The sequence below is a fragment of the Sus scrofa genome, chromosome 13 (genome assembly GCF_000003025.6).
Source record: "Sus scrofa isolate TJ Tabasco breed Duroc chromosome 13, Sscrofa11.1, whole genome shotgun sequence".
NCBI lineage: Eukaryota > Metazoa > Chordata > Mammalia > Artiodactyla > Suidae > Sus > Sus scrofa.
The window spans coordinates 94,112,668-94,689,383 of NC_010455.5; the positions used below are offsets into that span (position 1 = coordinate 94,112,668).

At 37.6% G+C, this 576,716-nt stretch overlaps 3 protein-coding genes across 8 annotated transcripts; 1 reads left to right on the forward strand and 2 right to left on the reverse strand.

Annotated features, from left to right (window-relative positions):
• Window positions 42,965-184,032, forward strand: ARHGEF26 (Rho guanine nucleotide exchange factor 26). 4 transcript variants are annotated; one of them, XM_021069691.1, is made up of 15 exons: window positions 42,965-43,046; window positions 43,707-44,859; window positions 46,217-46,256; window positions 50,231-50,376; window positions 70,814-70,870; window positions 73,750-73,910; window positions 118,317-118,469; window positions 121,804-121,933; window positions 125,944-126,018; window positions 133,375-133,464; window positions 141,883-142,037; window positions 162,159-162,368; window positions 175,229-175,296; window positions 176,300-176,404; window positions 176,916-179,133. In XM_021069691.1, the coding sequence occupies exons 2-15, from the start codon at window positions 43,774-43,776 to the stop codon at window positions 177,056-177,058; spliced, it is 2,619 nt and encodes an 872-aa protein (XP_020925350.1). In that variant the 5' UTR covers window positions 42,965-43,046; window positions 43,707-43,773; the 3' UTR covers window positions 177,059-179,133. The 4 variants fall into 4 exon arrangements, with proteins under 4 accessions (XP_020925350.1, XP_020925349.1, XP_020925348.1 ...); XM_021069689.1 differs by lacking the exon at window positions 42,965-43,046 and adding an exon at window positions 43,151-43,285 and having other exon boundaries at window positions 176,916-184,032; XM_021069690.1 differs by lacking the exon at window positions 42,965-43,046 and having other exon boundaries at window positions 43,137-44,859.
• DHX36 (DEAH-box helicase 36) lies at window positions 186,123-237,666 on the reverse strand. Of its 2 annotated transcripts, none has more exons than XM_021069687.1 (25): window positions 237,327-237,666; window positions 229,763-229,887; window positions 228,781-229,012; window positions 227,839-227,877; window positions 225,529-225,699; window positions 223,456-223,535; window positions 222,406-222,480; window positions 222,099-222,265; window positions 220,586-220,667; window positions 216,310-216,450; window positions 215,942-216,044; window positions 215,195-215,282; window positions 212,667-212,722; window positions 211,079-211,143; window positions 210,224-210,367; window positions 207,576-207,693; window positions 206,507-206,605; window positions 199,204-199,377; window positions 198,980-199,066; window positions 198,247-198,330; window positions 194,394-194,493; window positions 194,209-194,299; window positions 190,629-190,749; window positions 189,832-189,984; window positions 186,123-189,461 (listed from the first exon to the last, which is right to left on the reverse strand). In XM_021069687.1, the coding sequence occupies exons 1-25, from the start codon at window positions 237,582-237,584 to the stop codon at window positions 189,276-189,278; spliced, it is 3,039 nt and encodes a 1,012-aa protein (XP_020925346.1). In that variant the 5' UTR covers window positions 237,585-237,666; the 3' UTR covers window positions 186,123-189,275. The 2 variants fall into 2 exon arrangements, with proteins under 2 accessions (XP_020925346.1, XP_020925347.1); XM_021069688.1 differs by lacking the exon at window positions 237,327-237,666 and adding an exon at window positions 236,227-236,396 and having other exon boundaries at window positions 186,829-189,461.
• Window positions 243,704-307,250, reverse strand: GPR149 (G protein-coupled receptor 149). Of its 2 annotated transcripts, XM_021068449.1 has the most exons (5): window positions 304,939-307,250; window positions 303,800-303,992; window positions 298,501-298,958; window positions 245,026-245,340; window positions 243,704-244,927 (listed from the first exon to the last, which is right to left on the reverse strand). In XM_021068449.1, the coding sequence occupies exons 1-5, from the start codon at window positions 305,950-305,952 to the stop codon at window positions 244,919-244,921; spliced, it is 1,989 nt and encodes a 662-aa protein (XP_020924108.1). In that variant the 5' UTR covers window positions 305,953-307,250; the 3' UTR covers window positions 243,704-244,918.

Genomic DNA, 576,716 nt, shown 5'->3' on the forward strand with positions numbered 1-576,716 from the left:
CTTATAAGTTCCAGAAAACCTAAGTACATTTTCCCATATTTTATTAAACTGTATTATATATTTAGATATCCAGAGGTGATAAACTAACATTTTAAAATAGCTCTTAAGCCCTCCGTGCAGCTCCATTGCCCAGCAGCACTCTGGATAGTTTTGAAAAACAGCTCTCGTACCGTCTGTAAACTTGATTTGCTGGATGTACATCCAGTGTCTCACCTATCTGGCCCCCAGTCCTCGAATTTTCACTTACAGTTTCTTGGCAGAAGAGAAGGGCTAGCACATTATCTAGCTTTACTCTGTCAGCTCCAGGACCCCAGGCTGTCACTCTCTCTTCTGTTCTGCCTTTAATTCTTAAATCCTTTCAAAGCCTTTCTCATTCCAGCTCTTAACCCTTCATTACCACTAGGATGACATTGGTTCTCTTCCAGTGGTTTAACAGGTGGTGTGAAGAATTACAAGGGCTGAGAGTTCTTACTCTTCTGTCTAGGGTAGCAAGTATCAGGATCGTCTTCATCCCCTTCATGGCCATCATGGTACCTCTCATACACTGAAAACCAACTGGCCTTTACCCAAAATTCATTGACCTTCAAATTTCAGAGCTGCATAATTTAGAAGCAATAGGTATGAAGTCAGACTGTTGGGTTCAAATCCTAACTTACCACTTAGCCACTGGATGACCTTGGACATGGTTGCTGTCCTGGGCATTTATTCCTTACTCATAACATGGTAATAATGAAAATTAATACTGATGCCAAAGGAGGGTTTTGAGGATTAAATGAAATCATATAGGCAAAGCACTTAGAATATAGTGCACAAGATAAGCTCATAAACCTATTACTGTTACCATCCCCCTCTCCTTAGGGTACATATGAGAATTACAGATTCACAAGATTTACAGATGGAAGAAACTGGAAAATCAACTAGTTTAGGGCTAAAGATACTGAAATATCTACAGAACCCAGGTAGGCAATATGATTGATATGATTGATATGACTGAAGTAAACCTGAGGGAGGTGGGGACGGGAAGCAGGTGACCCATCTAGAGAGACAGCTGCTTCTCAAGGTGAAGTACATTCCTCTCACGTGACACCAGGAGGCTGGTATTTCCAGACCTTCCAGATTTTCAAGGAAAGCCAGAAATCCAGATTTGTGTGTAATCCCAGTGCTCAAATGTTGACAGAATTCAAATTTTTATAAAATGCTTTATCAGTTTATTTTTTAAAAAAACAAATCCAATAAAGCATGGTAGCTCTACTTTAAAGGCTCTTATCCAATAGCCTTTCATGTCAAAACAGAAAAAAAAGATTAAAAGGAAAAGTGACATGCCAAAAGTACACACAACTAGTAAAGGCCAAACCCTGACAAAGCTCACATCTCCCTCAACATATGTGGTTCAGAGAGATTCATCATCCTTTGATTTTTAACATCCTTTTATCCTCTTCACAGCTATTTCTAATCTGTCACTAGATGCTGTTATTATGTGCTTTCTGGTCCATTCCCATGGCCAGCATGCTTCCTGGGCCCCCACTGTCTCACAGTCTCCCCACTAGAGGCTCTCCTACTCTGACCCGCCCTGCCAGTTAGCTGAAAACTAACTGATCTTAATATTTGATCTTGCCCCTGCTCTAAGTCCTTCAGAAATCTGCATCACAACCAAGTGCACTGGCCCTTAATTGTCCAGCCTCAAGCTGATTTCCTTTTGCTGGCCTGCATCCTGAATCCTCCATAAACAAGATGTGTCACCTTGGGTGAGTTAGTCACTCTACATCAGCCTTCCTCAAGGTCAGAAAAAATAATAGAGTATAATAAAAGCACTCACTCACAGTATCATTACGGGTGTTGAATAAGTTAACCCATGCAAAGTGCTTCATATATAGCAAGCACTATAAAATGCTGGCTTTTTATGAGTGTACCTATGTTCTCTCTCCTACTAGTTAGAGTCTAAATGTCTTTAGAACAGAATCTAGGTCTTTGGTATATGCTCTTCCCCTCCGAATATTAACCACATATCATGTATTCGTTAAATATTTGTTCACTAAGAAAGTGACTGAACACATGAATAAGTTAGGTATATACTCAAATAAACATATTCATGAGCCAGAAGTGGAGCAGAAATGAACAGTGGTGAGTGGATTCAAGGTCTCTTGGGGTCCAGGGAGAGAAGACAGAGGCTGTAGGATTTTGTCTCCTCCCTAGTAAAGGCAACCTAAAAAGTTTCATGTAAGTGATAGGTTGGGGAGGCAGCAACTAGAGCCTGGGTTACTGCTTGAATAAGTGGAAGGGATGGGGTCTCCTTATGTATAAAAGGAGGCTCTAAAAAGTTGTCCTGCTGTCCAATTTACAGCTTAGCTCAAACCAGAGAGGTGAGAGAACCCAAGCACAGCCTCATGGCTGGGGACTGAACAAGCCACTGGCTGTTGGTGGGGCTGGACCTCTGATATCCTCAAGAGCACTGAAGGGTAGGAGTGCGGAACTTGCATTATTAAACCTAGTTCTGGATCATAGGCACAGGGGAAGATGGGGTGTTTAAACAGGTGAACACCATCACTGGCTCCATATTTGAAGATTCTTTTCCTTTGTCTTTGTTTTCAAATTTTGAATTATGATGTGTCTTAGAATGAATTTTTTTTTTTCATTTATCGTATTTAGATTTGACTTGTCTTCTTGAATCTTTAAGTTTCCATCCTTTGCCAACTTTGGGAAGTTTTTGGCCATTATTTCTTCTAATACTTTCCAGTCCCGTTTTCTCTTCTCCTAGGAGTTCAGTGATATAAACGTTAGCTCTTTTGTTATTATCTCACAGGTTTCTGAGAGCCTGTTTTCTCTCTGATGTTCAGCTTGGATAAATTCTACTGCTCTGCCCCCAATTTACTGATTTTTATCACCTTCCATCTCCAATCTACTCTTAGGCCCATTGATAGAGTTTTATATTCAGTTATTATATTTTTCCAGCTATAATTTCCAGCTGGTTCTTTTTTAATGACATTTATTTCTTTGCTTTATTTTCTCTTTTTTCACTTATTTCAAGAGAATTTGTGACATTTTATGATAACTACTTTAAAATCTGTGTCAGATCATACAAACATCAAATTTATATTGGCATTCAGATCTGTTGCTATTCTTTTCTCATTCAAGTTATGATTTGTTGTATGACAAGTGATTTTCATTTTCTACTGCATACTGGACATTTGGGATATTTTATTATGAGACTCCAGGTCCTTTTTAATATTTTTTTTTAGCAAGCAGTCTCCCTATTGAGATGTAGAGCAAGGGCTGAGTGTTTATGCATGTTTACCTTTCCACTGCATCCTGCCAACAACACCCAAAAAAAGTGGCGGCCTGACTCACACTGCCTTATTGCAGATGGGGGGCGTAGTTCAGCTTCCCCTCAGACCTGCTGACACCTTCCTTTTGAAAGTGGAGAAGCAACTCTTTTTGTCTAATTGCATCTGAGTGGCAGGGGGTAGGGGGTAAGCTCAGCTCCCTGTTGGGCTCTGCTGACCTCACGAAGGGGGAATCAGGGTGTAGAGTCACACACTTTGTTGCTGAAGGATCTGAGCAGAAGTTCCACTCCCCATGGAGCCCTACTAACACCTGGCTGAAAGATTAGAAAACACTGATCCTTTTAGTCTCATTACCAGATGGGAGAGGAGGCTGTGCTTGCCACTGGGCCTCCCTGATACTATCCCAGCAGGAGAATAGGAGCAATATCTGCTTCTGGTAGAAAGATCAGCTCCTCATTCAGCCCAGCCAACATTACCCAGGCAGGGGGATCAGAGCATCAACTGCTTCTGATGAGTGGGAGGTGGAAGGTCAGCTCCCCATTCACTCTCACTGACTTTACCCCAAGAAGCAAGAGTATCAGAGCACCTCCATCCGCTTCCTTGGGGGTGGGGACAGACGAGGGATCAGAAATAAGCTTCCCATTCAACCCCACTGAAACCACAGGAAGGCAGGCAGCTTTTCTGTTCATATTTGGCTGGAGCAGGGTAGGTATTGCCAAAAAGACTCTCTGTTGTTGGGTCATACTTTTCCTGGTCCTTTGGCTAGGGAAACAGGCTTTTTCCTGAAGGTTTTTATCTGTGCCTTTTGGCAGTTCCAGTTTGGAGGGAACCACCTCTCTGGAACACATCAAGTCTATAAAGAATCTTGGGAGTTCCCATCGTGGCTCAGTGGGGATGAATCTGACTAGGAACCATGAGGTTGCAGGTTTGATCCCTGGCCTCGCTCAGTGGGTCAGGGATCCGGTGTTGCTGTGAGTTGCTATAGGTCGCAGACTCGGCTCAGATCTGGTGTTGCTATGGCTGTGGCATAGACCAGCAGCTACAGCTCCAATTACACCCCTAGCCTGGGAACCTCCATATGCTGTGGGTCCGGCCCTAAAAAGACAAAAAGAGACCAAAAAAAAAGAAAGAAAAAGAAACTTGGATTTCCCCCTGTGGCACAGCGAATTAAGGATCTGACATTGTCTCTGAGGCAGCTCAGTTTTGATCCTCTGCATAGCCAGTGGATTAAGGATCTGGCATTGCTGTAGGTATGGTGTAGGTTGTGGCTGTGGCTCAGATTTGATTCCTGGCCTAGGAACTTCCATATGCTACAAGTGTAGCCAAAGAAAAAAGAAATTAAGGGACTCATTGTCACGTCCTTCCTCAAGTCACAAGGTTCCTAGATCTTTTGCCTTCTACCTCTCAGCATCTTCCTCTGCTTATTTTTTTATTTTTTTATTTTTTTATTTTTTTTTGTCTTTTTGCTATTTCTTTGGGCCACTTCCGCGGCATATGGAGGTTCCCAGGCTAGCGGTCTGATCAGAGCTGTAGCTGCCAGCCTACGCCAGAGCCACAGCAACACGGGATCTGAACCGCATCTGCAACCTACACCACAGCTCACGGCAATGCCAGATCGTTAACCCACTGAGCAAGGGCAGGGACCAAACCTGCAAGCTCGTGGTTCCTAGTCAGATTCGTTAATCACTGCGCCACGACGGGAACTCCTGATCCATATTTTTAAATGAATATTATAACGAACAAACGTAAAAAGACATTTTTGAGACAATTAGAGAAATTTGAATATGGACTGAGGAGTAGATGATACTAAGGATTTATTTTTAATTGGGGGTATTGTATTAATGATGTTAGAGCTCTATAAGAAGATATCCTTATTCTTTATTCTTTAGAGAGAGATATTTCTGAAGCTGAGGTTAAAATTTATGTCAAGAATTTCCTGGAGTTCCTGGTGTGGCACAGCAGAAACAAATCTGACTAGGAACCATGATGTTGCAGGTTCGATCCCTGGCCTTGCTCAGTGAGTTGAGGATCTGGCATTACGGTGAGCTGTGGTGTAGGTCACAGATGCGGCTTGGATCTTACGTTGCTGTGGCTGTGGTGTAGGCCAGTAACCGTAGCTCCGATTCAACCCTAGCCTGGAAATCTCCATAAGCCACGAGTGTGGCCCTAAAAAGCAAAAAAATATATGTATATACTTGCAAAAATAAATAAGTGAAAACAGATAGAAAAAAGATAGAAAAAAAGATAGAAAGGGAGAGGAAGCTCTGGTAGGGAAGAAGGAAGGAAACTTAGGGGAGGAAGAGAGGAAGACGGAGGGAAGAGAGGGAGGATGGAAGGAAGGAAAAAAAGAAAGATTAAGCAAGTAAGTATGGCAAGATACTAGTGATTGTTGATTCTGGCTGATGGGTTATATGAGGTCATTATATTTTTCCTCTACTTTGGTATATAGCCAAAAAGTTTTATTTTAAAATTTTATTTATTTAGAGAATCACTCTGGCTATATTACGAACAATAGATTGAAGAAGTAATATTAGAATTAGGGCTATAATTTACAGGTAAGAGGAGTCATCAGATGAGAAATAATAGGGATTTTGACTAGAATGGTGGCCACTGAGATAGAAGGAAGACAGAGTAAGCAGAAGATGCAAGACTTTGTGGTAATGGCTTGGAAAAAAATATTGGAAGAAAGTTAAGTATCGAGTATGACAGGCAGGTATGGCATGAGCTACCAAGGATGGAAAAGATGGGAGAAGGTACAGTTTTAGGTGGAGTTGGGTGAGTAGAAGAAAACAAAAATCTGGTTTTGAATATGTGAAACAACTAAGTGCAGGTATACAAGTAGCATGTGATATAAAATCTGAAGCTTAGGAACAAATTATATGTTGGAAGTGGTATAGCTTTGGAAGTTGTTATAGAGATGATATACAAATGCACAGGAATGGTTGAAAGAATTGATGGTAAAGAGAAAAGGGGCTCAGCACAGAGTCCTAAGGAAAATTCTCATCTACAACTCGGAAGTGACTTTTTAAAGTGGTCAAGCAACAGGGGTCCCTAGCACCCAGGTCTTAGTTTCTAAATACCCTTCATTCAATCATTCTTTACTTAGTTGTTTAATTAGGTGTAATTAATTAAGTTAATAAATAGAGTGGGTCATTAATCCAATATGACTGGTGTCCTTATAGAAAGAGATGAGTTGCATGAAAAGACAAATAATGGTTTAAAGAATCCAGCTTTATTTTTGTCTTATGTCCTTGAAAAATCTGACCTATGGAATTCTTTTTTATTCCAAAACTATCTTTTTTTTTATTGAAGTATAGTTGATTTGCAGTATTGTGTAATCAATGATTTATTATTTTTGTAGACTGTACTCCATTTAGGGATATTGTAGAAGGTTGGCTGCGTTCTCTGTGTTGTGCTATATATCCTTGTGGCTTATTTATTTTATACAAAGTAGTTCTAAAAAAAGAAGAGACACAGACACCCAGAAAGAACACCATGTGTTCAAAAGAGGCAGAGATTGGAGTAAGGCAGCTAAAAGCCAAGGAGCACCAAGGATTGCTGGCAACCAGAAACTAAGAAGAGGCAAGGAGGGATCCTCCCCTAGAACTTTCAGAGAGACGATGGCCCTCCTGACACTCTAATTTCAGACTTTTAGCCTCCAGGGCTGTAAGACTATAAATTTCTTTTTTGTTTTAAGACAGACCGCTGATTTGTGGTAATTTGTTATGACCTCCCTAGGGAACTAATACACCATTCGTTCATTCATTCATTCAAACACATTTAAAGAATAAAAAAATTTTTTATGGACACACCTGAGGTATATGGAAATTCCAGGGCCAGGCATTGAATCCAAGCCATACTGCGACCTATGCCACACTGCAGCAATGCTGGCTCTTTTAACCCACTTCACCAGGCCAGGGATCAGACCTACGCCTCCACAGCGTGAAAATCATTAATAGTGTGGCAAAGTGAAATCATGCATCACCTGATAGGTGAACATAGTCACTTCCGTCATATGCCTGCGAATGATGTACACCTAAATCTAACTGGGACAGAGCATCAGACAAACCCAAAGTAAGGACCATTCTATGAAATAACCAGCTGATAGTTTCCAAAAGTTATCAAAGTCGTGAAAGTGAAAAACTGTTCCAGAGTGAAGGAGACTAAAGAGAAATAAATGCAACACATTTTCCCGAAACTGATCATTGTGCTATAAAGGATGTTAATGGGACAACCAGCAAAATTTGAATGAGAGCTGAGGTTTAGTAATATATCAATGTTAATTTTCTTATTTTGATGATATTGTGGTTATGTAGGAGAGTGTCTTTATTTGTAGGAAATACACATTAAAATATTCAGGGGAGACAAGGGATTATATGCTCAACTTTCTCTTAAGTGATCCTGAAAAAGAAGTACTTGTAAATTTTCTGTAAGTTTGTCATTTTTTCAAAAATTGTTTTAAATCTTCTGTATGCAAGGCACATTTTGAGATCCAATACAAAATAGCAAGTTCTAGAAGATACGAGACCTGTATACAAGGAAGTCATAACCAAGCAAAGAAGTTAAGACAAATACATATACATTCCTGGTAAAATTAAATCAAGCCAAGAGTCCAGTTTGACTGAAAATTCCTCTACCCTGACAGAGCTCTTGCCATACCATATATCACAACATGCATTAAGAAAGGTAATAATACCCCTTTTAAAAATGATTGCCTAACTTGATTCAACTTATTTGCAGTAGTGGATCTGTGAAGAATTCTTGATGCCTAAATCCAATCTCTTGGTAAGTGATAGTGTGGAATTGAAGATAGTTTCACCCCGATGGTCCAAATTTATAAAGGAATTTAAATGGGAAAAAAAAAAGGAGCTCCAGAGAACAGAAATAAAGAACTTTTTGTTTCACATTCAGTATACCCATTTCCTAGAAATATTTATTTTCCAGAGTAGCAATCATCCCCCACTGAAGGCTAATTTCCAAGATAGAAGAGGCACCCAGAGTACATTTGCTCTAGTATTTTTCAAGTCTCCTAATTAAACATCAGGACAGCCTGATCACTAGAGGGCACAGCTGGGTTGTTCTCAGGCATGTGAATATACGGGAGATTCTTCAGTTTTAGAAGTTTATACCATTACTTCACTTTTGAAACACAATAGATAAAATGAGTTCACTTCCAAGTAGGTGCCTTACATCAAACAGATGATTTAGTGCCAGGAAAAAAAAAAAAATGCTGTCAGCAAAGTAAAACTCTCTCTCGTTTCTGGATTCCAATATCATTTAAAGTGTTTCTGGTTCTCATAGCTACTATGTTGTAGTATTTAAAATAGGACAGTATGTCTACCCACCTTTGATCTCTATTTCATTGGAAAGCACCCCTCTGCTTTTCACAACTTCTAGTCAGCACCACAGACACCACTTCCCTGCTGACTTCTTTCCATTTGTTTTACCTTCAACTCTTTACTGACAATTAACCTGGGAAAATTTTTTTTTAAAGACATTCTCAGTAACTCAGAGTGATCACTTTTATGTTCTTCTCACTCCTGAATTTTGAAATCTTAATACTTGATATTCTGTAGAAGTTTCTCTTTTCCATTAGATACTCTTGTTAATCAAACAATTGGGAACAAGAGTTTTCTCCAGGTCACTGGCAGGCTCAGAAGTCTATGATGTGTGGCAAGTGGGCTGAGGGTGGGCCACTCACTGTCAGTGTGCCCACCTCCCCTGCCTGACCCCTTTCTGCTCCCACATCCTATATCCCCACACTCCTGGACATACTTTTCCCTGGTCCTTCTCAAATCTAATTCAGCCCAAACCATTTGTGAAGCATCTGAACAATGCAAGGGGAGAAAAAGGAAAAATCATGTACATATAAGGACCTTACAGTCTAGCTAGAAAGACAAAGCATAAAACTGGGGAAAATATCAATAACACAAAGCTATTTAATTAGTAATTAATTATTTAATAGCCATATATATTCTAAGTCCTCCAGAATAGCATCAGTTTAAAATATTCTGACTCATCGTCACTTTATGTATTAGATCTCAACATAGTGTTTAGCAGTAATATCACTGAGGCATCTGAAGCCTTGGACTAGAATGTAATTTTTGCTACCTGCTGGGTGACTGTAGGCACTTTCTCTGAACTTCAGATTCCTCATCTGTAAAATGGGAAATGTACTGCCTACCTTGTAGAATTAACATGAGGATTACATTTTCCTGGACAAAGTGCAATAAAGTCTAGCTGTAATGGGCAGTTATATCACCACCACATGCAAAAGTGTATGTTCAAAATTTTTTGTTTGAGAATCCTGTCACCATTACATATACCAGGTACTGTGCTAGGCACTGGATAAAGATGACTGGGTAGTCACTGCCCTCAAGGGCCTTGCCATCAAATGTTAATACCAATATTACTATCATAAATATATAATAAGTATATTTCTATTATAAATACATGTACATATAAATAAAAATATGTGTAGAGGAGGCTTTCCCCAAAGTTTTGACCAATAAGAGTGCATGGTCAATGAACTTTGGAGACCATTGACAGATTTAATGACTAATTATAGTATTACGTTTTAAAAGATTCTGCAGAGGTGTGAGTTTAGTATAATGGGAGCCCAGAGGTACATGATAAATCTGGACAGGCTTAAGTGGGAATTCATAGTCAGAAAAATACAGCAAGATGACTTCAGGCAGAATTAATTAGTGTTGGCTTTAGCTAAAACAAAGCTGTGTTGAAATACCAACTCCTTCAATTTCTAGCTATATGACCTCCGTTTTCTCCTGTGTGTATACACTACCACCCACTCCATGGTTGCCTAAGGACCAATTTTTGGTTAATTAAATGAGATAATGCTTATTAGTCCAGTACAGTTTCCTTGTTCCAGGTCCCTTCTTTCCTCCTTATCGCAGGAGGATGCTCCTGACCAGATCTCTGCACATACTGGGTAGGTGAAGCATTACTAGAGTTCTGCATTCTTTTGTTATTGAGGATCAAACATTTGTCAGTGGTTGGTTCATGCCCAGATTTTTAAAAACCCTTATGACTACTCACTTTATGGGAGTTTCTGGGACCCTCTGTCTGGCTCTGGACTAACTATATTAGACATTTTTTGTGCACCCACATTTTTTCTCCCTACTACTGGTAGCAGCATCCTGGTTTCCTTTCGAAACCTACCCTTGCTCATTCATTCCATAAAGTTCTGGGGATTCTGCACCTCTTAGAGTAATGACAGTAAAAACAGAAATAAACAAATGGGACCTAATCAAACTGAAAAGTTTCTGCACAGCAAAGGAAACCCTAAACAAAACAAAAAGACAACCCGCAGAATGGGAGAGAAATCTTTGCAAATGAATCAACGGACAAGGGATTAATCTCCAAAATTTATAAACAACTTCTGCAACTCAATACCAAAAAAACAAACAACCCCATCAAAAAATGGGCAGAAGATCTAAACAGACAGTTCTCCAAAGAAGACATGCAGATGGCCAAAAAACACATGAAAAGATGTTCAACATCACTCATTATTAGAAAAATGCAAATCCAAACCACTATGAGGTACCACCTTACACCAGCCAGAATGGCCATCATCTAAAAGTCTACAAACAGTAAGTGCTGGAGAGGGTGTGGAGAAAAAGGAACCCTATGACACTGTTGATGGGATTGTAAATTGGTGTAACCACTGTGGAAAACAGTATGGAGAGTCCTCAGAAAACTATACATAGAACTACCATTTGACCCAGCAATCCCACTCCTGGGCATCTATCCAGAGAAAACCATGACTCGCAAAGACACATGTACTCCAGTGTTCATTGCAGCACTATTTTCAATAGCCAAGACATGGAAACACCCTAAATGTCCATCAACAGAGGAGTGGATCAAGAAGAGGTGGTACATATACACAATGGACTATTACTCAGCCATTAAAAGGAATGAAATACCAGCATTTTTAGCAACATGGGTGGACCTAGAAATTATCATGCTAAGTGAAGCCAGACATACAATGAGACACCAACATCAAATGCTTTCACTGACATGTGGAATCTGAAAGAAGGACAGACTGAACTTCTTTGCAGAGCAGATACTGACTCACAGACTTTGAAAAACTTATGGTTTCCAAAGGAGACAGTTCAGGGGGTGGGGGGATATGCTGGGGCTGTGGGATGGAAATCCTATAAAACTGGATTGTGATGAACATTGTACAACTATAAATGTAATAAATTCTTTGGAGAAAAAAAAAAAAAAAAAGCTTCTGGGGATTCTGGCCAGTCATAGCAACTTAACCCCCTAGGCTGGAGCAACTGGGTCCAGAAGGAACACATGTGAGTCAACGAGAACCAAGACTTTTATAGGAACCTAGCAAGGGAGACTTTCTCTTTCTTCCAGACTTTGGGCTTCAGTTGCCAGAGGCCACCAATAAAGAAATACCTGGCTAAGAGTGAAGCCATATACTAAAGCGTAATTAAAAGATAGAAAAAAACAGTTTCTGAGGACTCTGCCGAGCACCTGGATCTGAGAGCACTGAAGTTGGTAGATTTACTACTGCATCTTTCTGTATGCAAGCCAATCAATTCTTTTTTCCAGAAGTCCTGGGTTTGATTTTCTATGGCTTGTAATGGAAAGAGTCCTAACACTGAAGTGTGTCAGCCAATCTAGTCTTCTGACTCCTTCTTTTAGTATTGGCTGACTCCCTAGAACAAATTTCCAGCTTCACTGCTACCATTGACAATTGAGTTTAAGTACCAGATAAACCCACCTGTTCTCTTACAACTCTTACATTTATAAATTTGTGACAGTTTGCCTTGTATTTATAACCCAGTTCCACACTCTGAAGCAGGGAATCTATGGCTTCGCTACTGTTTTGAAGGACACTGCCTTTAACAACTTCCTCTCACAATCTCACACCACCTCTAGTGATACTACTGCTACTATAAGAAGAAGAAGAAAGGAAGAGGAAGAAGAAAAGGAAAGAAAAAGACAAGAAAGAACAGCAAAAATAATAGTTGCCATTTATTGAGCATCTACTGAGGGTCAGGCATGATACCATTAGTTGGTTGTGGTTAGTGGGCTGTACCTATCACTTAAAAAAATGAATTGGAATAGAATAAAGTAGATCAGAATGGAATGGAATGGAATTGCATAGAAAAGAAAATATTGGAATTCATCAAAGGTATTTGTTTGCAAATTTTTCTTTCCATTTGTATTGCATGTCTGCGTGTGCATATGAGTACTGATTTGCAATATAAAGCATATTTTTAAATGTGGTTGTGATGAAAAAAGTAACTTGTCCAAAGTCATAATAGATAGTAAGTAGCAGAGCCAGCTCTAAATCCAGTCATGTGGCTTCCAGCTGACTATCTCAACTTGTATGTCATTTATAGATATGAAAATGAAGTCTGGAGGAGTTAAGTAATATGAGAGAAATGAGAATGCCCACTACATAGAATTGTATAGATTAAATCAGATAATACAAATGTCTGGCTTATCATAGAGTATACTAATAGTTAAGCCATTTTGCAAGATTTTTCACGTCAGATTGTTATTAATAGAGCCATTTCTTTACTCTTTTAAATACTCTTCTAAACCAACTATAATGGGGAAAAATCATTTAAAAAAAAGAATAAATACTCTTTTTACTTCATTTAAATGGCTACAGCACATTCTTTTGTATATGTAAGGATTTCTTTGAGTACCCAGTCTTACATTGTGAGATGTTTACGTTGTTTACATCTTTTTGCAACTTAAAGCAGCAGTTAACAGCTTAAAGCACAATTACCATGTAAAAATATTTCCTCGGGATTAATTCTGAGAAGGGGAATGGCTGAATCAAAGGGCATACTCATTGTAAACTTAAAGTTTAAACCAATTTACACTTTCCCCCAGCAATTGCTCTAAGTCTGGCCTCCGTTAAAAAGTATTCTTTGTCAGGAGTTTTCTATTAAGTTAAAAACCCATTTGTAGGGAAAGTTACTATTGTCATGTTGAGACCAACCAAGTTGGCTTTGTGCAAAACTCCTCGAAACTGCCACATCTCCATCTCTCCTCACTGCCATCTCTCTCCTGTCCTTCACACAGCTTTATGTCTCTCCTGAGAGTATCGTTTCCTCACAAAATAGCCATCCCTGCCATCACTGTGTACACTCTTCTGGACCTCAGCCAAACCCAGCTCCTGAATACACAAGAACTGAGTAGGACCCCATTTTATTTCCCAAACATATTCATACTGGGGGGCAACGGTATTGATTGCTTAATTTCTTTATTATTTATAAATATTCACTAATCTTGCCCATTCCCATTTTCCTAGTGAAGGCTTTCATCTCAGTACCTAATCCTTCTCCCTGGCAGAGATGCAAACAAGATCCAATCTGGACCTGTAAAATATATGCATATTCTTCTGGACACAGCAATTGATCCAAGGGGCAGAAACAAGACGCAAGAATCAGAGTCTCCCTTTGAGACTGGCATTTTGAGAGGACTTCTCTCCAGGTGGTTGCTAAATTATCATGAGGTAAACCTGGTGCTGCTGGCAGCCTCTTCCCAGCTGCACAGGGGACGTGTGCAGGGGACAGCTCCCAAAGAAAAAGATGGCAGAGCACACAGAAGCAGAGATGACTGGGTGACATCATTGAGCCCCCCCGCATCCAGCAGTGCTGAAACTGACAGTGTTAATGGCCTGACCCTGGCCAGAACCCAGATTGGGACTTGAACACAGCCTAAACCCAGATTGGGACTTAAACCCAAGGTTTTAAATTAGAATCAATTCACCCTGTGTCTGGACTCACTGGAATTCAGCGAGAGACAAAGTGATAGGCAAGAAATAGATTTATTAAGATAGGACGCTTAGGAGCGACGCAAGCGAGCAGGCACGGAAACTCTGCCTCGAGGCGGTGGGCTACAGTTTTATCCTCTAAGGGGAGTGGGGGTTGGAAAAGCCTGACTCTTCCTTTCTGGGAGTAGCAGCTCCTCCTAGGTGTCTGATAAGGTGTGTATTCAAATCAGCAGAAGGGCGATCCTGGCCTTGGTCTGAAGCTGAATGCAGCCTCATCCCATCCCCCACCCAACGACCTGAGGCAATTCTCACACTTCCCTAGTCAAGCAAGACTGCCTTGTTCTGATGGCTTTTTTTGAGCAATTAATTAACTTACAGTGATCTCCCAAAGTCCCCTAGATTTTCCCTCTTTATCTATGATCCTCTACTGGGACTTCTAAAAGAACCTGTACCTACTCCATCCCTATCAGTGCCTCCAGTGGATTTCTGAGTTGAAAAAAAGCTTTTGGCTAAGGCAAGTATACTTGGCTTTTTGCCTCTAGTAGCTGTATTGATTGATATAGTTGTAAAAGGAGTGGTATTAACAGTATGTTGAGTTCAGAGGTGGAGGCATAGTATGTGAATGAAGCACTATATGGTAATAAGGTGGGAATTAAGTCAACGTATAAAAGTATGTAAATAATAATAGTTGTAAGAGAATTATCCATGCAAAATACCTCTAAGAAAGTTATTTGTTTTTAAAGGTAATGTAATGAATATGGAGTTTCTCTCGTGGCTCAGCAAGTTAAAAACCCAACCTAGGGTCTGTGAGGATGCGGGTTTGATCCCTGGCCTCACTCAGTGGTTTAAAGATCTGGGGTAGCCAAATGCTGTGGCTTAGGTCACAGATGGGGCTCGGATCTGGTGTTCCTGTGGCTGTGGTGTAGGCCGGCAGCTGCAGCTCCCATTAGACCCCCTTGCCTGGGAATGTCCATATGCTGCAGGTACAGCTGTAAAAAATTGAAAAATAAAATAAAGGTAACATAATGAATTTAAAGTGAGAAATAAATAAATAAAGTGAGTAGAGTGAGGAGACTGGTCATGTTCTCAATTCTACCTCTAGACAGATACACAGCCTTGACCAAACCCTATCACCTTTCAAGAGACTCATTTCCTCATCTGAAAACAAGTGGATTAGACTGGTTAGGCTCTAGAGACTCTTCTAGCTCTAAAATGTGTAAACCTCATCCAGGAGAGTCACTGTGGTCTGATCTGTGTCTGGGAAATGTTGTTTTCTGGTTGGCTCAGGTTTGGGTTACTGAGCTGATGTGGGCACAGGGGATAGTGTGTCAGAAATGGGGAAAGGAACCATCTCCCCAAACCCCAAACCGTAATAGGGAAGGACCTTTGTGTTCTATTACAAGTTAATCACTAAAGGGATGTTGCCCACAAACTTAAATTATACGTAACAGCCTTGCTCTGGGAACCTTGTCTCCCAGGTACTGAGCATTAAGCTGAAATACCTTTGTTTAGATCAAAGGGAACATCCTGACCAGGCCCATCTGCGAATGGCTGCAGGCAGGAAGACATTCACACATCCTCTCTGGAGTTTGGCCTGAACTAAGACTTTACCTCCACCCCTTCTAGTATAACAGAAGTCTGAATTATAACCAGAAGATGGCTCTTTGGGGGCTAGTGGCCACCATCTTCTCAGTCTGTTGGCTTTTTGAATACAGTCACCATTCCTTGCCCTAACAACCCGTTTCATGATTGACTGGCCTGTTGTGCAGCAGGCAGCATGAGCTTGGACTGGATAACAAAACCATGTAATTATTACACATCAGGGGAGGAGCAGAATAGATATTAAGAACACAATCAAGAACACAATCATGATGACCATGTAACACCTTATTAAGGCATCTCTGTGTGTTCCAAAACAGCCACTGTGAGGGACAGAGAAGCTGTTCAGCATTTCATAAAATTGAATCCAGGCTGCTAGTGACTAAATCTCCATTGACTACCACCCTCTCTACATGTCTGGCCTCCTCTGAAACAACTCTTAGTGCAGAGGTCACAAACTGCCAGCCCACAGATGGGTTTTGTTAGGACCACACATTGTTGGTCCACAGAATATTTTTAAAATTTCAAGCTTGTTGCCAAGGTTTTAAAAATTGGGATATTCTGCATTAAAAAAAAAAAAAAAAAATTTGGGTCCCTGGCTTCTCTTGAATTGGAAGCTCTTGCTGTGCGGAGCCTACATTCCCACGTGGCAACAATAGACTGAAGCTGAGTAGCAGCTGCTCCTTTTAGACAAGGCATGCATTTTCCAGGCTCCCACAGAACTCTCTGAGCTACTTTGTACAGGTAAGTTACCCTTGGGGCTCTGTTAACCCATCAGTCTGTGATCAGTCTTAAGCCTTGGGTATGAAATTGCCCACCCACTGTGCTCATGCACTCAATGTGCTAACAATTGAGCTTCCCCAACACTGACCCTGGACTCCAGATGGCAGAAATGCTGTAATTAATTTGTGGCTAAGAAGTAACAGCTCAGTCAAGAGCTGCTTCCCACTGACTCCATCCACAGAGTCAAAACTACAGAAATGGAAAATTCTTCTTTCCCTTTTATTATTTTTTTTCTTTTTTCTTTCTTTCTTTTCTTTTTTTTTTTTTGTTTTTTGTCTTTTTGCCTTTTCTAGGGCCACTCCTGAGGCATATGGAGGTTCCCAGGCTAGGGGTCGAATTGGAGCTGTAGCTGCCAGCCTACACCAGAGCCACAGCAATCAGGATCCGAGCCGTGTCTGCAACCTATACCACAGCTCACGGCAACGCCGGATCCTTAACCCACTGAGCAAGGCCAGGGATCGAACCCGCAACCTCATGGTTCCTAGTTGGATTCGTTAACCACTGAGCCACCACGGGAACTCCTCCCTTTTATTATTATTATGGGATAAAAAATTTAATAAGACAAAGTTTTTGTTTTTTTTTTTAAATTGGCCAATTTGAAATCTGGACTCTTTAATTATGAGTAGAAAAAAAAATCAAGTCATAAAAGAATCAAAAGTCCAAAGGGAAGGGATTAATCTGAGGAATCATAACAAATATTCCCTATGAAGCAAATGTACTTCAAGAAACCAAAAATTTTTTTAAAAGTTTCTTATCCATAGTCTCTGTAAATGTCAAAATGATATTGTCTCTGTTGAGTATGTTCTGAGGTCAGTAAGCTTTAGCAGATGAAAAAGCAACCATGAAATTCTCTTTATCTGTTTTTAAAGTCAAGTTTATTAAGGTATAAATTACATGGTACAATTCACCTTTTTTAAGTGTATGGTGTCCATTTTGTCGAATGTATACAGTCATGTAATCATCACCACAATCAACATAGTGAACATTTCTATCTCCCTGAAGAGCCCCCCCAGCTCCTTTGTAGCCAATACCCTGCCCCCTGAGACCCTAGCAACCACAGATCTTTCTTCTATCCTATAGATTTGCCTTTGCCATAGCATATAGCTTTTTGTATTTGGCTTCTTTCACTTAATATAATGATTTTGTGATTGTTGTGTGTTGTGTGTTGCATGCATGAATAGTTTGTTCTGTTTCATTGTGTGAATGGACTACAATTTGTGTGTTCAATCACTGGTTGATGGGAATTTGGATTGTTTCCAGTTTGGGGCTATTATAAATAAAGTTATTATAAGCACGGGTTTTTGCAGGAACATGTTTTCATTCCTCTTGGTTATATACTTAGGAGTGATATGGGTCGTATGGTAAATATGTATTTATCTTTATAGGAAATTGTCAAACCGATTTCCGTTAGTAATTTATGAAGGTTTTGGTGGCTTGCAACCTTATCATCACTTGATAGTGTCGGTCTTTTTTAATTTCAGCCATTCCACTAAGTGTGTGGTAGTATCTCACTGTGGTTTTCACTTGCATTTTTTTTTTTAATTTTTTTTCTTCTTATGGCCACATCTGCAGCATATGGAAGTTCCTGGGCTAGGGATTGAATCAGAGCTGCAGCTGCCAATCTACACCACAGCCACAGCAATGCCAGATCCCACCTGCATCTGAAGCTTATACCACAGCTTGCAGCAATGCTGGATCTTTAACCCACTGGTGAGGGCAGGGATCAAACCTGCATTCTCACAGAGACAATGTTAGGTTGTTAACCTGCTAAGCCGAAATAGGAACTCCTACATTTCTCTGATGATTAATAGTGTAGAACATCTTTTTATGTGCATATTTGCCATCTGTACATTTTTTCTGGTTAAGTGTATATTCATGTTATTGCTCATGCTTTTACTGAGAATCTTTATGTATGATTATATATTCTAGATAAAAGTCCCTTATGATATGTGTTCTTCAAGTATGTATGGGTACAATCTAAAGGCAGAAAAAGCTTGTATAGGTTCAAAATCACCATCCAATTTCAGAACACAGAGTCAGTAATGAAAAATCTATTAAATATAGCAGAAAACATAATCAGTGATTTAGAAGGTTAATCAAGAAATTCACCCAGGAGTTCCCGTCATGGCGCAGTGGTTAGCTAATCCGACTAGGAACCATGAGGTTTCGGGTTCAGTCCCTGCCCTTGCTCAGTGGGTTGACGATCTGGCATTGCCATGAGCTGTGGTGTAGGTTGCAGACCCGGCTCAGATCACGCGTTGCTGTGGCTCTGGTGTAGGCTGGTGGCTACGGCTCCGATTAGACCCCTAGCCTGGGAATCTCCATATGCCGCAGGAGCGGCCCAAGAAATAGCAAAAAAAAAGCCCCCCCCAAAAAAAAAAGCCAAAGGAAAAAAAAAAAAAAAAGAAAAGAAATTCACCCAGACCTTAGAGCAAAAAGTAAAGACATGAAGCTATGAAAGAAAAAGAATAGAAACTTTGATTTTAATCAAATGAATAAGAGAAATATCCCTGAACCAGAAAACATGTCACTCTTCAAACTGAAAAGACACACAAAATGTCTGGAATATTAAATTACTTTCAAGGATAAAGGAAAACTTTTTTCTAAGAGCACCCAGGTAGAGAAAAACAAGTTATTTCTCTAAGGAAAAACAAAAACAAAAACAGATTGTGCTCAGAAGTATTTACAAAAAGAAAAAAAGAAAAAAGAAGGAAGGAGAGAGAGAGAAAGAAGCAACGTTTACAGTCATGTTTTTTAAACATGCACAGTCAGTCGTGAAATCAATTCAGTATATTGTAACCAACATTCATTTTAAAGTCAAACAGAACAGAATAGAATAGCAATATAAAGGAATCAAACATATATTAAAAGTAAGTAAATTTGGTGTGTGGGTGTGTGTCTGTGTATACAGGCCGCTGGCTGTGATAAAATGCATTCCTTATTTTGAGCTGCACTGGAAAGTGCTTGAACAAGAGAACTATGGAATCTATCAACTATACACCATTTCTCAAAAAGTACTCAGATGAATACTATAGTTGAGTAATAAAAAAATTAGGAGACTGAAATATTACAAAAGAAAATATTAAACATTTGTATCAGTCCAGGTTCTGGTTAGCAAGAACAAAAATGTATTTAGGTTAATTTAACTCTGGTGGATTTAAACAACATGAATCTATTGGAAGTATATTAGGTACTATATTAATTATCCACTGCTGCATAACTACCTACTTCAAACTTGTTGATTTAAACAACATTTAATATCTACCACTTTCTGTAGGGACACAGCTTAGCTGCATTCTATGGCTCTAGGTATCTCACAGAGCTGCTGTCAAGGTGTCAGCCAGGACTGTAATCATCTTAAGGCTTGAGTGGGTATGGATTCATTTTCAAGTTCACTCAAGTGGTTGTTGGAAGGATTCAGTTCACTGTGGGCTATTGAACTGAGACTCTTGGTCCTTCACTAGCTGTTAAGCAAAGGCTACCCACAGTTCCTTGTCACATGCATTCATAGAATAGAAACCACTGTGGCAGAACTGAACACTGCACACAACTTCTGGCATAGCCAACTCAGCCAGTTCCCTCTACATTACTTAGAAATAATGTCTAAATAGTTATTAATATGGATATTGTAAAATTATACAAGCAGTTCTTTAAAGAGACCATATAAAAGTTAAAATAATTTTTTTTTCCTTTTTTTGGCTGCACCTATGGCATATGTAAGTTCCCAGGCCAGGGACTGGTAATAATGGATCCTTAATCCTCTGCGCTAGGCCAGGGATCAAACCTGCACTGCTGCAGAGACAATGCTGGATCCTTAACCTGCTGCACCACAGCAGGAACTCCTAAAATAATTTTATTATAATCACAAGTAGTAATTGCTTTATTTAAAGTAAAATGACAAAGTATGAACATTAGTTATAGATGTAAATCATTTGAAGCACACAGCTAAATAGTTGTGTTACTGCTACAGCTGTATCCACGCTGGTTCCACTCATCGCACAACAGGCCAGCAAATCCGAGGATGTGTTATAGAGGCAAGGAATAACAATTTTTAATCAGAAAGCCAGCAGACGGGTAAGATGGCAGGCAAGTGTCTCAAAGAACCATCTTCCCTCAGTCAGAATTCAGCCTCCTTTTATACAAGAAAGGGGAGGAGGAGTGGGGTGTGGTGAGTTGTTGCACATTTCTTGGTACAGCAATCCTTTTTTCTTGTAGCTGTCCACCTGCTAGGTCACAATGTTCCTGTAAACCTCCAACAAAACAAATGTTATTCTCTGTTCTGCAACTTTTTATCTAATAATGTAATATTCTTAAGATCATAGCCTTGTATATAGGCTATCCTGTATATTTCAGGCTCCATGCAGCATCCTTTTGCAAAAGGTGCAGAGTCAGGATGACTAAGCACAAGGGACAGAGGACAAAGGTTAAAGTAAAAGGAACAGATATAATGTGGAGTCAAATTTGTTCTTCCCCATTACAGTGGTATTGGATACTGTAGTACTGAAATGCATTGCCTTTATTAACGGCTCAGCCATGTTCAAATCCCCCTTCTGCTCCTAACAACTTAGACAACTGAGTCTTCTGTGCCTATGTTTTCTTCATCTTTACAATAACAATAAATACCAATGTTTCAGTTCCATCATAGATTTGTGAAGAATAAAGAAGTTAACACATATATTGCCTTCATAGCACTGACTCATGCATTGTGAATACTCTTTAAAATATTCAAATATTCAGACTTATAACAAATTAAAAAAAAAATCCAAATAAGTAATTTAAGGTGAAATAAGTGGGGAATATTAAATGAATATTGGAGAATATTTAATGTCGTTTACTTGACAAATATAGTACAAGCTTTGCATTTCTATTAAGGCTTTCTGGGGAAAAAAATTGAACTACCTGAAGAAAGATTTTTTTATCCTAAAAGGGGCATAATTTTTTTTTTTCTTTTTAAAGCCACGCCTGAGGCATATGAAAGTTCCCAGACTAGGGGCTGAACCAGAGCTACAGCTGCCAGCCTATGCCACAGCAATGCAGTATCTGAGCCGCATCTGCGACCTACACCACAGCTCAGGGTAACGCCAGATCCTTAACCCATTGAGCGAGGCCAGGAATCAAACCTGCAACCTCATGGTTACTAGTTGGATTCATTTCTGCTGTGCCACAATGAGAACTCCTAAAAGGAACAGAATTAATAAGTGATTATACAAGCATAATTTTTAAATTTTTACTAAGGGAAACTTCAAGCATAAACCAGAAAAAGGAGAATACTATTAACTCTCGTGTAATGTAATCCAACTTCAATAATTATGAACATTTTTTGACAATCTTGTATTATCTATTCCATATACTTTTATGGCTAATATACTTTAAAGCTAATATAGTCCAAACAATGTAAGTGATATGGTATTAATGCTAATAAATGAATTTCATCCAAAAATGAATTTTTAAAAATTTAAAGCCATTATTAAATATATATTCATTAAATATCTATTTTGTGGCAGGCATTTAGGCAAATATAGTATGATTAAAATTGGATATACTGGAGTTCCTGTCATGGCGCAGTGGTTAACGAATCCGACTAGGAACCATGAGCTTGCGGGTTCAATCCCTGGCCTTGCTCAGTGGATTAATGATCCGGCGTCGCCATGAGCCATGGTGTAGTGTTGCAGACGCGGCTCGGATCCCGCGTTGCTGTGGCTCTGGCGTAGGCCAGGGGCTACAGCTCCAATTGGACCTCTAGCCTGGGAACCTCCATATGCGTGGGAGCAGCCCAAAGAAATAGCAAAAAAAGACAAAAAAAAAAAAAAATTGGATATACTCTTCCAAACTCCATTAATGACTGTTTATGTGCCCAAAAAACTTAACATAAAAATAAAATAAAATTTGTGAGGAATTATAGTAACAAATTGAAAAAAATCAGAGACATTACTCTGTCAGTTTTCTGCAGTCCAAGTTAGCAAATATAATAAACTTATTTAGTTAAAAGCTTAATTAGCATATGTATTGAACTTTTTTGCCACATGGACAGTGTATATTTTCAAAAATCCATGGAGCATTTACAATATGTTGTATAGGAAACCTTACTACATCTCAAATAGCATAAACAGTAAAGGCACATTATTTGACTGTAATATAATAAAATTAAATATTTGCAAAGCAAAAAAATAAGTAAATGAAAGTCCACCTATAAACTAAAAATAGGAGTGTATATCTATAACAATTAAGTCACAGAAAATGAAAGCATCAATACTGAGGGAGTTCCCACTGTGGCACAGTGGGTTAGGAATCCAACTGCAGCATCTTGGGTCACTTCAGAGGAATGGGTTCGATCCCCAGCCTCAGGCAGTAGTTTAAAGGATCCAGCATTGCCACAGCTGCAGTGCAGGTCACAGTCGAAGCTCTGGGTCAGATTCACTCCCTGGCCCAGGAACTTCCATGTGCCGTGGGTGTGGCCATAATAATATTACCGAACCTGGATATGGGTCTGTTTGCCTTATGTGCAGCAGATCCAATCTGTTGACTCCTGGTTGTAGTAAAGAAAAGTACAGTGTTTATTGCAGGGTGCCAAGCAAGGAGAACAGGCCGTGATTAAAAAACCTGAACTCCCTAATGGTTTTCAGGGAGAGGTTTCTAAAGGTAGTGTGAGGGAGGGGGCATGGGCATGTGGTCACCTTGTGCTCAGTCCTCAGATTGGCTAGCATCAAGGTGAAGTTTAGAGCATTATCAGTCTTCTGGTTTTCACCCATCTGGGGTCTGCATACCTGTAGTCAGCAGTTTTTATTTGGTGGAGTTCTGCTTCCTATAAAAACTATTTAGGAATGTATGTCAGACCTTTATATCTTTCAGAGACCTGGGAGTTTGGTGACTCTGCTATGTGGCTGATTTATAATCTAAATTGTTACCAGTTTCCCTGCCCAGCAGTTATTCTTTGTTTCTACATCTTCAATTTCCTAATCACTAACTCCTGAGCCAGCCCTTTTCGATTCAGGGTTGGCCTGCTTGGAAAACCTTTTGCTTCAAAGGGCAGAATCACCCAGCTGGGGGCAGGGTGGAATAAAATTTCAACAACAGACAAATTAGAAAACAGTAGTAACATATAAACATGACAACACAAAATTTAAATTCATGAGACGTGCTTAGAACAAAACGCGTCTCTTTCAGTGCTTTTATTATTCAATAAGAATTAATGAAAACAGGTGCTGCTTACCTATCGATTGCCCCTTATCTCCAAATTCATATTTTAGACAGTTCTGTGAAAATGGACCTGAGCCCTTCAAATATTTTTCCTTTGCTAGCTGACAATGACATTTTATCAGTATAGAGTGTGGTAGAAACATTGCAGAAGAAAAGCATTTTACTTCCTGGTTCTGTTAGGCAGACTCCTTGCAGTGTAAGTGGGTGGATTTCTTCAGCACCAGGCTCCTACAGGACTTCAGAGTCTGGAGGCCTCAGCTTCTGCAGCAGTGGCAGCCAGCCACCCCCAGAGGTCAGCAGCTCCCCATCCCCCCTTGCATTGTCCCTTTGAAGGTTTTGTAGAGGAGCTCTTCTGACTGCTGCAGTGCTGGTCGCTTCTCCAGGGTGGGCTCTTGCAATACTGATAGCTTCTCCACCCAGTGCTCCCTTCTGAGGGTAACTGACACAGCACTCCATAGCCAGAAGCTTGCCCTAGCACCCACCTTGGGCAGTTCTGCAGCAGAGTGCCTCTAGTCAGACACCTCCCTGTGAAGAGCTTTCCCTGGCATTTTAGAGGATAGATTTTTGGCAGATGCCAGAGGACAGATTTCAGCACTGCAGTACAATGACTTGTTTGTCATCCAGTGAGCCAGGGCAACACCCCCTTCAACAAGATCTGGATCTCAGCACCTCCCTCTCCCCTTGGAATGGGTTCTTGACTGGGTGCTCCATCAAGGGGTAGAGGCTGCCCCTTACATTTGCTATTCTTTAGAGTTCTCTTTACTTTTTACATGACAGTCCATAAGCACTTAAATCCTTTGTTATGGTTAATAATTCTTCATATTAAACTTCCCCTTTATATTTAAACCATGTAAATTATTACATGGTTTCTCTCTCCTGAAGGGATCCAGACTGATACAAATATATAAACAAACTGTTCAAGAAATTAGAAAAAGAACAGAGCAAGGCATTCCCGTCATGGCCCAACAGAAATGAATCTGACTAGGAACCATGAGGTTGCGGGTTCGATCCCTGGCCTCACTCAGTGGGTTCAGTATCCAGCGTTGCCGTGAGCTGTGGTGTAGGTCACAGACTAGCTCAGATCTGCCGTTGCTGTGGCTGTGGTGTAGGCCAGTGGCAACAGCTTTGATTAGACTCCTAGCCTGGGAACCTCTATATGTAGCTAGTGCAGCCCTCAATAGACAAAAAAAAAAAAAAAAAAAAAAAAAGCAAATAAAAGAAAAAAAACAGATATTATTAAAGACGGAAGAAAATAAATTAGGAAAGAGGTCAGTAGGACTGACAAACTTGAGAAGCAGTTAGAAAACAGTGCCAAATTTCAACCAAAAAAAAAAAAACTTGTGGCAATGTTAATAATACGGGAAAATGCAGAATATTAATAATGGGACAGAAAATATAACGGATCTCAGAATCAGACACTGTTAAGACAGTTAAGAAAAGAATTAAATAAATCCAGGAAAATGCAAAAAATGACTCGAGAAATCTGTAAAATTCAAATAGTTGAATAACCCTGAAAGGAATATAAAAAACTACCCTCAGAGTTCCTGTCATGGCACAGCAGAAACAAATCCGGCCAGGAACCATGGGGTTGTGGATTCCATCCCAGGCCTTACTCAGCGGGTCAAGGATCCGGCGTTGCTGTGAGCTATGGTGTAGGTCGAAGATGTGGCTCGGATCTGGCGTTGCAGTGGCAGTGGTGTAGGCCGGCTGCTACAGCTCCGATTCGACCCCTAGCCTGAGAACCTCCATATGCCTCGGATGCAGCCCTAAAAAGACAAAAAGACAACAACAACAACAAAACTACCCTCCAAAAATTCTGGCTCAAGCAGTTTCATCATTAACTTTTCCAGCATTCAAAGATAAGTGTTGTGCTATTTAAACTGTCCCAGAGGACAGAGAAAGAATGAGAGTCCTATTCTTTTAAGACTTCTCTTGGTCTCATAGTGAAGTTCAGACAGTAACATCTGATGATGTGGTAAAATTAAGAGTTACTATAAATAAAGCAACTGGTTCAATGATTTACAGACTCTAAAAGGAAAGAAGGGGAAGAAACCATGTTTGTTGAGGTCCCTATGACCAGTGCCAAAACACCTACTGGATGACATGCTCTCTGGCTCTAGCTGTCCCAGAAGAAAACATGGGTAATTTTAAAAATAATCATAAAATGGGATAGGCCTTTTTAATTATGACTTAAAAAAAAAAAAAAAAAAAAAAACAGAGGTCCCGTCATGGTACAGCAGAAATGAATCCGACTAGTAACCACGAGGTTGTGGGTTCGACCCTGGCCTTGATCAGTGGGGTTAAGGATCCAGCATTGTTTTGAGCTGTGGTGTAGGATCTGGCATTGCTGTGGCTGTGGTGTAGGCCAGCAGCTGTAGCTCTGATTAGACCCTAGCCTGGGAAACTTCATATGCTGTGGGTGCAGCCCTGAAAAGCAAATTAAAAAAAAAAATACTGAAACATTTTATTCAGATGAGTAAAGCAATGAACACAGAGTCAAAAGATAGCAAACTGGAAATTTATTGTAAAACATATAATTAGCCAAGGGCTATTTTTGTAGATATGCAAGTAGCTCATATTCAGTAAGAAAAGGATTAACTGTGCAGCATCGAAATGCAAAAAGAATATGAACAATTAGTTCATGGCATATATATATATATATATTTATATATTTATTACTTATGCTTGTAGCATCTGCGGCTTATGGAAGTTCCCCAGCCAGGGATCGAATATGAGCCACAGTCGTGGCAACACCGAATCCTTAACTCACTGCAATGCTGTGGGAGCTCCATATATATATTTCTATATTATATAAATGCATACACACTTAGAGTTTTGGCCAGGAAAAGCCTCCTCTTTTTGCTTATTCAAATTATACTTATCTTGCCCTCAAGAGAGCTTTCCTGTTTCTCAGAGAACTCCATTAGCATTCCTAATTTGATATTTGATGTTAATATTCCTTCCATTCATCTGGAAATACTAAGATTCCTTTAAACAAATAATGTCTCTATACGAAACAGTTAATATTACCCAAAATGAAGCCAGTGTTTTCTCAAAGTGAGGTCAAAGGGCTACCTGCATTAAACTCACCTGGATACTTTATAAAATATAGATTTCTGGGCACTGACCAGACCACAAGATGAAAATCTTCTGGAGGCCAGAAGACCATGGTGGCCTAGACGGGAGCTGACTTTGAGTGTTTTGAAAATGCTTCTCAGGAGATTCCTATGTGCACTTGACTTTGAGAATTTTGCCCCTGTGAATGGGTAATAAAATATCTGCCTTTGTTTTGTATAGAGTTTACAGAGTATTTTCCACAAATACTTTCTAATTCCACATTCACACTTGATCTGGGTGATTGTCACAGCTGCTATTATTGGCCCTGCTTAAAGACAAGGAAATAAATTTCAGGGAGATTTAGGGAGTTTTTCAGAGACTCACCTAGAAAGTGGTGGAGGTCAAATTTTGACTGTCTTTTCATAACTACAAACTCTGTCTCCACTCACTCATAGACCCTAAAATTAACATTTCTTTGTGTTTGTGGAATAAATTCATGATGGCTCTTCAGAACAAACTGATGACAACAGGCAGAAACGACAATAGTGAAGGATGAGGACACCTTGGGAACACACGGCTCCAGGAGGAAAGAGTCTATCTCACCGGTGAGGAGACTGGTGCGCAGAGAGGTACATGATCACACAGTTGTTCCTAAAAGAAGGCAGGGCCAGGACACACCACTGTAGTAGGAGACAGCGACAGGAGTCACAGAAACACCCAGAGAAAATGAAGTAGCCAACTTAGAAAGAAGAGGAGGTGTGTCTAAAACACTCAACCTGAGTTGAGCACAACTTCAGATGTGCTTGCCGAGCAACTGGGCCAAAGACCCTCAGCAACAGAGGCAGCAGCCATCCCAAGGACAGCAAGAGTGACCTCAGGCCATAGACAAAGAGCCAAGCACCTGAGCCAGAGGCTCTGCCTCTATGGATTCCTTGGTTTGAGGGATCACAGGTTTCCACAACTTTCTACCCAGGTTTCAAGAATCTTCATTTCAATAGAACTCACTCTCTCAACCCACAGCCAGACCCAGCCCCAGTGCACAGACCCCAGCAGAGCTTCAGGTAGCCTCAGCCCCAGACTTGCCCTCTGACTTCTGTGTCAGGGACTTCATGCCACTGTTGGAAAGCCAATGTCTACCCTTCATCCACAAGCCCCTTTAGTGACAATTTATGAGCCTTTCCTCACCCCACCAATCCCTCATGACATCTCAGCCCTCTGTGGAAGTGACTGTCTACATGGAACTATTCCAGCACTAGGGCATTTCTGAATTAATAGAAGAGTCTGCCCCCTGAGAGGGCCAACTTATCCCCTAGGGAAATCATGACAAAATTCTATGACAACTGCACACCACTGAGATTTATCTATATTGTTGCCTGAAGATGCCCTTTGTTCATTTTCATTCCTGTGTAGAATTCCATGGTGGTATTATATCACATTTTTAAATCCATTCTTCTGCTGGTATATAATTAGGTAGTTTCAGTTTTGGCCTATTTCAGTTTTGCTATGTTCATGAATTTCTCTTGTGTACCTAGGGGTGAAATTGTTGTATATTCAGCTTTGGAAGATTATGTCATGGAATATTATTTACACTGGATTGACCAATTTCCTCAGTCACAAATCATATGAGAGTTCCAGTTACTCAGGATCCTCATCAACATTTAGTATCAGAAGACTTTAACATCTTTGTCCATCCGTTGATTATGTGGTTTTAATTTTCATTTTTCTCATGTCTAAATGAGAGAGGACTTTTCATATAATTCTGGCCATCATAAGTTACTCTTATGTGAAGTGTATGTTCAAGTATTTTGTCAGTTTTTCTAATTGATTGGAATGAGTTCTTTACATATTTTAGGTACTAATCCTTTGCCAGTTATATCTGTTTATTTTGGCTCATTCTATTGCTCATCTTTTTCATGCTTTATGGTATCATTATTCAATTAACTACTTTTTAAAAACATGCTTTTACTCCTTGAGTAGTAAATGATTTGTTCTTTTAAGAGATTCAAACAACTGATTATTGGAAGAAAAGAGAGAAGATTGTACATTCTATACCATATTTTTCTGTAGTGTTTGAATTTTTACAATAATCATGTATTACTTCATTCAACAACTATTTATTGTTTATTGAGCACTTAATATGTGCCATGAACTGCTTGCTCTAGATCCTAGGAATCCATTACTGAACAAAAGAGATAGCTTAACAAAACTTACAAGGTGGGTTTCAGTACTGCTTTTATTTAATTGTTCGTTTGTTTGTTTAGGCTGCACCCACAATGTGTGGAAGTTCCCTGGCCAGGGATCAAACCTGTGCCACAACAGTGACCCAAGCCACAACAGTGACACCACTGGATCCTTTAACCAATAGGCCACCAGGGAACTGCCAGTATTGCTTTTTTTAAAAATAAAGATATGAAATTCTTTGGAGTTCCCGTCGTGGCGCAGTGGTTAACGAATCCGACTAGGAACCATGAGGTTGCGGGTTCGGTCCCTGCCCTTGCTCAGTGGGTTAACGATCCGGCGTTGCCGTGAGCTGTGGTGTAGGTTGCAGACGTGGCTCGGATCCTGCGTTGCTGTGGCTCTGGCGTAGGCCGGTGGCTACAGCTCCGATTCGACCCCTAGCCTGGGAACCTCCATATGCCGCGGGAGCGGCCCAAGAAATAGCAACAACAACAACCACAAAAAAAAAAAAAAGACAAAAAAAAAAAAAAAGATACGAAATTCTCATATTTAGTTTCTACCAGATTTTCATTTTGAGCTTTTACATTTCTATATATAAAAGCAACATGGTTTAGCGTTATTCACAATGACCAAGACAGGGAAACAACCTAAATGTCCATTGACAGATGAATAGATTAAGAAGATATGGTACATATATACAATGGAATATTACTCATCCATAAAAAGAATAAATAATGCCATTTACAGCCACATGGATGGGACCTGGAGATTACCATACTAAGTAAAGTAGGTCAGATTGAGAAGGACAAATATCACATGATATCACTTACATGTAGAATCTTAAAAAATGATGCAAGAGTTCCCACTGTGGCACTTTGGGATCAGCAGCTTCTTGGGAGTGCTGGGACGCAGGTTCAATCCCCAGCCCAGCACAGTGGGTTAAGGATCCAGTGTTGCCACAGCTACAACTTAAGTCACAACTGCAGCTCTGATCCCTGGCCTGGGAACTCCATATGCCTTGGGGAAGCCAGGAAAAAAAAAATGATGCAAATGCACTTATTTAAAAAACAAAAATAGACTCACAGACATAGAATTAAACTTATGGTTACCAAAAGATAAAGGGGAGAGGAGTTAAATTGGGAACTTGGTACTTACAGATACACACTACTATGTATAAAATAGATAAACAAGGACCTACTATATAGCATAACCTGTAATAACGTATAATGGAAAAGAGTCTGAAAAAGAATATATGTATATATTATGTATGTATAACTGAATCACTTTGCTATACACCTGAAACATTGTAAATCAACTGTACTTCAATTTAAAAAATACATGTATATATATAAACATGGCAGAAAACTCAGAGTAAACTTTTGAAAAGATAAGCAAAAATTTTCTGTTGTGTTAATTTGTCACTGATTTCAAAAGCAAATTTTCCAGAAAGCATGCTGAAATGTCAGATTCCAGACCTCTTTAACAGAGTATATAAAGGCATTTATTTTAAAACACCGTTATTGTTAGGAGCCGTCTTAAATCAAAGATGTAATTTTAAGCATAAGTCATTCTGGACTGAATTTATCATAGTCATTACATTTAAATTTTTATTTTGAGTCAGTAGTATACACCATAGTAAAATAAATCAATGAGTACGCAAGGTATGCAAACAAGTGTATCTTTATTCAGAACAAACCCACCTCAATCAATCCACTCTTCTCCCCCCAGGTAGTCACAGTTAGCAGTTTCTTATGTAGCCTTCAGGAGGTGTTCAGTCAATGTGTGCAAACACATAGGAATTACAAATGCATTCTGTTTAACCATTTTTTGCTGCTGGGTTAACTAGCAGAGGCTGCAGATTTCTGGGGTGAGGATGAGGGTCTGTGAGCTGGATTGAAGAGGAAGTGACAGCCTCTCCCAAACTCACGTGGAGCTGGAAGACAGGTTCTTGACAAAGCCTCTGCAGCCCCAGGCTGGCTCTGTGGGCTGGTGCAAACAGTCAAAGGATTGTTTGGATGCTGTGTGGAGGTGGCAGTGACCTCTGGGATCCCAGGTTGCCTCTCCTACCTCACCACAAGCTTCAGAGGACACGTTTATGTAGAGGGCTTCACTTCCTCTCCTTCTGCCCCTGAAAAATGAAATGAATGCTGACGTCACACCATTTATACTTCCTCCCAGATGTCCAGGCAGTTCCCCCTCCTCACCTGGCACCATTACACTCTGTGGAGCATTCTTGCTCCTGCACAGCTAACTGCTTCCTTCTCCTGTCCTCCCTTCAGTTTAGCTACTTGGGTGCAACACTGAGTTGATTTCTTGTCCCCTTCCATTAGCTCCTGCCCTGCCTGTGATCTCCTGTGCTTCCAGCTCCCTCGTAGGTCCAACAGCCAGTGAGTGCTCTGGGAAAGGTGTTTTAGATCCATGATGTCAGCAGCCTTGGGGGATCAAGTTAATATATGTGATATATATTCTATAAATATTCCCCCACTCTGCACTACAGAAGTCTTTCCAAAACTGAGTTGCCAGATTTAACAAATAAAAATATAGAAGGGAAGTTCCCATCATGGCTCAGTGGTTAACGAATCCGACAAGGAACCATGAGATTGCAGGTTCAATCCTTGGCCCCACTCAGTGGGTTAAGGATCCGGCGTTGCCTTGAGCTCTGGTGTAGGTCGCAGACGCGGCTTGGATCCTATGTTGCTGTGGCTGTGGTACAGGCCGGGCAGCTACAGCTCCAATTAGACCCCTAGCCTGAGAACCTCCAAAAGCTGTGAGGGCAGCCCAAGAAAAACACACACACACACACACACACACACACACACACACACACACACACACACACACACAAACAGAAGGCACAGTCAAATTTGAATTTCAGGTAACAAATAATTTTTTTGGTATAGTATGTCTGATGCAATCTTTAATTTGTATTTAATCTGCCAAACCTGTTCCAAAACCCAGTTGAGCAGTTCAGTTAAATAATTCTCCTAATCTGCATGTCTTTGGCCCAGAAACAAAGTTTTAATCCTTCCTTCAATGACTGTGGCCCATGCACAGCAAAACACCCCACCAGTTTTAAAACCTGGCATTTTGAGTAGTCTTGGGCCAGTGCAGGAAGCATTTCAAAATGGTTGCTAGGTGGCAGATCTCAACTCTGGAAAGCATTTTTCAAATTCTGTTAGTACTGCTTGGTGAGAGTAGCTTGGTAATGAGCCCAAACGTGTATGGTTTATAGAGCTTTACTCTGTTACCATTTTTCTTCCAATTTAAAATCTGTAGCAAAACTGAGTTTAAATAACACTTCTAAAAAGCTTTGTCTTTTAAGCCAAATGCCAGAACATCTAGGTAAACATAGAATTTAGTAATCATGGATTTAATTTATTTTAGCTATTTTTGCCTGCTGAATTTTTGAGATAGGTAAGACTGGATTTCTTCCAAACGAATCTGGGCAAGAGAAAACTTAAAAGTTTTGGCCAGTTTTAAGTATCCCCACATGATTCCTGATATAGTTTTACCTGGAAAATGGAGTGCACACAGCAGAATTTTTAAATCTTGAGTTCTTTTGCCAATACCAAATACTTCACACAAAAGGAACAGTGTGGCCTATTCATATGACTCTTTGTTCAAATTACTTAAACTTCATGAAACAAGAGTTGCGATTCTGCAATACTTGTTTTGATCATTCAGAGAAAGAGCAAGATTCAGGGAAAGGATAGAAAGGAAGGGGCATAGACACTGGGAAATTATCACCAAGGGAAATCGGTAATAGGGACTGTGGAATCTCTGACCCAGTTTCCCCTCAGAGGAACAGAACTGTGCCTGGAGCATGTTCACCATATTTCACCATTAAGATTGCATTAAAGCAGACTCCCAATGGCACATAACAGAATTAAACCATACCTGTATCCTTGTTCAATAAAGTATTCTCCTTTACTACCTGACCTTTCCTAGGCATTGGGGAATGGGAACAAAGCAAAGAATTAAGGGAAATTTAGAACTAAAAGGAAATCTTTTTTCCTACTGGTGCTCAGATTTTTCGAACAAACAATTTAAGTTTTTATCACAAGAAAATTTGCTAATGAATGATGTACAATGAGGTGGAACCATATGAAAATGCTGGTATTTGACTGCTTTTGACTTTCAGAAATGGCAGTTCCATTTGATTCTCCCTAATGCTATGCAGATGTTTAAAAAAAAATGCATGGTGGGAGTTCCTATTGTGGCTCAGTGGTTAACGAACCTGACTAGCATCCATGAAGACAAGGGTTCGATCCCTGGCCTCGCTCCGTGGGTTAAGGATCTGACATTGCCATGAGCTGGGGTGTAGGTCGCACACACGGCTAGGATCCAATGTTGCTGTGACTGTGTCATAGGCTGGTGGCTACAGCTCTGAATGGACCCCTAGCCTGGGAACCTCCATATGCCACGGGTGTGGCTGTAAAAAAGACAGGAAAAAAAAAAATGCCTGGTGGCTTTATAAATACTGGTGCAGAATGATATGCCAGGTAATGCTAGTGTGTTATGAGTGTCTAGGGTATGTGGGGATAGATATGCTTGTTTAGGTCTCAACATAAATCTGAAAATTTATCAAATCAGTTGTTAACAGTGAATACCTCTAGAGGGCCAAACTGGAAGCTAGAGACAAGAGCAGGAGATATTTTTTTGCTTTTGTACAATCCCAATTTTTACCATATGAATGTATCAAAATTTTAAAAGAATAAAACAAAAGACCAAACCAGCAAGGAAGCTACTCTTTAAAGAGGTAGAAGATCTGTTCAAGCCATGCAGTGACCTTAGACTAGAACCCATTGAAGAAAATGGCTGCTCAGTTGCTTATCTTATCCTTATAATTCAAAGAACAACAGTGAACAATAGCTCCTGGGGTCTGACCAGTTCTGGGAGTCACTCTCCACAGTGACCTCGTGGTTCACCTGATCTTTTTGTTTGTTTTTTGCTTTTTAGGGGTGCCCCTGTGGCATATGGAGGGTCCCAGGCTAGGGCTTGAATCTGAGCAACAGCTGCTGGCCTATACCCTTGCCACAGCAGTGCAGGATCCAAGCTACATCTGCAACCAACACCACAGCTAACAACAACACCAGATCCTTAACCCACTGAGTGAGGCCAGGGATCGAACCTGCAACCCCATGGTTCCTAGTTGGATTTATTCCTGCGGCGCCACGATGGGAAGTCTGGTTCACCTGATCTTAATGACTCTAGTGAAATGGAGGCCTTCCCCTTAAAATGCAATGTCAGGAGTTTCTGTCGTGGCTCGGTGGTTAACAAATCCAACTAGGATCCATGAGGATGTGGGTTTGATCCCTGGCCTCGTTCAGTGGGTTAAGGATCTGGTATTGCCCTGAGCTGTCGTGTAGGTCGAAGACCTGGCTCAGATCCCACGTTGCTGTGTTTGTGGTGTAGGCCGGCGGCTACAGCTTCGATTAGACCCCTTACCTGGGAATCTCCATATGCTGCAGGTGAGGCCCTAGAAAAGACAAAAAAAAAAAAAAACAATGTCAGTGGAGGGTCAGTAATTCAGATGTGAATCATTTTGCCTGCAGTTGTGCATTAGCAGATTGGATGCTGCCCGCAAAGACTGGCAGCAAGAAAGAAGCCCATCCCCTCTTTTATATATCTTATCATTTCTTTAGTTCCTGTCTGAGCCATTTTCAACAAGTTCTAATCCTTTTCTCATTACGATTTTTTTCCTCTAGAGTTGGAAACAACAAAATTTTCTTCTAATTATTTGCTAAGATAAGAGGAAGTTAATTAAGAATTAATTTTTGTGCACTTATCTGTCCAGTTCTCCCCCTCTCCCCGCACCACTTGTGTGTCCCATTTTCTCCAGCCATTGGACTGGCCACATTCAAATTATTCTAATCAAACCAGTGTTTCTCAAACTGTGCTGAGAAGGAGGAACAATTTTATTTTGCAGTTGAAAAAACTATGGTCTTAGAGATTAAGTGACTTGTCCTCATTCCCACAGTTAGAAAGTGGCAGAAACAAACTGAAACCCAGCTGCCTGACTTCCAGCCAAGTGTCCCCAGTCTTGAAATAAAATTGCTTATTTCTCCCTTTCCCTCCACGAACTGCCCTATTTTCTCCTTCCTTTTACAGTTCAAGTTCTCACACTTGCAATTAAGTGCCTATAGTAAGTTTTCATGCTGACTGCTTTCTCCAGAATCCCATCATGTTGGAATCCATGCCTACCAAGGGGAAGGTGCTGGATGAAAGGGCACTAAATGAGCAACATGGGTAGTGTTAGATGCCATCTGGGGTTGGTCTTGCCTGAGACTGTTAGCAAGACCATGGCAGGGACAGTGAGCAGGAACATGCCTGTTTTTTTTTTTGTTTGTTTTTTATTTGTTTTGTTTTAACTACTGTAGCTACAGGGAGCCCAGAGCCTTGCACCAACCAGGAGCCCAATAAATCCTAGCTGACGAATAGGACCCTGACCTGATGTCCTTTCTGAAACTCTTCCTTTCTAAGGCTTTTGCGTTTCTCTTCCTAATTGGATGAACTCTTTTGCTCTGCTTCCTCTTCCCTAGGTGTTATCATCAACACATCAATCTGTTCATCACAGAGATAGAGTAAGAACTGTCAATGGAGTGTTTACATATTATTAGCAAAAAAAAAAAAAAGAATATAAATGAATAATAGAATCACAAGTAATTGTGTAGTAGTTAGGAGGCACACTGGAGTCAGACTGCATGGCACTTAACCTCTCTAGGTTTTACTTTCCTTATCTATAAAATGGAGACAGTGGTAGATCCTACCTCCTAGGGTTGTTGTGAAGGTTAAGCTATTTAATACATTTGAAAAGGGTCTGGTATATTGTAAGTATTTGAAAAATGTTTTTAAAATGGTAATATATAAATCACTATTATAAGGGCTGTTGAAAGTCTCCTTTTAAGGATCCCCCACCCCCCACCCTGGAGTTCCCATCGTGGCACAGCAGAAACAAATCCAACTAGGAACCATGAGGTTGCGGGTTTGATCCCTGAACTTGCTTAGAGGGTTAAGGATCCGGCATTGCCGGGAGCTTTGGGGTAGGTCGCAGATGCGGCTCGGATCCCACGTTGCTGTGGCTCTGGCATAGGCCGGCAGCTGTAGCTCTGATTAGACCCCTAGCCTGGGAACCACCATATGCTGTGGATGTGGCCCTGAAAAGCAAAAAATAAAAAATGAAAAAAAGAGAATTATTTTTTCCCCAGTGAAAACTAATCAGATCTCAGAAGCTTTTTTTCAGATGTCCTTTTCAGACTTGTTATTTTGACTTAGCACTTCATTGCACCAGGGATACTAAGCCTGCCCAGGATGTTAAGATCTGAGAAAGGGAGAATTGAGAAGCCTCTGCTAACAGCCACCACCAATTAACCACCACAAGAGTGAGGCTGTCTATATCCTTCCCATCTAGCCTACCCCACAGCTGGTTGCGTAGGATGGGAAAGGCCGGGAGACCTGCAGAAGAACCCATGCACAAGCCCACAAAATGGTGAGGAATGACAAAGAATAAAATTTGCTATTTCAAGACACTAAATGTAAGGTGGTTTGTTTCACAGCAAAGCATAACCAAAATACCACCTTTAATTTTGCTACCAGACATGCTAACATTCTGAATATTACAGAGCTCAGTGTTATGTATTTACACGTAGATATTTGCATTTACAAAACTCAAAGTAGGACATTCTGCATAATATGTTTAAAAGTAGCTTTTCTCAGAATTCCCTTCTGGCTCAGCAGGTTAAAGCTCCAGTGTTGTCACAGCTATGGCACGGGTTCAATCCCTGCTCCTGGAACTTCCACATGCCTTGGGCACATCCAAAAAAAAAAAGTAGTTTTTCTTCCCCACTTGAAAATATTTTGAATTTTTGTATGAGTAATTATATATCTGCATTATTATTTTTGGTGGTTGCACTTTATATAATGATTTATTAACGAGTCTCCTACCGATAAACAATCTGCTTCTAATTTTTTGCCAACGTAAGAAATGCTTTGACAGACATCTTTGAACATATACTTCTTTTTATGCATCGTAGATTATTTATTCAGGATTATTTCTTGTGTATGGGATTACTAGTTTGAAGATTTGACTGTTTTCAAGCTTTTGATTATCATCTAATTGCTCTTCAGAAAGCTTGTTTCCATTCTTACCATGAATGAGTCAGAACTCTTTGCCTGCACTTTTACCAACAGTATTTTTTTTTTTTAAATCTTTGTTGATCTAATGGATGAAAAACTATGATCTCATTACTGTTTTAATTTTGTTTTTACCATTGGCCCTGAGTGTATTTTTATATATAAAAAAGGCACTTGTGTCATCTCTAAAATTCATGTTCTCACTCTGCTAATTTTTTCCATTGTTATCTTTTTCTCATAGATTTGTGAATGATATAGATATTAACACTTTGTCTGTTACTTATATATTTAAATATTTTTCTGTATTTTCCTTCCAAAAGATTTCCCTCAGATGTTATGTGTTTAGGTGGATTTTTTTTAAATCTCCAAGACTAGTGTTATCAGATTTATTGTTTTAAAAGATTGCAAAATTTAAATACTTTCAGAGAGTGTCAGATGTTATCCAGGTAAAATCCAAACTTCTCACTTTATGTCACATACCACATTCTATTTGCCCCATATTTAGCCAAATCAATTTCCTACAACTTCTAAGTGCAAATTCTCTGTGTGAATTCAGTTTATGGTACGTGGAGCTCAGGGTCTCTGAAGTCTGACAGATCTGAATTAGGATTCTGACTCAACCACTTGCCAAAAGTATAAGAGCTTGTAGAGCCTCAGCTTGTTCATATTTAAGTGGAGACAGGATTAACGTGAGATTAAATTAATGCCTGAAATATAGTTGGCACTTAATAAATATTAGTTCCAGAGTTCCCATCGTGGCGCAGTGGCAATGAATCTGACTAGGAACCATGAGATTGCAGGTTCGATCCCTGGCCTTGCTCAGTGGGTGAAGGTTCTGGTGTTGCTGTGGCTGTGGTGTAGGCCAGCAGCTGTAGCTCTGATAAGACCCATAGCCTGAGAACCTCCATATGCCACAGGTGCAACCCTAAAAAGACAAAAGACAAAAAAAAAAAAATATTAGCTCCCCAGCCATGCCCCGTGTTTTTCTCATGCTGGGACATGTCTCTTGGATACCCCTCCCTTCCTCTCCATCTCATGATATTTAACCTATATTCTTCTGGTCCACTTCTACCCAGACTCCTTTGTAGAGGCTTCCGGAGAATAGCGAGCTTATCATATATCTTACTTGAGTTAGGTGCCTTAAATTTTTATTTAAATTTTTCAGATGTAGTTAATCAGTCAAGTTAAAAGCTTCAGGAAGTTCTTGCCACTTAATATACCTAATAAGTATTAGTAGAATGTATAAATTCATGAATAAGGAGTGCATGAGATTTAACTACAAGGTAATAACACTAGTTAACAAATTGAACTTAAAATTTAGCCTAATTATTATTCCAGACAAATAATTGGTGATAAATGCAAATTTTTTTAACAAATGTAGCAATAATTGTATGGCAGCCTCTTGTACCCTGTATCATACCGGTGAATATTTTAATACTTCAGTATGTCATTGGGGAAATGGATGAAGGAAGTCAAAATGTGCAAACCTCGAGTTATAAGAAAAATAAATTCTGGCATGGAATGTACAGCATGGTGATTACAGTTAACAATACTGTATTGTATATTTGAAAATTGCTAAGTGAGCAGATCACATAAGTCCTCATCATAAGAAAAAAGTTTTGTAATTATGAAAAATGATGGATGTTAACTAAACTTATTGTGGTAATCACTTCTCGGTATATATATATATACACACACACACTACATGTATATATATATATACATATATATATATATATATCAAATCATGTGTACACCTTAAGCTACTACCATGTCATATGTTAATTATATCTTAATAAAACTGGGAAGTGGGAAGAAATTAAAAATTTTTGAGTTAAAAAATACATACCATCAGACTACATTAGTGGGATGTATCATTCCTAATAGTTCAATGTTCTGTATTTCTCCAATTCTAAGAGGCACTTTGGTCTCACATTTAAACACCTCTGAAATTGGGATGTGTTTAACTGTTAAAGAAATAGCCATTGGCCAGGTGACAGTGCTCATATAGTTGGCATTGCCTTTGTATTTGTGAACATGGTTATAACTACTCAAATTGTCCTCATTTCACTGAGTTCTATGCAATTTAATACTACATGTGTCAAAGCTATACGCTAAGAAATGCAATTGAAGGCAGGAGAAATGCCAGATGTGTCAGATTAGATGAAAGAAATTCCAAAGCAATAAGAGGCTAATGATATAACCAATTCACGTATCATATGGGATTATGGTGAAGGCCTGGAACTTCAGTTTTTCAGAAACTTCCTTCTGGCCATTGATAGAGAAGCTACATAGGTTGTAACGACATATGATTCAGTTGAACAAGAAAATTATGATTTTAGTTAAATAGGATTGTGCCAGCAGTAAACTTGAAGAATGAGTGTCTGGCTAGGAAACAAATCTCAGAGACAAGGCTAGGACATCCTTTTAAGATGCACAGCGTGGTTATATGGAATGACTGGCCAATGGGGCCCTGCTGTGTAGCACAGGAAACTCTACCCAATATACTGTGATAGTCTTTATGGGAAAAAAAATCTGAAAAAGAATGATGTGTATACATGTATAACTGAATCACTTTGTTGTACAGCAGAGATTATCACAACATTGTAAATCAACTATACTTCAATAAAAGTTTAAAAAATGGGAAAAAAAAAAAAAACCCTGATACAAGGTAAACTCCAAAAGAAAAGAAAAGCTACACTATCAGGAGTTCCCTCTATGGCACAGTGGGTTAAAGATCCAACTGCAGCACCTTGGGTTGCAGTGGAGGCATAGGTTTATCCCTGGCCCAGCACATTGGGTTAACGGATCCAGCACTGCCGCAGTATAGGTCACACCTGCAGGTCAGATTCAGTCCCTGGCCCAGGAACTTCCATAAGCCCAGGGTGCTGCCCCCCCCCAAAAAAAGGAAGGAAAAAGCAATGCTGCACTATCAATGATACTGGGGGAAAAACACATGTTTTGATGCTTTGTGTGAAAAGGGATTCAGAATTAGAATTTGTAAAAACACTTTAATCAATCTATTTTGCTTATAATTTCCTTTTCTAAATGTGCACATTACTGGAAAATCTGTAAGTCTAAAAGCACTTTTTCAGTAAGTATTAAGATCTTATGTGACAGCACGTATTATCGTGTAATTGGCTGCTCTTTTTCTTTCTCAGCGGCACATACAATCAAAGATGTCTTAGATTTGAATAGATACAATAAATTGAGTGGAGGATTCCCATTGTGGCTTAACGGTGACGAACTAGACTAGTATCCATGAGGATGTGGGTTAGATCCCTGGCCTCTCTTAGCGGGTTAAGGATCCTGTGTTGTCTTGAGCTGTGGCATAGGTCAAAGACATGGCTCAGATCCCACGTTGCTGTGGCTGTAGTGTAGGCCAGCAGCCATAGGTCTGATTCAACTCTTAGCCTGGGAATTTCCATATGCCTTGGGTGAGACCCTAAAAAACAGATTGCTCGATCGATCGATCGATGGATAGACAGACAGACAGATTGATCGATGGAGAGAGAGTGTAGAGGCTAAAATGAGCAGTAGTTCTGTGGAATTTCCAAGCTTTCCTTAGTGAAGGAACGGAGCTTGGTGTTTTGCGATTGTGGTTATTTTGGTGGGTATTATGTTGTTGCTTAGGAATGAGGTAGGAAGATCCTGTGTTTCCATCACAATCATCAGTTACACTTGTTTGCAGAACCCACATAATTGAAAGAGCAGCTAGCTTCTCACATCACCATTTACAACTTCTTAATATAAGTCACAGATTGCATTCTGAATTGGGTAACACTTCATTTGTTACTAGCTAAGCACTTTTAAAATTAAACTTATATTTTTCCAATATAAAATTAATATATTGGAAACATATTACTTCCAACCAAAGTATTTGGTAAATTTTTTTTTTTTTTCGAAAAATCTTTTTGGCGTTCCCATTGTCACTCGGTTAAGGACCCGACATTGTCTCTGTGAGGATGCAGTTTCCATCCCTGGCCTCACTCAGTGGCTTAAGGATCCAGTGTTGACGTGGCTGTGTTGTAGGCTCCAGCTGCAGCTTAGACTTGACCCCTCACCTGGGAATTTCCATATGCTGCAAGTGCTCATGGAAGAAAAAGAAAAAAAAAAAAGGAAAAAATTCTTATAAATATTTTGACGCCATTTCTTTCAGTTTACAAAAATACCTCAGATCAAAGTAACATATATTTGGTGTACAGCATTTGGTAAGTACAGCAAAGTATAAAGAAGCATGAAAAAATATCTGGCTTCATCTCACCATCACCCAGAGATTGCCTCAATATTTTTGATCATCACATTCAGTCTCCCTAGGGCAAACACCAGTACTCTTTGGATGCTCAATACATCCTTGCTGAATGTGTGAATGCCAAAAAAGAGAACTTGGAGAACAGCCTATATGTCTTGCTAATATAAATAATTATAAAGATCTAATGGTCTAAAAATCATCTGTCTTCTAAAGTTTGCCTTATTCTTTTCACATAGCAGGAGGCTGGCCAACTTTCTACTGTTTGGCAGCAGAGCACTCTGGGGGGAAGTGTCCTCACATCACTCCTCTCTTTCATTCATTCACTCAATAAATATCAAGTGCTCATTATGTGCCTGTAATACAGAGGACCAATAACCATGCCCTCTTGCAGCCTTCAGCTGAAAGAAGATAAAACTGATAGTAAATATAAAAATAAGTACATGTGGAGTTCCCTTCGTGGTGCAGCAGAAATGAATCCGACTAGAATCCATGAGGATGTGGGTTTGATCCCTGGCCTTGCTCAATGGGTCAGGGATCTGGCTTTGCCATGAGGTGTGGTGTAGGTCGAAGACTAGCTCAGATCCCACTGTTGCTGTGGCTGTGGCATAGGCTGGCAGCTGTAGCTCCAGTTCAACCCCTAGCCTGGGAACTTCCATATGCCACGGATTCTGCCCTAAAAAGCAAAAAACAAAAAAAAACATATATATACACACACATGTATATATATAAAACTATATGAATAAATATGTTTGTGTATTGTGATATGTGTAGAAAAGGAAGAGAACAGGTAGCGGGGTCAAAATCTGATTCAGGAGGGAAGGCCTCTGATGGAATGATGGTCAGAAAGTCAAGGAGGAACAAAAGGGAAAATTCTGAGCTTGTCAAACTTTGGTCTAAAAGTGAAGTAAAAAGTGTTGAGGGAAAAGAGTAGGCTGCAGGGGTAGGCAAGTCACTCAGAACCTTGTAAGTTATGGAGAGGATTTTGAGTTTTGTTTTATGTATGTTTAGAGATCAATAAACCTTTTTTGTAATTTAAATTGCGTTTACTTTTAACAGGTAACATTTGTCATTCAAAGCATAAAGATCCAAAGATTATTGAATGAAAACACTACGTTTCTCCGGATTCCTAGCCACCCAGTTTCCCCTCTCAAGAGCCGGCTGTATGTAAACTTCCAGAAATATTCAAGGCACAAATAAGCAAATCTCTCAGTCTATAAAAATATTTTAGGAGTTCCCGTCGTGGCTCAGTGGTTAACAAATCCGACTAGGAACCATGAGGTTGCGGGTTCGATCCCTGGCCTTGCTCAGTGGGTTAAGGATTCGGCGTTGCCGTGAGCTGTGGTGTAGGTTGCAGACGCAGCTTGGATCTGGTGTTGCTGTGGCTCTGGCACAGGTTGGCGGCTACAGCTCCAATTAGACCCCTAGCCTTGTAACTTCTATATGCCCGGGAGCGGCCCTAGAAAAGACAAAAAAAAAAAAAAAAAAAAAAAAGTAGGAGAAAGGGCAAAGGATTTGTGTTTTATGACCACCTGAATGGTGAGGCGCCTGGCTTTCTTGCGTTCAGAGCTACCCGCTCCAGCTCAAGCGCTTCACAGACTCTACTTTGCCTGGCACCCGGTTTCTACTAGGGAGGTTCGTCCGGAGGCCCAGGGCTTCGTAAATTATGTCTGGGCAGGGCTCCCACGCTCGTTCCCACGCTGTGCTCCCGGCAACAACCCCGCGCGCCGGCAGCTCGCACGCCGCCCCCTGACTACATCTCGCGGCCGGGAACCTCGGAGCTCCGCGCTCAGCCCAGGTGCGCTTGTCTGTTTTTAACAGAGTCAGGGCGGGAAAGCAGCAGCTCCGGGGTGGCTCAGACAGAGGAGGGCCCGGGCGTGGTCAATGCTGAGGGAGGGATCAAGCTTGGGGGCGGAGCCGAAGCCTAGTCCGCTGCAGAGCTCTCCAGAGCTCCCGCCGCCGCGATTCCGTCCCGGACCTGGGCCACCCACCGGGTGGTGGGTGCTCTTTGGCCCCGGGTTCTGCAAAGCCCTGAAGGTAAATCCACCTGTGAGCCGGGCAGCTAGAGTGCTAGGGGACCAACGACGGGGGCGGGCGGCTGGATGGCGGAAGAGGGGAGCGTCCCGCGGCGAGTTTCCCAAGAAAGCTGAACTCGTCCCAAGTTTCTTGTGCATCAGTTTGCACCCGGCGAATTGGTGGCGGTCTCTTTCCGTGCGGGTGGTCTTTGGGCTCCGGAGAGACGTGGAGGTGATTGGATTAGTACCCCACAGTGTGGCCCAGATTCTGAGCGGGACTGCGCCGGGCGGTGGGCACAGTTTTTGCCCGAGAAAGGGAGGGTGTTTGACGCGCAGTTGTGTCCGGCGCAGCGTTCGCGTGATCGCCGGGCTCAGAGCGCGCGTGTCTGCAAGGCGTTCCTGGTTGTCCAGAGGCAAAGTTCCATGACTTCTTTCCTCTTTAGGCAAGACTAACTGGGTGCTGTTCACCCCGGGGCTGACTCGCTCCCTGCCCCCCACCAAGGCTCCGCTATGGACGGCGAGAGCGAAGTGGATTTTTCCAGCAACAACTTAACCCCGTTGTGGCGGAGGCGTTCAACCCCTCAGCCCCAGCTGCTGGGCCGGAGCAAGCCGAGGCCCCAGTCCTACCAGAGCCCGAGCGGATTGCTGATCACGGATTTCCCGGTGGAGGACCGAGGGACGCTCCCTGCGGTGCAGACTCCGGCTCAGGTGCCCACCTCCTCCGACGGCAGGACAGTCCAGAGGAGCCCGCTGCTTCTTTGCGCCCATCGGAGAGCGGTAACCAATGGGAGGACCGTCTCCCCGGAGTGCAGGGCTGTCTCTCCTCGGCTTCGACGGCCCAAGTCACCCCAGGTACCCAAAGTGGCGTCGGGCGGAGCCCCCAAATCCCCAGCGAATGGCACGGTGACCTCGCCGGCGCCGCAGCAGCTGCACCCCCCGCACCCCCCGCGGACTCCTCAAGTACCCGCTCCCTGCAGCTCGGAAGACAGGGCCAGATTCCCCGCCAGCCCCCTGCCTTCGTCTGCTGCAAATGGGCTTACTCCTAATATCGCCTCTCCAGGCGCCCGTTCGCTGCCCGGCCAGATGGCCAAGGACCCTGAGCGGACACCCTCGAGACTTTCTCCTGCTCCCCAGAAAAGGTACTTAGAACAAAAACTCCCCCTCCAAAGGCTGCCCTCACAGGAGAATGAGCTCCCGGAGAATCCTTCAGTGGTTTTGAGCACAAACAGCCCCGCCGCCCTCAAAGTGGGGAAACATCAGATCATTCCGAAGAGCCTGGCCTCGGAAATTAAAATAAGTAAATCTAACAATCAGAATGTGGAGCCCCACAAGAGACTGCTCAAGGTTCGCAGCATGGTGGAAGGACTTGGAGCACCCCTGGGCCCTGCAGAGGACGAGGGCGAGGCGGAGAACGACGTGGACAGCCCGGGGTCTCTGCGGAGAGGCTTGCGGTCCACGTCCTATCGCAGGGCCGTGGTCAGTGGCGTTGACTTTGACAGTCCTACCACCTCGAAGAAGAAGAACAGAATGTCCCAGCCTGTTCTGAAAGCTGTGATGGAAGACAAGGAGAAGTTTTCCAGCCTGGGAAGGATAAAGGTAAGAATGGGCAGGAATGTGGCAAGTCACTAAGTCAGGCATTCTCTAAACTACTAGTGAAGGTGTTGAGGGTGGGGAGGAGGGGCACAGAGGAAACCAGAAGAGATTGTTCTTTTTTAATTCTATTGTTTGTTGATCAGACCCCTGCCCTTTTATCTCTTCGCCATTCTATTGCTGGCAGGCACAGCCCAGGTTAATGCAGCTTTATGGGAGGAACAGAAACTCTTACCACTGTTTTAACTTTCTAAGTTTGGGCATAATGTGGAGGACAAATGGGGGAAAGGTACAGCAAATTAAGAATTGGCTTAGTGAATCCAGAACACTTTTAATACATGTAGCTGAAAAGGGAGTGGAGGGCAGGTGTGGCTCTGCAGTCTTGACTGTGGTCAGCTGTCTGATTGGTTACTGATTCCTCACAGCTGCTATAGGAAAACACTGATTTCCTTTGAGCCTATTTGATTATTTTAATCATTTACACTGATTATTTAATTACTGAATTTTTTTCACAGTGGTGATCACATACTAAATACCATTCAGGCAAATGTGAATTTCAAAAATCAGTAGCTAGAATCACAAAAGATAAAAATAGTTTGTCATCTTTGTTGTTGCTTTTTGCTGTCACCACTGTCTGTGGTTGTTTATTCTTCCCACTTTGTGCTCACTTAATCCTTGAGTGCATCTAACGAGTTGATTGCTCCAAACTTCAGGGCCCATGAATGGTGTGGTATTGCTCCCAGATAGGGACCTAGGAGCTGCACTCCTTAAAATATTACCAAATATGACATAAAGAAATAGGAAAGGCTAGAGAAGGAGATTTTGGAGTGTGCATGTGCTGCCTTCTCCAGACACAAGACAGATCTCAGCAACAGGGCAGAAATTCCTTTTGGCAGCCACATCTTTTTTTGATTAATCAGAGAACTGGAACCAGTCTATATAAATGTCACATGTATAATACACAAGCAAGCCTGTTTTATTTTAGATCCTATGGGCTTAAAGAAATTACATAACGTTTTTTTGTGTTTTTTTTCCCCCCTCCAACTGGGCAAGTATAGCAAAGTTGAGTTTAACAGTGATGGTGAATCATGAGTAATGAAATTAATATGGACGACTGGTCATTTGAGGATTGCCAAGCTGTATTTACTGAGTGTGGGGGACATTGTACATTTTATTTACCTTTTTAGTGACTTGTAGTGGTTGTATGAATGAACCACTCCAGGGATCATCTGCTATACACTTTTGGAAATCTAATGAATGTAACAACACAAAAAGTACTTTTTCGTAAAATAGTGTTTTCTGTTTGGCTTATTCATACATAGTTTGCTTTGCTTTTCTCTTTTGTGCTTTTCTTGTTTCTTAGAAAAAAATGCTGAAAGGACAAGGAACATTTGATGGGGAAGGTAAGCATTTGATTTTCCAGACTTTTATTGCTGTTTCAATGTGGAATATCAATTATAAGTTGAAATCCAACTGAAGTAACAAAAAACACAAGATGAGAAAAATGTGCAACTTCTTCCCAAATTATACAGCACAAGGCTCTACGCTAAGCTAAATTTTCATTTGATGATACCAGCCATGAATAGAATTAATGGTATTCTTTGTAAGCAGATGACTTTGTCAGACCAGTGTCCTGGGATCTTTAATTTTTCTCTATTCTGGCTCTATCCCCACCTCTCTTAAAAAATGGAGAAAGAGTAAGAGCAAGCTCTAGTTCTTTTAGTTAAAAATGCTGAGTTTGGCATTTAGATCCTAAGTCACATTTCCTTAGGTCATATTTCCTTTGACTTAATGTTCTTTTCCCTGTATTTCTACATTTTAATATTATTTCTGACATCCAGCTTCCTAATCAAGTTTCAATTTGAGGGAAATCTAACCCTCCTGGCTGGCAGACAGAAGCATACTACTAAGAATTTGGAACCCATATTGTATTTTTGTGAAGTATCTCAAAAACAAAAGCAGCTTTCACCAGGTGTTCAGACCCTAATCAGATTAGCAGACTTTGTGTAAATAGGTGGATCCAGTGTCAAGGGACTGGAAGAGCATGAAAGGAGAAGCCCCAGCTGCAACCCTTGTAGGGCTGGGGGAGCTTGCTGGAGGTGAGGGTAGTTACTTCCTGACATGCTTTGAAATGCTAAGATTTTCCAGCCTTTAAAGAATAATGAAGAAGGGTATGCCCCTCTATACATAAATCTAATATAAAACCACCCAGAATTATATCACCTTGGGTGATTACTTTTTCCCATATAATTCTTATAAAAATCAGTTTCCATCAGATCATTTAAACATAAACAGTTTATAAAAAGTACCAATCTTAGAAAACTGTTCTCTATGGAGAAGAAACCCAGATACCATATTTTAGCTAGCTGGGATAAATTCATCTTCCAGGTTTTATAACTGAGGAATCTGGAAGCTCAAAGAGATTTATTACTTTTCCACTGTCACACAGCCAGGACCAGGGCAGAGATCTAGTTCTTTGTCCACTTTGCTTCCTCTTGTACCACACTGTGACCGTGAAGTGAACAGAGCATCTACCTGATACCAATTTTGAGAGGTGTTTTGCATCTTCTGGAATTCGATGTTGATTTTGGGACCTTTTGCCTCAAAGGATTAGAAATGTTGAGCTGTTTTTAAGTTGGAGGAGAGACCTTCATTGTTACTAGTTTTACTTTGTTTCCTTTTATAAGGAGCTGTTTGCGTGGGCCCTCTTCCCTCTTCTCAAATATGATGACCTAGAAATTCTTTTTCACATATATGTTCATGAGGAGTGCAGGAGTCTTAACGTTAATGACTAACAATAGGAAACTGTGAGGTAGAGTGGTGAGGACCTGGATATTGGAACCAGGGACCTGGGCGCCTATCCTGCTGTTTCTACTCATCAGTTGAATAACATTCAGCAAGCCTCTTAACTTCCCTGAGCCTCAGTTTCATCCTGGGTAAAATGAGGCTAATAATACTATTGCCCATGTTGTGAAAATGAATGAGACATGTCAACAACATATGCATACCTTTTTGTGCCATACACTAAGTTCTTTAAAGGACACTCAGAGGTGGGGGAAACTCAGTCTGTACCCGCATAATCTGCTTTACATCGGCACAACCATCAAAGAACAGTAAAATCTTGTCTAAACTCCAGGATTAACTTTAGTGATAGTGCGTATGGAACATGAAGTAGTTGATGAGAGGTGAGGCAGATGTTTGCTGGCTTCAGAGGATGGGAAAAGCATTTCAGACTTAGTATGTCCCAAACCAAGCTCATAATCTTGCCACTAAAGCTGAACCTCTTCAGGAGTTCCCATCTCCTACGTTTCAGTTATGAGACCTACAGAGCTAGGAAACATCCCTACCACCATAGCTAGTCCATCCCCTCAAGTCTTCAGTGTCTTTGACCACTTTAATTGCATTCTAATTAGTCCATTAAGTAGTCAGTGTTTTTCTCTTACAGTCTAGTAAGTCTTTCCTTTCAGTGGATTCCCATTGCAATCAAGATCAAACACAACCTTTACAGTATGAAAGAAACTCAGTTCTTTTGTACTCAGGATAAAAAAACAGTTCTTTTTTCTTGTTTTTCTTTCTTTTTTTTTTTTGGCCCTTCTTTAGGAGTTTCTGGGCCAAGGATCAGATCCGAGCTGTAGTTGTGACCTATGCCCAAGTGGCAATGCCAAACCCTTAACCCACTGTGACAGGCCAGGGATTGAACCTGTGTCCCAATGCTGCGGAGATCTTGCTAATCCCATTGCACCACAGCAGAACTCCAAAGAAATCCAGTTCTTTAATGTTGCCTGCAAAGCTCTGCTTGATTTGGACTGTCTGGCTCTTCTCCCTAAACTCACCATATACCCTTTGTCCACTAGACACCCACACTCCAGTGCATGACCTTCCTTTGTTCTCCTAAGGTAATATATTTCCTCTTGCCTCAGGGCTTTTGCTTGTGCTTTTTTCTGTAGCTCTGTCGTTTCTCAGCTTTCAGATCTTTAGATTTTCCTCATTAACACCTCTCTTACCTCCAGACTAGATCATATCCTGCTGGCAGTCTGTTCTCAGAGCACCTGAATATAAATCTTTGAGCTTATAGGTATGTATTTGTGCAAGATCACTGTGTCCTCAACCCTAAAATGACCTGCCCTCTCACTTGGAGTGAAAAACTAAAGTCCTTTGTGGGCATTGTGGTAAGACCCTACGTGATCTGCCCTCTGTTCATGCCCAGCCCCCATCTCCTGTCCTTTCTCCCCTCCCTTACCCTTGCTGATCCTTGTACATAGACATTCACCAAGCAGACCAACTCCTGCCCCAGGGCCTTTGTATTTGCTCTTCTCTCTGATGGGGCTGTTCTTTCCCCAGCTGTTCAGTGTCGGTGTCTTGCTTTCTCACCTCTTTTAGATCTTTGTTTAAATATCACCTCTGGAGTTCCCGTTATGGCTCAGTGGTTCATGAATCCAACTAGGAACCATGAGGTTGCAGGTTTGATCCCTGGCCTTGCTCAGTGGGTTAAGGATCTGGCATTGCCCTGAGCTGTGGTGTGGGTTGCAGACGCAGCTCAGAGCCGGCGTTGCTGTGGCTCTGGTGTAGGCCGACGGCTACAGCTCTGATTGGACCCCTAGCCTGGGAACCTCCATATGCCGTGGGAGCGGCCCTAGAAAGGCAAAAAGCCAAAAAAAAAAAAAAAAAAAAAAAAAGTCACCTCTGTGAGGACTTCCTAAACCACCCTATTTGAAATCTATATACCCCCGTCCTCATAATGTTCCTCCTTTCCCTGTTTTATTTTTCTCCATGATACTTGTTAGCATCTGATATATTATAAAAATTACTTGTTTATTTATTATCCTTCTTTCCTCACCCTGATGTCAGCTCCATGAAGAACATTATATCCCCAGTGCCTAGCAGTTGCTGGCATGCAGTAGGCATTTCTAAATATCAGTTGAATGAATAAATTAATGAATGACTTTGATGATTTTCCTCATTACATTTTTAGCTCATGAGGGCATGGGAAGAGTCTTATTTTCTTTACTTCCAGCCCTTAGCACATTGTAGATGTACAATAAATGTTTGTTAAATAGATAAAGGGTATAAGTTCAATTTAGCCTAAAAAACAATGTAACAGACAGCCTTCTTGGGAGATGGACAGGAAACTTTGCTTCAGTTGGTGTTTCATGTACTAGCCCTTCCCCTTCCCCTGCAGATGCTTTGGGTATAGAGTTGTATGAGTGATAAAATCTCTTTTTGGTAATGACTCCTCAGTAATGAAATCCATTTGTGTCTTGTTTATTACGGAGACCAAATATTGTATAAGAGCAGATGTTTGTTTAAAACAAGTCGCAATGGGGGGCAGTGACATGTAGGGTTTGGTTTGTTTTTTTGTTTTTTTTTTTTTTTTAAGAAAATGCTGTCCTGTATCAGAACTACAAAGAAAAGGCCCTTGACATTGACTCCGATGAAGAGTCAGAGCCCAAAGAAGAGAAATCAGATGAAAAAATTGTAATTCACCATAAGCCGCTGAGGTCCACGTGGAGTCAGCTCTCTGCGGTGAGTGTGTACCTTCTCCTTTTCTAACTGGGGGGGGTGGAAGGAGTGAGTTTTAGAATTTATGCATGGATGTGGTTTTAATTTTTCTCTATCAATGAACCTGAAGTCCTAAGGAGAAAGACTCTTCTTTTGAGACAAATATTTCTTGAAACTCTGCACTAGCGAGAACATGAACTTGGACATTTCTGATTAGGAAAATTTTATCAGATTTTTATAAAGTATCTTGAGACTGATGTACTACGGACTCTGGAAATTGTTGGTATTCAGTATCTTTTCCTTTTTTTAAAAAAAATATAGTGTGTATGTAGTAGTAACTTAATATATCCTGAACTTTATCATAATTATGGGTATGTGTCCATATGGGTGTGCAAGTATGTATATGTACCTATGCACAATAGGGACCTTGTTACAATTCTTCCTTGGAAATTTCATTTGGTGTAGACACACTTATATTTTCTTGAAGTTTTTTAATGAATGGCATTCTCTCCTGTCCTCCTGTGTGCATTTTTTGTGTCTGACACTTGTCTTTGTGTTGATGAGTAATTTCTCCTCTCTGCATCAAATGTCTTTTGTTCTTAGCCATAATTTCTTTTCCTCCTGGCTTAACAGTGTCACTGTGTGATGCTTAGTTTACTTGATGTGAGTTTGGGTACAGCCTTTGTGGGCCTCTGATGCATTTCACAGCAGAAAGGAATCCCCATGGCTGGCTTGAGGGTAGGAGCATTGCATCAAAAGCCAGTGCACCTCTGTGAGTTCTTGGGCAGTATGGGGACAGAGGTAATTCCCTCCTAAGCTGAAATGAGCATTGTTCAGAGTCGGGAATCTCTTATATCTGGGGAATCTGCTAGCATAAGTAAAGAAGTTGCAAATAGTGGAGCTTATAAAGTTGACCATGGAAATCAGTGCATGTTGATGGTGGGGTTGACTTCTGCCCCAGGCTCTCCCTCTTCTCTTCTGCCCTGTATTGGAAATCCAGGATTCTAGAAAGCAAGCCCCTCCAACCCCCTAATTTTGTTCTAAGGAGAAGTTATGTATTTCCAGTGCCCCCATGGTATGAAACCCTTAGTGTTATGCCATAGATTGAAATGCCTACTGGGACAGGGCCAGTAGTGTCATAAGTGATGCTGATGAGTGTGGGAGATGGGGAGTTGTGGGGACTGTGGTCCGTGGGCCTTGCATAAATTGAGCAGTTGCCTCTTAGCTCAAATCAGCCAAGTGTTGTAGTGTTTTCTGATATTTAGGAAAGAGAATACAGAAGGCCAGACTTTTACCAGTATTGTCCTAATTCATGTTTTTAAAGAAAGATTGTATGAGCCCAACAATATCTGTGGGCCAAACTTGGCCCCTGTGCCAGTGGTTTGCAACTTCTGTGATACTTCTATGAATTTTGCACATGACAAGGTGGTATCCTCATGGAACCAGCATATTGGTAGCCTTATTCTCTAATCTGATGATCTCGTGGTATTATATATCAAAGCAGATACTTGGAAAAAGTGTGGACAAGGCCCACACAGGCCATCTTGGCTCTTAATGGCTGGCATTCCATTGTTGGTGTGGACCATTTGGTAGAGGATCCCCGAGATGAAAACTGGATTTTTTGAGTTCTTTTTTGGGGCAGCAGCTACATTTATTAGGCCTAAATCTTGCTTCTCTCTGAATGCTAAACAGAAATGTGTGTACTTCTGTGTCACTTACACCCTGCTCCAACTCAGCTTTACCACCGAAAACCAGGCGGCCATATTTATGCCTCCTGGAGTTTGGCTTTCGTTTAGATGAAAATACTGCATATCCTTCAGTATAACTTCAAATATGGGCATGCATTTTCTTCGGTGAAGGATCCATGTACTGATGTGCCTTTTGTTAACAAGATTGCTATCAGAAGACTATCTGCTGATAACATATAAAACTATAAAGTGGATTCTAACTGCAGTGTGTGTTATCTTGGAATTGAGTGTTCCCAGGAGGCTTATGTGTATTTATTGTGTTGCTTGGCAATCACATTTAATCAAAGCGGCATGATTGGACTTTGCCATTTCTCATCACTTGGGCACCAGCCTGCATTTTCTTTGTGCATTTTGTGTCTCTGTTTCACTTTTAAAACATTTTGATTTTTTTATTCTAAAGTGCATTGAACATGCAGAAAAATTCGAACATGTTTGTATAATAGATTTCCAGGTACCTGCCCCCCAGCTTGAATAGATATTAGCATTTGAACATATTGACTTCAGGCCTCTATTTTTTAAGACCAATCCAGTTAACTACCTTTTTCTCCAGTCCTTTTCTCCTTCCTGCCTCCCCAGGGAGAATCACTGTCCTGAAGTTCTCTTCTGTCCTTCCCACATGGGTTTTCTCTCCAAAAAAAGATGCAAGCAGCTCTGGCTTTTAAGAAAATAGAGATTTTAATGGAAAAAAGCAGCCATTATATTTTTAGAAGCCATTACTTTTTTTTTTTTTTTCTTTTTAGGGGGGTATCGCGGCATATGGAAGTTCCTGGGCTAGGGGTCGAATCCTACCTGCAGCTGCCAGCTTATATCACAGCCAAGGCAACACTGGATCCTTAACCCACTGAGCGAGGCCAGGGATTGAACCCACATCTTGTGGATACTGGTTGTGTTCTTAACCTGCTGAGCCACAACGAGAACTCCATGGAAGCCATTACTTTTTTACTAGCAATTAGTAAATATTCAGCTTGCAGTTAGGACCCTAAAGAGAGGAGGCTTCAAGACTGATGAGAAATATCTGGACATTTTCCATAAGGGGTCAGCACCTCCATTTCTCTGTCTGACCTCGCGTCCTGATCCCTCCTTGTAAAGGGGCTGCAGTGTTTGGGGAATCTCCTGAAAAACTTTGGCTTTTTGTATTTGTTTGCATCATCTTTCTATGCTTAGACTTTTTTTTTTTTTTTTCCTGCTTTTTAGGGCTGTGCCCTCGGTATATGAAAGTTTCCAGGCTAGGGGTCAAATCAGAGCTACAGCTACAGCAAGGCCAGATCTGAGCTAAGTCTGTGACCTACACCACAGCTCATGGCCATGCCAGATCCTTAACCCACTGAGCGAGGCCAGGGATCAAACCCACATCCTCCTGGATGCTAGTCGGATTTGTTTCCACTGCACCATAATGGGAGCTCCTCCATGCTTAGCTTTTAATGGTACCAAATTAGTATGGTTGTCTCTATCTGGTCTTTAACTCAAATCTCTCCTTTAAGTAAAGCCTTGATCCCTGAAAGGGAGTAGGACAAGGAGTTTTCTGGCAAAGGGTTGGGTCTCCATTTAGCATCTGCCTTGACTTTCTACTTGGGAGGGGTGTGTGTGAGCATCCCTGTGCAGAAGCTGCTGTTGGTTGTTTCATTTTCTAAAAATCTCTTATCTTTGCTTCCAATACCCAACTACCTCCTGAGATGATGGAACTTTTCTTATCAGTTGACTGTAAGAAGCATAAGAAGCATCCAAGAGGTGAAAGAATCTTTAAAAGAGCTGCAATCTGCAGTCATCTCTGATTGTTTAAGGTCCTGACGCCTTTGGTCTGTATGTAATTTGTCTTAGTGTGTTTGTGAGTGATGTGTCTCCTTGGGTTTCACACAGGTGATGGGCAGTTCTTCATGTATGGTGTTGGGACAGGTTTAACTTAGCGCTGTGGTCACTTAGAAATGAGGGAAAACTGGAACTGGATGAGAGAGGCATGCAATTGGGCTTTAGCAGAACTTAGAAGAGCTTAGGCTGCCACAGGCTTCCTTGGTAAGATTAAAGTGGGTTGGTGGTGAATGTATACAGCAGTGGTGGCTCTGCCAACAGGCTCTCCATGTAGAAGGGTCTTCTCTGGTGGACAGAAGCATAACCTGGGCTCCTTAATGTCATCAGATGTGCCAGGCTTCTTCTTCCTTCACTCAGTTGTCTGAGTGTAAAGATCTAGTCTTCACTGGAAGTAGAGGATCTCTTCCCTCCAGGGAGCATACCTTTATGCTGTTCTTCAGGTCTCAGGAAACACTAATATATGAGAAATAATTTAAATGATCATGGTTTCCCGGAGTTCCTATTGTGGCGCAGTGGAAACAAAGCTGACCTATTAGTATCCACGAGGATGTGAATTTGATCCCTGGCCTTGCTCAGTGGGTTGGGGATCCGGCATTGCCTTGAGTTGTGGTGTAGGTCACAGATACGGCTTAAGTCCCACATTGCTGTGGCTGTGGTGTAGGCTGGCAGCTGTAGCTCCGATTTGATTCCTATCCTGGGGACCTATATATGCCGTGGGTATGGCCCTAAAAAAGCAAAAAAATAAAAAAATAAATTAATGATCATGGTCTTCCAGTTTTAGTTGGTCACAAGTAGAAGGAATTTGAGATTTCAATTTGAAGTCATTCTTACATCCATTGGAGATCTGTACCCGGAGATAAGAAACCTGCCAAGCATAAGTGAATTGCTAGAGACCCACCTAAAATGGCATTGTGAGGACCAAGCCAGAGTTCTTGGAGCTCTAGGAGAAGCTTGTGGGTTTGATGGAAAATATTGATTGTATGATTAGCATGAGATAGAACACTAAGTACTTGCCAGGTATGGAACAGCTGAGTCTTCTAGAGGCAGAGTGAGCTTCAGATTTTTAATAAGGTGCATCCTTTAATGGGCTCCCAGAAGGATTTACAGTATTACAGAAAATAAAAGATAAATCTTGACTAGAATCCTTTTGCTTTTTGTCCTAACTTGACCCCTCCCCCATCATGCACTATGTGTGGTACTAAAAAATGAAGGTTGCGAAACTAGAGTTTGTTTTGTTAAGTTCAGTGACAGCACTAAAGCCATACTCGCCAGCCGTGCCCTAACCCCATTTATTTGCCATGGGGTGTGTTTGTGTAATTTCCATCACCTTGACATGCCAGATACCTCTGACAAGGGTGTTCAGGCTCCAGAGGTAAAAGCAAACACACAGGCAAACTTTCCACTTGAATTCAACTCTGAATACAGTCACCTAATATCCACCTTATCTAGTCATCCTCTTACTGTACTCTTTCTTTGTGCTTGCAGACATGTGGCTTTATCAGTAATCTTTGGAGTATTTCTTCAGTTTGCTCAAAAATGTTAAATGCTCTATCGTGGAACTGGTTTTTTTTTTTTTTCTTTGAAGTATTTCTTCAGTAACCTTTACTGTGCCTTGCTAGATTCATATCTAGACTTAGGACTTTGGTCTCTGAAGTTCTGGGCTCAGCTCCTAAGGCACTCAGTTTGCTCTGCTTGGGACTACTTTTTGCAACTGCCCAGTGAGAAAGGACAATTTGAAAATTGGACATTTGATTATAAATGTAATTTCATTCAGTTGAAAATATAACACACTTTGGAGTCTTAGCAGTTCCATTTGGTGGGACTTATTCTTTTTGAATTTACACCATGTTTATTGTGAAAGACATACTGTTTTCTCCTGAACATCAGAGCGTAACAGATGTAATAAACCTGAATATTTTCTGTTTGCAGAAACACTTAATGCATTTAGAGATCATAGAAAATTTCATCCTTTTCCCTTACAGTTTCACACTTGTCTGAATTAATTTTCAGTTGTGTACTGACTTGCTGCTTAAAATAACCTCTTCAGTCATAGAATTTTCCATTTACATTTTTGCAACACAGCAGTACATAAAATTATTTTTCACCTTAGATGGTGATTAATGCCTTTTATCGTATCTATCTTTTATGTTTAAAAAAATAGAAAAACATTCCCATTTTTCACATTTGGGTTTTCATAAAGTGTAAACAGTCAGTCAGGGCTTCAGACATGTACTCATGCACACTGTTTAGTTGGACAGTAGGTCTCCTGGACTGTTTGTACCTTTATAAACAGAATTCAAGGTCCATGTCCCTAGACCTGGTACCCCCAGCAGAGATCCTGGTCCAGTGAAGTGGGTTGGAGCTGAGGCCTGCTAAGCCTGAGGCAAGGTTGGGGCTCTTCTATGCTCTTGCTATTTCAGTTCAATTAGATTATGATGTTCCCTTAAGATTTTTGAAAATTAATTTTGACTATATAAGCAATACACAGCACATTCTCCATGAAAAAAATTAAACATTTCAGATAAGACCAAAGTCACTTTTTAAAAATGTATTATTATTATTTTATTTTATAATGATTTTTATTTTTCCCATTATAGCTGGTTTACAGTGTTCCCATGTGGCTTGCAGTGTAATTACTTGGCATTATTTCTACAAAGTCACTTTTGATTAAATCTGCAATCCCAGTCTCCTTCTCCTTTTCTGTAGGCGGTGTGGTTCTCCATTTGGTAGCGTTCTTCTCAAAGTCTGTGTATGTACATAGTAGGGAAAAATAAAGATCACCTGCATTTACATATATAATACACTGTGCAGATGTAACAACTGCATTTACATATATAATACACTGTGCAGATGTAACAACTTTATTTTTTCCTGTCTTAGAAATCATTTCATGTCTACACATGATGGTCTCCAGTGTTTTTTTCTAATTGCTGTGTTATTCTATAGGATGGATATGCATTTTGCCATCTGTCGTTTCCAGAGAAGGGGTGGTTTATATCTGCTTCGAGAGACTGATAAGAGCTGTGAGTCATGGACCTTCTCTTTAGAAAAATGCACACACAAGTGTCTATGTAAATATTTGCATATAATTTTTGTCTTTGTTTTTTTCAGCTTCAGTTTGGGGACATTTTTTTCTTGACTTTATCCAAATACTGGGGACCCCTCACTGTGGCGCCCTGTGTACTGACTACATTTCCATGGTGTTCATATCACCTTTAGAAGTTCTCCTTTTTCTGAATTATAGGAATGGTGGAACTTTAACTATATAACCCCTTCTGAAAAATATATAGAGATTGAGGAAAAACTACTATGGTTGGAGCTTAGTACATAAAGGGTAATTGAGTGGTAGATGTGCCAATATTTATGTTAGTGATTCTCCTGAGAGAACAGTGGGATGTGAAAATGTGGGTGTGTGTGCCTTCGACCCGGAGGGCAGGTAAGGAGCAGAAGAGACAGGTGTCCTAGAAAGTGGGAGGAGGTGATGATAGGGATATTTCGCTTTGCTTGGCATAACTACAAACAGAGATGTTTCAACTAGAAACCTAGACCGGGACCCAGACCAAGAGCATGTTATTTCATTGAGCAGAAAATTGATGAATGAATCCTTCATTCACCTGGTCTTTATGGAGGGCATCTCTCTGCCAGGCCCTGCTCTAGACATGGGAGATAGAGCACAGACAGACTCCACCTGCTTTCTTGTCCTTACGGACACCCTGAATGGCAAGACAGACATCAGATAATCCCACAAGTACATACGAAACTGCTTTAATACCTTGAAAGACATGTTGGTGCTGCTCTGAGATCCAGGCTGGGGGGTGGGGAGGGGGTGTGTGTGACACACCTGTCTGGGCAAGATGCTGTCAGTCAAGGGCAGGTGGCAAAGGAGGTGGCAGGAGCTGCCATCTGAGTGGCCACCAGATAAGTATCAGGTCAGAGTTGTTGTTGGAGGGGGCAAACGCAGGATGGCCAGTCCCAGGCAGAGAAAACATCACATATGTGGACCCTTTAGGGTGATGGAGGGACAGAAGATTTAAGATAAAGTCAGTGCAGCTGGATCTGCTTGAGCTCCTCATGCTTCCATCTCTAAATATTGGAGGGTTCCGAGGCTCCATCCTGGGAGCCTTTCTCTTATCTGCACTCCCTTGGTGATTTCATCCAGTCTTGTGGCTTTAAATACATCACTGCTCTGATGACTTCCAAATTTCTATCTCTCCATTAGACCTCTCCTTGAGCATCAGACAAGGACAAGGATATCCAGCTTCATTTCTGGTATCTAACCAGCATCTAAAACCAGCTTCTCTCACAGCCTTTTCTTTTTCTCAGCAAATAAGGACCCTGTTTTCCAGTTGCAAAGGTCAAAAACCTTGGAGCCATTCCTCACTCTTCTGTCTTTTCAGTAACCAGCTTCAGATTTGATGCAAAGCCTGTTGCCTTTACCTTCAGAACAGAGCTACTTCTCTGCTGCCGCTCTGTCCACGTGAAGGCAGATTGTCCCCATTGCTTCCCAGCTCAGTTCCCTTTGTTCCTTTGGATCCCTTTTGGTCTCTTCTCTAGAAAGCATCTGTCTAGTTTTATATATATACATATATATATATACAATACATATATATGTACTATACATATATATACATGCACACACACACACACACACACACACACACACACACATTTTTGTCCTTATAGGGCCGCACCGTGGCATATGGAGGTCCCAGGCTAGGGGTCCAATCAGAGCTGTAGCCGCCAGCCTACACCAGAGCCATAGCAACACAGGATCCGAGCTGCATCTGCACCCTACACCACAGCTCATGGCTGGATCCTTAACCCACTAAGCGAGGCCAGGGATCGAACCCATGTCCTTATGGATGCTAGTTGGGTTCCTTAACCACTGAGCCATGGTGGGAACTCCTATCTAGATTTTTTTCTTTTTTTCTTTTTTTTTTTTTTTCGTCTTTTTGCCATTTCTTGGGCCATTCTCGCGGCATATAGAGGCCCCAGGTTAGGGGTCCAATCAGAGCCATAGCCGCCAGCCTACACCAGAGCCACAGCAACACGGGATCTGAGCTGCGTCTGCAACCTACACCACAGCTCAGCAACGCCAGATCCTTAACCCACTGAGCAAGGCCAGGGATCAAACCTGCAACCTCATGGTTCCTAGTCGGATTCGTTAACCACTGCACCATGACAGGAACTCCCTCCTATCTAGTTATATTGTTGATTTGTAATCCTGTTAAGATATACTGAAATATTGTCTCTTTGTTCTGAACCCATAAGTGATTTCTTATCTCCACTTGAAGGAAAGGCCAAGCCAGTGAGGTTGTGTGTTCTGGCCCCTGGTTACCCTTCTGGTCTCATCTTCTGCTTCTCTGTCTTGCTTGTTGCTCAGTCACACTGGTGTTGCCCCAACACAAGATGCATTCTGCCTCATGGCCTTTGTATGTGCTGTCTCCTCAGCCTACAATAAATAGCTCCTCTTCCACATGACTTTTTCTCACTACCACCTTCTAGACATCTACTGCTCTAACGTACAGTGTGATTTACTTTTCTCACTAACTGTCCACTTACTGCCACCAGAATAAAAGCTGCATGAAGGCAGAGATTTTGTTCGTTATGTTTCCTGTTACATCCCTTGCATGTGAAACAGTGCCTGACTTACAATAGGCTTGCCGTAAATATGTGACAAATTTATGAGTGAATGTATGAATCAATGAATAAAGGCAAAAATCTAATCCCCTAAGTGAAAATAACAGAAAGTTACTCCAAAGTGAAAATAGCCAGGAAGTTTTCTGTTTAAGGACTCTTTGGAGGCTTTTTTTAGTTTTTATTGTAAAAGAAAAAATTTTGATGGTGGTTTGACTACATCCTGGATTTAATAAATGTCTTTGATACACTGGGAAACTTGGAATCTTCATAGTATAGAACCTACCTGTGGTAGATATGTGCATACTATGAAATAACATTAAATCACAGCCTTATCTTCCACTTGAGGACATGGAGGGGGTGTGTTCAAGAACAGTAACAGTCTGTAGGAATGCCGTGTAATTAGGTAAAAAGAAAGAAGTCTCAGTTACTTCAAGGAGTTCTGAATAACTGTGGAGAAGGGCTCTGTCATACTGAGCTTTGGTTTGTGGAAATCATCCATCAGATTCTTGTATTTGCCCTCTTGACTTCAAGATGTCCTCTTGAGATGTCTCTTCCCTTGGTCCATTGATGGGACTGTTCCTCAGAGTCACATCCACAGGGTGATTCGTCTCCATGATGATTGATTAGAGAAGTTGTCACCATCAAAATTACTATTGAGTCTTTAAATATGGGACTAGTGCTTAAAAGCGTGTTTCTCAGATCTGGTTGATGTTGAGCAGAGTACTTACAGCCTGTTGATTTTCCATGTGATTAATCTATGCTCTCTGTCTTACAATTATGATGGCATTTATTATTTGTATATCTGTTATTTGAAGGAAAAGGACTATAGCTTATAGCTCATGACCATTTCTACAGAAGGAAGTATTGTTGCCAGTGAAAGGAAGTTGAAGATTATTTTCCCCTTTGGTGTAGGAGATAAACTTTGCTAGCAGCCCATCCAACTGCAGTAACATAAAAGTGGAGCAGTTCCCATTTGGGGCAGCAGGAAACCCTGCTTCTGGTGGTGATGTGTGAAGGAGTATGGTTGTTGTCTGTCCAACTTCTGTCTACCCGGTGTCAAAGGTCTCAACATGAGAGGCAGTGCAGAGGCTGACTTGCAAGATAGCTGTGGCTCTGGGACCTATCACTGTATCATGGTATTAATTTGTTTACGTGCAGTTAAATTATTGACCCAATATTTGCAGAGGATGTACTGTGTACTTGGGATGGTACTAGGTCATTTCACCCAGCTTATGTAGTCTTTGTGACAATGACATGAGGGCAAGTACTATTTCCCCACTTCATATTAAGGCAGCTGAGACTCAGATGTCAACTGTGATGACTCTCCTACAGTTTTCCATAGTGTCTTGAGATTACCTGGAACAGAGCCTCTCAAGTTGCCATATATAATGAATGCATGTGCCTAGGGCTCTGGAAGAGGAGAAACCACATTTCCCTCTGGTACTTGGTCAGTAATGTGACTCAGTCTCAGAAGTGGCCTGCTGGCTATCTTCTTGTCATGAATTGGTTTATTGTCACTTTTTTTTTTTTTTTTTTTTTTTTTGCCATGTTTGTCTTCTCCTTTGAGAGTTCCTTCATCCTCAGAGTTTCTGAGTTCTTATAACTTAGACTTGAGGTTACCTAGTCTGATCCTGCCCCACCTCATGTTACCCTTTCTGCTTCCATGTATAACTACCCAGTTCAGTTTCTTTGGAGAGAATCATATTGGCTCAGCTCCCCTCAACACACACACTTAAAGAGGTCACATAAACATTTACTGTTATTTGTTCAGGTGCTCAAGCAGCGCTCTTCCAATCAGATCTGGCCTCCGGGATGCATGGTGGTGTGAAATGTGGCCACTTGGGCTGCTGCTTTTGTGGAAGTTCTGAATAGAACAGCTTTTCTTGTAAGGGTCTTTGGGAGTGTTAAGCGTCGTGACTGACATAACTAGTGTAAATTTACACCTGGTGGCATTGACATTACAACCATGGTCTCTATCAGTGGCTTAACATAATGACGTAAACATTTTACTTGTAACCCAGTATGTGTGTTCATGTGTGCACATGCCTTTGTATCCCAAACAAAAGTGTTACAAAGCAGACTACTTGTAATACCTGCAGTGTGCTATGGCATTTTCTATTCTGTGCTCTCTGTTTTGTTACCTTTAAATAAATAGAGGTAACAGAAATTCTTGGGCTTTTTTTTTTGCCATTCACTAAGTGGCAATAGCTTGTAGTTTACGGAAAATGCTGGTATCTGACTCCAAATTTCATTTGTATTCTGCTGCATTGGGGTGGATGGGGCAAACAAAACGAGCCTAAAACCCAGGACCTGCACTGTAGGAACTTAGAAGCTGGTTTAGAAGGCAATAGAAATGAAATGTCTTAAGTGAATTTTTTTTTTTTTTTGCCTTTTCTAGGGCTGCACCCGTGGCATATGGAGGTTCCCAGGCTAGGGGTCCAATCAGAGCCATAGCCGCCGGCCTATGCCAGAGCCACAGCAACTCGGGATCTAAGCCACGTCTGCGACCCACACCACTGCTCATGGCAATGCTGGATCCTTAACCCACTGAGCAAGGCCAGGGATCGAACCCGCAACCTCATGGTTCCTAGTCATATTTTTGAACCACTGAGCCACGATGGGAACTCCTTAAATGATGTTTTTGAAAGAATGTAGGACAGAATGCCAGAATGGCTGACACAGGTATCATAGAAAGCGGTAAAGGTCATGAAAGTGCTCTGTAGAGATTACGACTAAAATGAGATGGGTTAGGTGGACAGAAGAGTAAGAAATAAAAGCAAAAGAAGTATGAAATATTGCTTAAATGAAGCTTGTTATAGGAAAATGGGATAACAGTGGTAATTCTGTGCCTATTTCTCAGATCTCTTTCATGTAATCAGGTCATTCCTGTCCAGTGACACCATCGCATGCTTTGAACAACTCATGTAAAGCATCATTTCACGTTAGTACTGAGTTTTCTGAAATAGGCTTTGCTCAGTTTAGATTTTATTGCAAACTTAAGAAAGTAACTTCAGGAGTTCCCTTTGTGGCGCAGTGAAAATGAATCTGACTAGTATCCATGAGGATGTGGGTTCAATCCCTGGCCTCCCTCAGTGGGTTGGCAGTCTGGCGTTGCTATGAGCTGTTGTGTAGGTCACAGATGCAGCTCAGATCCTTCATTCCTGTGGCATAGGCCAGCAGCTATAGCTCTGATTTGACCCCTAGCCCGAGAACTTTCATATGCTGTAGGTGCAGCCCTAAAAAGCAAACAAACAAAAAAAAAAATTTTTTTTCTTTTTAAAAGTTACTTCAGTGTCAGTGTTCTGAGGAGCTGCCTGTTTGGAGTTGATCATTCTTATCCATCTGCCACTTTACAAAAATAACAAACAAAAACAAAAGATGTTGGCATCATCTTTCAAATAGGTGTCCTCTTCTGCAGGAGGAGCCCCTCAGACCTGTTCTGCCTTCAACAGCCCCTTCCTGACTCATGCCTTCACTGTGTGTCACTGGCGTCATTGTCAAGTACTCGCCTCCAGCCCAGTCCCCTTCTGCTCTTCCACTGGCACACCTGCCTGTCATCATTCATTTTCAGCACTGCCTCATAAACCACTGCTTGGTTTGGCCTTGACCGAGATCTTTCTCATTGCCTCCCTTTGTTATTGAGTGATTACCTCTAACTCCTTTAGCTTTCCTGTGGGCAGCAACAAAGAAACGCAGGTATTCTTGCCATCCTTCAGCAGTTCATTTACCTGCCTTGATTGCTTTATTTCTTTTTTAAGAGAATATTTTGAAAGATATTCTAGTTTTTTTTAATAATGATTTTTGTTTTTTCCATTATAGCTGGTTTACAGTGTTCTGTCAGTTTTCTACTGTATAGCAAGGTGACTCAGTCACACATACATGTATACATTCTTTTTTTCTCACATTATCATGCTCCATCCTAAGTGAGTAGATATCCTAGTTTTTATTCAAAAAGTGATACTTTAATTCCAAAGCCAAGAGATTTTTTTTTTTTTGGCTTTGCCTGCAGCATGCAGAAGTTCCTGGGGCAGGGACTGAATCCAAGCTGCAGCAGCATCCTGAGCCACAGCAGTGACAATGCCGGATCCTTAACCCACTAAGCCACCAAGTAACTCTCTCAAGAGATGTTTATTATAGACAAATCAAAAAGTATCTATACATAAAAAGAAGAATATAAGGAGTTTCCTGGTGGCACTGTGGGTTAAGGATCTGGCGAAGTCACTGCAGCAGCCTGGGTTGCTGCTTTGGTGTGGGTTCCATCCCTGGCCTGGGATTTTTCCACATGCCCTAGGCCAGAAAACTTATAATTGAAATCCCTCTCCTTCTCCAATCATTGTTGACATTTTGGTATGTAACATTTTAGATCTTTTTTCTCTTAATGTGTATATAAAGTTTTTCTTTAAGCAAAAATTTAATAATACAGTAATACTGTCTTATTACTCATTCTTTTTTTTCCTTTAACAATGTTGTAAATATCTTCTCAGGTCATTAGACCTGCTGTTTTGTAACCCACCCTTTTTTGTTTTTCTCTTAACAATGTTGTGAATGATTTTCCATGTCATTACACTTTCTTCCACAACAAGCTTTGTAAAGCCCGTGTTATATTTCATCAAGTAGGTAGATGTTTGGTGTTTTTTTTCTTTTTTTCCTTTTTTTGGCCGCCCCTTGGCATATGGAGTTCCCAGGCCAGGGATCAGATCCTAGCCTCTATTGCGAACTAAGCTGCAGCTATGGCAGTGTGGGACCCCCAAACCCACTGTGCTGGACCAAGAATCAAACCTGAGTCCCAGCTCTCCTGAGACACCCCCAATCCCATTGCACCACAGCGGGAACTCTGATGTTTGGTTCCTTTAAACAGTTCCCCTTTGTTAGTCATTAGTTTGTTCCTAATATTCCAATTTCAAATTCAAAATTAAAATTACGTTCTTTAAAACAATTATTTTTGAATTACAAAAGTTATGTGCAAATACATTCACCTTGTTACAAAACTGAACACAACATTTAAGACCAAAATTTGCCTTGACCACTGTTCACCACTGTATGTCCTCAGTATGTTGTTAAATTAGTTCCTCAGTATTTTATTAAGTATTCCAATTTTTAAAACTGCTCATCTTTTATTAAATAATTTTACAGAATTATCTTTTTCCCCAAAACTGGGTTCCTTTTCATCCTCTCTACTTCTCTGTCATTAGTTTTTTATATATGTCCTCATCTCATTTTCTCCTCTTAATTGTCGAGAAAAAAAAGAAGTGGGACTCTCTCTCATGGGGGTAGAGAATGAGTACATTTGGATCCAGGCTCAGTAATAAAAGTCAAAGAGAGGAATTTGTGGAGATTCCACAAATGTCAAGACTAATCAACAAGTTAAATTGTCAGGCGCCCTGCTGAGAGCTTAGCTTTCTTTGCAGCAGAAGCTAGGAATTCAGTTGGAGGTGTCTTTTCTGGGGCAACGAGGGGGAGGACGGTAGTTTACGGGAAGAGTGGCTGCAGGTCGCACAACTGAAAATCAGAAGCAGAAATTCAGAAGCAGAAGCTTTAAAAGGCAGTGTACTGGGGTGGTTCAGAGATAGTTCTTGGGGGCAGCAGGCAAGCCTGAGTTGAATCCCAGCTTTGCCACTTATTAGGGCTAACAGTGACTTTACTTTGCTATGTCTCCATTTTTTTTACTTTGTAAAATAGCAATAGTAATACCTCCCTTCTGGGGTTGTTAAAAGGTATAGATGCATAAAAAGAACAGTACCTGGTGCATAGTAAGCACTTGATACAGCAGCAATGTGAGAAATACATGAGGGACCAACCAGAAATTTTAATCAGGAATTGGCTGGATGTGGGATGCTGGCTAGCAAGGGCTGGTTACACATGAACTCACGCATGCTTGTCTCCTAAATCATACAAAGCACAGCAGTTTATTCTTGTACCTTTAATGACCTCTCTGTTGGTGGGTTGTAGTCTTGGCCTCATATCTGGTATTGAAATAGTTGGTTTCCATCAGGAATCTTTGGCCTCTGTCTGTAAAGGGCAATGTGGGCCATGGCAGGGTAAAAGCCCCAAGCCCTGGCCTGCCTTATCTGAGTTTGCCACAGTTTTAGCAGTCCTGAGGTTACCTCTGAGAGGCTGGGAGAGCTTGCTCTTTCTTGAAATCCATGAATTTTGATGAGGATTATAGAAATAAGCTTAACAATGGTAAATCAGAGAGGAGATCTAGTTTTTTTGAACAAATGAATCAGGAGGTCCCTGGCATTTTCCTTGACGTCTTTTTAAATTAAGTATATGATTTTTTTAAATGCGCCATTGTCTTCTACTTCTTACTATTCAAAACAAAACAAAATGAAACAAAAAACAAAACAAAAAAAAAACCCATGTTCTATCTTTTTACCTACTCCCACCTAGACGTTTGGACAGGTCCTCATTTGACCCCATTTATCTGACCTTTGGTTATCCAGATCTCTGGCCCTTTGACATAGATATTCTGCGGCAGCTTGTAGCTTAGGTGCATTGGTATCTCAGGATTTCCTGGTGGATGAGGCGGGGGCGGGGGGAGCCTGCGGGGCCTGCTTACAGGGAACATGTTTGCAGACTGTGGCAGATTTTTCATTTTAGAAACTTCAGACAGAGTCTCAGAGCCACCGTTCCCATGTTACTGCCAGTGGAAGAACTCTAGCTCATTTGTAGTTGAGGGGTGAGTCAGGTCGTGCTAAGTCTACAGGAAGGACCTAGGAGTGATTGTGTCTCCTGGTATAATCTTTGCATTTCATTCTCTTCCCACTTGAGCTCCTGAGAGCAGAAGCCCATGAGTAGCGAATCACCAGGAGGCATGAACAAACCAGCCTATTTTCAGTGAGTAGGTAATTCTGGCAAGTTCAAAAGTCTTAGCTCCAATGGGTATTCAGTAGACATGAGTGTTTATGGAGCCCACGTGATCTTGGGTTATAAATATCTGATCTAACTTTAATTGACTACATTTCTGAGCCTTTTTTGATCTTTTGGGGACGCTCCTCTTCTGGTTTCCCTGGCTGGTGGGGAAAAATAAAAGGAATGTGCACCCATCTTATCTAGAAACAGTGTGAAGTCATGGAGGGCCTGAGGACATATCCCTGTTTACCCCAAAGAAGATGAGGACGGTCGGCCAAGAGACTGGTGTTATTCATCTTGGCTCTGTCCTGTAGATAGGCTGGCTCTGTAAAAATGGCAATTTTGGGGCTCTGTTTGAGGCTTAGAGAACCTGGCTCATCACCTATTCCAGTCTGTGGAGTCAAGGGCCAAGGAATGTTGCACAAATTTCATGGTTTTCCTAACACAGTTGTTCACAAGGTGAAAACACCTGTAATTGCTGTGAGTGGAAACATGGAATTATTGCTTAAAGCCTCCTTGTTCCTTTGTGGGATAGTCATCTAAACAGCTCAGACTCTCAAAGTATCAAGAAGGAAATTGTCATCCATTTTAGATGGGGTATCCAATAATTAACTTTGGAGTCTATATTTTAGAGAGTTAACTGTTTTATAAATTTCAAAAACTATGTCCAGCTAGACAATAACATATCCATAGATGAAGTATCTTGTACTGTCCTTTTATCAGTTTTAGCCAGTTGTTAATTTCTGTTTAATTCCAACATGGAAAATATATTGGTTACAATGATTATGGGTGGAGTAGTTACCATCGTGGCTCAGTGGTTAGCCAACCCAACTAGCATCCATGAGGACGCGGGATCGATCCCTGGGATCAATCCCTGGCCTCGCTCAGTGGGTCAAAGATCTGGCGTTGCCATGAGCTGTGGTGTAGGTCACAGACACGGCTTAGACCCAGCATTGCTGTGGCTGTGGCATAGGCTGGTGGCTACAGTTCTGATTGGACCCCTAGCCTGGGAACCTGCATGTGCTGCGAGTGTGGCCCTAAAAAGACAAAAAAAAAAAAAGCTTATGGGTGGAGAATTTCAATACCAGTTATAGCAATACAAATGTAATTTGTAATTATGAATTTAGAACTTTATAACATTAGTAAGTTTTCTGCATTCACTGTCTTGACAAGCCACTTATCTAAGTTTGTATTTTTTAACTTATGTCAGAACTGTAGTCGTGGGCTACAGTTTTGTTGTCCTGTTTGAATTAATTTTTATCCATTTCAAATGTTGATGATATTGATATGTATTCACCCTTTCTCCTCAGAGGCGAGAATCTTGCCATGGGACAGCTGTGTGAATTAGGTTGTATAAAATCAAGAACCCCAAGTTGAGTCCAGTTCTTAATGTTTCATTAAACTGCTTTTGCAATTCTACTTATTGCTAATATAGTTAAATAACTATTTTAAACCAGTGAGGAATGAGAAAGTTCAAATGAGGTCAAAAGAGAGCTATAAAGGAGTGTTGCTGGCCTGGCTGTGTGTCCCTGCTTATACTCAGCCAGAGCCACCACCACAAAATATATATTTAAAAAATTAAAAAAAGAACTTGTACAAGTTAATTTTTCATTTTAAATATCAAAATAGGAATCCACTTAGGAAGCTGGTGTATCATTCTTTCCTTCTTTCCCTTCTTCTCTTCCTCCCTCTTTCCTTCCTTTTTTCTTTCAGCTTGACATTTTGCTCTGTGTTTTCATTCTCCCCCAGGTTTTTCTTCCCTACCTTCTGCCAGTTTCTGTGGGGCTCTCTTTCATATCATCTGTCCCCTTCTTTCTCTGGTTTCCTCTCTCCAAACTCCTTGATCCCTGAAATCATCTTGTTTGCTCTTGACCTCCAGGCACCTGCTCTCAGGTACTACTGAATTGAAAGTTGAGTGTAGAAGGTCTCAGGTGGACACAATACTTCCTCTTGGCCCTGGAGAAGAACCCATCTAGCCAGGCCCTAGAGCAGTGGTCTGGTAGCCAGCCAGGATGAACTGGTTTGTCATAAATCTCTACAACCAACTTTCAGGCTCCCTGAGTGTGCCAGTTTTCATAATTATATCCCAAGAACACTTCCTGGAAACTTCTTTGTTTCTTTTCCTTCTTTCTTTCTTTCTTTGGGTTTGCAGTTTTGTATGGGCTGCTGGTTTCTTACTGATGAGTATTTGGTTAAAGGTATATTTTATCCTTTTTTGTATTAGTGTTAGTGAAAGATGATAATTCTATGTATTAGTATTTTGCTTTTTTCAAAACTACCTTCTCTTCCTCCTCAAAAGAGTGGGAATTTTTTTTTTTTTTTTCTTTTTGATGGGATGGAGTACTTTTAATCCCTCAGTAAACTAGCTTTTACCTGGGTGGGTCTCTAAACCCACGTGCTTCACTCTTTTTGCCTTAAGATTTCTAGGTCTGAACTCAGTAGCAGTTCTGGGTGGAGGTGCCGGTGGCACGGAAGTTCTTGCTGGTGACCTCACCTGCAGAGACTGGGCAGGGCGCCTGGATATCTGTCTGCCAGAACTTTGTGTCAGGCAGGAAATCCTGTGGAATTGCTGCTCAGGGTTAACCAAACGGGAGCAGCTCTGAACAGTTTCATTCTCCTGTCAAGTCTCCTCCCTTCTTAAAATGTGTGAAGAAGCGTTTTTAGTCATGAATTCTTGCTGACAGGCTGACCCAGGGTCAGGATGGTGGATAAGGCTAAGAACATTCCGTGATATGAGTGGATGAAAACAAACATATGGAGACTTGGTGCAGACCTGTCATTAGGAGGGGGTCTAGTGATGATCACCTGACCTTAGGAATGTGGAACCCCCTCCTATCAATCAAGGGGTCCCCATCCCTAATAATATCATGATTAAAAGTGGGAGCCCTATAGTTCGCAGGCCTAGATGCAAATCCTGGCCTTGCTACCTATTAGCTGTGTGATCTTGCATCCTAAGCTTCAGTTGTTATTTCCCTCTGTGAAATGGGCATAGGAATAGTGTTGGCAATGGCATTTTGGAGTTTTTATGAGGGCTCAATGAAACTACGGGTATAAAATACATGGCAAATTTCCTGACACTCAGTAAATGATTGCTGATTTTACTGTTGATTTACTCTTTCTATTCTACTGTACTGCTTTCTAACCTCTTCCAAGGATCAGAGTCAAGACAGTATCATGTAGTTGTCTTTATTTACCTGACCCCACAATGTAGGGAATTGCTCTCACACTAGGGTACACAGCACAGTTCAGTAAGATGATGCGAAGTGGACAGGAAGAGTTTTAAGGAGAACATTTTCCAGCTCCTCAACTCTTTTTTTTTTTTTTTTTTTTCTTTTTAGGGCCACACCCGCAGTGTATGGAAGTTCCCAGGCTTGGCGTTGTATCGGAGCTACAGCTGCCGGCCTACGCCACAGCCACAGCAACTCAGGATCCAAGCCATGTGCGCGACCTATACCACAGCTCATGGCAATGCCAGATCCTTAACCCACTGAGCGAGGCCAGGGATCTGCTGAGCCATGAAGGGAACTCCAACTCCTTTTTTCTTTTTTCAAAAATTTAGACTGTATCTGCAGTTAAAGTGTTACACTAGGTCTTTAACTGAAAAACATGAATATTTTTCATGTGCCAGATGCAGTGCCAGGTAAACCAGAAAAGATACCAGGTCCTGCCTTCATGGAGTTCATAGTTTAGCTTCTACTCTTTGGGTTAGAGACTGAATTTTGATAGGAGCTGCAGCAGTCAGGTAAAAATGTATGACAGTTGATTAGGGATCATAGGGATTCAGTTAGTGATGTCACTGCTTTACTCCAAGTATGATGCTGGCATTCTTGGTTCTTGTAGGTACTGTTGCTTCTCCAAAGAACATATCAAGTTAACATTCATATTTGTCAGAATTAAATATATCTAAAAGACTGTTGCCATTAGGCCAAGGGGACTGTGTTTTATTGGGTTTTTATGAAAAGCATTGGTATTCCATTCAGTTTTTGTGAAATATAGTGTTAAAATTACTCTTCCAATGTAATAAGGACACCATATTGCTGTCCAGGGATCCTGGGTGGTAAACTCTTAAGAGTGGTGGTTTCATTTTCTTTATTATCAGATTTCTTTACTTATGAATTGGGAGATTAATTTCATAAGTATTTTACGAATATCCAGAACTAAGACTAGAACAGATTAACTCAATTCTGATTGGATGGTGTTCTAGACACTTCATTTCTTTAGTGTTGAACTATGCTAATTTATTGGTGCGATGAGATGTTATTTGAGGGGTGTGAAACTCATAATTAGCATGTACTGAATTAAACTTTTTACATAATTTCTCACAATTCATCTTTGAAGGGCATAGAGTTATGCCTTACATAATAGACAAATTATTTAAGTAAACAAACTCAACTTTATTTTACTTTTTTCCTTAGGTGAAAAGAAATGGATTGTCTCAGACAGTTAGCCAGGAGGAAAGAAAGAGACAAGAGGTATGTTTTGTACCAAGCAGATGCTTTAGAGTTCTAAGGGGTCCATATGCTTTCACCTACTATGCACATTTGCTTGTTGTTTTCCTTTGACGATGTATTCATTTTTTTTTCTTTGCACAAAAGGAATATGTGATCATTTTCAAATAAAACTAAACAGAAGCCCCCAGAAAAGAAAATTTTAAAATATCCCAATATCATTTTAACTTAACAAAGCACCTAGTCCTGGTATTTAAAGTGAAAGAAATATGTTAAAAAATGAAACAGACCTTAGATGCTGGTACTGGAAAAGGGTGTTACTGGTGAACTCTGAATAAAGCATGAATATTTGTCTGCAGACAAAATGTAATGCACCCGGGTTAGAGGAAGCCAGGTGAAGGAAACTCAGAAACTCTGAACCCTCTTTGCAAGATTTCTGTAAACCTAAAATTATACCAGCATAAAAATTTACTTTATGCAAAATGAAATAGATAATAATAGGATTTCACAACTTAAAGGTTAATAAATGCAGTTTAAGAAAATGTTCACTGTAATAATATTGTGAAGTTCTCAAAGCGCTTGCCTTCTGTCTTATGCATATGAGTATATATATATGTGTGTATGTGTATGTGCGTATGCTTATGTGTATACACGCCCATAAATGAGTTCCACAAAGGACACAAGGTATCCTTTCCCATAGTACATAATATTGGTGTATTCATCACTGAGAATTAAAAATGTATTATATTTCTAATTTCTCTTATTTAAAGAAAATAAGACTTACAGTAAAATAGCAGTCTTACATTCTCCTCCTCTGTCTCATTCTCTTCCTCTCCTCCTAAGAGGCAACTGTAATTATGAATTGATGTGTATCCATCCAGGCATGTATTACATATGTTTATGTGCATATACCTGTGTGTGTGTTAATAGATAAATTATATGATTCTGAACATAAGTTTTGGTTGGTTGCATTTTACATTCAGTATTGTTTTTGAGATTTATCCATGTTCATGCATATTAATCTAAATCATTCATTCAAACCACTGTATATGGTCCATTCTATAAATACCACTTTAAAAAAAAATCTATTCTCCTAATGTTGGACAATAGGTGGTACTTAAAAAAAATTAACATTGTGGCATATGCAGCATATCTCTGTCCTTATGGACAAATTCAAGAGCAACTCCAGGGTCCTAATCTCATTTGAACATTGAACATTTCCGTTTTTTAAACCTCTTCTATTTCCTCTATATTTTGAAAATACTTGTTCAGGTTTGTGAAAAAGGTGATATAAAAAAGGTAACTAACTACAGCAGCAAATTGAACTGTGGTTTCTTTCTGTTCCTGTATACCTATTTTAGCAGGTCTAACCTGATTTGCCTTCAAGTAGTTGTCTTTAAGATGACTCTACTGCAGGATGATTTAAGTTACTACATTATGTATCTTAAAATTTCTTGTAATCTGTTCATCACATCTTTTTGTTTGAATCTTCACATTTTGGATCTGATTGCTGAAGGCTTTGCTTTTGAAATTTTCAATCATTCCAAGGCACCATGTCCATCAACAACCTGAAATCCATTATTTTTGGTCAGGAAGGGTGCATTATCTTTAGTTTGCATTGCATTTCCTGGGGATAATTGTGTTGGTTGAATTGAATCACACAGGATGTAGGTTGAATGAGATGTTTGATGTTCTTACTCTTTACGCATTAGATGGTTATGTTGCTTAAGTCCCTGGAGCACAACAGAGGTTAGAGCAGTGCATTTAAGGAATATTTCCCTAAAAGCTATGGATGCTAAAAAGAGAGGTGAACTCTCAGACTAGGACCACTAACCCAACTTCCAAACCATGGCCCATCTGCTGGCAGTGGGCATCCACCATCTGTGCCTGCCTGCCCAACCTGGCCTCAGCTGGAGCACAGGGACTTATGGGGACTTTGGGCCAAGGGCTATGGGGAGGGGCCCTGGAGGCCAAGGTGGTGATGGCAGCATTACTAAGGAGGTCTCCAGGAAGGATGGGACTCTCAAGCCTGCAGGGATGTTAAGCACCCCTCCCTGAGGAGGAATTCTCCCTGCCTTGCCATTCTTGGAGAATCTGATTTTGTCAAGGCGCTAGATGAATTCCTTACACAGGGCGTTGGTGTCTCTCCATGTCTATGGGTTGGCTTTTCATCATTAGTGAACGCTTATCAGGGAAACCACTGTGTGCCTGACGCCAAGAGTGTCTGCCGAGGGTCCTTTGCTGTTCTCAAGACACTGACGAGAGCAGAGAGGGTGGCTTGTTGAATGGACAGAATTACTTTCAATGGTATGAGTTCCTATAAAAGAATTTCTGTGGCTGATAAGAACCTTTTGAGGGTAGGTCCAGTCATGCTCTTTTAATACACCCAGAATATTTGCTCTCATTGGCTACATATTGGATTAAAACACAGGGAGAGAAAGGACCCAGAGGGGAGCAAAGAAATGTATTTGTGAGAAATTTTCTCTGAATCCCAAGTGATGTCCATAAATCTTCACTGTCCCAGAGCAGCATGCTTTGAAATCAGGGCTGGAGGAGATGACCCCAAAGGTTAATTAATGTCACACTGAGGTTTTATGACATGCTCTAGTTTCCTCCTGTCAATTCTGCCCCCTGGCAAAGCATGACCTCCGGAAGCAATCTCAAGTCATCCAGATGCTTTCATTTTTTCCTGTTTGCGCTATGAACAGTGATTCTATTTCTTAAGATTTGGTTATATGTGCCTTTATAAGACAGAAGTTTAGAGATGTAGTTTTTTGAAATACTTATCTCTATGTTTTTTAAAAGATACTGTGTCATTCTTATAGTGGAATTATGAGAGCTGTTAAATTAGGTGTTATTTAGTTAAAACAATTAGTAACGTATTTGTTCTTCGTTCTTAACAGGCTATCTTTGAAGTTATATCCTCTGAACATTCATACTTACTCAGCTTGGAGATCTTGATACGGATGTTTAAAAATTCTAAAGAACTGAGTGATACAATGACCAAAACAGAGAGTCACCATCTTTTCTCCAATATTACAGATGTCTGTGAGGCAAGCAAAAAGTAAGTTCACTTTCATTTGTCTTTGGTCATGGCCAAGACTTTTCTAACAGACATCTTACTAACAGACATCTCAAAGGGAAGACATTTAGAGATGTGAGGTCTCTCATTTGTTCAGTTGGCTTTTATACTTATTCCTTGTAATAAATTTTAAGATCTGTGTCAGGTTGTTGATGTGTAGACAGATACTAAGTAAGTAATTGTCACAGCAGACACTTATATCTAAAGTCTTTTGATTCTTTGTCTTTCCTTCCACCTCTCCTTTTTCCCTTTTATTTTTCCTTTTCAATTATGCCAATAATACACCAACATTTAGTTGAAAGGGTAAAAAAAAGTAACTCACAATCATACCATTCAAATACAAAAATTATGTTTGTTTACATTTGCATAGCCTGTCTTTGTTATGTATATATTATTTATTTTTATTTACTTTGTATTGAAGTGTAGTTGCTTTACAATGTTATATTAATTTCTGCTGCACAGCAAGGTGGTTCACTTAAGATATGTATGTTATTTTTAAAGTGCAGTCATAATGAAAATAACAATTTCTGTAGGTTTTCCCTATTTTCCATAAGCATTATTAGAAGAGTTTTCATTATTATTTGTAGTGAGTGAAAGAAGCTTAGTTCATACACCAATGGCAAGCTCTTCTTCCGAGTGAGCTCCACAGCCTATATTGGAGCCCTGTGCCAACAGGGTACTAAATTGAGCCATTCAAAGTTGCCCTTTTGCAAAATGAATTGAATATTGGCAATTTTAGGTGGTTGGGTCAAAGGTGGATTTACTATACAGCTAAGGATGCTTAAGCTTCAAGGCTTCTCACTTGCCATGGCACTTTTAAAATATTTGCTTTTGTGCCTGATTGTTTTCTTAGAGGACCTACAAATTGTACCGGCTTCAGAGCCCACACACAAACTGGATCTGTCCCTGGGGTGAGGACCCCTGTGACTCTTTAGGGCAGAGCCAGGCAGACAGTGATGGTAAACATGTTCATATCCTTGGCTCCATCACTGTGTGCAGGTGGATTTTCCTTTTGAACCACAATATTGAACATCCCTGCTGAACAGGTTAGCATGTGAGTTGGGGTTACTTCAGAGAGATGGAATAAATGGTCAAGTCAATGAGCTCTTCCAGTATTTTACAGTAGTGGCAAAACTTCAGAAGCCAGATTCTCCCACAAGAAGTTATCTTGCCATTGTTGTTACTGACATAGATGCTTAAAAACATGTGTTTGGAAGACCCATTGGGCCTTAGGAAACCGGCCTGTGGTGTGTAGGTGGTGACACACACTGCAGTTGGGTCATTGCTTATGTTCAGCCCACTGGTTTTTTTTTTTGGTACTAGTCTTGCCTGTTTTGGTGAGACAAATGAAAAATCTTTCTTCCTTTAGTGAAGAAGGTGGAACAAGATCCTTGAATGGTATGTCCCTGTTTGGAAGGTATTTAGATTTCAAAATGAGTTTCTTTCATTTTAACTCGTACTTTGATGTAACTATGAAAATAAATCTCCATATTAGCTACATCACTATAAATAATTATTAACTGTTTTGAGCTTTCTATTGTGGCACAGTTGATGGGTTAAAAATCCAACAGCAGTGGCTCAGATCACTGCAGAGGTGTGGGTTTAATCCCTGGCCTGTGCAGTGGATTTAGGATCCAGTGTTGCCACAGCCATGGCATGGGTTGCAGCAGCAGCTTGGATTCAATCTCTGACCCAGGAACTTCTATATGCTGCGAGTGCAGCCATAAAAAGAAAAAAAAAAGAATTATTACTATTTTGATAACTATAAAATGTTAAGTTATGGTTTTAATTAGAATGTTTTTTTTGAAAACCCCAATACATGTTTTTTACTCATCTACGGAATTGTTCTTTGAATCATGTGCCTGTCAGTCAGCATCTCACAGCATAAATGACTCCAGAGGAAGCTATTAGTAAATTCTGATTGTTAAGTAGCAGTAGTTCTCCCCCACACCTTTTTTTTTTTTCGTCTTTTGTCTTTTTTAGGGTTGCCCCCACAGCATATGGAAGTTCCTAGGCTAGGGGTCTAATCGGAGCCATAGCAGCCGGCCTACACCACAGCCACAGCAATGTGGGATCCGAGCTGCGTCTTCGACCTACACCACAGCTCACGGCCATGCCGGATTCTCAACCCACTGACTCGAGTCAAACCTGTGTCCTCATGGGTACTAGTTGGATTCTGTAACTGCTGTGCCACGATGGGAACTCCAGCAGTAGGTCTTTTTGAACAGAGGGTGGTTTGGGTCCCTAAGTTTTGGGCCCTTGCTAGCACTGCTCATGTATCAGTGTGGTTCAGAATGAGCCTGGGCCCTAGCAGCCACTTGTTTTATTGGTAGTTGGTTCACCTTGAGAAGGTTGCTAAACCTCTGCAGCTCATTTCTTATCTATAAAATGGAAATCAAAAGAAATTCATAATTGGTTAACCCTGAAATAAGTCATTTTGTTTAAGTTACAGATAAAAACTTTATTGTTTTAATTTCAGTCATTTACAAAATATAGTTCTATTATGATTTTATTTAAATATTTTCATGTCAGTAGTAACTTAAAAGAGACTATCCTGGACATTTTGGTCTATTTTTTATTTTTAAAACAAAACTTAGGAGTTCCACCGTGTCTCAGCGGAAACGAATCTGGCTAGCATCCCTGAGGATGAGGGTTTGATCCCTGGCCTCCCTCAGTGGGTCGTGGATCTGGTGGAGCTGTGGTGTATGTCACAGAGGCAGCTTGGATTCTATGTTGCTGTGGCTGTGGCGTAGGCTGGCAGCTAGCTACAGCTTTGATTCAACCTCTACTCTGAGAACTGCCATATGCTGTGGGTGTACCCCTAAAAAGACAAAAAAAAAATAGGAAAACAAAACTTAGAAACTTCTCAGCCTCCATTAAACAACAAACACTGTGGAGCAGTGTGTTAAGACTCTGACGCAGCAGCTCAGGTCGCTGCAGAGGCACAGGTTCTATCCCTAGTCTGGCACAGTGTATTAAAGGATCCAGTGTGGCAGCAGTTGCAGCTCTGATTTAGTCCCTGGCCTGGAAACTTCCATATGCCACAGGTACAGCCATTGAAAAAACAAACCAACCAAAAACACACACAATAAAGAAAGAAATATCCTTATCCTTTACATTTTGTTTTGTTTTTACTTGAAATGCAGTGTTTTAATTTGGTTATTGGATAGATGCCTATGTAATATTTGATCTCTGTTATAATATATTTCAACTAAGAATGTTCAGCTTCTGCATAATAGTCCTATGTGTATATCATAATAACTTACATTACAAAAGTTTATCTGATTTAAGTTTGAAACACTTATTTTAGATACAACCTTTTTAAATTTGTTTCTTTTTTTTGTCCACAACCATGGCACGTGGAAGTTCCCAGGCCAGGGATCAAACCCAAACCACAGCAGCGATCTGGGCCTCCGCAGTGACCATGCCAGATCCTTAACCTGCTGTGCCACAAGAGAACTCCTAGATACAGCCTTTTTAAAATTCAAAGTCCTCAGAAGATTTACAAAATGTGTTTCATTATGTAATGCCTGCTTGTTGAATTTTCAGTGTTGGGGCTCCAAGGGTAACTCTCAGGTGATAACTCCTTAATCTGCTACCCATAAGACTGGATTTTCTAGTCTTAAGAAAAAGTAAAATAAAATCTTGAATAAAGCAAATGATTACTGATTAAATGTGGCATTGTTAGGGGTTGCATATCAAGACTGTCTTACTGTTTTACTTTTATTTGATGAAAAATTGTAACTATAGGTGATGGGATATTTAGTAGAGGCAGATGTTGGGATATTTACTACATGCTTCACATTCGACTTAGCAGTGTGATGTCTGGTCCCTTTATAGTGGCTCAGGTTCTTCACTCTTTGCCAGTAAATGACATCAAGAAGATGATGTTACATGAAGACAGACAAGCAGGAACAAGATCATTCTGATTTTTTTTTTTTTTTAAGGCTGAACTCTCAGCATATGGAAGTTCCCAGGCTATGGGGTGAAGAGGAGCTACAGCTGCTGGCCTATGCCACAGCTGCAGCAGCATGAGATCTGAGCCCCATCTGTGACCTACACCACAGCTCACGGCAGCACTAGATCCATAACCCTCTGAGCAAGGTCAAAGATTGAATCTATGTCCTCGTGGTTACTAGTTGGGTTCATGACTGCTAAGCCATAGTGGGAACTCCGAAGATCATTCTGTTTTTTTGTTGTTGATGTTGTCTTTTCTAGGGCTGCACCCTTGGCATATAGAGGTTCCAGACTAGGGGTTTAATTGGAGCTGTAGCTGCTGGCCTTTGCTAGAGCCGCAGCAATATGGGATCCAAGCCACGTCTGCGACCTGCACCACAGTTCACGGCAATGCCAGATCCTTAACCCACTGAGTGAGGCCATGGATCGAGCCCACAACCTCATGGTTCCTAGTCAGATTTGTTAACCAGTGAGCCATGATGGGAACTCCCCAAGATCATTCTGATTTTGGGTGTGTGCATTTACCAGCGGATGTTCCTACTGAATTATTTTCTGCTTATAAAGAGTTGTTGGAGTTCCCTGGTGACTTAGAGGGTTAAGGATCTGGTGTTTTCACTGAAGCAGCTCAGGTTGCTGCTGTGGTGCAGGTTTGATCCCTGGCTTAGATACTTCCATATGCTGTGAGCACAGCCACAAAGAAAGAAAGAAAAAAAAAAATGAATTGTTCATTTCAGCCAACACTTGTGGAAACTCCTATTCTGCTAGATGCCTGGGTTCTAGAGTATTTCATCTGCTGGCATCTGCCCTGTAGCTCTTGTCCCCAGTGTGTGTGCTGAAGCATCCTAGGTCAGGACACCTCCCCCAAATGGGTGGGTTTTTATCAGGCTGAAGGTAATGGGCTTAGGGCCCCTGATGAGAATCACAGGAGAGGTCGAAGGCCTTTGTGTGCCTGCTGAGGAGTTTTTACTGTTTCCTGAAGCCTGGGTGGACTCAGTGAACAATTAAGTAGGGGACTGACATGGTAGTCTGGGAGATGACAGTTGTACAATGTTTACATTAGAGAAAATAATTTGAGGCCATTGCAGTAAGACACCCAGAGATGATGGGAACATGATAGGCGTCCTAAGAGGAAGGACTTGAGGGATATTTAGAATCTGGGATCCTGAGGATTTGGTGAGCCTCCTAGTTCATGCCTGGTTGACTAGAGGGTGGTTATATTAGCCAGTGTGTAAGGAAGAGTTTGGGGCTTAGTGAGGGAGATAAGGAATTCAATTTGATGAAGTTTGAAATGACTGTGGAGCATGAGGGGGAGGTGTCTAGTTGAAAGGAGAAAAACAGATTTGAATTCCAGAAAAATCTTGACCCAAGATGTAGATTTGAGATATTGAAATTCTCAGTACCGTAGGTTAAAATGAGCTACTAGAGCTTATAGTCATGGTTTTTTTATGAGGTATAATTTGGACCACTTCCTTTCACTTTTAACTGTGTTAATTTCCTTCTGACTCAAATGCATGAAATCTCCTTGGATTCCTGGATTCCTGGTCTCCCTGTCTTTTAAAAATGTACTGAAGACCTAATCATCCCATGAACAAAGGGAATATTAATCTTTTGTTTAGAAAGGAATAGGTTTAATTCATAACTAAACACCATACGTAGTATGTTTTGCATATTTGTGTATATTCTTTAATTATTTTTTGTGCCATCATGTATCTGTTTATTTAGAATAATAATTGCCATATTAATAGAAAAAAAAGGCCTTCAAATGTGATTATTTTACATTAATTTGGAGCAGAGTTAAATTTAAGATAGGTCAATGCTAAAAGACTGATACTATCAGGAAAGGAAATTGCCTTTTGTGTAAGATCAAATATTAACCCCACTGCTGGGTTTAGAAACATTAAGGTCCAAGTAAGGTCTTTTGTGTAAAAATTTTTTCTGCAAAATGAAAATTAGATGAAATTGTTTTGATGTTTTATAAAATGATGTGTTTTTAATCTTAATTCTGAGTTTTCATTCTAAATATCTAGGTTATATGAACAATATTTCATTTGTACTTTTCGATAATAGGATATACTGTTATTTGTAACCTAGAAAAATATCCTGCTAAAGAACTTTGCAAGATGCTTATTTTTCTTGTTCCCATTACAAAATTAATGCATTGGTGTTTCTTTGGGAAGTAATTTAAAGCTGAAACTATGTCTCTTCAGTTTCTGCAGAATAAAATAAAAATATGCATCAATGTGCTTTTGTGTCCTGAGGAACTGAATTTGTTCCCAACATATAATGAGCACCTAATGCCAATTTCTCCAGTTTCTGCTTTGTGTGGAAGAGTAATTTACAGTAATAGTATACAAACAAAATGGGACTTACCCAGAACTTGCTTCTCCAGAAGATTCTTTTCCCTAATTTTAATCAGATTTTATTAAAATCAAAATATCATGGAACACTGGATACTGTTAAATGCACATGCTTTAGTATTATTTTATAAAAGGAATATTTTGTATTTTTCAAAGATGTCGTGTTACTCAAATAAAAGCACAGCATATCTGCATTATAAAGTGCAGATAATCTATTTGGTAATTAAAATTCCTAACTTTAAGGCTTTAACAATAAACTAATCTCCTGGGATAGACCATGACGGAAAATAATATTAAAAAAAAAAGAATGTAAAAAGACATAGTTTTAATATTAGCATTTGTCTTTCCTGATTAGTTTGTAAAGCTGAATTTTAAAAGAAAAACACATTAAATTTAACTGAGCCAGAGAATATGGAACTCCTTACGTTGTAGAATCGTTTAATTTTCGCCCTGAAGTAATAGCTTTTGCCATTGTTTTGCATTAGCAAATGTTCTTTGCTTACACAATATCCAGTATAAGTTTACCAAGTTTATTTGGTACCAACTTTACAAAGTTTATTTGGTAACTAAAGCAATTGCCCTATTTCACTTAATGTAACAGAGAAACTTTCATTTTTTCTAGAACCAACCTTCTTCAGCTGATGTTTGAAAGAGCAACATTCAGAGGCTGCTTTTTATGACAGTCTTTGACTTTTTCTCTCTTCTGAAATGAATAAACAAAGAACTTACCTTGAAATTTACCTCCAAAACTCTATAATAATGTGGATATTTCAGTCCACCTTGTTTGGCTTTTATCAGTACAGTTGTTTGAAGTACTAGTGAAAGAAACAAGTAATTATTTGTCATTTCAAGTAGAGACGTAAAAGATTACAAATGTTTTTAGTAATAGATAATAGTCCTTTTAGTTAAGGAGAGCAGTCTTTGTAAAAGGGAGTGGGAAACAGATGACTGATTAGACATATGCCCTGACATTCATTCCTTTCTGAAATCCCCTTAAAAATGATGGGATAGTCAGTGCACAAAAGCACAAAAAGTGTTTAAAAATAAATGAAAACAAGAGACAACAGCCATAATATTTTGAAACCTGAAAAACACAAGAACTCTCAGTACATATTTCAGGCAATCTGAGAAGGTTTAAACTGGCAGCGAAGAAAGCCAAGAAACAATCAAATTTAGGAGTTTCCGTCGTGGGTCAGCAGTTAACGAACCTCACTAGCATTCATGAGAACATGGGTTCGATCTCTGGCCTTGCTCAGTGGGTTAAGGATCCGGTGTTGCCGTGAGCCGTGGTGTAGGTCGCAGATGTGGCTCGAATCCCATGTAGCTGTGGCGTAGGCTGGCAGCTACAGCTCTGATTAGATCCCTAGTCTGGGAACCTCTATATGCTGTGGGCAAGGCCCTTAAAAAAAGAAAAAAACAAAACAAAACAAAAAACCCCAAAACAAATTTAAACCCCAGAACCTCTGGAAGTTGCAGGAATTGATAAAGTTGGTGTAAACCTGTGACTCAAAACAAGAGTTTTGTGAAAGCCTGCTTGAGAAATATTCAGAGGCCATCCCTCTCCCCCTTCAGCTCTACACCCAGCAGGATGATATCCCCTTCAACCCCCTAGCAGGGCAAAATAGATAGCCTCTGGACCAGGAGAACCAAGTGAGGAAGGAACTGTTAACATGCAGGAAACAAGGGTATAATGACAGTTGGCACCTGAAGGCTTTTGCCCCACTTTCCTTTTGGAACACTGGTAACTAGGTGTATGTGTGCCCTTCACTCTGTTTTTGTCAAATGGTGACTGGCGTTTAGTTTGAGTTAACATTTTATAGTTTCCATTGCTGGTATTTATGTCCAAATATATTAGTATTATTATCGATAGTAAGTTTTGTAGGAGTACAGCACAAATGTGTAAAACCTTGAACTTTAAAAAATATATTTACTTCATGGAGTTCCCGTCATGGCGCAGCGGTTAACGAATCCGATTAGGAACCATGAGGTTGCGGGTTCGGTCCCTGCCCTTGCTCAGTGGGTTAATGATCCGGCGTTGCCGTGAGCTGTGGTGTAGGTCGCAGACGCAGCTCGGATCCCGCGTTGCTGTGGCTCTGGTGTAGGCCAGTGGCTATAGCTCCGATTCGACCCCTAGCCTGGGAACCTCCATATGCCGCGGGAAGCGGCCCAAGAAATGGCAAAAAGACAAAAAAAAAAAAAATATATATATATATATATATATATATATTTACTTCAGTAACATGTTAGGCAAGTACTCATTTTATTTTATTTTATTTTTTCCCCGCTGTATAGCATGGGGGTCAAGTTATTCTTACATGTATACATTTTTCCCCCCACCCTTTGTTCTGTTACAATATGCGTATCTAGACATAGTTCTCGATACTACTCAGCAGGATCTCCTTGTAAATCTATTCTAAGTTGTATCTGATAAGCCCAAGCTCCTGATCCCTCCCACTCCCTCCCTCTCCTGTCAGGCAGCCACAAGTCTATTCTCCAAGTCCATGATTTTCTTTTCTATGGAGATGTTCATTTGTGCTGGATATTAGATTCCAGTTATAAGTGATATCATATGGTATTTGCCTTTGTCTTTCTGACTTATTTCACTCAGTATAAGAGTCTCTAGTCCATCCATGTTGCTGCAAATGGCATTATGTTATTCTTTTTTATGGCTGAGTAGTATTCCATTGTGTATATATACCACTTCTTCCGAATCCAATCATCTGTCGATGGACATTTGGGTTGTTTCCATGTCCTGGGTATTGTGAATAGTGCTGCAATGAACATGCGGGTGTCTCTTTTAAGTAGAGTTTTGTCCGGATAGATGCCCAAGAGTGGGATTGCGGGGTCATATGGAAGTTCTATGTATAAGTTTCTAAGGTATCTCCAAACTGTTCTCCATAGTGGCTTACCAGTTGACATTCCCACCAACAGTGCAGAAGGGTTCCCTTTTCTCTACAACCCCTCCAGCACTTGTTACTTGTGGACTTATTAATGATGGCCATTCTGACTGGTGTGAGGTGGTATCTCATGGTAGTTTTGATTTAGGCAAGTACTTATTAACTCCAAATCTTATGTCTCTCCCTCTGTTTAATGGGTATGATAGTATATCTAGGCTTATGGGGTGGTGTAGAATTAAATGAGATAGTACATGTCAGGTGCTTAACACAGCACTTGGTAAGTTTTCACATAGTAGTGATCTTGTTGATATTTTGGTCATCTAGTTTTGGTATTCTGAAATATCTCTGGATTTTGTACTTATTGGCTTTTGTATGTATATCCTCTTTGTATGAACTTCTTCCAGCTAGGGCTAGGATTTGGTTAGAGAACAAGTCTTGCTTTGTATATCCCTTATTAGCACAATGATTTGCAAGAGTTTGTGTTTATAGATGGCTGTGGCAAGTTTTACAGCACTGTAATGATCACCTTTATGTTGACATTGAATGAAGTAAAAATAAATGGATTCTTCCTTAATCATAAAACATAGTCGTCGTGACTTAGATTAGACTAAAACTTGAGCTCTTTGCTTCTTGCCAGCCTGGCGTTTGCTTGTGAGTGGTAGGTTCCTTGAACCAGGGTTTCAAAGCAGGCCCTGCCAGTTAGGCTGTTCTCCTGGTTCTGTTTTGCAGACATTTGGGCCATTACATACTTTTTGCCTTTTTGCATTGCTTTTGCAAGCTCCAAGAGTCTGTGGATTCTGAGTTGTCACGTGGAAATTTAAACTTGGATAATGATCCTGGTTGGGACAGACATTAAGTGTTACCAAGCTTAGCCATTAGCTGTTATCAATCTTAAACTAGAGTAGAACTTTGTGGAAAAAAAAACAATGGCCGGGGTTTAGTTGCCGTATTTCATCTGCATTGCATTTACAGCTGTGGATTTTGAACCATTACATGGATTTTTAACTCTGCCAGTTGTTAAGTTAAACAAGCACAGGACCACACAGTTTTTCTGGCTGATGGAAAAGATTTTAATGTAAACTTTGTGATTTAGCCAAGTTAAATCTAGCACTTGATTTAAGCACAGGGTAGATGGTTGATGAATTAGGTTTCAAAAGCAAGCTCTTTTAAGCTCTCTGATTGCTTGTGTATTGTGGAATGCTGCCTCTAATTGCTATGCATTAATCTTTAGCATCTGGGCATCAATTTCGTGTTTTTCCAACACTTTTCCTGTTTTCCTGTTTTTAATCCTTTACAACATCTTGTGATGCACCATCGTTTCCCTTTTGCAGGTGAGGAGACTGGGACCCCATTTCATTATGTGAATTTATTTAAGATCATTCACCTAAGTGGAATTGAAAACCAGTGAGTTTTTTGATTCTTCAGAATGCATTTCCCTAGACAACTTTTCAAAAATACACATATTTTAAGTTCGGTTAAGGTTTCAGTCTAAAAATCTTTTAGTCTAGGCTTCTGCTAAAGATTACTCATCTGGAAAAGTATTAAGATTTAACTCTTTTTTTGGTGTACATCCCCCATGGAGCTAGTCATAGAAAGTGATTAGACTCATATTTAATTGCCTTGTCCCCTTAGAATGTAGAGACCTTAAAATCAAAGAGCATCTAGTTTTTTGACACAGCTCTGTGGCATGTCATAGACACCATGGTCTTGTCATTTCCCCATGGACATAGTTCCCTAAGTGAGGGATATTTTCTAGTACCATTTTTTTCTTTTTTTGTCTTTTTAGGGCTACACCCTCGACATGTGGAAGTTCCCAGGCTAGGGGTTGAATCAGAGCTATAGCTGCCAGCCTGCACCACAGCCACAGCAACATGGGATCCGAGCTTCGTCTGCGACCTACACCACAGCTCATGGCAATGCTGGATCCTTAACCTACTGTGAAAGGCCAGGGATCCAACCTGCATCCTCATGGATACTAGTCAGATTCATTTCTGAGCCACGATCGGAACTCCAGTTTTCCAGTATCTTTATCATAAGCGGTCTCTGAATGTGCCTCCATTGTTGAAGTGTTTCAGTATTCTCTGGAAATAAGCCAACTGGTTATAAAAGTGCCCTATTTGGTTTATATCTCATCAGATGCACTAACATGCAACACTAGAGTAAAATTAAAAAGACATTCAAGTTGCTTTTAGTTTCATTGGTCTTTTTTATTGTTTTCTTATCCTCTACTTCATTTATTTCTGCTCTCATCTTTATGGTTTCTCTCTTTCTATGAACTTTGGGTTTAGTTTGTTTTTCCTTCTCTAGTTCTTGTAGGCATAAAGTTAGGTTGTTTGAGATTTTTTTTTTTTTTTTTTTTTTGGTTTCCTGAGGTAACCTTATATTGCTATAAGCTCCCCCTTAGAACTGCTTTTGCTACATCCCATAGGTTTTGGATCATTGTGTTTTCATTTTCATTTGTTTCTAGGATTTTTTGATTTCCTCTTTAATTTCTTCAGTGATCCATTGGTTGTTTAGTAATATATTGTTTAGCCTCCATGTGATTGTGTTCTTACAATTTTTTACTTGTAGTTGATTTCTAATCTCTTAATGTTGTGGCTGGAAAAGATGCTCGATATGACTTAAATTTTCTTAAATTTACCAAGGCTTGCTTTGGCCCAGCATGTGATCTGTCCTAGAAAATGTTCCATGTACACTTAAGAAGAATGTGTATTCTCCTGTTTTCAAATGGAATGTTCTATAAATATCAATTAAGTCCATCTGGTCTAATGTGCTTGTGTTTCCTTATTGATTTTCTGTCTGGATTATCTGTCCATTGATGTAAGTGGGGTGTTAAAATCCCTCACTATTATTCTGTTGCTGTCAATTTCTCCTTTTATGTCTGTTAGCAGTTGCCTTACATATTGAGATGCTTCTATATTGGGTGCATATATATTTACAACTGTTATAAAATCTTCTTGGATTGGCCCCTTGGTCATTATATAGTATCCTTCTGTGTCTCTTGTAATAGTCTTTATTTTACAAGTTGCTTAAACTCCTTAAACTCCTTTTAAAGTGATTTGAGGAGGAAAAGAATGCATGTTTGGGAAGTGCTGGCTGAATTCAGATAATAATCTTCTGCTTCTTGGAAAAATCTAATGTTTCCAAAATAAACTTTTATAGAAAAGTGAGTTTTCATGTCTTTCTCAGAACTTAAATGAAAGAATTCTTTATCCTTTATTTGGTAATGTAACTATAGAGGAACCTCAGGGCAAAGAGTTTTAATTTTTTAAAATGTCAACTTTGTGTAAAAACTGTGAAAATTCAATTTTATTAAAAAATTCTGAGATCACTTTCTGTGCTAAGAAGACAGGTGATTATTGTCTGAAATATTAACTCAGTATATTATTATCATATTCTGAGTCTAACTTTTTTTAAGAATGGGGATTAAATCATACAAGCCTTGTGACTTTAGATTTTACAGGTATATTTATAGAAAAATATCTTGAGGAAAATGTGTGTCATGAATGGTATTTGTTAAAAGAATTTAACCAATACTTTATCTATACAGTGTTTTCTTTGGATTTCAAATAGGTTTCAGGAAATGATTTGAACTTGGAAAAAAATGTGGTGGAAAGGTTCCATAGAAATGTCAAGATTGGCTAAGATTGACCTTGTCACTTGTGGAGGATTCAAACAAAAGTCCCTTTGTAGCAAGAAAACTGTCTCTGTATCAGGAGTTCATTGGAATTTCTTTGCTAGCAGAGAAGTGATATGAACAACCAGAACAGGGCACAATAGCAGTGCTTGTGTTTATCTGCTGAAGTTGTCCTGCCATGGAACTCCTACTTCTCTTCTGTCGTGTGTATATTTGAGGAACGACACATAGTTACACATATTTAGGTATGTGTTTGTGTCTGTACATAGATATCTTTGAAATATCTTCCAGGAATCAGATATTTTCCGGGATATCTTTGATAGCCATTTTCAACAATTTGAAATTTTACTTCATTCATGCTGTCCATGGGGTTCACTGTATAGAAATGCCTTCCGTTCTGAACCTTTGCTTATTCTCTTTTGTTGAACAGAGATCAGAAATGATTAAACCATGAAATCATAATCTTAGATTTCACAAAGTAGCATTAAGTTAAAAATCTTTAGGAGAATAATTTTTTAAAAACCTTTGTGACAGATTTAGCTACCTTATCTTCAGTTTTTAGAGCATCTAATAGGGTCATTTGAGAATTCATATTTTATAGGTTTTAAAACAGCTTAAATATGGCCTAAGAGTTTAGTTTATCTTGTTTGTGTTTATGCTGTCCATGGGGTTCACTGTATAGAAATGCCTTCCATTCTGAACCTTTGCTTATTCCTTTATCCTATTTCCTTTTTAGGCTTCTTGGCTAGTTTACTTCCACAAAACAGCTCTTGTGATCAGAACATAACTTTATTAATTTAGAATATCAGAATTCTACCTACTTATTAATAAACTCAGATCAGAATATCATTTATTAATACTTCTGAGAGGTACACTGATTTTCTGCTTTTTGCTCATGAAGTATCCTTTTCAACTTAGAAAGGGAGGAAAGTATAATTCTTTAAACTCAAAACCCTCTTCTCCTGTGTGCTGTTGTGTAAAATGTATTCTTTTAGACTCTTTGAGGACCCTTATATTTGGAGACTCAGATGTTCAAACTGGAGAAACTTCCGCTTGCCTTTGCCTGTTTTATTGCAGAATTTCTTGGCATGAACTTATCTCCAACTTGAAGACTGGTTTTTATTGATCACATTTCTCTTTCCTGTGACTGGAGCAAGGAAGCCTCCTAATCTCATCCTTACACAGATCATTTCATCCTTCTGCTTGTGAGCTGCTAAGTGAGCACAGAGGTCATGATGATCAGAATCGCCGAAGAATCTAAGACAGGGCACTGAGGTCCTTGCCTGCTGTGAGTCTGTTATCACCAGTGCACACTGGAGAATTACTTATTCCTAGTAATTTCTCTAGATAGTATGTGTTCCCTACAGCATATGAATTTGGGAAAGTAGATTTCACATAAGGTCGGCTTTGCAAATGTGACCCCTGGCTTAGAAACCTGACTTACATTAGAGCCTGGATATGGAAAAGCCTTTTGGGGATGATATGAAAAAATGTAGTTGAACATATTGCCAGTCTTTAAAAAAAAAATTTTTTTTTTTAATGGGAAAGATTGGCTAGAGGAAGTAAAGTTGTGAATAACCTTCTAATAGGAGGATAATATATGAAAAAAGTTTTCTGAGAGTAAACATCCAAGCGATGAAAAACAGATGGGACAGAGCTGCCTTCTTCCTCTGGGAACCGTTGAACACTGTATTTGAGGGAAATGTTGTGTAACATTTTGATAATCCCAGTGGATGTGTTTCTTTTAAGAAACCTGGAGTTGGTGATCCCACTGTGGTGCAGTGGGCCGGCTCATTTCCGTGGAGGTGCTGGTTTGATTCCTGGCCGGGTGCAGTGGGTTAAGGATCCAGGGTTGCTACAGCTGCAGTGTAGGTTACAGCACCTGCAGTGTAGGTGGCAGCTGAAGCTCAGATTCGATCCTTGGCCTGGGAACTTCCATATACTGCAGGGATGGCTGAAAAAGAAAAGAAAAGCCTGGAGTTGAGTGGTAGGAAAAGTTAGACATGGTAAGAGTTTGACTTGTCTAGAACTGCCTTGATTCCTGTGGAGGAGGCTGCTCTGCTTTAATCCAAGAGACAGTGGGTGAGACATCCTGCCCACCACTGCCCAAAATAATATGTACACATGGTGAAAAATTCAAATTGCACTAAAGGGTATGCAGTGAGAAGTTCCCCAGTACAGCTGGTTTGTAGTGTGGCTTCCGGAGATGTTCTCTGTATATGTAAGTACAATTTTTAATTTTTTTATTAAAGAATTTTTTTTTCCTCTTTGGCCATACTCGTGGCATGTGGAAGTTGCTGGGCCAGGGATAGAACCTGCACCATAGCAGTGACCTGAGCCATAGCAATGAAAAATGCCGAATCCTTAAAGCCACCAGGGAACTCCTAAGTATGATTTTTTTAATACAATGAGAGCCTACCATATGCAGTCTTAGGCGCCAATACTGATTTTTACTTCTTTCAGTCTGTCAAATAGCCAGAATCTTAAATGAAGTACAACAGTGAATATCCTTTCTTTCTCTTCCTATACTGCCTAGATAAGCTTGAACTTCTTCTATCTAGTTTCTTATATTCAGGAGCTTTAAATGAATGGTTCCATGTGAGTTACAGAATTTGTTTTTGAGAGGAAATAGCCATTGCTTTGAATATGAGATTTTTAGTGATAATTACACCTTTATTCTTTAATAAAATATTTTAAGGGTGTTTTTTTAAAGTATTATTTATAGAGGACCTACCTACCTACTGTGTACCAGGCAATGTGCTAGGCACTGAAAACACAACAATAAAGATGACAGGCAAGATCCCTGTCCCGGTGATCTGGTGGGAAGCACACCTGGTACAGGTGCCTGAGGACAAAGTACCCCTGAAAGCAGGACCTTGTAGTGGTCCAGGGAACAGGGAAAATGTCTTTTCTCTAACTCTTAATTACTTGGCTTTCCTTATGCTCCCTCATCAGATTAATATCATAAGACTAATGATCACTAATAAATGTTTAATTTAGATATAGTTGATATATATAATATATTTGTTTTAGGAGTACAACGTAATCATTTGATATTTGTATATATTATTGTGAAATGATCACCACAATAAGTCTAGCTAACATCCATCACCATATATAGTGATAATTTTTTTTCTGGTGAAATATGTTTAAGATCTGTACTCTTACCAACTATCAAATATTCCAAAAGTATTATTAACTACAGAACCCATGCTGTACTATATTAATTGACATTTTAGTTCAATTATAATTCAGTCTAGTCTCTATGTGTTGTTAATTATTTTACATTTGCAAGTAACTTCATTAAATGGGCAATTGGGATGTATGGAATGGAGCTTAATAAACTCACATTTATGCAACATAATTAAATCAGTCATTTAACTACAATATGAACATTTTTATTTGGAGAATAACAGAGCCTCGGTGATATCTCACTTAAAATACTAAATATGCTTTCAGTTTGAATGCATAATTCTTCCAATTTCCTTGCCTCTGAGTTGATATATAAATCTAGGGAATTTGGATACCTTCAGTTTTATGTAGCTGAAGGAAAAGTCATCTGATTTATGCTTCAGGTTCACTGGAAACTCCTTTTACGTCATGTTCTTAGGTAACATTTGGTTTTGTTAAAATTTCTCATGCTTAAATACTTATTTTTAAAATTCAGTCAATCTATTTTAATCTATTCAGTCAATCTATTTAGGAAACAAATTATAAAACCTGTCAATCATATTAGCTCATCAGCTTGGCTAAGAGATAGCTCACCTGCTAGTTTATTTCTCATAGTAAACACTGGGGTACAACTGAGCTTGGTTTACCCTTTTACTTTGTTTTGTGACTAATAAATGATTTCCATGGAGATTTGGGATGGAGAGGGAGCTTAAGAGGCCCTATGTTCCATTCTGGGACTTATAGTGTCCCAGGCTTCACAGCTGACTAGAATCAGAGCTAGGGCTAGAATTTCTGATCCTTGGTTCATTATTTTATGGGAAAGGATATTTTATTGTATGTGGGGTTGTTGTTGTTGTTGGGGTTTTTTTGGGGGAAGGGGTGTCTCTGCCTGCTGCTTGTGGAAGTTCCCAGACCTGGAATGAAGCTGAGCCACAGCAGTGACAATGCCAGGTCCTTAACCTGCTAAGCCATCAGGGAACCTGCTAAGCACATTCTCTTTTTAAAGCTATATATTTACATGACTTAAAGTTGCAACCATACTAAATGGTATCTACTTTTTAATTTAATTTAATTTAATTTAATTTAATTTTTTTGTCTTTTCTAGGGCCGCTCCTGAAGCATATGGAGGTTCCCAGGCTAGAGGTCTAAGTGGAGCTGTAGCCGCCAGCCTATGCCAGAGCCACAGCAACATGGGATCTGAGCTGTGTCTGCGACCTACACCACAGCTCATGGCAACACCAGATCCTCAACCCACTGAGCGAGGCCAGGGATTGAACCCGCAACCTCATGGTTCCTAGTCGGATTCGTTAACCACTGAGCTGCAACGGGAACTCCCCAGTATCTATTTATATTTTGAGACACCTGCTTACCCTCCTCTCTCTATCAATCCTGTAACCCCTTACCCCCTATTAATATATTAGACGTCTTGTTTCTGCTTCCACCATTTCCTTATACAAATTTAGGGAAATACAAATTAGTTTGCATTTTCCCCCTTTGTTTAAAAAGTAGTATATTGATGAGATGCACTATTCTGCAACTTCTTTTCTCTCATTGAAGTTTAAGTGGAAGCTATGGAGAAGAGCCTGTGCCTGCAGATTCCAGTTCTTTTGCTACAGTTAGATCAGGACCAGGTTGCTCGCTGTAGCTGTAGAGAGAATCTATAGCATATGAAAAATAGGGGAACTTAGCTCTGTAAAGACTATGTAGTGAAAAATGATGAGAAATGGAAAATAAACTCAAGATCAAAAGTTACTGAGATTGCCTTTATTTGATCCAAAGAAGAGAAGGTTTGGGGCACTATTAGTGTATGGGTGAAAAAAAAGCTCAGCTGGAGGTAAAGTAAGCTACCCACAGCCACCCAACTTGTGGGTGTCTAGCTGGGACTTGCAGTCAGATTTTCCTGTCAGATTGAGATCTCTGTGCTCCTGCATCACAAGCTTGATACTTTTGTGAGCGAGTGGCATGTATAGTTGATACTAATTATTTGGGGTTTCCATATTTGCTAATTTGCCTCCCACTATAATTTATTTGTAGCTGAGCTTTTGTAGTCATTCAGACATGCTGTCTATTTAATGCCGCAGTTTGTTGCATTTTTGTGGGGTTTTTTGTTGTTCATTTTGCTGTTTAAAAAGGTCCCCTAGGGGACTTCTCTTTGTGGCTCAGTGGTAACAAACCTGACTAGTATCCATGAGGATTCAGGTTCGATCCCTGCCCTCGCTCAGTGGGTTACGAATCTGGAGTTGCCATGAACTGTGATGTAGACCAGTAGCTGCAGCTCCAATTAGACCCCTGGTCTGGGAACCTCCATATGCTGCAGATGCGGCCCTAAAAAGCAGGAAAAAAAAAAATGGACCCTGAGTGTAGCGCTGAAGTGTCTTGTAGAGTTCCTAAGTACAAGAAGGCTGCAATGTTCCTTATAGAGAAATTATAGAGAAAATGTGTGTATTAGATAAGCATGAGTTATGGAGCTGTTGGCATGAGTTCAGTGCTAAGGCATCAATAACAGTATCAAATAAAATGTCTTTAAACAGAAGGACATGCAAAACAAGGTTCTATATTGATCAGTTTATGAAAATGCTGTGACCAGAGGTTTGTAGGAATCTGTATTTCCACTTAGGAATAAGGGTTCAGTGTTTGCTGCTTCAGTGTTCACAGTAACTTTACAGAACACAACTACCATGAATCACAAGAACAGGCAACACATACAAAACTTAAGTGGCCAGTGCCTTGCTAGTTGGGTTTATTTCTTATTTTCTCTAGAGGTTCAGCAGAAATAATTTCAGCTAGATGCAAGAGAAAAAATATTCCTAGGAATGAAATAACTCAGGACTGTGAAAAATTACGGTTGTTTTATTTATGCTAAAACAGTGTAGAGATTGAGACTTTTAGAGTGTTGCTAAGCATAGCACTGACCTTATTAGCAGGGTGAGTAACGGTGTCATCAGTCTGCCTGAGTCCTAATCCCTGCTCTACAACCTGCCCTGTATGACCTTGGGCAAGCTTCCTAACATCTGGGTTGCTCAGTGTGCATGTGTGCAAAATGGAGATGATGGCAGGACCCACTTTGGGTTGTTGTAGAAATTAAATTGTACATGAAAAGCAGTTAGAATAGTTCCTGGCATATAGTAAGTGCTCTTTACATTATTAGGAGAATTGCACATCCTTGTTTGCCCAGGATAATTTCAGTTGTTTGGCTATAATTATTAATTGCTCCTTTTCATCCTCAAGAGGTATCCCAATTAAAAGGATAAATTACGTGGGGATGCCAGTCAGCTGTGAGGATGAGTCATAAGTATCAGCTAATTCCTAATCAGCAGCTCCTTCTGTAAATACCATTTGGGGTGATTAATTTCTTCTTCCTGTTCAAGAAATAAGTTGAAAACTCATTCCTCTTAGTTTTGGGTGGCTGCCTGGAGAAGAGGAAAAGGAGAGAGAGGGACAGGTTGGGTGTTCAGATGTGGCACAAAGCTTTACAACTCTTACTTGTTTCCTGCCCACTGAAGGAGTGGTCCCAAGTCTGGTGCTGGTACTGGAGTCAAAAGCCACATCTTTCCCACTGGTCAGCTTTTTCTCTAGGAGCCACAAAAGACTTGTAGGAAACACTGCTGGCCAAGGGACCCAAGAGATCAGGGTTTCATTAAAAAAAAGTTCTCATGATGGGGAATTCTTGTCCTGGCTCAGCAGTAATGAACCCGACTAATATCTGCGAGGATGCGGATTCAATCCCTGGCCCCGCTCATTGGGGTAAGGATCCGGCATTGCTGTGGCTGTGGTATAGCCTGGCAGTTACAGCTGCAGCTATAGCTCTGATTTGACCCCTGGCCTGGGAACTTTCATATGCCAAGTCTGCAGTCCTAAACACACACACATACACACAAAAGAACTTATGAAGCTTGTCTTAAATTTTAACTTCACGAGAAGAGTCTGGGTGCCTATGGGCTCCGTATGATGTAAGCAAGTATATACTGGTGACTGGATGACTGGGATCTTTCGTCTGGAGATCTTTTAGGAAAAGCAGTCTGTACCTTTCTAGCTGAGGAGTTGTAAATTCCCCCTGATACAGAGAAACAGAAATTGAGTGATAAGCTTTTAGCTGTCCCTCTTCACTTTTTTCATTCACTGTCGAGTTGTATATAATATATATATATGTGTGTGTGTGTGTATATATATATATATATATTTTTTTTTTTTTTTTAAATGACCCGTGGTATGTAGAAATTCTCAGGCTGGGGATCGAACCTGCACTGCCTCAGAAACAATACAGGAACCTTAACCCATTGCACCACAGCAGGAACTCTGAGTCTTTTTTTTTTTTTTTTAATGTATTTTGTTTTTTAGAACAGTTTTGGGTTATAGCACAACTGAATGAAAAGCACAGAGATTTCCCATAGACGCCCTTACCTCCCACAAACACAGCCTCCCTCATTAACATCCCCCCCCCCCGAGTGATCCATTCGTTACAACTTCTGAACCTACATTGACATCATTATCACCCAAAGTCCTAGCTTACATTAGGGTTCACTCTTGGTGTTGTACATACAGGCTGTGACTTTTGAGAAATGTGTAATGACATTTATCTGACATTACAGCAACATACTCAGTGGTTTTCACTGCCCTAAAAATCCTCTGTCGCCTCTCCATCCTTCCCTCTCTCTAGGCCCCTGGCAACCACTCATCTTTTCACTGTTTCTGTAGTTTTGCCTTTAATAGCACTGTTGAGTTCTGAAGCTGTTATTTGTCCCCCATGCCCTATACCTTTGGAGATGGCTGGGAGCCATCAGCACTGTAGAATAGGCAATTTGATATGTAAGTCTGGATTGGGGCATTTGAAGGGTGGAGACATATTTGGGAGTGTTGGCATATAGTTAGAATGTAAGTGATGGGTGAGGTTACAGGAAAAGGAAAGGAGATAGAACACCAAGACCTGGCACCTTCCAACTCTGAGATTGGGAAGATGAGGGAGGAGCTGGCAAAGGAGGCTGAAATGGAGCAGACAGCAAAGGTAGAAGGAAACCCAGGAGAATGGTGTGTTCTAGTAGTCCAGTGGCATCTAGGTTTCTATATTTATAAAGGAAAAAAAATCAACATACCTTAAGAATGCCTTTAGGGAGTTCCCATCATGGCTCAGTGGAAATGAACCCAACTAGTATCCATGAGTATGCAGTTTGCTCCCTGGCCTCGCTCAGTGGTTAAAGATCCAGTGTTGCTTTGCGCTATGTTAAGTCACAGATGCAGCTCAGATCCTCTGTTGCTGTGGCTGTGGTGTAGGCTGGCAGCTGCAGCTTCGATTCGACCTGTAGCCTGGGAACTTCCATATGCCCTGGGTGTGGCTCTTAAAAAAAAAAAAAAAGGAGTTCCCGTCATGGCTCAGTGGGTAATGAATCTGACTGGCATCCATGAGGGCACAGGTTTGATCCCTGGCTTTGTTCAATGAATTAAGGATCCAGCATTGGCGTGAGCTGTGGCATAGGTCGCAGATGGGGCTCGGATCCTGCATTGCTGTGGCTGTGGCGTAGGCCAGCGGCCACATTTCCTATTCAACCGTAGCCTGGGAACCTCCATATGCTGTGGGTGTGGCCCTAAAAAGCAAAAAAAAAAAAAAAAAAAAAAAAAAAGAATGATTTTAATCTGTTGTGTAATTCTTTGAAGGAACCATGTCTTCCACTGTGTCCATGAAATGCAAGCTTCTGCACAGGAAGCAGTAGATGAAGTTGCATGATCAAGGATGTACCGTCAGAGCCCCCTCATCTCATTGGGGCTTTTGTCCTCATCTCATTGGGGCTTTTGTGCCCACAGAGGATTATCAGAGTAATTGGCATCACTTCCAAATGGAGAAAAGGAGAGAGCTTTGCCTTTTACATGGCAATGGTGCTGTTGTTGTAGTTTCACTGTGGATGTGGATGCTTCTTCCTGGTTTCATTTGTTTTATGAATGCAGGAAGTACGGGTTGTTTTAGAAACAGGTTGGCTTAAGATCCAGATGCATAGCACAGATACATTCTAGGGGGAGCATTTCCACCCCTATATTACCTTTCTTCTTACAAAGTGAACCATCCAAGGGTTTTGTTTTGTTTTGTTGGTCATTTGTAGTGATTTGATTTATAGAAAATATTAGCTTTTCTTTTTATTTGTCTTTTTAGGGCTGCACCCAAGGCATATGGAGGTTCCCAGGCTAGGGGTCAAATCAGAGCTGTAGCTGCCAGGCTACACCACAACCACAGCAACACGGGATCCGAGCCACGTCTGTGACCTACACCACAGCTCATGGCAATGCCAGATCCTTAACCTTCTGAGCAGGGCCAGGAATCAAACCTGTGTCCTCATGGATGCTAGTCAGATTCCTTTCTGCTGAGCCATAACGGGAACTCCAATATTAGCTTTATAAAATCACCTATTGCATAGGTGCCTCTTTTTATAACTTTGTTGTGTAAAGAATGGGCTGTGCTTTACTGCTACTGACTTTGACATAAAATGCTTATAAGGATCATAATTTAGCCTTTGTTTATAACCAGTTTTCAATATGCAGTAGTCAAAACCAACAGAGTTTACTTATCATCAGAATATGATATGTTCAGCCAGGTACTATTAATACCTAAATGTGCCATTGCAAGAGAATTTATTAGTAAGGTTTCCATGGATTCTTTTCCCCTCCTCCCCCAGCCCCTCTAAAAATTCATTATGGACTTTTGCCAGCATGCTATAAATAATTGGACTTAGCTTCTCATCTGGTTTCTTTTGGTTCAGATTACAAATATAAGTTGACAAGACTTTTCCACTGATTTCTACTCACCGAGATTGCATTAAAATTATGAAGCAATGGCTGGGTATAATTTTTCTCTCTTTATTCCTTCTATAATTGAACTGTAGAAGTTACCAATTAATTATAGTTCTTACAAAGATATCAGTATTATAATTTGCAAACTCCAAAGCCTTTATAATGAAAGACAAACATTCTACAACCATATATTTGTTAAAATTTGATGCTAATTGCAGCAATTAATTCTCTCTCAGAGTTTAAATAACATCTTATAGGCTGATAAATGCTTGCATTCTTTCTTTTTATAATAATATGAGAAACTTTTCAGTGGTAGGGAACAGATTGATGTGTGTTTGAAAGTATTTCTGATGAATAATATGTTGCCTTTCTTAGGAATTGAATGAAAACCAGAGGTTGCATAGGTTTGGTTTTTTGTTTTTTTTTTTTTTTTTTTTGCATATGTGGAGTCTGGGCCTGCAAGATCCTGATAAATGGAAACAAAAGTTTAATGAGTCTAATAAGTTAGATTACTTCTAAATAATACATAAATTTAAGGCAGTGGAAATAGTGATTTAGAAACCTTTTGACTGGGATGGAAATTAGCATTTTCTCATGGATCCCTTAGATGCTTTGTCATTTGATTATAATAACAACATCTCTCCCCATTTATTCAGCCCCATGTGCCAAGTACCATGCCAAGTCCTTACTATGCTTTGTGTTATTTAATCCTTGCCATGATCCAAATAGGAGAGCTTTTTAGCGCATGAGAAGCACAGATGTTAAGTAAACTGCACCCAAGTAGTAAATACTCAGATACTAAGGGACAAGCCAGTATTCAGACCCAAATCTGACTCTCCAGAGGCTTCTCTAAAGGGGGACAAGTTTAAATCTCTGTCTTGGCAGCCAGGTCACATAGCCGAGTAAAGCAGAATGGGTGTGAGATGGTTCTGAGTGATGGAGGTCACTGTACATGGGGGTGTGAGTGCAGCCCCAGCTGCTGTTGTGGGGATGTGAACTCAGTCTTCAGATCTGATAATTTAAGAAAAGTGGGAAATCTGGGATTTTCCCAGTATTATTTAACTGAGTGTCCACCTAATTTTAACAGAGGGAAAAAATAAAGATAGGATAAAGTGGATGCAGTCTCTTGATTTTTAAGTGTTGGGAGATAATTCAGATTTTTCAAAACACACACATATAGGGCAGTTTCAGACCATCAGCCACCCATTTGAGAGCTCTGGTGCTCGTTTTGTTAGTTTGATCATTTATTCTGATAAAGTCAGTGGGCCTTGTACCCCTGCACAAGATCACACACTCGAAGTTCCTCTATCAATTTAGCAAGTATTGGAGGGAGAGGAAGAGCGGATATGTTTTAATGTATTCCGACGAATGCTGTCCTCAGGGCTTAGGGAAATCAAGCATAAAGAATTTCAAATATACCTTTGTCTCTAATAATATGTAATCTGAGACATTAAAAAAATACAATTGCATAATTTTCAAAAACATGCCTATCTTTATTTTTTCCCCTCTGTTAAAATTAGGTGGACACTCAGTTAAATAATACTCCTTTGTCAAATTTTTGATATAAGAGCAACTAAAGGATTGGCTCGATTTGCCTTTTTTGTAATATTAACATGGGAGTAAAAACAATACCACCCCCCCCTTTGTTTTAAAGAAGAGGGAAACATACATACACCCAAGTTTTGTTCCTGATTAAGAAAATTGAGTTGGCTCTTGGGTATTAGTCTGGCAAGGAGATAAGGCAACTGCTGAGAAATGCTTAAAATTAGGAAATCTCTAGATAAGAGAAATATACCTTGTATAAGCACAGAAAAGAAAGATGATGATGCACATGACTGTTAGATTGAGTCTCTAGAGGTCCTAGATGTGGTGGAAATGTCCTCCGTATACAGAGCAGGATTTACTGGTGAGGAGTCTCTTACTTATATTGCTTTCAGCGTGTTTTTTTGTAAAAAAATTGCATCTACCACTCTGTGTCATAGAGTGTGAGGTTCAGGTTTTGAAAGTCTAAGAAACAGTGACAGTACCCCTTTCATCTTGTTTCAAAGGTCTTTATGAAAGGTCCTGGTTAGATTTTGACCTCAGTCCCCACACCTGCAGCTGCACTTTAGTCAATTTTCTTACTTGGCCTGTAGCCTGCGTGTAGAGCTGAGTGAAAGCTGCTTATCATGGGCCATTTTGACTATTGGGGAATGAGGGCAGGCAAGATGGTAACTCTTTTTACGTAGAACTTCACATGTCTGTCAGCTTTCTATGAAAATAAAATACTTCCCTATTCTTTTTCCATTGTCTGTCTTTCAGCCAATCTTAGAAAATAAAAAAAGTATAAGGCATTAATATACAGAAACTTGAAGATTTAGAAAAGAAAAGCAAACCTTGGAGTTCCCATCATGGCTCAGTGGAAATGAATCTGACTAGTATCCAGGAGGACGCAGGTTGGATCCCTGGCCTTGCTCAGTGGGTCAAGGATGCATTGCTGTGAGTTGTGGTGTAGGTCGCAGACTTGGCTTGGATCCTATGTTGCTGTGGCTGTGGTGTAGGCTGGCAGCTACAGCTCTGATTCCACCCCTAGCCTGGGAACTTCCATGTGCCACAGGTGTGGCCCTATAAAAGGCAGTACTTATTTTAAAAAAGCAAACCTTAATAAAATCATGTTTTTCAAAGTTCTTGAGTTCTTTTAAAATTCCGCATACTTTTTCATAAAGCTCACTACCTCTGATTTCTTTAGTATATCTCAGGTTAAGAAGCTAACCTAAAAATAATTTTTTTTTTCTTTCAGAAACCATTTCTCATGGAACAATTCTCTATCACTGAATTATGATTTATCAGTTTGTTCCCCCCAAAGAAAGTATACTGTATATTTTGTTTCACTTTGTTTTATTTTTTATTTTTTGCTTTTTAGGGCCACACTCGTGGCATATGGAAGTTCCAGGCTAGGGCTCCAATCAGAGCTACAGCTGCCAGCCTGCGCCACAGCCATAGCAACCTGGGATCTGAGACCCGTCTGTGACCTACACCACAGTTCATGGCAATGCCAAATCCCCAACCCTCTGAGCAAGGCCAGGGATGGAACATGCATCCTCATGGATACCAGTTGGATGTGTTTCCGCTTTGCCACAACGAGAACTCCCTCTTTCACTTTGTTTTAGGAAGGGGCCGGTGGGGCTTTATTTTACATAGCTGTAATGAGTTCGAAGGAAAGCACTTGAAACAAGTACTGCTATTTAATAGAAAGATGTATAAGACTACTTGGAAACTGTAAAGCACTATACAAGGTGTAGTTAAACTATCAGGTGTAATAACAGATAACAGTTCTGTAGCTGAAATTCATGCTGGCTTTGTTAGCACAGGTGCCAAGGCATTTTCAGTTTCTAGAGAAACCAGAGAAGCTGCTGAAAACTTGAGCAGGCGCATGCCTCGGCAGGACCTGGGTCCTGTGGTCCAGCCATTCAGTAGCACATCCCTTCTTTCCTACAGGTATAGCTGCTTGCATTCCTTTTAGACAGGAGACCATTACTTTATTAAAGGGATCACAGTGTGGCTGAACCCCACATAGTCAGTTTCTTTAGTCTGTCTCCAATTCCTGCAACTAGCCTGGTGCCTGCTCTGCTTCTGTGGCAGAAAGTGGGGAAGGATGAAATTCCTGTCATGGCTCGGTGATTAATGAACCCAACTAGTATCGATGAGGATGAGGGTTTGATCCCTGGCCTCAATCAGTGGGTTGGGGATCTGGCATAGCCATGAGCTGTGGTGTAGGTTGCAGACGTGGATCAGATCCCACGTTGCTGTGGTGTAGGCTGGCAGCTGCAGCTCCGATTTCACCCTAGCCTGGGAAGCTCCATAGTCACGGGTGTGGCCCTAAAAAGACAAGAGACAAAAAGTGAGGAAGGAGAGGATGTTTGGGAGCTCCTCTTTGGTAGAGAAGTGTCGCTGTGGCTGTGGCTCTGGCGTAGGCTGGTGGCTAACAGCTCCGATTAGACCACTAGCCTGGGAATCTTCATACGCCACGGGAGTGGCCCTAGAAAAGGCAAAAAGACAAAAAAATAAAAATAAAATAAAATAAAATAAAGAAGTGACCGAAGGCAAGTGTATGTGTATCCTGGCAAAAGTCCAGATTAGCTTTTTACAGTTGTTTCCCCCATAAATGTTAAAATGTCAGTTAAAAACAAGAGAGAGAGATAAAGAGGGAAAACTGGAGAATGACAAACTCCCTGAAAACTCAGTGACCTCTCTACAATCCAGCCACCTGTGTATCCTGGCAAATGACATGGTTGTGATTAGTTTCAGCATTCTTAACAAGCAATAAAAGAAGGTTCTGCTATGACATTATCTTTTCATAAGATATAGGTGGGTGCACCTACTATGGTTTTATAAAGTGGCTCAGAGCTGGTGGGGAAGGAACCAAGAGGAGAGGTGCATCCATGGGCTTTTCTTCCAGGGAGCTGTGTTTTAGAAGCCAACAGTTAGAGATTTGGTTTGGACAGCTGGGTTTCCTTGACTGTTCAGAGGAAGAGGGTGCTGGGGCCAGGGCTTTTAGAAGGGGTTTTGCTAAGTTCTGCAAAAGTGGATTGAAGCAGGAAAAAAAAAGGTGGGAAGACCATGAAAGGCACAATACTATTACAGAAAATGGGTATTTGGAGACCAAGGTTTGGTAGAGAAATAAGAGAAGGAAGGGGTGCTTGTATAAAACAAAACACAAACACTGGTGAACTGTGACTGCTCATGGTTTATAGATTACTGACTGACAGCAGGAAATACAAACCTAAGAACACATACTAGGGAGTTCCCATTGTGGCTCAGTGATAACAAACCCACCTAGTGTCCATGAAGTTGTGGGTTTGATCCCTGGTCCTGTTCAGTGGGTTAAGTTTGCCTTGAGCTGCTGTGCTGATTGCAGATGCAGCTCAGATCTGGCATTGCTGTGGCTGTGGTATAGGCCGGCAGCTGCAGCTCCAATTCGACCCCTAGCCTGGGAACCTTCGTACGCCATGGGTGTGGCCGTAAAAAGAAAAAAGAAAAGAAAGGAATGCATTCCATAGAAATTTCTTTAAAGGAGTAGATAATGTATTCTGTAATTCTAAATCCACCATTATTAAAGAAAGTTAAAGGCTGCCAGCATCTTGGTTATGGTCAAATGCTAAGTAAGATTGTTGGATCATTTTGCCTCTTCTGGACTCAATCGCTATCATTGGACCTCTCTGAAAACCTTGTGGGAATGTGTGAAAACAAACCTTTCTTAGCTTTCTATAAATAAGCCCATTACTCACCCTTTCGAGGTGAGGTATGTATGGTGAGGAGGCAGAAGCTGACAGCTGTCACTTGGATTGAAGGCATGAGCAGCAGGGCTGGGCTGCCTTGGTGTGGACACTCTGTCTCCAGGTCCCTGGTGTGACTAGGGAGATTCTGGCTGGACTCCCTCTCGCTGACCCTCCAGAGATGCTTAACATTCCCACATTGCTCAGCCCTCTGGATCTGCAGAGTGGTTTCAGATTGCGTTCCCAGGGGCCTGGAATTCCCTGAAGGCACTTTAGGGTGGGCTGGTTTGGATGTTGGTCCAAACAACTGGACTCTGGGCCTCCTGACCCGGCTGAACCAGAACAGCTCTCTTTTATTGTTTAAATCTTAGGACTTTTCATGAGAGTCACTTGAAAAGAGATGAAGCACATGCAAAATCTGCTCTCTGGGAAAGTAGGAAAAAAGAGCTCTGTCATGAACAGAAGGCACGGATAGCAGCTCTTACCCTTTCTGTTCATTTCCCAGCTGCTGCCCTTTGTGTTAAAAGAGTTTATTGAGAGAATAATTCACATACAATACAAATAACCCATTTTAGGTTGTGTAATCTGATGCGGCTTAGTATAGTCACTGTTTGAACAAACATCACCATGGTCAACTTTATGTTTTCATCACCTCAGAAAGAGACACTGTACCTGTTAGCACTTGCTCCCCACTTCCCCCCATCTGGGCAACCACCAGTCCACTTTCTGTTTCTCTGAATTTAGCTATGTTTTGTTTTGCTTTATTTTATTCTATGTTCTATGGATGTTTCATGGTCTTTTATGACTAGGTTTTTTTTTTTTTTTAACCCAGCATAATATTTTCAAGATTCCTCTGTGTCATAACACATGTGAGTCTTCTTTTTATTGCTGAATAATATTCCCCTGTGTAGATGTATGACATTTTATTTATCCATTCCTTAGTTGATGGACTTGGGGCTCTTTCTCCATTTTGCTATTATATTTTATGCTGCTATGAACATTTCAGAATAGGGTTTTGTGTGAACATATGTTTTCATTTCTCTTGGGTATACACCTAGGAGTGGGGTGTTTGGGTCCTATGGTGACTCTGTGTTTTAACATTTTGAGGAACTGCCGGCCTCCTCCTCTATGAAGTGAACGGTGTATATAGACTTGTGACTGTCCTCCTGGCCTTCTTCTTTGCACCATAATGCATACTTTAGCTCACATCCTGTCCTTCACCCTACTACCCCTTGGTTGCATTTCTAAAGTAGAAGAAACCTCAGTGGTTCCCTGTTATCGAAGGAATTGGAACTACTTAACATGGCAATCTGAGTCTAAGCCCTGGCTGCATTTGTAATTTCATCCTCTAGTAATTTATCAGATTTTGTGTATCTTTCTGTGTTAGGTTTTTCTTTATACAAAGTGAGTGATTTTTATTTTTAATCATTATACATTTATTTCATAAAATTTTATTTCCTTGCCTTCGTTTCAGCAAAATCATGAATTAAGTTGTTATCTTAGAGATTTCTGCATATTTTATTTTCTAATGACTTCAGTTATCTCAGGATAGCCACTAGGCATATGTGGCTACTGAGCGCTTAAAATGTGACCTATCTGAATTGAGATGGGCTGTAAGTGTAAAGTATACACTGATTCCAAGATTTTATGCTAAAAAAAGGTAAACTGTCTCAATAATTTTTATATTGATTATATTTTGAAGTGGTAATATTTTTGTTGTATTGGTAAACAAAATATATTATTAGAATTAACTTCACCTGTTCTTTTTGTGGTTGCTTTTTATGTTTTTAATGTTACTGGTAGAAAATTTTAAATTACTTATGTGGCTCACATATATGACTCGTATTTCTGTTGGATAGTGCTAAGCTAAACAATTATAACATAAAATGTCATTATATTCAAAGTGTACACAATTTTACTATATTACTATTAAAATGCAAATTAAACTAAAATACAAAAGTTTAAATTATGGGTCATAGTTTTAGTAAAAATCATTTTCTTCTAAAGCATTTAAAATTATCTATCTAGGTTAAAGTGCAAGCTATACCTAATAAAGAGTGTCAAACTTTGAGATTTTTGAGGGAGTAATATCTATGGGAGGAAATGGGCAAAAGTCATATAGCACAGAGTTGGAATGCATAAGACGTCTTCATAGTGAAGGGAAAGAAATGACTATCTGAGGTAGGATGTTAGATCTATGAAATGGACATTGAACTCTAGAATTGTGAGCAGACTTTTCTCAAGTATACAGCTTCAAGTTCTTTTCCATTATAGGTTATTACAGGATATTGAATATAGTTCCCTATGCTATACAGTAAGTCCTTGTTTATCTTCTATATAGTAGTGTATATCTGTTAATCCCATCCTCCTAATTTATCCCTCCCCCCCTTTTTCCCCTTTGGTAAATATAAGTTTATTTCCTAAACAATCTAAAATAAATAATACAAGCCAACTTTTTTATAGAAGAGAGACAGACTCACAATAAACTTATACTTGGAAACCTTTTTTTATTATTATTATTAAAGGCTGCACCCACAGCATATGGAGGTTCCTAGGTTAGGGGTCAAATCAGAGCTGTAGCTTTTCCAGTTTATACCACAGCCACAGCAACGCAGGATCCAAGCCATGTCTGTGACCTACACCACAGTTCTCAGCAACACCGTATCCTTACCCCACTGAGCAAGGCCAGGGATTGAACCCATGTCCTCATGGATACTAGTCAGGTTGGTTAACCATCGAGCCACAATGGGAACTCCATAAGACTTTTTTTTTTTTCTATTTCTTTGGGCCGCTCCCGTGGCATATGGAGGTTCCCAGGCTAGGGGTCCAATCGGAGCTGTAGCCACTGGCCTATGCTAGAGCCACAGCAACGCAGGATCTGAGCCGTGTCTGCGACCTACACCACAGCTCACGGCAACACGCCGGATCGTTAACCCACTGAGCAAGGGCAGGGACCGAACCCGCAACCTCATGGTTCCTAGTCGGATTCATTAACCACTGCGCCACGACGGGAACTCCAGACTTTTTTTAACTTGATATAATTAAATTCTCAAATAATTAGAAGTTTAGCTTTATTTAAATTTAGTAAATATTGATTCAAAGCCAGTGGTTCTTAAACTTCTTTGTGTCATGTTCCCCTTTGAAAGTCTAGCGCAAACAAGTCCACCACCACATTCTATAGGCACAGCCTGCAAGTCCCCATCTTTCCTGATATATAACCATTCTTGCCCCACCCAATTCCCATTTCCTTCCTGGTGGTCGCCTAATGTGAAAGCCTCTTGTCTTTTTAAAGTCTTTGGGGACTTAAAAGGGCAAGTGTTTTGCTCTGTTTTTCATCAGTGGTGCTAACAGCTGTTTGTGTCATCCAGCAGAGCCCCAAGGGAGTTGAACAGGGAGGGGCCTCTGAGAACTAGATTTTAAGTGCTATGAAGGCACGGGGTTTTGTTGTAGTTGCCCGGGGCTGTGTGTTCTGTATTCCTAGAGTAGAGCCTGGTACATAGAAGGTGTTCAGCAAATTATCACTGAGTAGGGAAGAGAGCTGGGTCTGGAACCTCTAGAATTGACGAAGCTCTAAAATCGGGCCCAAACGTGGTCAAGAGACCTGTGTGTAGATACTGGGTGTTGGATTTGGGGTGGGGGCAAAGGAGGTTAGCAGAGAGAGAAAGGTTTAAAACAGATTAAAGGGATGTTTTAGTTTCCTATTGCTGCTGTAACAAACTGCTACAAATTTAGCAGTGTAAAACTGCACAGATTTTTTATCTCATAATTCTGGAGGTCAGAAGTCTAAAGTCATTTTTACTGAGTCAAAGTCAAGGTGTCACCAAGGCTGGTTCCTTCTAGAGACTCTAGGGGAGAATTCATTCCTGCATCTGTTCTAGCTTCTACAGGTCGCTATTTTCCTTCGCTTGTGGCCTTTTCTTGCCTCTTCAAGGCCAGCTACATCATGTCTTTTTTCCTCTCTGATTTCTGCTTCCATCCATGGATACTAGTTGGGTTCATAACCCACTGAGCTGCAACAGGAACTCCCTTAAAGCCTCTTAACTGTGAGGTGACTTCTTCAAAATTAGCAGGAGGTCAAGGCCAAGAACAGTGTTTACATGTAAAGAAATCTTCTGCCACTTCTTGGCAGCAAATTGTCACTTTGCTCTGGTTCCTTGCTTTCTCATCTGTAACTCACCGAAGAAGTACCAACACATAGGACTATAAAGGACTGAGCATGATTTTGTCATGGATAAGAACTGATTACAAATTTTAAAAAGTTCCCATCTTGCTCAGGGAGTTCCTATTGTGACTCAGCAGAGATGACTCTGACTAGCATCCATGAAGACACAGGTTCGATCCCTGGCCTTGCTCAGTGGGTTAAGGATCCGACATTGCCATGAGCTGTGGTGTAGGTTGCAGACTTGTCTTGGATCCTATGTTGCTGTGGCTGTAGCGTGGGCTGGCAGCTGCAGCTCCAATTCAACCCCTAGCCTGGAAACCTCCATGTGCCATAGGTACGGCCCTAAAAAGACAAAAAGCAAAAACAAAAACAACTTTTAAGAAGTTGATGAGGAATTGTATACCTGTGATTTGAGCAGATTTAGTGTATGGCCGGATTGTATTACACCCAAACACCCAGATTTAACTGATGAAATGCAGGAGTTAGAGTTGCTGTCCTTGAACAGAGTGGACTGGAAAAGCAAGGAAGCCTACTGGCATTAATTTAAAAGACATGTGAATTGTGTAGATTCATATAGGAGGGAAAAGCATTTTATTGCCCTTTACCTAATGATTAATGTTAATGCGCTTGTAGCATGTGCCAGACCACGTTCCTACCATTTCACATGTTTAAATTCATTGAACCACCGTGAGAACCACATGAGGTCATACCTTTATTATTCCCACTTTATAAATGAGGGAGCAGAGCATGGAGACATTAAGTTGCTTAAGGTTACATGGCTAGAGTGGGTTGGGATTTGAACCCAGCCCGTCTGGCTCCAGAGCTTGCATTCATAACCAGTACCCTGCGTAAGTTTTCCAGAGGTGTCATGTAAGGGTACACGATTATCCTAGTGCAAAATGGACTTTAGCTGGAAGTGTACTCACTTATAGGTATTGTCATCTAATAAAGTTTACTCATGAGATAACAGATCACATACAGCCAGTGGTGAAGGAAGCATAAAGGTTGAGAAAAAGAGAAAGCGGAAAGCCTGCTGTTTGGTATTAAAGAGGACATGTGGAAGTTTAATAATTGCCTGTTCTCTCTTTTAATGCTTTTGTGCTTCCCTATCCTTGGCCTGTAGGATCTATTCTCTTTTTCCTGGCATATTTCAGGCTTCCCCATGTTGCCACTGTTCTTTCTTGAGCTGCTTACTGCATGTGGCAGGACTGATGGCTGACCCAGTCTTCTCCATTCAGTTCTTTTCATTTTAATAAATGAGGAAACACATTTATCATTGTCCCAAGTCCATTTAAAACCAGAATAAGAACTCGTTTAGCACATAGATCCTATTCTTTGGCTACTTTGCCAGCCAGTGCTAATAACCATCTAAAAAGAAAAGCATTTTAAAAATCCTTGATGAAAGTTGAAGAAGAGGGTTGTGTGAAAAGGGGCCAACTGGAGCCAGCTGCTGATAAGCTGGAGCAGGTTTGACAAATGTCAGAGAGGATCTGGAATTCTGTTTACCTCGTGTGGACAAGTACCCATTTTCTTAGGGTAGTATGGCTTAGAAAACCAACCTCTAGAGTTTTTCAAAATTTTGTGTCCTGGCTCCTTTTTGATATAACTGATGAGAGCCATAGAAAGCATTTTTTCTTTTTAGGAAAACAACTGCAAGATTTAATTATAAAGAAAAACCAAGCTGCAAGACTTGGGGCTTACTTTAAGTGTTACTCTTCCTTGTGGATTGAATTTGGACTTGAAATACCAAGGATGCTACCTAAAAAGGGTCTGGAAATAGTGCCTGAAGGCAAACATGTTCTTCCCTGTGCTGATTTTATTCCAGGATGATCAGTTCACAAGAGGAAAGAGGCTTTGGCATGAAAAGACGTTTTTGTTTTACTCGACTTTGTTCCAGCATTCTGTAAATTCATCCTCGGTGCTGTTTCCAGGCAGCAACCAAGAATCCATGTTTTCCTGATTTGTTTGTTTGTGATTGATTATTTATCCTCCAACTGCATCCACCAAAGGCTCAAGGCTACTTGCAGTAAATAACATGTGCTCAATGTGGCTGTTTAAGAGGGAGGTAGGAAACAAGGCCAGGACAAAAAGCAAGCCGACATGCCCTGCCAGAGCTCCGGGTAGAGCTGCTGAGAGTGAGGGTTAAACAGAGTAACATCCTTCCAGGCAGCCAAGGGGAAAGGGTCACAGAATTGGTTATGTAACTGTCATCTAATAAAAGGAAACAGTTCCTCAGCAGTCGTAAATCTTCTCTAGGTTTGGAGTTTTCAAAGAATTTTGGCTGGGCAGTGGATGAGCAAAACTCTTCTTGAGGTTACAAGCCCTGTGTCTTGGATGCTGTGTCAGGAGTGTAACCACCCACCATCCTTGCCAACAAGCAGGGCTTTTCAGTGCCACCTCACCCCAGCCACCCCACCCTCTACCTCATGAGGATCATGATGATTTAATTCATGCCTGAAGTTATTCACTCATGCCTGGCAGATACTTGTTTCATATTATCCCTCACTGTTCCTCTCCTTGGAAGGTGGCAATGACCAGTGGGGCAAGGAGGAATGACAGGTACCTTGTATTGATTCACTCAGCACATTTATTGAGTCCTCTTTCTGTATCAGGTCCTGGAAATCCGGTGGTAAACCAGGCATACTTGGTCTTGGTCTTCATGGTCATATATACAATTTGGGGAGGAGAGTGGATTTTCCATTAGATGGAAATGTGTACTTATGCTCAAATTAAAAAAAAGAAAAATTAAAGGGTGTTCCCCTTGGCTTAGCGGAAATGCATCCAACTAGTATACATGAGGATGCAGGTTCGATCCCTGGCCTTGCTCCATGGGTTAAGGATCCGGTGTTGCCCTGAGCTGTGCTGTAGGTTGCTACATGTCCAGATCTCTCATTGCTGTGGTTGTGGTATAGGCTGGGAGCTATAGTTCTGATTCGAGCCCTAGCCTAGAAACTTCCATATGCTGCGGTTACGGCCCTAAAGAGCAAAAAAAAATCAAAACTGTAAAACTGTTTTTAAGAATTACCCAGAGCATCCCAGGCCCGTGAATGCCCAAGATTTTTTCTCTTAGGGAGTTTTGATAAGAGTGCTGGCACACTTCCTGTCATTCATTAGCGTTGTCTTCATTTCTGGGAGAAATTAAAATGTGGATAAATGCATGAGTAGTGCTGGAATAAAAGAATCAAGTACGCAGGAGGTTACTGTGGAAACAAGATCCTTTTTCCTCCAGTTTCTGTGAAGCAAATTCAGATGATAAATACTTTAAAATCTCACTTTTCAGCAGAAATACTTTAAATGGTATTAACATTTCCCGAACTTTTATTAAAGTACTGTTTTTCTATGTTTGTATGGTCCTGTATCTCTTCCCTCTGGCATGTATGTGATTGTGAGATGAAGGATTAAGCAAACGGGAAACTTAATTGATACAGAGAAGTCTCAGGAGCATTTGGTTCTTGTTCACTCTCTGCCCCTCCCTTCCCTGGCCCCCACCTCCACCTTTCTTCTTTGGGTTTTGCTGGGTACCTTGAACTGAAGGGTCTGTGGGGAGCTGGATTTAAACCTAGCAGGCTCTGTGTGGTGTGGTATTAAGGTTAAGAAAACCCTTCCTTTATCTCTTTCACCTCAGTCTCTTCTGCCATGTGTCCAAGGTTGATCTCAAAGGTTTTGATAGGATGATAAGACTCTTTTAACAAAAGCCATCCTAGAGATTTTAAGGATCAAATAGTAGTTATCAGAATGGGAATAAGGGCTACCAGAACATGGTTGTTGAGAATGCTTTTTTCTCACATTCCCAAGCACTTTCAGTTCAACCCTTCTCCCTTTACTCTCAACCCAAAGAGAAAATTCCAGAAAATGCTTAAAATAGAGAAGATGTAATCTTTGCTAGGGAGGAAACTCTGGGAAACCTTTCAACAGATCAGAATCTAGGTTATTCTAATTAAGAGGCCACAGCCCTATATTTCGGTTGAATTAACAGATTTCCTATCAGAGTGAGTCCAGTGAAGTGTTCATAGATGAACTGCAATCTTGTTCATCATTGATGTGATTGACGTTGGCTGCCTGGAGTACAGATTCTGCACGTGGGCAGAATGCCGTAATCAGTTAGTGATGCCTGCCCTGGGTTAGTGGTTGTACCCTTGTCATGTATTTGCTTTCCCTATATCCAATGTATTAAAAGAAATTGATGCCGATCTTTAGTGTCGACATGACCACCAAAAAAGAAAAAAAAAGCCAAACAAGTTAAGTCCCAAACCTCATTTATCTACAGCAGAATATAAACTCATTTTTGTAGAGAACAGAATGTGCTGCTGTTGCCCTGTTAGGATGTTAGGAAACTATTTCCAGCAGTACATAGTTTACTGCCACTTATCTGGAATATTTCATTGTTTTAGTGAAGATACTTTATTATATAACAGTAAATTTAGGCATGTGAAACCTGCCTGGTATGTTACACGTCTCCAGCATAAGTGACTATGACCCTCTCTGGTGGGATGCTGAAGCTACTTAGATTGACAGCTCATTCAAGTGACGAAGAAGGCCGGGAATGATCTGAGTTTGCTTTAGGCAGATGGATATTTTAATGAAGGAAAAGTACCTTGAAGAGATGCCATTCCCAGAAGGGCAGAGGACAGCGCTGATTATAACCAGAGCCCTGCTTTCTGTGCTTCTCCAGCTAGAGCTCCGAGTGCTGTCTGGAATCCTCAGGAAACGTGTGGGGGAGGGGCCGGTCAGGCAAGGTTTTCAGTAAGTGCAGCTGACATTGAAGAAGCAGGGGCTGAACTGGGTCTCGTTTTCATGACCATGCTTGACAGGATTGTAAAAGCTTGTGCTGGGAGTCTTTGTCTTCATTGGTGGCCCTCACTGTGCGTAGCATAGCTCTGGGAATTTGGTTTACGGTCAGTAAATATACATTGGCTTGATGTACCAGTGCAAAGCAAGCTAGAGACTGTCCTCTTCATAGGTGTTACATTCTTGGTAAAATAGCAATAGAACAGGATTCCTTGAACAGGTTTCATCTTCATAATTTTCTATTTAAAACACAAATTAGATTTATTCACTCATCAAATATTTGATGGTCTTTTATATTCCAGGTCCTATGGCCAAGTCATGAGCATATATAGTGTTGAACAAAGCAGACGCAGCCTCTGTCCTCTAGCTCTTGCTAAGAGAGACAAAGGTTAACAAAATCATAATATCGTTAATTAAGATCATCATAGTAGGTACACCAGAGGAAAAGCATAGAGGAGTATAAAGACATCAAGTAAGGGATCCTAACCCAGCTCAGAAGGGTCAGGGAAAGCTTCCTGGAGATGAAATTTTTTTTTGGCCATGCCCACTGCATGCCGAAGTTCTGGGCCAAGGATCGAACCTGTGACATAGCAGTGACTCGAGCCACAGCAGTAACACCGCCAGATCTTTAACCTGTTGCATCACCAGGGAACTTTGGGAGGAGATAAAATTTAATCTGAGACTTGAAGGATGAGTGGGGCAAAGGAAGGGCAGCAGGGAACAGAGAGAGCTGAGATGGATGCCCAGAGGGTTTCCACAGGACACCTGTAAACCAACACTTGCTCATGTTGTGTGAACCAGGACCAGAACACATCACTGGCTTCCACCCTCCTGGAAAGCTCCACCTGGGCATGAGGGGGGAGTTGTCCAATCTTCTGCCGTCTTGCAGATCTTGCTGCAGCATAAATCCACTGTGAAAGTCTTTACTATGTAGACTCCTGTCACTTACTTGCTGAGATGGTTCAACAGTTCATTGTCTTAGAAAGTAATATTTTTTCAGTTCAGCTGGTCGCCTTCTGATGGATGCCAAGATTGAGAGCTGGCCAGTCACATTACATCAGTAGGCACCTGTGAGCAGAGGCAGTAGTAGTAGTTCAAGCACAGGCTCTAAACTCAAGAAAGGCTCCGGCTCTGGCTTCAAACCGAGGGTCAGTTGTTCCGTGTTGTGGCTTAAGTTTTCTTCGCTTTGATTTCTTCTCCTTTTTAAAATAGGTATTGTGGTCATCTCATAAAGTAGGCTTGAGGATTAAATTAAATGAGGCTGTGCGTGGGAAATGCTGGGCTTTGGCACAAGGCATTGTAGTCACGATTCTCCATTGTCTTATCCTGAACATCTCCCAACATATTGTCCTGTGCTAGACACATGGGAGGAGATTTTGTTGGCTGACTGATGAAACCAAATTTGTTGTCTGTGTCAAATAATCTTCTCTATAGATTGGTGGATTTACTGTACCATCATCAGGAGCTCTCAGGAATGCTCATCCGTGATGGGCCAATGACATTACCACTTGAATTTTAAGAAAGCTCTTAGTAATGGTATGGGGACATTTATCCTCACATTTGTAGGTCTTCTCTGCTGACTACAGAAGAGAGAAAGTGATGCTCAGAAAATCATATGTGTTGAATGTACCAGATAGGGCTACCTCACTGTTGACTTTGGTCCTCCCAAAACACAGTGCCACAGTTAAGACCATCACTTGATAAAGCAGCCACAAAAAGTGTAAAGAATGTCCAGTCCCTGCAGTTCTAGGAGATATTTGAGGAGAAGTTACAGGCTTTGAACAAGCTCTTCAAACATGGCTGTGTAGTTCTCCCCTTGAAGTCCCATTTCCTAGGAGGCTGTGTAGTGTTACTTGGTGGTCTGGTCATTCTCTGCACAGCAGAGGAGCTCCCCTTGGCTGGCTGCAGTTATTGGCAGCACTCATTTGAAGTGTGGGTGTGACTGGGTGGAGGGAGAAGCAAGAATCAAGCAGTTTAATTTTCCTTTGGAGATGTCAAATAGACAGCTGAAAATACACATCTGGGAGAAGTCAGAGCCACCGGATGCTAGTGATGGTGAGTCAACAGTCAAACAGGGCTAACCTGGGTTTTTGGTTATGAGGCAGTGCTTCCAGGAAGCCTTTTCTGGTCCATCAGAGGTTTCTTAATATCTAGACTTTAGCTATTGCATTATAATTTTGGTAGGAAAAAAAAAGAGAGACGTTGTGTAACATGACTGGTTGTAAAACATGATCATCTTGGTAATGCTACAAAGAGGAAATAAAGAAGGTATTGTGCCAGAAAGGAAAAAAAAAAAATCATAGGGCTGAACTAGATTTCCATTAAAAAGTTGTCCTTCAAGTCAGCCAGATTCCTTCATAGACTCATTCAAGTTTCATCCAGGGAACCAGAATGCTTTTATTTTTGCTTCAAATTTCATTTAGATTTCCAACATTCTTGGTCATTGAAATAATACCTCATTCTTTAGTAATATTTCCTTGGACTGTTTGTAGCTCTGCTCACTTAGTAAAATATGCAAATTTGCCAAAGTAACCAATAGATAATTTAACTTAGAAAGCTTTGAATTATATCTTAATTATGCTAATGTCAAAATAAAAGATGGGTGGTTTCATTTATATTACATTAAAATAAGTAGCATAAACAGATATTTCATTAGTGTTTTGTTTTTTTAATCTTATACTTTGGCAAACCTTCTATAGTGATAAATGAATTTTCCTTTTCATTGGGAAAAGCCAAGTTACTGTTGCTTTTGGTCATTATAGTTGCATTCTTTCATACTGTAACAGTTAGCTGAAGACAAAAAATTGGAAGAGCTGTTTGCCTCTAAGATATTTATTTCTTAGATTTACATGATAATGACCTATGAATGGTTTTTTATTTTTTGAGTTTTCTTTGATTATTTTCTTAAACAACACTTGGCGCTAAAATAAATTACAAATAATTTTGCATTTGTATGAAAACCAGCTAAAAACGAACTAGTCCTGACTGTGTACTACCTAGAATTTCTGTGGTTCTGAATTCTCACAGATGTGTATTTTCAGGGAAAATTAAGCTGCATCTCCCTCCTCCTCCTAAATCCCTGTCTTCATGGATGGTTTAATGGCCTACCTTGATGCCCAGCTAGAAGCCCCAGTTTCTAGTTGACTAGAAACCAGTGTCTTCCTTGGCTTTCCCATCTAATGAGACTCTCTATTCCGTTACCTTTCCCTCCACACAGTTACCCTGATATGTCCTCTCTTTGATTTCCCACTGCCAGGCTTTACCATCACCTGTCCAGATGAGCATCTCACTGGCTTGTGTTCTGTCTCTTCTCTTCTGACACTTCTCTGGGACAGATCCCAGTGTCTCTGATTGGATGACCTCCTGGCTTTAGCATCTCAGCAGATTCTCCTGGTCCACAGATTAATAAGCCCAAGCTTCTCAGCCTACAGTCAAACCTTTGAGGTCCAGCTCTGACCCACTTTTCAGCCTTCATTCCCTGCCCCATTCCTCTGTGGTTGACGCCTGACTCCCTAAACCCTACAGTGAGATTTTGCGCCTGTGCCCACTTGGTGTCCCTGCCTGCAGTGCCCTGGACCCCGAATTGCCCTCCTCATCACCAATGACCCCTTGCACCTTTTACCTTCACCTCATGGCACTAATCGCCCTGCCCTAGACTTCTCGCTCTGTGCCTCTGTTCTAGGTCTCCTTCATTGGTTCCATGCCTCCCAGGGGCCACTCAACTCTGAGTGTCAGGAGGGATCCTTTCTTACCCAGCCTTCATTTAATGAAATAATCTCTCCTTGGCACAGAACTCAGCTTCTTCTGTGTTGGTTCTTGGCATTATACTGTTATTTCTTGATATATAGTATTAGCGGCAGAGTCCTCGAGGTTGAAATGCCACCTCTAAGATGTATAGCCCGAAGATTTGAAAACAGCAACTCAAACAAATACTTGTGTGTGAATGTTAACAGCAGCACTAGTCACAATAGCCAAAAGATGGAAACAACGCCAGTGTTCATTAACAGATGAATGGAAAGAAAGTATGGTCTGTATGTACCTAGAGTAGACTATTATTCAGCTGTAAAGGGGGAAAATGTCTGATACATCCCTCAGCGGGGTTGAACCTAGGAAACATTATACTATGTGAAATAAGCCATATGAAAAGTATAAATATTATGTAATACCGCTTACATGAAATCTCTAGAATAGGCAAATTCATAGAGATAGAAATTTAGAGGTTAGCAGGGGCTAGGGAGATGGAGAAACGGAATTATTACTCTAATGGGTACAGCATTTCTGTTTAGGGTGAGGAGAGTGTTTTAGAACTAGTGATGATGGTTATAAAATATTGTGCATGTAATTAAAGCCACTGAAATGATTAAAATGGTAAAATGTATGTAATGTATATTTTATCAAAATAAAAAATATATAGTTCATGTAATTAAAAAAATATGCTGCCACCAACACCCTTATGCATACATGTTCCAATATGTTCTATCATTTCTGTTTATCATTCTTACTTTCCTAATATATCACAAATTTCTTGAGGTCAGGGACCAATCTAAATAGAAAATATTTAAGAAGCATGGCTTTTGCTTGTACAGAGTTTGAAATTGGTTGTTTTTGAAGTTCTGAAACTTTTTGCAGCGGGTCCGATATTTTATTTGAATATTAATAAATGCAGCATGACAAAGCGTTATGAAGCCACTGATGGACTCTTGGAACATAAAGATCTGTTTTTCTGATCTGCTGTTTAGGAACTGTGCGTATCAATCCTGATCCCACTAGAAGGAAAACCAAACAGTCCTGCAAAGTGTGCTTTTAGGGTCTCCTCTTGCTGTTTTCAGCAAGGGGCTTGGATGATGTGAATGGGAACCTTATTGATTTTTTTCCTAAGTCCTTTTTATTTTTATTTATTTTTATTTTATTATTTTTATTTTTTGCTTTTTAGGGCCACACCTGCAGCATATGGAAGTTCCCAGGCTAGGGGTTGAATTAGAACTGTAGCTACTGGCCTATACCACAGCCACAGCAATGCAGAATCTAAGCCGAGTATGCGACCTACACCACAGCTCATGGCAACTACAGATCCTTAACCCACTGAGCGAGGCCAGGGATCAAACCCACATCCTCATGGATTCTAGTCAGGTTCATTAACCACTGAGCCACCATGGGAACTCCTAAGCCCTTTTTAAAGGAAATAAAAATGTAGGTACCCTGCCAGAATATAAATAAAGTCATTTTTCTAGGGAGTTAAAATGCATTCCTGGAGTTACCCTTTTGGCTCAGCGGAATTGAATCCAAGTAGTGTCCATGAGGATGCGGGTTTGATCCCTGGCCTCACTCAGTGGCTTAAGGATCTGGCAGTGCAGTGAGATGTGGTATAGGTTACAGACACAGATCAGATCCCACTGTTGGTGTGGCTATGGTATAGGTCAGCAGCTGTAGTTCCAATTCGACCCCTAGCCCCAGGAACTGCAGGTTCAACCCTAAAAAGCAAAAAAAAAAAAAAAAGAAGAAGCATTTATTTATCTTCTAAACTCTTAGGCTTTCAAAAGTAAAATCAATAATGGTGACAAGCTGATACAGTTTATATTAGAATGAGTTTAATGTACATGTAATTTTATATAAATAAGACCTTAATGTCTTGATTGTTTTATTTCTGAGTGCCAGGATTTTCTTTGAAAAATAACTGAGATATAAATGTGAGAAAATGTTAGCCCAGGAGTTCCCATCGTGGCGCAGTGGTTAACGAATCCGACTAGGAACCATGAGGTTGCGGGTTCGATCCCTGCCCTTGCTCAGTGGGTTAACGATCCGGCGTTGCCGTGAGCTGTGGTGTAGGTTGCAGGAGCGGCTCGGATCCCGCGTTGCTGTGGCTCTGGCGTAGGCTGGTGGCTACAGCTCCGATTCAACCCCTAGCCTGGGAACCTCCATATGCCTCGGGAGCGGCCCAAGAAATAGCAACAACAACAACAAAGAGGACAAAAGACAAAAAAAAAAAAAAAAAAGAAAAGAAAATGTTAGCCCATATTTACAGTGAATCATCTTGTATAACTTTTTATTGTTTCATTTACTGTCTGCCTTAAATTTTGTATTATGGTGCTGAATGCTGAAAGGTTTTGGAAGATGAACCTCCCTCCCCTTGTACTCCTATTCCAGAAGTCAACATTAGATAGTGCTGTTGATTTCACCTTCTTCACACCATTTTGGAAAATGCTTTATTCCTTGCGTGATAGTTATTTCTCATAGATTTTCCTACCACTCTGAACTTGGTCAGTAAATATGTTCTAGGGCAGGTCTCAGCTGTCAGTGCACATTCAAACCATCCAGTGATCTTGATAAAATGCAGGTTCCAACTGAGGGAGGCGGGTGGTGAGATCTGCATTTCTGATAAACTCTCCCGTGATACAAGTGCTTCTCTGTGGACCACACTGTGAGCCAGGAGCACTCTTGTTTCAAATACCAGATTTTGATGTTCTGCTAAAATAGGATGCAATCTAGGGTTGCCAGGAAAGATATAACACCCAAGATGTCCTGTACAATATTTGGCACATAGTTTTATTAAAAATTATTGTTTATGGAGTTCCCGTTGTGACTTAGTGGTTAACGAATCCGACTAGTATCCATGAGGACATGGGTTCGATTCCTGGCCTTGCTCAGTGAGTTAAGGATCTGACGTTGCGTGAGCAGCTGTGTGGCCACAGATGCAGCTCAGGTCCCACGTCACTGTGGCTATGGCGGAGGCCGGCAGCTGTAGCTCCTATTCGACCCCTAGCCTGGGAACCTCCATATGCCGTGGGTGCGGCCCTAAAAAGACAAAAGACCAAAAAAAAATTATTCATTGTTTATCTGAAATTTAATTTTAACTGGGCTGGACACAGTACACCTGTGTGTGTGTGTGTATATGCACACATGCGTAATGCTAAATGGCAGTCTAAATAATTTATGTAGACATTTAAGTGTCATGCATTGTATTAGGTTTAAAACAGTATGATTGTCTTTGTTTTGAGAGAAAGGACACATAGAATTATGTTTATTTCTGACTTGATTTTTAGGCATTTACTTAGGTGTTTTGCTCATATGCTTTTCAATACAGTAAAAAATGTAAGCATGAATCCCCCAATATCTAGGGAATTCTTGAAAAAATGGTGAAATTCTAAAATACACCTGAAAGGACAGAAATGACCTGGATTATCAATGTTTTAATCCAGCCATTTGAAGTAAGATGATATTAATATGAGAGATTTAAATTTGGACTTTTTTATAATTTTTCTTGTATCTTTTGTTGTTGTTACTGTGTACTGTTGATATTCTCAAACCCTGTGTAAGAGCAGTATATGAAGATAATCTTTTGTCTATTAAAGCATATAGAAGAAAGTATAAATGCTTTTCTTTATTTTTTCAGATTCTTTACAGAGTTAGAAGCAAGACATCAGAATAATATCTTCATAGATGACATAAGTGACATTGTGGAAAAACACACAGCATCCACATTTGACCCATATGTGAAATACTGCACAAACGAAGTCTACCAACAGCGGACACTTCAAAAATTGTTGTAAGCAATATTGACTGTTACAGTTTTAATTATCTAACCATGTTTTCATTAGGTCACACTGATAGAAATTACTTAGAAATGCCTCCTATAATCAGTTTCACAGGGAGAAATATTTAAGAGAGTTGCTTTCAGGGTGAGGGTGTTTAAGGAGAAAAGTCTAATTTGTGCAGAATTTTGTCTCTAAAGCAATTAAGAATTATAGTTTGCTGTTTTCTTGGTCTTTTTTTTTTTTTAATTCCTGCAAGACAGGGGATGGGGGTGGAGAAGGATGGAGATGGGGGAGGGGGTGATCATCATTCCAAGCAGTAAGAAGGTTGTTTTCTAAGCCATTAACTAGCCCTTAAGTCATTTGCCTGAGGCCCAGAGAGTTCTTGGGCAGGTTGAGCTAGGGCCCAGGATTCAGAGTTTTCTCTAGTGTTCTGATCTTCTGCCATTCAAAAGATGACTCTATTCAGTTTATAGAAATTCCTGATTTCCCCCCCTCTGTGGACTTAGGGGTGAGGAGAGCAGAGAAGGTCCAAAGGAAGGCAATTAAAAAAAAAAAAAATGTTTAAAGCCTTTAATTATGAAACAAAAAAGAATAAAGCTTTGAATTTCTCTCCACGCCTTTTCCCTTTGTTCTGTTTAGATTACTGAGAGTGTTGGTGTGTATATGCTATCTCTATCCTTTAAAGGGGTCAGCAATGGTTCAGTAACGTCTGTATTGTTTTATTTCGGGGAAGAGGGGCCTTGTTTATCACAAGGAGCTATTCGTTTTGCAGTGCAGTTGTACATTGCTGTAAGCAGGGTTTGGGGGCTGACTGTCTCTTATCATTCTCACCCCCTCCTGTGAGTTGTGACATTTGTGAACAGAGTGTGGAAACCTGGTCAGCTTCTATGCAATGTATGAGACCCTACAGAGGGGTTGGGCTGATGATGATTACTTCATGGCTGCCTGAAGAAAAAGCCCCCAAGTTGGAGAGAAGGGTTGATTGTGCCCCCCTCAATCCTCATTAAAATCTTCTCTAGGAAGTTCCCATGTAGTGCAGAGTGTTAAGGATTGGCATTGCTGCAATTGTGGCACGGGGTTTGATCCCTGTCTGGGGAACTTCTGCATGCCATAGAGCACCTAAAAAAAAAAATCTTATATAGGTTCCATGGAAAACCCACAGCTGCCAACCTCAGTGAGGTTATTAGTATAAAGCAGGGTTTGGGCTGGATAAGTCTTTGTTGTGAGGGCTCTTCCTGCATATTGTTGGGTGCTTAACAGCATCCCTGGCCTCTGCCCACCTGACACTGGTAGCACCGCCTTACCCGAGTTGTGATAACCAAAAATGTCTCCAGACACTGCCCAGTATTCCTTGCAGGGGAGGGGGTGGAGAATCACCCCCTTCACTTTCCCTAGCCCCCCACCCCAGATGGGAACTGCTATGTAAAGATTACTTTGTAGCTGTTGGAAAAAAACCCAACCTCTTGGAAAAGTTACATATATGAAAAGTTAAATTCATTTTGTTTTGCAGGATTTTAAAAAAATGTGGGTAAGTACTGCTGTACATTGTGCAACTCTTTAAAAATGAAGGTTTTATTTAAGTTAGCTCAAGTGATACCATCATTTGAGCTTTCACATGGAAATTAGCGATTGTGTTTTCAGGAGCTGAGTTGATATGAATTTACTTTTAGAGCAGTGACTTTCAACTTCAACTGCACTTTGCAAATGCCTAGGAATCTGAAAACAAGCAAATAAACAACGCCTAGGGTCCATCCCAGACTGTTTCATCAGAATCTTTGGAATTGGAGGGCCTGGGGCCTAAGTGATTTAAATATGCAACTGGTTTAGAATTTTTGTTTTTAAACTTCCTAAAAAAGTCTTTTCAAAGCTAGCAGGAAAGGAAGCTTTAAAATGCCTCAGTGTATGTATAAAAAAATAGCCTCAGTGTAAGAGAATGAAATTAAAACATTTCTGGGTACTTTCTTTTAATCTGCTATTCTGAGTGTTTCCTGATTTATTCCTATCAGCCTTGAACCAAATCATCTAAGTTGCAAAGTGTGTATGTGTATATATGTGCGTGTGTGTGTGTGTGTGTGTGTGTGTGTGTTTATTTAAAAGGTTACAATTACTGCTACCCTGCCTTTCGACCTTCCCCTGCCCCTCCAACATGGGATTACAGAATCCAGGACCACCCCTTGCCTCCTCACAAGTCCCACTGGAGCTCTTCTTGGGGTAAGGAGGTGAGAAGGCTGGAGATGCAGTGTCAGGAACCCACTAAATGCAGAAGACCTCAGGATTTTGCTGCTGTTGTTTTTGTTTTTTAGGGCTGCACTAGTGGCATATGGAGGTTCCCAGGCTAGGGGTCTCTGATCAGAGCCATGGCTGCCAGCCTACGCCATAGCTGCAGCAACATGGAATCCGAGCCACTGTGCCACAATGGGAACTCCCAACGTGGAATTTTCATGTTCATTTTTATTTTTTTTGCTTTTTAAGGCCAAACCTGCGGCATATGGAAGTTCCCAGGCTAGGAGTCAAATTGGAGCTACAGCTGCCAGGCTACGGATTGAATCTGAATCCTCATGGGTACTAGTTGGGTTCTTAACCCCCCTGAGCCACAACACGAACTCCAGAAAACCTCGGTTGAACACCCACCTTTACTGAGTACCAGGTCTTATTGGCAGGTTGGGGACTTTTCAAGGCTCCATTCTTCTTGACATCCCTTCTCCGCTTTCCTTGAAAGTTATGTGGGTGGTTCCACATGAGATCCTTTAATGTCAGTGTATTTTGTCTAATTCCACTGAAATGTTGTGGCAGTATCATCCCAGTTCTAATGTCCCTAGGAGAGGGGGAATATCCTGGCTGACATGGTCAGAAGGTTTTCTGTCTTAAAAGCTTTAAAAAAAGTCCATAATCCTCCTCATAAGTAAATCCAACCTGACATTTCTTTCTTAGATTATTATCTAGACCAAAGAAGTGGCTTAAAACATATTTGTTATCTTTTTAATTGAATGTTTATGTAGATGATCAGATATGAGATCTAGTGTGTATACAGATTTGTAATGTATGCATTCACCATTATGATACCATTACTTCTTCATTTGCTTACTTTCTACTTATAAATTTGTTCTAGCTCATTAAGTTTCCATGTTATTGTTCATACTATCACCTCAAACTTATATTCTGTCCTGATAACAAAAAGCAGACAAGTCATCCATGTCTGCCTATGGAATGTTGTGTGTATGTTGTTTATATATTTTAAAAGTCATTGATAATATATGAATTTATCACAGTATTTCCTAATACATTTTTACCTGCTTCTAACTAGAAGAATTTTGAAGTTTTTTTTCTTTCTTTGTTTTTCCTCAGAGCCACCAACCCATCTTTTAAGGAGGTTTTGTCCCGAATTGAGTCCCATGAAGACTGCAGAAATTTACCCATGATCTCTTTCCTCATTCTCCCCATGCAGAGGGTGACGCGCCTCCCCCTGCTGATGGACGTAAGATAGGAACTGGTGTCTCTTTCCTCTGTGGATGGCTATGCTGCCACACTCTGATTTAAAAAATTATTCTTGCACTTCCCTGCTGGCTCAGCAGGTTAAGGATCTGACATTGTCAGTGCGATGGCTTGGGTTGCTGCTATGGCATGGGTTTGATCCCTGCCCAGGAACTTCCACTTGCTGTGGGTGTGGCCAAAAAAAGAGAAAGAAAATTATTCTTATTCCGCTTAAATTATATCCCTTCTGTAAAGTCCCCTAGTCAAGTAAGAAGGTGCCGTTTGGTTGGATGGAAGGTCCCATTTGTGTCTAACGTCTTTGGAAATTATCTTCAGTTTAGGTTTGTGGGGTCACTCTGAAGAAGTTAGATTGCATGCCTCACTTATTCAGCATTTTGTGAAATAGAATATTGACTTCTTGAGGTCAAGGACCTTGATTCCTTTTCTGGCTGAGCCACTAGGCATGTGACCTTGGGCAAGTCACTCTCTTTGGGGCTCAGTTTCCTCTGGTTGACCACTAAGATCCCTTCCCTGAAATGTTCCAAGATGCTGGGGCGCTTCCATTCACAGTGAAGGAGATCATCTTCAGCATCACAAAGCATAAATCTGCCCTATTTGGCATTGCTCAAAACTGGAGTGAGGAAAGTCAGGAATCCTTCTTAGGGAACATTGATGAAGAAAACAAGTATTTGATTTTGAATAGTGGCAAGAGTGGCTAGGAGGAGAGGAGAGACTGCCTGGTGGGAAGCTCAGCTGTGAGGACAACCAGCAGGTGGGACTGGTAGGGGAGGTGGCAGGGTCGGTGGGGGTAGGTGTACACACTGGCTGGGCTGGAACTGCAGTGATAGCCTTGAGAGGATCCAGTGGTCTGACATGACTCCATCTAGTGGGCCAAAAAATGTCTTTTTTTTTTTTTTTTTTTTTTAGGGCCACACCCATGGTAAATGGAAGTTCCCAGGCTAGGGGTCGAATCAGAGCTGTAGTACGCTGCTGGCCTACACCACAGCCACAGCCACAGCAATGCCAGATCTGAGCTGCATCTACAACTTATACCACAGCTCATGGCAGTGCCAGATCCTTAACCCACTGAGTGGGGCCAGGGCTCAAACCGAAATCCTCAAGGATACTAGTTGGATTTGTTACTGCTGAGCCACAACAGAAACTCCCTGTTTCAGTTTTGATTATAGATGTGTTTGTATGACTTTTTAGATTCTACCTATACATTATATCATATGGTATTTCTCTTTCTCTTATCTCTTTGTTTTTACTAAGTATGATAATCTCTATGCCCATACATGTTGCTGCAAAGGACATTGTTTCATGCTTTTTCATGGCTGATTAATATTCCAATGTATGTGTATACCACACCTTCTTATACCATTCATCTGTTGATGGACATTTAAGTTGTTTCCATGTCTTGGCTACTGTAAATAGCGCTGCAATGAACATTGGGGTGCATATATCTTTTTGAATTAGAGTTTTTGTCTTTTCCAGGTATATGCTCAGAAGTAGGATTGTTGGATCATATGGTAGCTCAAAGAGTATCTTTTTGATTAGATTTTGGCATAGTTCTACTCTAAAATTGGATGATAATGTTAATACATTGTCAGTTTTGATTTTTACAAATCAAAACACAGGATAAAAATATAGCAAAAAATTATGATTGCATAAGGTTACAAAATAATTGTGTAAAGTTGCAAAATAATTTCCATTTTCTCCATTCTATTATACATTCTTAAGATACTCTAAAGGAGCACTGAAATTTAAAGATGAGTAAAACCATGTGGTCATGGTCACTTTGGTGGCTCTTCTGCACACCTTTGGGGAGGTTTGGCTGTCATTTCAGAATTGACAGCGCCTGCTCCTCTCCATGTTCACCTCAGTCTCCTTCCTACCTTTATTCCCTTCCTTTTCCGTCTCCTGTGATTTGGGAACTTCTCTCCTTGTAAATATTGAGAAACTTGGAGTTTTGAAAATCTAGCTCTGAATTCTTTTTAATCAGTACTGATCACGTCTAGGAATAGAATGCGGACGTATTATAAAAACTAAATTTTGGCTGTGACTTCTAAGGCTTTTATAAAAATAATGAAACTTCAGTTCATATAGGGAAATATGACTTCAAACTATTACTATTTTTAACAAGAAATGAGTGCTTCCTAAATGTAACATTGCTTACAATATTTTGAATTTTCAGGGTTCTTTCTTTTTTTCTGAAAATGCATTTTAGCCGTGCTTCTTTAGCTTCTGTGTATGCTGTGATCCCTCAGCCTTTTAATATTCTCTCTTATTTTGATTTTGAGGAAACTGCTTAGATAGATTGGGACTCACTAAGTCTAACCTACTGTATTGTATGTATCATGTTGGAGATTTATGCCTTGATTGCCCAGTGGGCTGAACTTTTTGGGGTCATAGACCCTTTTGAGATTGTGAGTAAAGCTGTAGTCATTCTCTATAGAAAATTGAGTGTGCGTAAAATTATACATAAAATTGAAGGGTGCAATGAAACTTTGGACTCAAGATGCCTGTTTCCAGAGGTAAAAACTAGTATTTTTTTCAAACTGCTTTTATACCCATTAGTGCATCATGAAATTGATTTTTGAATCATGAGCAGTGTTTTTAAAAAGTGAAATAGGATAGATGATGTGATGTGGTATATGATCTATATACATGGTTCATAATGTGGTTAAATATTATTTCATAAAAAACTTGTTTCATTTTTGGGTGCATGTATACTAGTTGCAGTGTGAAAATATTTCTTTTCTTTCTTTTTTTTTCAGGGCCACGTCCATGGCATATGGAGGTTCCCAGGCTAGAGGTTGAATTGGAGCTGTAGCTACCGGCCTACACCAGAGCCACAGCAACGCAGGATCCAAGCCATGTTTGCAACCTACACCACAGCTCACAGCAATGCCAGATCCTTAAACCACTGAGTGAGGCCAAGAATTGAACCTGTGTCCTCATGGTTACTGGTCAGATTTGTTTCCACTGAGCCAAGATGGGAAGTCTCTGAAAGTATTTCTTAAAGTGGGTCATAGTGAAAACATGTTGAGAACCATTAATGTAGTCCCCCCCATGGCATACTCTTCTTCTCACCTATCACTCAACAATCCTGACACCTGACTTTCGGATTTATAGGCTTGATGCTTGTCTATATGTAGGTACCAGTGGTTTGCTGGCTCCTAGGATTTTCCATCTCTGCTTGATATCTGTTGCCCTAATCTGTTTCCCATGTGTGAGGATCTGGCCACCTGGGGAGAGTCTAAATGTACTTAGAACATGGTCTCTTCAATTTCACTTCATTTGGAGATTTAGTTAAACTTGTTCATTGCAGTGGATATTTTTAACAGTTGAAATGGTTCCATTGGCTTTGAATGGCCATAGTTTCAAAAGTATAATTCAAACTGGTCCTCTTTGAACTCATTTTTACCATAGCAAAAATTGCAGTGTAAATATATTAAGAGAAAATCCAGCAGCTGTTTTTTTTTCTTGATCTTTTTACTCACATTTGTCATCTACAAATATAATAGCCTCTAATAATGATGACGATGATGGTGATAATTAAAGGAATTTTGTCCTTCATTGAGGTCCTCCTGTAAGCCAGGCACTGATAAAGAACTTTATATGCATTATCATTTAACTTTTGTAAACAGCCTTGTGATATGGTTAACATTATCCCAATTTTACAGTTGAGGAAACAGAAGCTTATAGAGACAGGGTGGGTGACCTTCCCAAGGTCAAATAGCTAGTAAAGGGCAGATCTGGGATTTGAAACCAGGTTTACCCACCTCTGAAGTCTGTCCTCTTATTTAACCATCCCCTGGGTGTACATGGATCCCATACATTTAAAAAGACTATTTCCAATTTTTTAATTGGATTTTAATGTCATCTTTATACTCATCCATAATATTGGGTTCAGCATTAAGTTTACTATGAGTAAGAGTATATGGCTGGGCATTGGTGTTATTTTACTTCATACAAGTTAATTGATTTTGTTCTTCTTTTGATTCATTACAGACTATCTGTCAAAAAACGCCTAAGGACTCTCCAAAATATGAAACCTGCAAAAGGGCCTTAAAGGAAGTAAGCAAGGTAACTTCTTCTTCTTCTTTTTTTTTTTTTTTTTTTTTTTTTGTCTTTTGTCTTTTCAAGGCCACACCCATGGCATATGGAGATTCCCAGGCTAGGGGTTGAATTGGAGGTACTGGCCTCTGCCACAACCACAGCAATGACAAGGTAACTGTTGAGTGGCTCATCAGACAATAAACTGCTCAGATACCTCAAAGAGGACATGTCTGGGTTTGATGCTGGGAACTGGTAGATTCTCACAGTCTTTGCACTCCATTCTTGAAGTAGTTGAAAAAAGAAAATAATATTTGCTGTACTCAAATCAAATTGGCATTTTTACTGTTTCAGACAGCCTTGTCTTAAGGGCCTTTAGAGATCTCATTTTCTTTTGGTGTCTGAGTTAGCTGTTTATTCATTCTCTCATCCAACAAATATTTATTGTGTCGACTACAGTGCCAGGGATGAAGCCTACCCCTCAAAACAGCAGAATAAGACATAGGTGGTTAGTGCCCTCGTGGAAGATGCTGAGTAAAGGGGGAGGCAGACATTAAATAAAAATTACTGTAGGGGATGGTGAGTGACAGAAGAGTGAAGAGCGTAGTAATGTAGAAGCTGAAATCTGAAGCAAGAGTAGTTGTGGGTCAGGGACTAAGGGCTAAGGGATGGAGTGTCTCAGGTATATGTAGAGACCCAAAGACAGGAACGTGTTTGTAGAATTTGAAGAACTGGAATATTCTTCATGTAACTGGAGCCCAGTCCAGGAGAGAGAACTGAGAAACCATTCAAGGACTTGTAGACCTTATCTTAGGATGCTATGCAAGCTATAACTTTATGGGTCCCAATTATGAGGCCTTTATAGTTGATTAGACTGGAGACGACAGGCCTGTACTGATGTGTGATATCAAGATGGAGAGGAGCAATCCTACAGCCCTGGGGAGGTGGGCATGGGGAATGTGGTGGGCATTTTGGGGACAGATGTCAAAGAAAATAGCCTCTGGCTCGGACAACTTGATGGATGCTTTCATTTATTTCAATATGGAAACATAGGGAGAAGCTGATGAGTTCCATTTTGGGTGTGTGGTCATTGAGGTTTCTTCCAATGGAATATCCAGGTCAGGATCAGGGAGAGACCTGAGTTGCAGACATGGATTTGTGGACCATCAGCTTAGGGATGATTTTTGAAACTGGGAGAGTGATTGAAATTACCCAGGAAGACTTTGCAGAATAGGAAGAGTAGTGAATCTGAGCTACAACCCTGAAGAACCCTGGCCTTCATCTTGTTTAGGGAAAAGGAACCAGCAGAGGAGACTTGAAAAACAAAATAAAACATACCAGAGAAGGAGGGGAAACCATAATGGTTGGCAAACAGCATATAATTTGGAGGAAGAAAGGAAGGTCAGCTCAGTTGAATGCTCCTGGAGACAGAGTGAGATAATGATTGAAGAGTTCACTGGGTTTATCTGTCATCAAGTGGGTGGTATCCTTGCAGGGGTGGGTGTGGAAGCCAGATGGGAGCGTGTTGAGGAATGAGTGGGAGGTGTGAACTGGCAGCCAGCAAGTATAGCTGTTTCATCAGTTGGGCTGAGAATGAAAATAGAGAGAGAGCTGTAGTAAAAGGGAAGGAGGGAGAGTCTTTTTTTATTAAATGATTATGAAACTGAGGTATGTTGGGACTATTTAGCTGAGAGAAAGCAGTCCAAGGTGCAGGGATCATTGGAATATGGGATGGGCTTGACCCAGGGGAGCAAAGCTAATGATGACATCAGAAACGTCCTGAACACCTGGAAGCCATGTACCACTACTGGAAAGTACTGTTTCTTTTCATCAACTTTAAATTGACTCTATTTAATAATAATAAAGTTTGCCAATAATAACTACAAAATCAGGGGTTTATTGGCTAGTTGTTTATTTTTCTAATGTACACTTTTATATCAAAAATAAGTTTATCTCTTTCCTAAATCATTTGGGCTGCTGGAACAAAATCCTAGAGACTGATTGGCTTGTAAACAACAGAAATTTATTTCTCATTGTTGTGGAGGCTGGAAGTCTAAGATCAAGGAGCCAGTATGAGTGGGTCGAGGTCCTCTCCAGCCAGGTTTCAGACTTCTCCCTGGCGGAAGGAAGCATGGGAGCTCTCTGGGGTCCTCCTGTATCAGGCACTAAGAATAATACCTAATACCAGTTTGGGGGGGGGGGTTAAGATTTTTTTTTAAGGGCCACTCCTGTGGCATATGGAGGTTCCTAGGCTAGGGGTCGAATTGGAGCTACAGCTGCGGGCCTACATCATAGGCACAGCAACTCAGGATCAGAGCTGTGTCTGCAACCTACATTACAGCTCACGGCAACGCCTGATCCTTAACCCACTGAGCGAGGCCAGGGATTGAACCCGCAACGTCATGGTTCCTAGTCAGATTCATTTCTGCTGCACCATGATGGGAACTCTGGGGGGAGGTTAAGATTTAAACATGTGTTTTGGGTGGGATATAGACATTCAAACCACAGCAATATGTGAACCACTTGAATGAATCTCTTGCTCCATTAGTGGTCTGCATTTCCCACTTTGGAAACCACTAAGTGAAGAAACTTAGCCTGATAGGTGTGAAGTTATACCTAAGGTCTGCCACCCATGGGTCTCTCCTCCAGGACCCCAAATCCTGTGGGGGAGGGGAGGGTCTTTTGGAGAAGCTACTTAAAGAAGTTTTAGCCTTGGACCTGAAAGAGGTTGTGTCACATTTTGTTTGGTTGTTAGTGATAAGTTGGAAAAGATTCACACAGAAGAGAAAGGAGAAAGGTAGTAGTAATTGGCTGTGGACTTGAACTAGGAATGATAGGTAGCTTTTTCAAGAATTTTACCTCCCAGTTACCATAGACCGCTTCAGGTATCTCTAGTTCACTTTATTTGATACTTGTGCTTTTAGGTAAGGCTGGCAAAAATGTAATGGAATTGCCTTACCTTGGTACTTGCTACGGAAAAGGCCCTCCCTGAAGTGGTGTTTCAGTGACTTGTTTTCTCTAGGATAGCATTTCTTTCTCTTTCTGGAGCAAGAGTCATAAATATCTGTATTATTCCCCCAGTCTCCTAGTGGTATAGCTAGCTCAGCAGTTCACCTTCTTTTTCATTTGTGTGGCATACTGATGGCGTTTTATAGATTTTGGATTTTTTTGGGGGGGAGGGGGAGGCCCACAGACGCCAAATATGGAAGTTCCCCGGCTAGGGGTCAAATCAGAACTGCTGGCCTATGCCACAGCAACACAGGATCAGAGCCACCTCTGTGACCTACACCACAGCTCATGGCAACGCTGGAGCCTTAACCCACTGAGCAGGGCCGAGGATTGAACCCACATCCTCATGGATACTAGTCAGGTTCGTTACCACTGTGCCACAATGGCAACTCCTAGATTCTGTATTTTTGACAGAAAGCTTGTGTATATAGAGCATGTATAGTTCAAAAGCAAAATGCAGAATTTCACTTGCTTGCTTTATCTGAAATGAAAGAAATTGGGCATTCCCAGTATTTATTTTAGAGAGTGAAATTTGGTATGTTAAGGCCCAAGTTTTTAGAACCAAACTCCACCTAACGCCCTTGGGCAAGTCTCTCTAGAAAGATACTCATTTTTGAGAAAATTGAGTAATATCTTTTTTGATAATCAAAATGCTAATGAAGTGCATTTGTGTAATGTGAATCATTCTTCAGTGAAATAGCTCCTGTGTGTGGCTGAAATCGCCGTGGCAACTTACTAAATTTGGGGCTTTAGAGAGACTCGCTGACCTAGTCGAACAGCTCAAAACCAAGAAAGATGGTTGCATCAAGTGAAAAATGTGTGTTAACGTCCTGATTTTCTGTTCACATGCTGGGGCAGTGCTGGCAGGAGGGAAATTTCCAGGGAATCTGATAGTTTAGTTTGTGTAGAGTGGTGTCTGGTGTTTAAGGAGTGGTGGTGTAGAGATGGTGTCTTAGGCCAATGCAGTCTTCCCTGCTGCTCTCTTCTATTTACTCTCCTGTGGAAAGAGAGAAACTGCTTTAACTCGCACCTCATAAAAATTCTACTGATATTTGAAAATAGTATCCATTATAAGCTTTTCTCCTAGTGACAAAGGAGCCAAGTTCTTTTGAATCTTCTTGTAACTTACTGCTTCAGCTGTTTACAAAGAGGTAGATATCTGTCTATGAATATGAAAAGATTTCTAAGGTATGTTGTTAACTGAAGAGCATTAAGTTGCAGAATAAAACAAACAGCGTAATGACATCTAGATAATAGAGTGCTTATGTACATATAAACATGTTATTGGTTTGTAGAAATAGTCTCAGAATCATACACATCAAACTTTAAACCATGGTCAGTGATGGTAAAGGGAGAGGCATGTGGAAGGGAGGAATTAATAAGGTTTTTGCTGGCTCTGAAAGAATGCATTTAGGAGTTCCCTTTGTGGCTCAGCAGTTAAGGAACCTGACTAGGATCCATGAGGATGCAGTTTTGATCCCCTCAGTGGATTAAGGATTCAGCATTGCTGTGAGCTGTGGTGTAGGTCGCAGATGTGGCTCACATCCTATGTTGCTGTGGCTGTAGTGTAGGCTGGCAACTGCAGCTCTGATTTGACCCCTAGCTTGGGAACCTCCATGTGCCATGGGTGAGGCCCTTAAAAAAAAAGAAAAAGGAAAAGAAAAGAATGCATTTAGTGTTTATAAAGGTACATTTTAAAAATAAAGTACAGGAGTTCCTGTCGTGGCGTAGCAGAAATGAATCCAACTAGGAACCATGAAGTTGCAGGTTTGATCCCCGGCCTCGTTCAGTGGATTAAGGATCCAGCATTGCTGTGAGCTGTGGTGTAGGTCGTAGACGTGGCTTGGATCCTGGGTTGCTGTAGCTCTGGCAAAGGCCAGTGGCTACAGCTCCAATTGGACCCCTGGCCTGGGAACCTCCATATGCCACGGGTGCGACCCTAAAAAGACAAAAGACAAAAAAAAAAAGGTACAGAAACTTTGAGAACTTTAAATAAGAGAAAATAAAATGTGTCAGTAATCTTATTAAAGATAATGACTATTGTCGTTTCATGGCCTATCCTTCCATTGGGTAGAAATGCACACTTAATCATGGATTCATATGGTACCCATTTCATTTATTCTTCTGAATAGTGCTGCATGGAATATTGCCTTATCTAAATGATTGTGCTCATTTGATTATTGTTTATATGTTCATATAAGCATTAAAAAAAAGGGAAAGTGTGTAACCCATTTTGTTCCAGTTACCTACATGAAACAGAATTAGGTCAGAGCCTTTATGGTCTATTTTAGGCATTTAGTACTTAATAAAGCAGTAATATTAAATCTAACCAGAATTAGCAGCTTCCGTTTTTGACAATCACATTGTCTAAATTTATGGCCAATAATCTTTGTTATGGACATTTTTCACAGATTTTTCAGTTAATAAGAAATTGGAAATACAGAATTTGTTTTGGCTTAGGCCAGTGACCTAATTATGTCCTAGGTAAGAGGTAATTATATATTAGGTACTCCTGTGTGTCTCCTCCGCCCTCAATGCTCTACCCACAGAACACTTAATTTCTGATACTGTGGTCACTAGATGTGTGGGGCTTTTCCCGTACAGAGCAATTCTGCTGTAGCAGCTGGATGCCTTAATTTATTCAGTTCAGTTCACTCTGTCTGGAGATAGCTTCAGATCCCACAGGATAAGGGCTCAGGCCTCCAAGAACCCCCAGCTTCACTTCTGTCATTCATCACAAGTCCAGGTTGCTACCTGTGCTTCTGACCCCCTGGCTATAAATAGGAAGTTCCCATGACCCGCTCCTCAGGTTTGAATAATTTGCTGGAGGAACTCATAGAAGTCAGGAAAACAGTATACTTACTATAAGAGTAGTTTAGTACAAAGACTATTAAAGAATATGTGTGAACAGCCAGATGAAGAGATAAGGGTCCTGAGCACAGGGTCTTCTGTTCTCATGGAGTTTGAGATGCCACCCTCCCAGCATGTGGGAGTATTGTTCACCAACGCATAAGGTCTCCAGATCCAAAGTGCAGGGATTTTTATGGAGGCTTCCTTACGATTTATTAAATCATTGGCCTGTAGTGATCAAGTTGATCTCCAGCCCCTCTCCCCCAACTGGAAGGCTGGCATGGGGCTGAAAGTTCCAGCCTTCTCTGATCACTGGGTTGGTTCCCCCGGCAACCAGCCCCATATCCTTAGGGGTTTTCTAAAATTCACCTCATTAATGGGGTTGAAAGGGGGTTGTTATGAATAACAAAAGATAGCTATTTCATTTTTCTGCTCTGGAGCTATTTCAAGAACTGGTAACAAAACTGAGTCATGGCCAAAGATGCCCCTATGACCCTTATATAGGAAGTTATAAGGGTTTTAGGAGCTGTGTGCCAGGAAACTTGGACAAAGACAAAATATATATTTTGTTTATTATAAATGACAATATTACAGCTAGTCATCAAAGGACTGTGAATGCATTCTGTTTGTAGATGATTCTTTTTTGTTTGTCTTTGGCTGTGCCCATTACATGTAGAAGTTCCCATCCAGGGATCGAACTCACACTTCAGTGACAATGCCAGATATTAACCCACTGCTCCACATGAAAACTATTTTAGATGATTCAGTAATTGTAATTAAACTGAGTTTTCCTTAGCTTGGCCATCCTTGACCCGAAGGCTTCCCTCTTCCAGCTTCTGAGTTACTGGTCACATGCTTTGCATGTTGCATTCTGCTGAGAATTCGCCTTTGAAGTTGGTAGTCTGTCTGCCTTCAGCTGCTCTGATTTGAAGTAGGGAGAGAAGTGCAGCTTGCCCTGAGGTTGGTGAGGTCCCCATGGGTGAAGGTGAGGAGGAGGGGCAGAGAAAAGGAGCAAAAGAGACTAGACCTGTGAGGAGCCTGCCTGGTGTGTGTGGAAAGGGTGGTGTGATAAGAATGCACAGAGGGGGAGTTCCGTTGTGGCGCAGTGGTTAACGAATCTGACTAGGAACCATGAGGTTGCGGGTTCGGTCCCTGCCCTTGCTCAGTGGGTTAACGATTCGGCATTGCCATGAGCTGTGGTGTAGGTCGCAGACGTGGCTTGGATCTCACGTTGCTGTGGCTGTGGCTTAGGCCGGTGGCTGTAGCTCCAATCTGACCCCTAACCTGGGAACCTCCATATGCCATGCATGGGTGTGGCCCTAAAAAGACAAAAAAAAAAAAAAAAAAAAAAAAAAAAAGAGAGAGAGAGAGAAAGAAAAGGAAAAAAAAGAAACTGTGAGTTCTTTAACTGTCTGGAATGAGTCTCTGAATTTCCAAAGTGCTAATTATTTCCTGCAAGGGAGATCTGCATTTGAATGTGAGGCTTCTCCCCACCTCTTAACCCTCTTTATTATTCTCTGTTTCCAGTTGGTTCGACTCTGCAATGAAGGAGCCCGGAAGATGGAAAGGACTGAAATGATGTATACGATCAACTCCCAGCTGGAATTTAAAATTAAGGTATTCTTCATAAACAGATTTATTACTTCTCTTCCTTAAATCTTATGTGAATAGAGAGATAGTTGAGGGCAACAAAGTGAAGAGGAATTTGCTTTTCAAAGAAGGGCCATAAATTGATTACAGAGAGGCTGGCTGGCAGAGGGAGAGCAGATGCTTTGCTTTGGGGCAATTCTGTTTTTGCTTATACCAGATAAAGTGACCTTTCTCCAGACCACAGAGTTAGGTTTTATCTAAGTAGCATTTTTTTTTTTTTTTCTTCTAGGAAGACACCAAGCTCGAGAAAAGAGTAGTTAGAAATAATGGAATTTTAGAACATAAAGGAGATTTCCTCAGTTATCTCTGAGTGTCCTGTGAAACATTGGTAGCCCATGAACGGGGCCAGGGTATTCTCCTCAATCAGATAAGGACACTCTTCCCCCAGTTTGCAAAAAGGATTATTAGTGGATTGTTCTTTTCAAGTGTGTTTTTCTTCCATAATTCTTTTTTGCGTATATACTGCCTGTTACTGCTTCTCTGGTGCTACTCAGGGGCAGATGACAGGATGAATAAAGAAGGAAATGACAATTGATGATGAGGCTGGGCCTTGCTTGGTCAAGGCCTTTGTTGGCTCATAGTTGAGTTCTTAATGGATGTGAGTGCTCACTGTTGTGATGCTGCTGCTTCTTATGAGACTGGAATTTAATTAAGCATCTTAAAGTGACTGGTCGTATTTTTTCACCGTGAAAGTGTTCCTCATTTGTACAGGGGAATTAGAGTGATCATGGCATTACGTAGATAACTCTCTGCCCTGTCATATAGTTTGAAGACCACTGATATAGCTACACCCTTTTATTTTATAATTGAGGAGAATACAGCCCAAAGAGAATAATTGTTAACAGGGTCATGGTGGCAGAATCAGGACTGGGGTCCAGATGTCCTTACTTGCAGATCAGTGTAAACCCTTCCACTGTGACACCAGGGCTGTAAAGGTTTAGATGCAGGAACATGATCCGTGATTCTTAGAGAAGATGATGGATACTTGCTAAAAACAAAACACACACACACACACACACACATTTTAATTATTATGCCCTCTTATGGAAATAGACAGCAATTTCAAAACCCATTTTTTACCCCATCCTTCAGAAAGAATCTGTCTTGGAGTTCCTGTTGTGGCGCAGCAGAAACGAATCCAACTAGGCACCATGAGGTTGCGGGTTTGATCCGTGGCCTTGCTCAGTGGGTTAAGGATCCGGCATTGCCATAAGCAGTGGTGTAGGTCGCAGACAAGACTCAGATCCTGTATTGCTGTGGCTGTGGCGCAGGCCGGTGGTTGTAGCTCTGATTAGACCCCTAGCCTGGGAACCTCCATACGCCATGGGTACGGCCCTTGAAAGCCAAAAAAAAAAAAAAAGAATCTCGTCTTTACCTTTTATTTGTTTTTAAATATTTTAGAAAATAGTATCTATACATCAGAGGTTTTTTAACTCCTTTCTTTTTAAGCGTAAGTCTCTAACCATTCCAAGTTAAACGTTGATAAATTCCTTCCCTAGCAAGTTTTCTTTTTCCTTTTTCACCAACAATCATTTGGTTTAAGACAACTTTAAGTTCTATTTCTCTGGAACCACAATTAATTTATAATTGAAAAAATGCTTACCCCAAGGGTTCTTAAAAATAGGTGAATAACATCAATTGAATTCATGAGGTTTTGGTTGTTTCTTTTCTCTTGGTTCAGTGATTAAAATTGCAAGCTTAAAAGAAAACATTCTAAATTTAGATTTGTAATGAAGGACTTCATTCAAACCTCTTAGACATACTAATACAATCTTAGGACCCTATTTCTATAATATTTTGTGAATAACAATAGACTTTTTTTATTCAGTTCATTTTAAAGGCAAGAAAACACTTGTTCAAAGAAGTTAAAGGATTTGTCCAAGCACATGGATTTTCCTTCAAGTTTTATAAACACCTTCTTTGTGGAAGGCCCTGGGAAAACAAAAACATGATCCCTGCCCTCAGAGGGCTTATGGTCTGGTAGCCACTACAGAAATGCAAAGGAGCCAGCCCAGTCTACAGCTGTCAATGGAGATGGAAGACTTCTGAGAACCCACAGTGGAGAGAGGGGGTTGTCAGTCCTAAGAGTGAGGGACAGAGGGATGGGAAGCTCGTAGTAGCCAGGCAAGGCTTCATACTGGAGATAGGTGTGAGAACTGAATCTTGAAAGGTGAGATAGGAAAGTCGTTCCAGGAGTGCAGAGAAGGAACAAATGCACAGGGCATGGTTTCAGCTGCTGTAGCCCAGGAATTGCACACAGTGAGTGTGGTGCAGGGGAGTGAGTCAGAACTGGAACTCATGGGGAGGGCCTTGTAGTCCAGGAGAAGGAGCAGAGACAGGGTCATCTGGGAGCCACTGAAAGGTTATGAGCAGGGCAGTGACACAGTCAGATGTGCATTTAGTAAAGGTGACTTTAGTATCATAAGAGAAGCCTTTCAAGCTTATTCTAAATCCAGAAGTCTCTTAAAGAAACATTGATAAATTTATCTATATGATGTGAAAATTTAGAAATTTCCCTCTATAGAGGGAAAAATAAAGGCCATTTAAAAAGTGAAAAGGGAAAAATTTAGAACTTACAGTTAGACAAAGTCTTAATGTTCCCAACATATAACCTTTCTGATAAGAAACAGATAAGGAAAAAAATCCATTAGAAAATTTCAAACAAGAAAACTGTTATCAGAAGGGGAAATTACAAATGACTGTTGAACATCGGAAAAGATGCTTTACTTCATTCAGAAGAAAATTGCTAATTGAAATTAAAAATAATATATTTCACTTCTTAGATTTATGAACAGTTCAGTTTGTTGTAGAGCAGAAATGATCACAACACCGTAAATCAACTGTACTTCAATGCAACTTTAAGTAAATGCAAATAAATAAATAATTCAAAAGTTTGATAATACATTTTATCAGCAAGATTGTAGGGAAAGCCACTTTTATCTGTTGTTGGTATATAACCCCGATGGTGGGCGATTTGTCAGTAACTATCAAAATAACAAATACAAGTTACTATGACCCAGGAATTTTACTTCTAAGAATTTATCCTATAGGTATACTATGGATGTATAAAATTATACACACACATACTCACACACAGGTAAACACACATACATGGACACATACAAAGTTATTGGTATGGCACTGTTTATAATTGCAAAAGAGTAGAAATAACCTAAATATCTATCAATAGAGGACTAAGTAAATTATAGTATACCTAACTTATGTAATACCACTCAAAAAAAAAAAAAAGAATGAAGACAAATTTTAGATATCAATAGGTAAACTTTCTTATAAGTCAAAAAAGTAAGGTGCAGAACTGGAGGAAAAAAGAAAAACATTGTTTATAGTGTAGGAAATCTCTGGAAAGTTATAGAAGAACAGTAATAGTTACTACCTTAATGGGGGGTAGTAGTTGGTGGGTAGAAACTGGGTCCATGAGGAACTGAGTGGGCAGGAGGTTTTTCACTTTGCAGTTTTTATAGGACTTTTTTTTTTTTTTAATTCTCCCTTTCCACTCCACACACACACACACACACACACACACACACACACACACACACCAAATTCAGTTTATTATTTAAAAAACACATGACAGGAGTTCCCGTCGTGGCTCAGTGGTTAACGAATCCGACTAGGAACCATGAGGTTTCAGGTTTGATCCCTGGCCTTGCTCAGTGGGTTAAGGATCTGTCATTGCCATGAGCTGTGGTGTAGGTCTCAGACGTGGCTCGGATCCTGCGTTGCTGTGGCTGTGGTGTAGGCCAGCAGCTGTAGCTCCTATTAGACCCCTAGCCTGGGAACCTCCATATGCCACAGGAGCGGCCTTAGAAAAGGCAAAAAGACAAAATAAATAAATAAAAATAAAAATAAATAAAAAAACATATGACAGCAGCTGTTTGGAGGAACATAATAAGATTGCAGACGGAAAACAAGTTAGGAGTCTGGAAGCAGAGGGGGAGAGCCCTGTGGAATGCCTGGAGGAGGGCAATAGCCTGGTACCACAGGGGTCTAGTCTAGTTGACTGATGGTGAGTCACACCATCCACCTGGAAAGGGAATCCACAGGAGGAGTGACCTTGAGGGAAAGGTTCCATGTTGGCTGTAATTGGTTTATGGTCCTACCAGAGCCTCTATTGCCATGAAAATTTTTATGGAGTATTTCCTATGGGCTATTTTCACTAGTCACATTCAATTCTTACAAGAAACCCATGAAATTTCTTATTGTTATTCCCATTTTGTAGTTGAGGAAGGTGAAGCTAGAAATACTAAATTGTTTGCTCAAAGTCATACACCAAGAAGTACTGAAGCCTGGATTCAGACCTGCAGCTGACTGCAGGGAACAAGTTCTTCACCACGACAGTACGATAAGGCTGGTCATTTTCGCATTTGGAGGGGATAAAAGCTTATCTGTGTCTGTATGTACATAGATATATTGTGTATATGTATACACTTACTATGTTTTTCATTTTTAAGTTAGTAAGTTTTTGGAAGCGTGTCATGCGCTACACCTGATAATGTGAGAGAGGTGGATCGAATCCACTGGATTAGTACAGGAAGCTGGTATAAATTAAGAGCGTGACCCTGGAGCCAGCCAGCCTGAATTCCACTTGTAGCTCTACCACTTTCTAGCTATAGGACCTTGGGAATTACTGAACTTTCCTAGTTTTCTGAACTGTAAAATGGGGCTTGATAGGGGCACTTTCCCTCATGGAGTTATTGTAGGGACTAAATAATAGAAGTAAAGGACTTGGAGCAGACCTTACCTGATTCACAGTAAACAACTGTAAACATCATGAAGATGCTTTGTCAGAGAAGTCTCATAGCATGGTGGACATGTTGCCGCAAGTTGAAGAGTGAATGTGTGAAACAGTTTAAACAGATTACACTTTCTTTTTTTAAATTTAATTTTTATTTTACATTGGAGTGCAGTTGATTTACAATGTTGTGTTAGCTTCAGGTAACAGCAGAGTGGTTCAGTTATACATATCCATATATTCGATCTTTTTCAGATTCTTTTCCCATATATGTTATTACAGAATATTGAGTAGAGTTTCCTGTGCTATGCAGCAGGTCCTTGCTGATTATCTGTTTTATATATAGGAATGTGTAAGCTTACTTTTAATTAAGAAGCTTAGTGAATGGAGAAGAAGTGTGAGGGTTGTAGAGAAAAAGTTGGTCCCTGAACTAAGATCAGAGACCAGAGCTTAATTTGTGCCTCAACTCTGAGTTTTTTCTTACTGAACTACAGCTTTCTCTGAAAGTTGCCTCCACAGAGTTGGGAAGGATTATTTTTTTGTCTTGTAATGGGGGTTTGCCTTTGTAAAGTGCACATGGATGATTCTCATGCTATTCCATGGAGCTGTAAATTAGGTGTGAGTGGGGTGGTACTGTGTTGCTTGGTGGATGGGTCTGCTGCTTGGTGTTTGAGGGCCCTACTAGCAAATAGCAAGTAGAAATTCAGGATGTAACAGACAAAACGAAGGACTCTTAAGTGTTAAAAAGCCTTCGCACCATAGAAGACAGTTTGGTGGTTCCTCAAAAAGTTAAACATAGCATTACCATAGGACTCAGCAATTCCTCTTCTAAGAGAACTGAAAACAGTTGTTCACATAAAAACTTGGACACAAATGTTCATGGCAGCATTATTCATAATAGCCAAAAAAATGCAAACAACTCAAATGTCATTCAACTTATTTGATGAATTGATAAATAAAATGTGGTATATCCATACCTTAAAATAGTATTCAGCCACAAAAAGGAATGATATATGAGACAGCATGGATGAACCTTGAAAATGGTATGCAAAGTGAAAGAAATCAGGCCCAAGATGTCACATATTGTATAATTCCATTTATATGAACTGTCCAGAAATAGGCAAATCCTTAGAATTAGGAAGTAGAATAGTGGCTGCCCTTATGTGGTATGGGCAGAGTGGAGAGTGACTGCTTACTGCATCAGTATGCTTTCTTTGTAGGATAATGAAAATGTTCTGAAATTAGATAGTGATGATCATTGCATAACCTTATGAATGCAGTAAAAGCTGCTGAATTATACATACATACTTTGAAATGGCTAAGTGATTCATTTTATTTCACTTTAGAAAAAATCTTGCCTTTCTTGTCTTGCTGGTCCATAAAATTAGTTAAATTTTTTGGTGAGGCTGGTTTTCTAGGATGCTCAACAACACCAGAAAGAGTGAAAAGTCTTTTCTACATGGGAATTATATCCATACCCTTAAGCATATGTTTTTGTTTACAAATATCTCTCATAGTTTTTGATTCACATCAGGATTCTAAGAGCTTCTGAACTATGGGAATCCACTTAGGAACATTCTGGGCTCTTCTGATTCTGTCATTGTTACACCTTCTTTGTAAAAACTATCTGAATGAGTTTAATCTTTCAACAGTAAACTCAGAAACAGAAGACACTTATAATATCAGATTTTTGTTTTCAAAAGAGACGCAGACATACCGAAAGCCATTGTCAGTATTATTTAATTTTTTTTGCCTTTTTTTAGGGACACGTCCGAGCCATATGGAGGTTCCCAAGCTAAGAGTCAAATCAGAGCTGTAGCTGTCGGCCTACGCCACAGCCATGTCAGATCCAAGCCGTGTCTGTGACCTACACCACAGCTCATGGCAGTGCCAGATCCTCAACTCACTGAGCGAGGCCAGGGATTGAACCCACAACGGGAATTCTACCATTATCAATTATAGATATTCATTAGAATTTATTTTTGCCTAGTAGAGTATTAGGCGTCCATAAAAATCAGTCTATTTTAAAAACCACAGGAGCATAGAAACCTTTCTTACCCAGTCTCCTAAACTAACAACAGTCATGGGGTAGCATGTGCATAGCACTGTCTTGAGTTCATCTTGTGGGGTTATACACGACGGCAGGATAGCAGTGTGAGCCCAGTAATTGCAGCCCTTAGGCAGGACCTAACCCACCTCTGATTCTCTGTGGTGACCTCTTGTGTGTGCTGGTGGTGTCCTTCTGAGTTATCTCAGCAGCCTCTCTGACTTTTAAGTCTCAGTCATCATATGATAGGAGATTTTAGGGCTGGAAACTACATGAATTCCTTTAATAGCTAGTTTGAAATTTTGAGGTCAGCCATGATCTTTCATCTTCCTTGTTAATCTTCAGAAAAATAGTAAATAACTGATGAGCGGCCTTCTTATAAATGTCCTTTATACATTAAAAAAAAAAATGAAATCCTTTCTTAGTCTTCTTATTTCCTCCCTCATATCCTCAATTTCCTTTGACTATTTTTAATCATTATTCCCTGAAATGCATGACATTTAGTTGCACCACATTTACTACAGTTATCTTTTGTGAGTCCAAGAACTTTTGCTTATTTTATGGATGTCATTTTTTAAATCAGATTTTTGGCAGTAAGGATTTCTGGTAACTTAAGAAAAAGAGCTCTCAAGGGTAAGGATTATTCTGAGGTTTTGATAGTTTTCCAGATGGAAACTCTAAACTGAATAAAGAAAAGACAGTATGTAATTCCTTGAATATAGCCTTTTCTATGAGATTAAGATGGATTATTCTGTAAGAACTTCATTTTCACAAACAGAAAGTGGCATGATGCTTTCAGGGATGAAATTCCGTGAAGAAAATTACTATAAACTTAACAGGTGTTATCTAAGTAGATAATCAAGAGATAAAACATACTATTGCAGGGATTTTTTTTTTCCTTTTGTTCTTTTTTTTTTTTTTTTTTTTTTTTGTCTTTTCCGCTTTTTGAGGCTGTACTTGCGGCATATGGAAGTTACCAGGCTAGGGGTCAAATAGGAGCTACAGCTGCCAGCCCACACTGAAGCCACAGCAGTGAGGGATCCAAGCCGTGTCTGCGACCTATGCCACGGCTCACGGCTTTTTTTTTCCTTTTGAATGAAGTCTCTTTAGTTCATGAAGTGAATGCAGACTTTTTTGTCTCCTGTTAAACTACAGTTATCTATATTTTTCTGTATGTTGAGATTCTGATTTGTGATATTTAAAATAAATGCAATGTATACCAATATTTTGAGGCTTTTCAGTTTTAAGTGACTCCTTATCAATCTTCTCTTTCAGTTGAGAGTTAATGGAAGGGTAATAATTTTTGGTTGACTCAGTAACGTTTTCTCATTGAGTTTCATTTTCATATAGGCAAGTTAACAGCCATATTTTTTATATGGGAAAATAAATTGTTCTTTTTGATTTTCTCTTGGAGAATGTACTATCCTTCTCTAGTTATATTTCACCATTATATATACCCATTATATACGCAATTCTGTGAGGTAATGATGTTATCATTTGTATGAATATAAGTTTTATATTTTACTTTCAGTAATCCTAAAAGGACTTGACTTTGGCTTTGGGTACTGACTTTGTCTTTCTGTAGCCTTTTCCTCTAGTCTCCTCTTCCCGATGGTTGGTCAAAAGGGGTGAGTTGACAGCCTACGTGGAAGATACTGTGCTTTTCTCAAAAAGAACATCCAAACAGCAGGTCTACTTCTTCCTCTTTAACGACGTTCTCATTATCACCAAGAAGAAGAGGTAAGCCTTTTTGTGGTCTTGCCAGCTGTACATCCAGTTTTAAATGGAATTCAAATGCCTGTGGGAGGCGATCACCCCTTAAAAGCTTGAGATGTTAGGTGTGTAGTTTCTCCACATGGAATCATATGAGCATCTGTGCTTCGTTTTCTTTAGATTACCTCTACAGCCAAGGCTCGAATAGTTTTCAGCATCATCATTGTAACGGCTGAGCTTCCAGTGTGCAAGCCTCTGTTTAAACATTTCACACGTTTATGTCAGTGGCTTCTCATGACATTCCTGGGGAGGCAGTTCTCTTACTCTTCGTCAGCATTGTTCACACTTCTTCTGCCATAGAACCTTGATATAAGACAGAAAAAAGTTGCTCCAGTTGCAAACAAGCTGGGGCGCAGATCTAGTGCTTCTTGTAACTTAATTTAAAATCCACTGCTCTTCAAGATTGTTAGTCCAAAAAAGTTTACCTGTGACTGGGAGGATGTTAGTAATATGCCAGTACTCCTTTCTTCAGGGAAGAAAGTCAGTCACGTGGTTGGCAGAGTGTTTAGTCCTCTTACTTTATATTCTGGTCATATGTACATGTGCCGCTTAGAGACCATCCAGGAGAAATACCGCACAAGCCTTTACTTTACAGCATTTTTTCTAACTGTCCCCACTGAAAACACACACACACACACACACACACTACCCTCTGTCCATAGCTCTGTCTTTGTCTAGGGAGCGTTATTTATTAACTTTTTTCAATATATATAGGATCATAAGATGTTTTCCTGCTGTTCCTCCACAAATAGTCCATTTTCCTAGAATATGAACTTAGATTAAAAATATAACTCTGGGGTTATTTCCACATATGAAGGCAATGAAGGTGGGGCATATTAGCTAGCGTATAATAACAATAGTTAGTGCACAAGGTATAGTTTAGACAAGGTAGAAAGAATCATGGAAACAGGTTTCTATGACTATATAATATAAATGTCCACATTTATCATGAAATATTTATTTGAATTCTACTTCTGAGTTGCTGACATTTTAGCTTGAAACTTCAAACTGAATTGTAATGGAAGTTGAGCTTTTCTTTCTGCTCCTTTTAATCAGACTGTATTATGAATTATTTCAGCTGCTTGGCTGTCAAGATGAAATGAAAACTTTGTATGGTCTGCCCTGAAAAGCCATCCTGTCTCTGTGATGAATATGTAAAGATGCTGATAATTATTTTTAATACTTAGGAAAATAGTGTTCCCATAACTTCAAGAAGAAATTATTTCTCTTATATGGGGCAGTTTAAATAGTTCTAGTAGCAAAGTAAATTTTATAAATAAAGATTGCAGAGGAATTGTAATTTTTGTTTTGTTGGTTTCCTATGAGATAACATGTTTCTTTGGCTTTCTTTGCAATGTTTTGTTTTTAGGGAAGAATAATTATATATGACTCTTCAAATACCAGGACTCTTGACTTTTAACATCTTCCAGCTGTAGAAATATTTGTTCTGTCTCAATGGACCAAAAACTCTAATTAAAATTTTGATTTTTGTGATAAAATATACATTGACAGTACTAAGTCAATTTTAAATATAAAGGTAGTTTTGATTATGGCGATTAAACCATTAAGGGTATTTAAACCATTAGGGCATTACTTTTATTCTGGAACTTGAATAGAACCCAGTGAATAGAGACTTTTGAAGTTAGAATTAAGATATATGCTCTTCTACTTAGCAGCATACTTTGCCCTCTGTAGGAGATTTTGCTTCTATATTTAATGTTGTGCTCCGAGCTATCCCACATTTATTTCCTTAGATATGTTTGAACTTCTTTGTTAATAAAAGAAAGAAATACAGCTCCATGGAGAGGACAACCCTGAGTACTTAATTTTGCCTTTGCCAAAACTGGTATATTCTTGCCCTTACCAATTAGCTCATCATATTTCTAAGGTGTGCTTGACTCCAAGAATAGCATCAGAGGGTTCAAGTTGTTTATGACCTGAATATGCAGTGAGGGTGATAAAAAGGCTTGGTTAAAAATGTACAGTATGCACAGTCATATTTACATTGTAGCTCCAAGGAGGCAGCTACAGATGCTTCACATGCCAGAGGCAGCCAGGAGGGAGACACGGCAGCTTTGAACACGGCAATAATTTAGGCTTGGCTCTGAGACACAGATAAAGGAAAACTACCTGTGCCAGCTCTGTAGGACTGAGCCAACCACCCACCACCTAATTGTAATTCTAGGGCCTCTGTCAAGATGCTTGACTGCTGGGTCTCCCATGGTTCTCAGCTTCAGGGAGGCTCCCGAGCTACTGGGAGGCTCTGCTTGGGAGGACAGTTATTCTTCCTCCTCCAATCCAATCTGGCAGATGGTTTATGCTGAAATGGTTTCTGCTCGTGGATGGGGTGTCTGGCGGCCATTGCTTTGCAGTGTGTGTATCTCTGCTGGTGTTGACAGAGCAGCTAGTGACCGTGCCACTGTCTTCCAGACAGGAATGTTCACTCCTTTTTAGACTATCAAAAAGAAGTTTAAAGTTTCCATTAGCTGTGGGTTGCTTGTGAGTCACTGTATTATAGATTATAGATTTCAGAAGGCTATGGGATTGGTTGGACTGCTTTGGATGAGAAAGTGAATTCTTGGTACCTGAAGCTTTGCCTTTAGGTTACCTGGGTACTTCTAGAGCAGAGTTCTCAACTTAGCAGGTTCTTTGTTGTGGGAGGTGCCCTATGCTGTGGTCCTATGTTTATGCAGCATCCCTGGCCCCTACCTACTATTTGCTAGTAGCCTCTTTCTCCCAGTTGTGACAACCAAAGATGTCTCCAGATGTCCCCCAGCTGGAAACCACTGTACTAGAATGTTAACAAACCGTCAACCGGCTTTGCCTTCAGAAGAATTAAAATGTGCAGATCCTGACACAGCAGTGACAGTAATGTTGTAATAATAAAGGAATTGATTGCCATGTTGTACTCATGGATTAATGAATAATAACTTGTTATAATTTCCAGTGTGTGCCTAGTAGTAACTCATTAATTATCCATTACAGTGCACAGACTACACCCCATGAACAACCTTAGAGATTAAATGCTATTGTCCCCAGTTTTGAAATGTGAAAACTGAATTCCAGACCTAAATTGGTTCAAACTCCCTAGAACACTTATTTTCTAAGGTAGTTAACTGTCTGACTAGTATCATTTGGTGCCTCATATCTGGCGTAGGTCTTCCTTTACAATTTCCTCTGAAGCTAAACACAAAGTTTTCTTCCCTGTTATAGTTTCTACAGCTGCTGTAGCAAAGTACCACAAACTGGTGGGTTTAAAACAATTGGCAAAAAATAAAATAATCAGCGCTTTTTCTTTCTCAGTTCTGCAGGCAGAATTCTGAATTCAAGACACTGGCAGGCCCAGGCTCCCCTGAAGGCTCCAGAAGAGATTCCTTCCTTGTCTCTTCTGCTTCTGATGGCTCTGGGGACTCCTTGGCTGGTGGCAGTGGAACTCCAGCCTCTGCTCATGGCCTTCTTTTCTCTGGTGGCTCTGTGTGTCTTGACATCTCTCTCTCTCTATAAGGATTGGACCCACTTTACTTCAGGATCATCTGATCAATTCCACCTGCAAAGACATTATTTCCAAATAAGGTCATATGCATGGGGCCAGGGGTTAGGACTTCAATATATTTTTGGAGTTCACAGTTCAATACACTGTACTCCCTGGCCCATCACCACTGTCGCACTTACATAAAGAATGAAGAAATGTGCAATAATGTCTTTTTCTCTTTTTTATAGCTGCACCTGTGGCCTATGGAAATTCCCAGGCCGGGGATTGAATCTGAGCCATAGCTGTGGCAACGCTGGATCCTTGAACCCACTGTGCCCCGCTGGGGATCAAACCCTCACCTCCACAGTGACCCCACCTGCTGCAGTCAAACTCTTAACCCACTGCACCACAACAGGAACTCCAAGAAATGTGCTGTAATATCTTAAGCTTGTTTTGGAACACACATTTTTTAAAACAATGATGCTATTTTTCATACATTTCTGAATGTCATCGTGGTCATGTGACTTGAACAGCTCTCTTTGGAGATCTCATAGGTTACCTTCCCATCCATATCTTCTCCTTCAAACCTGTTCCTTCTCCAAGGTCTCTTCCCTTCTTAGTAAAAGGCACCGCCATCCACATAGTTGCTCCATAATAAACCTGAAAGCCCACTTTGTCTTTTTCCTCACTATGCTATGCCCTTGTACCACTTTGAACTCACCTGGAAGACACTCCTAACTAGATTATGCCACCATCCCTCCATCCATTTACATTCCACAGCCAGAGCGTGCTCTTTAAGAGATACATCAACTCAGTTTTTCCTTTACAAAAACCCTTCCATGGTCCCAACTCGCACTCAGCATAAACATCTCACTAAACCTCTTTCTAGCCATCAGGACCTGCATGTGCTTCTTTCTCTGCCTGGAATATCCTCTCTACCCTGTAACGCCATTCCATCGCAAGCCTTTTCTAGGCAAAGTCCTTTTCATTCTCTAGGTCTTGAATTCATTTTCACATCCACTGGGAGTTCTTATTCATTTAAGGGGGTTTATCTGCTGCTCTGTGTTCCCGTAAAACCCTGCACTTTCACTGTCATAATATTTGTGTTACTATGTGTTCATGTCTGTCTTGTTGACCTTTGCATCCTCATTGTGGAGCCTGCGCCTGGCCTATAATGACCGTTTAATAAATATCTGTCAAATGTGAACCAATTATTTTGGTGGTTAAATATAAACCATTTGAGTGAATGCATGACTCAGTGGGCAGCCTTCCTCCATTCCACACCCAAGCTAAAATTTCTTTTATTTTTAAAAGGTAACATTTTTTTTTTATTCTGCTCCATTATATATTCACTTTTTTTTATAATTTTTTTTTTTTTTATTTTCCCACTGTACAGCAAGGGGGTCAGGTTATCCTTACATGTATACATTACAATTACATTTTTTCCCCCAGCCTTTCTTCTGTTGCAACGTGAGTATCTAGACATAGTTCTCAATGCTATTCAGCAGGATCTCCTTGTAAATCTATTCTAGGTTGTGTCTGATAACCCCAAGCTCCCGATCCCTCCCACTCCCTCCCCCTCCCATCAGGCAACCACAAGTCTCTTCTCCAAGTCCATGATTTTCTTTTCTGAGGAGATGTTCATTTGTGCTGGATATTAGATTCCAGTTATAAGTGATATCATATGGTATTTGTCTTTGTCTTTCTGGCTCATTTCACTCAGTATGAGATTCTCTAGTTCCATCCATGTTGCTGCAAATGGCATTATGTCATTCTTTTTTATGGCTGAGTAGTATTCCATTGTGTATATATACCACTTCTTCCGAATCCAATCATCTGTCGATGGACATTTAGGTTGTTTCCATGTCCTGGCTAGTGTGAATGCTGCTGCAATGAACATGCGGGTGCAAGTGTCTCTTTTAAGTAGAGCTTTGTCCGGATAGATGCCCAAGAGTGGGATTGCAGGGTCATATGGAAGTTCTATGTATAGATTTCTAAGGTATCTCCAAACTGTTCTCCATAGTGGCTTACCAGTTTACATTCCCACCAACAGTGCAGGAGGGTTCCCTTTTCTCCACAGCCCCTCCAGCACTTGTTATTTGTGGATTGATTAATGATGGCCATTCTGACTGGTGTGAGGTGGTATCTCATGGTAGTTTTGATTTGCATTTCTGTTATAATCAGCGATGTTGAGCATTTTTTCATGTGTTTGTTGGCCATCTGTATATCTTCTTTGGAGAACAGTCTATTCAGGTCTTTTGCCCATTTTTCCATTGGTTGATTGGTTTTTTCGCTGTTGGGTTGTATAAGTTGTTTATATATTCTAGAGATTAAGCCCTTGTCAGTTGCATCATTTGAAACTATTTTCTCCCATTCTGTAAGTTGTCTTTTTGTTTTCTTTTTGGTTTCCTTTGCTGTGCAAAAGCTTTTCAGTTTGATGAGGTCCCATGGGTTTATTTTTGTTTTTATTTCTATTGCTTTGGGAGAGTGACCTGAGAAAATATTCATGATGTTGATGTCAGAGAGTGTTTTGCCTATGTTCTCTTCTAGGAGTTTGATGGTGTCCTGTTGTATATTTAAGTCTTTCAGCCATTTGGAGTTTATTTTTGTGCATGGTGTGAGGGTGTGTTCTAGTTTCATTGCTTTGCACACAGCTGTCCAGGTTTCCCAGCAGTGCTGGCTGATTAGACTTTCTTTTTCCCCATTTTATGTTCTTGCCTCCCTTGTCAAAGATGAATTGACCATAGGTGTCAGGGTTTATTTCCGGATTCTCTATTCTATTCCATTGGTCTGTCTGTCTGTTTTGATACCAGTACCACACTGTTTTGATGACTGTGGCTTTGTAGTATTTCTTGAAGTCTGGGAGAGTTATGCCTCTTGCTTGGTTTTTGTTTCTCAGGATTGCTTTGGCGATTCTGGGTCTTTTGTTGTTCCATGTAGATGTTTGGATTGTTTGTTCTAGTTCTGTGAAAAATGTCATGGGTAATTTGATAGGGATTGCATTGAATCTGTAGATTGCTTTGGGTAGGATGGCCATTTTCACAATATTGATTTTTCCAATCCAGGAACATGGAATATCTTTCCATTTCTTTACATCTTCTTTGATTTCTTTGATTAAAGTTTTATAGTTCTCGGCATATAGGTCCTTTACCTCCTTGGTCAGGTGTATTCCGAGGTATTTGATTTTGTGAGGTACAATTTTAAAAGGTATCGTATTTTTGTATTCCTTTTCTAATATTTCATTGCTGGTATACAGAAATGCAACTGACTTCTGAATGTTAATCTTATATCCTGCTACTCTGCTGAATTTATTAATCAGTTCAAGTAGTTTTGAGGCTGAGTCCTTAGGGCTTTCTATGTATAGTATCTATATTCACTTTTAATTAATTTTGCAGCTTTGTACCATGTGGCTCCTCACATCCTCTGGTGTTTTACCTATAAACTTACCATAAATGCCATGTAACCTCAAAGTGAAAACCATTTAGGACTGTTTTTGCAAAACTTTTGCTCTGTAAAGGGAGAAAGTTTTTTGCTTGTTTCTATTCTGTATCACTCTTTTAGAAAAACTTTTATTAGTGTGTAGTTGATTTACAGTGTTGTGTCAATTTCTGCTGTATTTTGTACCATTCTGTCAACTAATGTTTTGAGCTGCAAGTAAAGATATACCCACACAAAAGGGTTTAAGCCATAGAAATGTTAACTTATCACACACACGCACACACACCCACAAGAAGTCAGGTGAGATTGGAAAACTACACACTCCATTCCCCTTTGGAAGATTCACTGGTGGAGCACTTAGGAAGGCTTTTGGCTACAAGTAACAGGATCCCCAAAATAGCAGTAGCTCAATCAGTTCAGACATTGACCTCTCTCACAAAACGTGAAGACCGTGGGTGAGCAGTCCTGGTCCAGTGGTCACCAGTAACTCAGCCCCTTTGCATTCTTCAGCTGCACAGTGTTCTGTTCACTTCTGGCCCCTGTGGATGTAGCTTCATGGTTACAGGTGGTTTCTGCCTGTCCAAGCATCATGATTTCATTCAAGGACATAGGAGGGAGACAAGGGTGAGGAGTAGAGCCAGACCAAAGGCTATTTCCTAAAGTGGCTTTTCATTTTATCATCAGAAGAGAACCTTTCCCAGACAGTCTTCAGACAACTTCTTGTATCTCATGCATTGGTCTTTGGTCACAAGACTTGTCCTTAGAAGGGAGGTTGGGAGAGACAGCATATGACAAAGAGGAATAGGAGAGCCATGATTATTTTAGTTTGGCCATGAATTAGGGAAGGATGGCAGCCAGTTCCAGCCACAGCTCAGAAACCCTCTTTTCCACAGAATATCAATTAACATTGAGTAGCTTGGAAAACAGGAAGAGCTCCTTAAAAGAACACTTTGCCTTTAAGATAAATGGGGTGGGGTAGGTTCAAAAAAGAGAAGTGATTGGAGATTTATATCACACAGCTGTGGTTCAGGGGTGTATTTCATTGGCACTGCCCTTTGGCTCCCACCAGCCCAGCTGTGCCCTTCAGCACATCTAGAGCACGCAGGTAGATTGGCCTGGTCTGGTTATTGGGCACAATCCCAGAGAATGCAGAAATGTAGTTATCTTGTTATCCACAGCAGTAAGTGTAATCATGTTCTGATTTCTTTCTTTCATTCTTCTCCTGTATTTTGTACCCACAAATGATCTAGCTATGATTTTTAGGGGCAACCCTACTGTTTGATGAGTAGTAGATTAGTAATAAGAGTTGATCTTATCGAGCATCACCATGAGCATTCACTGTGCTCAGAGTGTATATGCAATGTATCATTGAATCATCACGGCAGTTGAGTATTATTTCCATTTTACAGATGAAGACACTGAGGCAGGGAGGGAGAAAGTCTTTTTTGTAGGGTCTCTCAGCAAAGCCAGGGTTCTAATCTGAGCCTTTGACTCCAGAACCTCCTCTCTCTCTCTTTTTTTTTTTTTTTTTTTTTTTTGTCTTTTTGCCGCTCCGGCGGCATATGGAGTTTCCCAGGCTAGGGGTCCAATCGGAGCTGTAGCCACCGGCCTACACCAGTGCCGCAGCAACTTGGGATCCGAGCCGCATCTGCAACCTACACCACAGCTCACGGCAACGCCGGATCGTTAACCCACTGAGCAAGGGCAGGGATCGAACACGCAACCTCATGGTTCCTAGTCAGATTCATTAACCACTGCGCCACGAGGGGAACTCCCAGAACCTCCTCTCTTAACTTTGCATTCATTACTTTCCCCTTCCTCAGCCACGCCTGTGGCTTGCAGAAGTTCCCAGGCCAGGGATCAAACCCATGCCACAGCAGCAGCCTTAGCCACAGCAGTGACAATGCCAGATCTTTAATCTGCTGTGCCACCAGGGAACTCTTGTATCCATTACTTCTTAATATCATTTTTCACCTTTCCCCCATCCTGTAATGTTACTGTTATTATAGAATAACATCCTGTATGTTATTCTATAGCCTAGAAACATGTACCTTTTTTTGTTTTGATAATGACCTTTTTCAAAGTGAGTTTTTGTGGAGTGAATATGTTTAAAGTGTTACTGGTTGTGGGAGAAAATCAGAACTCGTTCTACCCAAACTGCATTTGTGAGTGTTCCTCTACCTTTAGCTAATCAAGTGTCAGAGGGAGAGGAAGAGCGTTTCCTTTTAAAAACATTTCCTTCCTTCAGGTATTTAAGACAGGAGCGTTCCACTTCCTGATTCCTAGTTCCATAAATACTGTATATATTGACGTAACTTGAACTCTGACACATTACAGATCCTTGGGTTTTAAAAAAAGGATTTTCTGTAATAGAATCCTACCCGATCATTGTCATGAGTTCAGAGAGTTAGAACTTGCACTTTCCTAAGTAGTTTGAATGCCCAGTAGCTTAAAGAGTGCAGGCTCCCTGGAAAGGGTCGTGGCCTGATTCAGCCCCGTTTTGATGGCTTTCCCGTTATAGAAAGCACAGGCCACCTGACCATTGTCCCTCTGCTCTGCAGAATCAACTGTTCCTCAGGAAATTGACTGTGAGTATCTCAGATGAAAGAAAGGCTTTGACTCAAAGTATTTTTATTCCTGGAACATAGAACCTGGTTGTTTCTAACTACTTGGATCAGCCTCTAAAATCAAGATGGGAGGCAAATATCATATGATGTCACTTACATGTGGAATCTAAAAAAAAAAAATTAGTAATACAAATGAACTTATATACAAGACAGAAAGAGACCCATGGACTTAGGAAAAAAAAATTTGTGGTTACCAAAGGGGAAAAATCAGAGGAGGGATAAATTAGGAGTTTGAGATTGGCATATGTAGACTACTGCATTTAAAGTAGATGAACAACAAGGACGTGTATGGCACAGGGGACTATATTCAATGTCTTGTAATAACCTAAAGGGAAAGATTCTGAAACAGCATGTGTATGCATGTATGTGTGTGTGTGTGTGTGTGTGTGTGTGTAAGTGTGCTGTATGCCTAGAACCAATGTATTGTAAATCAACTATTCTTCAATTAAAAAATAAAAATAAAGTCAAGATGGAGAGGTGGCATGGGAGAGAAATGAAAGCCCCATCTCTTCTTCCTCCTCCTCTTTTTCTCTTGTCCCCCCACATACCCTTGATCCCCTGACAGCATAGTTAGGGTATTATTTCCTCTGTCAGTATTGCCAAATTGTCAGTGTTGACATTCAATGTCAAAAGCTTTACCAACTGAAGAGCTCCCGCGTGGCTCCGCAGGTTAAGGATTCTGTGTTGTCACTTCTGTGGCAAGGGTTAGATCCCTGGCCTGGGAACTTCTGCATGTTGCAGGTTCAGCCAAAAAAAAAAAAAAAACCTCACACAAAAAACTGCACCAACTGAGAAGCACTGTCTCAGGGGTCTGTGAGTCAGACAGAACTGCACTCAAATCCTGGCTGCGTGGCCCTGGGCAAGTTGCCTTTAACCTCCTTGGTGCTCTCATCTGTAAGATGGGGATACAAATGTCATCATCTTCCTGGAATGTCTGTGAGAGTTCAGTGAGATAGTGTACACCAAGCTCTTAGCACAGCGAAGATTCCCTGCTGAGGGTCTGATTCCTGCTAAACAGCATCATCCTTCCCGGGATTGTATCTCTCTCCTCTCTAAAGATTTGGCACAAAGTATTGTCCTTCTGCTTCTAGAATATTTTATTGTTTTGAAAGAATGACTTGAAATCTTAAGCCACTGCTGTGCAGGTGGAGGGTTTTTGCCCTTCAAGGCCAAACCTGGATTACATAACACCTCTGAAATGTGGCCTTAGGAGTAAATACTTTTAACTCCATGCCTCTCCTTCCCCAAGACCCCATGTCAGGTGGCAGGTGAGGGATAAGCTTTTATTTCTTCTATAAGTTGATGTGAATCATGAATACATGTTTACAGTAGTGATGTTCTTGTAACATCCCTCACACCCTATTAGGAGACACTAACTTTGCAGCTGACAAAAGTGAATTCAGGGAGTTCCTGTCTTGGCTCAGCAGAAATGAATCTGACTAGGATCCATGAGGATGCAGGTTCGATCCCTGGCCTTGCTCAATGGTGTAAGGATCTGGCACTGCGATGAGCTGCAGTGTAGGTCACAGATTCGGTTCAGATCTAGCATTGCTGTGGCTGTGGTGTAGGCCAGCAGCTACAGCTGTGACTTGACCCTCTAGCCTGGGAACCTCCATATGCTGAGGGTGCAGCCTTAAAAAAAAAAAAAAAAAAAAAAAAAAAGAAAAAAAGTGAATTCAACATACTTTCCCTTTCATTCAAGGAGGTCAGTGGAGATAAACCTGGATTGGAGTATAGGGGTTAGGGGTTATTTCGAGCCACCAACTTCAGAAGCTGCCTACTTGCTCTTCAGAGCTTTGCTTAGTTCTGGTTATGCCAGGGAGAAAGCTTCTAATGCTGGAAAGGCCCTTGGACCTGCCCATCTCCTTGCTAAGGACCATGGGTTCAGGATGTCCCATGGGACCAGGAGGTCCAAGGTTGTGGAATCAGGAGATCTGAGGGGACAGGATGGGGGCTTTCTGATCCTGTACTGGGTCACTGGCCATAGTTTTTGGTGATGGCGAATCACCACAGATCCTTATCTTACCAACATGTGACCCTCACCTCCACTGTTCGTTGTGTTCTTGACAATGAAATAGGAAGTGTCTGGCATGTTTGTTAGTCTTCAAAATTGTTTTGAAGAACTGAGCAAATAAGGCTATTTGAAATCAGTTTCTAGGTAAATATCATGCTTGGCTTTGCTGATCAGAGCCCCTGCCAAATTATGAATTTCCTGACACAGGTATTTATCTTTAATTATGCTTAGTGCACTTTCTCATTTGCAAAGCACCTCTAATTATTAGGCTTTTAACAAAATGTCAGGCAGTTTAAAGGCATGGTATTCTGCAGGAAAATTAAAAATAGTAGCTAATAACATTTACCTGCTGTGAATTAGGCATGGTTGTAAGAACTTTACATGTGACAAGATAAGAAACGTGTTATCTCATTTAATTCTCACAACAATCCAAAGAGATGGGTATTATTACCACCAGTTTACAGAGGAGAAAACTGAAACAAGAGAGAATCAGAAACTTGCTTAAGATCACAAAGAGAATGAGTAATAGAATTGGTATTTTTACCAGACATTCTAAATCAAATTTATACTCTTACCTGTTATATTGTACTTCATTACTTTAAAATTATATATTATTCCATTAAAAATTTGTGTAATTCTACAGATTTTCTTCTCATGCATCTTTTAAAGCTGAGTGTCAGGCTAGCAAATTAGAGGACAGTTTCTTACTCAGTGGCATTGCTTTTCACTTTCTCCACATATCATTGCTCATTTGTATTGAGGGATGCCAGTGAAAGCTAGGAAAAAACATGTCAACGGCTAACTCTGATTACCAGAAAGTCATGGAAAAAGGGCCAGTAGTGGAGGAAGCACTGGGTTCATCAGGGTGGTGAACTGGGCCATGAAAAGAGCATTTACCATGGTGTACATGTGACTGAAAAAGCCTGGGCCTCAGAGCCTAAAAGTATTCTGTTGCTTTCTGACTGTGTGACCTTAGGCAAGTCACTAAGCATCTCTGAGCCTCAGTTACCCATCTCTAAATGGGAAATATGATTTATCAAAAACTCACTTTGCTGTATACCTGAAACTAATACAACATTGTAAGTCAACAAAAATGATGCTTATGTAAGATTTGCACAAATATATTAAAAATGAGAAAACAGTATCGTTAAAAACCCTATAAAAGTAACAAAAATAAGAAAAAAATTTGTATAATTCTAAAACCAAGCTTTAAAGTTGAAATCAGTCATGTGAAAAAGTGTTTTAAGAGTTCCCCTGTGGCTCAGGAGGTTAAGGATCTGGTGTTGTCACTGCTGTGGCACAGGTTTGAACCCTGGCCTGGGAACTTTTGCATGTTGCAGGCATGGCCAAAAAGAAAGAAACAGAGAAAGAGAAGAAAGAGAGAGAGAGAAGAAAGTTTTAACCTCTTAAAGTAAATACCAGCATAAGCCAATATCCTCCATCCTAGAAATGTTTAACTAGGGTATTCTTTTTTTTTTTTTTTTTTTTTGCTATTTCTTTGGGCCGCTCCCACGGCATATGGAGGTTCCCAGGCTAGGGGTCTAATCGGAGCTGTAGCCACTGGCCTACGCCAGAGCCACAGCAACGCGGGATCCGAGCCGCATCTGCAACCTACACCACAGCTCACGGCAACGCCGGACCGTTAACCCACTGAGCAAGGGCAGGGATCGAACCCGCAACCTCATGGTTCCTAGTCGGATTCGTTAACCACTGCGCCACGACGGGAACTCCTAACTAGGGTATTCTTATTCCAGTGAGGCACAAGATCAAGTGTGGGGATTTAGCAATGATGTTTTCAGAGGGGAAGAGAAACAAGTTGAAGTCTGCAGAGGAAGAATTCTAGTGCATGTCTTGAAGGGAAGTCGGAACAATCTCTTTGATTTTTTTCTTTAAAACCTCATGGACTCCTGTGAATCTGCACACTGGGAAGATGGCTGGGAGAAGAGCAGAGGGGCTAGGAGAGAATCTTAGAGAATGACCATTAAAAAAGATGATTAAAACTGTGGCCGAAAGCATTAGAAGAGGAAGATGGAGTTTCAGGATGTCACAGGTACACACTCTCGTAAAATCCTGTAGATGTCAACAAGAATGGTGGTGACATCCAGGTCATTGCATTGTGTGGGATGTTGGGCTGCAGCTGCCATGTGTCAGTTCCAGTCTTGGAAACACTGTAACTTTAAATATATGTTTTTAATGTATCATACACTTAGTTCACTGATTTTTTTCAGTATATAGTTGTTCTTACATTTTTTTCTGTATGTTTTAGAATCAGCATGACTGTTCCCCCTCCATGTTGCCCCCCACAAAGCCCTGCTTGTATTTTCAATGATATTATGCTAAAATTACGTATTAATTTAGGAAGAATTGATAGCTCTTTGAGATCAAACTTTGCTATCCACCCAGGCCTTATTCTAAAGTATTTGAAGGCTGTCTTCATATAGAAGAAACTTGTTAAGTTTAATCATATATATTTTGGAGGGCTTGGAGCCAATTATGAATGGCTTCTTCCATATATTTTCTGAGTGTTAGTCCTTCATATATAGAAAAGCTTTTTTTTTTTTTTTTTTTTGCAACCTAACCACTTTAGTGAATTTGCTCTCACCTTGTTAATATATTTTTCAGTCAACAATGTTATCTGCTAATAATCAGTTTTTTGTAGGGCAAAAATCATTCCTTTGCCCTTACCCTTAGGCATCCACAGACACCTGCAATAATAATAGTCTCCATATCTATATTTATTATTAAATTCTTTTAAATCTTGAATTGCAAAATATTTTGGACATACAGAAAATTATGAATATCAAACACTAACATATCATCCAAATTTAACAGATACTAATTTTTTGCTATATTGTTGTCAGATTTCTTCTTTTTAAACAAAAAGCAGTTTTATCTACAGCCTCTCCATCACCAGCCCTTCTTCTGCCCACTCCTTCCCAAAGTAAGTCCCCAGCTTGGTGTCTATCATCCTGCAGTCACTCCTGCAAAGGTACATATGCAGCTTTGGTATTCTAAAACTATGTGCATGTTGCATAAGTTGTAAATGTCCTGATTAAAACTAATAAACACATGCTCATTATGAAAAATCCCAACTCTGTAGAAATTTATGGGAGAGAAAGGTACCGGTGCTCCATAATAACCCGTTAAGATATAACTGCAGCAGTGAAGATATAACTGCTTTCACAAAAAGTGCATCATTTTTTAGCCCTTGCTGTTAGGCTGCTTGTAGTAGAAGCAAACACTCTCTGAGCTGTTTAACAAAACAATGCCTTCTGAGGGAAGAAGAGTTGAGGTATTTACTTACCACCCTATCCTGTTCTCTACTGATAGTTTTTTTTTTTTTTTTTTTTCCTTGTTAAAAAAAGAAAGGATTAACAAAGGTGGTGGGGAGTCTAAGTGGATTTCAACAAGGAGACTCATCCTTGTTTATAGCCTAAAGCAACAGACCACTATAGACTTGATTGCTGTGCCTGATAGGAGCCTCTGCCTGCACAAAGCCGCCATTTGTTTGATGAGCAGCTGGTCCACTTGGACCCCATCTAAGACAATCAGAGGAAGTCTCCATATAAACTTCTCTGTGCAAGGGAAGGTGGTTTTCCCATTTGTCTTTTTCTGAGTGGCTTGACTTCCTAATTACATGCCCCAGATTGTTTCAGAAACTGTGTAAACCATATGTTTGTGAAATGGTAGAAACAAACATGGGGAAGTCTGATTAGCACAACTTCCCCCAGGAAAGGGGGGGTGGTATCTTTCCAAGCACAGCTGAGCTTGCTTGATACTTACTGGATACGGGCGCATCTGCAAAGGAGGGAATGGTTGTAGAGAGCAGCACCTGTGACTGTGGATTTGCCCCTCTTCCTTCTGCTTAAGCACTAACTTTAACAGTTAGCCTTCTGTAGTCATGTGAGAGGGATGGTAGGTGCTGGCTGACAGGAGGAGACTGAATTTCATTCAGTATATTGCAGATTCAGAGAGGGGGAAAATGCTATTTTGGAACTCTGTGAGATTAAGTGTGTAAGTGAGAGAGCAAGAACACGCTAGCCAGAGTGAGCTCCTTTTCAGTTTTTGTGATGATCAAAGACTAAGTTTTTTTTTTCTTTTCAGGTTTTATTCCATTGGGTTTGAATAATAGCTGACAAGGATAAATAATCAACTTGACTACTGTTAAAGGAAATCAAGTTTTGTTTATGTTTGATTCATTAAAGGAGTAGTGAAGAAGTTGTAGGTGTTATATATAATAATGAAGCAGTTTACGGGTCTAGATAAAATCATGATATTGGGTGACTGCTCTTGAATCAGGTTTTTGTTTGTTTGTTTTGTTTTAAAGCAAAATTGTTTCCTGCGTCCTGTTTTTGGATGCAGAGGTCAAAACAGTGGGAAAATGCCGTGTTGGGGCACTTCAGTGACCCAGATGTGCAGATGTGTAGAAAGGGGTACCTTGAGGTAAAGTCACATAGCTGTAAATAAGGTGGGCCAGTCGTCATTCCAACTGGACATTTGAGAGGCCAGCAGGCAAAAACTGGGTCAAAGGTCACCCTCCTTCTTAGTAGCATTGTGGTTGTCACGACTTAAGAGAACAATTAGAAAAACATTCTATTGATTTGCCTCCTCCTTCTGACTCTACCCCCAAGAGACAAAGATTCAGTGCATTGAAGAAATACAGTAGCTGGTATTGTTTGCATGCAGGCAAACACTAGGGAAAAGAAGAACTCTGAAAATAAAGAGGAAAAGAGACAACTAGTTTATTCATATTCATTTAGTTTCCTGTGAACTCTTGGTCTTGAATTCTATTGGGAACTACCTAGTAAGTAAGGCCACTTTATGAGGAAGTTGAATCATCTTGAATGATGGCTTTATAGCATAGATTTCTTTGCCTTTTGTTTCTTTGGGAATACAGAGAATACTTATGCAGTGTCATTGTGTAGGGCACTGCCTAAATACCCAAGTGCACAATATTAGGGCGTTTGGATTTCTCTGTCTGAAGAAGGATTATTTTTAACTGAAAATGGGTGCCTTTCACTAAGAAGTCATCTTTTTAAAAACGCATGAGTTGGACCAAAAGAGTAACTTGGAGGTGCAGCGAGAGGATGGTAATAAGGAAGGCTTCTTTCATCTTGTTTTGTCTCTTGCTTTTGATGTTGTTGAAGTTTTGATTTGTTTTTTTGCTTTTTGGTCCTGAGTCTTGGACTATTAAATCTATGACTGAGAAACCCAGGGAATATTATAAGCTTTGCCAGCTATATGGTCAGGCCATTCAAGATGGCTGTTCTCTTGCTCTCTGTACATCTTCTGCCTGACCAGGCATGTACTCACAGGAATGTGCTCGCCCCCTGCCCCAGCTAGTGATCCTTCACAGGCCACAGTGGTTCCACCTGCTAGTTGATTAAAAGGAAACACCTGCCCTCCTGAGGTTTTAACCTTAGGGGCTGTGTGGGCCATGCCGCAGCTACTGGTTTCCCTGGAAACGGATGAGACCACCAGATGTCACTTCCCCTCATAAAAGGTAGCCTCCTTCTCCTCCCCTCCCCCCAGTAAAGGAGACTGCTGCTCCGTCTTATCTGCACGCTGGAGTGTGGCTCTAAGACCCTTTTGTTCTGGATGCATGAGCGCCCCTATCCAGTAAGCCACTGATATCTCTGTCACTGTTTCCTAGAGCATTCTTTGGTCTTGAGGCTGGGAAGTTATAAGGTTTGCAGGTCTGCAGGATGCAACCCACTAACTGCTCTGCCAAAATCAACTGCTGTGTTTCTAGTAAAATACAGTCTTTTAAAAATATAACATTATTTCTTTGTAAAGTGTATTACTCTTTTATTAAAACCATGTGGGAATTTCCGTTATGGCTCAGTGATTAAGAACCTGACTAGTATCCGTGAGGTTGCAGGTTTGATCCCTGTCTCCTCTCAGTGGGTTAATGATCCGGCATTGCTGTGAGCTATGATGTAGGTTGCACATGTAATTGAGATCCAGTGTAGTTGTGGCTGTGTTATAGGTTAATATCTGCAGCTCTGATTTGACCCCTAGCCTGGGAACTTCCATATACTACAAGTGCTGCCCTAAAAAGCAAAATAAATAAATAAATAAAAAATTTGTGAACTTTGATGATCCTCACGTTCATATGAGAAATTTTTTTTTTTTGTCTTTTCTAGGGCTGCACCTGTGGCATGTAGAGGCTCCCAGGCCAGGGGTCCAGTCAGAGCTGTAGCTGCCGGCCTACACCAGAGCCACAGCAATGCAGCATCTGAGTTGTATCTGGGACCTACACCACAGCTCATGGCAATGCTGGATCCTTAACCCACTGAGCAAGGCCAGGGATAGAACCGGCAACCTCATGGTTCCCAGTCAGATTTGTTAACCACTGAGCCACGATGGGAACTCCCTGATATGAGAAATGTTTTATATATTCTGAGTGAGGTTGTGCTGCACTGTAGGTACTCTCAGGAAGCTTTGGAGATGATCTTGCCATGGGAATTTTCAATTAAAACAGATCATTACCCTAGCGACAGACGGTCTTGATCAACAGGCAGTATTTTACTTTTTGTAGATGATATAACTATGTTTGCTGGGTTTTTTTGGGGGGGTGGGCAGGAATCTATCAAACTAAATTTAGAAAAGATTATAAAGTTTTAAAGGAGAGTTACAAGTGAGTGGTTGATAGTCAGATGCCCACCACTGAATGAAAAAAATTCTAAGAAATCTTGAGCAAAATGGCCTATTCTGAAATTTCTAGTATAGTCAGGCACAAGGATTTTTCTTTTCTCATAGCTCCCCTGAGTTCCTACATTTACATTTATTATTAAGAAAGGTAATTTTATGACCCTGGAATATATTAGAACATATTGCCTAGTCATCCATTTATTCAAAAGGGGCTGCTGAGCTCTGCCTGTTTAACTGAGGGTCCAGATGCAGAAGAGAGGGGAGCTGCATTTAACAGAGTTTGGCTTTGCCAAGGAGATGAGTGTGTGTATGCAAGGAGTAGTTATAACCCAGTATCAAGAACTTCAAGCTGGATAATTGATTAAGCATGAATGAGAGGACATGAAGGATTTAAGGATGGAGAGAAAGGTGGTGGAGTCAATGGATTGTAGGAATGGTAGGTTAAAATTGTTGGGTTGTGGATTAGAAAGAGGTGACTCAGGGAGACAGGTGGTGCTGGTTAGACTTAGGCGTTTGGCATTGAGATTACAGAGACTTGCAGTTTGTGGTGATGACAGGGTCAATCATTGAAGGGGAAGTCAAGGAACTGAGAGGCCAGGGTGAAGGAAGGATCTACTGCATGGAAGTTCGAGAATGAAGTAGTGTTGGAGAGAGAGAGTAAGCCAGCAGCTAAACTCATGAGTGAGGATAAGGCATGGTGCAGGGGTCCAGAGACGATAGTGATGATGAGCTAGAGATTGATGGCGTGAGCTTCAAAGTAGTGGACTTTCTGGGAGGAGGAAAGTGATCATTTTCTAGAAGAAGAAATGATACTCAAACAGGCAGAGAGCCTTCAGGGGAGGCTGTGTTCTCCAGGAAGAGCCAGGCTTTTGTTAAGACAAAAGGTAAAGGGAAGAGTTCCCTGGTGGCTAGTGTTAAGAGGACTCATTGTTGTCATTGCTGTGGCTCAGGTTTGATCCCTGGTCTGGGAATTTCTGCATGCCATGGGTGTGGCCAGAAAGAAAGAGAAGAAGGAAGGAAGGAAAGAAAGAAAAGGAAGGAAACAAGGATAGAAAGGGAAGGAAGGAGAGAAAGGAGAGGAAAGAGAAAGAAGGGAAAAGGGAAAGAAAAGGGAGAGTTCAGAGAACGGACTGAGGATTTAGAAGATTTTGCTGAATTCCCTAAATGAGGTGGATTTCCAGAGGATGCAGTGGAAGGGTTCAGCAACCAGCCAAGGAGCTCAGGGAGGTGAGGCCAGATTAGGCATGTTCAAGTGCTCTGGGGGAGGGAGTATATCAAGGGTGATGAACAATACCACAGGTGTTGGTCAGGAGTGGGAATAGAGGGCATGGCGGGGTCAGGCCTGGTGGATTCAGAAGCAGGTGATGAGGCTGTGCATTTTGGAGAGAAGGATGGGTTGGGGATTTTCTCAGAAGCAAGAAGACGTCTGGGGCCCTTCTTCCCTCTTGTGCCTGGTGGTTTGTGAGGCTTGATACCCAAAAGGTAAGTAGGTTTGGGACTCCGTCTTCATCCTGCAGATGGAGGCAGTAAAAGTATTCCAGCATTACCACCATACATGCGTGTCTTATTTGTTATAACCACCCCAGGATAATGTAAAATGAAACCTATAGGGTTTAATAATTGTTTTTAGTACTGCTTTTATACCTGAGATGTAATTTAGTATACTGTAGAAAAATAGTAATTAACACATTTACTTTTAGAGGATTCTTTTGATTTGTCATTAGTAGATATAATTCAGAGTCCAATTCCTATTTTAAAATAAATTGTTCTTCCCCTTCTTGCCTTCTCCTGCCACCTTCCCCCAAAATGTGCATTGAAAACCAACAGCGTCTCAGTCTTAACCATTGAATTACTGATGTGTTCCTTTCCCCTTTTCCTTACAGTGAAGAAAGTTACAACGTCAATGATTATTCTTTAAGAGATCAACTACTGGTGGAGTCTTGTGATGGTGAAGAGCTTAATTCTTCTCCAGGGAAGAACAGTTCCACAATGCTTTATTCAAGACAGAACTCTGCCAATCACCTCTTTACACTGACGGTCCTTAGTAACCATGCGAATGAGAAAGTGGAAATGCTGCTGGGGGCTGAGACGCAGTAAGTGTGTGCAGGGAGAGGGTTTCAGGATATCTGCTATCCATCTTTCCTACCATCTGTGGTCCACAGACTGTGTAAGAATAGTGAACACTACTTGCTATTTTTTTTATTAATGAGCACACATTATGCACACAGCATAGGGTCTGGGTGCATTATACAGATGCTCGTCTTCTTATTGTGACCCTCTAGAGATGGATATGGTTATTTTGTCCCCATGAATCCTGGTGGATGCATTGCACTTTATGTGGTAGGCTCTTATAGAGTGGTTTAAAAATCATTTTATTTTAATCGTTGATAAAATTGGACCCAGGAGCCCTAGGAATATGATTTAACTGAGAGTTTGATTCCGGGCTGTAAATTTTCTTAGCTCCTATAATTGAAGTCATTGTGCTGTCAACTGCCTTTGGCCAGGCAGCAGAAAGCCCAGTGATTTCTGTCAAAAGAGATAACTGAGATAGGGGAAATAATGTTGATGAACCCTCTTTCCAATCCAGAGTTTATGCTCAGGCAGAATGGCCATCCTGTTTGTGCCTGAAGGTTCACCAGTGGTTAGTACGCAGTCCATCCTCACACGGGATGAAGGGAAGGGGGCGAAGTTTTCAAGTCCACCCTCACTGTTACCAGATCACACTTGGATCCCCTTGGCCACGTGCAATAAAGCCAGTCTACTGATACCAGGTTATGGTGAAGGAAAGTGCGGCATTTATCATAAAAGGGCCAATATGTAGGGAATGGGGGACTCCCAGTCTAAACCCCTGACCTCCCAGAAGAGTTTCAGGAAAGCATTTTTAAAGGCTGGTGAGGGAGGGGGATCTCACGGTGTGTGGTCAGCCTGTGCACAATTTTCTGATTGGTTGAGGTCGAGGTCACAGGATGGTTAACATTGTCAGTCCTTAGGTACCAGCAGGTCTGGAGGCTCATGATCATCAAGCAGTTAGTTCCTTCCATTTTGGTGGGGGTTTTAGGATCATAAAACTCAGGAATGTGCATCAGATATTGTTATCTGGGTACTTCAGACAGGAGCTAATGATATGGGGGAGGGTTCTGTCCTGGGAAGTCCCCATAGGGTCCTCCTGCTTACTTACATTGTGATTTTGTTCATTTAGAGATAGTTGACCAATTGGTTTCTTTGGAACCTGGGAACCTCCTCTTGGAACAGTCATCCTAGGCAGGTATTATGTTGGGTCGGAGGGTGGAGTGTGGAGGGAAAGAAGGTCCCTAGTTCTTGGCCCTCTGTGATTCCTATACCATCTCCCACATGGTTCCTACAAGGTGTGAATAAAATGGATCAGCAGCTAGTGAATTGTAACCCTGATTCTGTGACAAAATCTTAGCAGAGGTCAACCCAAAGAGGTAATCTTCGCTTTTTAAAGAGCACTTTAATAGGATCCCTGGATCGTTAAAGAGAAACATAAGAAAAGAGAAAGAAGGGGGAAAAGCATCCCCATAAAACAATAAATGATCATTTCATGTTTTTTGGCACTAGAAATAACTTTTCAAGGGGTGAAGGAAAGCTCTTTGAGATTTTGAAGACAGCCAAAAAAAGAGTATTTCAGCTGTGGTGGAGAGCTGACAGAGGGAGTGAATAAGAAAAGGAGCGGCATCCTCTGTGTTTGTATATAAAACAAAGAAGTGCCTCTTCCTGAGGTCCCAGAAACCTTCCAGGAAGCTGCTGGAAAGCCCTTCCTCATTCCAAGGATGCTCCCCTGTGTCTGCCCCTCTGGGGAGGCACTTGGGTGGGTGTGGTGCTTGCTGGTCTCTGCAGGTGACAACAGGAGCCACACCCTATGACCAGGGCTGGAGAAGGCATTCACACCCATGACCTGGACACACCCACGACCTGGACTCTAAAATTCATGGTCCCTCCTTGGCCCATGAAGACAGACACAGACCTAGACTTCCTCTGTTTGGGGAAGCCTCTCTTCAAGAGAATTTAGTACATCTGAGCTTTGGACCTCAGGAGACTTTAAGGATGAGAAGTCTTTGGAAATTACTGCTCGTCCAGACGTTCTTGAGAATCCTCTGAAAGATTTTCTTCAGTCATTTTTAGTAAGGGAGAAAGTGTTGTTGGTTTCGCTTTGTGTTTTCCTTTTCTCTGTGTATTGTAAGGATTGTTTGTTCTTTATTCAGGTCTTGCCAACATTCCAGCAGAGCTTTTCCTGACTGTCTCATCCATAATTTATGTGATCTCTACTGCTGGTTTCTGCGATGATTCCAAGAGAGTAGGCAGTAAACCGGCATGTCCGGCTCTTTTTGCACCAAGGGAAGATTCTTCCCTGGACGTTCTGTAGCCTTTGTTCCAACTTTTTGCCTTTTGATCTTGCCATGGACCGAGTGGATGTTCATTTCCTCAATCAGAAATGTTCTCAGAATATCTGTTTATGTCACCCATAAACTCGTGGGTATGACTCATATGTGTAGTTCTTTAATGGCAAGAGAACATTCCAGAAGGGGCAGGGGGCAGCTGTCTGGGTGTGGAAGGAGTGACTCCTTTCTTCCCCATCTCAGTTACAGTTAAAAAGTAAAGAAATGAACAAATACTTTTAAATACACAGGGAATAAAATAGCATTGGTTCCGAAGGAAAATATATGCCGGCCAAGATGCACTTAAAAAAAGAAAAGGGCTATTTAAAAGTCTAACAAGTTGGTATTTACTGTATTTGGAAATGTGCAGATCAACTCTGGGCTACCTAGTTTTTGAGCAATCAGAGTTTTGGTCTATGTAAATGTTTTCTTTGCTTCTAAGATTTGCAAAATGTATAGGTATGCTTTTTAGTTTTATTTATTTTAGAGCTGCACCTGCAGCATATGGAAATTCCCAGGCTAGAGGTCGAATGAGAGCTACAGCTGCCGGCCTACACCACAGCCACAGCCACAGTAATGCCAGAGATGAATCACATCTATATGACAGCTCACAGCAATGCTGGATCTTTAACCTACTGAGCAAGGCCAGGGATCAAACCTGCATCCTCATGGATACTAGTTGGGTTCATTACCACTGAGCCATGATGGGAACTCCTAGCTTTTTTTATATGTGGTTAAAATGGTCCATTAGCAATCTAATGGAGAAAACAAGGTTTTCACCACCAATCTGGCTTCAAATAATTGCAGAATTTCAGACCAATCGTATATATTCTTTGGTTATTTTTTGGTTTGAGAAAGAACAGGATTCAAACCTAAAATATTGACCTTCTTCAAAAAACTGTTCTTAGTAGAGGCCACCTGGGGATATATACACAATGTTAAATCAGCAATAGGACGGGTGCAGCTGTTTGGCACAATGACAGTTTAGGTATTAGAAGACAGTGAAATCGTGGAAGAACAGATCAATAGCTTTGATTACATGGAGTGCAGAAAAGCTTGCCAAAAGGAACTGGGGCAAATGCTTAGTGAACATCTGGGATGGGGCTGTGCCAGGCACCAGGCCAGCTTGGAGCTTGAAGGGACCCTCAGGTATTTGGAGAGAAGGGTGGCATTTCAGAGTGCACAATTAGGATGACTGTACATCTTGGTTTCTTTGGGATCAGTGTTGTCTATTGTTCTAGCACAATTAAGAATAGCACCCTTGAGTTCCCATCGTGGCCCAGGGGAAACGAATCTGACTAGTGACCATGAGGACACAGGTTTGATCCCTGGCCTCGCTCAGTGGGTTAAGGATCCAGCGTTGCCATGAGCTGTGGTGTAGGTTGCAGACACAGCTTGATCCCGAGTTGCTGTGGCTCTGGATTAGGCCAGCAGCTACAGCTCTGATTCGATCCCTAGCCTGGGAACTTCATATTCTGCAGGTGTGGCCCTAAAAAAGACCAAAAAAAAGAAGAATAAAAGAATAGCACCCTCTTTGACTCTCAAAAGGGCCTTTAGTTAATAAAATGTGTGAAGACCCTAATTATGGGTCTATAGTTCCCCCCTCATTTTTTTCCCAGATGTAAGACGAGACTCAAAAAGGTGACGTGATTTGCCTAAAGTCATAGGAAGTGAGTTACTGTCAAAGATGGGACTAGACCTAGACCTTCCTGAATCTAGTGTTCTTTCTAATTCCTAACAAATTTTAATCCCTTTACTAAGAAGCTGCCAGCCAGGGGACTGTTCCGCCCCTAGCTTGCTGCTCAGCTTGACCTTATTCTGGATTTGGAAGGGAAACTCCAGGAAGCTAGTTGTTATTAAATGTGAGAAACTTCTAAAATGTGTGTTTTTTTGGTATGTTTGTTTTTTAAAGTCCATAGATTCTAAAAAGGAAAAAGTTTGTGGTAAATGTAGGGCATCGTATAGTTTGAAATATTTGATAAAATGCTAAATAGATGTCACATCCCCCAAATTATTTTCCACTTAAAATTCCTTATTGTTCTTTTGTCTGTGTTTTTTGCACTTCCTGCAATGCCCTTCTCAGAACTTCTCCAATTACCAAATGTCTCATTTCTCAGGGCGCACACCATGGGCCAAGTCTTTCTTCTGTGAAGAAACCCCTCAGTGCTGCTCCTGGTGATCTTGTCCCCGAGAATTCCAAGTACTTGCTGTGTGTGCCACTCTTGTTAGTTTCTCTCCTCCTGCTTTCCATCTGGCCCTCCCTCTGCAGAACTACTCTTGACCCCCCAACCCAGCCCTAAGTCCTCCTTCCCTTTACCAAGAGTCGCTTTCACTTCTATCTGTTAATTCAGTGAATTCTTATTGAGCACCTGCATCTTTTCCAGGTGTTATTCTCAGTGCTGGGATGTGGCTGTGACAGTGAGGGACCAGATCGCTGCCCTCTGGGGGCTTCTATTCAGTGAAGAACCTATGCCTGCCTGCCTCCTGTTCTCAAGGAGGTGACTTTGGATCGCAGTGAACTTTTGCCATTCAGTTTGCACAAATGGCCCACAGTGAGCTAGGATGGTGGAAAGGCATTTCTTTTTTTCTTTATTCTTTCTTTTGCCACACCCAGGACATGCAGAATGTCGCGGGACAGAGATTGAACCTATGCCACAGCAGCAACTGGAACCACAGCAGTGACACTGCTGGATCCTTAAACTCTAGGCTACCAGGGAACTCTGGGAAGCATATCTTTTTCATCCAATTTTGAAAATAAATAAGTGCAGTGGAGACAGTAAATCCAGGTGATGTATTCCAGAGTGAATGCTAAGTCCTGGGGATGGGGACATCTGCTCTACATTAGATGGTGTGGGAAGACTGTTCTGAGTGACATTGTAACCAAGCCCCGAGTGCCTGGAAGGAGTCCATCTGTGGCAGAGTGCAGGGCCAGAATGGTCCAGGCAGAGGCACAGCAAGTGCAAAATTCCTGGGAAACAAGTTCAGTGCCGTCAAACTTGGCCTGAATGTAGTGAAAGTGGCTAGATCAGAATCAGCTGGGAAGGTGCAAAGAGTGGGTGGTGGAGAGGCTGGTGAAGCTGGAGCATTTCGTCAGAGATATTCCAGTGTGGTCTGTGGGCTGCCAGTCCCCAAGCCATTACTGGTCCTGGTGGAGGGAAGCAGTTAAAAACATAGAACAGTTTGATGTGCCTGCAGGATCAAAGCTTGTGATTATTTTAACAGCAACTCATTTTTATTGTATTTCTGAAAACATTTGGTCCACAATGAATTGGAGCAGGGCAGGAAGTGTGGGTAGTGAGGACCAGTTCTTCACCCCGATATTGGGAGCTGGAGTGGGGAGTTCCATGGAAGACTGGTGTGGAGGCAGGAGTTCCAGTTGGGAGAGCAGTTGGAGTCCTGTTGCATTAGTCTAGGGGAGTCCTGATGGTGGTGTGGGCTGTGGTTTATGAAAGGAGATGGAAACATTATATTGTGGAGGCAGAGACAACAGGGCCAGCATGGATTGGATGAGTTGGGGTAGCCATGAGTGAAAGAGAGGAATTGAGAATGCTTTGGGTTTGGGCTTGAGCAGCTGATGTCTTATATTGAGTTACTCTAACCATTTTCAGTGTGGTGTCTTCCTCTGGTGCTGTTGATGGTTCTCCATCAGAAGATGAGCAGTGACTTCCTAGGTACCACATCTAGCCTTCTGTTCGTCCTCTTTTTTTTTTTTTTTTTTTTTTTAGTGCCACATCTGTGGCATATGGAAGATCCCAGGCTAGGGATCTCATTGGGGCTGCAGCTGCCAGCCTATACCTTCAGCTTGTGCAATGCTGGATCCTTAACCCACTGAGTGAGGCCAGACATTGAACCCTCATTCTTGTGGATACTGGTCGGATTCTTAACCCACTGAGCCACAGTGGGAACTCCCAGTCTTCCTCTTTTTTTTTTTTTTTTTTTTTGTATCTAATATCATTTAATTCTGTTGGCCATCCAGCTCTCTCACACTAAACCCCTCTTTGAGATTTTTCTCAAATGCTTAGCTATGCGCTCTTAGTTTTCCTCCCGTATGTAACCATTCCTCTTCACTTCCCCTTCAGAAATGCAGCCTGTTTAGAACCAGTCATCACCAGTATCCTCTGCTTTCCTTGACAGGCATAGTTTGTAAAATGTACCCTTTACACTTTTGCAGGTTATCCAGTCTGGAGACTTGGTGTCACTTCTGATGCTTCTAGGTCTGAACAGATCCATCATGGATGGGTTCTTCCTATGCGAGAAGGTCTTTTGCATCTTCCCATGTTTCCATTCCACTGCCTTCTTCCCAGGACAATCCACACATCCTTTATTTATTTATTTATTTGTTTGTTTATTTGTTTATTTTTTTGCTTTTTAGGGCCACACCAACGGCATATGGAGGTTCCCCGGCTAGAGGTCCAATCAGAGCTGTAGCCGCCGGCCTGTGTCACAGCCACAGCAACTCAGGATCCGAGCCGCATCTGTGGCCTACACCACAGCTCACAGCAACGCTGGATCCTTAACCCACTGATGGAGGCCGGGAATCAAACCTGCAGCCTCATCATTCCTAGTTGGATTCGTTTCTGCTTCGCCACGACACAAAGTCCAAATACATCCTTTATCTTTTGAACCACCCTTACGGCTTCCTAACCATTTCCTTCTCTCCCGTTAATTCTGCATAGTTTTATTGCTAATCCCTATACTCAGCTCCAGTTTTGTCCTTTTCTTACTTTGTGCATAGCAGGTTCCCAATAAGTATTTTTGGAATTCTCCCACAATTAATACAATTAGATTTTCTATATCCAAGGCAAGGTAGACTAAGAGCCACATGTAGGGAAATACGTTCTCTATCAGTCTCAAAACACTGTTGTTTTTTTCGCTATTAGAGCAAGTTTTATCTAAATTCCACTTGTTCTTCAACATTTACTATTAAGAATGCAGTTAAACATTTTTAGGATGAATATCTAGCCATACTGTGTTATATGTTTCCTTGTTGAAGATCTTAAGTCCCTGTATTATTAATGAGACAATAGTCTGTGGAAAATGCAGAAGCTTACCCTTGATAAAAGGACAAAGGAAGAATGTTTTACTACTGTCACTTTTCCCTCTGGGCCTTTCAAGAGGAATGTTGGAGCGCAGGGCCCCCTTTGTCTGCCTTCATTAAATTGAAGCCCAGACAGCTGCAGCTGGCTGGGAGCGAGGCTGAAGCAAGTGGTGTCCTTGGCTTCCTGTGTCCATAGTGGAATTTGGATGGCATTTGGGTCCAGCCTGCGCAGTGACGAGACATCAGGACATCTTCAGCAATGAATGCATACTTTCTTCACCCATTGTATTTGGCTCTGGGATATCATTGCCTTAAACTGTAATCAAAGGTCCTCAAAATTTTCTTAAAATGAGCTAGACGCCTAATGGCTGTGGCTGGTTCCGTCAACCATTCTGGCAAGCTATTCCTGGGCCTCCTGATAAAGGGGCATTGTTTGCAGGCAGTCTTTTGCTCTCTTCCTGCTTCTGTTAATGATTTAATTAACAGGAAGTAAAGAGGATGGGATAAAATCATGTCTGACATATTCTTCTTGGAGAAAAATCCACATATAGAGATGACACTTTGTATGGAAAAAATTGTATTTTTTTCTTTGTTGAATCTAGAATCCATATCCAATAGTGATCTTCTACATTTGTATAGTGACCATCAAAATACTTCATCTTTTGTGATTCTTCATCACTGACCTCCAGTAAAACACAAGGTCAGGTGAGGGTGTGGGTCTTTTATCGAGTCAACAGGCAGTTGACCCCTTTAGGTTGAATTCCAGGCTTCTGGACCAGATTAGGTCTTCTGAGCTGTTTGCTAATGATAAAAAAGAAACAATTGATTTAACCATAGAACATGTTATAGAATCTAAATTTTAGAAGCTGTGGGGGTAGGGGAATTATTTTGCTTTGGTTGGATGATTTATATTAGTAAGTTGAGCTGGTGTCAAGTTTTATGAGGCTTTCTCGTACAGCCTTCAACGAGGATGGGTTTTCTTTCATGGATCAGTTTATTGAATTCATCTCATTGTATTGAATGTATGAGAAAATGAACCAAAAAACCATCTCTCCAATCCTCCTTAGGAAGGCTCAGGATTTTTTCCCCGAAGGCCATGGGTATAGGAGTTTCAAAAGGAAGCATAGGCTGTGAGAAGGAGCACAAAAGCTATTTGGTCAAATGCCTTTTGAAAAGGGAGAAAAGGAAGTTTAAACAGCACCTGAGGTTTCTTTCTCTGCTTGTCTTGAAAACCAGGGAGACCCCCTCCTCAGCAGTGAAGGCCTTAGTGGGCAGTGGGCATCTGTTCCCTTCTCTCTCATTTGCAGTCCTGCCTGTTTCAAAGCCTGCTTTCTGCTTTCTCAGTATGTATCAATCTTATCTAGCAAATGCCTTTGGTGTTCAGTGAGAAGTCCCACTTACCTGTATCTTCAACTCTTGTGCAATTAAGTTTAAAACTACTGTGCTTAATTAATTGTGGGAGGGGCAGGACAGGGTGCGTCATAGGCCAGCTCCTGAGCAGGGAACTGGAGATGCATCATTTCATGTCATGCACAGAGAAAGGACTGTGGCTCCAGATACTGATGTTAAAAGAATCTCTTCTCAGATCGACCTCCTTTTTCTCCTGGTCAGATGGGTTTATGTAGAGGCACCACCCCACTACATTACATGATGTTTTGGATTGTGTGTGCACTTGTCTTTTGCTCTGTCTGCTTCCTCATTGAGGGCTGTGAAGACCAAGAGACAATATTACCTGCTTTGTGACCCCAGCCTAGCAGCACAGGGCCCTTGCAGAGGGAGGGACTGAGTGAATGTTGGTTGAAGGAAAGAGGGGCCAGAAATTGACCGGCCCAGGTCCCCCTTAGCAGAGCCTTGCTGATTCTGTCACTTTGAGCAAAGAGAAATCACAATGAACTGGGCATCGGGTGGGTTGTGAATTTGTGTTGGTTCTCCTGTTGGCCTTGGGGAAAATAGCTGTCTGCACATGATCCCTGGACTTGAGATCTAAATTTAATAATGGGTATGTCTACGCCCTGAGTTTTCTTGTTCTTAGAATCCCATTTGATGTGGAGCGAGTCTCCTCCCTGCTTTAGAGATGCAGTGCTTTCTGCCTCCTGATGGGAGGGAGCTCCTTGGCACAGCTCTTGGAAGCCCTGGGTAATGTCGTGCAGCTTTGATGGCATCTTAGAGGGGGTGGGACCAATTCAGTTGAAATCATTTCAAGAAGTGGCTCCTTTCAGCGAGGCAACAAGGAGTGTCTTGTTCTGTCCTCTGGAGTCCCTGCGAAGGGTCACCGTGTCTAAGGGACGCCATTAGCATCCAGGCAGCATGCCATGGGAGGGAGAGATTTCATCTGGACTTCTGGAAACTGGCTGCAGGGTGAGGCTGCCTATGAAACTGGCCACTCAGTGTCAGAGACGGTCCAGGGCTGGGAGGTCTTAATGAAGGACTGCAGACAGCAAGGAGAACTGTGAAGATGCCACGGCCACGGCTATGTCCAGCATGTGTGGGTATGGCATGGAGAGACACAAATGGATCGTTTTAAGTTACTCTTGGCAAACAACTCTTTCATCCTTAAGATATTTAGTTTTTAATTGCTTTTGTATTTTGGAAATTCTGGTTGAGCCTGATTTTTTTTTTTAAAAAATAGATCTTACGCAACAAAGAGTGCTCAAAGATTTAAGTGTTTTCTTGGGATTATTTTAAAGGAGCTTGTGCTTTACTTGTTCCTTGTAAAACCGTCCTAAAGTCCTTTGTCCTGTATTTGAGACAAAGTTTTTAAAAGCAAGACATGTCATCAGTTTCTCTATAACCTGTGCCTGTTAGTACTTGACACATCAGCTCAATCAAGGCCCAGCCTCATTTTCTCCTTTTAAGTAAGTCTATCAGCAGGCTGCAGTTTCTACCTTTCCTGCCTTCCCTTGTTACTTTAGGAGCACCTGCTAGGGAGCACCACCTCTTTGATCCCCAGCCGCCTGGCTTATATTCTGACTTGACCACTTAGCAGTTTTACAGTGAGCAGGTGCTTAATACTTCAAACTTTAACTTTGTCCTCTGGAAAAAAAAAAAAAATGGAAATTGTAATGATAATATTTTCTGTTCAAGATTGTTGTAAAAATTAGATTAAATGGTACTTGTCAAACATAAAAAAGCACCATACCTTGCATATGTGTGATCCATTATACTATTTAGTACAAGACTCAATTCTTGGCCTTGGAAAGTTTATGGCCCAGAGAAGCAGACAAGTCAATAACAGACCGGGGTGGAGGAGGCGAGTGTGTGATGAGTGGTAATGATTTATTAGAGATCAGTGTTTACTGAGCTCCTGTATGTGCAGGCAGATAGGGAGATAAGGTGGTGAACCAAAAAGAGGTTCAGGAGGCCTACAGCTGCCCAATAGTGTGATAGAGCTGCATAGGGAGGGGTGTGGGAACAGGGTCATCAGAATGGGATGAGGACCATAGTATAGTGTGTGTTCACACAAAAGAGGAGGTCACCTGGAGGAGGTGAGGCTTATGGTTTCAACATTGAGTGGACGTATCAAACAAAAGAAGCCACGTACAAAAGTGGCCAGTGTTGTAGGATTCCATTTTCATAAAGGACAAGATGAGCAAAACTTGTCTGTATAATTGGAATCAGAGCAGTGGTTACCTTTGGGAGAGGCTTTTGATGGGAAAAGGAATTTCTTGGCACATCTGTATCTTGATCTGGGGGTGTGTGTATGTGGTGGTCCCTAAGTAAACCCTCATAGATCTGTACGCTCGTCAATGAAGCAATCTTTTTTTAACTCAGTGAATTTTTTTTTTTTTTTTTTTTTTTTTTTTTTGTCTTTTGTCTGTTGTTGTTGCTATTTCTTGGGCTGCTCTCGCGGCATATGGAGGTTCCCAGGCTAGGGGTCCAATCGGAGCTGTAGACACCGGCCTACGCCAGAGCCACAGCAACGTGGGATCCGAGCCGCGTCTGCAACCTACACCACAGCTCACGGCAACGCTGGATCGTTAACCCACTGAGCAAGGGCAGGGACCGAACCCGCAACCTCATGGTTCCTAGTCGGATTCGCCAACCACTGCGCCATGACGGGAACTCCGAATTTTATTACGTTTGTACAACTATCATCACAACTCAATTTTATAGCGGGCTTTTTTTTTTTTTGGTTGCCCCATGGCATATAGAGCTCCTGGGCCAGGGATCAGATCTGAGCCCCAGCTGTGACAATGCCAGATCCTTAATCCACCTGTGCTTCTCAGTGCTCCCAAGATGCTGCCGATCCCATTGCGCCACAGCGGGAGCTCCAGTAAAGCAATCTTAAATAGTGATAATGAGTGGATGTATCTTGGTAAAAACAGAGGGAAGGTCGTACTTGAAAATTAGAGGAACAAATAGGTGTGCAACAGCGTGAGTGTTCTGGACTATGAGACCTCTGCCTGGATAGGACGATGGAGAGTTGAGCCTGACTGGCGGCGGGTGGGGGCGGGGCGGATTTTATTCAACGAAGAGAAATCAAAGATGAAATGACAGAAGCATCTTTTAGGTACAGGCAGTTTTAGGAGAAAAAATTTTTTTTTCTACTTTTTTTTTTTTCTTCAAGTCCCAGGCATGAGCATCCCTTCTTGAGAAGGTAGAGTGAGCGGTGTAGTAGAAACTGACCTTGGTTTGGATCAGTTACCTTGAAACTTCCATGTAGTTTCTTCACCCCTCAGACAAGCTTTAGGGAAGCTTACAGGAGATAAGGGATGTCAAGTGCTGTATCTGCCATGTAGTTATGGGTTTAATAAATGCTTCTTAAAAGATTTAAGCAGTGTTTATATGGGCGGTTTATTTAATCACACTCCTAATACTTGACTTTCCAAATCGAAAACTCGAGGTTACTGTATTACAGAGAAGTGCTTGCTTATCTGAAATCTTTGATCCTTTGGTTAAATAATTATTCTGTTTCATGTAATTATAGCTTAATATTATATAAAAAGTCTTGGTAGTTTTTTTTTTTTTTTTTTAAACTGTAAATCTTGTTTGGCTGTACTCACTAAACCTTTTTAAGCATTTGAAAACAAAGAATTCCTATTAGATGAATATTTGGCAGAATTACCTGTATGAGGAATGAAACAACTTTAAATATGTCAGTTTTCTCATTTATTCAGAAATGGCTTGTGTGTTGGGGGGGAGAGAGCAGTGGAAGTAGAGAGACTGATGTACTAGGATTTATGTGTGTGAATTTTACTTTTTTTGAAGTGTTAAACATCAGATTGTGAGCGTACTAAATATTTTAAAGTTTTAATGTGTTGGTGTAATCGGCTCTTTATTAAATGTGAAACTGTCATATGAGAAATTCTACTCAATCACAGGCCAAATTCCTTCCGAATCTTTTGACAGTGACTTGCAGGTGGCCTCATTTCCCAGATTATCATTTTAAGTATCTCTTACCCTTATTTTGAAGGCCAGCTGCTTACTTCTCTAGGAATGCCTTTGCATCCTAGAACATACTTGATTCTGCGTCTAAGCACCTTTGAATTTCTCAACTGAGTATGCTGTCTGTATTTAGGAGTGAGCGAGCCCGCTGGATAACCGCCCTGGGACACAGCAGCGGGAAGCAGCCTCCGGACCGAACCTGTAAGTACTTGGAGGGCTGTCTGCTCTGGAATGTGGAGGGGTCTGCCCCCTGCTGGTCGTTGGCTTATTAATGGTTAACCAGCACTGTACCTGCTTTGTGAGTTGCCTCTATCACTTCCTTCCTTCTGCCCCACATCAGCACTGGGTGCTCCCTGTTTTGGAAGTCAAGGGATCTGAATTCAAAGCCAAGGTGCAATTCTTTGCTGTGTAAATGAGGCAGATCACTGCATTTATAGCCTTTCTGAGCCTCTTAAATCATCTGCAAGTCAAATCCTCATTCTGTACTACACGGGATTATGATAGTGAGGATTAAGTTCAGTTTACATTGAAAGCCTTATTGTACTGTCCTTAAATTTCTATCTGTTGTTAATGGGCAATAGAAGCATGTTTAAACCTTCTTTATACAGACAGTATGAATTTAAGCTGAAATGTATTATTAACTCTAAAGAAAATTACCTTTCCTTTTGACTTTATTGAGCATGGGGGTCGGGGCGGGGGCACGGGCACTCTATTTTCTTTTGGTTGGAGCTCCTTTTATTTCTAAACTTCTTTGGCAGCCTTCACATGCTGCTGAAGGTGGGTCGGGGAGCACCCCTGGATGAAAGCCAGGGGAACTGGCTATATGGTGGATTTTATCCTCAGTTGCATGGCCTTGGCACCTTACCTAATGTCTTGCCTCAGTTTCCCCAGTGACAGTGGCTGTTTCCAGCTCTGTTGTGTGATCTGTCTCATGACTTCTTATCAAGGTTATATTTGAGGGTATTCATGGATGTTATAAAGGCCTCTCTCCATTCATTTCTAGGCTTCTAAAATTCTAAAGCTCTTAGCCAAGTAAGGGAGTTCCTGGAAAAGATTTTCTGCTTCTTCTTAGAAGCCTACTCTTTTCCTCCCTGTGTGGGCTCTGAATTGGACAGAAAAACCAAGTGAATGTAAAGTATTGATTTGTATCTGATTTGCTTTCCCACTGCTACTGAAAGTTCATTATGTCCCCTCCCCCTCTCAGCACTGACCCAGGTGGAAATCATTAGATCATTTACTGCCAAGCAGCCCGATGAACTCTCCCTGCAGGTGGCAGATGTGGTCCTCATTTATCAACGTGTTGGTGATGGTGAGTGTGAGTGTTCCTAGGGGGTGCGGGTGGTCCAGCGCCCAGGGTCTCCTTTTGTCCCCAGTGCTCATATTCCCCAGCCCTTTGGTTTTCTTGTATGCACCTGCCTCTCCTTTATCTGCACCTTACTGCTTCTACATGTTTAATAGGATGCAGTCATGTGGTTCATTATTCAAAGGGACCTATGACAAAGTTTTCCTTCCTTAAAAGTAATCATTTTCTTGCTACTCCAGGCAGCATTCCATTCTGCAGCTCAGCCCAAACTCACATACTCTCTCAGCCACCTCACTTCAGGGCCTCTGATCTTTTTTGGCCCCTGGTATGCCACTGATTGCCTCTTGAGGCCTTTCCCTCTGTTCCACCTCTCTTCTCACCTGGTACCATCCGTGGTACCCAACCTGGGCAGATGCTGCCTCTGAAATGTGCTCATATCTTCCTCCCTTGGAGCCGAACACAGGCAAGATTCATCCAAATACTTGGCACCCCACAAGGACTCTGCTCTTCTTTGCAGGCTGGTATGAAGGGGAAAGACTGCGAGATGGAGAAAGGGGCTGGTTTCCCATGGAGTGTGCCAAGGAGATAACATGTCAAGCTACCATTGATAAGAATGTGGAGAGAATGGGACGTTTGCTGGGACTGGAGACCAATGTGTAGCCTCTCCAATGGTATTTTGTTACTGCAAGATTTGCACTACATCATGGTGGGCTGGTTGTTCAGGGCTGGTTTTGTTGTTCATTTTGACACAGCCTATTTAATTAAAAGAATGAAAACACTTGCCTTTAAGCTTGCCAGATGGTCCTGTTCTCTCAGGAGAACACCTACTGGATACAGTTAGTTCACGAAGCTCAGTTTGTGCACAGCGATCCTTTTGCAAACCTCAGTAGGTAAACAGAAGAGCTGAGCATTCCACTTCAGGGAGCAGGCAGCCTCAGCTATTCCTATAGTTTTATCAAGTTCTGGCATAAAAAAAAAAAACTATGTAAGATGCTATATCCTCTACCCTCACTTAACCAAGAATGTATACTATCCCTGTTTAAACATCTCCTTCATATGGTTCTTTCAGTATTCACAAGGTTTTATGTCTTTAAGGAGTGCCCACTTTTGTAGATATTTTTCCTGTCTCTTTATATTTTAGATCTGATTCGAATGCTCTCTTGATTTCAAAAGGAACTGGTAGAGTTCTGAAGCTGAGCTCAGCTTTTCTAAACCTCTTCCCAAGAAAGGGAAATTGACACTTGAATTTTTGCCACTGCTTTCCTCATCTGAAGGGAAGTAAGGAGGCTTAAAGATTTTTTTTTTTAACCATCTCACCCAATTTTGGTCTTAGATAAGTATAGCCTAATAAACCATAAGCTACTCTAACAACAGAGACTTTAGATGGTTCCAATATGTGAGAAAATCCTGAATATAGGACAGGGGTCCTACTTTTTTTTTAAAATATCCCCCAATAAGCTGATAAACTGACGTGAGGCTGCTTTGCCTTCAATATTATGTAAGGTTTTTGACTGTTTCCAAAAGGAAATTGGCTGAAACACACTTTTAACAACCTCAAGGAAGATAAAATTAGACCTTAAAAGGTATCAAGAAGCCAATCTGGTACTTCATTGAAGCATAACCATAAATTGACCTTAATAGGAACTCATTTGCACTAAAGGATTTGAAGTCTCTCTTAACTGTGGGTGTCTGCAGAACTTGCTTTTTTCCACAAGTGCAAGGAGAGAGAAAAGCCATTGTCATGTCCATTTCATAAAGAAGGAAAGAGGGTTTGGAAGATGGAGGGGGAGGAGTGATTTTTACAGGCAGCTATGTTCCCTCTCTACTCCATTCTCTTCCATAGAGGGGTAAAACCCGGCACAGGGACATCATTCAAGCACTCAGATCCATGTGTGACATGTCCCAGCTATCATCTGCCAACCAGTACCCAATCCTGAGTAATGTTGCAGAAACCCAGTGTAGAAGGTGAGTGTGTCAGCTCACATGCTGTGTCCTGTCATGGCAGCAGTGAGCCCAGCGGTGGACACCTGTGGCTGTCTTGCCCCCCTGCACCATCACACCCCCCCGCCCCCCCACCGCCCCAGTTGCTCTCCTTTGCTAGTGCACATGTCTCTGGATATAAAGACGTGCCAGGTTCTGAGCTCCTTGAGGTCTGAGCCAATCTGTCAGTGAACAGCAGTAGACACAGCAAGCGAGGTCTCGGGGTTGGTAAAACAAGAAATCTGTCTCCTCTTTGATGGTGTAGACTTTTTGGAGGAGAGACTAATATCTATAATCTAATGTGATGTTTTCATTTAGGGCGGAAGGTAAATGTGTTGCTTGCCAAGAGACCATTCCTTATTATTTTTGCTGACACCCTATTGAAACTGAAAAGCAACTATATAAATCCTGTGAATTTATCAGTAGAGATGTTGAACAGTTTTGGAATATGTGCATCTTATAAATCAAAGCCTGTTTAGCAAGCAGGTTAATACTGTTATGAGATAAAGCATTGTTTTATGGCAGGTATTATCACATTCACAATATTTTAGTTCAGACATGAATTGTCGTTTTTACATGATACAGTATTTTTTAAAATCCAGTTCAGTGTCTGAGTAGTTTCTCTGAATTGTACAATGACTTCATTCAGTGACCTGTGGAGTATAAACATACTCATTTTTGTCCCAATGATTTGAGACTGCTTGTTCACTTTTGGCAAAATATGTGAATTTATAAAGATTTTGTATATACTTGTTCTTTTGTGTGAATGTGATTTAATTTACTGTAGGATGTGTAATAAGTACATACTATGCTGAATTTTTGGCCCAATCAGAGTTCTACTCAAAAGGTTATCTGTAGCTAACACTGAAGGGTAGCTGAGCTTTCTTCTTTGAATACGTGTGGGCCTCAGCTGCCCTAGAAGGTAGGAGCATTTTTAAGAGCTGGGCCATGCTGATTTTTCTCATAGTTTCCACAAAACTACGTGACTGAATAGCTTATATCAAATAGTTTATAGTTTCTTAACAGCTTCTGACACCCTGAGTACACTTTATCACTCATTTTGGCCACCCAATGTCTGAGCCTTTATGCTCGGAACACTTCACCACCTTGTGCATCTTGGGAGACAAAGAGCGACTCCATATTATTTTCTTTTCCTGCATAAAACTTTTACAAACTGAGTGGCTTAAAACAACACAATCTTTTATGATCTCACAGTTCTGTGGTTAGAAGTCCAGGATGGCTTGGCTGGGTTCTCTGCTTAGATTTTCAAACAGCTGAAAAAATCTAAGTGTTGGCTTGACTGCTTTCAGGCTCATATTTGTTATTCACAGAGTTCCACTCCTTGTACTTGGAGGACTAAGGCCCTGTCCCTTGCCGGTGCTGCTGGGAAGGGAGTGGGAGAGTGCTCACAGCCCCCAGTGGCTGGAATTCTCTGCCACGTGGCTCCTTCCATCTTCAAGGCAGCAGTGGCATGTTCAATCTTTCTTACACTGGGAGTCTCTCATTCCATTTTATGCTACCAACTGGAGAAGACTGCTTTTAAAGAAGGCATGTAATTACACTAGACTCACACAATAATCTCCTTTATGAACTCACAGCCAACTGATTTGGGACCATAAGTGGATCTGCAAAATTCCTACAATCAGACACAATACCAAGGAAGTAGACCACAGGGATTATGCTAGAATTCTGCCTATCACACTCTCTATAAAACCTTAAAATGCTGGTCTTCCAGCATTCTTGGCAGCTAAAATACAGGATGTGATACATAAATCAAAGGCGTATTTGTTGAATTTCCACTTAAGGTGGTGATGGCAGAGGACAGAGGTGGGGAGTGGCATCTCTGAAGTAAAGGATGCATCCTCCCCTGTGCAGAGGGTCCATCCTCCATTCCAAATCACTGCTGCATTTCCCTGGACTCTGCAGTGTGAATCACACAGGTCAGTTGAAGTGCCTATCATCATCTGTTTTGTTGTGGGTTTGGTCCCCAAAGGGCTTAGTCTGTGGAGTGAGGAAATGAACCTGGAGGACCCCGGGCTTCTAGAATACTGAGGTCCTGACAAGAGGAAACAAAACCTCTCTCTAGAAGAAGCTACCAGCATCTTAGTTCTCAATATTCCAAAAAAAACCAAACCAAACAAAAAGCATTCTCAAAGTCTCAGCAACAAAACCGAGATGCAGCATCTAGCTACAGAAAAAACACAAAAACAGATAAACTCAGAGGGGCTCTAGCTAGGAGCATCATTAGAGAGAATAAAATACAACTTCTGTATTTAAGAAAATAAAGCCAAACTTTAAAATGCAACACAATTATATATTCTCCCAATAATACAGTATCAATATAAACAAAATTGGCAGAAATATAATTAAGCTGTAAGGCATGCATGAGATTTTAAACATACCTTTCTCATTTGATAGGAAAAAAGTGTGGAAGTAGATAAAGATCATTGAAAATGCACAAGATCTCAACAAGAGTAACATGATAAGCTTATATAGGACCTGCTGCAGCAATTTCAGCATATACCTTTTTTTCAAGCACATGTAGAATATTTACATTTGACTATTTCCTGGGTCGTAAAACAAGTTTCAACATTAAAGTGTGAAGTCTCCAATTACAACTTAAGTTCAAAATCAATAGCAAAAATTAAGAAATACCCATTTATTTGGAAACTGTGACCTAAATGTAAGTAAGAAGCAAAACTATAAAACTTCTATAATACAGGAGACAATCTAGGTGATCTTGAGTTTGCGAGATAAATACACCAAAAACATAATCAATGAAGAAAAAACTAAGTTGAACCTCATTAAGACAGGCGAATCAGAAGATAATCCAGAGTAGGAGGAAATCTTGCAAAATACAACTGATAAAGGGTTGACATCCAAAATACACAAAGAACTCAAAATTCAATAAATTAGAAAACAATGCAACTAGAAAAGATGGGCAAAAATCTGAAAAACTCACCAACTACAGATGAGAAATGAGCATATGAAAAGATGCTCAAGACCACACATCATTAGGGAATTGTAAAATTAAAACAGTTACCACTTCATACCTATTAGGGTGGCTAACATCCAAAACCCTGACTACACCAAATGCTGGTTAGGATGTGAAGGAAGAAGAATTTGCATTCATTGCTGGTGGGAATGCAAAAGCCACCAGGAGGACAGTATTGCAGTTTCTTAGAGAACGAAACACTATCATTCGATCCAACAATCACACTTGATATTTACCCGAATGAGTTGAAAAACTATGTCCACACATCTATACACAAATTTTTCTATTAGCTTTATTCATAATGGCCAAATATGAAGATAACCTTCAGTAGATGAAAGGGTAAATAAATACATCCAATGAAATATTAACCAGCAGTAAAAGAAATGAACTCTCAAGCCATGAAAAGACATGAACTTTAAATGCATTATTACTAAATAAAAGTTGCCAATGTGAAAAGGCTATATACTTTGCATGACTCCAACTATATAATATTCTGGGAAAGGTAAAACTACAGAGCCAGTAAAAAGGTCAGTGGTTGCCAGGGATTAAAGGGAGAGGAAAGGAGGACTACATTCACATAGAGAACTTTTTTCAGGACAGTGAAAGTATTATGAGCTCATCCACTGTAACAAATGTACCAAGATGTTAAAAACAGAGGAATCTTGGCGGGGGTACAGGGGGATATGGGAATTATGAAGAAGGAACAACAGAACATTTGTGTAAATATAATAGACTATCCTTGAGTTTTTAAAATGTTAGGTGGCTGAATGACACATTTGTTGTCTGAAACGGTCCTCGATGAATGTCAAGTAGTTGGGAAAACCAAAATATTTGGGAAAAACTAAATGGTCTTAACATATACTTGAAGTGTCAAAATGTTGATACTTGTTGACTGTGATAAGCTATACCTACCTGTATACTGTAATCCATAGAGCAAGCAAAAGACCCAAAAACTTTACAAAGAGACAAAGTAAAATTGAATACTAAAAAAGTTTTCAGGTAACTAACCCATAAAAAGGCAGAAAAAGGGAAGCAGAGGAATGGAAAATAAAGGAACAAAAAATAGCATACATAAAATGCAAGTGATTGAGATATATAAATTAAGACAGATATTATTGACAGTAGATTTTAAAAGTGACCTTACTGTATGCCATCAACTTTTGGCACATTTCAAATGTAATTAAATAGGTAAATGTGAGATGAATGGAAAAATGTAACATCAAGAAACTGCCAATCAAAAAGAAAGCTGGAAGAGCTACACTAAATAAAGTGGACTTAAGAGCAAAGAAAATCACCAGAACAACAACAAAAAAAACACTATAAACAATAAAGGGGTCAATCTCTGAAGAAAAAACAACCTGAAATGTGTATGTACCAAATAATAGAGCTTCAAAATACATGAAGCAAAAACTAATAAACTGAAAGGAAAAAAAAACCAGCCATATCCACCATATAGTGGGTAAAGGTATAGAATAGAACATTATTATCAAAAAATGGGAACTGACTGACATTTATTTAGAGAACACTCCACCCAGCAACAGAAGATTATACTTTCTTTTCACAAAGATATGTAATATTCACCAAGGCAGATCACATTCTGGGTCATAAACCTACAAATTTCTAAGAAGTGAAATTATACAAAGTATGTTTTTCAACCACCATAAAAAAATCAAACTAGAAATGAATAACAGACAACAGGGAAATCTCCAAACACCTGGAAATTAATGACACTCAATCTGTGGATTAAAGAGGTGAGTTTATAAAGAATAAAAAATACATTGACATGAGAATATATCAAAACATGTAGGATGCAGCTCAAGCAGTACTTAGAAAGGAATTTATGGTATGCAACACTTGGAAATCTAAGCTCCCACCCCAAGAAACTAGAAATGAAGAACAGAGGCAGAGATTCTCATACTAAGCTAAGTAAATCAGAAAAACAGATACCATACTATATTCAATGTCCAGAATGTTGAAATCTAAAATGATACAAATGAACCTATCTGCAAAACAGAAATAATCACAGACTTGGACAAGAAACTTGGGGTTGCCAAGGGGGAGGGGGCTGGAGGAGAGGTGGAGTGGTAGGTTAGTGTTAGGAGATGTAGCCTATTAGATATAGGATGGATAAACAACAAGGTCCTAGTGTATAGCAAAAGGAACTGTATTCAGTATCCTATGATAAATCATAATGGAAAATATTTTTTAAAAATGTGTGTGTAAAACTGAATCACTTGGCTGTGAAGCAGAAATTAAAACACTGTAAACCAATGTTTTAAAAACAACAAAAAAGAATAAATCCAAAGAAGCAGAAGGGAGGACATAAAGTGTACAGAAAACAATGAAAGTGATAATAGAAAAATCAGTGAAACAAATAATTCTTTGAAAAAATGAATACAACTGATATATCTTGTAGCAAGACTGACCAAAAAGGAGAGTCAATGTCAAGAAGGAAAGAGTCCATGTTAGATTCCACAGATATTAAAAGGATAAGAGGATATTCAAGCAACTTGATAGAAATTTGACAACTTAAATGGGCCAATTCCTTGAAAACTACAAACTTAGATAAAATGGGCTAATTCATTGAAAACCACACACTCCAAAAATGCTAGATAATCTTGTAACTACTATTAAATAAACCGAATTTGTAACTTTAAAAATTCTGGGAAAAGAAAAATTCAGATGCACATGGTTTCACTGGAGAATTCTTTCATTTAAATTAACACCAATTCTACATAATCTCTTCCAAAAACTAGATGCGAAAGGCAACACTTTCCAACTCATTTTATGAGGCCAGCATTACCTCACAAAAGGAAAACTATAGACTGATATCCCTCATGAACAAAGGCAAAAATCTTAAAATACCAGCAATACATAAATTCATACCCAGCCATATATAGAAAGACTTACAATTGCAACCAAGTGGGGTTTATTCTAGCAATGCAAGACTAGTTCAATATTTGAAAACCTGACGATATGATCAACTATTTTAAGAGACAGAAGGAAAAACCACATGATAGTATCAACTGATGTAAAATGACTATTTGGAAAAAGTTGAAATACTTGGGAAAACTTTTCAACAAACTAGAGCTAGAGGTCATTGATATTTTTTAACCTTCAGTTGTAAAAAAGTGTAGTTTTATGCCATTTTAAAATTTTGTCCTTATGAATATGTATATTTGTCAATTTGGGATAGAACATATTTTATCCAAGTTTGTTACACTGGTTTAAAATTTGAAAACTCTTACATCTCTAGTATGTTGGCCTCCATTTGTATTCTTATTCTAGATCCCAAAAACACATCTAAACTTCTTTGCCTTAAAATTAAAAATTGGCTTCCAGGAACAATTAAAAATGATGAAACATGAGTTCCTGCTGTGGTACAATGGGATCAGCAGCCTCTGGGGAGCAGTGGGACACAGGTGTGATACCTGGCCTGGCACAATGGGTTATGGATCTGGCACTGCCATGGTTGTGGCTTAGGTCACATCTGTGGCTCGGTTCTGATGCCTGGCCTGGGAACTCCATTTGCCACAGGACAGCCAAAATAAAAAAAAGAGGAAAAAAAAAAAGATGAAGTAATTTGACAAGAAAATAGCTGTTGAAAGAAAATGAGGTGAATGGAAGCCTATGGCAAAATGAAGCGCTGAAATACCTAAAAGGTTATAGCTAGAAGGCCTACAAAAAGAGAAGTCACCAAGAACTGTCTTTATTAAATGAAAACTTTGTTGAAATGAATTTCATTCCCTATCAAGCTGCCATCATTGTATGAAGGTGACATAAAATACTCTGCAAGGACTCAGAAATATTATCAGTCATTGTCTTCTTTTAAAAAATTACAGATCAATAAGACATGAATCAAGAACTAGAAAAGGGGTGGTCACAATTTAAAAGAAGTTTCTTCACCCAGCAGGACAGGTGGGAGTCTACCATCTTCGGTAAGCGCTGGCTCTGTGGTGCTTCCACATCAGCTGACTTCCTCTGTTCCATGCCTTTACCACACCAGAAGATTTGTCTCATGCCCTATTCTTCACCTCATGCTGGATATGCAGCCTTTGACATCATAACCACCTAAGACTGTTGCTATTCTCCTCTGGTACTTGATTATGATGGCTTAACTCTTATACTGTATTAGCCAACTGAAGAGGGGAACATTTTGCCATTTTCAAGGTCAATGAACTTAAATTTTCTGCATCTCTAAAATTCATAAAGAATAATCCTTCTTCTCTTTAATCAGGTATTCTCCTAAAGCCCCAATTACTTAACATATGAGGTAGAAAATCAAAACACTTAGCAGTATATACGACAACCAAGGAAGACAGAAAGTAAGCATGTGAAATATGCTCATTGCTGATCATTAGAGAAATAACAAAATAAAACCACAATGAACTGACTCCACATACATTAATGGCAAAAATTAAAAAACATAACAACTAAAAATACCCAATTACTGGTGAGGATTTGAAACATTTGGAGCTATAATATGTTGAGGGTGGGTACATATGGTATACCCACTTTGGAAGCCTGTTTGGCGACTTCTTATAAACACACTTACCATATGACAACAATCCTAATCACAGGTATTTTTACCCATGAGAAATGAAAACATCTATCTATGCATAGACCTGTATACATACGCTCATAGCAGTTTTAGGTAACAGCAAAAAAAGGAAAATAAAGATCCAGGAATAAACAAGCTGTGGTATAACCACACAATGAAGTACCACTACAATAAAAAAAAGGAACTAATTTTTGATATACATAAAAGACCACACACAATTCCATTTATTTGAAATTCTAGAAAAGGCAAAACTAGTGACTAAAAAGCAGATCAATTGCTAATGAGTGGGAAGTGGGAGCAGGGGATTAAGTGCAAAGGGACACTTTTAGGTGACAGGAGTGTTCTATATCAAGATTGTGATGATAGCAATTACATAATTTTATACATTTGACAAAATTCATAGAATTATACATTAAATTGGGTAATTTTGTTATATATAAAATAATATCTTAAAGCTTATTTAAAAAGAGTATGTAACAGCAGTAACATGGTTTTCTTACTATGTTGAATTTCCAAATATTCTACAATGAGGATATACTGTTTTAAAACCAGAATAAAATGCATGTAAAAAAATGCCATGTAAAAACAATTAGCATATTATAAATATGATTATATTACATGATCACAATTACTTAAAAACAGATATACAAACTCAGAGCTAAAACAGGAGAAGGAAAATTACCATTTACTATGGGTAAGGGAGTACTAAAATAAATTCCCATTACAGCTTTTCTATGATTTTTAACTTTTAGGATGGACTTTGTTTTGAAAATGCAAAAAGAGAAAATCCCATATAATAATTGGTATAAATGTATCTAGAGCTTTGTCCAAATTATGAATTAAGAAGGTATAACATGGACTCACTTTTTAAAGATTATTCAGTGGTTTCTTCAATTTTTTTCTTTTGCCTTAAGTTTCTGTTTCAGGGTTATTTTATTTCAAGAGTTATCCTTAAGGATCACTCATAATGCCAGGACAAATAGGTTTTTCTTTTTTTTATGTTATTATGTCTTATTCTTTAAAACTACCAAATAACAAATAGTTCTCAAGCCCAGAATACATCTTTTCACTTAAGTAACACCCTATTCTGTAAACAAAAGCAACAGAATGTAAATAAATAGCACCTTCGGTTAAAATTTCCACCCTAAATGACTGTAGAGAAGATATAAACTGGGGATAATAATAACTGCTTTAATCTCTCTCAATAGTTCATCCGTTAAACAATTCTTTGGAAACATTTCTCCACTTATGGAGATGAAATATTGGTGCGTGACATGGAACCAATTAACTAGTGATCTGTTTTTACAGATTCTTTAAATGCTTTCCACCAAGACCATTTTTGCCAACTGACTTCATTTAAAAATGGATAGTAAAAGCAAGGCAAAAATAGAGAAAGGGGCACAAACATCAACATTATTATAGAACAAACAGGACCTAATGGTCATCGAGTTTAGGCCTAAGATATGCCATAATACGGCTCAATACAAAAATTCAGTGAGAGGGAGATCACTTTGGGGATACTAGACAAGAAAATGGACTCAGAACACACAAATGCATTGAAAACCTTGAAAGCCAATGGTAAGATGACATAGCATTCCCAGAAATGACAGCAGTACCTGAACCAGTGCTGTTAAGATCTTCAGAGCTTTATTAATCCATCCCAGTCATTGTACGATACTCCTTTCCTTTGACTTCTTTCGAAGGCAACAATAGAATCTGCAGTTTTTAGGATGCAGCAAGCTGTTTGTTCTTCCTATGTTTCTTTTTGCAGTATGTCCAGTAATTTAACTTGTACAGCTTTTCTCAGACATAAGGGTCAAACTGTTAGATCACAAATTAAATGGTAGAAATAGAGTCCTCAGCAATGATGGACAGTATGTGCTTCAGTTTTTACGCTTTCTGCCTATTTATTCAAAAGACCCTACTAAAAGAAGCTAGAACAATGAAGGGTTTATTAAGTCAGAGTCCATGTGCAAGGCAGTTGCAGAGTTGGATAATTCAGCAGCTCACTAGCATTTTAAAGGACTCTGGTAATGTTCACCTACTCACAGAGCCAGCCTTGTGATCCTGAGACAGCTGCGGCACTCCCAAGTGCCAGATTCAGACAAAACAATGTCCAAGGGAGGAGCTTAGACTTCCCCTCTCTATTAGGGAGTAAAACTTTCTCAGACGTCCCCTTGCAGATCTGTTCTTAGCTGCCATTGGCCAGGACAGATTCACATATTCATGCCTCATCTATTACTTATAAAGGGAATAAGACCATGCACAATTGGCTTAGAACAATCCAATCCCCAGAAGAGGGTCCAACATCCAGGGGCACAAGCCTGCACAGAGAGGGGACAAACAAGCGGGAAGGGAGACAAAATGACTGCTGGATAGCAACCAACAGTATTTGTCAAAATCTCACAGGTTGAAAACATACAGCACATGTCACATTAGCTTCCACTGGCTGAGAAGGTAAAATAGCACTCAGAGCATGGATGGGGTGGGGGGAGCATAACATAATGGATTGTTACTAAAATATTTCAGGGACAAATAGCCAAGATTTAGTGAATACACAGTACATGCCAGACACTAAACTATGCACTTTATGTATGTTAACATATTTAATCCTCACAACTGTTACCTGTATTTTACAGATAAGGAAAAGGAAACAAAGACAAGTAATTCGTCTAACACATCTAGTTAAGTGACAGAGTTAAAATTTGAACTTAGGTAGTCAGGCTCCAGACCCATGCTCTCAATTGCTACATTATACTGCACATGGTCATGTAAAAAGGGTACAAATAGATAAAAAGCATCAAATCAACAAATGGATAGATGGAGATGCAGAAACCAAGCCAAAAAGCTAGCTCAGATTTATACACTGTACATTTTATTAAATACTGGGCTTAATTAGAACAAATTAATTTACTTCTGATAGAAGTTTCATTAGAAAAAAATATGGATGTGTTCAAGTCCTTATTTGACACTGCTTTTTGGCTAACCATTGTATTTTTACTGGTTCGATATTCATTATGGGCAGAAAGAGAGTAGTATTTCATAACAGAACAAAGGAATTTTTCAAGTGGTACTACATTCAAAATATGTAAGAGGAATATTCTCAAAATGTGGGCATGTCCACTACAGAGTATATAATCAGAACATACTTTTTTTAAATATTTATAATAGCTACAGATAACATTGTTAACTCATGCACAGTAAGTCTTTACTATCTACTGAAGGTTTCTACCTTACACATGAAAAGTATTCATGTCCTAGGGTTTGGCATCAAGCCAAAAGTTAAACCATGATGGAAAATGGCTGTCAAATTGACTTTTCAGACCACCACAGAAAAGCTGTCAGCTATAATATCCATCCTGGAATCGTGACGGCAAATTCCTGGGAGTTGCTTTCTCCTGTGTTTTGATCAAGTCTATAATAGCTGAGAGTACTGCACAGTCTCTGGATTTAGTGTCCTTCCAGTCTACAGGATGGGGGCTTTCAATCTTCTCTTGCAGAAGGATATCTAGTTCCTTTCTTAATTCCTAAAGTTGGAAAAATTGCACATGTTCAATAAGGGAAGATATACTAGCAAACAATGTAATAAAAAGTGACTTTAGCAGGTTCAAGGAATTTCATAAGTAAGCTATTATACAAAAGACTGAAATATTTAGTTGGCAACTAACTAAAGTGTAATTATGAGTAGATGACTTGAGTAAAAAAATTCAAAATTCCATCATATTGAGCCACTGAAAATGGTTCGTAATTATTTCAAAAAACAATTAAAAAAACTATGAATCTATTTCTCAACACAACTGCTCTGCTGAAATAAAGCAAATGTTTAATGTAACTAGATCACAAGACCACATACTAACTTATATGCAGAATCAAAGACAATCATGTAAAGTCAGTCACCTTAACGAGATGGGCAATTCTTGCCGGAGACTGAAAGATAATCCATTCATCTACAGCAATAGTTTCCTGATCACTATCCTTCTGGATGGAAATATCACCTCCAAAAAACAAGAGACAGTATGGGGAAACTTCTGTGCAGTCATACAAGTATATCTATAATGAGAATCAAGGCAAATTAATACATTAAGGTGTCTGAAAGGATTACCACCACATTAACTCAGTAACATCACTAGTATCAATCTGTTAGTGCATTCCTTCTAAAACAGGTATTATCTTGTTAGCGTAATTACAAAGAGTAATATTGAAGAAATACTATTTTAAACAAGCCATTCTTCATCACTTCAGAGAACAAAGGAATTTTATATTTTGCTTCAATATAAAAAAAGCACTATTCTTTAAACAAAATATTTTGAGTGATAAAACACCAATGTAGCTGAAGTTTTCTATTTATCTATAAACAGACTCCCACTTAATATTCTGACCAATACATATAAGGTGTATTGACAGGCAAACAAAATTCTTTGTACAATGTAGATTTCTGTATATCAAAATATCAGTATTTCTTGAAAGCATGCTCTGAAAAAAAAGTAAACAAATCAAATAACCTTCCCAATTAAAATAAAAAGATCCATCATGGCAGACCTGCACATTGTAAGTACAAGTTATCTGCTTCAAGTTACGTCATGTCAGAAACAAAATTTTTTTAAGAGAACAGATTTTGTTTATAAATATAAAAACTATACAATTTAAAAAGTACAAGCCTGTTATTCAGAGCCTTATTTTATACATTCACTTACACTACTTGTTCTCATCTTCAGGTGATAGATAAGCCAGTTGTAGTGAAACTCTGTTTGCTCCACGTTAACAGATTTAGGATGAATAGCAACTAGTCCATCAGTTTTTGTGTAAACTTTCACCCTGTAAAAAAATTAAAGTGTAGTTTAAAAAAAAAAAAAAAAACTCTTGAGGATTCCAAAGCAATCCCAGAATCAAAACCAACTCCAAAAATGAGTTCATTTTATTTCTGCAATATAAACTTTCAAATTTATATTTGAGGAAAGAGAATTTTATTGTAATAAAATATGGAAAAATATCAGCTAAATGTGAATACTCTGGAAGTTTCCATTGTGGCACAGCAGAAATGAAACCGACTAGTACCCATGAGGATACAGGTTTGATCCCTGGCCTCGCTCAGTGCGTCAGGGATCTGGTGTTGCCATGAGATGTGGTGTAGATCCCGCAGACGCGGCTTGTATCCTGCGTTGCTTTGTCTGTGGCATAGTCCGACAGCTACAGATCTGATTTGACCCCTAGCCTGGAAACTTCCACATGCCTAAAAAGCCAAAAAAAAAAAAAAAAAAGGAATACTCTGAATCATACAAATCCTATTCTTTTTTTTGTTGTTGTTGTCTTTTGTCCTTTTAGGGCCGCAGCCATGGCATATGGAGGTTCCCAGGCTAGGGGTCCAATGGGAGCTGTAGCCACTGGCCTACGCCAGAGCCACAGCAAGCAACGCCAGATCCAAGCCTTGTCTGCGACCTACACCATAGCTCTCGGCAACTAGGGATCCTTAACCCACTGAGCAAGGCCGGGGATCAAATCTGCAACCTCATGGTTCCTAGTTGGATTCATTAACCACTGAGCCATGACGGGAACTCCCAAATCCTATTCTTAAATGTATAATTACTCAAAATATTAGAAAGGTGAAAGCATATTTCCTAATTATGTTAATACATATCCTATTCTACTGAAGGACAAAGAATGAAATAAATACCCGAGATAATTCTAAGTGACCAGACCAAGAGAAGTCTACACATTTTACTGTCAATCATGATGCTAATAGTCTTCAATTTACAGAATAACTGTGAAATGATCAATTACAAAATTTCATGTTATGTACCCAAATACAAAAAATGAATTCTGTTTAAAAAGAACTTTAGTTATAAATGATTTTTAAAAACTTATTCTAAAAAAATATGTTTTTAAATGGCCTCAAACCAAACCCCCAATTTGAAAACAGGAATACCTAGAATAAATGTACATAGCTCTAATTTTGTCTGTTCATTCCTATGGGCTTTCCTTTGATAGTCATAAAAATTTTACCTCGATTTGTAGGAGTTTTTAATTATTACTCAACAGGGAGATGTTTGATGGTTTATATAGTAGTAATCACTCCATAAAAATGATAATTCATTAATCCTTCCTATTTATTTTTAAGAGCATCTTTTTCATGGTCCTAGAATCCATAATACTTCTATTGGAATCACGAATGACAGTCATGAGTCATTACTCAGAACAAAATCAGCAATTATTTTTCCTCAGCATGCAATTTAACCAATTTCACCCCTATAACCCTGTATCACTAAAGCAGTAAGGTTTGGCAAATTTTTTCTATACAGTACCAGAGAGAAAATATTTTAGGCTCTGTGGATCCTATGATCTCTGTTACAACTACTCAACTCTGCTAGTGTAGCTGGAAAGCAGGCAGAGACAACAGGTTAACAAAGAAGCACGGCTGTGTTCCAACAAAAATTTACATAAATAAGCTTTTGGCCAGTATGTCAAAATGTGCTAACCTCTGGCTTAGACCAAAACAAAGCATCAATCCAAAGAAAACTACGTTTTTTTCATAAAGCCTTCCCATGATGGCAAAGGAATATAAATATTTGTATTTCAGGAGTTCCCATCATGGCTCAGCAGAAACGAATCTGACTAGCATCCATGAGAACCCAGCTTCCATCCCTGGCCTTGCTCAGTGGAAGGATCCGCATTGCCATGACTGTGGTGTAGGTCACAGACTCAGCTCGGATCTCGTGTTGCTGTGGCTGTGCAGGCCAGCAGCTACAGCTCCAATTTGACCCCTAGCCTGGGAATCTCCAAATGCCCTAAAAAGACAAAAAGAAAAGCTTCGGGAGTTCCAATTGTGGCACAGTGGAACCAAATCTGACTAGGAACCATGAGGTTGCAGGTTTGATCCCTGGCCTCACTCAGTGGGTAAGGATCCAGTGCTGCTGTGAGCTGTGGTATAGGTCACAGACGTGGCTTGGATCTGGTGTTGCTATGGCTGTGGCATAGGCTGGCAGCTGTAGCTCCCATTAGACACCTAGCCTGGGAACCTCCATACGTCACAGGTGTGTCCATAAAAAGCAAAACAAGTTTTGTTTTGTTTCTATTAAGTCATCTGTAGATTTAGGGACATGTATCAAGAATCTGACAAAAATACTGATCTCAAAAAAGCAATTACATCACTTAAAATGTGGATAACCAGCCATGATGGTTAAAATTCATTTTACCCGTATCCTATACCTGAGAACAGGGCTTCTCAACACCAGAATTCTCTGTTGTGGCAGACTGTCCTGTGCACTGTAGAATGTTTACTAGCATCCCTGGCCTCCATCTACTAGATGCTAAAAGTATATATACCTCCAGTTTTAACAAGTGCAAATGTCTGCAGACATTGTCAAATGTACCTGAGGAGGCAAAAACATCCAGGTTGAGAACCAATGGCACTAGGACAATGTCTGCACATTAGTCTATCCTTTGAGGCCTAAATTTTTTCATGTTCACAGACTATCCAACTTTTTAAATTTAATATCAGTTCAAATATTTTAATTTTAATATATAATGATGTTTTATATGCCTAACAGAAATGCCTAATGTGGCCTAATAAAGCCATAATTTCCCCAGTACTACTAGATACCTATGACTTTCAAAAAAAAAAATTTGGAATTATTTCTTTAGAACATAATAAATTATTGTTATGAATCCACTGGGCCAGTGATTGCTTTAATGACAGATGACACATATTTCTAACTTAGAGCATCTTCCAAAAGTGTGGCACCAATTCACAAACCACTAGTCATTTGTGACTTTCAGTTTCTCTTTTTCCTCACTAGAATGAGTTCATTTACTGGGCAAAAATACGCTGACCCTATTTGTATTTATATTTAAAAGTTACGCTTTCTTTCTCAAAATAGTGAGCTCACCACAATTTTATTTTCAAAGAGCTAAAGTACAAAATTATCTGTTTTACAAGAGAGGGGAAAAAAATCCTGAAACAAAATCTCTAAGCAATGTTCACCCAGGCACTGGTTTTTAATAGCTGGCTTAGTGTTTTCATATTTACACTGGTATTACATTTTAGTATCATTCTTAGCAAATAATGGATGATGGAAGAGCTGATGTCAGTGAAGCGCTATGAGGGGAAGTGATGCCTATATTAAACAGTTTGTCTTCTCTTTAATGACCAAAAGTAAAAAACAACAATATAGCCCAAATATGAGTAAGAATAAATGTACACTATAACCCCTACTGCATTAGAAGACTTCAAGAGACTGAAAGAACTACAAATAATTCATAGTAATCTTCAATGCTTACATTTTTCTTTTTTTACCCAAATTTAGTCGGATTTTAGCAACTTTGGGATATAAACCAGCACAGATGACAGCCTTAATTATCTTCTCATTATCTATTGGGGGTGGGAAAGTAGAGAAAAAAAAGAGTAAAATACTGATACAACTGACAACAGCAGCAAGTTATTTACACTGTATTTTCTGCTTTACCTGAATTTATATTAGATTCTGGATCTTTAGGATTTCTACTGCGTACAAATCCAGCTCCAAGAAGATGCTCAGCAAACTGCCCTTTCATGTTATGCAGCATCTAGGGAGCAATGTTAACAAACAGAACTAGAGTAACTTTCAAACAAGTTTATAGGGGTTATAAAGCATGTACTTTTAAGTAATGTAGTGATAAGCTTTCCCTGCTTTATAAAACAGTTGTGCAAAAATGTGCTATTTTGGAGCAAGCATTGGTAAACTACAAAATTTATCAAAATCTGTCTTTGTCAATAAATTTTATTGAACGAAGCCATACCCGTTCATCTACAGATTTTCTATGATTGCTTCTGCACTGTAATGGTAGAGATGAGTGGCTGCAACAGAGCCATATTTGTCTGATTTTTTATAGAAAAGGCCTGCCTCTTGTAGGGAATAAACAACTGATATTTAATGATTATTTCACTTTGCAAAAAGACTAACTTTCAAAATTGCTCTCCACCTAATAGTTTGAAAAACAAACAAACAAACAAAAAAACCCAGAAAATCATAAAGAAAATAACCAGTATCTTTACATGTATTGCTGAGACTTAACTATTGTTATATGCTGGCACAAATACTTAAGGCTTGTCTCTTGTTTTATTTTTATTTTCAAGAAAAATCACTATTTGAGTAAAAATGATACATGGCTCATTATAAAGCATTCAAGTAAAATAGAAAAGTGTAAAAGAAGAAATTTCCCTACATTCAATACTGTCAGAAATATTATTAACTAAGTAAATAATACTGCAGGCACTTAGCATCTATAATGACAGAAGAGTTAGCCAGAAATGCTATCCTAAAAATGGGTTAAGTGTACAGCAAAAATTGACAACATTATAAATCAACTATATTTGAATAAAATTTTTTTAAATGGGCTAAGAGTACAGAAAGTGTTTATAAAGTATTAAATATTAAAAAAGACAGAAATGAAACTGAACTAGAGGAATCTTAATTTTATAATCACAAGAGAGATCCTTGTGAGCTTAAAATAGATTAAGAAACATAAAGTTGGTCATACTTAAGTATACATAGCCCTTTTACAAACTGTGACTTTTAGTTTCCCCACCTAATTTTTCTGTAATTGACTCTCTAGTCTAACTCCCAGTTTTTATTACCATTATTGCTTTTATTCAAAATAACCTTTACACCCTATTCTGGATCCATAATTCCCAATACTGTTTTGTATTTCTTCTATATTCCAATAATTTCAATGTACACCATCAAGTTGGCATAGCATGTACTCTTCACTCCTGAATTCTTTTATAATTCTTTTTTTGTGTGTGTCTTTTTGCTATTTCTTGGGCCGCTCCCGCGGCGTATGGAGGTTCCCAGGCTAGGGGTTGAATCGGAGCTGTAGCCGCCGGCCTATGCCACGGCCACAGCAATGCAGGATCCGAGCCGCATCTGCGACCTATACCACAGCCCACGGCAACGCCGGATCCTTAACCCACTGAGCGAGGCCAGGGATTGAACCTGCAACCTCATGGTTCCTAGTTGGATTTGTTAACTACTGTGCCACGATGGGAACTCCTGCATTCTTTTATAATTCTTAACAGGCAGCATTTCAGTCTTAGTGAGTTTTTCAAGAACAGCTCATAGGTGCAATATTTTAAGTGCCTTCTTGTCTGTTTGTCATTTCTCTTTATACTTGAAATAGTATCTTGACTGGATAGAATATCCTAAAATAATACTTGGATTCAGCCATCTTTTCATACTGTGGTCAATTCATTTTTTTCTATTCAGGGAAATGTTCTTACATATATCTTTTTGAACACATATTCAATTACACCCGAATTTTCTTTTTCTTTTTTCTTTTTTTTGCTTTTTAGGGCAATATCCATGGAATGTGGAAGTTCCCAGCTAGGGGTCAAATTGGAGCTGCAGCTGTCAACCTACATCACAGCCATACCCACGAGGCATCTTCCACCCACACACCACAGGTCACGGCAACACCAGATCCTTAACCAACTGAGCAAGGCCAGGGATCGAACCTGCATCCTCACGGATACTAGTTGGGCTCACTACTGCTAAGCCACAATGGGAACTTCCCCAGTTTGTTTTGTTTTTTAATTCTAGTAGATTTATAATGTTGTGCCAATTTCTGCTGTACAGCAAAGCAACCTAGTCATACACACACATATACATTTTTTTTTCTCATACTATCTTCCACCATGTTCTATCCCAAGAGGCTGGATATAGTTCCCTGAGTTGTACAGTAGGAACACTTGAATTTTCTACGTAGACACCCATTACCTTCATGATGGATCAGTCCCTGTTTTTCTGTCTATAAGCTTTCTACTGATTAATTTTTTTTTTTTTTTGTAGCTGCATCTATAAACTGTGATTATCTCAAGCCTTTCATCTATGGCAACATTATCCTTTAAAGTGTTGCCCCAAAATTTTGGACTTCCGTTATGGCTCAGAGGAAACAAACCCAACTAGTATCCCTGAGGATGCAGGTTCGATCCCTGGCCTCACTCAAGTGGGTTAAGGATCCAGCATTGCTGCAAGCTGTGGCGTATGTTGCAGACGTGGCTCAGATCCTATGTTGCTATGGCTGTGGTGTAGGCCAGCAGCTGTAGGTCCAATTAGACCCCCAAGCGTTGGAACTTTCATATGCAGTATGTGTGGCCCTAAAAACAAATAAATAAATAAAATAAAAACAAAGTGTTACCCATTTTGCTCCTTGATTCTTTGGTCTCCAATTTGTCTTCTTAGCTCAGCAGTCTTTTCCTTCATTCTATACTGGTTTATTTCTCTTATCTTTGTTTTACTGAATTCACATTCTTAAACTATTCCTTACTACGAAGTTTTTTTTTTTTTTTTTTTTTTGGTCTTTTTGCCATTTCTTGGGCCGCTACCATGGCATATGGAGGTTCTCAGGCTAGGGGTCCAATCGGAACTGTAGACGCCAGCCTACACCAGAGCCACAGCAACACGGGATCCGAGGCCGCATCTGTGACCTACACCACAGCTCAGGGCAACGCCGGATCCTTAACCCAGTGAGCAAGTCCAGGAATCAAACCTGCAACCTCATGGTTCCTAGTCGGATTTGTTTCTGCTGTGCCATGATGGGAACTCCATTCCTACTATGAAGTTTTATCTTCTTTTGAGACACTAGGTTTCATTCTTTTTCTTCAATGGCTGTAGTATCTTTCAGAGTGGTCAGGACCCTTCTTTGTTAATTAAACACGCTAGATTCAGATTCTTTTACCTCCATAGATTTGTTAAATGTCTACTGCTGGGGTTCACGCCACATAACTGAAGTATAATATTATGGGGGAGGTTAGGATATTCCTCCTCCAACTGGCTTGAGATTACTTCTCCAGTTCAGTGTAGAGTTTGAAGTTTAATGTGCATCTGCCCTGTTTATATATCGTTTACGTTTTTCTGTTTCACCAATGCCTCCTGCTCAGTGTTTCCTTACTATACCAAGTTAGTTAAGGATAAAAATACCTACCCAAAAGTTAAAGATACTCACCCTATTTGATATCTTAAAATAGATTTTAGGAGTATTAGTGAAGTTTTTCAGGATAAATCAGCAAAATGGACAAAAGGGTGGGTGCAGGAATAGTAAGTAAGCCTCTGTCTTCCTGCTAACCTCTGGACTCTTAGTTTTTTATTATGTTATAAAACTTTTCTTACTTTGATGCAGTTGATTTAATATATATTCCTTCTATTTTTCTATATAATCATTTGACTTCATTAGACAAACACACATAATTAACTTTGTGTTACAGATCTGATTATACAAAATGGATACATATATTCACTTATCTAGCATATATGAGAATCACTTCAAAACAGTCGCCATTACCTGCAGCGTGTTTGAAGACAGAAAATATTCCCAGCAATAGTCTTTTTCATATCTGAAACCACGTCGTCTAGCTTCTTCCCAGCCCTATGGGGCAAAGAAATGAAGAAATAGTGATACTGTTCTCCAAAGCAAAGACTACTTAATAGTTTGTCTTTATTTTGGTAATAACTGAATCTCCTACTGGCATTTTCGTTGTAAAAAAAAGTCAAAGAATTTTGAAATTAACCAACTAAAAAAACAAACTTCTCATGATCCTAGTCATTAAGAGATAACCAAAATAACTATAGTAGAAAGATATTACTCTATACACCAATTACATTTAAATGCTGCAAAGATGTATGATAAAGTTTATCTTCTGATAAGCCTGGCTTTAAGGAATCTATCCTGAATAGTATACACGATTATGATAACTCTACTAAAAAGTTAAATCTGAATATAGGTATAGCTTATTAATGAACAAAAAGAGACCATCTATCATGAATGTTGATAAGACAAAGATATAAATGAATAATAGCAAATAAAATTTTAAAATAAATTATTCACTTGTTCCTTTGTTATTAAAACACAAATACAGACTTCTTCCAAAAGGAGAAATGTACTGAGGTACCACAAAATTGAAAAATGACATACAATTTTTTTCAAATATTCACCTAATTTTAAACATTGTCATTTAGCAATTTATTCCTAAAACCTATAATACAGATTTTAAGAACTTAATATGTTCCAATATTACCTCAAATGCATTCACAACTGTGAGGTGGTCACTTTTAGTATCCTTTGCCAATTCCTTTCTTCTTGCATCTGCAACCTTTTCTTTCCCCTACAAACAGATAAAGGCAGCTTAAATTGCTCTGATGGTATATAACAGAGAATGGCATTCTAATAAAAAATGTATCTAAACAAATACCTATCCTGTGTATCTAAATATATCTAGCCTTTTATTTGTGTATGTCTTACCAATGGAATCACAAAGGGGTCTTTGAAGCTGAGACTAGCAGCAATGGTGAGTACTGGATCTAAGCAACAGAATAGAGCTCCAAAAAGAATCATTTTTCCAATGTGTGGCTCAACTGGTAATCGTGCTAAGTGGACTCCAAGAGGTGTCAATTCTTCTTGTTTATCCAAAGCATTCTGTAAAGTAAAAGTTTATGTTTAAAAGACACTGTGAAGTATCACATTTTAGTTTGCTTAAAAAAAAACCAACAAAATAGGAGTTCATCGTGGTTCAGTGGTTAATGAACCCAACTAGTATCCTTGAGGATGCAGGTTCAATCCCTGGCCTTGCTCAGTGGGGTAAGGATGTGGTGTTACTGTGAGCTGTGGTGTAGGTCACAGGCATGGCTTGGATCCTGTGTTGCTGTGGCTGTGGTGAAGGCTGACAGCTACAGTTGTAATTGATCACTAGCCTGGGAACCTCCATATGCCACAGGTGCAGCCCTAAGAAAAAAAAAAAAAAAACCCAGAATACTCCTCACTCTCTTACGTTCAAATGCTTTATTATGTTCCGCTTTAGTTTTCCTCATCAAAAGATAAGTTCTGATATCCTCAAAGGTTAGAAACTTCCTTAAATAAAAACAAAACTAATCCACATTTTGGCTTTACTATAAATGTCAGAAGAGAAATGAGAGTATAAATAAGCAACATTAGCAAGCCTTCAATGAAATACAGAAAATCACCCAGTAAGGCAAAAGAGTTGTGGGAAAATTAAAACAAAAAATGAGACACCGTTGTATATTGGAGTATACAATGCATAGCTCCATGGTAGTACTTTAGGAGGCATGAGAAAGGAGGGCAAGAGATAAAAGATACCCAGAATTCCCCAAAATGGGAGTGACTGCCATTCGGATTACCTAGGTAACTTGATCCAGTAATCCCACTGAGCGCAGCTAGAAAAGCTGCTTGAAGACACCAGGAGTTGGGGAGAAACAGAAGTCCAGGGAAGGAACCCAAAATTGGGCGTTTTTCCCCAGAAGAGGCAACAACATAAATCCTCTGTGGCAGAAACTATCACCATAATCTCCAAGTTTTTATCTAAAAGACCTTCGTAAATACAATGTCCAGAACAATTCAAAACAAGATTTAAACAACAAAATAATAAAAATATAACTCGTATTGCACCGCCCTTCTTCCATTGGTAACAAGCCGCTAATTTGTTATGAGGTGGGGTAGTGGGAGGCACAAGATAGTAGTTTAAGATTACAAGATATAGTCTATTGGGTGTAAAATAATCTACAAGCATGTACTGTAAACATAATAGTATTCTGTAATAATTGTAAATGAAGTGGAACTTTTGAAAATTGTACAAAACACTTTTTAGTAAATGAAATCAAAAAAACGAACAAACAATGAGTTCCCTTTGTGATTCAGTGGATTAGATTAAGAACCCAGCATAGTGTCCATGAGGCTGTGGGTTCAATCCCTGGCCTTGCTCAGTGGGGTTAAGGATTAGCTGTTGCCACGAGCTACAGCACAGGTCGCAGATGCAGCTTGGATCTGGTGTTGCTGTGGCTGTAGTGTAGGCCCGCAGCTATAGTGCTGATTCAACCCTAGCCAGCAACTTCCGTGTCACAGGAGCAGCTGTAAAAAGAAAACACACACACACACACACACACACCTAAAAATCATATATACCACATCAGACACAGACCTCTACTAAACTTAATGGAGGAAATAACCTCAATGATATAAAGACTCTTTCAGAGAATAGAAAAAATATATATACAAATATAAAATACTCTGAACTTTCTGAGCCTAGCATAATCTTGTTTACCTACCTGACAAGAAATATTTGGAAAAAGGAAAACTGAATAATCTTATACAGGAGAAACTAAAACCAAAATAAACTCAACTGAATCCCAGCAAGTTAGGTTTGTTCCAGGTATGAAAACTGGTTTAACATTAAATCAATGTAATTTAATACATTATAATTTAAACATGAAAAACAGCACGATGCTACAAGCTTGTTAGAGTCAGAAAAGGTGTTTGATAAAATCAATTATCCATGTATGATAAAAATCTCTTTGTATACTACGAGTGGAAAATTCCATAATTTGATAGTTTCTACAAAATATCTTCAAAAAACACAATGAATTACTGACAGCTTTCCCTTTGAGATTAAGAACACAAGAATGTACACCATCATATAACTTCTGCTCAACCCTGTCCTAGGGATACTGGATAATAATGGAAGGGATTAAGTAAAACTGCAATTATTTAGAGATGTGACTGACCATAAAAAAAACTATATATAATTATCAGAATAAGTGGGTTTCATAGCACTAATAAACATAAGGTCAACATTCAAAACCAATTTTAGGAGTTCCCATCGTGGCACAGTGGTTAACGAATCCGACTAGGAACCATGAGGTTGCGGGTTTGGTCCCTGCCCTTGCTCAGTGGGTTAACGATCCGGCGTTGCCGTGAGCTGTGGTGTAGGTTGCAGACGCGGCTCGGATCCCGCATTGCTGTGGCTCTGGCGTAGGCCAGTGGCTACAGCTCCGATTGGACCCTAGCCTGGGAACCTCCATATGCCACGGGAGTGGCCCAAAGAAATAGCAAAAAGACAAAAAAAAAAAAGAAAAAAGAAAATAGTACATCATAACCAAGTGGGATTTATTTCAGGAATGCAAAGTTGGGTCAGTCTTAAGAAATCAGTGTATATCATATGCCATTTAATAAATCTAAGGAAAAAAAGAACCCAATTTTAATTTCTGTATATCAGACTCACAAGAAAATGAAAAATTTTTAAGTTAACATAGAATCCAAAACTATCACTAACTGAGAAGTAAATCTTTAAACACTGAAACACAGAAGAGAGACTGAATAACTAAATCAATGAGAAAGATCATGTTCCTGTTTGATAAGACTCAATATTATAATTAAGGCAGTGTGCCACCAGCTCAAGATAGAAACATACACCAACAGAATAAAGCAGAGCCTACAAACAGACATATAAATCCATAGACACCTCATCTACGACAACAGCTGCAGAACAAAGAGGAAAGGATGTACTTTTCCATAAAGTTTTGGTCAACTGATCTACTTATCTAAAAACTTTGATTTTCTACCTCACCTACACACACACACACAAAACCAACTGCAGATAGATTACATACATAAGTGTGAAAAAGAACACAAAAAAGGTAAAGCAATACATCCTCATGACTCCAGGATAAAGACTTACTAAAGGACAAAAAGCAGTAACAATAAAAAGATTGACACATTTGATATTAAAATTAGGAATTTGTCAAAAACACTATTAAAAAGTAGAAAGGTAAAAATACAAACATGTGTAATACACAGTTGACAAAAGGCTCAGACCAAGAGTATACAAAATGTCGGAGTTCCCATCATGGCACAATAGAAACAAATCCGACTAGGAACCATGAGGTCACGGGTTTGATCCCTGGCATTGCGGTGAGGTGTGGTGTAGGTCGCAGACGCGGTTTGGATCCTACGTTGCTGTGGCTCTGGCGTAGGCCAGCGGCTACAGCTCCAATTTGACCCCTAGCCTGGGAAACTCCACATGTAGCAGGTGCGGCCCTAGAAAGACAAAAGAGTACACAAAAAGTATACTATGTCACTTTACAACAGAAAACAAGCATCAATAATTTATACATGAGACTATCCAAATGGGCAATAAACATGCCTAAAAATTCAATAGTAGTCATGGCAATGCAAATTAAAACCACAACTACTATACACCTATCAACATGCTAAGGGTTGTTGGCACTTCAGAGCTCTGAGAACTCTCTCCTACCACTAGCACTGGTAATAGTGTAACTAGTCCAATAGCTTTGGAAAAATGGTTGGGTGTTAGCTATCGAAGTTAATCACATATATACATTACAACCAAATGAATTCACTCCTAAGTGTATATCCCTGAGAAATACTTAAACATGTACACCAAGAAGCACTGAATATTAAAGAATATTCATACCAGTACTGTATGCAATAGCTTCAAATTAGAAATAACTATAATGCCTTTCAGTGGTAATATAATAACAGAATATGGTAAAGAAATGAAAATGAATGAACTAGGGAGTTTCTACTGTGGCTCAGCAGTAATGAACCTGACTACTATACATGAGGATACAAATTCGATCCCTAGCCTTGCTTAGTGGCCTAAGGATCTGGCATTGCTGCAAGCTGTGGTTCAAGACTCTTCCGTGCTGCTGTGGCAGTGGCATAGGCTGGCAGCTGCAGCTCTAATTCAACCCCTAAACTGGGAACTTACATATGCTGTAGGTGCTAAAAAACAAAAAAGAAAGAGAATGAATGAACTATAGCTAAAAGCAATTAATACACATGAATCTCAAATTTTTCAGTAAAAGAATTCAGAGCCTAGTGTCCCCTTTCAAAAATTAAAAATAAAGCTCAAAAAACACCCCCCCCACATCCTATATAAATTCACGTAAAGTTTGCAAAGGATTAAATTAAACCGAGCTCTTTACAAAGGCGTATACTGGAATGGCAAAACCAAGAAAAGCAAGAGATTACCATTCAAGTCATGACAGGTTATTTTTGGGGACTGAATAACAGCAGAATGATTGGAAGAGTATGAGGTGGGCTTTTAGGATAATGGAAATGTTTTTAACTTCTTAACATGAATAAAAACAACATAGTGCCTACTTTGTAATAAATCATTAAGCTGGACTTTTTTTGTCTCAATTTTTTTCAGGTGAAGTACAAAAGATTTACAACGTTTCAGGTAAACAGCAAAGTGATTTAGTTATGTATCTACATTATCTTTCAAATTCTTTTCCATTAGGGGTTACTACAAAATATTGACTATAGTTCCCTGTGCTATGTAACAGGTCCTGTTTTTCACCTACTTTATATATAGTAGTGTTTAATCTGTTAATTCCCAATTTCTAATTTCTCTCTCCCCCTATTCCCCTTTGGTAACTGTAAGTTTGTTTTCTACATCTGTGAATCTATTTCTGTTTTGTAAGTTCCTCTGCATCATTCTTTTCTTTAGATTCCATATATAAGAGATAACATATGTCTTTCTCTGACTTGTTTCACTTAATATGACGATCTGTAAGTCCAACTGTGTTGCTACAAAGAGCATTTTTTCCTTCTTTTTTATGGCTGAGTAATATCCCACTGTATATATGTACCAAATCTTCTTTATCCATTCCTCTGTTGATGGACATTTAAGATGCTTCCATGTCTTGGCTACTGTAAACAGTGCTGATGTGAACACGGTGGTGCATGTACATTCGGATTATGGTTTTCTCCAGATATATGACCAGGAGTAGGACTGCAGGATCATGTGGTAACTCCATTTTGTTTTTTAAGGAACCCCCATATTGTTTTCCACAGTCGCTGCAACAATTTACATTCCCACCAACAGTGTTGGAGGGATTTTCCTCTTTTTCCCCATACCCTCTCCAGCATTTATTGTTTATAGACTTTTTTTTTTTTTTTTTTTGCCTTTTTGTCTTTTTGTCTTTTGCTGTTGTTGATGTTGTTGCTATTTCTTGGGCCGATGCCACAGCATATGGAGGTTCCCAGGCTAGGGGTCTAATCGGAGCTGTAGTCACCAGCCTAGGCCAGAGCCACAGCAACGCGGGATCCGAGCCGCGTCTGCAACCTACACCACAGCTCACGGCAACGCCGGATCGTTAACCCACTGAGCAAGGGCAGGGACCGAACCCGCAACCTCATGGTTCCTAGTCGGATTCGCCAACCACTGCGCCACGACGGGAACTCCTGTTTATAGACTTTTAAATGATGGCCATTCTGACCAGTATGAGTTGATGCCTCATTTAATACTGGAATGGCAAGCTGTATTTCACAATAAAAAGGTTAAGGTTTTTTGCTTTTTTTTTTTTTTTAATGTAGGGTTCAGACCCGTTGCTGGCAAGGATACACAGGGCCTTTTTTTATAATTTTGTTGCCTGCAAATGGCTAATTAGGACTGGTTCTTAAATTCAGTTGGGAGAGAGCAAAGCCCATTCTGGCTTCAGAGTCCAGCTATCCTGTGGTCATCTTTCTCCACCACAGGTAAGGTGATTCTCTGATCACCACATCTGGCTCTCTATTGCTATGTTTTATTAGATAAAATTCTGGAGGGGAAGAGAGGTCAGTAGTAAAACTGCACAACTCCCTAAAATGCCAATAACCTCACTAAATCTAACTGAAATTCCAACAAAGATGGTCAGATAAGTTACAAAGGCTTTTCACTTAAACAACTCATTATTCCCATTGAGCTATTTCAATGTTTTCATATGGACTAAATTCTCAAAATTATCTGTATAGATTGCTCAAATAAAATTGAGAAGTGAAATACATCTTTAGCATCCCCAACCCAGCAAAAATCAACAGAATTTTAGCACTGACAAAAAAATGTTTATTTCTGTGATGTTCATATGGTAGCTACCTACTGAGCATCTAAAATGTACGTGTGACCAAGATACAGAATTTGTAATTTGTAATTTAATTCCAATATTTAAATGTAGTCATGTGACTGGCAGATATCTGTGTTGGACATCACGGCTCTAACTTCTTTCTCTCCATTCTGGGCACTGACTCATAGCCAGTCCCATGCCTCTTCTCAATGTAGTCTTGCGTAGGGATGGCTACCCACTAAGTGGTCACTTGACTAAAGACACTGCAACTAGTTCCTTAAAATGCTGACTTCATAAAAGAAACCAAAGAAAAAAGCTGTTAAGAATAAAATGATAGGTAGAGGATATATTTTGGAGAAAAGCTACCTCCATACTGTCATTAAGTTACTTGGATTTGACAAACGCTCTACATACATGGTAACCAGAAAGAGAAGAATAAACAGCTAAATTCATTTCCAGAACACAAATGAAGGAGCTCCCACTATGGCACAGTAGGTTAAGAACCTGACTGTAGCAGCTCTGGTTGCTACAGAGGTGTGGGTTGGATCCCTGGCCCACTGAAGTGGTTTAAAAGGACCCCGCATACGCTGCAGGTACAGCCATATTAAAAAAATATATACAAGTGAAGAGGACCCATAACTGAAAGATTTCAAGACTGTATGTAATTTTAAATCAGGCGTACAATGAAAAAAAAAGTATGGAAAGAGCCCAAAAAGATAAGAAAATCACACAAGTATCATTTCATAACTTTCTGATGTTTCATACTCCAAGCTGAACAAAGAGTGAATCAAATTTGACACTACACATTCATTGGCCTACCTTGCAGTAATGAGAGTAAATTGTATAATTAGCTGGCTTGCTTACTTCACACTCTAAGTTAGAATTAAAAACCAAATCAAAATTACCAGTTCCATCAGATGTTTTATGGAGAGTGACACTGCTTCATTCGATGGTGGATCCATTAGCCTACTTAGAAAGTAAGCAATTCCCCCTAGTCTTAAAATCTGTAGCAAGACAAATAATTAAAATGTCATATGTTAAGAGTTTAGTCCTGCTTATGTCACTCACTTGAGTAAAGCATCAAACCCTAATGTGAGTTTCAAGTTATTTAACCAAAATAAGTTAAAATTATCTATGATTTATAAAAAACATGTTTAAAGACCAACATACTACTAACACCCACCAGCTCCATTAATGATCAAAGTAGCTGGTTAAAATCTCAACAAACAAGCTGACTACCAATTACCTTTGAAATAAGGTGGCTGGCTGGGTAATTACATCAAAATATATAAGATGTTGAAAAATGCTGAGTAGTTTATAATGAGGAATAATCTTAAGATGATGTAGTTAACAAAAGCTAAGATTTAGTCAAAACTATGTGCCAGGCACTGTTTTAAAAATTTTATGTGAAGTTAAATAACTTGCCAAATGTAACAGAACTAGTTTGCCACAGGAGATGAGATGCAACCACAGGTAGTCTGGCTCCAGAGCAGTACATAATTAAAAACTGTTTAATGAACATCTCATGGAAGCTTAAAAACAGTTTGCAGTTGACCTTTGAAGGGGTTTGAACTGTATGGGTCCAACTTACATGCAGATTTTTTTTTTTTTCCAATAAATACAGTACTTGTACTTTCATTTCACAGATAACTTTAAGTGTGGGAAAAGTTTGTGTTCAATAATAGCTCACAATATGTGGAATCAAAAAAACAAAGGTTTGAGTCCTGATTCCATCCAAACTGTTTCAACTACCCACCCCTGGGTGAGTCATTTATCCATTCCCTTGAAGAGAAGGCAGTACATGGTTTTCGGCACCCTTAACTCCCAAGAAGCAAGAGGATCAATTGTACTACCACACAAAAACAAATTCATGGTAAAAATTCTTTCTGGCAAGTTAATATACTACTTTCTTCTATAAAAGATGCTGAAAATTGGAACCCCATTTACTTTCTTACTTTCTTCCACCTAATTTACCTTTATTTGTAAACAAAGTTCTTCCAAAGGTGTTCTCAAAATTTCTGGTAGTTGATAGTCATCTAGAAGGCTTGCTCTAAGACCATTATACAGATGATAGCAATGACCAGGTTGAACTCTTAAAAAAAAGGGAAGAGGAGAGAGTATTATCAGTGACTTTTTAAGAACTCCAGAGTTATTTCTTACAAGCCATATGGTAACTAATTTACTTAATTACTTTTTCATTTTAATTAGTCATATATAGTCTATCTCCCCATCTGTGTTTTTTTTTTTTTTTTTTTTTTTTTTTTCCCCTTTCCTTTTTAGGGCTACACCTGCAGCATGTGGAAGTTCCCAGGCTAGGGGTTGAATCAGAGCTGCAGCTGTGGGCCTATGCCACAGCCATAGCAACACTGGATCTTTAATCCACTGAGCGAAGCCAGGGATCAAACCCACATCCTCACAGATACTACATCAGGTTCTTAACCCACTGAGCCACAATGGGAACTCCTCCCCATCTGTTTTGACTAAATCTACTCACCCTTAGTCCTAGTTTTAAAAAATACAGACTCCCTTCCCCTAACAATAATTTAGTTCCCTATTTCTATCTTACAGATTCCAGACTGCCATGCACAACAATAGCAGTACACTGAGGTTAATCTCTTTGTGTCTTGTGAGCATTTTATGCACCAAATCCTGGCATTATGTTCTCCTGTCTATATTATTTTAAAAGCATTCAGGTATGCATTACTTAGCGAATTTGCAGGGGATGTTGGAAACTCTTATTTTTTACTGTTTGCATCTAGTGACCTGAATGATAATATTCTTTGCATAATGCTAAGGATAGATGTGAAGAGGTGAAGAAATGCATGCCATCTTCAAGCAGAATAAATATTTGTAGAGGAGCTTGTTATTAAAGGAGAGGGAGGCCATTTTTCTATAGGAATAAAAATAAATTCTATAAATCTTAGCTATTTCTGTCATGAGTCTACAAAGACCCATTATCTACTATATAGCATGCCTGTAGAAACTAAAAGAGAGCCTTCTTCACATAATTAATATAGTTTGCTCTGGACTTCAAAATAATTATCAATCTAATTAGGGTTTGTTAAAGGAATTTATACATACAGAGGACTATTTTCAATTAGAATTAAAGCACTGTGATTCCAGTTAACTTTCACCAGGATAATGGGGATAACAAATTAGATACAATGTAATACTTCATTTCTATAACTGTTTCATGGATCAAACCTAAGGCCTAGTGTGTTTACTGCTCATTTATAAAAGTGTGGCAAAACCCATTCACCACTGCATAGACTTTTTGAATCAATATTCAGCAGTGATGGTCTATGTGGGAAAATCCCAGTCTTGCTAGGTTCCCAATCAAGTTATCCCTTGTTTACTGATTAGAAGGTACATTAAGCACAGCACCAACTGCATAATCTAATAAACCACCTAGAAGTCAAGTCACACTTCCATAATCAACAAAGATGATATCAACTGAGTCAGAGCTTTAAAGATACAGTACAAACTTTAAACAAATGGTTGATAAAGTGGTCGGTAAAGTTTTCTTTCCACTCTCCTTTCCTGACTTCAGTGAATATCTAAAGATTAATGGGAATCTTTTTGTTTTACCAATAAGAGGCAAAGGAAAAACTCTAAAGAAAACTCCAGACATGATTCTACTACTCAAATGAGTAAAGGTGTAAAAATGTTGTCAAGTATACATTAAAACAAATAATAAGTGCAATTATTTGTGTTAAAGGCAAGTCTTTTTTCCTATCATTAGGACAGATATTTTTATTTTTCATTCTATCACCACACCAATGGGACAAAGGTATTTTCATTGCTAACTGATAGTGAGTGGAAAAGCTAGTAGAGCTGTGAAGTATGGTGATTAGAAGCCCACACTGTGGAGCCAGACCACATGGATTCAACTTCTGGCTCGCCTACCAAAGAATCTGGTGACTTTGGAAAGATGAATTAATTTCTTTGCGCCTTAATAATAATAAATTACTTCGTAGCATTGTGGTGAGAATTAGGCAAGTTAATGTATGTAAAGTGCTCAGAAGATGACCTGACATTCAAATGTTATTAGCATACCATTGTTAGTAATGTATGCTTAAAAAGAAGAAATTATAACTAATATAATAAATAAAAATATTAATTCTAATAAACCATATTGATAGGTAGAAAAATCACAAAAGAAAAAACTTGGCAGATAATTTTTCCAAAGCAACCATGATGTAAAGAGCTTCCCCATTTAAAAATGTGTTTGCAGTTAAGTTTTTAGAAATATGAAATGTACCTCTCCTAAATATTTTTATTTTTTTATTTTTTTCTCTTTTTTAGGGTTGCACCTGCAGCATATGGAGGTTCCCAGGCGAGGGGTCTAATCGGAGCTGTAGCCGCCAGCCTACACCACAGCCACAGCAATGCCAGATCTGAGCCCCATCTGCAACCTACACCATAGCTCATGGCAACGCTGGATCCTTAACCCACTGAACGAGGCAAGGGATTGAACCCATAACCTCATGGTTCCCAGTCGGATTTGTTAACCACTGAGCCACGACGGGAACTTCCTAAATATTTTTAAACGCCAGCAACCACATTTTGCTACATAAAACTTTCGTGTGTTCTAAAGGCTTCAGTCAAAGCTCCCATCTTACCTTCCAGCTCGACCTTTCCTTTGTTTGGCATTAGCTTTACTAACCCACTCAGCAGACATTGTACTGATGTTGTTCTGTGTATCAAAGTGTGTCTCCTTTATTTTTCCTCCATCTATCACATAAACTACATCATCTATGGTAATGCTGTTTGGAAATAGATACATAAAAATGTTAGAAACACATCAAAAATACACTAACCTATAACAGGCCTACAAATGGGGATATTTAGAGCATTTTTTTAAACTGAATCAAACTGACTGAATCAAATTGACTCAAGATTTTCACCACTCTTCTCACATTTACCAACATAATGGGGATCAAGCAGCAAATCACAGGCAACATCAGCACTTTCAGTGGTACCAGTCCTACAGATCACAGGCTAAACTGCAATGTTCCCACAGCCAAACTTCATAGTTTGCCTGAGGACCCTCACACCTATCTTTGGGGGCCCTCCAGTACCATGATTAAGTATCAGCTTCTATAGGACAATCTGCTATAGTGACTGTACTGATATATCACTATCTCTAAAGGGATTATAATACATTCTAAGGGCTATATATAACTAAGACCAAACTGCCAAACAATTCCACCCCCAACCAGAAAACCTGACCTCAGTTCCCATGCGTTTCAGGAAAGCTTTGAAACATCCACTTTAAAGGCTATTTCTAAAAACTCAGTACAGGTTAATATAACAACAACAAACCACAAAACCTATGTTCACTACCATGACTATGTTAAAATAGCTTTTTTTTAAGAGATTACAAAGTATTTTACAGAAAAAAAAACTTAAGGTGTGTTAATAATTTATGGGGCTCAAACTAATCATCAATAGTCCTTAATTAAAACAATCTTTACCTAGTCTCTGCAATGTTGGTGGCAATTACTATTTTCCGAACACCAGGAGGGGTTCTTTTAAATACCTGTAAGATAAAATACAACAAAATCCTAAGAGTGAATTAAATTCTGATACATCATTCTTGCAATCAGAGGAATTACTTTAGATATTGTTCATTTTGGCATTCTGTGTTTACTCACTGACATATGCATCTAATATTCACAGATATATTTATAAGATATGTCATCTTCAATACTACAAAATCCCCTTTTAGTAAACCAAACTAAATCTTTCACACATGTCACAACCTTATCACAAACAAGTTTCAAATGAAGTATGATAATTCAAATTTATAATGTGAATTTATATATATTTAAATAACATAAATTACTGTGATATTTAAATATAATTTTAAATTTACGGTTTTTAACAAATGCTGGTGAGTACAAATGTCTTATACAGGCAAGCTTTTAAGGGAGAGGGACAGAAGTTAAGTTTAAGAATTATGAATTACCCGAAACCATATAAGTTAAGATCACCAACCAACCAGGTAGAGGCCTAATCATTGGAAGTGGAATCACAGTCAGCTGACCATGCCACCATACACTAGAGATCAAATGATTTTTTTTTTTTTTTTTACAAAAAAAACAAAACAAAACAAAAAAAAACCCTTTAAATGGAGAATCCTACAAAAATGTCATGATGGCAAAGCCACTCAAGTAGAAGGAAGACATGCAGCCATGTACCACTTAGCTGAAAAGCAAAAAAAGCACGAACTTATCCCCTCATTTATAAAAAGGTTAGTCAAAAGACATAATGTTGTTTGCCAGTCTAGTCACATACCCTCTAGCAAAGGATAAATAATTTATGGTTGGGGTGGGAGATGGAAGTACCTCCACACCAGAAGCTCTTTTGTCTATCTCTGGAATCAAGAGTTTTCTCTTTTCTTCCTTCAGCTACATCTAATCTAGCTGGTTAAGCCTTACTCAGGACTAATGTACCAGCAAAAAGGGTATTAAAAAGGTCTCAACACAAAAAGTCCTGATATTTTCTCAGAAAAGGTGTGAAAAAAACAGCTCCATCTCATTCTAATAGGACCTGCAAGCACCACAGTCTAGAAAATTATCTTGCCTTTGAGCATGTAGTATTCATTCTAACTGAAGAAATCCCTAAATGTGACACAGCCAAAACATCCAAAACCATAATAATACACTACTGAAATCTCATACCTGAAAGTATTCCGTTCAATCAAAATCTCAAACATCAAGCTGTATGTAGCACATAAAGATTATTAATTTCTGGGCTGGAATATTTTTATTGGTACTCACACACCTTTTCATTTGGGAAACCAAAAAAATATTGGTGAAACCAATCTTTAAACATTTCCCTAATGTCGACAAAACTAATCTGATTTGTGGATTATCCTCTCTTAATTCGTTTTTGAGCAATCACCCCCTGAAGGCTCACATGCAAAGGTTCGAAAGAAGTTATTTTATATATGGATTACTATTTGAAAATATGTCTTAAAAATAAAATATAACAGAACACACAATAAGCAGTCCTTAAAGCCTGCCTCAGTTTGAGAGATAAATAAATTTAACAACATACCTGTGTCTGGTTAACTGTAGGCATCAGTGAATGTAAAGGTATAATAATAAATCTGTCTGAAAATTAAAAAGCAAATTAAACTTTAAGATAAATGGTTGCAGGAAAGCTCCAAAAGACATACATAGAATAATTCTAGTGCTAAGCCACAACAATTTTTAATTTACATTCCTAAGTACGATTAGATCAACTTTATTTTCTGTCCTTGACATTTTTTCTGTTATTTCATACGCTCTAAATTCTTATAGAATGCTTAAAAGTTGGAAGCAATCTCCTCAAATTATACTAGAAAATACATCACTAAGTCTACACCCATACTTCCTTGTCCTGCTTAAAAATAATGATGTAAAAAAAAACAGTAACATTGGTTAAATGTGATACATTCCAAAAGTGACCCACATTTCTAACATAATTTTGTTAGAAATATAAGAAATTTTTTATGTATGGTTTAAGTTTCAAAATGAAGTCTCTTAGGTCCTTTTATGATAATTAGGAAGCAGAGAGAAACTTTGGCAGTATAGTGATGGAAGGAGGGAAAGTGTTAGGGAAAGGTAAATTTGTTAGAAATAGCACCAGTGTCCAAGTAACCCAAGCTATTTCCCAAGAACTGTTGTCATTCAAAGGAGATATGGTGCTCCCCAAATACTTTCTATGACCCTCCTAAACTTAAAAAGTAATAAAAAGCTATCGAGCAACAGGTACTGCTAAAACAGAATGCTCTGAATTACTTGTCCTGTGACACAATATGAAATACATCAACTCAAAATACTTAATTCTAACGGAGTCGAGCCTTCAGATTTAACTTCTAGTTTTCAGAAAACAGAGGTGAGAGAGGATTAAATGAAATGACACCATAAAGATTCAGAGGAATCCAGAAAGTTGGACCTAGTCTTTTTCACCATAGGGAAAATTTAAGAGGAGAATGGGACTGATGTTCTAAAACTACAGTAAGTAATCCATCAGTTTGACTTTTTCTATAGTTGGAACAAGTGAGATGGGAAAAACTCTTTGGGGAAAAACAGGAAAATCTGGTTATAGACTGGATTATCAGATGATATTAAAAATTAGTCTGTTAAATTTTTGAAAGTTTTTTTAAAAAGAAATTAAGCTGGTGGTATCTTGAAAATAATTCATTTAAATCAGAAAAATTAATGCAGTTAGTAATCTGTAATATCACGTCCTTTCCCTACTCCCCTCTGAAATGATTTTCATTGCATTTTTCTTGGAAAATATATACACATTCATGTTTTTTAGAACTATAAGATTATCTGATACCATTTATGATGGGTGAGAAGAAAGCAAAGTTTGAAGGTTCAGCCAAAAATACTCCAGTTGTTTAAAAAATTCAGTTGTATAATTTAATCACAATTATACTTCTTCAATACAGAAAGCAGTATTTCATTATAGAGAAGTCATAGTAATCAGCAAAAATATTTTGCCAGGTAGAGAATAGTAAATAACTTTAATTATAATGAGTGCTTTGAAAGCATTACCATGATGGGATTTAACAAGGAATAAAATCTAGTTTAGCCATTAAAATTAGATCAAAGCATTTTTAGGAGTTCCTGTCTTGGTGCAGCACAAACAACCCAACTAGGAACCATGAGGTTGTGGGTTCGATCCCTGGCCTTGCTTGGTGGGTTAAGGATCTAGCGTTGCTGTAAGCTGTGGTGTAGGTTGCAGACGAGGCTTGGATCTGGCATTGCTGTGGCTTTGGTGTAGGCCAGAGGCTACAGCTCCAATTAGACCCCTAGCCTGGGAACCTCCATGTGCCGTGGGTGCAGCCTAAAAAGACAAAAAAAAAAAAAAAAAAAAAAAAAAAAAGACAAAAAATATATGTATTTTTAGTAGTTTTGTTAAAAAAGCACTTAACAGAGGAATGTTAGGGAGTATATTTAGAATTGTAAAATACTAAATGGAATTTGTTTTGTATTTTACTGAAGTTAATAATGACTCCTGAAAAAGCTAACTGAATTTTACAGCAGAAAAATGTCCCTGTGCATTTCCTTAAGACACAAGAGGCTACATCTCTCAAAACATGCTGTCAAACAATCATCATCACCTAAGGGATTTTTCAAAACTTTAGATGTCCAGGTCACAGTCTAATACTTGGGGTAGGGATGCAGTCTGAGTATCTACATTTTAAAGAAGTGCCACAGGTGACTCTGTTGTATAGTCAGGGAAAGGGTGTGATATTATAAATTACTGAGCTAACAGAAAAATTCAAATTTCTTTCCTGCCCAACTAAGTGCAGTAACGAGTGAAAAAACAAAAACCTCAAAGGTCAATCTTTACTAGGCAAATTTAGGAAGAGAAGGGAAAGAGTCTCACCATAATACTAAGTAAAGAACTTTACTACATACCTACCATCCTCACCTCTGACCTAGAACTTGAGAGGGGGAAAAAAGATCCAACTTTTGAAAAACCTCAACCTGGACTAAGACCACCAAGCTCAAATGAAAGAAAAAAATCAGGCTACATATGATTCAAGCACCATTCTTATAAATGTAACAAAATAATGTTTATAATACCTGATTTAAACATCACTTGTGACATCAAGAGATCATGTAAAGTGCTGATATTGTCCCAGCCTGGCAGAAAGACCAATATTGCACCATCCTATATGGAGGGAAATAACCATTACAAAGAATCATATAACAAAATATACCAAGAGTACAACTGTGAGTGAACCCTTAAGTCTTCATCAAAACTATACCAGCTCAGCTTGGAGTTTCTGTCATGGCTCAGTAGTAATGAACCCAACTAGTATCCATGAGGATGTGGGTTTGATCCCTGGCCTTGCCCAGTGGGTTAAGGATCTGGTGTAGCCGTGAGCCGTGGTGTAGGTTGCAGATGCAGCTTGGATCTAGCATTGCTGTGGCTGTGGTGTAGGCCAGTGGCAACAGCTCCGATTTGACCCCTAGCCTGGGAACTTTCATATGCCTCAGGTCCGTTGCTAAAAACACACAAAAAAATCAATAAATAAATATATAAGCTCAGGACTAGTTATAATTAGTAACTAATTATAACTAAAGAAAACAAGTTCACTTTTTAAAAACAGGATTTATAATCCAGATATTTTATTTGTTCAGTCTTTTCTTCAAACAGGTCAAATGTCTAATAAATCTTTTGTTATTTTGAAATTCCTATTTCTGGTGTCAAAAGCTAGTTCTTTCATGGGCTATTTTTAAAAGGCATTTAAGAAATTTTTATTTTTTCATGGCTCTGATACAAAAATAAAATTGAAATTATTTCATTTGAAGAAAAACAAAACTAACCTCTTCTTCCAAAACAATGTATCGAATAAGGGCAGCAATCAAATTCAGGTCAACTTTATCATCATCCATCATTTCCATAACATCTACAGTACTTGCAGAATACCTATCAAAGTCAAATAAAGTCATGAAATACTTGAGTTTCCTGAAGTTTAACTTGCTATAAAATCTTAAAATTGATTCAATCTGCAAATGGGAACACATAATAGATAGGAAAGAATTACTGGGATTATAATTGTGTTTACAAATCAATCAGCATAGTATTCAACTGGAATATGAGGCCTGCAATGCCATCCTTAAATATATACAAAGTTAAGAAAACAAATCTCTTTGTTTTAGCCATTAAGCCTCTGTTATTTTCAAACACTTACTTTTTTCTGAGTTCTCTTAAATAACTTGGCCAGCGTTCCTTATAGATTGCTTCTTTTTCTTCTTTTTCCTGTCTATTTACATGCCCTTGCATGAAACCCCTCTTAAACTGGGATCTGAGTTCTTTTTGTTCTGGAACATATCTAAAATAAAGACATTCTTAAATAGCTTCATGTTTTTGAAATTCTGGTTTTAGCTAGTATCTGACTTTTTACATTTCTGATTTTAAGAAGAAATTTTAAAGAACATCTTCACTATTATTTTCTAGTGAATGCTAAATATCAATTTAAGTATTCATTAATACATAAAATGACATTTTAGGTAAAAATCATTCTTCCTTATCAAAGTATATAAACCTCTAGATGATCTGTAGCAATCAAAATTTAGAAATAACTAAGGGTAACTTTAAATTTGCTTTTAAATTAGAAGTTAACATTAATATAAGTCCAAAATAATACTAATGACTGCCTAAAAGACTCAGATTTTGAATACAGGAGGTTTCCAAACCTGAGTGCACATAAGAATCCCCTGGGGAGTTTGTAAAGTAGACTCCTATATCCTATACCTTGTGATTCGGATTCAGTAGGTCTGGCTGGGGTCTGGTAATCCAGGAATTTTAATTATTGCCCCAGGAGATTCAGACAGTGTAGCTATAGATCTATAGACCTACATCTGAGAACTGTTTAATTCTGTTCAGTCTCACAGACCTAGCTAATGGCAGAGCCAGCATCAGCATTCAAATCTCTTATGTGTCAATCCTGTACTACACTATGACTCCACCAAGCTGCAGTGACTGCTAAAAAGAGGACGCATCTGCCCAAGAATCTTACCTACCACAAGTGGGTTCTGAAAGGCACAGAGGTGGAGAGAAACAAAGAAAAATGAACCTAAATTTAACCCCAAAGCCCCTCAAGTTCACCTAGGGGACAGCATCTGGATGGAATGTGAGATTTGGAGCATGGGCTTTGTGAGTCGGACAGAATGATTCTGATGTCCTTGCTCTGCCATTGACTAGCTGTATGACCTTGGGCAAGGTAAAAACCTCTGGCTAGTTCCTTTATATGAGATCATTACTCTCATAACAGCATTGGCATGAGGATTTTTAAAAAGTGATAAAAGCACAGTGCCTGACACATAGCAGACACCCCGAAAGTATTAATCAATCCCCTTCCCTATTCAGTACCTGTGACCCAGGATTCCCCTAAGTCTTCGATACATATAGAGGCACCAACGTGAAGTAGGGCAACCTGAGACAGAGATTAGTCTAGTCAGCAGGATGGACCCACAGTTGGCTCCCTTCCCAGCAATTCCAAAACCAGAGGCAACCCCCCAACCCCAGTACCCAATCACAACCCTCCATAACATCTCACTCTACTTTCTTCCCTACTTCCCTATAATGCAGCTCTTCCTCCAGGAAGGGACTAGCTGGGGTCTTCTGATGAAAACTTCTGTCCAATGACCACTCTCCTTCCACTCCCCTCTTAGGGCTGACTATTAGAGACAACATTCTTTTGCTTCAAAACCTCATCCACCCACCCCCACCCCCCACTACAATTTCCTGTACACTTCCTGCCTTCTAGGGAGCTTAAGAAAGCAGTTCATCTTTATGTAATTTTAGATTACTGATCCCTGAAACTTTGTTTTCATTACTGTCAAGCTGTTGCCTACTATCCTCTTAGAACACAACTGGTAAATGTGCTAGGGTAAGAAGAGGGAAACATGGTAGAAAGTGGAAAATGAGGAGGGAGAGCACAAAAATTTATGAGCATTGATGATAAAACCAGAGTATGGAAGACCAACACACACTCTTTCACTTTTGTTTCACCAACACACAATTCCCTCTTTACTACTCTGAATTTCACAGCTTTCCTGACATATCTAGCCCATACCTACTTTATAAACTCATTCCTAATATACACTTCACTTCCCCAGAAGAGTTCAATTACACCTTAAAGTAACAGCTTATATGCCTCCCTATCTAGATTTAAGCTCTGAGAGTGTGTACCAGGTCTTTCCTTGTCTTATGCTCAGATCTTACTGCACAGTGCAAGCCATAAAGTTAAAAAAAATTGTTAAATAAATGTCCACCCAAAATTCAGCTAACTTTTCTCCATGTAAAATACTCAGTAGGATCTTTGTTCTCACCTTACCACTATCACTTCCTGGCTTCCTCCTTTTAACAAGTAAGGTGTGAAGTCTTGAAAAATTTCAGCACAAATGTTCCTATATCTATCTATATATTTATTCAGGTGTTTACTATAGACCAGGCACTGTGCTATGCACTAGTTACAAAGATGAACAGGACAAAAATCCTTGACCTTGAAAATTTGAAATATAGTGCAAGAGGCAAATATAAAGTGATACATTACATGGCAATAAGATAAATGTTATATGAAATATGATAAAAGTGCTCTGCTTGTCTAGCTGAGAAAGTAACTCACTCTGTGAGAGGGACTGGAGAAGGCTTAATGTGCAATGAAGCTGGGACTGCTCTTACATAATCAATAGTGGAGAAGGTGGCAAATGTAACTCTAAAGGGAGGAAATAACAAGTAATAAGCACAAAGTCATCAAAGAAAGGGCAGGAGCTGGCATAGTAGAGAACAGTGCATTAAAGATGGGCAGACCATAGGGTGCAGGAGGCTAGAAAAAGACAGGGCCAGTCTATAAAGAGCCTTGGGGTGACTGGCTAAAGAACTGGAACTTGATCTGATGGGCTGTGTTCTCCCAGCCCCTTTCTCATCAGGGAATACTAAGATAATTTTGTTCAGCTCTTTGAAAAGCCTGCTAGTAGCTAATAGCTAGAGTGTTGAGGGGATCTAAAACTTGGGCCCACCAGCTGAGGTACTCTATTATAAGCCATGACAAACCAATAAAGGTTCTTAAATTGAGTTTTCCTTCCCTTTTTTTCTTTTTTTGGCCGCCCCTGCAGCATATGAATGTTCCTGGGCCAAAGACTGAATCCAAGATGGAGCTGTACCCTACACCACAGCTGCAGCAATGCCAGATCCTTAACCCAGTGTCCCACAGCAGGAACTCCTTAAAATTAATTTTCAAAGAGAAATCTGAAGGGGCTTGCCCTAGGGAAGAAAGTTCACATGACCAGCTTTTTTAAAGGAAAATATTTGGCAGCAGTTGTGAGAATGAAGACCGCCAAGAGAGGAACTATTATATTAACACAGGACAGATAAAACGACCTTAAAGAGAAGAAATAAAAATGAGAAGGTAAGTTCAAGGAGAAAGCTCTCAGGAATTTCCTGGGGGAGAGTGGGATGGGATACCAAATGACAAGAGTAGTTTAGTTACTAAGCATGTAAAGCAGTTAACATATCCTAGTAATGTAGCAGCTTAATAAACGTCAGCTCTTCTGTTCTACAGCTTGGACAACTGGGTGGAGGATAACAGCAGTAACTGTTATGAGGCATACTAAGCAACAAACATTGTTTTAATTTTTTGGCAGAAGCATGAAGGGGGAAATCAAATACAAGATCAGGAATTTTTGTTGAAAATGTGGAGTTCAAGGAATCTGTGATGCTGCTGAGTACTGAGTTAGGTAACATGTTGAGAGTTCAGGAAGAACTTCGGCTTTGCAATTACTGTTCTGAAAACTGTGAAAATATGGAATTATGGTCATAGAAAAGGGGACTGCACAGAGATACCATAAAAGGCTGAGGAAAGTCTGAGAACTTGAGGGGAAAATCGTATTTTGACAGGATGGAGTGCCCACTGTGGCTCAACAGAAACGAACCCAAGTAGCATCCATGAGCATGTGGGTTTGATCCCTGGCCTCGCTCAGTGCGTTAAGGATCTGGCGTTACCACAAACTGCGGTTGTAGGTCAAAAATGCAGCACAGATCTAGCTTACTGCGGCTATGGTGTAGGCCAGCAGCTGTAGCTCTGATTTGACCCCTAGCCTGGGAACTTCTATATGTCACACCTGCAGCCTTAAAAACAAACAAACAAAAACCAGGAAGGAGAATGAGAAGAGATTCAACACTAAAGACAGAGGTTCCCAAACTTTACTGCCTGTGGAATCTTTAACCAATAGCAATGCCCGGCTACCAGCCCATACTTTGTAATATAATTAAAGTATGGAGTGTAAATGTGGATTTTAAAAGGCTCCTGGTGATTTTAATGTGCAACCAAGTTTGGGAATCCCTGGTTTAAGGAAAACAAAGTTTTAAGAGGAAATGGTTAAGTGTGAGTTTCTGACACTAAAGTTTAACAGAATAGTGACATATTAGTACTTTCAATCTTTTAGTTCCTAATATTTACTTACCTTATTTTTTCAATTATATCTTCCAAAAGATACTCCACAACCGGGAAAGTAAAACCAGGTATATGTATCATTGGACAGTTACCTATTATGGTAGATAAAACATTAATCTGTACTCACAAGTTCAAAAAGTAAAATCAAGAATATAAATAGAATGACTTCACTATTTTTAACTTCAGAAAGTGATCCTGAAAATTTTATAGCTCTACCCTATTTTTCCATATTCAGCTTAATAAGAAGCAGCAGTCTAGTCTTCACTCAATACCAATTTACTGTTACCAAATTGTACACACATCTCACAGTTCTACAAAGTAACCTAGAATAACCAAAGAATAGAGCATTTTAAGTTGGATTCAAAACCCATTTAGTTAGAAGTCTATTTTGTCTTCATCACTAGCCATGATGGTACCAACAGAACCCAAGTTTTAGTGAAATCTACATAAGAAGCATGATCCCTCTGGTACCCAGAATTAGGGAAGAAAAGAAGTAGTTAAAGCAAGACCCAATCAAATATTAAATTGCTGCTTACTATTTCAGAATCACTAGTTTAAAAAAAAAAAAAGAATTCTCTTAGTACATATTGTTAACTATTATAAATAATTTATTATTTAAATGCTATATGTATGTTTTGTACCAAGCAAAACACACCATACATACTGCAAACAAAGGCCAACACTGCAGCAGAGACCAAAGTACCTGAGGTGGCACCACAACTCTGCCTTTGACTTTTGAGTATTCAATGTCTGTTCTGGATTTCTCATCAAAAAGGACTGAGACAGAAATAGACACGATATAATATGTTCAACTTAATCTCACAAGTTTGAAAGTCAACTGCATTGAACAGAAGCATGTTAAATGTGGTTCTATTCCATTTTAACTCCCTCCCTTTTCTCCACCTTCCTTCAACAATTACAAGCAGGAGAGAAAGTGAGACATAATTTTAAAAGCTTACTCTGCAGCTAGTCAAATTTAGTTTCAAATCCTCTTAACCTTCTGTTAATTATGCAACTTTGGGTAAACTATGTAACTGCTCTGAGGCTGTTTTCTCATCTGTAAAAGTGAAAATAATACTTCACAATGTATTATGAAGATTAATGAAGACATGCCAAATATACCATATTGAAGATGTCCCAGAGAAGCTGCTGGTTATTACTATTATTAGCAAACTGCCACCCTGTGATATTACATAAAAGCCACACAAGAATCACAAAAAAGTTGATAAAATTACTCCATCTGTGGTTTGACTTCAGTGATGATACTTTATCTGGTGGTAGCATCAAAAGGCTATGTGACCTCATTATGAGAACAGAGCCAATTCCACCATTTTTAAAAACAGGCCCAATTCTCTAATCTGTGAGACAAGAGATGATAGTAGGTGAACATTCAAATAAAATGAATTACTAAACATTTATTTTGACTGCTCTGTACCTACCACTGTATTAGGTTTTTTTTAAGTAACCCCAAATCCAGTGGTTTTGTGATAACTTTCTAAAATAACAATTATAATTGTACTCACCAAAATATTCTGAAAATTTCTCAGCATTCAATGTTGCACTCATCAATACTACTTTCAAGTCAGGTCGATAACTGAGAAGATCTTTAATAACAGTCATTAAGACATCTGACTGTAGATTTCTCTCATGGATTTCATCAAGCAGAATGTGACTAACACTAGACAAATGCCTACAACAGAAGTATTAAGTTTGTAACTCAGTATAAAATTTAAAAGCTGAATCAGTTTACTTATATAAATTAATAAAATCCAATTTAATAACTGCATCTTTTGATATTTAACTACACGTCCTGATTTGAAACATACTCACGGGTCGGACTGAAGCCACTGAAGGATGATTCCTGTTGTACAATATAGGATAGAACCCTGTTTCCTTGGCAACCGACTGTGAATGAAAGACATGAGTTAATTCTTAGTTTTCTTTACTAATAAATTACTAAGTACCACAAAAATTTAGAAGAACATCTTCAATGTAAATAAGGCTTTCAGCTTTTTTTCTTTTTTTTTGGTCTTTTCAGGGCCACACTAGGGGGTCAAATCGGGAATATAGTCGCCAGCCTACGCCACGGCCACTGAAACATGGGACCCAAGCCACGTCTGCGAACTACACCGTTAAGCTCACAGCAATGCCAGATCTTTAACCCACTGAGCGAGGACAGAGATGGAACCTGCATGTTCATGGTTGCTAGTTGAGTTCACTACCACTGAGCCATGACGGTAACTCCTGCTTTCAGTTTTAATGAAAATGTTCATACTTAATCTTTTAGTTACAGGAATACTTACCACAACAGAATAATAAGAAATACTATACTCAAGTTCAATACAACATTTTGTAGTTGCAACATGATGTTAATGATTTCTTTTTAAAGGCATAACTATTAACATTCAGAAAAAAACCAAATACTTAGGGGACTAAACTTTGGTTCAAGTGACTGGAAAATTGGTTCATTTCAAAAGGTAAACAATGTTGAGCTGCATAAAAGGACTGAAGATATACAGTGAAGTTGGATAGGGGGTTAAAGATATCAAAAGCAATTAAGTCAATCAGGGTCTGTGTGATGGTACCAAAATACATTGGAGGTCAATTCATATCAAGGGGAGTGATAGCCTACTAATGTATATCCAGAAAAAATGTTACTTTTCTAACCATTTCATAATGTAAAAGACATTTTAAAATGCCAATTCAAATCCAAACTTAGGTTTAAAAAAATGATTTCGTGGATTGTAAGCATCCTGTGCTGCCGTTACTTTAAGTCTAACAGTAATAATCAGCATAAAAATGGAGGAAAATCTTTCTTGTGAGTCTAACTTCAAAGTTTCACTAAAATCTACCTATAAATAAGAAGCGAACATTCTTTACCTCTGGAGACGAATTTGGTATCCAGTACTATTACCACTGCCACAAGTTTCTGCCCTTTCTGCAGCCACTCTCTCTGCAACCTTTAATTAAAGTAAAATATAGTTACAAAGAAATAATTTCTTCTAGTATCCTAAACATCTATTAAAAGCATGGACTGTTGAAATACTATTCACTGGATTTTCATATGAGTTAAGTGACTTTCTATAGCATTCTCTCTGACTTTTCTAAAAAAGTCAGAAATCATAATCTAAATTTGTAAAACTTATGTGTAATCTGAGGGTAAATAGATGTTGATACTTTTTTCTTTTTGGTGGAGATCGGTATGCTCAATTCCTAGTTAGTTATGTTCTGAAAGTAATGGCTGACAAAGAAAAGCTCTGGATAGATAAAATCTTCCTGTAATCCAATAATGTTTTATGGAACTAAAAGTTACCAACAGTGACCTTGTGACAAAACAGGGATTTATGAGGCCCAGAAATATTATTTTTAATAAATACTTCAGAAGTTAAAATTTCCCAATCATTATACCTTATATACATTGATTTACACCCTTATTTCACTTTTTAGTACTTATTAACTGCCCACTGAAATACAACATATCTTGGAAAAATAAGCCAAAAAAAAAAAAAAAAAAAAAAAAAAAAAAAAAAAAAAAAAAAAAAAAAAACCTGGTAAGCATTTCTTCTTACTATCAATATATACAGTAACTGAGTAGCTGTATATATTAGTGAAAATTATAAAATTAGATTTTTAACTAACTTAGGTCTAACAACTATGTAACAGTGTCATGACAAAAGTGCTCTATTTTTCACCATTCTGTTAACTCACACCATTTCCAGGAATATGGTCCTCCCATATAGATTGTTGCTTTACTTTCTAAAAACATCTCTTAGAAACCATAGTTTAAAGTGCATACTATAGTTCCTCCAAAATACTGCCATAATGGGTAATGCAGTTTCTGATCAGATTCTGTATGAAATGACTTAGAGATACAATACACAGCACTATCACAAAACCAAACGCAACCATAAATCTCTAATTTAAATTTACACATACAATTATAATACTGAAATAAATGTAACAACACAGTGAATGTTGTAAGAAACCTCAAACATCTTTAAAAAATATATAACTCATATATTTAAATAGGTCATCCAACTAAACACAAAAAATGTTATTTGTAATAAACACGTACATATATATATACACACACATATATACACACCTGTATAAACACGTACTTTTTACATATGAATTTTACCTTTTACATATGAATGCCCTGTTTTGTTTTTTTTTTTCATGATAAACTCCCTCTTACTGAATTGCATTACAAAATCATAAAAACAAGGGGAGTTCCCATTGTGGCTCAGTGGTAATGAATATAATTTGTATCCATGAGGACGCAGGTTCAATCCCTGGCCCCGCTCACTGGGTTAAGGATCTGGCATTGCTTTGAGTTGCGGTGTAGGTTGCAGACGTCTCAGATCTGGTGTTGCTGTGACTGTGGCATAGGCTGGCAGCTGAAGCTAATTTGACCCCCAGCCTGGGAACTTCCATATGCTGCAGGTGTGGCCCAAAAGACAAACAACAAAAAGAAACAAAAAAACCCCTCAAAAATACAAGAAGTCTCCCGGCGGACTAGTGGTCAGGATTTGATACTTTCACCACTGTGGCCAGGGGTTCAATCCCTGGTCTGGGAACCCATATTAAGCTGCTGCATGCCATGGCCAAGACAAACAAAAAAAACCACCAAAAAACCAGAGAGAGTTCAAAACAGCATTGATGAATAAAGGAGTAAATATAAAGTGTCTAATAATGGAGATTATTTGAAGCTAATAATAAATTCTGTAAACAACAGTTTTTCATTCTTTTAGTTTTATTCTGAAAATTGTCTGGATTTATAACTTATCTTGAACTCCTAAACATCTATGATGAGCAAGATAGAAGTCATTCAGTCTTTCAGTCTTAGTTAAGAATCACCCCAACCTTCAAAAATCAGTAAGTTCTAGCAAGATTACATAAGGAGAATCAAAAACAAAGCGGGGAATTTCTTAAAAAAGAGAAATTACTTACTGAAATGGCACTAATTCTTCTCGGCTGAGTACAAACTATTCGGCATGCAGACCCTTTTCCTCTTTCAATGTAGTTATCCAAAATGAACTGAGTAACTTGAGTGGTTTTTCCACAACCAGTTTCACCACTTATTACTGTGACCTGATGGTTATCGATCATATTTACCAATTCCTATTTCAAAAAAGAAAATAAGTGAAGGACATCACAGACTGACTCTGAAGAGAGTTATCAAACTATTTACCAAACTGAAGGTAACTATTTTTAACAAGCACATTAATACCTTTAAAATTCTGTTATAGGCAATACTGACAGTTTAAATATGTGGATCTAACAGTGTTCAAAAGATAAGAAGCACTAAATTATAAAAAGAACAGAGCCAAGGCACTGTTAAACATACTGACAAGAATAAGAGAGTTTATAATCCCATGCATAAGAATTAACATTAGTTAAAAAGAATGGAGTTTCCCTCGTGGCACAGCGGAAACGAATCAGGCTAGAAACCATGGGGTTGTGGGTAGGATCCCTGGCCCTGTCCAGTGGGTTAAAGATATGGTGTTGCCATTAGCTGTGGTATAAGTTGCAGATTCAGCTTTGTTGTTGTGGCTCTGGCACAGGTCGGCAGCTATAGCTCCAATTGGACCCCTAACCTGGGAACCTCCATGAGCCTCGGGTGAAGCCCTAAAAAGCAGGAAAAAAAAAAAAAGTCATGTGGGGCTACTGAGTATATATAAGGGCGAATCCCCTGATACCTTATCAACTACTGAAAACACTAAGAATTTATACGATAATTCATAAATATGGCTTCATTTGCAGACAAGTTTCATTTACTGTTTTTGAGAACGAGGAAGAAGAAAATTTAAGACTATTTCCTTTTAAGTAATTAAAATAAAGTCAAGTTTTAAATACCTAAATCAAATGGCTAATATTTAGGTATATGAAAAACCACCTACTTGGGAAAGATCCGTCTTAAGAATCTTAGATAAACATCAGTATTTTTAAGTTAATATTCACTGTATTAACAAATCCATCCCACTACTTTAGGGGGCTGTTATGAGTAATTTTTATTTAAAAAACAATTTAAACAATTTAACCTGAAAACTTTAAATCTTTCTTATCTATTCTAACACAACATATACATCAGAACAGATTCCAAGTTTGAGCATCAAAATTATAGTGCCAAGTACTGAGAAGGAGAATGTGATTCATTCTTTCAACAAATATTTACTGACATTCTATAGACTGTCAGGCACTGTTTCAAGTCAAAAGGTATGTAATTAACAAAACTGACTCCATCCTCAATAATATACACTGCTAGAAGGGGAAGACACACCGATGTCAGGTGGTAGTAAGTGCTATGGAAAGCAAAGAAAAATCAAAATAAAGATTGAGAGGTCAGAGGATAGGAGACTATATTATTCAATATAGAGTGATTTTATGAAGCAGCATAATAAATTAAGACACTGTATTTTCAGTAGGGCCTCAATTGTAATTAAAACATTTGGTCTTGGAGTTCCCGTCATGGCGCAGCAGAAACGAATCTGACTAGGAACCATGAGGTTTCGGGTTCGATCCCTGCCTTGCTCAGTGGGTTAAGGATCTGGCGTTGCTGTGAGTTGTGGTGTAGGTCACAGACACGGCTCAGGTCTGGCATTGCTGTGGCTGTGGAGTAGGCAGGCAGAAACAGCTCTGATTAAACCCCTACCTCGGAACCTCCATGTGCCGCAGCTGCAGCCCTCAAAAGACAAAAGACAAAAAACAAAATAAAATAAAATATTTGGTCTCAAATTAAGAGCAAGGGGATTTACCCAAGCAACTTGTACGTGAGAACTTTATTTTTTAAACTCTAAAGGTTCCAATCATGGACATAAATAAGAGAAAATGTCAGGAAAACTGTCGGAACTAGTTTTCTTTTTTTTGTACTTCAACAATTCAAAAGAATAGAACACCCAAGAATATCCCTTAGGTAGAGTTTTTGCTGTGGTGCAGTGGAAACGAATTCGACTAGGAACCATGAGGTTGCAGGTTCGATCCCTGGCCTCGCTCAGTGGATTAAGGATCCAGCATTGCTATGGTGTAGGTTGCAGACGTGGCTCAGATCACGAGTTACTGTGGTGTAGGCGAGCGGCTACAGTTCCAATTCGACCCTAGCCTGGGAACCTCCATATGCTGCAGGTGGGGCCCTAAAAAGACAAACAACAACAACAAAAAGAATATCCTTTAGGGAAAGATTCATTAATTTATATTTCTTCTTGACATATAATGTATTTAAGTATTTTGCAAATAAAATTAAATAGTGTATATTCATTTTACCTTTTGCATTCCATAGGAAGGCAGCTTTTCCCTGAAATGCTGAAATTAAAAAAATTTTTTAATCTTCACAAAATAAATGTAATTAAATTATAATCCTAGTAAATAAAATACCATAGATAAATATGCTAGGGTCCAAAAGTATTTTTACTACCTCAGAGCTTATATAAAGTATCAAGACTTAAAAAATTTTTATAAAAAAGAACTAATGAACTTAGCAATGAGATTACAGTCTGCAAACGGAATGTTTTATTAGTCTGGAAAACAGAGCACAATGACAAGCATCTAGCAAGCGGAATAATGTTTGCCAAATAAATTATGACATAAAGAAAAAATATGGCATATTTCCAAGAGGAATTAAACACTCGGGCTCTTAAACACACCTTTAGACTTTGTTCCATTACTAGCTGTGTAACCATAAGATAGGTCACTTAATCTAAGATTCTCATTCCTCCTCTGTAATAGACATCCATAATCTACTTAGGTATAATTCCATTCCCACTACTTTTCTGTACTATATGAGGGAAAAAATTCTGAGGATGCCTTGATGAGGAATCTCACTGATCTATACCAGGCAGCTACCTCTAAATCATAAATGCATTTTTATCAAGTATCAAAAGAAATGACAAGAGGAGTTCCACTGTGGCTCAGCAGGCTGGGAACCCAACTACTACGCATGGGTATGCAGGTTTGATCCCTGACCTTGTTAGGCAGGTTAGGGGTTAAAGATCCAGCGTTGCCATGAGCTGTGGTGTAAGTCACAGACACAGCTAGGTTCTGGCGTTGCTGTGGCTGTGGCATAAGCCAGCCACTGCATCTCCAACTTGACTCCTGGCCTGGGAACTTCCATATGCCCAGAGGCACAGCTCTTGAGAGGGAAAAAAAAAAAAAAAAAGAGAGAGAGAGATGACAAGTAAAAATTTCCCCCATCTTGCTTCCCATTACCTGCATTTCAATATATCGAAGGTCAGTTTTTTTCTTTTGTAAATCCTCCAGTAATTGTTGGTCTAAAGTTACATCCGGTTCATTTTCTTGCAAGAGATATTCAGAATCGCGGTCAATATATTTGTCCCTGATTCTAAACGGCCTCTTTTCTTGATTTATCATTTTTTTTTCCTGATTCTCGATTTTCTTTACTGAGTTTTGTTTGTTTTCAGCAGAAGTTTCAGTACCGTACCTATTTTGACAAAAATTTAAAAATGATGAAAGATTTAAGAGCCACTCAAGCCCTAAATCAGAACAATGTGCCATTTAAAAATTTCAGAATCACCAAAATCAAAAGGCTTTATTCTCTTCTCTTAGTAGAGCAATTTGAAAATTCATTTTTGTAATGAATTCAAATTCTTCTGCCCTTCAAATAGATACTACTAGAGAAGTTATTCTTTGTGGTAGTTAAAAAAATAAAAAAATCCACACAAGTCATTCTTTCATTGCAGTGACTTATGTTTTTCTTTATCTAATTTTCTAAGTTTTATTTCACAACTTCATTTTCTTCCTGCCACTCTTTCTGAGCTATAAATGAGATGCTATATTACACAATCCTAGAAAAACTTACTTCTAATTTTTCCCCAATGATACAGCTCCTATACATTCCTAATACAGAGGCAATTTAATTCTTGCACACCCATTCCCCCAAGAATTCTGGAAACACAAAGATAATGGGTAGGAAGAACAATAAATAATAACTCAATAAATCTCTTAACTAGATAGACCATTCCTACCATTTAGCTCTCCTGTGGGAAAAAATATGCCACTGAAATTTTTGAGTCTTTCGACAAACATGCTCATTCTACATAAGAACAAAGATTACGCTGAGGCCAGATTTCAATTATAGATGAGTCCAAAGATGTTATTTTTATTATCATTTTTTTCTACCCAATCCTATGAAAGAAGTGTCATTCTTATTTTTTTATTTTTTTTGCTTTACCCGTGATCTTCAGGAGCAAACCAGGATATTTGTGCTTCTGAATCTTTATCACTCTTAGCTTGCACAGAATGTAACAGCTGAACAATTTGTTCTTCTCGATGTTCATCCATATGCACTACGGCTCTCTATTTTGTGCAAAGGAAAAAGAGAAAGCATGTGCAAAATAATTTGACAACTAAAAAAAAATAAAGGCAAAGTAATATGCCACAAACATATAAAAGAAATTTGAATCATCCCCAAATTGCCCTCTAGCCCAATTCAACTTCCTAGACCTAATTAACATTTTTATCTGTCTAGTCCTTTTTCTAGTATATACCTATAAAAGTAGTTCTAGTATTATTAGCAAAGAAAGCATATTTGTCCCTTACTAAAACTTTGATTCCCTTAACTTCCTACCCTCAAATAATACTGTTATGATCATTCCCCTACCTTAAATTTCAAGATACCCACAATTAAATTTATTAAAACCCAAATGTTCTGGTAAAAACAAAAGTTAAAAACTTGCACACACTATTTTGGTTGCAGTGAGCTTTAAAAGCATTTAAATCTTACACTAAAAGGAGGAATAAATTGGGGGAAGAAAGAAGGCTGAGCTGAGGGAATAAATAAAGTGATCAGTGCTCATTAAAATGATAATCCAGATAACGCAGTTGCCTCAGACAATGAGATTTAATTAAAAAGACACAACAGAGAAAATCACACTGTTTTCTTGGTGTAGAAGACTGGAAGAGAAAATCTGAGTTACACTGTTTTCTTGGTGTAGAAGACATGGAAGAAAATGAGTTACACTGTACACAGTAAGAAAACTCTTTTTTTTTCCTTCCCATTTTAGGGCTACACCTGGGTCAGATGGAAAGTTCCCAGGCTAGGGGTTGAATTGGAGCAGCAGCTGCCGGCCTACACCACAGCCACAGCAACACCAGATCCGAGTCACATCAGTGATGTATGCCTCAGCTGGTGGCAAAGCCAGATCCTTTAACCCACCGAACAAGGCCAGGGATCAAACCCGAATCCTCATGGATACTAGTCAGGTTCTTAACCCACTGAGCCACAATGGAACTCCATGAACAAGAACTTTTAAAGACTATTCTTTTATAAAGCAAATTGTAAGTAACTGGATTATAAGCAAACTCAGTTAAAAGGGTGGATTTTTTTTCCTTTAAAGTGTACAGACAGGAAGACAGCCAAAGTATTGAATGAAAAAAGCCAGTTGCAGAAAATATGTGCATAGGATCTTGTTCTCATTAGTATTAATTTTTAAAAGGTTATTCACTTTTCACGTTCTATTTTTTTTTTTTTTGCAGTATTTCAAGATATAATTCTGACACATGGCAGGCCCTTCAGAGAAGTCTATCAAATCAATGGATAAAGCTATTTATTACAACGAGCATGTAAGACATTTGTGTTTCTCTTTAAGAAATAAAACACACACACAAAAGAAAGCAATGAAATCTTTTGGGACGTCTCCAAAAGACTTCTGATAAATTATTAAAATGTTTATTGCTAAAAGCATCATTATGCTCATGCGATTAAAAAGTCCAATACGGCAAACTCTAGCTGATAGGAAAACATTAGGAAATTACAAAATGCAGCAAAACCTATTTACTGACAGGACAATGAAGTCTAAATTTTTTGCTTTTTAATAATTGTACTGAATAGAAATCTTTTTAAAACTGTTACCATATTGTATTAATGTATCTTTTCTCCACAGTATATGATATGCCTTCTCCACTAGGACTGGAAGCTTGCACCTTGTTTCTCCAGACTCCACCCTATGCAGTACCTTTGACTTCTGACAACTTTATTCTGTAATAATTTGCTGTTGAAATCTGTCACTATGAATACGCCAGCATTTCAGAGATGCGTGTTTCCTTCTAGTGAATCATAGACCCTGAGGGTAGTCTTGGGAACCACCAACACAGAAGACCACTATTAGAACATTTTTGTCCTATGCTTTAAATTCTGTAATGCCTTCAGCACATATTAACATTTACTGATTTGAGTACCTACATAAGATAATTATCAACTTCTACATTTTTTCTTGGCCCTTGAAATTTTAGAATCCTTAGCAATACTTTGATTAAAGCCTCTTCTGAGATGGAAGACCTGAGAAGTCAAACACAGCTTCCTTAATTTTTACGCACATTCCAAACACCTCAAGGGCTCGAAACTCTAGTTTCTTCCATTCACTTTCAAAAAGGCAAAGATAAGACTAATTTTAAAAGTAATTTCTTTCCCACCAAAACTCATTCACACTAAAGCATTTATTCAACCAGAGCTTTACATTTTGAAGTTTTTACCTCTGTTAGCAGAACAAAGTTCTCATGTTCACCTTGTTACGTGAATTTTGAATAACTACAAGGCAGGATGACTGAAAACTAAAACTGCCACTGAAAAATTTTATACTTTTTAATACAAACATAATTTACACTTTTTCGTTAATTATTTTTAATAAGGTTCTCCACACAATGAGGCTCCAGAGGCTGTGGGCAGTGAATTTAGGAATGCTGAAATTCCAAACCTGGATCTAGCCTTTCTATGCAGGTTGCCTCTCTCCTAACCTTCTTTCAGTTCCACCATCCTTCACTTTACCTCACCTCCTGCCTGAAGAATCTCAGACAGATACACATTTTATGTTTTGTGCTGTTTTATCTAAGCATTTGATCTTTTTACTATTTCCCTCCTTTTTGGACACCTTCAAACATTCTTTCTGCTTCTAATTGTAAATTCCTGGCAAAGGAGACCCTCAATGATGTCCAGCAAATTGTCTATCTCATCAGCTTCTAAGTATCTGCAACTCTGAAACTTTCTCCATTCTCTGTAACACACTCATAACTATTTTTCCATTCACCCTCAACATTTCACACACAGTGTTTCATAAAGAAAACCCAGGAGTTCTGTGGTGGTTCAGTGTAAATGATTATGACTAGCATCCATGATCCCTGGTCTCACTCAGTGGGTTAAGGATTCAGCGTTGCTGTGAGCTGTGGGGTAGGTTGCAGATGCGGTTCGAATCCTATGTTGTTGTGGCTGTGGTTGTAGGCTTGTGGCTACAGCTCCAATTCGACCCCTAGCCTGGGAACCTCCATATGCAGAGGGTGCGGCTTTAAAAAGACAAAAAAAAAAAAAAAAAAAGAAAATCCAAAGGAGGCTTTAAAAAGACAAAAAAAAAAAAAAAAAGAAAACCCAAAGGTTAAGTCCTCAACTGCTTGCCACCAAACCCAAACCCAACTGTATCAGAGCCCATCCTTTGCTCTTTTCCTTCCTAGTAAAATGGAAGAGTCCATTTTCCTGCTTAAGTTAATCTCTCCACTTAAGCCATGACTAATTCCACCTTTTCCTTCCCCAAGGGCTCACTCCTTCCCTCTCCATCTCTCTAGCAGTCTTTAAGGCTGAATATAAAACAATATCCTAGTTTCTTTCTCAATATAAGGTAGAAATACATTTCCCATGGCCACATGACCAGAGAAATGTGAAGAGGAGTTTCTAAGAATCAGGGGCAATTTACTGTATTCCCTCTGTTGCGACCAAAACCAGTTATGTTCCCAATGGATGGAGGCTCTGTCTACCTCATTCTCATAATGTGAACTCTCTAATGAACTCCAATCATCAAGAAATATGAATGGGAAACAAACTTTTGCTTTATAAGTCATCAAGATCTGGAGGCTGCCTACTACTAGTGCATCATAATATGGTCTTCTCTGATAAACTTTTCCCCTCCACTGGCTCCTTACCACTAGTGCATGAACTTTAAACATAGTCAAATTTCCTTACTTTTAAAATATTAAAAACCAACCAAAAAATCATTCCTTAGAGTCTCCCACCCACTTTTTTTCTTCCTCTTAACAGCAAAAATGCCTGAAAGTGCCCCATTTTTTTCTCCTGCACTAGCCACCCCATTACAATCTGGTTTATACTTCCACAAAAAGGGTTCTCATTGAGGTTACCAATGACTGTTGCTAAACTCAAGATGTCCTGAGCTCTTACCTTACTTGAAATCTGTGCAGTTTGCCACCATTGATTACTTTCTTTTTTATATACTCTTTTCTCTCTAAATCATACTCCTAGATTACAAAACAATATCCATGTCCTTATGTTTCTCCTCTGTCTGATCCTTCCCTGGTTCTTCTGCAAGCTTCTCTTCCTCTTAAATTGTTCTACACTGTACAGCCTGAGTGACCTGCAGACCAGCAGCAGCGACATTATCTGGAAGTCTGTAAGGAAAGTTGATTCTCTGGACCCACCCTATTTGTACTTTTTTGTAAGATGCCAGGTGATTCAGGTTTGAAAAGCAATGATCCACAGAGTTCAGGCCTGCACCCACTCCTCATTCACTTCTGTAGTCCAACTACCATCCACAGGCCCACAAACTGTCAAATGTTTACCTGAAGCCTAGATTTCTTTAGGCATCAGGTCCACACTGCTTTCTACCTCCTTGAAATCACCACTTGTATACTCTATAATAGCAAACTCAGAGTCCTTAAGCTGAGTCCATCATCTTCCTTCCAACAAGCTGGCTCTTTATACAGTCACTAAAGTACCATCCATTCATACCTGCTTCCCCTATCCTCCAGATAAAATCATTTTGAGTGAACCTCTTAAATCACTTTAAGCTATGTCCTAATTCCAGCTGTCATTTCTCACCTTAATTACTCCAAGGGCTACTTACTGGTCTCTCTGTCCCAGAACTGCCTTTTTTACTGCTACCCGGAGTGAACTTAGAACACAAATCCAATCATTTCATGTTTTGCTTAAAATGTTTTCACAGCTTGCTGGAGCTCTTAGCAAGAGCTAAGGATTTCAAACCCTGCTTATTTTCTAGTTCAGGACCTTTCACACTGCTGTCTGTAAGATTAAAGGAACATAACCAGCACTAATTAAAAAAAAAAAAAAAAGAGGGCAGAAAGGTACAAACAACAATAACAAAAGTCCCAGGGTAATTAAATATTATTTTATGAAACTTTTTGTTCTGATATACACATATGTGTATTAAGTTGCAAATTAAAATATATTGCTTTCTGTGGGAAGTGGTCAAAAGTGTGAAAGCCTTTGCTCTACCCTCCTTTCATGATTCTCCATGCTCTAGTTATTCAGTTCCTTGAAGACTTTCTTCCTGACCTCTAGATTGTGGCATATGCTGTTGCCTCTGCCCAAAAATCCCTTTCCAAACATTCAAATCCCAAATACACGGGGTTATTTCAAGTTTCAGATTAAGGGCTACTTCCTCTGGGAAATCTTCTAGACTCTTTCTAATCTGAGTTAGGTAATTGCCCCCATCTTCTTTACGGTAATACACTGTATTCTAACCACTGCATAAACCCTAACATGCTGCAATTTCCGTAAGTAAGCTTATTTACATGGTGCCTATAATACTATTTCAAATATATCAGATGCTCAAAAATATTTATTGAAAGAGTAAGAGTGCATCATTAGAATGCAGTCACTTTGTAAACACAGGAATTACCTAAAAAGTAAAACCTATGGAAATTCTGACTCAGAAGCAATCACAAAGGGCTGAACGTGATCAAAGAAAGAGGCAGGATGAGCCAATTAACTGAAATACAATCATATTCAGTAGAAAAAATTGGATACATTCTGGAACTATTAGAGAACTATAATAAAAAAGCAAAGAAGGCCCCGCTGTGGTGACTCGGGTTGCTGCTGAGGCACAGTTTTGATCCTGACCCAGGCACAGCGGGTTAAGGACCCGGAGTTGCCACATCTTTGGCCTGGGAACTTCCATATTCTGCAGGTGCAGCCAAAAAACAAACGCACAAAAAACAAAAAATAAATAAAAGCTTGTTCACAAAAGCTTTAATGACATCAGATTGGAACATGGGCTCAGAAAAATACTAGACAGGGAAACCTAATATGTTGAAGCCAAAATACCAAGATTCCTGGCAAATATGTTAGGCTGCAACTGAAATATATTAAACAGATAGAAGCCACCTGGCTTTCAAATTGTGAGCTAGAGAATGAGATGATCTAAGGCTCTACAAAACACAGACTTAATGGGAAGGAGCAGAAATAGAAGACCAGTTAGGAGATCACAATAGACAACAAAACAATGGCTTGATCTATGGTAACTGCTGTGGAGATAAGTGGTTGGATTTAAGATTAAGGCAGAAGAGGGATTTACCGAAATGTGAGAGAAGAATCAAAAATCTCATTTTGGCCTTGGCAAGTGAATAAATGGTAGTAATTTTACTAAATGGAGAAGGTTGGGGAGGAAGTGGAAGTCAAGAGTTTCTTTCATAACAATCTAATGAATAAATGGCCTCAGATGGAAATAATAATGAAGATAATAATGAAGAATTTTTCCTGATTTACTTAGTGTTTCATCTATTTAGTTCTTATTTTCCCTCCCTGAATATCATATTTCTTCAGATTCCCCAAAGCAATGCATAAACCTTGTGTGAAACAAGAAGTAAACAAAATCTGATAGTTAAGAAGTTATTACGTACCTTTAATACTAATCACTCAATTATTCTTCCAATTTCAAGATGACTTAGATGTCTTTTCCTTAACTTCTGAAAAACTGGTTTGCTCAATAAGTTAATTTTTGGTTGTCAAAGAAATATGGTGTTGGTGGTGGTTTTTTAAGAGAATATGATAATGTGAAGATGGATACATCCTCAAAGAATCAATAAAAATGACACGGATAAAAGAAAAATAAAGAAATGGGATGATTTTAAAACAGAAGCCTAAATGGTGATTCAATTACACTCTATCTAACATGAAAGATGCTTTTAAAGTCACTAAAAAGCTGTTCTAAGCTTATATTAAGAAAACTTGTTTAATCATATATGTATACTATATAAATACATAAAATTACTATCAGAACAGAGAATAGGCCACTCTGGGATCTTTAATGTTTCCTTTATTACACCTCTTCAGGATACAAATCAAATGGACAGTTAGTTACCAACCTGAAGAGACAAGTCAAATTATCTCTTGAAATTTCTTCCACTTCTAGGATCTAGGTTTACTTCTCAAATAGGAGCTACTTTAGCAGGAACCTCTCTAGCCCAACATAAAAGCAAAACATTTGGGTTTGTGTTTATTTTAATACTAAAAATTAAAGTTGGAATATTCTTCTGAAGGATCTACATTCAAAAGAGTGGTTGAAAGTTTTTGTTTTGCACAAACCTGTATCTCAAGTATAAAGTTGCTATTTTAGAGTTCATCAAGCAAGGAATTTAAATGAAAGTGGCATTAATTATTCTACGGGAAATGGTAGGAAGAGATACTATGACAGTAACACCCCAGTAAATTTCGGCTGGACCCTGAATTTAACATTCGTTTTATCTCCAGTTCTCACGTCTTTTAAGCAAAGTACACATTGAGCCCACATAAATCTCAACTGCTTCAAGTGAGATGCACAGAGTCACCGTCAACTGTAACAATATCCACTATGGGACGCTTCAGCACTTGCATTTCACAGAGCACATGCATCAGTTTAGAAACGAAGTTAAGATACAAAAAAAGGAAAGAAAGGGGGCAGCAAGATGGAAAAGAAAATCAGTCCTGCCTTACCCCCCTCCACTACCGAGTCTCAGATTACCTCCTGCCTTTCCGCTTCCTTATTTTTCTGTCCTTGTTTCTTCGCGTACCACAAGCCGATTTCGCGGCCTTTCAGGTGCCCTGGATGTCGGCCTCGGCCGCCTCGACCACCCCCTCCTCCGCCGCCGCCGCCACCTCCGGAACCTCGGTTCCCCCCATGGCCTCCTCCACGGCCTCCTCCATAGCTTCCTCCATAACCCCCGCTGGAGCCGCGGGGCCCGCCATCGCGGCCCCAGCTCTGATGGTAGTCATAGCTCATTGTCCCAGCGGATTACAACCCGTGAGAAGCTACAACCGCTGGAAATGGCGACCGGGCCCGGAAGCCAGTGAGCGCCCACTTCCGCTTTGCTTCCGGCGCCCAGCGCGAGAGGGAGGGATATTGAGCGTAACAAGAAGCCGTTTCCGGTGACGTCACGGGTCCGGGGACTTGTAGGTCCGAGCTTGGCCCAAGTGAAATTGTTTGTGACCTTAATTGTTTATCTTTGTACTTTTGAAGAGAGAGCAAGCAAGAGGCTCGCAGGTTTTCTTTCCCTACGCACAACATATGAAGAAATGGGGTTTGAGTTTTACTTTCATACTTTTCCTGGTAAAATCCGAGTTTGCTTCCAATCGGTCTCTGTAAATGTTGATTGGCACAGTGAAAGAACCTGTGGATAGAATGCTTTGTTTCCTAAAGGAAATGAGTTCATTTTTTTTTCTTTACTAGTAGCTGTGTCATGAAAACACCCTAGCACCTGTTTCGAATATAGTTAAGTATAAAATGTCCCTGCCTCTTTTAAAGGATTATCATTAGTTACTAACTTTATCCAGAAGCATAAGATGAGCCTGTCTACCCAAATTTAGTGCAGGACACTAAGAGAATGCAAATGAAACAGGAGTTGAAGTTTCCTGTGTTGTATGAAGCTGTCTATTTTTGATTGACCACACAACTGAGGGTCTAGCACAAGCTATTCTTGAATAATCAAATAACTGGGCAATACAAGCTTGGATGTTTAGCAGGAGATACCCAGTTTATGTACACATGTACTGATTTAAAGATTGTGGTGATACTCACTGAACAAGACAAATAAAGCATCAGCTTTTATTTGCTTACAGTCTTGAGTAAAAGATAAGGGCTAAATAAATAAGTGTATTGTTTGCTGTGAGGAAGTCCAGAGTACATTGCTGTGGAATAAAAATTACTTTGAGCAGAGACATTTGAGTTCTTGAAATCTCTGACCTACCTAAAAGCAGAGCTTCCCAAAAGAACTCGGAAGAACTCAATTATTTTAAATCTCTTCTCTGGGAGAGGAACCAGGGAAGATTGACTTTTATCACTGAAGACTGCAAATCAACACCACATCTGAAAAGACTTTGTAACAAAATTATATCTTCCATCTGTTCTCATAAGGGTTCATTTACCTTTCCTAAAGTCATTTGTTTTCCCATAAATAACTTTCCCCTCCTTCCCTTTGCTATGAGATGGTATATAAGCCCCAAGTAGTACTATGGCCTTGAGTCCCGGTTTTCTGTGAACTTCCATAGGTGTGTGATTAAATCTACTTTATGACTTGCTAATCTGCCTTTTGTCAGTTTAATTTGCAGTTCCCCAAGAACCAAACAGGAGGGTAAAGGAAGAGTCCTCCACCTTCCAATAGCCATGAGATGTTACAGGAAAAATAATTTAATTTTGGTGTCTGGTTAGTTCTTTCTAAAGAATGAGAGGGTAAGCGATGACTTTTGAAATAAGTAGACTTTAGCTAAATTAATGAGGAGTAAAGAGATTATTACAGGTAGAAGGAACAATGTTTATGAAAAGATAATGAAAAGGTTGGAGAGAGAAAATTCTACACTGAAACTTAAGAGACTGATGGTGAAGGCCAAAGATATAGAAAGGATCCTAACTATGAAAGACCTTACATGCCAGAAAAAGAGCAATAATACATTTTAAGTAGGGCAGTGATTACTTTGACTGCTTTGAGTAGAAAAGAATGGAGGAGGTAAGTGTGGATGTAGCGAGACTAATAATAGGCTATGATATAGGGGAAACCAAATGGGATGACAGAGCAAGATGGCATATGGAAAGGACTGGAATTAAGAGATATGAGGGGGTAATGAGTTCCCAGTATGGCTCAGCAGGTTAAGGACACAAGATTGTCTCTATGAGGTTGTGGGTTTGATCCCTGGCTTTGCCCAGTGGGTTAAATATCTGGCATTGCCACAAGCTGTGGTATAGGTCACAGGTGCAGCTCAGATCTGGTATTGCCATGACTGTGGTATAGGCCTGCAGCTGCAGCTCCAATTCGACCCCTAGCTAGGAAACTTCCATATGCCACAAGTGTGGCTTTAAAAAGAGAAAAAAGGAGGGGTAGAGAGACAGTAGGGGACAAAAATTGTCAAGATTTTTTGATGATTCATTGGATGTGGAAAATTAGAGGAAAGGGTCAGATGACTTACAAGTTTAAGATTTGAAAGGTGATCAAATGGAAAGATAACATTATCCTGTGGTGAATATAGGATGAGGAGGATTTGAAGGGCTTGCGGGAGGATTGACTTAATGTGTTTAATTAATTCTTGTAGAGTTTGAGGCACCTGTGAAACATTCCAAACATGCAAATTGAGATGTCTAGAAAGCAGTTGGTTATTTTAGTTAAAGGCACAGAGAGAGCAGACTGAGATTATACATTTTGGGAGTACTTGTCAAATATTAGGATTAGGAATGAATAGTTACAATAAATGAACCCTTTGGATACACCTGTTATGACAAATATATGAATTATTTCAGTAAATAAGACTGAAGAGTCATGTTGGAGATGGTAGGGACAAAATGAGAAGGAAGCAGTGTGGATTGTTTGAGAGGATTTTTTTTTTTGCTTTTGGAGGGCTGTACCTGTGGCGTCTGGAAGTTCCCAGGCTAGGGGTCAAATTGGAGCTGCCGGCCTATGCCACAGCCACAGCAACGCAGGATCCAAGCCGCATCTATGACCTACACCATATTTCATGGCAAGGCTGGATTCCTAGCCCGCTGAGGGAGGCCAGGGATCAAACCCACATCCTCATGGATACTAGTCAGATTCCTTTCTGATGGGCCACAACGGGAACTCCCAAGAGAGAATTCTTAAAAGACACCAGAGAGACACAAGTCCTCAGAAGAAAGACCCTGTGAGAACAGAGGCTCTCTACAAGCCATGAAGAGAGCTCTTATCAGGAACTAAATCAGTCCAGACCTTGATCTTGGACTTGTGTTTCTGAAGAAATTTTACCTTCTCAGTGAAGCCTTTCCTGACCAAAATATTTTTTAAAACATTCCTTCTGTCATTATCCCGTTATTCTAATTTTTCTTCTTAGCATTTTTATTACCACTGGTGCCTATTTCCTGTCAAAATACTTAGCACTGAGATATATACATACATATGTGTGTATGTATACTCATATACGTATGTTAATGAATAGTGAAGAACTTAATCCTATTCAAAGAGAGGGCTGGCTTTTGCCCTTCTGAGGATGCAATCTCTAAACTTTGGAATGTCATGCCTGATGGGAGTGACTTTGTTTGTGGCCCTTAGACCCACCAGATAATAACAATATGATTTAAGGTGGAAGCTTTGAGCTATTCCTTGCAAATAAGCCTGACCTCCTAAGGAGCTAGAAACTGGGATCAGTCTTGTGAGCAGTCAACCATGCTTACCCTACTCCTATCATGATGGAATCCCATTAGAGACTAGACATCAAGTAGAGACTGGACTGCCATCAAGACTGGCAATACTCCACACATGTTGTCACACGTTGTTAGGGAAGTAATGCTCTTCATGATTTCATGGGGAAAGGAAAACAGAAGCTCCACATTTAGGATTTTTCTGGATCCTACTCTACGTGCTTCTTTTCTTGGCATATTTTAATCTGTATTCTTTCTATAACTGTGAGTATACACCTTTCAAGGAATTCTGTGAGTCCTTCCAGTGAATTATTAAAATTGATAGTGGTTTGGGGAACAGCCAGAACTTGTACTTGGTGTTGGAAGTGAGAGAAATCTAATGTGGAATGTGTGCTTACAGTCCACCCACAGTATATATGTTTGTTTTGGTTTTGTTTACAGTTAAAATTCTACATATCTTGGAGTTCCTATCATGGTTCAGTGGTAATGAACCCAACTAGTATTCATGAGGATGCAGGTTTGATCCCTGGCCCCACTCAGTGGGTTAAGGATTTGGCATTTCTGTGAACTCTGGTGTAGGTTGCAGACATGGCTCCAATCTGGCATTGCTATGGGTGTGGTGTGGCCAGCAGCTACAGCTCTGAATCGACCCCTAGCCTGGGAACCTCCATGTATATATCTTGGCTGTGGCCTTTAAAAAAAAAAAAAAAAAAAAAAAAGACAAAAAAATCCTAAATATCTAGAAAAATTTTTAGCATGGAATAGGAATTTGTTAAATATTATGACAAATACATGAATGAAGGTAGCTGAAGAGTATAAGAAATTAAGAAATTTATTTATGAAATCCAATACTGCAGAACTATTTTGAGAAAAACCTTCCAAATAATACATTATCAAGTCTCTTTTTTGTATTTTAAATAATATTGTGATATCTGCCGTCTTCAAATGGTTGCCTCTGTCAGTCATAACTCTTTGCAGTCATTGGAATTATATGGGTTTATATTATTGGGAAATTTTAGGGATTATGTCTTTTCAGTTTATAGGAGTCACCACCAGATGGTGATATTTTTATTAGGTAAATAGTTTTTGTCTTCAGAGACATCAATATATAGAGAAAAGAGATAAACTATATGAAACAGAATATTTATTAGTAATAAGAACAACATAACAATACAAAGGTCAGATATTTAAATATAGCATAAGATATCCATAAGGGTATTTCCTATGCCAGAAACACATTTTTACCATCATAATCACATTAAAGAGTAAGCAGCACACAGGGTTAAGGATCTGGTGTTGTCACTGCTGCTGCTCAGGTCACTGCTGAGGCATGGGTTTGATCCCTGGCCCAGGAACTTCCATAAGCCACAGGCCAAAAAGAGAGAGAGAGAATAAGTAGACTTTATACTGGTGTAGCTGAACCTTCTCCTCTCCTAAAAGGGAATGGTAAGAGCCATTCATGTTTAGGCATGGCCCCCTGTACATTTTTCTTGTAGATCCAACTACTGTTCCCTGGAGTTTGGAGTGTTACAGGTTAGTAATGTGATGCTGATTAACCTCTCAAACTATGGCTTTGAGCTAAATAGTCCTGGTATTGAATCAACACAACAGAACTTTTAAGTGTATCCATTATATGGTTAATTCAACAACAAAGGACAATTAAATGAGAATGTTCTAGTTTTTTTGTTTTTTTGTTTTAGTTCTTCCAGCATAGGCCCAAATCCAGTGAAAAGAAAATGGAACACGGGAGAGAAAAAGCATATTACTGTCTTCTAATCCGATTCTTGTGTCCTTTAAATCTTGACTTTCAGCAACTTCTCCTCTTCACTCAATGTGCTGAGCAGTTAAAAAGGATTTGTCTTTAATATTTCCTTCAGTTTTATTATTATTCTGTTTCTAATTTCCTTGCTATCAGAAATTTTAAGCACTTTAAGCAGCAAAATGACTTTTCTTTTATAAAATTATTCACCTAAATTTAAGAAATCAAAGCCTATCTTTTAGAAAGCATTATTAGAATATTCAATTCACCTTTTGCTTTTATAATAACTTCTAATGCTATTGATTTATAGCATCAGATTGATCTGGGCATTTCTCATTATGTTAAATTAACCCTCAAGTTTGAGGCTAAAAAGTGTTGTTTTAAGTTAAATATATTTGTAACGACAATACATCTGAATCTGAATTTATGTTATGCATTATTTGAGGCTTTCTTTATAAACATTACTAGTGGTATTAGATTTAATTCCCAAGTTTAGATAATAAAATATTGAGAAGTTAGCTAAGAGATAGGGAAAAGCTACTGAGATAATTATTTTTAAAAATAACTTCTTTGTAGCAAAAAAAAAAAAAAAATCTTCTGAAGATGAAACAATTTGAAAGCCCATGTCAAGTAATTTAGAATTCTGGTTCAATATAATAAAGTAGAAACCAAAATAAATATTTAAAAATTAATTAACTCAGTCTGGAAATAATAACTAAGATATGTGAGTGAGGTAAGAGTATACCAAGCTTAAAGCTGTGTAAAATGTCAACTTTTAATAATTTTGGAAAATAAACATTTAAGCAATACATTTAACATATGTTTTCATAAAGATTAGAATAAAGCAAATTGAAGAAAAATCACTTCATAATTTTTGAAATATATATATAAATGATATTCTGACAAGTTTGTGTTTGCATTTTTGCAATGTAACACAGTTAAAAATTAATCCTGGAATATATTCCTCACAATCACTTAATAAGTCTATTGAATTGTTTCCTTGCTTGAGATACACATCTTTGGGAAGGAAATGAAAAAGCACCTAAATTTGTGATAACATGTGAACTAAAATCTTCTATGCTTCAAGAATGGCTAAGAAAGTTTGCCAAATCTGTGCTTTAGAAACAAACTTTTGTTTGGATTTAGAGGATTTTCCTCTGTTCTGCCCAGAAGTTTGTTACTCTACTTGGATGCCGCTCATAGAACTCAGTTTTGCAGTGTTTTTTTCCCCAATTCCTGTTCAAATAAACAAAATAATTCTAGAAATGAAAAGTACATATTTACAACCTTTTCCAATAATGTCTGAAGTAAGAGCTACTTCTGATTCTACTTGTAACATACAACACATTTGTTTTAAGGGCAGTCTTGACATACTGAAAAGATGAAAGGAAAACACTCATATTTAAGAGGGAAATTCAGTAAACAACTAGTATTTTATAGAAATGAAGGGAACAGCTATTTACAGACCAGGGACATGCATGTTTCAAAGTTGGAAGCTAATTGCCATTTTACACAGGAATATATTTCCTAGACATCAGTGAAAAGCTAAAGCAGTACGTTTAATAGGCTTGCTTTGCTAGCCACATTTCGGCAGACCTCTTCAAATACAACTCAGAGTTTAGCTACGTTTCTTTCATTCCCAAATGCCATTTTCCCATCTTGCAATAAAGGCCAACATTATGTGTAGAAACACGTGCATGGGAAGTGGTATATTCATTGAGTCTATACAATTTTCTGTTTACTCTAAGGTTGACAAACATAGGCAAAAACATTAGTATACTAGACCAAGATTAGATTTAGAAAAAGATTTTTAGAAATTGGATAAGAAACAAAATCTTTTAATTACCACAGTGTGTGATCTATAAGTAACATGTCAAAAGCACTTAAGTGTTCGCACTGGTTTCAGCTGTCTGCACTAAAAATAATTAGCTATTAAGTCTGTAAAGCATAGGTAAACCAACAAATAAAAATAGAAATCTAATAGCGTCAGAACAAAGGTGTTAGTGTAGCAATGTGAAGTTACAGATCCTTCATTAGGCCCATGGATCACTAGTCACCCTTGCTTTCTTCTTCTCTTTTCCTGTAAGCTTTGTTTAACAACTGGATTTCCTCCTGGTAGCCATCCCTCTCTTGGTGCTGCCTTTTACTGTTCTGCCTGTGTGCTTCAACGGTGTCTGGAATGGAGATGTTGATATCGCCATCAGGATTGCTTGTGGGTAAAAAGAGAGAATATGAAGCTGTCTCCCCTAAATCACACGAAACGAATCTGTTTTCTTTTCGTGAGTAGCGTAGGGATGGAGATCTGACCTGTGTGGAGGACTGGCTGATGTTGCTAATGATGGACACAGTGTCCAAGGCCTCTTCATTATCACAAATTTCAAGAACCTCCAAGTGTATTTTCACACTGGTGTCCGCAAACGTGGAAGGAGAATCTTCCGAGTTTGGTTCATGGCCAACACTCTTGGATCGATAGACTTCTATTTTCTTAGAGGCTGGGGTTATTTTTTGTCCTTCTGCACTCACCTCGTAGGTAGAAAGAGAGAGGGTTTTCCCGGTTGGGGCTTGGAGAGACACAGTCCCCTGGAATGCACACAAGGGAATGGCCAGGGCACCACCACAACGCTGGGAACAAAAACAAAGTAGTTATTATTGAAACCTAATGTCTGAGATTGGGACATTTAGAAATTCATTTTATTCATAAAAATGGAAACTTTTTCTATTTCAGACATATTTCCCTAGAAACATTTTAAAGATATGGGATTGAAATTCTGTTATCAAAGCACAGTATTTAGTTTCTCCTAGGTCAAATATGACATCTAAATGAGGGCGGTTTGAAACATTTCTTTGAAGATAAGGGATATGTTTCCACAAGTGAATTGCAAAATTTGTGTACTGTGGCGAACAAGAGATGGGCAGAATATGGGCATAAAATCAAATACATATTTACGTTCTGGAGTTGCTTTTACACTTTTGTTACATGTTCAGCTGCATTAAAAAGTTTCATAGGTTCAATTGTGATGATCTATGTGGGAAAAGAATCTGAGAGAGAATGGATGTGTGTACATGTATAACTGAATCACTTTGTTGTACAGCAGAAATTATCATAACAGTGTAAATCAGCTATACTTCAATAAAACTTTAAATAATGAAATAAAAAAAACAAAGTTTTCATAGGTTGCAAGAAATGTAGACTGTATTATCAAAATGAACTTTTTTTTTTTTCCTGTTTAGTACGTCAGAGAAAATGACTATTGGGAAACTATGGTTCAGTTTAAGTATAAAGAATATTTCTATTGTAGGTTTTCGCACATAGAAGAAGGACCAAATGTCACCAGACCTGTTTGGTACTGTTTGATTACTTTTCCACTGAGAAATAACAGTCATTAAAGTAAACCCAGTAATAGAAAAATCCCCCATATCTCTGCAAAACTTTCTTTTTTTGGGGGGGGGCACACCCGCAGCATATGGAGGTTCCCAGGCTAGGGGTCTAATTGGAGTTGTAGCTGCTGGCCTACACCACAGCCACAGCAACACCAGATCTGAGCCATGTCTTCGACCTACACTACAGCTCAAGGCAACACTGGATCCTTTTTTTTTTTAATTACTCAATGAATTTTATTACATTTGTAATAGTACAGCAATCATCAAAACCCAATTTTATAGCATTTCCATCCCAAACCCCCAGCCTATCCCCCCACCCCCCAACCTGTCTCCTTTGGAAACAAGTTTTCAAAGTGAGTCAATATCTGTTCTGCAAAGAATCATTTTTTTTAGATTCCACATGTAAGTGATAGCATATGACATTGGTGTTTCACTGTCTAACTTCATTCACTTAGCATGATAATTTCTAGGTAACAGTGGATCCTTAACCTGCTGCTCGAGGCCAGGGACGGAATCTGTGTCTTCATGGATGCTAGTCAGATTCATTTCTGCTGAGCCATGACGGGAACTCCTCTCTGCAAAACTTTTATATTTAAAACTTTGTGCATTAAAATTTTATTTTTTAATTGTACTGACCACTGAGAACTGCTTAAGAAATGAAGACTGACTCTTTGGAATTTATATGGTTGATTCATGCCTTCATATTTTCAATTGACTCTTTTTTGATTATATGTTAGTTTTAGAAGAATGTAAAATGCAAACTTCTAGAGTAGTAGTTCTCAAAGCTAGGTCCCCAGACCTGAACCATGAGTATCACCTTGTACCTTGTAAGAAATGCAATTTTTGGAGTTCCCGTTGTGGCTCAGTGGTTAATGAATCAGACTAGCATCCATGAGGATGCAGGTTTGATCCCTGGCCTTGCTCAGTGGGTTGAGGCTCCAGCGTTGCAGTGAGCTGTGGTGTAGGTTGCAGACGAGGCTCGGATCCCCCATTGCTCTGACTCTGGCGTAGGCTGGTGGCTACGGCTCCGATTAGACCCCTAGCCTGGGAATCTTCATATGCCGCGTGGGAGCGGCCCTAGAAAAGCCAAAAAGACCAAAAAAAAAAAAAAAAAAAAAAAAGAAATGCAATTTTTGAGCCCTACCCTAGGCCTACTGAATTAGAAACTCTGGCAGTGGGCTTCAGTAATCTGTATTTTAATAAGACCTCCAAGTGATTCTGTTGCATGGTAAGATTTAAGATCCATTGCTGTAACTAAAGAAATATTGTAGCCCAGAAAAAGAAGGTGTGTGTGTCAGGGGGAGGGGGATGGTTAAGATGGTTGACAGACACTTTTTAAAAATTATATATTTATTTATTTAGTCTTTTTAGGGCTGCACCCAAGGCATATGGAAGTACCCAGTCTAGGGGTAGAATTGGAGCTGTAGCCGCTGGCCTACATCATAGCCACAGCAACACAGGATCCAAGCCACATCTGAAACCCATACCACAGCTCATGGCAACGCTGGAGCCTCAACCCACTGAGTGAGGCCAGGGATCAAACCTGTGTCCTCATGGATTCTAGTCAGATTCATTTCTGCTAAGCCACAATGGGAACTCCAACAGACACTTTTTATACATGTGCCTATCACCTATAAAGCCTGGAGTTACTAGATTGGCTTAAATATATCTTTCTACCAGGGGACTGGACAAGAGGGCTCATGGTGTTTTGCAAATTTAGAATGATCAGCCTTCCCAGTTTGCCTGTGACTGTCCCATTTTAGCACTGAAATTCCCGCATTCCAAGAAACCTCTTGGTACCAAGAAAACCAGGACAGTTGGTCACCCTGCTATGGGCATTTTGTACCTGGACCTAAAAGTGGCTAGAGGAAGCCTAGGACCAGGGTACTAGATTAGACAGCAGTTTGGATTCTTTTCTACTTAGAGAAATTTTCAAGGAAGGAAGCATCCTGAGCTTCAAGGTGCCTTCATGCCCCACTCATTGAATTTAAGGACCAAGAAAAAAATAGTCTAGAACATGTGAGATGTGTCACTAGTCCTTCCTACTTATTCCCCATGGAGAAATTCTGTCTATCTATAAGGGGACTTGGAAAACTAAGTTTAGGGCCTTGCACAAAAAAGCCACCTGCTTTGAAAACTTTGAAAGTATACAGTTCAGTTTTCCCTTCTGCTGAGGCAAAGAACTTCATCAACTTTACATGTGTGTAGTAAATTGAAGCAGAGAGACAGAGGGACAACACAAGTTCATTACTGCACCAGAGCATTGTTTGAGTGGTGGCAACTTTTGACAAAGGGAGAGTGCCTTCATTTTTTTTTTATTTATCATTCATTAAACATTTTCTGAATATTATCTGCAAGATTCTGAACTTCTACTAGATTCATTCAAAGATCTGACAGATAAATGAGTGGGAAAAACATGTAAGAAATAAAATAAAAATTTGGGCTCTAACTACAGTAGTAGAGCTAGGAACTAAATTCAGTGGGGTTCAAGGAATGACCACCTCTGATAGATTTCATGTAGGGGTGGCATTTTATTTTAGTTTAGTTTAGTCTTTTTAGGGCTGCACCCATGGCATACGGAGTTTCCCAGGGGAGCTACAGCTGCCGGCCTACGCCACAGCCACAGCAACGCCAGATCCAAGCGGTGTCTGCGACTTACACCACAGCTCATTGCAATGCCGGATCCTTAACCCATTGAGTGAGGTCAAGGATTGAACCCACATCCTCATGGATACTAATTGGGTTTGTTAACCACTGAGCTATGACGGGAACTCCAGGGGTAGCATTTTAAATCAATTTTAAGAATCAAGGAAAGGCTGACAGTTTTAGAAGACTTGCTTTCTTAGTAATGAGTTAAAGGGCCAACCTAAAAGCTTTCTGTCCTGAGAAAAAGTCAGAAACTTCTCCTTTTTTTAAATCAAAATTGACCAAGATGTCATTTAATCAGACAATCTATCATTTAATAACATGAGTAATAAGTATAGCTTTATTTATTCTGAGAGCTAGTTAACCTGAAAGTTGAACCTCCTTACATTACACTTTATTGCAAGGAGAAAAATCATCCCTACATCAGTACTTAAAAATTGTTCCTAACAGAGTTCCTGTTGTTCAATGGGTTAAGAATCCAACTACAGTGGCTTGGGTTGCTGCAGAGACATGGGTTCAATCCCCAGCTTAATGCAGTGGGTTAAAAGATCTGGTGTTGCCACAGCTGTGGTGTAGGGGTTAGCGGCAGCTTGGATTCAATCCCTGGCTGGGGAACTCCCATATGCCACAGGCACAGCCATTAAAAACAAAAATTATTCATAAGTTTTCTCTTTGGCAAGGCATGCTATATAAACAAAGTCCTACAGAGTATACTAGTTTAAAAAATGTGATGAGAAAACTAAGTTATCGGTGCCCAGTGGTATTGGCTTGTCTCTCACTTTACGATCAATAACCATATCTTTATATGTACCAATTTGCATCACTGATGAGATAATATTTTACATCTGATTCTATACATCCAAATATTGCCAATTTCAATAACTCCTGCATGTCCACCTTATCTTCAAATGAAAAAATAAGTTTTACTAATTTTATCAAATGACAGCTAATTAAAATTGGGGTTTTTAGAGCTTCATAGTGCCACAGTTTAGCTAGTATGAAATCTGATTATTCTGAAATAGCATATTCCTGAGTTATCAAAACTATTTTGTGAAACATTCAAAAGACTCTATGATTAAGAGTCGTAGAAGTAAAAACACAGATACAGATTATATAGAAATAGATTTGTGCATACTTTATACTCAATTCAAAATTGGAAGGTTAGCTTCAGCAAAATAGTACTGTCACTTTAAACTAATTCAGTAATTTTAATGGTACTGGTTATGAAAGTATTTAATGTATAAATTGCTTTGGTTTTAGGTTTGTATAAGAACTGTAAGTGTAAGGCATTTACACCAAATTTTATTTGTATGTCTGTAAGCAAAGCCATAAAAATTTGACTTGACAATGAGATTTGTAGAATTTTTCTCTCCTCTTTTCTCTTGTCTATTTTTTAAGTTAGAGAAACATGGCTCCAGGTGAGGGAAAATGGAACTTGAATTAATGGAGCAGAAATAGAGCTACAGGCTCAGGGAGGGAGATGACAGAATTTGAATAAAATCAACAGCATTTTCTACCTCTTTTAGCATATGGAAGGAGGTCTAAAATGGAGAGAGATCAGAGGCTGGGAGAACAGATGAACAGAACCCCAGCTATACACTAGGGCTCAATTAGCTGGTAGGTCTATAGCAATGGAATGAAGAGGCTCTCATGTCTTAAGAGCAGTAGAATACTGAAGCTGATAAACAATTGCATTTCCCTGTGCTTTGTGCTACAATAGACCCAGGTTGGAGTATTATGAGAATAAGAAATAAAAACACTTAACTAACCCAGGTGGAGTGAGGGAAAAGCAGATCTGAACAAAAAATTTGAAATGAATAAGAGACAAAACAAAACAAAAATCCCCAATGTTTCCATATGGGAAGACTCCATATTGTAAAATGGCAATTTTTCTTTTACTTTATTGGTTTAATACAATTTTAATAAAAATTCCAATGGAATATCAATGGACTTTTATTTTAGAACTCTAAAAGTTTCCTCTAAAATTTATTTGCAAGACTAAATGCTTGTGGATAACCAAGAAAATCAGGAAACAGACTAATGGGGTGAGTTTGCAAACATTATATGAAGCTATGTAATTAAAACAGGGTGTTAATGCCAAGATTTGATCAATCAAGCAGTCAAGAAACCAAACATGGTTTATCATGAAGACAGCATTTCGAAATAAGGATTCAAATGAGCTTTCACATATTATTGGCTATTCATTACAAAATTAAATTAGACTTACTTTCATGTTGTATGCAAACATGATGTCTTGAGTCTTAATAATTCTTTTAAAATCCTGCGTGAAAAAGACCTTCCCAACTCAGAGATGACAAAGTAAATTATGGACACATCTGACTGCAGAAAAATTTTAAATGTCTATGTAGAAATATATGCTAAAAGCAAAGACAAATGGCAGCCCAGGGACAATATTTGTAGCACACATAAGACAAAGTTTAATAGCCATAATATGGAGACTTTCTCCAAAATCAATGAGATAACTATCCCAGTAGCAAAGTGGAATAGGAAGTAGGCAAAACAATTAAAGGAAGAGATATAAATGGAGAAATAACATTTGAAAAGATATTCAGTTTCACTGACAATCCACAAAAGTGTAGGTAAAAACACTTGATCATTTTAGCATCGCAGATTGCTCTCCATGAGAAAAAAAAAAAAAAAAGAGAGAAATAGATGCCATCCTTCAAGTGTGTTTTGATTGTACTTGACTCTAAAATAAAAACTGCATATACTTACCAGCAATCCTATTTCTATGAGTCAATTCTACCACCAAATATTCAATACATATTAATGTTTATTTCAGCACCGTTGTGAACCCTCAAAGAAGAAATGATCTAAATGTCCATGATTCAGAAAATAATTTAATGAATTATGGTGCAGTTGTATATTAGAAAACTATCTATGAGTTCTGCCTGGGTAAAATAATTTCAATACATTTTAAGTCATAAAAGCAAATTGCAATATAATATGTATAGTATAATCTAGTTTTCTTACAGAAAAACACCTACCAGAAACCAACCCAGAAAATTATAAATGTGTATGAATAAAAAAATAGATACACAGACATAAGCACACCTATATGTTGTAGGTATAGAGAAAGGTTTGAAAGGCTGCATGTCTAATCATTGTTTTCTCTGTAAGCAGATAGGGGGACATTCCCAGCCTAGAGGTCCAATCAGAGCTACAGTGCCAGCCTATACCACAGCCACGGCAACTCAGGATCTGAGCCGCATCTGTGACCTACACCACAGCTCACAGCAATGCTGGATCGTTAACCCACTGAACAAGGCCAGGGATTGAACCCTCATCCTCATGGATCCTAGTCCGGTTCGTTAACCACTGAGCCACAAAGGGAACTCCAGTATTTCAACTTTTATATCTTAAAATTATTTGATAATTTTGCTCACGGAAGTTAATCATAATAGAAGAGACAGATTACAAAGTATCACTAGAAGGTGATCTAGGTTATTAGGGTAAGTTGATGAGTGTGGTTGCTTATGATTACAATCGGCCTCAGAGTTGAGTTAGGTAGTCTGGAGATTGGCTGCTTTGGGAGTTTACGTTACATGTTGGGTTTGTGTTGCATTTGGGATTTGTGCTATTTTTAGGTTAGGAGAGAGGGGACAAGTTGGGTAAGAGTACCGTCTCAAAAATTTGCCCTAACATGGAGTTCTGGTTGTGGCTTAGCGGAAAAAAATCTGACTAGTATCCATGAGGACACAGGTTCTATCCCTGGCCTCGCTCAATGGGTTAAGGATCTGGCATTGCTGTGAGCTGTGATGTTGCCATGAGCTGTGGTGTAGGTTGCAGATGTGGCTTGGATCTGGTGTTGCTGTGGCTGTGGTGCAGGCTGGTAGCTGTAGCTCAGATTCAAACCCTAGCCTGGGAACCTCCATATGCTGTGGGTGCAGCCCTAACAAAACAACAAAAAAAATTGCCCTAATAGTTTGGTTGATTAGAATGAGAGTCCCCATCAGGGTATAGTTTATTTTCCATTCACATTTTAAAAGTGTAGAGAATGGCACTTATAATAAGAAAAATTAAAGTTTTTAATTATTAGAAAGGAAAAGGATCCTCTGGTCCAAGGCAGGCACAATTTTACAGCACTTTCAAAGTAGCCAGCTTCTGTAATGAGTCAGAATCTCCTAATTTAACTGGAAAAACTATTGTCAATGTAAACATTAAGTTTGAATAAGAAAAGAATTCAACTTCAGGAAAAAAAATAAAGAAATACTATAGAACTTGAGTCACAAACTACAGTTAAGCCTATTGAATTTACAAACCATTCTAAAATGTTCACAAACAATTTCAAAAGGGACTAAAAGTAAAAAGCAACAAAATCCTAAGAGAAGAACTTAACAATTATAAGGAGATAATACATGAGATTGTTAATGTGTGGTTTAATTTATGTTGATTTTTAGAGTGGACACGGGGTTGAATAGTGCCCCCTTCAAAATTCACATCCACTCATGACTTATGAATATGATCTTATTTGGAAGTAGCACCTCTGCAGATGTATTCAAATTAGGATGAAGTCATACTGGATTTAAGTGAGCCCTATCCCAATAACTGGTGTCTTTTTGAGAAAAGAGAAATTTGGACCGTAGACTCACATAGGAGAGATGGGAATGTGAAGAAGGAGACAGCATTTGGAGTTAAATTGCCATAAACCAAGACAGAATCCTCCCCTCAGCCTCTGAGGAGCATGGCCCTGTTAGCACCTTGATTTTGGATTCCTGGCTTCCAGAAATGTGAGTCAATAGCTTTCTGTTGTTTTAAGATGTCCAAGTTTGTTGTAACTTGTTATAGCTGCCCTGGGAAACTAATACGATGATTTATGAAAAGAGGCACAAAAATACATATGCATATAACCATTTTGCAAAGTCCTACAGCTGCCTATTTCCTTGTGGAGACTGGAACTATGTGGCATTTCTGTCAAGTCCACATAAAATGTAATCTCTTCAAAGGAAGAGAACATTTCCCTGTTGATCCTTTCTCTGCTGTCTCTAACCCCATGGCTGGCATGTGACAGCCCCTCAAAAAATATTTGTTGAGTGAATAAATATGTGCATGAATGAATGAATCTACGGCATTGACTTTATAGACTTTTTAGATTCTGTATTTTAATTTTCTAAAGCACAAAACATAAGATCAACTTTTTTTTTTTTTTTTGCTTTTTGTCTTTTCAGGGCTGCACCCACGGCATATGGAGGTTCCCAGGCTAAGGGTCGAATCAGAGCTGTAACTGCCAGTCTATACCACAGCCACAGCAACACGGGATCCGAGCCAAGTCTTCGACATACAACACAGCTCACTGCAATGCTGGCTCCTTAACCCACTGAGCAAGGCCAGGGATCAAACCCTCAACCTCATTGTTTCTAGTTGGATTCATTTCTGGTGAGCTACGATGGGAACTCCTCTTTCTTCTTAAAAGCAAAAATCCTCTTCGATTTCTTTCAGTTAGCGTAAACATGTACTAAATGCAGGTCTTTTGTTAAAGTTGAAGTGGTATAAAGTGAATTTTTGAAAAGCAGGGGATGCCTGTATTGCTATTTAAAATTTGCTTATTTCTATTTTAACAGCCTTATGTAATAAGTGATGATAGTTACAAGTGCATCAGAAGGTCATATTAGAACATATTCTTTTTATGAAAACAGAATATTAAGGGACTGAATTGTACGTCAAAGTGTATTGCATGATAAAAAAATTATAGATTCAGAGAACATAAAACTAGTCATTTCATAGTCTCTGCTTTCTTTCCATTTAAAAGTCTATGAATTAGCATATGCTGTCAGGAATAATGATAATCCATTATTGCTGTATTCCTGAGTGTAGGTGGCTGGGAGCTTTTTTATTTGGAAATGAAAAGCAATCTCAAAACCTCAGAAATGCTTCAGGAGGAGAGATCATGCCATGTAAACACATTAGCACAAATAATCTGCTGGGATAATTGATTCAGACTAACTGACCTTGGGCATAATGAATTTTTATTTCTTCCCTATAAGCCTCTAGGTGAATTCAGGGTCAAATTATAATATAAAAGAGTTGCTCCAAAATATCTCTCCTAACAGGGTGAAGCATTCTGTTGATTATCTGAATCACTCAATTTATGAAAGATGTATTACAGCACATAGAATAATAGGACTCACCAGAGATCATGGCATTCCAATTTCTCATTTTATAAAGGGAGAACTGACAGGCAGAGAGGTGAAACTGCTTTCCAGGGTCACAGAAGTAATAGTAGTAGGACAGGCATCAGCAATCAGGTTTCTTAACTCTCAGTTAAATGCTCTTTCCACTGTACCATGCTGTCATTTTAAAAGAATTCTGTTTTAAGCCGTGGGTGGATTATGGGTCTTCTGCACTATAAATTAGAATTCTATCACCAATCATGAATATTCCAAGTGACTGATGATTTTAATCTAAATTAAAATCATATAGATGATCTTTAGGTGATTTAGGTGAGTTATAGTCATCTCAAAGTACAGACATTGAGGAATTAACTCTAGCAGACCCCCTAAGATAGCCTGGAGAAGAAGAGATAGGTGCACTTAAAAAAACAAAAACAAATAGGAGTTCTTGCTGGTGCAGTGGCTTAAGAATTGGACCGCAGTGGCTCAGTTTGCTGCAGAGGTGAGGGTCTGATCCCTGGAGCAGTGGGTTAAAGGATCCTGTGATGCTGCAGCTGTGGTGCAGGTCACAGGTGCAGTTCAGATTCAGTCCCTGGCCCGAGAACTTTCATATGCCCTGAGTCCAGCCATAAAAAAAACCAAACAAACAAATAAAACAACAGGGAGAGTGAGAACTTTGCAAGAAGAACTAGATTTTTAATAATTTACTTTTGGAATTTTATTTAAAACCATGTGATTACTATATTTTCATATATTCAAGTCCCCAAATATTCCTTGTGTCATCCTGTCCCTTCATTTAAATATTTATTAAACCCAGAGTTCCCATCATGGCTCAGCGGAAATGAATCTGACTAGCATCCATGAGAACATAGGTTCGATCCCTGGCCTTGCTCAGTGGATTGAGAATCCAGCGTTGTGGTAAGCTGTGGTCTAGGCTGCAGATGTGGCTCAGATCTGGCAATGCTGTGGCTGTGGCATAGGCTGGTGGCTACAGCTCCAATTTGACCCCTAGCCTGGGAAACTCCATATGCCACAGGTGAGACCCTAAAAAGACAAAACAAACAAACAAAAACAACTTTTTAAACCCAAGTGAGAAAACACATGAATTGCTCAAAGAAAAGAGAGTAAGGGCAAGAAAATAAGGGCCTCTATAAAGGACATACTATATAGCACAGAAAGAGTTAGTTATTTTAACACATTTCCCATTCAATTCTCATAGACCTTTCAGCTATAAATTATTATTTCATTAGTCTCTTTTTTTGGCCACACTTGTGGCATGTGGAAGTTCCCAGTCCAGGGTTTGAATCCAAGCCACAGCAATGACCCAAGCTGCTGCAGTGACAACACCAGATCCTGAACCATTGTGCCATAAGAGAACTGTCAAGCTATAAGTTATTTTTCCTATTTAATGATGAAAAGTTTCACAACTAAGGAACAGATTTAGGATTGATACACATAGAAAATAGTTACTGATCTTGCTGAACACAAGCTATATATCAGACTTCTTACTAAAACACATACATTTTTAATTTTCACATCAAACATATAAAATAGGGAAGCTCATCTTCGCAATTTTATAGATGACATAATTGAGTCATGGGGTGATAACTCAGGTTAGTAAATGGCATAGTCAAATCCAAATCCAGGATTATCTGTCTCAAACCCTTAGCTTTTAGCTGTTTTGCTACTTCAGGGCATAGTGTTAGGGGATAAAATATGAGCAAAATCTCACTCTCCTAATCCAGCTAGAACCTGCAGTTTCCTATAGGAACAAGAAGGAGTGGGGACTTATTCACCTTAGGAAGTAAAGGGAGTATTTAGAGGAGATTTTTAAGAAAATTATTTCTAAATAGGGTCCTAAAAGATAACTTTAGTTGGCGGAAAAGTGGGACAAATGTATGCCAGGATTAGGGAATGGTAGGACCAAAGGCATTTGGAATTTTGGGGGGAATGACTTAGTAGAGGGAAATGAGACTGAAAGCAGAGGTTAGGCCCAGGGCTAAGAGCCTGTCCACCAGGGTGACGAGTTCTGATTGTACCCCATAGGCAAGGGGGAACTGCTGATTTTTGTTTAAGGAAAGGAAGGAAATTAAGATATATGGAATGTCTACTACGTACAGGCCCTTTATCTTAGCACTTCCTATGTGAAATCTAATTTAATATAACAATCCAAAAGGAAGGTAAAATATTTTCGTTGTATAAATAAGTAAATTGAGATGTGAAGAGGTTAGTTAACTTGCTTAGATTACATAGGAAGTTAATTCTGAATTGTGATCTAGATTCATCTCATGTTCCATATGCTTTCTGCTATGCCACTGAAGGTCTAACATGATAATTGCGGACCCTGTGAAAGGCAGTTTGGAGGAAGGAGAGTATAGTGGTGGAGAGACCCAATTAGGAGGTTTTAAAAATCATTGTGTACAAAAGAAAAGGGGATCAGAACTTCAGTGCTGGTACCAGAAATGGAAAATATGGGATGGACTATAGGGAAAATGCAGTAGCAAAACTCTTGAGACCACAGAGGGTCTTGGTGAAATTCAGCTGTGGAGTCATGTGTACCTGTGTCTGAACTTGGTTGAGTCACTCCCTCTGTAATCCTTACCTCTCTAAACTTCAATTGTCTCATTTGCAAAGTATGAAGACTAAAGAAGCTAATGAATGCAAAATGATTAGCTGACCACATCACACAAAATAAGTGCTCCATAACAATTAACTATTATTGGGAGGTGAGTAAGAGAGGAATCCATGATGCTTTTGAGATTCTAGTGCTAGCGTCTAGTACTAGGAGTTGAGATAAGGAGCTTAGGAGGATGTTGATAATTTAATGCTACTTTAACAATCTTCATCTTCTAATCAGGCTGCGTATTCCTCTGTAGCATTTTATTCTTATGGTCTAAATATATTAAACAAAAGCCAGTAATTTATAGGGAGGATTAAAAACATGACTCAACTATATGTTGTCTAAAAAAAATTCACTTCAAATATAATGATATGGGCAGGCTGAAAGTAGAAGGATAGAAAAAGAAATAGCATGAAGACCTCAATCAATGGAAAAGAAAAAAAATGGCTAGTTTAATATCAGATAAAACAAACTTCAGAGCAAAGAAAATGGCTAGAGATAGAGAGAATTATTATGTCATGATAAAAGTATCAGTCTACTAAGAAGACATAGCAATTCTAACTGTGTAAACACAAAAGACCTACAAGATACATAAAGCAAACTCATAAATTGACTTCACCATCCTTCTCTCAATAATTGATAGAATAGCTAGACAGAAAACCAGCAAGGATATAGAAGAATACCAGCAACCAACATAATCTGATGAACTGTTATTTGAAAAGTCTTCTAGGAGGAAAAACTTTCATTTACAGAAACCCTCAACAAAAGGAGAATACAGAACCTCTTATTCATTGTTTTGCTTTCTGTGGTTTCACTCATCTGCAGTCAACTATGGCCTTAACATTGCAGTGCTAGTGTTCAAGTAACCATTATTTTACTTAATAATGGCCTCAAAATATGAGTAGTGATGTTGGCAATTGAGATATACCAAAGAGAAGCCATAGAGTCCTTCCTTTAAGTGAAAAGGGGAAAGTTCTCAACTTAATAAAAGAGATCATATTCACGTAACTTTTATTGTAACGTATTGTTAGAGTAGTTCTATTTTTATTATTAGTTATTGTTGTTAATCTTTTACCATGCCTAATTTATAAATTAAACCTTATCTTAGGTATGTATTTGTAGGAAAAAACAGGGTATATAGGAATTGGTATGATCCAACTTTGCAGGTATCCACTGAGAGTCTTAGACCATGTCCCCCATAGATAAGAGGAGACTATTGTATACATTGTTTTCAAGTGCCCATGGAACATATACAAAGAAAGATCATATCTGGGCCTCAAGAGCTTCAGTAAACCTAAGCAAAATTAAAATAATTGAAACTATGCAGAGTTCATTCTCCAGCTATAATGGATTCACGGCAGAAATAAATAACAGAAAAATAAAGGAAAATCTCCAAACTCTTGGAAACTAAGCAAAATACTTCTAAAGAATTGATGAATCAAAGAGAAAATCTCAAGGCAAATTAAAAAACATTGAACTGAATGAAAATGAAAATAAAACATATCAAAATTTGTAGGACACATCCAAAGCAGTATTGAGAGGGAAATTTAAACCACTAAATGCACACATTAGAAAAGAGGGATAGTCTCAAGTCAACAATGTAAGCCCCCACCTCAGTAATCTAGAAAAAAAGGAGCAAAACAAAGTGCAAGCTAATATAAGGGACAAATTCCTAAAGTTAAGAGTGGAAATCAATAAAATTTAAAATAGAAAACAATAGAAAAAAATCAATGAAACAAAGACCTTTTTTTTTTTAACAGATCAATACAATTAACAAACCTCTATCAACAATGACAAAGAAAAAAGAAGACACAAATTACCAATATTAGGATTGAAGTAATATATCACTACAGACTGTGCAGACATCAAAAAGATAATAAAAGAATACTATAAACAACCTTATACATTTAACTTGACAATTTAGATAAAATGGACCAATTCCTTGAAAAAATACAAACTACAACAATGCACCCAATATGAAATAGATAATTTAAATAGCCTTATGACTATTAAGGTCATTGAACTCAAAATTTTAAAACTCCCTTGGAAGAAATCTCCATGCCCAGATGGTTTCACTGAAGAAATCTATCAAACATTTAAAGGAGAATTATATAAATTCTATGCAACCTCTTCCTGAAAACAGAAGAGGGACACAATTCATTTTATGAAGCCCAGTTTTTCCCTGACATTAAAGCTAAACAGAGAAAATACAAAAAAAAAAGAAAACTAAATAATAAATCACTCATTAATATATATGCAAATATTCTTAGAAAATATTAGCAAATCCAATTAAGCAGTCAATAAAAAGAATTATATTTCAGGACTAAGTGGGGTTTATTCCAGAATAAAAGGCTAGTTTCAAAATTTAGGAATAAGCTGATGTGATTCACCATAGTAGGCTAAAAAAGAAAAATTATATGATTACATGGATTGATGCAAAAAAACTATTTGAAAAATTCAATATCCATTTATGATAAAAGTAAGATGAAGAATAAGTTCCTTACCTTGATAAAAAGCATCTATAAAAACCCTATTATCTAACATAATTTAATGGTGAGAGACTGCTTTCTCTTAAGAGCTAGTACAAGGCAAGGATGTCAGTTCTTCCATTTCTGCTCAGCATCGTGCTGGAAGTTCCAGCCCATGCAATAAGTCAAGGAAAGGAAATGAAAGTTATACAGATCAGAAAGGAAGAACTAAAACTATCAGTATTTACAGATTACATTGATGTAGGCAGAAAAGCCCAATAAATCTACAAAAACTTCTAGAACTAATAAGTGAGATAATCAAGGTTTCCTTCAAATTAAACATACAAAATCATTTGTATTTCTATATACTAGCAAATGAATGTGTGGACATTAAAACTGGAAATACAGTATCATTTACAATAGCTGTAAAAAGTGAAATACTTAGTGTAACAAAACCTGTGTAAAACTTATATGCTGGAGACTACATGGCTCATGAAAGAAATCAAAAAGACCTAAATAAATGGAGAGACATATCAGGTACATGGATTGAAAGGCTCAATATAGTAAAGACATCAGTTTTCTCCAAATATATACGTAATATATATTTAATGCAATTCCTAGTAAAATCCTATCGATTTCTTTTTGTAGATACAGACATGTGTATTCTAAAATTTATGAAAAGACAGAGAATTGTCAACTTATTTTTTTAAAAAAGTGAATATGTAATCAGTGTTCCTGACTTCAATACAGCTACAAAAATCAAGACAGTATGGAGGGATAGACACATATTTCAATGGAATATAATAGAGACTCAGAAGTAGACCCACACAAATATGCCCAACTGCTTTTTGATAAATGTGCAAAACCAATTCAATAGAATTTTCAACAAATGATGCAGAAGCAAATGGACATCCATAGGCAAAAAATTAACCTAGAGCTAAGTTTCATACTTTGTCCAAAGATTGACTCAAAATGGTTACAGACTTAAATATAAGATGTAAAACTCTAAAAATTTTAATAAAAATGTAGGGGAAAATCTTGAGACCTAAGGTTAGGCAAAGAATTCTTAGACTTGGTACCAAAAGCATAATTCATTATAGGAAAATTAATAAATAGAATTCATCAAAATTAAACACTTTTGTGTAAATGCAGACTCTGATTCAGTAGGTCTGTGGTGATTTGAGACTCTGCACTTGATAAAATTTCTCAGATGATGCTGAGTCTGCCGGTCCATGGACCACACTTTGTGTAGCAAAGGACATACAATCTGTAAGGTTCCTTTATAGTTCTGAAATTACAGGTGAATAGATTTTGTTATTTTATAGTGTTAGCAGTTTAGAGAATTAGAGGAAATAACTCAGTTTCAGTTGAAAGAATAATAGATACCAGCCAAAACCCAATTTTATAGCTGCAAAGGATGAAAAACAAAATCTTATCTTTTCAAATGCCTTTAATATATTCTAATACTTTATGTAAATGATACATATTGCAAATGATGAACTATCCTCATGAAAAATGAACAAGTTTCAGCATGAGTCTTCATTTTATGTTGATCTTATGACCAAAGTGTAAGCTTCTGAAATGAGTGTATCATTGCATTTAAATTGCTTTATTTTTTATTTATGGAAATGGGTATTCTCACATTTTCAATTCATACTTTTGAGCTTTATCTGAGCACATAAGCACAATAATCACTGGCTATATGAAATCCTGTGGGATTTTGAATTTAAGTATGTTGTAGCTCTTGGGATTATTGGATAGGTTTTCCATTCTCTGGTCTAACAGAAACTAAATCTCTTGTTGTATCTCTAATAATGACATTTCAGTTTAGATATGAATTTATTCAAATATCAAAATTTATTTCCATGTGTTATCAAATATTTCTGCTTTTCTGATAAAATAGAGAATAAACTGTATCTTGAAAGGAAACATGCATTAATTCTATTTAGAATATAAAATTTTTGTCAAGAATAAATGAATCATTTTATCTAAATGATAAATACCAATTCAATTTGGTGTTGTATCATTTAGGGATATCCTACTAAAAACAGTTGCATGCAATTTTTTTTCCACTGAATTAATTCAGGAGTGAAGGTATATTTTCATTTATAGAACAGTTTCAAAGGATAAATACAATGTTTTTGGTAAGACTACTATACTTCAGAAAGTGTTAAAATTCATATTGATGGTATTTATAAAAGTACAGAAGACAAAATATTTTTACCAAACAGCATAATATGTAAAAAGATCAGTGCCAAACCCCCAAATCTATGGAGACCAGTAGATTAGGGGTATCCTGGGTTGGGATGGTGGTGGGTTAAGAGTAAATGGGTACATGGGATCTAACTGGTGTGATGAAAATGTTCTAACACTGATTTACTAGAAATTGAATTGTACACTTGAAATGGGAGAAATACATAATATGTGAATTATTCCTCAACAAAGTTTTTAAAACATTTTTTTATTTTATTAATTTGTTTGTTTGTTTTTAGGGCTGCACCTGCAGCATATGGAAGTTTCCAGGCCAGGGGTTGAATTGGAGCTGCAGCCCATGGCCTACACCACAGCCACAGCAAGATGTGATCTGAGCTGGGTCTACAACCTACACCACATCACAGAAACACCGGTTCCTTAACCCACTGAGCGAGGGCAGAGATCTAACCCACGTCCTCATTACCACTGAGCCACAGCAGGAAGTCCCAAAGTTTGTTTGTTTGTTTGTTTGTTTTAAGAGCATTTGACTGATACTCAGGTGACCCTGAAACACAGCACTTGTTCTGCCACTAAATAAAACGCTGTGTGACTCTAGACAAGGAATGTATTCACTCTAGACCTTTATTTTATTATCTATGTAAAGAGAAGCTCAGGCAGGTGAACTCTAAAGTATCTCTTGTTTCTTCCAATTCAATATTCTTTGACTTTATTTTGGCAAAGTTTAGCCTGAAAGAAAGCACTTTTCTCCTTGGAAAATATCTAAGCAGGGTTGCTCTTCTGAAAGAAATTAAAATTAAAAATTTCCTTTAAAAATTTGCCCTCCCAAATTATGGATCTAAGCCCCTTCAAAGACTTCTATTTTTTAAATCAAGACATCATTGCTCATGGAATATTTTTTTTATACTTTCAAAATATATGAAACCTAAGCCACAATGCATTCTGTACAATGAGAATATCTGTGGTAGGAAAATAAAATAACAAGAAAGAAAGTGAAGCAGATTTAAACCAGTGTTTAGAAAGAAACCTATAAGGAGAGTTTCATGATGCTTATATAGTTCTAATTTCAGTCTTAATTCATCAGAAACATATATTAAACATTAGATACAGGTAAGAGACCACGTAGAATCCTGCATATATGAGTATATATGGATTTGTGTATGTGTGTGTTATATATGTGTATAATAATTTATAGTTAATTTCTCCTGATGACAAAATAATATATTACTGCAATTTTTTGCAATTAAAATAATATCTGAAGACTATGCACCAAAAGCTCCTTAGGTTATAGAAAATTAAGGATAACTTCCCTGTGACTATGATTTTAAGAATCTTAACTCTTTTTGAAAAAATAATCATTCAACTCTATACAGCCTATGTGGATGAGTTGTCTAAATTAGTGGGATTTTCTTCTAACTTTTGCAAGATTTTTTTTTTTTTTTTTTGCAAAACAGCGGCAAAATCCTCTAGAAAATTCTTTACTACTTCTTAATCTAGAAAATTATCCAACTCTAATATTTATACCTTTAAAAAAAAGATAATAGGGAGTTCCCGTCGTGGTGCAGTGGTTAACAAATCTGACTAGGAACCATGAGGTTGTGGGTTCAGTCCCTGCCCTTGCTCAGTGGGTTAATGATCTGGCGTTGTCGTGAGCTGTGGTGTAGGTTGCAGACGTGGCTCGGATCCCGCGTTGCTGTGGCTCTGGCCTAGGCTGGTGACTACAGCTTCGATTAGACCCCTAGCCTGGGAACCTCCACATGCTGTGGCATCGGCCCAAGAAATAGCAAAAAAGACAAAAAAAAAAAAAAAAAAAAGATAATACATGCCACCAGACTCTGCTTTGTCTGTATAACTAAGTTGGGAATTACACTCTCTAGAATTCCCTTCCTTATATGCATCCAGGTTAGAACTATCCAGGACAGGGCTTGCTCAATGTCTGGAAGGTAGGAACAAGGCAGTGGCCATAATCATATGGAACTCTTTTCACAGGTGAGTATAGATATAGACAGAAGAAGAGGTAAATGGCAAGTGCCACCCTGTCATCTCCCTTTCCTGCTTTATACCTAGATTTGCTTACTGACTCCTGGCAGTGCTGACCAATATTGGCTCAGATCCATCCCTAGATGTTGGCTATGGACCCACAGAGGTTGTGGCTTATTCACAGACAATAGTTTTACAGAGTCCTCTACATAAATTTTCCCTTTGTGTTCCTACTTTGGGGCTAGACATACTTGGCTTCTCAAATTGACTGACTGGTAACTCCATCTCTGACCCTCCAACTTTTCTTCTAGACCTATACATTCTCAGCTTTCTTACAATTTATTATTATTTATTAGACTCAAATAATAAGTCTCTTATTCCATAACATTCATAGTGTTTCTGCTCTCCTGACTAAACCTTACCTGAACAAAGTCCTATTCACTGCAAGAGAAACCCCAACCTGAATAGTAAAAAAAAAAAAAAAAAAAAAAAAAAAGTAATCATGTTGCAGTAATAAAATGAAGAAAAAAAGAATAGTCATGAGTTCAAGCAATGACTAAATAGGCAAAGCCTCATGCTTAGCTTCTAAAGATAATGGTCACAAAAAGAAACAAAGGAATCACTGACTTCTACAGCAGTTGTACAAAAAGAAGATGACTTGAAAATATCTTGAGAATTCTGGCCATAACCTTATTTTGGCAAGAGGTGGTTTGAAGTAGTGGCTCTCCAAAATAAGGGGGGGGGTCTGAATAGTCAAAAGATTTATTTGCCATTTTTACTATGTTGACATGTTCACTGCATGTAAAAGCAAGGATAGGTAAAACTGCTGGCACTTAACATGTGTCATGGTGATGGTACCAAATTCTACTAGTAGGTGTGGTATCTTTCACCACTGTACATGCATGTATGTGCACACACACATACACACACAGAGTCCAATTTCACTGAAGAGTGTCATTTAGAAAAGTAATTTTATTATCCCCATTTCACAGATAAGTGAACTGAGTTGCAGAGATGTTAAACATCTTTTCAAAGTCAAACATATATTAAGTGGTAGAAACGAGATTCTAACTTGGGAAGTATGGTTTCACAGAAAATTTTCATTTATTTTATTCAACTATTCAATCCAATTCATTCATTTACTGTATTTTTACTGAATATCTACTACGTGCCAGACACTATTCCAGGGACTGGAGATATAGTATGATTTTTTCCATCCATCCACCCATCTTCTTTCTCTTCCTATATGTGCTTGGAGAGCTGTGGTTCTTTCTGGGTGGTATCATTTTAGATTAGCAGCCTCCTCTTCTTGATACTTTTCTGTATTGCTTGAATTTTTAAAATAGTGAGCATATGTTATTTTTATTAAAACAATAAAGTCATTATTGTTAAGACAAAACCTAATGCAACTCATTTCTCTTTTGAAGAAAACACAAAGTAACTTTTCAAATCTTAAACTCAAAGGAGTATGAAAAGACGGGCTTCGTTCTTTCTTCTCACTACATACAAAGCAACAGAACATGACGTGGAAATTGTTTTCTCAGACTGATTTAGTAGTCAAGATCTCCAAAATCTTTCCATTCCACACAGCAAATACTGAAACAATTCTTTCTGAAAACATTATTACAAAGGTTCTTCAGAAAAAATTAACTAAAAACCTTAGTGATATTATTAATTCTCAAAGGAGGAGAATGCTAATGATGCAGTTACATGTCACCCATATGACCACTCTTGGAAATCAACCACTTGCCTTTGGAGGAAATGAGTCCTGTGAAAGTGAAAATGGCATATCTGACTAGTTTTCTTTTTTCAGGGGAGAGAATAATATACAGGTACATAACAACATCAGAAAGAGGTTAATATCTTTGTCCTAATAAAATCTACACATTTGTAGCATACCTCATAGTGTTTTTTAATAGATAGAATCACTAAGAAATTTAAATTTATACTTTTCCTGTATTTTGGTTTCAATTCACATAAGTTTTTTGGTATAGTGGATGGCAGAACAACTATATGAATAAAGGCATGTTTTATCTTTACAGAATAAAAATTAGTGATGCTCCATAGTCTTTTTTTTAATTTAATTTGGGCTTTCTTTCTCTCCCCTATCAATTAAGTTTTCAAAATAAGTTGACTATCCCAATGTGGCAGTCCTAGGAATCTGCAATAGGGCATCTAAGTTCTTAGAACCAATGATTCTTCATATTATAAAAATGTTTGAAGAAAATTAAATCTACCGGTTGAGAATATTTGTTCTCTAATGAGTCAGGCCTTCAACCCATCTTCTTCAATTGTTTAGACCAGTTGTTTCCAAATTCCAGTCTTATATTGGTGCAGAACTGACCCTATAAGAATCACAAGCAGGGTTTTTTAAAAATATAGATTTTTGGCCTCACTGAGGGACAGTTTAATTCAGTAGGCTTACAACTAGCAGGGATTTATATTTGTAAAGAGCTTTCCAAATGATGATATAGCCAGATTTGAGAACATCTGACTTAGAAGATACAAGAAAATGAAGACAGAGCTGTGATGTCCCACAGAGTAAATATTTTCCTGGTTAATTTACTGAACACTTCAGAAAAGGGCATTGAGAAATATCTTGCTACATGCTCCTATTCTCTGATTTCCCAAGCTTTAGTCAGAATTACAATTAAAAAAAGCAAGTGGGAAGCTGTATTATCTGGGATACTTAAAAACCATTAAAAAATGTCATACTTAAGGGAGGAGACAAATTTATCATGAGGCTAAAGTTCCAGAGCCACTCACAAACGTGGGCTACTCTGAGAACTGATTATTGTTGGAAGTTGTAGAGCTTTGAGTGGGATGGAAAATGAGATTACAATCAGAAAGTATCTCTAGGTAAGTGTATCTGAGAAATGGCCTAAAGAGAGTTCAGAAGAAATATGCCTGAATCTCTAAGGCACCTATACATTTGCTGTGATTTCTTCTCTCGTTCTAAATAAAGATACATTTTCATAACCTGTTGATTTGTATACTTAAAAAAGGACCATATTATCCCCTCAAAAGATAATATTCAAGTTCCATGCAACCTCTATAACATATGCTGTCTTAAGCGTCAGTAGAAAGAAATTATAGCAGGAAAATCATACTTATTTAGAGACACCCCACTGGTGAAGCATTAGACATGTGATCACATGATAGCAAACAGTACCAGATAATCTTTGAAAAATTGAGGGACTTGACTAGAGGGTTCAAAGATCTGATGGAAAGAAAACATGTGACCTGTGCAAGAAGTAAAATTATTAATAGAAAAATGAGCAAAGAGCTTAATAGGAGACGGAGGAGAGCGGAAACCACAGGAACCAACCTCTTAAGTTACACTAAGGACTTTCAACACTGTCTTCAGGACAACAAAGAAACAGCAACAAAGGAACAACAAAGCGTTCCTGTGAACGGAACAACAAAGTGTTCTAAACAGGTGGTTGATATGATAAAAATGACATTTTTGCAAATTTATTCTGGGCTGGGTTCAGTAAAATAGATTGGAAGTGTTCACACTCAGAGGCAGTCAGACCAGCAAAGAGGCCATTGAGAGAGAGAATGATGATTTAAATTAAGGGAGAAACAATGGCAATGGTGAGACAGGGGAAGAGCAGGGTAATTTAAGATATAGCATTTGGTGACTGATTTGATGTGAGTTGTAACAGAAAGAGGAGTCAAGGAGGTTGACCAAGTTTCTGGCTTGGGCAACTGGATGTGTGGTGGTGTTTATTTCCACAGAGAGGGAACACAGAAGAGAAATGGGATAGAGGGTCAGGAGAAGATTAGGACTTCAGTGTTGGAAAGCTGAAACTGAGGTGCCTGATGTGTCCAACTGGAGTCATTCAGCAGGAGGCTGGATATGGGGGCTTGGGGTCAGGAGAGATTTGATGTGAAATATGTATTTAGGTATATATTTGAGATTAAATTGAATTAGGAGAGTGCGAAATGAGAAGAGGATCCTGAAGAACATGGGCATTTAAAAAATGGGCAGAGATAGGGGAGCTCATGAAGTTCATGAAGGAGTGAGCAAAAGAGATAGGGGAGTTCCTATGAAGTCGTGACTCAGCAGTAAGGAACCCTACTAGTAACCATGAAGATGCAGGTTCAATCCGTGGCGATCCCTGGCCTCTCTCAATGGATTAAGGATCCGACATTGTTGTGAGTTGCAGGGTAGGTCACCGACGCGGCTCAGATCCCGCATTGTTGTGGCTGTGGCAGAGGCTGGCGGCTGCAGCTCCTATTCAACCCCTAGCCTGTGAACTTCCATAATGCATGGGTGCAGCCCTAAAAAGACTGAGAAAAAAAAAAAAAAAAGAGAGAGAGAGAGAGAGGAGAATATTCGGAAATGTAGAATGTCATGGAAACCAAGGAAAGTGTAGAATAGAGATATAACAGTATCAGATGGTACTGAGCTGTCAGGTAGGATCAAGATTGAAAAGTCCCTTGATCCCTGGACAGGTAGGGAAAGGGAATACAGGATGGGGAATCAAGCTACCACAAGCAGAGTCAACACAAAGATGCACGTATGTACTCTTTCTTCTCAGGGCCCAATATGGGGACAGTGGCTGACAAAATCCATGTTGAGAAACCTTTGGGAAATTTTATTTTGTTTTTTTATTTTTGATTTTTTAGGGCCATACGCTCTGCATTTGGAAGTTCACAGGCTAGTGGTCAAATCCAAGCTGTAGCTGCCAGCCTACACCACAGCTACAGCAATGCAGGATTGGAGCTGCCTCTGTGACCTACTAGAACACAGCTCACAGGCAATACCAGATCCTTAACCCATTGAGCGAGGCCGGGGATTGAACCCAAGTCCTCATGGATACTACTTGGGCTCATTACCACTGAGCCACTACAGGAACTCCTACCCTTGGGAAATTTTAAAAGAAGCCTTCATCACTGAGTGACAAATACTTTAATCAAATGGTCTGGGTTTTATATGACAGTTCATAAAATCCATTCTTGTCATATGTGTTTATATTAGACAAAACTTGTAATCAGATTTTTTGCTGTTCAAGGAAATAACGGTCGCATATATTTTAGGAATAGACATGAGAACAAGAGATGCAGTTTGTCCTGCTTCCCACCGTTTGTATACCGAAGGCCCAAAGAGAAGGTACATGGCTCAGTTCCAGAATTCTGAACCTTTCCTCCTTCCTTCAGGACTCTTTTTTTTTCAGGCAACTACACATGTACTTTTCTGTACCAGTATGATGCATGAAATTTTAGGTAACAATAGTACACCACAAAGAGAAGTAGATGACCGTTCATTGCTACATTCTCAGTTCCTGAGACAGTGCCTGGCACGTAAAGGGCCCTGAATAAATATTTATCAAGTTAATGAATGAAAGTAAAATGGAAGAGGCAATTTAGTCTTTATGTCTAATAGAAGAATGGGGGGAAAAAACTGCTACAAAAATATATTTTGGGTGCTTAGAGTTGTTTCCCTGATCAATTTTTAAAAATTGCCCTTTAAGAGCTTGACCACATATCTGAAGTGGCTCACAGAAGTCTTAATGTCTCCAAGAGCCTCCATAAAGCAAGTGATTGAGGCTGAAGGCTCTACTCTGTAACAATACCCAGGAATAAAGTGGTTTTCTAGAATCAAACCAGGCTTTGTCAAAATGCCCCAAATGAATATCTAAATTATTAATAGCAAAGAGAAGGAACATAGACACATAAAATTTGTTCAGGTTAGTGTGTATAGCTCAAGGGTCATGTTTTAGTAGAAGAAACCATTCTTGGCAAATCTGTAGAACTAGCCCTACAGCAGCTTTTGACAGAGGTTTGTTTCTGAAAATTCTAATATCTTATACTCCTTAAGCAATATTCAATATGAAATTTTAATCCAAATATTTACCCAAAAGCCACTTTTTAATATTGCTTTCTTTCTTTTTTTCCTGGTAGAGGTGCACTATCTCTGTTAATATGCAATTTTATTTGTGTTAAACAAGAAACATTACCTTAAAAAATTTTAAATAGTTTGAGAACATTTTGTCCTAAATAGTTCCATGCCAAAATACTACACTGTGTAAATAGTTTATTTTTTTCAAATAACTTTCATCTTTTTAAGGTTCTTTCTTCCCAGTGAACTCTCTTCAACACCTTCACCCAAGCTCACCACAGGGCATCTTTGTCGGTATTAAATCTATAAATTCGTGCCCCAAATACCTTTAGGCTATTTTGTCACTTGAAAATAGGACATTTTCACCAGAGGACTGGATGTGCCAAAACACTAATTTTTAACATTTTTAACACGCTGAATGGATCCTAATATTGAAAGTTATCATGAACAAACTGTATTTCCTCATAACTCATAATCCATAGTGACAGTCTAAAAAATAATAACAGATGAGTTATACTGAAATTTGGTGTATGTTCATATCCATAATTATGAAAAGTATAAAGTAAATTCCTTGTTTTTAGCACTTGCTCTTTAACTACTCAACCTTTAGCTGCTGAAAGAGGTATGTTTTAACAGTACCCATCTCATTGTTTATAAAGAAGTCTTATAGTCAGGGCTTCAAGTTTCTTAAAGAAACTCATTTCCTCTGCTACAACCAAAGTTTCTAAAAAATGCATCTATAGTACCTTTGTTCTTTCATAAGCCAATTCTTTTTTTTTTTTTTTTTTTTTTTTTTTTTGCCTTTTTGCTATTTCTTTGGGCTGCTCCCTTGGCATATGGAGGTTCCCAGGCTAGGGGTCGAATCAGAGATGTAGCCCCCGGTCTACGCCAGAGCCACAGCAATGCGGGATCCGAGCCACGTCTGCAACCTACACCACAGCTCATGGCAACGCCAGATCCTTAACCCACTGAGCAAGGGCAGGGACCGAACCCTCAACCTCATGGTTCCTAGTCAGATTCGTTAACCACTGAGCCACGATGGGAACTCCTCATAAGCCAATTCTCTCTGTTCAAGTTGTTCTTCCTTATATACATGATATACGTCAGGATGAAGCAATGAGTACAAAAAGATGTTACTAGGGTTAAATTCAAGGTTCTACCAGGAAGTCAAATAACCAATGCATGTGTTTATTCATAATGTATGTATGTGCATTTTTAATTTTCCTCGATAACTAATACCAAACAAATGCTATTTTGGAGGAGCGGATAGCAAATTCATATAATATGCTCACACATTTCATGGTTTGTCTCAGGGAACCACAAGGGAAGCAGCAGTATACATGTGAGGCATTCCTATTTTAAAGAGCTTTGTATGAAAATAAACAAGGCAACAAGGTAATTGTAACAGAAATGAAAGATAACCTGCAAAACACTCCCTCTCTGGCAATGCTCTTGAGAGACCCTTCAGCTCCGTGGTTAAGAGGGTGGACTCAGGAGTCATAATTTGGCTCTACCACTTTAGATATGGGTAACACTGGGCGATTTCCCTGTGCTTCCATCTCCTTTAACATAATAAAGGGATTATATTAACATTTACCTCATAGAGTTATTTTGAGAATTAAATAAAGTCAGGTGAGACGTAAATAAAACAGATGTGTAAAATATTTAGAAGAGGGTATGTTTCAAGAAATGTTAACTGTTATCGTAAGACCTAAGTGCTAGTAGTCCTGAATATTAAACATTTCAACAGGAGATAATAAAAAAACACAAAGGGTGAATGAGGGTGGTAAATTGTGGCAGGTATTTAGAAAGTGAAAAGATGTGAGCTGGCAGAAAATCATAGTTTTAAAGTGAGTGAGAAGAAAACACGTTGTGTCATTACATAATGAATATTTGATAATATGGTCCTTGAGCCAGAATAAAGTATTAAAAGAGAAGAGAGATTTTAGATAAAGGATGTTTTTGTTTTAAATCTATAAAGTGTATCTGTGTATGAGCAGTGTGCTTTCAGCTAGAGCATCTTCTTGTTCTGCAATTGTTTTTTGCTTTTACAAACAGCTTTATTTAGGTATAATTTACATACTGCCAAATTCATCCATTGTAAATGCACAATGCAATGATTTCTAGTAAGTTGAGTTGTATAACTATTGCCACAATCTACTTTTAGAATATTTCCATCACTTCCCCCACCCCCAAAAGGTTCCTCATGCCTGTTTTCAGGTAATCCCTATCCTGGCTTTTAGCCCCTAGAAACTACCCAACTGCTTTCTGTCTACATAGATTTAAAGCTTATGCACATTCCATATAAATGGAGTCATATTTTTTGGGGTCTTGTTTCTCTCATTTTGCTTACTGGTTTTGAATTTTTTTTCATGTAGTAGTATGTATTGATAATTCATTCGTTTTCATTGCTGAATAGAATCCCATTGAATTGTTGGACATTTGGATTGCTTGCATTTTTGGGTTAAACTAAATAGTGCTGCTATAAACACTCATGTATATGTCTTTGGGCTTTTTTTTTTCTTTCTTTTTTTTTTTTTTTTTTTTTTTGGTTTTTAGGACTGCACCTGCAACCCCTAGCTTATGGATGTTCCCAGGCTAGTTATCAAATCAGAGCTACCGCTGTTGGCCTCTGCCACAGCCACAGTGACATAGGATCCAAACCATGTCTGTGGCCTACACCACAGCTCACAAGCAACACCGGATCCTTAACCCACTGAGCAAGGCCAGGGGTCGGACCTGAATCCTCATGACTACTAGTTGGATTCATTTCCATTGCACCGCAATGGGAACTCCTAATTGATTTCCTTAATGGTGTCTTTTGGAGCACACAGATATTTATTCACTTTCTTTTGTAAATTAAATCTATTTATTTTCATGTTGAACTTCATCAATTCATTCTTGTATGAATTATGCTTTTAATGGCATATCTAAGACCTCTTTTCCTAATCTAAGGCTATAAAGATTTTTTTTCCTGTGTTTTCTTTATGAGTTTTGAGGTTTAAGCTGCTGCATTTATATCTTCAACCTATTTTGAGTTAACTTTTGTATATAGCGGAAGGTAAGGGATTAAGTTCTTTTTCTTTTTTAGCATATTGCTATCCAATTGTTGACACCATTTGTTAAAAAGTCTATCTTTTACCCACTGAATTGTTTGGTTTCTTTGTCAAAAATCAATTGCCTGATAGTTCCCTTGTGGCACAACAGGTTAAGGATCCGTCATTGCTGCAACTGTGGCATGGGTCACAACTGCGGCATGGGTTCAACCCTTGGCCCAGGAACTTCCACATGCTTTGGGTGTGACCAAATAAAATTGCTTTTGCATAAATTTAAATTGCTCCTTCAGGGAATTTATTATTGATGAATTGCTCTTTGAGCTGGAATTGGGGGTAGTATTAAGGTTGAGATGGGGGTGTCAAGATCTAGAAAGAGTAAAATGGGTCTAGTTTAGATCGTAGCAAAAGTAGCCCAGGACAGAGTGCCTATGGCCCACAGACTGAAAAGGGCTGCTGCAATAAGTCTAGATGAGTGGAGGCATTGGGCCAGAGGCTACTTTTATCCTCTGAGACTTAAATTGCTCTGAAAAGATATAGGCCAGATCTGCCAAAGATGAAATGAGTTGACCAAACTGTGGGAGAGCTGGGGAATGGGGAAAATCAGAAGACAATCATGGGGCTGAGAAGTTTCACTGAGCAAGCCACATTTAAGCCATCTCAGACCAGATACTCATCTTTGCTTACTTTAAGCCATGGATGGTCCCAAGATAGGAGACAATTCAGGTAGGGTTTGGTTGAGGCTGCAGGCACTGCTCCTATACAGATTACTTTCCTTGAAATGAAGCAGTATTTTCAATTCTTATTTTGTTTCAGTTGTTAGCAGTGAACATGGAGCACAGTATTGGACTCAATGAAGTAGGTTAATAAATGCTTGTTGACAATATAATTCTATGTGGACTCTTGAAAACCCTTGTCAAATTACTATGGCTTCTCTCATGACAAAGTTCTAATTTATGCTTTGTATGGAAAAGTCCTCAGTAATCCAAGTCCCATATCCACAGGCATATACTTGAGAAACAGAGGTCTACAGTTGTACCTTGACCTTGGAGGAAGAAAGAAAGTTACACATATACACTGGATTGAAACCAAATTCTCTATACTTGAGAGTTCAGAGGAGCTTTAGAAAACTGTAAAGACTTAAAAGCCCCAGGCATTTACTGAAGCCTCAGGGGAGATTTTATTTCCAGCAAACTAAACTTAAAAGAAACAAAGTTATAAATAGCTATTACTAGTAAAGCAAAGATCTAGCCATTTTCGCATGTAGAAACATTTCCAGACTCTTTAATTATATAAAGTAATTAGGAACAGCTCAAACATAAAAAGATTTATTCAAAACCAAAGTTTGTTTGCCTCATCGATAACTGCCTGAAGGTGCATAGCTCAGTAATAGCTATAAACATCTTCAATAAGAAATACCAACTGAGTGATTACATAGTTGCCATGGAAGCCTAAAGTCTGGGCTTATGTAACTGGGATAGAGAAAACCCTAATACCTTGGATAGAAGCTTTTTGAAGTGAAATTTGGGGACAGTACAATATATGAAAGAATTATAGACCATAGCATTCTAGGGCTGGAAAACACCCAAGGTTACCTAGTCCCAATCTTTTCATTTTTCTCAAATGTCTCATTTTTCAGGTGAAAAAAAAAAAAGGCAAAGAGCTTGCCCAGTGTTACATAATTGGTCTCTGAGCCAGAGCTAGAGTCCAAATTCTCTTCAGCAACAAGAAAGCCAACCCAAATCCTGGGCTTTATGTGCCCTTATGTATAATCACTCTGTATCAGTATCAGTGCAGCACCAACTTGAGGTTCGTGGTTGAATTCCATCATCAGCCTGGCTACTCTTTCTAGCTATAGAATAATTATTAGTACCTGTCCTAGGCAGAAGGTGAGGTATGAGTTGCTACTGATTCCTCTTCATGTTTTCTCCTACCAGCTTCTCTTATGGACTTCCCCAAGATGGCATGTAAGTAAGCTATAGCCTTAAGTGCATATTATTTGTTCTGTGCACATGGTTGTGTGCATGCTTATATTTTAAGAAATGCTATTTCTTAAATGCTATGAGTGTGTAGTGCATACCTGAGCTTATGGGTTTTATATGAGTCAGTCTGTGTTTGGGGTCTTGGTGTTTAGATGTTGTTAGGTAGAGACATTATTTGGTGAAAAGAAACTTGGAGCATGCCTGCCATAGGATAGGCAAGGGTTATGAGTTTAGAGGTTATTTGAACTGGTTATCATTCCAATCCATGGGGACCCTTTGGAAATGGAAAATCCAGAGTAGGCACTCACTTTTTTTCTGTACTGTAGTAAGTACTACAAACTACAAGTACTAAAACTTAGAAGAGGAACTCTTACCATCAGCATGACACACTTGGGTACAAACTCCTTGTAAAAGTCTAATAAACCAATCTTCCCGCAGCTACTAGTGGGAATGAGTAGGACAAGAAGAGAGGTAAAGGAGAATCCTGGAGTCTGACACTTAAGTAGAATCTTTTTTTTTTTTTTTTTTTTTTTTTTTAAGATTGCACCTGCTGCCCATGGAAATTCCCAGACTAGGGGTCAAAATGGAGCTACAGCTGCCAGCCTACACCACAGCCACAGCAACACTGGATCTGAGCCGCATCTGCGACCTACACCAAAGCTCACGGCAATGCAGGATCCCCGACCCATTGAGTGAGGCCAGGGCTCAAACCTGCTTCCTCATGGGTACTAGTCGGGTTCATTTCTGTTGTGCCACAATGGGAACTTCCTCTAAGTAGAATCTTGACCAGGTGCTTTTAGGAGAGCTCTGTGATCTTAGGAGAGCTCCTTTTTGGTTTGTTTATGTACCATCAACTCTACACATGGACAATATACCCTTAGGAAGTGACTGAGAGACAAGCATAAATCCAAAGATCTCCAGTGCAGTAAATTTCATGGATTTCTGTAACTGTCCGAATTTTTTGATGCAGATAAGGAGAATGACTAATAGCTTATAACAAATATCAGCTGGATGAATACAGGAATAAATTCATATTTAACAACAATAAACACCTGGAATTTGAAAGATGCTTCATACTTTTAGCTTGTTATACCTCAACACCCTGTGAGGTGAATATTTTTATATCCCTTCACAGCTGAAGGAATTGAGGGTTGAACAGAGGTTGAAGGATGGTTGTAATCAGAACTAGAAAGTGTCAGTTTCGAGCTCCCAAGAACCACAATTTCAACTGCAAAGAGCTGAAGAATCAAGAGTACCTGTTTACCTTTGTTTGCAACAGTACAGATTCAGTCTAAATTCCCCCCCTAAAAGATTCAGACCGGACCTAAAGAAACTACTCTATCAAGGAAGGAGGATGAGGCTGTCTCAAAGTGCAATTCTATGATCACAGGAAAGGGCTGATTGTACAAATGTTTTAATAGAGACCAGATTTCCACAGTTGAGCCTGTATCCAAGTCTGACTGAACAGGAAGGCTTTGTAGTGTAAACCAGTTCCTTAAGGCCATATTCATCAGACCCTCAGAAGAAATGACCTCTTACTCTTTGATTCCACCCAGGGGCTTGCCTTGTGTATTCTGTATGGCAAGACATCCCTGTGAAAGATGCTGCTAAAAAACCTCATAGGATTAGTGACAAAAAAGAAACATCAACTACAGATTTAATCTTTGTGGAGCTGACACTAAGATTTGGTCATCTAAAAAACCATAAACTTATATTTTTCTTGCAAAGGCATTTCTAATTAATAAAGTTAGGAATGTCTGAATAGGAGAGCCAATATTTAAAAGCACTATGATGATCTCTGTATTTCCTTTGTATTTATCTGGGATAAATTCTACTCTTCTCTTTTGGAAGAAGTGTTGAAGCATATTTTCCTTCTCTTTTTCCCTTTAAAAGAAATATCCAAGAGAATCTGAGGATTATGTTCACTACATGCGAAAGTTAAAAATGTGTAACTGAATATTTATAAACAATACTCATCACTGTAGTTTTGGAATAGAAATTTTGTGCTGAAACAAAATGGTGGAAAGTTCCTGCACTTTTCATGCCTCTGTGTGTTGAAAAGGTGTGCTCTTCCTCCCACTCTTTCTGCAGGATGAGCTATTAATCTTTTCAAAGCTCACAGTGAAAGCTGTGATAATTTTAGTTCTCCCTTAAGCAGAATTAAATGTGCCTGTAGCATTTTTGCCCAAATCTCACCAAGCAAGGTCCTGTAAATTATCTCGAGATATTGCATTATCTGTGCCCTCCAGCCTTCCTGATCCCTGAGTTACTTGAGAGCAAGGGCTCTGCCTTATGCCTTTGAACATTAACACCTAAACCCTGACCTCAGTGAATATTTTGTGAGTGAATAATGTAGAACCAGTCATAAGTACCTTTGCATTTTCTCCACACTGCCTAAGGTTGAGATGTGGAACCTGATATAAATGCAAATCTGAATGGACCCAAGCATGGATCAGATCTCATGTCTTCTTTAATTTTGGTAGAGTAAGAGTCAGTGAGCCTAAATTATTTCTCTGGTTCAATCATCTACTATCTCTGGATGTCTTATTGAACTTCAAAAAGCTGTACCTTCTCCTACCTTGTAGGAATGGTGTAAAATAAATAAGAAAATGCCTAGGGAACCAGGGATTCTTATTAGAGAATACATCACATCAAGCAAGGTCCTGGCACTCTCCAGAGTGCTGAAAATTTTACTTTGAGAAGAAAAAAACAAACTGGAAACATTTTCACTATACCTGTGCTTTCTATTATTAAACGCTACACATCCCGTGAACCCCTATGGTCTGACTCCAGGAAAATGAAGCAAAAGATAAAACGAACAGTGAGAAAAATAAGCCTGAGCTTTATATGTGTGGAGGACCAATGATTTTTTTTTTAATAACTTGCTTCAAGGGGCAGAGGCGTTTAAAATAAAGAAATAATATTGCTTTTTTGCCTATTTTGAGTTTGAGGAAAGCATACTGATGTGTGAACCACACATAGTCTCTAATAACAGGTACTTTTAAGACTATCACTGGTTTTTCAGGTTGTTTTGGGAAATTATGTTTTAGTTAAAAACTATTTAGAAAAGCCCAAAGATTCTATGTTATCTTACATTTTAAGTATATTTATACTCAGTTTTTCTCATCTACAAAATGAGTTGAGGAAAACAGCAACAGTCCAAAATCTATTGACTCTTACAAACTGTAATTTGTGGGAAAAATACCAATGTGGAATACAATTTTTCTTTTGTTTCTCCTGAGTATATCAGAAGAATTCCAAATAACTTCTCTCTGTCTTTGACCCTGTTTCTCTCTTTCTTCTCATTTTTCCACTGCAATCCAAGCTTTTTTTTCCCTGAGTTTTCTGAGTTTAAAAATACTCGGGCCTCCAACTACATGCTCTTACCTGAGGACTGACTAAGTAATGACTTCCAGGAATCTTGGAAGCAGCATTTAGAAAGCATAACCATAGCAAAGCCTGTGAAGCTGACAGGCAAGGGACAGGGGCAGGCAGGCCAGCATTCATTAACTACCAGCTCCTGACTCTACTCCACCAACTCTATTGCCCTGAACTTGACTCCAGTCCATGTGACCTACAGGTTGATTATACTAACACAGAAATATGATTCAAGGCACAGAAGAGGGAGAACAGAATTCTTCCTGATGAACTGACCACTTTCAGGAAAGCCAGGACCACTGTTAAGCCCAATGCTTCACAAATGTAAATATGTATTCAAATAAAATAAAGAAACCACTTTGTATGAGGGCACTTCCTAGTGAGTGGGAATGGGAGTTAACATAGGAGAGGAGAAAGAATAAATGCATTTCCTCAGAGTTTCAAGAAAATATAACCACTTGTAGGAAAATCTGGGGGTGATTGAGCCCCAGATCATTCATTCATTCATTCATTTATTCATCATTATGGTGTATTAAGCTCATACCAGTCACCATACAAGACTCTGAGAGACACGAAGATTCAATCATAATCTAGTAGAGATAGCAGAAACATAAATACAACTATGCTTGATTAAAGACAGGGAAGATACATTTTAAGAGGCAGAAGGGAAAGAACAATCACTTATTCTCGGGGTAGAGTCCATCTACACTTTACCACTTTACCTGGGAAATGGGTCCAAATCATCTTTGGAAATGACCTTATCTCCAATGAGTCTTCCAGATCAGAGATGAGCTGGGAAATAGTGGGTATGCTAGAATTATTATATATGAAGTCAAATATTTCATAGGTATTTTACTGCAGACTGAAGGCTCCCGAGTTTGGGTTGGCACTAATCTTGGTTTGGGAATGGGTAGGATGAAATTTGAGTCTGATTTTCTGTGATATTTTCTTTATAATAACCTGATTTTGACAGTAATAGATGAGGGAAAATGCACTTCAGCTATTTAAAAAAGCTTTAAAATATAGAAGCTACAGAGTAGTTCCATCTAATAGAACTTTTTGCAATGATATAAATGTTCTATGACTTCACTCTCCAATGAAGTAACCACTAGACACATGCAGTATTAAACACTTGAAATGTGGCTAGTAATACTGATAAAATGATTTTAAATTTTATCTAATTTTAATTAATTTAAGTTTAGCTCTATTTGGCTAGTGGCTACATTCTTAGACAGTGCATCTTTAGAGTGAAGAAGACCTGGTCCTAGAAAACTGAGATGAAATGGCCAATTTATATTAACAACTAAATTAATAAGTTACTCTAGAATATAATTTGAAGAAAGTTCAGATACTATAAGAAGGCTTTTACTCAAATCTAAATGTTTTATTTTTATTTTTTTTTGTCTTCTGTCTTTTTAGGGCCACACCCATGACATATGGAGGTTCCCAGGCTAAGGGTTGAATCAGAGCTGTACCTGCCGGCCTACACCACAGCCACAGCAATGGGATCCAACCCATGTCTGTGACCTACACCTCAGCTCACAGCAATGCTGGATCCTTAACCCACTGAGCAAGGCCAGGGGTTAAACCCACGTCCTCATGGATACTAGTCAAGTTCATTAACTACAGAGCAATGACAGGAACTCCCAAATCTAAATGTTTTAGACATTCCAATTATAAAGATATACAGATGTTCATTGATTGGTACTAACCAATCAGATGCCAGAGGTCTTATGATAATAAGCAGCACCGACAGCATATGGAGGTTCCCAGACTAAGGGTCTAATCAGAGCTATAGCTGACGGCCTACTCCACAGCCACAGCAACACTAGATCCAAGCTGCGTCTGCAACCTATACTAAAGCTCATGGCAACTCCAGGTCCTTAACCCACTGAGCAAGGCCAGGGATCGAACCTGAAACCTCATTGTTCCTAGTCGGATTCCTTTCCACTGTGCCAGGACAGGAACTCCCGATAATCTTGTCTTCTAACTAGCATTCATCTTTCCATGCAATAAGTAGTTTCTGTCTCTTAGTATCATTCAAGCTGGCCCCTCCCTTTTTGCTTTGTAAAAAGAGTGGGTTCTTTCTTACAGATTATAAGTCTAAATATATTATCTTAGATCAGTAAGTCTCTAATTCATATATGTGAAAGTTATAATAAGGAAGAAATTTTAAAAGTTGAAATATTTTAGAAGAAAAGTGAGTGTTGGGATACTAACCTATTAGGAAGTTAAGAGAGACCTGAAGATACTGACCTAAAAAAGCAAGTAAATAATACTCTTAAAGAACTGACTTATTCTTAGGATGTGAATAGAAAGGTTAGGAGGTAGATTGGGGAAATACCTTTAAATCAGATAGCAATTTCCAGAGCAGGACTAAAACCACGGATACCTAAAAACCCATACATTCTGTAAAGTAAAGGTAATGTTTTCCAAGGAAATCATGTAAAAGTTATTTGATAGGAAAACATAGCTAGGGGCTTCAAAATATTTATTTAATATTTGAAAGTTGTATGTTCTTGACTATTAAGACTTCAGTGATTCCTCAGGCACAGATAGAGGAAGAATTATAAATGTGGTGATACGTATCTAATTTTGAATCTAAATCTAAAGAGTATTGAGGTGACTGGAATTCTGTAAGATTCTCACTGGAACATTTCATTCCAAGCAGAATATTTTTTTAAAATGTTGCCCAGATGAGTTTCAACTTACAAATTATTTTTAATTTTTTAAGTTCAGATTAAACTCCATTTCTTATTAGGGAATCTTTGTTTAGTGTGAGACCAATGTAGCTACTCTAATTTTTAGTATATATTATCTATATAACATATAAAGTATATGTCAGGTAACAAATACTGAAAAATAAAGTCAAGCAGCTAATTAATTGTCAAATAGTAGAGGTCACATGTTATTGCTTATATTATTAAGAAATTTATATTTTTATGACATAACTAAAGGATCAGTATTCTTAATTATAAATACATATGCATATATATGTGTATATATATACATGTATTCTTTTGTTACTTTTTTAAGAAATAAATTTTTTAATTAAAAAATTCTATACAAGTTTTAAAGATTACTTATCACTTATTAGTTATAGGGAGTTTCCCCCTCCAACTCGTAACCACTAGTTTGTTCTGTGAGTTTGTTTCTTTTCTGTTTCATTCATTGGTTTGTTGTATTTTTTAGATGCCACATATAAGTGATATTACATAATATTTGTCTTTTACTATACTGAGAGGCTTAAAAACTTTCCTTTCCAAAATGAGTTGACTTTATTACTCTTCCTTTGCTTCAAAAGTTCCCTAAATCTAAAAGTTATTGTCACTCTGTATAGGAGATATCCATTTAAACATTATATAATTTGAAAGGGCATCATATTTAGAAGGTTTAAGAATATAAATTATATTTGAAGGTGAACAGAATATCCTGGTTCTAAAAATAGGATTTCAAATAAAGCTTGATATCAAACAATAATTTTAGGAATATAAATATAAATATTAAGATCAGATTTATATTATTTATATAAAGATAGCTCTTTTCTCTCTTCCTTTTGTTTGGTTAAGCTTTTCCGTGGCATGTGAAAGTTCCTGGGCCAGGGACTGAATCTGAGCTGCAGCTTAGCCACAGCTGCAGCAATGCTGTATTCTTTAACCCACTGTGCTCTGTCAGGGATTGAAACCATGCCTCCACAATGACCCAAGCCACTGCAGTTGGATTCTTAACCCATTGTGCCATAGTAGGAACTCCTGTCTTGTTAACCTTTTATCTGTCATTTCCTCCAGCCTGGGATAGGGAGAGAGAGAAGTAAAAAAAAAATGAGAATGGCTTATTCTGTCAGTTAGTTCCTTCTTACCATAAGACTATAAAATTGGGTTGTGATGATCATTGTGCAACTATAAATGTAATAAATTCATTGAGTAATATAAATAAATAAATAAAATTTAAAAAAGACTATAGTTTTTAAAAAGATTGCTGAACACTGAACCAGAAGATATGGCCTTGAGTTTAAAGCATCTAATGCTAGCCATGTTACTTGGTAGTTTGAACTTCCCACAGTTTTGTATATCCATTGGGAGTAGTGGGGTAAGGGTGAGAGGTAAGTGTTCATGAATTAGAGATTGCATTTGAAATAGAAGCAAATCCAATCTCTATTATTTGGAAAAGTTAAGAGTCAAGCTAGGAGAACAAAATGACTAAACCAACACTGATGTTTGCTGCTTGGTAAAGGACAGACTCATGAGAAAACAAAGAACTGGATTCTAAGAAGAGATGGCATCAGAAATACTCATGCCAAGAGAAAGTAGGCAGGGAAGAAGGGGTCCACGATAGCCAGCTTGGAGGGGCTATGGCTCATGTGATCAGATACTGGGTGTTATTGCATGAGTTTCATGTTGAGTACTCTTTAAAGAAGGGAGTATGCTCGTGGTATGCTGGAGCAGGCTTTGTACTGACACATGAAATTTTCAGCAATCTTAAGAGCCTGTTGTTAAAAGTTAAATTATATAGAAGTTACTGCTATGGTGCAGTGAGTTAAGAATCCGACTGCAGTGGCTTGGGTTGCTGAGGAGATGTGGGTTTGATCCCTGGTCTGGGGGTTAAAGGATGCTGCAATGCTGCAGCTGCATTGTGGGTCAAAGCTGCAGCTGCGTTGTGGGTCACAGCTGCAGCTGTGTTGTAGGTCACAGCTGCAGCTCAGATTCAATCCCTGGCCTGGGAACTTCCATACGAAGCAAGTGCAGCCATTAAAAAAAATTAAATTATAGAAACAAAATAAGATAAATTACATTAAAAACAAAGATACTGAATATTCAAAATTCACCACTCCCTATTTGTTTTATTACACTTTGTTACTATATATACTCTTAAAATTATTTATACCTATTGTATCTGTATGTTGGATATATTATATAATGTAATACATACATTTCTCCCTAACTCTGCATTCCACAATGTTACTTTGATAGTTTGAAATCAGCCTTGGTGGGAATATTCATACCTTGGAGGTTAGCAAATGCTAGAAATTCATACTTGACTTTTTGTTTTATTAATTGCCTAGACTCAAGAAAGTAATGGAGAAAATATAACAACATTAGAATTTAAGGTGTCTTGTCTATAGCCATTACATTATGAAGACCTCAGAAAATTGAAAACTATTATCTGATTCAGTAAAGTTTTCTTACATCATTGATAAACAAAAGACAACATACGTCTTTGTTGTTTCACACTTTTATCTTACTTGTTATTGTATGAGAATACTAATCAACATTCATGTTAGAAATATAACTATTTGTATATATATACAACTATAGGTTGGCTATGGATTTAAAATTTTGGCAAAAATCAATGAAAGCATTCCATTAGAATCAAGTGGTTATACGGGATTTATAATAAAGAGTAGGGTCTACATTAGCATTGTTTGTAAAAGACTGTGTGCTATATATCCTCTATATTAGTAAAATTTATAATAAACTTATGTAAGTACATAACTAGGTATATATTCAGACCACTGGAATACTGATCTCACTTCAATTTATCTCTTAAAGCAGATGAAAACACCTTCTGTGCTTGTCTAGAGGGAAGACAGTACTAGGCAATATATGTAAAAGTTCTTATACATTGTGAAATGCTATACAAATAAGAATTAAGATTATGATTAGAGAAGTTAAAGCACATTTTTGCTTTCATCCAGACTTTCTCAAAAGCTTTAAAAAGAAAGAATTTTCACTCTGAAATAAAGACTCACTGAGGAAGAAAGCTGCTTTATCGAATTAAGTAAAGTTGGGTCAATTTCAACCATATCTGATATTTTTCTTGCTTATTTTTATGGTATTTTATCCTAAATTAAAAAATAGATCATTTGGAAAGCCTATTTCTATTTGTATCTGAATTATATTTCCCAATATACACAACTGAGAACAGGAAGCTTTGGGTGTAATTAAAAAAAAAAGACAGTAAGATAAAGAAAGAAACAATAACCTTGAAATCTCATAGGGAAATGAGGTAAGCAGAATATAATTACTAAAATTGAAATTTGGCTGAAATGGCAAGTTCAAAGGCCCAACTATTTCCATATATGCTCTTGGATCTTAAATAATTAAAAGTAGCCATGATTCATCTCATCAATGTAGGAACTGACTCAGAGGAAGCAGTGTCATTTGTTCAGTGATACTCACAGTTATTAGCACTTGATTAGCTTTCTTCAACTGAAGAATGACTGGGTCAAGTCAACCCTGTTTAGTTTTCACCATTTGTTCAGATTAAAGTATGAAATGATGTCTCATCTCATTCATAGAACTTTACATGATTCCCATAAAAATAAGAAGCGGAGGAAGGGATTAATTAAAATTGGGGCAGTCTTTTTCATTATTTTATAATTTTGGTTTATAAAGTATAGAGTAGTCATGCTCAACCTAAGCTACTCTTTGGAATCAATAGTTTAAAAAATATTGAATACGCAGTTCCCATCGTGGCTCAGTGGAAATGAATCTGACTAGTATCCATGAGGACACAGGTTTCATCCCTGGCCTTGCCCAGTGGGTTAAAGATCTGGCATTGCTATGAGCTGTGGTGTAGGTCACAGACGCAGCTTGGATCTAGCATTGCTGTGGCTGTGGCTGTGGCTGTGGCTGGCGGCTACAGCTCCAATTTTACCCCTAGCCTGGGAACCTCCATTTGGCACTGGTGAGGCCCTCAAAAGAAAAAAAAATTGAATGCCAGAGCCAACCAGCTGGGATCCTCCTTTGGTTGGTTTGAAGTAAGGTCTGAGTACTGGTATTTCTTAAAAGCACCTCACATAGTTTTAATGTCCAGATAGAGCTGGGAACAACTGGCTAGATTTAAGTTGTTTTTCTTTATTAGGTGTTTCTCTTGGTATTAGGCTCATTAAACATAAGTTAAAGCCTGTATTTATAATGTGAGAATTTTTTCAGATATTCAGCTACAATGATTTTTTCTCACATTTCTACAAAACTATAATTTTCATGTAAAAGTTGAGCTTAAGTAACATTAAAAAGTGAATAAATGCTACTATAAAGTCATTATTTTGAAGATAAGAAAAGTAAGTTATAACCCATTTTTTCCCATAAATGTTTAAAAATTGTCATTTATCTTTTAGTGTAATAAAATCACCTTTATCATCAAATTTGGACTTTTCTTTTCTATATTTTCTAATCACTCAGGATCCTAGCTTAAACCCAACTCACTCCTGGAGGAGTTCCCATCGTGGCTCAGTGGTCAACGAATCTGACTAGTATCCATGAGGACGTGGGTTCAATCCCTGACCTGGCTCAGTGGGTTAAGGATCTGGCATTGCTGTGAGCTGTGGTCTAGGTTGCAGGCGTGGCTTGGATCCTGCATTGCTGTGGCTGGCAACTACAGCTCCAATTCAACCCCTAGTCTGGGAACTTCCATATGCCGTGTGTGTGGCCCTAAAATGACAAAACAAAACAAAACAAAACAAAACCTCCTGGACCTTGACTTTCCATGTTGGCATAAAAATTCTCATAGAGAGTTCCCAGAGTTGGCAGCTTTTTTCTTGCCCAGAGATAGGTGGTCTGTTTACACAGGCAAGACTATTACAAATATTTGAAGGGATTGTCTAAAGTACTTTGCAGTGCTATTATTAAGAAGTCCTTGCCATTTGACACCCTGAGTTGTCTTTACCAGAGAGCAAGAAAATAACTCTATTACAAACACCTAAGTTACCTCCACAATCCAGCTTGAAACACATAATTGCTTTCAGATATTTGTTCTTTAATTCAACAGTATATCGGAGCCCCTATTATATGACATGCATACATTTCCAAAGGTTCACTGCTTGATGCTTCCATATTACAATCATATACATATGTAAGTGGTTTCAGGTACTTAATTTATGTCATAATATTTAATCCTCAGTGTGGTCCTATGAGCTTACTAAGGGCCAGAGAAGTTACAGTACTTGTCTTACACAACATTTCATGTAATATACAGTGGTTACATCAATGGACAATCCAGGAGAAGTTCTTCATATTCTCCCCAAAATTCTTCATTGATGTTCCCAAAGCCATTTCAATAAATCTGCCCTCCAGTGGAAACTAGTAAGCTTACCACTGCTTAACTAGTGAGTAAAATATCTCTTTAAGAGAAGTTCCTTCTGCAAGATTGTTATTCTGATGCTCCATCTATATAAAAATCCTGGCGATTCCCCTGGTGATTCAATACTGTATTCTATTGAATTAGCATTTCTGACTGATTCCTGCCTCATTTTTACTGCAATGAAATAGAAGTTGTAAAACTACCTTCCTAAGGCCATGGGATTAAGTTTACATTTGGTTGATAAGTATTTTATAGGTAATCTTTAAAATTCTTGAGGGAAATTTGAAGTTATGCAGTAGATTTGTGGAAATGTTTCTAGGATGTCTACCTATCTCTCTCCTTCATTTATTATAAGATTGTAGAGATGAGGGAATTATGTAAAGAAGGCTTCGGAGTCTGACATCATTTCCTGGATGTTATCTCTCTGTTTTGCATGGTTAAATCCTACTCCAGGTTTCTGATTAAATTAATGGCTTATATTTTGGCAAGCCTTTCCTAGGTTTCAGTTAGACACCCACATTACTCATTTGTTTAATTTTTCTCTTCTATGTTAGGAATTAACCCCATGATGAGGGCAAGTGATATTTACATCAATTCCTGGGAAGTTTCTAGGATTTACTGATGAAAGGATATAGTTTGAGAGCCAAGAAAAGATTTAAGATTATGACACAGGATGAGTTCACTGAGACCATGTCTTGTTAGAACAATTCCTTTCTTTTTTTTTTTTTTTTTGTTATTGTTGTTGTTGTTTTTTTTGCTATTTCTTTGGGCCGCTCCCGCGGCATATGGAGGTTCCCAGGCTAGGGGTCCAATTGGAGCTGTAGCCCCTGGCCTACGCCAGAGCCACAGCAACGCGGGATCCGAGCTGCGTCTGCAACCCTACACCATGGCTCATGGCAACTACAGATCCTTAACCCACTGAGCAAGGGCAGGGATTGAACCCGCAACCTCATGGTTCCTAGTCGGATTCGTTAACCACTGAGCCACGATGGGAACTCCCCCCCTGGGGTTTTTAAGCACAAAAGACCTACACCACAGCTCATGGCAACGCCGGATCCTTAACCCACTGAATGAAGCCAGGGATCGAACCTGTGTCCTCATGGATATTAGTCAGATTTGTTTCCACTGAGCCACGACGGGAACTCCCCATTGCTATTTCAAATGAGCGTTTCATAACGTTAATGATGTGGTATACCTTTATATGTGTTTATAGCTATCTAGATTTCCTCTTATGAGAAGTACCAGTTTAAATCTTTTGCTCATATACTCTTGGGTTGTCTTATTTTCTTACTGATTTATTGGTGTCCTTCATACATTACATAGTCTAAACACAAGTTCTTTGTTATTATATATTTTGCAAATATCCACACAAGAATTTTTACAAAATGTTGATACTCAAATCTTACTTCAGACCAATTAAATCAGAATTTCTGTAGGTAGGGTCCAGGCACTTTTAAAGGTGCCCCATAAATTCCTAATCTGCCTTTGTGAGGGGACTAGATTAGAATTTAGTGTAAGAAATGACTTGCTAACCATCAAAATTATCTCTCTGAAGCAGTTATGGTAGTGGATATGGAGAATGTCTCTGGACAGATAGCCTGGTTTTGCTCCCAGGCTCTGATAGACTTTAGGCTTAACTTCTCTGTACTTTTTTTTCATTTATTCATTGGGTAATAATATCTACCAGACCGTCCTTGTGAATAATAAATGAGCAATTCTATGTACTGTGTGTGAAACATAGCAAGTGTGATGATAAGTATTACTTATTATCAACATCATCAAGGATTAAATTAGCTGCCTTACAAAGTAACGAGAGCCAGTATTTCCTTAATGGGAAAACATTAGAAACCTTACAATAAGATCAGGGATAAGGCAAGATTTCCTGTCTCTTCTACAATTTAACATTGTCCTAGAGGTATTAGCCAATACAACCAGAAAGGAGAAATTAGCTGTGTAACGATTGATAAAGAAAAAGTAAAACTACCTCTATGTGTTGATGATACATCTAGAAAACCCTAGATAATCAATGATAACCAAATATTTTATTTAAATAATAAAATAACTCAGTAGTGTAACAAATACAGTATTTTTTTTTCCTTTTTGGCCACACGCGTGGCATTGAAGTTCCCAGGCCAAGGATCAAATTCTAGCCAGGGCTACAACTTACACCACAGCTGTGGCAAAGCCGGATCTTTAACCCACTGTGCCAGGCCAGGGATTTAACCTGTGCTGCATTGTACAAGATCCTTAACCTACTGTGCCACAGTGAGAAACCCACAGGTACTTAATAGGAATAAATCAATATCTTTAATATATACAAACAATAACCCACTTAAAGGACATGATGGTAGAGAAAAACCTCACTTACAATGTAAACAATGAAGATCAACAAGGCTAACTGAATATACCTAACAGAAATGTGTAAAGCTTATAGGGAAAAAATTTTTAAATTTTTCAGGAGAAAGATAACAAGTGTAGACTAGAACAAATGGAAAGACAACCCCTGTTTGTGGATAGGACAACTTAACATTACAAAAATGTCAGCTCTCTCTCTACTCACTGTAAACTTAACTCAATGCTGATAAAGCTTATTTTATGGAGTTAGGCAGGTTGAAAGCAAAATGGATACTGAAAAGTAAACATGTGAGAATAGCAAGGAAAATACTGAAAAAGAAAAAAAAAGGAGTGAGGAGGCCAGGACTAATAGACATTAATACTCACTAGAATATAATAGCCTCTCTAATTAAAACAGTAAACAATAAGATACCAGGGCACGAATAGACTAATGGTGAAATAGAATAGACCTCAGTAGACATGGAAATTTAGTATAAGAAAAAGATGATATCTCAGAACACTGTGGGTAATGACTGACTTTTAAATAAATGATTTTTCAATAAATAAATAGGTAATTCTTTGGGAAAAAGTCAAAATTATATTCACATATTACACCAAATACAAAAATAAATTCCAAATGGATCTAGGATCTAAATTTAAAAATTGAAACCATATGAGTACTAGAAGAAAACTTGGGGTGAACTCCATTTAAAATAGGCTTTCTTTCAATTAAGAAAAAACTCAAACAAACAAACAAAACCTGGCTTTCTAACCATGACTCGAAATCAGAGGCAGGTCAGCAAAAGATTTATAGTTTTTATTATAAACAAATTTTAAAATTGTGTATGTTAAAAAAATCATAAGTTTTTAAGACAAATGACAAACTAGGAAAAATATTTGTAATATCACAGAAAGCTGATACCCCTAATATATAAATAACTTTTAAAAATTAAAGGATAAAGGGTCAAAACTCCAACTGAAAGATGTGAAGATGAAAAGAGTTTACAAAAAATTAGAAGATAAAAAAGGCTCTTAAATGAAAACTATTCAAACTCACTTTATTATAACTATAATTTATAATTATCTAACTATAAATTAAAACAATCTGGGAGAGCATTACTCTTTTATCAGACTGGCAAAAATTTAAAAATATGATAATATATTCTATTACTGAGGTCGTGGGGAAAAGGGTCTTCTGTTATATGTTGCTGGTAGCAGTGCAAAACATGATCATCAAGTTTACAAAATTACACTTAACTCTGGGCCCAGAAATTCTAATTCTAGGAAATTATCCTAAAGATATACTTCCAACAATATGAAATATGCATATATATATATATGGTTATTCACTACAATATTATTTTTAATTACAAAATATTAGAAACAATCTAAAGGCCTGTATGAGAGAGTGACTGAATGAATTAGCTATGGTGTATTTACACTATGGATTATCATATAGCTATAAAAAGAATGGGAAGGTCTCTATGAACTGATACGAAGTGACTTCTTGGATATACTGTTTAATGAAAAAAGGCAAAGTGAAAACGATTGTATGTAAGGGAAAAAAGATATAAGAAGATATGAATGTATCAGATCATGTATTGTGCAAAAAGAAATACAGGAAGATTAAACCAGAAACTATGACATTGGTTACTTACAGGGGATAGGATAGGAGGGAACAGGTTGTAAGAATGGGAAAGTGGGAACAGGGAAAAGGAATGAGGGAGGATATACCTTTTCTATAGTTTCAACTCTTGGAAACATGGTAATAACTTCACATACTGGAACATAAATAAAATAAAAATAATGTGAGAGGAAATCAAAATGTAATAAAATGAAGCGAATGGAAATGAAAATAACTAACCTAACAAAATATGGAAGATTGCATTGTGACTATAAACTGTAAGGTTAAAGATAAAAATAAATATACATGACTACTAGACTCCAGTTAATATTTTTTTCCACAGTGGTATGGATTAGCAATTCTAAAACTACTTTATGGGATTGAGCAGCTAAGTAAATATATTTGTGGAGAAGAGGAGCCTTTTTTTCTCTGTCAGAAAAAGAAGTAATAAGTAAGAAAAGAAAAAAACTATGAATGAATCCTGTGATATTTGATTGGATTGGAGGTATCAGCATAAATGCATGGTTTAAAATGATTTATACAGAGAAATTGATATAGAAATATAGATGCATATATGAGCATATATATTTATATTTCCTATATCTGTCCAATGTTAGGGTCTAGAAGCAAGACATCTCAGTAACAATAAGCATACCGAGCACACAGGTGTTGGTTTTCAAACCCCATTCTCCAATAAAAGGGAATATAGCTCCTTGGAAAAATGGTTGATTCTTCAGGGAAAATACAAGAAGAGGTTGGAATATTTTGTGTTGCTAGAAAGTAAGGAATTGCTTAAAAAAAAAAAAAAGGGAGTTCCCGTCGTGGCGCAGTGGTTAACGAATCCGACTAGGATCCATGAGGTTACGGGTTCAGTCCCTGCCCTTGCTCAGTGGGTTGACGATCTGGCGTTGCCGTGAGCTGTGGTGTAGGTTGCAGACGTGGCTTGGATCCCATGTTGCTGTGGCTCTGGCGTAGGCCGGAGGCTACAGCTCCGATTGGACCCCTAGCCTGGGAACCTCCATATGCCGCAGGAGCGGCCCTAGAAATGGCAAAAAGACAAAAAAAAAAAAAAAAAAAAAAAAGAGGATGGTGTATTGAATGGATAAAAACATTAACCTGAAGATGCTCCCAATGGCCAAATTTAGGACAATTGGAGTAATAAAATAAAATATAGTGTAGCTTATAACTTATAGATTAAAATAAATATCTATAATCTCATAATGATGTAAACAAGTACATAAAGAGAGAAGAAGAGATAATTTTTTCTTGCTGGCAAGTTCCAATGATAAATATAGAAGGAATTATAGAAATAGAAAATCACCTTCATATGATAATTATTGCAGGAAAGATTCATCAATGAATACTAAAATTAGTGGGCAAAAGTATGACAGGAAACAATACTTGGATGCCTCAAAATACCTCCCTGCAAGATACTTATAAATTACAATGGGAAAAATAATAACTTTACATGGAGAAATCTGGCAGACCTCTCCTTTACTAAGTGATCAAAGTTTACATCACCATAATTATCAGATTTATCATCATCTTGTACCTGTTAATATGATGCTCTGGGAAGAGCAAACATTATTTCTGTGTTATTCTCTCTCTCTCTCCTTCTTTTTTTTTTTTTTGTCTTTTTAGGGCCCTACCTGTGGAATATGGAGGTTACCAGGCTAGGGGTCAAATCAGAGCTGCAGCTGCCAGCCTACACCACAGCCACAGCAACATGGGATTGGAGCTGCATCTGCAACCTACACCGCAGCTCACAGCAATGCTGGATTTTTAACCCACTGAACAAAGCCAAGGATTGAACCTGAGTCCTCATGACTCATTGAACATGAGTCCTCATGGATACTAGTTGGTTCATTACAGCTGAGGCCCAATGGGAACTCCCATTTCTGCATTGTTCTTGTTAAAAATGCATAACTTCAATTTAATCAATGTAAAATCTATGATAATTACAAACTGAAGGATATTTCAGAAACAACAAAACAAATTGGCTCGTTGTCTTCAAAAATGTCAAAGTCATGTAAGACACAGAAGACTATGGAATTGCTATAGACTGAAGACTCTGAGGAGACATGACCCAAATGCAGTAAGAAAGTGAGAATTAGGTTTTGGACCAGAAAGGGACATCGGCAGGATAATTGGAAAATAAGGCCTATAAATTAGCTGTTAATTTCCTAATAATTATATTGCTATATTGTAACATGTTAACCTTAGCGGAAACTGAGGAAGGATATATATAAAACTTTCATACTATTTTAAAAATTGTTTTGTTAACTCTGAAATTAGTTCACAATAAAAAGATTTAAAAATGTAGTGAGGGAGTTCCTGCTGTGGTACAGCAGGTTAAGGATCCAGCATTGCTGCAGCTGTAGCGTAGGTCACAGCTCCAACTTGGATTTAATCCCTGGCCCAGGAATGTCCATTTATCATGGGTAAGGGCAATAAATAAATTAATAATAATAATAATATAGTGACTGTCTGGCCACTTATAAATAATGGGTAATACTCAATAGAAATTGTAGAAGAAATTCAAACTTAGCTGGGCCCTTCCAATACATGGCTTTTAAGGCCTCCTTAAACCATGAGGCTTTTGTGAGAATATTAAGGGGCTCTTTAGCTTCAAAAGTGAATTATAGGGTTCTACATATGTTTTGATCCAATGCTAATTCCCTTGATCTGTAGAAAGTGAACATTTAAACAGCTCAGTTTTACTTCATTTCAGCAAATGATGCATACAGTGAGGATCACAACATGTGTTATGAAATATTCAAATTGGTTTACAATGAAATTCTCTTAGTTTTAACTTTCAAGACTTTAAATACTTGAGAACAAATTTACATTTATGAATGAGTTTTAAACCACACTCTAAATAGCCATTCTAAACTATACCAGACAATCAATCACACAAATGGCTGGAACAATTTAAATCGGGTGAAAATTATACTCTCAAGTGGAGAGAAGTAGATTCCAAAACAGTATGTGCAATATGATCCCACTTTTATCAAAAACAAAAATATATGCTTAGGAAAGAGCCTAAAGTTTTATGATAAAATGTAAACAGTAATTAACTCTGGATGGTTAGAAATGGGTGTTTTTCTTTGCTTATCAGCAATTTCTAAATTTTCTACAACAGTTATATTACCTGGTAATCATTAAACAATAAGGATTATAAATTTTTTTTTTTTGGTCTTTTTGCCATTTCTAGGGCCACTCCCTTGGCATATGGAGGTTCCCAGTCTAGGGGATCTAATCGGAGCTGTAGCCACTGGCCTACGCCAGAGCCATAGCAACGCGGGATCCGAGCCGCGTCTGCAACCTACACCACAGCTCACAACAACGTCAGATCCATAACCCACTGAGCAAGGCCAGGGATTGAACCTGCAACCTCATGGTTCCTAGTTGGATTCATTAACCACTGAGCCATGAGGGGAACTCCATAAATGTTTTTTAAAAAGAACAGTGTATCAATTTTTCAGAAGTGTTTAGAACTAACCACTCTAAACAAATGGATGTAGCTAAATATAAAATATCTATGTTCCAGTCATTCCCTATTAGGATGAGGCTCGATCTTTGCCTTGAGTCTATAAACGAGAGGTGATAAGTGAGTTTTTCTCCTACATCACTTCAGTTGAAAATGTCAAAAATTACTCAGCGAACAAGTGTAAGCATTTGCAATTATCAAGCTGACAATGTCACAGGAAACACAACATTTATGCTTAATTTAAATTTTTAATAGTTTGTTTTTTTAATTAAAAAGACAATAGGCATTTTTTAGGGAGAGGGAGGATATATGTGTATTGGGGTATTTTTTTCTAGTCTTATTTCACTTTATGCATCATATATTAATGGAAAGAGTTGATTTTGTCCTATCCTTTAAACTAGTATCGATCTCCTAGTGATTGGAACCTAAAGCATACTTCTTAAATTTTAGGAAGAAGTACTTAAAAAGAAGTACTTAAATTAAGTACTTAAACTAGGGTTGGTTCAGAGGCACATTACTGATTCTGTAGGCCTGAGATGGGACTTTGATTTTGAACCAGAGTCACCAGGGAGTTTGCTGGAACTGCAGAATCTTTGACCCTACCTCAGATCTACTCAATCACAATCACATTTTAATAAGATCTCCATTTGACTTATTTGTGTGTTAAAGTTTGAGAAGCTCTGATCTCAAGAGCCCAAAATAGTCTAGATTGACATTTGGTTTCTACAGTTTTCTACAATAATGATTTAAAGAAATAATATTTTTTAAAAAATTATGGAAACTAAAGTTGCCCCTGAACTCTGTAAGCAAACAACTTTGATTTGTAAAACTGTTTATAGATAGTTAAAACATTTTCCATAAAATAAAAATAACACATCTTTGATTCCCTGGTGACTTTAAAGTTTTTTCTTGTTGGCTTATTCATCCTCATACTAAATGATTTGTGTAGCTAATTGCAAAGCAATCATTCACCCATTTCACTCTCATTTGAGAAGGATTGTTTTGCAACCCATTTTTCTATATTTTACTGGCTTTCATCTTTTAAATGCTATGATGATAGAATTACAAGTGGGACTAAGTGGCATAATGACAGCATTATCTTTTTTCTTATTTACAATTATAAATAAATGAATTTCTAGAGGTTTAAGACAGCCCATTAAAAGAAAAGAAAATGGAATCCACATGTAATTTGATGAGCCTAGTATTAAAAGAGAAAATTAGAGTGATCTTCTATAAGCAACTAAATTATTTTATAATTTTCCTAATTCATAGATGACAAAACTTTGAGGTTCTGGAAAAATCATAATTTCACCTGAAGAACAGTTATACCATGGCAACCACATTAAAACTTTGTAACTGAAAAACTATGACATTTTTTACTATTTTTTCCTGAACATTTAAACAGTAAACTACTTGGGATTCTACCTACTAGGGGTCCAAAAAGGAGTGATTATGTGGCTAATTGTTAACACTGAATTTCAGTCTTATAAACACTCAACTCTGTTACATTTTCTTGGATTACATTGAAACTTACTGAAATCATTCTACTACCGTATTCTTTATAATGTAACCTTGATCTGACGCTTTCACTCCTACAGAATTTCTAGCAAGATATACTGAGAATTTGTTTACTCACACAATCTCTAAAAATTTTTTATGCAACATGAATTGTAAAAACATGCTAGGGCTAACTAAATACACTTAAAATCAAACTTGCCTCTTTTTTTAAATTCTAAAAATAAACAGGCACAATTCAATATAGTACCACTAGATATGAGCTGTAAAATTGAGCCTAAATATCTGAAAGTACAACCATAGAAAATCAAAAGAGATAGTGTTTTCAGAGAGTTCCCACAGTGTCTACCACAGTAATGTGTCATTACTATAAGATACATAAGTTCACCTTACTTTCAGAGCAAAGAAGGAACTGGAAAGAAAAGGATGAAATGAAAATGCTCAGTCACCACCCACTCCCTTGAAATAACTGCTGGTGAAGAACAGGGTAAGAATTAAAACCAGTCTTTGGTCATAGGAAAAGTTCTCATAAGCTTTTCAAGGTTAAATGTATTTTGGTTACATTGTTTTCTAAGGGAAGGTCATGCCAATAACATCAGCTTATGGCTTAAGGACTTCTTTCTGTTGTTTTAAAATTTATGATAGTATTTCACTTAATTTTAATTAGTCTCTGAAAATATAAATTTTACATTTCTTGAATGGTGTATTATTTCTTTCACCACTAATCATTTTTTACAAAGATCATTTTAAATTGGTTTCCTAAATTTGCTTTTCACAAATGTTATCAATACTAAAACAAATCTTTGAGTGAAAGATACATGGATTGATCAACATTTTGTGCTTTGCATATATTAGTTTTTTTTTATTTATAGAGGATTGTAAGTTGTGCTTCATTATTCTCATAAGACAATATAGGTATAGGGAAACAATGTCTGATCCTTTCACATATTTCTAAGTGTTGTTAATTGATTATATTATCCAAACTACAACCAAGACTTTTAAATAAAGTTTAAGTTGGGATAATTCAGGTGGTAATCCCCATAGTTTTGACAAAATACATTAGAAAACGAAGTCATTTAAACTAATGTTGAATGGGAAAAAAGCAAGTCTCAGAAATAACATCTTTAGAAAGCTCAAAATAGGCATAATTAAGCAATATATTATGTCAGATATACATTCATTTGTGATAAAACAATAAGATAAAAAAGCATGAACAAGATTCAAGATAGCTGTAATCCCTAAAGGGTAAGCATGAGAATGGAATAAGGGAATAGCTCACAGTTGCTGTAGTTGCTAGTTATTGGGATGCATGTGCGCGCACGCGCGCGCACACACACAGACACACACACACACACACACACACACACACAAACACCATCATGAATATTACTCAATTTTAAGTGCAAGAAAACCAGGATGTTTATCTTATTTGTAAACAAATTGACATTGATATTGTAAGGATTCTCTAGCTAGTGTACCACATTTTTCTAAAAATGCTAAGCATTGGGAGTTCCTGCTGGTCTAGTGATTAGGATTTGGTGCTTTCATCGAGTGGCCCAGGTTCAATCCCTGGTCTGGGAACTGAGATCCTACATCAAGCCACTGCACACCACAGCCAAAAAAGAACATACTGAGTATTGTGTCCTGCCAATAATATACTTGTCATTGTATTTTTCAGTTTACAGCAAATATTTAATGATTTTTTGAGATACCTAATCACTAATGACTATGAATAACTATATTTAATAATATATTTTGTATATTTTATTTTATTATCCAACTTTAAAAAGTTGGCAATATCAAAGTAAAACTAGGGGTTTTAAATAGTCAAGGAGAATAAAGGAAATATCAAATTAGTCTGTTCATGTTCATAGTTGGTGCTGTGTGGTCATATTTTGATCAATGACTTCAATATTACCAGCAGATATTTGAAGAACTATATTTTTGATTCCAGAGACTAGGGGCAGGTGGACTTTGATTTTCATTAAGTCACATAGAAAAAGGTTTCTCTTCCTAGTAAATCAACTGTGGAAAGCAAGGGCAATTCCAGTTGTCAGATATGAGAATTTGAAGGAATGAAAAATCTTACATCAATATCATACTATAAATTCAATAAAATATAAGTATCCCTCCTCATTCTAGGTAGGCTGACATCTAAGAAAGAATAGGATAAGATTAAGGTACAAATTCTTTTTTTTTTTTTTTTTTTTGTCTTTTTGTCTTTCTAGGGCCACACCTGTGGCATATGGAAGTTCCCAGGCTAAGGGTTGAATCGGAGCTATAGCTGCTGACTTACACCACAGCCACAGCAATGTAGGATCCAAGCCATGTCTGCAACCTACACTGCAGGTCACGGCAACGCCGGATCCTTAGCCCACTGGGCGAGGCCAGGGATCGAACCTGCAACCTCATGGTTCCTAATCAGATTCGTTTCTGCTGCACCCCGATGGGAACTCCCAAATTCTATCTTATAAAATATTTATATATCCATTCTTCTATCCTTAATGATGTAACATTTAACAGGGTTTTTGAAATGGTTCACTTGGGTGATTCTGGAATAGATCTTATTTTCCTTAGTGAATACTATAGGGACTAATTTCAGCAAGACCTACAGGCAAGCTATCTAATAAAGTTACAACAGGACTACCTTTTCACCACTAGCTGTATAATTACCTGCCCCCAAACCTCTACTGGGGACTTGTGGAATACTTTTCGGGTGAAGAAAAAATAAGACATACAAGTTAACTAATTTGAAATAAGTTCTGAGGGACTAGTCTAAATTTACACAGATTACTTCTCAAAGAGCCTATGCAATTCTACCAGTCCCCAAATATACATATTTTGAATGAAAATGGAGAACTAATTTAAAAAATTTAAAAGAAGTCACTTTGAAATAAAATTTAGTATTATGGAAATTAATTAAGGCAAGTGAAAATAACCTTGGACTTGATTGAATGAAATAAGCAGCTCGTATTTTTTTTTCATGTTGTCATATTAGGTCTCATGTTTAATTTCACAGGAAGAACAAACTTACTGTACCTGGCGAGGTGTTCTTTCTGATTTACTCCTACACCATTCCCAGTCTGAAAGATCTGGTTTCTGACTGTCTTCATGAGAAAGTCTTCTTTCTGGCCCTTCCAAAAAGGTGGTTTCATCATGTTTAATATCACCTTCTGTTTTTTCAAAAAGCAGTGGATCAACACCCTTTTCATTGTGGGAATCCTGCTTAGTCTCTGTAATATCGGTGTTTGTGCATTTGTTGATGCCACTTAGTGTGGAGCTGTCCAGAGAGGGTGTGGTGCTGATTTCCACTTTTATGGCACTGAAGATATCCTGAGTGTCTCTCTGAGAGTCTTTTGTGGTTTTGCACTCATAGGTCATGAGGTTGTGATAGGATGTAGAATATTCATCATCATCATAGTAATCTTCATGTGCTATTTTATAAATTCCATAACTCTGTTGGAATGATAGATTGAATTCAAAGCATCTCCTCTTGACTACATAAAAACAAAAACAAAAATTCCATAATTAGGAAGGTAGATATAAACAGAAGTTAGATATACAAAGTGAGGAAGATGCACTCAACTTGATTAGAATACATTTTAAAACTATCTTCATTTACTTCTTATCAATTATGCATTATATCTCACAAATTCAAGCCATCCTATCATTGAGGGCCTAATTGTTCTCACACAGAAAGCCATGTAAAATCATCTGAGCTACTCAGCTGACAACACTAATAACAGATATAGCTGCTTTAAATATTTTGATATATATCATTCCTGAGGTTTACATGTGTACCAATGCATATGTTAAAAATTAGATAATGTTGCAATACAGTTTTTAAACTTTTAAAAATAACATGTACATTCCTGAATAAATATGAAATGAACTATAAAAAAGATATTTATATTTCTGTGAACTGAAGCACTTTACAACATGTCTATGTACCTGATTAATTACAAGATGAGTTTAGCAGGAACACAAAATTTTCTATGATTTAAATCAGGTGAAATATGATGGTATCCTACATATAGCTCTACTATTTGGTGAATATGGTATAAAGTCTTAGTAGAATAACAAGTGACAATGTAACATAAGTGATACAAATATTGTGTGTGAATGTCATTAAATACTTGATAATTTTTTATATATTAAGAATGACTTTATATCAAGATGGTAGGCAAAATGCAATGCAGTGATTTGGTTTTCATCTTTCAAACATGGCTCATTTCAAAAGCTTTTTTTTCTACTTGGATAGCTCTGTGTTTTATGCACACATTTAGCTATCTGTGGTGGGAAAATTAAAAACTAAAAATTTCTATGAAAACAATAGGTAAAATTTGATTCATTTTATAATACATTCTAGTGTCATTCATATGCTGATTCTATTACTGAAATTGTTTCAGAACTGAAGATTTATAAAACAATTCTGAAGGAAAGGTAGAATTTATAGGTATTATTCATTATTTGAACCAAACAGTCAGTGTTTATAGTCTAGTAAAATTAAATTAGGATTTTTAATTTACTTTGATAGTGTGAAAATTGATGGAACTAAAAGAATATTTTAATTATTGATGAGTTTCCCTCTTCTCTACAAAAAGATTAAAGTGACAAATGGTCACTCAAGAATATTAAGCAAACAACAACTATCATGAAAATTCCAATTTTATCATGTAAATGATTAAATTGATATTTGTAGCTATATATTTTATTATCTGCATAACTATGAAATATAAAGCAAAAAAGGAGTAAGGTTTTTGAAAGATTGTGCAGAATTTGTCAATGGAGTCTCTACCTCCATGTCATGAGGTGCAAAAGGGAGTCTGAGGCAGGCTATGAGAAGGGAGTGGGACTGCAATAGATACAGTGGGAATGGCAGTATTCCTGGGTCAGTTATGCACACAGGTCCTGGCATTTGACACAACAACCCTACATAATAAAAGGTGTTTTGGTTCTATTTTGCATTTGAGAAAACTGAGGCTGATAGAAGAAATCTACCTAAGATTACTTACCTGGTAAAGAGATTTGAATTTAAAGCTGACTCCAGAATTGGAGTTATTAACCTCTACGTAAAATTGCTTTACTGCTAACCAGACTCATGACAGAAATATGTTAATGAAAGCAGAATATCCCAGAGTGTTATCTTTAAGTTAAGGTAAGTATATTAATTATGAAATGTAACGAATATAAACATTTCTTGTTAGTGATTTTTCTTTAACATGAGGTAAATTATGACTAACTGATGAAGATAATAGGATATAATAATATAACAAGAGTTGGTAGTATTTGAATAGTAACTTACAAGAAACTTAATGACCATCAGAAAAGAGTCAGGATCTTTTGCAGTTATGAAAAATACATCTAATGCTACCTTTGTTCTGAAAAGTAAAACCGTGGATAAACCTTAGCTCTAGTCTTTTGCTTTTAATTGCATCTTGCTAATGACAATTTTAGATATAAGTAATTACATCAGTTTATAAATATATATAATTATTCAGAGTAATACATCATCAGATACTTTGATTTTGTCAAAAAAATCTGAAAATCTGATTCTTATAGAAAATATTTTAACTGTTTAATTTAAAAAGCATCATGTCATGCAAACAAAATCAGTCTGAGAGCCATATCTAATCCATATGTCTGCCACCTGAGACCTCTGTATTAAAACCACCTTTTTTAAAGACCATTTTTATTTTGAGACATTAGAAATACCAATTATTGTTGGAAACAGGAGAGAATTATTATTTCTGGAAATTATTATCCATTACTGACATTCATTTTCTAGTTGCATGTCTCTCAATTTCCATACAGTGAAGCTGAGATATACAATTATGTTTACATCAGCAAAATGAACCCAGGGCAAATATGAGTTAGGAAAAAATATTTTCATTTCCTTGCTTCTGGAGTTCCCAGCAAAAGAATGTAATACAGTGATATTAGTTTTTTAAGGAGAAAAATCTTAAATGTGAAATGGGGCCATCAAAGTACAATAGCTATATAGAATCAAAGTACTGTTACTGATCAAGCACTTTCCCACCTGAGGATGAGCCATCTTTAGGGTTTCAAAATTCTGTTTTTGTGTTCTTCTAGCAATAGGAAAATTTATGGTGAGTCCTCAGACAGTGAAAACACCATTCTTATTCTTAGAATTTCCCTGAGATCAAAGAGAGAATGGAGCTACACAGACATAGATAACAGACTTGAGGTTGCCAAGGGGGAGGGGAGAGGGAGTGGGATGAACTGGAAGTTTGGGATTAGTAGATGCAAACCATTACATTTAGAATGGATAAACAACAAAGTCCTACTGTATAGCACAGAGAACTGTACCCAATCTCCTGGGATAGAGCGCAATGGAAAATATTAGAAAAAAAGAATGTATATGAATGTAAGTAACTTTGCTGTATAACAGAAATTGGCACAACATTGTAAGTCAACTATACTTTAATAAAATATTAAATAAAATCAAATCTCAAGGCTGGAAACAAAAAGAGAATGGAGCCATTTTAAACTAATGTTTCTCAGAATGTTTTATTTTTGAAGCCACACATTTTAAACTAATGTTTCTCAGAATGTTTTATTTTTGAAGCCACACTCCCCAAACTTGCATTTTAACACATCCCTTGGAATTTTAAAATAAATATAAATGAGGGGAATGGTAATTTTGGAGGAAAAACATTATTTTGATTTTGAGAGTTATAGTTCTAATTTCAAACATGAGATATTAACATGATTATTGATTCTGCTTGCCTGCTGAATAGGTTCTTCTGCCTTGTGTAGTACAAGATAGAATGCTTCCTAACCCATTTAAGTGATTGATCTGTTGCATTGCTTTGTCTTCAGCTCGATTTAGGTGCCCTTTAGTTTTAAAAAATGTCTGCCCTAAACTCTTCTTGTCTTTCTCACAATCTTAAATACTATAAGATGGTGCTGGTTCATTAATTTAGGGATAAAATATTAACATCTGATAGAATGGTAAAACTTTCAGGCTTGTAAGTGATCTTTATATGTTCTATGTTCATCTGTTTGGCCCAAAAGATTTATTATTAATTTTCTGTGTCACTGAAGCTCTGGATATTAAGCCCAGAAGCACATACTTATTATATAAGTTCCATGGTTATTTTATTTTAGAGACATATTTTATTTTAAATATTTTATTTATTTTATTTTATTTAACACTAAAAAAAATCTAGTCATTTGAAAATTCTACATCAAATGTCATTAATACATAGAAAATGACCAGCTCATGACTAATTAATGTTTGTAAAATAACCCTGTTAAAGATCTGATTGCAGAATATTCTTTAACAGTTTTCAGTTTTTACAGCCTGAGATGAACTGTTTTTATTTAATCTTTGTTCTCTGTTAAAGAGTAATATACTTGCTTATTTTGAGCAAAGGAAAATTAATGGCACAGCTAATTCAGCATATACTAATGCAGTCTTGGATTTTTAAATGATAGAATATCCTGTCTTTTGTCTGTAAAGACAAAAAATATCCTTTTCTTTCCTGGCAGAGTCAAAAGATACAGGTCATTCCTCAATGTTTCCTATCTCAGTATATGAACAATTACACTTCTAGTGAGTTTTACAACTACAGCAGTGAGTATTCCTGTTATAGATGTCCTATTCTCTTTAGAACATAGATTTTTTTTTTTTTTTAAAGTAACAGCAGGGCTAGATTCATACATGAACACACACTGACAAACTGCCACCTTTGTCCTTTCTTGAAACTATAGGTGTTTTGGGGTTGTTGTTTTGTGTGTATACGTGTATTCTTTTCTAAAAGCAGAGGCATACACTTAAAATTTGTCCTGGACTGTTTTTAGGTACTCCTATTGCTTGCTATGAAAACTTCACAAAATCTTGGAAGAATACAAGCAGCAAAATAATGAAAATGGTTTTCTTTACTGTTTCATCAAATAATAATGGGCTATAATATAATGCGTTTTTAACATTTCAAAGATGCAGGTTTCTCACATGTAGACTTGGGAGGGAAATTTATTTTCTACTCTGGGCTCAGAGCTATGGTGGATATAACTTCTAAGGGTCTCTGATGACTTCATGCTGTGTTGAGTGAATTCTATCTCTTCTTTTCTTACCTAAAATAATTATTCAATGTATAAGCACATCACAGAGTTGTTTCAAAACTGCCTCATTTAAAACTTACTCCAACACTGTACTAATAATTGTTTCACATTAAAATTTCTTCCCTTTATATGCCATTTAATGTGTCTTTGGACTCCTAATCCCCTATTCAGGCAACTTTCTCAACAGACCACCTTTCTGTGTTTGACTACATACACATTATTCCCAACCTCTGCATCATCCAGAACTTACGTTTTTTCCCGTCGGACGCCACTGCATATGTGTTCTGCTTGCAGTTGATGATGCAGCCACAGGGCAAGTGGGTCCAGTGTTTGGACAAGACAAACACTGGAGTTACAGTAGTGGCTAGGAGGGTTAGCAAAAAGCTGAGTGTCTCAAAGGGAAGGCTCTGAAACCCCAGGACGTGCTGGACCACCATGTGGATCTGCAAAAGCAGAGAGCTTCAGACCTATTACAGGCTAACATTTTCCACTTTGTTAAGCCTTTCCCCATGCATGCTGTCCCAGCTCCCTTCTCCAGGCCCCTTTCCTGCTGGAGAGCCAGAAGCTCTGCACTTGGGCTGGCATGCTTGGTTTTGGTGGTGGACTACTGGGATCCCTTGGGAGTAGGCCTGCTGCTTCAAACTGAAAAGAGCTTTGAGGGTTTTCACTATCAAGTGCCTGGTCTGTGCCCAGTGTCAGCTCAACTTTCCACCAAGGAAGCACAGTCCACAACGTGGGGAATGCTACCCCAGAAAACAGGCAAGTGTCTGAAACCTGTACCTGGTACACTAGATGGGCTTTGTCACATTTCTGGCCCCTCGCCTCTTCCAGGCCATTCTTGTCATACTAGGGCACCCACCCACACTATAGCACCACCCACCTCTCAGCTGGGCTCCCCCCACCTCTCAGCTGGGCTCCCCCTCCCAGAGGCTTTAACAAAAGCCTCTTTAGGCACTCTCTACTTCTGAACACCCTTCTCTTTTCCTGCTGGGGATGGGCGGTGTCCTTACTAGGCAGGAATGGAGCAGAGGGAAGGGCATGACAGAAGATTGGGGAGAAAAAAATCCCTTTTTATACCTCCCTCCTTTTCTGAATACTCCCAGATATTGCTATGAAGAGCACATCCTTGACCATGACAGACCTAGGAAAACCAAATCTTCAGCGCCAGCAAGCGCTCCCGGGCCTCCTCCCCAATTTTGAAGCGAGAAGGCTTCGAGGCTTCTAGTCCTACCCGTTCGTGAACTGCCTCTTCCAAGTGCATCTCTAAAACCGATGCGTTTGTAAACGACTTAACCGCGCGTCCCTGAGTGGCCCTTCAATCAGGGATTCACACACTCAAGACTGCCTGGTACACACACACCCGCGCACTGTGAGCAACCACACTTTTACCATCATGGGCAGCCAAAGGATGACTTTTGTCAGCGCTAGGATCAAAGAGAAGCGCTTCTGCGCTATGCTCACGGTGAAGCTCCTGGTTCCATACAGAATTCCCCGATTCTCACGCCTGCAGACTCCAGCCATAGCGGCAGCACAGCGCCCCGGCCCCTGTCCTGGCCCTGCCCTCGCGGGCGGACCCGGTCCAAACACGGTGTCCGAGCTCGGGAAGCATCCCCTAGAGCACCGCAGGGTCGGCCCCGGAGCATCATCTGGGGACAGGAAAAGCACTCTCCCCCCAGTTGGAGGGGTCACTGGAGTAGAAGCTCCGCGGGAAATTTCCTGGTAGTTGGCGTGGAGTCTCGGCGGCTCCTCCGAACACAGCAACTGGTGAGTGAGCGGGACTGAGAGGCAGGCGAGGAGTCCGAAGGCTGAAGTGTACACAGCGAAGAGGAACAGCACGTAGGAGCTGGAGCAGTCGGCCAAGCAGCCCCAAGGCGTGCGCACGAAGGCACCCCAGCCACACAAAGGGAGAGCAGAGAGCAGCAGACTGGCTGCCCACACTGTCAGCGCCACGCAGAGCACCTGGCCGGATCTTCTGGTGGCTGCCTGGCTCCCCACAGCCCTGTGCATCGTGTAAAAGTTGTAGGAGACTAGGAGAGTCGCCTTCAAGTTGCTCGAGAGGCCCTGGCATAAATATAGTAAGGCAGAAGTGGTGCACAGAGACTGGAAGTAGTTAGGGAGCTCGTTTGGCCACTGCAAAAACATGAAGATGGTCACCGACAAGACGCTCATGAGATCATCCCCAGACCAGGAAGCCACAAGCATGGACACAACAGTTCTGTTTTGCATTTTCAGCAGGGAAACTAATGAATAAATGCTGCCTGCCAGGGCTGCCAAAGTCATTAAGCATGTCAGGCAAAAAAGATAGATATTCACGGTTCCTGGTGGATTTAAAAGATCCGTCGAATTATGATTTTCTTTCCACAAGCTAGAGTCATTTGTTAAATTACTGAGAAATACAGACATTATCTTTTGTCAATATTTAATTTCTTTTTCAATGAGTCTGTAGATAATCTCAAAATTAAGCATGGTTATTAGTTGCAAATTAGCTCATTTTCTCCTACCAAGTTTCTCTCAAGGTATTTCCCCATCCGTCCAGTAGAAAGTGGTCAGATAAGTCTCCTTTAAATCTTACTCAACCCATATTTTAAATCCAACCCATACTGGATTCCACTTAAAGCATCAATAAGAAACTTTTCAACATTTCAATTAAAAACAAACAAACCCAAAACTCCCTCCTGAAACTGTCAAGTTTCAGGCATGAAGGCAAAAGCTCCTCAAGTAGATTAAAAACAATGATGTCTGGGTCCTTTTGCGTCCTTCTTATGGAGCAAAGCAGCTTTGGCTTGAGGTAATCAAACTCTGTTCACTTTTTAAGAGCAGTAAAATGATGCATTTGGTTCCAGAGCTGGATTCAAAGGCAGAGAGATTATCAGGTAGTTTTCAGCTTTGCCGGTTCAGAGAGAGATGGAGAGATATTGGGAGAGAGAGAGAGAGAGAAAGAAAGAGAGAGAGAGAGGGAGAGAAAGAGTCAGTCACTGAGCACAGCTCCCCATCAGAACAGCTGTGTTCTTCAATCAGCCTGTGATCCTCGGAGCTGCAGGAAGGAGGAGTCAGCTCCAAGCAGGAGAAAAGCAGGAACGAAAGGGAGGGGAGTTCAGTGTATGAGCAAAATGATGTACATCTCCTCAGCCTGCCTTATTCGAAGCAACAGACAATGTCTTTACTAAGCCGTCCCCTTTGGTTTTGACATAAAAAACTAGCCCAAATATTTGTTCAGGCTTGATATGAATGGCAAATAGCATCTTTGAGAAGTCCAAGCTACTCCACTCAGGGGCTGCTTTTATTCTTCTCTAGACCGTTCCAATCCATAATTCATTATCAATAATATTATCAATATTATAAAGAATATTATCAATGCCATTTCTAAGAGGATAGGAAGTATGAGCTTTGTTTTTAAATATATATTGTACTTAATAATGAGGATGTCATTATGGTCTTCATTATGATAAATAAGATTTTGTAGAAACTTTGGGTGGAGCCATTCTGGCTTTAGGCATGTAACAATTTTATATCAATGTCATCAAAGTAAGCAAGCTGCCATTTGAATAAATAATTTTTCTAGTTGTTAAAGTCAGATGACGTTACATAGAGCCTAAAAGGGAGGTTATTTTGCAAAAGCATTTAACCAAATTACCTGGGGTGTTTCATACAATAATTGAATCTCTGAACTCTTTTTAAGAATTGTCAGTTTTACAAGATGAGAGGCTTAGCAAAGAAATAATGGGCAGCAGCCCGGCATTTCCCAGGATGCTTTAGTGTATTCCTCCTCAGCTCAGTCTCATGAGCTGAGTGGTGCCTTTCCACAAACAATGCTGGGGTCAGAAGGAAAGCAGAAGGAGAAAGTTCATGTGCTAATGATCTAAATACATGGAAATGGTAATAGAACTCTGATCATTCCTTTTATTTTTAGATTATTCCTGAAGCTACATTTTGAACCTGAATCTGCTCAAGCGAAAAGTGATTGTGTTAGTCCTTGCTAGTCATACCCTTCAACAAACACATTAGGTGTCTCACTTATCTTGACATGTTGTTTGATTTCCCCTTCACCTGTGACAGCTAGCTCAGCACTCTAGCTCTCCCTACTGATAGTAATAGAACTTGCAATTAGCCTGGGTTAATTTTCCATAGGGCATTTAGCCCTTGATTTTCATTTGCTTTGGACAATATGTATCACATTGTTAAAAATGCCAATGTGTAGAAATAAATAATAGCTGCTGCAAGGCCATTTGAGGTCTGAGGACATTGTCTCCATCATCACAAGCATTTCTGTGTTTTCCATTAAATATAAACTGGGAAAAGGGATGGGAAATCTAACCACCATGTTGCCATGGTCTCTAGGATATGACGATTGGGAAAGAGGGTTAGTACATTTCCAAAGGTTGGGGGTGGGATTGCAGCCAGTAGGGAGCTAGAAGAGAAATCTGAATTTGATTCTAGACTGCGCTATTGCTGGCTGCGTAATCTTGAGCAAAAAATCTTATACTCTCTCTGGGTGTGTGTTTCTATATCTATGAAATAAAAGGGCTTGACTGGATAATTTTTAGGTCCTTGCAAGTTCTAAAACTGGATGATATACTTTTTAAATAGTTCAGGTTAATTTTCTTAATTTTCTTTTCTGTCTGCTTTATAATAATCAATATTGAATGGATGCTTGGATTTGCTATGCTTCCTTTTTCCCTGCTGTGTTGATGAGGAGGCCTTTGTCCATATGAAGAAGGTATAAAATTCAAGCAGCCTGGAATGTTTAGTTCCAGCTGAAGGAGATGGCTGCCCTGGAGGGCTTTGGGAACCAATAGTAAGGTTTGTATGAGTAAAAAGTTTGTTATGTAAATCATTGAGTTTTGGGGGTCGATTGTTATTAGGTGGTAACCCCGCTCACCTCTCCTGCCACCCACTAATGGTAAGTTGTGGAACCGGTTTTTAAAATTGTAGCCTGGCTCTGCATTATTAAATCACAACACACACACATTTTCTAATTGCCCTTTCTTAGCACTTCATGATTGGGAAAACTTCCAATGAATGTTAACAATTATAAAGGTTTTTTTTTCGCTTTTCTTTCCCAGAAAGCATCATTGAAATATCTCATTTTTTGTGGCTGAAAGACTTAAATATATGACAGGACACCATCAAACTCCTAGAAGAAAACAGGCAAAACACTCTCTGACATCAACATCATGAATATTTTCTCAGGTCAGTCTCCCAAAGCAATAGAAATTAGAGCAAAAATAAACCCATGGGACCTCATCAAACTGAAAAGCTTTTGCACAGCAAAGGAAACCAAAAAGAAAACAAAAAGACAACTTACAGAATGGGAGAAAACAGTCTCAAATGATGCAACCGACACGGGCTTAATCTCTAGAATATATAAACAACTTATACAACCCAACAGCAAAAAAGCCAATCAATCAATGGAAAAATGGGCAAAAGACCTGAATAGACATTTCTCCAAAGAAGATATACAGATGGCCAGCAAACACATGAAAAAATGCTCAACATCGCTGATTATAAGAGAAATGCAAATCAAAACTACCATGAGATACCACCTCACACCAGTCAGAATGGCCATCATTAATCAATCCACAAATAAGTGCTGGAGGGGCTGTGGAGAAAAGGGAACCCTCCTGCACTGTTGGGGGGAATGTAAACTGGTACAGCCACTATGGAGAACAGTTTGGAGATACCTTAGAAATCTATACATAGAACTTCCATATGACCCCACAATCCCACTCTTGGGCATCTATCCGGACAAAACTCGACTTAAAAGAGACACATGAACCCGCATGTTCATTGCAGCACTATTCACAATAGCCAGGACATGGAAACAACCCAAATGTCCATCAACAGATGATTGGATTCGGAAGAGGTGGTATATATACACAATGGAATACTACTCAGCCATTAAAAAGAATAACATAATGCCATTTATAGCAACATGGATAGAACTAGAGACTCTCATACTGAGTGAAATGAGTCAGAAAGACAAAGACAAATACCATATGATATCACTTATAACTGGAATCTAATATCCAGCACAAATGAACATCTCCTCAAAAAAGAAAATCATGGACTTGGAGAATAGACTTGTGGCTGCCTGATGGGAGGGGGAGGGAGTGGGAGGGACCGGGAGCTTGGGGTTATCAGAAACAACTTAGAATAGATTTACAAGGAGATCCTGCTGAGTAGCATTGAGAACTTTGTCTAGATACTCATGTTGCAACAGAACAAAGGGTGGGGAAAAAAAAGTGTAATTGTAATGTATACATGTAAGGATAACTTGATCCCCTTGCTGTATGGTGGGAAAATTAAAAAAAAAAAAGAAATATCTCATTTTTTGAAGTTTTATTATAAACAACCTTTTACTAAGTTTTGTGTTTTATAACACATATATAATATATATATAAATTGTGTATATATACATATAATACATACATATTATATATGAGTTTCTTTTTTTGTTTTTGTTTTTTTTTGTCTTTCTAGGGCCGCACGCATGGCATATGGAGGTTCCCAGGCTAGGGGTCTAATTGGAGCTACAGCAATTTAATTTGAGTCTAAGTCAGAAAGACTACCTTCACGAATCAAATTTTTAGAGACCTGTCAACCCGAAGATGCCCCTGGATACTTGTGAGAATTGCTTCAAAGTTCTCTCAAATGGAACATTCCATGATTTTTTTTTTTAGCTTGTTCCCCAGATGAGACAAAAATTTGGAGGTATGCATGTACACGTGAATATATACCTTTATGTGTATATGTGTTAATGTAGAATAGTTACAGAGAGAAATAAGTTTACTATTTCTGGCCACTCCTTATTTAGTTTTATACATTCGAGGCAAAGACTTGACTATGGTAGTTCTGTAAGCTTCACCCAACCATATAATAAAGATGTTATCTGGAGGAGAGTTTTTATAGAGCTGTGTGAAACATTGAATAGATTGAAGCTAACTGAACTCATCCCATAAAAGTAAAAATAAAAATAATATATAGCTATTCTAAACATAATTAAACAGTATAAACTTTCTTCATTCATTCATTCACTCATTCCACATCAATTTGAATGTCTAAAGTTCAGATGATGTGTATTAGTGGTAAACAGAACATCAGAGTTCCTGCCCTTTTGAAGCTTATGGTCTAGTCACTTTTCATACTATCTTCTCCCTTAAATTCCTCTTTGGAAATAAACCCTCATCCTAAGGGATTCCACACAATAAATATTTAATGTTTGTGATATGAATGTCCTTATGCACAACAAATTGACCAAGTCTTAAATTAGTAATGAGTAATGTAGGAGGACCCCTGTACCTTATTTTCACTGGGTCCATTTGAGCTACATGATTTCAAAGAAATTATTTCAACATCTCAAGATACTCAAATTATTTCAGTATCTCAAGGATAAAATAATATCCTGAACTAAGTACTGATATATATATATATTTTTTATTTTCTTCACTGGTGAGCTATGAGAATAATTCTTGGTTAGGGTCTGGTCCAGATTTCTTTACATCTTGCATCACCCATATTTTGCTGATCCTTAATTTTTATGTGACCACCTCCCATCTCGCCACCACCTCTATGTTGTTCCTATGCTATGTCAGTGTGTGCTGGGGTATTGATGCCTTTTAAATAAAATCTTTCTTAGTATTTCAGAAACTTCTCATTCTCCTTATCTATAAATACACAAGTTTCACTTTAAGTGCCCAAACTTCATCAACCATGTTCTCAAAGATGATTGTTCTTCCAATTCTTTGCAAAATGAATGCCACTCATTGCCTTTGGCGTGGTTTCTCTGTGCTCAGTGCAATGGCTTTGCTTCCTAATTTGAGCACTTTCCTTAGGTGCATCAGTGTCTTGCCTTGAGGTGGTATCTGGGGCATAGTAATAGGAAATATGTTTTATCTCATGTATTTCGGCAGGAAGAGTAATTTCCTTATTAAGGTCCCTGTTACTTCACTAAGTAAAAACAATGACTTTGAAAGATTTCTTGGTTTATTTCAGAGGTTAGCAAACTATAGTTTGTTTTTGTAAATAAAGCTGTACTGGAACATAGCCACACCCATTTAAGTCTTATTATAGTTGCTTTAAAACTACAACACAAAGAGTTGAACCCTGAGTGGTTGTGACAGAGATTGTGCCAGAAATATTTATTATCTGGCACTTTCAGAAAAAAAATTGTTGATCCCTGGTTTATCTAAAATGGGCATATTTCAACACAAAATAACTCCAATTGCTAGAATGCTTGGATCACTTGTGAGATTTAGACAAATCCACACTTAGGTACTCTAACATCTATAATACTACTACTATATTATGTGATAAATCATAATTATATTATATGTAAATTATATAATTAATAATATCAATAACAATAATAGCAACAGCTAACACATTTTTCATTCTTTTAATGTGCTAGAAATTTTTCTTTGTTATCTACATGTATTAACTAATTTCACAACCCTAAGATATGGGTATTTGTTTTAGTCCCATTTTCCAAACAAAGGAACTGAGACACAGAGAGTAAATAAAACACCTAAACTTATACTGCTTGTAAATGAAGAGGTTAGGATTTGAACCCAGGTTATTCAGAGAGATAGGACCCTGACTTATAGGGGCAAGATTGTGTGTGTATGTTTACTTTTCTGCCTCATTCTCTAGACTTCTTGCCTTTGCAAACATCCTGTAAGCTTTAATAAACCAGAGGGGTTGCTGGGGAAGAGAACTTCCTGAGGCAATACAAATTTCTGAGGTCCTAACTCAGTAATAGAATGATACAGATGGCCGCCTGTTCTTTCTTTTCATTTAGTATCATTGAGCTCCAAGGGTTTTAGAGAAATTATCTCAGTAGCTCTTACATCCCTAAGGAGAAGTGAAGTTTTATCCAAACTCTACAGTTGAGAAGTTAGAGCATACAAGCAAAATCACTTGTTGGCGATGATGCTGTGATTCAGTGACTGAGGTGGAAATTAAATTTACCTTCCTCCTTTTTCTCATTTGTGTCTACTCAGAGGGGCAGCTGTGTACTTGGGATATGCAGTGAGAAATATCCCAGGGTTTTGGGTGTTTTTGAGATGAAAAAGTTTATATGTTTATGAAGGACTTTAAAAATCTTGCACGAAAGAGACACATGGTAATAGCTTAGAAATAGTAGTCCTGCAGAGGTGAAAAGTGATATTGATTCTCTGATCACTGTGGTGGAGAAGCTGGACTCTGACAACCTGAATGATTTCTAACTCTCATCAGGCTTGCTTTGAATCCCTCAACAAGCCACTTAATCTTGCCTATGGCTTAGTTCCTCTATCTTCATAGACAGGAAAATAATACCTATCCCGAATATCTTTAAAGAAAAGCATCATAAAAATTTAGAAAAAACAATGATGAGTGTCTGGTATATTTATCTCTGTAAATGGCAGTTTCCTTCAAAGTGAAATACTACAACAGCACCAGCTCTGGGTTCTCTGGTGGCTGACAATAAAGGGGAAGCAGTTGTGATGAGGCATTTGTCTCTCTACAGTCAGAGTCTATAGAGTATAGAGAGACAGTCAGTGTCTTTGCTTGCAAGATATGCAGAAACATAAGCTATGCATAAATAACTACCTCCCAACAGAAACAGGACAAGCATATCCACGATTACCACTATTACCATTACTGTTTAACATTACCGGGGGTCCTAGCCAATGGTATAAGTAAAAAATACAAACTAGAGATTAGACTGGATGGAATTTAAGAAAGAAAATTATCATTTTGTGCAGATGATATAGTCATAAACCTAGGAAGCAAAGGAACTTACAGACAAATGATTACAACTGAAAAGGGAGTTCAATTGTTGGGCAAAGGATCAAGTTTTAAAAATCAATGGCAGCAACAATCAACTAGAAAGTGTAATCAAATACTTTTCACAATTTCAATCCTTGAAGCAGTAAAAATCATGAAACATTCTGAGCAATTAATTTAACCATGAACACCCAAGCCTTCTTTAGAGAAAACTTGAAAACTTTATAAAAGGCCATAGAAGATGATCTAAATAAGTGGAGAGAGATTTAGTTTTAAAATGATATAAATTCTTTCTAAATGTATCTATGCATTCAATGTAATTCCAATAAAATTTCTACTTGAATTTCTTGAAGAACTCAATAAACTTAAATTTACTTTGACTAATAGAGGTCCATGGAGAGCTAAACCAATGTTATTACAAAAGGAGTAATTCATACAATGAAGCCATTGTTCTAAAGGTAGTGTGATATTAGTACAAAAACACATAAACTGCCAATGCAACAGTACTGAGAATTCAGAGACAGGTCCCTCCCTCCTCTCTGTCTCTCTGTCTCTCTACATATATATATATGACAGCTTATATCACAAGTATGACTCCCTGAAGAACAAGCTATAGAGTAGGTTATAGCTTATTTTATGGAGAAAAATAAAAATTGATCCTGAACTTATGCCACATATAGAGGTGATTTTAGGCTGTGAAGGTCTTATTAATTAAAGCTGAAAACATACAAATCCTAAGCCAAAAATCCTGATGCAGGTTTTTACATCAAAATTAAGAATTTCTGCTAAAAAACTAATACAAGGTTTGTGGAGAGATAGCAAAAGGAAAGCACATTTTTGTATTTGCTGAAACCAGATAAATACAAAAGATGATTAAAATCAATATAAAGCAATAGCTCCATCTCTAACTGGCTTATTTCACTTAACCTAATGTCCTTAAGTTTCATTCATATTGTTGCATATTGTGGAGTTTCCTTCGTTTTGAAAGGCTGAATAATGTTCCATGAAATGTGTATAACATATTTTATTTATTCATTCATCTATCAATATGGATTTAGGTTGTTTCTACATCTTGGCTATTGTGACTAGTGTATCAATGAACATGAAAGAGCTAATATCCCTTTGAAATAGCTAACAATACCGTATCGTACCTTTAACATTTTGTTAAGAGGGTAAACTTCATGTTGTCTTCTTACCATAACAAAATAAAATAAAATAAAAGGAATAGCTCTAAGTCAACATTCAGAAGACAACTGTCCCAATGAAAAAATAGGGAAGGGGTATGAACAGGCAATTTATCAAAGAAAAGAACCTAAAAGCCAAGAAATATGTAAAGAGATGTAAAAAATAGAGAAATGCAATTAAAAAATCAATGAGATATCATTTTATAACAATTGAACTGGCAAAAATTAAAAAATTGAGCAAGGGTATGAAAGTTAAGCAAAGGGTATGAAATAGAGAAATATTTTGCATTGCTGGCAGCAGTATAGAGTGCTGCAACCACCCTGAGAAGGTGCTTCACAGGGAGATTAAAGATATTCACCCTTGGAGTCCTGTCGTGGCTCAGTGGTTAACAAATCCAACTAGGAACCATGAAGTTGTGGGTTTGATCCCTGGCCTCACACAGTGGGTTAAGGATCTGGCATTGCTGTGAGTTGTGGTGTAGCTCGCACATGTGGCTCGGATCCCACGTGGCTGAGGTGTAGGCCGGCGGCTACAGCTATGATTAGACCCTTAGCTTGGGAACCTCCATATGCCACAGTGAGGCCCTAGAAAAGACAAAAAGATAAAAATAAATAAAATAAATTAAAAAAGATATTCACCCTTATAAACTGATATCTGTATGTTTTCATACGTGCTCATATGTGGACATGAACAGTGTGTTCATTATAGTCTTAGCTGTGAGGGGGATAAACTGGTGGTAACCTGAGTGCCCATAACTGGAAGACAGGATAGGTAAAATGTTGTAGATATACACTTGCAGCAATGAAGAACACTGGTGTTGCACACAGGGCAGCAGAGATGGATCTTAGAAACTTTGGTATTAAAAAAAATAAGTAAAAGGAGGGAAAAGTATGGCACAATACTGTTTACATATGTTAGAAAGAAATGTCCATAAAACTTCAACCCACATTTTGTAAGGATATTTACAATCAAAAGTATAAATATTAAAGACAATATATTAGATCTCTAAGTGGTAAAGAAAATGGGAATTGTGCATAGAAATAAATAGAAAAAAGAAAAAAGAATCATCTATTCATGGGGTTTTCAAATATATTTGCATAGTGTTGAGAAAATTATTTTCTAATAATTCTTAAATTTTACCTATGTTTTGGCTATCTCCATTGAAGTTCTATTTTGATTATTTGTGTTTTGGCGTTTTTCTTTTTTAGTTTGATTGCAGTGAGTAATATATTTTGTCAGTTTATTCAAAGCACCAGCTTCTGGATATATTTATCAGTTCACTGTTTTTCTGCTTTTTAATTCATTAATCAAAAATCTATTTTTATTTATTTCTTTATTTGTCTTTTAGAGCTGCACCCACAGCATATGGAGGTTCCCAAACTAGGGGTCAAATCAGAGCTACAGCTGCCGGCCTATGCCACAGCCACATCAATGCCAGAAGAGAGCCACGTCTGCGACCTACATCACAACTCATGGCAATGCCATAACCTTAGCCCACTGAGCAAGGCCAGGGACTGAACACGCATCCTCTTGGCTACTATTCAGGTGCGTTTCCAGTGAGCCACAATGGGAACGCCCTATTTTTTAACTTCTTAGATTGCATCATTAGGTATTCCATTTGTTCTTGTTTAGTAATATGAATTCTTGAGGATATGTAAATATATATTATTAAAAAAATCTATACTCTGTTATAGCTAAATCCCATAGCTTCTAATTTGGAGTGAGAACAGAATTAATGGTCTGTATGTTCTAGAACTAGATAATATTTTCCAATTGTGAATATATTTTTGTTTATGGGAGAATAATTCCAGTGTAAAGTAACATTTTTTCTTTTGAGTGCAAATGAATCTTGCTCTTACATTTCCAACTATTGTGAATGTGCTTATTTCATTGAATGACTGACTCACATTAGAATCTTATTCTAAGCTAAATGACACATCCTGTCAATAACAATAGGATTGTCTATTGCTTGAAAATGGCTAACTTTCTGTTCGGGGTTCTGATTGTTTCCTTGGACTTTTCTCTGGCTATGGTGATCACTGGAGTCTTCTTAGATGCCTCCTTATAAAATAGTCATCAGATTCACATGGAATGAGCAACATAGGACGGGCAGATGAAGGAGAACATAGGGGTTCATATTACGTTCATTATCACTATTTTTAAATTATATGCAATTTGGACTGTATTTCACTTTGATCCAACATTATTTGAGAATTTTAGTTTTAATTTTCAGGTGGGTGAATTTTTAAAATACTTTTAACATACTTTCCAGTTTCATTATGTTGGATGAGAGAAAATGACCAACATTATTTCTAAATTTTAGAATAAATTTATATTTTCCTTCTTTTTATTTACATGTGCCCATAGCATGTGGAAGTTCCTGACCAGGGATTGAACACATTCCACAGTAGCAACCCAAGGTGCTGTTGTGACAATGACCAATCCTTAACCTGCTGTCCCATAAGAGAACTCCCTATTTAGATTTTCTTAGTGGTATAATATTTGGTTCATTTTAATGAAAGATCCACATGTACTTAAAGAGAAGATATATTTTCTGTTTCAAGATACGGAGAATGACAGACTTTTGTATGACTCTGTTCTGGAGTACAGTGTTAAAAGATAAACTAAGGTATATGAACATTTTTAGGAATTTATGCAGGTGAAAATTGATTGGAATTTGGCAGCCCCAAACCAGAAGTGTTTAGGAGTGCTTCATCCACAGGGGCTTGGGGAACTACTTATACAGAGAAGGTACAGAAGTAAAGAAATGAAATTATTGATGGGCTATAGCATAAAGCCTAGTTGGCTGTTTGCAATATGTTGTCATTAGGTTTCAGTTTTGTAACCTGGAGGCATTTACAGGCTTTTGGTTTGACATAGCAGCCATAGCATTAGAGCCTTCTCTATCTAATGGCCTCCTTGTTTCATTGATTTAACAACGGAGATATGTGTTATGTTGTTGTCATCCTAAAGAAACTAGGTATGGGAAATCTGAGAAAGGAACATCTTTAGGATTTTGATAATAAAAATCATGAGCTTGCATTTATTGCATTTGCTTATATTAAGCTAGAATGTCTTCCAAGTGCTTTACTTATAATAACCATCTCCAAACATTTATGGAGTTTTCACAGGGAAGTGGGATTAGCTTTATTCTTTGATTTCCCCATATGGAGAAATAGGACTAGGTTGCAGAATTGGGTGTAGAAAGAGTAGATTTAAAGAGAATGTATGAATTTTTAAAAGGACCCAAGAGAACTCTTTGAAATTCAAGTGAAAATCTCCTGAAGCAGTGAGAGTCCCTATCATGGGAAGTGTCCAAAGAGCATCTGGGTTCTCTCTGGTCTGAGACATTTTACAAGTAATTCAGAATTTCTGTTTAAGGTTAGACTGAATGATATAGAAAACTTCTTCCAGTTATGAAAAATTTCTGATCCTAAGAATCCATTTCTTGGATCTCATTAAAGAAAGTGATGCATCTTTAGAAATAAAAATAGTCTTTTAATATTGAGATGTTGATGTTATCAGCAGATCTGAACTTATTCTACAAGATTTTGGGATACATGTTAAAGTAATACAGTTACAGGTTAATACTTGATTAATACAAACCAGAAAAAAAACCCCAACTTTTCTCTCTTAAATGTATCTTCAGAAGAAGATAACATAGCCAACAATAAACATACAACTCCACCAGTTTAATGAAAAGACAACATAGTATAAGACTATAAAATGTTATTTCTATAGTTCCACTTGTCCACAATTAAATACATGTAGTATATGAAACTTTTAACTCTTTAGATCCCCCCCGTCTCTGCCTCTATCTTTTTGTTTCTCACGTAACCTGTGGAAATATGCGTGACATAGAGGAAAAATATAACTAGAACTTTTTGTTTTCTCAGAAAGAATACGGAGTTGGTCTTTTTATCATTTATGACACTCCAGCACTCTTAAATGATGATGCATATAAGTATTTTTCTCTACATACCTCTTGATTTTTTAAATTTGTGAAATGAGTTACAGGTTACTAAGCAATTTCACCTACCTTGTGATCTTGTTTACTCTTAATACAGTACAGTTAATTCAACTAGCAGTTACCAGTGCTTACTACTGTTTGCCTTTTGCATATGAAAACAGACCTTCAACATTTGTGATTCCTACATTTCAAAAATGTCAGCATGTACATAACAATAATTTAGTATGGCGCATGATTTCCATCGCAGAATTTTTTTCCTTTTAGGAACTATGTATCTCTTTTTGGGGAGCTTTTGATTCTCTACATTTTAATCACCATCATGAGCATCTGACTCTCCTTCAGAGGAGATTTTTTATTAAAGAGCTACATTTTTATGATTGTAAGTAGATAACAACAAAAATGTAGTGTTTTGAGATGCTGTGTGTTCCACTAGATTTACTGACTAGTTTAATGTCTCACTTCTAAGTAAAAGACCTGTCATGCACTAACTGGGCAAAACTATTGATAAATTAATACATGGCATGAACCTTCTAGATTGCTTAGAAATACTCAATGTGATAAATGTTGCATTGAGAACAAGCTCCATTTGTACGTCAAAGAAAGAACTGACTTACTGTTGCTGGGAACTACTTTCATTTTTGTAGTGCTTACCTGAAGTGGATGTTTATGGGAACATGGTATTTTGTGGGATTTTAGAGATCTTGATAACATGAAAAATATTCCTTATGCAGTTAGCAGAAAAAAAGAACTGGTTTCTACCTTAACTCTGTGGTTCTGAGACTGTGCCTTTTATGGCCCCAGTAGTAAGTGGGCTGTGAATAATTTTTGAAGGAGACTCTGGAGGTTTGCTTGTGCTTTGGTGGTATGACTTGGGTGCTTTAGAATCTAATGAAGTATTTCTCTGAAGCTATCAAGAGCCCTAGTATGGTGAACTTTTCTGCCAACTGAGACTTCATTTAACAATAATCAGAGATAGCACATTGAGGTTTGGAGGTAAAAATCTCAAATAATTGATGTCTTTTTGCAAAGAGTTAGATTGATTGCCTAGAGGCACTGAGCCTTTGTGAATCAAGTAAATAAATAAATCAGTTTCTACCATTTAAACCTGAGTTTGACACAAATCCCTAGGTGAGTATGTGCCATTTGTATCGAAACATAAAAGTGATAGGATTGTGACTCATTCTTCTCCCCCACACACTTCAGAACTAGTGGTTCAGTTTTGTTTGTTTTGTTTTGTTTCTGTAAATCTAGAGAGCAACTATAATTTAGATTAAGGGTAAAGCCTTTTAAGTTTTATTTATAAATTATTCAAAAACTAAACAAGTATTGTAGATTTTTTTTTTTTTTTTTTACTTTTTAGGGCTGCATCCGTGGCATATGGAAGTTCCCAGGCTAGGGGCCGATTCAGAGCGACAGCTACTTGGCCTACACCCCAGTCGCAGCAATGCAGGATCGCTGACCCACTGAGAGAGGCCAGGGATCAAACTCACATCCTAATAGATACTAGTTGGATCTGTTTCCACTGCACCACAATGGGAACTTCTGGTATTATAATATTTTTAAGCTAGTGTTTACAAAGACTCTTTAGAGACTGTTAGGATTTTCATACCATATTGCTATTACAGAGTTCTGACGGGTGACTCAAAGTTAAAAATAAATTTCATCTAGGGAATTAAGCTCTATTTTTTGGCAATTATCCTAAACTGATTGTCAGTCCACATCGTTACAAATGTAAATCTAAAACACAATGAATTTTAGGAATAGATAGTATTATTGGACACAGAAAGGAGATATACAGTCCCCACAATCACTCTGTGAATTAAAAAGAAAGTATTTTATTTTTCCTTGAAGAGCTTAAATTTTCAGTCTGCTATTAGTATCAAAGAACTCCAGAATTGCAAAGGACCTTTTGGATCATTAGTCAATGTCTTATATTGGAGAGGAGGAAACTGAGGCTTAGAGAGGCTAGGTGACTCACCAAGGTCAAGAGCTAATGGCAGAGCTGGCCCTGATTCCAAGTCCATGAAGCCTTAAATAATGCTTTAACTTTGGCAGCATTTCTGAGATTATAAAATTGCCCTATTCCTCTGCTAGGCTAGTGAAAACTGCTTCAGAATGACTTTCTGGTTTTCTAAGTCTTTTTTTTCTTGAACTCCAAATGTCAGTACCAACCTTATTTTCCTGCCTCTGTCCTTCCTAGAATCTCTGATACATCATGCTGCAGGCCCAAATGCACCCTATTTTTCTGGCTGGAGTTGAATGACGTAAGATTTGTACTATCATCCTATTGATCTTCTACCTCCATTTTGGGTCCCTTTGGCTTAAATTACCATTCCCAAACTGTTACTTCCTCTTGGAAGATACCATCTGCGATCTTATTTTCTACATAGAGTAAAAATTAATGAATGATATTAACAACCCATCGTTAGTTCATTTATTTTATGACTATTAATCACCATGGGCTAGGCACTATGTTAGAAAGTAAGAATATAAATATGAGTAAGCCATGGGGCATGTCTTCAAAGACCTGGCAGTCTAGTTTTGGGAGTTATAATGTTGTGTTTCCTGGAGGTACGAGTGAGGTTTGCCTGATGCAAATTATCTCTCTCATACTAGGAAGCCCTTGAACTGCCACTTGGTTCATACATCCAATGATTCATGCTAATTTAAAAATTCTTATTTGATAAACACTTAGATGGCACTTACCATCTGCTTGGCACTATTCTAATAACTTTACAATTATTAATGCATTCAATTCTCAGTCAGTCCTAACAGGTAGGTTCTACTGTTATTGCCACTTAAAGATGGGAAAACTGAAGCACAGAGATGTTAGGTAAATTGCATTATCCCACAGATCTAGCAAGTGATGAAGCTAGGATTTAAATACAGGTAGCCTGTGTGCTTAACCACTACATTAAGGATGTGGGCTAAATGAAGAGGGAGAGTTGATGAATTCCATTTTTAGTAATAAAAGGAAGAGGTGAGCAGAAGGACATTAGAGCTTTTGTGGATTAGTTTAAAAAAGATTCAGAGAATGAAGAATGTTATGAGAACTTTTGAAATTATAATGCCCTTTTAATGTGCTCATGTTTTGATACTTCTGTTATTTTTTTTTTTTTGTCTCATTGCTTCTAATAAACTGTAGAAAAGCACCATACCACTGCTTCCACCTCTGCCTAAGCTCCTTGCTGCACAAGGTAGGCATAGTTCCACTTTATTCCTCATTTAAACTGGTTTCCCAGAGCCCCAGCCTAGATAGACTTCAGTTCTCTCTTGTTCTTGCAGAGGAGTTTGAACTTTTGTCAACACTATAAAATGATGATAGGTATTGCACCTGAAAACAAGATAATTACCACATGATTTTGCTAGTTTGTGTGTGTGTGAGAGAGGAAAAACACTATGATGAATTAAAAACCTATAATTTGGTCTGTTTAATTAATTAATTAATTAATGGCTTTTCAGGGCCTCACCTGTGGCATCTGGACATTCCCAGGCTAGGGGTCAAATCAGAGCTAGAGTTGCCAGTCTACATCACAGCCACAGCAAGGATAGATCTGAGCCGCATCTTCGACCTACACCACAATGGCAATGCTGGATCCTTAACCCACTGAGCAGGGCCAGGGATTGAACCCACATTCTCATGGATACTAGTTGGGTTTGTTTCCACTGAGCCACGATGGGACTCCCTGTAACTTCCTTGAATTTTTAACACAGAATAAAGAAGGAAGTCCCCTAAGTTTAAAGACCTCTAACTTATTTATCAGTTTTTAAAAAGAGGTGCTTCATCTGACTAAATATACTGTTGAGATTTTGCACTGTATTCCACTGTTTTCTTACTTTATTATACATAGGGATGGACAAAAAATTTATTGCCTCATTTCAGATAAAAGTGAAACATTTGTGGAATAATTTCCTAAGTATAGTTGACTCCTCAACAACATGAGTTTGAATTGTGTGGGTCTACTTATACATAGTTTTTTCAATAAATATATTGGTAAAATTCTCAGAGATTTGTGACAATTTGAAAAAACCTGAAAATCATGTAGCCTTGAAATATTGAAAAATTAAGCAAAAGGTATGTCATGATTGCATAAAATCTGTGTAGATACTATTCTATCATTTTCAACCATAAAATATACACAAACCTACTATAAACTGTTAAAATTTATCAAAACTTATGCACACAGACCATACATGGCACCATTCAGAGTTGAGAGTAAACAAATGTAAAGATACAGTATTAAATCATAACTGCAAAAAATTAACTGTAGTATACACTGAACTATTGTAATAATTCTGTAGCCACCTCTTGTTGCTATTGTAAAGAGCTTAAGTGTTGCAAATGTTTGCTTAAAGTGCTTTGTGATGCTAATCATCTCCACATGAGCAGTCTGTCTAATAAATTGCGTATTGCATAATAAAGTGAAATCCTGTGGTTCTTGTGTATTTTTCATCATGCTTAGTGCGATGGCATAACCTTGAATAACAACACCATGGTACCCATATGAAGTGCCTCTAGTGATGCTTGAAGTGCTCCTAAGAAGTAAAGTCATGACATAACAAGAAAATGTTCAGTCGTGTGATAGGTACTGTAGAAAGAAGTCTTTAACAGTGGTTTCTCAACATTTGACGATAACTGAATCCAGCACAAGGACACTTTGAAAAAAAAAAAAAAAGGAAATTTGTGAAACTATTGCTGCAGCTAGGACAGCAGGCACATAAACCTTGCAGTTTTTGTGAAGTACCTTTGTATCTCTTATTAAAAATGCAGCTTTTGGTATTCTTGTTGTGGCTCAGCGGTAACAAAACCAGCTAGTATCCATGAGGTAGTGGGTTTGATCCCTGGCCCTGCTCAGTGGGTTAAGGATCCAGCGTTGCTGAGCTGTGGTATAGGTTGTGTATGGCTCAGATCCTGCATTGCTGTGGCTATGTGTAGGCTGGCAGCTGTACCCTGGGAACTTCCATATGCCTCAGGTGCAAAAAAAAAAAAAAAAAAAAAAAAGCAGCTTTTATGTGGGTGTAGAATTACTATAAGAAATTCACACCTGAAAACTCTAATGCGATTCAAGAAAAACTGAAGTCATTATTGACAAACTAAAACAAAAGGAATGTGGAGGAGCAAAAACTAGTGAATTTAATGCAAGCAAAGGATGGTTTCATAATTTTAGAAAGAGGTTTGGCTTTAAAGTGCCAAGATCACAGAAGAAGCGGCTTCTGCTGACCAAGAAGATGTGTTCCCATACTCCATTAAGATAGATCACTGAGGAGAAGGGATATTTGCCTGAACAGGTTCTTAATATAGACAAAAGTGCCCTATTCTGGAAAAAAAAAATGTCACAAAGTTACATTTATTAGTAAGGAAGAGAAGTAAGCACCAGGATTTAAGGTAGGAAGGGGTAGGCTAACTCTACTGTTCTGCGCAAATGCACTTGGGTTTATGATCAGGACTGCACTTATCTATAAAGCTGGAAACCCCCAAGCCTTGAACGAAAAAGATAAATACAACTGTCAGTCTTTGATGGTACAACAAGAAGGTCTGGGCAATGAGATCCATTTTTCTGGATTTATTCCATCAATGCTTTGTCCCTGAAGTCAGGAAATACCTTATCAGTAAGGGACTGCATTTTAAAATTCTTTCAATACTGGACAATGTCCTTGGCCACCCAGAACCCTATGAATTCAACGCCAAAGGCATCAAGGTGGTCTACTTGTACCCAAACACAATACTTCTAATTTAGCCTGTAGATCAGGAAGTCATAAGGACCTTTAAGCTCTTTCCACATGGTAGTCCATGGAAAGGACTGTCAACACAATAGAAAAGAACCTCAGTGGAGAGAACATCATTAAAGTCTGGAAAGATTACATCATTGAAAGTGCCATTATTGTAGTAGAAAAAGCCATGAAAATCACTAAGCCTGAACGATAAATTCCTCCTGGAGAAAATTATGTCTAGATGTTATGCACGACTTTCAGAATTTATGACTTGAGTCAATCAAGGAAATCATGAAAAAAATTGTGGATATGGTGAAAAAAAAGGTGAGGGTGAAAAGTTTCAAGATACGACTCTTGGAGAAATTCAAAGCTGATAGACACTATTCTAGAGACATTAACACCTCAGTTTTAATGGAGATGAGTATTCTGAACCAGTGCCAGATGATAAGAAAGAAGACAGAAGAACCAGTACCAGAAAACAAATTGACATTAGACAATCCAATAGAAGGGTTTAGATTATTCGAGACTGTTTTTAACTCCCTTTACAACATGAAACTTCTATGATATAAGTACTGAAACTAAAGCAAATGGTGGAAGAAGGACTGGGATCATATAAAAATATTTTTAGAGAAATGAAAAAGCAAAAAAACTCAGATGGAAATTATGATGTATTTTCATAAAGGTACACTGAGTGTGCCTGTCTCTCCTGCCTCCCCTTCCACTTCCTCCAACTCTTCTGCCTCTGCCACCCCTGGGGCAGCAAGACCAACCCCTCCTCTTCCTCCGCCTCAGCCTGCTCAATGTGAAGATAATGAGGATGAAGACCTTTACGACAATCCACTTCCACTTAATAAATAGTAAATAATCATCATGGCATACAGTTAATAAACATCTGTTGTATATGACGTGATTGTGAAAATATAATAACTACACAGCCAGAACTGTATGCTTATGTGTCATTATCATCATCACCACCTAAGGATTTATCATGTAGAACATTATGTGCAAGACTTGTGTTGAAGTAAACAACTTATCCTTTCAGAGGCATAAGGTGAGTGATATTTAATAAAAGCCTAATAAAGTGTTAAGTTTTCTTACTGTTTTATAATTCTGCTTTCAAAGAATTACAATGTTATGCAGTATGCCCATCTCTCTCATAATTGGAGAAACTGGGTATTAGCCAATCATCACAGTGGAAAAAATGTAACAATGTTTCCAATACTGGGTTAAGAATATGACCAAAATATTGTATACCATAAAATTTTTTATGATAATTCATCCATTAATGTGTAAGCTAGGCTACCATGAAGCAATTGCATCAATTATACTAGGCTATGATAAAGCAATTACTACCAGAAAGCAATGCTTTTTCATTATCAATGCATGAATTTTTATAGCTGTAAATAAATATGAATTTATCATATCATCTTTTCATTTTTAATGTCTACTGTTTCATATCCTATAAGACAATATTGATGTAGGTACTGACAGAGAGATTATATCTTATAAATAGATGATGTAAACTTACAGTCTCCATAAAGACAGTACAGTGCTGTAAATGTATTTTCTCTTCCTTATGATTTTCTTACTAATATTTTATTTTCTTTATTGTAAGAATACAATATATAATATAGATAACATACAAAATGTATGTTCATTGATGATTTATATTGTCAGTAAGGCTTCCAGTCAATGGTAGGCTATTAGTAGTTAAGTTTTGGGGGAGTCAAAATTATGCACAAGTTTTCAACTGCCAGGGGTAAGTACCTCTTACTCCTGCATTTCAAGGGCCAACTTTATTTCATTCTTCATTTATTATGGATTCTACATCGCTTAAATGAGCTTGGATGCCTAAAATATTAAGAAGCCACATGATAATGATACAGTCAGTTGTATAAGACATCTCAAAGTTATGAGTAATTCTCTGTAATAGAACCTATAAGTAATGAGGTAAATTTCCAAAGAAATGGTAACAGTATAGGAGAAGAGATGTTAAAATGAATGATATCTTATCTAAAAAGACTCACAAATCATGCAGCTGTCCTTTTAACACTTCAAATTCTAAAGGTACATTTAACAACAGTAACAACATCAATCATGTAATGATTATCTACTGTCTGTCTCTATTAGCTGCCTTACTCATTTACTGCATTTAATTTGCAGAGTGACCCAGAAGTCAGTAAATACATTCCCATTATGCAGATGAGAATAAAGTCTCAGAGAGATTAATTACTACATGCTGTTATCACTCAGCTAGTTAGCAGTGGAACAAAACTGAAAATCATATCTGTTTAAGTAGAAGGTACATAGTCCATTAACACCGTGACTACCCTGAAATTGCCTTAAGAGGGTGAAGATAAACTTATTTTTCATGCACTAATTCCATCTCTTATTCCTTTTACTTTATGTTGCATTAAAATAAAATCTAATTTCTGATATTTATCTCACTACTGTTGGATGCTAGTATAACATAACTAACCCCCCAAATAAATAATTTCTTATATATTTGCTATAATTTATGTTTTGCTAGCAGTCAAAAAAACATCGGTTTTAATATTATCTACACTGTACTTGAAGCATTGTTAACTAAGTTAATACATTCATATTTATCCTAAGAAATGTTTTCAGACTACAATGAATAATGTACTTTTCAAAAATAATGTAGCAAGCTATAAAATAGGGCATAATTATGTTGAGTGAGTTATGGTGTTTAAAATCAGAATCTGCCATAATATCAAATAATAAAAGGTAATGAAGCTTCATAGAAAAATCATTTATCCTTTATAAATCTGGTGAAAGAGTAATGAGAGGTCTCTAAATTGCCTTTGGAAAAGAATATGTATAGTTCTTTGGTGACCCATCAATGAAAACATATTGACATAGAAAAAAGAAGTTACAATTATAATAAGCTTTAAAATTAAAAAATTGGAGCTTTTCCTCTTTATATGCTAGTAATTTTAAGTTTGACTCTCTGAGAAAATATTGGTTGGGGATCACCACTTACTATAATTTGGATCACAAACATTTTCTAATAGTAAAACTAAAGTCAGTTTTACATGATGCTACAAATCTCAATGTTATTTTTATTTTTTTATTTTTCTGTCTTTTTGTCTTTTCTAGGGCTGCACCCGTGGCATATGGAGGTTCCCAGGATGGAGCGTCTAATCAGAGCTGTAGCCACCAGCCTACGCCAGAGCCACAGTAACACGGGATCCGAGCTGCGTCTGCGACCTACACCACAGCTCATAGCAACGCCAGATCCTTAAACCACTGAGCAAGGTCAGGGATTGAACCCACAACCTCATGGTTCCTAGTTGGGTTCGTTAACCATTGAGCCACGACAGTAACTCCCTCAATGTTATTTAATAAATTATTTTTCTGGAAAAAAATTGATTAAATATGATTTAAGAAGACATATTTGATTACTACTATAAAGTACTAAAATATTAAAGCAATATTTCTGTTTTTTTAAAAAGCATTTGCTATTAATTGTAATCAAAAGCTTTACTTACAAGCCATTGTTTTAACGGTTTATTCTGAGGTTTTGCTATTCCAATGATATGAGGTTCAAATGATAAATCACCTTCGATCCTCTAAAATATGGGTATAGTAATTTTTTTGGGGGGGTCTTTTTAGGGCCACACCCACAGCATATGGAGGTTCCCAGCCTAGGGGTCGAATTAGAGCTGTAGCTGCTGGCCTAAGCCACAGCCACAGCAATGCCAGATCCGAGCCGTGTCTGTGACCTATACTACAGCTCACAGCAATGCTAGATCACGACCCATTGAGCAAGGCCAGGGATTGAACCCACATCCACATGGGTACTAGTTGGGTTTGTTGACCACTGAGCCATGATGGGAATTCCTATAATGTTCTTTTAAATATAAATAATCAAGAAGTTTTTAATTTAAAAGTGGTTCATTTGGTTAATCTAATTCCTTTTTCCTTGGAATGATTCTTCTAAAATATCAACTCCGCCCTTCCCAAACCCAGCCAAAAGAAAAAAAAAATCTTTATCAACTATTGCAGACTGAATGTTTGTATCTTCCCAAAATACTATTTTGAAATCCTGCTCCATGTGTGAAGGTACTATGAGGTGGGGCCTTTGGATAGTGATAAATTCATATGGATGGAGTCCTCATGAATGGGATTAGGGCCCTTATGAAAGAGCCCTTAAAATGGGGCTCTCACCAGAACTTGATCATACTGGCACCATGATCTTAGACTTTCACTCTCCAGAACTGTGAAAAAATAAGTTCATGTTGTTGAAGGAAGCACAATTTTGGGTCTGGACACAGTGTAGCTGTACCTCTTTTCATGTCTCAGAAGGCTATAGTCAAAGTTTTGTCCAGGGCTGCAGTTCTCATCTTGGGCTCAAGGTCTTCTTCCGAGCTGTTGAAGAATGTATAGAGAATCCAGTTCACTGTGGCCATCTGATGAAGGTCCCCATTTTCTTGGTAGCTCTCATCCAGGAGCCATTCTTAGCTGCTGGGGACTGCCTACAGTTCTCTGCCACAGCTTTCACAGGCAGTTCACAACACAGATGTTTGCTCTCTTCCAGGCTATCAGGAGCATCTCTTCTATCTCAAGACCTCCTTTTAAAAACTCATCTAATTAGAATTAATTAGGATAGTCTTCCTTTTGATGAACTCAACTGATTTGCAATCTTAATTATACCTGCAAAAATTCTTCTGTTGTATAATATAATCACAGGAGTGAAATTCTATCATATTCAGAGTTTTCATTAAGGGTTTTCATTAAGGTCATTGGTGATTATTTTATTTTTTTGTTTCTAGGGCTACGCCCATGGCATATGGAAGTTCCCAGGGTCCGAGGGTCGAATTGGAGCCATAGCTGCCGGCCTATGCCACAGACATGACAACGCCAGATCCAAGCCACCTCTGTGAGCTATGATCCTTAGCCCACTGAGGGAGGCCAGGGATTGAACTCACATCTTTGTGGATACAAGTTGGGTTCTTAATCTGCTGAGCCACAATAGGAACTCTCAGTGATCGTTTCAGAATCCTGTGATTCACATATATTTCTTCTTCTATTCTTTCTCCATTTTTGTCATAGTTGTAATAATGTAGTACGTTATTACATGTTTAAATATATATACCCTCCTTTCAATTCTACAGATTATAAGCATTTCCCACTACTATATAGCTTCATAGACATAATTTTAATAGGTTTATAATGCACTAAAGTTAAATTTGACAAAATTTTCTACACATTTTCATGTCTAATCTTGGGGAGATTAAGATATTTACCTTTGAAATGAGACAAGTTTCTTAAGTTTGTCTACTTATAAAATGACAATGGTTACATTACTATTTTGTATGATAGTCTTTATTTATTTATTTATTTTTTTGTCTTTTTTTTTTTTTTTACCATTTCTTGGGCTGCTCCCGCGGCATACGGAGGTTCCCAGGCTAGGGGTCGAATTGGAGCTGTAGACACCAGTCTACGCCAGAGCCACAGCAACGTGGGTTCCGAGCCGTGTCTGCAACCTACACCACAGCTCATAGCAACACCGGATCCTTAACCCACTGAGCAAGGCCAGATATCCAACCTGCAACCTCATGGTTCCTAGTCAGATTTGTTAACCACTGAGCCACGATGGGAACTCCAATAGTCTTTAAATTAAATGAAATGATACATATAAAGTGCTTAACATAATGCCTGGTACATAATACACTTTTTAATAACATCAACATCATTATACTCTTTATTGCTTATTTGGACTTCATTCTCATTTTCCTCTAGATTCTTATAGATGTGTTTGATATAAAAATTACTTCTTGACATCAGTGAAAATGCATAAATACTTGGGATGTGAAGAAGAATCAAGTGGTAATTTGATTTTTTATTTACTAGATGTGTAACTTTGGATAGGTCACTTAGCTTTCTTATCTATAAAATGGACATAGCAACATATATCCAATAGCTTCCTAAAGAACAAACTATAATTATTACATAATTGGTAGTCAATGATTGAGTTTATTTATCTTGAAAGCTCATTAAATGTTACAGGTACTTTAACACATACTTATAGTTAAAATTCATATTAAATGATCCATTATTGTCTTGCAATCAGGGTTTATGGAAATAATGGAACAGTTTGTAAAACATGCATTAAAAAATTAAAGATAGTTTCAAAGGAATAAGATAATGAGCCATTTTAAAAGAATTTTCTTTTTATTATGAACAAGATCTGTAGATAAGAATAGGTAGGAGTTCCTGCTATGGTGCAAAGGGACTGCAGTGCCAGGATGTAAGTTCAATTCATGGCTCGGCATAGTATGTTAAAGGACCTGGCATTGCCACAGCTGCAGAAAAGGCCACAACTATGGATTGGATCTGATCCTTGGCCTGGAACTCCATATGTCATGGGGAGGCCAAAAAAGAAAAAAAAAAAAAGGTATACAGAATTTTATAGTTTATAGTTCCCATGTTTCTTATGACTAACTTAAAAATAGTAAACATACATATTCTCTTAAAAAATAGTCACTGTCTTTAATAAATAACATATTTTACTCAACCGTTTTCTCTATGGATTTCTTAAAGCAGTCATAAAAAAATTCTCATTTTGTTCACAAAGAGCTTCTTAGAAACCGTGTGGGTTAAAATGCTGAAATGTTCTGTAAATCGTTGTATGCTAATTAAATTCAGTGTTATTGGGATCTTTAATTTCCTTTTTCCAGGAAGATATCTAAAGGTGATTGACGGAGGAGTTCCTGTCATGGTGCAGGGGAAATGAATCCGACTAGGAACCATGAGGTTGCGGGTTCGGTCCCTGCCCTTGCTCAGTGGGTTAACGATCCAGCGTTGCCGTGAGCTGTGGTGTAGATTGCAGATGTGGCTTCGATCTGCTGTGGCTCTGGCGTAGGCTGGTGGCTACACCTCCAATTAGACCCCTAGCCTGGGAATCTCCATATGCCACGGGTGCGGCCCTAAAAGGACAAAAAATTAAAAAAAAATAAAGGTGATTGATGGAAATGTTACATTTGGAGAAACATTTAGGCTTATGCGCATTATAAAAATAAAACAATGTAAGTTTTAGCACCGAGGCTGAATATGTGAGAAATTTGATATTTGAAAAGTATGTAAATTTAATTAAAATATTTTATTTTGGGAATTCCCATCGTGGCACAGAGGAAATGAATCTGACTACGAACCATGACGTTGCCGGTTCGATCCTTTGCTTCGCTCAGTGGGTTGGGGATCTGGCATTGCCATGAGCTGTGGTGTAGGTCGCAGATGCAGCTTGGATCTGGCTGTTGCTGTGGCTATGGTGTAGGCCAGCAGCTACAGCTCCGATTAGACCCCCTAGCCTAGGAACCTCCACAGGCCACAGGTGCAGCCTCCCAAAAAAAGACGAAAGACAAAAAAAAAATTATTTTGGTAAAATCATTCATAAAAGAGGAATGTCTGAAAAAATCTTTTGCGCTGGGGATGTTTCTTTACATTAGAGAAGTGATCACATCAGAAGCCAGTATTCTATAGGTTCTATAGGTTGCTAAGCATGGCGGGGTGCCATCCCATGTGGCGGCTAAAAGCAGAGAGTCAGCCTGGCTATGTTTAAGTCTGCCTCATGGTGCTTTAGTTTCTTCATCTATCACATGAGAAATACACTGGCACTTATCTTAAAATAATTTTGTGAGGAAGCAATGAGATCATCAGTATAGAGTGCTGAAGCCTAGTATATTCTAAGTACTCAAAGTTAACTTTTATTCCAGTACTATAATTTATGATACCATTTTCATAGACAGTTTCTGAAATGCTAGCCCACTGCTTTTCTTTTTTTTTTTTTTTTTTTTTTTTTTTTTTTTTTTTTTTAATTTTATTTTCCCACTGTACAGCAAGGGGGTCAGGTTATCCTTACATGTATACATTACAATTACAGTTTTTCCCCCACCATTTCTTCTGTTGCAACATGAGTATCTAGACATAGTTCTCAATGCTATTCAGCGGGATCTCCTTGTAAATCTATTCTAAGTTGTGTCTGATAAGCCCAAGCTCCCGATCCCTCCCACTCCCTCCCCCTCCCATCAGGCAACCACAAGTCTCTTCTCCAAGTCCATGATTGATTTTCTTTTCTGAGGAGATGTTCATTTGTGCTGGATATTAGATTCCAGTTATAAGTGATGTCATATGGTATTTGTCTTTGTCTTTCTGGCTCATTTCACTCAGTATGAGATTCTCTAGTTCCATCCATGTTGCTGCAAATGGCATGATGTCATCCTTTTTTATGGCTGAGTAGTATTCCATCGTGTATATATACCACATCTTCCGAATCCAATCCTCTGTCGATGGACATTTGGATTGTTTCCATGTCCTGGCTATTGTGAATAGTGCTGCAATGAACATGCGGGTGCATGTGTCTCTTTAAGTAGAGCTTTGTCCGGATAGATGCCCAAGAGTGGGATTGCAGGGTCATATGGAAGTTCTATGTATAGATTTCTAAGGTATCTCCAAACTGTTCTCCATAGTGGCTGTACCAGTTTACATTCCCACCAACAGTGCAGGAGGGTTCCCTTTTCTCCACAGCCCCTCCAGCACTTGTTATTTGTGGATTTATTAATGATGGCCATTCTGACTGGTGTGAGGTGGTATCTCATGGTAGTTTTGATTTGCATTTCTCTTATAATCAGCGATGTTGAGCATTTTTTCATGTGTTTGTTGGCCATCTGTATATCTTCCTTGGAGAAATGTCTATTCAGGTCTTTTGCCCATTTTTCCATTGATTGATTGGTTTTTTTGCTGTTGAGTTGTATAAGTTGCTTGTATATTCTAGAGATTAAGCCCTTGTCAGTTGCATCATTTGAAACTATTTTCTCCCATTCTGTAAGTTGTCTTTTTGTTTTCTTTTGGGTTTCCTTTGCTGTGCAAAAGCTTTTCAGTTTGATGAGGTCCCATGGGTTTATTTTTGCTCTAATTTCTATTGCTTTGGGAGACTGACCTGAGAAAATATTCATGATGTTGATGTCAGAGAGTGTTTTGCCTATGTTTTCTTCTAGGAGTTTGATGGTGTCCTGTCGTATATTTAAGTCTTTCAGCCATTTGGAGTTTATTTTTGTGCATGGTGTGAGGGTGTGTTCTAGTTTCATTGCTTTGCATACAGCTGTCCAGGTTTCCCAGCAATACTTGCTGAATAGACTTTCCTTTTCCCATTTGATGTTCTTGCCTCCCTTGTCAAAGATTAATTGACCATAGGTGTCAGGGTTAATTTCCAGATTCTCTATTCTGTTCCATTGGTCTGTCTGTCTGTTTTGATACCAGTACCACACTGTTTTGATGACTGTGGCTTTGTAGTATTTCTTGAAGTCTGGGAGAGTGATGCCTCCTGCTTGGTTTTGTTTCTCAGGATTGCTTTGGCGATTCTCGGTCTTTTGTGGTTCCATATAAATGTTTGGATTGTTTGTTCTAGTTCTGTGAAAAATGTCATGGGTAATTTGATAGGGATTGCATTGAATCTGTAGATTGCTTTGGGTAGGATGGCCATTTTCACAATATTGATTTTTCCAATCCAGGAACATGGAATATCTTTCCATTTTTTACATCTTCTTTGATTTCTTTGATTAAGGTTTTATAGTTCTCGGCATATAGGTCCTTTACCTCTTTGGTTAGGTGTATTCCGAGGTATTTGATTTTGTGAGGTACAATTTTAAAAGGTATCGTATTTTGTATTCCTTTTCTAATGCTTCATTGCTGGTATACAGAAATGCAACTGACTTCTGAATGTTAATCTTATATCCTGCCACTTTGCTGAATTTATTAATCAGTTCAAGGAGTTTTGGGGTTGAGTCCTTAGGGTTTTCTAGGTATAGAATCATGTCATCTGCATACAGTGACAGTTTGATCTCTTCTCTTCCTATATGGATGCCTTTGATTTCTTTTGTTTGTCTAATTGCTGTGGCTAAGACTTCCAAAACGATGTTGAAGAGCAGTGGTGAGAGTGGGCATCCCTGTCTTGTTCCAGATTTGAGTGAGAAGGCTTTCAGTTTTTCCCCATTGAGGATTATATTTGCTGTGGGTTTATCATAAATGGCTTTGATTATATTCAGGAATGTTCCCTCTATACCCACTTTGGCGAGGGTCTTGATCATGAATGGATGTTGAACTTTGTCAAATGCTTTTTCTGCATCTATTGAGATGATCATATGATTTTTGACCTTTTTTTGTTAATGTGGTGTATGATGTTGATTGATTTGCGTATGTTGAACCATCCTTGTGAACCTGGGATGAACCCAACCTGGTCATGGTGTATAATTTTTTTGATATGTTGTTGGATTCGGTTGGCTAAGATTTTGTTGAGAATTTTTGCATCTATATTCATCAATGATATTGGGCGATAGTTTTCTTTTTTGGTGGTATCTCTGCCTGGTTTTGGAATGAGGGTGATGGTGGCCTCATAGAATGTCTTTGGGAGTATTCCTTCTTCTTCAACCTTTTGAAAGAGTTTAAGGAGGATGGGCACCAATTCCTCTTTATATGTTTGATAGAATTCACCTGTGAAGCCATCTGGTCCTGGGCTTTTATTTGTAGGGAGTGATTTTATGACCTCTTCAATTTCATTTCTGGTGATTGGTCTGTTCAGTTGGTCTGTTTCTGCTTGATTCAGTTTTGGCAGGCTGTAAGATTCTAGAAAATTGTCCATTTCTTCCAGATTGTCAAACTTATTGCCATATAGTTGTTCATAGTATTCTCTTATGGTTTTTTGTATTTCTGCTGTATCCGTTGTGATTTCTCCTTTTTCATTTATAATTTTGGTGATTTGGGTTCTTTCTCTCCTCTTTTTAGTGAGTCTGGCCAGGGGTTTATCAATTTTGTTCACCTTTTCAAAGAACCAGCTCTTGGTTTTATTAATTTTCTCTATTGTTTTTTGAGTCTCTATTTTATTGATTTCTTCTTTGATCTTTACAATTTCCTTCCTTCTGCTGACTTTAGGACTTCTTTGTTCTTCTTTTTCTAATTCATTTAGGTGGAGGGTTAAGTTGTCAATTTGGGATCTTTCTTCTTTTTTGAGAAAGGCCTGTATTGCTATAAATTTCCCTCTGAGCACTGCTTTCGCAGCATCCCATAGATTTTGAGAGGTTGTGTCTTCATTATCATTTGTTTCAAGATAGTTTTTAATTTCCTTCTTGATTTCCTCATTGACCCATTGGTTTTTTAGTAGCATGTTGTTTAGTCTCCATGGAGTAGGTTTTTTCTCTTTCCTTTTCCCATGGTTGATTTCTAATTTCATGGCATTGTGGTCAGAGAAGATACTTGAGATAATTTCTATGCTCCTAAATTTATTGAGATTCGCTTTATGTCCCAATATGTGGTCAATTCTTGAGAATGTTCCATGAGCATTTGAGAAGAATGTGTATTCTGATTTTTTTGGATGTAGTGTCCTGAAGATATCAATTAAGTCTAACTTTTCTATTGTTTCCTTTAGGATCTCTGTTGCTTTATTGGTTTTCTGTCTAGAGGATCTGTCCATTGATGTGAGGGGCGTATTAAGGTCTCCTACTATGATTGTATTCTCATCAATATCTCCCTTTATGTCTGTTAATATTTGTTGTATGTATCTGGGTGCTCCTATGTTTGGGGCATATATGTTGATGATAGTAACATCCTCTCCTTGGATGGATCCCTTAATCATTAAGTAGTGTCCTTCTTTGTCTTTCTTTATGTCTTTTGTTTTAAAGTCTATTTTGTCTGATATGAGCGTTGCAACTCCTGCTTTTCTGTCATGTCTATTGGCATGAAATACTTTTCCCCAGCCTTTCACTTTCAATCTATATGTATCTTTTGTCCTAAGGTGAGTTTCTTGTAGGCAGCATATTGAAGGTTTTTGCCGTTTTATCCACTCAGCCATTCTGTGTCTTTTGATTGGGGCATTCAGTCCATTGACATTTAAGGTGATAATTGATAGATGATTATTTATTGCCATTTGATCCTCGTGTTCCAGTTGATTCTATGGTTCTCCATTCTTCCTTTCTTTTTTTTTTTTTTTTTTTTTTTTTTTTTGGTTGGATGGTCTCCTGTTATTATCTGCTTGAGTGTTTTTTTTTTTCATTTTTTGCAAATGCAATATTTGGTTTTGGCTTGTGGTTGCCCTGTTTTTTAAGTATGCTAACCCCTTCCCATAATTGTGTGTTTTAGCCTGATGGTCCTGTAAGTTCTAACACTTCATTATTATATTAAAATTAAGAAGAGAGACATACATACAAACAAAAAGGATTATTTACCTCCTAACATCCCTTGCCCACATTTTATGGTTTTGATGACTCTTTTATTTTTTTCTTTTTAATTTTATTTTGTTTGAAGCATGTTCATGATTAAATCTGTATGCTGGCTTATTTGAATGACTGCTCTCTGATTGTATCTTCCTCTGTCCTAGTTCTTCCTCTTCTTCTTCTTCTTTTTTTTTTTTTTTCTTTTCTTTTTTCTTCCCTTTCCTTCCTTTCTTTTGGTTTAGAGAAGCCCTTTCAATATTTCCTTTAACCTGGGTTTTGTGTTGCTGTATTCTTTAAGTTTTTGTTTGTTGGGAAAAATTTTTATTTCCCCTTCTATTTTAAATGATATTCTTGCTGGATAAAGTATTCTAGGTTGCATATTTTTTCCTTTGAGCACTTTAAATATCTCTTGCCATTCCCTCCTGGCCTGTAGTGTTTCTGTAGAGAAATCAGCTGATATTCTTATGGGGGTTCCCTTGTAGGTAACATTCTGTTTTTCTCTTGCTGCCTTTAGGATCCTCTCTTTATCACTAACTTTTGCCATTTTTATTATGATGTGTCTTGGTGTGGGTCTGTTTGGGTTCAGTTTGTTTGGGGCCCTCTGTGCTTCTTGTATCTTGAATCCAGTATCCTTTAGATTTGGGAAGTTTCCAGCGATAATTTCTTCAAATATATTTTCCATTCCCTTATCTTTTTCTACTCCTTCTGGAATTCCTATTATGCGTAGATTGGCTCGTTTTATATTATCCCATAGGTCTCTTATATTGCTTTCCAGTTTTTTGATTCGGTTTTCTGTCTGTTGACCAGATTGAGTGATTTCCATTATTCTATCTTCCATATCACTGATTCGTTCTTCTGCATTATTCATTCTGGTTTTTACTGCCCCTAGTTCAGTTTGCATCTCTGCAAATGAATGTTCTAGTTTTTCTTGGCTCCTCCTTATATTTTCTAGCTCCTTTCTGAGGGTATCTGCATTGCTGTTCATATCTTCTCTTAATTCCTTCAGTATTTTCACTATTTCTCTTTTGAACTCCAGGTCTGTCAGACTGCAGAGATCAGTTTCATTGTTGACTGTTTTAGGTGAGTTCTCCTGTTGGTTTGACTGGGGGTGGTTTCTCAGCTTCTTCATCTTGCTTGTTGTCTTCTTTCTCCTGAGGGAGTTGTACTCTCCGTTATCGGGTAGTGTTTGCCTTGTCACTGCCGTGGAATATTTCCTGAGGGCTGTCGTTGTTGGTCAATCTTTTTTTGAGGCAGTGTGGCTTTTCTGGAGTGTTGATGGGACTAACAGTGTTTCTTTGAAGCAAAGGAGGACTTCCTGAGGGCAGACAGGACTGGGAGGTCCACCCCACGATGGTAGCAGATTTCACTTGGTTCTCAGCACCCCCTGGGGTCTTGGGCGGGTAGCAGGGCCCTTGGAGACTCAAGAGGTTCCTCCCCAGGGCAGCCCGATTCAGAAAGACCGTCTGAGATCTTTTCCCGATTCCGCCAGGCTTGTTGCAGCTTTTCTGGGCTGCAGGGGGTCCTGCCTGGAGCTGGCAGTCCTATGCAGCTGGTCCACTAGGTCTCAGCACCCCTTGGGGTCTTGGGCGAGTAGCAGGGCCTTTGGAGACTCAAGAGGCTCCTCCCCAGAACAGCCCGACTCAGAAAGACCGTCTGAGATCTTTTCCCGATTCCGCCAGGCTTGTTGCAGCTTTTCTGGGCTGCAGGGGGTCCTGCCTGGAGCTGGCAGTCCTATGCAGCTGGTCCACTAGGTCTCAGCACCCCTTGGGGTCTTGGGTGGGTAGCAGGGCCCTTGGAGACTCAAGAGGCTCCTCCCCAGGGCAGCCCGATTCAGAAAGACCGTTTGAGATCTTTTCCCGATTCGGCCAGGCTTGTTGCAGCTTTTCTGGGCTGCAGGGGGTCCTGCCTGGAGCTGGCAGTCCTATGCAGCTGGTCCACTAGGTCTCAGCACCCCCTGGGGTCTTGGGCGGGTAGCAGGGCCCTTGGAGGCTCAAGAGGCTCCTCCCCAGGACAGCCCGACTCAGAAAGACCGTCTGAGATCTTTTCCCGATTCCGCCAGGCTTGTTGCAGCTTTTCTGGGCTGCAGGGGGTCCTGCCTGGAGCTGGCAGTCCTATGCAGCTGGTCCACTAGGTCTCAGCACCCCTTGGGGTCTTGGGTGGGTAGCAGGGCCCTTGGAGACTCAAGAGGCTCCTCCCCAGGGCAGCCCGATTCAGAAAGACCGTTTGAGATCTTTTCCCGATTCGGCCAGGCTTGTTGCAGCTTTTCTGGGCTGCAGGGGGTCCTGCCTGGAGCTGGCAGTCCTATGCAGCTGGTCCACTAGGTCTCAGCACCCCCTGGGGTCTTGGGCGGGTAGCAGGGCCCTTGGAGGCTCAAGAGGCTCCTCCCCAGGACAGCCCGACTCAGAAAGACCGTCTGAGATCTTTTCCCGATTCCGCCAGGCTTGTTGCAGCTTTTCTGGGCTGCAGGGGGTCCTGCCTGGAGCTGGCAGTCCTATGCAGCTGGTCCACTAGGTCTCAGCACCCCTTGGGGTCTTGGGTGGGTAGCAGGGCCCTTGGAGACTCAAGAGGCTCCTCCCCAGGGCAGCCCGATTCAGAAAGACCGTTTGAGATCTTTTCCCGATTCGGCCAGGCTTGTTGCAGCTTTTCTGGGCTGCAGGGGGTCCTGCCTGGAGCTGGCAGTCCTATGCAGCTGGTCCACTAGGTCTCAGCACCCCCTGGGGTCTTGGGCGGGTAGCAGGGCCCTTGGAGGCTCAAGAGGCTCCTCCCCAGGACAGCCCGACTCAGAAAGACCGTCTGAGATCTTTTCCCGATTCCGCCAGGCTTGTTGCAGCTTTTCTGGGCTGCAGGGGGTCCTGCCTGGAGCTGGCAGTCCTATGCAGCTGGTCCACTAGGTCTCAGCACCCCTTGGGGTCTTGGGCGGGTAGCAGGGCCCTTGGAGACTCAAGAGGCTCCTCCCCAGGACAGCCCGACTCAGAAAGACCGTCTGAGATCTTTTCCCAATTCGGCCAGGCTTGTTGCAGCTTTTCTGGGCTGCAGGGGGTCCTGCCTGGAGCTGGCAGTCCTATGCAGCTGGTCCCCTAGGTCTTAGCACCCCCTGGGGTCTTGGGCGTGTAGCAAGGCCCTTGGAGACTCAAGAGGCTCCTCCCCGGGGGAGCCCGTCTCAGAAAAACCGTCGGAGAATTAGGTCGATCTATTCACGGCCTGGCTAGGCTTGTTCTAGCTTTTCTGGGCTGCAGGCCTTTTCTAGGGGGCTGGTGGTGTTTGGTGCTGCTCTGTGGAAGTGTAGCCCCTCCAAAGGGCAAGCAGGCCTGTGCAGGGAGAGCCCCTGCGGTGGTAGGCTTCAGGCAATTGTTGAGGCCAGCCCTCCTGGATGGCAGGCAGCCCCAGGTTTGGCGAGAGCGTAGGGGGTGGCGGGGGTGGGGGGAGGGAATGCACTGGGAAGCACAGCTTTCTGCTAGCTAGCGGGCCTGTAAGCTTGCTGTGGCGTGGGGGGTATTCTATGGGGACCCACCCCTTCTTCTCTCCCCTCCCCAGCACGGGCGCAGACCAGGCTCTTCTCCCAGGTTCCCTCTGAGGCGGCTTTCCACTTCCCCGCCCCTAGAGTATTGCTCCCTTCCTCTGCGACAGCTTTGTTTTCTAGTCTCCCAGGCAGTCTCTGCCCCGTCAAATGGTTTAGAGACCTCCCAAGCAGTTTCCGCTCTTCCCCGCCCCCCTAGCCCGGGGACTAATCTCTGGAGCCGAGGTCTCGGTGCCCAGCCCCCACCCAGGCGGCGCCCCCCGGCCCTTTCTTGGGGACTAACCTTCGGAGGCGAGGTCTCGGTGCCCAGCCCCAACCCAGGCGTCCCCCGGCCCCCTCTCGGGGACCAACCTTCAGAGCTGAGGTCTCGGTGCCCAGCCCCCACCCAGGCGTCCCCCGGCCCTTTCCCGGGGACTAACCTCTGGAGCCGAGGATTCAGTGCCCAGCCCCCACCCAGGCGTCTCAATTTTTGGTGACTGTGCCCGTAGTTCAGATGGTCCGTTGGGTTCTTGATCGTTTTTCCGTACTCCGACTTACTGCTACACTCTTCTCTGCATCTGGAGATTCCTCCGGTTCGTTTGATCTTTCCCCCGGTAGGAGACTTTCCAGGGTGCGGGATCCCTTTCTCCTCCGCAGTTCCCTTTCGGGAGCGCCCGTCCCGCTCGGATTCACCTTCTCTCACTCTCCTCTTTTCTCCCGTTCTGCCCAATAATGTCACGAACTTCTTGCCGTTATTGGAGTTTAGGTTCCTCTGCCAGCGATTGGTTGTTGTTCTGTGCGAGTCATTTCTTCTGTAGATGTGCTTTTTTTGTTGTGTTTGTGGGAGAAGGCGAGCGTGTCCCCCTACTCCTCCGCCATCTTGTCCTCCCGGCCACTGCTTTTCTAATGCCTCCCCAATGGCATTTCTTTGAAGAACACCTGATAATATTTAGGTATTAAATTGAACTGTGGCTGCTAGGGCTCAATTCTGATGGGATTTATCTGTGTTTTAGTACCAATCCTCATTCCAGATGAGCAAGAGTATGGGCTTAGTTAGCCAAGGGAGGGAATTTAAAGCTGTTTCCTTTTAAAAGTTAATGAATCTAAACTTTCCTAAAATCATTCATGGAAAGGATCTAAAAATTATTGTGATATCCACTATGTAGAGAAACTACGGGCTACATAGACTGATGTTATCTTTCCATATTCTGCCCTATAAAACGAGATGAAATATACTCAACTTAGACCAAAATCCTATTGTTTCAATGTGCAGTGTGTTTGTAACAACTTCTCCCACAGGAAAGATCTCTGGCACCCTATAAAGGACCATAGGTACCTTCCCCTACCTCTGGGAATCACTCTTGGCTCTGCCTTCCATGTTTCATAAGTCATATGCTTGCTCTGCTTTATGGTCCCAGTTTCTTCTCTGACTCTCCAGATCATTTGTACTGGACAGTCTTCCTGATTCTGTTCTTGCCCTTATACAATCTCTCTTTTAGTTCTCCCTCCTGGGTTCTATGTTCTACAGCCATGGACTAGCACTCTTCCACTTCATCCCTACTCCCATCACCTATAACCTTGGTTCTGATAAATTTTAATTTATAATTAAATTAAATTGTATAGACTCTTGCCTGTCCAGAGATAGGGAGTCAGAAAGTCTCCCTAATCTTGAGCACTGCCATCCAGATTTCCCTGGAGAACTTGGACCTCATGCTTGTTTTTAATGCAGAGATGTGCAAGATTGTGTGAATGAGGCCTCCACTGTCAACTTAGCTTCTCACCCCTGAGAGAAAATGAGATGGCCCTGGAATGCTGAATACCTTCAACTGATAGTAACAAGATTGTAACAAATTTCATGAATGTCTCAAGTGAATCAAGCAACATTTTTTTGGCTTAGTTTAGAACTGCATAAGCCTCTTGAGATGGAGAAACAAAGTATTGATGGATATTTCTCAAGATCAGACTTGTAAGAGTTGAGGAACTATACACAGATGATATCCTTACTTAGAGCGGTTTTTTTCTCCCCGGAAAACTTTAGAGGAATTTTTTTTTTCTTTTTTTTTTGAGCCATGTAATTCCTCTGACCAAGCCTTCTTATTTCCAAAAGTATTCATGGCTTAGAGGTATAACTTTAAGAGAATTTTTTTTTTTTTCCCCAATGGAAGCTGACTTAATGTGGGAGATGAAACTTTACCCCCTAAAGCAATACAAATGCCACAGTTAGGAACTCTGTAGCCCCAGTCTAAACTACCAACACCAGTTTCTAAACTGGAAGAAATACATAGAATACATTTCTTATTCCATATATTTCATTGTTAGGTTTTTTTTTTTTTTTTTTTTTTTTTTTTTGTCTTTTTGCTATTTCTTTGGGCCGCTCCCACGGCATATGGAGGTTCCCAGGCTAGGGGTAGAATTGGAGCTGTAGCCACCGGCCTACGCCAGAGCCACAGCAACGCAGGATCCGAGCTGCGTCTGCAACCTACACCACAGCTCACGGCAACGCCGGATCGTTAACCCACTGAGCAAGGGCAGGGACCGAACCCGCAACCTCATGGTTCCTAGTCGGATTCGTTAACCACTGCGCCACGACGGGAACTCCTCCCGTCGTAGTTTTGTGGGAAATACAAAAGATGTACAGATAGTTCTTATTCTTGAGCAGATTATGACTTATGGAAAGCTATAGAAACAATTAAAGGATAAAATGTGTTTTTGTGCTCTAAGATATCAGAGAGGGAGGTGGTCACTTTAGGTTGGTGGCAAATGGTTCCATGAGTGAGGTGGATTCAAGGTGGGGCTTGGAAATTATTGAGGGTTTGCAGATTTGAAAATATCAGGCGGGGGATATTCAGAAAGAGTCACATTGTAGCTGGGAAAAAGTGTGTTTTATCATTTTCATGCTGAAAACCTTTCATTGTTTTCCAGTTGTGTTTCTCAGACTTGAATGGGCACATACAATTAAACTGTTAAATGATTCAGATTCAGTAAGTCTGAAGTGAAGTTCAAGATTCTTCATTTCTAATACATTTTCAGCTGCTACTGCTGGACCTTATACAAAATTTGGAGAAGCAAGAATCTATATTGCGAACGCAAGTGAGGCAAACTACAGCCCATGGGCCAAATCTAGCCCACCATCAGTTTTTAACTAAAGTTTTATTGGAATATAAGCATATCTGTTGGCTTACCCATTGTCTGTGACTGTGTACTGCAGTGGCAGCATTAAGTGGTTGTGACAGAGACCATAAAGCCCACAAAGCATACATTTTTTACTATCTTATCCTTTACAGAAAAGGTTTTCTAATCTCTGGTCTATACTATAGGATAAAATCCAAATTATTTCGGAATGTATGCTAGGACCAGCAAAATTTGCCTTCAGCCTACCTGTCCAAGCTTATTGCTCTGCGCTTACTCCATTTAGGTTATATTATTGCCATGTGACCAATTTGCTCGTAACCAATCCTATATGGTCTTTCTCCTTTCTCTGCACATTGTCTTTGCCTAGAAAAACATTTCCAATTATTCCCCCCTTGTTCTCTCACCCATCTTTATTCATTTCTGATGATACCTCTCCTAGGAAGCTTTCTCAAAGCTGGGCTAGATGTTTGCCTGTACTTGCTTTTGGACCCAGTACTCCCCTCTATCAGGGCAATCATCATTATGCTTAGTTCTTGTCTATTTACCTCTCTCACTGGAAGTCAGAGGTTGCATTTCATGGTGAATAATATATAATAGATGTTCAACAAGTATTTTTTAGTGAATGACTAAAGCAGTAAAAAGTGAGGCACATTTGGGGTAGAGGAGACAGATTTAGTACAGGATTTATTTAAAGAGTGGTAGGAAATACGGTTGTATAGAACAGGATGCAGCCAAAACCATGATGAGCTTGAAACCAGGTACAAGAACTTGTTTTTCTTATTCTGCCCGACATTCTTCCAACTGACTTCTAAGAAATTCTGGGACTTATGAGATGCTCTTTGATAACAGGTCTTCATGGTTAAAGGAGTTTCAGAAACTGTTCAATATGCCCTTCCTTCACAGATTCATAGTTCATAGGATTTTACAGAAAAGAAAGTAGTTTAACTTCATTTAATCCAGGAAAATTTAAATTTTCTTGATTGGAATCTTTCCCTCCTTTAGAATAGCACATGAATTTTGAGGTTCTCGTACTCTGTGGAGTCCACTTTGGGAGATGCTGATTTGGCAACACAGGGCCTAAAAGCCCATAAATGAAGTAATATTCTAGGAATATATACTCCTGGCAGATGCTAAACAGATATCTTGGAAAGGGAGGGAATGAGGCACAGAGACTTGCTCTGAAGTTAGGAATGGGATAATGAAAGTTTGGGTAAAAGTGGGAAGAGAAAGGAAGGGTATAGACCAACATAGAGAGAAGAATCATTGGGCTACTAAGATATGAAAAGTACCCACTACAACACATTTCTGCATTCCTTCCTAGATATTGCTGCCTACAGGGAGGATCATTTTTTTTAAAAAAACTATATCCTGCAACAGGCACCTCTCTAATGCAAATAGCAATGCATTTTACCTACTGGAGGAAAGTTTGCTTTGATGAAGCTGTTTATTTTTCCTTGTTTTCTTCATTATCAGCGATTCACTGCTGAATTCAATATCAGGTTAAAGTAAGCTGACATGAAATAATAATAGATAGAAGGTATCCAAAAGTCTGGAAATGCCAAGAAGTAGTTCATTTATTATATTTTTCTAGATTAACAATTAAATTCTTTAGTTTCAGAAGTATACCACCTGAAAATATAGTGAGCACATTATTTGAAAATTTAATTTTGTTTTACAGTGAGTTTGTCCTTTTTCCCCCAATTTTTCAGACATCCTGTAGACTATTATTTTTTCACATGCCTGGCATGTTAATCAGTGAAAAGTGGTCATGTAGGGACAATAGCTGTGGGTAAAAGACAGTTGGAAATTTTCTATAGTTTTTTTAATAGCAACCTTTGAATTATGCTCATATGGATTTGAAAACTTATCCTGAGTCTATCTGAATATACCCAGGTATTGGTGAAAAATCTAAGTGTTGTGTTTCATTAGATACTCTGTTCCCCTAGGATTTTATGAAATGCTACCCCCCGCCCCCATACACGCTTTGGAAAATGCTGGTTAAACAGATTTCTTTGCTGCAGGAATTCTCTGAGCCTTTATATAATCATGGGCACCATCAATATGTAAGAGGAGCATTTGATATGCTGGGCTTTGAAAATCATTTGACCACGGAGTTATTTTGATATATGATACCATTTACCTTACACTACTCTTCTGTGGGGCACTATTTGAACAATGTTGTACTATTATATAAACATGTGATATTATTTTACAGAATTATGGTTGCTGAAGAGGATAACTTCAGAGTCAGACTCCTCTGGATGATATCTGGATCTACTGCTCAATTAATATGCGATCTTGGGCAAGTTACTTAATATTTTGCAAGTCAGTTTCTTCATATAGAAAATGTATACAATAATTCTAGTAGTCCTTACAGAGTTGTTGTTAGGATTAAATAAGATAGGTAAGTAAAATGCTCAACCTGGCACATTGCAACTGCTATTGAGTACTGTCTCTTATTAAAGTACTATCATTATCACAACTTGCATCCAATGTTGATTTTATCACTATTAACGCTTGTCATTATCCCTTTATTTTCTTACCTTATTCTGTGACTTTCAAAGAGTCTAGATAATATATCCTGGCTTATTAGGTACCAATATAGATCACTATCACTGATCGAGGCAAAATCAGCTTGAATGTTAAATGAGTAATATTTTATCCTATAATTTCAAAATATTATGTTTCAGTAAATTTTAGAAATATTTCTCATATAATTGTGGTGTGTAGAAGCTCAACTTATTGTAGTCTTCTGAGATCCATGAGACAAAGAAGGAATTTCTCATTTCATGAAAAGATGACAAGAATATTTCTTAAATTTGTTCCCTGAAATTTATCATTGTAAAATAACAGAGAACTACACATTTCCAGAAGAGCTAGAAAAAATTTCTTGTTCGTTATTTAGTCAGCATTGTCAGAATGCTAGGGAACAAAAGGATTCTTGGAACAGTATATTCTTCCTTGTAGTTTAGGCCCCTAGGAACTGAAGAAAAACGTACCCTTGCATGGATCTTAATGTTAGTATCGATAACAGCGTATAATTGCTTGTATTTCTATTTTAAAGCTATTTTAATAAACACATTTGATAATCAAGTATATCCTTGCCCTGGTAACCCTAAATTTGGAACTTGTATGTAGAGTTATTTTGTAAATCTATGCATATGGGGAATGTATAAGTTCAAAATATAGCAGAAATCTGTGTAGGCTACATCTTTAAGTATCTATCACTGTTAAAATTAGAAGGACAAATCAAGACTTAGCAGAAGAGGGTACTATCACCTTTCAAACCTAGATGGCCAAAACTAAAACTCTCAAATGAAAAATAGAGAGCAGTTAAAACCTATAGTTAAAGCATTACAGGTGAATTAGATTTTATAATTTAGAAATAACTGAAACCTAAAAGCACATTTTTTTTCTTGTTTGTCCTCTATGTGACATTGGCATGTCTCAATGTGAGAATATTCATGTTCTTTGGAATCACAATAGCAACAAACTGGGTCAGGAAGGAATGCCTGCCAAAGCTCATCTACTTACTAATCCTGGCTTTGGCAAGCCCTTAGACATCTCTGAAACCTAGTTATTCATCTATGAAATACATCAAATAATATCAACACTATTATTGTGAGGATAAAAAAAAATCAGTGTATGTGAAACAGAAGTGAAACCTGTAGATCATAACATATGTTAAGGCTTATTGTGGATCATAAACCATCTACACTGTTCTTGTTCAGATCTTTACAAGGCTGGCTTATTCTCATCATTTAGGTTTTAACTTAAATGTCACCTCAGAGAGGGCTCTTTTAAGCAATTAATCTCAAGTAGAAATCTACAAACCCCACCAGTCACTCCTTGTCCTGCTACCGTTTTCATAGCACTCATAACTATCTGAAATCAGTGTTATTGTTTAGGTGCTGTTTTCTGCATCCCTTTCTTGCCATGCAAGCTCCACACGGCAGGGACTGTCCGCTGCATTCATTGCAGACCTGCAGACCACCCCCACGCAGTGTGTCTGGGATGGTGTACAATGAAGGGATGTGCTCTCTTCAGTTACTTCTGTCCTCAGGAAATGTGCTCTAATGGATTTTGATCTCAGACTTGTGTCAAGATGAATATTTGCATGTAACTATAACTTTCCATGTGATTGGTAACAAAACATTTCAGAAGTAATTCATGCATCCTCCCAACCCCATGACAAGTCTATCCTAAAGAGAATTGCTTTCTCTGTGGAGTCATTTTCACCTCAGATAAAGTCACTTGACTCAAAATGCTGCACAGAATTGGCATATCTCCAGAGAACCAGAAGAGAGATTTTTTTTTTCCCTTATAGGGCTGAACCTGCAGCATAGGGGATGCTGGAGAATTGTATATAAGGTCCCTAGGCTAGGGGATGAATTGGAGCTACAGCAGCTGACCTACACCACAGCTCCCAGCAATGCCAGATCCCCAACCCACTGAGTGAGGCCAGAGATCGTATCCGCATCCTTGTGGATACTAGTGAGATTTGTTTCTGCTGCGCCACAATAGGAACTCCCGAAAGAGATTTATTTTTTGATTCTCCCTGTTAAAGTGGTTAAGATCATTTAGACTACTCTCTTGGTATTCCTCTCTCCAGGGCAAGCCTGGAGTTATGATTGTAAAACTGCATTATTAAATGGCACAATTGTATGTTATATGATGCTTAAAAGACTAGGCAATTTATTCCTGTCAAATAAAAAATCCCCAAATTTATGTGATTGAAGAAATACATTATCCACTCCTTACAAAAGTAATGAATAAGCCTCCAAGTCTTCACAAACACTTGTAAAGTTTCAAACTAACTAGCCTCCTGTTATTCTTTCTGACATTATGCTAAGGGCTCTTCCCATCACTCCTTCAGTTCCAGCCACACTAGCTTCCTTGCTGTTCCTATAATCCTCAAAGATCTCCCTTCCCCAGGTATCCACAAGGCCTTCTCCTATATAAGCATCAAGCGTGTGCTTAAATGGCACTTTAGTAGAGATACTTTCCTGTCTACCCTATTTAAAATCACGAAGCCCTCTCTACTTCCTACCACCTTCTCTGCCTCTTTTCTTCCCGCCCCATAGCACTTATCACCATCTGACTCATATCCTACCTTATTTATAAACTGCTTATTGTCTGCTTCCTCTCGCTACAATCTAAGTTCTATGAAGGCATAGATTTTTGTATGTTCATTTTTATACACTATCTGGCACATAGTAAGCAGTTAATAAATATTTCTGAATTAATGAATGAAAGAGGAGTTTCATATGCAAAAGAGTAGCATAATTTGAATAAAGTTCAAATAATTCATTAAAGTTGATTATATACAATTCTCCAATACTTGAAGCTGAGTGTTAATTAGATTGCTGCAAGGAATAGAAACTGCAAGGTTACTCCAAGATACAGGCTTTTATCTGAAAGGATTTAGGGAAATAAAGTAAGGAATTGGAATGTCATTCTGACCAATGTCCAGGGTATAGTCGCTGGCCTAGTTCCATGGCTGTTGAACGTTATGGAGCATCAGAGTCATCTGGGATGCTTATTAAAAATATAGTTTTCTGAGCCCCACACCATTTTGGATCTAGTAAGTCAGGGTGGGGCCTGAAAATTTATACTTCTAACCAGTTCCCAAGTGATTCTAACATACTCTGACCTAGAGTATAAAAGCCTCTATGTTGATCTCAGGGCATTCTAAGCTAAGACGTGGTCCTTTGACTCTGCTTTCATATTCCTGTTTGATCTTATTCTGATACCAGTTCTCATTTTTATCTCAAGTTCTTGAAGCCAAGGACTCATAGAATCTAGTGCTTCATGGCTTCTGCTTTTATTTTTTTATCTCTGTGACCCTCTGCATGTATATCTGTCAACTGTGCCTGTGTTTTCCATTTAAATTCCTGGGAGAGTTAATGGTTTGATTGGCTACTCCAGTCACTCTTTAGTAGATAGTAGCTCTGTAGGACACAGCTCTTGTAATAGTCACCTTACATACCCCTTTGGTCATGCAAAGATCCTGGACTAGCAAAGTCATGCGGAATAAAGCATAATCACCTGGAGTTCCCATCATTGCGCAGTGGGTAACGAATCCGACTAAGAACCATGAAGTTGCGGGTTCGATCCCTGGCCTTGCTCAGTGGGTTAAGGATCTGGCGTTGCAGTGAACTGTGGTGTAGGTCACAAACACGGCTCGGATCCTACGTTGCTGTGGCTGTGGCGTAGGCCAGCAGCTACAGCTCTGATTAGACTCCTAACCTGGGAACCTCCATATGCCCCAGGAATGTCACTAGAAAAAGGCAAAAAACCAAAAAAAAAAAAAAAGCATAATCACCTGAGTATAAGGCATGTGTCTATTTTTGTTCAGAAGGGGTCTGTGAGAGTGAAGATGATTAAAGATTTTCAGAAGGCTCTGTACACAGTAGATAACTTGTATAGGATGCTTCAAGGTGATTAAGGATAATCTGCTTCAAGGAGATTAAGGATATTTTGAAATAGTGTGGGAGAAGTTACCTCTATTTTTTTGTCAAGTCGGCCATTAATTAGACTAGTAATACTGGACAATATTTTTGCTTTTCACTGGGCCTCATTTTTCCTCAGTGATAAAGTGAGGGAATTTGACAAGATGAGCTATAAGTTCCTTTCCATTAGCAGTGTGCTATGATTTGATGAATCTAATTCATTATTGTGCATATGTAGGTACATGATTAGGTCAGTCTCAACCTCCAGGTTCCTATGATTCAATCTATGTTGTTGAACATTATATCCCGTTTTCTTTTTCTTTTCTTTTTTTTTGTTTTTTGTTTTTACATCTTTTAAAAATTTTTTTAAATTTTTTTATTTTTTTTATTTTCCACTCTACAGCAAGGGGATCAAGTTATCCTTACATGTATACATTACAATTACATTTTTTTCCCCCCACCCTTTGTTCTGTTGCAACATGAGTATCTAGACAAAGTTCTCAATGCTACTCAGCAGGATCTCCTTGTAAATCTATTCTAAGTTGTTTCTGATAACCCCAAGCTCCTGGTCCCTCCCACTCCCTCCCCCTCCCATCAGGCAGCCACAAGTCTTTTCTCCAAGTCCATGATTTTCTTTTCTGAGGAGATGTTCATTTGTGCTGGATATCAGATTCCAGTTATAAGTGATATCATATGGTATTTGTCTTTGTCTTTCTGACTCATTTCACTCAGTATGAGAGTCTCTAGTTCCATCCATGTTGCTGCAAATGGCATTATGTTATTCTTTTTTATGGCTGAGTAGTATTCCATTGTGTATATATACCACCTCTTCCGAATCCAATCATCTGTTGATGGACATTTGGGTTGTTTCCATGACTTGGCTATTGTGAATAGTGCTGCAATGAACATGCGGGTGCACGTGTCTCTTTTAAGTCGAGTTTTGTCCGGATAGATGCCCAAGAGTGGGATTGTGGGATCATATGGAAGTTCTATGTATAGATTTCTAAGGTATCTCCAAACTGTTCTCCATAGTGGCTGTACCAGTCTACATTCCCCCCAACAGTGCAGGAGGGTTCCCTTTTCTCCACAGCCCCTCCAGCACTTGTTATTTGTAGATTTATTAATGATGGCCATTCTGATTGGTGTGAGGTGGTATCTCATGGTAGTTTTGATTTGCATTTCTCTTATAATCAGAGATGTTGCGCATTTTTTCATGTGTTTGCTGGCCATCTGTATATCTTCTTTGGAGAAATGTCTATTCGGGTCTTTTGCCCATTTTTCCATTGATTGATTGGCTTTTTTGCCATTGAGTTGTATAAGTTGTTTATATATTCTAGAGATTAAGCCTGTGTCGGTTGCATCATTTGAGACTGTTTTCTCCCATTCTGTAAGTTGTCTTTTTGTTTTCTTTTTGGTTTCCTTTGCTGTGCAAAAGCTTTTCAGTTTGATGAGGTCCCATGGGTTTATTTTTGTTTTTATTTCTATTGCTTTGGGAGACTGACCTGAGAAAATATTCATGATGTTGATGTCAGAGAGTGTTTTGCCTATGTTTTCTTCTAGGAGTTTGATGGTGTCCTGTTGTATATTTAAGTCTTTCAGCCATTTGGAGTTTATTTTTGTGCATGGTGTGAGGGTGTGTTCTAGTTTCATTGCTTTGCACGCAGCCGTCCAGGTTTCCCAGCAATGCTTGCTGAATAGACTTTCTTTTTCCCATGTTATGTTCTTGCCTCCCTTGTCAAAGATTAATTGACCATAGGTGTTAGGGTTTATTTCCGAATTCTCTATTCTGTTCCATTGGTCTGTCTGTCTGCTTTGATACCAGTACCACACTGTTTTGATGACTGTGGCTTTTGTAATATTTCTTGAAGTCTGGGAGAGTGATGCCTCCTGCTTGGTTTTTGTTTCTCAGAATTGCTTTGGCGATTCTGGGTCTTTTGTTGTTCCATATAAATGTTTGGATTGTTTGTTCTAGTTCTGTGAAAAATGTCCTGGGTAATTTGATAGGGATTGCATTGAATGTGTAGATTGCTTTGGGTAGCATGGCCATTTTTACAATATTGATTTTTCCAATCCAGGAGCATGGAATATCTTTCCATTTCTTTACATCTTCTTTGATTTCTTTGATTAAAGTTTTATAGTTCTCGGCATATGAGTCCTTTACCTCCTTGGTCAGGTGTATTCCAAGGTATTTGATTTTGTGAGGTGCAATTTTAAAAGGTATTGTACTTTTGTATTCCTTTTCTAATATTTCATTGCTGGTATACAGAAATGCAACTGACTTCTGAATGTTAATCTTATATCCTACTACTTTGCTGAATTTATTAATCAGTTCAAGTAGTTTTGGGGTTGAGTCCTTAGGGTTTTCTATGTATAGTATCATGTCATCTGCATACAGTGACAGTTTGATCTCTTCCCTTCCTGTTTGGATGCCTTTTATTTCTTTTGTTTGTCTAATTGCTGTGGCTAGGACTTCCAAAACTATGTTGAAGAGCAGTGGTGAGAGTGGGCATCCCTGTCTTGTTCCCGATTTGAGTGAGAAGGCTTTCAGTTTTTCCCCATTGAGTATTATATTTGCTGTGGGTTTATCATAAATGGCTTTGATTATGTTCAGGAATGTTCCCTCTATACCCACCTTGGCAAGAGTTTTGATCATGAATGGATGTTGGACTTTGTCAAATGCTTTTTCTGTGTCTATTGAGATGATCATATGATTTTTGACTTTTTTCTTGTTAATGTGGTGTATGATGCTGATTGATTTGCATATGTTGAACCATCCTTGTGAACCTGGGATAAATCCTACCTGGTCATGGTGTATGATCTTTTTGATATGTTGTTGGATTCGGTTGGCTAAGATTTTGTTGAGAATTTTTGCATCTATATTCATCAAAGATATTGGCTGATAGTTTTCTTTTTTGGTGGAATCTCTGTCTGGTTTTGGAATGAGGGTGATGGTGGCATCATAGAATGTCTTTGGGAGTATTCCTTCTTCTTCAACCTTTTGAAAGAGTTTAAGGAGGATGGTCACCAATTCCTCTTTATATGTTTGATAGAATTCACCTGTGAAGCCATCTGGTCCTGGACTTTTATTTGTAGGGAGTGATTTTATGACCTCTTCAATTTCATTTCCAGTGATCGGTTTGTCTAGTTGGTCTGTTTCTTCTTGATTCAGTTTTGGCAGGCTGTAAGATTCTAGAAAATTGTCCATTTTTTCCAGATTGTCAAACTTGTTGCCATACAGTTGTTCATATATTCTCTTATGGTTTTTTGTATTTATGCTGTATCCGTTGTGATTTCTCCTTTTTCATTTATAATTTTGGTTATTTGGGTTCTTTCTCTCCTCTTCTTAGTGAGTCTGGCCAGGGGTTTATCAATTTTGTTTACCTTTCCAAAGAACCAGCTCTTGGTTTTATTAATTTTCTCTATTGTTTTTTGAGTCTCTATTTTATTGATTTCTTCTTTGATCTTTATAATTTCCTTCCTTCTGCTGACTTTAGGTCTTTTTTGTTCTTCTTTTTCTAAATTGTTTAGGTGAAGTGTTAAGTTGTCAATTTAGAATCTTTCTTCTTTTTTGAGAAAGGCCTGTATTGCTATAAATTTCCCTCTGAGCACTGCTTTCGCAGCATCCCATAGATTTTGAGAGGTTGTGTCTTCATTATCATTTGTTTCAAGGTAGTTTTTAATTTCCTTCTTGATTTCCTCATTGACCCATTGGTTTTTTAGTAGCATGTTGTTTAGTCTCCATGGAGTAGGTTTTTTCTCTTTCCTTTTCCCATGGTTGATTTCTAATATCATGGCATTGTGGTCAGAGAAGATACTTGAGATAATTTCTATGCTCCTAAATTTGTTGAAGTTAGCTTTGTGTTCCAATATGTGGTCGATTCTTGAGAATGTTCCATGAGCATTTGAGAAGAATGTGTATTCTGATTTTTTTGGATGTAGTGTCCTGAAGATATTGATTAAGTCTAACTTGTCTATTGTTTCCTTTAGGATCTCTGTTGCTTTATTGCTTTTCTGTCTAGAGGATCTGTCCATTGATGTGAGTGGGGTATTAAGGTCTCCTACTATGATTGTATTCTCATCAACTTCTCCCTTTATGTCTGTTAATATTTGTTGTATGTATCTGGGTGCTCCTATATTTGGGGCATATATGTTGATGATAGTAACATCCTCTCCTTGGATGTATCCCTTAATCATTAAGTAGTGTCCTTCTTTGTCTTTCTTTATGTCTTTTGTTTTAAAGTCTATTTTGTCTGATATGAGTGTTGCGACTCCTGCTTTTCTGTCATGTCTATTGGCGTGAAATATTTTTCCCCACCCTTTCACTTTCAATCTATATGTATCCTTTGTCCTAAGGTGAGTTTCTTGTAGGCAGCATATTGAAGGTTTTTGCCTTTTTATCCACTCAGCCACTCTGTGTCTTTTGATTGGGGCATTCAGTCCATTGACATTTAAGGTGATAATTGATAATTGATAGATGATTATTTATTGCCATTTTGAACCTCGTGTTCCAGTTGACTCTATGGTTCTCCATTCTTCCTTTCTTTCTTTCTTTCTTTTTTTTTTTTTTGGTTGGATGGTCTCCTCCTTGAGTGGTTTTTTTTTTTTTTTTCATTTTTTTGCGAATGCAATATTTGGTTTTGGCTTGTGGTTGCTCTGTTTTTTAAGTATGCTAACCCTTTCCTATAATTGTGTGTTTTAGCCTGATGGTCCTGTAAGTTCAAACACTTCATTACTATATTAAAATTAAGAAGAGAAACATACAAACAAACAAACGAAAAGGGTTATTTACCTCCTAACATCCCTTGACCACATTTTATGATTTTGATGACTCTTTTTTACTTTTTTCTTTTTAATTTTATTTTGTTTGAAGCATGTTCATGATTAAATCTGTATGCTGGCTTATTTGAGTGACTGCTCTCTGATTACGGTTTCCTCAGTCCTAGTTCTTCCTCTTCTTCTTCTTCTTTTTTTTTTTTTTTTTCTTCCCTTTCCTTCCTTTCTTTTTGGTTTAGAGAAGCCCTTTCAGTATTTCTTTTAGCTTCGGTTTTGTGTTGCTGTATTCTTTAAGTTTTTGTTTGTTGGAAAAATTTTTTATTTCCCCTTCTATTTTAAATGATATTCTTGCTGGATAGAGTATTCTTGTTGCATATTTTTTCCTTTTAGCACTTTAAATATCTCTTGCCATTCCCTCCTGGCCTGTAGTGTTTCTGTAAAAAAATCAGCTGATAATCTTATGGGGGTTCCCTTGTAGGTAACAGTCTGCTTTTCTCTTGCTGCCTTTAGGATCCTCTCTTTATCACTAACTTTTGCCATTTTTATTATGATGTGTCTTGGTGTGGGTCTATTTGGGTTTAATTTGTTTGGGGCCCTCTGTGCTTCCTGTATCTTGAACCCAGTATCTTTTAGATTTGGGAAGTTTCCAGTGATAATTTCTTCAAATATATTTTCCATTTCCTTATCTTTTTCTACTCCTTCTGGAATTCCTATTACTCATAGATTGGCCCACTTTATATTATCCCATAGGTCTCTTATATTGCTTTCCTGTTTTTTGATTTAGTTTTCTGTCTGCTGACCTTATTGGGTGATTTCCATTATTCTATCTTCCATATCACTGATTTGTTCTTCTGCATTATTCATTCTGGTTTTTACTGCCCTTAGTTCAGTTCGTATCTCTGCAAATGAATGTTCTAGTTTTTCTTGGCTCCTCCTTATATTTTCTAGTTCCTTTCTGAGGGTATCTGCATTACTGTTCATATCTTCTCTTAATTCCTTCAGTATTTTCACTATTTCTCTTTTGAACTCCAGGTCTGTCAGACTGCAGAGATCTGTTTCATTGTTGACTGTTTTAGGTGAGTTCTCCTGTTGGTTTGACTGGGGGTGGTTTCTCAGCTTCTTCATCTTGCTTGTTGTTTTCTTTTTCCTGAGGGTGTTGTACTCTTTGTGACTGGGCAGTGTTTGCCCAGCTCAGAAGGAAGGCCTGAGAATGTAGGCAGATCTTTTCACAGTCTGGACAAGCTTGTTGTAGCTTTTCTGGGCTGCAGGGGGTCCTGCCTGGAGCTGGCAATCCTTTGCAGCTGTTCTGCAAGAGTATGGGACCCCCTGAGGCCTTGGCAGCTAGCTGGGCCGCTGCCAACCCAAGAGGCTCCTCCCCAGGGCAGCCCGACTCAGAAAGACCTTCCGAGATCTTTTCACGGCCTGGCCAGGTTTGTTGCAGTTTTTTTGGGCTGCAGGGTGTCCTGCCTGGAGCTGGCAGTCCTATGCAACTGATTCGCTAGAGCTTGGCACCCCCTGAGGGCTTGAGCAGCAAGCTGGGCTGCTGAAGACCCAAGAGGCTCCTCCCCAGGGCAGCCCAACTCAGAAAGACTGTCCGAGAATTAGGCAGATCTTTTCACGGCCTGGCTAGGTTTGTTCTAGCTTTTCTGGGCTGCAGGCCTTTTCTCGGGGTCTGGTGGTGTTTGGTGCTGCTCTGCAGGGGTGTAGCCCCTCCAAAGGGCAAGCAGGCCTGTGCAGGGACAGCCCCTGTGGTGGTAGGCTTCAGGCAATTATTGAGGCCAGCCCTCCCGGATGGCAGGCAGCCCCACGGGTGGCAGGGGTGGGGGGAGGGGATGCACTGGGAAGCACAGCTTTCTGCTAGCTAGCAGGACTGTAAGCTTGTTGTGGCGTGGGGAGTATTCTATTGGGACCCACCCCTTCTTCTCTCCCCTCCCCAGCACGGGCGCAGACCCGGCTCTTCTCCCAGGTTCCCTCTGATGTGGCTTTCCACTTTCCCACCCCTAGAGTATTGCTCCCTTCTTCTGCAACAGCTTTGTTTTCTAGTCTCCCAGGCAATCTCTGCCCCATCAAACTCGACAGACCAGTTTCTAGACTAACTTCCAGAGCCGAGGTTTCAGTGCCCAGCCCCCACCCAGGCATCTCAATTTTTGGTGACTGTGCCCGTAGTTCAGATGGTCTTTTCGGTTCTTGATCTGCTTTTCAGAACTCCAACTTACTGCTACACTCTTTTCTGCATCTGGAGATTCGTCTGGTTAGTTTGATCTTTCCCCCGAGTAGGTGACTTTCCAGGGTGCGGGATCCCTTTCTCCTCCTCCGTTCCCTTTCGGGAGCACCCGTCCAGCTCGGATTCACCTTCTCTCACTCTCCTCTTTTTTCTTGTTTTACCTAGTAATGTCACGAACTTCTTGCCGTTATTGGAGTTTAGGTTCTTCTGCCAGTGATTGGTTGCTGTTCTGTGCGAGTCATTTATCCTGTAGATGTGCTTTTTTTGTTGTGTTTGTGGGAGAGGGCGAGCATGTCCCCCTACTCTTCCGCCATCTTGTCTTCTCTCCTCTGTTTTTGTTTTTGTTTTTTTTTTTTGTTTTTTAGGGCCATACCATAGCATATGGAGGTTCCCAGGTTAGGGGTCCAATCGGAGCTACAGCTGCCAGCCTACACCACAGCCACAGCAACATCAGATCTGAGCTGCGTCTGTGACCTATACAACAGCTCACAGCAATGCCAGATCTTTAACCCACCGAGTGAAGCCAGGGATCGAACCTGCAACCTCATGGTTCCTAGTTGGATTCGTTTCCACTGCACCACTATGGGAACTCCTATATTCTGTTTTCTCAAAAGAATGAATACAGAACAAACTTGATCGCATTTGAACTCTGGTTCTGCCATTTACTAGCTTTGTTTAGCCTCAACTTCCTCATCCATAAAATTAGGATCATAATAATTCCCTTATAGTTTTGTTGAATTAAATGAGTCATTACATGTAAAATTATTTACAATAGTTGAGATGAAATGATTTAATATATGTTAAAGTATTTAGAAAGGTATCTGGCACATAGAAGACATTATATAAGTGTTCCTAAAATTATTATTTTTTATTGTAATGACTTTTATTTTTTCCATGGTAGCTGGTTTACAATGTTCTGTCAGTTTTCTTCTGCACAGCAAGATGACCTAGTTACACATACATGTATGCATTCTTTATTCTCACATTATCATGCCCCATCATAAGTGACTAGACATAGTTCTCAGTGCTACACAGAAGGATCTGATTGCTTATCCATTCTAAAGGCAATAGGTTGCATCTATTAACCCCAAATTCCCAGTCCACCCCACTCCCTCCTCCACCCCACCTTGGCAACCACAAGTCTATTCTCCATGTACATGATTTTCTTTTCTGTGGAAAGGTTCATTTGTACATATATTAGATTCCAGATATAAGTGATATCATACAAATGGAACTAGAGATTCTCATACTAAGTCAGAAAGAAAATTATTTTTATATATTTTCATCTGTATATTTTGTCTGCTTTAATACATATGACTATACACCATGCATGTGATTTTTACTTAGAACTGTGTTTAGAATATGAAGCTGTTAGAAATTCCTATGGAAGTTCCTGCTGTGGAGCACTGGGTTAAGAATCCAAATGCAGCAGCTCGGGTCACTGTGGTGGCTTGGGTTTGATGCCTAGCCTGGTGCAGTGGGTTAAAGGATCTTGTGTTGCTGTACCTGCTGTGTAGTTTGCAGCTGCAGCTCAGATTCAATCCCTGACTTGGGAACTTCCATATTTGGCAGATGCAGCCGTTAACAAAGAAGAGAGAAGAGAAGACAAAAAAGAAATTCCTATGGTAAAATGGATTGTAATGAGTAAATTTTCAAGTGTTTTAGAAATACTATATTCTTTTAAAATATATTTCTTGAATCAAAGAGGCATGTGACATTCTGCAAAAGACAAAACTCTAAGAACATAAAATATATAAATCTTTGCCAAAGCCTAGAGGGGAGGGGAGGGGATTGACTATAAATAGGTATAAGGAAACTTTTGTGGGTGACACCAGTATTTTCTATCTCAATTGTGGTGGTGGTTGCATGATTGTATTACTTTGTCAAATCTTATATACAAAAAGAGTCAATTTAATTTTATCTATGTTGTAGCTAAATAAACCTGACTTTATTTTTAAAAATTCTTCTTGGTGTAATCTGATATGTGAGATCTTGTAGAACACGCAGCTGTGTTCTAATCTTGCACACTGATTTCCTAAACTTGTATTCATTATTATTTCACATACTTGAAATACAACATAAAAGGTCAGTAGAGACACTGCCACAGCTGCTGCCATCTTTGCAGCACCTGCTCTCCTCATGTTTGGATAGTTATTCTATAGCAATTTCTCATTAAATAGCTCCAACCTCCCTCATGCATCTTTGCCTTAAATACCATCTGTACTCCACTTCCATTTCCTCCTACTTATCTCTCCTGGGGTGTCTTAGGCTTTCCCTCACTCAGAAAATTGGAGCAAAGATGCCTATTTGATGTTTTTACTGCTATTTTGAATAGTACTATTTTATAAAGGTTATATTCTAAATTGTTGCTGCTGGTATTCTGAAAAAATGACTTTTTTGGATATCTCATGCTCATTAACCTAAGTAAATTTATCTAATATCTTACAGGTTTTTTTTTTAAATAAAAAATCAAATTAAATAAACTCCTACTTTGCTGAGTATTTTTTAATAATTATAAGTTGATGTCAAATTTTATCATGCCTTTTTTTCCCACATCTGCAGAGATCCCACCCTTTTTTTTTTTTTTTTTTCTTTTTATGGCTGCACCTGCAGCATATGGAAATTCCTAGGCTAGAGGTGGATTTGTAGCTGCAGCCAAGGCCTACATCAGAGCCAAGGGAACACGGGATCTGAGCTGCATCTGCAACCTATACCTCAACTTGCAATAACACTGGATCCTTAACCCACTGAGTGGGGCCAGGGATCGAACTTGCATCCTCATGGAGACTAAGTCAGGTTCTTAACCCACTGAGCCACAATAAGAACTCCAAGATCCCATGCTTTTTTCCTTTAGTTTGTTAATGTGGTGAATTATGCTAATTGTTTTTCAAGTGTTAAAACAACCTTGCTTTCCTGGAATAAATCATGTTGATTATTATATTTTATTCATTTTGTATCTGTTGAATATGATTTGCCAACTAACATATTATTTTTTCCATCCATGTTTATGGGTAGTGTTGGACTTAGTTTTCTTTCCTTATGGTTTATCAGGTTTCAATATTAAGACTATGATAGTTTCACAAAACAAGTTGAGCAATATTCACTTTCTCCCTATATTCTAAGGTTTTTTTAAGTGTGGGGCCAACTCTTCCTTAAAAGCTTGGAGAATTTCACTAGGGAAGCGATATTTGTCTGGAGTTTTCTTTCAGAGAAGGTTTTAGCTATGGATTTAATTTTCTCAGTAATCAAAAGTCACTTCATATTTTAACTTTTTTTTATCTTGTTAAATGTTCTTTATTTGAACTTTATACATATTACTTCAATTTTCAACATTTTATCAACATAAGGTTGCTTAAAACATACTCACATAATTTCAGTATCTGTAAGATCTACAGTGATGTTCCTTGGGTTATATCTGTTGCCTTGTGTTTTTCTTGATCATTCTTCCAAAAGCTATACTAGTTTAACAGTCTTTTCAAAGAACCAGTCTGTGACTTTGTTGATTTCCTCTAAAAAGTATTCATTTACTTCATTACTTCTGCTCTTATCTTTTCTCCATATACTTTGAGTTTATTTCTCCTTATTCTTAAGATAAATGCTTAATTCATTCATTTGCAACACTTCTTTTCAAATTGATGCATTTAATTTTTTAATTGTTAAAAAGTTTAATTTTTTTATTTAAGTTGATTTACAATGTTGTGCTACGCATTTAATTTTAAAAGCTATAAATTTCCTTTAGCATTTTTTATATGTGCCACAAAAATGTTGATGTTTAATCCTTTGTGATAATTTTATTATAATTTAAATTTAAATATATCCCATTTTTAATTTGTTATTTGACATATGGGTTATTTATTATTGCTAATTTCCAAAAAGAGAGATATTTTCTGGTTATCTTATTACTGATTTCTAGTTTAACTTCACTGAGGTCAGACTTAACTCCCTTGAAATTTGCTTTTCGGCACAGCATATGGTCAATTTTTGTGCAAATGGAGGGGTTGGCTTTTTAAATCTGACTATCCAATGACTTCTAAGAAGCCCACAGTAAGAACTCAGAAGGTTTGTGAACCTGGATAGATAAAAACCAACATCCTTATTTTTCTTAATCTGAGTGAAATTTAATATTTCCTTCAATAATGAAGGTATCAACAAATTGGAATTGGCTACTAATGTAGATACTTTCAAATCACATAACTGTTGGAAATATCTTAAAATATAACTTTTTCACTATATTAAAATATGGTAGTTATTAGGCCATGTGCTAGATCATCTTACATAATGCATTAACAAAGAAACATATATTACTATAACACGTTTTTAAATGTTTTGATAGTTGAATTTTAATATATATTTTTTTGTATTCCTAGACATTTTATTGTATGGCTTTAAGAATATTATTTATAAAAGAGTCCATAGGCTTCACCAGACTACTAAGAGTTCTCAAGCACAACAAAAAAAATGTTAAGAATATATATCATAACAGGAGGAAAAGTAGAGTGTATTGGTACAGCAACAGGGAGTTTAGCAGATATGGTATTGGAAGTTGGAGAAGAATTTTTGCTATTGCTTCTAATTTTCTGAGTGATAAAGGAGTCAAGGTCATCAGGAGAGAATGAAAAAGGAGGGAGGAGATAATGGAAAATTGAGTATAAGAAAGAAGGTGTGAATTGGTTTTCTAAGAGAAGAAGAAAATTAATTTACTAGGAGAATTCAGCTAGATTGCATAGCAGTATCAAGTGCCCACTTGTATTTTCAAATTTAAAGGGATACCACAATTGTATGTCCTTCTCCTGCTCTGTTCAGCTGCAGAATGAGTAAAGAGTTGAGTTAAGCAGAGTTAGGATTTTTCCAAAAGAGTAAGATGAAGGGAGAGAGGAGCCAGGGAATGAATGATTTATATAAGGGAGGGATACTAGAGATGAATTCCCAGAACCCAGCTGGATAGTGAGAACATGAAGGGCTTTATGGTCAGTGGCAAGGTCAGTGGAGAGCAGGTTTCAATGGGGTGGATGGATTTGCAGAGTTGGGGATCCCACAAGTAAATAATTGGAGAGAGAGGAGATAGACTAGAGAGGAGAATTTTAAAAAAATGTTCTAAAATATACTAACAGAAATTAACAGGAGTGAGAAGCAAGTGAATATTTTAGAGAAATTTATAAGCTTACAATTGTAAAATTTTGACATTGAAATCAGCCCCTCTTTTCTCTTCTTCCTAGGTTTCCATGCCTAGCACACCATGCACACTCTCATCATCTTCTCTGCTTCTGATTCCTCCTCAAGAGAGAAAGTTGGCTTTCCACTCAGTATTCAAGAGACTTCTGCTATTATGGAGTAGCAATTATGCCAATGAGTAAGACAATGGCTGAAATTAACATATACTAGTATTTGCTATGCACTCTTCACTATTAGATACTTTTTGTATGTCTTTCACATATAATCCTAGGGAATATACTAAAGCTTGCAGAGGGAAATTAGCAAGGTTAATGTAATAGAGGTAGCACCTGGTAGAGCTACACTTTTTTAAATGTCTGAATGAAAACCTTGGATTCTCTCATGTTGTTACCTTGACCAGGATTCTTATTTCAACATCAGTTATAGGATATATTTATATACAAACCTAACTATGGTTATTGCTGATGACCTCCTGGAGAAATCCATTCATGATGTTAAATAATATGAAAAACAAATCTCATTTATTTTACCATAGTTCATGGAATCAACTGACACTTTTCTTTTTCTTTTCTTCTATTTTCCATGAACTAATAATCTCAGCTTTAAGTAAATCTGAGACTATCTAAATGTGTCCTAATTCTCTGAATTTGAAAATTACTTGTGTCTTCCTTTTTTCTCTGCCATTAAATTGTTCTCACTGTTATAATCCCTTTAAGTTGTGATTTAAGTTGTGTTGACCTAAAACAGATAGACTACAAGTTGTTTCTCTAGCAAAAATGGGTTTATTTGTGATTAACAAAGAATTGCAGTTTGGGGTCTGCAACCATGCCTAGCCACTTGCAAGTCACTCCTAACTGTAAGAAGAGAACTCTTATGAAAGGGAAAGGGAAGTTGAGGGGCTATTGTAAACAAAAAGTTCATTGGAGGAATTGGGAGTTTGAAGTATAGTGGCTTTTTATTGGCTATTTTGTGACAGTCTCTCATTGGCTGAGCTCTTGACAAGCAAGAAGCGGGAGATGGGCTTTGCTACTGTCACAGAGTGTGAAAGCTCCCCTTCTGCCCTACTGACTCTATTTTAATTTAGGTTTCTGTTTATTAATTTTTACAGTTATTTTTATACAATGTCAAAATGGCCAACTTAATATGAAATACTTGGAGGGAAAATCAAGTAATTTTTAACCTATGTATTATGAGGATAAAGTAGTTTAGTATTGATCAGGGCCCCCTCCTATATATTTTCATTTAGTGGTTCTAGTGTGGAGGTGCATTACCTTTGTGGCCATAGGAAAAGGCAACCCTCTGAGAGTGCTGTCAGTTGGAGGTGTGGCTTGTCCATCAGAAGACATACTGGGGTTAGGCATTCTCATGCCTGTGTGTGGGGCTCGGTGAGCAGAGCATGGGATGGATTTTAACTCTCTTAATCTTTTTGATCATTCACTTGTGCAGGTCTCAAAATAGAAGGACAGGGGCTTGGTATCTGAAATGCTCTCCTTTTGTGACCACTGTGGGGGCCGGGTACTAGGTACTCTCCCTAGAAGGATGTTGGCTGTAGGCCTCTACCTCTCTGATTATCGTGTATATTTGTACTGGGAAACTAGAACTTCTGAGTTATTTTTTCCATTGGATATATTCTAATGATGTACAGAATAGACTCCCCTTCATCATCTGTGTCTATTAGATGCCCTGTATTAAAACAAAGTAAATATAAACTATTTGCGTGTTTCTAAGTTCCAGATTTATCTAAAGTTTTCATGGTTAAGTAATTAATAGCTTTAATTTTAATGCTAAACAGTTATGAAATCAATAAATTTGTTGCCTATTCTGAATTGACCACTATTTACTGAGTTCCAAGTTTATAGTCTATGATCACCAACACAAGAATATAAAAAAATGACCCTGCTGGCAAAATTACCATCCAGGACTAGAAAGTCTTCTGAGTATAAGCTTAAACTTTAAAACATCTTCATATTTTTGGAAGTTGCCAAGTTATTTCTAGAAGCAACAGTATAAATTTGCCAAATCTTAGAAACAAATAGTGCTAGAAACAGCAAAATAGAATTCCTCAGGGAGTCATTATCTAGGGCATGGGATAAAAATGGCTTTGAACTTTCAAGGAAAAAAATCAAGGATAATTGCTTTTTAGGTACTTTTGGCTATTCTGAAGTTTCTCTGTCCAAGACAAAGGTAATGATTTTTGAAAGTACATGCAACAGCTCATAATAGCTCTTCTTTAAAAAAGATCTAAATGTAACTGTCATATTTAGGAAATAGAGATAGATTTTATGATTTAAAAAACAAAATCAGAGTTCTAAGGAAAAAGAACAAAGGAGAGAAAAAAGTGCAGAAAGCTGTTAAATAACAATAATGAAAGCTATTAGGAGAATCTCAGGTCATAGTTAAAAATGAATCTGGGAGTTCCCGTCGTGGCGCAGTGGTTAACGAATCCGACTAGGAACCATGAGGTTGCGGGTTCGATCCCTGCCCTTGCTCAGTGGGTTAACGATCCGGCGTTGCCGTGAGCTGTGGTGGAGGTTGCAGACACGGCTCGGATCCCGTGTTGCTGTGGCTCTGGTGTAGGCCGGTGGCTACAGCTCCGATTCAACCCTAGCCTGGGAACCTCCATATGCCGCGGGAGCGGCCCAAGAAATAGCAACAATAACAACAACAACAACAAAAAGACAAAAGACAAAAAAAAAAAAAAAAAAAAAAAAATGAATCTGTATTTTAAATAGATCCTAAGGTTTGAACATCAAACTAAATAACCATAAGCACACATTATTTTTCTTGAAAACTTCAGACTGGGTTATCATTTTTCTACTTTATAAAAGCTCATTGTGAATTTCCTGGTGATAAGTGGAAGATTTCTCCTATTGTAGTCCCTATTCTCCAACTAAAATTTAATTTTTTTAATGGCAAGTATCCTGGACATTATATTTATATAATGCTACCCACCATTCCTTTACTTCCTTATTTATATTTTTTAAGGAATTAAAATATTAAAGTAAGTTAATGTTGTATCTCTAGGAAAATTTTTATATAATGAAACAAGATTTATACTTATCCAAATGATTAGGATTTCCTGTTAAAAAACAGAATTGTCCCCAGATTGATGGTGAGATTACAAAGAATGAACTGGCTTTACAATGCCATAGTAGTGTTCTCTTATGAGGCCTGGCAAATGTACAAGTGTCTATTTCAAGAGTTTTAAAATTCAAGACCAAATGTGCAATCTGAACAGCAGCCATTATTCTTTCAGTGAATATTGACTGTTTACTACATGGCAGACTGTAAGGATATCAATATGAGCAGGATTTCGCCAAGGAGGGAAGTCCTCATTCGTTCAAACTGTTCTCTAATGTCAGGAATGAATTATCTCATTACTAGAGTCACAGAGGATTACTGGCTTCATTATAAAAGTTATTTAAATATGAAAAATAACAAAATATGTTGTTTCTCCCTAGATCAGTTACATGTTATACTGGATTTTTTAAAAACATTTTATTTAAAAGTAAAACACAGATATGGAAAACCTTTATGAACAGATGGATAGTTTATTGATCTATTAAAGGTGAACTCCCATGTAATCACTTGCAGGTCAAGATACAGAACTTCACTAGCTCCTCCAGGAGTCTTTCCATGTATATATTACCCCAAAAGTGACCACTATCCAACTCTGAAAGTCATCATTTGCTTTTTTTCCAAATAGTTTTATCACCCAAGTGTGAGTCCCTAGAAAATATAGCTGAGTCTTTCTATTTAAATTTTTTTAAATGTTTTTAAAGTCTTGATTTACAATTTCCCCCTTTTATTTACCTCTCCCCCTACCCACGCACAACCTTCATTGTATTTATTGAAAGACCCAGACATTTGATAATACAGTTTCCCACTGTTTGGATTTTGACTGATTGCATTTTCATGGTGAATGTCATTATATACACCTCTGTCCTTTGTTAACTGGTAGCTGGAATACAGAATTTAATCTATTGATTAAATGCAGATTGAATCTCTTTAGCAAGACTCTGCCTAGGTCATGGGTTCTCCTTTATCAGAAGGCACATAATGTCTGATAATCTCTCATTTGTGATGTTAAAAGATGTTAATGTCTTTTGGCGTGATCTGAGAAGTTTTTTCTAGCTTTCTGATTGGATAAGGTTTCTAGCTTTCCAGGTTCATTGTGTACATTTCCAGCCTCAGGCCTGAATCAGTCATTTCTCCAGGAACCCTGTTTTTCTTTACTAGAGAATGGTATATGAAGACCACAATCTGGGTGCTAGGAATGCTTACTGCTACTGTTTCTGGACTTCTTAGTAGACAGAAAACATACATTTCTTAAGACAAAAATAACTCATGATTTGATACTGATATGTGCTCAAGTTCAGAAATAAAAGATTTTCACATTAGTCTCATCTATATTATTTGTATTCCCAGTTCTCAAAGGCATAAAAGATGGAAAAATTAGAATATCTTATTTACTTTACCTCACATCATATATACATCTGTTGTAGAATAAAAATATTAAATCTATCATGCTATAAATAAGATATGCAAAAAATATTTTACCTCTCTCCTCCTCTCCACCATCCTTACTTATACTCTATCTACCTTGCCTCAACTAATCACCATAGCATAAAGTACACTCTCTTTTTTAAATCTTATTTAATCACTGTTCTAAAATTGACTACACATTATACGTGTTTAATTATCTTTAGTCATTTTGGTTGTCTGATGCTTATTCTCTAGTAAATTCCTTAGGAAAGGCTCATAGGAACATTATTTCCTGCATTTTTGCATGTTGATAATAGTTTGTATCTAAAATCCTTGGTTCATTTTCTTTTCTTAAATGACTTCCATTTTATTATGAAAGAAAGCATGATTGTGACTCTCAAAAAGTCTGTTAACAATTTACTATCTATAAGTCATTTACATTTTTTTTTTTTTTTTGCCTACCTGGTCAAAGGATTTTTTTTTTTTTACTTAAAATCCAACAGTTTTAATAAATTATGACTTGGCATTAGTTTTTCTAAATTGATAGTCTTAAGTACATGGATTGATCTTTCAATACATAGATTCATTTTTTTTTAATTCAAATTTTTTTAACTTACAGAGTTTTAGTATTTTCTTTGTTCCCTTACTTTGTTTTTTTTTCCTTCAAAGATTCTTTTCATTCATACACTGAACTTTTTAAATCTATCTTAAATATTTATCATTTTTCTCAAATTTTTTGTATCATCTTCATTATTTCTGTTTGATTTAAATTTTTCCCCTCATTTTTACCATGCATTTCTCTTAAAGAGATTTTCTCATCTCTCTGGTATTTATTCACTTTTATGTTCTGTTTGGTTTAGTCTTCATTTCCCTTTTTTTTTTTCTTTTTTTTTTTGGGCTGCACCTGTGGCATATGGAAGTTCTCAGGCTAGGGGTTGAATTGGAGCTGCAGCAGGCGGCTTATACCACAGCCACAGCAATACCAGATCTGAGCCACATCTGCACCTATACTGCCGCTTGTGGCAATGCTGGTTCCTTAACCCACTAAGTGAGGCCAGGGATCAAACCCACACCTTCATGGATGCTAGTTGGGTTCTTAACCTGCTAAACCACAACAGGAACTCCTTCATTTCCTCTTCATTTTTTCCCCCTGAGCTCTGTCATTAAATTTCTTTCTTTCTTTTTTTTTTTTTTTTTTTTTTTTTTTTTGTCTTTTTGCTATTTCTTTGGGCCGCTCCCACGGCATATGGAGGTTCCCAGGCTAGGGGTCCAATCGGAGCTGTAGCCTCCAGCCTACGCAAGAGCCACAGCAACACGGGATCCGAGCTGCGTCTGCGACCTACACCACAGCTCACGGCAACGCCGGATCGTTAACCCACTGAGCAAGGGCAGGGACCGAACCCACAACCTCATGGTTCCTAGTCGGATTTGTTAACCATCGCGCCACGACAGGAACTCCTGTCATTAAATTTCTAAGTTTTTCCAACTTGATTTATATTATTCTTTTGTTTTCATTTATCATTCTCTTAATTTCTTTTAGCTCTGTCTAAAGTAGAAGATCACTCTGGTCTGTTCTGTAAGCATCTTCCCAGCATTAAAACAAAACAAAACAAACTTCCTATAAGGATATTAGCTTGTTCCTTATCTTCTTTTTTTATATGTAATAGCTTTGTATGGGAATTGATCTCACTGCTTAATCTTTGCTTATTTTTGTGTGAAGTCTGTTCCCTCAATTTTTTTTTTCTGGTCAGACTCATAGTATGTGGAAGTTTTCAGGCCAGGGATGGAACCCAAGCCACAGCAGCGAACTGGGCCACACCAGTGACAACACTGGATCTTTAACTTACTGCACAAGAGAACTCCTGTTTTCCCTCTATTTTTGAAGGAGGTTTTGCTCAGACAGGCTTCCTGCTTTCATAGTGCTCTTTTTCACAATGTTAAAAAAGATGGTAACTTACTTTCTGAGATTTCCTGGCTCTCTTTTCCTTCTTGACTTTTATCTTGACCTATTTTTTCCATCTCTGTTTCACATGCCCTGCTTGATTTTGATTCTGCTCTTAGCAGTTTCTCCTCAGTGTGGCAACTCTCCTGAAACAGAACCATGAGCAAGTTGGTTTCAAGAGTGCATAGTCTTAGGGCTAGATTCCTCAATTTTTAAAGCTCCCCTCATGGACTCCTTTCATTCATCCTTCATTGAATTGATCAAAACCTCTCTGATTTTTTTTTGGCGGGGGGGCGTTTCCCTGTGCCTACAATATGTGGAAGTACCCAGGCCAGGGGTTGAACCTGTGCCATAGCAGTGAAAACCCCAGATCCCTAATGTGCTGAGCTACCAGGAAACTCCGTAAAACCTCACCAATTTTAACTTTGCTTCCAAATTAGTCTTATGTGCTTTCCAGTGATTAGCTGTTGGTTCTTTTGTGGTTTTCCTATTCTCAGATCCATCAGATTCCCTATTTTTTCTGCTTCTTTCTCTTGATCAAATGCTAATATCATCAAGTATTGTGTCTACAGTGCATCTTCACCTGCTTGTATTTTGAGATTTATGAGGGTAGTCTATCACCTAACCTTGCCCAAGTTTATTCTGTGTGTTTGTCCTGGCTATTTTTATGTTGGAATTCAATGCTTGTTGTTGCCACCCTCTTCCCAGAATCCTTTTACACTAGATTTTGATATAGATAATTTGTTGCAAGTATCAGATTTTAATATGTGTGGAAGAAAATTAAGATTGAGAAAATTCAATCCATTACTTAGTAGCAGTACTTTGAAAACTTGTGAAAATTGAATTTCACTTGATTTATATCTGGAAGCAACTTATGATACTGGATACTAGTCTCAGAAAACTTCTGGTGCTGAGACAGTAATACAAGGAGCATAGCTGGAGAAAATAGAAAAATATATTGAAACATCCATGGTAAATAATTTACATGTAGTCATAAAATAAAATCCACGATATTTTTGTGAGGCAAATATTATAATACAATGATTTGATGATCTGATGAGGTCCTACTTCTGAATGTTTACTTTCTAAAAAAATCTATTTCTAACTTTGTTGTAGAATACTTTTAAGGGACAGGTAGAAAAACTATTTCAAGGTTGTTCCTTTTAAAAATAAGACCCTAGTAAAGATAGCAAGCCCTGGGAAATTGAAATTGCCTTGATGGATGAGTGGATTGAATAGCTCAGAAGGCAGCATCATCTCAGGTCATCAGAACATCATTTAGAAAATTACTGATAATACTACTAAAGACATTATCCCTGTGGCTCATAAGAGTTAATGCAGCTTCTAGGGAAGACAGCCAGAGCACAATAAGCGATGATATTAGAAACATAAGATCTTGCTTCAGTCCTGGTGTCACCATTTATGATCTATGTAGTCTTGGGCAAGTCATTTAATTTCTTAAAGCCTTGAATTTTTCACCTGTAAAATGTATATTCTATGTAATTGGTAGCAAAGCAAAAACATTTGACGTAATTTTAAACAACTATAGTAGTGTTATTATGAAAATAACAATTCTACTTCCAAGGAGTGTCTTATACATGTAAAAGCTGCATCTCTTCCTTTGTTTCCAATCTTCAGTAGTGCACAGCACTCATCCAGTTGCTCAAGCCAGAAGTCCTGATCAGTCCTTGTCCTTCCTGGTGGTATCCAACTGATCACCAGAGCCCACAAAGTCTACTTCTTAAATATCTTTCAAATTGATCTTTTTTTCACTATACTTATTACCACCACTCTGGTTCAGGTGACCATTGTCTTTCGTCTGAATTATTGCTATAGCATCCTAGGGATTTCCTTGTCTACAAGTCTTACATTTGCTAAGAATAGTCTCCATGGTATAGTCAAAGTAATTTTTCAAAAGTGCACAAGATTATCACACTTTCTTCCTGAAGTCTCCTTAATGAATTACTATATTTAGACAGGTTTCCAACTTTTTAACATGATTTGTAGGGCCATTACCTTTCCAGCCCCATTTGTTACCAGACTATAGTCTTTGCTCATTACTGTGTAGCCCATCAGAACTAGCTTCTGTTCTCCAAGGGTGCTGTACTTTCCTTTGCCTCTACAACAGTGATCTTGCCTGGAATATATTTTTAGCTCCTCCATATCTCAAAGCCAACTGTGAACCTTCTCTGAATCCCAAGACTGGGTTGGCTGTCCTTCCTATGTAGTCCCATAGTGCCTTAATTTGTACTTATTTTGCATTACACTTGCCTGTTTAGTTAATTGTCTTCTACATTTGAACTCAATCTCCAAGAGGTCGAAGACCATGAAATTTTAACTTTTATAACCCTTTGCCTCACAACATTGTAGGATAAATGATTTATCATTTTGTTAGCAGAAAACTCATGTTCTGTAACTATAATGGTGAGCTGCCATTCTCCATGCAGGCTTGATTAGGAAATTATTCTGAATTAAACTACAAAAACCAGTCCCAATTTTGAAGGAAAGAAACACTCACATTTTCCCCCACTCATATAAAGATGTTCAAATTGTGTTCCAGTATTTTAAGAAAATAAATTTCTTACAGACATAATGATGATCTTCCCAGTTATTGTTTTATTTCCTTTATAGATATTATGTGAATCTGTACACATTAACATATATGCATCATAGCTCTCTGTGGAGCTTGTTGTTTTTCTTTCAGATGCATAATGACTAAAGCTTTTGAAAGTATATAACCATCCATGAATCATTCTCTTGCGTCTTACTGTTACTAAACAGCTACCAATCATCATTTTATTGGTCTATGTGGGATACCAAAAAGAAATCAAATTTTTACAAAAAATTAGCCAACGTGAGCCCTTGATACTTCTAAGGTGGAAAAACTCCAAAAAATCACAAAGAAAAGCCAAAACACTAGAGGGGAAAAATATCAGTTGAAGTAACCATTTATTCAAAACCTATATGCTGGCTCTTTACAAGGGAAAACTACTACCCATAATAGAATTTTTTACTGACTATAACAGGGTCATGTCATAGGCTTTCCCTCCATTTTCCACATCCCTGAATATTCCTTTTCAGGAATATAGAAATATGCCTGATTGGAGAAAGCCCACCAAATGCATTCAATCTTGTTGTATGGCCCTTAACACAGACAGTGTTTTTCCACTTATTTCACAACAGTTTTTATTTCTACCTTATAGGTAGCTGAAAACATAGGGAAAAAATGAGCTTATGACTATTTATATTGCCTAAGAGGTCTCTCATCCCACTCTGAATATGTAGTGAATCTTTTTGGTACCTTTGATGTATTGTTTCAGTAGAGATAGAATCAAATGAGCATCTCTTGGACAAGAAAACTGGCATCATCATTCATATTCAGGGCAAGAGCCATATACTGGTGTTGGCATTGATAATTTTTAAAATGGCATGTCAAAGAAGGATAGGAGGTTCACAGGTACAATGAAAGTTAATTTGAAAGTTAAGAGTCTTGGATATTAAGTCAAACTGCCACTCCTCCAAAAGCTCAGTTTCCTCTCTTACTGAAATATTATTTCATAGGTAGAAAGTAGTCAAGTGAAATACAAAAAAGCAATGGATATTGAGATTATAAAGGGCTCAACTTGTGTATTTGTGTTTTTGTTTCTACTTGGGAGACTTGGGGCCTCATCAAACTTAAAAGCTTTTGCATAGCAGAGGAAACTGTAAAAGAAAAAAAAAAAAAGACAACCTACGGAATGGAAGAAAATAGTGTCAAATAAAACCGATAAGGGCTTGATCTCCAAAATATAGGAACAACTCATACAACTCAATAGCAAAAAAAACCCAAACAACCCAGTTGAAAAATAGGCAGAAGACCTGGATAGACATTTCTCCAAAGAAGAAATATGGATGGCCAACAGGCATGTGAAAAAATGCTCAACATCACTCATTACTAGAGAAATGCAAATCAAAACTACAATGAGGTGCCACTTCACACTGGTCAGAATGGCCATCATTAGTAAGTCTACAAATAACAAATGCTGGAAAGGATGTGGAGAAAAGGGAACATTTCTATACTGTTGGTGGGAATGTAAATTGGTACAACCACTATGGAAAACAGTAAGGAGGTACCTCAGGAAACTAAATAAGAACTACCATATGATCCAACAATCCCATTCCTGGGCATATATCCAGACAAAACTTTCATTGAAGAAGATACATGCACTCCTATGTTCATTGCTGCACTATAGCTAAGACATGGAAACAACCTAAGTGTCCGTTGACAGATGAATGGATTAAGAAGATGTGGTATATGTGGTACATACACACAATGGAGTACTACTCAGACATAAAAAGAACAAAATAATGCCATTTGTAGCAACATGGATGGAACTAGAGATTCTCATTCTAAATGAATTAAGTCAGAAAGAGAAAGACAAATACCATATGATATCACTTATATCTGGAATCTAATATATGGCACAAATGAACCTATCTACAGAAAAGAAACAAACTCACAGACATGGAGAACAGATTTGTGGTTGCCAAGAGGGAGGAGGAGGGAATGGAATGGACTGGGAGTTTGGGGTTAGTAGATGCAAACTACAGCATTTGGAGTGGATAAACAATGAGATCCTGGTATATAGCGGAGGGAACTGAATAATTTCTCGTGATGGAACATGATGGAGAATACTGTGAGAAAAAGAGGGTATATATATGTATAACTGGGTCATTTTGCTGTAGAGTAGAAATTGTAAATCAACTATAATAAAAAATTTAAAAAATAATAGTGCTCGATTTGTACAGTTGAAGTGCTACTAGAATACAAGAGACTTGCACTCCTGTTAGGTTACTGGCTAGCACCCTTAGTAGGACTCTAGTTGTCCAGGCACCTCAGGCCTTCTCTCTTCCTACTGAGTCCACTTTGCCATCCCTGCATCACCCAAGGCAAACTCAGATTTAGGATATTACCACCACCCTCTACCCAGGGAGCTTTCAACAAATTACTGACCAGAGTTGGTGTAGGCCAGCAGCTACAGATCCCTTGCTGGGGGTAAATTCTTAGGCATGTGTTTTACTCTGACTCTGAATTTCTTAGGCATGTGTTAACTTTGAATTTCTTGAAAGGATTAACCTCCAGTTGCTGTCCCTTCCCTTTCTTACTTCCCCTTTCCCTTACCAATACTTTCCATACCTCCCAAATAGATAAATTCTCGAGGTTTTTTGAATTACTTGAATTACTGTCTCAAGGTTTTTTCTAGAACCCAAATTAAGGAAATAAAATTTTACATTGATATTTCTAGTTATATTATTATATTATATTTCTAGTTATATTATTGGCCATCCACATTCTAGATAGAGTCATCTTTCTTTGCTTTGTAAAGGGGAAGGAACCCCCTGAATTTCTACCACTGTGGGAAGGAGAATAGTCTATAAAAAATGTTCAATGACTTAAAAGGGCAGTTTCTCTCTCTTAGTCCCTCCCTTTAAAATGTTTTGAGCTGGGAGTTCCCATTGTGGTGCAGCAGAAATGAATCTGACTAGTATCCATGAGGATGTGGATCCAATCCCTGGCCTTGCTCAGTTGGTTAAGGATCTGGTGCTGCCATGAGCTGAGGCGTAGGCTGCAGATGTGGCTTGGATCATGCATTGCTGTGGCTGTGGTGTAGGCCAGCAGCTACAGCTCCAATTCGACCCCTAGCCTGGGAACTTCTATATGCTATGGGTGCAGCCCTAAAAAGGAAAATAAATAAATAAAAATAAAATAAAATAAAATAAAATAAAATAAAACAAAATAAAAATGTCTTGAGCTGTGTGGAGTCCTCATTAGACTTATGATACAGTTTTCGAACTGACACCTCTAAATAGTCCCTGCAGTGAAGTGGTTGGCAATGCCTTTGATGGTTTTCTAAGCTCAGAATGTGAGAACCTTCAATAGACAACATGAACATCCCACTGATCCTCCTGTAACACATCTCTGGGTTAGGCCTTCTTCAGCTTCGGGTCAAGAGGCTCTCAGAGTAATTCATAGGTATGTGGGAAGAGATTGTTGAGATAAAGACAGCAATCTTGGGACAAGGTGAACTAGGGGAGCTAGGAAAGGAAACATAGGCAAGTGATGGGGTAGCATATCCCAAGGGAGGTATAGAACAGCTTCTGTCATCTGGGCACAGAATTAGCTTCTAACAAATCCTTGTAGAGGAGATGAGTGGAGCCCTGGTCTTGGATGGTAAGTACTTCAATGGCCAACAGCAAGAGAATGAATTATGGGAAGAGGAGGACTTTATGAAAACAAAAATGAATATGCAAAGGTGTAGAGAGTTAAAAAGGCTCATGTATTTACTTTGAGGAGGCTGTTTCCATTGTCCTAATTTAATGCCCCTACTGTTACCACTTACAGTATTGTGTATTTTAATTTTTAGTTACTAAATTGAAAAATAATTCGAGATTACAATAGTGTGGCAGGAATTATAACTATTTCTTGAAAATTTGAGAAGTAAAATATCCACATCACTCAAATGACTGGGCTTGAAACCTGCCATCTGAGGGTTAAGTCCCACAGCTTCTTGGCTGGCTTTTCTGACCTTTAACAAGACTTGCAGTGATGTCAGTGCTTGTCATCTTCATCATCACTCATCCCCTCTCCCTGTGGGCCATCCACATTCTAGACGTCAAGGCAGGGCAGCTGCCTGGCAGTGTTAGGATAGCTGTCTTTCTGCTCCGAATGAGGAGGAATTGCTATATTTTAAATGATTCATCTCCTCTTCTACAGTATTCCTGCTGACAAAGATAACCTTAAATTTCATAAACATTTTTATTTGAATCATATTCAAAGTATTGTGTGACAATAGGTTATCTTTTTAGTTTATTTTGTTTTTGTTTTTCAGCAAGACATTAGGGGTCACATTTTCCATCCAGCTGGCACACTGGGTATTAATTCCTAAGAACACGCTAGTAAATCTTCCACTTCTATGGAACTCTGTTCTTAAAGCAAGTGTCCATCTGTCAAGAGTCGCCAAAGAATTCTCACTCCAGAGTTGAAAATTCTTCTGTGAGAAAATGTTGTATTGTTTTCTGACTTCCTAAATCAAGACTATATTTTAATTTTTACTTCAGGTAAGTCCGCTTTTCCTTTGAGTTGGAAATAATATCCAACAGGAGAGAAAATTATTAAACTATAGCATATCACTCAATTGTAAAATGGAAACAGTTCTGAAAAGTTTCCAAAAGAAAATTTATGCTTTAATTACTGTATTAGATAAAACCTTTATTCACAATTGTACAATTGTTGATTACTTATTTATAGATTAATAAAAATGCCTAAATCTTAAAAACAAAGAATAATTTTGGTATTTAGCATTTAAGAATCATCAAAGAAAGTTGTAAATAGCTACTTATGTGGAGCAAGAAATGGGGTGGAAGAAGAGACAATTTCCCTTCCACAAGCCTTACAAAACTATATGACTTTAAATATACATTTTTTTTTAATGGCTGCACTTGCGGCATATGGAAGTCCCCAAGCTAGGGGTTAAAAGGAGCTGCAGCTGCAGGCCTACACCACAGCTACAGCAACACAGGATCCAAGCCCCATCTGTGATCTACATCACAGCTCACAGCAATGCTGGATCCTTAACCCACTGAGTGAAGCCGGGGATTGAACCCACATCCTCACAGACAGTATGTTGGGTTCTTAACCCACTGAACCACAATGGGGACACCTAAACATATCTTTATGAAAATTAAAAAGAAGGCTATAAAGAGATTTGGAAGTCCAGAAGAAAACACTTCATAGAGAATACATTTGGCTTTTAATTAAGATTGTATAAGAATTTATCTCTTCTGAATTTGAAGAGAATTTTTTAATAAGTAGGAACTTAATAATTGCCATTAGTCTCAAAGAATTGTATAAGAAGTAGAAAAAATCTTAATTTCTTAAGTGTTTTGAATTAATTCTTGTATTGATGTCCTACTTAATGAGTTTTCTGTAGTTTATTACACTATTGTATCTGTAAGAGTAAAGCTTCATCCCTATATATAGAAGGTAAGGCTATAAATGGGGTCTCTTCAATTCCACTGGTCTGATATTTCCTAGTCCCACCAGGGCCTGCAGAACCTGGGGAGAAAGCAGAATCAATTCTTCACCATCCTCAGTATTTAAAGCCTGGGAGAAAAACCATGTGAGAACCACAAAATATTGCTAAGGATCTGGCTAGAGATATGTTGTCTGAGATGAATTCCCATTGTAAGGCTTCTAAGACGAATATTAGGAGTCAAAGTCAGAATTAAAGGAGGATCAAAGTCAGAGAGAGAATAAAAGAGCAAGCCAGAGTCTGGTCAATACTGCCGACCATCCACCTGGACATTTAGATGTCTTTGCTGCCACATTATCTGGCTAGGCTTATTTTGTTTAAAGGGTTCTGGATGGAAGAAACTTCTATTTTCCCCAAGCTTCCACCTTAGGCTTACCACTAGAAAACTTGATGGGTTTCAGTATTTGCTGAGACAGAAATGAGTTTTGAAGGCCTGCTGTCTAGCAGCATTGCCAGTGAACCACGTCCTAAAAAATTCTTGGTATTTCCAAAAGTTCTTGGTATTGCTACATGCCTCTTTAATGTTGGAATCTTTTCACATTTTTCACTTTGCAATGTCATGTGTGTGCAATGGGACTAGATGAGTGACTGCCATGGAAGGAGCCAGATGAAATTGGCATGTCATCTCAATAGGCCTGAGGTAATGGGGTCCTCCATGTCCGGCACGGATGGGCAGCACACACTTGCCAGAAGGAAGGGAAGACGTCATTTCCTCTTGGATATTCTCCTTCGTGCTTGGCCCTGGATGTGCTGGAATGTGCTTCTAAATTTCATAACAGAGGAAAAAAGTCCTCAATGCTATTAGAGTCCAGACATGTTGTTGGGAACAATGGCAAAGAAGCAAAGATGGAAATAACTGTGATAAAATATGTAAATAAAGAATTTATATCCTACAGTGATTTGGGAGGTGGATCAATCATATTTTATGCAAAAGCACCATAAGAGAAGAAATATTTGTTGTCCTGATGATATGTATCAGATAGCCATCCATATTCGAGCCATCAGTAACAGACAAAGGTTTGCAAAAAAAAAAAAAAAAAAAAAAAAAAAGTGAAGGGTGTTAAATGGCCACCCTATAAAATCTAGGTTTCAGTTATGAGCTAGAGTAAAAGGTCAAATAATTGGACAGCCCACTGAACAAAAGAACTCATTAACAAAGGGGTAACAACTGCTGTGAGTGGGACTAAACAATGGCTTTACAAATGATTCTGATGAATTTAAATTATACATAAAAACTTTGAGGTTTAACTAGAGAAAGAACTGATAGAACTAGGGACTGACATTGGAATTTTATGCCAAGAAAATTTATCAAATCTTCATCCATACATATTATATACTAGTAATAATGAGTTGGCAGTTATGATTCATTGCCACATACTAAGTACTGTGATTAAACATCTTAGGTGTGACATCTCATTATAGATAACCAGGTTAGTATCAGCATTATCTCACTTTTATAAATGAGCAAACTGAGGCACAGATACATTGTTATGTGGTTATTCAGTAAGTTGTACAGCTGTATATAAAAAATTCTGTTAGTCCAAGGAGGAAGAAAAATGGCTTGGTGGAGGCCTGACTACATTGGACGAGGGGAGTTTTAGTGCTGACATTCCTGTTTAACACACTTCTAGAGAAATCAATCAATCAATATTAATTTCCTTTCCCATTAGTATGCATGGTTAAACTATTGTATATTTTGTCCATGTGTATTTTCATTTGCTTTTCTGCTGTTTCTCCCTTTAAGATATGAAACAGATGAATAAAAATTATGTTTTACTTTTAAATAGTTCTTTTCTTCTTCCAGCTATTTGTGTTAAGTACTAGCTCTCATTAATAAAGTAAGATGGACTAGTTAAACATTAAGGTCAAATGGTGAGGCTAGGGACAGTTCCCCTTGTGAGATACTGAAATACAAGATCTAGACCAGTAGCCATGACTGATGTTGCAATTGGAGGAATTAAGACCTTTGAAAATTGTGGGAATGATTATGGTTACATCATCTTCTGTTTGCATGGTAGAGTTTGCGCTTCATTATTTCCGGCTTTTAAAATATAGGCTATTTTACCATATCCTTTAAAATTTTAAACTGATATTGTTATGATACTTACACTTACTCTCTTAAAAATACATAATGCCTACTGTGTGTTAGGTGCTGTACTAGGTTCTGGGAATAAAGACTGAATCAGATGACACAATCTTTACATTTTTTAGGTGAATGTGAGTCTGGAGGGGACAAATATAAAACATAATTTTACAAGCATTTGTTTAATTACAGTGATGATCAAACTGTCAAAGGATAATGCAGGTTTATGAGATATCAGGGACACTACTACTTCTAATATGAAAGTTATGGAAGGGAGGTGAGTAACAGGTTATCCAAAGTTTTGTAGGCTTTCAGTCAATTTTATTTTGAGAGCAATGAAAATCATCAAGTAGAGAAATTTAAAAGATAAAACATCTCTACCTAGAGACAACTAAAATAGTGAAATCATTAGATTATAGGATCTTGACTTAATGTAGTGGTCTCCAAAAGAAAATGAAACTACAAGTTAAAAGTTAAATATGTGTTGGAACTGCTTGATCATTGATAAGCTACTGCAATCTTAGAATTAGAAAGAATAGGCCATTTGGATGGAAGGAACTAATTTTGATTTTTTTTTTATGTCAAATCCATATAACCTCAGAGTTTTCATAGGAACCCTTTAAAAATTTTTAAAATTATTTTCTATGTGGTAAATCTGGAACAGTAGAAATATCAGTGTTTCCATATATTAGTAACAAACATTCGGAAAATGAAACTTTAAAGTAGTATGCTTTATAATAGCATCAAAAGCCCTTTATACTTGTGACTATATTTAATAAGAGTGTCCACAACTTCCACAAAGCAAACGAAAAAGATTTCTAAGAGAAATTTCAAGCAACTTAAATAAATGGAAGATTATATTGTTTTAATGAATGAGATCATCCTATATTTTTAAGACGTAAATTCTCCCAAATGGATATAGAGATTCAGTGGAATCCCACTTAAAATAGCAATGGGCCTTTTTTTTTTTTTTTTTTTTTTTTTGGTGGACACCAACAAGGTGAGTCTAAAATTTATTTTAAAATAAAAGAACTTAGAACAAAACAATATGGAAAAAGAATAAAGTTGTAGGACATACACTATTTAACTTTAAGACTTACTGTACAGCTACAGTAATTAAGATAGTGTGATATTAGTATAAGGATAGAAAAATCAGTGGAACAGAGTAGAATTCAGAAACAGACTCATCTTTTATGGTCAATAGATTTTTAACAAAGGTATTAAGAATTTCAATGGAGAAAGGAATTTTTTTTTCAACAGTTGGTTTTATAATAACAACTCAATAAATGTGTGAAAGATAATTATCCTTGATCCCAACCTCATACGATTCACAAACATTTTGAGATGGATCATAGACTTAAACATAAAAGCTGAAACTACAAATATTCTGGAAGGAAGAGGATAAATTAGACTTAATGAAAATTTAAAACTCTGCTCTTTAAAAGATATGTAAAGAAAATGAAAGGTATGCCGTAGGCTGAGCAATAATTCTTGCAACACATATAACAAGCAAAGAACTTGTATTCAGTAAATATAGAGACTCCTATAAATCAATATTAAGACAATCAACCCAATTAAAATGAGCAAAAGATTTAAACAGAAATTTCACATAAGAAGATGTGTGAATAGCTAATAAGCACATGAAAAACTGCTCAGCATCATTATTCATAAAGGAATGAAAATTAAAACTACAATGAGGTTATCATTTTGTCCCCCACTAGAAGCAGTTCATTGAAGGTGGGCAGGGATTGAAACAATGCGGTTAAGAGCATAAAATAGTAATATCACTCTAAAAAACTGCTAGAAAATATCTACTCTATGATTCAGCAATTCTATTCCCAGATATTTACCACAAAGAGATGGAAATTTTTGTCAAAAAAGAGGACATGTAAAAAATGTTCATAGCAGCTTTATTTATAATAGCTAAGAAATGGAAACAACCTAAGTGTCCATCAATAAGAAAATGGATAATAAACAAACTGTGGTGTATCCATACTATGGAGTACTGCTCAAACATGATGAACCAGATACATGCTACAACACGGTTAAAACTTAAAAACATTGAGTGAAAGAAGCTAGACTCAAATGAGCTCAAACTATGATTCCATTCACATAAGAACAGGCAAAGCTAATCTACAGTGATAGAAGTCAAAACAATGGTAGCCTATGGCAGAGTTATCAAAATTCATAGAAAGAGCTGCATAACGCAGTGTATATAACATTTACCTCAGTAACAAAATAAAGTAGTTGCTTCTGTGAAAAACAAGTCATTCCAATTGCTAGGCTCTCTGCAGATCACGTTTCACTGGGGAGGCTGTGTGTTATTGAAGTCAAGAGCACAGGTTCAGGAGCCAGAATGCCTGGGTTTGAATCCTGACTCCAGTACTGGACACTAAGCAAGATATGTAACAAATCCAAGACTCTATTTGTTCATGTGTAAAGTGGTGGGTTTTGTTTGCATTTTGTATTCATCCTTCTTTTGCCTATTTTTGTTTGCCTTCACCTGTATCCGTGGCTCAGAAACTGGTGGCTTGGGATTCTCATTAAATATCTCATCCCATGGTAATGTCAGGGACAGTTACAGATTTAGTCTGAAAAGGCCTTGACCCAGGTGCTGCCTGGTGGCTATCCCTTCTCCTACCAAAACTCAAGCAAAGAGCCTAAACAATAGCTACAGCTTGCTAGAGGTTGCATTCTTAGCTGGAGAAGTCCTCTGCTCTACTCACAGAGAGCCTGCCCACAGCACTCTAAGCACCCATAACTCCAGAAGACTGAGCACCCCTGCCTCTTAAGAATCCTGAGTTCTGTAGGTTCAAGGGCCAGCTCTATCTCTTACTGTCTATTTCCATTCTGTTCTGTTCATGGCCTGTGTATTTTTAAGCAGAATGAAGTATTTTTTTTGTGTGTGTGTGTGTGTTTGCTATTTCTTTGGGCCACTCCCGCGGCATATGGAGGTTCCCAGGCTAGGGGTCCAATCGGAGCTGTAGCCACTGGCCTACGCCAGAGCCACAGCAACGCGGGATCCAAGCCGCGTTTGCAACCTACACCACAGCCCATGGCAACGCCGGATCATTAACCCACTGAGCAAGGGCAGCGACCGAACCTGCAACCCCATGGTTCCTAGTCGGATTCGCTAACCACTGCACCACGACAGGAACTCCAGAATGAAGTATTTTTAAGTTGAAATATATTTTTTTAATCTCTTTTTATCTTTGTTGGAGGGTGTTTTGTGGGGAGATACTATATTGTACTGATGGGAAGTAAAACATGCCTCTTATTTTAGTATAAATATAAAATATTACCGATATTACTATTATTGAGAATGATGATCTCTCCTAAAGCTAAAATTTGAGGGCTACTACCTGTCAAGATTATACCTGAAAGCAAATTCATACAAGGGTTTGGTGGTCTGGGTACTTGGATAGGTTCTGTCAATACTAGCTCTTCTATCATGGTCAAATCACTTACTTTTTGAGCCTAAATGTTCTCACTTATAAGATTACTGTCCTGAATCAGATAATCTCTAATATTCTTTTCATTCCAAAAATGCAAGTTTATACTCTGGCTTAGAGATTAAATAGGCAACCAAAAGACCTGCTTTGATCTACCAACACAAGTTTTCTAAATATTTTTTAAATTAATAAACTTTGAATTTTAGAACAGTTTTAGGTTCACAGCACAATTAGGGGAAAGTAAAGAGAATTCATATAGCCCCTCCTCAAACCTTTCCCACTACCAACATCTTGTGTCACGTTTATTACAACTTATGAATCTACACTGATATATCATTATCATCAAAAGTCTATAGTTCACATTAGGGTTCACTTTTGGTGTTGTATGTTCTATAAGTTTTGAAAAATGTGTTATGGTACATATCCACCTTGTAGTTTCATACAGAATAGTTTCACTGCCCTAAATATCCTCCGTGCTCTGCCTATTTATTCTTCTCCCCTGATGCCTACCCTGACCTGCTACTAAACCTCTTTAACCCATGGAAAACACTAATCATCTTACTGTCTCTATGGTTTTGCCTTTTCCAGAACGTCATATGGTTAGAATCATCCAGTATGCAGACTTTTCAGATTGGCTACTTTCACTTAGTAATATGCATTTAAGTTTCCTTCATGTTTTTTCATGATTTGAGAGCTCATTTCTTTTTAGTATTGAATAATAGTCCATTATCTGTTTATTTATTTATTCACCTACTAAACAATTTCTTAGTTACTTCCAAGCTTTGTTAATTATTAAGAAAGCTCCTATAAACATTTGTGTGCAGGTTTTTGCATGGACACACATTTTCAAATCATCTGGATAAATACCAAGGAACACAACTCTTGGGTTGTGTAGTAGGAGTATGTTCATCTTTGTAAGACACTGCAAACTGTCTTCCAAAGTGGCCATACCATTTTACATCCCCATCATCAATGAATGAGAATTTCTGTTGTTTTATAGCCTTATCAGCATTTTGCGTTATCAGTGTTCTGAATTTTTGCCAATCTAATAAGTATGCAGTGGTATATCATTGTTGCTTTAATTTTCAATTCTCTATCTTCTTATATCCTTATTTGCCATCTGAATATTCTTCAGTGAGGTATCTGGGTCTGTTGCTCATTTTTTAATTGGGTTGTTAATTTTCTTTTTGGATAACACTATTTTTTTTAATCATTATTTCCCCAATACATTTTTTTTTCTACTGTATAGCATGGTGACCTGGTTATACATACATGTACACATTCTATTTTCACACACTATCATGCTCCATCATAAGTGAGTAGACATAGTTCCCAGTGCTACACAGCAGGATCTCATTGCTAATCCATTCCAAAGGCAATAGTTTGTATCTATTAACCCAAAGCTCCCCAACCACCCCACTCCCTCCCCCTCCCCCTTGGCAACCAAAAGTCTATTCTCCAAGTCCATGATTTTCTTTTCTGTGGAGAGGTTCATTTGTGCCATATATTAGATTCCAGATATAAGTGATATCATATGGTATTTGCCTTTCTCTTTCTGACTTACTTCACTCAGTATGAGAGTGTCTAGTTCCATCCATGTTGCTGCAATTGGCATTATTTAGTTCTTTTTTATGGCTGAGTAGTATTCCATTGTGTATATATACCACATCTTCCTAATCCAGTCGTCTGTTGATGGACATTTGGGTTGTTTCCATGTCTTGGCTATTGTGAATAGTGCTGCAATGAACATGTGGGTGCATGGATAACACTATTTTATTAGATGGGTCTTTAGCAAACATTTTCTCTCTGCCTGTGGCTTGCCTTCTCAGGCTCTTGGCATTTTCTTTCATAGAACAGAAGTTTTTTAATGTTAATGAAGCCCAGTTTATCAATTATTTCTTTACTGTATCATACATTTGGTGTTGTACCTAAAAAGCCATACCCACGTCAGCTGGACTTTTCTCCTATGTTATATCAGAGGAGCTTTATAGTTTTGTGTTTTACATTAGATCTATGATCCATTTTGAGTTAATCACTTAATTTTTAACAATTTTTGTGAAAGGCATAAAGTCGTTATCTAGATTCACATTTTTGCATTTGGACATCTAGTTGTTTTAGAAACATTTGTTAAAAAAGTTTCCTTTAAATATTTTTCTGCTTTGTTGATATAATTGACATTATATTTGTATAATTGCCATTGTATATATATGAGGTGTACCATGTGATTTGGGATACATATATATTGTGAAATGATGACCACAAAAAGGTTAGTTAACACATTCATCACTTCGCAGTTGCTGTTTGTTTGTGTGGTGAAAACATTTAAAATGTACTCTCTTAACAACTTTTAAGTATACAATATTGTTAGCCATCATCACCATGTTGTACATTAGCTCTGCAGAATTTACTCTTCATAAAACTGGAAGTTTATGCCCATTGAATAACATCTCCCCATTTTCCCTACCCCTCAGCTCTTGGCAAACCCCAATCTACTCTGTTTCTATGAGTTCATTTTTCATAGATTCTATATATAGGTGAGATCATACAGTACTTGTCTTTCTCTGTAAGACTTACTTCATTTAGCATAATGCCCTCAAGCTTCATCCATGTTGTTGTAAATGGCAGGGTTTCTTAGATATCTCAGTTATCAGATCCACTGTCTTAGTATCACAGTAATGGGTTCAATTAAAAACAACCCATAAAACTTAGCAGCAAAGAAACAACTCAATTGAAAAATGTGCATAAGATCTAAATAGACATTTCTTTCAGACATATGGCTGGCCAGCAGGTTCATGAAAAAAATGCTCAATATCACTAATTTTTAGAGAAATGCAAATCAAAACTACAACGAGGTAACTTCTTACACCAGTTAGAATGGCCATCATGAATAAGTCTACAAATAACAAATGCTGAAGAGGGTGTGGAGAAGAGGGAACCTTCCTACAGTGTTGCTGAGAATGTAAATTGGTACAACCACTATGGAAAACAGTATGGAGGTACTTCAGAAAACTAAATATAGAACTATGATATGATCCAGCAATCCCACTCCTGGGCATATATATATCTTTTTCTCTGAAAAAGATACCTGCAGAGTTCCCAAGGTAGTTCAGTTGTAACGAACCCAAATAGTATCCATCAGGATGTGAGTTCAGTCCCTGACCTTGCTCAGTGGGTGCTGCCGTGAGTTCTGGTGTAGGTCACAGGCATGGCTTGGCTCCCATGTTGTGTGGCTGTGGTGTGGCCAGCAGCTGTGGCTCCAATTCAGCCCCTAGCCTGGGAATGTCTATATGCCATGGATGTGGCTCAGAAAAAAAAAAAAAAAAGGAAAAGATACATACACCCCTATGTTCATTGCAGCAGTATTCACAATAGCCAAGACATAGAAACAATGTAAATGTCCACTACAGATGAATGGATTAAGAAGATGAGGTACATATACAAAATGGAATACTACTCAGCCATAAAAAAGGACAAAACAATGCCATTTGCAGCAACATGGATGGACCTACTGATGATCATACCAAGTGAAGTCAGAAAGAGAAAGGCAAATACCATATGATGTCACATATGTAGAATCTAAAATATGGCACAAATGAACCTATATGCAGAATAGAAACAGACTCAGACATGGAGAACAGACTTGTGGTTGCCAAGGGGGAGGGGGAGGGAGTGGGAAGGACTGGGGGTTTGGGGTTAGTAGATGAAAACTATTACACTGAGAATGGATAAGAAATGAGGTCCTGGTGTATAGCACAGGAACTATACCAAATCACTTGTGATACAACATGATGGAAGATAATATGAGAAAAAGAATATACACACATATATATATGATGGGGTCATTTTGTTTTGCAGCAGAAATTGACAGAACATTGTAAATCAACTATACTTTAATAGAAAAAATAAATAAAATTAAAAAAATTTTAATTCCTAATTTTACTTAATAATGGCCCCAACATGTAAGAGTAGTGATGCTGGCAATTTAGATGTGCCAAAGAGAATCTGTAAAGTGCTTTCTTTCAGTGAAAAGGTGAAAGTTCTCAATTTAATGAGGAAAGAAAAATTGTATGCTGAGATTGCTAAAATCGATAGTAAGAATGAATCCTCTATTGGTGAAATGGAGAAAAAGAAATTCATTGGTTTCGCTATCTTGTCTCAAACTGAAAAAGTTACAGTCACAGTGAGTGATAAGTGCTTAGCTAAGGTGGATGAGGCATTAAATTTATACAGTAAGTTATTTGAGAGACAGGGAGAGAAAGACCTCATTCACACAACTTTTATTATAGTATATTGTTATAATCATTCGATTTTATTGTTATTTTTGTTAATCTCTTACTGTGCTTTATTTATAAATTAACTTTCATCCCATAATATGTAAGTTATAAAAAACATAGTATACATAGGGTTTGGTGCTATCAGCAGTATCAGGCATCCACTGAGAGTTTTGGAACATATCCCCTGGAGATAATGGGGGACTATGGTAAACACACACACACACACACACACTTTCTTTATGCATTCATCCACTACTGATACTATTTGTTTACATGTCGCAACTATTGTGAATCATGCTGCAATGAACATAGAGGTGAAGATATCTCTTCAAAATAGTGATCTCAGGGAGTTCTGTCATGGCTCAGTGGTTAATGAATCTGATGAGGAACCATGAGATTGTGGGTTTGATCCCTGGCCTTGCTCAGCGGGTTAAGGATCTAGCGTTGCCGAGAGCGTGGTGTAGGTCGCAGACACGGCTCAGATTCTGCGTTGCTGTGGCTCTGACGTAGGCCGGCGGCTACAGCTCCGATTCGACCCCTAGCCTGGGAACCTCCATATGCCATGGGAGTGGCCCAAGAAATGGCAAAAAAGGGACAGTGATTTCAGATATATTCCCAGAAGTGGAATTGCTGGATCATATGGTGCTTGTTCTTTTAAATATTTTAAAAGCGGTTTCCAGCCATTAAAAATCAGATTTTACATAAAAATTTGATATTCCTCGTCCCTTGAAATAAATGAACTGGAAATCCAGAGCAACACTGTCATGTGGTAGTCATAAGCAGGCACTGAGTAGTGTCTACTTCTTTTAGGTGGGTCATATGTTCCACTTTCTCTCATTTCCTATAATTATGTATTCACTCATTTGTGTTATTTCCTGACCCTCCAAAACATTTGAGTTCGGGCCAGTAGTTCTCTAACTTCAGTTTATACATGAACCACTAATAGAGATGAAAACTCAAGAGCACCTTCCCTAGCAATTATGATTCAGACCTCTGGTTGAGCCAAATAATTTTTGTGTCCAGAAACAGCATCACAAATGATATATGTAAGAGAAACTACGCCCAAACTTCTACAGGCATTGCTTTATTATACACAATTAAGACAGGTGGGAAAGGGGCAGGACACAAACTCCAGATAATGAAGAAGGGGCACAGCTGTTGGGATACAAGAAAGACCCACTGGAACCAGCTGAAACCAAGGTAGCTTTGAGACTAGCCCAGTTGCTGACCTTTGGCTTATTATACCTTCACTGTAATATCAAAAATCACCCCCTTATGCCATGACAGTGCTGAGGTGGACCATAAAAGGCCAAAAAGTGGGTAGTGGCCAAAAAGTTGGCAGTATGTGGGAAAACCCCATCCTACCCTGAAATCACAAAAACATTCCTCCCATTTGTCAGGCTATGAAATTACTAAGTCCATAAAAACCTATGACCCCATGCCCTGGGGCAGCTCTCATCTTCCCAGACGGTCACATTCTGTCTATAGAGTGTGTTTCTCTCTAAATAAACTTGCTTTCCCTTTACTCTGGCTCTCTTAAATTCTTTCCTGCACAAAGAAAGGAAGAACTCTCAGTTGGCTGTCCTAAAGACTGCTGCAAAGACATGACAGTTCCCTCTCCTGCAACACAATTTATCATCCTACCACCTTAATGTTAAACATTAATTGTCCAATCTACAAACCACTAACAATTTTAATAAATAGGAAACCACTTGCTGCCTTACCTGTGAGTTGTCCTTAAATCAATGACTATTAACCTGGAATTGTTACCAATGCTTTCAAGTCTTTCTGCCCAGTGTCACTGGAGCCAAGAGAACAAGACTGAATTCCATTTAGAGGAAGCAAAAGAAAGCCTTCTTTGATCAAACAATGGAAAATTGGGAGGTAGGGCTCTGGAGCACACACCCTCCCCCACAGGCCGTGGGTAGGGCTGCTTTATTGGGATCAACAGGGGAGGGGGCGGAGTTCTCCCATCAGGCACAGCTGTGCTGCTCCCAGGTAAGAGCGGAGCTGGCACAGCGTCTAGAAAAGCGGCGGGAGCCCTCCTCTGCCATCTTGAATCGAGATGCCAGCGCAGTTACTGCCCAGGACTTGGCGCTGAGGTGTGGAGGGCAGTGGTTCTGTCCTGGGAACTCCTCTAATCCGAGGTGTTAGGTGCAAGGCCTCTGCGCACTACTTCCTACAGGTGAAACTAGAAACTAGATGAGGCTCAAAAGAGGAGGTTAGACCTTATCACCTAGATTCCATCTTATTTTTCTCTGAGAGGTCCCAACAAGCTTTGCCGGTGACAGGATCTCCTGAAAGGAGTTCTACATTTTGTATATGGACTTTTGGCAGACACCACTGGATTTTGTTTGAGGGCAGCAACATGCCCGGCTGAAAATATGCAGCCTTTCCTGCAGCCAGTAGTGCCCGTGAGACCCAATTCTGACGAGTAGGATGTAAGCAGAAGTTATGGTTGAAGCAACTGAAAAAATGCTGTAAGACTCAACTACACTCAGTCACTCAGAGTGACTCAACTGGTAGAAGTTTTTTTGCCCTTTATCCTTCCCTCTTTCCTTGCCTGAAGCTCAGATTCCATTTTAGAGGCGAGCATGGGCAGCCACCTTGCTGAAAACAGCTGCACAGAAAAGGGGAAGGACCTCAAGTCTGCTGCTGTTGCTGTAACTGCCATCCCAGGCCTGGATGGCTAAACTCTGGAGAGAAAACCCACCTGCTTGGCTCAAGGTACCAATCTGGTTTTCTTTCTTTCTTTGTTTTTTTTTTTTTTTTTTTTTTTTTTATAGCAATTCTAGCTTAACCGATAAGGGGCATAAAACCATTTTCCCTTTGTCCTCTTTTATCCTATTTTCAAAAGGGTCCATGATCCTCACAATAAAGAGGGGCTCATTTTCTAGCCTGTATTAATTAGGACAGCAAATTGGAATTCACAAAACAGATTAATCATTGAACTGTGGCTGTTACTATTTTTTTTTTTTTAACAGTTCATTTATTTGAGAAGAGAAGGAATGAGACTTCAACATACATTTATTCTGGTGTCTGAAGTACCAAAACTGCAGGAATACTTCCTCACAGTAAGTGACAAGAAATTTTAATGATTTACTGTATTTATATCACACTTTGTGGTTTTCAAGACAATTTTAGACTGATAAAAATGTGAGCCCGTGCCTTGGTGACAATATTCAAGTGAATTTTGCTACCCAACAGGGTTTCTTATTATATATATATATATATATATATATATATATATATATATTTTATTTTTAAAATTGTTCAATATGTTCAATATGTTCTTTTTGAGCAAAAGTCAAACTATTTCATAGTGTCAAGGTTCAAAGGGGCAGTAAAAGTCATGTACTGTCTAGACTGTTGACTTGCTGTAAAATTTGGTTAAAACCAAGTGTACTTTTGACCAAAGGATCAAGAGTCAAGACCAGGATTAATGAAAGGTAAAATATCGTGGGGATTGTGGAGGTGTGCAGGGAGCCAAAGCAATTTATCTTAGGAGAACATAGAAATCTCACAGTGGATGAAACCGAAGAGGAAAAAAAGAGGGAATATATTTGTCAGGCAGACAGCCAAATCCCTGCCTCAGGAGACTTGAAGTTGAAAATGGAAAAACAAGGCTCTTTCAGCACCAGCTGGGAAATTTGCCTTTTCTTTTCCCTATTCATTTCTGCTTAGTGTCTGAGAGGCTCTGCCTGACTTTGGAATAACCAGATGGCTCAAAATAACCTCTGGATGGAGAGGGCTCTTACAGGAACAGAGTGCATGGCAGCTCCCATTGTAGCCATGTTGTTGATCTGACTCTTATAATTGGTTCCTTGTTGGTCCCATAGGCACTTGGAAATTGCAGTGCTTCAGGACCTTCTACATTTTGTACATTGACAGGCATTTTGTGAAGAAAAGGTTATAGGATCAAGTATGTTCATTGTTATCATAGCTAGACAAGTTGCTTAGTACAGGACTTCTCAAAGCTTTCGATATGTCTAATATTAAATTTAAATTTAATATGTAAATTTCCAAGAGGAGAAATATAATATTCAGGAATTTTCAAAATTTCTTGATCATGGATCTCACTTATTATTGCTATTTGTCTAGAAATTATTTCATAGAACTGGTATACTGTAGAACACATCTTGGGAAGACTGATCTGGTAGAACTCAATATACTCTGTAGTCAATATCAAGTCATTCTGACTTTGTATGAAATACATGAAAATTTTAGCTTTAACCATCAACACATGGATTTCTCTTAGAACACATAGATTCTTTGAGGATGGAAACTAAGACCCCCAAGAACACTAGTGTTGGCAGGAACTTAAACAACTAAATACAAATGGTTAAGTTGTTCTGCACAACAAAACAAGGGTGATCTGTTGATGTGAGAAGGAAACAGGATGAGGTGAAGGGCCCCCAACATTTCCCAGAAGTGTGTACTAAAGGACAGGAAGCTGCCTCATAGGTACTTTGAAATTATTTATGCTGCTCCAATTTAAACCTCCTCTGTTATTCTCATTTCTTCAGGCATGTCATCTATACCCACAAGTGTGTAAAGGAACATTTTTGGTGGAAATCAATGAAAGATCTAGATTTCACAAATGATTCAAAGCAGTGAGGAATGGCAAAGATGTACGAAATAAAAAATTAAGCATTTATAGGACTATGAGAGTATAGGAACTCTGGAAATTTGCAGATCTCTCTAAGACATGAAATCAAGGGTTTGGGTAAATCTTATCTGGAACTCAGTGGGCAGAGGAATCTTAGCTGCACATACATTATACATATGCACACACATTACCATCACCCAGGCCAGGGGTAATGGTGACCATGGGTAGGATACATTGCATCCAGGAATAATGAGACAAGAAATTAAGAGAAATCATCTATATTAGAAATAGACTAGCTGGTCACCAGTACCACTTCCTCTATGTCTAGCACACCAACTCAACTACATTTTCCAGCCTGTCTTACAGTTAGGTATGACCTAATTGAGACTACATGACTGAGTTCTTGTCAAAGGAATATAAGCTGAAATGTACATGCTGTGTCTAGACCTTGCCCTTAGAAAACTTTCTCGTGAAATTCTCCAAGATCTTTCCCATCTAACTAATTTAATATAACCAAGTGTTGTGTTGTTTAACACTGCATATAAAAGATAGAAAAATCACAGAGAAGAAAAAGCCAGGGCCTCCAAATCACCATTTATAGTAAAACTGCCTGCAAATCAGGCCAGCCATGTGAACTTGACCTGAACAAACGTAGTGGTTATTGATTGAGTGCCTCTCACCTCCAAATTCATGTTTTTGTGTTACTCTGAGAAAATGGACTTGGGTTTCTTATGTGTTTTTCTACTGCCCCAACTATTGAGGCTTTGCAAGTAGATGATGGAGAGACACTGAAGGAGGAAAGGACCATGCTTTCTGGTTCCAGTGTGTGGTCACTTAGCAGACTTCTGTGGTATATGCAGTTTCTCCATCATGGCCCTACTGATGCTTGTGGTCAGCAGCACCTGGCTGCCAGCAGCTTCCTGTGGTGGTTTTGTAGAAGAATGCCTCTGGGGAGACATCTCCCCCTGAATAGCTTTTTCTGGGACCCTAGTTGGCAGATTTCTGCAAAGTTCTGCTGAAACAGTACCATAGAGACTTCTCTGTCAATCAGTGAGACATGACCACGCCATCTCCAGCAAGGTCAAGGTCTCAGTCCTAGGAAAAGGAGCCTCTTTGAGTGTCCTCTCAGTCCTAAAATTAGTGGCTGATCCTTATATCTCCCTTTCCTGTGTTCTTTTGTGTTCTTTTTACTTCTTATAGACAATCTCTTGTTACTACAATCCTCTGTTATAGTTAATAATTCTTTACATTTAACTTTTCATGTTTAAATCACTGTGTGAGTTTTATTTCCTGATTAGATCTATACTGCTATAATAAGAAACAGACTTAGATTTGTCATTAAACATTTTGGGGGAGTTCCCATTGTGGCACAGCGGAAATGAATCTAACTAGTATCCATGAGGATATGGGTTTGATCCCTGGCTTTGCTCAGTGGGTCAGGGATCTGGTGTTGCTGGGCCATGTTGTGGCTGGGATTGTGCATTGCTGTGGCCATGTTGTACACTGGCAGCTATAGCTCCAGTTTAACCCCTAGCCTGGGAACTTCCATATGTTATGGGTGTGGCCCTAAAAAAAAAAAAATTGAGGGTTTAGTTGTCATGGTATCCAGTGTAGCCTTAACTAATACATAAACCATTTAACAAAAATGATCTTACGAGTCCCCATTGTGTCGCAGTGGGTTGAAGATCCAGTGTTATCTCTGTAGCAGTGTGGGTTTGATCCCCAGCCTGGTGCAGTGGGTTAAAGATATAGTGCTGGGGAAGCTGTGGCATAGGTCACAACTGTGGCTAGTATTTGATCCCTGGCCTGGGAACTTCCATATGCTGTGGGTATAGCCACAAAAGGAAAAAAAAATCTTTAAAAGCATGTATTCCAAAGCATTTTCGAACTATGTTTAAAAAATCTTTTCAGGAACAAGGCAAATTTTAGCATGTCTGAATCTTGATGTTATATTGTGCTTTTAAAAAATTCCATTTTTTTCCTTTTTAATTTTTTTTGAGGGAAAAAGGATTGTTAACATACTTATTCAGAGCCAAAATGCCCATTATCATTATCACTCCTTTTAGCAGTCACTCATCTTTTTGAATAACTACAGAAATACCTTTTCTTAATACCTTCAAAGTATTAAACTAAATAGGAAGGAGTTATATTTGGGGGGGGTACATTTGATGCTGAGATCAATTTATTTTGGTAAGTATTCCATTTTAGATTTATCCCTAAAGAGTTTGAAAATTCTTCGGACAAATATGGAGAAATAAATTTTTGCATTATTTTGCCTCATTTTTATGGAAATGCAATTGTGTATTCAATGAATTATAGTAACTGATTATTGTAATAAATATAGCTACTTGACTTTTCTCAATATAATGCTAATGACTAATAAAATTTCTCTTTATTGCAATAGTTTTCACAGAGCTATTAAGTGTTCTGTACTGACAGATTTAGATTTATTGATACTAAACCAAAAATATAAGATATTTTGGAAATTTAAGCCTATATGAATATACTTCCAAATCAAAAGTCATATAAATTAACACAAATCAAATGGCTTTGAGTATACAATATAGTTATATTCCTAAGCTACATAAGTAATTTTTCTACTATGAAGCATGGATATTGATATTTGGGAATCAATAATGTATGGGCATATTATATATTTAAATGCACTTTTACCAAAAACAATGGTTTAAATTTAGGAAGATCATTGTATAACTTGCATTTATATTCTTTTTTTTTTTTTTTTTTTGTCTTTTTGTCTTTTTCTAGGGCTGCATCCGCAGCATATGGAGATTCCCAGGCTAAGAGTCTAATTGGAGCTGTAGATGCCAGCCTACGCCAGAGCCACAGCAATGTGGCATCCGAGCCTCGTCTGCAACCTACACCACAGCTCATGGCAATGCTGGACCCTTAACCCACTGAGCAAGGCCAGGGAACCTCATGGTTCCTAGTTGGACTCGTTAACCACTGAGCCATGACGGGAACTCCCTGCATTTATATTCTTATGTCATAACTATGGTTCCAACATTTTCTTGAATCATTTATCTAACTTCATAATAGAAACTAAAGTTTCTAATTTTTATAAAAAAATTTCAGTTTATAAATAAGTACAATGGATCAATTAAGAAATTAATAAAACTATAGTCAATCAGGCTTTTATTTAATGTTCTAAATAGTGTACTAACCAATGATAAATGTGTACTGCCCATTCAACCCTCCCCATCTCAGCCCCTGACAAGACAAGGATTTTTAAAGATATCAAAATTGTTAACTACAAAAGATAGACATGTTTAACAAGACTAAGCATAAGAGTATTTATCAAAAGATAGGGTAGAAACAAAGAAAGTGAAAAGATCTTAGATTGGATCATGGCCTGGGGTGGGGGCCATAATTGCTCTAAAAGACATTAGAACAACTGACGAAATTTCAATGTGGACTGTACATTAGACATTAGTATTATATCAATGCTAAACTATCAACATTAACAAAATTTTTCTGTGAAAACATAAGAGAATATCTTTGTTTTCTGAGATGCATGCTGCAACTTACTCTTAAAGGGTTCAACAAAAATAATATATATATATATTGTCTTTTGTACACACAGACACAGAAAACTGAATTTATGTGAAGGGTGTAGAGGAGTTCACTGTATTAGTCCTTCTCATTTTTATGTAAGTTTGATTTTTTTTCAAAATAGTCAGAAATTGTAAAAGTATTTGAAAATGCATGCTATACACAGATAGAAAATATTTGCAACACGTATATTTGATAGAAGACTGGTATCCACGGTATGTATTTTTTAAATGGTCTAAGCAGTACTGTTAATAGTGTTTGAGACTGGCATAATTCTGACTCAATTAAATATTTTTGTATTTATTTTTTTTACTTCGCATGTTATTGATGACATCATAAATCATGCTGGAAATGGGAAGTGTCAACTCTGCCATTTTCTTGTTTTTATCCTGTGCTTTCAGTGTTAGTATCATCTTCAATCTGCAGTTTCTTTTTATGCCACTTATTCATGTTGTGAGAGTAGTTCAGTATAATCCAGGCATCTGGGTACTTATTTGGGTGCATATAAATTGGTATTAAGTTGCATCCATGTGAAGGAGTGCAGTAGGTGCTATCGTTCCTGGGTGATGTGGAATTCTCCTCCAGGGTATGTAGCATACTGAACTGACACAACAACCTGCATACTAGCCGAGTGAGGACCTTTCCTCTCTCATTCCCCTCCTCCCCTCGTTTCTCCTCCTTTTTTCCCAATCCTTTTCTTTTAGGTGCCTTTTAAGTGCACTTTTCTTTAACAGTTACTTTTAAAGAGTTTAATTTTATTGGAATTTGGAATAGGTGGCATTAAAATAGCATATTTTTTACATTAAAAGTTAAATTTTGGTAAAATACACATAACATAAAATTTACCATCCTAAACATTTTTAGTGTATGTTTTAGTGACATTGAGTGCATTCGTATTGTGTGTCACCATCATTACCATCCATCTCCAGAACTTTTTTCATCTTGCAAGAGTATAAATATTAACCAATAATTGTCTTTTCCTACTACCCTCAGCCCCTGACCACCACCATTCTACTTTGTTGTATCTGTGAATTTGATTACTGTAGATAACTTACATAAATGAAATCATACAGTATTTGTATCTTCCTGTTTTATTTCACTTAGCATAATGTCCTCAAGGTTTATCCATGTTGTAGAACGTGTCAGAATTTTCTTCCTTTTTAAGGCTGAATAATATTCTGTTGCATGGATATATCACATTTTGTTTATTATCCATCAGTGGACACTTGGGTTGCTTCTACCTTTTGGCTATTGTGAGTAATATTGCTATGAAAATGCTTATATAAATATTTCCTTGAGTCTGTTTTTAGTTCATTTGTTTATAAACCCAGAATTGGAATTGCTGGATGATATGGTATTTCTATTTTTAACTTTTTGATGAATTAAAAACAGCACATTTCAATTCAGCTAGTTGAAAGTTTTGAAGTAAACAGCTATTTAATTGTGAAACTTATAGGTGAAAGATACTTTTCTGTACCCTCTCCAGAATAGGATATTAATTTTTCATTCTAACATTGCTTTTCCCAGAAGGACTCTTCACATTGCACTACGGTTTTAATTCATTAAGGTATAAACATATGAATAGAATTGAAGTTTCCTGCTTCTTTGTCAACACCACCTTGTCAACTCACTGTTTAACTGCGAAATCCGAGACATTTAAATTTTGTCCATTCATCTTGAGACTCATTCCCACCAAAGACCATGGAACCAGTGCTATTACTAGTTAGATGTACATCAAATGACACCTGCTTAGCAGTTGGCTCAAGTATCAAGTCATTGACTTTATGCATGGTCATATTATTCATATTAAATGTCTACAGACATTAAATCCACCAGAGTGGATTTCAGTTTTAGCTTATTCAAACTTATAAAACAGAACAGGCTTTTTCAGCACAAAGCTTATTAATTTTAACAAAGTATAGATTATAGGGAAGACAGAATCAAGCATAAAATAGCATCATGGAGGCTGCGGACACCCAGTTGCTAGCCTCACTGTCCCAGTTACCACATGGGATGTGTTTAAATCATGAGGGATGACAACTGGCATGCGTTTGAGTTGCATCAACACAGGACAGTTTCAAGATCTTGGATCTTTTCAACATAAATATTTCATCAGTTCTCTAGCACTTTAGCTTTCATTTGTTAGTTTAACTGTAATTCATAATTTACTAGGCTATACAATAAAACAATCTTGAAAACCAGGTTCAGTATGCTTAGGGACATCTGTTACCAATGGATACATGGCTTCAGTTGGTATTGAAATTCATCCAGGTTGGTGGTTACTAGAGGGAGGGGGGTTGAGGGTGGGAGAGAAGGGAGAAGGAAGTCAAAAGCTAAAAAAAAAAAAAAAAAAAAAAAAGACCTAGCCTTATTTAAACAGAGTTATTTTCTCTTTTCTGAGAGAATCGTTAGTTTAGTAAATAATATTTGGATTACTCTTACGACTTATTTTGTCAAAGGCTGTGTTTCTCTTGATTCTTCCTCCAAGTCTCATCTTCCCTAACCAAATGGTCCCAGGGTTAGGGAAGAAAAATATTAACATTTGTATGCCAGATATTTTCTAATTTTTAAATGTAATTATATAAATACAAAAAGTTATGTAAATATTATCCACCTGTCTTATAATCTCGGAACTTGATTTACCAAGCACAAATATTTTTAAAATATTATTTTCACTTTTATAGTTATAAATTACTTCAAATTTTGATTTTATATTAAAATTTATTGGAGTTCCCGTCGTGGCGCAGTGGTTACCGAATCCGACTAGGAACCATGAGGTTGCGGGTTCGATCCCTGCCCTTGCTCAGTGGGTTAACGATCCGGCGTTGCCGTGAGCTGTGGTGTAGGTTGCAGACGCGGCTCGGATCCTGCGTTGCTGTGGCTCTGGCGTAGGCCGGTGGCTACAGCTCCGATTCAACCCCTGGCCTGGGAACCTCCATATGCCGCGGGAGCGGCCCAAGAAATAGCAAAAAAAAAAAAAAAAAAAAAAAAAAAAAAAAAAAAAAAAAAATTTATTATACTTAGAAAAGAACTGTCAAGTTTACTAATATCCTGTGACATTTGTTAGGATTTTACAACCAAGGTGCTTTAAATTTCTTTTTATAATTCTTTTCTATAAACACTTGCAAAAATTTAATCTTAGTATAAATATCTATTTTTGTACCTTACTGGTTAAAGAATATATAGATTGCATTTTTAAAATAAACATAATAAATTCAAACTATAATATCTTTAATATTCTATTAACTTAAAATATTTTCCCTAACACTGAATTTTTTTTTTTTTTTTTTTTTTTTTTGCTTTTTAGAGCCACACCTGCAGCATATGGAGATTCCCAGGCTAGGGGTCTAAATCAAAGCTACAACTGTCAGCCTATACCACAGCCACAGCAACGCCAGATCTGAGTCTCATCTGCAACCTATGCCACAGCTCATGGCAACGCCAGATCCTTAACCCACTGAGCAAGACCAGGGATTGAACCTGCAACCTCACGTTTCCTAGTCAGATTGGTTTCTGCTGTACCACAGTGCCGCAAATGGGAACTCCTGAATTTATTTTTTAAATTGACTTTTTCCATACAGCTTTGGGAATGCTAAGAGATTAGCCTTACGTTTGAGTGGATTTCCTTACGTTTTAAGAATGGCAATGAATATTCTGTTAAACTGCATATCATCAAGTTGAAGTTTATTTGTTTTGTGTTTTTTTTTTTAATAGACATATTGGCAGTAGGAGGACTCACTAAGCAATTTTCAAAAGAAATTACTTTCTGAGAGAGTTCCAGTGAATTGGCCGTTTGAGAAACTGCTTGCTATGTTACAAAAGAATCTTGAATTATTTTAAAATAAACTGAGGTGAAAGTATAAATTCAGTGCAAATAGGGAAGTTATTGGCTTTCTCTTACAGCCAGTGGCAGACTCTCTGCATGTGCACAACCAAAGAGTTATGTCCTGTTCTGCATCTTGTACATTTTAGGAAGATAACCCTCTTGTCACTCTGAAAGAGAAGCACCAAGTGCCTAATTCTAAACAGAACCATCCCTCTACCTGTATTTCTCTAACCATATATCCTTCCATAAACCACTGTCTTTGTAAGTAGAACTGAGATTTGTCATGTTTTGTCATTCTGTTCCAGGGAACTGAGGCATGTTTTCATGCAATTATATGCAGTCCTGTGAATACTAGAATCTCTCTATGCAAGTCTCTTTCATTAATCTAATAATAAAACAACACTCAAGTTAATTGCTTTATATTGAGCTGGCCTTGAATTACACACAAGCATGTAATAGGTTGCCTGGCAGATGTGATTTCACGAGCCTGGGGAAAACCACTTTCCCAGAAAAACAGCACTACACTTACAAAGATGCAACCACCTGTTTTCTGATATTTGTAATATTTGAAAATTACATATGTATTCAACAATTGGATAATTTGATATCTCTGAGACTAATGAACTGCTTTAATTCACACGAAATACCAATGACAGATATTAGATTGTTTTCGGAGAGTTTCCATGGGGAAGGAGCTAGCACTGGGCACCTCTCAGGAAAGCAAGACCGTATAAGAGGAAAGGGATGCAGAAAAGGGTTTTTGGAAGTCAATGTAATTTTAAAATTTTGACTAAGGATCAGATAAAATTTTGCATGTTATGCTGTGTATTCATCCTTGTGACTTACTTATTATATAGCTAGAGATTTGTACCCTTTTATCTCCTAAAATTATTTCACCCACCCATGCCACCCTTCTGGCAACAACCCATTTGCTCTTTGTATCTATGGGTCTGATTTTGTTTTGCTTTTTAGATTCCACATATAAATGAGATCATGCAGTGTTTACGTCTCTGTCTCACTTACTTCACATAGCATAATATTCTGTAGATTCACCCATGTTATCCCAATGGCAAGATTTCATTTTAATGGCTGAGCATTACAACATTTTTTTTTTTTTTGTGAGTACATACGCACATATATATCCCACATCTTTATCCAGATGTCTATTGGTAGATAACTTAGGTTGTTTTCATATCTTGGCTGTTGTAAATAATGCAGTAATGAACACTGGAATGCATATATCTTTTCAAATTATTGTTTTTGTTTTGGTAAATACTCAGAAGTGAAATAGCTGATTCATTTGGCAGTTTTATTTTTAAGTTTTTGAGGATCCTCCATATTGTTTTCCATAGTGGCTGGACAAATTGGCAATACTACCAGAAGTACAAGAGGGTCCCTTTTTCTCCACATCCTTGCCAACACTTGTCTTTTTTTTTTTTTTTTTTTTTTTTTTTTTTTGCTTTTTAGGGCTGCACTCGTGGCATATGTAGGTTCCCAGGCCAGGGGTCTAATCAGAGCTGTAGTTGCCAGCCTGTGCCACAGCAATGCAGGATCTAAGCTGTGTCTGTGACCTACACCACAGCTTATGGCAACACTAGATCCCCAACCCACTGAGTGAGGCCAGGGATCAAACCCGCAACCTCATGGATACTAGTTGGATTAGTTTCCGCTGCAACACAATGGGACCTCCCAACACTTGTGTTTTTGATAATAGCTATTTGAACAGGTATGAGGTGGTATCTTATTGTTTTAATTGACATTTTCCTGATGATTAGTGATGTTAAGCATTTTTAATGTGTTGGTTGGTATCTGTATATCTTCCTTGGAAAAATGTCTATTCATGTTTTCAGCCCGTTTTTTTAATCAGATTGATTTTTGATATTGATTTATGTGTGCTTTTTATATTTTTTGGATATAAAAAATGACCAAAACGTATCTTTTGCAAATATCTTCTCCCATTCATTAGGTTGCATTTTTGTTTTGTTTATGGTTTCCTTCACTGTGCAAATGTGTTTGGGTTTGATTAGGTCCCATTTGTTTATTTTTGCTTTTGTTTTCCATGCCTGAAGACATAGATCCGAAGAAATGCTGCCTATTTTTTTTTTTTTATCTAGGAGTTTTATGGTTTCAGGTCCTACATTTAAGTCATTATTCATTTGAGTTTCTTTTATATATGGTATGAGAATGTCATCCAGTTTGAGTTGTCTGCATATTGCTATCCAGTTTTCCAAACATCATTTATTGAAGAAGCTGTATTTTCCCTGTTATATTCTTGCCTCCTTTGTTGTAGATTAATTGACCATGTAAGTGTAGGTTCATTTTTGGACTTTCTGTTTTATTCCATTGATCAATGTGTCTATTTTTGTGCCAGTATCATACTGTTTTTATTAATGTAGCTTTGTAGTATAGTTTGAATCAGGATGCATGATAATTTGCAGCTTTGTTCTTTCTCAAGATTGTTTTGGGTATTTTAGGTCTTTTGTGTATCCATACAAGTTTTAGAATTATTTGTTCTAGGTTCTGTGAAAAATTATATTGCTGCTTTGATAGCAGTTTCATTGAGGATATAGATTGCCTTGGTAATATAATCATATTTACAATATTAATATTCCTGTTCATGAGCATGGTGTATTTTTTCATTTGTTTATGTCATCTGTAATTCCTTTCATCAATGTCTTATGGTTTTCTGAGTTGAAGTTTTTGTTTTTTTTACTCTCTTGGTTAGATTTATTTGCAGGTATTTTATCTTTTTTTGAGGCAACTGTAAATAGGATTATTTTCTTATTTCTCTTTCTGAGAGTTCATTGTTAGTGTACAGAAATGCAATAGATTTTTGTGTAAAAATTTTTTATCATACAACTTCGTTGAATTCATTGATGAGTACTAGTAGTTATTTTGTTGTTATTAGCATCTTTAGGATTTTCTATGTATAGTATCATACCATCTGCAGTGACAGTTTTACCTCTTCCCTTCCAATTTGGATACCTTTTATTTCTTTATTTGTCTGATTGCTGTGGCTAGGACTTCCAATACTATGTTGAATAAATGTGACAAGAGTAGACATCCTTGTCTTGTTCCTGTTCTTTGAGGAAATGCTTTCAATTATTCACCATTGAGAATAATGTTAACTATGGGCTTATATAAGGCTTTATGTTGAAGTATGTTCCTTATACACCTACTTTGCTGAGAGTTTTTTAAATTAAAAATGAATTTTATCAAGTTTTTTTGCATCTGTTGAGATGATCCTGTGATTTTTATTCTTTAACTTGTAAATATGATATATCACATTGATTAATTTGTGGGTATTGATTCATCTTTGCATCCCAAGGATAAATCCCTCTTGATAATATTTTATGATCGTTTTAAGATGTTGTTGAATTCAGGTTGTTAATATTTTGTTGAGGGCTTTTTTGTTCGTGTTCATCAGCAATATTGGCTTATAATTTTTTGTGTGATATCTTCGTTTGGTTTTGGGGTCAGCGTCATTGATACCGGCCTTGTAGAATGAGTTTGGATGTGTTCCTTGCTCTTCAATTTTTTGGAATAGTTTAAGGATAGGTGTTAACTCTTCTATAAATGTGTGGTGGAATTCACTTGTGAAACTCTCTGTTCCTGGACGTTTGTTTGTTGGTAATTTTCTGATTACTGATTCAATTTCATCATTGGTGATTAGTCTGTTCATATTTTCTGTTTCTTCCTGATTCAGTCTTGGGAGATTGTACATTTCTAGGATTTTTATTAACTTCTAGGTTGTCCATTATAGTGGCTTATAGTCATTTAAAATAATCTCTTATCCTTTTTATTTCTGTAGTGTCAGTTATAATTTTTTTTTTTTTTTGGCTTTTTGCCATTTCTTGGGCTGCTCCGGCGGCATATGGAGGTTCCCAGGCTAGGGGTCGAATCGGAGCTATAGCCGCCAGCCTACGCCAGAGCTACAGCAACACAGGATCCGAGCCGCATCTGCGACCTACACCACAGCTCATGGCAAAGCCGGATCGTTAACCTACTGAGCAAGGGCAGGGATCAAACCCGCAACCTCATGGTTCCTAATTGGATTGATTAGTTAGCCACTGTGCCACAATGGGAACTCCAACTTTTTTTATTATTTATTATTTTATTGATCTAGGCTCCCTCTCTTCTTGATGAGTTTGACTACAGGTTTATCAAATGTTTATCTTTTCAAAGAAACAACTCAATTTCATTGATCTTTTCTATTCTCAGTCTATTTTATTTTTTTCTTATCTGATCTTTATGATTTCTTTCCTTCTACTAACTTTGAGTTTTGTTTGTTTGTTCCTTTAGGTGTAAGGTTAAATTGTTTATTTGATATTTTTCTTATTTTCTGAGATAAACTTATATTTTTCTGCAAACTTCTCCCTTAGAACTATTTTGCTGCATGTGAACTACTTTTCTTCGGTGAGCCAATAGTTGTTTAATAGAATATTTTTTCATCTCCATGTGTTTTTGTGTCTTGCAATTGTTTTTCTTGTAGTCAATTTGTAGTCTCATAGCATTGTGGTCAGAAAAGATTGCTTGATATGATTTCAACTTTCTTAAATTAATTTCTATTTATTTTGTAGACTAGCATGAGATCTGTCCTGGATAATGTTGCATGTGCTTTTGGATAGAGTGTTCTATATATCTATATGTATATCTATATCTATCTATTAAGTCCACCTTCTCCAGTGTGTCATTTAAGGCCAATGTTTCCTTATTGATTTTCTTTCTAAATGATCTGTCCAATGATGTAAGGGGGGTGTTAAAGTCTCCTATTATTATCATGTTACTGTCAATTTATGTCTCTTTATGTGTGTTAATATTTGCTTTATATATTTAAGTGTTAGATGCATATGTATTTATATCTCCTTGAGTTGATCTCTTTATCATTATGTAACATCTTTATCTCTTATTATATATAGTCTTTGTTTTTATTTTTATTATTTATTTAATTTTAATTTTTTTTTGTCTTTTTGGGGCTACACCTGTGGTATATGGAAGTTCTCAGGCTAGAGGTCGAATCAGAGCTACAGCTGCCAGCCACAACCACAGCCGGATCCAAGCTGCGTCTGTGACCTACACCACAGCTCATGGCAATGCCAGATCCTCACCCCACTGAGAAGGGCCAGGGATTGAACCCACATCCACATGGATACTAGTTGAGTTTGTTACCACTGAACCACAACAGGAACTCTTACTCTTGGTTTTAAGTCTGTTTTTGTTTTTGTTTTTGTTTTTTTTTTTGATGTAAGTATTGCTACTCCAGCTTTGTTTTGATTTCCATTTGCATTGAATACTTTTTTCCATGCCCTTACTTTAAGTCTGTGTCTATCTTTAGATATGAAGTGAATCTCTTGTAGGCAGCATATGTGTGGGTTGTGTTTTTTTATCCTTTCATCCATGCTGTATATTTTTTAAAATTTTTTTAATAATTTTTATTTTTTCCATTGTAGCTGGCTTAGTGTTCTGTCAATTTTCTACTGCATAACAAGATGACCCAGTCACACATACATGTATACATTCTTTTTTATAGCATTATCATCATAAGTGACCAGACGTAGTTCCCAGTGCTATACAGCAGGATCCCATTGCTTATCCATTCTAAATGCAATAGTTTGCATCTATTAATCCCAGATTCCCAGTCCATCCCACCCCTTCCCCTCCCCCTTGGCAACCACAAATCTGTTCTCTGAGTCCATAATTTTCTTTTCTGTGGAAAGGATCATTTGTGCCATATATTAGATTCCAGATATACGTGATATCATATGGCATTTGTCTTTCTCTTTCTGACTTACTTCACTTAGTATGCGAGTCTCTAGTTCTATCCATGTTGCTGCAAATGGCATTATTTTGTTATTTTTTATGGCTGAATAGTATTCCATTATGTATATATACCACATCTTCCTAATCCATTCATCTGTTGATGGACATTTATGTTATTTCCATGTCTTGGTTATTGTGAATAGTGCTGCAATGAGATGCGGGTGCATGTGTCTTTTTCAAGGAAAGTTTTGTCCAGGTATGTGCCCAAGAGTGGGATTGCTGGGTCATATGGTAGTTCTATGTATAGCTTTCTAAGGTACCTCCATACTGTTTTCCATAGTTGTTGTACCAACTTACATTCCCACCAATAGTGCAGGAGGGTTCCCTTTTCTCTACACCCTCTCCGGCATTTGTTATTTGTGAACTTATTAATCATGGCCATTCTGACTGGTGTGAGGTGGTACCTCATAGTAGTTTTGATTTGCATTTCTCTAATAATCTGTGATGTTGAGCATTTTTTCATGTGCTTGTTGGTTATCTGTATATCTGCTTTAGAGAAATGTCTATTCAGGTCTTTTACCCACATCTGTATCTTTTGATTGGAGCATTTAGTCCATATGTTTAAAGTAGTCATTTATATGTATGTACTTATTGTCATTATGTTAATTGATTTGGGGTTTCTTTGTAGTTAATTTTTGTTCCTTTCTTCTCCATTTGTTCTATTCCCTGTGTTTGGATGACTATCTTTATATTTGGATTCTTTTCTCTCAAAGATTTTCATTTGCAATTACTATGAAGTTTATAAACAGCAATCTATATGAGATAATTTAAAATTGCTGATTACTTAATTTCCAGTGCATTTTAACAACCCTGCGTTTTTATTCCCTTTCTTCCGTGATAATGTTTTTGACATCATATTTTACATTTTTTAATTTTGATATCTCTTAACTACTTATAACAGATATACGTGATTTTAGTACTTTTGTCTTTTAGCCTTTCTACTAGCTTTGTATGTGGTTGATTTACTGCTTTTACTGTATATTTGCTTTTACCAATGAGGTTTTTCCTTTCATAATTTTCATGTTTGTAGTTGTAGCCTATTTTACTTAGAAATGCCATTTTAATATTTCCATTTAAGTTCATTTGGTGGTGCCTAACTCTTTTTGCTTTTCCTTGTGTGTAAAATTTTTGATCTCATTATCAAATCTGAATGAAAGCCATGCTGGTTAGAGTATTCTCAGTTGTAGGTTTTTCCCTTTCATCACTTAGTCTGTTGAGCCTGTTGTGCCAAACTCTTCTGACCTGCAGAGTTTGTGCAGAAAAGTCACCTGATAGTCTTATGATATTTCCTTTACATGTAAATACTTGCCTTTCCTTTGATGCTTTTTAATATTTTCTCTTTATCTTTGATTTTTTCCACTTTAATTATAATGTATGTTGGTGTGGTCCTCTTTCTGTAGATCCTGTTTGGGACCCTCTGTGCTTCCTGGGCCTAGATGTCTGTTTTCATTCCCAGGTTATGAAAATTTTCAGCTATTATTTCTTCAAATAATTACTCTGCTCCATTGTTGCCTCTTCTCCTTATGGAACCCCTATAATGTGAATGTTAGTATGCGCTTTATGTTGTCCTGGAGGTCTCTAAAACTATGCTCACTTTAAAATTTCTTTTTTCTGTTTTCTCTTTAGCCTGGGTGATATTCACTACTCTGCCTTCCTGTTAACTGATCTATTCCTTTGTATCATCTAATCTACTGTTGATTCCTTCTAATAAATTCTTAATTTCAGATATTGTATTCTTTAGCTTTGTTTGACTCTTCTTTATTTGTTCTCTTTATTACACTTCTCTCTGTATTTACTCATTTGTCTCCTGAGTTTGTTGAGTGTCTTTATGATCATTACCTTGAACTCTTTATCAGGTAGGTTGCTTATTGTCACTTTGTTCTTTTTTTAAGGTTTTGTCTAATCTCTTCATTTAGAACATACTCTCTTGTTTTCTCATTTTGTCTGATTCTCTGTGTTTATTTCTAAGTATAAGGTAGGTTATTTACACTTCCTAATCATGGAAAGTGGCCTTATGTAGGTTATATAATATGGGGTCAGCAGTATACTTTCCTCTAGTCACCAGAGCTATAGATTCTAGGGATGTCCTCTTTGTGGTTTGTGTGGACATTTTTGTCATGGCAAAGTGTATATTGTGGGTACTCTTGTAGGCAGGGCTGGCCACCAATCTGTCTGATAGGCCCTGGCTCATACGGTGACTATTGGCCCACTGGTGCATGGAGTCAAGTCCTGGCAAGGCTGGCTATGGGGCCAGAGGTGTCCCAGAGCTGCTGCTAGCCCACTGGTGGGCAAGTAATGGTCCTGACATAGCTGGCTGTGATGTAAAGGGTAGTCTCAATATGGCTGGCTGTTGGACCTGGAGATACCAGGGCTGGTGCCAGCCCACTAGTAGATGGGTAAGCCCCTGGCATTAATTGGCTAGGACTCCATAATGGGTCTTGCCAGTACCAGTGTCCTCGTGGTAGAATAAACTCCCCCAAATGGCTGTTGCCACCATCTATATCCCCAAGATGCATCCCAGTTGCTTCTTGCTTCTCCAGGATGCTTTCCAAGATTAGCAAATATGTCTCACCCAGACTCCTTCCAAATTATAGCCTTTGCACTTGGTCTTAGAGTGTCTGAGAATTTGCATGATCCATTACAGGGGAGTCTCTTTACTATAATCTGCCAGGTCCCCCATAGGCAAACCCTGCTGGCTTTTAAAATCAGATATTCTGGGGTCTCATCTTCCTGGTGCAGAACCACAGGCTGCATCTGGGGAGTCTTATGTGGGGCTCAGAAACCTTGGTTCTTGGGGAGAATTTCTATAATTGTGGTTATCCCTCCATTTGTAGGTTGCCTACATAGGGGTATGGGTCTTGACTATACTGTGTCTCCACCTCACCTGCCTATCTTATTTTGGTTCCTTTTTTATATCTATAGTGGTCGAAAATCTTTAGTGGTCGTCTTCAGGTCATTCGCTTAGAAAACTGCCGTGTAAAGAGTTGTAATTTTGTTTTTGTTTTGTTTTTTTTTTTTTTTTTTTTTTTTTTTTTTTTTGGTCTTTTTGCCTTTTCTAGGGCTGTACCTGTGGCATATGAAAATTCCCAGGCTAGGGGTCTAGTAGGAATTGTAGCCACCAGTCTATGCCAGAGCCACAGCACCGTGGGATCTGAGCCGTGTCTGCAACCTACACCACAGCTCAAGGCAACGCCGGATCCTTAACCCACTGAGCAAGGCCAGGGATTGAACCCACAACCTCATGGTTCCTAGTTGGATTCATTGACCACTGAGTCACGACAGGAACTCCAATAGTTGTAATTTTGATGTGCCTATGGGAGGAGGTGAACTCAGAGTCATTTACTCTGTCATCTTGGGCACATCTTCCACATAACAATGTTTTCTGATAAGTATTTTCACGTTCCTTTGTCTGTGGTTGTGTCACCATTCTCATTTCTAAACTCATATGTACATTTGCCTCTTTTGTTTTTCTTGATCAGATTAATCAATAAATTTTATGTTTTCAAAGAATCTGCCTTGACTTTGTTTATTTTTTCATTTAAAAATAATTAGATATAATTCTCCCATTAGAGAGATGAGATAGTAACAGATTAACACAGAAGGAAATAACAACAAAAAAGATGTCAGATATGATCTGTTCTATCTTTGTCATATAAATTCAGACAATAAAATTGCTATATAATTATTTAAAAAATAATTTAGGAATTTGTATTATTGATTTCACGTTTTCATTGTTTTTTGATTTATTATTATTTTTCTAATTTTGATGATGAATCCCAAATTTATTTAGTTTTTATGATGTTACAATGAATGTGAAAAAATTAAAATCTGTCATTAAGTCTAGTTTAAAAAAATAAAACATTGAAGAGTAAATCCTAAAAGTTTTCATCACCAGTGTAATTTTTGTTCCTTTTTATTTATCTATATGAGATGATGGATGTTAAGTAAACCTATTGTGGTAATCATGTCACAAAATGTGAAAATCAAACCATCATGCTGTATACCTTAAATTTATACAGTGGAGCATATCAATTATTCTCAATTATTTCTCAGCCAGGAGAAGATTTTTTTTTTTTTTTAGTCAGAGCTTTCAGCAGAGATAGATGAGATAGTGAGTGGATTTTTATACAGTCTCATCTTTTACTCAGTAGTGCAAACTTTATGGGGAGTTCCCATTTTAAATTTCATGTTTTTAAGGGTCATAATTCTTATTGCCTGCATTAGACGGACATCAATTTAGATTATCAGACTGATTAAGAACAACAGCAGCTCATTTTTTTTAACCTCTGCTTATTTTTTCTGGTTTTATTTCTGTAATTTGTGGATTTTAATTTCATAAATATGAGCTTGATAACGCGTTAAAATATTTTTAACAACTTTAAAATTTTATCGTTGATTTTGGATGTTTTAGAAGGATAATTTCCAGTTATTTTTGTTTATCATCTTGTTAGAATTAGAGTCACTTTTATTTGTCAACTTAGCTTTTTATACCTAAGAAGTGACTTTTTACATTATAACTTATGCTTGAATTTACTTCTAACCTCTTACTTTGTGATTTCTTTTGCATTTAAATGGTCTTTTCCCCTCCTTTTCTGCCTGTATTGGATTAGCAGATTTTTTGCATTCAATGTCCAAAAATTATTTTTATATCTCTTTAAACAGAAGAAATTATTTACATGTTAATTTTATATCTCTTCTACCCATGGAAGATGTCCCCAGTCATTCATCTTCTTTTGTTATTGTTATCTAAAATTATGATTTATTCTGTTTTAAAGATAAAATATTGTTATATCATTTTATTTTTCATTTAACAGTTAATATGTGTTTATAGTGCATGTATTCTTCCCACAATAGCAGATTATCTGATTATAGACTAAATCTCTCACCAAAAGGACCTACAAAACATGGATTCTTATAAAACATTTGTTTGAAAGCATCAGAGAGCTACCAAGGGAGTGATGATTTAGGGGCCAGGATTCTGGAAAGAGCAAAAACACAGAGAGGTGAACACAGATTTAAATGCTGTATTTTCTCCCCAAGCACTTTCTTTCTATTATTTTTTAAATTTTTAGTCTTTTTAGGGCTGTACCTGAAGCATATGGAGGTTCCCAGGCTAGGAGTCAAATCAGAGCTGTAGCTGCCATCCTACAGCACAGCCACAGCAACGTGGGATCCTAGCTCTATCTCTGACCTACACCACAGTTCACGGCCATGCCAGATCCCCAGTCCACTGAGCAAGGCCAGAGATTGAAACCATGTCTTCGTGGGTATTAGTTGGATTCATTAACTGCTGAGCCGTGATGGGAACTCCTCTCCAAGCACTTTCAACTCAAAATAGCACCTATGCAATTAACTGATCAGAAATCAGTAGTTAGGAGGTTGAAAAGCTTGGGAGCTTAGGGCATTCCCAGAGAGCAAGGTAAAACAAAAGTGAAGGTTGCTACCAGTCTCAAGGAGTAGACATCACCAGGAAGGATTTTAGTGTTTTTCAAGATACGAGGAGATGCAAGAATTTGGCACATAAAATCTCCTAAAAATATCTGGCTATCTGAAGACCAGTTCTTCCAGTTTTCCCAGAACACAGAGTGCTTCGCTCCTGATTTTCACTCTGAACTCTGCTCGGGCAGTGTTGCTGGTTGACAGCTGCAGTAGCTCATGATTTAATCCGTGTAAAGACTGAAAACAAGTCTTTTCTGCTTGATTTTGAGATGCCTTTGGATCTTGTGATCAGAGCATTCCTCAGGTTCTGTTGCAATAGTCTTTTTGAATAAAGTCTCTGTTACTTAAGTCTGGATTTGTTTTGACAGTTTGATATTGCCATGAATTGGCTCAAGCCTGGACTTTCCTTATGGAACCCTGTCATCTCTGCCCAGGTCAATGATCTTCACATCAGAAAGGAGTGAACAAACATCACCATTTTGATGGAAGTGAGCTCCTAACTAGTAGAGTAATGAGATAGGATTAAGATGGTGGAATAGAAGGACTGGAGCTCAACTTCTCTCCTAAAAACAACAAAATTGACAACCAAATGCTGAGCAATCGTCAACCAAATGGACCGGAAACTTTCAAAAAGATATCCTACTCCAGAAGACAAAGAGGAGGCCACATCAAGAGGTTGGAGGGGTTATTACATGATATAGGCAACCCCATACCTCCTGGGTGGGAAGATCCACAGACTGGAAAGTACCTGTATCACAGAGTCTCACCTCTAGCAGTGAGAGTTCTGAGCCCCACATCAAACCCCCACATGTGAGGATCTGGCACTGGGAGAAAGAGCCCCCAGAGCATCTGGCATTGAAGGTTTGTGCGCATGAGCTCCATGGGACTGGGGGAAGCGGACACCCCATTCTTGGAAGGTGCACAGACTTTCACGTGCACTGCGTCCCAGGGCAAAGCAGGGTCTCTGTGGGAATCTGGATCAGATCTGGATGCAGTACTTGGTGGACCTGGGAAAACAGGGGTGAATGCGGCTTGTTGTGGGGGAAGGAAAGCGGAAGCAAACCTCTTGGGAATCTTCATCAGTGTGTGTTTCTCTGGAGGTGGCCATTTAGGGAAAATCAGGCCCCACCCATCAGTGCTGAGAAGCCCCAGGCCAAACAACAATTCAGGTGGTATCACAGTCCTTCCCATTAGTAAACAGGCTGCCTAAAGTTCCCCCAGGCACACAGCTGCTTCTAACCCCATTGTTATTAATAAATAAATAATAAATAAAATAATAAATTAATTGGTACAACCACTGTGAAAAACAATATGGAGATTCCTCAGAAAACTAAAAATAGAACTGCCATTTGATCTAGCAATCCCACTCCTGGGCATCTATCCAGAGAAAACCATGACTCGCAAAGACACATGTACTCTGATGTTCATTGCAGCACTATTTGCAATAGCCAAGACATGGAAACAACCTAAATGCCCATTGACAGAAGAGTGGATAAAGAAAATGTAGGACATATACACAATGGAATATTACTCAGCCATTAAAAGGAATGAAATACCAGCATTTTTAGCAACATGAATGGACCTAGAAATTTTCATGCTAAGTGAAGTCAGTCAGACAATGAGACACCATCATCAAATGCTATCACTAACATGTGGAATCTGAAATAAGGACAGAATGGACTTCTTTGCAGAACAGATACTGACTCACAGACTTTAAAAAAGCTCATGTTTCCAAAGGAGACAGTTTGGGGAGTTGGGGGGATGCACTGGTGGTGTGGGATGGAAATCCTATAAAATTGGATTGTGATGATCATTGTACAACTATAAATGTAATAAATTCATTGAGTAATAAAAAAATTGTGTTTAATCCTCCCCAAAAAACAAAAACAAAACAAAAATCAAAAGAAAAGTGACTTTAGGACTCCCCAAGAGGTGAGATCCTAACAACATATAGCTTTTTAATTTCTAAAGGAATAAGAATAAACAAAACAACCCTAACAGTGACTAAAGCACAGGCTTGAAACAGCTCAGGCTTTAACAAATTAAGGTGATCTGTTCCTATCTCAACTGCTTCCCAGAAGAAAAAGTAATTTTCTCTGCTGTAAGATATCATTACTCAGAACTTAAAATTTTCTCCATTTTTAAACCAATATCAAGTAGTCAGTAAAAAATAACTAGACATGAACAAAATTAATAATATATATTTCTGGTTTTGCTTTATATATATCCAGATTCTTGTCTCCTATAATTTATATATGAGATACACCCCCCCCCCCACACACACACTCATGTGCGCCTATTTAAATTTGTATCTTAAAACAAGAGTAGGAGTAGATTCACAGGAGATGCAGTTATTGGACTTAACAGACATTGACTTTAAAATAAGTGTTGTTGGAGCTCTGGTCATGGTGCAACAGAAATGAATCTGACTAGGAACTATGAGGTTGTGGGTTTGATCCCTGGCCTCGCTTCAGTGGGTTATAGATCCAGCGTTGCCATGAGATGTGTAGGTTGCACACATGGCTTGGATCTGGCATTGTTGTGGCTCTGGCATAGGTTGGCAGCAACACCTCCGATTAGACCCCTAGGCTGGGAACCTCCACATGCCATGGGTGTGGCCCTAAAAAGACAAAAGACAAAAACACTAAAAAAAAAATAAGTGTTGTTAATATATTAAGAGAAACAATGACAAGACAAAAACATTCAAGATGTATGTTGAAATGAAAAATCTAAAATTAAAAATATAAAATTAAAATTAAGAAAATTAAAATATAAAATTAAGAAATCGAAAAGTGGGTGTAACAGAAGATTGAACGCATCTGAACAGAGAATTAGTGAACTAAAATGTGAGTCAAAGGGAATCTATAGCCTAGATTATAGATAATATAAAATATACAGAGAATACTGTAAGTGATATGGAAAATTACATATATAAATTAGAGTTTCACAAGGAGGGTGAAGAAAGAATGTGACAAAAGCAATAAAGAGAAAACCTTAAAAGCATCCTGAGAAAATGAACATACAACCTTCAAAGGGACAATGATAATACTGGCAGATAGTATCTCAACAAAAAGGGAAAACTCAAGGAATAAATGAATGTATTTTAAGTGTTGATGGAAAGTAACTGTCAACCTAGAATTCTGTAAGTGAAATTTTCCTTTAGAATAAAGGCTATAGGAGTTCTCTTGTGGTGCAGCAGGATAAGGATCTGGCAGTGTTACTGCAGTGGATTGGTTCAGTCCCTGGCCCAGGAACATCCATATGCCATAGGCATGGCAAAAAAAGTCAAGTAAAATATTTTTAGAAAACAAAAACTTAAGAGAACTCATTATAAGCAAGCATACATTAAGAAAATATTAAAGAATATTCTTCAGGCAGAAGAAGAATTATCCCAGGATTCACTAAAAGAAATGGGGATAAATCTAATGAATATTAACTGTTTAAATATTTTAAAGGTAAATAGTCTGTTTGAAACACACAAAAATGACATTGAAATACGCAATAGGATCAAAGACAAATAAAGTGAGTATAAGTGGAGTTAAAGTGTTCTGTGATCTTTTCATTGTCCAGGCAGTGAAAACACTACTAACTTTTATTAAAACTCAGTAAGACAAAAAAAATCATGTATTTTATATTTAGTGTAGTTTTGATTTATTTGGATTTATATTTATGATTTTACTATTTGTTTTCTATTTGACTCACTTGTTTTATATTCCATTAAAACTACTTTTCTTCAATGTTTTTTGATCAAATATATCTTATTATTCAATTGCAACCTCTATTAACTTTTCAGTTATACATGCTTTTCTTTTTCCTTCAGTTGTTAATCTAAACCTCTCAACATATATCATTGACTTATTTCAGACTACTATAATTTTTTTTTTTGGCTGTTTGTCTTTTAGGGCCCTACTTTGACATATGGAGGTTCCCAGGGTAGGGGATGAATCGGAGCTAGAGCTGCTGGCCTATGCCACAGCCTTAGCAATGCTGGATCCCAGCGCGTCTGCTACCTACACCACAGCTCACAACAATGCTGGATCCTTAACCCACTGAGTGAGGCCAGAGATGGAACCCCCATCCTCATGGATGCTAGTTGGGTTCACCAACTCCTGAGCCACGCTGGGAACTCCAATATAATTTCTTATTTCTGCCATTTTTTTCTGATAATCTTAGCCACTTAAAAACTCTTTACATCCACTAATCTTTGGTGTTATAGTTTTATGCATTTTGATTCAGTATACATTTTATAACCTATAAAATTAATTATGTTGATTTAAATGTATCCATATATTTACCTTTAGTGCTGCCCTATACTTTCTCCTTTGTTCCTCTGCCTAGGATCTTCTTCCTCCTTTTCTTTGGGAGTTTTCAGCAGGTTTACTATGATGAACCTAGAAATATTTGTCTTTATTTTGTTTCCCTTTTCAGTGCTTATTGATTTGTGGCTTGATGTTGTTCCTCAGTTTAATAAAATTCTCAGCCATTGTATCTTCCAAATTTATCTCTGTACTATTCATTTCTGGGACTCCCATTATAGTGATGTTAGAATTTTCACTGCGTGCTCTATATCTGTATATCTTGTATCTTCTTTTTCTGTAATAATTCTTAAATAACTCTCAGAGTTATTTATTCACTTTTGTGTTCATCCTTAGTCTTCATTTATGAAATAATTTTTGGTTCATGTCTAATTCATCCTGGAATTTTTCACTTCTGTTTGCAAAATTTTCCTTTCTGTAACAACTTTTTTTCTGACTGTAAGACATTCTAACCTATATTTTTTCTTTTATAATTTTGATAATTTAAAAATTTTCTTTATTATTTTGAATTATTAGGCTTTAAGTTTACTTACAGTTTTAAGCTATTATGTGGATATGTATGTAGAAACACTATTCACTCTTTTTTTCCCCTCAAAACAGCTTTACTTTGATGCTTTTATATTGCCTATCTTTCATCTACTTTGAGGAGAATGAGTATTCAACACAGCATTTCTAGTTCCATTATGCTAGAGCAAGTGTTGATAAAAGTTTTATATAAAGGGCTAAATAGTAAATATATTATGCTTTGCTGGCTCCATAAGACATTTGTCTCCTCCTTCTACTCCTCCATCTTCATCTTCCCATTCTTACCTTTTGGGTCATAGAAAAAAACAGTCCAAATGATCCATTTGCCTTGTTTGTAGTTTGCTATAGCTTGCTGACTCCTTGTTAAAATATTCCTTCTGTCCTCACAGACTTAAAATCTGTGCTTATCAAAAGGTAATGATAGGGGGCAGAGAAGGACTGGGAGTTTGGGATGGCATATGCACACTATTGTATATGGAATGGGTAGTCAATGGGGACCTGCTGTATAGCACAGGGAAATCTACTCAATATTCTTTGATAACCTATATGGGAATGGATATATGTGTGTGTGTGTGTATACACAAATATATATGTATAGCAGAAACTAACAAATTTTTTAATGATTTTAATTTTTTTCTGTTATATTTGGTTTACATTGTTCTGTCAGTTTTCTACTGTACAGCTAAGTGACCCAGTCACACACACACACACACACATCACATATACACACACACATATACACACACACACACACACATATACACACACACATTCTTTTTCTCACATTATCCTCCATCATGCTCCATCACAAATGACTAGATATAGTTCCCAGTGCTATACAGCAGGATATCATTGCTTATCCATTCCAAATGCAATGGTTTGCATCTATTAATCCCAGATTCCCAGTGCATCCCACTCTCTCCCTCTCCCCCTTGGCAACCACAAGTCTGTTCTCCAAGTCTATGATTTTCTTTTCTGTGAAAAGTTTCGTTTGTGCCACATACTAGATTCCAGATATGAGTGATATCATATGATATTTGTCTTTCTCTTTCTGACTTACTTCACTTAGTATGCGAGTCTCTAGTTCCATCCCTGTTGCTGCAAATGGCATTATTTTGTTCTTTTTAACGACTGAATAGTATTCCATTGGTATATATACACCACACCTTCTTAATCCATTCATCTGTCAATGGACATTTAGTTTGTTTCCATGTCTTGGCTATTGTGAATAGTGCTGCAATAAGATGCAGGTGCATGTGTCTTTTTCAGGGAAAGTTTTTCTCCTTTGTTCCTTTCTTTTTTTTGGTTGGATGATTTCCACTTATTTTATGCTTATGTACTTTTCTTTTAGTTTTTGTGAATGTAAAGTTTGGTTTTGATTTGTGGTTGCCCTGTTTTTTTTTTTTTTTTTTTTTTTTTTTTAAGTAAGTTACCCCCTTCCTATATCTGCTTGCTTTAGTCTGGTAGTCATATAGACTCAAACACATTATTAAAAAGAAAAGAGTCTAGATTTTCTTACTTTGCTTCCCCACATTCTATGATTTTGAAGTCTTTTTTTTTTTTTTTTTTTTGTCTTTTTGCCATTTCTTGGGCCACTCCCATGGCACATGGAGGTTCCCAGGCTAGGGGTCAAATCAGAGCTGTAGCCACTGGCTTACACCAGAACCACAGCAATGCAGGATCCAAGCCGTGTCTGCGACCTACACCACAGCTCACGGCAACACTGGATCGTTAACCCACTGAGCAAGGCCAGGGATCGGACCTGCAACCTTATGGTTCCTAGTCGGATTCCTTAGCTACTGAGCCACGACAGGACCTCCTTGAAGTCCTTTTTTAACATCTTCATGTTTGTCCTTTTGCTGTTCCTTTTGTTTATTGTCACTTTTGCAATAGTCCCTCCCCCTCTTACCTCTGTATACTGGCTTTTTTTTTTTAATTAAAAATTTTTTTTTTCATTTATAATGATTTCTATTTTTTTCCGATTATACCTGGTTTACAGTGTTCTGTCAGTTTTATACTGTACAAAAAGATGACCCAGCTACACATACATGTATACATTCTTTTTTCTCACATTATCATGCTTGATCATGAGTGACTAGACATAGTTCCCAGTGCTATACAGCAGGACCCCTTTGCTTATTCATTCCAAAGGCAATAGTTTGCATCTATTAATCCCAAATTTGCAAAATACTGGCTTATTTAAGTGATTGCTTTCCATTGTGATTTCCTCAGTCCTATTTCTTCTTAGTTTTTTTTTTTTTTTTATTTAGAGAAGATCTTTCAGTATTTCTTTTAGAATGAAGTTTAGTGTTGCTGTACTCTTTTAGCTCTTGTTTGTTGGAGAAATTCTTGATTTCTCCTATTTTAAATGATATCCTTGCTGGGTAGCGTATTCTAGACTGCAGATTTTTCCCTTTTAGAACTTTGAATGTATCTTGCCACTCTCTTCTGGCGTGTAGTGTTTCTGTAGAGAAATTGTATGGGGGTTCCCTTATAATTAATGCTTTGTGTTTCTTTGCTGCCTTTAGAATCCTCTCTTTAACTTTTGCCATTTTTATTATAATATGTCTTGGTGTGGGCCTGTTTGGGTTCAACTTGTTTGGGGTCCTCTTTGCTTCCTCTATCTTGATATCTGTTTCTTTTAGATTTGGAAAGTTTTCAGACACAATTTCTTCAAATATATATTCAATCCCCTTTTCTTTATCTTCTCCTTCTGGAACTCCTCTTATGCATAGATTGGCCTGCTTTATGTCATCCCATAGGTCTCTTATATTGCTTTCATGTTTTTTCATTTGGTTTTCTATCTGCTATCCTGATTGGGTGATTTCCAGTATTCTATCTTCCAAGTCACTAATTTGTTCCTCTGCATTATTCATTCTGCTCTTTGGTGCCTTTAGCTCAGTTTGTATCTCTGCAAGTGAATTTTCTAATTTTTCTTGGTTTCTCCTTATATTTTCTAGTTCCTTTCTAAAGTAATATGCATTATTGTTTATATTCACTCTTAATTCTTTCATATTCACCCTTAATTCCTTCAGTATTTTCACTATCTCCTTTTTGGACTCCACGTCTTTTAGATTGCAAAGGTTTGTTTCATTGTTTGCTCTTTCAGGTGAATTCTCCTGTTCTTTTAACTGGGACTGGTTCCTGAGTGCCTGCATTTTGCTTATATTTTTCTTTTTTTGTGAGTTTAGGGAAACCAAACTGTAGTCTTGGAGGGCTATTTCTATGCAAGAGCACCCCTTAGTATTTTGTGGGTGGTTACTATTTATTTTCAGTGTGGGAGTTTGGATGTTTGCTGTCTCTTTGGTGTGAATATGCTGTTATCCCCAGGGTGCTGAGTATGTTTCCAGGAAGAAGGAAGCAATGGGTAGGGCTAGTAGTCAATGCCTGGTTGCTGTGCTCTTGACAGTAGCAAGGACCTGCAGGAAGGTGGCACAGGCTACTCCTAGTTGCAGGGTGCTAGGATGTGGTATTGAGCCTCAGGCAGATTTAGTTGGTGCCTGGAGCATTTGGCAGTGGCATTGGCAGGGTGTGGGCATTCCCAGGGGAGTGAGAGCAACAATGGTTGGTGGTTACAATGCCCTCCTCTATGGTGCCCTCTGAGGTGATTGACACCACAAGTGGTGCCTGTTCACAGACCCCTAGTGGTGGCAGGCTATGCCCACCTCTGGAGTCAGAGATAACTGCAGTGGTTTGCCACCACTGCCTGTAGTCCATGCAAGAAGACCCTATCCTGTTTAGCTCATGCAGGAGGTGCTGCACAAGCTGCTTCTAGTTGCAGGGTCTGGGAAGTGACAGCGATCAAGCATGTGTGGGGACTGCTTACAGTGTTTGGCAGTGGCAGCAGCAGGGAAGGTGTATTCCTAGGGGAGAGGGACCAACAACAGGTGGTGCTCAGCTGCAGTGCCCTCTTTTTTGCTTACCTCTGTGGTGACTGGGGCTGCAGGTGGATCCTGTTCAAAGATCCCTAGTGGTGGCAGTTCACACCTCCCTCTGGTTTCTGAGATAACTGTGGTGGTTTGTCTCCACCGCCTGTAGATCATGCAAGAGGCATTGTGTAGTGCTTAGCCCCATGCTGCCCTTAGCCCACAAAAGAGGTGCTCAGCCACTCATAGTCTGCAGAAGAAGTGCCCAGTCTTCTATAGCCCAAGCAGGAGGCCTCTCGCCACTGGTAGTCTACGCCGGAAGCATCCTGCCCTCTGAGAGTCCACAGGTGTTTAGTGAAGGAGATTCCTATGGCAGTCCACTCCTCCACCTCTTGCCCTCCCCAACAAGGCTCCTTGCTTCTCCCTGGCCCAGACCACCTCTTGAATTCCCTTGGCTATGGTGTTCTGCTCCCCAGCCTGTGGCACAACACTCCCTAGCCCCTCAGGCTGTCTCCATACAGTCAGTTCTAGTCTTCTCCCTGGAACTGACCTCCAGAGCCTGACTCTCAATGCCCAGCCCCCACCCAAGCATCTGAGGCTGTGGTGTCCAGGGTGGTGGTGCAGATGATTTGTACAGCTCTCACTCTGCTTTGTCCTCCTCAGTCCAGCTGCTGTGCTTTTCTCAGTGACTTTGAGGTCCCTCCATCTCTGCTGATTTCCCTGTGGGTTAGATGGCTTCCCAGGTTGTGTGTTCCTATTCTCTTTCACAGCTCCCTCTCAGGGATGCTAGTCCTATTGTCCTGATTCCTTTTCTCTCTCTCTTTTTTTTTCCTCTTTTGTTTTACCCAGTTATTTGGAGAAACCCTTTTTGGAGGTTTAAGTTCTTCTGCCAGCTTTCAGTAGATGTTCTCTGCAAATCATTCTATGTGTAGATGTGTTTTTTTGATTTGTTTGTGGGGGAAATTAAGCATGATGTCTTACTCCTCCACCATCTTGATCAATCAGACTGGTGTCTGGACTCACTGAGGTTCAGGTTCTTCATGACTCCGTGCAGAAAAAATTTGGTGAGAGACAAAATGATAGGCAAGAAATAGATTAAGATAAGGTGCTTGTGAGAGGTTCAAGCAGGCAGGCAAGGAGGCTCGCACAACATTGTAAATCAACTATTCTTCAATAAAGTTTTTAAAAAGGTAGAAAAAAAATTCCTTCTGTCATTTTTGCCAAAGTGATTAAAATATGTTCTCATATTTTCAGAAATCAATCTCCCTTGTTTCCTTCTTACAGTGTTCCATGGACTTCTTTATTCATCCATATTTCCCTGTCTTATTCAATTTATATCCTACCAAAATTAATTTTTTTAATAGTGTGGGGTTTTCTTTTAAAAGGAAGAACTGATTTGCCAGTGTCAAGAGTTTATAAGGCCCAGACTGTTCCAGCATCATTCTAGTACAGTGCTTTATAGTTTTCTTCACTCACTGTGAATTTAAAAAGTTTCCACTGTAACTCTTAGATTGGCCCACTGTACTTCCCAGAGGGTACTTATTCATGATTTTAGGACTTCCATGCTCAGGGCTAACAGAAGCCTATGTGCTTTTCTCCACTTCCTTCTCCACAAATGCTGATACTACACAGATTTCTATGGTTTTATTTTCTCCCTATACTTTGTGATTTGTAGGGATATTTTGTGACATAGGTTTGCTAGAGGAGTTATCTGTGGCTCTTTGTGTTTTCCTAGTTGCTCTCTCTGTTTTAATGAAGAGTCTTGGGAGATTTATAAACCAAGACTCTGCTGCCAAAATCTTCCGCAACACCTCCTCTCTGACTTGCTTTTTCAGTAGAAAAATCTGGCTTATGTGAAAAGAGACAATAAGATAGCAATAGGAGGTACTGAAATAATACTCACAAGAGAGAATGGTGGCATGGAATGTGGCGGAGGAAGTTAGAAGTGCTCAAATTTTGGAGTCTCTTTTGGTGCTCTTATTATTTTTTTGTTTAGGATTAACTTCTCTCTTCCAGCAGTTCTATTTTATTGGGAATTTGTTCTGTGAGTCTTTTGGCTGATGGCCTCTTTCAGATGTAATTTTTCTTTATTGACTTATTATAGCTCAGGTCTAGCAGTGGGGCTGTTTAAAACTGTGGGATTCCAGAGGTGGTGGGATGTGGAGGAGTGGTTTCCATCCCTGTGGCCTTATGTTTTAGGGTTAGGCAGGCTGTTAATTGCCTTTTGAGGAACCTGACAAAGCTTCTTTGTTGTGTTCCTCTAAACCTCAACTGTAGGAAAAATGTAGTTCTCCCATGAACTTTTTGTTGGTCTTTCTGAGATCAGGAAAACTCACCACATTCTTAAGAGGCTGATGACAGCTTTGCCTTAGGAACTCCTAGGTGGCAAGATCTTCCTTCCTAGTATCAGTTGCTTTCCATTCTTTGTCTTTGTCCTTTTCCTGATGCTTGGATAAATTCCCACACTAGTTCCTTATGCCAGAGTGAACTCAAAGTCTTTAGATCCCAAGAGGCATTTGGCCAGGAGAGACATATAACTTAATTTTGAGAATGGAGGGGGAGGAACTCTTATACTATGATCCAAGTATTTCCTCTTGAAAATAATTTCTATCTCCAAATATCTTTAAAGTCTTATCTTAATATACACATGGATTCAGTAGACTAAGTGAATAGATTATCCTTATTATAAGAATTTAAATACTATATGATTATAAAAGAATAAGTATACTATGGAAAGAAAGTAGAACTTTATGTTTCAACCTGAATTTTTTTTTGAACTTAGTGCTCTATAGAATGTTTGAAAATATAAAGAAACATGTGACAGAGCTTCTCTTCTCCAGGTGTTTAAAGCCTGTTTAAAGAAATGGCATATACCAGGTTTTATTTATTTTTATTTTTTTTTTTATGAATTATAGGTAATTCTTTTTTACTTATTTTTTTTACTTTTCTAAGAGCATTTTTTTTTTTTTTGGTTTCTTTTTGCTATTTCTTTGGGCCACTCCCGCGGCATATGGAGGTTTCCAGGCTAGGAGTCGAAACGGAGCTGTAGCCACTGGCCTACGCAGAGCCACAGCAACGCGGGATCCGAGCCGCGTCTGCAACCTACACCACAGCTCATGGCAAAGCCGGATCGTAAACCCACTGAGCAAGGGCAGGGATCGAACCCGCAACCTCATGGTTCCTAGTCGGATTCGTTAACCACTGCGCCATGATGGGAACTCCAAAGAGCATATTTTTTAATTAAGATAACCTTTCCCTAATATATATTTTTTCTACTGTACAGCATGGTGACCCAGTTACATACATGTATACATTCTTTTTTCTCACATTATCATGCTCCATCATAAGTGACTAGGCATAGTTCCCAGTGCTACACAGAAGGATCTCATTATTAATCCATTCCAATTTGGAGAATAGATTTGTTGTTGCCAAGGGGGAGGGGGAGGGAGTGGGATGGATTGGAAGCTTGGGGTTAATAGATGTATCAGATTTTAAAAGAAAGGAAAGAGAAGAAAAGAAAAAAACTGTCTCATTTAAGGCAGTACAAAGCTTCTTATGTGCTTTCTAGACAAGTGGCATAGAAATTCAGAGGAAGGGCAGGTAGCAGTAACCCTAACCTTATTTTAATTTTTTTTAGCTTTTCCTTCATTTTTTAAATTGAAATGTAATTGATTTACAATGCATTAGTTTCAGGCATACAGCAAAATGATTCAGATATATGTGTGTGTGTGTGTGTGAGTGTGTGTGTGTGTATGTATTTTTTCCAGGTTCTTTTCCCTTACAGGTTATTACAAATCACTGAGTATATAGTTCCCTGTACTATTCAATATGCTTTGTTATATATTTTAGATATAGTATTGTGTATATGTTAATCTCAAACTCCTAATTTATCCCTCTCCCACATTCCTCTTTGGTAACCATAAGTTTCTTTTCTATGTCTATGGGTCTGTTTCTGTCTTGTACATAAATTCCTTTGTATCATTTTTTTTAGATTCCTCATGTGAGTGATTTCATATGATATTTGTCTTCTCTTTCTGGCTTATTTTGCCTAGTATGATAATCTTTAGGTCCACCCATGTTGTTGCAAATGACATTATTTCATTCTTTTTTATGGCTGAGTAACATTCCATTGTATAAATATACCACCTGTTTTTTATTCATTCACCTTTCGATGGACATTTAGGTTACATCTGTGTCTTGGCTATTGAAAATATTGCTGCGAAGAATATTGGCATGCATGTATCTTTTTGAATTATGTTTTTCTCTGGATATATGCTCAAGACTAAGACTACTAGATCTTATGGTAGTTCTATTTTTAGTTTTTTAAGGAACCTCTATACTGTTCTCCACAGTGGCTTTACCAATTTACATTCCTGTCAATAGTGTAGAAGTGTTCCTTTTTCTCTACACCCTCTCCAGCATTTATTATTTGTAGACTTTTTTTTTGGTCTTTTTGCCTTTCTAGGGCCGCTCCCACAGCTTATGGAGGTTCCCAGGCTGGGGGTCTAATTGGAGCTGTAGCCACTGGCCTACACCAGAGCCACAGCAACACTGGATCCAAGCTGCATCTGTGACCTACACCACAGCTCACAGCAATGCCAGATCCTTAACCCACTGAGCAAAGCCAAGGATCGAACCTGCAACCTCATGGTTCCTTGTTGGATTTGTTAACTGCTGAGCCACAACAGGAACTCCTTTTGTAGACTTTTTGATGTTGGCCATTCTAACTGGTGTGAGGTGATATTTCATTGTAGTTTTGATAAGCATTTCTCTTATGATTAATGATGTTGAACATCTTTTCATATGCCTATATGTCTTCTTTGCAAAAACGTCTATTTAGATCTTCTGCCCAACTTTTGATTTTTTTTTTTTTTTGATATTGAGCTGTATGAGCTGTTTGTATATTTTGGGTATTAAATCCTTGTCAGTTGCATCATCTGCAAATATTTTCTCCCATTCTTTGGGTTGTCATTTCATTTGTGGTTTCCTTTGCTGTAAAAAAGATGTTAAGCTTAATTAGTTCCCATTTGCTTATTTTTGTTTTTATTTTTATTACTCTAGGAGATGGATCTGAAAAGATATTGCTGCAGTTATGTCACTGAGTATTTTGCCAGTGTTTTCCTCCAAGAGTTTTATAATATGTGGTCTTAACATTTAGGTTTTTAATCCATTTTCAGTTTATTTTTGTATATGATCTTGGAGAGTGTTCTAATTTCATTCTTTGACATGTAGCTGTCCAGTTTTCCCAGTACCTCTTATTGAAGAGACTATATTTTCTCCATTATATAGATTGCCTTCTTTGTCATAGATTAGTTGACCATAGATACATGGGCTTATTTCTGGGCTTTCTATCCTGTTCCATTGATATATATTTCTGTTTTTGTGCCAGTACCATACTGTTTTTATTACTGTGACTTTGTGGTACAGTCTGAAGTCAGGGAGCCTGATTCTTTCTGCTCTGGGTTTCTTTCTCAGGATTGCTTTGGATATTCAGGGTCTTCTGTTTTTCCATATTTCTTTAGAACTCTGAATGATTCTTCATATTTTTTGTTGATATGACTAGCCAGATGTTATTTTTTAATTTCACAAACATCTGTTTATCAAAACTACGTGCCAGTCACTTGAGTTTCAACAAAAAAAGCCAAATATTCTTTCATTTTAGCTATTTTTTATTTCCCCAATACATTATTCTTTTTCCTACTGTGCAGCAAAATGACCCAGTTACACATATATGCATACATTCTTTTTTCTCACATTATCATGTTCCGTCATTGACGAGACATAGTTCCCAGTGATACACAGCAGGATCTCATTGCTAATCCATTCCAAATGCAATAGTCTACATCTATTAACCCCAAGCTCCTAATCCATCCCACTCCCTCCCTCTCCCCCTTGGCAACCACAAGTCTCTTCTCTAAGTCCATGATTTTCTTTTCTGTGGAGAGGTTCATTTGTGCCATATATTAGATTCCAGATATAAGTGATATCATATGGCATTTGTCTTTCTCTTTATGACTTACTTCAGTTAGTTTGAGAGTCTCTAGTTTGATCCATGTTGCTGCAAATGGCATTATTTTGTTATTTTTTAGGCTGAGTAGTATTCCATTGTGTATATATACCAACAGTATTCAAATAATTGCCTGAAATTCATGATTTAGGAGACTCTGGTTAGGAAAGCATCTGTCTTGAGTTGATTTTAAGACTGCCATAGATTTAGTTTGCAAAAGCATGCATATGCATATTATTGGTCACATTTAATGATGACAGTTGTAGTGAGAGATCAGAGCAACAAAACTCGTCACCATATAATAATGAAACAAACAAAATAAAACCTTTGTTGTTAAAAGCAGATGCTTTTTGATCAGTCTATTGAAAAGAGTATTCCAGTGGTTGGTGCTTCCAATGAAATTAGCAAATGCAAAAGCCCAGATTTGACAGTGATTCTTCAGTTAAGATGTAGAAAGTTCCCATGAACATGTTAGTATTAAAACCTAAATTTCTCAGTGTTTGGCAGTACTAGTTATAGAAAAAGAACTTCTCCTTATTAATTCCTAGAGCTGATCTTGTTATTAGGAGTATATGGGGATGGAAAACAATACATTTTGACCTAAAAATTATAATTCATGATTCATTAGTCCTTAGATATTTTATTTAGATGCAGCCTCAATCATTTTTCAATTGAATAATTTTCTAAATTTATTTCAAGCAATTGATTTTCTAATAATAATACATTAATCTTTGTGATGTCAAATCATTAATAATAATAAAATCTTTGTACATAGTGCTCTGAACAATATATAATTCCCTTATGGAGCTAAATGGCATGCATACATTTTGGCTGTTGACAAGAAAACATAAAGAGAAATTTAAGGCTTTTTCCTTTTCTTCTATTTTAAAGATAAACAAATACTGCCTTTTTATTCTGTTTAAGAATTCACTCTTTCAGATGTGAATAAATAAGACAGGAAAGGTCACTGAAGTAATATTAAATAGCAAGGTATTAAATCCTAGAGAAAAGATGTACAAAGGAAATTTATTTCAGTTTTTAGTTTCAGCCATGAAAGCATAATACTGCTGCTTCTAAATAGATTAGTGAATCCTCAGAAATGTTTTTTGGTAACACATGTTTTGAGGCCATTGGCCACAGTCTGTAAAAATTAAGGGCTGAAAGATCTATATATTATTTCCAGTGAAGTAAAAATCTATTCATTAATGTAGTAATTTGTCTTATTCATGGCTCATATCAAGGTATGGAATAAAATCTAGAAAAACCCTTGATGTTTCCTAGTGTCTGAATGGCCGAATTTTTTTTTTTTTTTGGCAAAGAATTATAAATGCCTTCAGATGACAAAGCATATAAACAATCCTATTCAATTTGAAATTATTCAATGACTCGCTGACAAAGGGTACTTTGGCCATTTAAGATCATAATTCTTAAGTATAATATTAAGGATAATGTTTTTCCCTTTCAACATAATTCATTTTATGAGTTCTTTTATGTCCAAATTCAAATAAATTGTCTTTTCCTTCTAACATATTGAATTTTTAAAGATTTCTTGTGTGTAAATTCAGAATATCAGACATTTAAAAATATGACACAAATTCAAACCTTCTATTTCTACAATTGTTCTATGGTTGCCATGGCTTTAAAACAAATATTCAAGTGTTCAAAATCCCTTCTGTCAGTGGTGTGTGGCTTTTCTAAGAAGCCAGTGTTGCTGCTATTATGATACCAGGAGCTCTCAGTGGCTGCAGGAGCTTCGTTATTCCTGACATAGCACATAGCAAATGAAGGTCATGTCTGAATTTATTTACAGAATCCTATCTGCAACAGATCAACTATTGAATATTTATACACAGAAAGTGTTGAGAACTCGGAAAAGATTTCTCTGGGGCTTACTTTAGAATTCATGTTTTTCCCAATTTGTTCAATTTTAAAATCCCCAAGTATAACGCATGGGTATTTGCTTCAGGAAGACTGTTCTGACTGCTCTCTTTCTTGGGCCTCACTGCCTCATAACCCTTGTGCCACTAGGATGCATGCCCATCACTCCTGACTTGTCTGAAAACTCCTCCAGGGAAGCAGCCCTGTCACATTTATCTTTATACTTTCACTGCCTGGTCAGTGCCTGCATTATAGTGAAGGAAAGCGTATCTATGGAATAAGTCGATCCCAGGTTTAAGTTCAGGAGGAGAGTTCCTGTCGTGGCTCAGCGGGAATGAATCCAACTAGGAGCCATGATGTTGTGGGTTCGATCCCTGGCCTCGCTCAGTGGGCTAAGGATCCGGCATTGCCATGAGCTGTAGTGTATGTTGCAGACGTGGCTTGGATCTGGCGTTTCTGTAGCTGTAGCTCTGATTTGATCCCTAGCCTGGGAACCTCCATATGCTGCAGGTGCGGCCCTAAAAAGCAAAAAATAAATAAATAAATTCAGGAGGGAAAACAAACAGATAAGAAAGAGGAGTAAGGTAATCTTTTGTAATCATATTCTGTATCAGCTTACTTGGATGTATCAATTGCTTGTACTCCATTTACTCTTACAACTATATTTCCTTCCCTTTATAGATTACAATTTTCTACCAATGCTCTAGAAATACCAAAGAATGAACAAAAGCCCTCAGGGGTTGGAAGCATAGGCTGATAATTCCAATATTTTTATGTTTTATATTTTAATAAAATGTAAAAATTCCTTTTGTTATGCATGTTTATTTTAATATGAACATCATGTATAAACATAATTTATCCATATTTATTCAATTATAAATATGACTTTTTTCTCCAAACCTTTCATTAAATTAGATAGTTCAGGCCTATTCAATACATTTATGCTAAGGATTTTATAATCTTTTATAAATGTGGCACTGGGGTATCTCTCTTCAACAATGAGCCACTTCTAGAAACAAAGGTCACTTTCCAACTGTGAGCATCTTGAATACTTCCCCACATAACACATCTATAAACTTAGACTTTTTCAGAGTTTGTATTTGTACTGAAATACTATATTAAAATAAAATTAACAATAAATTAGTCATTTTAAATTTTTTTATTAAAGTATAGCTGATTTACAGTATTGTGCCAGTTTCTGCTATAAAGCACGGTCATATACATATAAGTGTGTGTGTGTGTATATATATATATATTCATTTTTTTTCTTCCTTTTTTCTTTTTGTATTTTTGCCTTTTCTAGAGCCACTCCCACAGCATATGGAGGTTCCCAGGCTAGGGGTCTAATTGGAGCTGAAAGCTGCCAGCCTTTACCAGAGCTACAGCAACGTGGGATCCGAGCTGCGTCTCTGATGTACACCACAGCTCACTGCAATGCTGGATCCTTAACCCACTGAGATAGGCCAGGGATCGAACCCGCAACCTCATGGTTCCTAGTTGGATTTGTTAACCACTGAGCCATGGTGGGAACTCCTATATATTCCTTTTCTTATGTTATCTTCCATCATGGTCTATCCCAAGAGATTGGATATAATTCCCTGTGCTATGCAGTAGGAGCTCATTGCTTATCCATTCTGAATGTAATAGTTTGCATCTAATAAATTTAGATTTCTTGATTGAGCAATAAAGACCATTAATATTCTCCTATCTGGAAGACACAGAAAGTATTAAAAATATAACACAACAGAGGGAAAAACAGAAGTATTCTTTCTATTGCCATTTGCTTAATGATTACTTTGTTCTTTACCTCATTCATTCATTATTTTATCAAGCATCTAAGGAGGTTATGACTCATTAGGAAAGATGGGCAAGAAAAATGGTTTACCACAGTGTAAGAATGTCTGTGCTATAACAGGGGTGAAAGTCTTAGTTTGGGAGTGCAGGGGGAGTTGAACATTGAGATGAGGAATGGTGAGGGTCTTTTGGAGGAAAGTTTGGGGTAAAAAAATCACCACCAAATGACTAGAGAAAGTCTCCATATCTAGCAAATAAAGGATATGAGCTTAGAAGGAAGTGTCTACCATATGTACATCCTAATGTTCTGAAAAATGGAGTACTGCAGAATTTGAGCAGCCTTCAATAAAGCAGTCCAAATTTAGCTGTGTCCCCTTTAAAGCAGCAGTTTTATTATACCATACCTCAAACTTGTATACTTAATTGTACGAGGTCTAGGCCTTGACTGGAAGAAATCAGGAACTAAGAGATTGAATTAGCACAACTGGTAATGTTCTAACAAGACTTTGAACTAAGAGCTTGCTGTTATCTAAAACACATTCCTCCTTGTAACTATGCCTGATGTTACTGACATGGCCATCCATCTATTCCAAATGATATCCAGGGTCAACAATACCAGTAGACTGTTCTGTCATTCAAGGTGAAGCTTTAAGGAAACATCTTTGCCCATTTCTAAGGGAGAAAAGAAGACATAATAACCAGAGATAAATAGAAATGGAGTAGGTTGAGTGGTGAAATAATAAAGAATAAATTAAATTATATAGCACATTTTATAGATTTTTCAGAAGTCATAAAGAGTTTTACAGATGGGTCTATTTAAATAGATAATGTTTTTATTTTTATTTGATAAGTGAATAGTGAAGTGTTTTTTTCATGGTTATCCACTTAGCAGGTAGCACAGGTGGCACATGAACTAGAGCTTGCTCCCTTGCCCCTTTTGTTGCAATTGTTTTGCTGAGACAAGGTGGCTGTCAGTCAAGAATGCTCTAGTCTAGAGAGAATTTGTATTATGGGTTTATTTAGATGCCTTTTCATGTCCTTGAAAATTATTTTTTGTCTTTTTTTTTTTTTTTTTTAGGGCTACACCCATGGCATATGGAGGTTCCCAGGCTAGGGCTGAATCAAAGCTGTAGCCACTGGCCTATGCCATAGCTGTAGCAACATGGGATCCAAGCCACATTCGTGACCTATACCATGGCAACACTGGATCCTTAACCCACTGAGTGAGGCCAGGGATTGAACCTGCGTCCTCATGGATACTAGTCAGATTCATGTCCCCTGCACCATGACCAAAACTCCATGTCCTTGAAATTTTGAGAATCCTTGATTCTGTGATAAAATTTTAGTTCAGGCAGAGTCCTGTGAGTTGTGTAGAAAAAGCTCATAGATTTGGAAAATGCTCTGTCTGCAGGAGTAGAGCATGGACAGAGGCTGGCTATACAAAGTAAAGGAGGAAAGTAAGTAGACGATAACTCGTAAATTACTTTAAGAGAGGATTGGAGATAATTCAAATTTTAAATCTCAATGATTAAAACACTGCCCAATGCCTCATTTGGCAAGATTTTATTTATTTATTTATTTATTTATTTATTTATTTATTTATTTATTTATTTATTTATTTGTCTTTTTGCCATTTCTAGGGCTGCTCCTGCAGCATACGGAGGTTCCCAGGCTAGGGGTCTAATTGGAGCCATAGCCACTGACCTATACCACAGCCACAGCAACGTGGGATCCAAGCTGTGTCTGCAACCTACACCACAGCTCATGGCAACGCTGGATCCTTAACCCTCTGAGCAACGCCAGGGATCGAACCCGCAAACTCATCGTTCCTAGTCGGATTCGTTAACCACTGAGCCACGATGGGAACTCCCAAGATTTTAAATAGTAGAATTGAATCTATCAACAATCTCCTGCAATAACTCTTCCTCTTGATTCCAAGCTTCTGGAATTATTTTTTTTTCCATTTTCATATATATGTACGCAAAGCCATACCCACACCACACCACACCACACATCACACACACACACACACATTTTGATAACCCTGCTTAAAACATATTCTATCCTTGACCTACTGTGATTCTTTCATTCAAATATAAAAAGCTATCATAACTATTTTACAGTAATCACTGAGAAATTATCTACTCCTATTAATTTTTCAGGGCTTACTTTCTCTGCCTTGTTTAACCAATGACTTCAAGGACAGCAGCTCCAAGGACAGTTGCCAGCTGCTATTTGAATGAGGTTAGCACTACTCTGAAACAAATGACTAAAATGCATGGTCTTAACCAAAAATACTGTGTATCTCAAGGGCTTCAGTCTTCTAAATCCCAGTTTACATGGCAACCATTTGAAGGAGAGTTTGTGGAAGAAAAACATAATAGAAGTATTTGTATAGCAATTTAAACACTATTAATTGTTAACTGTTAGTTATTTCTTCTTAATCTTTCATCCCTTTACCAATGTACTGCCCACACCCTTTCTAATCTAATGTAATGGGATAACCAGTGCTATGGAATGGATGTTTGTGTCATTCTCCCCTTGTCCCAACATTATACACACACAATTCATATGATGAGAGATCCTAATCCCTGAAAGTGATGGTATTAGTAGGTGGGCCTTTGGGAGATTATTAGGTCATAAAATGAAGGTTGAGTCCTCATAAATGGTATCAGTATTCATTATAAAAGAGTTCCCCACAGAACTCCCTACTCCCTTCTACCACATAATGTTATAGAGACGGGTTGGTGCTCTATAACCCAGGAGAGAGCCCTCACCTAACTATTCTGTTACCTTGATCTTGGATGTCCGGTAAGAACTATAAGAAATAAATTTCTTCTGCTTATGGTGGTATTTTGTTATAGCAGCCTGGGTGAACTAAGATAACCAGTAGTCATTAAATCTGAATGCAATTGGAATGGGGGAGGTTATAAAAATGCTACTCATTTGTAGTTTTCTTTAGGCAAAATTTAGGGCATTTATGCAAATCGACGGCATTTATGAAACTGCTTTTTAGGAAATTTTATTTTTTTAAGATTTTTTATTATAGTTGACTTACAATGTTTTGTCAAATTCTGCTGTGCAGTAAAGTGGCCCAGTTATACATATACATACACACACACACACACACACACATATACATATATATATACATATATATATGCAGTCTTTTTCTCACATTATCCTCCACCATGTTCCATCACAAGTGATTGGATAGAATTTCCTATACTATATACAGCAGGATCTCACTGCTTATCCACTTCAAATGCAATAGTTTGCATCTACTAACCTCAGACTCCCAGTCCATCCCACTCCCTGCCCCTCCCCCCTTGGCAACCACAAGTCTGTTTTCCATGTCTGCGAATTTGTTTCTTTTCTGTATATAGGTTCATTTGTGCTATATATTAGATTCCAGATATAAGTGATATCATATGGTATTTGTCTTGCTCTTTTTGACTTACTTAACTTAGTATAAGAGTCTCTACTTCTATACATGTTGCTGCAAATGGCATTATGCATTCTTTTTTGTGACCAGTAGTACCATTGTGTATATGTACCACATCTTCTATATCCATTCATCTGTCGATGGACATTTAGGTTGTTTCTTTGTCTTGGCTATTGTGAATAGTGCTGCAAGGAACATAGCTGTACATGTAGCTTTTTCAGTTAAAGCTGTGTCTGGATATATGCCCAGCAGTGGGCTTGCTAGATCATATGGCAGTTCTACATTTGGTTTTCTGAGGTACCTCCATACTGTTTTCCATAGTGGTTGAACCAATTTACATTCCCACCCACAGTGGAGGAGGATTTTCTTTTCTCCACACTCTCTTCAGCATTTGTTATTTGTAGACTTACTAATGATGGCCATTCTGACCAGTGTGAAGTGGTACCTCATTGTAGTTTTGATTTTCATTTCTCTAATAATCAGTGATGTTGAACATTTTTTTCATGTTCCTATTGGCCATCTGCATGTCTTTGGAGGAATGTCTATTCAGGTCTTCTGACCATTTTTCAATTGGTTTGTTTGTTTGTTTTTATGTTGAGTTGTATGAGTTGTTTGTATATTTTGGAGATTAAGCCCTTGTCAGTTGCATCATTTGAAACTATTTTCTCCCATTCTGTAGGTTGTCTTTTTTTTAATGGTTTCCTTTGCTGTGCAAAACCTTGTAAGTTTGATTAGGTCCCATTGGTTTATTTTTGTTTTTATTTCTATTTCTTTGGCAGTCTGACCTAAGAAAACATTTGTACAATGGATGTCAGAGAATGTTTTGCCTACATTCTCTTCTAGGAGTACTATGGTATTTGGTCTTATGTTTAGGTCTTTAAACCATTTTTAGTTTATTTTTATGCATGGTATGAGGGTGTGTTCCAGTTTCACTGATTTACATGCAGCTGTCCAGTTTTCCCAGCACCACTTCCTGAAGAGACTTTTCCCCATTTTATGTTCTTGCTCCTTTTTCGATAATTAACTGACCATATGTGTCTGGGTTTATTTCTGGGTTCTCTGTTTTGTTCCATTGATCTGTATGCCTGTTCTGGTACCAGTACAACACTGTCTTGATTACTGTAGCTTTGTGATATTGTCTGAAGTCTGGAAGAGTTATGCCTCCTGCTTGGTTTTTGTTCCTCAGGATTGCTTTGGCAGTTATGGATCTTTTATTGTTCCATATAAATTTTTGGATTGTTTCTTCTAGTTCTGTGAAGAATGTCATGGATAATTTGATAGGGTTGCATTGAATCTGTAGATTGCTTTGGGTAGTATGGCCATTTTAACGATATTAATGTGTGGAGTCCTTAGGGTTTTCTCTATATAGTATCATGTCATCTGCATACAGTGACAATTTTACCTCTTCTCTTCCAATTTGGATACCTTTTATTTCTTTTGTCTTATTGCTGTGGCTAGGACTTCCAATCCTATGTTGAATGAAAGTGGTGAGAGTGGGCATCGCTGTCTGGTTCCAGATTTTAGTGGGAAGGCTTTCAGCTTTTCTCCATTGAGTATTATATTGGCTGTGGGTTTGATACAAATGGCTTTTATTATGTTAAGGTATGTTCCCTTTATACCCACTTTGGTAAGACTTTTTTTTTTTTTTAATCATGAATGGATGTTGGATTTTGTCAAATGCTTTTTCTGCATCTATTGAGATGGTCATGTGGTTTTTGACTTTTCTTTTGTTAATGTGGTGTATGATGTTGATTGATTTGCATATGTTGAACCATCCTTGTGAACTTGGGATGAATCACATTTGGTCGTGGTATATGATCTTTTTTATATGGACTCGGCTAAAATTTTGTTGAGAATTTTCATGTCTATATTCATCAAAGATATTAACCTCTAATTTGCTTTTTTTGGTAGTATCTTTGTCGTTTTTTTATGAGGGTGATGTTGGCTTCATAGAAGGTCTTTGGGAGTGTCCTTCTTCTTCAACCTTTTGGAAAAGTTTAAGAAGGATGGGTATAAGTTCTTCTTTGTATGTTTGGTAGCATTCTCCTGTGAAGCCATCTGCTCCTGGACTTTTGTTTGTAGGGGGTGTTTTTATTACATATTCAATGTCATTTCTAGCAATTGGTCTGTTTAGTTGATTGGTTCTTCTTGATTCAGTTTTGGCAGGCCATAAGTCTCTAGAAAGTTGTCCATGTCTTCTAGGTTGCCAAATTTGTTGGCATAAAATTGTTCATAGCATTCTCTCATGGGTTTTTTTTTGTATTTCTGTAGTATCCATTGTGACTTCTCCTTTCTCATTTCTTATTTTGTTTATTTGGGTTTTTTCTCTCCTCTTCTTGGTGAGTCTAGCCAGAGGTTTGCCAATTTTGTTTACCTTTTCAAAGAACCAACTCTTGGTTTTATTGACTTTTTCTGTTGTTTTTTGAACCTCTATTTTATTAATTTCCTCTCTGATCTTTATGTTTTCCTTTCTTCTGCTGACTTTAGATTTTGTTTAGTCTTCTTTTTCTAATTCATTTAGGTGTTAGGTTAAGTTGTCAATTTGAGATTTTTCTTCTTTTTTGAAGAAAGCCTCTATTGCTGTGAATTTCCCTTTGAGCAGTGCTTTAGAGGCATCCCCGAGATTCTGAATGGTTGTGTCTTCATTATTTGTCTTGAGGTATTTTTTAATTTCCTTCTTGATTTCCTCATTGACCCATTGGTTTTTGAGTAGCGTGTTGTTTAGTCTCCATGTAGTCATTTTTTTGTCATTTCTTTTCCTGTGGTTAATTTCTAGTTTCATGCCATTGTGGTCAGAGAAGATACTTGAAATAATGTCTATGCTCTTAAATTTGTTGAGGTTAATTTTGTGCCCCAGTATTTGGTCAATCCTTGGGAATATTCCATGTGGACTTGAAAAGAATCTATATTCTGATTTTTTTAAACTATTAGCTTTATTTTATTTTAAAATACACAAATATTTTGAACCATAGAATCTAAAGTGATTGGATTTTTAAAATTCCACACAAAACAGATAAAACAAAGAAATTCATGCCAAATCAATCACTCCAGACTTTAATGTGATGTCTTGAAAATATCAGTTAAGTCTATCATTTCATTGTGTCACTTATGATCTTTGTTGCCTTATTGATTTTCTGCCTAGAGGATCTGTCCATTGATGTGAGTGGGGTGTTAACGTCTCCTACTATTATTGTATTCCCATCAATTTCTCCTTTTTTATGTCTGTTAGTATTTTCTGTATGTATCTGGTGCTCCTATATTAGGGGCATATATATTGATGAGTGTAATATCCTCTTCTTGAATCAATCCTTTCATCATTAAATAGTGTCCTTCTTTGTTTTTCTTTATGGCCTTTGTTTTAAAGTACGTTTTGTCTGATAGGAGTGTTATAACTCCTGCTTTCCTGTTTTTTCCATTCGCATGAATATCCTTTTCCATCCCCTCACTTGTGATTTATATGTGTCCTTTGCCCTAAGGTGAGTCTCTTGTAGGCAAAATATTGTGGGCTCTTCTTTTTCAATCCAATCTGCCACTCTGTGTCTTTTATTGGAGCATTCAGACCATCAACAATTAAGGTGATTATTGATAAATATGTATTTACTGCTATTTTAAACCTAGTTTTCCAGTTGATTCTCTGTTTTTCTTTGTTCCTTTCTTTAGGAAAATTTAAACATATCCATATAGTCACTTATTTCTGGAGCTCTAGAAGAAAAATTATTATTGATAAAACAAGGTATCTTTTTGTTGTATTCTGTGATAAATCTTTTTGGCAGTTCATTCAACCCTTGGTCTAAATAAAAGTTGGGTAGTGGGGTCCTAAGCCTGAAAGCTTTTTTAGAAATTATTTGGAAAATCCAATGTGCTGGCAAATAAATCTTTCTGTTTCTAAAGCAGTGAATCTAAATCTGGGCCTTTCAAATGAAAATGCTTCATTTCTGATACTGGCTGAGAATATTTTTGATAAATCTTACTCCATAGGGACATCATATTGAATGTTAGATAACAATATATGGCTAAACAACAAATAGAAGTATTTACCCAACCTATTTAGCCAAAATTTCTTTTAAAAATTAGATTTCCTAGGCCATGCATACCAAACTTGGTGATACTTTATGATAATTAGGACAGTGCCTTTAAAGAGTTATTCATGTAAGGATAGTTGGTGGGAAAAATCCAGTGATGTTCAACTGAATTTCTTTTACATTGAGATTGAAAAAGGGAAACAGGTTATCCTGAAAGGTTGAACTAGTTGTGACTGGCAGAGTGACTAGTGCACCACAGATCTTTAATGTTTTAGACTTTTTCAGTATATTTGTATTTCCCATAGAAAGTTAGATTAATCTTTACAGATCAACATAAAAATAAATAAAATGCCAAATAAAAATATTCTTTTTATTTTCTTGACAAAAATTAAATACCTTTTACCTATAGAACATGGTCTTTCACTAACAGGAGTGCTTTTCTTTTCTGTACCTTTTCTAAAGGAGATATCCAAAAATGTTTATGTCTCCTTTTTATTAATTTACCAACTTGATGAAAAAATTATTTCCCTCAAAATCTTTGTGAATGAGATCAGTGACTATAGAAGGAGAATTTAAACTTGTCTGGGAAACTTTTTTAGATGTTGTCTTGAGGTCAAACTTCCATGTCAGGAAGCAAATACCTGACATTGTAATTTCACATGTGTCACAGACAGCTGAGATATTGGATTGTCTGTCTAGAGACTTGAGAAAGTTTTATCTTTAGTTCATTATCTAAATATAACACTGTAATATTTCTAAAGCTATTTAAAATGATGGCATCTAAATCCCAGAAGAAGGGATGTGTTTAACATGTTGGAGATTGCATTCTGAAAGGTTGATTTTTATGCCAAAAGAGGATTGACCTGGGGGAATAGAGACAGGTGACTCAGGTGAAAACAGAGTAAAAATTCCAATGGCTAGATTCCTCTCTCTTTCTCTCCCTTTCTTCTCTGATTTTTTCCCTCCATTTCTGACTGCCTTGCTTATTTCAGAAAAGATGATGACAGTGATCGTAAAGCATGTGCTCTTTAAGAAAATAATAGTCCATATTCTTTCAGCAAACCTGTTTTGAGAGTTTTATCAGTCACAGTCCTAGTGGGAAAGAGATAGCACACTCCAAAGGACAACTGAAATAATTTTAATGAAGAAGTTTATCAAGAGTAGGTAGGGCTGAGGAACCAATCAAGAACAGTGAAATGCCAGGGACTGGCTAGCAATAACAGGAAGCCATTATCATCCTGAGGCTTGAAAGGACAAAGAAAATAACTATTTCTGGAATCCAGTGGGGAGGAATAGGTATAGGGTCTCAGCAGGAGCTAACGCCTCAGGTAAGGGAGAAAGCTATTACCAAACCTTGAACAAGCAGACAGAACACAGGGAATAAATTCCCTGACCTCTCTGTCTACTTCTACCCTCTCTCTCTCCTACTGGCATCTCCCATTGACTAAACCCAATTAGAAATTGGAAGGAAAAAGAGTATCAGCACATAAGTGTGCCAGACAATAGATTAAATTCAGCATCATTTTTTCTTGATAACCTAACTAATTAGAGTAGATTAGGAGGTCATAGAGAAAAGAGATTCATGTTTAATGAAAGAATTTACAAATTTTCATGAACAGGGGTGTCCCCACTGCTTCCATCTCTTCATCTTCATTGTCCTTCCACTATTTTAATTAACTAATTAAGTTTAGTTGATTTATAATATTGTGTTAGTTTCAGGTATACAGCAAAGTGTATTTACAAATGAAATGTAAAGAATATGTATTCCTTTTCAGATTCTTTTCCATTAGAGGTTATTACAAGATATTTAATAATTGAATATAGTTCCCTGTGGTATACAGTAGGTCTCGTTGACTATCCATTATATATATAGTATTGCATATCTATTAATCCCATATCTCCTAATTTACCCTATACAAATGAACTTATTTACAAAACAGAAACTGATTCACAGACATTCTCTTCCTATTTTAAATGGGCATGAGCCTGCCTCATTCCCTTACTCTATCCCAGTCAGCCAAGACTACCAGTGACTCCCATCTCACCAGACTTAATGGCCATTTATTTATTTCTTATTGGTATTGGACATAACTGTCTAGTTCCACCTTCTTGGAACACTCTCCTTTCTTGTCTTTGTGACACCTCACATTTCTAAGTTTTCTTCATACTTAAATATTCATTTCTTCTCATGCCCTTCCTTGATCTAACACCTCCCTCCTGACTGATTTCCAGACTAAAGGAAACAGAGCCTCCAAGTCTTTGGTTTTCTTCCTCCCCCTAGGTGATGTTTCTGGTTTGATGCTATAAAAATTCTAATTCACATCTTTATTCAAACGCTTTTCCCTGAGACCTCTAATGCCAGACTCCTACACTTGGGGGTCTTATAGGCATCACACACACACAAAAATATATCCAATACTAAATTCTTGATTTTATTCCCTAAACCTAAACCATCCCAAATTTCCTCATTGCAGTGAAAAAAATACCACCATTGTTCAAGCCAGATTCCCAGGATCCTGATTTTTCACTTTTCTTTCCTCATTCATTGGCAAGTCCTATCAATTCTACCTCTGAAATGGGTTTTGAGTTTAGCTACTTCTTTCAGACTCCATTTGCCCCCACCTTAGTCCAAGCTGCCATCCTTGTTCAGATGAATGACTGCATTATCCTCTAATGGATCTCTCCTTCCATTCATTCTTTTGAAGTCTGGAAGTCTGTGTTCTACAAAGCTGCCAAAGTGGTCATTCAAATATATTCCTCAGGGAATAGCCTTTTCCTTCTCAGACCCTTCATTGAACAAATTCCAAATTCCTTACACCAGTCCCCAAAGACCCAATGATGTGGCTTTTTTCTATCACTGCAACCTTTTCTTTAACTCTTCTCCATGATGATGACTCCCTACACAATGATTTTCTTCTTCTTCTGGAACACATCAAACACTTTCCACTATAGATAGTGCCTTTGTACTTTGTATCTTGTCTGCTAGAAAAACTCATTAATTAAGTATCAGCTAAAATTTTACCTTCATGTGAAACTTTTGTTTCACTCTGAGTCAGGCTTAGTTATCCTACCTTTTGTACTCCCACTTCCTTCTGTTCTGATCTAGCATTAAAGAGCGTCTTTAGTCACTCTTTGATACAGTGTTTTCCTGCTCTAGAATATCAGTTATCAGGAACAGTAACTTCCTTATTTTTTGGTTGTTGTTTCTTCAGTGCCTAGAGTACAAAATATACTCACTAAACAGATTCATCATTTATGAAAGAACTTTAAAGATAATACAATGGAAATAAAAAGTTAAAGAGCAATACTCAAGATGGTAATTTTCAATGATCTATGTGCCATTATATAGAAGAGATAGCATATTTTGTTTCCTTTTAGGACACACCTGGGTTTAAGCGCAGAAGTTACATGGAAGAGGGGTTTTGCTTAACTTGAAAAAATTCTAAACATTAGAACTCTCCAGTTGGAAATGAGAGAGTATGTGAAAGAGGACTGACTCTTTCACAGGTAATATACAAGAAAAAGGGGTGGCTGTATGCAAATATCTCTAGGGAGGTTATCCCTGCATTGGGTATGAGGTTTTGTTTTGGTTTGGTTTTAACTTACCATTAGATTCTATGTGACTTCTATCACCCTTAGTTTTTATGTCAACTTCTTGATTCTATTATTATTTAATTTGCAGGAGCCTACTTTCTGTGTACTCATGTAACAGCTTTATTTTTTCCTTGATTTCCTTGAATTTTCTCTTCAGTGCTATACCAACCTCTTTACTAGAGATCTAGTGAAGGATCTCTTTATTAGCTTTGAGCTGTTCTGCATATCAAAGCATTCATACTTGTAACTATTTTGTCACTGAAATATATTCATAATTATAAATTTTAGCCTGTTTTGGCTATTCAAATCTCACCTAAAATGTTACAATCAGTATTCAGTATGATTCATAAGAAAATGAAACAATGGAATCTCTCTTTTGCAGATGTCTTATTATTTCATATAGCATTTTCAATATGAGTTGCTAGGTTTCTACCTGTTATATTCCCAAATCACACACAAAATCTAAAATGTGGTATCCATTTCTAACATGAAAGTGAATTTCTTGTTTAGATTAAATTTTTTTTTCTGTCATCCCTTGAGGTTATAAGTACGTCTGAGTTGCTATTATGACCAAAGCTGGGAGTCACAGCTTCAGACCTTTCTATTTGTTAACACTTGTGAAAGGTGAAATGTAAATTATTCATGCTGTTGAAATTCAGATACATTGTGTTTCCTGCTCTCTCTTGTCTGACTGGACCATCTAGCCACTGGAAGCAAATTTTGTTAAATATAAGTCTTTGAGAATACCACTGTTATTTATAAATCTAGAATACTATAAAATGGTTTCTGGATGAAATAGGTTACATTTGTCCCTATTCTTGCTCTGAGCATATCAAATCTTATATTCTTAAGGTTTTAAATCCAAACACAAAGTCAAATATCACCTTGAGGCATAGGCCAATTGAATCTATTTAAAAGCATCCTTTGAATAGAGTAAATAAAATTATTCTCAAAGACTTTGTACAATTCATAATTTTGGTTATTGTATCACTGGAGTTTTCTTTTTATTTTATTTTCACTTTGACCTTTTTATTATTCTTTGTGATTATTCAACTTATTCAATTAAATTGGCAAAAAAGTCAAATTTCCTTTAGCTGTATGTTTCAATAAGAAATAGATATTGAATATACTAAGAAGAGCCAAATAACTTTATACTTTCACAAACAATTATAGTCAGACATGTAATCAACAAATATTTGTTGATTTTATTATGTGCCAAGCATTGGGGGTAGGGTGGTTCCAGAAATGAAATAAATTTCTTTCGTTTAAGGGATTGAGAATGAGGAAAGAAAGATTGTTATGATAACATTAATGACTCCTCTAACAGAGAGTTGCCTAAGTTATGATTGCAGCCTAGGAGAGTATCTGATTCAGCATCAGGATCAAAGTGTACTTGAGCTGGGCTATGAAATGTGTGTGGAATGGAACGTATGTAGAGTGATAAAGCTGCACACAAAAAAGATAACATTTCATTCCTGAAAGATTTTGTGTGGTGTTGCATTTTTTCCTTCTGAAGTTAAAAGGTGGCCATTAAGGACATTGCACAGTGGAATGATGTGATCCTGTTTGTGTTTTTGGGTATCACTCTGTCTGGAGTATAAAGGACAGATGAAGAGGAACTAGGACTCTGTGAAGCAGTTCAGTCAAGAACTGACAATGGCTGAATGCATATGATGGCAATTGGAGTGGAATTTTGAGAGTATTTAAGGAAATAGTAAAGTCAGGATTTAGTGACTAATTGGTTGTAGAAGGGTCAGAACAAAAAAGGAGCAAAGATGTCATCCAGATTTCTCACTTGAGCAATTAGAAATGATGAGATGTATTTTGAAACAGGGAACACAGAAACAGAGCAGAATGATATGGATGAACATGAAACTCATATTGAACATGTTGAGTTTGAAATATCAGTGATACATTCAGTGGAGGTGTTTTCTAGGAAGTTTGGAATATGGATTTGATAGTCAAAAGAAACTGAGGGTGGAAGAATAGATTCTGGAGATATAGGTGACATTAGGGTCAATATTTTGGTGGTGTTTGAAACCATATGAAATGGCCAAGGAAGAGAGAGTAGAGTAAGAAGAAAAGATCATTGAAAAGGAAGCCAATGTTTATGAATTTGGTAAAGGAACAGAAGTTTGTGAAGCATGCTATAAAAGAGTCACTAAAGACATAGGAAGAATTTTATGAGAAAGTGATTTCATAGACTTAAAACTGAGGATGGAAATGACTTCAGGAACAATAAAATGAGTGGAACTCTTCATTACTCCCCTCTCACCTCCTACTTCCTTGTCAAAGGAAAAGTTAAGCCATATTTCATGTACTCTGAGCCTGATTTTTGAAGTGGCCCAAATTTCATTTTAATGAATACATGTGATTGAGTGTGTCTAACTGGATGTTTAATGACCTATAAAATGTATCATGTGCATCTGGCAAACTTCAATACTCTTATGTAGCACCTGCACCTCACAACATAAGATCCAGGATTGTGGGATGTTCAATTTGGTTTTCATTAAGAGACAAAATCAAGTTTTGGGTGGAGAGATATTTTGTACAAACATGCAAGCCATGTATTGTTGTAACAGTATCATCCAGTAGCATGGGTGACTGTGGCTGTGGCATTCTCTTGTTGATTGATTGATTGATTCATCCAATAAATATTTACAGAATACAGATACACATACACGAAACTCCCAAAAAACTGAGAATTGAAATTTATCCATTGAATTGCATGTACTGGAGGTCCTGACCAGCTTGGAACAATTTTGTGGAGTTGTGGGGTTGGATACTGGACTGAATTTCAGACGTTATGGACAGGAAACAACTGGTAATGAGCTATCTCTTCTGTCTGTACAGTAATTACATTTCCATGGAGGCTGAAAATCATTAATTTGTTATGATATTAAACTGTAGGTTTTTTTAAAAAAGTTAAAGTAATTCTCAGTCTCTAAGGTTAGGAGTAGAGAAATGTGGTGGGGGTTTGTGACATCCTGTATGATGTTGAATTTCAAAAAGATGACTAAGGAAGTTGAGGCTTGATGCTTTAGATACTAAATGAAACAGAAAACAGTAACCTAATATTGAAATAAATGCCCCACCCCTTAAGTTAGACTAGGACAGGATGAAATCACATTATTTAGGTTCCAGACCTATGGCTTCAACAGGAAAACTGTTCTTTAATTCTATATAGAGCCTTTGGTAAATGCACAAATTCCCAGAAGGTATTGAAGAGGTGCTCTTGGTGTCTCAAGGACACGAACATAATTGACAGCATGAAAGATCCATGGTGTGCTTACTGAATGATAAACATGTGGGGGTTTTTTGACTCTTGTGTTTTATCCAGAGAAGCAGACTTCTCAATGTGATTTACGGATTTTCTGCCTTATTGTTAGATAGGAAGCCCCATCTGTTAGAACATAAATGTCAAGGCAAACATGTCAAATATTGGTGATGTGTATGAGAGGAGTCACTATCTATAAATTATAAGGCTCTGGGGCTTTTGTCACAACATAAGACTCTGAAATTTGGCAGCAGGCGCAGCGTTCAAATTATTAGCATTTCTTTGAGAGAGGAAGAGTAAACCTACATGAAACACACCAATAATCAAACTGTGTATTCGTATTGATGAAAATAACCTACAGGAGTTAGGCAAGCAGCTAATACATAATTTAAGAATGGGAAGGTATCTGAATAAATAAAGGTAGCTTGCAAGTGAATGCAGGAAGACCATTTCAGCAGGACACAATTCAAAAGATGGAGATCTCTCTGCTACATGAGACAGATATAGCCAAACCTGGATTCAAGATACATATCTTCTTCATAATATTCTTTGTTCAATGTGAGTAAAAACTCTGATAGCTTTCTTTACCCTAGAGTTCTGTTGTGACAAGCTTTATTACAGCTTGTTAAGAAACTCCAGGGAAAGAAAAAAAGGAACATTCATTAGTGGAGTGGTGAAAAATTTATGTATATAATGAACCTAAAAGAAAATGTGCAGTAAATTGAAAGCCAAGTGATTAAAAATTACTCTAACTACCACATCTTTTGGTTACTTGTACAATTAAAGTAATCTGGTGCCTATAATTCTGTTTTTTTTTAATTCATAAATTGTGAGTAATTTGTCCTTCCCTGTTGGTTAAGACAAAACAGCATCAACAAAGAACAATAGTCATTGTTACCAGTAAGTCTTGAGTGGTAGAGATGTTAAATTTTATAGCACAGATTAAATTAGCAAATTACAGGACCATACAAAGTATATAAAAATTAGGAAATGAAAAAATAATACAGCTATAGGTTGCTACAGTTAGGTATGGGAATATATTTGGCATCTGTAGCCATTTAGAATATACCTAGATATGAAGAAACTAAAAGAAAATCTCTTAAGGAGACTAAATAGAAAACTGGAGTCAATACATGAAAGCCCCTTACTGAATTCAATTAAAACACTTCTCTTATTTATACTCTTATTTATGTGTATCTCTTTTCCAGCCAGCAGAAAAATTAGAAGTAGTAAATATAAATATGTCTATTGAAGAGGCATTAAATTTTGGTAGAAAAATAGAGAGCAAGTCATGGCTGGGAGTAGGCAATGGAGAGGAATAATTTATACAAATCTAGTCAATAAGGATAATTAGATATTAAAAGAAATTAAGTCCAATATTACATCTACTGAATACCAGATGTGGAATCAGAAACAACATTGTATGAGACCCAGGAGTGAGCCCTGGCTTGTCCACTTACTGGAAGTGTGGTTTTTATGGGCAGTTAGAGACTTATGCATCCTATTTTCCTACCTATAAAGTGAAGATATTAATGCTACATTTCATTGATTCCAAGGAGCATTTGTTTACATTTTAACACTTCTGAAATGGAGACGGGTGTTACAGTTGATGACATCTTGTTGCTGCAGTGAGCAGGCAGCTTTTATGACACAGTTGTTATTGCCTGCCTATGAACAAACTTGGTTTCTGCTGTCATGATCAGACAACTACAACCCATCAATGATTCAGGCAACAAACCAATTAAGGACCATTTAAAGAATAAACATGCATCCTGGTTGTAGTCTAAAACCTTTTATTGGCATCTTATTGTAAGATCAGAACAAATAAACAAGGAAATAAATACATCAAAATCTACCGAATGAATGTCAGTAGCTAGAAAGGAATTCTTAAGCAGAAAGAGGCATGCCTCTATGACATTCAGCATCACTTATGCTTATGGTGGCACAGAGGACACACTGAGTGGAAGAATGGGGGCATTACAGTGCTGAGTTAAAAAGTGATTTAGAAGAGTCAAGCTAATGAAATCATGGAGATAATGGGGAAAACATGCTTTAGTTTATTTACCTAAATTTTGTTATCCTTTGAAAGTATGCATGGGAGTAACATATGTGATAGAAATTTACAAGTAAATAAGTCATAGAAACTCTTTGAATAAAAATTGTAAGGAATAAATTATTGTTACTTTAACTGGCATCTTTTGCTTTCTTAATTCTGAGTAGTGTCTTAGAATCAGTGGCATCTTAAATTTCATAAAATATGGTATTTGAGAGATTGAAGAGATTATATGAAAAGCTAAAGTGCTTTGCAGGGATGGAAAACATGAAAACATTTTGGGCAATTACAAAAAAAGGATGGTTAAAACCTGGTTGAGGGAAAAGAAAAAAAAAGATCTCTAAATTTAGGTACATCTGTACTAAAACACCCAAAATTCTATCCTGTATTTTAATTACATTGTCACGTACCTTGCCAACTTCCACTGATGTATGAAAAGAAATAAAATGTATGTGCATCTGCAGAATGTATATACATTTTCTGGAGTTCCACATAAAAGGAATGTAAATCACTGTTTATATTTTACTGTGACTTTCGATTATACCTTTTTTTTTTTTTCAAACTTTTTAGGGCCACACGCACAGCATATGGAGGTTCCCAGGCTAGGGGTTGAATCGGAGCTCTAGCCACTCACCTATGGCCACAGCAATGCCAGATCCGAGCCATGTTTGAGACCTACACCACAGCTCATGGCAATGCTGGATCCTTAACCCCTGGTCAAGGCCAGGGATTGAACCTGCATCCTCATGGATGCTAGTCAGATTCATTAACCACTGAGCCACAGCAGGAGCTTCTAGATTATACATTTGAAAATTAATGTTTACTCATTTACAAGTACAACTGAATTCAACCTAAAAATTTAAAAAAATCAATTAAATTTTGATAAAAATAAATACCATCTAGGAGTTCCTGTCGTGGCTCAGTGGTTAATGAATCTGACTAGGAACCATGAGGTTGTGGGTTTGATCCCTGGCCTCGCTCAGTGGGTTAAGGATCTGGCATTGCCATGAGCTGTGGTGTAGGTTGCAGACATGGCTTGGATCCCGAGTTACTGTGGCTCTGACATAGGCCATTGGCTATAGCTCTGATTAGACCCCTAGCCTGGGAACCTCCATATGTTGTGGGTGTGGCCCTGGAAAAGACAAAAAGACAATAAATAAATAAATAAATACCATCTAAACCACATCATTTAATAAATCACGTAGTGTTTATATTTTGGAATAGCATATACAGAGTCCTTTAATTTCTGATATAATTTTCTTAGTGAAGTCTGGGCCACATTTATAATTACCACAATAAGCATGTGTGTATATATATATAAAAATATAAATATACAGTATGTATATATATAAATATATATATACAGTATATAAATGTATTCTATTTTGTAGTCTGTTTTTTGAACATAATATATCCTGGCTATTGTGCTATGTCATTATGTATAGAACTATCTATCCCTTTTAATGACTGCTTCTATTTATACTTTGCTAATAGATACAAAGATCCACCTGCTTGCTGTCATAAATAGTGTTACAATGGACAATTCTTGCAGCCTCTTTTTTGCACACACTTGTTTAATTTTTCCTTAGGGTAAATTTTTTACACACAAAATTGATATGTTAAAAGGTACATAGGCTCATTTTGTATTTGGGAATACAGAAAAAATTTTTCCCGAGAAAGGATGTATAAAAATTTGCTTACTTAGCAGTATATTGTAGAAGTAGAAATAATTTCACAGACTGATCTATAGTCAAAAAAATTGTAAGCTATAATGGATTTAGTGTTGAAGCCTTGTGAATTTAATGTGGAGTGACTGAAATTGTCCTCCTTGACTAGACAAGTAGGAGATGGTTAGATGCTTCTCGTGGGAGAACTACTGGCATTTTGGTCTGAACATTTTGATACTGTGGAACTAGTCTGTGCCCTTCAGAATTCTTGATCGCTGGCCATTAAGTGCTCAGTGACTGAGAGAAATGAGAACATTGTTCTAGGGCAGAAAATGTGGGGAAAGATCTCATTACATTTAAGTAAATACAGGATCTGTCTTCTTGCTGTGCTTACAGAGCAGGTTCATTCTGGTAGCTCATCCTGGGATATTCAGTGCTTAACTACAAAGGACTTTCTAATCATTTAGAAATGCATCTTTTTAATCACAAAGGATAAGAATGCTCAAAGCTTATAAAGTATTGCAGTGCTCTTTTAAAATCTTTATAATGTAAATTTGTTATAGAAAAGGAATTTGTTTTAGTTATAAAAGAATTTTAACTTTGATCCATCACAATATAAATTGTGTAGGTTGGGTTTTTAGTTTTCATTGATTTTGCTTTTGCTTTGATACTCAGAAAACCTCAGATCACTCCTAGATCTTATTTTACCTGTGCCCTGCTCAGAATAAATAGCACTTCTGGCAATTTAAGTGCAGAATTTGTGACTCAAAGCCTCCTTCTACAATATGAAAGTTCTTCTTTGCCTACCACTCTCATCAAATCTGGTTAATAATTACAGAGTAGTGGTTAAAATATGGCTCTCAAATCAGATTGCCTTGGTTCAGACATTGTTTAATCTTCCTGTGCCTCACGTTCTTTATCTGAAAGGTTCAAGGATAGTGCTAGAATTACCTTAGAGGACTGCTCTCAAGAGCAGACCTGGAAGTTCTCTTGTAGAGCAGCGTGTTAAGGATCCAACGTCTCTGCTGTGGCTTGGGTCATTACTGTGGTGTAGGCTTGATCCCCAGCCTGGGAATTTCTGCATTCTGTGAGCATGGCCAAAAAAAGACAATAAAAAAGAAGAAGCAGCAGCAGATCTGTGCTTGAGATGTAGCAAGCCCTTAGTACATGTTTGTTATCATTATCCTTTTTATTGTTATCTGTGGTGGCTTTGTAGTGTGTCAGCTGAACTGAAAATAACACTGCCTGGAATCCTCTTCCCTGCTTGGTTTGGGTTCTCTTGGCCATGAGAGAAATCTGCATGCTCTCTGAAAAGGAATAGTGAGGCAGCAGCCCTGTTTGAGGCAGAAGCTGTTGCAGTGCTTACACATGGTTGGAGCTCTTCTGGTTCATCTCGTTGGAGCAGGGCACCTATCTTGCCTGTAGCCCTTACAGCTCTGCCTTCTCTGACTCCAGGTAGGTGCATGTTTACCTCCATGAGGAAATTGCTAACATTTCTTCTGTCAACCCATCATCAAAGTTGGAGGTTTGAAAGTAATGAAAGATCTTCATGAGTTCTGAAATGATAAAGAGAGCCAAGAGTTCCTGCTTGTGCTCCTGGATTCCAGTTTTCCTTTTGTCACATCCATCTTCCTTCTGACTGCCAGTCCTGCTGACTGCAGATCCAGAAACAGATTCAGGGCAACTCACTTATTCAGCCTGTTTAACCAGCTTGCACAATCACGAGTCCAATCCCTTGTAATAACTTCCTCATAACTCTCATGGAGATACTTCTTCTTTGATCAAATAATTTTTCTATTGTGATGGGTAAAATTGCAGACTTTTTGTTTTAGTTCATTCCTCTTTATTATTAGAAATTCTTTAGTGGTTTTTTTTTTTTTTTTGGAGTGTTCTTTGGTCATTAGCATGTCATCTATAATTTGCCCGTTTGAATATGACCTATTTTCTTTTAGATAGTTCCTTTTATAAAGCTTTGTAGGAGTTCCTTTTATGTAGCATTATAAATACAGAATATCAAGACTGTGTAATATGTGTTGTACCTGTTGTTTTTTTTTAATTTTGTTTATATTTTTACCATATAGAGTGTAATTTTTTTGTAATTAAATTTACCATATTACTTGACTTTATAAGTTCTAGCCTTGATATTATGCCTCCTCCCCAAAATGGAGAAATATTTATATATTTTAATTTTCCATCAGTCTTATTGTGATATAATTGACACATAACATTGTGTTAGTTTAAGATGTATAACATAATTATTAGATATATGTATATATTGTGAAATGATTACCACAATGTTTAGTTAACTTCTATCACCTTAAACAGAATTTTTTTCTTGTGATAAGACATTATTATCCATGATATTCCTAGAACTTTAATTAGAGGTTTGTACCTTTTGACTACCTTCACCCATCTTGCCCACCCCCCACTCCCCAACTCTAGCAATAACTGATCGTTATTTTATAGCTATGATTTCATCTTGGCTTTTGTAAATAAGGCTGCCATGAGCATGCAAATGAATATATCTTTTAGAGAGTGACTTTGTTTCCTTCAGATAAATACCCAGACGTGCTGGATTATAGGCCATTTTAATTTTTTTTGAGGAAACTCCATACTATTTTCCACAGTGGCTGCATCAATTTACATTCCTGCCAATAATGCACAATTTTTTCTCTTTTCTCCACATCCCCACCAACACCTGTTATTTCTTATCTTCTTGGTAATAGCCATTCTAGCGTATCTAAAGTGATATATTATTGTGGTTTTCATTTGCATTTCCCTGATGATTAATTATGAAGAGCACCTTTTCATGTTATTGGCCATTTGTATGTCTTCACTGGAAAAATGTCTTTTCAGCTTGTCTGCCCATTAAAAGAAATATATTGTTTGATTTTTCCTGTTGAGTTGTATGAGTTCCCTATGTCTTTTGAATATTGACTCCTTATGAGTTATGATTTGCAAATATTTTCTTCCATTCAGTCTGTTGCCTTTTCATGTTGATGATTTCCTTTGCTGTGTAGAAGCTTTTTAGTTTGATATATTCCCTCTTGTTTATTTTTGCTTCTGTAGCTTTTGCTTTTGGTGTCAAATTAAAAAATGTCATTACTAAGACCAGTGTGTAAAAGCTAACACCTTGTGCCTTCTTCTAGGAGTTTTATGGTTTCAGGTCTTATGTTCAAGTCTTTAGTCCATCTTGAGTTGGTCTTTGTGTATAGTGTAAGATAGGAGTCTAATTTCATTCTTTTGCATGAGCTGTCCAGTTTTCCCAAAGACATTTACTGAAGAGACTATCTTTTTCCCATTGTAAATTCCTGGCTCCTTTGTCATAAATTAACTGACCATATTTGTATGGGTTTATTTCTCGGTTCTGAATTGTGTTCCACTTATCTATGTGTTTGGTTTTATGCCAATACAAAACTTTTGATTACTATTGATTTGTAATATAGTTTGAGATCAGGAAGGGTGATGCCACTTTTTTTTTTCTTTGTACGAGATTGCTTTGGCTACTCAGAGTCTTTTGTGGTTTCAAAAGACTTTTGTGGTTTCTATATTCTCTCACCCATGGTCTAGATGTTGAATACACTATGGTGAAAAACATAGCCCATGTCATCATGGAGCTTACATTCAAATGTTAAAAGTTCTTCATATTACATAGTTTTTTACACTCTATCACTTTACTGAGACTTCCATATTTGTCAGTTTCCTCTTTTAGTGTCTATTTGTCTAGAATAATCACAATGTGAATGATAGGTGATCTAACCAGTGTAGTTGTGGTCATGATTCATGTGTTCTTTGTTCTCACAGAAACATTTTTCCATTGAAATAAATTACATTCTAGCAGTGAAATTCAAATATAGTAGTATTTTAAGCAGCAACATGAAAAAATGTTGCCTGATAACATTTATATTGTGTTAGCAGTTTGCTTAGGAAAAGAATTTGAGACCAGAAGTCATAACACTAGAGAAGTGGTTAGACTACAGAGCTTTCTGGAATACTTCTTAGCAAATCAGTTTGTAACAACTAGTCCCTAAATCTTCAAGTACATACATAGAGGCTAGGACTGTTACTGGAGGGGACTTATAAATTGGTTGGCTTCTTACCTTGCTTACCTGTTTTCTATCCATGTTCTATGTCCCATTTGTTTAACATAGTGTTGTTTGAGCCTTTGCATTAAAATAATTCACATAGGAAGGATAGGAGCCCATGCTCTTACCTATGAAAAAGTGATAATGATTAAGAAATTATGAATGTGATATCATCAGTGACTTGAGTATTAATGATTATTGATAAATAAATAATGTGCAGTTGTAGTAGGAACAGAATTCCCCATTTTATATCCAACTACAATTACATATTGAATTGCACAATTTTTCTTACCTTCTTTTCCTCTGCTTATGATATGAACAGTAAATTTTAAAAGTTATTAGTTTAGAATGAGTTAAAATGAGAGGATTATTGGCTAAGAATTTGGATGCCTGCTGCCTGTCTCTGAAGAAGAAAATAGAGGGCAGTTAACCGTAATTGACAGTTAACTGACTTAGGCAGTAGCTTTTGTGTAATAAGAAACTTCCCTGGGAAACAAATGAAAGCTCTCACATATCCACACAATTTATGAAATGCTGATGGGATCTGCTCATATTTCTATAGAAATGCTGTATAATGGAGCAGGCAGTGCTTAGTATTCCATCAAGAGGCTGTTTTTCATCTCTTGAGCCAATAACTCCTTTAAATTTCTTATGACGCAAGCAAAATTTTTTCCTCTATAAAACTCAATAGGCAATGGTCTTGTTCAACTATGCGGTTATATAAATCTCCATACCACACACATTTTATATTTTATGTGTGAAAATAAGTTATCCTGAAAACATTTAAGTTTGTTTTACAAGGAATAAAATGGCACATTCTCTTAGTCATAAATTCACAGTAAGAATGTATTTTTTTAATATTTTTAAGCCTATTTAAAAATATAACATTAGGATGATCATTTAACATTTATTTCCCTTTCATTATTGTGTTGTAAAATTATATTATCCAATTATTTATTTTTTATATGAATTTAAATTGTTAATTTTTACAATGGCTTGCCTTGTTTGTAAAGATAGCCATTTTCACGTATTCACTTATTCATCCATTTATTTATGTAACAATTACTTATTGAACACTTATGTGCTTAGGCATCATGGATTCAATGAAAAGTTCCAGCTAGAGATAAACTGAAGAGAAAAGTATGCAAGATTGTAGAATGCATTAGTAACAGACAGAGTGGTTAAGATCTGGAACTGGAGAGCTTAACAGGAGCCAGATCATGAAAAATCAACTAAGAGTTTGTGCTTCATCTTGAGGGCAGTGGGGAACTCCCAAGGACTTAATCGGAAGATTGACCTGATTAGATTAGTATTTTAGACAATCTCTTTTGGCTGCCATGCAGAGAATGGGTTGCAAAGAAACTAGAAGTACAACAGTTAGAAAGATGTTAAAATAATTAAAAGATAATGGTGTCCACAGTAGGTAGAGGCAGCTTATAGGCATGTCTGCTCATCAGAAAATATGTGTAGAGTTAGGAGGAAAGAGAATCTGAAATTCTTAGCAAAATAACATTTGAAATTTGGGTTGAGGAGAAAGAACCCCAAATGAAGAGTAGAAGGAGTGGCCAGAGAGAAGTAAAAATAGGAGTTTGTTTTGAGGGAGCCCCGAACTGAATGTTACACATATTACTTATATGTCCAGGGAGAAAGTGTTTTAACATTTGTATGAGGTGAAAATAAAGTAGTGATTCCCTTTTTAAAACAAAGCAAAGGCATGACATCTAGTAACTTATCAGTACTCCTTGGTCAATTGTCAGTAGGTTGATAGATTTTTCAGAAGAGGGAACTGGCACAAACCTCCTTGATGAGAGACTCTTAGAGTTCTCATTGTGGCTCAGTGGGTTAAGAGCCCAACACAGTGTCTGTAAGGATGAGGGTTCAATCCCTGGCCTCTCTCAGTATGTTAAGGATACGGCATTGTTGCAAACTGTGGTATAGGTTTCAGATGTGGCTGGATTCTGGCATTGCTGTGGCGTGGGCTTCTAGTTACAGCTCTGCTTGAAAACTGGGTTTCAGTTATAGCTCTGATTGGACCCCTACTGAACCCCTATTGGACTCCTGGAAACTTCCATATGCTGCCACAGGCCTGGCTGTTAAAAAAGAAATAAGAAAAAAAAAAAAAAAAAAAAAAAAAAGGAAGAGAGAGAGAGAGGGAGAGAGAAAGAGACCCTCTAAGAGACTTCTTGAAATTGAGATTTGTGTGGGTAATGAGGCTAATCTGTCAGCATCATTATGCTATTTCAGGGATGCAGTGATGATAAATGTGTATGTGGGGTACTTCCAGAGACTCTTGATAATTAATTACTACCTTACAGTTATTGTCAGACATTTATTAACAACATTTAGGTTTGGATTTAACAATCTATCATAGTCCTTTTAAGTAGGAGGCTTCTAAATCCCAGCTTGTTTTTATTAGCTGCCAAATAAAGAGAAATATGCTCTGCATAAGTCAGAAAAGCTAGCAGCACTTCTGCTTTCCCAAATGTTCACTTAACTGCAGGGAAAAACAACAACATCAAAATCTGAAAGGGACTACTTTTCATTCAGATCTATATTTCAAAGAACATTTTAAATATCATCTTAGATTTTTTATTAATAACATCCAATTGGGATGGCTAGATTGTGATTTTTACAGTACATGTATAATGAAATTCTTACAACAATACTATAAAGTTGGTATTTATGGTATCTCCAGTTAACTGCTAAGAGGCTGGAAGCCCCAAGTGGTTCACTTTACACATCTACTGCTGGAAGGATTGGTATTCAAACTGGTATTTGAATGCTCCATTTTTTGGTCATTTGACTTTTCCAGTGGCTTCAAATGTACTTGGTTTTCTTTTGAATCAACATGCCTTTCTATAAAAAGCCTAATTTGTAACAGCTTCTGTCTTCATTTCAGGGCCTCTGAGTACCTTCTCAAGATTCTTTTTTTTTCCTTTCTTTTGTTATTGTAGGGTCGCACCCAGGGCATATGGAGGTTCTCAAGCTAAGAGTCGAATCAGAGCTGTACTGCCAGCCTATACTACAGCTGCAGCAGTGCCAGATCCAAGACATGTATGACCTATACCACAGCTCACAGCAACACAGGGTCCTTAACCCCACTGAGCAGGACCAGGGGTCGAATCCGCCTCCTCATGAATTCCTTACCGTTGAGCCACAATGGGAACTCCTCTTCTCAGAGTTCTTACAGCTCCACAAAGCTAATTTAAACCATTCATCAGCAATAACCTACCTCCTAGTTAGTGAATTAGGGTTCCAATATAGAGGGAGATAGACAGAAGAAAAAAATTTAACTTGATATATGAATGATTTAAATAAGTGATTTATGTTTATTGGATATAGTTCAGTGTTGCCTGGAAAACTTTTGAAAAATATCATATTTCTAACATCACTTTTAAAAAACATTTAATTGTGAAATAATTTTCGACTTAAAAGTTGCAAAAACAGATCAGAAAGTTCCTATATTCTCTCACCCATGTTAACATCTCACATAGCTGTAGTACACTACATGAAACTAAGAAGTTAACATTGCTGATTACTAGTAAGTAAACTACAGACTTTAGTTTTGCACCAGTTTTTCCCACCAATGTCCTTTTACTGTTCCATAATCCAGTTCCACATTCCACATTGCATTTAGTTGTTGCGTTTCCTCACTTTCCTCCAGTCTGTGGCAGTTTTCTCAGCCTTTCCTTGTTTTGCATCATCTTAACATTACAGAAAATACTGGTCAGTTATTTTGTAGAATATCCCTTAGTTTGGGTTCATGTAATGTTTCTCTAGATTGATGTAATGTGTTTTTGGCAAGAGCACCACTGAGGTGATATTGTACCCTTCTCAGTGAATCACATCAAGGAGTGCTTTATGCTACTGTGTCTTACTGATGATATTGATTTTGGTCACTTAGGGAGGTGTCTGCCAAGTTTCTCCACTATAAAATTAGTATTTTCCCCTTTATAATCAGTAAATATCTTGGAGGAGGTAACCCTTTGAGACTATGCAAATATCCTATTTATCCTGAAACTTTCATCTACTAATTTCATCATTCATTGGTAGACTTTGCTTGAAACAATTATTACTGCAGAGTTGGCCTGAGGTGATTTTGTATTTTGCCTTCTGCATCTATTAATTAGAATTCTTCTCTATGAAACAGCCCTTTCCAGCTTTATTTATTCAATTATTTATATTTATCAGTATGAGCTCATGTATGTTTGTTTCATTCTATAAGTTATAACCCAACCTCATTGTTATTTATTTTATTGATATTATTCTACCTTTGCATTGCTAGTTCCTAGGAGTCCTTCAGGTTGACTCCTGTGTTCTTTTGATATTCTCTCATTCCTTTACTTTTTGAGCACTTTTTTTTTACTTCCTAGAACCACAAAATGCTCCAGGCTCATTCTGCATTTCCCTTCCTCAGTCCTGGAATCAACCAATTTTCTAAAGAGCTCTGGTTCCTTTTCTTGAGAATGGTATTTAGAAACCAGGATCTGGGTGACAGTTGTGTGTCATTGTTCCTATGCCCTCTCAGTGGACCAAGTTTGGAGGTATATGTATGTATGCTAACCAATATGTGTACATAGTTATATATCTCTCCGTATCTATCCATTAAACAAACAAGCAAACACATGCAAGTTTATACTGATACTTCAGCTGTCTGGTGGGCTGAAGTGATCATGTGAATTGTTCTAACTTAAGTCCTTGAAAAATGAAATTTCAGGCTCCAAGTATACTAGGTCCTCAGTGAAGAACTTGGTTTTGTTTCCAAATTTTCCAGAAACCAGTTGTATCACCTTGACGTCTCCTTTTCTGCCTCCTGACCTGGAAAAGTGGAATAACACTACCCTGCAGAGATTAGTTGGTTGCAGGAATTTAATACAAGTCTTGATTTTGTCTCAATTTCTCTTTTCTCTTTCATAGCCATTCTTCTTCCCTGCCTCCAGACCTGTTCCTCGGAAAATTCTTCATCCTGTGCTTGGAATGACCAATCAAATGAAAGTTGGGTCCCATTTCTCTTCTTGTTTACACTTTCCGTGTTTTTTCTGCTAAAAAATAGGGTCTAAGGACATGACATAGCAAAGAAGACCCTCTGTGTATGATTCTTTAATATCTATGTCTCATCTCTTATTATTTTCTATCATCCTATTCTATGCTCTAATATTACAAGATTGCTTGATATCATCTTTCCTTGCCAATAGAAGTTTTTCTTCCAACACTTTGTACTGGAACATTCTTGACAGTTTCTTCTAGTCAACTGTTATGTAAATTTTAAAGATCAGTTTCACCTTGGTACCTGGTACTTGGTCAATGAGCTTGGTACCTGGTACTTGGTCAATGAGTTGTCTGCTTTTTTGGTTACTATTTCTTTATTATTTCTGATGCTTGATCCTTGAGGCCACTACTGTTTGATTTCTGCCTCCCTTAGTCATCTAAAATTGCTCTTGATAAAGTTTTAATCCCCAAATTTATAGATACTTTTTAGACCTTATCTAACTTAACATCTAAAAAGTACTGGATGTCAGGGTAACTCATTGTGAACCATGCAGAGGGTCATAATGATAATGAATGAGTGGAGGTGGCTTAGTTGGGAGAAGATCAGTACTGAGAAACAAGGCTGGAGAAGTAAACCAGGGCCACCTCTTACAGAAATCAGTAGGCCATGCTAAGGAAATCAACTTTATCCTGAAATCATTGGAGAGCCCTATAAAAGGTTTAAAAAAAGAAGACCATATTTTAGGAACACAATTGTGAATGAATTTGTTAATACGGTTGCAATGAAGTATGGCCATCCTGAAAGGAAGAGAAATTACGTTGTTGCATAATTCTCAAATAATATCATGATTCATATAAACTATGGTATCAAAAGTATGGAGAAAATCAAAGTATTTGAAAGATACAGTAATAGAATTACCATGATTTAATGATGAATTAGAAGTGGAGGATAAGTGGGAAGAAGAAATAATGGATTGTTAGTTTCTTATTAAATGATAAGAGGAATTCTCTGAGATTGGGACACAGGAGTAGGTGTGGCTTTAGGAGAAGATGGTGAATTGATTTGATAATGTTGAGCTTGGAAATGCCTATGAAATATCTAAATGGACCTGTCCCATTGGCAGCATCCTATGTGTTGAAAGCCTGAAATACACATGCGGGCAAGAGATGCAGATTTTGAAATCGATAGCATATTGATGGTAAGTGAATCCATGATTGTAGATAAGATACCCCAGGATGTCTGTGAGGTAAAAGGGATCAAGTACCTTCCATTTTCTTTCCTTTTTTACCTTAGTGAATAGAATCATCACTCACCTGTTCACCCAGCTGGGAACCTTGGAGCCATGCTCATCTGTATCTTCTCCATCACCTATCCAACTCATGCTTAAGTCACTCTCTTGCTTACATCTTTCTTATTCAGATCATCCCTGCCTTTGCTCGGGCTCATAGAATTTCTCTCATGGACTAATTATTATTTTTCTTGCTGGTCTTCAAGCTGTCAGCTTAACCTCTTCAAAACCATCTATCTTATGCATTGTATACCCCTAGAATCTCCACATTATTTATAAAAATATTTATGAGTGAATGAAGATATTTTCGAAAAGTATAAAGTACTAAAGAAATAGAAACTAATAAATATTAAGTGAGGATGAAATCTCAGTTCTCTTTAGAAAATATGTCCTAGGAGTTCCCCTCATGGCATAGCGGAAACGAATCTGACTAGGAACCATGAGGTTGCAGGTCTGATCCCTGGCCTTGCTCAGTGGGTTAAGGATCCGGCATTGCTGTGACCTGTGGTGTAGGTTGCAGACGCAGCTTGGGTCTGGCGTTGCTGTGGCTGTGGCGTAGGCTGGCAGCTGTAGCTCCGATTGGACCCCTAGACTGGGAACCTCCATATGCTATGAGTGCGGCCCTAAAAAAGACAAAAGGAAGAAAAAAAGGAACTGTCGTATAACAATTTATAGATGAGACTAAAAAATATTAATATTTATTTCCTTTACAGGTACTTAATACTGCCTCTCCCAGGTAAAAGGAATACTATCTCTTAGAGTAATTTTTAAGAAGAATATATTTATTATGTGGGAGTATAATTTGGAAAGTAGTCTACATAAGGAAATAAAAGCTTTGTCTTGAGGCAAGAGAAACAAAGAAAGTCAGAGAAGATCTCTCAGAGCAATTCTATATTTCACCTCTATTTCTTTTTTTAAAATTTATTTATTTATTCTTCCACTGTACAGCATGGGGGCCAAGTTACACTTATATGTATACATTTTTTTCCCACCCTTTGTTCTGCTGCAATATAAGTATCTAGACATAGTTCTCAATGCCCTACTCAGCAGGATCTCATTGTAAATCCATTCCAAGTTGTATCCAATAACCCCAAGCACCCTATCTCTCCCACTCCCTTCCTCTCCCGTCAGGCAGCCACAAGTCTATTCTCCAAGTCCATGATTTTCTTTTCTGTGGAAAGGTTCATTTGTGCTATATATTTGATTCCAGTTAAAAGTGATATCATATGGTATTTGTCTTTGTCTTTCTGACTTATTTCACTCAGTATAAGAGTCTCTAGTTCTACCCATGTTGCTATAAATGGCATTATGTCATTCTTTTTTATGGCTGAGTAGTATTCCATTGTGTATATATACCACTTCTTCCGAATCCAATCCTCTGTTGATGGACATTTGGGTTGTTTCCATGTCCTGGCTATTGTGAATACTGCTGCAATGAACATGCAGTTGCATGTGTATATTTCAAGGAAACTCTTGTCTGGATATATGCCCAAGGGTGGGATTGTGGGGTCATATGGAAGTTCTATGTATAGATTTCTAAGGTATCTCCAAACTGTTCTCCATAGTGGCTGTACCAGTCGACATTCCCACCAACAGTGCAGGAGTGTTCCCTTTTCTTCACAACTCCTCTAGCACTTGTTATTTGTGGACTTATTAATGATGGCCATTCTGACTGGTGTGAGGTGGTACCTCATAGTAGTTTTGATTTGCATTTCGCTTCTATCAGTGATGTTGAGCATTTTTTCATGTGTTTGCTGGCCATCTGTATATCTTCTTTGGAGAAATGTCTATTCGGGTCTTTTGCGCATTTTTCCACTGGGTGATTGGATTTTTGGTGTTGAGTTGTAGAAGTTGCTTATATATCCTAGAGATTAAGCCCTTGTCCGTTGCATTGTTTGAAACTATTTTTCCCATTCTGTAAGTTGTCTTTTTGTTTTCTTTTGGGTTTCCTTTGCTGTGCAAAAGCTTTTCAGTTTGATGAGGTCCCATGGGTTTATTTTTGTTTTTATTTCTATTGCTTTGGGAGACTGACCTGAGAAAATATTCATGATGTTGATGTCAGAGAGTGTTTTGCCTATGTTTTCTTCTAGGAGTTTGATGGTGTCTTGTCTTCTATTTAAGTCTTTCAGCCATTTTGAGATTATTTTTGTGCATGGTGTGAGGGTGTGCTCTAGTTTCATTGCTTTGCATGCAGCTGTCCAGGTTTCCCAGCAATGCTTGCTGAATAGACTTTCTTTTTCCCATTTGATGTTCTTGCCTCCCTTGTCAAAGATTAATTGACCATAGGTGTCAGGGTTTATTTCTGGGTTCTCTATTCTGTTCCATTGGTCTGTCTGTTTTGATACCAGTACCATACTGTTTTGATGACTGTGGCTTTGTAATATTGTCTGAAGTCTGGGAGAGTTATGCCTCTTGCTTGGTTTTTGTTCCTCAGAATTGCTTTGGCGATTCTGGGTCTTTTGCTGTTCCATATAAATTTTTGGTTTGTTGTAGTTCTGTGAAAAATGTCCTGGGTAATTTGATAGGGATTACATTGAATCTGTAGATTGCTTTGGGTAGCATGGCCATTTTTACAATATTGATTTTTCCAATCCAGGAGCATGGAATATCTTTCCATTTCTTTACATCTTCTTTGATTTCTTTGATTAAAGTTTTATAGTTCTCGGCATATGAGTCCTTTACCTCCTTGGTCAGGTGTATTCCAAGGTATTTGATTTTGTGAGGTGCAATTTTAAAAGGTATTGTACTTTTGTATTCCTTTTCTAATATTTCATTGTTGGTATATAGAAATGCGACTGATTTCTGAATGTAAATCTTATATCCTACTACTTTGCTGAATTCGTTGATCAGTTCAAGTAGTTTTTGGGTTGAGTCCTTAGGGTCACCTCTATTTCCGACATGATCTTAAAGGTTCTAAGGCAAGGAGTTGTGATGGCCAGCAGCCAATTTGTGTCCTCTTTAGTTGGCAGCCACTGCAAGAAGGTATAGAGCTTCTGGTATGTATCACTTTGCCACAAGCCAGTACCTGTGTTGACACACACAGTAACCTTTTGATGATATTAATGGCCGATGGTTTTAAGAGGATGGATTAAGCAATGAATGTAGATATTTTTTAGATATTTAATATTATGCATAAAGAAAGCCAAAGAAAAGAAGATAAATTCTAAAATGGTATACACGAATCCTTTTGTAACTGTTGAAAAGTAGGACCAAGACAAAGGTAGGGCAAAGATACCATCAAAACTGATTTTTTATTAAAAACTTTTTTCTGTGACTGAAACTTCTTAACCAATTGAATAGATTTTCATTTCCCCTGCTAGTTTATTCCTTTTTTGTGTCAAATGCCCAGAGAAAATTTCTTTTTTATACCAAATGTTACACTTTCATACCATCAGGAAACACAGTTTAAGATAGACATTTAATTCAGTCTCTAAATGGCAATTTTGCTTATATTTACAGTGGGTTTTACAATACTGAGACCAGTAAGCCGCCATAGTAGAATAGTGAATTTAGAATAAAAAAGCATAATTATTTCTATAAAGATAATATTTTTTCATTCAATGAATAGCATATGTATATTAGAAATAAATGTACATCAGATATTATTACTGATGGAGGAATAGAGCACCTAATAAAGCAGAGTCCTGGACCTTCAATAGGCTTAAATTCTATAGAGGAAGCTTAACAACAAAGAAGTAATCAAATATAAATTATAATGTCAGATAGTGATGGGTGCCTTGATGAAGAATGAAGTGAGTTTTTGACATAAAGACTAAAACAGAATTATTTTGGAATGGAGTCAGTGCAATTCCAATATAACACCCAAGACCATTTAAAAGTCTGTTAAGTATTTTATCTCTATTCACGGGCAGGATATCATTTGGTTGGTGGCACTGTATTTAGGAATCTATGTAAAAATTAGAAACCTTATAATTGTGCATGCTAAGTTGATCCCTGCTTTTTCAGAGAGCTCATAATTACCCTTTTTGATCTAAACATAACACAAAAGGAGAGAAATTCATTCCTGGTATCTTGGAAAAGTCCTCAAAGAGTTTATGGTAACTATATAAATCGCACATGGAGTTATGTCATTTTTATTACTAGTAGCAGAAAGACTTTAGCCTGAGGATTAAAATGCTAAGTGCACCTTTAGAGGAAGAAGGCCTAGAACAGGAAGGACAGTTGTCCTCACATCAACTGCTTTAGGATGAGAGGAGGCTGAGTAGAGAGTTCTAAATTCAGTATGCATCCTCAGCTTGGCTGCATTTTCCAACACTTCACATTTGTAATCATTAATAGCTGTCCTGAGGAAGTCTTAGCACTCAGTAAGAGCTGTCCATTTTCTTTAAAAAATAGAATTATGTCCTTCTACAGAGTCTAGAGGCCGTGCTGTTCAGTAGAAAGATGATGTGAGCATGGGCCTAATAAGTAATTTTAAGTTTTCTAGCAGCCACATTAAAAAAGTAAAAAGCAAACAAAAACCAGGTGAAATGAATTTTAATAACATATTTTGTGAAAGCCAACATATTTGATACATTATCATTTCTGTATTAAATCAATATAAAGACTACTGGGATTTTTTTTCCCATACTAAGTGTTTGAAACCTGGAGTGTGTTTTATACTAACAGCACATCTCAATTTAAATTAGTCATGCTTTAAGTGCTCAATAACTATAGGTGGCTAGTGGCTACCCTACTGGACAACACATGGTTAGAAATGTATAAAAACACAACTAAGGTTTGTATGTTTATCTTGTGCTCCACCACTTTGCTGAATTTGTTTATCAGCTCTAATAAGTTTTTGGTTGTTTCTTTGTGATATCCTACATATAGAAACTTAACATCAGTAAGTAGAAAATTTTACTTTTGCCTTTCCAATTTGGATTTTTTTTTTTTTTTTTTTTTTTTTTTGTCTTTTTAGGGCTGTTCCTGTGGCATACGGAGGTTCCCAGGGTAGGGATCCAATCAGAGCTGAAGCTGCTGGCCTACGCTACAGCCACAGCAACACAGGATCCGAGCTGCGTCTGCGACCAACACCACAAGTCACTGCAATGCCAGATCCTTAACCCACTAAGCAAGGCCAGGGATTGAACCTGCATCCTCTTGGATGCTAGTCAGATTTGTTTCCACTGGGCCACTATAGGAACTCCAGTTTGGGTAATTTTTATTTCTTCTTCTTGCCTAATTGCTCTAACTAGGATTTCCAGGATGATGTTGCAAAGCTGTGGCAAAAGTAAGCATACTTGTCTTGTTCCTGACCTATGGAGAAGGTCAGAAGGTCACCATTGAATTTGATCTTATCTGTGGCAAAAGCATGTGACATAAAGGATTCTCACTAGCTTAAATTAGAAAGTGAAGTTTTTTGAATAATGTTAGGCTCAAAAAGAGATGATTAATGAAGAATCAGGAATTATATTAGCTCACAGGCCCTATGTGAATAATCGTCATTTAAAATGATTCAGCTCTTTTCTCCTGTTACTGTTGGTGGGAATGTAAGCTGGTACAACCATTGTGGAAAACAGTATGGAGGTACCTTAGAAAACTAAATGTAGAACTACCATATGACCCAGCAGTCCCACTCTTGGGCATATATCTGGACAAAACTTTCCTTGGAGAGGACACCCACATCCACATGTTCATTGTAGCACTATTCACAATAGCCAAGACATGGAAACAACCTAAATGTCCATCAACAGAGAAATGGATTAAGATATGGTATACATACACAATGAAATACTACTCAGCCATTAAAAAGAACAGAATAATGCCATCTGCAACAACATGGATGGAACTAGAGACTCTCACACTGAGTGAAGTAAGTCAGAAAGAGAAAGACAAATGCCATATGATATCGCTTATATCTGGAATCTAATATATGGCACAAATGAACCTTTCCACAGAAAAGAAAATCATGGACATGGAGAACAGACTTGTGGTTGCCAAGGGGGAGGGGGAGAGAGTGGGACGAACTGGGAATTTGGGATTAACAGATGCAACCTATTGCCTTTGGACTGGATAAACAATGGGATCCTGCTGTATAGCACTGGGAACTATGTCTAGTCACTTATGATGGAGAATGATAATGTGAGAAATAAGAATGTATACATGTATGTATAACTGGGTCACCTTTCTATACAGTAGAAATTTGATAGAACACTGTAAACCAGCTATGATGGAAAAAATAGAAATTATTATAAAAAATGATAATAAAATGACTCTGCTCTAACACTGTTCTGCTCTTGGATTCCTTTATTATGAATATTATAGTCCTCAGAAAGAAAAGAAGACTCTGATTGCCTTAGTTCACATCAGATGTCCACTGCTGGACCATTCAGTTAAAATAAAGTGTAGGGTGATTTAGAAAAGGAAGAACTATTGGACGTTCAGCCTTATTTGCCAGGAAACATTCTCAGAGAAGGAAGAACTATCTTGAACTAACAATTTTCTGCCCCAAAGAACAAGAGCCATGGGAATGCTAACATAGAAATAGTGTTTGTATTACAAAATTCGTGCTTCAAATTTTATTTACTGTTCCACTAGCCTTGCTTCTTTATCTGTGTTGTCAAGGGCACTAAAGATGGTGGCATTTTTTTGTACTGAAGTTTCTTAGCATTGACTTATTATACTTAGTTCCTCTGAAGGTGTCGAGCCAGTTACTTTTCAGTATAATCCAAGTGGAAAATCCATTTAAAAATAGATTCAAGAAGCCAAAGAACTTGTATAACTGCAAAGAACAACCCCAAATCTCAGGCTATAACAAGTGTAAAATTTGTAAGACTATAGAAATAATACAGATTAAAAATAATTCTAAAAAGATGTTTGAGAGATATATATATATTGAAGTAGATTCTTGCTTCTTCCTTATGCTGCTAAATATTTTTGGTAGCAGTTATGCAACTTGACATCTAGTTATATTAATTTGTGTATTTTTTGTCTTCCTACTCCACTAGCACTTAAACTTTATAGCAGCAAAGCCTGCTGGTTATTGTGATAACCTCTGTGCCTAGAATAGTTTCTGCACACAGCAAGAACTAAATACATGTTTTTAAATGACCTAGGTGGTTGAGTTTCCACTGTGGCACAGTGGGATTGGCAGTGTCTTGGGAGTGCTGGGTTGTGGGTTTGATCCCCGGCCTGACACAGTAGGTTAAATATCTGGCATTACCACAGCTGCAGCTTAGGTAGTGATTTTGGTTCACATCTGATCACTGGCCTAGGAACTCCATATGCCATGGCATAGCCAAAAATTTTTAAAAAATGACCTAGGTGGTGAAAAAAAAATTAAACATTCTGTCTACTTTCTTGTTTCCAGGTCTGAGGAAAAAAAAATGATGTGTAGAGATTTAGAGCTGAAAATGACCTTGGGAATTATTTCTTTTTTTTTTTTAACTTTACAACTGAAATTGAGGTCCTTATAAATGTATCCTTGACTTAGGAGACTACATGAAAAGATAAGGCAGTGAATTCAGAAGGCCACCTAAAATCAGATTTTCTTTAAGAATCACAGTGGTACTATGCTAATGTCAAGTGAATCATAAGACAACTATTCATTGGCAAGAAAATTGCATAACCACTACTTCTGTGGCTTCAACTCCCCATGAAGCACAATTCTTCTCCCAAACCCCCTTAAATTCTGAATATTCTAAAACATAAATATAAAATGTCAATACTTTAAATATACATTAAAATACTAAATATACAGATCAGTATTTTATATGCCTAGGTTTTATTCAATGCAACATTATCTGAAGCTTCCAAAATATCAAGATTTGATAACATCCTGGACATTGGGCCCATCCAGATAATTTGGGCTTATCTTCCTGTCTCTTAATTTAGTCACATCTGCAAAGTCCTTTTTACTATGTAAGGTATTATATCCACAGGTTTCAGGGATTAGGATAGGGCCATCTTTTGGGACCAGCAGGGGGCATTATACTATATACTTTGCCTCTTTACTGGACCAAAGTTCACAAGTTAACCTCTTCTTTACAGATTTGTAAGTGATTCAGTCGGTAGAAAGTCAAGTCCAGTACTGTGTTTAAAGAGTACTTTGTAATCTCTTTCATTTATTTCTGAGTTTCAGGAGAATCCAGTTATATTTTAGAGGAATGCTGCAAAGTTCACTGAAAACAGTGAAACAGTGAATAGAAAATAGATGCATATTTGGAAGATTAGACTATGACTTGGAAAAGCCAGTTTGGCTTTATGTGATTCTGCTGTGGAGGTTTTAACTTTACCTTTGTTTTACTCCAACTTCAAAAGATATGATAAATGAGCAAAAAGAATGACAGTCCTTACACAATCCCGTATCCCATACTTTCTGAAAAATTACCAACATATCACAGAAAAAGTGCTAATGACAATAGCTCAAAATCATAAAATGAGGGAATCATACCAGATGTTTTAAAAATATTTTCTATTTTTGAAAGGTTTCTTTTAAAATGTTTTCTTTAGTATGACTGAATCACTTTGTTGTACAGCAGACGTAATCACAACATTTAAATCAACTATACTTCAATAAAACTTAAAAAATAAAATGTTTTCTTTAAGGTTAAGCAGTTGTGATATAAATATCCACTGTTAATTAAAGGATTCATTAATACTCTATTGTAGATAAAAACTTGGCAATTATTTTAGAAAACTGTTATCAAATTTCTAGGATATGTGACTTTATTTGTGACCTGGCTTTGAATGTTAGCTTTGATTTATATTATTTATTAACTAATTATTAGACCATGAGCAATTTGTTAGATGTAAACTATCTGTATTTGCATGTATACATATTTTTAAATTGAAATTAAGCAACTATGAAAAATGAGTATTTTATAGTGAGGTTTAATGTATGATAACAATAAAAGCTTCACAGGCAGAAATATATCCTAGCATTATATATATATATATTGTTTACTGAATTCGTTGTTAAAACCAGTCTTTAGATCCTGTGACATGTTGCATCTACTTATTTATTAATATTTTTCAGGCAATGCTTGTTCTAGTGGTCCCAGGTCTGAGCTTTGCTGCTTTCTCTGGTTCTGCTGGAAATGAGAGATAGGCAGAGGCTTAGGCTGGATCTAGGAAAACAGAAGGAACCAATGGAAATAGTCTCTCTTCTTTCAGTCTTCCACAATCCAATCTGTGTGCCCAGCCTTTATGCATGCTTCTAGAGCAATTGTTAATGGCTCCTGAATATTATACAAAGTCCTCCTAACATTCACACAATGAGCTTGTTAGCAATGTAAATGTTCTGGGAACCTTGAAGTAAGTACCCAGGGCACTGGGTTTGCCGCATTTGTTTGTTTCAGCTGATGAATATTTAATCCTTTTGAGCACTTGGAAAAAATGTAAAAGCTTTGCTAAAAATCCAATTTTAACAATTAGGGTTTCTTGTACATTCTTGTTCTGAAAGTCTTTGGATTTATCATATTGAATGGCTAAGGAGGGAAAATAAGTTTTAAGTCTGTTACTGGAAATTACTTGGGTGTTTTTTGGAGGGTGGTGAATAATAAGTATAATTGCCCTCTGTGAAAACAAGAGCCTCTTGGATTTGCTACCGGCCTGGCAAAAAGGGCTCTAATGTTCTTATTTTATTCCCAAGTCTCTGATAGTGATGGCAATGGAGACTTTGTTGTGAGCAGTCTAAATGACATCTCTTAATCATCACAGTTCTTTTTCTTACTCATGAGAATCGTACAGATCTCTTAGTCAGAATTACCAAAATGGTGGACATACAATGGTAAAGTCATTTTATAGAGTGGAGGTGGGAGGGGGGTGCTTTCACTTTCTCTCCACGAAAATATCCCTGAGTAGTTACCCAATTCAACCACATGAATGTGTGTGAAGTAGCTTTCCCCTTCTCTGTTTTTCATTTCATTTTTCTTCACTCTGGCTCTCTAGTCAAGTGATTGTCTTTTCCAAATTTCCTGTCTTTTTCAATGATACTTGGAATAATCCTCTCAGTCCTTTATGTCATACTCTCTTCTCATTTAAAGAATAAAGAATGGTGAGAAAGAAGTAAATGTTTTTTAATACTTTTAGAAAATGGAAAAAGATTGAAATAAAGAAAACAAAGGAATGGCAATTTAGCTGATATACTTATTTATCACATTAAAATTCATTCTGTTGTGTTGGGATAATTATTTCCATTCTTTTAAAAAAGATAAGGGAAAACAAGAGAGTAAAAGAGAAAGCACAGGGAAATGTGGAGATCCTGAAAACACTGGCTAGGCCGAACTAGGTCCAGCTTGACCTTGTTCTGCATTTGTACTTTTGCATTCCTTGACCTCTAGCTCTTTTCTCAAAATGCCAAGGAATAGAAGAAAGTACTAGAGGGACCAAATGGGAAAGCAGAAGGAAAGCTAAAGCCTCTCTGGCTACAGTCTTCATATATCACTACTATTTTATGCTGCATTAAACATTTCATCTTTCCATTCAATAAGTCTTTCCCAGAAAAAATTAATTACGGTGGAACAGATGGCCTCAGACTTGGGACAAGATTTGCCAGGAAGAATTCACCAAACACAAGGATTGTTTCTTGAAAACATCTTGGGAACAAAAGGAGTAAATTATGCCAAGAAGAAATGATGCATTTTCTCAACTCAGTTTTGTTCACATCAATACTGTTTCTGCATGTTAGGAAAAAAAGGAAAATTTTTTTTCATTGAGGCCACAAACTTTGATAACTTGACATAAATCATGATCTATATAATAGTGACATTAAAACCAGTAAGAGCAGCATGAACTAACAAAGTCATTTCTTAGGACTTCCTTGCCAAACCAAATTGTCAGTTGTCACTAAAACTTGTCACTAAAACTTGCCACTTGCAGAACCAATTTCTGTGAGATGAGAACAGTAACAAAGGTAAAAAAGCAAAAGCAACAAAAATGTACAAGATGCTTACAATTGCCAGTAAGCAAAAACCTCATGCAAATTAGCTTAATTTGAGAAAAGGATTATTTCAATAGACATAGAAAATGCATTTGGCAAATTCCAACTCCCTTTCATGATAAAAACACTAAAAAATGTTGAAATAGAAGAGAATTTCCTCAAAATGATAAAAACCCACAGCTAACATTATATTCAGTGGTGAAAGACTGAAGGCTTTCTCCCTTAGATCAGGAGTAAGACAAGAATGCTCACTATTGCCACTGCTATTCAACATCAGCCTGGAAGTGTTCCTAAGTTTGTTTGGATTGTTTCTTGCTGGTGTATAAAAACACAGCAAGAGCAATTAGGCAAGAAAAAAAAAATTACCCAAATTGAAAGGAAGAACAAAATTATCTCTAGTCACTGATGTCACATTTCTTATATGTAGGACATTACAAAAAACCAACCCCCAAAATTATTAGAGCTAATAAATAAATTCAGCAAAGTGGCAGAGCACAAGATAAGCATGCAAAACTTATTTGTGTTTTTATACACCAGCAAGAAAAAATCCATAGAAACCTAACAATTTTATGCATAATAACATCTAAAATAATAAAAAAGAATAAATTTAACTAGGAAAATGAAAGTTTTCTAAATTGAAAATTACAAAACATTGCTGAAAGAACTTAGAGACTTAATTAAGAGACATCTCATGTTCATGGATTGGAAGACAATACTGTTAGGATGGCAATACCTTCTCAAATGATCTGCAGATTCAGTGCAGCCTTTGTCAAAATTCCAGTCATCATTTTAGTGGAAATGGAAAAGGTGATCTTAAAATTCATATTGAATTGCAGAAGTCACAAAAACAGTATTGAAAAAGAAAAACAAAGTTGAAGGACTCCTGCTTCTCAAATTAAAACCTTATTAATAAGCAACAGTTAAGAAACAAACAGAATGGTACTGGCAAAAGGATAGACAAAATAACCAATGAATGAAATTGAGAATCTAGAAATAAATCTAATCATCTATGGCCAGTTGATTTTCAATAAAGGTGCCAAGGTCATTCAATGGGGAAATAATAGTTTCTTGATTACATGATGCTGAGACAGCTGAATAACCACATGAAAAAGAATGAGGGTGAATTCCTACTTCACTCCATACTTGCGTATCTCATTTTATTGTGCTTTGTAGATAATGCGTTTTTTACAAATTGAAGATTTGTGGCAACCTGGAATCAAGCAAGCCTACTGGTGACATTTTTCCAATAGTAGTTTCTCAGCTGTGTCTCTGTATCACATTTTAGTAATTCTCACAATATTTCAAACTTTCTCATTATTATTATGTTTGTTATAGTGATCTGTGATCAATGATTTTTTTGGGTTACTATGGTAATAGTTTGGGTGTCATGAATATAAGATGGTGAACTTAACTGATAAAAGTGTGTTTTCTGACTGTTCCACTCATTGATTATTTCCCCATTTCTCTCCAGCTTTTTGGGCCTCTCTATTCCCTGAGACATAATAATATTCAAACTAGGCCAGTTAATAACCCTACAGTGGCCTCTAGGTGTTCAAATGAAAGGAAGAGTTGCATGTCTTTCACTTTAAATTAAAAGCTAGAAATGATGAAGCTTAGTGAGGAAGGCACCCTGAAAGTTGAGTAAGTTGAAATCTAGTCCTCTTGTGGTAAAAGTTTACCAACTAGTGAATCCAAAGGAAAGTTTCTTGAAGGAAACTAAAATTGCTACTCCAGTGAACACACTGATGATAAAGCAAAACAGCCTTATTGCTGATATGGAGAAAGTTTTTTTTATTGGTCTGAATAGAGGATCAAACCAGCCACAACATTCCCTTAAGCTAAAACCTAATCCAGAACCAGGCCCTAACACACTTCAATTTCTATGAAGGCTGAGAGAGGTGAGGAAGCAGCAAAGAAAAGTATGAGGCTAGCAGAGGTTGGCTCATGAAGTCTAAGGGAAGAAGCCATCTCCATAACATGAAAGTAAAAGGTAAAGCAGAAATTGCTGATGTAGAAGCTGTAGCAAGTTATCCAGAAGATCTATCTAAGATAATTACTGAAGATGGCTTCATTAAATAACAGGTTTTCAACACAGATGAAATAGCCTTATATCGGAAGAAGATAGCATCTAGAACTTTCAAAGATAGAAGTCAATGCCTGGCTTCAAAGCTTCAAAGGACAGGCTTCCTCTCTTGCTGGAGGCTAATACAGCTGGTGACTTGAAGTTTAAGGTAGTGCTCATTTTCATTTAATGTTCTGAAAATTCAGGGCTCTTCAAAATTGTTCTGAATTTATCCTGCCTGTGCTCTACAGATGAGAAAACAAAGCCTGGATGACAGTGCCTCTGTTTACAACATGGTTTAGTGAATATTTTAAGCCCATTATTGAGACCGAAAGCTCAGAAAAAAAGATTCCTTTAAAATATTACTGCTCGTTGACAATGCACCTGGTCACCCAAGATCTCTGATGGAGATGTACAATGAGATTAATGTTTCCGTTCCTGCTAACACAACATCCATTCTGCAGCCTATGGAACAAGGAATAGTTGTGACTTTCAAGTCTTATTATTTGAGAAATAAATTTAGTAAGGTTATAGCTGCCATAGATGATTCCTCTGTTGGATCTGGGCAAAGTAAGTTGAAAAACTTCTGGAAAGGATTCACCATTTTAGATGGCATTAAAAAATTCACGATTCATGAGAAGAGGTCAAAATATCAACATTAATAGGAGTTTGGAAGAACTTGATCCAGCCCTCATGGATGACTTTAAGAGCTTCAAGACTTCAGTGTAGGAAGTAACGATAGATGTAGTAGAAATAGCAAGAGAAATATAATTGGAAGTGGAGCCTGATGATGTGACTAAATTGCTACAATCTTATGATAAAACCGTAACAAGTGAGGAGTTGTTTCTTAAGGATGAGCAAAGTAAATGGTTTCCTGAGATGGAATCTACTCCTAGTGAAGACGTAAAATTATTGAAGTGATGACAAAGGATTTAGAATTTTATACGAATTTAGTTGATAAAGCAGCACAGGATTTGAGGGATCGATTCCAATTTTCAAAGAAGTTCTACTATGGGTAAAATGCTATCAAACAGCATTGCATGCTATAGAAAAATTGTTCATGAAAGGAAGTTAATTAGTGCAGCAAACTTCATTGTTGTCTTATTTTAAGAAATTTCCCAGTCACTTCAACTTTTAGCAGCCACCACTCTGATTAGTCAGCAGCTGTCTACATTGAGGCAAGAGCCTCTACCAGCAAAAGATTACAACTCACTGAAGGCTAATTTGGTGATTAACATTTTTTAAAAGATGTAAACTGGTTTTTGGTTTTTTAAAGTGTTTTTTAGCTAAGATATATAATTATTCTTTAAAGATACAATGATATTTTGTTGCGCTTAATAGACTACAGAATAGTGTAAACTTAACTTTTATATGCACTAGAAAACCAAAAAAAAAAAAATGTTAATAACGATAACAGGTCTTCTCTAAGTGAAAAACGAAAAAACGCAACAAGAAGTAAGAATTTATAGGAAAGGAAAAATCCTACTAGTAAAGGCAAATGTATAGTAAGGTATGTGAATAAACCACTTACATAAACTAATATGAAGACTAAAAGATATGTCAAGGGAACTATAACTATAATAAATAGTTAAAGGATAGACATAAAAATATAAGATATGACATCAAAACACAAAATGTGTGTTGGGGGTAAAAAATTAAGATATTTTAGAATGTATTTGAACTTAAATGACCACCAGTTTAAAGCAAATAGATGTTGTTATAGTTCAGCATATAAGAATACTTTGGTAACCACAGATCAAAACCCTATAACAGATACACAAAAACTGGAGAGAAAAGAATACAAACATAACACTAAAAAAATTGTCAAACTGAAGAGGAGAGACTAAAAGAGGGAGAAGTGAACAGAGAACCACAAAACCAACCAGAGAACAAGTAACAAAACGGCAATAAGTACATGCCTGTCATTAATCACTTTAAATGTCAATAGATTAATAGAAGATCCCGAAAGCCTTCAGAATCAAAGGTTTTGTTTAAGACAGTTTTTTCTTTTAATTTTAATTTTAAAACAATTTTAGATTCATGGCAAATGGCAAAAATAAAACCCATTGTGACTATGAGGAGTTTCTGTTTATCCTTTCCCCAGTTTTTTTCCAGTGGTAACATCTTACATTAATATAGTGTATTATCAGGAAATTGACATTGGTATAATCCATAGAGCTTATTCAGATTTTATCAGTTTTGCATGCACTCGTGTGTGTGTGTGTGTATGTTTCTGTGAAATTTTATCTTGTGTAGATTCATTTAACTACTATCACAATCAAGGTAAAGAACTGTCTCACCACTGCAATATTCTCATGAGCTACCACTTTACAGCTACAACCACCTCCTCTTTTATCTCTCCATAAACCATAGTAACAACTAATCTATTCTCTGCCTCCATAAATTTGTTATTTTAAGAATGTTATATGAATGAAATCATATATTATGTAACACTTTGATTATTTTTTTTTTCCTCTCAGTATAATTCTCATAATTTCCATTTGATTGTTTCATGTATCAAGTTTGTTCTTTTCTATTGCTGAGTAGAATTCCATGGTATGGATATACCAGTTTGTTTATTCTCCATTGAATGACATATCTGGGCTGTTTCCAGGTTTGGGCTAATACAAATAAAGGGGCTATGAACAGTTGTCTATAGGTTTTTGTGCGAAAATACATTTTCATTTCTCTGGGATAAACACCCATGAGTACAATGACTAGGTTATATGATAGTTGCATACTTAGTTGTATAAGAAACTGCCAAAATGTTTTTCAGAGTGGCTGTGCCATTTTATGTTCCCAGCATCAATGTATGAATGATCCAGTTTTTCCATATTTTCACCAGAATTTAGAATTATCCAGTATTTTTTATTAGCCTTTCTGATAGGTATGTAGTAGCAGCTCATCATGGTTTGAATTTTCATTTCCTTAATGGCTAATGTTATTTTCCATCTGCATATCCTCTTTGTGTCTTTTTTTCCAATTTTCTGATTGGAGTTCTGAGAGTTCTTCACATATTCTGGATACAAGGCCTCTGTCAGATATATGGCTTACAAATCTTTTCTCCAGCGTGTAGCTTGTCTTTTCATTCTCTTCCCTTAGTCCTTCAGAAACTAAAAGTTTTTCATTTTTGGAATTACTGTTGTGGTTTAGCGGGTTACAAACCTGACTAGTATCCCTGAGGATGTGGGTTTTATCCCTGGTCTTACTTAGTGGGTTAAAAGATCTGGCTTTGCCGTGAGCCGTGGTGTAGGTCGCAGATGCAGCTCAGGCCTTCATTGCTGTGGCTGAGGTGTAGGCTGGCAGCTGTAGCTCCAATTTGACCCCTAGCCTAGGAACTTCCAATGCTGCAGTGTGGCCCTAAAAAGAAAAAAAAAAAAAGAAAAGAAAAAAAGTTTTGCATTTTTATGAGGTGAAAATTATCAATTTTTCCTTGTATGTATTTTTTTGGTGATTGAGACAGTTTTTAATGTCAAGAGTATAATTACTTTTGCTTTTTTTTTCCTTGCTTTTTTTTTTTTAAGGCTTCACTGAGCAAGGCCAGGGATTGAACCTGTGTCCTCATGGACACCAGTGGGTTTATAGCCCCCCCAAGGCACAGTAGGAACTCCCTAAGTGTGTAACTTTGCAATTCTCTGAAAAAATGGAAAATCTATGTGAGACGTAGGTGGACACTAATGAATAAACAGCAGACTAACCAGAACACACTCTTCACACTTTATCTTGAATAGGTGAAGGCATGTTGAAGCAATATTTTAAATTATATAAGTTTAGTATGGTATTGTGCCCATTCTTAACTGAATCTTGCAGGAGCATAAAATTAGGACAATTTAGATGTTCTTAAATAATATCTACAAGATAACTATTGCAGTTCACTGGTGCAAATGGCAAAAGACTATTTTACAAAAGTATGATTTTTAAGAGTTCCCTTCATGGTGCAGCAGAAACGAATCTGACTAGGAACCATGAAATTGTGGGTTTCATCCCTGGCATCGTTCAGTGGGTTAAGGATCCAGCATTGCTGTGAGCTGTGGTGTAGGTCAAGATGCTGCTCGGATCTGGCATTGCTGTGGCTGTGGCTGTGGCTGGCAGCTGTAGCTCCAATTAGACCCCTAGCCGGGAACCTCCATGTGGCACAGCTATGGCCCTAAAAAAGCAAAAAAAAAAAAAAAAAAAAAGTGTGATTTTTGTCTGTTGAAGAATTATAATCAACTGGTTGAAAATGTAGTTAGGGTGCCTTACAAAATATGGAACTCTCAGTTAAATTTGAATTGCAGATGAATAGCAAATACTTTTTTAGCATAAGTATGTCCCAAACATTGCCTGAGACATACTTATACTAAAGAGTTAATTGATGTTTACCTGAAATTCAAATTTAACTGAGGGTCTTGTAGTTTTATTTGCTAAATTTGGCAATCTTAAATGTAGTATGCATTCTTTAATAAAAGAGGTTACCAGTGGGTTATTAAATGAAGCCCTCACAAATAAGATATGTTGAACAAATACCCTTTCTATGAATTTAAATTTTCTTCTTGCTATTACATTTTGGGTTTACTCAATTTGTGTCATCTGAAAAGCTTTTACATTAGAATCAGAGAATAATGAAATAAACCATAGAGATCACCTAGTTCATTCCTCTCAGTTACAGATGAGAAAACTGAGACCGATAGTACCACTGTCATTCTGGGGAGAGAAGTGGGAATAGATGACCCCTTTGTAACTCCCATTGGAGTTTTACAATTCCCCATAATCTCAGAATGTATGAAAAGTACAAGAACTTCATATCTCATGCCACTTAGGGACCTAATAATTTGGAACCAAAGGAAATTTTCCAAGAGTTTGTAGAACTCATTGTGTGTTTACAGGCATCTACATTAATCTATTAAACAGAAAAATAAAATGCAAATACTAGCCAATATGAAGAAGAAATTACTGGGGGTTCCAAATGTGAGGGTAGAAAACTAAAGCCTAATAGTTTTCACCTATTACTAACAGCCCAAATCACCAGAAATAAGGATTCACAGAAGAATAAACACTAAAGATATTTTCCTTAGCCAAGAGAATTCTGGGTGGCACAAGTACATCATGCCTAGTTATGGGTTTGTCTCATTTTTGTTCTTTCTCTTCTTCTAATGTCTTTTCTTTTTTAAATATTTAAAAAGAAATCTCTCCATTCCCATGAAAAACATATCACCAGAGGACTTCAGAGACACGCACAAGATCTCTAAGAAGCACACACATTCTTTTAATATATGCTTTAATTATTAAATTAGCCAAGTCTCAGTTCATTAAATATTCTTTGAAAATATACACAGGTTCACAGCTATGTGGATAATTGGAAAAAGGACTAATAATGTGCAAGAAGAATTCAGTTTGATGGAATGTACAACTGTAAAATAAAGGCAGCTAGATGCTGGAGAATAAGAGATGATAAAAGAAGCGAAGCTATAAAGGTCAGATCAGATTGTGAGATGAAGTAATGATGGATTATTGAGCCTGTGTAAATCTGCAGAGAAAAAGCTCTGGCTGTTTAGTGTGGGAGGCAATGCTTTCTGCATTTATCACTCAAAAGAAATGTAAATATTTACATCACAACAAATGCTGAACTCATTTGTATTTATTCACATGGTCTTCCCCTGTGTATTTCTATTTTGCACATATATTCTTTGCAAAGAAAATAACTGTGTTCTCTCTCTGTCATTCAGTGTCTCCCCCCTCCCCTTATTTAAGATAGGAAATCAGATTTTCTAGCACTTTGTGGGATATATATTGTCCTTGTAGAAGGAGATCTAGGTAGGTGAAGTCAGGTTTTTGCCTTGGCTGATAAAAGGGTAGGTGAGACACTCAGCAGTTACACTTTTGTTACTGGGGAGCTGCCTCTCATTCTGATCTGTCCTCTTCATTTGTGCTAATTTTTGAATTGGGAGTTGGAGGGGAGAAGAGAGAAACATATCTGGTCCTTCATCATCTGGATGTTTACTTCCAAAAATGAGACTTGAAAGTATCCTAAAAAAGTTACCCTTACAAATTTGCATGTCACCTCTCTCTCTTCTATTCCTTAGCTAATATGAAGCCTTGGGCAAAGCCAGCTTTTATTTTTTTCATTGGCCAAAAACAAATGTATTTATTTAATTCTATTATTAATTTTTCTATCCTGTGGAAAGGCACTGTGTATTTTTAAATGTGGGTGATGAACATGAAAAGAAAATAGGAAAAAACACTTTTTTTTTTTTTTCCTATTTCTTGGGCCACTCCTGTGGCATATGGAGGTTCCCAGGCTAGGGGTCGAATCGGAGCTGTAGCTGCCAGCCTACGCCACAGCCACAGCAACGCGGGCTCTGAGCCGCGTCTGCAACCTGCACCACAGCTCACGGCAATGCCGGATCGTTAACCCACTGAGCAAGGGCAGGGATTGAACCTGCAACCTTTTTGTTAACCACTGCGGCAGGACGGGAACTCCGGAAAAAATGCTTTTATTATTCCCCCTTTTCTTTTAATTTTCACCATCATGTTTCCTGCCCCCGCCATGGCTAAGTTGAGGGTAAAATTATCAGGAGGAAAGGAAGAGATTCTGTAAGTAAAAGTTATTTGTGTTTCAAATTATTTTGTATTTGAAAATTTATTCATTGACTCTAAAATTCATTAGGTAAATTATAAAAAATGGGTTAGCCATAGAAACCAATATAAAATATATTTAAAAAATCCAAATTGCACAAAATTATTGCAAAAGTAATATGTCTGGGGGCAGAATATGATTATATTGCAAAGGTAATAAATGCTGAAGAACAAGGGTCAAGAATCCCCTGAAATATGTTTATCTACATATAGCCACATTAATTGAAATACTAATTATATACCAGCTGAAGTCTCAATTTTTGTCTTAATAGGCAAGTAGAGGTATTATTACATGATTCAGCTGATTCTTAAAGCACTTGCAAGAGTGCTGTTATTCTACCGTCCATATCTAATTTTCTGTAATTTTCAAATAAACAGATAAAAAAGTAAAAATAAAAGGATTACTAGCATAAAAATTTGAAAGGGTCCTATCAGGACAGAAGATAATTTTATTTTAGTAAATTTAAAGTGGATAGCAAGTACAAAGACTTACCTAACCCAGTCTTTCTCAATCTTTACTGTGTATATAAATTTCTGGGGATCTTGTTAAAAATGAAGATTCTGGTTCAATCAGGAGTGGAATCTAAGATTTTGAATTTCTGACAGGCTCCCATTTGATGCCATTTCTGGTCACTGGCCACACTTTGAATGTCAAGAACCAAGAAATTAAGATGTTTATATAATATCACACATACTATGAAGAACCACGGTATAAACAGACTAACACTAATACTTGTTTTGCTTTATAGTAACTAAAATAGAGTTGTTTAGAAGTTGTTTTGTTTTGGAGTTCCCATCATGGCACAGTGGAGATGAATTTGACTAGGAACCATGAGGTTGCAGGTTCAATCCCTGGCCTTGCTCATTAGGTTAAGGATCTGGCATTGCTGTGAGCTGTGGTGTAGGTTGCAGACATGGCTCAGATCCCAGTTGCTGTGGCTCTGGCGTAGGCTGGCAGCTGGAGCTCCGATTTGACCTCTAGCCTGGGAACCTCCATATGCTGCGGGTGTGGCCCTAAAAAGCAAAAAAAAAAAAAAAAAAAATTCTTTTGTTTTTATAGCAAAACAAATTATTACTCATATAGTTGTTTATTTGTATCAGTTTTGCATTGATTTCTGTCTGTAAAAGCTAGAATATTTTGTTCATTTAAAAACATTGACAGTGAAGAGCAAGCAGCCTTCCAGTGTACTGTATTAGGATTCTGGCGATCTGAATATAACTTATATGTGTATTGATTTTTGACTGAATTATCTAAAAAGAATGTTTCCCTCTACTCCATATTATAGAGCATGATAGAGAACAGTGGTCTTTAACCAGGAGTGATTTTGTTCCCCAAGGGACATTGGGCAATGAGTATCTAAAGATGTTTCTGGTTGTCACAACTTGGGGGACTCTGGGGTGAGGAGATTTGGTACCAGAACTTAGTAGGTAGAGGCCAGGGATTTTGTGAACATCCTACAGTACACAGAAAAGCCTATCTCAACAAGAATAATATGGCCAAAGTGTCAATAGTGGCAAGGTTAAGAAACCCTACTGTAGAGGTTAAGAGAGTACAAATATGTCTCCTATTTAGGGTGTACATATTTTTGAGGACGAACAATTAGTCTAAATGAAATAATTAGTGAATAAATCTTGAACAGTGTTGTAGATAGGAAAGTAAGAACATGATAGTGGAAGGCATCTATCTACCTGCTGTACTACTGTCAGAACAATTTGTGGAAGAGGCAGCTCTGGAAGAAGATGTGGAGGAACTCAGTAAAGTCTAGTGAAAAAATAAAACAAACTGGTGGATGTAACAAAAGAGAAACAGACTCACAGATAAAGAGAACAAACTGGTGGTTACCAGTGGGGAGAAGGAGGAGGGAGGGGTAAGATTAGGGTCAGGGACTAAAAGATATAAACTCTACCATGTATAAAATATGGATACAAGGATATATTGTATAGCATAGGGAATATAGCCAACATTTTATAATAACCATAAATTGTAAATCATGATGTTGTCCACCTGAAGCTTATATTTATATCAATTATACGTCTATTTAAAAAAGACTACTATAAAAGGATTACACTTGTTCTCTTTTTAAGGAAGTAAAGATACTTCTCATCTTCAAATTGAATTGTTGGCTTATTTGTTTGGAAGTTTTGAGAGTAAGCCTTTGTAGAATTTTTTATTTGAAGGCAATCAAAGCCCCACTTTAATGGACATGCAGTTATTGACTACAAGTGTGTCTTGAACACATTCAAAGCATCTGGCAATATTAGTTTTCTAAAGTGTCTTATTAGCAGAAACACGAAACAAAGCAAAATATTTACTAAAAGTAGAAGACTGAAGTTTTAAAAATTATACACCCAATTGATTAATTTTACAGTTTCTTCATTAAAAAAATTTTTTTTTAATTTTATGAGCACACCTGTGGCATATGGAAGTTCTCAGGCTAGGAGCTGAATTGGAGCTGCAGCTGGGACCTATGCCATAGCCACAGCAACACCGGATCCTTAACCCACTGAGACAGGCCAGGGATTAAACCAGTATCCTCAGAGAGTGTACGTTGGGTCCTTCACCCACTGAGCCACGATGGGAACTCTCATGTTATTTTAATTCCTCTGTGGAGATATAAAGATATCAGAAAGAAAAAAGGAAAAGAATAAAAACTGATAATGGTGAATGGGTGGGTTGGTAAAGTTGTATTTTCTTCTTAGGTAGTAATTTGTTATTCCTGGGAAGTATCATATTATTCATAATGTTTATAAATAGTATAGATATTAATGAATATTTATATGGAAATATAAAAATTAAAAAAAATTAAAAGAATGGATTCATATTGTGATATCATGCCTTACTCTCTAAAATGGTTCCAAAATGTGGTGTGCACTAAGAAGTACATTTAAAGGAATACAGTTGATCCTTATTACTCACAGATTCCACGTATGCTAATTCACCTATTCACTAGAATTTGTTTCTACTCCAGAATCAGTACTTACAATTATGGTCATTTGAGGGTATGTGCAGAGGAGCAAAAGATTTAATTTTTTGATTTGAGTCACCCACTGCACATGTTCCTATCATAGTCTATTTAGTGTTATGTTTTTTGAGATTTTTTTTTTTGCTTTTTGTTGGTGATTTCACTGTTTAAAGTGGCCCCCAAGCATAGTGCTGAGGGGTTGCTGCATAAGTTTCTAAGCACAAGAAGGCTAAAACACCACATCTTTGTTTAGCTGAGTTCAGGCACGTGCTATAGCACTTTTGGCTGTGAGTTCAATGTTAATGAATTAATAATATATAGTAAATAAATATCTGTAAAGTGAAACACACATAAATCAAGATTAGATACTGCTCAGTTGATGAAAATGTTATGAACAGAAGCTCACAGAGACTTAACCCTTTATTTCCTCAAGGGACAAATTTTCAGTACTCACTAATTCAGTACTTGAGAGTCTTCATGGAGACTCTATAGAACATAACTAACCACAAATAACAAGAATTAATTGCATTAATATTATCCATAGTAATCATTTTAGCCAAATAAATACTTTTACTTGGTATTTGCTTTTCATAGAATAAATGACAAACTCCATCACGTCCATCATGGACCAGATGGTATCATCTTTTGACTGGGCTATAGAACTGATCTTCTTGTTTCTACCTTTGTTCCCTGTGCCCATTCCCTGTACCTCAGACTATAAGTCAGATCTCTCCTGGATTCAAAGCCCTTCAGTAGCTCTCTCACTTCACTCAGAGTAAAACTCAAATTCCTTAGATGAACTGAGGTTGCACATCGTTGCCCCCGCAACCACTTTTCCTATCTGTCTTTATCTCCTATTATATTCTTCCTCGCGATGCTCTCTGCTCCAGTTTCACTGCTCTTTCTCCTGTCCGAAACCTCTAACACTGATATGTTCATGGCTTTCTCCCACCCCGCCATGAAATTTTTGCCTAAAAATCTCAGCAAGGCCTTTTCTGGTCACTCTGTTCAAAATTACTATCCCCTCCTTAACTACCCCGTATTCTCACACTCCTTCTGTACTTTTTTTGGTAGCACTTACCATCTTCTAATGTTGTAAACTTTTAGAATATATTTATTTGTTTATTGCCTGCAGCTGAACTCTAGAAAGTATATACTTCTGAAAATAAAATAACTTTCAGTGTTTTCTTAAATTTTAGTTTTCTCAATTTTTGCCCAGTTTTGATAATATGAGAAAAATTAGGCTTTTTAATGTATACCAGCTTGTAGCTGTAACAATCACAAATACTTATTACAATATTCAAATGACAAATATTTATTTAATTATGATTTTATACTTACCTATTTAAAATATATTATTGTAATATACAAACCACATACATAGTATATTTTTGCATTCCTAAAATAATCTAGTAACTTTATATTGGTGAATAATCACCATACATATACTAAAGACTCTCAAATCCATATTGCCAGCTCAGTGACCTCTACTGAACACTAGACCTGGATGTTGTCATTTGCAACCTCTAACTCCATACCTCAAACTTCATACCACATTTCTAACCACTCTATTTTTTTCCTCTTGCTACAACAAACTTCTTTAAATACCTTGAATGAGACATGGTATTTCTTGACCACAGAACTTTGGACATACATTTTCCTTTGCCTGGAATGCAGTTTAGAAATCCTTCAACACATTTTTTATTCTCCTAATTATCCTGCAGGTCTCAGCTTAGATGTAGCCTGATTTTCCTAGAGTAAATTAGCTGGGCCACTTTTTCTATAGCATCCCATAGCACACATTGCAATTTACCTGCACCATTTGTTGAATGCAAGCTCTCTGCAAGAGCAAGTTCTTCATGTTTCTATCTCTAGTGTTTAACATATTATCTAGCACATAGTAGGTACTCAGTATATATGATCAAGTGAAAATAATAAAAATGGTAGCACGAATGAAGTAAAATGTAGATTCAAAAATATTTACTGACATGGAAAAATGATCAGATATAATGATAAGTAAAAAGTGTAGCTGGAGACCATGCTTTAATCCTAGGAGAGGCAACAGGTTCTTCTCTACATGGGCTTGAAAGGGGCAAATCAGTGCAGCCCACATACCCTGTGTTAGCAGAATTTCGGGACATCTATATGGGGAGAGAACATGTGTAAACAACAAAGAACAAACTCACAGTTTGGTCTCAAAGTAAGAGCTGGTAGTTCTTGAAACTCTCCTAAGAAAAAGAACAGAATTAGTTGGCCTGTCAGCATTTCAATGTCCTTAGTTTTCACAAAAAAAGGACAAAAAAATTATGAGATTATATATAATGTGATTTCAATTTTGTAAAATGAGAAATAATACAGATTTCTAATCTTTTTTACACTGAAAAAAAGATTAGAAATGTATCAAAATGTTAATAGAGAAAATGTTTGTTGGTAAAAAAACTGTGTAATTTAAAATATATATCTATTTTCCATTTTTACAGTGAATGTATATTAAGTTTATGACCAGAAAAAAAGCAAATTATTCTAAAAGAGAAATCCATATTCTTTGCTTTATTTTGTTAAGATCATAAATAAAGATTAAAAAAACATTATTTTATAATTTATCCTTTTAGTAATTTTTAAGGGAAGGTTTTGACATTTTTATATTCTCTGTGACACAGGAAATATTTTTCAAACCAGACCAGCAATCCACAGCTAATATAGCTTCTCCTAGGCTTGGAGATGCACAATGAATACTAATGTAATTCTATAATTCTACATAATATTATATATTATATAGGATTCTATAATATAATGTAACTCTATTCTGTCAGATCCACGTTTTTTTTTAAAGAACTGTTTCCTTCCTAAGTAATTACTTCTGACAATATTGTCATCTTTCTTACCAATTAGTATTTTGAAGGGTTTAGCATTTTTTTCTTCAATAGCCTAATTTAAAGAATGTAAAATTCCTTATACTTTTGTAGAAAAGATGTGGTTCTATTAAAGAGCCACAGATCATCAAATTAAATATGAGTTACTTCGCAGAGGGATTATGCACAAAATATATCCCTTTTGCTATCTTACAGTGTAGTAATTCTGGCTAGCTGATTAATATTCAGTCCTGTCTTATCTTTTTTACCTTTCACTAACATATTAAAAATTATCTTGAAGTGAAAAATGCAAATATTGTTCATTGAAATAACTTTTGACTTGTTTATTTCGCAAAAGTTTATAAAGTACCCTCATATGCTTGGCAGAATGCTAAGCTCTGAGAGTACAAAATCAGTGAGAGATGGTGACTATCGCTGAGGTGCTCACAGGCTATTGAAGGAGAAATATTATAAAAATATGTATGATAACACAGCAGAAAAAATCCTGTTGTTTAGGGAGAATAAAGTGCTTGAGGATCAAGGGGATCTGAGTTATCAATGACGTTTGTAACTTTTACATTATTTCTTGTTCCATCCACCATCATTTTTTACCTTGTTCTGTATAATAGCCCCCCAACTGGTCACCCTGATTCTATCCCTGCCTTCCTATAAACTATTCTTAACACAGTGGCCATAAGATACTTTCGAATGTATGTTGGACAATGTCCTTCCTTTGTTCAAAACTCTCCAGTGGCTCCCATTTCACTAAGAGGGAAACCAGAGTCCTTCCAAGTCCTTCTGATTGTCTCCTCCTTCCCTGACCCGAAATTGCCTCTTTGTGTCATCTCCTTTTATGCTCCCCTTAGCTGGATCTCCTTTTGACTTTGTTCAAACCTACCAGGATATTTACACTGGGGGACCTTACACTTGCCTTCCTGCTGCTGGAAAGTTCTTGACCCAGCCTGAGCCCTTCCCTACCTCCTTTAAGTCTAGATCTTTTGACTTTTTTCAAACCTACCAGGGTATTTACACTGGGGGACCATACACTTGCCTTCCTGCTGCTGGAAAGTTCTTGACCCAGCCTGAGCCCTTCCCTACCAAGATCACATGTCACCTTCTCTGTAAGTCCTACCCAAGCTAGACCATCTAAAATTACAAATTATACATTCAGATACTCCCAATTCTCATACCCTGTCCTTATCTTTCTTATTTGTATTGCATTTACACTCTCCAACATTCTTATTACCCCTCTCCCTCAGTCACAGATTATTTTATTCAGTAACATATTGAATACATTTACAGAAGGAAGGAACTTGCATATATTAAACATTCAATCAATGATTAAAGGGAAGACCGAATCTTGGTTTTATTCCAGTAACATCTTAGCTTTTACTAATTCAGGATGTGTGATGATTCTTCTCGGATTCATTTGAAATTTATCTTTTCTGTTTTCTGTTAAAGTTGGCGGTTCCTTTGTAACTAAATAACTTTGACGTTAAAAATAGGGAGAAAAGAAAAGAGGGAGAAAAGAAGGAATAGCCTCTTCAAGAAGACTGTTTTCCATCAGTTTTTACTTAATTCATGCTGTCAATAAATGAGAAGGTGATTTCTAGCTGAAAGGCCCTGCCTAACATTTTGACAGTTATTTGTTGGTATAATTATATGTTACTAAAGTAATAAAATTGCATTAAAAATATCAGTTCTTTATAGAAACTAATTTTGTTTTTTTTTTTTTTTTTTTTTTTTTTTTTTTTTTTTAATTTTATTTTCCCACTGTACAGCAAGGGGGTCAGGTTATCCTTACATGTATACATTACAATTACAGTTTTTCCCCCACCATTTCTTCTGTTGCAACATGAGTATCTAGACATAGTTCTCAATGCTATTCAGCGGGATCTCCTTGTAAATCTATTCTACGTTGTGACTGATAAGCCCAAGCTCCCAATCCCTCCCACTCCCTCCCCCTCCCATCAGGCAACCACAAGTCTCTTCTCCAAGTCCATGATTGATTTTCTTTTCTGAGGAGATGTTCATTTGTGCTGGATATTAGATTCCAGTTATAAGTGATGTCATATGGTATTTGTCTTTGTCTTTCTGGCTCATTTCACTCAGTATGAGATTCTCTAGTTCCATCCATGTTGCTGCAAATGGCATGATGTCATCCTTTTTTATGGCTGAGTAGTATTCCATCGTGTATATATACCACATCTTCCGAATCCAATCCTCTGTCGATGGACATTTGGATTGTTTCCATGTCCTGGCTATTGTGAATAGTGCTGCAATGAACATGCGGGTGCATGTGTCTCTTTTAAGTAGAGCTTTGTCCGGATAGATGCCCAAGAGTGGATTGCAGGTCATATGGAAGTTCTATGTATAGATTTCTAAGGTATCTCCAAACTGTTCTCCATAGTGGCTGTACCAGTTACATTCCACCAGCAGTGCAGGAGGTTCCCTTTTCTCCACAGCCCTCCAGCACTTGTTATTTGTGGATTTATGAATGATGGCCATTCTGACTGGTGTGAGGTGGTATCTCATGGTAGTTTTGATTTGCATTTCTCTTATAATCAGCGATGTTGAGCATTTTTCATGTGTTTGTTGCCATCTGTATATCTTCCTTGAGAAATGTCTATTCAGGTCTTTTGCCCATTTTTCCATTGATTGATTGGTTTTTTTGCTGTTGAGTTGTATAAGTTGCTTGTATATTCTAGAGATTAAGCCCTTGTCAGTTGCATCATTTGAAATAGAAACTAATTTTGGACTAGACTTCTTAGCTAACAGTGCTGCATTCAGGACAATTACAATAATATTAAAAGATCATATATATATGCAATGGAATGTTACCAAGGATATAATTTCAGTTTCAAAAACCTCTAAAATTCTAGGAATTTTTGGTTGCTGAGGGAATGCAGTAATAAGAGTCTGAGTCTCACTAATAGCTGAAGCATGTTCTGTTGGAAAGGAACATTAGCCACACTAATTATTTGAGGCAATTGGAGTACCATTATTTCACTGCAACATTTCAGTGACCTTAAAAAAGGGAAATTGAAACAATGGACTAATAGAAAAATCCTGTGACATTAAATGATTTTTGCAAAGCCTGGAAGACTTAATGAGTGCATAAGTGTTCAATAGTCATATAAATTGTCTTTTTCCAGTTAATTCAGGGTGCCTCATCTTCCAAGCAGTTGAGGGAGTGGAAACTTGAATTGACCTTTCCATGTTTTGTGGTGTGAGCAGTTTCTCTGGAATCTTCACACTTGGGGCAATCCAAATTACTTGCATTGATATGTCTCTGCCAAGCAGTTGGGCAAAAATATAGTTTAGGTTTTGGCCATGGACCTATAATCCTAAGGTCACAAACAAGGAATCAGCATTCATTTTCAAGATGACCCTAGCCTTCTTTCTCAGTGACACTTAAAGAAGTTAACTTTTTTAAGGAAAAAAGATATGATGATAATAAAGATCTATTTGGAATTTTAAAAGACCCAAGACTCTTCCCACTCTTCCCTGAAGAAATTACCTAACCGCTAATGTGCTATGCAGAGGAGTCTTCCAAACTGCCTGCTGCCTAATTAGCTTTATTAAAAATACACATCAAACTTGCTCGGAGTGGTGGGTTTATTGTGTAGAAAATGATGCAAATGTAATTACTGAATGAGAACAAATAAACTTATTATTAAAGATGTTAGAATTAACCAAAAGATCAGATTAGTAAATTGGTCTTTCTTCTCAAATTGCCAAGCAGGTGGGAGGCTTGAATTGGTGTCATTTATGAGCTCTTAGTTTGAAATGAAGAGATTGTGAGCTTCTCTCCACCCCCGATTATTTTATGTTCATTTTAATATTTAATTCTGAAAGATATTTCAAAGTGAGGTACTGTTCTTTCCTTCCCTCTTTCAAAGTTTCATCAATTAGTATTTGACATGTATATGATATGATAAGCATTAGCTAGCATAAAAAGGAAGCAGGAAAGCATTTGCCTTTTATGGCCATATATTTTAAAAATTAATCAGGGTTTACATATCCTTTCCAACTCCTTTGTACCCTAATGATTGAGTTTGTGTTCTGAAATTATGAGATTAAAAAGTAATTGCAGTATAAACTGAAAATAGTGAGTATAGGATAGTTTGGCTGAATTGATTCTGTTTAGCATTTGGCCTCCTGTTTCCACAACTGCTAATTAAATGAATTCAGTCTAGGTTGGAGATGAGCTAGTATATCCAACATTGCTATGAAATCTTTAAGGTGCTCTAAATTGGAGAGACTGTAAGGAGAATTCCCTCTGGAGAGACTGGGAATTAAATACTGATTCTTTTTCTTTTTGTGTGGCATTGAATAAATAGCTAATCTTATCTGAATCTCAGTTTCCTCATTGTAGCACAGATATAATATTATATTAGAAATGACTAAGGATTATGGCGTATTATTGCATGATGATCTGTAGTATTAGGAATTCATCTTGATCTTCTCTTATACAAGTATTTTGTCCTCCAAAGGACCACATTGACCTTCGGATGCAGAGACCATAGACAGATAGTAGCTACTCTCTAGTATAATTGTCAGATAAAGAGTTTAAACCTTGGAGTCTGGTAAGTGTTCAAAATGTGTAGCTTTTATGTGGTTATATCTTTGAAAACTCTATTTCTTTCATCTCTGTTGGATTATTCTTGCATAAATCTGAGTTCACTTGAGGAAAGATTTCAAAAAGCAACTGGGATATTTTTGGGTTGAAGGTATTCAAAGCTCTGACTAAATCTTAAAAACAGAATAATTTTCTTCCCTCAGATAATCAGTGTTATGGGAAAGGTTGGTTGGACTACTTGGATGAATATGAGAAAGCTTAAATTAAAATATGGGGAGAAAATACTGTCACTCCTATGTATTTTAGTTTGCTTGTAAAATGTTAGCCTTTTCTAGCTTCATACAGAGTGAATCCTCTAAACTGACAATAAACACAAAATCCAAACAACACATACCATTGTTTCATTAGTGTCACAGTTCTCCCTTTTTTCCTTTATGTTCAAAAGTCCTTCATACAACCCCAAAGTAAAGCAAAGAAAAACAAAACAAAAAACAAACTAAGCTCCAATGTAAATGAAAAAATAAACTACTGCCAATACAATCACCAATTACAACAAAAAGCCAAAACATAACTAACATATTTAGAAATAATTGAGATCATTAAAGTTCCTATGTTTCAGTAGTCTAGATGTAATTAGACAATGATTAGGAGAAAAGTAGGAAGAATAAGATTCTAAATACCAAAGATTTAAATCTCTAACATGTTCCTGCTATGACTTTAATATATTACTGAATGTTTTGTGGACTCCAACATTCATTCTTTAACCAAAAATTTTATTTATTGACAACTGTTATTTAAACTTCTTCAGTACCTCTTTATAAGTCAACCATCATTCTGAAGAGTATCTTCATTCTTTTAATAACCTATAAAAAGGTTTATTTATCTTCATTTGACCAATGAAGTAACCTAGTTTCAGAGTTTAAGTTATATGCCCAAGGATTCAAGTTGATAATAGGACCAGCTTTGAACTCTAATTTTAAAACTGGTGTTCATTTCATTTCACTGTGGATTTCTCCCAATAATAACTACCTTGCTTACTGTATAAGATATTGTAAACATCAAAGGTATTTTAAAGAATTTTACAAATTGTAAAGTTCTGTGAATTTATGTTAAATATATATGTGATCTCTCTCTTTTGGGGAGATTTCATGAGAAACTAAGTCCCATGTAAACATTGTGGTATAATGGAAAGAACTTGACTTTTAGGATCAAATGCAGGATTAAAAATATGGTCCTTCTAGGATGTTATTTTACATTTCATATCACATTGGAAAAGGAACCATGGTTCTGCTTTTGGCATTTTCCTCATTCACAACATGGTTTGTCACAGCCAGTTCCTCTTCATAATTTGTATTCCAGCCTGAAATTCTCAGAGATCCCTTCTCTACTTAATATCCTTATTTGCATTAGATTACTCTACCATTTCCCCATTTCAACATTTTAATAACATGCTATTATTTAAATTACTGATTTTTGCTCTTGTTCTTTGTTTTCCAGTTGTCTTCTTCTGGAGATCTTGTCTTCTTCACTACATCTGTACCATCTTGGTATACAGTTGTTGTTTAATAAATATTTGTCAGAAGGGTAAGCCATGGGAGACCTCAGTTCCATTTTGAGGTTAGCCACCAACTAGCTGGCCAGCCTCAGGTGGCTCAACTCTTGTGGACCTCATAATTCTCATCTTTTAAAATAATAGTGAAACTATAGAATCTATAGAGTTTTCAGATACACTATTGTCTTGAAATAAGGAAATGAGAGAGACTAAAAAAGTATTTAAATTCTTTTCGATTCTAAAATTTGATGTACCTAAGTCTTTGATGTGTAGCTTATGCTTAATTGGCATACATGTAATAAGAGAAATATGTACAAATATGTACAAGAACATATGGGGATTTGGAATCCTTACGCGTTAGTTTTTTTCTTCTGTGAACTAATAATACTCTTTATGATCTAGGCATTCTATGCCTGTTATGCCTGTATATTTGCTAGACAGTATACTTTTTAAAAGTTGAACTACAGTATTTTTTCTTAGGATTTTAGCCAAGACCTTGACTGAAATTATGATCAGCACTCAGCAGTATAAGCTTCTGAAGAAATCTGCCCTTTGGCTGCCTTTGTCATTGCATTTCACATTTCTCATGACTTGATGTCTATTCAGATAGTGATCATCCATTCCTTACTGTTTCTTTCAGACAGAATCATTTGCATATCACTCTCTTTTTTCTAAAATAGCAAGTTAGCCTTCTGTAAAGATAACAGTATGTGTAAAACTAATTAAAGTGAAAAACATGAGATTTTTGGTGATGACCCTATTGAAATGATTGCTAAAATATATTTCATTGTTGAATTAAAGGATCATGCCCTAGAAGAATAGAAAGACAGAAAGGAAACTCAATGAATCTAATTTCATTCAATATTTATTTTTCAAGTTTCCACTGCTAAATGATTTTAGGATTTAGAGTGTTATCAAATTGGTATAAACTCATTTTTTTCTGTTATAAGCGCTACAACTATTTGCCTAAAAGAAGTCCTTGAAGTGCTACAACTATTTGCCTAAAAGAAGTCCTTGAAAATTACAATAAATTACCTCATTGTAATTTTGGTTTACATTTCTGTAGTAATCTGTAATAATTAGTGATCACTAATTATTACAGCATCTCTTCATATGCCTATTGGCTATCCATATGTCTTCTTTGGAGAAATGTCTATTTAGGTCTTCTGCCCTTTTTTTTTTGAAGGCCACACCTGTTGCATATAGGAATTGAACTGGAGCCACCACTGGGACCTATACCACAGCTCACAGAAATGCCAAATCCTTAGCCCACTGAGAGAGGCCAGATTTCGAACCCACATCCTTATGGATACTGCTCTGGTTGGTTACAACTGAGCCACAATGGGAACTCCCTGCCCTTTTTTTGATTGGCTTGTTTTCTTTTGTTGTTGAGTTGTATGAGTTGTTTGTATATTTTGGAAATTAGGCCCTTAAGATTCTCATATTAAGTGAAGCAAGTCAGAAAGAGAAAGACAAATACCGTATGATATCACTTATAGGTAGAATCTAAAATATGGCACAAATGAACCTATCTATATATCAGAAACAGAATCACAGAAATGGAGAACAGACTTGTGGTTGCCAAGGTAGTGGGGGGAGGAAGTGGGATAGATGGGGAGTTTGGAGTCAGTAGATGCAAACTATTAACGTTTAGATTGGGTAAACAATGAGGTCCTATTATACAGCATCGGGTATTATATATAATCTCTTGGGATAGAACATGATGGCAGATATTATGAGAAAAAGAGTACATACATATACGTATATATATATATATATATATATATATATGTATGACTGGGTCTCTATGCTGTACAACAGAAATTGGCACAATGCTGTAAACAACTATACTTTAATAAATAAATAATAAAATTAAAAAATAAATCCTTGGAGGGATTAACTGAAGAGCACATTTATTTTTGTTTATAATAATTTCCTAATTTTAAATTTTATTTAAAATTTCTACTGCTCAAAACTTTTTTACTTTAAGTTTACAAAATTAGTATAATCATAATTCTTTTTATTTAAAAAATTATTAATTTTTATATTAGAGCATGGTTGATTTACAGTGTTGTATTAATTTTAGGTGTATGGAAAAGTAATTCAATTATACATTTACATTTATCTATTCTTTTTCACATTCTTTTCCCATATAGGTTATTATAGAATATTGAGGGGGGTTCCCTGTGCTGTACAGTAGGTCCTTGTAAGGTAATCATAATTCTTATTTCATGACACATTTGCATTATTGGTTTGTGATTTAAAATCCTTATTTATTTATTTATTTATTATTCACTTTTGTATGTATGTATATATTTGCTTATTTTAAAATATGAGTTCCTGTCATGGCTCAGTGGTTAACGAATCTGACTAGGAACCATGAGGTTGTGGTTTCGATCCCTGGCCTTGCTCAGTGTGTTAAGGATCCAGCGTTTCTGTGAGCTGTGGGGTAGGTTGCAGACGCGGCTCGGATCCGCATTGCTGTGGCTGTGGTGTAGGCTGGCAGCTACAGCTCCGATTTGACCCCTAGCCTGGGAACCTCCATATGCTGCGGGAGCGGCCCTAGAAAAGGCAAAAAGACTAACAATAAAAATAAATAAAATAAAATAAAATAAAATAAGATAAAATAAAATAAGCATCCAAGAATGCATCACCCAATACAAAAACTAAATGATAATAACTAACATCCACATGTAAAGTCATCCTCTAGCCTGTCCCAAATGATTTCAGACCTGCTTGTAACATAAATTTACCTAATCCTCTCCCCACCTGCTCTTTGTTGCCCTGATTTTTTATCCTTACCATAAAGCTCAGTCTTATCCACTATCCTTAGTCCACAAGCCATGTCTTGTTAAAATGAATGATCTTTTAAGATTCTTTGGTGCCAAGCAACAGAAATTGATGCAAGTTAATCAAAATTAACTAGAATTAAGCAGATTTAATAGAATTAATGGAATTAAACATTAACTTAATCAGAAAAAATATTGTTATGATTATGAGAGAGCTTAAGCAATGGAAAGAGAAGTTAAGAATCAAGTTTTAATGGATGGGAACTATAGTAACAACTGCAGAAACGCATTGACAGGTTTTGTTGGAGAAGTGGGGCATAAATCAACCCCAGTGATTTCAAATGTGTAATTGGTCTGGCTTGAATGATGTACCACCCTTCACTGGGAAGAGAGCAAAACATCTTAATGGATTGTCCTATCAGACTGTATCCAGTGGAAGAAGAGATTTGCCAAAGCAAATTCAGGTTATCTCATAAAGAAGTTAAACATTGGGGCCAAAAATAACACAAGTCTACACTAGAAATAACTTTCATTATTCTGAACTTTGGAGCTAGATATTTTAATACAAATTTTAATCCCCAGCTGTGTTTAACATTGCAATTTTTGACCTAGAGCTCAGGTCCTCTTATTCTACTCCTATTAATGTTGAACTACATTACCTACATTTATTTGTGACCTAAAAAAAAGGCCACTTCACATGGTTTAACTAAATATAGATGTGTAAGGAGCAGAAGAGACTCCCACATCTACAGTGTCCTCTTTCTAGTTACTACAAGAAGAGCTCACTGTTATTTTAAAATTGTTTTTGCATTTGTGATGTCTGTGCTTAGTCTTTCCATCATGATGCACAGCAAAGAACCTCAGATAGTTTTCTAATAGATAATAGAATAGCATGTGTTATTAGGCAGAGAGATTTCAGTCTTGGTGCCTATATTTACTAAATGGGTAACCTCAGGGATATCACTTAATTTCTCCTACTTGTTACTTGGTTTCTTTATCTATTAAATGGAAATATCGAATGTTTCTTGTCTCACATTGTCCTGTGTACAGAATGGAGAATATGTATTTAAAGGGCCTATAGCCTTGAGTTTAGCACAGAGGAAGCAGGAATCAATGTTAGTGATTGCTATTGAATAATGACACTTATCACTGTTGCCATTTGAAAATTCCCATGTTAATGCTTCAATCACTCAGCTATTTAGGATAGAAAATTCAGTTTATTTGGGGGGCATTTCTCTTTTCTTCAGGTGAGTCCATTTTGGTTGAAAATATAATCTATAAACACTGCTTTGGGGAATCTTCCTTCAGACTGAGAATTTAAATATTTTGTTAAACAATAAGAATGGTTCTACTCACAGGGCCGTGCCCTTGCAAAATTAGGGAAATGCATGCATTCGTGTGAGACCCTTGAGAGGAAGTATTTTCTAGTTGAGAAATAAGGGACTGGCTCTGAAAATTATTAATTGCGATTGGAAACTGTTTGTGCTCTTTCCAAGTAATATCCCCTTAGGAGATCAGGACCAGAAACCCCATTACTTTATTATATATACATCTTTTATTTTTCCTCACATGTGGAATATTTTTCCTTGCCTTTGCTTATGTAAAAATCAAAGCCTTCAAAAATTCTTACCTGTATGTAGGAATAATACAGTTACATGTAACTCACAGGGCAGTTTTGAGTCTGCAATAAGGCGATGAATACAGAGTGACATTTTGTGTACCATAAGTCACTTCATACAACTAAGGCACTATTATTATTTTAATTATGTTTATATTGTTTAGGTCAAAGGCAGTATAGAGTAGTAGTTAAAAGCATGAACTACAGAGCTATACTGCTTGAATTCACATCCTAACTCTATCACTATGGGTGAGCGACTTGAACTTTAAGTGGCTTATTTCCTCATCTATAAATTGGGAATAATAATACTGCTTTCTCATGAGATTATTTTTAGAATCAAATGATTCATATATAAAAAAGTACTTAGAACAATGCCTGGCACAAAGTAAATGACATAAAATAATAAGAAGAATTTGATAATAATAATTATTATTGTCTTCGTGTTAAAGCTGATGCAACTTCTACTTTTTACATTTATTTAAAGATTTGTAAATATAACTTGAATCACAGTATTATGCCTTATTTATAAGTTTTCTTGGAATTATATTGTTGAGTGAATTATTCATATCTTTATGTCTTGTTTTTGCATCTGGATTATCTGGCCTTTTGGGGGTAGGTTATGTTTTCTGCATTTTGTTATTTCCCAAAAGGACTAATAAATCTCTCTCACATGAATTAAATCCCTCTTTTTTCTCTTACATACTGGTTTCTCTCAATCATTTTGCATTTTTTATTTTGGCAGAATAGCATGGAAAGCTGCTGGATTACATTGAAAGTATTTTTGGTATCAGTTTCCAGTTTCTTTGCATGGAAAGGTACTCACAATTTGGTTTTATTAGGACTAAGTTGACTACTGCTTTCATGTATGAGATTATCAGAACATCTAAAAAGTCCATACCTTAAACTTTCACTATGAGGAAGGGTCAGTTCTTGGCAAAACAAACAAAATATGCAGTCTTTCTCTCTCTCTCTCTCTCTCACACACACACACACACAAACACACACAAGCAAGAACAAAAAGACAAATAACTGAATTCTAAAACAGTTATTTCAAAATAATTGTTCAAAAATCTAGCCTGAAGCTTTTGTCATTAATGATTCATATTATCAAGCTAGAAATGTATATTATATGTTAATATTTTAGCTTAATAACAAATGCTTAGACATATGACAAGATAACCTCCATTTGTACTCTCTTATTGTGTTAGAATGATAATTCTTTAGTGACAGATAAATTGGTCATATTTAATGTAGATATAATTTGTAGGGAACTGATTTTGGAGAGAAATGACATACTACATCTGCATGTTAGAGTTTCATAAGTATTAATAAGTGCTTCTATTTACAACAATGAATTCATTCATCTAACACATATTTATTTACCTCCAACTATGTCCAGGCATTTTTACAAGTACTGAAGTCACAGCAGTGGACGAAATACATACAAAAAAACCCTCACTTTGGAGGAGCTTATGTTCTAATGGGGGAGGTAAATGCATTATGGGACCATTTAGTAATAAGTGCTATGGAGAAAAGTAAAGCAAGGCTGGGGATATAGTGCTGGAAGGGGGTGTTGCTGGTTCAAATGGAAGCCAAGGAAGGGAAGACCTTCGTGGGGAGATGTCATTTGAGCAGAAGCCTGAGGGAAAACTATGCCAATATCTGAGTAGAGAGAGCATTCGGGGCAGAGGCAGTAGTGAGTGCAAAGATCCTGAGATGAGAGTGGAAGAGGCATATTCAAGGAACAAGGTGCTGGAGAAGAGTAAGTAAGGCAGAGAGAGGTAGGATTTGAGGTGAGAGAGAGTCCATGGGCAGTAAGGCCCCAGTGGTTTGGTGAGCCTTTCTAAAGACTTTAGCCTTTATTCTGAGTGAGATGAGAAGCTATTGGTGTTTTGAGCAGAGGAGTAATATGATCTGCATCAGATTTACCTCTGGCTAATATTAATATTCCCATTAAGGGATGGGAAGTCTGTAGACTGAGCAATCTGAGTGGTGGAATTGGGCAGGGATTCAATTTATAGACATTAGTCCAAGCAAGAATTATCATTTTAGACATTACTTAAAGATAAGCAAAATCTTTCTTAAAGGGCAAACATTTAAATATTAGAGTATGAGCTAAGGCTCCTCAAATTATTTCATGTTACACCAACATCCTTATAAAAACATCCTTATGTTTTCCCTCAGGGAAAAGAAATACTGGATAGAAAAATTTTGAAATAAAGTTTTCCTGATATTATAAAACACAGTGGTAACATATCAAGTCAAATAAACTATTACTTTTAGTTTTTCTGATGAAACAACAAACTGCATATACTCTTAACTTTTATTAGAAAACAGATAAGTTCTATCATAGAAGCCAAGAAATGAAATATTAATTAAAACACTTTAACTATGGATTTTGTGAAAACATAATCATGAAACTGGGACAGATTTAAATGCAAAATTAAAATGCCTATTCTGTAGCCTTTTCAATGTCAATATCACTGTATAAAAAAGAAGATTCAAGCTAAGTCAATAAAGAATTAATCACTGGTAGATATAAATATAAATTTGACTTACTTTTCTGGTGAAACTGAAAACATATGAAAGACTCCCGACAGAATTAGAATTCTCTTTTCCTGCTTATTTCCCCCTTATCCTTTCCTTTTGCATTTTGAGGATAAATACTGTTAATATTTAGTGATGAGATATTTATTTACCATATGTCATAAAAACTGAAGTCTTTTGATCAGAGTTCACTTTCTTTAATGTAATCCTAGAGACTATAGCTCATTGATTATGTTATTGTCCATTATTTGTAAAAATTATGATGATACTTAAGATAATAATGCACTAAATAAACAGAAGTCCTAATTATGTGCTCCTGTATAATGGATACCACCCTATAACTCTTCAGGTATTTATCTGCTTAGCTGAGCAAACGTATTACCATGTACCTTGAAAATATAGAATAATTTTAGGTAGATACCCTTTCATATATATTCATGTTTAAGCTTCTGTGGGCACAGTGCTGAGTACTTAAGAGAAAAAAAATGACTCAAAGGCCTTTGCTCTTTAAGGGTTATTGAATAACCTAGAGGAACCATTTTTATAAGATTGGAGGTGTTTCTTTTTACTATTTATAATTCATTTATTTATGATTTAGAAACTCTGTTGAAGAATTAAATGTAATTAGCATTAATAAGAATTAAATGTAATTAGCATTTTGCTCAGGGTCATGCAAGGTGCAAAGAAGTTATAAAGACCATGTTCTCATGGAAGTTACCATGACCAACTAGAGAACCACATAGGGCAACTGTACTGGAGTCTGAAAGTGAGTGGTCAGACTCTGCTATAGATAGGAACTCAGAAAGGTGGGGACCATTATGAACTTGACTTGGTTAGGACTCATGAGAACATGGCTATGGAATTATGGCCTAATGTATGGAAAGTCTTTGGAATGCAGGAAAACTATTTCAAAGATTCAGTCTCTTGAGAATAAGAAACTATGGTTGCACATGGATGTAGTGAAAAACATGGATCATGTAAGCCCTGTAATGAGTAATAAGTGGCTGATACTAACTCCTGCTCCCTTCCAGACTTCCAGCCTGGGAGTGAACTGACTGCTGAATGATATTTTTCTTTTCTGGTACCAAATCAAGCCTTTATTTTGTCATCCAGGAGTCCTTGCAGAAGTTTTCACTCTTACCTTTTGTCATTTTCCTGGGACTTCAAAATATGGAGCACAAGTTATCCTGACCACTTTTCATTTAATAACAACACTTTATAAAAGCATTTCTGCCCCAAGCTACAGCTAAGATACAGAACATAGTGTATATTCTTCCAGACAACCCATTCCTGGCAAAAACTGGAAAGAAGTCAAGAGAAAAATCAATCACAATTATTCTGAAGTGAATGTTCACAGTGTTCTCTTTTCATTTTTATCTATGAGCTCCCGGAGAGCACTAACAATGCTTTACCTTTGATTCCCTCAGTGCCCAGCATTGTGTATGGCAAATAATGACATGAATGTTTGATAAATAAATACATTAGTAATAAGTAAATTTTGACATCCATGTCAGGAAATTCAGACATTCTTCCTTTTACTCATTAACTATATCTGATATTTTCCTCCCAGGTAATTTGAAGTGTAGAAATGTCTGCAGTTTCTTATTAATGTATGAAGAAGTCATTATTTTTTTTTCATGTACTACAAAATAAAAGGTGAAATAAAAGATCTGTGCACTGGAAGTTCCTGTTGTAGCTCAATGGTAACAAGCCCAGCTAGTATCCATGAGGATGTGGGTTCGATCTCTGGCCTCACACAGTGGGTTAAAAATCCTGCATTGTCATGAGCTGTGGTGTAGGTCACAGACATAGCTGGGATCCTGTGTTGCTGTGGCTGAGGCTGGCAGCTGTAGCTCCAATTTGACTCCTAAAATGACTCCTAGCCAGGGAACTTCCATATGCTGCAGGTGTGGCCCTAAAAAAAAAAAAATCTGTTCATAGGGTTGATTTTAAATTTCAAATTTCTGTCCCACATACCTTTGAAATATACTAAGATGGCTGGGTCTTCTGAAAACAGATTCATTCTCTCCAGGGAAGTTATTAAAGGAGACAGTTTTTCCTGGGGTTGCCCTTTGGTAAACTCTGGCATGTCTTTTTAAGGTGACCTTTAGAATCATCAAGTGAGAACATTCACCCAAAAGGCAAAGGGGGACTCTGCCATGGAGTCCTCAGTTCTGACAGACACACAGCTTTCTTGCTTCAGGTAGCATCCAGTGCTGTTGCTACCAGGAGACTATCGTGGTTATTATAAGAGAGGCTGACCTCCCCCAGGTTTGCCTATACATTCCTTAAGAAAAATTTCAGTCACTGAAGTTATCTTAGTACCAACGTCAATTTGTCGGTCAGGAAATAATATATTTTGGTGAATAGAATTCCATATGGGGACTTCTGATGTTTGAGGAAATGGAATACATAAAATACGCTTTAGGCTTAAACTGTGAAAGCAATTTATCACTCTATTGACAAAAACTTTTTCAGATTTCCGTGATTCTTCAGGGTCCTGAAACATTCTTTATCATTGTACTTATATATGTATGAAGAAAGTGCAGGAGGTTATGCTGAATGCATAATAATTTTTTTATGTAACCACAAAAAAGAATATTTAAAAAATACTTGCATTAAGCTATCTACTGACTTTTTCCTCTGGAAATATGTAACTGCTTTAACCTTCACCTGATTAGTTAAAATACATTCCTAATTTATAAATTATTGAATAAGCCTGGTTGTTAAAAGAAAGACCATGGAGTTCCCATCATGGATCAGTGGTAATGAACCCGACTAGTATCCAGGAGGATGTGGGTTCGATCCCTGGCCTTGTTCAGTGGGTTAAGGATCCGGCATTGCTGCAAACTGTGGTGTAGGGTCACAGACGCAGCTCAGATCTGGTGTTGCTGTGGCTGTGGTATAGGCTGGCAGCTACAGCTCTGATTCAACCCCTAGCCTGGGACTTACATATGCCTCAGGTGTAGCCCTAAAAAGATGACAAAAAAAAAAAAAAGACCATAATTCTGTGTCCTTCCATGCTTCCTCCCTTCTACTTCACAATCATGTAAAGACCTGAGGATATGATAATATAGGAAAAAAAAGCCGTATAGACAGATTATGTCTGAACAATGAGTGAAATTTAGAAGTGAAAGTAACATCTGTAAAATCAACTTGCTCATTTTGGGTGACCATAGAAAAAATAATACATAAAGAACTCAGTGTGGCATGTTGTTTCAAAGACAGAATTTCATCTGATTTTTTTTCATTGGAAAATTAGAAGGAACTTATTTTCAGCTGAAATTTATAGGTAGTGATCCTTTTCACTCAGGTTAGGGGTCTGTCTCTCCAAAAAGGGTTTGCATTTGTTCTGTCTGGAGCTCTAGGAATATAACTGTTCTTAGAATATATTTTGTATTAGACCCTCTGTTAGTTAAACTTTACTGACCAGATGAGTGCTATAAATGTGAATCCAGTCCTGTGACTGTTTGTTCTGCAGTTGTTTTCCTTTGACCCTTGGACTTTTTTCTTATTATTTTTTAAAACTCTATTTATTTATTTATTTATTTCACTTATCTATTTAAAAGAATATTTATTATATTTTATCCAGTGCATCTACCTTTTCTATAATTTTTCTGGAAATAGACATTGATGCTTTTAATTTTATAAATAAATGCTTTACCATTTTATATTTGGGCCTTCTCATCTGTAATTTAAGAGTCTCAGATATTGAAAAAAATTTTCTGAATGCTGAGAGTTCAATTTTGGATGTGAATTGTTTCTTGTGATCCTCTTAAGTTTACAAATCCATTTATATTTAACTAGCTGGAGCATGTGCATTTTGGACTGTTAGTAAATATCTTAATGAATACTTAATAAATATGTTCTGTGGACACATTTTACTCTATTCACTTTGGTTTGATAGTTTGTTTTCTTGAAGTTTCTAGATGTCACATGCCTGCTGATGGTGTTACTATATGCATATTAGTAAATTCAGTGGGGAAAAATTTCCAGGTTCCCTTCAAAAGTTGCATCTCTAAATCTATGGAAAAGTAAGGAAAGTCATTTGATGGTGTATACCATGATGACAGCTATCAACAGGGAGTAACTAATCTTTCATTTTGATTTGGAATGAACTCACACCAAAGATATGTGATACTAAAAGAGGATAACTTTTTATCTTTGAAAAATGAACTATAATTAGGTAAATTCACAATAATAGGTAGTAAAAAAAAGTAACTTAGCTTGAAAGGGATGATTATTTGGTTGACTAAACAATCCAAAAAATTGAGACCAGAGAGGGTTTATCTGGCATGCTGTAGAAGAAAGATTGTTCTAACAGATTGACATCACATCTGCTTTTAGCAGAGACAAGGACTTCAGTCTGCTATATCATGATTAAAATAAACTAGTCCTTTATTTATTTATGATTTTCAAAGATCATGTAACCAAATACACTAATTTTCTAAATTAAGAAATCATTTTAAGTCCCTATGTATACATGACATATATACGTATATACTTGTGCGCACACACACACACACACTTATGTGTATAAACTAAACATACTAAACATAAATTTGTCCTTGTTGTTTCAGAGTCTCCATTAGGCCTCAGAGAATCTTGAAGTATAAAGATCATTTGTCTTTAACTGAAATAACTTGTTTTGTGAGATCTTATGTCTTTTTTTTTTTTTTTTTTTTTTTTAATGGGAGTTAGCTTTTTTGCTTCTGTGTCAGCTATGGTTTCTTGTCTCTGGTGTTGTTACTCCATTTAGCAATCTCCTTTGCTTTTAGCTTGCTAGTTATAATCATCCATGGCTTGATTCAAGCCAGGTAATCCCAGTTAGAATTAGTGTTCAAAATCTGAAAACCTATTTGAATGAAAGATCACGGAGTGACCCAGTGACAAAATTACCTAATAAGCTTTAGTATATGTACCTTTTAAAACCTATTCTAACTGCTCAAAAGGACTTTTTTTTAAAACCTGGGTTTTGTTCCAGATATTTAATATGGATTCATGTGACCTCCATATAAATGAAATATTTTCTTTCCTAATGGAAAGCCATTAATGAACTGATTGACCAACAAAAATGTGCCCCATGTGGAAATCATATTCTTCATTGTAATTTAATAAATTGTGTTATAATTTTCTTTTTTCCTGAAAACTGAGAATGGCTCAATTTTCCAGGTTTATAAAATCAAAGGTGAATCTGCAAAACTGAGGTCTGCAGTTTGAATGACAGAACTGTAAAACCCGGGCTGAAATTTCCTTTTGTCTTAGTCATTATATTATTTTTTATAGCAGTTGTTTTAGATTAGAAAACAGTGTGAGAAGCAAGAGATAAAAAAAATCCCCAAATGATTTCAAGACACTTTTGCTGAATAAAAATGCTGAGTCTGCATCAATCATTATGGACAATATAAACCTGACATCATTAATCCTGTTTCTCTATTTGGCAGGTGGCTGATAAGTTTTAAAAATTCTTTTAGATTTTTTATGTCAGTTTTGCTGATGTGGGGATACAAAAACTGCAAGCCTAGGTGCTGAAAATATAAACTTAAAAAAATTTTTTTTCAGTCTTATTTTATTTTTTTCAATAGTTATTTCCCCAATACAATTTTTTTTTCTACAGTACAGCATGGTGACCCAGTTACACATATGTGTACACATTCTATTTTTGCACATTATCATTCTCCATCATAAGTGACTAGACATAGTTCCCAGTGCTACACAGCAGGATCTCATTGCTAATCCATTCCAAAGGCAATAGTTTGTATCTATTAACCCCAAGCTCCCCAATCACCCTACTCCCTCCCTCTCCCCCTTGGCAACCACAAGTCTATTCTCCAAGTCCCTGGGTTTCTTTTCTATGGAGAGGTTCATTTGTGCCTTATATTAGATTCCAGATATGTGATATCATATGGTATTTGTCTTTCTCTTTCTGACTTACTTCACTCAGTATGAGAGTGTCTAGTTCCATTCATGTTGCTGCAAATGGCATTATTTCATTCTTTTTTATGGCTGAGTAGTATTCCATTGTGTATATATACCACATCTTCCTAATCCAGTCGTCTGTTGATGGACATTTGGGTTGTTTCCATGTCTTGGCTATTGTGAATAGTGCTGCAATGAGGTGCGGGTTCATGTGTCTTTTTTAAGGAAATATTTGTCCAGATATATGCCCAAGAGTGGGATTGCTGGGTCATATGGTAGTTTTATATATAGATTTCTAAGGTATCTCCATACTGATCTCCATAGTGGTTGTACCAGCTTACATTCCCACCAACAGTGCAGGTGGGTTCCCTTTTCTGCACACCCCCTCCAGCATTTGTTATTTGTGGACTTAATGATGGCCATTCTGACAGGTGTGAGGTGGTAGCTCATGGTAGTTTTGATTTGCATTTCTCTAATAATCAGCGATGTTGAGCATTTTTTCATGTGCTTGTTGACCATCTGTACATCTTCATTGGAGAAATAAATGTCTATTCAGGTCTTTTGCCCATTTTTCAATTGGGTTGTTAGCTTTATTGCTGTTGAGTTGTATAAGTTGCTTGTATATTCTAGAGATTAAGCCCCTGTCAATTGCATCATTTAAAACTATTTTCACTCATTCTGTAAGTTGTCTTTTCATTTTCTTTGCTGTGCAAAAGCTTGTCAGTTTGATTAGGTCCCATTGGTTTATTTTTGCTCTTATTTCTGTTGCTTTGGGAGACTGACCTGAGAAAATATTCATAAGGTTGATGTCAGAGAATGTTTTGCCTATGTTCTCTTCCAGGAGTTTGATGGTGTCTTGTCTTCTATTTAAGTCTTTCAGCCATTTTGAGGTTATTTTGTGCATGGTGTGAGGGTGTGTTCTAGTTTCATTGATTTACATGAAGCTGTCCAGTTTTTCCAGCAATGCTTGCTGAAAAGGCTGTCTTTTCCCATTTCGTATTCTTGCCTCCCTTGTCAAAGATTAATTGACCATAGGTGTCTTGGTTTACTTATATTCTGTTCCATTGGTCTGTCTGTCTGTTTTAGTACTAGTACCACACTGTCTTGATGATAGCGACTTTGTAATATTGCCTGAAGTCTGGAGAGTTATGCCTCCTGCTTGGTTTTTGTTCTTCAGAATTGCTTTGGCAATTCTTTTGTGGTTCCTATGAATTTTTGGATTGTTTGTTCTAGTTCTTTGAAAAATGTCATGGGTAATTTGATAGGGATTGTGGTGAATGTGTAGGTTGCTTTGGGTAGTATAGCCATTTTTACAATATTAATTTTTCCGGCCCACGAGCATGGAATATCTTTCCATTTCTTTACATCTTTTATAATTTCCTTGATTAATGTTTTGTAGTTCTCTTCATATAAGTCCTTTACCTCCTTGGTCAGGTGTATTCCCAGGTATTTGATTTTTTGGGGTGCAATTTTAAAAGATACTGTATTTTTGTATTCCTTTTCTAATATTTCATTGTCAGTATAGAGAAATGAGACTGATTTCTGAATGTAAATCTTATATCCTGTTACTTTGCTGAATTCGTTGATCAGTTCAAGTAGTTTTTGGATTGAGTCCTTAGGGTTTTCTATATATAGTATTGTGTCATCTGCATACAGTGACAGTGTTACCTCTTCTCTTCCTTTTTGGATGCCCTTTATTTCTTTTGTTTGATTGCTGTGGCTAGGACTTCCAATACTATGTTGAATAACAGTGGTGAGAGTGGGCATCCCTGTCATGTTCTAGATTTTAGTGGAAAGGTCTTCAGCTTTTCTCCATTGAGTATTATATTTGCTGTGGTTTTGTCATAAGTGACTTTAATTATGTTAAGGTATGTTCCCTCTATACCCACTTTGGTAAGAGTTTTGATCATGAATGGATGTTGGACTTGGTCAAATGCTTTTTCTGCATCTATTGAGATGATCATGTGGTTTTTGACTCTTCTTTTGTTAATGTGATGTATGACATTGATTGATTTGTGTATGTTGAACCATCCTTGTACACCTGGCATAAATCCCACCTGGTTGTGGTGTATGATCTTTTTTATATGTTGTTGGATTCAGATGGCTAAAATTTTGTTGAGGATTTTTGTGTCTATATTCATCAAAGATATTGGCCTATAGTTTTATTTTTTGGTGTTATCTTTGGTTTTGGAATTAGGGTGATGTTGCTGACATAGAATGTCTTTGGGAGTGTTTCTTCTTTTTCAACCTTTTGAAAAAGTTTAAGGAGGATGGGTTTAAATTTCTTTTTGTATGTTTGGTAGAATTCACCTATGAAGCCATCTGATCCTGGACTTTTATTTATAGGGAGTGTTTTTGTGACATATTCAATTTCATTTCTAGTGATCATTCTGTTCAATTCAAAACTTGATTCAGTTTTGGCAGGCTGTAAATCTCTAGAAAGTTGTCCATTTTTTCCAGGGTGTCAAATTTGTTGGCATGCAGTTGTTCATAGTATTCTCTCATGTTTTTTTGTATTTCCGTAGTATCTGTTGTGACTTCTATTTCATTTCTTATTTTATTTGGGTGTTTTCTCTCCTCTTCTTGGTGAGTCTAGCCAGAGGTTTGTCAATTTTGTTTGCCTTTTAAAGAACCAGCTCTTGGTTTTATTGATTTCTTCAATTGTTTTTTGAATCTCTATTTTATTGGTTTCCTCTTTGATCTTTATGATTTCCTTCCTTCTGCTGACTTTATGTTTTGTTTGTTCTTCTTTTTCTAATTCATTTAGGTGTTGGGATAAGTTGTCTATTTGAGATTTTTCTTCTTTTTTGAGGAAGGCCTGTATTGCTATGAATTTCCCTCTGAGCACTGCTTTTGCAGCATCCCATAGATTTTGAGTGGATGTGTCTTCGTTATCATTTGTCTTGAGGTATTTTTTAATTTCCTTCTTGATTTCCTCATTAACCCATTGGTTTTTGAGTAGCATGTTGCTTAGTCTCCATATAGTAAGTTTTTTTCTCATTTCTTTTCCTGTGATTGATTTCTAGTTTCATGCAATTGTGGTCAGAGAAGATATTTGAAATAATTTCTATACTTTTAAATTAGTTGAGGTTAGCTTTGTGCCCCAATATGTGATCAATTCTTGAGAATGTTCCATGTGCCCTTGAGAAGAATGTATATTCTGTTTTTTTTGGATGTAATGTCATGAAAATGTCTATTAAGTCTAACTTTTCTATTATGTCCTTTAGGATCTCTGTTGCCTTACTGATTTTCTGTCTAGAGGATTTGTCCATTGTTGTGAGTGGGGTGTTAAAGTCTCCTACTATGATTGTATTCCCATCAGTTTCTCCTTTTATGTCTGCTAGTATTTGTTGTAGATATCTGGGCATTCCTATTAGGGGCGTATATATTGACTACTGTAATATCCTCTTCTTGTATGGATCCTTTAACCATTAAATAGTGTCTGTCTTTGTCTTTCTTTATGGCCTTCATTTTAAAGTCTATTTTGTCTGATATGAGTATTGAAACTCCTGCTTTCCTGTCTTGTCCATTGGCATGAAATATCTTTTCCCATTCCCTCCCTTTCAATCTATATGTGTCCTTTGCTCTAAGATGAGTTTCTTGTAGGCAGCAGTTTGAAGGTTTTTGCTTTTTTATTCTATCAGCCACTCTGTGTCTTTTGGTTGGAGCATTCAGTCCATTGACATTTAAGGTGACTATTGATAGATACGTATTTCTTGCCATTTAAAACCTTGTTGATTCTATGTTTCTCTTTTCTTCTTTTCTTTTTTGGGTTGGATGGTTTCCATTTATTTTATGCTTGAGTACTTTACTTTTCAGTTTTTGTGAATGTAATGTTAGGTTTTGATTTGTGGTGGTTGCCCTGTTTTTTAAGGAGTTAACCCTTTCCTATATCTGCTTGCTTTTGCCTGATAGTCATATAGGCTCAGACACATCATTAAAATAAAAAAAAGAATCTATATTTTCTTACTTTCCTTCCCCACATTGTATGATTTTGATGTCTTTATTTATTTATTTTTAACATCTTCATGTTTAGATCTGTATGCTGGGTTATTTAAGTGATTGCTTTCCAATTGTGGTTTCCTCCATCCTAATTATTTTTCTCTTTTCTTTTTATCTCTCTCTTTTTCTAATTTAGAGATGCCCTTTCAGTATTTATTTTAGAATGGGTTTAGTACTCTTTTAGCTTTTGTTTGTTGGAGAAATTCTTTATTTCCCCTTCTATTTGAAATGATATTCTTGCTGGATAGAGTATTCTAGGTTGCAAATTTTTTCCTTTCAGCACTTTAAATATATCTTGCCACTCCCTTCTGGCCTGTAGTGTTTCTATAGAGAAATCAGCTGATAGCCTTATGGGGGTTCCCTTATAATTCATGCTTTGCTTTTCTCTTGCTGCCTTTATAATCCTCTCTTTAACTTTTGCCATTTTTTTTTGTCTTTTTGCTATTTTTTTTGGCCTCTCCCACACCATATGGAGGTTCCCAGGCTAGGGGTCGAATTGGAGCTGTAGCCACTGGCCTATGCCAGAGCCACAGCAACGCAGGATCCGAGCCTCATCTGCAATCTACACCACAGCTCATGGCAATGCCGGATCGTTAACCTACTGAGCAAGGGCAGGGACCGAACCCGCAACCTCATCGTTCCTAGTCAGATTCGTTAACCACTGTGCCACGATGGGAACTCCACTTTTGCCATTTTTGTTATAATATGTCTTGGTGTGGGCCTGTTTGGGTTCAGCTTGTTTGGGGCCCTCTGTGCTTCCTGTATCTTGAACTCAGTATCCTTTAGATTTGGGAAGTTTTCAGCTATAATTTCTTCAAATGTATTTTCAATCCCATTTTCTTCTTCTTTTCTTTCCAGAATTCCTATTATGCATAGATTGGCCTGCTTTATATTGTCCCATAGGTATCTTATATTGCTTTCATGTTTTTTCATTTGGTTTTATGTCTGCTCTGCTGATTGGGTGATTTCCATTATTTTATCATCCACATCACTAATTCATTCCTCTGCATTTTTCATTCTGCTCTTTATTGCCTTAAGCTCAGTTTGTATGTCTGCAAATGAATTTTCTAGTTTTTCTTTGCTCCTCCTTTTATTTTATAGTTCCTTTTAAAGGAATCTGCATTAATGTTAATATCCTCTCTTAATTCCTTTAGTATTTGCAGTACCTCCCTTTTGAACTCAATGTCTGTCAGACCGCAGAGGTCTGTTTCATTGTTGTCTGCTTTAGGTGAATTCTCCTGTTCCTTTAACTGGGAATGATTTCTGTTTTTTTCATCTTGCTTGTGTTTTTCTTTTTCTGTGAGTTCAGGGAAGCCAAACTGTAGTCTTATAAGGCTACTTCAATGCAAGAATACCACTTTGTATTTTTTTGGGGGGTTACTATTTATTTTTGGTGTGGTAGTTTTAATATTTGCTGTTTCTTTCTTCAGTATGAGCAGGCTCTTATTCCCAGGATGCTCAGTGTGTTTTCAGGGAGAAGGAGGCAATGTGTAGGGCCAGCAATCAGTGCCTGGTCATTGGGCTCTCAACAGCAGCAAGGACCTGCAGGAAGGTGGCACAGGCTGCTCCTGGTTGCAGGGCCCTGGGAAGTGGTAATAAGCTCTAGGCAGAACTTGAAGGTGACCAGAGCATTTGGCAGTAGCAATAGCAGGGTGTATGAGTTCCCAGGGGAGTGAGAGCAGCAACAGTTTGTGTTTGATTGTAGTGCCCTCCTCTGAGGTGATTGGAATCACAGGTGGTGCCTGTTCAGGGACCCCTATTGGGAGCAGGCCACGACCATCTCTAGAGTCAATGATAACTGTGGTGGTTTGCCACCGCCACCTGCAGACCATGCATGAAGCAACCTGTCTCACTTAGCCCACATTTGAAGTGTGGTAAAGGGTGCTTCTAGTTGAAGGACCCTGGGAAGTGACAGAGATCAGGTGGGTGGGTACTGCCCGGAATGTTTGGCAGTGGCAACAGCAGGGCGTGTGTGTTCCTGGGGGTTGGAGAGCACTGACAGGTGGTGTTTGGTCACAGTGCCCTCCTCTGTGGTGCCCTTGAGGTGAATGGGGCTGCAAGTGATTTTTGTCCAGATATCTCCAATGGCAGTGGGCCACTCCCACCTCTGGAATCAGGAATAACTGTGGCAGTTTGCCCCTGCTGCCTGCAGACCATACAAGAGGTCTGCTCCTAGTTGTAGGGTCTTGGGAAGGGACAGTGACCACGTGTCTCGGTGCCACCCAGACTGTTTGGCAGTGGCACCTGCAGGGCAGGTGTGTTCCCAGGGGAGTGAGAGCAACAGCGTATGGTGCCTAGTTGCAATGCCCTCTTTTTTTTTTTTTTGGCAACTCCTGTGGTTTCGGGGGTTGCTGGTGGAGCCCACTCACAGGCCCCCAGTGGTGGCAAGCCATGCCTCCCTCTGGCCTCTGAATGACTGCTGCAGTCTGTCCCTGCCACCTGTGGATTGTGCAAGAGGCACCACGTCACACTTAGCCCCCCTATACCCTTAGCCCACATAATAGGTGCCTGGCTGAGAGTAGCCTGCACAAGAAGTGCCTAATCTCCCTTAAACGAGCAAGAGGCTTCTTGCCGCCCATTGCCTCCACAGAGCCGCCCCACCCTCTAAGCCAGCAGGCATGAATACGCTCCAGCGCAGGGAGTTTCCTATGGTGGCCTCCCCTTCCTGCTCTCTCCCCTCCCCAACAATGGTGCCTTGCTTTTCCTGCCCTCCAGACCTTCTCCTGGTTTCCCTCTGCTGTGGTGCTCCCCTCCTTAGCCTGTGGTACACTGCTCCTTAGGCCTTCATGTCATCCCCAGTTCTCTCCCTGGGACTGACCTCCAGAGCCTGAGTCTCAGTGCCCAGCCCCTGCCTGAACATCTCAGGCTGTGGTGCCTGGGCCAGTGGTTCGGATGATCTATGCAGCTCTCGCTCTGCTTTGCTGTTCTCAGTCCAACTGCTGTGTTTTTCTCGGTGACTTTGAGGTCCCCGGCTCTCACTCTGCTTTGCTATTCTCAGTCCAGTTGCTACACTTTTCTTGGCAACTTTGAGGTCCCTCCGACTCGGCCATCTTTCGTCAGTTAGGTGGATTCCCAGGAGGTGGGTTCGTTTCTCCTTCAGAGCTCCCTCTAGGGAATGCTAGTCCAGTCCTGATTCTTTTTCTCTTTTTTTCTTTTGTTCTACCCAGTTATGTCAAGAGTTTCTTGCCCTTTTTGGAGGTTTAAGTTCTTCTGCCAGCATTCAGTTGATGTTCCTTGCGAGCAGTTTTACATATAGATGTGTTTTTTTGATGTGTCTGTGGGAGAAGGTGTGCGTGACCTCTTACTCCTCCACCATCTTGCTCCGCCTCTGAAAATATAAACTTTTAAAGTGTGAGCGTGTGCAACATTTTTTCATGAATATTTATTTATTATTATCTTGGAGGCCCAAGTTTCACTTTTAATTTAAATCCAGCTATATTCAATGTTTTGAATTCAGTCCTGGATTTAATTGATGAAAGAAGTGAGGGTTGAGTGCTGTGTTTCTCAAGCTTGGCTGCACATTAGAATGAATTAATAAGCTTTTAAAATTCTTAATATCCCAAACTAGTTAAATAAGAGTATTTGGGGATGTGACATAGACAAAAATGCTTTCTAAAGTGCCCCAGGTTGATTTCATCATGAAGTCAGAGAACCATTGCTTAGTGCTCAAAGCCTTATGAGGTTTGAGTCAGCAGAGGGCCCAATAGGTGCCACTGTAAACACATGTCTTGAAGCCCAGCCAGCCCATGCAAGCATCTGCATGGCTTCTTATATATTCTTAACTCCCTCTCATATAATACCATGGGCATCTGTTCTAAAACCTTTATAAATCTTCTTTATCATATCATTTCACCCTTAATGTCTTTACTCTCAACAGATGATCCAATTTCCTACCAAAAAAAAAAAAAAAAAAAAAAAATAGAGAGAGAGAGACAGTCATCTGGTATGAAATTGAAATTTTTCCTGTGCCCTCTTGCATCTTGGCAACTATTTCCTTAGTTGCCAGAGCCAGTGCCCTTGACCGCATCCTCTTTTGTCTTCTAGAACTTGGCTCAGGTCAGTCCCCCATTCTCTTGTCTCCATTCCTGCTTCCCCATGTTGCTTTCCTTTCCTTGCCCAAGCCTTCCTCTCAATATGCCACCATAATTCTCTCATTCTTTTCTCCTCTGGACTATTTGAATACCTAATATATAGTCAATATCTGAACTTCTTTACCATGAACTCTAGTCTGGCTTTCACTCTTAGACTCAACAAAAAAGATGCTCCTGAAGGTCACCATCAATGACTTTCAATAGCTAGTTCCAATAATCCCTTTCAGTCCTCACACTCCTGGTCCCCTCTCTTTTGCTGAAACTCTTGACATCTCCACATCTCCATTGCTTTTTAATGTGCTCTCTTTTCCTAGCTGCCGCAACTGCACTTCTCAATCATCTTCTTTCTTCTTCTCTGCCTATACCTTAAGTATTTTTGTACTATGGGGTTCTTCCCTTAGCTAACTTCTAAGGCATATTCTCCTTGGGTGATTCTGATTAATCTTTTGGCCAGAAAGAATTTGGCTAATGTTTATATGTTGTCAGCTGATCATCCACCCTCTTTCCTAAGTGCTGAGCTTTTATATTCACCCATAGACATTTCAAAAATCTCAAAAATGTTTATGCCTGGAACCAACTACTCCCACTTCTGCAAAACTAAATCTCAAACAAGTGAAGTGAAATAAAACAAAAAAACAGCAGCACAACAAAGAGACTCTTCCCTTCTCTCTGTTATTTGTGTCATAATTTCCCCAATCACCTCGTCCCCAAACTGCTGTATTTCTAGTCACTCAGTGAGATGTTCTTACACTTTACTGATCTTTTAAATCCATTTCTTTCCCAGTATTCTAATGCCTGAGCTAAGAAAACTAATCTCCCACACAAATTGTTAAAGTCTCCTTTTATAGTGTCGCCAGAATGATTTAAAAAAAAACAAAACAGATTTTATTCTATTATATTTCTGCTTAAAAATTTTCAGTAGCTGTCCGTTGCTTTCTAAGCCTCGTTATAACTCTTTCCCACAGCACTGACCCATCCTTATGTGTTCTACTCATCCTCTGCAAGCTCCTTGCTGCTGGAGCCCTCAAACTCTCCCACTTTTTTCTAATTACTCCCCCCCGCCCAAAACACACAGCTCCTTCCCTGGCACTACACTGCACTGATCCCTCGGGCAGCCTTCTCTGATACTTCTTATTGTCTCTAGATTTCTTCTTGTCAAAAGAATCCTACTTATTCTTTAAGATTCAGAGCAAATATTTCTTCTGTAAAGTTTTTTTTTTCCTGAAAGTCATTCTTTTCCTTCATTTCTGCCTCTATTATAGAGTTAGTCACTTCCTAATTTGAGCTCACACCATGAGGATATTAGAATTCATCACATTATTTTATAATTATTTTACCTTTCCTTTCACTTGTGAGAATAGGTGTTCTCTCCTTGACTCGATTAAAATACTACAGATAATGGAAAACTCCATTTTGATTATTCCAATTCCAGTGTCTTTCTGGGAAGTAACCATGCTTATTCTAATATGTAAGCTTGTAGACTTTTTATGACAATGTGCACATACATGTAGAAAAATATAGAACTAATTTTAAAATTCCAATTCCAGTGTCTTTCTGGGAAGTAACCATGCTTATTCTAATATGTAAGCTTGTAGACTCTTTATGACAATGTGCACATACATGTAGAAAAATATAGAACTAATTTTAAAATTCCAATTCCAGTGTCTTTCTGGGAAGTAACCATGCTTATTCTAATATGTAAGCTTGTAGACTCTTTATGACAATGTGCACATACATGTAGAAAAATATAGAACTAATTTTAAAAGCTTTCTTAAAATCTAATTGATTTATGATAAACTGAACATATTCGAAGTATGTACTTTGACTAATTTTGACATCTGTATATACCCGTAAAACCATCATCCAAGGTTCCTCCTGCCACTTTGTAATTACTTTCTCCCGACCTTTCCTGACCCCTGTTTCCCAGACTGGGTTGTTGTTTTCTGTCCTTATGTTTACATTTTCTGACACTTTACATGAATGGAATTATACAATGTGCAGTATTTTCTTCTCTGGCCTCTTTCACTCAGCAAAATTACTTTGAGATTCATCTGTATTGTTTTATTCTCTTTTATTGCTGAGTAGTATTCCATTGTATGGCTGTTTATCCATCAATAAGTTAATGGACATATGGATTACTTTTGGCTTTGACCATGACAAATAAAGCTGCTGTGAACACTTATGTACAAGTCTGTAAGAGCACACACTTTTATTTCCCCTGGGTAGATACCTAGGAATGGAACAGCTAGGTCATGTGGATCATACGAGTCTTTTAAAATTTATTTTACATATAATCTCCAGAGGTTTAGTTGAGTTGGGTGAAAGGAATAGGTAAATTACATCTACTTCATTTTCCTGGAAGTGGAAGTTGAGCCCTAGATTCAGTTTTTACGTCTGTAGCATCATAGAAAGATACTGGGTTTTTGCTCCTGGTTTCTGGCATAGATCTCCTAAAACCTTAGAATTTCTTGAGTGAATGGAAGTGAAAGTCCTCTGTGCTAATGAGAGGACTGTTGGTGAGTCCGTCTTCAGTTTCCATTTGGGGACTGTTTGCCAGAGAAACCAAGACTTTCAGTCTCATCTTCCTCCCCATCCTCTGGAGAGGAGAGAGGAATTGAAGATTTTTAGTAATCCATTATGCTCACAAGATAAAAACCTCCCTAAAACCCCCTAAAAGATGGGGTTCTGTGACTGTCTGGGTTGGTGAATACTTTGAGGTGCTGGGAGGGTGGCACACCTACAGAGGACAGGGAAGCTTTCTGTGAGGCCTCCCCCCACACCTTTCTCTGTGTATCTCTTCCATGTGGCTACTCCTGAGTTGTATGCTTTATTGTAAACCAGTAAAAGTAAAGTATTTTCCTGAGTTCTGTAAGTCATCCTAGTAAACCTAAAGTGAAGTCATGTGAATCTCTGTAGTCAGCTGGGCAGAAATATGAGTAGCTGGGCACCTTGTTGGTGGCCGGTGTCTGAAGTGGGGGCAGTCCCGTGGGACTGAGCTCTTAACCTGTGGAGTCTGATCTAACTCCAGATGGTTAGTGTTGGTGCTGCATTGTCCTTGGTGTTGGACAATCAGAGTACTGGTTCATATCAGGAGGAAAACCCCTGCAATATCTCTTTAGTTCTGTGAGATTGTCCAGATATCTGCTGAAGGCTCTGAACTGCAGTTCCTCTGCTTGGTTTCTCAGCCCCTTGTTCTATGCTTAGAATTGGCAAATGCATTAAGGAGAAAAGTGGCTCACAGAATGTCAATTCACTTCTCTTGAAATTCCCTTCTCTCTCTGACTTGGCCTCCCACATACTGGTTCTCCTCTCTGCTTTCCATTTTCAAACAGATATGGATTTTTTGTTGTTTGTTTTATATCTAGCTGTATAGCATAAATATGTTTTCTCCAACCTCCTCCATCAGAGCCAAAAGAAGTCTGAGATTAAAAAAAGCATTATAGTAATGTCATCTTATATTATTAAAAATAATTGCTAATATGCTATTTTTTTATATGTAAGGACCCTGCCAGATACCACCAATGCAGCAGTTTCTCAAATAGACTCATTCTGCCTTTATAGAACTTCAAATAGAACCATATATTAAACAAATAAATGACATTGATAAATATAGAATTATAATTTGTGACAAATGCTAATAATATAAGAGTTGATTGATTTTTTTCCCCACAAGCAGGTCTTTGCTTAAATGCCGTTATAAGTGTGGCCCTCCTTACCCATCTTATCTCCAATATATCCTGGCTTCCTTACTCTGCTTTATTTTCCCCATCATTTTATAGATCTTTTTTCTGTCTGTCTGTCTGCCTGCCTGTTTCTTTCTTTTATTTTCTTTCCTTTTCTTTTCTTTTTTCCCTTCCTTTCTTCCTTCCTTCTTTCTTTCTTTCTTTCTTTCTTTCTTTCTTTCTTTCTTTCTTTCTTTCTTTCTTTCTTTCTTTCTTTCTTTTTTTCTTTTTTCTTTCTTTCTTTCTTCTTTCTTCCTTTCTTTCTATCTATCTATCTATCTATCTATCTATCTATCTATCTAACATTTTTAGTTATTTCCACCATTAAAATGAGAACTCCTTGAAGGAAAGGAGCCCGTCTCTTGTTTTCATTGATGTATCTATAGCTTTTTGTGCATGGTAGATGCTTAACTTTTTAAAATGTTGAATGCGTGACTTTTTACTATATGCTGATCACTTTGGTAAGGATTATTGTGCATTTAATCACCTACCCTGTTGTAGTATGCTGAATGATGGCCAACTAGAGATGCCAGGTTCTAATCCCTGGAACCTATAAGTGTCACCTTATAGGAATAAAAGGTCTTTGAAAATGTGATTAAATTTATGAGCTTGACATGGGAATATATTCTGGATTATTTCAGTGGGCCCTAGATCCAATCACATGTATCCTTATAAGAGAGAGGCAGAGGGAGATTATATGTCAAATCTGAGATTACAGAAAAGTAGGAGGCAATGTGACCATGGAGGCAGAGATTGGAGAGATGTAGCCACAAGTCACAGAAAGCTGGCAGCTGCCAGGAAACAGAAGAAAAAAAGGAATGGATTCTCTCCTAGAGCTTCTAAGAAACCAGTAAAACTAATTTTGGACTACTAGACTCCATGTTTCTATTGCATTAAGTTACTAAGTTTGTGGGTAATTTATTACAATAGCCAAAGGAAACTATACACCTATGAACTTGGTATTGTTAATCATGATTCTCATTTTACCAGTGAGGAAACTAAGACACAAAAAAGTTAAGCAGTTTCCAAAAGGTAACACATCTTTACTTGATAGCATCACTGGAAGGATGGGTAGGAATTAGTGAAATGTGGAAGAAGAGAGCTCATGCAATGGGAACGATCTCAGCTCAGTCAAGAAATTTAAATGTAGTTCATTTGTAAGTTAAGCTGTGTAGCATGGAGGCTAGATCACCTTGTGTAGGTTTCTCAAGATTTGGGATATTATCCTAGTGTAGTAGTAAGTAGGTTTATATAGTGGAACTATATAATCAAATTTTTACTTTAGCGATCACTCTGATTTCTATATGATGAACAAAAAAGATCAAATCAAGGCAAGGACAAGTTATAGAATATCATTAGGGTCATCTCAGTAGTCCAGGCAGAAGGGACTTTATTCTTGGATTAAGATGATGACAGTGGAGCTATGTACAGAATTGGACATATTTAAGGTATAAAATATATGAGCTAATTTAAATGTGGAAGGTGAGGGAGGGAGAGAGAGAGAAATGTCAAGAATGATTCTTAGGTTCCCTGAATGGACATTTGTATGAATTGACTTGTTAATTTATTAGAAGGGGAATATTTGGGGGGAAAACCCTTTGTGTTGGGGTGGGAAGTCAAAGCTAAGTCGTAGACCTGTTAACTTCAAAATGTGTAAGAGACAAAGATAGAGGTGGCATACAGGCAATTGGTTAACTGATTTCAGGCCTAAGAGGAAAGCTATATATTAGAGATGCATATGTGAAAGATCAGAATCTAGGGAAAGATGTGAATGAGAATATGGAGTGGCTTAGGTCCAAGTTCTGAAAAATTCCGAATCATTGAGGTTAAGGAGAGCTAGTGAAAGAAATTGAAAGAAGTGGCCAGAGGGTGGAAGACAAGCTAATGAAGATTGGCATAAACTGAAATAATGGGCTCATGATAATGATAATATTGTTAACTCTGTTGAATGCTGTTGAAAATTAAATAAAGATAAGGACTAATTTCTGCTGTTTGGATTTAGTAAAATGGACTTTATAAAGAAGAATGGGTAGAACAATGTGGACAGAAACAAGGAATAAATGTGCTATGAATACCATTTGTTGTCCAACCACTATCCTCACCTTTTGTTCCTTGATTTTATTCCAGTCTAACCTGTTCTTTTACCCTCCCAACAACCCATGTAACTCAAGCGAAAGTTACTTTATCTTCAGTTCCAGGTAAAATTATTCAAAATAAATTGTGGCAATCCCACATTCCTTATCTCTAATGGTTTAGGAATTAAGATTTAAGCTAATCAGTATATAGTATTCCTTTGTTGATGGTCCAAGAGGGCATGAGATCTTATTTGCCCAAGCAAATTGAAAACAATTTTTGTCATTTGGTTGTAAGAGAGGCCCTCTATCTCTTTTGATGGATATGAATAAGGAAGTATGTTTTGCTAGTTGATGCCAGAAGCTGTCTTATGACAAAGAAGGCAGTCTGCCAAGGTCAGAGCCAATAAACAAAAGAAGAAAGAAGTCAGTGGATTTCAGAGATGCTAAGCTGTGGTTTATGCATTCATGAAACTGTGACCTCCTCCTACCTTTGGACTTTTTGACAGTGAGATCATTGTTGTTTAAACAAAATCCATCCCAATAATTCTCATATAAATATGATTAATGGAGTTTAGGATATAGAGTCAATGTATTTAGACATTTCTTTCAAGGTGATTAGCTGTGAAGGAGAATACAGAGATAGTGTGGGTGTCCAAATGCTAAAAGGAAGAAGAAACATTAGATGAGACAGAAAATAGTTGACTGAGTGAAGTCTGTGACAGTGAAATCCAAAAGTACATGGGAGTAGAAAGGATGATTCCTGAATTATAGCAAGAAAATAAAAGAATAAATAGATGGAGATGGAAGTTTTGCATTTTAATTAGAGAACTTAAGAGAGATTTTGCTATTGAATAGCTTCTTTTATCTCAGCGTGTCTGCTGGATGGAAGATGGAACTCATGTGGGATCATGTTTTCAGGAACTTGAAGAAGTCAAGGAGCAGTATTACAGAGAGTGGGTACAGTAGATTGGGATGTCTCCACTTCTTCACTGCTTACTGCATTCACATTCTTTGTCATATAACTTTGTGGTTATTCTTACAGAAGAGGAAGATAATATATATACTTTCTGACTTTGGGTATGACTGTATGACTTGCTTTGGCCTATAGAATGAGTTGGATGTGATTTTATGCCAGTTCTGAGCTTAGATCCTAAAAGGCCTTGCACATTGATACTTGATTTCTTTTTTTTCTTTATGTCTTTTTGTCTTTCTAGGACTGCACCCATGGCCTATGGAGGTTCCCAGGCTAGGGGTCTTATCAAGCTGTAGCTACTGGCCTGTGCCACAGCCATAGCAACGCCAGACCCGAGCCATGTCTGCAACCTACTCATGACACCACCGGATCCTTAACCCACTGAGCAAGGCTAGGGATTGAACCCACAACCTCATGGTTCCTAGTCAGATTCATTTCCACTGCACCACAACAGGAACTCCTGATGCTTGATTTCTTGTTTTGCTGCCATGGCCTTAAGAAATGTCTAGATGGGTCGCTCATTCTAGGAAGAAGATGAAATATATATGGAGTAGAGCTGCCATAACTGAGCTTTCCCAGATGGGTCTGGCCTATATTAGATAACCCCCAACTGATTCACAGATTTTGTATTTCTTTTTAGGTAGTAGTAAGTAACTGATACACTGGGAAAGTAAGCTTGTTAGGGAAACTTAATATTAGGGCTATTTGAAGGCCCAGTTAAGGCTGGAGATTATAAATTAAGAGTGGTATTAATCTTTCCAGTTGGGGAATTTTCTCCTGCAGAGTTCAGTTTCAGGGAATAAGAATATGGAAGACAGATGAATGCATTGGAAACTAACAAGAAAAGGTGACTGATAGATATTGAGAAATGATATATATAGAGAGTTAATGGGTCATGTAAGGCATTGGCATTAAAAATAACATGATAGTGGGTGTAATTAAATACAATAAACTAGTGAATATTAAAAAAAAAAAAAAGCAGACTCACAGATATAGAGAACAAACTAGTAGCTACCAGTGGAGAGAGAGAAGCAGGAGGGGCAACACAGGAGTAGGGGAGTAAGAGGTACAAAATATTAGGTATAAAATATGCTACAAGGATATTTTGTACAACATGGGGAATAAAGCCAGTATTTTGTAATAATGATAAATGGAATGTATACTTTAAAAATTGTGAATCACTATATTTTACACCTGAAAAATAATATTGACAGCAGCAATACTTCAATTAAAAAATAAGTTAAAAAAAGGAGAGTTGCAATTAGAAATAAGGGAACACCCATGTAAGTGATAATGAATATAAATGGGTCAAGTTTATGACTACAAAAGTGGGTAGGTAAGATAGAAGAGAAGATCCAAGGAATGAGGAAGTGTTGGAACTGAGAAGTTAGGGTTGGTTAACCTATGGGACTGTCAAGTCACTCAGGATGTTTGGAAGGAGGTGCATTAGAGAAGGAGACTCAGTTTGGAGGAGGGCATTGGAAATTGTTTTGAATTTTGGTAGCTACTATTGTTACTAGGATATATTTCTGAATTATTTTAAGCAATAGGAATCTGTGCTAACCAAAATCTGTCATAGCTAACCTTAAGTGGCTCAGTGTTATAGCCACAGAAAATTTCAGTAGGGTTTCATATTGTATATTTAACAATAATTTATTAAGTTCCTAGTAGGGAAAAAGCTTAGACATTACTTTTGTTGATAAAAGTTAATCTTTTCTTAGCAGTGGAGGGTCTTATGATTGTATAAAAGCTGTAACCTTCACTTAGTAATTAAGGAACAATACCCAACTCAGCTGAATCATATGGTAGTCCTTGGCTTTTAAAACTCTCAATGGATGAATTGGTTACATTTAAAAACATAAAATGTTTCCTTGGAGAATTAGGTTCTATAAAAGTGAATTTCTAAAGCAACTGAAATTTAAGTTTTTCAAGTAAAAGCTGCTTTAATTTCAGCCATATTTGATGGAAACTTTATAAAAGGAAATATGAATATATATAGTACAATTATACTTATGTCTATATATCATAGTTACAAACATTAATTAGGTAATTTTCCTGCAGTATAGTGACTCTAAAGACAATGGAATGAAACGTGTTTTGTTTCCTCTTTCATTGTCAAAAATCTCATTTCACCGCTCAGTATATGTGCATCAACCTTTGGCAGTCCTCCTTTTATTCCTCTTTTTTTGGCTTCTAATTTATTTCAGGACTGGGAAATCATATAGCCAAACTTATTTAATTGAATGTAAAGTAGAAATAAATAGTCTCTAAGTAAGTATCCGAAAGAACTTACTCTTCTGATATTTGTTAGAAATATTTTGCCTGCTAAAGAGCCTTTTAAATTTACTTGCTGGTTCTGAACACTTTTAGTTTCTGACATGACTTCAAGATTAGCAATATGTTCCTATACCTTTTATAAGGACTTTGATTTATACTTTTTTCCTCATGTAAACTTAATATTAATAGAATTTCTATTAATATTAGCCATTTGAAACTTTCATAGCTTAGTTAGATAAGCATAGCCTCATAACATTTTAAAGCTGAAGAAGGCCTTAGACAACATTGTTCCATGTTAGGTTTAATATCTTACTGTCAAAAAATATTTTGAAAGAGTCATCTATAAAGGATATTGAACATCTTATTCAAGGGATATTAAAGAACAAGGGATATTAGAAAGTATGATATGAATCTCTCACTAGCCTGATTGTCTTGATTCTGGTTGACCAGAAATTGAAACTGGAGTTTCCTAATATTTAAAACAAAGTATATTTTTAATGTTACATTTTAAAACTTATCTTTATAATCTTCAATAAACTGTATTGAAGTATCACGGAAATAAATAACTCAGGAAAAATACTCCCTCAACTCACACATGAATATATTCAATATTATTTAATTTAAAGCATAGTTAAGAAATTACAAATAGATCATAAAGCATTTAATGTTAATCACAGAAATATGGTTCCTAAATTTAGAAGACTCAGTAAAACTTGTTAAAAACAAGACTGCTTCATATTTGAATTTAGAAAGTAGTTTTAACATCGTAGTAATATTCAAGATGAGCCACTGAACTTTAGAGGAAGAAATGACCCGGTGATGGTCCAATTACAGACTTACTGAGCTTTGAAATAATCTAATCTTCTTTGGGAAGATTGAATCTTAGAAGGTTTAAGTAAATTTCCTATGGTTACACAGGGAGTATTTTTCTTTCTTTGTTTATTCTTTCATTCATTTAGTTCTCACACATCTATCCTGTATCTAGGACATTCCAGGAAGTATGTGAGACCTTTGGACTGCGTAATTTAAAAGAAAAAAAAGACTTCTAAGATGTTCATAATCTAATGGCAAAGTGATACCATTACCCAGCATTAGAACTAGACTTCTGATGCTCTTTCTTGGCTGCTTTCTAATATACCTGTCCCATCTCATTTGCTTGTATCAATAGTTCAGAAGATCTTGGTTCTATTCTGAGGACTCTAACTTTGGACAAACTATTTTCAGATCTTTGAGATCTGTTTTCCCATTATTAACCTAAAAATAAGTTTCTCAGTCTATCTCTAAGGTCTACTTTAATAATAATAATATAATATTGTTTTTTAATTGTACATATTGTTTGAAAATATTGTTTGAAAATATTTTGAATTGTGCATATAGAGTAACAGGGAAGGGAATGAAAGTTAAAAAATTTATCTAAGTTCACTCAGCTAGAAAGAGATGGAATCCAGATTTCCTGACCACTGTGTCAAGAAACCGTTGTTTTTATTCAATTGCTGTTACCCTTCTTTTGGTTATTATATGGATAACTTGAATGAATCTGTATAAACTATGGTTTCTAAACTTATTAAATAAAATGTTAATGTATTAGTCAAGGATCTCCAGAGGAACAGAACCAATAAGATGTGTGTAGTGTGGAAGAGAGAGAGAGATTTATCTTACTGAATCAGCTTACATGAGTGTGGAGGCTTGGAGAGTGCAAAATCATCTGCTAGGGGAGGTGGCTGGCAGGCTGGAGACTCAGGAAAGAGGCAGTTTGAATCCAAAAGCAGTCTTCCATAGAACCATAAAGAGCCTACTTTGCAGATGAATTCTAAAGGCAGTCTTATAGAGAATTTTCTCTTTATTGGGGATATCAGCCTTTGTTCAAGTCTTCAACTGATTGGACGTGGCCCACCCACATTATGGAGAGCAATATGCTATACTCATAGTTCCTAATTTAAATGTAAATCTCATCCAAAAACACTATCACAAAAACCTTTTAAATAGTTTTTGACCAAATATCTGGGCACTGTGGTCCAGGAAATTTGACACATAAAATCAACTCAGTTATAAACATGTATTAATCTGTTTATAACTTGGATTCTAGTCTAACTAACTTTGTAATAAGTATAGGAGAAATTGGATTACCCCTCCAGGTCAGTTTTTTCACTTGAAAATTAAATATTCTGAATAGACAATTTATGTTTATGGGTATCATATTCTACTGTTCTTCTTGGGCCCTGCATTAAAATTAATTAGAATTTGATTTAAAACCATTTGGTAAGGAAATAGTCCTACAGTTTATTCATTCAAAAATATTCTTTTAAAGAATGAGTTAATTTAGTGTTTCTATTGTTAAATTCAATCTCAAGCATTATTCTACACTATGAATTCAAATTAAACTCTTAAAAAGATTTAGGTTTCTAAAAGTGAAAGTTGCAAAATTCAAGATTCCATATCTGCAAATTACTCATTTATTTCTGTCTAGTCACCAATCATATTTCTTTTCATTAATCTTACCTAAACTTGTAAATGTAGTCAATTTAAATTTAAATTAATCAACAGATCTACTAATAAACCAGCCAACCAGCAAATACCCACCATGCACAAGCTATTTGACCAAGCAATTCAAAGTCTTGAAATATGCCTCTGATGTATGCTCCTATCTGGGGGGAAAATGAGGCCTCAATCCTCAGAGGAACACTTCTCATTACCTTGGATTAAACAATCTTTTACTAAAAAGAAAGGGCAGAAAATGCCATCTGCTCTAAGTAAATAACTTTAAGGAAGGTTTAAAATTTTTTCCAGAAGAGCAAAGCTATGAAGTACTATGCATAATGAATGCTCATTTGTATTATGCAATATTAATAAAGGACAAACATTTTCATGTCTGAAATCAGGCCAGTTTCCTGAGCAGCTTTGAAGAGTGATAATTATTTAGTTTTAAATTAATCTAATTTTATTTGAAGCTATAATGTTATAAGCACACTGGCCAGGCTTAGTATTAGAACAAGAACTAGGCTAAGTAATCTTTGTCCTGGTTATTTTATTTATTAGCTGCATGACTTTGTGTTGTATTTTTACTTTTTCTGGACCTTACAGCAGAATGAATTTTTTGGCTGTAAATAGGAGATAAAAGTGAATACCTTAATGAAAGCAAAATACCCATTCAAACACACCAAGGATTCTAAGCCAGTCAAACTCAAGGTGTATATTCTGAACTTGAACTTATAGATCATGATGACAGGCATTTACATGGTCAATGGGTTTTTGAAAGTGAACATTATAACTAGAGGTTTGGATTAAATATAATTTTAGGGATCTGACTATCTATAAAATTCAAATAATCTCATAGATATTAGATCAAAATTTTCACAAATGCAAGAAAAAGAGTTAATAAGAAAACCAATGTTTTTTTCTATATAGTTTCAAGCTTTAACATATCTTCTTTTGGAGTTCCCATCGTGGTGCAGTGGTTAACGAATCCGACTAGGAACCATGAGGTTGTGGATTCGATCCTTGCCCTTGCTCAGTGGGTTAAGGATCCGGCGTTGCTGTGAGCTGTGGTGTAGGTTGCAGACATGGCTTGGATCCTGCGTTGCTGTGGCTCTGGCATAGGCCAGTGGCTACAACTCTGATTAGACCCCTAGCCTGGGAATCTCCATATGCCATAGGAGTGGCCCTAGAAAAGGCAAAAAGACAAAAAAAAAAAAAAAATCTTCTTTTGTTGAGTTATAAGCGTATCCCTAACTACTTGGCTCCCTGCCTTAAAAAAAAAAAAAAAGGATAAAAGATCTTTTGGGTGATTTACATTTCATGCATGACAATTTAAAAATACTTTATTCCTTTTGTTTACTATATATATATATATTATTCACTTTCATCCCTTTCCACCATTTTAACCTATCTTACCCCCAGGAAAATGCCTCTCCCCTTGGTTACTCCAGATTTCCTTATTCTTTTATATATTTTATTAGACTGAAAGTATCGTTTCTCTGTTTTTGTCTATTGTTCCATGCTATCTTTCCTTCCTATGCAGTCTTATTCAATCTCAAGGCTCAAAGTACAATCCTTAATTCAGTGGTCCTATTCATAACCAGGGTCTATATTTCTCATCTTAGCTCTAAATCTATGATCTTTACCTTTCCTTCAATGTCCCTGATCAAAGGAAATGATCCTATTCTTTCATCAACACAAATGAAACAGTTTTGAGTGTCTACTGCATGCAAGACACTCTACTCTCAGAACCTACAGTGATGAATAGGAAAAATACGGCCTCTTCTTTAGGAAAATTTGTGTTCCAGCAGGTAAGAGAGATATTAAATAACTAATTACCCAGTTATTTCTCTAATCATGATTACATGCAACATGTATTCCTGATATTATTTATTCAATTATAGTCAAAGATCAATTTATTCATATATGTGTATATACACAGACATACCAAGAAGCTGACTCTAAGGGCTGTATCCTTAGAGCTCTGATCTGCTGCTGGTGGTGCAGAATTCCTGAAGGCTGGCTTGCCTTAGCAAACACCATGGACTGTTGGTAGATTGCCCAGCTTTCCTCAAAGAAGCTTGGGATATGGCTTGCTCCTCTCACCCTGACATTGGAGGACCTGTTGTGTGTGTCTATGTGTGTGGTATGACAGGGGCAGGCATTGATTTGAAACATGCTTTAATTCTGGTTTCAATGAGAAACTTACACTCCCTGGTCCTCCAACTTTGCCTCAGAGAAAAGGGAGAAAGTTTGGGATAATAGTCATCACTGTGCCATTCACCACTTTTTATGATCCTGCCCATTATTCAGTTAGACAGAGAAACATTTGGAGTACTCACTCAGCAAACTCCAGCTGAACTGGAAAGCTTTTTCCTTTGCTGCAGATGACTCCAAGTTATGGCATCATATGAAGAGAAAGATGAGCAAGCAGCAAATGTGCCAGAGTCTTACATTCCCCAAAGGGTTCTCAAACTTTATCTTCTTCTGCCTCTGGCTACACTGAACTCTTTCAATTCCTGGAAAATACTAGACTCCCTTTTATAACATGAGTTTTACAGATGATCTACTGTCTGTCCCAAGTTTTCTTCTTAAATTCACGACACCCCCCCCCTTTCTTAAAACTATTTCCTGAGGCAAGGTGTCCCCTTTTTCTTTCATATAATTTTATACCAACTCAGGTGTCATTTCTTATGGACCTTATAGACATAACAATATTATCATCTTTGTGTTTTTACAAAAATCTTTCTCCTGCACTTATCATTGACATTAGCAATTGAGAGTCCCTAGCAACAGAAAGAACACCAATAGCCAGCTATATCTATATATAAAATATGTAAATCCTTATGAATACATATATACTTATATATTCATAAGAATAAACTGACCTTCCTATTTGCTTATGACTGAGTCAAGAATTTTAATAATACATACTTCATATAATTGTGAGGGCTGGAACACATTAATGCTAATCATTGAATATCACTGGCACTGGCATATAGTAGATACTCAGTAAATACTTGCTGAGTGAATAAATAAATGAACATTAGTCTTAAGGAGTTTTGCCAAAAAAAGGAATATATACAGCCTTATTACCACAAAACATAAATTTATATATGAAAGCATTATAGATCAAATTTATTGGGCCAGGAAGCTATTTCTTTTTCCTCAGGAGGAAATACAGTAACAGTGAAGTCCATCCTTGCAGTTCTTATGAATTGTGTTCTTGTGATCAGATAGGAAAAGAAAAAGGCTCAAAGAGCAGAATAAAAAATAACAATCAGATGCTCTAGTAAAAAAAAACTGGTATGTCCTTTTTTAAAAGAATGAAAAAGTAGCTTTGGTCATAGTTTTTCACTGTGGCTTTTATTTTCACTTTAAGACAGATGTTTGAAACAATGCCAGGTTTTTAGTAACAATGAAATCAGAAACTGCCAACATAGAGACATTTGAGTAATGAACTATAGGCTCAAGCATGAGTTTATTAAGAATCTATTGCAAGACTGTAAAAAAAAAATACATCTCTAAATAGATTGTCTATGCTAAATTTCAAAGACTTCAAAATCTCTTAACTATTAAATTCATGCATACATATAAATTCTTTATCTTACAACAAATGCATTTGTCATCCTTTTCTCCTATGCCTACTGCAAACAGTGCCAGTGTGAAATACTCATAAATCTGCATTCATTCTAAATTCATCAAATTTGGGAACATTGCCGTTTCCTCTTAACCCTGCCCTGAGTGCACACAATTGCGGCAAGATGGCAAGGGCCTGGGCTTTGGGCTAAGAAGCCTATCGTTCCCTTCCCATCCTGTCTCTCAGCCTGGCTTCAGATAGAACCACCCCTGAGTGCTACCTTCAAAAGAAGAAACTGTTCCCTTAAAGACCTTTATAAAAGGTGGTAATACAAAATTTTAAAAATGCATTTTTAAATGAGTGTTCAACTGAGACTGAAAATATTGAGATGATTTCTTTTGGCTCTTAGGTTATCAACCTCTAAGTAACCATTAAGTTAATATTAAAAATGTATTATCTTTAGCTATTTCTTTTCTACCAGAATAAATATGGTTCTTTTCTAGAGTTTGGTGATTTTCAGGTGTCAAGCTACCTGCAGTTAACTAAACCGATTTTTTTTTTAAAGCATTTACTACTACACTGAATTTGGTTTTTTTTCGAGTAAAATGGATTAAAGCTGGACATTATGTGGTTGAGTTCAATTGATAGAAACATCTAAATATCAAGGAACTGAATACATGAACAGATAAGCAGAGGATTTTTGCCTTCCAGAACTCAGTGTGTGTGTGTGTGTGTGTGTGTGTGTGTGTGTGTGTGTGTGTGTGTACTGCCTTTTCAATTTCCTTCCTCAGAATTGAGAGGTAAAAGGTGGTATCTATTGGGAAATATGACCCTTCTCCCCACTGAAGCCAGGACATTTATCTCCTGTCTCCTTTGGCTCTATTGTTACTGTGTGCATACACCCATTATAATGCCTTGAGCATGGGATTAATATTATTTTTTAAGTATTTCAGCAGATCCATACTGGAGTGAAAGCTGTGTTATGCTTGCCAGATTAATTTATTGGCTTTGGAAAGAGTTTAATTGATGTTCTGATATGTAGTGGGGAGAAATAAGAAGAGAAAGATGTATCAGGAAGTAGCTGTGAGAACCAGGTATGGATTAATAAAGGTCTTTTCTGACTGATGTGATGTAGCGTTGAATGGGAGTTGAAAGACAGGAAGAGGCAGAAATGTTTCGGTTTGTGAGAAAAGAATGGGAGGTGACTTATGAGGTAGAAGATTAAAAAAAAAACACACATGCTTTTAAGCATATTAGTTTATGATAATACTGGCCTATCTGAGTGAAGATGTGTGTGGGCAGCTGGAGATGAATGACCGAAACTCAGGAGAGGGAAGAAGAAAAATGAGGTTTGAAATATAGAGATGTAGAATATTTTATACCAATTTCAGCATCTTATTCTGTTCAAGGCCTCACTGCCTCTTTTGATTCTGACTTTTCTTTCCCTCATCAGTTAGATAGAAAGTATTTAAAATTTTTTCATTCTGGTATTAATTATACCTTGATTGAACTATCACAATACCTTTAAATTAGTCTCTTCAAATTTTTCTTTACCTTGCTCTAGTACATCTTATATGATTTTACAAGCCTTACTTTTCCAAATAGCTCTACATAACTATTGTTTTTGTAGGCTTCCTGTTGCCTACAAGATCCAAGCTAGATTTCTCTCAGCCTGGTTTTTCAGCTTCAATCCACTATATGCAGCCTAATTTTTCATTATTGTTCTTCATGAACCCTATACTGTAGCAAATTGATCTACGCACTGGCCATCATACATATTTGATGATTTCCCATTTCTGTGAACTACTTATTTTGGTCTTTAATGTCTTTTCTAAATCAACATGCCCAAATCCTAAGTGTAGACCAAATATTTACCATAATTGTCCCAAATCAGAGATCCCTTTTCTCAATTACCTTGGCATTTCACCCGTATCTCTTATGCCTCTGGTCTCATTTTATCTTGAGTTAAATTTACTTAGTAACCTTCCTGATCTCCCTAAAAAAATATTCAGTTGCTTGAAGACAAAAAAGAACTGTTTCTGAAATGATTTTAAAAATTTTTGATCCTTTTCTTTATACATAGCACCACTCAATAGTTATTAAAATAAATATGCTTTATCATAATTGCATTAGATTTTCAACTTTTAGTTAGCATTCTTTGGTTGCAAGCAAGGGAAAATAAATCTGCTTAACCTATACCAAGAAATAATTTACTAAAATCTATGATGCAACTCAAAATAGTGAAGAAAAAGCTGAAGAAACATCACTCAAAAAGCAAAGGAAGCAAGGTATCCCAGGGATGTAGGGACCAGGAATTAAGGGAAAATCTTTTTAGTGCATTACCATTGACATGAACCAGCTCCAGCAGTTTTGCTGTCTCAGCATCATTCTGGTCAAGATTGAAATTCCCTGAAGAACTCTGGTTGGCTTAGACTGGGCCACATACCAGGAGCAGATGGAACTCCTTGACTGACAGTATTAGCAAGACTTCATGAAGTGTAAGTGGTTATTTCCCAAAGCAAAATCAGAGGGAAAAATACCTAGAAGATAAGAACATTAGACTCTAATACATCCATCCAACAAAACCTCTGTGTTTATACATTCAAGCATTTATTCAACCAACCAAAATTTATCAGGTGCCTACTCTACCAGGCAATGTGCTAATTCCTAGGAACACTAATATGTTGTCATCCCTTAAAGGGTTTTTAGTATGGTATGTTTCTATCATTTTTCTAATTCATTTAATCATTTTATTAAAATGAATAGTCAAACAACTAAATGTGCATGACTCCTGGGAGATTTTCATTGTGTCATACCTTATTCATGCTCTGTGTAACTTCAACCCAGGTGAATGACTCACCCTGCAACCTGGTGTCTCAGCTCATTGACATCCTCATCAGTAGTAAGTGTGGTAAGAAATAAAAATCAGAAATGTCTTCAGGCAGAGATTATCCAGCATCTTAGAAGCTTTGGTAAATAATTTTGATTTTATTTAAAATGTGATTGGGAACAATTAAAAGAATACTGAACTCGGAGAAAGTCACACTGGCTTCTATAAAGGGACAGCATTGTTAAAATATCAAGGAGACAAGAATGGGAGCAGGACATCTGTTAGCAAGAGGTCACAATGGTCTAATTGTACATTAGATAAGTGTGTCAGCAGAGGACAGGTGAAAAGAGGACAGGCTAAGAAAATACTTCAGTGGTGGAGCTAAGAATTGCTTATTGAGTAGATGGGGGATACGGAAGGAATTAAGGTTTATCTCTAGGTGTACTGAAGTGCCATTGCCTAAGATCCTTTTCTATTCAGTTTAGTCTTAATACTCCACTTCTATTTCATTTTGACTACAGATTCATTGACCTTTTAAAATTATTTCCCTGTCAGTTTTATCCTGAATTCATTTCCTTTCCTTAAATTTTGGATCAGTAGTTTATTGTTTCTAGCATTCCTGTGAACATCTCAGACCCCTTACCTCAATCTTCTCCCATTGTACCTATCTGGTGAAATGTTTACAAAACTGCCCACATTTTAGGATACTTTGACTGGAATTTGGAAATAGCATACAACAAAATGTATTCAGGACAGAATAAACCTCAGCCTCCAATCTCATCTCAAATATTGGCAATTTTGCCAGTTAACTGTCAATTTTTGCCTCTCTTCTCCATCTTAACTACCCTGAAGCCTCTGGCTCTACTTCCTTACTGGTCTTGGTTCTCAATATATGACCTCAATGCTTATTTCACAATGAAAACAGACATATAAGAAAGGCTTTCCCTTGCCTTCCTCCTACCAAGCCTACAAATTTCCTTGGACGTAACTCTGCCATTTCTCTTCCCCTTCTGCTTATTAAAAAGGTTCCTCATCTTGCATGGACTCTTCTTTCCACCTGGGTTCTGATTTTTCTCCTTCCATAACCTAACTTCATTAATTACCCAATTTCTCTTTTTTTTTGTCAACTTCTTTCTCCTTGCTTCTTTCAGTGAGGACACATATGGCCACAATCCTCTTCCTTAAAAACAAGATTGCAAATACAAATAACCAGCCGTATCTCACTCATTTCAATTCTCCATCCCTTCCAACCCCTCTAGCTCCTCTCCCAAATCTTTCATCTCTTTCTAGCTAAACATATTGAAAGAACTACCTGTATTGCTTCTCCCCTCATCCCTCCACTGACAATCTGGCTTCCTCTTACACTACTCTAATGAAAATGCTCTTGAAAAGGCTGCAAAACAAAACAAGGCAAAACAAAATATATGCACACAAGGGTGGTGATGTTCCATGGGCTTGTTTCTTTTCTCATTTGGATTCCTCAATTTTTTTTTTTTTTTTTTTTTTTTTTGTCTTTGTTGTTGTTGTTGTTGTTGCTATTTCTTGGCCGCTCCCGCGGCATATGGAGTTCCAGGCTAGGGTTGAATCGGAGCTGTAGCCACCGGCCTCGCCAGAGCACAGCAACGCAGGATCCGAGCCGCGTCTGCAACCTACACCACAGCTCACGGCAACGCCGGATCTTAACCCACTGAGCAAGGCAGGACCGAACCGCAACCTCATGGTTCCTAGTCGGATTCGTTAACCACTGCGCCACGACGGGAACTCCGGATTCCTCAATTTTTGACACTGATTAGTATCATCTTGGCTTATGCAACATCATGCTTTACTTTCTATTTGTTCTTGGAGTTTTTTGGTTGTTTGTTTTTTCTTTTTATTCATTGATTTTTATTGACGTATAGTTAACATAGAGTATTATATTAATTTCAGGTTTATAACATAGCGGTTTGACATTTATGAACATTGCCAATCAATCATCACAATAAGTCTAATAACCAATGGCCACTATGCAAAGTTATTACAATATTATCGACTATATTCCATATGTTGTACATAACATCCCATCTCTGTGACTTATTTATTTTATATCTAGAAATTTGTATCTCTTAAACTCTTTTATTGTTTTGCCCAAACCCCCACCTCATTTCCCTCTAATGACTACCAGTTTGTTATCTGGATCTGAGTCAATTTCTGTTTTGTTTTTTCATTCATTTTGTTTTTTAGATTCCATATAAAAGTGAAATCATATGGTATTTGTCTTTATTTGTTTGAATTATTTCACTTAGCATAATACCTTCTAGTGTGTTTATGTTGTCCCAAATAGCAAGATTTCATTCTTTGTTATGGCTGAGTAATATTGCATTGTGTATACGTACCACTTCGTTATTCATTCACCTATTGGTGGACACAGGATGCTTCTATATCCTGGCTGTTGTAAATAGTGCTGCAGTGAACACAGAGGTACATATTTCTTTTTTTTTTTTATTATAGTTGATTCACAATGTTCTGTCAATTTCTGCTGTATAGTAAAGTGACCCAGTTATATATATGTATACATTCTTTTTCTCCCGTTATCCTCCATCATGTCCCATCACAAGTGATTGGATAGAGTTCCCTGTGCTATACAGCAGGATCTCATTTCTTACCCACTGCAGATGCTATAGTTTGCATCTACCAACCCCAAACTCCCACTCCCTCCCCCTTGGCAACCACAAGTCTGTTCTCCAAGTCCATGAGTTTGTTTCTTTTCTGGAGATAGGTTCATTTGTGCCATATATTAGATTCCAATTACAAGTGATATCATATGGTGTTTATCTTTCTCTTTCTGACTAACTTTACTTAGTATGAGAGGCTCTAGTTCCATCCATGTTGCTACAAATGGAATTATTTTATTCTTTTTTATGGCTGAGTAGTATTCCATTGTATATATGTACCACTTCTTCTTAATCCATTCATCTGTCAATGAACATTTAGGTTGTTTCCTTGTCTTGGCTATTGTGAATAGTGCTGCAATGATCATAGGAGTGCATTATCTTCTTCAATGAAAATTTTGTCTGGATATATGCCCAGGAATGGGATTGCTAGATCATATGGTAGTTTTATGCTTAGTTTTCTGAGGCACCTCCATATTGTTTTCCATAGTGGTTGTACCAGTTTACGTTCCCACCAACAGTGGAAGAGGATTCCCTTTTCTCTATAACTTCACTAGCATTTATTATTTGTAGACTTACTAATGATGGCTATTCTGACCAGTGTGAAGTGGTTCCTTATTGTAGTTTTGATTTGCATTTTTCTAATAATTAGCGATGTTGAGCGTTTTTTTATGTACCTGTATGTGTTCTTTGGAGAAATGTCTAATTAGGTCTTCCGCCCTTTTTTCAGTTGGGTTTTTTGGTTTTTTTTGTTTTTTTTTTTGTTTTTTTTTGCTGTTGAGTTGTTTGTATATTTTGGAGATTAGGCCCTTGTTGGTTTCATTGTTTAAACCATGAAATTTTTCACAGAACTAGAACAATCCAAAAATATATGGAATCATAAAAGACCTGAATTCCCAAAGTAATCCTGAGGAACAAAAACCAAGAAGGAGGCATAACTCTCCCAGACTTCAGACGATATTACAAAGGTACACTAATTAAGAGAGTGTTGTACTGATACAAAAACAGACATACAGGCCAATGGAACAGAATAGAGAACCCAGAAATAAACCCAGACTAATAACTATTCTGACAGGTATGAGGAGATATTTCATTGTGGCTTTAATTTGCATCTCCCTGATGATTAGTAATGTTAAGCATCTTTTCATGTGTCTGTTGGTCATCTGTCTTCCTTAGAAAAACATTTATCTAGGTCTTCTCGTTTTTTAATCACATGGTTGTTGTTTTTTTATGTATATCTATATATTAACTCATGTGTGTTCTCTATATATTTTGGATATTAACTCCTTATTAGATAGACTTTTTCACTGTCCATAGGACCTAAAATTTGATGTAGTCCCATTAGTTTATTTATTTATTTATTTTTGCCCTTGCCTGAGTAGACGGATCTAAAAAAATATTGCTTAAGCCGATGTCAAAGAGTACTGCTGACATCTTCTTCTAGGTGTTTTACAGTTTCAGCTTTTGCATTCAAGTCTTTAATCCATTTTGAGTTTATTTTTATATATGGTGTTAGAGAATTTTCTAATTTTTATTCTTCTGTATATAGCTGTCTAGTTTTCCCAGCTCCATTTGTTGAAGAGACTCTCTTTTCCCCACTGTATATTCCTGACTCCTTTGTCATAAATAAAATGACTATATAAGCATGGACTAATTTCTGGGCTCTCTATTCCTTTGATCTGTAGGGTTTTTTTTTTTTTTTTTTTTTTTTTTTTTTTTTTTTTTTTAGTGATGTACCTGTGGCATTTGGAAGTTCCCAGACCAGGGGTCCAATTGGAGCTGCAGCTGCAGCCTATGTCACAGCCACAACAATGCTATATCCAAGCAGCATCTGTGACCTACTCCTCAGCTTGCAGCAACACCAGATCCCTAACCCACCAAGTGAGGCCAGGTTCTAACTTACATCTTCATGAATACGATTCGGGTTCTTAACCCCGAGGCACAGTGGGAACTCTGTAATTTTATTTTTTGTATGTGGTGTCCTTGCCTGGTTTTGATATCAGGATGATGCTGACCTCATAGAATGAGTTCTGAAGCATTCCTTCCTCTTCAAGTTTTTGGGATAGTTTGAAATGAAAAAGTGTTAACTCTTAAGTGTTAGATTGATTTCACCTGTGAAGTCATCTGGTCCAGACTTTTATTTGCTGGTTTTGATTATGAATTTAATTTCATTACTGGTAATTGGTCCGCTCATATTTTCTATTTATTCCTGATTCACTCTTGGAAGGTTGTACATTTCTAAGAATTTAACCATTTCTTCTAATATGTCTTTTTAATTGGTGTATAATTGTTTGTAGTAATCTCTTAAGATCTTTTATATTTCTATGATGTTGATTGTAATGTCTCCTCTTTCATTTCTGATGTTCTTTATTTGGGCCCTTGCTATTTTATCCGTATGAGTTTGGATAAGGTTTATTGTTGTTTACCTTCTCAAAGAACCAGCTTTTAATTTTATTGATGTTTCCTATCATTTTTAGACTTTATTACATTTATTTCTGCTCTGATCTTTATTATTTACTTCCTTCTAATAATTTTGTGCTTTTTTTTTACCTTTAGGTATAAAGTTATATTGTTCATTGGAAATTTTTCTTGTTTCCTGAGATAGGCCTCTATTGTTATAAACTTTCCTTTTAGAAATGCTTTTGCTGCATCTCATAGATTTTGGATCATTGTATTTCCATTTCTGGTTGTTTCCAGATATTTTTTTAATTTTCTCTTTGATATCTTCATTGACCCATTGGTTGTTTAGAATAATGTTTTTTTAACATCCATGTATTTGTATTTTTTGTATTTTTCTTCTTGTTATTGATTTCTAGTTTTATTTTGTTGTGATTGGAAAAAAATACTTGACATGATATTAATTTTCTTAAGTTTATTGAGATATGTTTGGTGACCTAATGTACATATGTTCTAACTAGGAGAATATTCCATACAAACTTCAAAGGAATGTGTATTGTGCTGTCTTTAGGGTGGAATGTTTTATATATATCTATTAGATGTTTTGGTCTAATATGTCATTTAAAGCTTGTGTTTTCTTATTTCCTGTCTGAATAATATCCACTGATATAAGTGTGCTGTTAAAGTCTCCTATTTTTGCATTGCTTTTAATTTTTCCCTTTATATCTCTTGATATCTGCGTTATGTTTTTAGGTGCTCCTATGTTAGGTGTATAGACATTTCATCCTCTTGTTGTGTTCATCCCTTTATCATTATATAATGTCCTTATTTACCTCTTGTTACAGCTTTTTTTTTTTTTTTTTTTTTTTTTTTGCCTTTTAGGGCTGCACCTATGGCATATGGAGGTTCCCAGGCTAGGAGTCTAATTGGAGCTATAGCTGTCTGCCTGAGCCACAGCCACAGCAACGCAGGATCCGAGTTGTGTTTGCAACCTACACCACAGCTCATGGCAACACTGGATCCTTAACCAACTCAGCAAGGCCAGAGATCAAACTCACACCCTCACGGTACTAGTTAGATTCATTTCTACTGCACCACAATGGGTACTCCCAGTCTTTGTTTTAAAGTATATTTTGTCTAATGTAAGTATTGCTACCTCAGCTTTCTTTCAATTTCTATTTGCATGGAATATCTTTTTCCATCTTTTTCAGTTTGTGTGTGTCTTTAGATCTGAAGTGAGTCTCTGTAGGCTGCATATGTATGTGTATTTTTATTCATTTAGCCACCTTATGTCCTTTGACTGGATAATTTAATTCATTTGTATTTAAAGTAATTTTTTTGTTTGCTTTTTTTGGGCTGCACCCATGTCATATGGAAATTCCCAGGCTAGGAGTCAAATTGGAGCTGTAGCCGTCAGCCTACACCACAGCCACAGCAACATGGGATCTGAGCCATGCTTGAGACCTACACCACAGCTCATGGCAATGCCAGATCCTTAACTCACTGAGTGAGGCCAGGGATCAAACCTGTGTCCTCCTAGATACTAGTTGGGTTCTTTATTGCTGAGCCACAATGGGAACTCCTATTTAAAGTAATTATTGAAGTGTCTGTCATGGCACAGCGGAAACAAATCCGACTAGGAACCATGAGGTTTCAGGTTTGATCTCTGGCCTCTCTCAGTGGATTAAGTAAGAATCTGGTGTTGCCATGAGCTGTGGTGTAGTTCGCAGACAAGTTTCGGATGTGGCATTGCTGTGGCTATGGCTCAGGCAGGCAGCAACAGCTCTGATTAGACCCCTAGCCTGGGAATCTCCATATGCCTTGGGTGAGGCCCTAAAACAGACAAAAGACAAAAAAAAAAGTAATTATCGATAGGTATGTACTTACTGCCATTTTGTTAATTGTTTTCTAATTATTTTTGTAGTTCTGTATTTTTTTTCTCTTGTTCTTTTTCCTTGCGATTTGATGATTTTTTATATGTTATGTTTGTGTTACTTTCTCTTCATTTTTGTGTCATTGTTTTAGGTTTTTTGTTTGTAGATACTATGATGTTTATATATAATAATCTGTTTATTTAGCAGTCTATTTTAAGTTGATGGTCACCTAAGTTCAAACACATTTCAAAAGTACTGTATTTTTACCTTCCCACCCCAACTTTTAAGTTATTTTTTGTCTTTTTTAGGGCTGCACCCACGGCATATGGAGGTTCCCAGGCTAGGGGTTAAATTGGAGCTGTAGCTACTGGCCTACACCATCGCCACAGCAATGCCAAATCCAAGCCACTTCTGTAACCTACACCCCAGCTCACAGCAAACGCCAGATCCTTAACCCACTGAGCAAGGCCAGGGATTGAACCTTTGTCCTCATAGATGCTAGTCAGATTTGTTTCCACTGAGCCACGATGGGAACGCCCCAACTCTTAAGTTTTTGATGACATATTTTATGGCTTTTTTTTTTGGTGTATTGCTTAACTAATTATTTTGATATAGATGAATTTATTACTTTTTTCTTTTAATTTTTATACTAGCTTTATAGGTTGTTGCTCCACTATCTTTACTGTTTGCCTTCACCAGGGATATTTTTTCTTTCATAATTTTCTTGTTTTTAGTTATGCCTTTTTCATTTAAAGAAGTCTCTTTACCATTTCTTGTAAGACTGGTTTATGGTGATGATTTCTTTTATTTAGATTTTGCTTGTCTGGGAAACTCTTTATCTCTTCTTCAATTCTGAGTGATAACCTTTCTGGATAGAGTATTCTTGGCTGTATGTTTTTCGTTGTTTTTTGTTTTATTCAAACTTTGAACATATTGTTCTACTCCCTCTGCCCTATAAAGTTTCTGCTAAAATATTAGCTGATATTTTTATTTTGGTTCCCTTTTACATAAACTAATTGTTTTTCTCCTTTTCATAGTCGCTATTTTTAACTTTTGACATTTTAATTATAATTATGTCTTGGTGCAGGTCTCTTTGATTTTATCCTGTTTGAGACTCTGTGTTTCCTGGACTTGGATGTCTGTTTCTATCACTAGGTTAGGGAAATTTTCTTGTTATTTAATCAAATAAGTTGTTGGTCCTTTTCTTTATGCTTTTTATGGGACCCCTACAATGTGAATGTTAGTATGCTTGATGCTGGTCCAGAAGTTCCTTAACTCTCCTCATGTTTTAGAATTCTTTCTTTTTGCTATTATGACTGTGTGATTTCTAGTACTCTGTCTTCCAGATTGCAGATCTTTTCTTTTGGATCTTCCAATCTGCTGCTGAATTCCTCTAGCATATTTTCCATTTCAGTTTTTGTGTTCTTTAATTCTGATTGTCTTTTTTTTTTTTTTTCATTTTCTATCTCTTGGTTCAAGTTCTCTCCTAGTTCATTCATACTTCTCCTGTGTTCAGTGAGCCTATTTATGATTGCTTTGAACTCTTTATCTGGTAAATTGCTTACCTCCATTTTTTTTAACCCCTTTTTTAGATTTTTGTCTTGTCTTTCAAATGGAAGGTAATTTTTTGCCTTCTCATTTTGCCTAATTCACTGTGATTTACTTCTGTAAGGTATATGAGTTATGTCTACTCACCTTGAATGAATGGCCTCAGGTAGAAGATGTCCTGTGGGATCAGTGGAGCACTCCCCCTTGGTCACCAGAGCCAGATCCTCCTCAGGTATTTCCTGTGTAGGTTTTGTTTGCACTCCTATTGTGGTTGGGCTACAACTTCTGGGGACACACTGGTAGGCAGAGTCAGCCTCCTGGAACAGTAATTGCTTTGGAAAGATGCTGTTGCAGCCAGGGATACCCACTAGGCAGGGCAGAGTGGGGGCTTCTTTGGAGGGGCCAGTTAGGGTGGGTTTTCATGGGAACACTCTGGTGGGACACATGAATTAGGTTGATATGTTGTGACAGAGATGGTGCCCACCAGTAATTTCCTCTCTGGAGAAAGTCCCACCAGATCCTTTTCCTCTGGTATATGCCATAAAGTTAGTCAGTGAATCTCCATATATGGTCCAGGTCCTTTTCAAGCTGCTTCTCTGTGCTAGTATTCAGTGATTTAATTTATGCATAAACACTTCAAGTGGCATTTCAGTTTCTCACAGTCTCCCACAGTTTCTCCTCACAGTCTCAGCTCTCCCAGAAATAAGCCCCACTTGCTTGGTTTTCTGGTTTTCAAAGCCAGATATTATTGGGGCTGATCTCATGCAGCTCCCCCAGGCTGGGATGCCCAATGTGGGGCTTGGAATCCTTGCTCCTAGAGGGGAACTCTGCAGTTTTGGTATCCCTCTCGCTTGTGAATTGCCACACCATGGGTGGGGATTCTGACAAGAGCATGTCACTACCATCCTACCTGTGTATGTGGCCTTATTTTTATATCTTTAGTTGTGGAAAAATCTTTACTGTTAGTCTTCAGATCATTCTCAGAGAGATTTGTTCTGTATGTAATTGGAGTTTTGCTAGGTCTACTGGAGGAAGTGAGCTCAGTGTTTTCCTAAGCCACATTTTTTTTCAGGGCTGCATCTTCAGCATATGGCAGTTCCCAGGCTAGGTGTCGAATTGAAGCTGTAGCTGAGGCTTATGCCACAACCACAGCAACACTGGATATGAACTACATCTGTGACTGCAACCTATGTTGCAACCTGCAGCAATGCTGGATTCTTAACCAACTGAACAAGGCCAGGGATTCAGCCTGCATCCTCACAGAGCCAATGTCAGGTCCTTAATTCACCAAGGCGCAGTGGGAACTCCCCATCTACCATTTTGATTTGGCCTTGATTTACTTTCCTGGTGCTTATACACCCTCTCTGGCTTGCTTGCTCTTTCTTCTTTTTTCTTCTTTCCTCCCTCCCCTCCTTCCTCTCTCTGTCTCCCTCCCTCTCTCCTTCCTGATTCTCCTTGCTTTTTTTTTCCCTCTCTCCCACTATTCCCCCTCCCTTCCTTTTTTTTTTTTGAATTTGAATTCACGTTTTTTTTTAAATTTTATTTTTTCCATCAGTTCTTTGTCTTGCTCTTCTCTTAAGTTTCTCTTCTAAGCCGTATTCTCTTTGGATGATAGACACATTTGTAATTCTCTGTATGAAGTTTTTCTAGAGATGACTCTTTCAGTGAGCTGCTGCTGCTGTGTGTGTGTGTGTGTGTGTGTGTGTGTGTGTGTGTGTGTGTCTGCCTGTGCATGTGAGTGTGTCTGTGTGTGCTGGTAATAAGCTTAGCTGCCTATATTCTTTGGGTTAGGCAAGGAAGAGAGCTAAAGGGCATAGTGGAGGGACCTGCTGTTCAGCTTGCCACTATTCATTTAATCTCCCTATTCTCAGTTTGGCTCCTTACCTTTGACCTTTGCCAGTCCTGGTATCCTCTTGTGTTCCATTTGTCTAGGTATAAATCTTTTACCTCATTCAGGTGAGGGGAGGGAACTGTCACCTGACTGCTTTGATTGAAGTGGAGTTCCTAATAACCTTTAAAAGAGAGTGTCTCAGCAACTTAAAAAAAAAAGACCTCAGCTTTATACTTGAAGTCATTCATTAGGATGAGAAATTAAATTTTAGAAATTGGGAAAAACAAAAAATTATCTTATGAACTAATTAGTGACTATGTAAAAGAGAAGGCTTGGAGTCTTTTTTATTTAATTGCTTGCTGTCTGGAAGTAGTTGCCAAGGATATTGTCCTATTATTATGAAGTTATTTTAGCTATGAATCTATGAAGTTCATTGCCCATATTAGCTGATAAATTACTTGTCTTACCTACTAGCCTTAATAAAATTTCCCTTAAAAATATCCTTGGCTTTGGAGACTGTATTTTTACAATATTTATTTATATTAACTGAAGAATTTTCTCAAGGTTTGCATTTCCAAATTCTACACTTTATCAGCAGCTTTCTCCACTACCCTTCCCCACATTTACTTTCCTGTAATCTCTGATGAGTCGATCTTGTCCTCATTACCTACAGAAAAGTAAATTGCATTCTGTTCAAAATTGTAGTTTTCATAAGGTTGCCCAGATGAAGACCATTGGTAATAGCACACTGGGAGACTTTAGTCAGTTTTCATATGAACAAACATATGTACCTTGGAGTTTTTATAAATTTTACCTATTTGTTTCTCACCTTTGATCAGTGAAATATATCCCAAAGGCTGCTAGTTAGCACAGGAAATTGTTCTCAGTTAAAGCACAATTGTATATAAAGAAAAATGAAAGAGAAACAGAACTTATACTCAGTGAATATACAGCTGCAATAAGGTAGTCTTGTAGTAAAACATAATGCTTGGTTTTAGATAAGGGAATTGATTTTATAATTGTGGATTTTTAAAATTGAGGTAAAATTGGTATATAAAGTTATATTAGTTTCAGGTGTACAACATAATAATTCAATATCTGAATATATACAAAGTGATCAGTTACCACAGTAAGTCAGGTTACCATCTGTCACCATACAGTTGACTCCCTTCACCTTTTTTGCCCACTCCCATCTCCCTCTCCCTCTGGTAACCACCAGTCCATTTTCCAGATCTGTGGGTTCTGTGAGATCTGCTGGATCTGTTGTGTTTGTTTTGTTTTATAGGTTTTATATCTAAGTGAAACCATATGATATTTGTGTTTTTCTGACTTATTTTACTTAGATAATGCATGCCAAGCCCACCCATGTTGTCACAAATGTCAAGATTTCCTTCTTATTCTTTTTTTTTTTTTTTTTTTTTTTGGACACCAGAGGCATATAGACTTCCTGGGCCAGGGATTAGATCCAAGCTGCAGTTATGACCTGTAACACAGCTGCAGCAATGCTGGATCCTTAACCCGTTGTGCAGGGCTGCGGGAATTGAACCTGTGTTCCAGTGCACCAGAGATGCTACTGATCCCATTGTATCACAACAGGACCTCCAAGATTTCCTTCTTTTTTATGTATGAATAGTATTACATATAAAGTTATATATATGTATTTCTTCATCCATTCATCCATTGATGAATCCTTACATTGTTTCCATATATTGGCTATTTATTATAAATAATGCCACAGTGAATATGAGAATATATATATATATTTTCAAATTAGTTCTTTCATTTCTTTTGAATAAATATCCAGAAATTGAATTGCTGGTGGTAGTTCTATTTTTAACATTGTTTTTGTCTTTTTGTCTTTTTTAGGGCCACACGCATGGTATATGGAGGTTCCCAGGCTGATGGTCGAATTGAAGCTGTAGCTGCCGGCCTATGCCACAGCCACAGCACCATGGGATCTGAGCCCCGTCTGCAACCTATACCACAGCTCATGGTAACATGGATCCTTAACCCACTGAGCAATGCCAGGGATCCATGTGTCCTCATGGATGCTAGTAGGATTTGTTTTTGCTGAGCCATGATGGGAACTCAAGAGATATTTCTAAAGTTTATAAAACTAGCATTAAAATATGTATTCTTATCAAATTAATTGACTTATAACTATCAGCTTATTATTTTTAAAGTACTGTTAAGTATGGTCACATCTTGGTAATGGGGTTGCAAAGTGAAAGAATTTTCATTTTATTTAAACATTCTATATCTTATCATAGAAATTTAATTTTTGTAACTGTTCACAAGCATAATTTTAATTTATAAAACTGTTTTAATTTTGAAAGTGTACAATTATAAATAGTTCAAATATGTGACATATAGAATATCCATATGAAGGAAGACTGCAGCTCTAGTAAAGGATCAGGTTATATCACAGGGACATTTAGGGAAGTATGTTCAGAATGTAATTCTGAATAAAAAAGGAAAAGGAAGTTACAGAAAAAAAGCTGTATAGTACAATCTCCTTTGTGTATAGAAAATGACTTACATAGAGTAACTGTCATGGAGCAGCAGAAATGAATCTGACTAGGAATCATGAGGTTACCAGTTTGATCCTTGGCCTCACTCAGTGGATTAAGGATCTAGCATTGCTGTGAGCTGTGGTGTAGGCCGCAGATAAGGCTTGGATCTGATGTTTCTGTGACTGTGGTGTAGGCCAGCAGCTATAGCCTGGGAACTTCCATATGCCAAAGTCCGGCCCTACAAACCAAAAGAAAAAAAAGTAAAAAAATGAAAGAAAATGACATATGTGTAAATGTCCATAATAGGAAGATCTTGAAAAAAATGTGGATTCACACTGGGCTGGAAAAAAAAAAAAGGAATTAATTACTGATACTTGTGACAATGAGTGGTAGAAACCCCAAAGCATTATTTTGAGCAAAAGAAATCATAAACAAAAGGAACATAAAGTTTAAGAAAAGGCAAAACAAATCTATGACGTTTTAAATCTAACAAATCTATGACGTTTAATTACCTCTGGGGTAGTGAGGAGGACCTGTTGGAACTGACTAGATAGGAGCAAGAGGAAACTTTCTGGGGCAGTGGGCATGTTCTGTATCTTCATTGGGGTGATTACACATTTATTAAAACTCATTAAATTATACACTTGAAACATGTGCATTCTATATTATGTAAACCATAGCTCAATTTACAGAAATTGTATGAGTGCACAGATGTATGTATATGTGTACAAATATAGTTACATATTCATAAGATAATACTGAAAAAAAGACTATGTATCACACTATTTAGACTGGGAGAGGAGGATGCAGGGGAAGCATTTACATTTACATTCCATGGGGATTTTAATTTTAATAAGCAGATTACTCATATAATACAGTAAGAGATAAATTTGAAGTGCAATTTGAATCGTAAAAGGCACTGATTTTTCAGTTTTAAGACAGAGGTGCTCTGCACCAACACTGCTTTTCTGTGTCCCTGCTCTAACTGAAATGCCTTTTCTGGGGTCCTGCTTTGTATCCCCAACCCCTGGGGAAGCTGTGAATGATAGAGCAGCTACTGGGCTGGCTGGAGGTGGTTCAGAAATTGGGCATACAGGAGAGAAAGAAAGCAACAGAGGAGGAGGGCAGATAAAAAAAATCAGTTCTGAGTTTCAGCAGAAATGTATCAAGGATCAAGCACTGAAAGGAAAAGTTGTTCTGCAGTATGTCCAGTTACAGAGTTTCTTCCTGTGTCTGCAGCAACCTTCATGTTTATAAGAGTTGCTTGAAAAACTATTGGGTGCACATGTAAGGTCAGCAGTGACTGCTATCTCCACAGGAGAACCAAAACTAAAAAAACTGAATGCAACCGTGAGGCATGTCATTAGCAAGTGTTGTTAGCTCTTTTAAAGAAGCCAAACCCAAAGGACTTTTAATGATTGCTTTGCTCCAAGCCCTCCTGCTGCTACTAGCTTTTTAACTCAGCATTCCCTTGGGTTATTTTCCCCCTTCATCTTTTCATTTAATATAAAATATCTGCAGCACCAGAACTCAATTGCTAGTTCATGCTAACAAGACTTCACTTACCTGTCCTGGTATTTCGACCCTCTGATACTTACAAATCCCAGGAGTTTCTAGATCAGGCAATTAGTGCTTCAAATTTCCAACTCAACATCCCTTCAGAGGGCAGAGAGAAAACCTGCTTTTCATAAGAGAATGAACTTTTTGCATGCTAACTCCCTGCTATTAAATAATTGTTTTGACAGCCATTGGCTCTAGGTTTTGTTGTTTCGTGGTTGTTTTTGTTAATTTAGTTGAGCCATAGAGATCACTTTTAATTTCTTAGTAAACTAAAGCAGATTCATTTTCTACAGTTGATAGTTCCTAAATATCAATGAAAGAATAGGTTTTTCTAAAGTATAGGCTTCCATCATTTACTACTGAAAAAATACAACCTGTCCTGTTTTTGTTTTGAGCAAGACTTTTGTGCATTTTTTTTCAAGATTTGTCCTATTTTGCAGAGCATCCTGAGATATTCCCATAGAAGGGAAAGGCCTTTTAAGAGTTGCAGTTTTTATATATGATTAATATAGAGGCAAAATAAATGATGCATTATTTTTATCTATCTTTACCTGAAGATATAAGTAGATTTAGTTTATTGTTAATTTATCAGTATTAATGAGGAACAAGGACTCCAAGATGACAGACACAAGTAAAAGAGGCCTAGATCTTTGAGCCATTTTAGGAAGTAAATCAAGAGAAGATCCTTTTGACCCACACCATACTTTGTGAAAGCAAGAGATGCTCTTTCTTTAACTTAACCTTTGAAATTATTTTGATTAATCTTAAAGCAAATAGTATTCTCAAATTTTATTTTATTTTTATTAAGTTATAGTTGATTTACAGTGTTAGTTTCAGGTGTACAGGAAAATGATTCAGGTATGTATATATACCCATTCTTTTTCAGATTCTTTTCTTAGATAAGTTATGACAGAATATTGACTATATTTCCTTCTGCTACAGAGTAGGTCCTTGTTGATTATCTATTTCATATATAGTAGAGTATATATGTTTATCCCAGACTCCTAATTTATCCCTGCCCTCCCAGAAGATAGACTTTTAACTGAGTGAAGAAACTCAGAGTTGGGGGGGTTACTTGCTTAGCGCAGACTATACCAAGACTATCTCATTGATGGTAGTCAGGACTAATTTTAGCAATTTCGTAAAAAGGATTCTTGGAGTCACTCCAAAATTTTGGAAACTCCTCATCTTAATAAGCAAATATGATAAACATTTTTCTTGTTTGAGTTGTTAAAAAATCTTAGGTGGACAATGTTCAAGAAGTGAGGAGAGTTTTCTTTGACATTTTTGACTACATGTTGGGCATACGTCTGTATGCCATAAAAGAGGGAATAAAAGAGGTAGAAAAGAAGAAAAAAGGGTGCCGGATAAGAAAGTGAAGGAAGAAATTTTATTGAACGTACTTTTAAAACTCATATTGGGAGTTCCCGTCGTGGCGCAGTGGTTAACGAATCCAACTAGGAACCATGAGGTTGCGGATTCGGTCCCTGCCCTTGCTCAGTGGGTTGATGATCCGGCGTTGCTGTGAGCTGTGGTGTAGGTTGCAGACGCGGCTCGGATCCTGCCTTGCTGTGGCTCTGGCGTAGGCCAGTGGCTACAGCTCTGATTCGACCCCTAGCCTGGGAACCTCCATATGCTGTGGGAGCGGCCCAAGAAATAGCAAAAAGACCAAAAAAAAAAAAAAACAACTCATATTGGCTATGGGGTGGGGAGGTGAAATCAGTCAGTTAAATAAAATTATTGAGATTATCATGATGTGCTTTTTAATAATGTAGGTTATATGTACTTTAAAAAAAGAGCCATTTTGTAGAGTTACCATAGGATCCAGCAATTCCACTCCTGGGCACATATCTGGAAAAGAGTTATATATATGAATCACTCTTCTGCACACCTGAAACTAACACAACATTGTAAATCAACTCTATTTCAGTTTTTGAAATAGCCATTTTGGGAGTTCCCGTCGTGGCACAGTGGTTAACGAATCCAACTAGGAACCATGAGGTTGCGGGTTCGGTCCCTGCCCTTGCTCAGTGGGTTGATGATCCGGCGTTGCTGTGAGCTGTGGTGTAGGTTGCAGATGCGGCTCGGATCCTGCATTGCTGTGGCTCTGGAGTGGGCCGGTGGCTGCAGCTCTGATTGGACCCCCTAGCCTGGGAACCTCCATACGCCGCGGGAGCGGCCCAAGAAATGGCAAAAAGACGAAAAAAATAAATAAAATAGCCATTTTGTACTATGAAATAAATATTAAAATTGGAAATGATATGATATATAATGAAAATTTTAAATCTTTTATATTTTTATTTGTTGTAAAAGTGACGTAATCTTAGTTTCTTAAAAAATTTAAGGGAATCAATAAATAATCAGTGATATTAGGTGATGCACCCCCTTGATAATTTTAATTATGATTTGAAGTCTCATAATTAGTTTGGACAAATGATGTGAATAAACCAATGACTATTGCCCTTAAATAATTTCAAAATCCCCTTCATTGCCTATAGGATTCTGCATGGCTGGCCCCTATTTCCCTTCACTCTCACCACCTCTTCCCTTATTTGCTATGTCTTTGCACTTCAGACTTCCATTTTTATTAATTGATTATCCTAAGCCCTTGCCTTATTTGGGGGTTATAATATTGCTTATAATATTTTTATCTATTTCTAGGAGTTCCCATTGTGGCTCGGTGGTTAACAAATCTGACTAGGAACCATGAGGTTGTGGGTTCGATCCCTGGCCTCGCTCAGTGGATTAAGGATCTGGCATTGCCATGAGCTGCGGTTTAGGTCACAGACGCTGCTCGGATCCTGTGTGGCTGTGGCTGTGGTGTAGGCCGGCGGCTACAGCTCCTCTTGAACCCCTAGCCTGGGAACTTCCATATGCCTCAAGTGCAGCCCTAAAAAGAAAAAAAAAAAATCATTATTTAAATTTTCTATTTATTTTCTTTTCAATTTTGCAAAGTTATATATTTTTAGGAACTTACCCATTTGATATAAATTATCAGGCATACTTTTATCTTTTTATTGTATTTCTGTATTGAAGTATCATCTTTCATTCCTATCATTGATAATTTGTGTTTTATATCTTTTTTTGATCCCTAGCTTGATTCTATTGTGGTATAAAAACTGGGAAGATTTTTTTTTTTTTTTGTTATGAATGTGTGATTTTACATGTCAGTTTGGGCCACAGGATGCCCACATTTTTTTGTCAAACATTCTAGTGATTCTGTGAAGGTATTTTGGGGTGAGATAACATTTAGATTGGTAGACTGAGTAAATCAGATTGCTCTCCATAATGTGTGTGGATCTCATCTAATCAGATGAAGGCCTGAATAGAACAGAAGACTGACTCTCACCCCAGGAAGAGAGAATGCTCCTTCCTGATGATCTTTGAACTGATACATTTTCTTGCTGGGCCTACAGAAGCCTGCTGGCCTCTAGACTCAAATTAGAACATTGATTCTGAAGGCTTTAGACTTGCTAGCCTCTATAATAGCATGAACCAATACATAATGGATATACGTATAGTCTATTGGTTTAGTTCTTCTGGAGAACTCTGGCTAATACAGAGCATTCAGAGATAATTTTAGACAATGTGAACAGAAAAAGAATATGAAATCTATCATTGTTTGATGCAGTATTCCATATGTGTTAATCAGTTCAGATTTAATTATACCATTTATATATATTTTATGTATTTATCATTTTTTTCTTTTTTCTTTTTTTTTTTTTTTTTTTTTGTCTTTTTGCCTTTTCTAGGTCCGCTCCCGTGGCATATGGAGGCTCCCAGGCTAGGGGTCTAATGAGAGCTGTAGCCACCAGCCTACGCCAGAGCCACAGCAACATGGGATCCGAACCGTGTCTGCAACCTACACCACAGCTCACGGGCAACACCAGATCCTTAACCCACTGAGGAAGGCCAGAGATCGAACCCGCAAACTCATCATTCCTAGTTGGATTCGATAACCACTGAGCCATTACAGGACCTCCAAACAAACTAATTCTAAATATTATTTGGAAAGGAAAAAGACCCAGAATATCCAACATAAAACTGAAGAAGAACAAAGTAGGAGGGCCGATATTATCCAACTTCACAGTAACTATAAAGCTACAGATATAGACCCACGCAAGTGTAGTCAACCGATCCTTGACAAAGGAACTAAGGCAATACAATACAGCAAATATTTATTCAACAAAATGGTCCTAGAACAATTGGAAATCCACTGCAAAAAAATTGAATATAGACACAAGACTTATACCCGTCATAAAATTAACTCAAAATGGAGCATAGAACTAAACATAAAAAAAAACCAAAACTATAAACTGCAGAAGATAACATAGGAGAAAACCTAGATGACGTTGGGTATAATGATGACATTTAAGATAAACATGCAATACATAATTGATAAGCTTGACTCATTAAAATTAAAAACTCTGCTTTGCAAAAAACAAAGTTAAGAGAATGAGACTACACGTCACAGACTGGGAGATAGTATTTGCAGACATAGCTGATAAAGGATGGGTATTCAAAATATACAAACTTAATGTGAGAAAAAAGAATGTATACATGTATGTGTAACTGGGTCAACATGCTGTACAGTAGAAAAAAATATATATAAAGAAATAAAAAATACATTATGAAACGAAAAAAGAAATTAATAAAATTTAAAATATTGGTATAGTGTAAAAAAACAAAAAACAAAATATACAAACTTAACAATAAGAAAACCAGCAACCTGGTTGAAAAATAGACCAAAAACCTGAATAGACACCTCATCAAAGAAGATATACCAATGTTAAATAAGTGTATGAAAAGATGCTCCACATCACATGTCGTCAGGGAAATGCAAATTAAAACAGCAACAAGATATCACTACACACCCATTAGAGTGGCCAAAATCCAGAACACTGACAACATCAAATACTGGTGAGGATGGAGAACAACAGGAACTCACATTACTCAAGGGACTGCAAAATGATTCAGCCACTTTGTAAGCCAGTAATATAATATCTTACAAAACTAAACATATTCTCACTGTACTGTCTAGCAGTCACATTCCTTGGCATCTCCCCAAAGGGGCTGAAACCTTATGTCCACACAAAAACCTGCTCGTGAATGTTTATAGCAACTTTATGCATAATTCTTGGCAGTAATCAAGATGTCCTTCTGTAGGTAAATGGAAAAATGGCACAACCAGACAATTAAACATTAATCAGAGCTAAAAAGAAATGAGCTATCAATCTATGGTGTGACATGAAGGAAACTTAAATGCATATTCCTAAGTGAAGGAAGCTAATATGAAAAGTCTGCATACTGTATGATTCCAACTGTATGACATTCTGAAAAAGGTGAACTCGGGAGACAGTTAAATGAACAGTTGTTGCCAGATTTTGAGGTGAGGAAAGAATAAATAGGCCGAACATGGAGGATTTTCAAGGCAGTGAAAATACTCTGTATGATACTATGTGGTGTATATATGTCATTATATACTTGTCCAAACTCACAGAATGTACAACACCAGTAGTGAACCATTATGTAAACCATAGGCTTTGTGTGATTATGATGTGTCAATGTAGGTTTATCAATTATAATAAATGTACCACTGTGGTGAAGGATGTGGATAATAGGGGAAACTATGCATGTATAGGGGTAGAGGGTATGTGGGAAATCTCTGTGCTTTATTTTCAATGTTGCTGTGAACTTAAAACTCCTATAGAAATAAAGTCATAATTTATAATAGAGAAATAATCACTCTTATCCAATCATAGACTAAGCTCAGGCTGAGATGTATTTTTGGTTAGATTCAGTCTACCTCTGGTTTTTCTCTGTACCTATGGTTGCCTTCAATAGACCTTTAATTCAGAATTTAGTGTCCTTGTCTCTTTAGTACTAAGAAATTGGAATTTTCACTCTGGTTTTCAAGTTATTTGAATTAGCTCTCTCAGTTTGTGCTCTACATATCTTCAGAATATAGCAAAGTCTTGAAATGGAAATGAGTTGTGTGGTTAGGTTTCCAATTTTTATCATTCTAACCCACATAACTTCCAAAAGTGTGATTGTTTATCTGTGCCTTAGCAAGCTCTCTGTCTTCACACTCATATTCTTAGCCTTTGTTTATACCTAGAAGCAGAAAATATCCCCAGGAAAAAATGAAACTATAGATCCTCAGTCTACCTCTGAATTTACTTCTGTTATCTCTGGAATTCACGTCTTCTAAACCTTTCTGCTTAAGCAGCTCCCTGAAACCTTTAAAAAAAATTTTTATATGAATTGCCTGACTTTTCTAGTTGTCATGAATCCTGTCCTGAAGCAGAAATCTGATATATATATTATATTTACTTAGAGGGCTCCTGAAATTACACAAATTTTAAATCTTTCCTATGCTATGGATTTGTTTTTCTAACTACCTTCAGAACTTTTTAATTTTAATGTGTTCAAACATGTCCCTTGATTCTCCTGTACCTATGATGCCTTCATCAGATTTCAGATCCCCACCATGTTGGGAGTTAGGGATGGTTGTGTATTAAATGAGGGGAAGTCCTTTACAAAGGGGAAGTTCTTGTTGAGAAATTAACCTTTGAACAAACACCTGACAGAGAGAAGCAAGCTATGGAAATTTCTGAGGAAAGATAAATGGGAATAGCAAGTTCAAAGGCACTGATACAGAAGTGTGCCTGCTGCTTTTGTATAATGGCAAGGAGGTCAATATGGCTGTGGTTGAATGAGCAAGGGGGAAAATAATAGGTAAATTCTCTCCAGAACTGATCTAAGCACTGTCTTTAATTCTTCATTTTCTTTCAACTCTTCACATCCATTAAATATCATGTTCTTCACATACATATCTCATTTATAATTCTGTTTCCACCACCTTCATTTGTCTCTTATTATGCATAGATAATTGCAACTTGGAAACTGATATTCCCAGTCTTGGAACTCTGTACTTCAATAAATTTCAAACAAAACATTTCCTTCTGGTATAACCAGAGTTATGGTCACAGGGATTTTTAAAGACTTTTAAAAATCCTAACCATGAATTTTTCCATGACAATTCATAAGTAGGCCAGTTGAAGAGGGAAAACTACCCATTTTCTATGATAGGCAATTAGGATATTTGAATGTGAGTAAAGTTACTCCATTTTAATGCCTTCCACAATCTTAGAAAAACATAATTTTGAAATCTTTAAATCTATTGAAAAGTTAAATGGATTTTCTGAGTGTAAGACTGGGTTAATAAATGAATAATTTTCAACTTCCTACTGTTGAGAAATATCCAAATAAAATAATCATTTGGCATCATGACTTCTTTGCAAAAATTTCACCAAAAAACCACACAGTACTCTCTTCTTTCAGACTACTTCCACCTAGAAAGTATTTTGAAATTTTACATTGATGTTAGTTCTTTTCCCATATACATTATGCTGATGTAATAAATCTTTCACAAAATAACCAAACTTTTTTCCTAGTGAAAAAGTGATTTTTAAGATACACAAGAATAAGAATGTGTATAGCCTCCACTTCCTCATTCTTTCAGTAGCACAATTAAAAATTGGTTCTGCAAGCTCCATTTAGATCCTTTGGGCAAACATCTGTTGTTTTCTGCTAAGTGAAATAACATCAATATGCCTTTTCATCCATGGACTTGGATCATCTGCCTCTAATATGGCACATTTGAGAATCTTATCATTCCTGTTTCCTAAAAATAAAAATAAAAGATCAAATACCAAAAATGTATTTGAAAACAGCAATACAAGTCTGACTTTTCAAAGAAATGTTAGAATACTTCTTTTTTTTTTTTATTTTGTAAGAAAAGCAAAACATGGCTTCTATGGCCAACACTGAAATTTTTCCTTTTGAGCAGGAAAACAGAAACTGCTGTAGTAAGGAAGGTAAGGAGGAAAGAAATGAAAAAGAATGGTGTGTAAATTTTCAGACCATGTCTAGATGTTAGGCTCAAAAATGTTTGCAATATATTGTAAAGAATGAAATATGGTGGGAGTAATGCAAAGGGAATGGAATATTTATTAGTAAATTTAAAATGTTCTCATGTTTCTAAAAAAATCTATGCTCGATGCACGTTAAGCAAATATATTCAATTAATAGAAACACTTTTTAATGTTTTTCACTTGAGTAAATAAAATAACACTTGGATTTTATGTAAATAGATGTGTCAAAAACTATGGCCACTGCTATTATTGTAGACACTCTACATATACCTTTTATATAAGTATACATGTATAATGTAGATATAGCATTCTAACATAAACTATATTTTAAAGGTTGCATGAAAACCATGACTGATTTCTCAATTCATTTCGTGTTTAGATTTTTCGGAAAAGGATTTCTGAATCTGAAAAAAAAAAAAAAAGGAAATTTAATTTTTTAGCTTTAACTTTTGTGATTTGAAAGTCCACTCAAATGTTATATTTTAAAAGTGTTGACATGGAGTTCCTGTCATGGCTCAGTGGAAAAGAATCTGACTATCATCCGTGAGGACACAGGTTTGACCCCTGGCCTCATTCAGTGGGTTAAGGATCCAGCATTGCCGTGAGCTGTGGTGTAGGTCACAAACACAGCTTGGATCTCACGCTGTTGTGACTGTGGCGTAAGCCAGCAGCTACAGGTTCTATTGGACCCGTAGCCTGGGAACCTCCATGTGCCGCAGGTGCAGTCCTAAAAAGACCCGCCACCCAAAAAAAGTGTTAGACATTTTAGCCTTGGCTTATGAAAATGATACATGGGTGTATTCTCTTCTGTCAAAAATGTTTCCATTTAAAATCTTCACCTGTCCTGAAACACACCTAACTTGCTTTACTTTAGAGTTTCATGTAAAACCTAAGACTGTTGATAAGGAGGAAGCTGTTGTATATGAATGGAGACGCAATGCAGTGCACTGAAGTTCAGGTTGAGGCTGAGGGAAATAGAGAAAGAGCAAAGTAGCTTCTACAGGGTTTATACTTTTAGATTCAAGGGAGCCAAATTGGGGCAGTTTAATGAAGGAGGTGAGCCATAGGGAGAATTTTCAAGAAAGACTGAGGCATCATTGAGCAGAAAAGGGTGGAAAAACCATTTTGGGTGAGCATAAAGATAGAGTGTCAAGTAGGAAGAAGGAAAGAGATTTGGAGAAGATAAGATCTTGGAAGATGATATCTCCTCTTTGCCATGTTTATCTAATGTTGAATTGAAAAAGCACATTAAGATGGAGACAGTCCCTCAGACACTAATCTACTTACAAATAAGTACAAGTTAGCCTTCTTAAAGCTTTCAGCACTTAAAAACTTTCCTGAACTTAAGTCTGATAATCAACAAAGCAAAGACAAGTCTGAAATCCAAAATGCTCTGAAAGCTAACATTTTATTGATAACTCATTGGTGGCAAAATCTAACCTGTCCTGAGCTGACACAAAGCAACTTACAGTTTTTCTTTATCCCACTTGATGAGACTGTTCGTGGGTTTGACTGCAGAAATGTCAATATGTGGTTGGAGTCCTGCCCTAGACCCTGCTAGAGAATATATTCTATTGGTCTATGCATTACACTAAAGATACAAGTGTTACCTTTTAAAGATTGAAAAATTTTCAAAGTTTGAAATACCTTTGGTTTTAGGGATTATGGACCTATTGGAATCAGCTCTCATCCACTCTTTCTCCAGTTAAATTATACCAATTCTTTTTTTCTTTTATTTTTCATTTACAATGATTTTTTTTTAATTGGTTTTTTTTTTTTTTTTTTTTTTTTTTTTTTTTTGCCATTTCTTGGGCCGCTCCTGCGGCATATGGGAGGTTCCTAGGCTAGGGGTCTAATCGGAGCTGTAGCTGCCAGCCTACGCCAGAGCCACAGAAACTCGGGATCCGAGCTGCATCTGCGACCTATACCACAGCTCATGGCAACGCCGGATTGTTAACCCACTGAGCAAGGGCAGGGATCGAACCCGCAACCTCATGGTCCCTAGTCGGATTCGTTAACCACTGCACCATGACGGGAACTCCCCATATTTTTCATTTACAATGATTTTTATTTTTTTCCATTATAGCTGGTTTACAGTGTTCTGTCAATTTTCTACTGTACAGCAAGGTGACCCAGTCACACATACATGTATACATTCTTTTTTCTCACATTATCATGCTCCGTCATAAGTGACTAGACATAGTTCCCAGTGCTATACAGCAGGATTCTTTCTTTTTCTTTTAAAGGTAATTGATTTAATGTTTAAATGAATGCTGTGGATTCCCATTGACTTCTTTCAAACTTTTTTTTTCTTTTTTTCTTTCTTTTTGAATTCTGTATGTCCCTTTTAAAGTTACTGCATCCAAATTTGGACACAAAACTGAAGTGAGCATCTGACCAAATATTATTATTTGGTTTATTCTCCATTCCTCATTTTCAACATCGTTAAGTATTACTTAAAATATTTTTGTGTGTTCTATAAAATTTGATTATGCAGACACCCTTTGTCCTCAGTATCAACTCATAAATGATCAGTATTCAGTTGGTGCTTTGTGTAGGGTAGTCAAGAAACATTTATTGAATTAATCAAAATGTGACTAATTATTAAAGTCCTATTCTTGTTTATACAATGTTATCTTATGTTCACTTTTTAAAATGCTATGTTTCTATGTATATGTATCTTATGATTTCTCTATTTCCTTCTTCTGTTTGTACATTTTCTTTTTTTCCCAAGTATACGACTCTAAACTAGTTCCTGCAAAATTTTATTTCTGATGACTCCTCTTTATTAACGTTGTTTTAAATTCTAAGCATAAGTCTCAAAATGATATCTATTACTCTTAGCTCAGGAACATCATCAAATCTATGTGTGCTTTCACTTTTTATTATTTCTTAAAGGAATTACCAAGGAAGGGATATGTTGATACAAAATACCAAAATCTGAAATATTCTGAAATTTATTTTATACTTAATCCTGCTACATTCATTCTGTCAGGGAACATACTATAATGATATATTCTCAATATTGTCAGCATATGAGAAAAAATAATGTATACATGTATGTGTAAATGGGTCACCATGCTGTGCAATACAAAAAATACACATATAAGGAGAAAAAAAGCATATGCTATTTAAAGACATGACATTAATATTTCACTTATGTTCCATTATAAGTGAGAAATAAATGTAACCTCTTTCCCTAAGAAGCTCAGAGTCCATTGAAGAGATAAGCACATGAGTGCAGTGATATTGAGTGTAGTCACACAGGATGTTCAAGATAGCATGCTTTGGAGAAGCTTAAAAGGAAAGTACTCCAACAGAACATGAGTGAACTTCCCATGATGAGATAGAAGTTTTGGGAATATGAACTAACAATAACAAAGGTACTAGCAATAGAAAAAAAAATAAAGGGTACACAACACACATACATGGGCCAAATCAAAAAGGACCATCTGAGGCTCTGGGGGGACTTGGGGCTTTGTCTAAAGGCAGTGAAGCATTGATTCGCAACCTTTGCAGTTTAGAAAGATATTTCTGTTTATGTTCCTGAGGATAGATGAGGGGTTCTGGGACTGAATTTTGGGAAGAGTGGTTACAGGAGTTTGTGAGAAATACTGATGGGCTGAACTGAAGTGTTAGTTGTGAGCACAAAGCTGAGAAAGGACAAGGAATGGTGAGGAGGATAGATTTACCTGTGAGTGGAGCATAGATTTTTTGGTAGTTGGTAATGGTTATGGTGGGAATACTTATACTACAGAAATTGGATCCCCTCATTTCTCCCCCCTCCCCCTGAGTCCTTTTAAGAGATTTACCAGCATAAGCGTAACACTGAGCATATATTTGGAATAGAAACAAATTTATATTCCACATTTCTTTGGCTTATAAAGTCATATATTAGTGGAACTGGGACCAAGCTGGCTGTTAAATTATTTTAATTATTTAGAGTCCTTTATAAACACTTTCTTCTGTTTTTTTCAAGGAGAGAAAGAGGAAAAGATTAGGTGTAGGGGTTATTGCATAACTTGAAAAAATATAGCAGAGGTTTCTGCAGGTCTCTGGAGTTTCAGGCAACTTCTGAGTTGCCAGGCATGTTTTATTTGCTCAGAGAGGTATAATTGGAGTTGCATACTGAATCTTTGAGTTTTATACTATAAACAAAGAAAAGAAGTACATTCTAAAGAGAAGAGTTAGTTTTAAGAATGTTGCCTGAATAATAGTCCCTGTACTCAAAAATGAAATGTAAAGTAACTCAAGTGTATTCATTTTGAGTGTAGATATACATTACAATTATTGGCATACAATCCTATAAAAAGCCACTCATAAATAAATATATTTATAATGTGGGCCTGACTCTTCCAGTCTGAACAGGAATAGCTAGGTTTTTTTTTTTTTCTATGTCTGATGGTAGATGCATTTATAATATGTTAGCTGGTATAATTTATTTTAAATGTTATTTTTTTCACAAAAACGAGACTTTGATACTGAAAGCAACTTGAACAATATATATAAAGGCTTCTCCTTTTCCTACCGTTTCCCACATTAGAGATGTTTATCTTGTGCATTTTATAGCTGCTCCCCTTCCTTTCTTTCCCTGTTCCCTCTCTCTTGCCTTCCTCTCTCCCTTCCTTTCTCCGTCCTTTTCTTTCTCCATTTTTGTCTCTTTATTAGATCTTAAATTAGTACTTTGAGTTGATACTATGATCACAGAGTAAAAGGTTTTAAAAATAAAGTATACAATGCACAGACTCCTTGTCCTCCATCCGTCCTCCAACCTCCTTGTCCCCCCTTCTGTCTTCTTCACAAGTGACAAGTGTTATATCTGTTCTCATTGCTGCTTCAACCACACTCTTCTCCACACCAACAATGAAAATAACTTTTGTTTAGCATCTTAAGCATCAGTTTGTTCCCTTACTTTTAGTAAGGATAAAGATACAGTATAGGAAATGATCTAGAACATTCCATGTCCTAGTCAGTTATAAACAAACTGCCTTAGACAACAAAAGTTTTTTTCTCATAGTTCTGGAAGATGGAATGTCCTAGTTCTGTGTATCAGCAGATTCAGTGTCTGGGGAGGGCCCATTTTCTCCTTCATGGAGTGCTGTCTTTTTTGTGTGTCCTCATATGGCAGGAGGGACAAGGAAATTCTCTGGAGGATCTTTTACAAGGGTACTAAAACCTTTGATGATGGCTCCACCCTTATGACTAATCACCTCCCAAAGGCTCTCCTAATACGCATATCACATCAGAGATTAGATTTCAGAATAAAAATTTGGGGGGAAATAAACATTCTTCTGTAGCATCCCACTAATGCTTGGTAAAATTTACTTATAGATTCTTGAAGACCTATTTTCTAACAGGACCAACCAGTCAGGGTCGAGAAGCTAATGGGACTTTTTTTCACGGCTTCATCTGAAGCATATGGAAGTTCCTGGGCCAGGGACTGAATCTGAGTCAAGCTGCAACCTATGGCAGATCCTTTTTTTTTTTTTTTTTTTTTTTTTTTAACACAGTGCTCTGGGCCAGAGATCAAACTCACACCTCTGCAGCAACCTGAGCTGTTGCCGTCCAATTCTTAATACACTGTTCCACAGCAGGAACTCTGCTAATGGGATTTTAATAGTCCAGTCTTTTTATTTCCGTTCCACCTGGGAATTTACAGGCCTGAGAGGGACAAGCCTTTGTAAGAGTGTCCTCCTGCATGGTTTCTGCTTTCCTTCTTCTAGACAGTTCTCCAAAATGAAAAGAGAGAGGAGTTAGGTAGTCACAGATGCAAGGATATATCTGAAGACTAAGAACTCTCAGTCTCAAAAGACTCTGGGATGGCCAGGCAGTTAAGGGCAGTATGCAAAAGGGAATGAAAGCAATATGATTTGAAAGAGATCCAAATATATTATCTGTGCACAAGTATATTTCACAGCTACACTCTATAGAAATACATGAGATCCCGTTCCCCCGCCCCCATCACTGGTTTCATATAATAAACACACCAGCAACATTTTAGTAAAGGATACTTAGATTTTGTACCTAGTCCAACAATATTAATACATTTTTTTCACTTCCTTTAGTTTATAAAAGTGTTGTTGACATAACCTTTCTATAGTGATATGTTTTGTTTCCTAACTTAAGTCTTGGATCTATTTATTTTTCAGATTGTATTTTTCTCACTTAGGCTTTCTTTTCATATATTTTATAACCTCCTTATGTTCTTTGTTTTTGGAGAAAAATGGCATGAGGATAAATTATAAAGGAAAATATGTCAAGTAGAGAAGTATTGATGGTAACACTCCATTGGAAATTTTTTTTTCTGAAACAATATGGGTACAAGTAAACAAGTTAGGCAATCCAAATAGAGAAAAGTTAGAGCTGACATTATATCTGCAGTAATGGCCACTTGAGTGGCTTTGGGATCAGTTCTTTTCATGAAATAGCAATAGTGTTAATTTGCTCCCATTTGCTGAGTGGGTGTTCATTCTCTCCTCTCCTCGCTCTTTGCCTTTGAAAATGTACACTGTTTTAAAATTTCGGGTGCATAAATAGGATATCATGGCTCATAAGTTTTTGTTTTGTTTGGTTATGACTCAGAAATATATACCTGTTTGATTATACTCACTCAACCATCAACCACTCAGAGAGAAATAAACTAAAACCCCTTCATACTTCTGAACTTAAAAATGGACATTATTAATTTAAAAAAACAGGTTTCAAAGTAGTGTGTTCAGGATAACCTTATTTTGTTGAGGAAATACAAAGTTCTTTATAAATATGTGTTTCATAGGATAAGATCTGGAAAGACATGCAGTAAATTTAGTAATGAAGATATCTAGGCAGTGGGAGTGTTTTCTCATTTACTTTATAAAAGCTTTCTTTTAACATAATTGATCCTTATATGAATTTAGATGTGTCAGGTGTAAACTCCTTATCACTCACACATAGGTGTTGTTATTCTTATAATCACTGACATTCAGGGCCTCCTACTTCAATGTTGTTATGAAAATCTGTTTCACTAAAAAAGTTAATAAAACCATTCAGCCAGTCAGTCTAGGAATGCATCAGGACAGTGCTTGATGCTAGGTTATAGTAGAAGACAAAATATTTATAGATACTTATAGGTTAATGGAACCAAAAAATAAATAAAGTAAGGATTGCACTTGACCACAGTGTGTAATGGTTTTACTTACATGCCTGTCTGTTAGCTGTCTGTGTATCTTCCACAGTGGGCAGGTTTACCTTGGTCTTCTAAGTGCCAGGAGTAGCATCTGGCATGTGGCAGGCAACCAGTAAATGAGCTGAAAAAATAAAGTGGTCAAATACCACATATAATTAGAACTATCAAGGATGAAACAGAGACAAGTGGGAGATCAGCTTTAGCTTGGATGTTCAGGTAAGATCTCACTGAGGAGCTTATGTATTAGCCAAGACCTGGTGGAGGAGAAGAAAGTAAAACAGATAAGCCAAAGAATATTGATGTTGTATTCTCTTTTTTTCTTCTAACTTTTGTAAACCTTATTTCTTGCTCTTGTTCTTTGTAAAGTAAAATTTGAGTACTCTGTAGTCTGGGTTAGATATATCTCAGAAGAGTGTCATCTTTCTACCCCTCAAATATTCCCTCAGAAAGCATATGAATAGTTGTTTGAAAAAAAAAAGTAGAATGTGATTTATCCTCTTTGAGGCAGTATATGAAAGGGATACACCTTATGTACTTTTTTTCTTCTGCTTCTGGAATAATTTTTGGAAGAAAACATTTATTTATGATTTTTTGAGTAGTTCAAGACTACTGATAATGTTTTGGTTTGGTATACTAGCAGAATAAAATGAACTATAGATCAATTATATTTTACCTTCTTTATAAATATTTTATTAATAAGAACGTAAGTTATTATCAAGAAATAAATTAAATTAAAAACTTTAAAACCATTGCGTGTGTGTGTGCACACACACATGAGAAAGAGTGAGGAAGAGAGGGTGGGAGGAAGGAGAGTGAGAAGGAGAAAGGAAGAAAGTAAAAGAAAGAAAAGGAAGGAGAGAAATGGCACCAACCCTGACCAGAGTGAGAAAAAGAACATACCCTATGTGGCTCTAGCTTTGTCTTCTTCATTTCATCGCATGTTTTTCTAAGTCCCTTGAAGATGGGTCACGTAAATGTGTGAAGCAGCCATTGGTGCTGACTGTGCATTGAACAACTCCAGAGAGCAGCATTCATGTCTGTAATCTTTGTAGACGAGTATATTTATTAAGACAATTTTCTGGATGATGGTGGTAAATTATCTTAAGAAAGGGCAGCCTTTTCAACTCTGCTCAAAGGAATCATTTGGACTAGCTGTAGAGCTGGGACTATGGATAATGGTGGAGGAGGGTATCCTTTCTCAGGGGCAGTTGCTACTCAAAGGCTATCAATTGTTTTAGTGCAAAAATATCATTCTGTGATTGAAGAACATATTTTTTTTTCAAAAAAACTAAAAATAACAACATTTTATGTGAAATCTGATTTTCAAATACTGTTCAATTAAATCACATAAAGTATTCATGCCTGTAGACTGGTTATACTCCATGAACCACTAGTTGCAGACCCCTGCCCTTGACTCTCACAAACAGTTTGGCTGGGATAGGTATGTATTTTGCATTAGGCATCTTTGCAACAGTTTCTTTCTTCTGAGAATGCATAATTTCTTAATTTTGAGAAACTTTGGTCTAAGCTCCAGTCAGGATTGTTTTCTCTGTAGAGTTAATGCCTTGTTCCTTTTATGTTCACGTCTCTTCTCTTTTGTGGTTGAAAGCCCTTCTGGAATAGAATAATCTCTCCCTCTCTACCCAGTGTGATGTCAGTTTCCAAGTCTTTATTACATAACTCTTTTCTATTCCCTCCACACTAGCTTCACAAGCTGCTACTGGACAGTTGCAGGTACAATATTGAGCAAAATTCATTAAAATCAGTATGAACCAGGAAACAGTTGTAATTTTTTATCTTAACAATGTAGAAATTAAAAAAAAAACCCTGTAGTTTCTCTAAACCATTAAAAATTGTATAGGTTGTAACATTTAATCCGTTGTATTTAGGTGACCACTACTCTGAGAACTGGAAATAGAAATATTAGTACCTCTTCTTTTAGGCAAAAAATCTGAATGAAGACTCAAGAATGGCCTTGCAATTCCATTCAATGTTATCAAACCCACATAATATATAAAAACCAGGCAACCCTCTTGGTTATTTGGAATCCTTCACATACTTCATAACTTTTTCATCCTATCTTTTTTATTGCTTGTAATACTAAATGTTAGCTTCAAGTTAATGATTTCTTTTAGCCAGTTTAGTGAAAAGGTAGCACTATAATTACAGATTAACATGCTGTGCTCAGAATACAAAAGTTGCCATTTAGATCAATCTTTGATTATCTATTCCCCTAGAATGCAGCTAGACTGAAGCAGATATTGACCAACAGAGAGAATATTTTTAAACAAGATTTAGAAGGGTCTACCAGTCTAATAGTGATCTGATGGTGCTTCCTTATAAATGCAAAATATTTTAATACCTTTGTCTTTTGAATGGTTTTTAAGTGATTCTAAACATAATTCTAAAAATTTGAAGTTCTGACAGTTTCTTAGTTTCCTCAAATTTAAAAAAACTCTCAAAAGACCAAATTTGACCATAGAAATTTTTATGATGCTATGCCATTAATGCATTCATGTAGATGTTCACTTTTGCTATCTTAGAGGCTATTCATAATATAAGTTTGAAATAAATTTCATGGCGGGCTGAATAATCAACTAAATCTCACAGGAATTTGAATAAACCATTTCTCATGCAGATGACTCAAAATGTGTGTGGAACAGTGGGTTTAAATCTCTCCAGAAATATTTACATATATGTAAATATGGGCATCTGAGTTTGTGTATGATTTCAGGGAAAACAAATGGTATCCTACAATGCCTTTTTTTTTTTTTTTTTGTCTTTTAGGCCACACCTACAGCAAATGGAGGTTTCCAGGCTAGGGGTCCAATCGGAGCTATAGCGGCCATCCCTCACCACAGCCACAGCAATGCCAGATCTGAGCTGCATCTGGGACCTACAGCACAATTCATGGCAATGCTGGACCCTTAACCCACTGAGCAAGGCCAGAGATCGAACCTGCGTCCTCATGGATACTAGTGAGATTCGTTTCCCCTGAGCCATGACAAGAACTCCCTTTTCTTTTGTACCTAGCTTTTCACTTAATAATATTACTAGGATATTTTTTTTTATATCACCTTGTATATCTACTTTGTTCTCTTCTGCATTATGCTCCATAATACGCAATAGTACTCATTATGCTCCATAATACTCGATACTAAGGTTAAGGGTTTTTTTGGTTATGAATCATAATGCTTCATGAAACATATATGTATATATATATTTTTGTGTTCTTATATAAATGTGCAGAATTTCTAAATGGGTGGTCATGGTTAAAAGAGTATAGAATATTAATTTTAATAAATACAGCCAAATTGTTCTTCACTTTATGCTTCTGCCACCTGTGTATGAAAGTGCTTGCTTCATTACATTTAATATGAGATTATTTAATATTTGGCAAACTTCTTTATGTATTTTAATTATAAATATATTTTTGTTAATTTTTTGAGCTCTCACATGCTTATTTTTCTATTGAGTTGGATTTTTTCTCCTTAATTTCACTAAAAATTAATTCAACAAATATTTATTTATGTCCTATAATGTGACAGACTTCATTAAATATGCTAGAAAAATTAGCTATCAACAACAACAAATGAAAACATTTTCCTCATGGAAATTTCATTCTAGAAGGAAGAATCACAAATGAGTATTTACTACTACAGTATTAAAATGTTAGGTGGTGATAAGTTCAATGGTGAAAAGTGAATAAGAAAAGTGGGATAGAGAATTCAAGGCATGAATTTAGGCTGTTAACCATCGCAGTCTGGGAGGGCCTCAGAGACGTGACAGTTGCATAAAAGAGTGGAGGAGGTGGAGGAGAAATCCATGTGACATTTAGAGCAAGACCATCCATAGTGAGGAGTGGTGGGTACTAAGGAAATATGCATCCAGAATGCCAGGTGGCAAAAGATGAGTGAGTAAATGAGGGGAGCCTTATAGAACACAAGTTCAGCTTGATAATGAGAGGCCAAGCCAAGTAGGATGTTTTAGGATATTGCAGGCCCTTGCAGGCCCTTGGCTTTCACTCTGAGTGGTAGAAAGTCCTCTGAGGGTTTAAGAGAGAATGGCTTGTGACTTTGGTTTTAGCAGGATCAGTCCAGTCTCTTGGGAGATTAGACTTTGGGGTGGAGGCAGTGTGGGAAGCATGAGTAGGCAGTTTAGTGAAAAGATACCTGCAATAAATTCAGGATGGAGAATCTGGTGCTTTGAATCTAAGAGTTAGGAGTGAAAGTTGTGACAAGTGGCCAAATTTTGAATATAATTTAAATGTGAAAATGGCAGGATTTGCTAATGGATTGAATACAAAATGAGAGATAATAATGAGGGTGACTTGAAAGTTTAGTAAGAGCTTTTTTGTGAAAGAAGGAAATTAGTTTATTGGCAACCATTTGTGTTTCAGATAATTTTCCCACTTTTTCTGTTGAACTTGATTGTGGTCATTTTCCCATGAAGAACATTTTTAATATATAAAGTAAAATTTATCTTTCTTTTCACTTACACTTTCTAGATTTTTTATCATATATGAAAATCCTGTCCCTACTCTAAGAATTAAAAATAAAATTATCTGTTTTGTTTCCAGTACTTTTATAATTCAATATTAAGTTTGAATTAATACATCCAGAGTTCCTTTTGGCGCATTTTCCTGGTGCTTTAAATGTTTGTTGTTCTGACTTCTAAGCGTTAATCATTTCTTGGTTGCTCTTGAAATTTAATTTCTATTCTGTGGCTAGTGGGTTCACAGACTGCATTGTACAACTGTAAATACATTCTCATATAAGATTCAATGAAACTCTTCTTGGTGTCTTCAAACTTCAAGGCCTTACACTGTGAAAGTCGCCTCTTTGAAGGCTCCATTCAATTATCACCTCGTTCTTACAATGTTCTAATCTTTGTTGTCATTTCTCTTTTCTCTTTGTCACCATATGACTTCACATTTACTCTTTCATTAATTTGGTTATGTATTGCTTTACATTTTGCTGTTTGGTGCTGATCACATCCTTTGGCTTGTTTCTTAATTTAGTGATGATGCCTAATGTAGAAGTTTTTATATGGCAATTTTGAGTATTTTTTTTAAATGACCTCCACCTATAAAATAACTTTCAAACTAATACTCTAGTAGTTAGCAGGTTGCTATTGTCATGCCAAGGTAATGAGTACTTTAATTCATGAATTCATTAGATATATACTGAATGTCTAACAATAATGGAAATACTGCCAGACTCTGGGCAGTCACAACAGTTGTAACACATGTAGATCAGAAATTATGATTATTTGCCTACATTTACAATTGAATATAACTGGACATTCCATAAAGACATTTGAAAAATTGCTAATAATACCATGACAAAAAAATGTAGGAATCCCTTTCTCTCCCTCCTCTCTATCTCTTTCCTAGAGTATGCTATTTAAGCTTTCTCTTTCCTAAGGTGATGGGCCCATCAAACTGGGTTAGTAAGGGGAAAGAAGAGTGAAAAACCTTAGCAATCATATATGAGGAATAGAAGAAAAATAATAAAAGTAATCGTAATCATGCTTCTGAATTACACTGTGATAATAGACAAAATCAGAAAAAAAAAATTTGATTTTCCCGTAGACTAGTGGTTCTCAGAGAGGGAGAGGGCAGCTTACTCCTGAGGGGACATTTGATAATGTCTATAGACATTTTTGATTGTCACCACTGGATGTGGAGGAGTGTAGGTGCATGCTCCTGGCATCTAATGGATAGAGGTGAGGATTCCTACTAAACATCTTCAGTGTATGAGGTGGCTACTTGCAATAAAGAATTATTTGGCCCAAAATATCAATAGTGCCAAGGTTGAAAAATTCTGCCCTGCATAAAGCTTCTTTAAATATAAAGTCTGATTATCATGAATTGGCAAATGATTTTACAAAGGTTTTACAAATAAAACCCTGTAACTATTATTATTTGTCTATCTAACACACTTATCTCTATGGTATTAAAGTCAAAACATTGAAGCAGGTTTAATAAAGAATCAATTCTGAAATTACATCATCATAAAATTAAAGACTAAGCCCAAGGTCACAATGCAAAAAAGGAAACGGTACATCTCAAATACACATCAAGTTTTTTGAATTATACATGTTGATGCCAACATCACATAGACCATGATGTTTAATTGTGTTGTACTATGCAGTCTATCCATGTACAAAGACCTGCATGGGAACTAAATTATAATCAGAGAAGAATTTCATGAGTATGGAATCAAATTAAAAAAAGATTTATTACTTATCTGAATGCTTAATGTGCATATTTCTATATAATACCAATTAAGTAAACCATTTTATTCATCCTTAAATCATAGTTGTTTTAGCTATTAACATAAGCGTTAAGCATATTCCAAATGCATGACTATAAACTAGCAGTTACAAAAGGAAATATAAAATAGGCTACATAACAAAATATTCTATGTCATTCAGGATGATATTTTTGCAAGTGAAAAAAGCAGCTAATCTCAAAATGTAGTGGACAATAAGTGGGTTTGTTCTTTTACATAAAAAGAAGTATGGAGACAGTTTAGGTCAAGGATACAGTGTCCTTCTCTCTTTTTGCTCAGTCATTTTCTACCTGTTGGCTCCTATTCTGAGGCTTGTTTTCTATGGTCAAGAGTACCAGCACCAAGAACACATTCTCCCATAACAATACAAAGTATCAGAAGGATTTATTTTCTTGTGTCCCTTTTAAAAAGAAAGAAAATCTCTACGAGGTATTTTAAAGTAGGAAATTTCCTCTGATCTCATTGAATAAATCATATGCCCATTCCTATACCAGTCATTTTAAGGGAATAGAATTACCATAATTGTTCTGGATTAGTGGTTCTCAAATTTTTAGTCCTTGGACTCCTTTATATCCTCTTAAAGTCTTTGTTAATGTGGTATATCTATCAATATTTACCATGTTAGAAATTGAAACCGATAAATTTTTAAAATATTTATTTACCAATTATTCTTAATAATAGATCCATCACATATTAAATAACATAGATAACATTTTATTTTAAACTATATTTTCAAAAATATATACTGAAAGTAGCTTTATTTTTCTTTTTTTTTGCAAATCTCTTTAATGTCTTGCTTAATAGAAAACATTTAAATTCATATCTGTTTTAGCATTCAGTCGATTGTGATATGTTGTTTTCACTGAAGTCTATGAAGAAAATCCAGCCTCACAGACATATGTAGTTAGAAAAGGAGGAATATTTTAATAGATTTTACAGGTAATTATAGCTAATCTATTAATTTTTCCTATACTGTTACATTAAAATCTATTGGTCTACTCTGTCTTGTTGTTATTGTTTTCTTTTGTCTTATTAGGCCTGCACCTGCGGCATATGGAGGTTCCAAGGCTAGGGGTCCAATTGGAGCTGTAACTACCAGCCTATGCCACAGGCACAGCAAGGCCGAATCCGAGCCGCATCTGAGATCTACACCACAGCTCACAGCAATGCTGGATCCTTAACCCACTGAGCAAGGCCAGAGATCAAACCACAACCTCATGGTTCCTAGTCGGATTCGTTTCTGCTGCACCATGATGGGAACTCCTACTTTGTATTTTGAATGGATATTTTATACATGCATGATTTTGTAACATGTCAAATTGGTTATTTATATACTATTTGCTCTCTGATTATATAGATCTTCCAATGGTGACGTGTTTCCTTGTACAATATTAAAATATCACATTATCACAGTTTTAATATTACCACTGATCTCATCATAAAAGTCTTTCAGTCTTAGGAAGCTGAGCATACTCACAGCAGAGAATATTTCCCACAATTTGAATTTCCCCTTGAAAGTTCAAATTTTATAATTGACAACAAATGTTAACAACTAATTTCCTTGGAGTGAAAGACCCATTTGGTTTATTATTGAGAAAATGTCTGCAAAATACCAAAGTCTGGAAACCATAGTTCGTCTGTGAGTCATCTTTCAAGTAAAAATGCTATTCCATGAAAAAGGTAGCTAATGTAGCTCTCAGCTTAGTCACAGGGTTGCTTTTTCTTGAACCAATCACTGTACTTTGGAATGCAGCAGAAGGCTTTATGTGTATAACAATAAACCCAATGCATATTAATGTGTTTTTTGCCACAAAGAATGTTAAAATGACAGATATTCAAGAGTCAAAATTTAATGAAATCAATCATTTTTACTACCTCAGATAGGAAATTCTCATATGAAACAGGATTTTCTTTTCTGTTCTTTCTTTTTTAACTTTGAGTGTTTGGTGGCGAATGATAAAATGGCTTTCTGGCACAGTTTGGGCCATTGCCTTGCTTTTTGCTAATGTGCTAGCAGTTTTACAAACCACCATTTCTTTTGCACTGCTAGTTCATATGTCAACACAGTGAAAAAGGTAATTAGTACGTTACTACATTTATGAAGATAATTTTGATGTTTTCCAAGTAATCTCATGATATTGAGATTTATTTTCATAAAATTGGACATTGTGACATCACCTTGAGAACCACTGTTCTAAATAAATTGAAATTCACTCTTGGGAACTAACCCTCCTAGAAGCATATAATTACCCAATGCCTGAACAAATCTGTGGTTCTATTAGCAGGAAATGTGGCATGATTGATGAGTGGGCAATTAATGTTCTATATAATGCATTCAAGAATGGCTTAGTTTGTCAAGTGAAACTATTTCCTGTCAAATGAAGTCCTTGTGTATGTCTGTAAAAATGTATGCTAAAGTAGATATGGATTAAAGTGTAATTTGAGAGGAGAAACCACGCCTAATATAAAATGTGTTTTAAATTTATTATAATTCAACAGTTAATAATCTCTTCTTATACCATTCCTAACTTTATTACTTATTATGTATGGTTTTGGGTAAGTCATTTAACCCTTTTAGGTCTCAATGTCACTTTTTTTTTTTGTCTTTTTAGGGCCTCACGTGCGGCGCATGAAGGTTCCCAGGCTAGGGGTCCAATTGGAGCCGCAGCTGCCGGCCTACGCCACAGCCACAGCAACACCAGATCCAAGCCACGTCTTCAACCTACACCACCTCATGGCAGTGCCAGATCCTCAACCCACTGTGTGACGCCGGGGATTTAACCCGCAACCGCATGGTTCCTAGTCAGATTCATTTCTACTGTGCCACAGTGGGAACTCCTCAATGTCATATCTTATAACCTATTCTACTAGATAATTTCGGATAGGTATATAGGTTTATTTGCTTGTTTTTTTAGCAAGAGAACAACTTAGTGTTAAGAGTAATTATGCTTAAGCTGAAAAATTGGAAGGAGTATTTCTCTAACAGGATTCAAAAGTATAATGGGACCACCACTAGTTGCCGTTGACATGCATTCTCTTTGAGTTAATCAAAACTTGTCTTCTATTATATGCTAATTTTGTACCAACCTACTGTGAGTGTAAAAATATATTCCACTCCTGAATGATTTGTGTAATAATTTCTTTCAGCAGCGTGTTTAGAGAGGCTTTCCTCTTTAGTTTTCTTTGAAATATGTGTTCAATTTGGTTTTTACTGAGAAGAGATGGTGTTGCTTCAAGAGAACAACAGATGACCTTTAAAAATATGATGACAGAAGGACTATGTGTACTCACTAAAATTTGCATAATTTAATATTCATAGATTAATTCAGGGGAGAACTTCTAAGTCTTCAGATCTCTTTGGTTTACTTTTGAGAGCCCAGGGATGAAGCACTGGGAAGTATATCCCAACCAAAATAGTAAGAGGAGATTTTTATTTGTTAACCTTTATAGAATCTAGTAAACTACCCAGGCTCTTCTTTGTTCCTTTATCTGGTAAGATTTGTCTCATTCTTTAAAATGCCAGTTTTAATTTCTTTTCTTACATAAAGTTTCCCCTAACTTTTCAGGAATTTACTTCTCCTCTAGATGCTTACACTCTGTGCCAAATATTTTAACTGAAATTCCATTGATTTTTTTTGTCTCATGACTTTTAACATTGTCACATGGATTAACGCAAATGTTTCTTGTGATCAGAAAGTATGTTTGTTTCTTTTATTATTCCACTTTGCTTAATATAGTGATGAGTATACATGATTCATAGTTAGTAAATATTTGTTGCTTATTTTTTAACTCTTTATTATGGAAAATTTCAAAATAATATAAGGAACCTTTGAATACTTCACCAGTTTAGATAATTACTACTTCATGACCAATTTTTTTCTCTTTAGTGCTCCACATTCCCTATTCCTGGATCATTTTGAATCACATGCCTAACATCATTTTGTCTGTAAATGTTTCAGTAAATATCTCTGAAGGTAAGAATACTTTTGAAGACATAGGTCACAATAAGGTAATTATACAGACATACCTCGTTTTATTGTATGTCACTTTATTGTGCTTTGCAGGTATTATGTTTTTTACCAATTGAAAGCATATGGCATCAAGTACTTCTATTGGTGACATTTTTCCAACAGCATTTGCTCACTTCATATTGCTGTATCATTTTTTGGCAATTCTTGCAATATTTCAAACTTTTTCATTATTATTATATTTCTTATGGTGATCTGTGATCAACGATGTCTGATGTTATTATTTTAATTGTTTTGGCATTTTTTAGCAATAAATTACCCTGTAATTAAGATATATGCATTGGATTTTAGATATAACTCTATTTCACACTTAATAAACTATGTCATATCTTAAGGCTAACCTTTATATGCAATGGAAACCAAAGAATTCATGTGACTCACTTTATTGCCGTATTCACTTTATTATTGTGGTCTGGAACCAAACCCGTGATATTTCTGAGCCATGCTACCTAAAAATAATGCCATATAATTGCAATAGACAATATTTTATTAGTGTTGAAATTTTCCTTGATTGTCTCATTTTGTTTTACAACTTGTTAGAATCAGGATCTATATAGATTCCAAAATTCCAGTTGACATATGGCTCTTAAGTTTCATATAATCTCTAGGTTATCCTCTTCGCATTTTTGTTTTGTTTCATTTTATTCGTTGAGGAAGGGAAATGACTGTCCTGCAGAGTTACCAACATTTCGTTTTTGTTGAATGTATTTCTGTAGTGTCATTCAACAAGTTTCTCTTTATATTTCCAAAAACATTATAGTTAGATCTACCAGTTAACTAAGACTTTTTTTCCTTTAGAAGAATATTTCAAAGATACAAGGTGTGTTCTTCAATCTAGAGATACATAATACCTGGTCGTCATGTTTTTATGCTTTGAGCAGCCTTGGCATTCATTGCATAAATCCATTCATTAGGGTGGTGACTTTCTAAATCCATCATTTATTAGCTGGAATACTTATCTAAAAAGAATATTCCTGTAACAACCTGTATATGCCAAAGAGCTTGACCTAAAATGGGTCAGACTAAGTAATGATTGATTCAGTAATTATTTTTTAAAATAATTAGCTGGCAATTAGTAGAAGTTAAGCATGACATGTGATACCAGTACAAAAAAGACAAATTAGAAACTAAATGGGGAGATCAGGGAAAAAGACAAAGAGAACAAGATAAAACCAGTCATCCCTCATGCTGAGTAAAACTTAAGTGTATATCCCAGATTGTGCTTTCTTAAGAGTGATGTCAAGTCTTGTATACTATGGGGAAAAATAGCCTAGCCTGGTTACTAAAAAATAAACAAGTAAATAACATCAACAAACATTATGGATAAGAATCAATATTCAAGGTTATTAAAATATATTTTCAAAAATGTCCAGCCTTTGGCAAATGTTATGAGATAGGCAAAGAAACAGGAAAGTTTGACCCATCCTCAGAAACAAAAGCAGACAATGTAAACTCCAAAGAATATTTAATAGGTCTAAATATCAGACTTATGAGACAGAGAATTTAAAGAAGCTATATTGAGAATTTAAAGAAGCTATATGTTTAAAAATGAAAGAAGATCATGTTAAAGAATTAGGAAAGATATATGGCAAGGCCACATCAAATGACAGAAATTATTGAAAAAGAGCCAAATGAAAATTCTGGAGTTGGAAAATACAATAACTGAAATAAAGAGATCACTGAAGGATTCAACAGTAGATTAGAACTTGCAGAAGAAAGAATCCATGAAATTGAGAATAGACTGATAGAGATTATGCAATCTGAACAATAAAAATAAAAAATGATAGTGAAAAATAAAGAGAGCTTCAGAAAATTGTGGGATGCCTTTAAGGGCATCAATATATTTGTAATGGGAATACTTGAAGGAGAGGAGATAGGGAAAGGGGCAGGAAAAAAAAATGAAGAAATAATGACTGAAAACTTCCCATTGACAGAATGTTAAGACAAAGACAGAAAATATGGAAAACAGTAAGAGAAAAGTGTCTCACCACACACAAGGAAATACTAATAAGATAAGTTTATGTCACTTATGAGTTCTTATCAAAACAACGTGCTGAAAGAAAATAAAATGCTTCTTAAAAATCTTACATCCAGTAAAACTACCTTTGAAAATGAGGACAAAATAAAGATATCCCACAAAACAAAAGCTGAGCAAATTCATTAATCATTAGAGCTGTCTTACAAAGGACATTCTCTAGGATGAAAGCAAGTGACTATATCTTGTCTTATAACATATGTAACTATAATATAATAAAATATATATGATAATAGCACAAAGGAAGTTATTAGGGAAAGAGCCATATTAGACACTAGATGACAACTCAGCCAATAGTAACAAATGAAAAGAACCAGAAATAATATCTAAGAATGTTAATAAAACAAAATCTATAAATATTCACTCACCCTCCTTTCCTCTTTCAGGTTCTTAAAAAGACATAAAATTATATAATGTAACAATTTTTACAGTATGTTCTTCAGTTTGTCACAAATATAGGTATAAAATACATAAAAGTTATACCACAGAAAAACAGGAGATAAGTTATATAAGAGTAAAGTTTATATACCTCACTAGATTTAGATTAGTAAATCTAAAGTAGATTTTGATAAATCATGGTATATAAGCCACAAAGCAACCAGTAAGAATGTAATTTTTAAAATATAATTTACAAACCATTAAAGGAATTAACACATTACACTACAAAATATTTTCAAAATGCAAAAAAGGCAAAAGAATAAACAGAATAACTAACAGAGAAAAAATATAGAACACAAAAAGCAAAATGGCAAACTTAAATCCAACCATAAAAATCACAACATTAAATGTGAGTGCATCAGTCAATCCAGTCAAAAGGCAGTGATTGTCAGTTTGGGTAAAAAGCTAAGAATCTGTTATATGTCATCTATAGAAGACAAACTTTATATTTAAAAAGATACAAATCAGGGAGTTCCTCTTGTGGCTCAGCGGTAACAAATCCTACTAGTATCCATGAGGATGTGGGTTCAATCCCTGGCCTGCTCAGTGAGTTAAAGATCAAGCATTGCCGTGAGCTGTGGTATAGGTTGCAGACACAGCTTGGATCTGGCATTGCTATGGCTGTGGTGTAGGCCAGCAGCTGTAGCTCTGATTCAACCCTTAGCCTGGAAACTTCCATATGCCACAGGTGCAGCCCCAAAAAGACAAAATAAAATAAAAGTTCCAAACCAGTTTAAAGTAAAAAGATAGAAAAAGATATGGCATGCAAACTGCCATATAATACATCTGAAATGGCTATACTAAAATCAGAAAAAATAGACTTTAAAATAAAACTTGTTAGAGATAAGAGACATTTTATGATAAAAGGATCAATTCATCAAGAAGATAATAACACGTGTGTGTGTGTATATATACATATAATAACAACTGTAATATAGAACAGAAGCTCAAAATATAGCAAAATAAGAGAAATGAAGGGAAAACTAGACAATTCAACAGTAATAGTTAGAGATTTTGATAACCCACTTGCAGTCATGGATAAAATAACTAGAGAGGAATAAAAGGATTGAACAATAAGGAAACAGAAGACTTGAGCAACACTATCAACCAAGTCAACGTAACACACATCCATAGAGCACTTCACCCAACAACAGCAAAATACATATTTACCTCACATATATATGGAACATTCTCTAGGGTAGATCATATGCTAACCCATAAAACAATCCTCAATAAGTCTGAAAACTGTTGGAATTAGGCGAAGTGTGTTCTTCAGCTATAATGGATTTAACTTAAAAATAAATATCAGGAAAAAAAACTTTGGAAAATTCATAAATATATGAAAATTAAAACACGTTCCTAAATAACCAGTGGACCAAAGAAGAACTCACCGAGGAATGAGAAAATATCTTTAGATGAATAAAAACAAAACATAGCCAAAAATCATGAGGTGCAGCTAAAACAGTACTCAGAGGGAAATGTATACTTATAAATGCCTAAATAAAAAAGAAGGACTTCCCGTCGTGGCTCAGCAGTTAACATACCCGACTAGCATCCATGAGGATATGGGTTTGATCCCTGGCCTCACTCACTGGGTTAAGGATCTGGCATTGCCATGAGCTGTGGTGTAGGTCGCAGACTTGGCTGGGATCCTGCATTGCTGTGGCTCTGGCATAGGCAGAGCCTGGGAAGTCCATATACCCCAATTGGACCCATAGCCTGGGAACTCCATATGCCACGGGTGCAGCGCTAAAAAGACAAAAATAAATAAATAAATAAATAACTAGAAAAATCTTTAAGACATAATCTAAATTTCCAACTTAAGAAACTAAAAAAAAGGAAGCAAAACACACACAACAATAGAAATACAAATGTTAAAGATGATAATAGAGAAAAATGTAATAGAAAATGAACAGTAAAAAAAGAAATTGATAAATTCAAAAGTTGGTTCTCTGAGAAGATCTACAAAATTGACAGAGGGAACACTCAAATTATTTAAGACAAGGGGAAAAAAAAGAGGGGACATCATTATTTGTCATAAGAAATGAAATGGTTTGAAAATGAATACTTTGAACAACTAGTTAGATATGACAAAAAAATTGAATGACTTAAATGAAATAGGCAAATTTCTAGAAAGACAGAAACTATGATAATGACTCAAGAACAGATAATGTGAGTACAAATAACAAGTAATGAGATTGAACTAGTAATTTTAAAAATTTCTACAAATAAAAACCTAGGTCAGATGACTTCACTGGTGAATTCTACCAAACATTTAAAGAGGAATTATTAGTATTCCTTCACAGACTCTTTCCAACTCATTCTCTAAGTTCACTATTAGCCCGATATCAAAATCAGATAAAAGTAACAGAAGAAAACTACAAAACAGTATATCTCATAAACATAGTTGCAAAAATCCTCAACAATATACTAGCAAACCAGTCAAGAAAGGTGCAAAAAGAATTATACATCATGGCCGAGGAATACAAGGTTGGGTACTATTCCAAAATCAATTAATGTAATATACGCTATTAGTAGAATAAAGAATAAAATTGCATGGTCATCTTAATAGATGCAGAAAAAAAAAGCTTTTGACAAAATATAATACTCTTTCATAATGAAAACATTCAACAAACTTAAAATGAATATGAAGTTCATCAATCTACTAAAATACATCTATAAAAAAATAACTAACCGCACATTTAATGGTAAAATACTGGAGACAAGAAACAGGAACAAAATATATCAAAAACAAGACAAGAATATCTCCTCTTGCCACTCCTGTTTAACATTATATTAGAGGTTTCAGCCAGGGCAATTAAGAAAGAAAAACGAAAGAAAAGAAAAGAAATAAAAGATATCCAGATTGGAAAGGAAGAAGAAAACTATCTCTTTATTCACTCACAGATGGCCAGATCTTTCTTGCCTAGAGAAAATCCTAAGGAGTTCATTAAAAAAAAAAAAAAAAGATCATAATAAATAAACAATTTCATTAAGTTTACAGAATACAATATCAATACACAGAATTCAATTGTATTTCTATACACTTGCATTAAAGAATCTGAAAATGAATTTAAGCAAATTCTACTTATAGTAGCATCAAAAAATAAAATATTTAGGGATAAACTTAAGGAAAGAAGTGCAAGGCGTGTATACTAAAAACTACAAAATGTTAAATGCAATTAAAGATAGGGAGTGGGAGGGACTGGGAGCTTGGGGTAAATAGATGCAGAATGCTGCCTTTGGGATGGATTAGCAATGGGACCCTGCTGTGTAGCACTGGGAACTCTGTCTAGTCAATTATAATGGAACATGTAATGTGAGAAAAAATGTATACATGTATGTATAACTGGGTCACCATGCTGTACGGTAGAAAAAATATAATTATAAAGAAATAAATATCATGCTAAGTGAAGTCAGCCATACAAGGAGACACCAACATCAAATGCTTTCACTGACATGTGGAATCTGAAAAAAGGATAGACTGAACTTCTTTGCAGAACAGATGCTGACTCACGGACATTGAAAAACTTATAGTCTCTGGAGGAGACAGTTTGTGGGAGTGGGGGGATGTGCTTGGGCTGTGGGATGGAAATCCTGTGAAATCAGATTGTTATGATCATTATACAACTACAGATGTGATCAATTCATTTGAGTAATAAAAAAAGAAAAAAATTTAAAAAATAATAAAAATAATAAAAATTAAATAAATAAATAAATAGAATGACATCTCATGGTTATGGAATGGTAGACAATATCGTTACTGTGGCACTACTCCCCGAATTGATCTATAGATTTAATGCAATTCCAATGAAAACAATAGCTGGCTTATATATTTTTTTGCATTAATTGAGAATTTGATCCTAAAATTCGTATGGAAATGCTGGAGAACCAGAATAGCCAAAATAATCTTGAATGAAGCATGAAATGGAAGCACATGGTTCTTGATTTCAAAACTTACTACAAAACTATAGTAATCAAGAAAGTATGAAATGGGCATAAGGATAAATATACACATGTGCATGAATGGCATAGAATTGAGAATCCAGAAATAAGCCCTTGCATTTACTGTCAATTGATTTTCAACAAGGGTGTCCAGACCATTCAATGGGGAAAAATAGTTTTTTGTTTTTCCCAGCAAATTGGACTGGGACTGCTGGATATCTGTATGTAAAAGAATGAAGTTGAACTCCTACTTCTTATTTTACACAAAAATTAACTCAAAATGGATCACAGACCTAAATATAAGAGCTAAAACTATAAAACTCTTGGAAGAAAATGTGGAAGTATATCTTCATTGTCTTGGGTTAGGCAGTAGTTTCTTGCCCAAAAGCAAAGAAAAAAGGAAAAAGTTGCATAAATTAGATTTCATCAAAACAACAACAACAACAACAACTTTGTACTGCAAATGATACCATTAAGAAAGTGAAAGAACATGCTACAGAATGGGATAAAATGTTTATAAATCATATATCTATCTGATAAAGGGATTTTTTTTCCAGAACTTAAAAAAGTTTAAAATTCAGTAATGGAAAGTTAAATAATCCAGTTAAAAATGGATGAAGGATCTAAATAGATATTTTTATAAAAGATGTGAAAATGACCAATCTGCATAAAAATATGCTCAACATCATTATTAGGGGAAAGTGAATCTAAACCTTGAGAAATCTGTATTTCACATTCACTAGCATGCCTATAACAAAAAAGACCAATGACAAAAAGTATTGGTGAGGATGTAGAAAAATTGGACGCTTCATTCACTGCTAATGGGAATGTACAATGGTAGAACTGCTTTTGAAAACAGTTTCAAAATGTTAAATATAAAGTTATATATGAACCAGAAATTCCCCTCCTAAGTATATGTCCAAGAAAAATACCATGATAAATATTTACAAAATCTTATGCCTGAATTTTCACAGACGTTCTCTTCATAATAGTCAAAAAATGAGAACAACTCAAATGTCCAGCAAGGGATGAACGGCTAAACAAGTATGACATATCCATAAAATATAAAGTTGTTTATTTAAAAAATAAAAGACTGATACATGCTGTGGCATGGATGGACCTTGAAAATACTATGCTAAGTGAAAGAAGCCAGTTATGAAAGACCACTAATTGGATGTTATTTCATATGAAATATCTAGAAAGGACAAACCTATAGAGACTGAAAAATAAATTAGTGGTTGTCTAATCACCTGAATTTGGGGATGAGCTGAAGATAACTGACTTCTAACAGGTACAGGATTTCCTTTAGGAGTGATAAAAATGTAAAATTAGAATGTGGGAATGGTTAATCAACTCTGTGAACATCCATAAAACAATAAATTACAAATTTTAAATGGGTGAATTTCCTGGTATGTGAATTATATATCCATAAACATAATGACTTTCATATGATAGATCTAAATGCAGTTAGGTCTATTTAAAATTTTTAATTTTCTATCCTTTTTCATTGATCTATTTAATCATAAATACTATATTGGGTTTTTTTAATACTATAGTGTTTTAGCTGCAGAAATTTTGTAATGTTTTTGAGTATGGTATGGCTAGTTGACTCATATTGTACATGTTATTTAGGGATTTCCTGACTATTCTTGATTATTTACTTTTCTTTCTGAATTTTATAATCAACTTGTCTAACTCCAGAAAAACCACTAATATTATTTTTATTAGTAATGTGTTAAATTTGTGGCTTATTCTGGGGAGTTGAAAAGCAGATTTATAATTCTTTTGTTAATTTTAGCCAGTTGATAGCTAATGAACGTGTTGTATGTAGCACAGTGAAAAAGAGAGTAAATTTCTGAGAAATCGAGATTCATTTCTGTTTCCCCCCTAACTACATGTGAAACCTTAGACAAATTGATTAGTTTCTCTAAATTTTATCTAGAAAATGAAGAAAATAATACTCTAAATACAGATTGTTTCGAAAATTAAACCTCCACAGATGTGGGTTTTTTCCTATTGTTTTTCTTTTTCTCTGATACATTCTTAGTGCCTGGTCCACAGTAGAATCTAAATACCTATGTGTTATCAGTTATAATAATGTAAAAGTTCACTGCATGTAATGGGTAATCAAAAGTTAGGGGTTTTTTTTGTTTGTTTTTTGCTTTTTTAGGGCCACACCCACTGCATATGGAGGTTCCCAGGCTAGGGGTCCAATCGGAGCTGTAGCCACCGGCCTATGCCACAGCCACAGCAACAGCAAAACCAGATCTGAGCCATGTCTGTGACCTACACCACAGCTCATGGCAACACTGGATCCTTAACCCACTGAGTGAGGCCAGAGATTGAACCTGCAACCTAATGGTTCCTAGTTGGATTCATTAACCACTGAGCCAGGATGGGAACTCCAAAAGTTAGTTTCTTTATTTTAGGAATAATGCCAGCATTAGGTTTATAATTATAATCTTATATTACTTCCTTTGGCTTTTTATATTACTGAAATATTTTTTATAAAATCCATAAACATTTTCTTCTATGATATAATTTGCAATTATTTGATGTGGTTGAATGTGATTTCCTAAAGCTTATATTTTCATTTCATATTTTCTTTAATGTTGTGCTTACCATAGCACTAAGTGATTCCTTACTGGAAGTAACTCATATAAATAATAAAAGAAGACTCATAGGAATAATGAAAAGAAAGAGAAATACGTCATACCCATATCATCCATATGCATTTTAACACTGTGTAGGATTTGCAGTTGGAAGAAAAAAACTCTGAGCAGACATTTTTATCAGTTTGATTTGTTCATGAGTAAAGCTATGTGTGTCATTAAATAATAAACTTTCTATTGTAAATTACTGCAAAGAAAAAAAAATCCCAGGAAAATACCAATTGTAGTGAATTGGTAGCAAGATTAGAATGGAAAAATGCTAATGCACCTGTAAGATTCCCAGCAGTGATAAAACATCTTTAATTGCTAAATCTCTCTCTAAATATATATTCTCTCCATATTCTTTCCTTCTCCCTCTAAATATGTATTTATAATATCTTAAATATTTTAAATTATTCTAAATATACAGAAAATATGAAATATTATAAATATGGCATGCAAAGACATACACACACACACACACAGAAAGAGACAGAGAAGGCACAGAGAGATTGTTAAATTACAATGAACCCAGTTCCATACATGTATAGATAGGTACAGGATAGAAGAATTCATGTTTGTTTATAGAAGTTCTGACTTTGACAATGATTGGTGAACATCTGGTATCCTTAATAATCCTAGAAGTTTGTGTCAGTATGTGTGTATTTAAGGAAACAAGCTCCTCTTTTTTAATTAGCTGGAAGAGTTCTTCTAATGATATTATGGAGAGTTACCTGAGCCAGTTATAAATGTAGCTATTTTTTTCTTTAAAACATCCAGGTTATTGAGACAGTAATCAACACTCTCTGGTTTGAGAACAAGTTTCCTGGTGGCTTTGACCCTACTAGTATAAAATTTTCCCTCCAAGTTTTTCTCTTTTCATCCTCTTTGTTTTTTTGGAATTATTGTTATAATGACATATGTCTGTAATTAGATGCATATTTCTATCAATTGCGGTACAAGGACCTATTGTACAGCATAGGGAAATCTACTCAATTTTCTATAATAACCTGCATGGGAACAATTAATGGATATATGTATAACTGACTCACTTTGCTGTACACTTGAAACTAGTACATTATAAGTCAGCTATACTCCAATAAATTACAATATATGTATGTACATGTATAATTATGATAGAGTAGAATGTGTAAACTTTGAGATCAAGTAACTTCCAATTCAGATTTGACTCTACTATTTATTGATAAAATAGCTTGGGCAAATTTTTTAATTTCTCTGAAACTGTTTCCTCAGAGGCAAACCAGAAGGTAATTTCTTCAACTGCAAACCAATGGGTAGTAATCTAGGTCAACAATTTTAAAACCTTCTAAATGCCTAACACAGTGCTGGGTAGATGTTATTTTCATTATTATTATTATTATTATTATTATTATTACATCTCTAT

What these genes read in the sequence shown, in the direction of transcription:
- ARHGEF26 (XM_021069691.1), top strand. Translation starts at nt 43,774, where the DNA reads ATGGACGGCGAGAGCGAAGTGGATTTTTCCAGCAACAACTTAACCCCG. An exon ending in CCAGCCTGGGAAGGATAAAG is followed by an intron (nt 44,860 to 46,216) that starts GTAAGAATGGGC and finishes CTTGTTTCTTAG; the next exon opens with AAAAAAATGCTGAAAGGACA. An exon ending in CGTGGAGTCAGCTCTCTGCG is followed by an intron (nt 50,377 to 70,813) that starts GTGAGTGTGTAC and finishes TTTTTTCCTTAG; the next exon opens with GTGAAAAGAAATGGATTGTC.
- GPR149 (XM_021068449.1), bottom strand. Translation starts at nt 305,952, where the DNA reads ATGTCTGTATTTCTCAGTAATTTAACAAATGACTCTAGCTTGTGGAAA. An exon ending in TCCTTTGGCTGCCCATGATG is followed by an intron (nt 303,993 to 304,938) that starts GTAAAAGTGTGG and finishes CTGCTTTTGCAG; the next exon opens with ATCCACATGGTGGTCCAGCA. An exon ending in GGCGTCCGACGGGAAAAAAC is followed by an intron (nt 298,959 to 303,799) that starts GTAAGTTCTGGA and finishes GTTTTTATGTAG; the next exon opens with TCAAGAGGAGATGCTTTGAA.
- DHX36 (XM_021069687.1), bottom strand. Translation starts at nt 237,584, where the DNA reads ATGAGCTATGACTACCATCAGAGCTGGGGCCGCGATGGCGGGCCCCGC. An exon ending in TACCAAATTCGTCTCCAGAG is followed by an intron (nt 222,481 to 223,455) that starts GTAAAGAATGTT and finishes TTTCATTCACAG; the next exon opens with TCGGTTGCCAAGGAAACAGG. An exon ending in GATATAATTGAAAAAATAAG is followed by an intron (nt 216,451 to 220,585) that starts GTAAGTAAATAT and finishes TCTTTATTTTAG; the next exon opens with ATATGTTCCAGAACAAAAAG.